General features: G+C 48.4%; 9 protein-coding genes, 2 long non-coding RNA genes and 1 pseudogene across 15 annotated transcripts in view; 4 read left to right on the plus strand and 8 right to left on the minus strand.

The window, feature by feature from the left end:
* LOC144942310 (MOB kinase activator 2-like) overlaps positions 1-825 on the minus strand; it is a 28,846-nt gene extending 28,021 nt beyond the window's left edge. The window contains exon 1 of the mRNA XM_078869094.1: positions 710-825. Within this exon, the coding sequence (XP_078725220.1) occupies positions 710-726 (17 nt within the window). The 5' untranslated portion in view covers positions 727-825. The remainder of the gene's footprint in view (positions 1-709) is intronic.
* A 6,227-nt stretch (positions 826-7,052) lies between these two features.
* On the minus strand, positions 7,053-25,424 carry LOC144942311 (T-complex protein 11-like protein 1). The gene is made up of 11 exons (XM_078869095.1): positions 25,246-25,424; positions 16,741-16,899; positions 16,376-16,505; positions 15,704-15,824; positions 15,014-15,267; positions 14,474-14,610; positions 12,959-13,149; positions 11,936-12,120; positions 11,307-11,479; positions 9,714-9,822; positions 7,053-9,302 (listed from the first exon to the last, which is right to left on the minus strand). Exons 2-11 carry the CDS (start codon positions 16,832-16,834, stop codon positions 9,191-9,193), a joined length of 1,506 nt encoding a protein of 501 aa, XP_078725221.1. The 5' UTR covers positions 16,835-16,899; positions 25,246-25,424; the 3' UTR covers positions 7,053-9,190.
* Positions 25,425-29,747: 4,323 nt separating this feature from the next.
* Positions 29,748-58,076, plus strand: CTR9 (CTR9 component of Paf1/RNA polymerase II complex). 2 transcript variants are annotated; one of them, XM_078869096.1, is made up of 27 exons: positions 29,748-29,859; positions 32,966-33,064; positions 33,813-34,052; positions 34,677-34,794; positions 34,954-35,043; positions 35,269-35,417; positions 36,154-36,261; positions 36,872-36,979; positions 37,663-37,899; positions 38,778-38,867; positions 39,607-39,735; positions 40,250-40,433; positions 40,779-40,867; positions 41,822-42,007; positions 42,298-42,385; positions 43,420-43,568; positions 44,110-44,226; positions 44,386-44,531; positions 45,604-45,675; positions 46,791-46,926; positions 49,513-49,662; positions 50,294-50,442; positions 51,916-51,948; positions 53,586-53,661; positions 54,119-54,234; positions 54,797-54,949; positions 55,505-58,076. In XM_078869096.1, exons 1-27 carry the CDS (start codon positions 29,815-29,817, stop codon positions 55,773-55,775), a joined length of 3,528 nt encoding a protein of 1,175 aa, XP_078725222.1. In that variant the 5' UTR covers positions 29,748-29,814; the 3' UTR covers positions 55,776-58,076. The 2 variants fall into 2 exon arrangements, with proteins under 2 accessions (XP_078725222.1, XP_078725223.1); XM_078869097.1 differs by lacking the exon at positions 51,916-51,948.
* A 12,029-nt stretch (positions 58,077-70,105) lies between these two features.
* LOC144942313 (liprin-alpha-2-like) lies at positions 70,106-137,310 on the plus strand. Of its 2 annotated transcripts, none has more exons than XM_078869098.1 (34): positions 70,106-70,130; positions 70,385-70,442; positions 92,870-93,499; positions 94,294-94,629; positions 96,129-96,218; positions 107,254-107,355; positions 108,263-108,427; positions 108,721-108,795; positions 109,644-109,742; positions 110,099-110,323; positions 111,529-111,675; positions 111,926-112,060; positions 113,267-113,350; positions 113,773-113,904; positions 114,090-114,152; positions 114,781-114,872; positions 115,727-115,862; positions 116,269-116,600; positions 116,836-117,127; positions 117,667-117,696; positions 118,301-118,434; positions 119,876-120,015; positions 124,317-124,410; positions 125,322-125,403; positions 126,870-127,070; positions 127,554-127,616; positions 128,547-128,573; positions 129,864-130,039; positions 130,465-130,562; positions 131,357-131,532; positions 133,579-133,647; positions 134,483-134,648; positions 135,740-135,807; positions 137,059-137,310. In XM_078869098.1, the coding sequence occupies exons 3-33, from the start codon at positions 93,410-93,412 to the stop codon at positions 135,796-135,798; spliced, it is 4,110 nt and encodes a 1,369-aa protein (XP_078725224.1). In that variant the 5' UTR covers positions 70,106-70,130; positions 70,385-70,442; positions 92,870-93,409; the 3' UTR covers positions 135,799-135,807; positions 137,059-137,310. The 2 variants fall into 2 exon arrangements, with proteins under 2 accessions (XP_078725224.1, XP_078725225.1); XM_078869099.1 differs by having other exon boundaries at positions 111,541-111,675.
* Positions 137,311-146,869: 9,559 nt separating this feature from the next.
* LOC144942315 (uncharacterized) lies at positions 146,870-211,679 on the minus strand. Its single transcript, XR_013639358.1, has 2 exons — positions 211,631-211,679; positions 146,870-147,771 (listed from the first exon to the last, which is right to left on the minus strand). It is a non-coding gene; the product is annotated as an uncharacterized LOC144942315 (long non-coding RNA).
* Positions 211,680-214,597: 2,918 nt separating this feature from the next.
* Positions 214,598-283,495, minus strand: LOC144942314 (voltage-gated potassium channel KCNC1-like). The gene is made up of 7 exons (XM_078869100.1): positions 282,935-283,495; positions 265,361-266,305; positions 222,653-223,107; positions 221,246-221,462; positions 219,165-219,783; positions 218,685-218,918; positions 214,598-214,983 (listed from the first exon to the last, which is right to left on the minus strand). The coding sequence occupies exons 1-7, from the start codon at positions 283,010-283,012 to the stop codon at positions 214,919-214,921; spliced, it is 2,613 nt and encodes an 870-aa protein (XP_078725226.1). The 5' UTR covers positions 283,013-283,495; the 3' UTR covers positions 214,598-214,918.
* A 23,279-nt stretch (positions 283,496-306,774) lies between these two features.
* On the minus strand, positions 306,775-320,599 carry LOC144942319 (pleckstrin homology-like domain family A member 2). Its single transcript, XM_078869106.1, has 4 exons — positions 319,142-320,599; positions 316,444-316,712; positions 314,659-314,869; positions 306,775-312,275 (listed from the first exon to the last, which is right to left on the minus strand). Exons 1-3 carry the CDS (start codon positions 319,309-319,311, stop codon positions 314,673-314,675), a joined length of 636 nt encoding a protein of 211 aa, XP_078725232.1. The 5' UTR covers positions 319,312-320,599; the 3' UTR covers positions 306,775-312,275; positions 314,659-314,672.
* Positions 320,600-333,713: 13,114 nt separating this feature from the next.
* On the minus strand, positions 333,714-379,769 carry LOC144942318 (nucleosome assembly protein 1-like 1-B). 3 transcript variants are annotated; one of them, XM_078869103.1, is made up of 15 exons: positions 379,717-379,769; positions 375,054-375,108; positions 372,454-372,533; positions 370,059-370,164; positions 366,764-366,905; positions 365,496-365,582; positions 361,418-361,546; positions 360,217-360,288; positions 351,866-352,005; positions 343,870-344,015; positions 342,192-342,211; positions 336,613-336,732; positions 336,400-336,429; positions 334,916-334,972; positions 333,714-333,946 (listed from the first exon to the last, which is right to left on the minus strand). In XM_078869103.1, the coding sequence occupies exons 2-14, from the start codon at positions 375,068-375,070 to the stop codon at positions 334,919-334,921; spliced, it is 1,143 nt and encodes a 380-aa protein (XP_078725229.1). In that variant the 5' UTR covers positions 375,071-375,108; positions 379,717-379,769; the 3' UTR covers positions 333,714-333,946; positions 334,916-334,918. The 3 variants fall into 3 exon arrangements, with proteins under 3 accessions (XP_078725229.1, XP_078725230.1, XP_078725228.1); XM_078869104.1 differs by lacking the exon at positions 379,717-379,769 and adding an exon at positions 379,682-379,700; XM_078869102.1 differs by lacking the exon at positions 379,717-379,769 and adding an exon at positions 379,492-379,675.
* A 12,121-nt stretch (positions 379,770-391,890) lies between these two features.
* On the minus strand, positions 391,891-409,200 carry EIF4G2 (eukaryotic translation initiation factor 4 gamma 2). The gene is made up of 20 exons (XM_078869101.1): positions 409,087-409,200; positions 405,300-405,422; positions 404,713-404,815; positions 404,053-404,184; positions 403,699-403,765; positions 402,847-402,998; positions 401,764-401,874; positions 401,084-401,167; positions 400,512-400,610; positions 399,057-399,225; positions 398,058-398,221; positions 397,466-397,588; positions 397,082-397,210; positions 396,427-396,528; positions 395,429-395,647; positions 394,805-395,063; positions 394,103-394,307; positions 393,303-393,511; positions 392,775-392,896; positions 391,891-392,314 (listed from the first exon to the last, which is right to left on the minus strand). Exons 1-20 carry the CDS (start codon positions 409,113-409,115, stop codon positions 392,246-392,248), a joined length of 2,670 nt encoding a protein of 889 aa, XP_078725227.1. The 5' UTR covers positions 409,116-409,200; the 3' UTR covers positions 391,891-392,245.
* Positions 409,201-449,633: 40,433 nt separating this feature from the next.
* LOC144942526 (uncharacterized) lies at positions 449,634-453,523 on the plus strand. The gene is made up of 3 exons (XR_013639388.1): positions 449,634-449,653; positions 451,122-451,205; positions 453,471-453,523. It is a non-coding gene; the product is annotated as an uncharacterized LOC144942526 (long non-coding RNA).
* An 18,240-nt stretch (positions 453,524-471,763) lies between these two features.
* On the plus strand, positions 471,764-473,040 carry LOC144942430 (acyl-CoA-binding protein homolog 1 pseudogene; annotated as a pseudogene).
* Positions 473,041-486,547: 13,507 nt separating this feature from the next.
* On the minus strand, positions 486,548-520,772 carry LOC144942527 (epidermal growth factor receptor kinase substrate 8-like). Its single transcript, XM_078869390.1, has 21 exons — positions 520,747-520,772; positions 510,904-510,971; positions 509,259-509,320; positions 507,254-507,415; positions 506,132-506,275; positions 505,654-505,736; positions 503,964-504,091; positions 503,393-503,436; positions 502,659-502,788; positions 501,563-501,651; positions 498,280-498,354; positions 497,693-497,841; positions 496,689-496,959; positions 495,549-495,586; positions 493,671-493,767; positions 492,519-492,605; positions 491,850-491,913; positions 490,724-490,759; positions 488,886-489,063; positions 487,846-487,978; positions 486,548-486,670 (listed from the first exon to the last, which is right to left on the minus strand). Exons 1-21 carry the CDS (start codon positions 520,770-520,772, stop codon positions 486,611-486,613), a joined length of 2,124 nt encoding a protein of 707 aa, XP_078725516.1. The 3' UTR covers positions 486,548-486,610.
* Between the last annotated feature and the right edge of the window lie 45,006 nt (positions 520,773-565,778).

The following is a 565,778-nucleotide window of genomic DNA, read 5'->3' on the forward strand; positions in this document are numbered from 1 at the left end:
CTTGCGTATGTGCATATACAGTGGACTGCATGTATGTGCTAAATGTGTCAAAGTGTTCAGGGCATGTGGTGCATCTGACAGTCATCTCAGGCAGCCGATAGCAACCTGGATGTGTGTGCTGTCACTTTATGCCAGCGGAGAGCCTTCCAGACTTAACCTCACCTTGTAGGCGAACCTAGCCTGGTACAATCGTCACTTAAGAGGCGAATGTCGGCTGCCGTTGTTGTACGTGTATGTGTTTTTTTAAAATAATGTAGTTGTTTGCAATGCAAGTCCGTGAGTTCCTTGTTTATACACAATGTACACTACACGCCCGACCACAGCATGCACCTAAAAGTTAACACTTTCCCACCACCTTTTCTTCAACGGACCGCTTCCCAATATAATACCGCCTCGCTTGACGCAAAGCAACAGAGAGTACTTTACCAAAACGTACCCCCCAAAAACGTGACCAAACATTAAGACAATTCATTAACACCACTTTCCGTCGCGACCCCGTAGAGGCCTAGCCTGACTCGGGACTCGTGCCTCGACGGGAACCCGGACTCGCCCGGCCGCAGGATCTAGTCGAGGGTCGGGGTCTGACTTAGGCCTCACGGGCCTCGGCCGCTGCCGACAGTGACAAAGGCTGTCGAGAAGGGCAGCGGTGAACATAGCTTAGGGGGGATGAGAGGCAAAGGGGAGAACCGTGGTGGACACGGAGACTCACCCGATGAGCCAGTCCATGTCGCGATGCAGTCGTTCGCTACCGGCTCCAATGAACCGGCCGCTTCTCCGCCCACGGAACGGCTTCAGATGGGCGACGAGAACACCCCCCAACCTTAGTCGGCCATCTTGCTCAGGGAAGTAACCCCCCACCCCACTACCCCACCCCCTACTACCCCACCCTCCACTACTTCCCCCACTACCCCCCCTACTCCCCCCCCACTACTCCACCCTCTACAGTCACCCCCTCCACTACCCCCCCACTATTCCCCCCTCCAGTCACCCCCCCCCCACTACTCCCCCCCCCTACTCCCCACCCCCACTCTCCCCCCTTTAGTCACCCCCCCCCCCACTACTCCCCCCCCACTACTCCCCACCCCCACTACTCCCCCCCCCACTACTCCCCACCCCACTACTCCCCCCCCCACTACTCCCCCCCCTACTCCCCCCCCCCCACTACTCCCCCCCCACTACTCCCCCCCCTACTCCCCCCCCCCACTACTCCCCCCCCACTACTCCCCCCCCCACTACTCCCCCCCCCTACTCCCCACCCCCACTCTCCCCCCTTTAGTCACCCCCCCCCACTACTCCCCCCCCCACTACTCCCCCCCCCACTACTCCCCTCTCTAGTCACCCCCCCCCCACTACTCCCCCCCATTACTCCCTCCCCACTACTTCCCCACCCCCCACTACTCCCCTGCTAAGTCTCTGTACGTGACGTCACCGCGATGCGCCACTAATCCCCTCCCATCATCGCGTTAAGCTTCCCGCAGCAAGATGGCCGTGTCGGCTGCAGCCGTGTGATGACGTCGCGGCATACGCGCGCGCGCGCCCTCTCCGGGTTTACGCCGGACCATGCCTTCTAATTACCATAGCCGCGTCCCCCGCCCCGCCTCCTGCATGACGTAATTAACCATATAAGGCAATAACCACGCCCCCATGTAAATTTCAGCTCCACTGACTCCTCTACTTACGAACATTCGACTTACGAACATTCAAAGATACTAACAAATCTATTCTTAGTTTTTTTCGATAAAGTCGCGTAGGTAAAAAATTAAAATTAATAAAAGTAAAATACAGCTATCGTGCTGTGACGGTTCCACCTGAAGACGGAAGCTTGTGTTGCCTCCGAAACGTCGTGATTTTTATTTTTTTTATTTAACTTTTATTAAAAAATGTTACCTACGTGACTTTACCGAAAAAACCTAAGAATATGAATCATTACAGTCACGAAAGCTTCAAATCTAGAACAAACAAACCTGTCTCCGTATGTCGAGTCGCCTGTTCAGACCGCCGAGCAATCTTTGGCGGCGGTGGCATCTACATTCGCATAACGTAAAAACACCCAGTGGCATCTACATCTACAGGAGATTATACAACTTGTAAAGCCATTCCCCGTGTTTAATGTTCGTGCCGTCCAACGTGTTTGGAATCGATGGGAGTAAAGTTCGACTTGCGAACAAATCGACTTACGAGCAGACCTCTGGAACCTAACTCGTTCGTAAGTCGAGTACCTGTATGAATTAGATTTATTTAATCTGGTTAGCATATATAATCCCTATGATGAGACACGGAACAATATGGGTGGTTAAAATACACCCCCCCCCGTGTTGTTGCCTTGCACCGCTAAGGTGTCTCAATCATCAACGTTGAATAAGTTAGTAATCGGGTTTTACCCTTTCAATTGGTACAAAACTGACACCTTTATACAAGGGATCATGTTTGCAATAACCGCAACACAAGCAGTCAAAATGCAAACAAAAAGAAACAACTCTGATAATGATAATGACTAGGCTCTAAGAAAAGCTGTCTCGGGTGTGGACCAATCAACTTCAAGGACAGCGTGCATATCATTATCATCATCAGAGTTGTTTCTTTTTGTTTGCATTTTGACAGCTTGTGTTGCGGTTATTGCAAACATGATCCCTTGTATAAAGGTGTCAGTTTTTGTACCAGTTGAAAGGGTAAAAACCTATTACTATATTTTGCCACTGGTAAAGAAAGTCTCATAGTGTTGAATAAGTTTCCAAATCACTTTTCCAGCGACGCATGCCACAAAATCAATCACATTCCCCAGTCCTTCCCAATTGGAACCAGCGGGGCCATTGTATATGCAGGCGTCACGGTCAGAATTTGCCAACGTCGACAAAATTACACTGCAAATTACTCATTTGTGATGACAACCACACAGCAATAATCGCCAGATCAATCATCGCTCCCTGTCAGACCAGGTGTCGAGGTGCCTTTCGCCACACAGGGAGGGCTGCCACTGGGGGTGAACTTGGAATGTTTGAGATGAGATGTGACGGTTAAATTTTGATTTAAAGCTTTCATGACTGCAGGGATTCATATTTTTGGTTCTTTCGGGAAAAAATCCCTGTGGATTTCACACCTGATGATGATTGCTTGTGTTGCAGTCGAAACGTCATGAGAATTTTTATTGTTTTATATTTGTATTATTTTATCATTTCCCTTCTACGTGACTTTACCGAAAGAACCAAGAATATGAGATGTGACGTGAAGGTGCTTTTGAGTTGCCGAGACGTTTAAGCAAGCGTAACATATATTCGAGATACAGCACAGGCCCAAAACGGCCCAAACGCCCAGGAGCCCAGTTACAAACAGTATCACCTACATTTTTATCTAGTTTCTTGAACGGAGTAAGACTCAGAAGAGCTCAGGAAAAAATAAAAGGAGACAATGGAATGAATTCCAAAGTGGAGCAGTGCGAGGGAATAGTTCGAGCGGGAAGTGTTGCAATCTGAAGCGTTGGTGATGATGCCTGGACACATTGGGGATGACAGGAAACAAGTCGGTGTCTGGTAGGCCCAGTCAGAATCTGAATAATATTTGTGTATACTGGAGAAACTCGATGAGCTACAAAGCTGTTTTTCAGAGATGTCCAGTATTTTCACAGAGGTCCCATCCACACCATGGGTGGGGGAATCGGTTGAGTGAAGTTCACGGAAGCATCAACCATGGGAGGAACGATAGAGACGTCCTAATACACCAACCCCAAAGGGTTCAAATCGGTGAGACCCCTACTGAAAAGACTTGGGGGTGGAGGGGGAGACTTAATGAACTGAGGCAGAGATCCAAGTTATTGGAAAGAAACTTAACACACACATTGGGGCACAGAAACAAGTTTTGGTCACAAAGGCAAAGGCGAGTCTCCTTTTGGAGAAAATGGAAGCAAAATAGGTTTGTGTAGCAGCGATGGGCTAATATCCAGCACTTCGTTAACATGCCCTCCCCCCCAGTAACCGAAATAGTAACACCCTTGGAGTTTCGATGTAAAGCTTTCGTGACTGCAGGGATTCATCTTCTTGGTTCTTTCGGTAAAGTCACGTAGAAGGGAAATAGGGTGAAGAACAGGGCTGTCGGAAAGACAGCATCCGACAGGTCTGTCGAGAAGACAAGTCTTTAGTCTGAAGACTCTGTCTTCTCGACAGACCTGTTCTCCACCTGAGGACGGCTGCTTGCGTTGTGGCCGAAACGTCGTGAGAATTATTTTATTATGTTTTATTTTTATTATTTTATTATTTCCCTTCTACGTGACTTTACCGAAAGAACCAAGAAGATGAATCCCTGCAGTCACGAAAGCTTTAAATCGAAACGTTCAACATAGTACGTACATAAGATAAAGCGAATGGGATCTTCATTTCAAACAACGATGCGTTTTATTTCCAAAGGAGAAAAAGCCGCCGCCGCCGTCGGACGTCTCAAAGCGTAAGATGGCAGCGTCGAACAGCGGCCGCGCCACCGACCAGCACGCGCAATGCAGAAATGATGCCCGAGTGCATCACGTGACTGCAAACATGATACGGACGGACAAGCTACACAAAGTAATGATACAACGATAGTGTGAACTGGTGTCAATAGACCACTTACTATCACAACAATCGCGAGGTTTCTTTTTGTTTTGTATGCATCAAGATGATATTTGGCGGACCACTATTTATTTTCCTCAAGAAACCAGAATTCCCTTGAGCTACTTGGGAGCTCTAAACTTTTTTTGCCAAGTTCACTTATGCCTTGGCACCACCACTAAAGCTTTGCTTGACAATTTGAGAGGTCCACATTGGTTTTTGATAAGAAAGGGTCGCGTATCCCTTACGCAACAAAGTGAGCGTCCAAAACGGCCCGGCGGTGGTCGCGTCCACGCAACGTCAAATGTAAAAAACAAAAACCTCCCGTGCATTCACCCGCAGAGAACGTTTGCTCGGAGGAAAACGCGCAATGCCCTCAATTTCTGGTGGAAGCAGAGTTAGTCCAGCGAGCACAACCACAAACACCCGAGTGCTTCATTTCAACCGGAGCAGTCCGGAAGGCTCTTCTGGGAATAATTCTGGTACGTCACAGCCCATCTTGCCTTATATTGTCCTCGTGGTGCTGCATTTCATATTAATAATAAAAAAAATACTGGTTTATAGGATTATAGGAATATAAAAAGTCGAGGTGATTTGTTGCTGAAATGAGCTCCGAGGAAGTGTTCATCTCCTGTTTACGACCACGGAGCCACCGTTGACTACCCTACAGAGTGATACAAATTTAATCGAGTCCCTCGCTCTACAGCGGAGCCATCAAGCCGGTATAAAATACGATAAATATAAGATATATTACGGAGAGGCGTACACTATACTCTCGTGGTAGTGCCTTACGGCGTGAATCCCTCCTCCAAGCCAGACCCAGGAGCATTCCAGAAAATATCGGGTGAGAAATGAAGCCCTCATTTACACGGAACACCAGAATCATAGTAAAAATTTGGTTAGTTTAGAACAAGAAATAAAACAACACCAGCGAGGCAGCACAACTGGAGACCAAAAAAAAACACAGAACATGATTACGACTTGAATAACTCTGTCTTGACTCGGTATTTACCATCGTCATCATCATCACAGACGCGTCCGTGTGCGTACGAGATGTGGTCAAAAAAGCTTTGAGGATTAAATACTAAAAAGTCTTCATTAACGTGAACCTAAAGACTGGATGCAGAAGTGGCGCACAGTGGTTAGTGAACCGCGTTGTGAGCCAAACCGACCCGATTCCAGACTTACACACCATACCTGTCAACCCATACTGTTTACCCCGTATTATTGTACAGGGAAATTGAGTTTTCAGGTCCATACGGCGTACTGCCGTTTCAATAAGAGCGCAAAAACAATAACTTTTGTCAAATTTGTTTGTGTTTCTCCCCCGTGATGGGACTTTGTAGGATGAACGTTGAGATGTATAAGAGCACGGGCTGACCAATGAAGTCTGAATTGGTCTGCAAAAAGGTAGTCACTGATAAGGGGTTGACAGGTATGCATAACAATATACTAGAATTATAATATTCTGGTGCGTGCGAAATTTAATGAGACATTTCTTTGGACGGTTTGCTCTCAAAACGTTTTGACCAAAACGCAACACACGAACTGTATATTCTACGTTAAATGTGGATACTATCACTGTAAGAACCACGATCAAAGCACCTTTATACTGGTAGGAACGAAGTGGACCAGACCACCAATAGATTATATCGTCCGTCCGTCCGTCCGTCCGTCCGTGTATCAACATCGCCCCCTACTGCAAACACTTGGCATGACCCTGTCCGACAAGATGGCCGCCCGCTCCCCCTGCGATGTGAATGAAACAAGATGGCCGTCGCTTCCGGCGCCTCACGGCGAAACTTTTTGATCGACTGACTATGGGCGAACTCATTTATTCTGGTGGGTGAACAGTGGCGGGGAGGGGTGGAGGAGGAATTGATGATAAAAACAAACTTGCACCATCGTTACAGCTGCCGCGACGAGAGATGTGGGAGGAGAAGCGGCGACCGCTGCCTTGCAGGTGAGAGGTGCGTGTGTGTGTGTGCGCGTGTGTGCGCGTGTGTATGTGTGTGCGTGTGTGTGCGTGTGTATGCGCGTGTGTGTGCGTGTGTGTTTGCGTGCGTGCGCGTGTGTATGCGCGTGTGTGTGCGTGTCTGTGTGTGCGTGTGTGCGTGCGTGTGTGTATATGTGTGACTGTGTGCGTGTGTGTGCGTGCGTGTGTGCGTGTCCGGCCCACTCGAGCGGCGTGATGAATAGGCGCTATTGGGCTTCGGATCGTTATTCAGGGCGAACTGGAAGCGTAGCAACACAACTTCATTACGTGTGCGTGCGTGCATGTGTGTGTACGTGTGTGTGTGTGTGCGTGCGTGCGGTGTGTGTGCGTGTGTGTGTGTGCGTGTGTACGTGTATGTGCGTGTGTGTGTGCGCGTGTGTGTGCGGTCGATATCCCTGTACCGGTATTAGTATTATTCCTACCAGCCCACCCCGCAGGGTCCTGTTATATCTGGGGCAAAGTGGGGTGAGGGGGAGTATATATATATCGGCCTGGACGCTCCGTGGTCAGAATACTCTGACTGCCATTCAGAAGCTTAACATTTCAAAATCTATTCTCGCTCTAACAAATTTACCTGGCAAAAATTGTTTTAATCGCACCCCGTGTTCAAACCTGCAAGATGGCAAAACCCACGTTTATAGGGCCCCGTCCAGTCACAGGGACCCGCCCACTTTTTTGTAGACCACGCCCATTTACACGACCGCGCCCATTTTTAGCAGACCCCGCCCACTTTTGCAGAGCCACGCCCACTTTCTGATATCGGCTCCGCCTACTGCTGGTCATCGCAGGCCCTGTCCACTACACAGGTAGCAGCTTACAGAGCGACCTAGCGCCACCCCTTTGTCGAGACAGGGACTCCTCTTACTTACGAACGAGTTAGGTTCTAGGTCTGCTCGCAAGTCGATTTGTTCGCAAGCCCAACTCTACTCCCGTCGATTACAAACACGGTGTACGGCGTGTACACTAAACACGGGGAATGGCTTTAAAAGTTGTAAAATCTCCTGCAGATGTAGATGCCACTGGTTCTTCACGTTCTGCAGATGTAGATGTCGCCACCACCATCTATTGCGCGGCGGTTGAACTTTCGACTCTCGGTCCGAACAGGCAACTGGACACACGGACAGGTTTGTATCTCTGAAAGTTCGTGAGTCGAATGTTCGTAACCAGAGGAGTCCCTGTATAAGGAGTTGACCGTGAAGCCAGAGTATTTAAAACCGGCGATAAACCCCAATTTTTGAAAAATATTATTGGGTGAGCGGAAGCGGGACAGACTTCATGGAGAAGGGTTAGACATTTGGTAGCCTGATTATAACCATCATCAACATCATCTCATGCCAAAATAATAGTATAGATTGTACATTCCATATAGAAAGTGGAATTTCCACCACTGGCTCTGATGAGACGGGATTGGATTACGGAAGTCTTTGCACCACAAAAATGCCCCCCTCCCCCCACCACTTTACCATGGTGACTTGAAAGCCTTAAAAATCTTCAGTAACTACAGGCAGTGAACTGTGTTTTATAATTTTTGCACCATTTTTTTTACCTTTTTGTTCAAAGTTAAAAAAGCATTTTAGTAAAAAAAAAATGCACTTCTTTTGCTTAATAAAGATTTTCATAACGTAAATGCATAGTTTTTGTATCTATATATATTTTTTTCTTTTTCAAATTGTAATTCAAAGTTTAATATATATATACCAACGTTTCCAAATCGAAAACTATAGAATAATATTAACGCTACGGCGGTGTGAAAAGCCCCCTACATTCTCCCATATTTCCCCTTTTCTCGAGCTGCCCCTTTCCATCAGCACCGCCAGTCACATGACCCAGATCAACAATTTGTATATTCTTGGTTCTTTCGGTAAAGTCACGTAGAAGGGAAATAATAAAGTAATAAAAATAAAACATAATAAAATAATTCTCACGACGTTTCGGCCACAACGCAAGCAGCCGTCCCTCAGGTGAAGAACAGGTCTGTCGGAAAGTCGTGAGAATTATTTTATTATGTTTTATTTTTATTACTTTATTATTTCCCTTCTACGTGACTTTACCGAAAGAACCAAGAAAATGAATCCCTGCAGTCACGAAAGCTTTAAATCGAAACAATTTGTATGGCGCCCTATTGACCAATCAGACGACAAGCAAGTCAACCGCCTTGTCCTGATTAAGTCTTTAACTTTGAGGGGGCAAGGGCAGAGGTCGCAAACGGGTTTTGAGTCCTTACCCGTACCCGTACCCGGCCGCACCAGGGTCGCAAACGGGTACCCGTACCCGTACCCTACCCAATACCCGGCTACCCGTACCCTGCCGGGTATCGGGTAGGGTACGGGTACCCGATTGCGACCTCTGGGATGAAGCCATGTTGCAGGCGCGGGTGGGTTGATTCTAGGAACTTGAATTGTGAGAAGAGACAAGACGTTGGGAAATGAGTGACAAACGGTGACTCACCAGTGACTCACGGCCTACCCGTACCCGGCCGCACCAGGGTCGCAAACGGGTACCCGTACCCGGCCGGGTACGGGTCGTCGGATATCGGGTAGGTTACGGGTATCGGGTACCCGATTGCGACCTCTGGGCAAGGGAGAAGGGGGAGTTTGTCGTGGAGACTGACGGGGGAAGCCTAGGCCTTGCCTGGCAGGCCTGCCTGCGCCGGTGACACGATGAGCCCACAGAGGATGCGCAAGTAGTGGGTTCCGAAGACGTTGCGGTTGTGTATCACCAGGCGGGCATACCTGCAACGGCGAATGGGCAATGGGGAAAAAGAGATATGGCAATGGTTCAGCGGAAGTATTTCTAAGAGTAACAATTTCTATTTATTAAGAGTCCATGCAATGACAATGTCACCAGTAAATATAGGGTCAGAATAAGGTTGCTTTGGGATTGTTAGGGTTTCAGTGTTAATCCCCAATTCTCATCAAGCCAGACAAAAGCTCCTTTTATTATCCTTATTTCATTTGTGGTTCACGAGGCTCACAATGCCAACATGAGGCTTCTTTCAGATTATCTAGTGCTCTCAACTGGAAGTTCACAAACACTGTTTTAACATCCGCATTGTATTAGAACCCGGTCTGTAGTAACAAGGGGAACAGATTTTTTTTAATGATTGTGAGGAGAGAATGTGATTAAAGGAAAGTGAATTTTACTTCATAGCCACGTTTTCCAGCTCCGGCCCCACGGGCGCAAGTCCTCCTGGCATCGAAATGGACGACCGTCCTTCCACAACCCCTTTCAGGTAGTCGTTCACGCGGCTCGCTGAGACGGTGGGGGAGGGGGGGGGGCGGCCGGGCAGAGCACACGCAACAAAAACACGGTCAAATTTCGATTTAAAGCTTTCGTGACCGCAGGGATTCATCTTCTTGGTTCTTTCGGTAAAGTCACGTAGAAGGGAAGTATTAAAATAATAAAAATAAAACGTCGTGAGAATTATTTGATTTTATTATGTTTAATTTTTATTATTTTATTACTTCCCTTCTACGTGACTTTACCGAAAGAACCAAGAAGAAAAAAACACGGTCCCTCGTCAACAGCTGTGGTGGATAAATTAAAACTATAAACTATTTTTTAGTTCACCAGGTAACGGCCCCACCGAGCTGCATAGCTCTTTTCAGAAGTGACCTGGCTGTCACAAAATGAAAGCTCAATGAAGTGGCTTATCATGTGGACATTTATTGACGGCCACATACTCTAAACGTGGAGGGAAAAGCCGGAGGATCCGGAGAAAAATCCACGCGAACACGAGGACAACATGCAGATGCCAAATATTCAGCAGACATTAGGCTCGGGATTGAATCCACGACCTCTTGTATACCAAGGCAAGTATTTAACATCTTGCCACCGTGGCGCCCATGAACTGAATCCAAACATGAACCAATGGGACGTTGGTTTTTAAGGAAGGCAGCATTAACATTTAAGTGTTTCAAATACGCGTGTAATCATTAGTTTAAGTGTAAAGTTTATCTTGTAAAACCAGATGAGAATGCAAGAGGCAAGAGACAAGGACAGCTTCAGTTGTACGTGAAACACTGGGTCACCAAAATGCGAAAAGCAATGTACAGTAAGAATAGGTAGAACAATGAAGCGGACAGCAAGACATTACATTACAGAATGAATCAAAGATACTGCAAAAAAACATGAATACATATAAAATAGGATGTATTTCCTCGAATAAAAATTGGCTCAAATTACTTTAAAAAAACCTTCATACTAAAAGTAAGTTACAGAAACGTCCAAACGGATTAATGGCGATTATTTCACGAGTGTGTGAACAGACAAGAGATTTGTGTTGAATACAATTCAATCCTTCCCAAGTGTGCGCCTGTGCTGGTCACACACACACACGACCCACCGAACATGAACTACCGTGCTGCAGACGGACGCAGGCCGGGCTGATGAGACAAATGCCCTTTGTAACTTTCTGTTCCAAGTGCTCGCTAATGTAGCCTCAGGGAACGGATTCATATGATTAGGTGAATTTAATGCCCGAGGGGGTAAAGATGCACGCACTTGGGCGGGCGGAATTTGACTTGACAATGTCACCAGCCAATTGGTCGGCAGGCCTGGGTCACGTGACTATTAGCGCTGACAGAAGAGGGGGTGGCTCTGTAGGAAAGGAGAATTATGGGAAAATACGGGGGGGGGGGGGGGGGGTGGCGGCTCTTTCCACCACCGTACCGTCCCTGCACTGCTGTCACTAGGCTAGCGCACACAAACGCACACGTGCCCACGTGCCCACGCACCCACGAGTGACGCGACTGGGTTTCCGGGCTTGCACAGGTCCCGGATCTGGCCACACAGGGCGGCGCGTGCCGCCGCGGGGGTCTCGTGGAGGCCTCGCTGCTCGGCCAGGCGGCACAGATCGACGTCGAGCTGCTCCGACACGGCACCCAGCGCCTCGGCTAGCATGGCCGGGCTGAGACACGAGCAGAGAGACGTACGGATGGGGGGGGGGGGGGCGGGGGGAGACGCACGGGAGCGAGGAGACATCAGCAGATGTTTTGTTATTAAATATGAAATTAAAATTTATAAAAATAAAATAATAAAATTCACGACGTTTCGGAGGCAACACAAGTCTCCGTCATCAGGTGGGACCGTCACAGCTTTTATTAATTTTAATTTCATTTTTTACCTACGTGACTTCACCGAAAAAACTAAGAGTATGAATCCTTACAGTCACGAAAGCTTCAAATCTAGAATTGTTATTAAATCACAGCAACTGAGGCACAGGGGCCAAAATAGCAAGCGGCCAGCAACAAACAAGGCCGCCGAAGGTGTACATTCTCGAATCGAGCACGGCAACAAGAACGTGAGAAAGAGAGAGACGGAGTTGGCGTAATCGCGACGGCGGTGCGGGCAGTGCGTCTCGTACGGGTGGCAGGCTCCCTGCGTGAGCGCGTCCACCACGTGCTTGGCGTGAGCGAGGAACGCCTGCTGCCCGCGCAGCAGCTCGCGCGCCCAGCCGCCACACAGCACCAGCAGCACGCTCGCCTGCACCCGCAGGCGCCGCACGTGCCCAGCCGCCTCCTCCAGGCGCCCGCGGTCCGCCGCCACCGTCTACCCGCCGCCGCCGCCACCGCCACCACCGCCACCACCAAAGAGAAAGATCCCCTGTATAGCGTTAACAGACTGTTGGGTCAAGTGCAGTTCGCGAGCACCGACTGGAAGGCGCCCGCGATCCGCCGCCACCGCCGAGGCAACCACTGACACCACCAAAGATAAAGATCCCCCGTATAGCCTGAATAGACTGTTGGGGTAAGTGCGGTTACCGAGCACCTATGAAGTCTGGCACGGCACACGAGGGGATGGGTGGCCAGCACCATGCTCGGCCGCCTTTGTCTCCCTGGTGGCGATGTTTACACATCGCGCCGGGTACTAATTTGAGGCCGAGTCGACCTAGGGAAAGTCCAGGACCAGTACAGATATTCGTCGCCAATATTGGCCATGAACGGGAATCGCACTTGGGTCGCCGGGTTCATCGCACAGCGCGTTAACCACTGCACCACCACCCCCCCCCCCCCCCCATTACCATCACCACCACCACACAAGCACACGCGTACATGTACACAGGCAAAGATACCACCCCCGCCATGTAGCCCACACAACCGTTAAGGGCAAGTGCTATAAAGAGCGGTTATCTCGACCAGTATGGCGAACACGTATAAGGGCCATGACCACGCCTGACCACCATTGGCTCTCAAGTGCTGATGTTTACAGACCACTCCAGGTACTCATTTAGGGCCGAGTCAACCTAGAGAAGGCCCAGGACCGGTTCAGACATTCGCCACTCTTGTTGGTCGTAAGGGGGCAAAGGAACTGGGGTCGCCGGGATCGTATCACTGTGCGCAAGACACTCCACTGACGCTCTCCCACTCCCCGGCACGCACGCACGCACCTCTGGGTAGGGCTCGCCTGGCTCCCAGGCGAGCAGGTCGAGGAAGGCCTGGCTCAGCACGACCGAGGGATCGAGCACGGGGGTCACGACCCCTGGGGTGCGGGCAGTGGCACCGGGTGTGAAGACGCTGGCGCGCGACGGCGTGTGGCTCACGGCTGCCTCCAGCCAGCGCCGCGTGAGCTCCAGCGCGTCTACGTGCGCACACACACACACACGTGGGCACATGCGTAAGGAGATGCGTGTGGGCACACACAAAGATCTCCTGCATAGACTTGACAGATTTTTTTTGGGCAAGTGGTATTAGCGAGAACCTATCAAGGCACGTATGTATGTATTATGTTGAACTTCTCTCCACCGGGCATGTAGCCAACCGTGTGGGGCACACGAGGGGGTGGGCGGCACAGCGCCACGCTCGAGTGGCGATGTTTACACAAATCGGACCAGGTACTCATTTTGAGACTGAGCCGACCTAAGGGAGGCCTAGGACCATTTCAGATAATTGCCACTGGCGTTTGCCGTGAGCGGAAATCGAACTTAGTTCGCCGGTTTCGTAGCACAACGCACGCACGCACACGTGCGTTGCATTAACTAGACAATACACACGAGTCTAAGTCAGGTCAATTTGCTGCTGAACGTTTGTTGAGGCATTCATCCAATCTTGATTTGAAGCTTTCGTGACTGCAGGAATCCATCCACTTTGGTTCTTTCGGTAAAGTCACGTAGGTAGAAAAATAAAATAAAATAAATAATAATATGTAATTTTGTATTTTATTAGATTTGTCTACCTACATTCATCCAATGTTTACAATCCTGAGATCGTGGAGGAAATTCCACATTCCTATGGGGGGGGGGGGGTATAAATAGCAAGTCAACCATTGTTGACTCACTCCAGACAGACTGGCGCTCCTTATATTGCCACCAAAAGAAGGGTTGATTGGCAGAGTCAAACCCCCAACACCCCACAACCAGGATTTGAACTCGCAAAATTGCCGGTATCCTTTAGAATTACTCTGGACGGGCGTTCCTTGCACTCTAGTGGTCGTTCTCTACTCCATTCATCCCTACTCCAAGCCTGCCTGAGCAGTGTTTCGTGTTTAGTTTGTTGTCCTTCCCCCGCACCTCCGATTAGCACGGTTGGCTAGGTACGGTGCGAAAGAAGTTCAACATATGTACGTACGTTCGTCATTCAGCTGTAGGCTACTCCCACATCTTCTGAGATGCCTGGCCAGCATACAAGAGCAGGCCAGAGTAAGCGAAATGCCGCTATCTCTAGCGGACGCCCTTCCACCAGCGGCAGCGGCGTGTTGAAAGCGATTAAGAGTTCAACGTTTGTACTTACGTGCAAAATATCGAGTGAGATATGAAAAACCCCCGACTACGCCCACAGCGGAAACACCCAGACGGGTTGCGAGCTGCTCGTTCTACCGCCGAACAAGCTGGGCCCGGACGGCTTGCGCTGCTGCGTTATAAACGACGGGGGACAAGCGCCGTGCATCGCCATGCCGTGCCACTCACTGGGCTCAGCGCGCAGGAAGCGGTCGAACTGAGACTGCTCGTAGCGGCCCGCGTCGGCCTGCAGCCACGGGCGCACGCAGCGGATGGAGAAGTTGGCGTAGTCCTGCTTCATGAGGTCCAGCACTCGGAAGATTTCGCTGGAAGGAAGAGAACCCGGGGGATGGAGAGAGAGACAGAGAGAGGCAGAGACAAGACAGATGCACAGGGACAGACACACGGAGGGAGACGACAGATGCTTTGATACTCATACCGTGATGCACCGTGTGCCTAGCTGACACTCAAACCATGTGCCATGCACGTGTGGCCAACTTGGGTTCACCAAGGGAATGCATTCTGGACGAGTTTCTGATCGCACGTCTTTTTTTTTAATATAGGCAAGTGCTGTTAGCGAGTAGCTACAAAGGGAGGCACGGCACCCAAGGGGGTGGGTGGCCAGCACCACGCCCGGCCGCTTTTGTCTTCCTCGTGGCAATGTTCACTGCACACTGCGCCAGGTACTCATTCGAGGCAACCTACACGCACACACTCGATCGCACGCACCGGTACAGCGACACCGCCAGCTTGACGTCTTTGCGGCCTTTATCACCGGCGGCGTCCTCCGCCAGCCGTGCCAGCGCTCGCACGTCGGCGTCGCGCATGGGCGCGCACAGCATTGCCATCGTGCGCACCACTGAGCCGCCCACCTCCACCACGTCTAGCGTCCCCGCCTTCGCCTGCTGCGTCAGCAGTCCGGCATCGAGCGACTCCGGCAGCAGCGAGCGCCGGGTCGGGCTCGGCAGCAGGGACAGCAGCGTCTAGGAGCCGGCGCCGGGGAGTTGGTGCAGGTGCCGTGGGAGCGGCGGAGAAGGAGGGCGAGACAGTTGTCGTTATGGCACCAAGATCGTCAGCCGCAGCATCGCGGCGACAGTCGGCAGCGGCAACAGCATGGATTACGAGTAGGCTTTAGGGTTAAGCCATGTGCGTTAGTGTGTTGAACTTCTTTGGCACCGTACGTAGCCAACCATCCTTATTGGAGGTGCGGGGGGGGGGGAAAGAACAACGAACTTAACACAAAAAGCAGTTCTAAAAGAAATCCGTTTTCAATCTCGGGTCAGAGGTCAGGGTGCGAGAGTTCGTGGTACCTTAGACCGCATTTGTGTCCCCAAACCCGCGGGGACAGTTGTCGCGGCCATCAAAAAACGCAGCGACGACTCGGGCGAGAAGGGAAATGACAACTCTCGGACGACTCACCTCCTGGATTTCCCCCATGAGACGCAGCGCCCCGCTGAATTCTGGGGGATCTGTCAACAGCTCCGTCTCCAGGATGTCCCAGAATGCCTTGTGCATCGCTTCCGTCACTGCTTTCTCAAGGCTGGAAAATAGCAGAGGTGCTCGTCAGAGGTGGGGGCAAGGGGGGGGGGGGGTTATGGGGGGGGGGGGTTATGGGAGTGATCACCTGCCCCACCCCATTTTGAGACCCAAAACTTTGGTGTTTTATTCAAATTGACCGGAGAGAATAGTTATAGGTCAGTGATGTTCGCTGTGAACACCCGGAGGCCAATCTAGAATCTCCCCAGAGTGGCGGGCGGGGCACAAGATTAGGATTGTTTAAAAAATAGGGGCTCAACATTCTAACAACATACATTCCATTTCTTTATCATGGTAAATATCAATGCTCAGGGGCTCAAAGGGGGAAAAGGGAGGGATGGGGGTTGTTCTCATTACCCCATTACCCCCCCACCCTGCACCCCTTTAGGATCAGCCACTAACCGTAAACTAATTTTTTTTTTGTTTAAACCAGCAGGGCATTGGAATGATTGAGGCGAGACGTGATGCAAGGTGCTTTGAGATCCGGGGACATTTAAACGAGAGGCACACTGCATGCAAAATCCCTGTGGCCGACACTCGTGCTGGCAAAATCACCTCCCGTCGGGAGGGGTGTGGCGCTGGAGGCTGAAGTCGGGGTCGAGCGCGATCTCGTGCGCCAGGATCATCTGCTCCAGGCTCCGGGTGGCCGTGTGCACATCGGGGGACACCAGGCCGGGAGGGCTCTCTGTGCCACGCCGGCAGTTGCGAGATGGGATAAGGGGTTAGAGGGGTCAGGGGGGTGGGATTATTATAACATTTTTCAACAGAGTTGCTGAACACAAGCCCGAAGGCCCAAATGCCTCGACACGTACTCACGACCTCGACGCTGACCCCCACGGCCTCCACGCTGACCCCACGGCCTCATGCCAACCCCACAGCCTCGAGGCGTGTGCTCACGGTGGACGCTGCGTCGCCCTCACCTGGAGGGCTGCCGCTGGCGGATCCTCCGCTGGGGGACTCCATCTCCCCGTCCTCGGACACTGCGGCAGAGTCTCCCGGCTCGTCCCGCAGCATCGCCGCGTCTGCACGGGACAAGCTGCAGCCGCCGGGATGGACGTGTGGGCAGCGGCGGTCGCAATCTGACGGGTGGCGCAGTGGTTAGCGCGCTCAACTCCGTCTGAGATCACCACCACCATCATCATCATCACCATGACCACCATCATCATCAACACAACTATCACCACCATCACCACTATCAGTCCATATGCAGTTAACAAATGGGGCACTTCCATGATTTCAGATGCAGATTTCAGGCGTACACAGAATGTAACCAATCACTGGCGAGACCCCGAGCTGAATCCAGGATCTCAGCAAATGCTGGTAAAGTCTTCTGATCCCCTGAGCCACCGAGGCACCATTGACCATAACTTCTGAACGTGATTTTCTCTTATGAAATCTTACTTCAGCCTCTAGAGCAAACTGCCACAGTACCCTGACCTATCTGATAAAGGTAACGGACACCACTTTTAAAATTACGATACAGATTTAGAGCTCTGCTGCCAACCGAGGCACAGCACAGCCCGACCTGAGAAACTCGCACACACCGCGCCGGCCAAGTCTTGTTGTTTGCGAGCGCTTATTGAGCCTGGCATGGCACGTAGTGTAAATCGGTACTGCGGCCAGCACGCATTACACCCTCTGCCAATGTCTCAAAACCTCACACTCATGTCGAGTTTTCACCCATCCGGGTTTGACTCGAGATCTGGTACTGGAATTGTGTTGTACTTTATTACAAATACACCGCAGTTATGAGGAAGTGAGATCTACGTGCCGGGTTTGGTCTGCTAAAGCGGTGGCAAACTAAGTCCGACCTGAAAATCCACGGATACCGTGGCGGGTCTAGTGTTGTTCACGAGTTCCAATTCTGGCTGGCACGGAACGTAATCTAACCGGTCTTCATCCCATATCCTCAGAGCTCACGTTCAAGATCCACCACATCACGCACTCTGCTCTCTCTCTTTCTCCATATCGCGTGGCTTTGAATTGAGCAGCAGCTATAAATTAATGTCTATGTTGTAAATCCCGCTGCTGGCTTCAAAGGACAGCGAGTGTGCGCCACTCGTGCCCTTCAGAAATGCTCCAAGTGGACATGAGATGGCCAATTGCCAGGACCGGTTAGGACTGCCTTTCCGCTCCTCTGAGGTTTCCTGCGCCGCTGTGCGAAGACTACGTGCTTTTAAAATTCTGCAGGGTTTTGAGATGCAATGCAATATCAATGACGCTATGTAAAAAATAAGACAAATATTTTAAAATATATTGACTGAGCCGTCCCTGGGGTGCGGCGGATCTGGGCGAACGCCCCGGGCCCTGCTTTTTGGGGGGCCCAACCGTTTGACATCACGGTGTCAGATGTAATACTTCCGGTTTAGTTTGAAGGCGTCGGCCAGGTCCACGTGGTGGTATTTGCCCCGGGACGCACATCCCCGATGGCCCTGTATATTGATGCGTATCCACAGTCTGTTGCGGTGCTCTGCAGTTGCATTTTGCCCGCTATTTTATTTTCCATTTCTGGAACAGGTGACTGCACCTGCCATGGCCGGTTCGGATTCGACTTAACGCAGCCCCCCGCTGCTTGTGGGAGGGGGCAGTGAACTTCCCGATGCCTTGGTGGCGGTGGTTGTACTTGTGGTGGGATCCTCGATGAGAGATTCTTATTCGCGACAATGTTTGCGTTCTCCCGTTCATTCTTCCACCAGTCTCCCATGCCGCCTGGTGTGCGGCTGATACAAATGACAAATTTTGGGCTAAGCTAACCTAATGGAGGACTAGACCAGGTTAAGAAACAAATTGGCAACAGAAAACTCACTTCGGGCCTGGAATTCAACTTAGATCGTGACGATTACTCCGTAGCTTGCAAGCGGCGAGCTAAAAACACTTGCTCATCGCTTCCTTTAAAAACTGAATGCACATGCATACGCACACACACACAACCAAAAATAGCCTCACGGAGGGTACAGCCATCAAAGTGTGGATCAGAGACCGGAAAAAGAACATAGCTACGCGTTTGTAAACAAACACGATGGACAACACCATAGAGGTGGATTCAGGGTCACTGAGTTTCCGACCACCTGAATGAGCCTTTCCCATAGAACACAGCCAAATGAAATGTGTTTTCTTCCCACACGCGCAGCCCTTTCTCCAATCCACCGCTGGGTGAGGGCCTTTCCCCTCACCGTGCCGGTTGCTATTTGACCACACTTGTCCAAGCTGGTCAGCGCGGGTTGTTGAAGGCGGGGAGCATAGAAGTGGGGGGCCTTAGACATACGCTCGATCTTTCTTGTTGCAGCACTGCCCTCTGCTGCTCACAGCATAGCCGCACAGCAGCCTAAAACAACACCTATTTTACAAATGGTGGTTGCCCATCCAAGAGCTTTTCAGGCTCAAATTTGTGCTTGGCTTCCGATATCCGATGAGATCTGGTAATAGGTTCTCATCATACAGCAAGGTGCAGTACTGCACTAAATGCCTCGGTGCAGTATTTTAAAAGGTAAAGAGTCTCCCCATCTGTTCAAGCGTACCTGGCATGACACTCCACTCTGCTGGTGGACGTGCATCAATGGTGGTAATTCCACATTCCCATGGCAGGAGCCATTATATGCCAGAGGATGACCAATGTCGAATTTCCGTTCAGCGGTATTTTATTGACTTTCTATCAAGCGGTGTTTTGTCGACCAGAGAAATGACGACGTTGGCGATGGGTCGGGTCCACCCCGGCACTGTGATGGAGCCACCACTGACATTATAATTACCGTAGTTGGCCGTGCTCCGTTATCAGTGTTGTGAATCGGATCATTCGCTGGTAGCGTTTCAGACGTTCGCCATGAGGCCACTCCTGAAGCCGTCCACCGGCTCACCCCACCAACCTCGCCATGAACATCTAAAACATTGCTTAAAATAATCACGAGCGACGCTGCGGAGGATATAAATAACACGATAAGTGGAAAATACACCTTCTTGGTTCTTTCGGTAAAGTCACGTAGAAGGAAAATAATAAAATAATAAAAATAAAACACCTGAGGATGGCTTGTTTGCGTTGTGGCCGAAACGTCGTGAGAATTATTTTATTATGTTTTATTTTTATCATTTTATTATTTCCCTTCTACGTGACTTCACCGAAAGAACCAAGAAGATGAATCCCTGCAGTCACGAAAGCTTTAAATGGAAAATACACCTCGATCTCACATGTGTCCCTCCACATGAAAGACTGAAGTTTGTTTTTTACCCATCCCAACAGCCACAATTGTTCATGAGCTCGGACCACTTATTTCACTTGGATGGTACCACCTGAGGTGCCGGAACATTTGTGGTTCCAGTTTTTTTAAGCGGCCAATAACAGTTGCTTGTTGTGATAACCATTTGGAATGAGTGGGGTTGTGAAGAAATTCACTCTCAGGTGTACAAATTCATCGCCACCAATTAGGGGTTTGCTACCTAGGTGGTACCAATTTTGCTTTGGCCCATGGATAAAACGGCTTTCAGGGAGTGCATAGCTTCAGCAGGATTGGTTCAAGACAAACAAATTGGACTGGCTTCAAGATTCAATGACTCGTCAGCAGTCAAGACTTGCTTCAGCCAATGCTGGCGAACTGCCCGCATATGAAAGATGCATTGTTTGCTTATTAATCGTGTTATTTATATTCTCCACGAACAAGGAGCCATATATAAGAGGGAGAGAGGGGTCCTTGCCAAAAACGTTGCCGATCTACTACCGAAAGGTCAACACCAGGTGGCGCTCCTTGGTTCTCCAAACAGAGTGGTTCAACCCCGTGCCAATCAACTTTTTATATTTTACAAAATGTAACTCAGGGTTGTTTTCGGCTACATTAAATCATCATTAGATTTAGCAATAGGTTTTTACTCTTTCAACTGGTACAAAAACTGACACCTTTATACAAGGCATCATGTTTGCAATAACCACAACACAAGCAGTCAAAATGCAAACAAAAATAAACAACTCTGATAATGATATGCACTGCCCTTGAAGTTGATTGGTCCACACCCAAGACAGCTTTTCTTAGAGCCTAGTCTCCATTGGTGTTGGACCAGATGACGCCAAAAGGCGTACTTAGATTTGCTTAATCCACTGCTGGATGAAGCCCCCACCCCACCAACCCCCACAAATCCCCACCGCCTCCCTCATGATATGTAATAACCGTCATTCGCCACTAAGTGGTGGTGATGTCACTACAGCGCTTGTGCCAGGCTATGTGCACGTTAAGGCCACGTGAAGTGGCGAATGCCTACTGGCAGGAGTTCACGGGACAGACCCAGGTGCCATGGGTTGACCGACTGAGATGATTGGCAGATGCACCACCTGTGCCCCCTACTGTGCCACCTAATACATGCACATTCAAAGATTTCATTGCTCCATCTCTATGCTGCACCGCCCCGATAGTTAAGTGGAACGCCAACAGCTTGTGCTTTTTTTGTACAGCCAACTTTGGAAACACGGGTAAAAAACAGATATAAGCACCACTCTAATATGTGTCTCCACACATATGTCTTAGTCTATCAGCCTATTGGCTTTCCAGACCAAAATTATCTGGACCAGTTTCAACCGTTTGGGTCACATGAACAGGGTCACGCTTGTGAAAAATATACCGCTGGATTACAATGTTTTGGCAAGAGCACTCTATCAAAGACGAAGGGACATTGCCCTAAAAACGTCACTTATATTGTTTTCCTTTTCAAGTTCAAGTTCAAGTGATGAGCTATTCACATAAGTTCATATCGATTATATTCAACGCACAAACCGATTTCCATGAAAAGCACAAAGTATTCCACGAGCATTGTGCAATTTTTATCATTTGTCATCCCAGAATTCTTCAACTTCCGGGCATGTGTCTAGAATTACTCCTCTACTTACGAACATTCGACTTACGAACTTTCAGAGATACGAACAAACCTGGCCTTATATCATCCAGTTGCCTGTTCGGACCGAGAGTCGTAAGTTCAACAGCCACGCAATAGATGGCGGTGATGGTGGCATCTACATCTGCAGAACACCGAAGAACCAGTGCCATCAACATCTGCAGAACGTGAAGAACCAGTAACACCTACATTTATAGGAGATTATACAACTTTTAAAGCCATTCCCCGCGTTTAGCGTACACGCCGTACGTGTTTGGAATCGCCAGGAGAAAAGTTGGACTTACGAACAAATCCACTTACGAACAGACCTCGTTCGTAAGTCGAGGAGTCGCCGGTGTTTGGCATTGCCTGGCTCTATGTGCACTCCCCCCCACCCACCCCTCAAAGAGACCACGTGCCGTCACCGAAACCCAAGAAGCCTAAAACGAGCGGCGTTGCGTCACGCCGCAGACCACGCCCCCCGTTTAAAGGGACAGCGCCGCCTCGTAAACAACGACTGCACATGCACACGAAGTATATACATTCTTCTTCTTGGTTATTTCGGTAAAGTCGTGAAAAATTTTAATTTTATAATGTTTTATTTTTATTATTTTATTATTTCCATTCTACGTGACTTTACCGAAATAACCAAGAAGATGAATTCCTGCAGTCACGAAAGCTTTAAATCGAAATTTATATAAATTCTATTCCATTCACGTCACTACCATACCTTATTTACGCCTACTAAAACGACTTCCGACACAAATACAAGGTCTCCCAGCGTACTGCACGTACACTCGAAGCAAGGCAATACACAGAAGATGTACACTATGAGATCTCCTTTACCAGTGGCAAAATATATTAATAGGTTTTTACCCTTTTAACTGGTAAAAAATCTGACACCTTTATACAAGGCAACACAAGAAGTCAAAATGCAAACAAAAAGAAACAACTCTGATGATGATAATGGACAGTGCATATCATTATCATCATCAGAGTTGTTTCTTTTTGTTTGCATTTTGACTTCTTGTGTTGAGGTTATTGCAAACATGATGCCTTGTATAAAGGTGTCAGATTTTGTACCAGTTAAAAGGGTAAAAACCTATTACTATACACAGAAGATGTTAACTCTCTCGCCGGGTATACAGGAGGAAGTCGTGGGTTCGATCCCGACCCTGACGCCTGCTGTGTATTTGGAGTTCGCGTCTCTCGGTATTCGGGTCCTTCCGGGTGTTTCCCTTCACATTTCGAAACACGCGTTCGGTATATTATTTGGCGGCTATAAATGTCCACGTGATGATAAGCCACTTTCGTTGAGCTAGCATTTGTGGCCAGGTCGTTTCTGAAAAATAAAATAATTACATAGCTCGGTGGGCCATTACCTGGTCAAATAAAAAACATGGTTTAGTTTCGAGTGTTAAATAACAATGAACGTTGCCACTGGCTTATATTCGTACAGGTGCCTTTTAATTGGCGCGACAACAAAAAACAGGAGACACGTGCCTTCCATATCGATTAGCACGGTTGTATACGTACGGTGCGAAAGAAGTTCAACATGCATATATCGACGCTAACACCAAGGGAACGCGTGCCGAGGAGATGGAGCGATGAAATAAGTTTGTGGTGGGCGATTTGTTGGCGATGGCTCTTGGGGAGGACGCATTCATCCAGCAGTGGATTGGGCACGGCTGAATTAGACGATTTTATATATATAAAAAAGCGGCGAACTTGTGTACTTCACGAGACCACGACGCAAACAATGCTAACTACTTCAAATCGCTTTTAATTAGTTTAACACGTAGGCTTTCGCGAATGTGGATTTTGCTCTCCGACACACCAGTGTTGCTGTACACTAGCAACGAATTGGCAAGTTCTGTTTACGTGACAAAGCTCACCAATTGGCTGCGTTGGGTGGTGGCGGGGTTAACGACGCAATATGAATCTTCTTGGTTCTTTCGGTAAAGTCACGTAGAAGGGAAGTAATAAAATAATAAAAATAAAACATAATAAAATACAATTCTCACGACGTTTCGGCCACAACGCAAGCAGCCGTCCTTACGTGAAGAATGCATTTCTTCACCTGAGGACGGCTTCTGAAGAATTAATTTCTTCACCTGAGGAAGGCTGCTTGCGTTGTGGCCGAAACGTCGTGATAATTGTACTTTATTAGGTTTTATTTTTATTATTTTATTACTTCCCTTCTACGTGACTTTACCGAAAGAACCAAGAAGATGAATCCCTGCAGTCACGAAAGCTTTAAATCGAGACGCAACATTTATATTTATGCCATCTATTATGGATCGCTTTTTTTCATGCCGGCCTGTTTAAAGTTGCGACATCAAAACACGAACACTCGCCAAGTACAGTCAAGGGTATTGCATAAAAACAAGACGCTACGTACACATACAATGCGCTCCATCTCATCACATCTCGAAAGCCAAGCAGGCGTCGAGCCTGGACAGCGCTTGGCTGGGTGAATATCAATCGTGTAACAGGTGCTTTAGGCTAAGTGCAGCAACACCCACGACTTTACTAGTCTCAATCGCGCAGTGGATTGTTAACAAAGGCTGTGAATGTACTTCTTGGTTCTTTCGGTAAAGTCACGTAGAATGGAAATAATAAAATAATAAAAATAAAACAATAAAATAATTCTCACGACGTTTCGGCCACAACGCAAGCAGCCGTCCTCAGGTGGAGAACAGGTCTGTCGAGAAGACATACAAAATAAAACATAATAAAATAATTCTCACGACGTTTCGGCCACAACGCAAGCAGCCGTCCTCAGGTGGAGAACAGGTCTGTCGAGAAGACATACAGACCTGTTCTCCACCTGAGGACGGCTGCTTGCGTTGTGGCCGAAACGTCGTGAGAATTATTTTATTGTTTTATTTTTATTATTTCCATTCTACGTGACTTTACCGAAAGAACCAAGAATATGAATCCCTGCAGTCACGAAAGCTTTAAATCGAAACAAACACAATGTCTAACTGTTCTCTACCCCTCCTCCTCCCCCGCAAGAATGACTGCTGATGAGACTCAGTAAGTCGAGAGCAGTCCTAAGTTTGCTTGCTGAAACTCATTCTTACTTTACAATGGTCTGAAAAACCAATGAGGCTGACGATGGACTATAAAACATGACTGTTTTGTAATATGTCGACACAAAATGAGTTATTATATTTGATGTTGTCTATATCCGCACGAACTGGTCGCACTCCGCAGTTAGCCAACCTCACATACATCAGGCAGCCGGCTACAACTCTGCAATATACACTTATACCCCGGATAGAGTTATCACTCTACATTAAACCCATACGATCCCCAGCAGTTAATTGAGAAGGGAGTAATTGGGTTACAAATCAGCGCGGAGAGGACACACTAAGTCACCTTTATAGCCGTGGGGCAGTGACACACGGGGAGGTGGGGGGGAGGGTTAGTTTACTGCCAATGGGAGTACATCTTCGTCTGTTTACAAGCACCACCACCACCATCGTTATCAGCGGTACTGTTACGTAAACACTAGCGGTCGCGAGACGGGTAAAACACAACACATACGCGCCACGTGCGTTCATTCTCACCTTCGTGTCTGCGAGATTCAAGCGCGACACTTCTTAAACCGTCGTAGAGGCTTTAGTGGCGGCTGTTTAAAATTCAATGATTATTTGTAGGGTGTTTTTTTAAAAACATAAACAACAAAAGCAGTCACCCACGCATGTGGATTGCCAGCAACGCGGCTCTACGGAACAGCTGATGAATGCATGCGGCCTTTAAAGTGTGACGTCACGGCATAAATTAGACGAAACCAACTGACGGTGGGATGGAGTGGGGGGGTGAACCGATACATAGTTGTTCGTTTTAACAGCTTTAAGGCAGTAGTTCCGCCGTAACTCATAGGTTTCACGACTTCAATGATTATATTAATTCCAGTACAATGCATTGTTATCGTTCGCGACGCATTTTTCTTTGTCCCTGATTGAATTGGTTAACTTTGGGTGAGCAATTTATCCCCCCTTCAAGAGGCTTGCGATAGCCCGCGGGTGGGGTGGCCGATGTTTTGGTGCTGCCTCATTAGCATAAACCACGCCCCCACACGTGAGGCGTGGCTTGTGGTCACGTCACGTGTTTGCCCTTTCTCGCTCGCTGATTGGCTGTATTAAAAAAAAACACAGTCGTTGAGACCTCCGGCTTAACAAGTACATATTTTTTTAATTAAACATAAATCAATACTTTTTATTTATTCGCCCGGATGAAACCCGCTCGAGTAGTAAACTAAGACGCATCGCATGGATATGAGTGAATAAAAAAAAAATCCGTATTAAAAAATTTATATAATTCTGTTACCACGGAAACGCATTCGCGTTGCCACGGCAACGGCCATTTAAAAATAAGGAAAACAAAACATGTGCAGGAAGGCCGTTATCGCTACCAGCAACGTCGTGCAATTGGATACGTGGAACAAACCATCGTGTTGTCCGTGCACACCACACCATAACGCCCTTTTAGAACATTGTTGTTGTTCATATTCTGGCTCTTTCGGTAAAGTCACGTAGAAGGGAAATAATAAAATAATACAAATATAAAACAATAAAAATTCTCACGACGTTTCGACTGCAACACAAGCAATCGTCATCAGGTGTGAAATCCACAGCAAGAAAAGTATTTTTTTTATAATTTTAAAATTTCTTGCTGTGGATTTCACACCTGATGATGATTGCTTGTGTTGCAGTCGAAACGTGATCATTTTTAATGTTTTATATTTGTATTCTTTTATTATTTCCCTTCTACGTGACTTTACCGAAAGAGCCAGAATATGAAGCCCTGTAGTCACGAAAGCTGTAAATAAAAATGTATTGTTGTTGTTGTTTCGAGATTAAACTAGCTTTTTATCGCGTTATTCCTCAATTATCCACGGTCTGCTTTCCTGTCAAAGGATTGTCGAATCATGGCTGACCAACGCAGAGAAACAAAACTCAAATTGCTCATTGAGGCACGCAAGGAGGAGACATGACTTTGAAAATACTGTCATGATCCACTGCTGGATGAAGGCCTCCCCAAATCCGTGGCCGTCTCTCATTGTCTCCTGCACATGAGCTGCACTACGAGATTGTTGTTACTTCAATAATAATCATGTCAACTTGTAATGCGAAGCCGCACCACAGTATTCACTCACTCTTGTAGAGAGAGAGGATGACTCAGAGGTGTGATGAGGAATCAGAATATTTATTTTTATTGGAGGAATCCGATGAGCTATAAAGCTATTTTCCACAGATGTCCAGTAAGAGCATGTCAGAACAACAGAACAACAACAACACAGACGAGCAGGAAACCCAGCATCCAGGCGACGAGTCTGCGTCAAATCCCCCTTCCCTACAAGCTCTGCGGTCCTCTATGTATGAAGGTGTTATCGGCCAATTCATTAGTGTTTGCATATTGGAGGTAACCGGGGTACCGCAGAAACCCCACGTGTGAGACCCCTCTCACACTCTATCACATACAGATGGAACAGGTGGAGTCCACATATTTGCTGTACTGCCTTCTGGCGAGCCAAGGTATAAGATTCCTTCCTCTTAGACCCCCACGGGAAAAAAGTTTCACAACATTTGTGTGGTTTTAAAGCTTTAGTGACTGCAGGGATTCAGTCACGTAGAATGAGGACGGCTGCTTGCGTTGTGGCCGAAACGTCGTGAGAATTATTTTATTATGTTTTATTTTTATTATTTTATTATTTCCATTCTACGTGACTTTACCGAAAGAACTAAGAAGATGAACATTTGTGTGATCCACCAAGCCTGGCCTCCACAGTTCTGGATTCCAGGTGTAGCCACCACCGCAGATTACTGATGGCCTCAAGTAATCAGTAACCCCACTGTTTACCTTTCACGATTGGGTTTATTTAATCGATTTAAGGGCCCTGAATGTCAGTAAATCCTTATTGACCCAAAATGTAATTGATTTGTTAATTATGTGAGAGCCCATTGGGATTAAATCCGTTGTGAGCTGTGAGATTAAATGCCTTGTACAGGTTGAATTTAGACAGCGTCGAAATGCCACCGCTCTCGTTCAGTAGATGCTGTACAAAAACAGTGGGTGTATTTATTTTGCAGAGACAGAGAAGCAAGTGAGTCATAGGCAGAGGGAAAAAGGAAATAATTGAGACTAGATTTGAACAGAGGCAGGGCGCCCACAGCACACCACGGCGCGCTTGAGGTAAGGATATTTTTATATCTACAACAGGGAGGGCAGCAGAAGAGAATGGGCGATCTCCCACTGAGCGATGGTTGTCTGGGTTTCTTTGTACGTGTCTTTCTACCGATAGAACATCATTCATGCTTCTCAATGCGTGGAGGGGAGTGGAGTGAGATGACAAGAGAGAGGTAGGAGAGAGGGTGGAGGGGAGTAGAGTGAGATGAGAGGGGAGAGGTAGGAGAGTGCGTGGAGGGGAGTGGAATGGGATGAGAGGGGAGAGGTAGGAGAGTGCGTGGAGGGGAGTGGAGTGAGATGAGAGGGGAGAGGTAGGAGAGTGCGTGGAGGGAAGTGGAGTGAGATGAGAGCGGAGAGGTAGGAGAGTGCGTGGAGGGGAGTGGAATGGGATGAGAGGGGAGAGGTAGGAGAGTGCGTGGAGGGGAGTGGAGTGAGGTGAGAGGGGAGAGGTAGGAGAGTGCGTGGAGGGAAGTGGAGTGAGATGAGAGCGGAGAGGTAGGAGAGTGCGTGGAGGGGAGTGGAATGGGATGAGAGGGGAGAGGTAGGAGAGTGCGTGGAGGGGAGTGGAGTGGGATGAGAGGGGAGAGGTAGGAGAGTGCGCGGAGGGGAGTAGAGTGAGATGAGAGGGGAGAGGTAGGAGAGTGCGTGGAGGGGAGTAGAGTGAGATGAGAGGGGAGAGGTAGGAGAGTGCGTGGAGGGGAGTAGAGTGAGATGAGAGGGGAGAGGTAGGAGAGTGCGCGGAGGGGAGTAGAGTGAGATGAGAGGGGAGAGGTAGGAGAGTGCGTGGAGGGGAGTAGAGTGAGATGAGAGGGGAGAGGTAGGAGAGTGCGTGGAGGGGAGTAGAGTGAGATGAGAGGGGAGAGGTAGGAGAGTGCGTGGAGGGGAGTAGAGTGAGATGAGAGTGGAGAGGCAGGAGAGTGCGTGGAGGGGAGTAGAGTGAGATGAGAGGGGAGAGGTAGGAGAGTGCGTGGAGGGGAGTAGAGTGAGATGAGAGGGGAGAGGTAGGAGAGTGCGTGGAGGGGTGTAGAGTGAGATGAGAGGGGAGAGGTAGGAGAGTGCGTGGAGGGGAGTAGAGTGAGATGAGAGGGGAGAGGTAGGAGAGTGCGTGGAGGGGAGTAGAGTGAGATGAGAGGGGAGAGGTAGGAGAGTGCGTGGAGGGGAGTAGAGTGAGATGAGAGGGGAGAGGTAGGAGAGCGTGCGGAGTGGAATAGAGACGAGGCGGGATAATGCATTGAGGGGAGTCGATTGAGGTGAGAGACCAGCAGGTGGCAGCAATACTTGCCCAGGCACTCCATACAGTGAGGGAAATAAGTATAGGGAAATAAGTATATTTCCCTCATTAAAATGCAAATCAATTCATAACATTTTTTGACATGCGTTTTTGTTGTTGTTATTCTCTCTCACTGTTCAAATAAACCTACCATTAAAATTATAGACTGATCATTTCTTTGTCAGTGGGCAAACGTACAAAATCAGCAGGGGATCAAATACTTTTTCCCCTCACTGTAGCATAGCAATAAAACAGATTGTATACGGCCTTGCCACAAGAAATGTGCCGTCTCCGAGCTCAGGAGTCCACCGGGAGAAGATTGACAATTATGGCGACCGAGTGGAGACTCTTTGACTTTTTGAAGCAATCAACACACAATTGTTATCACGTTAGAGCGTATCTTATCCGTTATTTTCATCAATTAAAAACGATAGTCCCATAGAAGTGTTAAAACTATTTTCTGAAGCACCCTCTCTGTCTGTATTGGCCACGAAAGCCTCCCAGCTACCCCTACGCAAGATGGCCGGCGGTGTTCGGACAGCCGCGTGACGTCACATCCTGCCCACGTGATCGCGCGTTGCCGCTGCCCCCCCCCACCCCTCACCCCACCCCCACCAACCTCGTCCTACCCACACGGCACCGCGCCAGCCTCGGGCCCACACTTCGACATCTCGAGATGTCGCGCGGCTCCATCGAGATCCCGCTCAGGGACACGGACGAGGTGAGGCGATTGCGTGGTGAGGAGGTTACGTGGTGAGGCGGTTACGTGGTGAGGATGAGGTGGTTACGTGGTGAGGTTACGTGGTGAGGTGGTTACGTGGTGAGGTGGTTACGTGGTGAGGTGGTTACGTGGTGAGGTCGTTACGTGGTGAGGATGAGGTGGTTACGTGGTGAGGTTACGTGGTGAGGTGGTTACGTGGTGAGGCGGTTACGTGGTGAGGCGGTTACGTGGTGAGGAGGTTACGTGGTGAGGTCGTTACGTGGTGAGGAGGTTACGTGGTGAGGAGGTTACGTGGTGAGGTCGTTACGTGGTGAGGATGAGGTGGTTACGTGGTGAGGCGGTTACGTGGTGAGGAGGTTACGTGGTGAGGCGGTTACGTGGTGAGGAGGTTACGTGGTGAGGAGGTTACGTGGTGAGGTCGTTACGTGGTGAGGATGAGGTGGTTACGTGGTGAGGTTACGTGGTGAGGTTACGTGGTGAGGTGGTTACGTGGTGAGGCGGTTACGTGGTGAGGCGGTTACGTGGTGAGGAGGTTACGTGGTGAGGTCGTTACGTGGTGAGGGTGAGGTGGTTACGTGGTGAGGCGGTTACGTGGTGAGGAGGTTACGTGGTGAGGCGGTTACGTGGTGAGGTTACGTGGTGAGGCGGTTACGTGGTGAGGAGGTTGCGTGGTGAGGAGGTTACGTGGTGAGGTGGTTACGTGGTGAGGTTACGTGGTGAGGAGGTTACGTGGTGAGGAGGTCACGTGGTGAGGAGGTCACGTGGTGAGGAAATTAATCTTTTGAAGAGGGGTTTTTTGTTTATGTCAATGCGCGTGTGTTACCCCCCTCACCGCCACCCTCACCCCCTCATCGCGCGGGATACATTCGGGAGAGGGCTCAGCGGGTGGCGATTTAAACGTGGACGCGCTTCGTCCGCGTTGTCTTCACGTTTTGGCGGCTGGCGGAGTTGGGGGGGTGGGGGAGCTTTTTTACGCCCGATTTTAATTTCGTAGCTCCGATAAGAGGGGGGACAGCGCTCGGGTCTTTGGCCGCCCGCCGGGATTGGCTGAAGCCGCGCGCACGTGGTCGCCTTGCGGGCCAATGGGAGGCTGGCGATTGGGCACGCGCTCGCTTATGCGGACTAGGTAATCGAGTTGCTACTGAGGGGGGGGGAGGGGGGGCTTGACATGGGAATCTGATGAGCTGTCAAGCTCAGACCTGTTCTTCACCTGAGGACGGCTGCTTGCGTTGTGGCCGAAACGTCGTGAGAATTATTTTATTATGTTTTATTTTATTATTTCCATTCTACGTGACTTTACCGAAAGAACCAAGAAGATGAATCCCTCATAATCAACGTTTTTGGGTTTAGATCGCGTTATTTATAAATGTGTCGTAACCCTCCACCACCCGACACGGCCAATCAGTAAAAAAGTGTCACGTTGACAAAAGACAAATAGTTCACTGCTTTAGCCCACCGGTGTGTTGAAGCGTGAAACCACAACATTTACAATTTGAGTACGACGTTTCGCTGGTAATTGCATCCAGCATCATCGGGCAATTCGCCAGAATGAATCCCTGCAGTCACGAAAGCTTTAAATCGAAATTTAAGCTCTTTGTGTTGGGGTTTTTATTCACGCAGAGGTCAACTAATGGGGTCACGGGGGGGGGGGGGGCAAACGTTACAGCAACAACTACAAGTAATACAACATAGACGATAGGAGTGCAAAGTATAGGGAAGGTAAACAAATCGCTCACAATACAGTACAAGTGTTGGTGGGTTAGACAGCTGAAATCTAAATGGTGTGTCGTTAAACCCGCCACCACCCGACGCAGCCAATTGGTAAACAAAACGTGCTTATTCGTTGCTAGTACAGCACACTGGTGTGTTGGAGAGCAAATTCACAACATTTACAAACTAATCGCTTGCAAACAATATTTACAAATCCAACAAAACAATGTTTTGTTTATCTTGCCAGGTAAAGCCCACTGAGCTATTAACTTATTTTTCAGAAGCGACCTGGCCGCAAATGATAATGGTTTATTATTGCCGCGTGTCTTATCCTGGATTATAAGACACTCCGGCAAGTAAGACTCGCCCCCAAACCAGGGTGATGACATCGGATTAAAAAAAGTCACGTAGGTGAAAAAATAAAAAGTAAATAACAGTAAATTAAATCACGACGTTTCAGGCGCAACACATCAGGTGCGGACAACCACAGCAAGAAACAGCAAGCAGTTGTTTCTTCTAGATTTGAAGCTTTCGTGACTGCAAGGATTCATACTCTTAGGTTGCTTGCTGTGGTTGTCCCCACCTGATGATGGACGCTTGTGTTGCGCCCGAAACGTCCTGAATTAATTTACTTTTATTTATTTTAAAAAATTTTACCTACGTGACTTTACCGAAAGAACCAAAGAGTATGGATCCTTGCAATCACGAAAACTTCAAATCTAGACTGGACATTGAATGTTTGGAATTGCATTGAGAGACAGAGAAATAGGAAAACTCATGGACTTGAGATTGTGGGCATTGCATACCACAACTTTACAGGAGGATGGTTGGATGGGACACAGCACGAGAAGGGATTATGGCCAATGGCTGAGGCTAATTCCTGCCCACGGTCAATATCAGTGGCACGTCCTTGTCACAAACTTGCCCTGGACCGTGTAAACAGCGGCACAGACATGATCCGGCGTGCGTGGGTGCTAGTCACACTGTCGTCTCGAGTGCTGGCCTTAATAGTCGTTTCGCTCTCACCATTATCTCCGCAATCTGGAATCCTAAACGTCTCGGTCGAAAAATAGAATCGGACGCCGCAGGTGAATGCTGCGTGTGGGAAAGTTCAGGAGCGCATTGTTCTATACAGATTGGAAGAGGCTGCCCATACGTCTTGTGAACATTGGCTCACGGGGACTTAATGAAAAACCTTAATGAGACGAGACAATACATCTGCTACAAACAACAGAGAACTGCTTTTTGTGTTTAGTTTGTTGTCTTTCCCCCGCACCTCCGATTAGCGCGGTTGGCTACGTACGGTGCGAAAGAGGTTCAACATACATAGATGGACTGAATGACCCCCGTATAATTTGTAACCCTTCTTATGTTCTCGTGTGTGTGTGTGCTGCAGGTGATAGAGCTCGACTTTGATCAGCTGCCGGAGGGTGACGAAGTCATCAGCATTCTCAAGCAGGAGCACACGCAGCTGCACATATGGATCGCGCTCGCGGTGAGACAGGCGTTAGACCCGGGGCTTCGCCATGAGCCACCTTGCGTTGTCTTCTCTCACCCCGCACGACGGTGTCCATGACTTGTCTGTGTGAATGTGTGTGTGTGATTTGTGTTTAAGCATTTCCAGGTAGCTGTCCATTTGTATGAGAAGCTGGAGAACTAACCTGCCGGGCACACAGGACGACTTTGTTTTTGTATACGTGTGTGCATCTGTATGTGTGTTTATGTGAAGGTATGTGATTGTATGTGACTAGTGGGGTGGGGAATTGTACATCTTGGCACAGTAGGGGGTACAGCTGGTGCAATTAACAGTTATTTTAGTCAGCCAACCCATGGCACCTGCTGGGTCTGTCCTGTGACCTCCTGTCAGCGATCCTTCGACACTTCACGTGGCCTCAAAGTGCATCTGGCCTGGCACAGGCGCCTTGGTGGCAAATGGCGGGTATTGGGGAGTGTAGTGGTTAGCGCATTGTGCTACGAACCCGGCGACCCGAGTTCCATTCCCACTCACGGCCACGACCAGTGACGATTGTCTGAACTGGTCCTGGACTCCTCTAGGTCGACTTAGCCTCAAATGAGTACCTGGTGTGATGTGTGAACATCGCCACTGGGGAGACAAAGGCGGCCGGGCATGGTGTTGTCCACCCACCTCCTCGTGTGCCGTGCCAGCCTTCATAGGTGCTCGGTAACCGCACTTTCCCCAACAGTCCATTAAGGCTATACGGGGAATCTTTGCCTTTGTGCAGTTGGAGTACTACCGGCAGGGCAAGCCGGAGGACTTTGTGAAGCTGCTGGAGGCGGCGCGCGTGGACGGTACGCTAGACTACCGCGACCACGAGAAGGACCAGATGACGTGCCTCGACACGCTGGCCGCCTACTACGTGCAGCAGGCACGGCGCGAGAAAAACAAGGATGTCAAGAAGGAGCTGCTCACCCAGGCCACGCTCCTCTACACCATGGCCGATAAGATCATCATGTACGACCAGGTGAGTCGTCCTTCCCCCCCTGCCATGCTCTGTACGGACGCTGGGCACCCGCTGTAGATCAGGGGTGAGGAACCCATTGTTCATGGGCCAGATGAAGCCCGTAACCTCATCTCAAGTGGCCCACGACTTCCTTGTCTCTTTACATATTAGTGCAATGGTCACCCAGTTTTTGTTCAATGTTGCTGTAGCATAATTTTCATTGTACTCTGCTCAGTCTGGAAATGATCTACCCAAGCGGTCTTACACTCCACGTAATTTATTATTGGACGCTGTTTAATGTTCCTGCAGTGTTTTCAACTTCTCATGTGGCAGTTATTTTTCCCGCTTTATTGATCTACTTTATTTGTTATTCTTTTGTTATATTGATCTCCCAGATCACTCTTGCAAATAAGAATTATCCTGGTCTCTTGAGTTGTCACCTTGTTGACCAAAACAACTTCACTTAATTTTTTTAAATCCACTCCACACAGCCTGTCTTTCTCTCCATGTCGCTTGTTCACCTGGTTGTCTATCGTCCACCATCGTGGACTTTCTTCGCCGCTCGCTAACCCGTCGCGGCGAGTCCTCCGCGCTAACGTCGCGACGCCACGGTCGCCTCTCCCTCTCGCATTCTCCGCGCGATAGAACCATCTGCTCGGCCGAGCGTGCTACTGCCTCCTCGAGGGAGAGAAGATGGAGCAGGCGGATGCACAGTTCCACTTTGTGCTCAACCAGTCGCCCAGCAACATCCCCGCGCTGCTCGGTGAGGACTCTCAGCTGTGAGCGAGTATGTATGTATGTGGAACTTCTTTTGCACGGCATGTAGCTAACCGAGATAATTGGAGGGTAGGAACGACTGCGGGTAGGAACGACTGCGAGAGTGTTAATTTCCTGCTGAGATTGTTGGTGTCCCCGTGCGCAGGCAAGGCGTGCATTGCGTTCAACAAGAAGGATTTCCGCGGGGCGCTCGCCTACTACAAGAAGGCGTTACGCACTAACCCCAACTGCCCAGGTAGGTCGCTCTCTTCAAGTGATTGCTGTGTAGGCACAATCACTCGGGTCGGTCACGTGATAGGCACAGATGAAATCAGGTTGCTAACACAGCAGCTGTATGGAGAACTGAGGAAGGGAACCCGCACGCAAGGTGATTTGGTAAGATAAACGCTTGATAGATAAATGCGACAGTGACATCGATCGCTCGCTCGCTAACGTTAGCGCTCCGTGTGTGAACCGACAGCGGAGGTTCGTCTGGGCATGGGCCACTGCTTCGTGAAGCTGAGCAAGCCGGAGAAGGCGCAGCTCGCGTTCATGCGCGCGCTGGAGCTCAACCCCAAGTGCGTGGGCGCCCTCGTCGGCCTCGCCATCCTCGAGCTCAACAAGAAGGAGGTAGAGAGAGAGAGAGGCGACGACGACGTGTGCCGGGTGTCCACAGGCCAGAGGGGCCCATGCGCCAGAGGTCGCAAACGGGTTTTGATTCCTTACCCGTACCCGTACCCGGCCGCACCAGGGTCGCAAACGGGTACCCGTACCCGGCCGTACCCGTACCCTACCCGTACCCGGCCGGGTACGGGTAGGGTACGGGTATCGGGTACCTGATTGCGACCTCTGGGATGAAGCCATGTTGTAGGCGCGGGTGGGTTGATTCTAGGAACTTGAATTGTGAGAAGAGACAAGACGTTGGGAAATGAGTGACAAACGGTTACTCACCAGTGACTCACGGCCTACCCGTACCCGGCCGCACCAGGGTCGCAAACGGGTACCCGTACCCGGCAAGGTTTCGGGTAGCCGGGTATCGGGTAGGGTACGGGTATCGGGTACCCGATTGCGACCTCTGCCATGCGCCAGGCTTAAGAAGTAGGGTTGTTAAAATCGTTTTTTTTCCCTCCATTATCGGTAACGACTTGAAAAAAGGGTAAACGTGGAAATGTCTTAAGCAATGTTGAGTTAAAGAGGACCTTGTCTAGTTCTCATGTGGGGTTGGGGCACCTTGTTGAAGCGTTGCCGGCTTGGTGGCATCACGTCCCTCACGTGAGAGATCCTGGAGTCGTTGATCAGGCATTACTTGTGTCGCTGACTGCATGTTAAGCGAGTCGCTGTCCGCACGCCACTCGTGTCGCCGCAGGCCGACTCCATCAAGAACGGCGTGCAGCTGCTGTCCAAGGCCTACACCATCGACAGCAGCAACCCCATGGTCCTCAACCACCTGGCCAATCACTTCTTCTTCAAGAAGGTCCGTCACCGAGACGGTCTGAATGAGAGAGGGTGTCCTTCGTCGGTGGCACGGGAGGGGGGTGGGGGGAACCAGTGTGTGATACAGTGGTAGCGCTCGTGCCTCACGGCAAAAAGGGCCTGGGTTCGATTACTGACTAGGCCGCCTTTCTGTGTTGAGTTTGTATGTTCCCCCCCTGTTCTGCGTGGGTTTCTTTCGGATTCTCCAGTTTCCTCCGAAAGCTAAAAAAAATGTAATCGGTATTGGCCAAGCATCCCCATGCTGAAAAATGACGTGCAAATTACTCAATTGGGATTGCAGACAGCAACACCCCCTTCCCTTATTGCGACAACTTGCCAGGACCCTCCTGAAAAAGATCTTAAGACATGGTAAGGCTTTCTGAAATAAACGAGCATAACAACAACAATCAAGCAAAAATGATAATGAACTCATCCCGCACCTTCACTCAGTCTTAAATAAATATCTGGCGCGATGCGTAAACATGACCAACGGGGCGACAAAGGTCGTGGTGCAAGCATCACTCGTTTTTCCTCCATAGGTGCTCGTTAACAGTATTTTGTCCGCTAACGCTATAGGGGTAAATGTTTGTGTCCGGTGTGTGCGCGTGCAGGATTACAGCAAAGTGCAGCACCTAGCTCTGCACGCGTTCCACAACACGGACGTGGAGGCGATGCAGGCAGAGAGCTGCTACCAACTGGCGCGCTCGTTCCACGTGCAGGTACCACCGTCGCCGCCTCGGTACAGCGCTAGCGGGTGGGGGGATTGGGTGGGCAGGCGGGCGTACAGGCGGGTGGGCGTGCAAGTGGGCGAATTGGTAGGCGAGTGGGCAGGCGAGTGGGCAGGCGAGCGAGCTGCCCGGCTGCAGACTTCCTGTTGTATCCCAACGCGAGTCTCCGCAAAACTCTTAACACGAGTAGACGTGTTTACGATTATAACCAAGTATCTTCTCACTGGGCAGGTAGCTCCAAAGTAGAGCGAACAGCTCACATTGGGAAATTTGCGAGGTCAAATCCTGGTTGGGGATTGACTTAACCAATCATCCCTCTGGGGCTGATATAAATGCGTAACACTTTCTTCTCGTCATTGGGCCAGAGTATTGATGATTAAATCCCTCGCCCATATGCTGACAATTAATCAAATCGCTGGGTGGATGTTACAGGGGTAATGGTAAATCGTTAAATGCTTCCTTGGTGCCCTTCCGATCGTTTTGAGTAGATATCGCTGACCACGACATTCGTCAACCTTCCTCGATGTTGGGTCATGAAGCTGACAAATCGCTAGCTAAAAATCCTGACCCATCAAATCATTGGGTCGTTGTGGTTGTGAATTGTTACCTTTCTTCCTCGCGACGTTCGATTGAGCCGACGTCTACTCTCGCCCGTGCCAAACTCTCCGTCCCAGGGGGACTACGACCAGGCCTTCCAGTACTACTACCAGGCGACGCAGTTCGCCTCGCCCAACTTCCTGCTGCCCTACTTCGGCCTGGGCCAGATGTACATCTACCGCGGCGACCGGGACAACGCGGCCGGCTGCTTCGAGAAGGTGCTCAAGGCCTACCCCAACAACTACGAGACCATGAAGATCTTGGGCTCGCTCTACGCCACCAGCAACGACCAGGAGAAGAGAGAAACCGCCAAGGTAACCGAGCATTGTTGCTCAATTCTCTCACACGGTTACGGAATCCTTGAAGAGCTGCGGTTTGGAGTATGGATTATCGGCATGTACGGGCACGACCGCTACATTCCTCTCGATTCGGTGTCAGGTGGCTCAGCGGTTCAGCGAGTGGCTCGGAATCGGAAGGTTGCGAGTTCTAATCCTTTTCGGTGGATTAACTTAGCCCAACATCTCTTTGGGGTCGATACAATTAATAATACTTCGTGGAGAAGTCAACAGCAGTTGTCCTATGTATAGACTCGCCCCTGCCATAGGAATGTGGAATTCCCCTCATTGGCTCAGGGCTGTAAACTGGAGATGTTCGTTTGAGCAGGAAATCACTTGAACCTTTTTCAAATATATTGCTATGATCCCAAGATGACAGAAATAGTATAACGCAGACACAAAGACAGGGGAGATTGAAATTCCATGGCAAAATAAATCTCAGAACAGCGTTCCGAACTGTCCAGACTAAAATTCACCATTAGGTACGAGGCCTCGTGTGTGTGTCAGGGGCAGCGTTCAATGTATTTTTTTCAGAGCTGGGCTGTGAATAGATTAGTAATTGTGTGTGCCACTGGACTGGAGTTGATGGGCGAGGCTTGGTGACATCATTGGTTTTATCAGTCCGTGCCAGGCTTGCCTCGTAGTGGGTTTCCCTCCTTTGCGAGGCTGGATATCTGGGCGGCTGTCATTTTTAAATGGATCCGAGGCATCGATTAAAAGTTCGAGTCAATTGACTCTATCGACTTATCCTCCCTCCTGGCTCGAATGAATAGGTGCTCCCTAACAGCACTTGCCCACATGGTCTCTAAGATGGCATCATCGTTGTCTTTGTTTTACGTGTTGTGTGCGGTTCATAGGGTCACCTCAAGAAGGTCACGGAGCAGTACCCCGACGATGTGGAAGCCTGGATTGAATTGGCTCAGATCCTTGAGCAATCCGACATACAGGTTTGTTCGTCAGTCTCATATTAATCATAATTTACATTTGTAAGGTGCATTTCATCCGTAGATCCCAATGTGGCCCCCCTGTATGGAAAGCAAGAAATACATAGAACCAGGATAAACGGCCAGAATTAGGAGCAAATGTTGAGTTAACAGAGGTGAGATTTCAAGACAGACTTAAATAACGATTTTGATTGTTTTTTTAGCAAAGGCAAAGCGTTCCAAAGTTTGGGATCTACATATAAGCAATAGCCCGATAACCCCAGGAAGTGAGCCTTGCCCTCTGAGTACTCGGATTAAGACGATTCGAAGATCTCAGGGCCCTCAAAGGTGTATAAAGATCGATAAGTTCCTGTAAATATTGGGGTCAGCAGCAGCGACAGGCGTTTTATAGTTGGCCTATGAATTACAATCAAGGCTGCAGAAGCATATACAAAAAAATTGGTTATTGTTATTCATTATGAGCATATTTAGCTATCGGTATTAACACCAGCCAAATACACGCGTGTGCGTGTCCTCTGAGTAGCACGGTTAGCTACGTATGGTGCAAAATAACTTAACATACATACATTCGTGCGTGCGTGTTTGCGTGTGATGGCCCACGGTGCTGTCGCACCCCACCTCCCTCGCGCGCCGTGCTGCCCTTAATAGGTGCAACTCGCCAACAGCGCTTGCACCAATAGTCTGTCGAGAGGCTACACGTGGGGTTCGACTTTGTGACGGCCGCGTGCATCTCCACCCCCAGGGCGCCCTGTCGGCTTACGGCACGGCAACACGCATCCTGCAGGAGAAGGTGCAGGCCGACGTTCCCCCCGAGATCCTCAACAACGTCGCCGCGCTGCACTTCCGCCTGGGAAACCTGGGGGAGGCTAAGGTGCCGCCAGAGTCATCGTCGTCACCTTCATTGCAGTGACGGCGCGGTCATCGTCATTGTTGCCATCGTCATTGTTACCATCGTCGTCATTGTTGCGATCATTACTGCCACCGTTTGTTCATTGACACTGCCGCCGTTATCGTCGTCATCGACGCCGTCAAATCGTCATCATTGTCATCATCATGATTGTCGTTGTAATCATCATTAATATCGTCATTGTTATCTTCCTTGTTATGATTGTCGTTATCGTTGCCAATGTTATCGTCATCGTTGTCTGTATAGGACTAAAATTATGGTATTAAATTGCTTGGCAGTCTCTGTGTGTGCACGCCTGTAGGTGTACACACTTGTGCCGTGTGTGCGCGTACACTTCTGCCCTTGCGCATACCCTTCTGTGTGCACACGGCGTGTGTGTGGCTACACGTGCGTGTGCCTGTGTCTACGTATCCTCGTGTATGCACACACACTGAAACGTGTTGCGGGTGCTCGCGGGTGCTCGCGCGCGCGCGAGCAGAAGTACTACGCGGCGTCGCTGGACAGGGCGAAGGCCGAGGCTCAGCACGACGAGCACTACTACAACGCCATTTCGGTGACGAGTACGTACAACCTGGCGCGCCTGCACGAGTCCACGTGCAACTACCACGGCGCAGAACAGCACTACAAGAACATCCTCCGCGAGCATCCCAACTACGTCGACTGTGAGTCTCCCCCCCCCCTCCGTGCATCCGTCCAGCCATTTCTCTGCCCATCCGTCCGTCTGTCCATCCATTGAGTTTGTTGTTCTCTGCGTTTGTATGTTTGAGAAATTGACTCGGCACATCATCCCTCCAGGGTTCATAAAACTCGCGTCCGCTGTAACAATGTGCTCTTTCCACCACTGGCCTAGGCGCTGTAAATGTATGAAATGCACCACCTCAATGCTCGTTAAATCCTAATCGCGCAGCACCTTCGTGACAGCCTTGCGCAATAAGAAATGGGGCAAAGGCCAAATGTACGAACAGATTTGATTTGAACAGGAAATCCACCCCGACTTTGCCGCACAGGCTACCTGCGTCTCGGCTGCATGGCGAGAGACAAGGGGAACTTCTACGAGGCCTCCGACTGGTTTAAGGAGGCCCTGCAGATCAACCAGGTGACCCGTCGCGAGATGCTCTTCATTTTCTCGGCCGATAGCACCGTATTCTCCAGATTTGACTTTTCCCGTTCTGAGACGACTGCTAGTTGCCGGGTTGGTCCCGTTCACCGCTGAATCTCGGCGTTTCGGCGTAAATTTTATTTACAGAGGCGTAGCGCCTTTGTTTTCAAAGACATCTTACTCACCGCAGAGAACTGTCGTGATATGACTGCCACTCTATGATAGCTGGTGCCAAACTGTACTACACGCCCTCCCACATGGCCTTGTGGGAGCCTCAGTACCGATAACGTTTTTCTATTAATGTTCTTCTTCCGGTTCCATTAATTGGTTTCTGGGTTAGGCCACTTAATGGCCTAAAGAAACCTCCACCACCAGACACAGCCAAAGTAATTAAATTGCCCCATTTAACGACGCCAGTTATTATTGTTTGAGCTCACTCACTGGTAAATTGAAGAATAGTCCTCACAGATAGATTTGGCAAATATATACATGATGTTTCAATTGAAACAGCATCAGCCATCGTCAGGACAAGATCCAGGAAGTCAGGCATATTGGATGTTTATGAGCAGCACACACCCATTATTATGTTTTATTCTTTTTATTTTATTATTTCCCTTCTACGTGATTTTACCGAAAGAACCAAGAAGATGAATCCCTGCAGTCATGAAAGCTTTAAATCGTTGTTAATCTGTTTGGTAAAACATAAGAAAATTATTTGATTATGTTTTATTTTTATTATTTTATTATTTCCCTTCTACGTGACTTTACCGAAAGAACCAAGAAGATGAATCCCTGCAGTCACGAAAGCTTTAAATCGTTGTTAATCTGTTTGGTTAGTGGTCTAGACAAGGCTGAGAGCAATGCACACGCCCGCTACGCATGCCACGCGTGCACGGCATGGTGATGGTGATCGAGCACGCCTGTGCGTGCGTGCGGTTATTTTCCATGCAGGACCACCCAGACGCCTGGTCCCTCATCGGGAACCTTCACCTCGCCAAGCAGGAGTGGCAGCCGGGCCAGAAAAAGTTTGAGCGAATCCTGAAGCAGCCGGCGACGCAGAACGACGCCTACTCGATGCTGGCGTTGGGCAACGTGTGGCTGCAGACGCTGCACCAGCCTACACGGGACAAGGAGAAGGCGAGAGAGAGAGAGAGAGATGGATTGACGTTGACGCCTCGTGAACACGTTGTGGTTCTTTTTGGTTTATGGCCATAGGAGAGTGGGATGTCCGTCTAAATCTAAGGCCGCCTCGATGTACGAGCACACTCGCACACTCGCTCGTTTTGACTTTTGTCTTTGAACCTGTGCGTAGTGTGTACGTTTAACTCGGTTTATGCTTGTGGTGTACGTTTTAATGTGCTAGTTAAATGGAAAGTAAAATTAAGTAACAAGTCTGTGCGAATATTTGGCTGTTGTTGTTTTTCCAGGAAAAACGTCATCAGGATCGTGCTTTGGCCATCTACAAACAGGTTCTGAGGAACGACCCCAAAAACCTGTACGCGGCTAATGGCATCGGTGAGACCTGGTTTAATCGTGGGTGGCCATATCCAGATCCGAAGCCGGGACCTCAGTGGTGCTCTCTCCCTGATTTGACGTGACCCTGATTAGGGCGTCACGGTGTTGTGATGTTAACTACCTCGCCTAGTATCCAGGAGGTCGTGGATTCGATCCCGACCCTGACTCCTGTATATTTGGAGTTTGCAGTGTCCCTCTCTCACTGTGCTCGCGTGGATTTTTCTTCGGGTTCTCCGCTTTTTTTTCCTCCACATTTAGAATCAACATATTTGGCTGTTATAAATTTCCACGTGAGTATAAGCCACTTCGTTGAGCTATCATTTGTGGCCAGGTCGCTTCTGAAAAAGAGCTATATATAGCTCAGTGGGCCTCACCTTGTCAAATAAATCTAGTTTAGCTTAATTAACGTATCTGAGCCGAACCACCCTCATCACACTACGCGGTGGTTGTCCATTGGGCTATTTGCCAAGCCATTCCCCCCGAACCAGACCGCTCGCTACGCTGGCCTCGCAAGAAGACGTCTCAATCTGGCTTGGGGCTAAGCTGGGCCAGGGGGGTGGGGAAAGCGACGCATTCGTTCGCACGCATCTGGACTCGTTCGCTGCATGCGATTGCATGTCAGTGGTGCGTCTCGGCTTCTGCGGAAGGAAAACAGCGTGGCAAGGGCCTCCTAAAGGCACGCGGGGCTGGCTTGGCGTAGCCCCGGCGCGGCTCGGTTGTACGGTGCACTGACTGACGTCACACGCAATGAACATGCCTTTAGCCCTGGCCCCTGCTTGGCACTGAGCCAGGTTCAGATGTCTTGTAAGGCCAGCGTATTATGGTTCAGTTCTGGCTTGGCACGGCATGTAACCAGTGGAAAGCTACACACAACTACACTCGGGTCCTGGCTCGGCACAGAAGATAGCCAGTGGGGAAACCCACCCGTACGGTGAGGGCCCCGTGCCGGCTCCGCTAAGACGTGCCAGTGACGCGGAGGTGTGACGCGGAGGTGTGACGCGGCCATCGCTCGCGTGTGCGTGCGCATGTCGCAGGCGCCGTGCTGGCCCACAAGGGCTGCATCCGCGAGGCCCGGGACGTGTTTGCCCAGGTGCGCGAGGCCACGGCGGACGTGTGCGATGTGTGGCTCAACCTGGCGCACATCTACGTGGAGCAGAAGCAGTTCATCAGCGCCGTGCAAATGGTGCGGTGTGTGTGCTTGTGTACGTGCATGCATGCGTGCACGTGCGTGCATGTGCATGTGCGTGTGTATCTGCGTGCGTGTGTACGTGTGAGTGTGTTTGTATGCGTGAGTGCGTGCTAGCGAGTGACTGTACATGTGTGGGGAACAGTATTACCTCGTACGGTGTATCAACATCAGCACTGGGGAGATCAGAATCAGAATATTTATCGTGGAGGAATCTGATAAGCCATAAAGCTCTTTTTCACAGATGTCCAGTTGGGGCGGGTAAAAACATTACAACAACAAACAATACAAAAACATGATCGATGAAGGCAGCCGGGCGTGAGCCCGGCCACGCCAACACCTATTGCGCCTTCATCGGTGCTCGCTAGCAGCACCTGCCCCCCCAACAGCCCATGTTGGCGGGTACAAGTGTCGATGTCGTGTGTGTATTTGCATCCTTTTCCGTCGTTATTACAGCGCTGAGAACTGCTCCACATTCACCTGCGCACAAAGGCGCTGCTGCCCTCGGTTGATCGTTCTTCGCGATTGATATCCGCAGTACGAGAACTGCCTCAAGAAGTTCTTCAAGTGTCAGAACACGGAGGTCCTCCTGTTCCTGGCGCGGGCGTACTTCAAGTGCGGCAAGCTGGCCGAGTGCAAGCAAACCCTTCTCAAGGCAAGAGAGCGCGTGCCCACGTGCACACACACGGGGGAGGGTTCACTGAGCTTCCCAGTGGCGACTCTTGACGTTCTTCTTCTCCTTGCTGCGTTCCCCCCCCTCACCGCTTCCCCCCCCACCGCCCCCTCCACCCGCTGACCCCGCCGACCCCACTAGGCGCGGCACGTGGCGCCCAGCGACAGCGTGCTCATGTTTAACGTGGCGCTGGTGCTGCAGCGTCTCGCCACGTCGGTGCTGCGCGACGAGAAGAGCAACCTCAAGGCCGTGCTGAGCGCCGTCAAGGAGCTCGAGCTGGCGCAGAGGTAGGGGGGTGGAGCGGGGTGGGGCGGGGGGGGGGGTGCGTTGGGGGGAGGCGGGGGCAGGGTTGTGGGTTTAATACGAGGTCTGGAAATGATGCTTCAGTAAGCAGTCAGACACAATATGACAACTGTGCTATGTTTCCAGGATTGTATTTTGGCCACCTGGTTTCTGATCTGAAGATGCTTGGCTGGAGCAGTCTTAAACGGAGCGCCGTATCTCATTTTAGCGGGAATTGTTCCTACGAGCAACCGATAGGCGAGCTGCAATAGTTCATATGAACGTGTTTGGCAATGTCGGGTGGTGGAGGGGTTTAACAACAAACATTTGGTTAGATCGTTCTGCGGTCTAACTCAAAAATGTATTCGGATTCAGTATTGGTTCATGTTTGTGCACTGTTTTTCACTTTCTTTTGTAACAAGATTGTTTTTGCTCCTGTTTCTACTTAAGTGATTTCTTGTACATACTTAATCTTTATGTTTTTACCTTTGTCACTCTTGCAAATTAGACCCCTAACCTGGTCTCTTTACTTCTCTCACCTGGTTTAAACAGTAATCTCGGCACTCAACGACTTGTTAAGAATCATTCGTACAGCACTAGTGGTCATTGCCCCCTCCCCTTGGGTCTCCGTGTGGACCAACCCTCCCTGGTCTCCGTGGGTCCCATTTGGCTGCACGCTTTCCACTGCCTGATGAGTTTCCCCTCGTTTACTTAATGTGTCAGAATGGCTGTGAATCGCCCTGAATGCGACTGTTCCCTATCAGATCTCAGAAGCTCAGGAAAGGTTAAGCCCGGTTACTACTTTCGATGGGTGAGCACCAGGGCTTGCTGGGTGTTGTAGCCGTAGGGCTGTGAGGTGTGGCCAGGAGATAACGCTGTCGAACATTGTCCCCCCTCGTACGCGTGGTGGGTGTTCTCCGGGCTCTCCGAGTTTTCCTCCCACACAAAACCAAACTCTCAAAATACGTAGCAGGGACCCCTTCCTCTCCTTGTCACTCCTTGATATTTTCTTGGGTGAAATAATTTTTATCGTTCTCTCAGCTGGCTGCAAGCGGTGTGCGCGTTGTTGTGTTGCAGGTACTTCAGCTACCTGAGCAAGTCTGGCGACCGCATGAAGTTCGACTTGGCCCAGGCGGCAGCTGAAGCCAGGTCAGAGCTGAATTACTCACATTCCTGCGGAGGGAGCTGGTAGGAACGTTGGGTTGCTCGGTCAATGGCCAGGGTCAACGGCGGCGTGGTGTATTCCGCAAATATGCCCGACTGTGAGGGTGGGCACAAGCCGGCGTGAGTAGGTGAAACGTTGAGTTTTATAAGGGCACCACGGGGTGACCAGCCCCTCCCCTCCCCACCCAGCCCCACCGTCCCCTCCCCACCCTCCCCACCCAGCCTCTCCCCACCCTCCCCTCCCTCCCCACCCAGCCCCTCCCTGCACGACGGACACAATAATCCCCTGTGGGCTGCTGTAACCAGGAGGTTCCTACCAGTATCACGTGTGTGAGTAGTGCATGTGTGTGAGGGTCGTGTGTCGATTGTGGAGTGACAGCGTAGCGGTTGGCGCACTGCACTACGAATCCGACGACCAAAGTTCGATGCCCGCTCAATCTCAACATTGGTGACGGATACCGTAACTGCTCCTGGGCCTCCCAAATAAGTATCTGATGCGGTGTTTAAATATCAAAACTGCGGGAGATGAATGCGACCGGACGTGGCTCTGGCCGCACCACCCCATCGTGAGCTGTGTTGGCCTTCATCGGTGATCCTCGCTCACAGCACTTGCCCAGCCAGCATGGTGAAGGCTATACGGGGGACTTTTGCCTTCGTCTTCCACTACTTTTGCGCATTCACTCCAAGCTACTTCCACACGAACGAACACAACGAACAGCCGCACCGAACCTCACAAAAATAATATTCAGGGCCTACCTTGGCTCCTCCCACCCTCAACCAGTATATATACAAGGACTGTTTTCTTGGAATTTCTCTCACTTGATACAGCTACCGTGCTGTGACGGTTCCACCTGAAGACGGAAAAGCTTGTGTTGCCTCCGAAACGTCGTGATTTTTATTTAATTTTTATGTTACTTTTATAAATTTTTATTTTGTACCTACGTGACTTTTACCGAAAAAACCTAAGAACGCAACGAACAACCCCTCGCGTACGCGCGTGGCATTGACCCCACCGTCACTCGCCCACGCCCTCCTGCAACCGCTCGACACCGTGATAACAGGCGCTCGCTAACACCCTGCGTTCGTGCGTGGGCGTGCAGGCAGTGCGCCGACCTGCTGAGCCAAGCGCAGTACCACGTGTCTCGAGCGAGGAAGCTGGACGAGGAGGAGCGCTCTCAGCGCGCCAAGCAGGAGAAGGAGAAAGAGGAGCTCAAGCTGAAGCTCATGCAGGAGCAGGTGCCGCTCGCCGCCGCGTCCTCACGCTTGCCAGCGCGCGTTGGAGGGGTTTTAAGAAATTCTGAGAACTGCTTTTCGCGTTCAGTTTGTTGTCCCTTCACCTCCCGTACGGTGCGGAAGAAGATCGTCGTGCATGTTTTTCCGCAAGAACGTGTGGTTAATGCAGACTTGATGCCTTGCAAAAGGTATCCGTTTGGTGTTTGAACATCTTAACACCGCCTGTTTTATTGCCATAAACGGTAAACCTATTGTTATTTCATCATACGTAAGTTTACGCTGTCTGTCGGCCTTAGAAGCTGGGACAAGATTGTGGCTTATGGAGACTGCTGTAGATGTGAACAGGAAACGTGGTGGTGGGTGGAAACACGTGCGCAGAGTGCAGGGGAGGAGGTCACTGAAACAGGCATAGCATTGGCACCCAGAGGTTGGCGACCATGGGGAAAACCTAAAGCCAGATGGAGATGAGACTGCAAGAGTGGTTCTTGAGTCAATTCTTGTAACAGGGGAAAGACCTCGAGCCAGATGTCGGTGGTGGCGGCGGGACGTTAAGAGGTCAGGCGTGAATCGTGCAACAGTTGTATGATTCGACAGAAGGACGGAAGAGAGGGGTGGCGGCATCAACGGCATTGACCGTGATGACCTTCTACTCGATCTTCGCAAGGCGACGTGAACGTGACGACGTCGACGCTCTCGGTTTCCACGCTCCCACAGTGGCCGCCTGCTGAGCCCCCTGTGAATCTGTTATAGTTCTCGCACGTGAAGCAGGCCTGGTGGCTCAGAGGTCAGAGCCCTGAGCCGCCACCGCTGAGAAGCCTGGGTTCGAATCCAGGCCTGTGACGAAACAGTTCTCAAGTCGAGCGAGTTTAGAATCTTCATCTTCGTTTCTCAATCCGCTTGTCCTTGTGAGGGTCGCGGCGGCAGCATATTGAGTAGGGGGCGGTCCAGACCTCCCTTTCCCTGGCGACGGACTCTCGCTCTTCCTGGGCAATTTCCAGGTGTTCCCAGGCCAGCGACATAGTCCCGCCATCTTGTCCTGGGCCGCCCAGTGGGACGTGCTGCCTGGTACAGTTCTAGGGGGAGTCTACCAGGGGCATCCTTCCCAGTTGCCCGAACCACCTCAACTGGCTTTATTTATTTCTCGGGATCTTTATTTATCTTCGAGAAATCCGATAAGCTATGAAGCTTTTTTTCCCACGAATGTCCAGCATGGGCGGGTCAGTCCAGTAGGGGCCGGGGTCAGTTGATGGTGTCAAGGCGGTCACCAATTTAATGTGGTTTAGCACCGTATGTGGCTGAGGTCCAGCGCTGGGAATCTGAGCTTTGGTTTGACTGTCATGCGGAGAACGTCACTGTCATATGCAGAGCGAGTGGGAAAGTACCGCCCTCGGCTGTGTGTGCACGCATGCAACAGAGGTCACTTGATGAAGGGATCTCTCAAGAAGTAGCTCTGTAACATCTGCTTCCGTGGGTTCCATTGTTGAACACGAAGGCTCGCGACGCCCTGCGCGAGGTCCGAATGGACACTTCATCTCGTAGAAAAGGTATATTTATTTATTTAATTCACGCTCGCGTACCCACATGCTGCAGTTCCCATAATTCTATTCATATTATTTATTTGCTTGTCGAGCCGCACCTCCTATTAGCACGGTTGGCTACATACGGTGCGAAAGAAGTTCCACGTACATACAGTACATCACCCGGAAGAGCCTTTCCGAGTCTCAAAACTCATTTTCAGGGAGGGTCCTGCCAAGTGTTCGCAGTCGTAGTCGGGGGGGGGGGGTGTGTCGGTGTTGTCGTGTGTGACCCCAATTGTATCGTGTACAGTGTGAATCTTTTCGGCGCGGGGATGTTTGGCCAACACCGGTTCCAGTGCGTGCTGCTTTTAATGACGACATCATCGACATCATTGTCTACCGCGGCAGGGCCACACCACATCCGCTCGGCGCAGGCACTCGGAGACATCCCCGATCAATATTTTACTTTTTAATGAGATCGGCCGACCGACCAGCTCCTGAGTGGGCACAGTGGTGTCGGTAAAAAAAAAAAAACGCGTGCAATATGAAACCAAATTCCGTGAAAAGAGCGGCCAGGATTAGTTTGGAAATGGATAACCAAGTTTCTCATTCTTCCGCCGAGTCTTGGCGGTGGTGTTGGCTGTGCCGCACGTGTAACATAGCACTGTAGCGGCAGCAGCGAGGATTAAGTGGATCACCGCACAGATCTCGCGAGACTTCCTTCCCTCTGGCGTCGAGGAGGAGCCCCCCCCCCCCCCATACCACGGCTCGAGAAGGCTGTACAGCAGCAATGTGACTAGAACGGACGGTGGCCGATGGTCAAAACTGCTAATGGAGTGACAGTCGAGGAATGAAACGCGTTCAAACGGACGTCAGCTGTAGAGATGGAGGAATGAACGATTCCACGTGCAGGTTACGGGTGGATTGTTGCATCACGGGGTTTGCAAGAGGGGGTGGGTGTTGGGGAGGTTTCCATCCAGCAGTTGATCCACCATGGCTGACTAATGATGATCGATGGTGATGATGATGAATTTTATATTTTCTAAAGTGTGCGTTTTAATTTCACTCGCAGGAAGAAAAGCGGCGCCGGCTCTCGGAGGAGCAGCGCAAGCTCCTGGAGACACGAGCGCAGTTCGTGGAGAAGACCAAGGGCCTGCTGGTGTTCAGCGAGCGTGCCGAGCCCCAGCGCGAGAAGCGCAAGGGCGGAGGCGGCGGCGGCAAGGTAGGGGGCAAAGTGGCAACTGCCCCTTATGGCGTGGCGCCCACGTAGTGCGCCCGTGCGTACCCCTCCAATCGTCTCGGTCAACCCATAACCCGGTGACCACTTGCCAGCGGCGGGGGGAGACTTCCACACTCCGCGTGATGGCTTCAAAGCGCGCCTAGCCTGGCACGAGCGCCGTGGTAAAGATGCAGCCTACAAATGGTGGCAAATGGCGTCTGTTGTTGGTTGTTGCTGTGCACCTGTGTCTGTGCGCGTAACGTCTTTGTGTGTAACATTGTCTTTGTGTGGGAAGTCAGAATGACCGCGTGACCCGGCTCGACTTCTCACTTAGGTCCATTAGCACGTCCTTGACCGGAACGCGGTCATGAATCGTGGTGTCGCGGGCTTAAACCTGTTTCGCGGGCGTCCTCAAACAGAATCTTGAGATTCTAGATTTGAAGCTTTCGTGACTGCAAGGATTCATACTCTTAGTTCTTTCGGTAAAGTCACGTGGGTAAAAAATGAAATAAAAATTAACGTCGTGATTTTATTGTTTTTATTTTTTATTAATTTTAATTTCATTTTTTACCTACGTGACTTTACCGAAAGAGCTAAGAGTAAGAATCTTGAGAGTCTGGGTCGTGTTCCGCAGAGGCGCAAGGGTGCCGACTACGAAGAATTTGTGAACGACGGCTCGGAGGACGACCTGCCGACGGCGCGCAAGAAGAAGCAGCGTCGAGCGAGCAGCAGCGATGGGGAGGGCGGCGACGGCACCGACGGGGAGAGGAGTCGCAAGCGAGGGTCAGTGCCTGTGGGAGGGAGCAGAGTTCTGTGTCTGGCTGGTGATGTGTGTGAGAGACAGGGGCCGTGTGTGTGTGTGAGAGAGGAGCGGTGCGTAAGAGGTAGAGGTTGCGTGTGTGTGTGTGTGTGAGAGGAGTCGCAAGCGAGGGTCAGTGCCTGTGGGAGGGAGCGGAGCTCTGTGTCTGGCTGGTGATGTGTGTGAGAGACAGGGGCCGTGTGTGTGTGTGTGAGAGAGGAGCGGTGCGTAAGAGGTAGAAGTTGTGTGTGTGTGTGAGAGAGTCTGGCCCTGTGTGTGTGTGAGAGAGTGGTAATATGTGGGGAGCGGTGGTGTAGCGGTTAGCGCGATGCGCTATGAACCTGGCGACCCGGGTTCGATTCCCGCTCGAGTCCAAAACCAGTGACGATTATCTGAACCGATCCTGGGCCTCCCCTAGGTCGACTCAGCCTGAAATGAGTACCTGGTGCGATGTGCAAACATCGCCACTAGAGAGACAAAGGCGTCCGGGCGTGGTGTTGGCCACTCACCCCCTCGTGTGCCGTGCCGGCCTTTATAGGTGCTCGCTAACAGTACTTGCCCCTGCAGTCTGTTAAGGCTACACGGGGTGAGGGAGGGTCTTTATCTTTGTCTTGTGTCTGAGAGACGGGGGCTCTGTGTGTAAGGGGTAGAGGTGTTGTGTGTGCGAGGAACTGTGTGTGAGAGTCTGCCGCTGCATGTCTGCGAGTCTGCCGCTGTGCGTGAGAGGTGGGGGTTGCATGTGTTTATGTATGTTGAACTTATTTCGCACTGCGTAGCCAACTGTGCTAATTGGAGGTGCGTGTGTGTGTGAGAGGGGGCTGCGTGTGTGTGAGCCGTAGTGTAGTGGATAGCGCGCTGGCCTATGACCGCTGGCGACTCGAGTTCGATTCTCGCTCACGGCCAACATCAGTGACGATTATCGAAACCGGTCCTGGACCTCCCCTACGTCGACTCAGCCTCAAATGAGTATCTGGTGCAGTGTGTAAAAACATGGCCAGTAGGGAGACAAAGGCGGCCGGGCGTGGTGTTAGCCACCCACCCCCTCGTGTGCCGTGCCAGCCTTCACAGGTACTCGTGAACCAGCTCTCGCCCCAACAGTCTGTTAAGGCTAGTCTTTGTCTTTGTGTGTGTGAGAGTGGTGATGTGTTTGAGAAATGGGGGGGTGTGTGTGTGTGAGAGAGAGAGACGGGGGCTGCGTGTCGCAGAGACACTGCCCATGGTGGGCACTTCCAGTGGTGGGTACTGGGGGAGCATTTTCCACCCCAAATGGCATCGACCCCTTGGCTTCTGGGCTAGTGTCGACGACGAAGGTGGTGGGTCTGTTATTACTTTGGTGCTGGCACACACTCAGCTGCCTCTACAGCCATGCAATGTGACGCTCGCACTAACGGCGTGGTCTCTGTGTGTGGCGTGCGTGCGTGCGTGCGTGCGTGCGTGCGATGTTTTCCCATCCACAGTGGTCGTAAGGCCAGGAGCCGCCACCAGAGTGGGTAATCTGATTTGTTAACTTTTATTTTCATTTCTCCCCCTGCACGTCTGGTTTTTTTTCACCCGTTTGAAAGCCCCGTTCAGGTCAGAGAACTTCCCCTCGATGCGATCGGTGCTGGCAGAACCTCGCCTATTCCTGTCGGCAGTCTTTAACTGTATCGGGGTGCGACTGCGCGTGCCACTTAGTCACCTGTTGTTGTTCTTGCTTGAGTCGCTCTCCTTCTACTTGGGCTCCCTGCCGACCCACAACACGCAAGCAGGAGGCCGGGGGGGGTGGGGGTGGAAAGTGGGCGACTTGAGCAACAACTCACCAGAGTCACAGTCGCCCCTTTGAATAAAGCTAAAACGTGAATTCTGATCAAGGTTGCGGACATGTCAAATTCACCGAGTAGTCCTTGCCGATTGCAGAAAAACGTTACGTAGAAGAAAAAAAGACAGTCTATTACAGTGTTTTAATAATGTATGGCACCTCGAGATTCATTTGCAGTTAGGCGCTCAAAATTACTCATTTGGGATTGCACAGCACGGCAATCATCGCCCCCCCCTACTGCGAAAGTTTTTCAGGACCCTCCTGAAAAAGAGGTCACGAGACTCGGTGAGGCTTTCCTGGGCGATCAAGCGGAATGCATAATAATAAAATAATAATGAGATGCTGTACGCCTTGACTTTGTAATTGTAATTCCAGATACGCAACATGCTCTGCAACAGCGTGAAACAAATTGCCAGTGCGGTCTCGTAGGGTTTTGTGAAGGGTCGGGGTGTGCGAGTCAGTCGGTCGCATTGGCTCAAATAGATTTCAATGCCGATCGATCTCGTAAAACGAAGGTGGGGGGGACCATAGTCCACTTCTTCAGGAAGCAGCCGATGCTTTTTGCACACAATGGGCAGAGGCCGGGCGCTGTTTTTTCCACGTTGCCGTGCGTCGTCCGAAACCACTTGAGATGACGGTTTTTGAATGCGGGTTGCAGGCACCCGCGATTAAACCCAGGCGCTCATGTGATAGCGAGGTGACGCCACAGCCGGGAATATAATTTGCAGCGGAGAAAAATAAATCAAGTAAATGCCAGTTGGCGGAGTCGATCTGATAAAAAAAAATTTATCTCACAAATTGGCCTCACGGGTGCAATGTGGTGCACACATTAACGCCGAGCTCAAATGTTCTAGGGACCCAAACGCACGCTCCGGTTATGTAAAAAACACTCGACGCGTCCGTTGCCATGAAGGAGGGCTGTTGTCCGAAACGTCAGCTATTGTATATTTTTGGCCTTTTAAGGCCACACAGTGTTATTGACGAACGTGCCAAGTTCTTTTAATAATTCATTGTGCTCGCGCAGCACCAAATAGTCTGGTTACGTGGGTTGGCAAGTAATTTGATTGGTTGGTCATTTGCCTTGCTAAGTTGGTTCAATGTTAGGTTTCTTAGGCACGGGTCTGTGGTGTTTGGTGGTGTTTGGTGGTGTTGGTGGTGGTCAGCACCGTCATGGGGGCGAGTGGTGGCGGTGCACGCTGAGGGACGCGGGGCCAGGCCGCACTGCCACGTGGTTCCGCGTTGGTGCGCGCGGGTTGCTGAAACGCTTGCGTGTGCGTTAACCTTAGCGTGCACGTGTGTGTTTGCGTGCGCGCGCGCGCGCGTGTGCAGGGGCCAGGATGATGGGGCCCCCCGTTCCAAGAAACCTCGCAAGCAGCCGCAGAAGAAGGAGCGGCAGCGCAAAGAGGCAAGGCATAGACTGAAAAAGACGAATAATTGGGATGGGGGGGGGATGGCAGTGGTGGCGCAGTGGTTAGTGCGTACCGCGCTATGATCCCAGCCACCCGGCTTTGATTCCTGGCCACGGCTGACGCGCGCGGTGGCTTGGCACGATAGCCGAACCGGTGCCGAGGTGGCGACACGCCTGCAGAAGTTCGCGGTTTGGCCGCGGCAGGCCGCCCCGGTTAATACTGCGACGAGCGTATCGACCGTGGGACGTAACGCGCCGTCTTCTTCGCGGTGGACGTTCAGAACCTCGGTGACGTCGTTCGACGCTGCGGGCCGACCGTCATGCCCCGCGTTTGCCGAATTTTCTGGATTGGGATCACACCTAATGTGTAGACCATAGGAACAGCGCAAGTAGTATTTGCACATTATTATATAAAAAATAACAAAATTATTTTCGTCTTTGCTTCACTTGGCAGGAGGCGAAGGGCGAGCGCTTGTCGGCCGCCATGATGAAGAAGGTGAAGTCGAAGGCCATCATCTCGTCGAGCGACGACTCCTCGGACGACGACGCCCTCAAGATCGCCGACGAGGGGTCCGTGTCCAACGCTGTCCACCCGCTCGCTCGCTCACTCACCCGCTCCACCCGCTCCACCCGCTCACTCGCTCACTCACCCACTCCACCCGCTCCGCTCGCTCGCTCACTCGCTCCACCCGCTTGCTTGCTCACTCACCCGCTCGCTCACTCACCCGCTCCACCCGCTCGCTCACTCACCCACTCCACCCGCTCCACCCGCTCACCCGCCCGTGACCTTACAGCCCCGTCCACCTCATCACACGTGTAACTCTCCCTGTGTCTCTTTTTGTCTCTCTGCATGTGTGTGGCTCCCCGTCTCTCTTTCTTCACATGTCCTCAAAGTGCACCTGACCTGGCACAGGCACCGTGGTGACGTCACCGCCACTTAGTGGCGAATGGCGGCGGCTGTTGCCGTGTTGTTGTCTCTCCTCGTTTGTGTGTCTCTCTCCTTGTCTGTCTTGGTGTCCCGGTCTCCCTGTAACTCTCTCTCCACTCTCTATCTTCTCTCCCCCTTGTCCCTCGCTCCTCATCCCTCTCCACGTGTCCCCTCTCCGTCCCCCTCCGTCCCCCTCTGCCACAGGGGCAAGGCGAGCGGCTCCGCCTCGGACTCCGACGGGGATGAGGCCCCCAAGCAGCAGCGTCAACGCCTCGTGTCGGACAGCGAATCGGACGGCGGCGGTGGCGGCGGGCAGAGCCCCCGCGCGCCCAGCGACGCCGGCAGCCGTCGCTCGCGGTGAGACGGCGCCTCCGGCCAATCCGGGGCACTAAAATACACGAATGGAAGTAGATATATATATGGATATGTGTCTATGTTGGTAATAGAAGTGCGTGGCCCGACCGACCGACCATCCCGAGCGACATGAGAGGCAGGAGAGTGCGTGAAGTGGAGCAGAGTGTGATCGTCGAGCTATCATTTGTGGCCAAGTCCCTTCTGAAAAAGAGCCATGTGGGCCTTACCTGGCAAGTGAAACAAAGAAATAGAGTGAGGGGAGAGGCAGGAGAGTGCGTGGAGGGGAGTAGAGTGAGGGGAGAGGGGAGAGGCAGGAAAGTGCGTGGAGGAGGGGAGTAGAGTGAGGGGAGAGGGGAGAGGCAGGAGAGCACGTGGAGGAGGGGAGTAGAGTGAGGGGAGAGGCAGGAGAGTGCATGGAGGGGAGGAGAGTGACGTGAGAGGGGAGAGGCAGGAGAGCACGTGGAGGCGAGTGCGATGAGAGTTGCGCACTAACCCCAATGTCGCGGCAGTTGAGAATTCTGACGATGGCAACGCTTCCTCCGCCTCTGCGTCACTCAGATCCGCCCACTCCTCATCGGAGGATGAGGGAGGACGCGCCGGCCGTGACGACGACGACGGTGGGAGACGCGGGGGCAGCAACTCCGACGAGGACGAGGAGGATGCGGTGGGGGGGGCCCCGGCAGGGCGGCGTCGGCGTGGCAACATCGACGACGACGACGAGGAGGAGGAGGCGGCGGCGGTGTCGGGCTCTGAGCGAGACGGCTCGGGCAGCCCCCCGGCCTCCGCCAGGTCGGCCTCGCCCGTCGACTCAGCCGACGACAGCCAGTGACCCTTTGACCTCGGGCTTTGACCTTGACCGTGAGCCAGCGACCCTCATCGCCACTCTCGCTCTGCCACTGAGAAGCCGAGCGCGGGGCGCCGACTCGGACCCCGAACGCGACCCACCAGCTCCTGGCTCAGCAGCACTGACCCACCCCTCACCGCTCTCTGGTGTGAGCTTGACTCTTCACTCACATGGCAGCCACCGACTACTGACCCTCACCCTGACCTTGAAACATTGGGCTCGACCGTATCTTTGGGTCATGATACGAGCCCCAGCTGACGCTGACGCTTGCCGATCTTGGCCGTCGCGCCCCGAGACTCGGTCACTTACCCTGGCACTGGTTCCTCATCGAAACCGTGATCCTACCCCCAAGCGTTAGTCCTGACTGTGACACTTGGCTGGCTTAGGGTGGCATTCGCGAGGCCTTGACCCTGACCCTAACCCTGACAACCCCCCGCATCTGACGCAGGTTCTCGTTGTGACGCTGACAGTGACCGTGATACCAGGGTTGGATTTCTTGCATGACTGGGCCATCATCGCGTCGTGAAGAAGCGATGAAAGACCGGCTACCGTTATTCAGTCACCCACGTTCGGAACGTCTCTTGTATCGGTGGTGTGTCCGATCCACCCAAGCACTGTGATCCACTGTGGTGGACCCCAACGGTCTCCACGATCCACCACAAGAAAGCTATGACCAACAAACATTACCCTGACACAGTTAGCCATGTTATATGCTACAGACATAAAGTGCTCGCAACATCCATTGGAAGAAGTAAATAAATGTAGGAATTCTTTGTCGGGGATTTTTTATTTTATTTGCCTTTAGCCAAAGTGAAAAATTTTGTGCTTTATTTCTTGTCATTGTTTTGGTTCTGATTTGTCCTGAGATCTACAACAAAAAACGCAGATCGCCCTTCCACGTATTAGCTACCGCTGGACTAGAGCAATGAACGTAACTTTTTTTTTACTGAGAAAAACGGCAGTGGAGTCGCGATTATCACAACGGACCTGCAACCCAGAGGTCGCCGCTTAGATTCCATCTCCCGGTGCAGCGGTAGGAAACAACGCGGCGAGTTTCTTCAAATCCCCCACCGCCTCTGGTCCACCCAGCGGTGTTTAAAAGGCTCCGGCACAGTCGTTCGGCAAGGTCGAGGTGCGTGGGGGCTTACGTTCACCTCTCCAAGACGCCGGGTCGGCGTCGAAGAGTCGGACCGAATGCCCCACGGCAGCTGCCTCTTGGCGGAGGCGCCGTCTGCCAGCGGTGGCGTGAGTGAGCCCAGGCGAAGCAGTTGCAGGGCCCCGTGCCGTTTTCCTTTGAATTGAGAAGTTTCCGGTTGATGTACCGCAACGGTGGCTTACGCTGCCGTGCGGTTCGTCCGTTGGCTCGTGCCAATCGGTGCATTCGTGACGACTAACATTCCACCGGAATCCATGTACCGGTCGCTGGCTTTTGGAATCGTTAAGCGATTCGCATCCTGACCCTTACCCTGTCCCCCGACTAAACTGTCCACTTGATTCTCGGCCAGTGACGCTGTGACCCTAAGCCCGACTCGAATCCGCACGCTGCCTCTAATCCTCGCCCTCGCTCAGAGCCACACGGACATCGCCGCGCATCCTCTCTTGTGTAGGTTTTTAGACTGTTGGGGCAAGTGCTGTTAGCGGACACCTATTAAGGCCAGCACGACACGCGAGAGGAATGGCGTGGCGATCACGGCGCCTGTCCGCCTTTGTCTCCCTAGTGCTGGTGGTGTTCACAACACCCCACTAAATGCTCTTTTCAGGCTGAGTCTGCCTTGGGGAGGCCCGAATGCAGGTTCTCTTAACGATTGCCACCGTGGGCAGGAATCGGATCCAGGTTCGCCGGGTTCACGGAACCACGCAGCGAGCGCTACGCCACTGCTCCCAACACTCGTACAGAAAAAAAAAAATCGCCGGACACGGACAGGTGGTTACTTTGCGTACATTTTTATTTGTAGGCGTTGGATAAACGTACGGATTGGTGTAAAGCTCAGAAATAGTATTGTAAGCTTTGCATAAAGGTAAATTCTCGGTCCTCTCCGCCTCGACCCTCACGCCACGCTCTTGTCCAACGCAATTGTTTATTAATGATGGTACGGTCGTCATCATCATCATCGTCGTCGTCGTCATCATCGTCATCTTGTGCTCAATCCACTGCTGGATGAAGGCCTCTCCCAAGCCACCGCAACAATCCACACCTCGGGCGGCTGCACATGAGCCGATTGGCTGCACGGTGGTGGTGGGTTGTCGATAATAGGAAGCTGCCCCCCCCCCCCCCGTCTATAAACACAGTTACCGATCAACTGTCTCCAGCTGTAAAACACGACGGTCCGCCTACACGTTCTTACAGTTCCTGTGTCGGTCACCACGCACAAAGTGTACCGAGTGAAATCATTATTAAAAGAGTTATGTTTTTTCTTCTAAATCAGTGGTGGAATTCCTCACTTGGACCCGCGACCTGTATGCGTGTGGAATTTCCACACTCCAAAACTTGAACATTCCGTCCGACGCACAGGACTTTCGGGAATGGATTTAGATTTGTGTTTTTGTGGGGGTGTGTGTGGCGCATGAGCGAGAGCCTCCGTTGCATTTTGTCTGCTGGAGCCTTGGCTGGCACGTTATAGGTTTTGACAGGCACAGCCCAGTATCCCGAGACGTGAGCCGGCTTAACTTAAACTAAAATTAAGCTAAAATACTTTTTTATTTTACCAGGTAAGATCCACTGAGCTATATAGCAGCTCTTTTTTTTCTTTCCAGAAGCAAACCTGGCCACAAACGATAACTCAACGAAGTGGCGTGTCATGTGGACGTTTTTAGCAGCCAAATACTCTGAACCGTACGTTTCTAAATGTGGAGGGGAAAACCCGGAGAGAAATACACGCGACCACGGGGAGAACAGTCGTCGGGGTCGGGATCGAACCCACGACTTGCGGTACACCAGGCGAGGTAGTTAACATCTTGCATTTGCGCCGACTCTTAAGCGAGCCAGAGCCGAGCCAGAGCCGAGCCAGCACTGAGCCACTCGTGCATCTTTGGAACCCGACTCGGCATCGTTTTAAGCCGATCCGGAGCCGAGCCGCGACTGGGAAGACGGCCCCGAGTTGCCGAGGCCTGCGGCGGCAGCCGCCGGTTTGCACGGTTGGCTACGTACGGTGTGAAAGAAGTTCAGCACATCTTGTTAGTTCTTTCGGTAAAGTCACGTAGAGGGGAAATAATAAAATAATAAAAATAAAGCAATAAAATAATTCTCACGACGTTTCGGTCACAACGCAAGCAGCCCTGTTCTTCACCTGAAGACGGCTGCTTGCGTTGTGGCCGAAACGTCGTGAGAATTATTTTATTATGTTTTATTTGTATTTTATTATTTCCCTTCAACGTGACTTTACCGAATGAACCAAGAAGATGAATCCCTGCAGTCACGAAAGCTTTAAATCCAAAGTTCAGCACAGTACATGCAACCGTGCAAGGGGCCCCACAGGATGGAGGGTGAACCCAGGCGCGCTGGACCCCGAAGAAGAGGGTTCAAAATTGGAGAGCAGTTGGGGGAGGGGGGGGCACTTTTTAAGTTTTGCACCTGTCCCCATGGCAACCAGCGCGATGCCAGCAACACTGGAGATTGTGTGATGGCGGTGGTCATGGATTGGTCCTGTCCGCTTACCGCGTCTCGAGCGAGAATGTGAAGTGGGCCGTCCATAAATGACGTCACGCACATTGGCGGGCGGGGGGGGGGGTCAGACATTTGTGACGATGTGTGACGAGGGGGGGGGGTTGAGAAATGTGACGTCACATCAAAATGCGCAACTTTAAATAAATATAGACAACACGTTCTACTTAATTAAATAGACTTTTTAATAAATGCTTTCTCCTACAACATCAGAGTGCAGCGCCACATTAAATACGCACTACAATGACAATAGTTTAAAGCGATTTGAAGCATGTTTTATTTTCAAAATGGAAATATGGTTTTAGGGGGGGGGGGGCAGAGATTTGTGACGTCATATTTGAGGGGGGGTCTGAGTTTTTGTGACGCCGTGTGACGAGGGGAGGGGGGGGGGGTCAAAAATCGTCCAAAATCGCGTGACGTCATTTATGGACGGCCCCAAGGACGCAGGATGGGTCACGATCCCCGCTTGCTGTACTGCCGCCGCCACACCGCGACTCGTCCCACCCCCCCCCCCCCCCACTGGCTCCACGAGTGCTCGCAATACAAGACAAAAACAAGTTGTTTACAACTTTGCGTCAACCCAAATGACTCGATCGTCTGTCTGATCCCCCCCCCCCACTCTTGGCAATGCTATGCACGTAGAATATTGTCTCTCTATCTAAACAAAACAAACAAAAAAACCCTTCATTTATTTACAAAACTCAAACGGTGTTTAGGGCTACCGGGTGAACTTCCGCACCACGTGAATGTGACGGCACGCGCTCGCGCACGCTCGTGCCGAGTTGCATTGTGACGTCACTGATTCGCTCCCCCACCCCCCCCACACCCCCCTCCTTCCCTCCCCCCCTCCCCCGCGCGTGCGTTCCAAGGCAATGTTGAGTGAAGGGGCTTACAGAGAGAGAGCAGAGGTCGCAACCGCGTACCCGATACCCGTACCCTACCCGATACCCGGCTACCCGTACCCGGCCGGGTACTGGTACGGGTACCCGTTTGCGACCCTGGTGCGGCCGGGTACGGGTAGGCCGTGAGTCACTGGTGAGTCACCGTTTGTCACTCATTTCCCAACGTCTTGTCTCTTCTCACAATTCAAGTTCCTAGAATCAACCCACCCGCGCCTGCAACATGGCTTCATCACAGAGGTCGCAATCGGGTACCCGTACCCTACCCGTACCCGGCCGGGTACGGGTAGGGTACGGCCGGGTACGGGTACCCGTTTGCGACCCTGGTGCGGCCGGGTACGGGTACGGGTAAGGAATCAAAACCCGTTTGCGAGACGGGGGTGGGCGCCGGGGTTTAATACCCGGCCCCCCACCCCCTATCTCTCTCAGACGGTTGCGGTGACCTCTGCAGAAGCCGTCGCTTTACTGCAGGCGTCAACGTTGGGCTAGGGAGACGCGAGACGCGAGTGGAAATTCCACATTCCCAATACGAGGGCAAGTCTCTCCGTAGGATGGTGACTTTAAAAAAAACATTGTTTACACCCAGAACGCCAAGCGGCCAGCAATAGACAGCGCCGTTAAAAGTTATAGTAGATTAGAGTGTATAGTAATGAATTAAGCAAGGTTATTATTGTAAGAGTTCGATGAAATTAGACGACGATCGGAGGCTGAAATTCCGTAGTGGAGCAGTGCGAGGGAAGAAACTAAAAGAGACGATTTGTGACCTGAAGTGTGGTGAGTGGGTGGGTGAGTGAGTGAATGGGTGAGTGAATCAGCGAGTGGGTGAGTGAGTAGGTGAGTGGATGGGTGAGTGAATGGGCGAGTGGGTGAGTGAATGAGCGAGTGGGTGAGTGAGTAGGTGAGTGGATTGGTGAGTGAATGAGCGAGTGAGTGGGTGAGTGGGTGAATGAGTGAGTGGGTGAGTGAATGAGTGAGTGAGTGAGTGGGTGGGTGAGTGAGTGAATGGGTGAGTGAATCAGCGAGTGGGTGAGTGAGTAGGTGAGTGGATGGGTGAGTGGGAGAGTGAATTAGCGAGTGGGTGAGTGAGTGGGTGGGTGAGTGAATGGGTGAGTGGGTGAGTGAATGAGCGAGTGGGTGAGTGAGTAGGTGAGTGGATGGGTGAGTGGGAGAGTGAATGAGCGAGTGAGTGGGTGAGTGGGTGAATGAGTGAGTGGGTGAGTGAATGAGTGAGTGGGTGAGTGAATGAGTGAGTGGGTGGGTGAGTGAATGGATGAGTGGGTGAGTGAATGAGCGAGTGGGTGAGTGAGTGGGTGGGTGAATGGGTGATTGGGTGAGTGGGTGAGTGAAATAGCGAGTGGGTGAGTGAGTGGGTGGGTGAATGGGTGATTGGTGAGTTAATGAGCAAGTGGGTGAGTGGGTGGGCGAGTGAATGAGCGAGTGGGTGAGTGAGTGGGTGGGTGAATGGGTGAGTGGGTGAATGAGCGAGTAAGTTAGTGTGTGAGTGAATGAATGAGTGGGTGAGTGAAATAGCGAGTGGGTGAATGAGTGGGTGGGTGTGTGGGGTGAGTGAGCATTGCATCGGGTGAATGTGTGAGTGGTGACCGAACAACAACTATCCGATGGTTGAATTCGGTGTGGATGAGACGAAGCGATCAGTGCGTGAGTGGATTCTTGCATCTATCTTTGCGGAGCCTGTGAGCGTCACCCCCCCCCCCCTTCGTATACAGCGTGCTGCTGGGTTTTCTCCGGGTTTCTCTCCCATGCGAAAGCCACGCTCTCAATCCTGATGGAATTTACGTCCCAGGCATCCCAATGTAGCAGGACCATCCTGTCAAAAAAATTAAAAAAATTTAACATCTTGAAACTCGGTGGGACTTTTCCTGGATTAAACACGATGTGCAAGAGTGTATATCCCCTACGTGCGGCCCAAAGGGAAGATCATATCACGCTCAGTGGGTTCCACCCGTTTCTAAATAAAGCATGCCATTGATTCCATCGATTTGGAAAGTCTTGGAAGGCTTCTGGCTGTGAGGACTTAATCTTGGCTGGGTCCCACACTAATGGAACGTGCACTCCGAAGCGTCCTCAGATTTCTGCCTTCCACGTGACTCCCTTAACCGTCTTCTCTTAGACTCCATTCATTAAGCTGAGTGAGTACAGGAAATCATAACAGCACTCCACCTTTCATTATCAATCTACTGCTGGATGAAGGCCTCTACCAAAGGCCGAGTGGGTCCAGGTTTTATTTTTGTCATACATCACCACACTGGTCAATGCGGGTTGGTGAAGGGGGTGGGTGGTGATGCACCCGTGATCGAATTTCGATTTAAAGCTTTCGTGACTGCAGGGATTTACATATGAAGGCACACTTCCTCCTCTAACCCAGCTTAAATATACGCTGCCAAGCTTGGTGGTGTTCATTCAGACGCTGTCTTTCCGACAGACCTGTTCTTCACCTGAAGACGGCTGCTTGTGTTGTGGCCGAAACGTCGTGAGAATTGTATTTTATTATGTTTTATTATTATTATTTTATTATTTCCCTTCTACGTGACTTTACCGAAAGAACCAGGAAGAGCAGACTTTTGGTTGCGTGTCGGAGCAAGCAGACGTCTTTCAGTGCATCCCTCGAGTCTCAAGTCTCGTTGCTCGGAGGATTCAGGCTTTGGGCTGTTTGGCCATGTTATTGATATACTCGCCTCTACATTTGCCTCGTGTGTGTGTGTGGTAGGAAACTGGAGTGCCCGGGGAAAATCCCAACCTCCGCATACGTGCAGATACCAACCCGCAGGTCCAAACAAACGGGTTCGCGGACTCGCCTTCTGTCCTTCCATGTATTTGGTCACCCTTCCAGTGCCCCCCCCCCCCAGCCGGTGTGGGTAGTGTACACAAATCTCCGCGTGATCCACCAACCCTTGCACCCCCAAAGCCCTGGATCACGGGCGTCCCAGCGTCGCTGCCACGCAGACGGCGCGAGGAGGAACGCTGCAGCTGTTTGTGACGCCGAGCTTCCAACGGGGCAACAACAACAACAACCGCCAGTCGCCACTAAGTGCCGGTGACGAAACCACGGCGCTTGTGCCAGGCTATGTGCACCTTAAAGCCACGTGAAGTGTCGAACGCCCGCTGGCAGGAGGTCACGGGACAGACCCGGCTGCCATGGGTCGACTGACTGAGATGAGTGGCCGATGCACCACATGTACCCCCTACTGCGCCAACTCGTTGTGCTTTCGCCACCCGGCGCTCCGCTCGTTGTTGTGAGCGTCGCTCCTCTGCCCTCCGTTGTTGCTGGAGGGCGACTGCCTCCAACCGCTCAGTAGCAGCAGCAGCGTCCTTCACGAGCCTCCTCCACAAAACAAAACAACCCCCTACCTATGAGACCTCCTTTACCAGTGGCAAAATATAGTAATCGGTTTTTACCCTTTCAACTGGTACAAAAACTGACACCTTTATACAAGGCATCATGTGTGCAATAACCACAACACAAGCAGTCAAAATGCAAACAAAAATAAACAACTCTGATGATGATAATGATATGCACTGTCCTTGAAGTTGATTGGTCCACACCCGAGACAGCTTTTCTTAGAGCCTAGTCCCCATTGGTGTTGGACCAGATGACGCCAAAAGGCGTACAACTCAAAAACAGCGCACTATCAGAGTATTTGGCGTCATCTGGTCCAACACCAATGGAGACTAGGCTCTAAGGAAAGCTGTCTCGGGTGTGGACCAATCAACTTCAAGGACAGTGCATATCATTATCATCATCAGAGTTGTTTCTTTTTGTTTGCATTTTGACTGCTTGTGTTGTGGTTATTGCAAACATGATGCCTTGTATAAAGGTGTCAGTTTTTGTACCAGTTTAAAGGGTAAAAACCTGCTACTAATCCCCCTACCACCTCGTTGGTGCCAGACGTGAAAGCCGTGGTGAGCAGTACCACGTGGGGGGAGGACCAATTTTAATTGGCCATTCACCTCATGTCGTTTGTAGCCACCGCGGTGGCCACAGGGGGCTCTGGACGGGTGCGAGGGGGCTGGTAACCCCGTCCACCTTTAGCCCAAGGACCAGCAAGCCACGTGTAAAAGAGGCGCTCACACACACGCGCACAAGCACGCGCGCGCGTGGGTAACGCGGGGCCGGACGAGAGTTGTTCTGGCACGCTGTTGGAGCCGCCTTCTCGTGTGATCTTCAAGGGCCGTTCCCCTAAATCTTGACAAGTACATTGCGCGTGTGTGGCCTTAAAAGGGACATTAATGGGCGATGTGTTTAGGGCAATTGCCTCTCGTCGTAGCACGTAAATTGCATTAAAAAGGCACCGTTAATTGGAACGTGCATCGTAAAGAATGTACAGTTTTGCATTAAAAGCAAAAATGGAGGGGTGTTGCTCGAAACGTCGAATATTATATAATTTTCCTTTCAAGCCCACAGTGATAATAGGCAACGTTTTGGGCAATGATCTTACTTCACAACACATACTATCTTTTTTCTATGCATTTCATGCGCTTTGAATAAGGGTAATATCCCGAAACGCCGTCTATTTCCTATATATATTCTTTCATTTTTCTTACGGCAACAATGCCATTGACATAATGTGTTGAGTCGTGTTGTTGTTGTTGGTACAGTAATTGTGTTTCAGCATCCACTCCCCAACGTAGCAGCAGCAGCATCAACACAATATTTAGTTCAACGTGTCTCTTAAATGTAGGCTACTCGTTCCGTTACGGCCCTCCCCCATAGTATATACACACAGACAAAGATCACCCGTATAGCCTTAACAGACTTTCCGGGGCAAGTGCTGTTAGCGAGCACCCATGAAGGTCGGCACGGCACACGAGAGGGTGGGTGATTGACCAGCACCACGCCACCAGGTCGTCATTTGAGACTGAGTCAACCTAGTGGAGGACCTCAGGACTGGGACCGGTGTAGACATTCGTCACTAGTATGGGTGGCCGTGAGCGGGAATCGAACTCGGGTCGCCGTGTTCCACTACCGCTCCCCACATAGACACACTCACACATACACCGGGGGGGGGGGGGAGTCACTATAATTTATCATTTAACCAGTATGCTGTGTGTGTGTGCCTTTGTGATGTGATGCGTTCACAATTATTTATTCCTGCTAGCCGGGGCCCTAGTTAATGGGCGGTCGCTGTCCATTTCAGCACCCACCACTTCCACCCACCACCACCAGCAGCACCCTCCCCCGCGCACTCCTCCTCACTCGCCATTGCTGCCGCATTCAAGACCCTGACGTCATCCTCTCTTTACACAAAATGCAAGTGATGGGGGGGGGGTCGGAGGGAGTGAGGGTGGGTGGATTGTGTGGGGGGGGGGTGTCAGGGAATCGAGTGCTAGAATCGTTGTGATTCAATGGGTGATTCCCTCTCTTTTTTTTTGGTAATCGATGCTGCGATTCGGAGAGCGCCGCGTGTGTGTTTAATCCGCGTCTTATCGATTCCCTCATATTGCAACAGCAACATCTAACGGTGGCTGTTTTGCGGAATGTGTATTTAAATTTGTTTTTACGAGTGTGGCGAATTTATATGTGTCAGATCGTATGTCTACCTCGGCTGTTGTTAGATGTTTCTTGTTGTTGTTGTTGCGAGCACACTATTTGTATTCGGCTACATTATTAAGTTAACGTAATTATTTGGTGATGTTGCTTTGAGGTTTTCGTGACTGCAGGAATTCATCCTCTTCGGTTCTTTCGGTAAAGTCACGTAGATGGAATAAAACAAAGATCACATTGTTATTTTTATTTTATTCATTTTTATTTTCCATCTACGTGACTTTACTGAAAGAACCAAATAATATTTGGTGATGCTGCTGCTGCTGCGTTGGGGCACAATTAACAACAACAGCAAAAACACTCAACCCCGCTTTAGACAACGCTACTCTGGCCCAGAAAAGGAAAACATTTTCAGGAATAGGCGACGTTTTGGGCAATGGTACTTCGTCATAGCCCATGGTGTTCAACGAAGAAGAAGTTTCCATAGCTCGTGAGCTCGTGACGGGCTCTGAGTTATAGGCCATTGTTCGAAACGTCGCCTACTTTTTTTTTACTTTTAGGGCCACAGTGTTATTGACGAAGGTGATACGTTGTTTTTTTATCAAACTGAGTGGCTGGTTATCTTAATGACATCAGTGATTCGTGAATGATTCGCCCTGCTGATGATTCAGAATAGACCAAAAGACGCCTGCTTGTAATACAGGACTCCCATAGTTTTTGGTTTGTGAGGCCACGACTTTGCTGATGATTCACAATCGGTCCAAGCTGCGTTTACCACCAATGCAACTAGTGACATCCGTTAGTGTGGCTATGGCCTGCTGATGAGTAATAACAAGTGGGGAAGACTCCAGCTCGTAGCATCTACGTACCTGTTTGGTGTTAGTTTAAGAGGCTAGGGTTTGCTGATGATACCTAAGTAAGTCACAACCAGTGACAGGCCCATGCGCATAATATCAGGTCAAGTGGCATTTATTAATTAGACCACGCTTTACCGATGAGTCATGAGATATGTAAAATATATTGCATTTAGACACCTCATGTCATTGGTTTACAAGGCCTCAACTTGCTCACGAGCCTAAAGAAGGTCAAAGCGTCTCCCTACTCAGAAGAACTTATCTCCACTAGTGGCCTCGATCGGGTAGGTTTTGGAAAATCCACATTCTCATGACGGGGGCTTGTCCAAGTTAACAACGGAGCAACTGTTGGAATACCCAGGAGGTGGTGCTCATTTTATCGACCCCGCAGAAATGGTGTGGTGATGATGGGCTGAGCCGACCCTCCTCGATCCGCGAGCCCGCAATCGAGTTGATGAACCGACTCGAGCCCTCCTCTGAACAGATCAGCTTGCGGTCCTTGCTTTTGTAGAGTGTTGCCCAGTTGCAGGAATGATAATTCGAACAATTAAAATGTGAGAGACGCCACAGTAATTATGCGGTGGTATTACCAGCGGCAGTGATGATTACTCGCTGAATCATACGTGCGATGAGCATAATTTGAAGACAGTGTTACTGTTGAACTGTACTTAATAATAATAAGTCAACTTGCAAGGCGGCGGTGCCGTGTTTCACTCGCTATCGTAGAGAGGACGACTCATTAGCTCGAGGAGGAATCGCAGACGAGGAGCGGAAAGGCGGCAGCAGCAGCAGCAGCTGCAGCCACGCGGAGCCGACGCTACCGACGATTATTGCCCGAGCTCTGCGCTCCTCTAAGGCGTTCGAGTGTGATCCGCCAATTGACGACGAGATGTTTATGCGTGCGGGAGGAAACCGGAGCGCCAGGAGAAACTCTCTCTCTCTCGTACAGACGTAAGAAGGTGGAATCCACATTTTTTTGCAAATTGAATATTTGGAGCAGGAGGGGGGGGGGGGGTCAATTTACGTCACATGGGGCCGTTACCTGGGCAACGAATACAAATATATATGGCTGCCTTAACAACGTGGTGGCCTTTCAATAGAAAATAACTTAAACCTTGTAAGTGTTCGCTCATAATTGTTTTTTTTTAAACGACGGGACTGTTTGAGTTATAGAGTTATAAACGATGATATTTCACGACGGATTTTTGATAGGATATTATTCTTCTTCACTGGTTCGGCGTGGTGAAGTACGGTCAAGCATCTCCCATAGCCAACACGGCCTGGATTGGGGAGGAATTCACGCAGCAGTGGAGTGAGCGAGGGTTGTCGTTTAAATATGTTTTATTGAGGGGTGTCATTGCCAATACGAGCCACGGTCACCGGCCCTCCTCCACCCTGCACACCACGCGTCCCACCCATCACTACCTCCTACACCCTGCACACCACGCGTCCCACCCATCACTACCTCCTCCTCATCCTCCACGCGTCCCACCCATCACTACCTCCTCCTCCACGCGTCCCACCCATCACTACCTCCTCCACCCTGCACACCACGCGTCCCACCCATCACTACCTCCTCCACCCTGCACACCACGTGTCCCACCCATCACCACCTCCTCCTCCACGCGTCCCACCCATCACTACCTCCTCCACCCTGCACACCACGCGTCCCACCCATCACTACCTCCTCATCCCAACAACATCCAAAACGAGACAGTATGTATAAGCCACGTTCCAGTACTATTGTTATCATAATCTATAAAGATGTTACTGTACCGTTAGTTTAAATACATACTCGAATTATTATTAATAATTGTTATTATTTTTTCTACCTACGCGACTTTACCGAAAGAATCAAAGAGTATGGATTCCTGCTGTCACGAAAGCTTCAAATCAAGTTTAAATACATATTTTCTAATCATCTTACTTCAATATATATCTTCATCTCAGCAAATGAGCCTCGCTAATAAGTTTCAAGAGGGTCCTGCATATGAGGCTTGGCCAATTCCTTACGGGTTATAATCGAACGTATTTGACGTTTTTCCCCGGATTTGTGGTCCTATTAATCGCATTGCCACGGCAATACTGTAACGTGTGCGCGACCTCAATAGGCGCTCGCAAACGATATCCGTCCGGAGAGTACATTTCCTCGAATTCATGCGCTCCTTATTCTCTCGCTCTCAATGCAATTCCAGGCGCGAATCTCACGGAGCCAAGAGGGAACGGCGCCCGCCCTGTAACCGTACAATGGAGATGAACAACAATGAGTCAGGTTTGAAGCTTTCGTGACTGCAAGGATTCATATTCTTAGGTTTTTTTCGGTAAAGTCACGTAGGTAAAAAAATTAAAATTAATAAAAGTAAAATAAAAAATAAAATAAAAATCACGACGTTTCGGAGGCAACACAAGCTTCCATCTTCAGGTGGAACCGTCACAGCACGATAGCTGTATCAAGTGAGAGAAATTCCAAGAACACAGTATTTGTATATATACTGGTTGAGGGCAGAGGTGGGACAAAGTCATTGTTATGCAAGTCCAAGTCGAGTCGCAAGTCATCAAATTCATGACTCGAGTCTGACTCGAGTCCAAGTCACATGACTCGAGTCCACACCTCTGGTTGAGGGTGGGAGGAGCCAAGGTAGGGCCTGAATATTATTTTTGTGAGGTTCGGTGCGGCTGAAACACGCTGTTAGGAATGGGCCTTTGTTGTGTAAACCAGGTGCGGATGATGTAAAGGTGCGTGTAATGAGTCAATGAATGAACACACGCGGGCTAGAGGACCGCATCCACCCCCAGCTGTCGAGACGCGAGTTTGAGTGGGGTTTGGTCGAGGCTATGTGCGGAGTGGCAGCTTCTGAGAGGGACCAATCACCGGCTGGAGGGAGATGGAGCGATGCGTGTAAGAGCAAAGGTTTCGGGGAAGGAGAGGTTTTCATTCAGCAGTGGATATACCATGGCTGCTGCTGTTGCTGATGATGCTGCTGATGCATCGTTAAGGGTCGTTGTGGATAGCATTGGTAGCAACGTAAACCAGCATACAATGCCCCTCCTTCCCGTCCCGTAAACTATCCCTATGCATTAAAACACACACACATATATACTGTACGTAATATTTTTGAACCATCCCATCAGGCACATATTCCTGAAATGCTACGAAAATCCCCCACCTCCCAATCCGTATTCGGTGTCTCATCATCCTGACTATGCTGCTGCTGATGATGATGCTGCTGCTGCTGATGATGATGATGATTAGATTTGGGGGTAATGCCTTGGGGGGTGGGTGGGTGGGTGGATGTTAAGGGAGGTAGTCCCCCCCCACCCATCTCCCCATCTCAAATAAAAAAATCTACACGGAGGAATCGATGTTGGTCTGAATCGTCTGAGCGTGGAATCGATCCGGACCCAACACCGACCGGCTTGACGGTGAGAGAGCCAAACCCGCTGCACAGATTTCATGCATTGTGTCGCTAAATAATAATAATAATAATCTTATTCTTACCATCATCATCACCATCATTATCGTTGTAACCCCCCCCCCATCGGCAATCAATCGTCTAACAATGCTGTTATGTAATAATAACAATATGATGATGATTATTCAGATGAGGATTGCGATTCTAATTGTGGGGATGCGGTGCTGAATGGCGTGTGTGTGTGTGGTGGTGGTGGTGCCCCAGTCTGTCTGCCGCAACGAGGAGCAGGACGAGGTGGAGAAGGAGGAGAGAGAGAGGGCAGGTGAGTGAGAGAGAGAGAGAGGGGAGAGGGTGAGAGAGAGAGAGAGAGGGTGAGAGAGAGAGAGGGATGAATTGTCTCATGCCACCCGGCGTGCGTGTGTGTCTGCACGTATTACGTGCGTGTGTGTGCAGAGAGATGTACGTATTTATATATATGAGTGTGCATGTGCGTGCATTTGCCTTTGTGTATATGTGTGCATGCATGTGTGTGCGTGTGCGTGTGTGCACAGAGGTTTGTGCATGTGTGTGTGTATGTTGAACTTCTTTCGCACCGTACGGAGCCAACCGTGCTAATTGGAGGTGCGATGGGTGTGTGTGTGTGTGTGCATGCTAACGGCACTTGCCTCAACAGTCGGACAAGGCTATACGGGGCATCTTTGTCTTTGTACAGTATGTGTATGTATGTACATGTGTGTATGTGTGTGTGTGTGCATTGATGTATGTACGTACGTGTGTGTGTGTGTACCTTTGCATTGTATGTGTGTCAAAATGTGTGTGTGTATGTATGTATATGCGCATATGCTATGTGCGTGTGTGTGCACGGATGTATAGTAGGCGCCCGTTAACAGCACTTGCCCCAACAGCATGTCAAAGGCTATACGGGGGATCTTTGTCTTTGTGCATAGCTGTGGGTCAATATTGCGTACAGTACGTGATTGCGTTGTGTATTTGTGTGTGTGTGTACATGAGTAGTGTACGATGTTTACATTAATTGTGTTTTACAATGTATATATTTGACACTTTAAGCAATTGTGTTTTGTTCGTGTGTATCTTTTTGCATACTGTACTTGCATGGAAATCCACCGTTGGGGTTTTTTTCCCCACCATACTTCACCACACTGGTCCATCGCGGGTTTGAAGGCAGGTGGTGTACATTGAAGTACAGCACAACATTGGTTTTGGCTGTACTGCCCGCTAACCTGTTCACTACGCAGCCTATAGCACCTGCTTTGCGTGCAGGGTCGCCCATCCAAGCGATCGAACCAGGCTCAACAACTGCTTAGCTTTGCGACCGCTGATGAAATCAACATGTTGGCTGGAGTTTTGGGTGGGGGGAGGGGGGTTAAATTAATACATAAATGTGCATCTTTAAGATTGTGTATTTTTTTCTATCTTAAGCCACAAATCTAAATTATGGATGTGTCAGATTTAGGCTTTGTTTATCCCCTTCTAGAGCATAAACTAAACAAAAAAATAACTTTTATTGTATTTCACCAGGTAAGGGCCCACTGAGCTATATTCATCTCGTTTTCAGAAGCGATTTGCCCACAAATGATAGCTCAAAGGAGCGGCCTAACACGTGGAAATGTACAGCAGCGAAACACTCTAAACGTGCGACGTTGATTCTAAACACGGAGGGAAAACCCCCGGAGGGCCTATAGAGAAAAATCCACGCGACCGCGGAGAGAGAGAAAGAAAGAGACACGCAAACTCCAAAACACACAACCCACGACCTCCCGAACACTAGGCGAGGGAGTCAACATCTCGCCATCGCGGCAGTCACTCATGGAGAGAGAGAGAGAAAGATGGGGGGGGGGGGGCATGTCTGGAATGATTACAATCGAGGAAACAGAACGAGAGGAGACCCCCCCCGCCACGTGGAGTCAAAGAACAAGTGCCGGTTCGAGACCACGTGGTTTATTTGACCGCTCAGGTGACCACGTGGACCCGAGCAGGACATCTCCTCGCTGTGGAATGGATGAGTGGGTGGGTGGTGGTGGTTGGTGGTGGTTGGTGGTTGGTGGTGGTGGTTGGTGGTGGTGGTGGTTGGTGGTGGTGGTTGGTGGTGGTGGTGGTTGGTGGTGGTGGTTGGTGGTGGTTGGTGGTTGGTGGTGGTGGTTGGTGGTGGTTGGTGGTGGTGGTGGGTGGCGGTGTCTGCCGGTGGTTGAGACTAGCGGCGGAGTGGCAGTCAAGGGAGGGAAGGCGCCTCTGGTGACAGGAGCACTTCACTTAAGCCACGAGGAGGTTGGGGGGGGGCTATCGAAGTGCGCAGAGGGAAATTGTAAGAACAGCAATAATCAGTACAGTACTGTATGTAATTCTGTTTGTTCATTTTTATTATTTAATGTGCTGGATATGGTTGCATTATGGCAGTGTTGGCAAAACAAAAAATCAATTGTTATACTTTTATGCTGCCAAGTCTCTACTACCCCCCCCCCCCACTTTCAACAACCCACAATTGATCATCCCTGGTCGAAGTGTGGTGAAGTAGCCTCCTTGTTGAAGTGTGGTCAAGTGGCCTGCCTGGATGAAGTGTGGTCAAGTCACCTGTCTGTGTAAAGTGTGGTCAAGTCACCTGTCTGGGTGGAGTGTGGTCAAGTCACCTGTCTGTGTAAAGTGTGGTCAAGTGGCCTGTCTGGGTGAAGTGTGGTCAAGTCACCTGTTTGGGTGAAGTGTGGTCAAGTCATCTGTGTGGGTGAAGTGTGGTCAAGTCACCTGTCTGGGTGAAGTGTGGTCAAGTCACCTGTCTGTGTGAGGTGTGATCAAGTCACCTGTCTGAGTGAAGTGTGGTCAAGTCACCTGTCTGGGTGAAGTGTGGTCAAGTCACCTGTCTGGGTGAAGTGTGGTCAAGTCACCTGTCTGTGTGAAGTGTGGTCAAGTCACCTGTCTGTGTGAAGTGTGGTCAAGTCACCTGTCTGGGTGAAGTGTGGTCAAGTCACCTGTCTGGGTGAAGTGTGGTCAAGTCGCCTGTCTGGGTGAAGTGTGGTCAAGTCACCTGTCTGTGTGAAGTGTGGTCAAGTCACCTGTCTGGGTGGAGTGTGGTCAAGTCACCTGTCTGGGTGAAGTGTGGTCAAGTCACCTGTCTGGGTGAAGTGTGGTCAAGTCACCTGTCTGGGTGAAGTGTGGTCAAGTCACCTGTCTGGGTGAAGTGTGGTCAAGTCACCTGTCTGGGTGAAGTCTGGTCAAGTCACCTGTCTGGGTGGAGTGTGGTCAAGTCACCTGTCTGGGTGAAATGTGGTCAAGTCACCTGTCTGGGTGAAGTGTGGTCAAGTCACCTGTCTGGGTGAAGTGTGGTCAAGTCACCTGTCTGGGTGGAGTGTGGTCAAGTCACCTGTCTGGGTGGAGTGTGGTCAAGTCACCTGTCTGGGTGGAGTGTGGTCAAGTCACCTGTCTGGGTGAAGTGTGGTCAAGTCACCTGTCTGGGTGGAGTGTGGTCAAGTCACCTGTCTGGGTGGAGTGTGGTCAAGTCACCTGTCTGGGTGGAGTGTGGTCAAGTCACCTGTCTGGGTGAAGTGTGGTCAAGTCACCTGTCTGGGTGAAGTGTGGTCAAGTGGCCTGTCTGGGTGAAGTGTGGTCAAGTCACCTGTCTGGGTGAAGTGTGGTCAAGTCACCTGTCTGGGTGAAGTGTGGTCAAGTGACCTGTCTGGGTGAAGTGTGGTCAAGTCACCTGTCTGGGTGAAGTGTGGTCAAGTCACCTGTCTGGGTGAAGTGTGGTCAAGTCACCTGTCTGGGTGGAGTGTGGTCAAGTCACCTGTCTGGGTGGAGTGTGGTCAAGTCACCTGTCTGGGTGAAGTGTGGTCAAGTCACCTGTCTGGGTGGAGTGTGGTCAAGTCACCTGTCTGGGTGGAATCTGGTCAAGTCACCTGTCTGGGTGAAGTGTGGTCAAGTCACCTGTCTGGGTGGAGTGTGGTTAAGTCACCTGTCTGGGTGGAATGTGGTCAAGTGGCCTGTCTGGTTGAAGTGTGGTCAAAGAGCCTCCTTGTGAGGTAGGGAGTTCCCCTCATTCAGCAGTGTGCTCAACAGAAAGAGCTCTTCATCTGCATACACCAACCGCCATTCGCCACGAGGTGTGGCGGTGACGTCAGCACGGCGCTTGTGCCAGGCTAAGTGCACTTTGACGCACGCGCGCTGTGCACGCGTTTGTCGCACGTCCGTCAGCCGTCTCGGTCAGTCGACCTCTGGCACCTGGGTCTGTGCCGTCACTGAACCACTGTCGGCCGAGAGCCTTCCACGCGCGCACTTCACGTGGCCCTTTACGTGGCCCTGTTTTCTTGTTCATGTTTTTGGTTTTTTGTTTGTTGAGGTTGCACCCGATTCAAGAGCCGAATGGCTCACAGGGCTATTCCAAATATATGAAACTGAAACTGAAAAAACTTCAGGGTGCACCGAGCCTGGCACGAGCGCCGTGGCGACGTCACCGCCACTTCGCATCGATACCTCTTTTTCATATTCTTAGGTTTTTTCGGTAAAGTCACGTAGGTAAAAAATTTAAATTAATAAAAGTAAAATAAAATAAAAATCACGACGTTTCGGAGGCAACACAAGCTTCCGTCTTCAGGTGGAACCGTCACAGCACGATAGCTATCGTGCTGTGACGGTCGTGATTTTTATTTTATTTTTATTAATTTTAATTTTTTACCTACGTGACTTTACCGAAAAAAATCTAAAAATATGAATCCTTGCAGTCACGAAAGCTTCAAATCTAGGACCTCTTTTCAGTTTTGCCCCCGTGAGATGCGATTTTGTGTGCGCGTGTGATTGCTTAGATGCGTGCGTACACGCGCGCTGTGTGATGATGATGATGAAGATGATGGTGTACGTAGGCGCGTGCTTAGCTACGTACGAATGTGCCAGCGCTCTTCATACGTTCCCTAAGGGCGTTCAGCAGTCCCGTTTGACACGTTGGCAATCGTGTAGAATTGATGTCTCGCCATTTGACTTGTGTGGTGGACCACTGCCGTTATAGAGTTGTACGTGCATTTACATGTCGGGTGTCCCATACGTCTGGAATCATAAGAAAAATAATACAAAAAGGCAACAATAACGCTTTCATTCACGGAACCTGCTCAATGTGTTCACCATTGTTCCCGAGTTATTTTCCCCCATGATTCCACACTTATGGGACGCCCTGTCTACACAGTCTAGTATGCATACTACTATTATACCGTATTATAGAGTACATAGTACAGGGTGTGTTTTATAATAATGGACCCGATTTGAAATCGCGATATCTCTGCAACCACGAACCGCCCACGAATGAAACTCTTACCACTTGAAAGGGCGGGGCATAGAGAGGAGGGCGGGGCATAGAGAGGAGGGCGGGGCATAGAGAGGAGGGCGGGGCATAGAGAGGAGGGCGGGGCATAGAGAGGAGGGCGGGGCATAGAGAAGAGGGCGGGGCATAGAGAGGAGGGCGTGGCATAGAGAGGAGGGCGGGGCATAGAGAGGAGGGCGGGGCATAGAGAGGAGGGCGGGGCATAGAGAGGAGGCCGGGGCATAGAGAGGAGGGCGGGGCATAGAGAGGAGGGCGGGGCATAGAGAGGAGGGCGGGGCATAGAGAGGAGGGCGGGGCATAGAGAAGAGGGCGGGGCATAGAGAAGAGGGCGGGGCATAGAGAGGAGGGCGGGGCATAGAGAGGAGGGCGGGGCATAGAGAGGAGGGCGGGGCATAGAGAGGAGGGCGGGGCATAGAGAGGAGGGCGGGGCATAGAGAAGAGGGCGGGGCATAGAGTTTCAAATGATGACCGCGGATGCCTCTCCCAGCGCACAAACAGCCCCTAGCCTCAGTCATTCGCAAGACGGCGACCCCGTCAACGCACAAGGGGCGTTTTGCGTTCTGCAGTTCGGCGAGACTGAATCCGTAATTGCGGTGCAGCGTGCGTTTCAACGGCGTTTTGGCATCGATCCGCCAATGTCAAAGAGCGTTCGTCGTTGGTACCGGCAATTTGAGGAAGCGGGCTGCTGTTGATGTAAGGGGAAGAGCACGGGACGACCACGCAGCTCAGAGGGAAACGTGAGAAGAGGCGTTTGGGACGAATTCAACTATCGTCTCGATGTTGTCCGTACAGCAGGTGGAGGGCACATAGAGCATTTATAAAATTTCGATTTAAATTTCGATTTAAAGCTTTCGTGACTGCCATTCAGACGCTGTCTTCCCGACAGACCTGTTCTTCACCTGAGGACGGCTGCTTGCGTTGTGGCCGAAACGTCGCGAGAATTATTTTATTATGTTTTATTTTTATTATTTTATTATTTCCCTTCTACGTGACTTTACCGAAAGAATCAAGATGATCATTTATAAAATCGTTAGTAAAACTTGATAACTCATCAAACCGTTTGTGACTTTTTGTGTAATTGCAACATGTTGCCATCGTGAAATATACTGCTTTGAAATTGGGTCCATCATTTTGGAGCACCCTGTATTTGCGCATGAATCACATCAACCACTTTGGAATTGCAACAAATAGCAACATTATAGTGTACCAAAGATGAGCGTTTCAAGGAGCGGGTCGTGTCTGTGCGAATGTGTTGGGTCAGCCAATCCGGGGTTCGACGAAAGGCAAAAGGTGTAAGTTCAGCAGCAAGCGCCGTCACGAGAGATGGGAAGGTTGCCCTCGGCGGGGGGCAGGATAGGAGGAGGAACGTGGAAGTCAGGAACGGCGTTGTTCCATGTTGGCGTCATCATCGAGAAGAGGAGGAGGTTGTGATGGACAGAGAGACACGCGCTGTGCCAGGGTAGTTGGAGGGCACGTGACCGAGACGGGAATTTGTACTCAGAAGTCGATGTCACAGCAGGAAAGTGCTAAAACGAGTTGGTGGTGATAATGTCGGAGTGGAGAGCGGTGGTGTAGCGGTTTAGTGCGCTGCGCTACGAACCCGGCGACCCGAGTTCGATTCCCGCTCACGGTCAACACCGGTGACGATTATCTGAACCGGTCCTGCGCCTACCCTAGGTCGACTCGGCCTCAAATGAGTACCCGGTGCGGTGTGTAGTAAACATCGTCACTAGGGAGACGAAGGCGGCCGGGCGTGGGGCTGGCCACCCACCCCCCTCGTGTGCCACCGTGCCGGCCTTCATAGGTGCTACTCACGAACATCGCTTGCCCCAGCAGCCTGTCAAGGCCACACGCGGGATCTTTGTCGATGATAGCGTAAGAGTTGGCCCTTGAAGGCCGCGTTCACGGCGTAACAATGGGGGACGAGCTCACGCCAGATGGTGTTGAACGTGAAACTGCGAAAGCGGCCCCTTCCAGAACCGTGTGCCCGCTGTGCCACGTAAATCGTACCAGCTGATTGACGTTGGAACGCCGACCACCTTTGTGCTGAGTCGAATGTTTTTTTTGTTAATCTCGTAATGAAAGTGTGTGGGGGGCGGACGGGCGGGCGGGCGGTGTGGGAACGATTCGAAAAGCCAGGAGATGGATTCACGCAGCAGAAAAACTCCCCCCCCCCCGTCCCAAAAAAAAAAACTCAAATCCGTGGGACGTGGCGAGGAGTGGAACGCCACCGGCGGTGTTGACCCGCGGGTGACTGGGAGATTCCGCGGGGATTCTCTCAACTTTAATTCCAGATTTGAAGTTTTCGTGACTGCAAGGATTCATATTCTTAGGTTTTTTCGGTAAAGTCACGTAGGTAAAAAATTAAAATTAATAAAATAAAATAAAAATCACGAAGTTTCGGAGGCAACACAAGCTTCCGTCTTCAGCAAGCGTGCTGTGACGGTTCCACCTGAAGACGGAAGCTTGTGTTGCCTCCGAAACGTCGTGATTTTTATTTTATTTTATTAATTTTAATTATCTCACTTTGTTCATCAAACGTCCGTCGAGAAGATTATCCGAGACGTCGTGATGGGGCTCGCGGGCCGAACGAGGTGCGGCTTTCCCCATCGCCACTCGGTCGCGTCCGTCGTTTATTCGCTCGCCACGAGGCCCAAGCAGGCGGGTTTCTTCGTCATGATAATACCACATACTCATTGGTTCTTTCGGTAAAAGTCTCGTAGGTAGAACAACAAAAAAATCACGACGTCGGAAAAAAAATACAACGAGTAAGGATTCCTGCAGTCACGAAAGCTTCAAATGAAGACGTGATGATACTACTCCGACTTTTGTAACTTCGCTCAAAGATTTCCTGAAAGTCGGAACGATCATTCGCGCGCGTGATAACGCGAGGCATTCTCAAGACGTTTCTCTTTCTTCTTCTTTTTCTTAGGAAATGGGATTTTAGATCAGGGGCCGTCCATAAATGACGTCACGCACCTAGGGGGGGGGGGGTCAGACATTTGAGACGATGTGTGACGAGGGGGTGGGGGGTTTGAGACATGTGACGTCACCTCAAAATGCGCAACTTTAAATAAATATAGACAACACGTTCTACTTAATTAAATAGACTTTTGAATAAATGTTTTCTCCTACAACATCAGAGTGCAGCGCCACACTAAATACGCACTACAATGACAATAGTTTACAGCGATTGGAAGCATGGTTTATTTTTTGGGGGGGGGGGTCTAATTTTTTGTGACGCCGTGTGACGAAGGGGGGGGGTCAAATAATATCGTTCAAAATCGCGTGACGTCATTTATGGACGGCACCCTTTGTATTAATCGCATCGGTGTTCTCGAAGCGGAAGAGCTGCAATGCCCTTTGTGCTTCGGCACATTAAAAAGTCACGTGGCGACGCGTCAGCACTTTGTGCGAAGTCCTCTGTCGATCTGCTGCTGGATAACAGCCTCCCTGCGCGGGGGGGCTGTTTTGGCCATACTTCACCGCTCTGGTCAGTGCGGGTTTGGTGGAGGCGGCGGCGGGGGGGGGGGGAAGCATTGACGTGCGAGCACAGAATTGCAGTGACGACAGACGGCACACTTCTTTTTTCTTTGCTAACAAAGACAAAGATTACTCTCTGGTTCTTTCGGTCAAGTCACGTATAAAGATAAAATAATAAATTAAATAATAGCATATGCTTTTATTTAAGATAAAATAAGAAATTAAATATTAGCATATGCTTTTATTTAATTTATTATTTTATCTTTATACGTGACTTTGTATGCTATTATTCACTCGAAGTCACTCGAAAGGCTCTCGTGAGTGGCTCTGGGATGTCCACTTCCACGGGGGGAGGGGCGGTCTATAACTCACCGCCCCCGCTAGATTTTCTGAATGGACGTTTCGTTCCTTGGCGTGACGCCAAGAGCACAATCAGGAGACGACTGGGGGTGGTGGTGCGGGAGTGGGCGGGGGTGGGGGAGAGAAGTAAAAATCCATACAGATGGGTCAGCAACCCACTTTCCCGACTGCACCCACATACGGATAATGAACGCAGTAGAATTTGCGCCGTGCAGTGCTCTGATGGGTAATGCATGCCTGGGTCACAGGGCGATGGAAACGTTTCCGTTTTAGAATCAATCTTTTTTTTTGTCGGCAGATACTCACGTTATCGAATGTGGGAACTGCCCCCCCACCACCCACCCCACCGAAGATGGCATGACGAATTTCACTTCAATCGGAAGCTATTACAGATACAAAGTCAAGCAATTGGCAATACGTCTCGTCTCAATATTTGTGTGTCTCCTTTATATTAAAAAAACAAGAGAGGCTCCTTGCCTATGAAACGTATGGCAGGCCATCAGCATTTCTCAAGGCGACCATGACGGCTGATGATACACTAAATGTCAAAACCTCCTAAACTATAATCATACGGCAGTTTACCAGCATTGCTTGAAGCGAGCCTGACTGCTGATGTGCCACTGAATGTCAAAACCTCCTAAACTATAAACATCCGGAAGTTTTCCAGCATTGCTTGAAGCGAGCCTGACTGCTGATGTGCCACTGAATGTCAAAACCTCCTAAACTATAATCATCCGGCAGTTAACCAGCATTGCTTGAAGCGACCCTGACTGCTGATGAGTCACTGAATGTCGAAACCTTCGTCCAGAGTTTGCTTGTGTTAAACCAATGCTGCTGAAAATGTGCACTCTCAGAATGCCGTGTGTGTGGCGTATGGGCTGTAGACACATTTTATTTAAAAAAATGTAATGTGGATATACATATGGGAGGAGTTTTTTTGTCAACTTGCACATTTTTTTTTAATACTTCAACTGGATTTCACAGTTGCCCGCTGCTGCTGATGATGTGTGCCAATGTCTAGAGTTGAACTTGTGTTTTGTTCTTCGTGTGAACCACCCCAACACCGATCCCGCTATACATTGCGATAGATTGTACGGCCAACAAGTTCGATTAAGCGAACACCTCTGAAGGTCGGAACGGCACACGAGGGGCTGGGTGACCATCCACCGCGCCCGGCCGCCTTTGTCTCCCCAGTGGCGATGTTTGCATACTGCACCGGGTTCTTATTTAAGACTGAGTCGACGTAGGGGAGGTCCAGAACCGACTTAAGATATCCGTCATCGTTATTGGTCGTGAGCGGGAATCGAACTCGGGTGGCTGGGTTTGTAGCTCAACGTGCTAACAACTGCTCTCTCACCCCACTCACACACAAAGACAAAGATCCCCCGTATAGCTTGAACAGACTGTTGGGGCAAGTGCTGTTAGCGAGCACCCGTGAAGGCCGGCACAGCACACGAGGGGGTGGGTGGCCAGCACCACGCCCGACCGCCTTTGTCTCCCCAGTGGCGATGTTTACACACGCCACCAGGTACTCATTTGAGGCTGAGTCGACCTAGGGGAGACCCAGGACCGGTTCCAACAATAGTCACTGTGGTGTTTGCCGTGAGTGGGAATCGAACTCGGGTCGCCAGGTTCTTAGTTGCAGCGCGCTAACCGCGACACTACCGCTCCCCACACACACACACACGTTGATATCCAACACACTGACTCAACGTGTTTCCGAAAACCGAGCATTTTCCCAACATGAATATTTTAAGCATTCGTTGTAAAAGGGTTTTAAAATGTTGCAGGCAGTGCTACTGTACATCACAATGTATCCCGGGGAGCATGCAGCCAAATCCATAGGGAGAGTCGTCGCATGCTTAGATAGTTCCGTGTGTGTGCTGTTTCCACTGCGTCGCTGGGTGTCTCTCGTGTGTCTGTCTGCTGGTCACTGCGTCTGTCTGCTGGTCACTGGGTCTGTCTGCTGGTCACTGGGCCTGTCTGCTGGTCACTGCGTCTGTCTGCTGGTCACTGGGTCTGTCTGCCGCTCACGGGGTCTGTCTGCTGGTCACTGCGTCTGTCTGCTGGTCACTGGGTCTGTCTGCTGGTCACTGGGTCTGTCTGCTGGTCACTGGGTCTGTCTGCTGGTCACTGGGTCTGTCTGCTGGTCACTGCGTCTGCTGGTCACTGGGTCTGTCTGCTGGTCACTGGGTCTGTCTGCTGGTCACTGGGTCTGTCTGCTGGTCACTGCGTCTGCTGGTCACTGGGTCTGTTTGCTGGTCACTGGGTCTGTCTGCTGGTCACTGGGTCTGTCTGCTGGTCACTGTGTCTGCTGGTCACTGGGTCTGTCTGCTGGTCACTGGGTCTGTCTGCTGGTCACTGCGTCTGCTGGTCACTGGGTCTGTCTGCTGGTCACTGGGTCTGTCTGCTGGTCACTGGGTCTGTCTGCTGGTCACTGGGTCTGTCTGCTGGTCACTGCGTCTGCTCGTCACTGGGTCTGTCTGCTGGTCACTGGGTCTGTCTGCTGGTCACTGGGTCTGTCTGCTGGTCACTGCGTCTGCTGGTCACTGGGTCTGTCTGCTGGTCACTGGGTCTGTCTGCTGGTCACTGGGTCTGTCTGCTGGTCACTGCGTCTGCTGGTCACTGGGTCTGGCTGCTGGTCACTGGGTCTGTCTGCTGGTCACTGCGTCTGCTGGTCACTGGGTCTGTCTGCTGGTCACTGGGTCTGTCTGCTGGTCACTGGGTCTGTCTGCTGGTCACTGCGTCTGCTGGTTACTGGGTCTGTCTGCTGGTCACTGGGTCTGTCTGCTGGTCACTGGGTCTGTCTGCTGGTCACTGGGTCTGTCTGCTGGTCACTGGGCCTGTCTGCTGGTCACTGCGTCTGTCTGCTGGTCACTGGGTCTGTCTGCCGGTCACAGGGTCTGTCTGCTGGTCACTGCGTCTGCTGGTCACTGGGTCTGTCTGCTGGTCACTGGGTCTGTCTGCTGGTCAATGGGTCTGTCTGCTGGTCACTGCGTCTGCTGGTCACTGGGTCTGTCTGCTGGTCACTGGGTCTGTCTGCTGGTCACTGGGTCTGTCTGCTGGTCACTGCGTCTGCTGGTCACTGGGTCTGTCTGCTGGTCACTGGGTCTGTCTGCTGGTCACTGCGTCTGTCTGCTGGTCACTGGGTCTGTCTGCTGGTCACTGCGTCTGCTGGTCACTGGGTCTGTCTGCTGGTCACTGGGTCTGTCTGCTGGTCACTGGGTCTGTCTGCTGGTCACTGTGTCTGCTGGTCACTGGGTCTGTCTGCTGGTCACTGGGTCTGTCTGCTGGTCACTGGGTCTGTCTGCTGGTCACTGCGTCTGCTGGTCACTGGGTCTGTCTGCTGGTCACTGGGTCTGTCTGCTGGTCACTGGGTCTGTCTGCTGGTCACTGCGTCTGCTGGTCACTGGGTCTGTCTGCTGGTCACTGGGTCTGTCTGCTGGTCACTGGGTCTGTCTGCTGGTCACTGCGTCTGCTGGTCACTGGGTCTGTCTGCTGGTCACTGGGTCTGTCTGCTGGTCACTGGGTCTGTCTGCTGGTCACTGGGTCTGTCTGCTGGTCACTGGGTCTGTCTGCTGGTCACTGCGTCTGCTGGTCACTGGGTCTGTCTGCTGGTCACTGGGTCTGTCTGCTGGTCATTGCATCTGTCTGCTGGTCACTGGGTCTGTCTGCTGGTCACTGCGTCTGCTGGTCACTGGGTCTGTCTGCTGGTCACTGCATCTGCTGGTCATTGCGTCTGTCTGCTGGTCACTGGGTCTGTCTGCTGGTCACTGCGTCTGCTGGTCACTGGGTCTGTCTGCTGGTCACTGGGTCTGTCTGCTGGTCATTGCGTCTGTCTGCTGGTCACTGGGTCTGTCTGCTGGTCACTGGGTCTGTCTGCTGGTCACTGGGTCTGTCTGCTGGTCACTGGGTCTGTCTGCTGGTCACTGCGTCTGCTGGTCACTGGGTCTGTCTGCTGGTCACTGGGTCTGTCTGCTGGTCACTGGGTCTGTCTGCTGGTCACTGGGTCTGTCTGCTGGTCACTGGGTCTGTCTGTAACAGCTCCCACTGCCAAGGTCACTGTCTGCATCCCCCCCCCACCCCCCATGTATCCTCGCCTCTCATCATTGATTGTCTCTCTCGCTCTGTCTCTCTCTGTCTCATTCTCCTCTCGTGACAATTGTCTCTGTGTGTCCGCGTCTCTTCCCAATTCCCCATCCCCTATTCTCTCCAAACGCGCGCATCGATGTCTCTCTCGCACGGCCACCCGGTTGAGACTCGGAAGTAATGTCGCTCAATGCATTTAAAACAACAACAATAACAACAACAATAACAAGAATGTTTTCGTTTTGTTACAACATGAAACACCATTATGGAGAAGCTGGGGTCTTGTTTAGAATGCATCACCTTTGTGAAGCAGTGATAAGGGGCCGTCCATAAATGACGTCACGCACCTAGGGGGGGCGGGGTCAGACATTTGTGGCGATGTGTGACGAGGGGGGGGGGGGTGAGAAATGTGACGTCACATCAAATGCGCAACTTTAAATAAATATAGCCAACACGTTCTACTTCAATAAATAGACTTTTTAATAAATGTTTTCTCCTACAACATCAGAGTGCAGCGCCACATTAAATACGCACTACAATGACAATAGTTTAAAGCGATTTGAACCGTGTTTTATTTTTGAGGGGGGGGGGGGCAGAACTTTGTGACGTCATATTCGAGGGGGGGGGGGTCTGACTTTTTGTGACGTCGTGTGACGGGGGGGGTCCAAATTCGTCCAAAATCGCGTGACGTCATTTATGGACGGCCCCTAATACGTTAGAATGCGTTCCGTCCGTCTTACAGACGCTGCCACTAAGATCAGTCACACTTTGTTCGTACAAAAACGCATTCATCTTCTTGGTTCTTTCGGTGAAGCCCCTTCTACGTGACTTTACCGAAAGAACCAAGAAGATGAATCTCTGCAGTCACGAAAGCTTTAAATGAAAACGCATTCATTATATAATCTCAACATCTGCATCCTCCCCCGACCCACCAACTCCCCACCGTCTTTGTCTCTCTCTTTGGTGGAGCGGTGGCGCCATGAACCCTGTAATGAGTTCAATTCCTGGCCACGGGGTCAACGTCAGCTGCAACGATCTGAGCCGGTCTCGAGGTCTCTCCCCAAAGCTCGACTCAATCTCACAGGAGTACCTGGTGCGGTGTGTAAACATCGCCGCTGGGGAGACAAAGGCGGTCGGGCGTGGTGCTAGTGACACAACCGCCCTCGTGTGCCATGCTGGCCCTAATAGGTGCTCGCTAACAGCGCTTGCCCCAACGGCCTGCACGGATATAGAGATGATATTTGTCTAGGTGTGTCTTTCGTCATCAAAGCTCTCCCTCCCTGTTGCTGCTTGCTTTCCACTGCCCATTAGATCTTGCTGGCTCTCTCTCTCCCTCCCCTCTCTTTCCCTGCTTCCTCCTCCCCCCCGCCCTGCGTCTCCCTCTCTTCCTGCCTCTCTCCCCACTGCGTCTCCCTCCTCTCACCCCTCGCTCCCCTCTCTCCCCCCACTCTCTCTCTCTTTTTTTCCCGACAAGTGCTGCATCTGCACCCAGCCCTTCTCGCAGTCCCACGGCCATCCCACGGGTAGCTCATATCTGCATGCAGATCTCTCCGTCTTCTGCCACCGAGCACACGGCCCGCCTCCAGCGCCCACTGCTCCTTGAAGGCCGGCACGGCGTGGGTCATCTCTTCCTACCCATTCCCTCTCTCCCTCCCCGCTTGTCCCTCCTTCCCCTCTCTTTTTTTTTACAATCAGTGGAAACAAGAAGATGCTCGGTGTAGTCGGCACTTTGCTTCGTTCATCATTTCGTAATTTTTTATTTTAATTTTTAAACTTTGCTTTATGTAAACCCCCACTTCTCGCTCACTCTCTCGGTCACTCTCTCGCTCACTCTCTCGGTCACTCTCTCGGTCACTCTCTCGCTCACTCTCTCGGTCACTCTCTCGCTCACTCTCTCGGTCACTCTCTCGCTCACTCTCTCGGTCACTCTCTCGCCCTCTCTCTCGGTCACTCTCTCGCTCACTCTCTCGCTCACTCTCTCGCTCACTCTCTCGGTCACTCTCTCGCTCACTCTCTCGGTCACTCTCTCGCTCACTCTCTCGGTCACTCTCGGTCACTCTCTCTCTCTCTCGCTCTCTCTCCTTCTGCACGCAGCCCTTCTCGCAGTCCGACGGCCTCCGACGGGTAGCTCATAACTGCATGCAGAGCTCCCCGTCATTTGCCACCGAGCACACGGCTTCATCCATCGCCCACTGCTCCTTGAAGGCCGGCACGGCGTGGGTCAGCCGCGCATGGCGGAACTCCGGCCCACACACCCTGGCTCCGACCAGAGCGCGGAAGATGCCCAGGCTGCTGGCCGGACGTTTCCCCTCCAGGGCCACCTTCCTCGCCCTGTAAATGGCGAGCTTGGCGTAGCCGACGAGCACGTTGACCAGCCCCTCCTTCCTCCCCTCTGCACCGCTGTTCCGTTGCGTCTCCGCGCGCTCCACCTGCGATGGGAGGGCGCAGTGGTCACGGTGACACGCATCGATTGGGCCGTGCGCGTGACGGCGCGTTATTGTGGCTGCACGTTCGCAAAGCGTTGCTCGCGCTGAACGATGCAAACTGCTTAAAGCCCACATTGCAGGAGCGGTGGCGCAGCGGTTGGCGCACTTGCGCTGTAAACTCGGTGTGCTTTTGTTGAGCTCGATCTCTCGCCGCGGCTAGCATCAGTGGCGAGGCCCCCCCCCCCCCCCCACCTCTATCCCCTCCTCCGCCGATCCACACTGACCGGCGTGGTGAAGTATGGTCGAACGAGCCCCGTGCCCAACGCGGATAGGACGGAGGCCTCCATCCAGCAGCGGAGATGTCAAAGGCCTGTAAATGACTGCACGGCGCGTACAGTCGTGATCCTGGCTGTGCAGCTGATGTCAATCTCGAACAATGTTCAGACCTGTTCTCCACCTGAGGACGGCTGCTTGCGTTGTGGCCGAAACGTCGTGAGAATTATTTTATTATGTTTTGTTTTTATTATTTTATTATTTCCATTCTACGTGACTTTACCGAAAGAACCAAGAAGATGAATTCCCGCAGTCGCGAAAGCTTTAAAATCGAAAAATGTTCAGAGTCCCAATCTTTGTTGAGATCGCAGGAGGAATCCGATGGGCTCTGATGCTCTCCTTCACAGCTGTCCGGCGTGGGCAGCAGGTCTGTCTACAAGCGCTCGAGAGATGAAGCGTTTGCACAGAGGGTTAGTCAAGCCGGTGCGTATATACCTAGGCGCATAGGGTGACCGCCTTTTAGAATTTGGGTTCCCCTTAAAGGTTCTCAAACATCGCCGCGGCTGAACGGTTTCACCGACAGGGCAGGCTCAGCCCAAAGCTCTGCGGTAGCGCTGCAAGTGCACGTCCCACTTACGGAGCACTCCGCCAGCAGCATCGGTGCACCCAGTGCCGGATTGTCCGAGTAGCACAAGTAGCTGCTACACGTGCAGCAGCTGCACATGTAGCAGCTACACGTGTAGTAGCTGCACGTGTAGTAGCTGCACGTGTAGTAGCTGCACGTGTAGTAGCTACACGTGTAGTAGCTACACGTGTAGTAGCTGCACGTGTAGTAGCTGCACGTGTAGTAGCTGCACGTGTAGTAGCTGCACGTGTAGTAGCTGCACGTGTAGTAGCTGCACGTGTAGTAGCTGCACGTGTAGTAGCTGCACGTGTAGTAGCTGCACGTGTAGTAGCTGCACGTGTAGTAGCTGCACGTGTAGCAGCTGCACGTGTAGCAGCTGCACGTGTAGTAGCTGCACGTGTAGTAGCTGCACGTGTAGTAGCTGCTACACGTGTAGTAGCTGCACGTGTAGTAGCTGCACGTGTAGCAGCTGCACGTGTAGCAGCTGCACGTGTAGCAGCTGCACGTGTAGTAGCTGCTACACGTGTAGTAGCTGCACGTGTAGTAGCTGCACGTGTAGTAGCTGCACGTGTAGTAGCTGCACGTGTAGTAGCTACACGTGTAGTAGCTGCACGTGTAGTAGCTACACGTGTAGTAGCTGCACGTGTAGTAGCTACACGTGTAGTAGCTGCACGTGTAGTAGCTACACGTGTAGTAGCTGCACGTGTAGTAGCTGCACGTGTAGCAGCTGCACGTGTAGTAGCTACTTGTGTAGTAGCTGCACGTGTAGTAGCTACACGTGTAGTAGCTACACGTGTAGTAGCTGCACGTGTAGCTACTACACGTGCAGCTGCTACACGTGCAGCTACTACACGTGCAGCTACTACACGTGTATTAGCTACATGTGTAGTAGCTACTACACGTGTAGTAGCTGCACGTGTAGTAGCTGCACGTGTAGCAGCTACACGTGTAGCAGCTGCACGTGTAGTAGCTGCACGTGTAGCAGCTGCACGTGTAGTAGCTGCACGTGTAGCAGCTGCACGTGTAGTAGCTGCACGTGTAGCAGCTGCACGTGTAGTAGCTGCACGTGTAGCAGCTGCACGTGTAGCAGCTGCACGTGTAGTAGCTGCACGTGTAGCAGCTGCACGTGTAGTAGCTACACGTGTAGCAGCTGCACGTGTAGCAGCTACACGTGTAGTAGCTGCACGTGTAGTAGCTACACGTGTAGCAGCTGCACGTGTAGCAGCTGCACGTGTAGCAGCTGCACGTGTAGTAGCTACACGCGTAGTAGCTGCACGCGTAGTAGCTGCACGTGTAGCAGCTGCACGTGTAGTAGCTACACGTGTAGCAGCTGCACGTGTAGTAGCTGCACGTGTAGTAGCTGCACGTGTAGTAGCTGCACGTGTAGTAGCTACACGTGTAGTAGCTACTTGTGTAGTAGCTGCACGTGTAGTAGCTACATGTGTAGCAGCTGCACATGCAGCAGCTGCACGTGTAGTAGCTGCACGTGCAGTAGCTGCATGTGCAGCTACTACACGTGTAGCAGCTGCACGTGCAGTAGCTGCACGTGTAGTAGCTGCACGTGTAGTAGCTACAGATGTAGTAGCTGCACGTGTAGTAGCTGCACGTGTAGTAGCTACTACACTAGTACTACACTAGTAGTAGCTACTACATGTGCAGTAGCTACGGGCCCCGCACTTTCAAGGACCCCGCGCTAAATGCTTTCAAGCTATCAATTCCGGTTCAGTGATTCTGCACTTGCTCTATCACTATAGTACTATACTGCCTTCAACTTTTATGAACGACTGGGTGTTTAAGGTTAGCGATTTGTCGTATTATCTGGCTTATAGCAAAAAAAAAAATACAATACAAGTTTAAAAAAAATGTGTTTTAATATGTATGTGTTTAAAAAAAAAAACCGTAGGGCCCCTTTATAACATATGCTACAGGCCCCGCCACTAGCTTCATCCGGCACTGGGTGCACCGAGTAATTTGCCACATCCCGAGGGGGGGGGGGGTGGTGCGATTCCCAAGCGGGGGGGGGGGGCAAGTGTTTGGCACTCCAGAAGGATGGGGTTGTGGAGAGCGGTGGTGGTGGTGGTGGTGAGAGTCGGTGGTCGTCTCGAGTTGTTCCGTTGATTGCACGCAGCGAGGAACGTCATGTTCACAGTGCTCGCAATGAGCCCTCCATTAATGCCGTTGCCTCAGCAGTAACACGATAGAATAAATGTAAGTAGACAATAAAAAAACAACTTAATATGCAGAGAACCGGCGGTGCGGTGAGCATGCCCGCAGTTGGAAGGTCGCCAGTTCAACTCCTGGTTGGAGGGGGTAAGGCGTGGGGGGGGTGGGGGTTTGACTCGGCCTATCATCTCCACCTTCTGGGGTCGATAAGATTGCGACCACTTTGTGGGGAAGTCTCAGACGGTGGTGGTCCAACTGATCTTTGACCTCCAGAGAGGGAGAGGTTTCGGTCGACGACCGACCAACTGCCCGTCCCAGTCGACATAATAATACGTCTCAATGGGTCTCAAGTTCAAGTTCAAGTTTCAAGTTTATTTATTAGGTATAGCCCTGTGAGCCATTCGGCTCTTGAATCGGGTGCAACCGCAACAAACAAAAAACAAAAACATGAACAAAAAACATCTTAAAGTGAATATGTGACTGAGTGCAAACAGAAAATCCAAGAAAAGACAGCAAAATATTGCAGAAAAAGCACCATACACAAAAATGTGAAAACATCTGATTAGAGAGTGCTGTCAAACAAAACAAAACCTGGGCCTCGCCTTCCCCGGTCCGCGCTGACGAGCGCGGTGAAGTATGGTCAAACTTCCTCCGTGACCGACACGGCATGGGGAGGCCATCATCCATCCAGCGGTGGCTTGAGGAACGGCTGTGATGTTTAAACAAATCAATAGTCAACAATAACTTTGATTCCCTTTGGATGAGCCCCCCCCCGCCAACCCCATGACTGGCAAGCCATGGAGGTTCTTTGTATGCATGTTGAACTTCATTCGCACCGTACGTAGCCACCCGCACGCGGGGGACAACAAACTAAACACAAAGTTCAAAGTTCATTTATTAGGTGTAGCCCTGTGAGCCATTCGGCTCTTGAATCGGGTGCAACCGCAACAAACAAAAATCTAAAACATGAACAAGAAAACATCTTAAAGTGACTATGTGCAAACAGAAAATCCAAGAAAAGACAGCAAAATATTGCAGAACAATCACCGTACACCAACCCTGTGCAAATATCCCAGTGGGATGCAAGTCAAACAACTTAGATTAAGGCCATCAGTCTAACTCTGTACTACAACAAACAAACATGGCCAAACCAAAAAACTTTTCGAAAATCACCAAAATAAAGCCATGAAAGCGATGAAACAGTGATCATAGGAACTGTAAACACAAAGAGCAGTTGAAAAGAAATGAGTTTTGTCCATTGAGACGATTTGGAAGTGCACGTCTCCCAGTGGATCCCTAATATCGGAATGATGAAGAGCGCTTTGCCAGACGGCCGCAGAAGCGTGCCATGCGGTGGCCCTCTTTTATTCGATGGTTGACCCAAAGGGCCTCTGCTGCTGTCGCGAGGATGACCCCGGAGTTCGCGTGGTCGATGGTTTATGCTGCTTTAGACGAGATCAGCAGTTTGACCACAACGCTTCACGCGGGTCACTGCGAGTTGGTCAAGGTGGGGGGGCGGGGGGTGCACGGTCTATCAAGACATCAGCCGCCACTCCACCCCCCCCCCCCGTAACTCTGCACGAGGTAATGGAGTGGTTCGAGAGAAGATTGTACCCGCACATTTTGCTCAAACCCCAGCTGGGAGTTTGTCTGGCAGCGGAGGTGCTCGCCCTGAATGTGTCGAGCGGCATTATCTGTCGATCGGCTGCGCGCGTGACGCTGAGTGGAAGCTGCCTGATCTCTCCGTCACTTTGAAGTTTTTCTCAGCCACGGTTACTATGATGCCCCCCTTCTTTACGCTTGCGAAACGCGGAACCTCCTCCCCCCCTTTTACAGAAACACCCTGCGCCAACTTGAAACTTTCCGGCTCGCCAGTGAATGATCCATCCCTGGGTTCAACCAGACTGGATCAGCGTAAGTGGTTTCGGTCAGTCAACCCACGGCACGTTGGGTATGTCCCGTGACCTCATGTCGAATGCAGCGAGCATTCGACACGTTCACGTGGCCTCACGGTGCACCTAGCCTGGCACAAGCACCGTAGTGACGCACGGAGGCTGTTGTATATGTGCGTGTGTGTTTGTGTGGGGCGGGGGGAGCGGTAGTGTAGCGGTTCAAGGGTTCGACCAACATCGGTGATGCAATATTCGAACCGGTCCTGGGCATCCCCTAGGTTGACTCGGCCTGAAATGTGTAACCTCAACATTTTCGAGTTTGTTAACGTCGCCACTCGGCAGACAAAGGCGACCGTGCGTGGTGTGTTATCCAACCCCCACCCCACCTCGTGTGCTGTGCCGGCCTACATAGGGTGCTCGCTCAAAGCACTTTGCCCCAACAGTCTGGAGGGGGGTGGGGAGAATCTTTGTCTGCGTGTCATTCCTATACACGCGACAGTACTCGTGCGTACCATAAATTTCAAAAGAGGATATCAATTTTCCCGTCTGGCCTCGACTTGTCCGCGTTTGAATCGGAACGCGCAGGAATAGTGCACGCGTGTGTGCGCGCGCGTGTCTGGGTGTGCACACTCAATTGTGTGTTTGTGTGTGCACGATAATTGTAATTCACAGCGACAAATTCCATATCGTCATTACATCGTGGTGCGGAGGTTGCTGAACGAATGATAAAAAAAAACACTTCAAACACTGGAGTGTGTGCTCACGTGCGAGTGTGTGACCTGCCAGCCGAGCCTTCGACACTTCGCAGAGCCTCGGAGTGCACCTAGCCTGGCGCCGTGGTGACGTCACCGCCGCTTAGTGCAGTCGTTGCCGCATTGCGCTCCCAACCCGGTGTCCCGAGTTGGACTCCCGCTCAGGAATATTTGAATCGTTCCTGGGCCTCCCCTGGCTCGACTCAGCCACAAATGAGTATCTGGTGCGGTGCGTGGTCAACATTAAGCACGGGGGAGACAAAGGCGGCTGTGCGTGTTGCTGGCCACCCATCCCTGCCTGCTGCCTTCATAATCGCTCGCCGACAGCTCTTGCCCGCAAGCAGCCTGGCTCTACCGGGTGATCTTTGTCTCCGTGCCGGGGCCCGTTACGTTCCCTCCACCAGCCGACGCGGCCCAACGAGTGAAATTTGCCACGCGGTGAGCCAAGCGTTCGAACTCACCGATACTCGGCTCACCGGTGAGCTTGAGGAGAGCTTCTCTGAGCCACACGCGGACGTGCTTCTCGGTCGCATTCGCCGCGTCTCTCGCGCCCCGTCTCCTCCGTCTCGTTAGCGCGCCTCGTTAGGAGGCGGGCCGGATTAATTAAACGGGCGCGGGCTCTCCGCAATCGATTATCGGGACGTGGCTACATATCGCCATCGATCCACCGCCGTCTAATAAATTAAACGCGCTCGATGGGAAAAGGGGTGTTTTGGTCGCGCGGCATCGTGACCAGGTGCCCACAATGCCTTGCAGAAGTTCGCCCTCTGGAACCGACGAACCCGTGCTGCGACTGGGAAGTGTTTTCCATTTTGTCGCGCGCTTGTTTTATTGTTTTTCCCTGCCGGGTGATGGATGCTCTCGATGGCCGGGGAGTAGGTTAGATCGTTAATTCTGCCGCGTTTGTGTCAACATCCTTAACCGCCGTTTCACTCAAACGCTCGCCAATTGACTCGTTCGGTCACTCACTCGTTCGCGGGTTCAGTCACTTGCTCATCTGTTGACTCACTCGCTCAGTCGCCAAACTCACTTTGCTCGTTTCAGTCATTCACCCCTGCACTCCCCTGTTCACTCACTCGCCCATCCACCCACCCGCTCATTCACTCTTTCATCTGTTCACCCGCTCGCCATTTCACTCATTCACCTACTCACTAACTCACTTTCTCATCTCTTCACTCACTTGCTTACCCACCCTCCTATGTAGCCAACTACTAACTCATCCACTCACTCACTCATCCAATTATCCACTCACTCAGTTACCCACCCTCCCAATCACTGTCTCACCCAACAACCCACTAACTCACGCACCCACCCACTCACTTATCCCTTATCAACTCACTCTCTCCCCATCTTCTCTTCTGTCTGCTAGGGAGGGCAGCTAATCAGCTGCACAGCACGGAGCCAACGAACCAACAAACAGTCGAACGATAGCGAGCGGACGACCAAGTGAAACGGACGCGCTGACAATCTCCACGGGGCAAGCAAACGAGGATAAGGAGCAAAGCCGACGGAGGGGGCAGTCAAACGGGCGGATGCACGGACGCGCCAGCGAGCGACACGAACGAGCGGACGGAGGAACGCGCGCGCGAGAGGAGAGGGCGAATGAACGTTCAGGCGACGCGGGAACAAGCGGGCCGCTGATCCGCGCGTCGGTTCGCTCGCTCGCAAACGAACGAGCGAACGAACGCGAGGCCCAGACGAGTCGCTGCAGGGTAATCGTCGGAGCTGGTTCGAGCAACGGAGCGGTCGAACAACGGGCGAACGGGCGGGCAGACAAGTGACCAAACGGCCGATCGAACAACAGCGGAAGCGGTCGACGGAACGGAGGGACAGGCCGGCGACCGGGCGGGCGAAGGAGGGAGGCGAGGGAGGCTGACGCGATGGCACTCCAGGCGATGATGGTGGTGGCATGATCTCCGCCGCGTCAGTCTCTGCCGGCACGTGCAGCCTCCCCACCACTGCGGTGTCTCTCCTTGCGCCTGCAGGCATGATGTGCGAGGTGAGACGTCTCCTCTCTCGCACCCTTCGCAGCCTTCTCCCTCCTCCTCGTCCTCCTCATCCTCCTCCCCCCTCGTCAGTGTCAGGAGGCAAAAGTCCGCGGGTGAATTCCCGCTCGGAGATGTGCAGCGTTCAGAGGCGGCGCTCTTTTGCTGCTCACAGCCCCGAGCAAGTGGTGGAAATTCCACGTTCCAATAATAATAATAACCATGATCATTCATAATTATTGAGTACATTTGGTATTCGCGCCATTCTTAGAGCCCGCGGCTATCACTGAGGTGCTGTGTTTCAAAGATGGTATAAGTCTGCCGGCAGGGAGCCACTCTGCTGCTGTGGGTAAACCCAAATGAGTAAATGGCGGTGTAATTTTTGTAAAAAATTTTTCCAAACGTTCACATTTTGTCAAACTTGACTGAATTGCCGCGCGAGTTGCTCGATTTGGATCGTGCGCAGCAGCCGCCGCCGCGCCACCGCGAAAACTTGGCCGGACCCTCCTGAGAAAGAGTCACGAGGCTCGGTGAAGCTTTCCTGCTTCGACGAGCGCAATGATGGAACAACAACAAAACATTGAAATGGTGATAATGGACGGAGCGACGAATGCGTTCGCGTGCGGGAGCTCGACGGATCGTTGCGTCGCGAGACCATGGCGACGGCTTGGTGAGTTGGGGGGGGGGGGGGAGGGAGGCCTTCATCCAGCTGTGGATAGACCATGGCCGGCGATGGCGACGTGGCGAGAGCGCTCGGCCGCTTTGCAGGGCGACCGAGGCCTAGCGCAGGCTCCGTTCCCGCCGCCAGGTGATGCCCACGATCTCCGAGGACCCCGCGCCCTCCTCACTGACGACGACGACCTCATCGTCGTCGTCCTCCTCCTCTTCGGCCGCGACGACGGCGGCGGGGGCGACGGCGCCGCCGGGAGGGCCGGCGTCGTCCTCGTCAGCGGGGTCCTCGTCGTCGTCGGGACCCGTCGCCGCGGGGGTCGCGGCGGGGTCGGCGATGGGCCCCCCCGGGGCGCCTGTGCCGGCCCCGCGGAGAGGCTCGCAGAACGGCTGGGAGGACGCGAGTCTGGAGCGGCTCATGAGCAGCATGCTGCAGGAGCGCGACCGCCTGCTCGAGACGCTCAGGGGCGCGCAGGTGCGCGCGTGTCAGTGTGTGTGTACGTCAGTGCGTGTGTCGGTGTGTGTGTATGTGTGCGTCAGTGCGTGTGCCGGTGTGTGTGTGTGTGCGTCAGTGCGTGTGTCGGTGTGTGTGTGTGCGTCAGTGCGTGTGTCAGTGTGTGTGTGTGTGCGTCAGTGCGCGTGTCAGTGTGTGTGTGCGCGTCAGTGCGCTTGTCAGTGTGTGTGTGTGTGCGTCAGTGCGTGTGTCAGTGTGTGTGTGTGTGTGTGCGTCAGTGCGTGTGTCGGTGTGTGTGTGTGTACGTCAGTGTGTGTGTCGGTGTGTGTGTGTGCGTCAGTGCGTGTGTCAGTGTGTGTGTGTGTGTGCGTCAGTGCGCGTGGCAGTGTGTGTGTGCGCGTCAGTGCGCTTGTCAGTGTGTGTGTGTGTGTGTCAGTGCGTGTGTCAGTGTGTGTGTGTGTACGTCAGTGTGTGTGTCGGTGTGTGTGTGTGTGCATCAGTGCGTGTGTCAGTGTGTAGGAGCGGTGGTGGAGCGGTCAGCGCGCTGCGCTACGGACTCAGCGACCCGAGTTTGATTTCCGCTCACGGCCAACACCGGTGACGATTATCTGAACTGGTCCTGGGTCACCCCTAGGTCGACTCAGCCTCAAATGAGTACCTGGTGCGGTGCGTAAACATCGCCACTAGGGAGACAATGGCGGTCGAGCCTGGTGCTGGCTACCCACCCCCTTCATAGGTGCTTGCTAACAGCACTTGCCCCGACAGTCAGTTAAAGGCCATACGGGGGATCTATTTTTTGTATCAGTGTGTGTGTCAGCTGGTGCATCTGCCAGTCATCTCGGTTAACGCATGACACCTGGGTCTGTCCCGTGACCTCTTGTCAGCGAGCCTTCGACACTTCACGTGGCCTCAAAGTGCAACTGGCCTGCCAAAGGCGCCGTGGTGACGTCACCGACGCTTCGTTGCGAATGGCGGCCGTTGTTGTTGTGTCAGTGGGGTAGCGGTCGTGCAGCGGTTAGCGCGTTGTGCTACAAACCCGGCGACCCAATTTAGATTTCGGCTCCCGACCAATAACAGTGACGAATATCTGAGTCGGTTCTGGACCTCTCCTAGGTCGACTCAGCGTCAAATGAGTACCTGGTGCGGTGTGTGAACATTGCCACTTGGGAGTAAAAACGTGGCGTGACGCTGGCCACCCACCTCACTCGATTTGCCGTGCCGGCTGCTCGCTAACAGCACTTGCCCCTTAAAGTCTGTTAAGGCTACACAGGGGATCTTTGTATTGTGTGCAGAGCACTGCGGTGACACCCACACGCGTCTGCCTGCGTTCACCTGTCTGTTGTGTCACCTGCACGTCCGTCCATCTGCCTGCCCTCCAACCTGTCCGTCTGGTGTTTGGTCTGTTCTCCAACCTGTCCGTCTGGTGTTTGGTCTGCTCTCCAACCTGTCCGTCTGGTGTTCGGTCTGTTCTCCAACCTGTCCGTCTGGTGTTTGGTCTGCCTTGCTCTCCATTGTCCCAGGAGGGGTTGTCCCAAGCCCAGCTGCGGCTGCAGGAGGTGACGCACCAGCGAGACTCGCTGCACCGCCAGCTCAACGCCGCCCTGCCACAGGTGGCACCCGCGAACCACACCGGGGCCACCCTCCCCACACCCCCCCCCCCCGCGGCATCCCTCCAGCCCCAGTAATAACCGGGGCGGCCTGCCAGATTCTAACCACTAAAGCCTCTGCAACAAACTTTTTTTTTTAACTGACCAAGTAAGGCCCACTGAGCTGTGTAGCTCTTTGTCAAGAGTGACCCTGGCTATCGCAAATGACATTTTAGCAGCCAAATTACTCCTCAACGCCACATTATTGATTCTAAATGTGGACACATATTGGGTACTGGCCTTGCCGAATTATTCAATATTCCGAATAATGTACAATGGTATTCCCCAGTTCCTCCTGCCCCAATGACTTTTTTTCTTTCAAATTTGTTTTCCAAACTCTTCACACACCATTCGCATTGACACAATTCTTACCAAAATTCGCAGACTAAGCGAGTACCTGGTGCGGTGTGTAAAACATCGCCACTGGCGAGACAAAGGCGGCCGGGCGTGGAGTTGGCCACCCACCCCCTCGTGTGCCATGCCGGCCATCATAGGTGCTCGCTAACAGCACTTGCCCCAACACTCTGTTAAAGGCTATACGGGGGATGTTTGTATGTGTTGTACGCATGTGTCTGTGTATTGTGTCCGTTTGGTGTGTACGTCTGTGTATGTGGGCGTAGGGTCTGGATTGGGGGGCCGCGTGTGTCTGTCTACACACGTGTGCAGGCATGTCAGTGTGCCTGTGTGTCTACACACGTGTGCAGGCATGTCCGTGTCAGTGTGTCTGTGTGTCTACACACGTGTGCAGGCATGTCCGTGTCTGTGTGTCTACACACGTGTGCAGGCATGTCCGTGTGTATGTACACCCCCCTGCACCCCCACGCCCGTGCTCATCAGGGGGGCTTGCAATCCCACCGTGGATAATCCTCTGATTTCATTTTGTCCACCACCACCACCACATCCCTTCCCTCTACCACCGGTGGTGGGGGGGGGGGCTCTGCCGTTATTTTATTTCCTTTTATTTATTTTCCCCGCTGCTTTTACAACCGGCGTTATCTTGTAAGTCTATAATTCACCCCCCCATCTCCTTCTGACAACCCCCCCCCCAAACTCTCCCCCTATGTGGCTTAAGCCAGCAAAAGCAAGCTGCTGGATTCTCAGCAACAGCAGCATAGGCTCTGTGTATTCATATAAGGCTGTGCCGTCTTGCATAATTGTATCTGCTGGAGTGGTCAGGAAGGTTTGAGAGCGGTATTAGGTCATCGGCTGTACCTTTTTAACACGCACTTTTTTTAACTTTCCGTGTTGTCTGTTTCATAGTCTTTGGAATCTCTTGACACTTAATATCTTCGGATCTACGAAGCCGAACGAGCTGAAATTTTCGACACAGACTCGCACGCCTCGCTTGATAATTCCAGATTTCGTAAAGAAATAAAATAAACCGGTCCAGGTCACGACCATCGTGGTCCTATTTATGTTTTAAACTAAAATTTAATAATTAATAACACTGATCAACACACCTTTTTTCTGGCATAAGGTATTCCAATCGTTTTAAGGTAATTTTGGGGTGGTGATTCCAAATCTGGCGTCAGTTTTTGTCTATCGCATTATCAAATATTGCATTTTCAAAAAAAAACTGCAGAAGAAAAACATTAAATAAATGTGGATATCTACATAAAATTATATTATAAACACACTATCCTAAAAATACAGCACCATATTTTAACACTAAAGCAGTCACTGACTCGCAACAACTTGCAATCATACGTGACAGAGTTAATTTCGGGTAAAATCAATGAAAATGGGGTATGCCGATAGCATAAAAATGAGATGTGATAGAGCAAATCTGAGATCAGATTTGGAATCAGCACCCTGAAGTTAGTCTAAAACAGCTGTTGATCAGTGTAATCATACGTTTTACCGCCCCCTATGACGGAAAAAGTCTGGTCCAATCACAGCGGCTGTTGCTGGCCAGCCGATGACCAATGAACGGGGTGCTTCTATCGCCGCTCGTCATGGCGCCGTAGCGGCCGCTGTGCTGCCCTCTTCCTTAGCGCGAGAACAACAATTACACAAAATAATTCGGTAAAGAAAACTAGATTTTCAATGCACGCACTTTCCTCTGCACTCAAAAGTAGAAAATAAATTATTTTGACGCCGGGATTAATCAAATGTGCTCAATAAAAGTGGGTGGCTTGTTTTCGATCTGTTTAATTTGCTTGATGCGAGCCACCCACTTTTATTGAGCACATCAGATTTGATTAATTCTGTGATATTTTGAAATTTACCTATTTTCAATGAGAAAACGTGGTGTGCATATGTGTCATTCCTTCACGTAAAGTCCTGGTCACAAAAGAAAAGTTTGCGGGGAATATAAATTTTCTATACTTTTTGGCATAAGCAATTAAAAAATAATACTACCATGGGGCAAAAATCGTGTTACATAGTGTTATCATAGTTAACTTACTCACCGCCATCATCATTAAATCATCATCCTCACCACCACAATCATCGTCTTGATTTGATTGTGTGGATGACAATAAGCAGACCATACGTCTTTTCAAATATCCGCTTTCCAACCGATAAGCTGCACGGCCTTTTGGGAGTGCCAGATTTCAGCAGCGTGAAGATTTCCAAACAAGCAAAACTCTGGCGCGGTTTTGACATGCGGTGTCTCATCAGCAGGGTCAGCGCATGCCAGAGGTGGGACAAAGTCATTGTTATGCAAGTCCAAGTCGAGTCGCAAGTCATCAAATTCATGACTCGAGTCTGACTCGAGTCCAAGTCACATGACTCGAGTCCACATCTCATAGGTGGGACAAAGTCATTGTTATGCAAGTCCAAGTCGAGTCGCAAGTCATCAAATTCATGACTCGAGTCTGACTCGAGTCCAAGTCACATGACTCGAGTCCACATCTCATAGGTGGGACAAAGTCATTGTTATGCAAGTCCAAGTCGAGTCGCAAGTCATCAAATTCATGACTCGAGTCTGACTCGAGTCCAAGTCACATGACTCGAGTCCACACCTCTGGCGCATGCTGTGTGAACGATGCCATCGATTCATCGACTGAACTTGATCCATGCGCTCGCGATAACTTGCATGGATTTCATGTCCGTGAGAATCGATTATAATAATTAACATTTGTAGATCGCCCTTGAACAGTAGTTCTCAGGGCGGTATCTAAGAATATTGCATTGGAGTGTTACTTGTAGGAACCTCTGGTTACACCAGCCCACAGGGGATTATTGTGTCTGTCCGTCCGTCGTGCAGGGAGGGGCTGGGTGGGGAGGGAGGGGTTGGGTGGGGAGGGGAGGGTGGGGAGGGGCTGGGTGGGGAGGGTGGGGAGGGGCTGGGTGGGGGGGGGCTGGGTGGGGAGGGTGGGGAGGGGCTGGGTGGGGAGGGTGGGGCTGGGTGGGGGGTGGCAGGGTGGGGCTGGGTGAGGAGTGGCTGGTCACCCCGTGGTGCCCTTATAAAACTCAACGTTTAACCTACTCACGCCGGCTTGTGCCCGCCCTCACAGTCGGGCATATTTGTGGAATACACCACGCCGCCGTTGACCCTGGCCATTGACCAAGCAACCCAACGTTCCTACCAGCCCCCTCCGCAGGAATGTGTTACATTTAGGAAAAACAGCGGTGACCAGAGCGGTACAAATGAGACTTCTGCACCAGAGAAACGGTCTGAATGAGACGGCAAACATTTGACGCAAAAATTCGCCCCTCGATTGGAACCGCGGGCCTTGAATCGTGAACGCTCCATCGGATTGCAGGGCCGGTGAAGCAATCCTTAACACGAAACTAAATTGTAGCTTGTGAAGCGTCAAAAAATACGGAGAGAAAAAAAATAAAAACACCAAGAAGTGTGCAAAGAAGCAACGGAGAGAGAATTCGCATTGAGAGACAGAAATGGGTTTAATGAAAATAATAATTCTTTAATTTCGATTTAAAGCTTTCGTGACTGCATGGATTCATATTCTTGGTATTTGTAGTTCTTTAGAAACTTCTTTTTTGTTGTCCACATAATGCACGAGCTTGATACGCGGTGGTTTGGCTGCTGCAGCTCTCTACTATAAAAATGTCCCTCCCTTCATTACTGCTAATCCTATTTCCCTCTCTTTATCACTGTTAATCCTACATAATATACTAGCATAATGACTTTGAGACCCCCCACCACCTACACATTCCACAAGTAGTGACTAATCCAATATCTGCATTTGTCATTAATATGCTAAATTCCTCTGTTGATATGTAAATTCCTTTGTCAAGGCGCCCTCCTTCTCCAACCCAGCTTAAATATACGCTGCCAAGCTTAACGGTGTTCATTAGGACGCTGTCTTTCCGACAGCCCTGTTCTTCACCTGAGGACGGCTGCTTGCGTTGTGGCCGAAACGTCGTGAGAATTTTATCTTATGTTTTATTTTTATTATTTTATTATTTCCCTTCTACATGACTTTACCGAAAGAACCAAAATTAATCATGATTTAAATTTAGAAAGCGCCCTTAAAAATCCTTCTCAGGGCACTGAAAGCGCCCATACGGTCGACAACGAGCCATCGTTCAGACCATCAGGGAGAGGAGAAGGGGGGGGGGGGGGGCTTGGGCATGGAGCGCGCCCCGGATACGGGGAAGGGACATCGGCTGACTGCTCGAGAGGCCGGTAGCAGAGCACCGGCCATGGATCGGAATCGCGGCCGAAAGGGCACCACCACTGCGTAGGAGATGGAGCGGGACATGGGCTCGTGCGCGGGAGCTCGGCGGACCCGTTGCACCGCGGGGTCATGAGAAGCAGCAGCGGTTTGGGGGAGGGCCTTTCATCCAGTAGTGGATAGATCATGCCTGCCGAAGGTGATGACAGAGTCGAGAATTTCTGTTCCCTCTGTGTTTTTTTTGACCGCCCAGGGTGCGAGCGATCTTCTTGTCCCAGACTCTGTGTCGCTCGTTAAATGTGACAAACCGTGCCATTAGATATTACACGCACACGGCCGTGTTTGTTGCTGACTTGTAATGTTGGTTTCAGAACAATGTCCAAGCGTTTAGAAGTCTGTTCGTAAAGTCATGTTTCGGGTGGTGCAGTGCCTAAACCCCCCCACCCGCTCCCCCACCGCCCAAAAAAAGGTAGATATTTAAACTTGATTTGAAGCTTACGTGACTGCAGGAATTTACTCTTCGGTTCTTTCGGTAAAGTCACGTAGAAAGAAAATTATTTTATTATGTTTTATTTTTATTATTTTATTACTTCCCTTCTACGTGACTTTACCGAAAGAACCAAGAAGAAGAAAATACATTTAAATAATATAATACGACGTTTCGATTGCAACACAAGCAACCGTACAAGTTGTGTCTGCTCCGTGACCCAACACGTAAGCTGGGATTCTAGATTTGAAGCTTTCGTGACTGCAAGGATTCATATTGTTAGGTTTTTTCGGTAAAGTCACTTGTGTTGCCTCCGAAACGTCGTGATTTTTATTTTATTTTACTTTAATTAATTTTAATGTTTTACCTACGTGACTTTACCGACAAAACCTAAGAACACGTAAGCTGGGCACGTGGGCCGCGGTCAATCCACTGCTGGATGAAGCCCTCCGCAACCCGTCGCGGCCTCCCCGCCGCCCTGCGACGTGACCACCCGCCCGGCCTCTGCGCGCGAGCTCAACGCGCCGCTCCGTCTCCGCTCGCGCTCGTCCCTCCCCGCTCCGTTTCCGCCCCTTCGGCTGCCGCTCCGTCCGCAGTCTCGACTGGTGGCCGTCGCTCCGTCGCGAAATCGCTTTTCGCTAATTTGCTGACGCGCCCGAAGGCCTTCGTCCGCGTGACGTGGATCTTGGCGGTGGTCGTTCGTTTCGCGAATGTCCGCGTCGGTACCCGGTGCCCCCCCACGAGCCGCGCCGCTCGCTCTCTCGATCTCAAGAGGCGTTCGCGTGACGTCACTCGCCCAGTAATCTGGGAGCGGTGGCGCAGCGGTTAGCGCCCCGCGCTGCCAGCCCCGTCGGTTCCGAGTTCGATTCCCGACCACGGACCGCATCGGTGGCCGGTGTCTGAATCGATCGCGGGCCTCGGAAGAGTACCTGGTGCGGCGGTACGTGAACGGCAGCGCCGGGGAGGCAAAGGCTGCCCTGGTGCGTGGCGCTGGCCACCCACCCACCGCCTCTTGCGCCGTGCCATCCTTCATAGGTGTTCGCCGACGGCACTTGCCCCGAACAGCGCGCGTAGGCTACACGGGGGACCTTTGGCTTGGTCGTGTTCGCTCCAACCACAGGAAGACGCGTCCACTGCGAAATTGACCGCTGATGAAAAAGATGAATCACGTTTTACTCCCCCCACCCCCCCCACCCCCCCAAAAACTCATTCGAGTGGCTATTTATTTATTTATCTCTGCCATGCATTAATGAGTCGCGCCCCGTCATTAAAATTGCACCAGGGTCATTAATCTGGCCGTTAAATCTGTCACCGCGCGGGAACATCCGCGCATCCGCCCGTTCGTTCGTTCGCTGTCTCGCTGGCCCGCTCGCTCGCTCGCTCGTTCGTCGGCTCATTCGATCGATTCATTCATTTCTTAGTCGCCGGTGCAGGCCAACGCGCAGACGCACGCGCGGTGCACAGCGCCGGCTGCCTGGCTAGCAAGCGGCCCCCGGCTCGAAATAGCAACGTGACCTCATCGCATTCCCGACGCTAGCCCCGTGGCACGAGTGCTGCCCACCGCAGGTGCCCCCACTGCTGTGCACGCAAGGTGCGCTCCGTGCCAGCCCCCCCCCCCCCCCCACTTTGTTGTTAATCCGCTGCTGGACGAGGGGGTCTCCTTTTGTGCTGCGGGTCCCGTGCGGGTTCTGTCGGCAGTGTTCGTCGTAATTAGTCATGCACCCAGCAAAGTCACAGCGGCGGGACTCTCGTCTTTTCTTTCCTTCTTACAAAAGAGTCCAAAGACTCTTGATTTTCGTTGTCGTTGTTGTTGTTTGTCAGGAGGTTTCCTGCTGCGTTGGGATGTTTGGGCCAACGTCGGTGACGTTTTGATGGCGTTCTTAGCTCCGGGAGGAAACCCCGAGAAGCCAGGCAGAACAGGGGGTGAGGGGGGGGACATACAAACTCTATACTATATAGAACTTCAAATTTAGATTGATACAAACTCCACAGAGACAGAGGTCCGAGTCGGTGTGTCTGCACTGACTGCCCTCTGCTGCCGCAGCAGCCTGTAACACCTGTTCGTGCATGGCTCAACACCTGCTTAGCTTTTTTGAGATCTGATGAGATCGGAAGCATACCAGGTGATGTGGTCATCGGCCAAGGGGCACTGAAGTACACAAAGACAAAGTTCCCCCGTAGAGCTTTAACAGACCGCATGGGCAAGTGCTGTTAGCAAGCCCGCACGGCACACGAGGGGGGGTGGGTGGCCGGCAGCACGCCCGACCGCCTTTGTCTCCCCGGTGGCAACGTCTACGCACACCGCACCAGGTACTCATTTGAGGCTGTTGGTCTTGGGCGGGAATCGAACTCGGGCTGCCGGGGTTCGTAGCGCAGCGCGCTGACCGCTCAGCGCGCGCGTCCTGTGGCGCGTGTAGTAAATTGCTAAAAAACAACAACAACAACCCACGCGCCTTTCATTTGGCGCGAGATTGTCATTTATCCCCCAAGCAAATGCCCCGCGCGGAGGAGGCTACGAGGAGGCTCGTAAACGACGGCGCTTTAAGCTGCAGTGAACCCAACGGTGTCCATAAGAGCCTCTTAAGAACGGGAGAAAAACGGCCCCATAGCGACCCATCAGCCACTCCACTCTGCTGCCACACGCGGCGGCGGTGGCAGCAGCCGCCGGTTTCTTCTTTTTATCATCCGCTGCCCGAGAGTCGCCCGTCATTCCACCGCTGCCCGTGTTGCCTGGCAGTGGTTTGGTCCCAAAGACGTGTTCCACCCACCCACGCTCACTCACTCACTCATCCACTCACCCATTCATTCACCCACTCACCCACCCACCTACTCACTCACTCATCCACTCACCCACTCATTCACCCACGCACTCAAACACCTACTCACGCACTCACTCACCCACTCACCCACTCATTCACCCACGCACTTAACCACCCACTCAAGCACTCACCCACCCACCCACTCACTCATTCACCTACGCACTCAACCACCCACCCACCCACGCTCACACACTCACTCACCGACTCACCCACTCATCCACCCACGCACTCACCCACCCACGCACTCACCCACCCACTCACGCTCACGCACTCACTCACTCATCCATTCACCATATTTTGTTCAACAGCTACACACTGCGAGTCACAACTCACTGACACACTCACCTACTCACCCACCCACCACACTGCAGGCCACAACTCACTAACACACTCACCTACTCACCCACCCACCACACTGCAGGCCACAACTCACTAACTCACCCACTGACACACTCACCTACTCACCCACCCACCCACCACACTGCAGGCCACAACTCACTAACTCACCCACTGACACACTCACCTACTCACCCACCCACCCACCCACCACACTGCAGGCCACAACTCACTAACTCACCCACTGACACACTCACCTACTCACCCACCCACTCACCACACTGCAGGTCACAACTCACTAACTCACCCACTGACACACTCACCTACTCACCCACCCACCCACCCACCACACTGCAGGCCACAACTCACTAACTCACCCACTGACACACTCACCTACTCACCCACCCACCCACCACACTGCAGGCCACAACTCACTAACTCACCCACTGACACACTCACCTACTCACCCACCCACTCACCACACTGCAGGTCACAACTCACTAACTCACCCACTGACACACTCACCTACTCACCCACCCACCCACCCACCACACTGCAGGCCACAACTCACTAACTCACCCACTGACACACTCACCTACTCACCCACCCACTCACCACACTGCAGGTCACAACTCACTAACTCACCCACTGACACACTCACCTACTCACCCACCCACCCACCACACTGCAGGTCACAACTCACTAACTCACCCACTGACACACTCACCTACTCACCCACCCACTCACCACACTGCGAGTCACAACTCACTAACTCACCCACTGACACACTCACCTACTCACCCACCCACCCACCACACTGCAGGCCACAACTCACTAACTCACCCACTGACACACTCACCTACTCACCCACCCACCCACCACACTGCAGGTCACAACTCACTAACTCACCCACTGACACACTCACCTACTCACCCACCCACCCACCACACTGCAGGCCACAACTCACTAACTCACCCACTGACACACTCACCTACTCACCCACCCACCCACCCACCACACTGCAGGCCACAACTCACTAACTCACCCACTGACACACTCACCTACTCACCCACCCACTCACCACACTGCAGGCCACAACTCACTAACTCACCCACTGACACACTCACCTACTCACCCACCCACCCACCACACTGCAGGTCACAACTCACTAACTCACCCACTGACACACTCACCTACTCACCCACCCACCCACCACACTGCAGGTCACAACTCACTAACTCACCCACTGACACACTCACCTACTCACCCACCCACCCACCACACTGCAGGTCACAACTCACTAACTCACCCACTGACACACTCACCTACTCACCCACCCACCCACCACACTGCAGGCCACAACTCACTAACTCACCCACTGACACACTCACCTACTCACCCACCCACTCACCACACTGCGAGTCACAACTCACTAACTCACCCACTGACACACTCACCTACTCACCCACCCACCCACCACACTGCAGGCCACAACTCACTAACTCACCCACTGACACACTCACCTACTCACCCACCCACCACACTGCAGGCCACAACTCACTAACTCACCCACTGACACACTCACCTACTCACCCACCCACTCACCACACTGCGAGTCACAACTCACTAACTCACCCACTGACACACTCACCTACTCACCCACCCACCACACTGCAGGCCACAACTCATTAACTCACCCACTGACACACTCACCTACTCACCCACCCACCCACCACACTGCAGGTCACAACTCACTAACTCACCCACTGACACACTCACCTACTCACCCACCCACCACACTGCAGGCCACAACTCACTAACTCACCCACTGACACACTCACCTACTCACCCACCCACTCACCACACTGCGAGTCACAACTCACTAACTCACCCACTGACACACTCACCTACTCACCCACCCACCCACTCACCACACTGCAGGTCACAACTCACTAACTCACCCACTGACACACTCACCTACTCACCCACCCACCCACTCACCACACTGCAGGTCACAACTCACTAACTCACCCACTGACACACTCACCTACTCACCCACCCACCCACCCACCACACTGCAGGCCACAACTCACTAACTCGCCCACTGACACACTCACCTACTCACCCACCCACTCACCACACTGCAGGTCACAACTCACTAACTCACCCACTGACACACTCACCTACTCACCCACCCACCCACCACACTGCAGGCCACAACTCACTAACTCACCCACTGACACACTCACCTACTCACCCACCCACCCACCACACTGCAGGTCACAACTCACTAACTCACCCACTGACACACTCACCTACTCACCCACCCACCCACTCACCACACTGCAGGTCACAACTCACTAACTCACCCACTGACACACTCACCTACTCACCCACCCACCCACTCACCACACTGCAGGTCACAACTCACTAACTCACCCACTGACACACTCACCTACTCACCCACCCACTCACTCACCACACTGCGAGTCACAACTCACTAACTCACCCACTAACACACTCACTAACTCACCCACTGACACACTCACCTACTCACCGACCCACTCACCACACTGCTGGTCACCTCGCTTCTCTTTCTGCTTCTTCCCTCCTGCCGCTCCACTTGGGAATTGACAGTTTAACATGGAGGCTTTCGCGACCAATGTCACCCGTAACCGTTTACTTGCCTGCAAATTAGCGGGCGCGGCGGTCATATTGTAACACGACAGCGCTTGCCGTCGGTTTCTCTCCCGTGTTCTTGCGTTTCGCAGGAGGTGGCGGCGCTCACCAAGGAGTTGAACTTGTGCCGGGAAACTCTGCTGGAGAAGGACGAAGAGATATCGGAGCTCAAGGCGGAGCGCAACAACACTCGGGTAAGGGCGGCACTGACGGACACCCCCCCCCCACCCCACCACCGTGTGGCGGGCGCGATATTGGTCAACAACAACAGCAGGAACAACAACAACGTGGACAACAATCAACACGTGAACGTACTGGCGGTACGCCGGTGGTGCGCGGAAGAAAAAAAAAGAAGATTCCCGCGATTCGTACTTTGAGCATTCACCGCGGTGAGCGTGGAAGTCGAACCGGGGACCACCTGCGAACCCTCCACAAAATGTTTAGACCTCTCGTGGGGATCTGGCGGAGGGGAGGGAGCGTTGGCGACGAGGTGGTGGTCGTGGTGGTGGCGGTGGTGGTCGTGGTGGTGGTCGTGGTGGTGGTCGTGGTGGTGGTCGTGGTGGTGGTCGTGGTGGTGGTCGTGGTGGTGGTCGTGGTGGTGGAGCGGTTAGCGCGCCGCGCTATGAACCTGGCGACCCGAGGTTCGATTCCCGCTCACGGCCAACACCGGTGACAGCGATTATTTGAACCGGCCCTGGGTCTCCCCTAGGTCGACTCAGCCTCAAATGAATACCTGGTGCAGTGTGTAAAAATCATTGGCACTGGGGAGACACAGGCGGCCGGGCGTGGTGCTAGCCACCCACCCCCCTGTGTGCCGTGCCGGCCTTCATAGGTGTTCGCTAATAGCACTTGCCCCAAAAGTCTGTTACAGGCTATACGGGGGATCTTTATCTTTTTTTTGGTGGTCGTGGTGGTCAGTGACGTTGGCCGTGGTGACGTCCTCGTACTGGGCATCTGTGCAAAAGAGCTTTACAGCTCATCGGATTCCTCCCGGTACAAATAAAGATTCAGATTCTCATTCAGAATCCACACGAGCGTGAGGTGATCCCCCCTCTCCTCGTTTCTCTCCCCCCGTCTTACCGCCTCCTCCTCCTTCACCAGCTGCTGCTGGAGCACCTGGAGTGCCTGGTGTCGCGGCACGAGCGCTCGCTGCGCATGACGGTGGTGAAGCGGCAGGCGCAGTCGCCCGCGGGCGTCTCCAGCGAGGTGGAGGTCCTCAAGGCTCTCAAGTCGCTCTTTGAGCACCACAAGGCGCTGGACGAGAAGGTGGAAGCTCTCGCTCGCTCGCTCGCTGGCTTTCGCGCTCGCTCGTTCTCCATCGGTTCGCTCGCTTCGTCTTCGCGCCGCGTGCCTGTGAACGTGTCCACGTCTTTACACAGCAACCCAACAAAGAACAACAACAAGAACAAATAAATTCCCATCCTGGGAATTGAACTCGGGCCACCTGGGTGCTGGGCCGCCCGGGGGAAGTGAACCCCGTGATGGGACGCGCGTCGGCCGTCGCGTTGCGGTGGCGTTGACACGGGGCGGCACATTGCACGTGTCGTTGTGCGCGCCAGGTGCGCGAGCGTCTGCGCGTGGCGCTGGAGAGGGTGGCGGCCCTGGAGGCGGAGCTGACGGCGGCCAATCAGGAGGTGAGGAGGGCGAGCGGGTGGACGAGCGAGCGATCGATCGAGCGATTGATCACCGGCATATCGCAGGGGGCCCAGCGAAAGGACAGCAACAAGGCAGCCGGAGCGGCTTCCGTGGGGCCGTTTCTCCTGCGACCCACGGCCGGATTGAGACACCTTCTCTCCCGTCTGGTGTCATTCCGGCATTTGCTCGTTTGGCCTGTGTGTGTGTTTTTTTTCTTTTTTTCTCGTTTCTTCTTAAAATTATAGTTTTCTTCACTTTTTTGTAACACGTTTGCTGAGCCCAGCTGCGAGGGCCCCAAAACGTGAAGTGGGCGGCAACAAACGGCGCCGTCAAAGTCGTAGTGGATTCGAGTGCAACAGGTTTGTTGAAAATTGAGCAAGGTTTTTTTTATTGTTATTATGAGAGCTTGGGGGGAGAAAGAGACGATGGTGGTGATGGGAGGAGGCAATTCCAGAGTGAAGTAGCGAGAAGTGCTTGTGACCTGCGGTGTGGTGAGCGGGTGAGCGAGTGGGCGGTTGTGGCCTGCAGTGCCGGTGGCGATTGAGCTCAGCGTGGTGGACGAGATGGAAACGGCCGGCGTCTGGTGTGTACGTACGTACGTCGAACCTCTTTCGCGCCGCACGCGGCCGACCGTGCAACGCGGGTGGAGGAATACGACGAGAAGAAGTTGTCGGGAACGGTAGCCATGGCCACGGCCGAGCGAGCGAGCGACAGGGAGTGAATCGGTGAACGCTCGATCATCGACGGAGGGCGTCGTGGTGGCAACGACTTTTGAAAAAGTGATTTCACTCGAAGGTCTTTTCTTTCTTTTCCCCCCTCCGTGTGCGGCCATTTTCTCCGCTTGTAGATTTTGCTGTGGCGGGAGCACAGCGGCCGGAGCCTCCCTCGGGTTGGCGGCGGGGATGGCGCGGAGTCGGATGCCAGCGGCCAATCAGACGGCTCGCAGGTGCCTGCTCTCCGTCTCTCTCTCTCTTGTATTCTCCTCCACCTCTACGGTCCCTGGCGTGCCGACTGAGCGCTAACGGTGGTGCTCATACGTGCATCACGCTGACGATCCGCGCTTCACCGAACCCCCTTCGCATCGCAGCGACCATTCAACCGGGTCGCCCTAGCGATCCCGGCCGCATCATGCTGATGATCCGCGCTTCACCGAACCCCCTCCGCATCGCAACGAGCGTTCAACCGGCCCGCCCTAGCGATCCCGGGCCGCGTCACGCTGACGATCCCCAACCGCGCCGCGCCGACCGTCGGTCCGTCGGCGCCCCGACCGTTCCGTGTCGCCGCGTCTTCCCGTGCGCGCAGGCGGCGCCGCTGGTGTCGGCCGGCCTGGCGGAGGGGGCGGCCACCCGCCTGCGGGAGCTGCAGGAGGCCGTGGAGCGCCAGGGGGCGGAGGCGGCGCAGCTGCGCGAGCGCCTGCTGGGGCTGTCGCGCCGCGCCGCCGAGCTCGAGGGGGAGCTGGAGGCGTCGCGCCGGGAGCTGGCGCGCGCCGAGGACAGCAACGCCCGGCACCAGCGCGACATCCGCGAGGTGCGCGGCGGCGCAGCGGGGACTCGCTGCGCCGGCCAACACCGGTTGACGACGTCGGTGAATGATCACCGATTGACGACCAACGATTGACGACCAACGGTCGACGAACAACGGTCGACGAACGACGGTCGACGACCGACGGTCGACGACCAACGGTTCACGACCACCAAATAACGACGCCGGTTAACGACACCGGTTAACGACCACCTGTTCACGACGCCGTTTAATGATCACTCCTTTTTCGTTTCTTTGGAACTGATTATTTTTTTGGTTTGTTGTCCTTCCCCCACACATCCAATTAGCATGCATACACTGGTTAGCAACGCCGGTCAACGACGCCGGTGAAAGCCGCCGGTGAACGCCTCGTTGCTTTGCCCGTCCCGAGGAAAAAGGGTATCTTCTGGGAGGTTATTCCCAGCAAGTGCATGAGAAGAACACAACTTCCGGGACATGGCGGTTATGAACGCGTTGATTTCACGCGGGTGAGAGATGGCCTCTGCAGACACCGGCCAACGCCGATGGATGGCGCTTTCCGCGTCGGAATGAAAGGCTGTGAACGCGGTGGCAACGCTGACGCGCGCGAGAGATTCCGCGAGGAGTTAGGACGATTTAACACGTTGAAGGCTTTTAGCGACCAATATCGTCCATAATAGAGGTTTTTTTGGGTTAGATCGCGTTAAATATATAAATGTTGCGTCGTGAAACCCGCCACCACCCAACACAGCCAATTAGCAAGGTTTCTCACGTAAACAGAATGTGCAAATTCGTTTCTAGTACAGCACACCGGTGTGTTGGAGAGCAAATCCACAACGTTTACGATTGTAAATGTTGTGGATTTGCTCTCCATTTACGATTGTAAATGTTGTGGATTTGCTCCCGGGTTGAACGACACAATGAGATTTACGCCATCTAACCCAAAAAAAAAAACCTGTATCAAGGATAGTTGGAACGAATTTCGATGCAGCGGTGCAGTGTCGTGCTTCGCGTCTACGTTTCAAGACCACGGCGTCGTTGACGAGCTCGTCCGGCGGCTCGCTTGCGCGCGCGTCCGCGCGTGTACGTATGCTTGCACGCTTACGTGTGTGTGTGTGCGCTTGTGTGCGTGTACGTGTACGTGCGGTGTGCGTGCGCGCGTTTTTGTGCCCGTGCGTGTTTGTGCGCGCGCCCGTGTGTGCGTCTGTGTGTGTGTGCGCCTGCCCCGTTAGGTGATGGCACAGAAGGAGGACATGGAGGAGAGAATCACGACCCTGGAGAAGCGCTACCTGGCCGCTCAGCGCGAGGCCACGTCACTGCACGACCTCAACGACAAGCTGGAGACGGAGCTCGCCAACAAGGAGGCCCTGCACAGACAGGTGGGGGGGGCTTCGCACGCGCCGGCCACCGCGACGTCACGAGCGAGATCACTTGTCGCATCGCTGGGTGAGATTGTGAGTGACGTCACGGGTGACGTCTTGCTGGTGATCTCACTCGTGTGTGACCCTCACTAGTTGTTGGGGGTCACGGTGAACGCGAGCGTGGGGTCGTTGGGGTCACGGTGAACGCGAGCGCGGGGTCATTGGGGTCACGATTTGCGTCGCCCTCTCCCCCCCCCCCCCCATGCAGAGCGAGGAGCGCGGGCGGCAGCTGCAGGAGCGGCTGGAGACGGCGGAGCAGAGGCTGCAGCAGACGCTGCGCAAGGCCGAGACGCTCCCTGAAGTCGAGGCGGAGTTGGCTCAGCGCGTCGCGGCCCTCACCAAGGTGCGTTTGCCATGCGCACAAAGCCAAAGGGTCCCCGTGTGGGCCGCGCGGCCCGCCGAGGGCTGGTCAGCGAGCGGCGCGTACGAAAGTCGGCACGGCACATGCGGGGGGGGGGGGGGGGGGCGTGGGGGGCGGTGGCGACGTCTACGAATTTGAGGCTGAGCCGACCTAGGGGAGGCCCAGGAGCGGTTCAGATATCCGTCGCCGGTGTCGACGTTGGCCGTGAGCGGGAATGTAGAATTCTGGCGAACGGGTCTCGTAGCGGGGCGCTGCTAACCGCGGCTCCACCGCTCCCGCACACGCAAACACGCGCGCGCACCAACAATAAGACAGAAATGTCGCAGCGCGCCACAAAAGGTTGCTTTTAATCCAGATTTAATTTGCCCAAATGTCTCCGCTTGCGGGAGGACTCCGTAGACAGCGCCGATAAAACGATCGGAGGAGAAGCAAATCACGATCACAGGAGGAACGACATCTCGTCGTGCCAGACGCTGCCCACACGTCCGGCAGCATTGCTCCTTCACCGTAACGACCGAGGACGTTTGGTCTCCGCGTTGTCGTTCTCGTAGCACGAGGCTCTCACGAATGGGGGGCGGGTGGGGGAGGAAGGGCACTGCCCCGTCTTTCGCAGACGCAGCCAGCGGTAGTTTTTGTTGCGTAATAAAGGTTTGCGGAATAAATCGCGTAAGTATAAATGTGTCGTAACCCTCCACCACCCGGCACAGCCAGTGAGCTTTGTTACGTAAACAACGCGCCAATCAGCCCACCGGTGCGTTGGAGAGTAAATCCACAACATTTACAATTTGAATACCTTTATTATGAATAATATTGGTCGCAAAAGCCTACGTTTTTTTGCAGTTGGGGGCAGGCGGAGGGGGGGTGGGGGCACTGTTACCGCCGTGCGTGATCCCAAAGTGAGTAATTTGGCAGTTTCTACCTCCTGCGAGTGGCTCGCCGCCGAACAAAGACGTCAGTCGCCGCATCGTCGCTCGCTTTCCCGACGCGCTTCTGCGGCCGTCTGGTAACGCGCTCTTCCCCTTCCGATATTTGGAAGGCACCGGGAGCTGCGCCGCTTTTAAATCGTCATCTCGATTGACAAACTCATTTCTTCACAACTGCTTTTTTGTATTCAGTTTGTTGGCATTCCCCCCCCCCGCCACCCCGCCCCGAACCCTGACCCTGTCGCTCTTTCCGCCGCCGCCGCAGGCGGAGGAGAGACACGGGAACATCGAGGAGAGGATGCGGCAGCTGGAGGGGCAGCTGGAGGAGAAGAACCAGGAGCTCCAGCGGGTGCGTCGCTCCCCACGTGCATCCCGAGTCGCAGACGAGCGGAGCCCACGCGGCGGTCGAGCTCCGAATCCCCGTCGCTCCCTCGGATCGCCCCTCCGCTCCCCTCCCTGCCTCGCCCCTCCCCCCGCTCTCGTGTCGCCAAACTCGCGGGGCGCCCTTTTTTTTAGCCCTTCCGCCGAAGGGACGTCTCTCTCGCCTGCGGTGTGCCGCTCACCGTGTCCCTTGCGTTCGCTTCCTGATCAGACTCCGCGTTGAGTGTAACATTCCCTCCTGCTTGTGTTTCAATGGGGCCTCAAACCCTTTCGCGCTCCGATGATGTACGCGGTTGCCGCTCGTCAAGCGTTTGCAGCTCGTTAAGAAGTCGCCGCTCGTTCGCTCAGCGGTTGCCGCTCGCTCACCAAGTGGAACGGCGGCGTGCGCAGGCTCGCCAGCGGGAGAAGATGAACGAGGAGCACAACAAGCGCCTGTCGGACACCGTGGACAAGCTCCTGTCCGAGTCCAACGAGCGCCTGCAGCTGCACCTCAAGGAGAGGATGACGGCCCTGGAGGAGAAGGTGCGGCCATCGCTGGCCTGCGGCGTGGTTTACTGTCGTCGTCGTTGTTGTCGTCGTCGTTGTCGTTGTTGTTGTCGTCGTCGTTGTTGTCGTCGTCGTCGTTGTTGTTGTTGTCGTCGTCGTTGCGCTTGTTTACCCTGGGAATGCTCACCGAGTCTCAAGGGTCTCCGCCTCTGTCTGTACAGAACGCGCTGACGCAGGAGCTGGACAATGTGCGAAAACACCTCGAGGAGATGCAGCAGGACAAGGCAGGAGGAGATGAATGATCCCGCGTGCTTCTGAATGATGTCACGTGCTTCTGAATGATGTCACGTGCTTTTAAATTATCCCACGTGCTTATGAATGATGTCACGTACTTTTGAATGATGTCAGTGCTTATGAATGATCCCACATGCTTCTGAATGATTCCACGTGCTTCTGAATGATGTCACATGCTTCTGAATGATGTCACGTGATTCTGAATAATGCCACGTACTTCTGAATGATGTCACGTGCTTCTGAATGATGTCACGTGCTTCTGAATGATCCCACGTGCTTCTGAATGATGTCACATGCTTCTGAATGATGTCACGTGATTCTGAATGATGTCACGTACTTCTGAATGATGTCACGTGCTTCCGATTGATTCCACTTTGTCATTGATTCAGCATGCTTCTGAATGATTCAACATTCCTCGAGTTTCTTTCACTTGTCAGTGCCTCCACATGCTTCTGAATGCTTTCACTTGCCTATGAATGCATCCCCATGCTTCGGAATGCTTTCACTTCCTTCGTAATTCTCCCACGTGCTTCTGAATGATTCCACTTGCTTCAGATGTCTTCCACGTGCTGTTGATTGATTCCACCTCTCAATGCTTTTGTGTCCGTGCGTGTGTAGGAGCGTCTGATGGAGGAGATGGAGATTCTGCGCTCGGAGGTGGAGCAGTGGCGGCACAAACCCTCGGGGTTCACGGAGACCTTGATGCCCAGGTGCTCGCTACTGCGTGTGTGTCGTGGCCTCGCGTGCCCAGCCACCCCATACCCAGCCACCCCTTACCGAGCCACCGCATGCCCAACCAGCTTCTGTTTGGCTGGATAGAGGGGGCTAAACGGGCGCGGCACGGGCTAGAGAAGAGATGGAGTGATGTGGTACAGGAGGATGTGGAGCTGAGTGGACTTGCCGATGGCTGGTACCAGCGGTCTCAAGATCGGCCTTTGTGGAGGAGGCTCGTGAAGGACGCTGCTGGGCAGTTGGAGGCAGTCGCGCAGGAGTGACGCTCACAGCAACAAGTGGAGCGCCGGGTGGATAAAACGCAGCAAGTTGGCGCAGTAGGGGGCACAGGTGGTGCATCTGTCAGTCATCTCAGTCAATCAACCCATGGCATCTGGGTCTGTCCTGTGACGTCCAGCCAGCGGCCTTCGATACTTCACTACCTCAACGTGCACCTAGCCTGCACAAGTGCTGGTGTGATGTCACCACCGCTTAGTAGTGAATGGTGGCTGTTGTTGTTGACTGGTTATGCATGTTCGTGTGTGTGTGTGTGTGTGCGTTTATGCGTGGGGATTGATGACCGGATGGTTAACGCACTGCGCTACGAACACGGCGACCCGAGTTCGCTTACGGCCAACGGCCAACACCAGTGACGATATCTGAACTGGTCCTGGGCCTCATCACGGTCGACTCAGCCTTAAATGAGCAGCTGGTACAGTACGTGCACATCGGCACTGGGGAGACAAAGGCGGCCGGGCGCCGTGCCGGCCTTCACGGGTGCTCGCCAACAGCACTTGTCCCGCTAGTCTGTGAGGCCTACACGGGGGATCTTTGTCTTTGTTGGGTGTGCCAGGTCCCACCGGAGCAGCGCGGTGGACGCGTCTCGCTTCTCGCGCGGGTCGCTCACCCTCGACCCCGTCGATCATTACGCTACGATGCGCCGCGCCAAGAAGGGACGACTCCCACCCTTCCGGGACGATCCCAGCAAGGTCACTACCCGTCCGCTCGCCCGCCGGCTCGCTCGCTCGCTCGCTCGCTCACTCGGCCACGAACTCACCCATCTCATCTACTTTTGCGCGTGCTCATCCGCCCACTCGCTCACTCACAAGCTCACCTGTGGACTTACTCCCCGACTCACTCACTCATCGACTCGTTCACTCAATCGCTCGCTCGCTCGCCTGCCCACTCACTCACTCAGTCGCCCACCCAAGCCCGTTTACTCACTCACTAAATCCCTCGCACGCCCACGCACTGGAACAACCGCTGACTTTCCACACTCCAGAGAAGGAAACACTCACAACGACATTGGCCGAGGATCCCAATCGGGAGGACCTTCCCAACACCCCACATCCCGGTCCTCACTCGGTGCTTCCCCTCCATGGTCCCCCCCCCCAGGTGCTCACCGAGCAGGGCTGGGACCTGGGCGGTGGAATCGGCGGGATGGGAGGAGGAAGAGGCGATGGAATGATGGGAGGAGGTGGAGGAGGAACCCCATCGCTCCTGAGCGGCTCCACTCGCTCGCTGGACCCCGACGGGAGCCTCAGCGATCAGGACAACGGAGAGCCGGGGCGGGACGGCCGACCCCGCGACCTCTGCCACTCCGACTCGCTGCTGCTGTCTCCCGGCGCAGGTGGCGGCGGTGGCGGCGCGGGGGCCGGAGGCTCGGACGCCCAGACGCTGGCGCTGATGCTGCAGGAGCAGCTCGACGCCATCAACCACGAGATCAGGCGAGTCGCAGGCTGCAGCCGCCGGGCCGCGTTGGGCCACGGCGGAGGCCGGCGCCGTCTTACAAGAGCGTCTTTTTGAGTTGAATACATAGGAGGAGGCTTTCGCGACCTGTGCTATTCACAACAGAGGTCTGCCCCTAAACCCGAACACCACTCACCACCACGTCGTCGTCGTCGTCATCGTCGTCTTGCCCCCCCCCATCCCGACCCACCCCTTCCCCGCCCCCCACCGCAGGCTCATCCAGGAGGAGAAGGAGTCGACGGAGCTGCGCACGGAGGAGCTGGAGTCTCGCGTGAGCTCGGCGAGCCTGGAGTCGCTGGCGTTCTCGCGCCTGCGCTCTGCCTCCTCCATCCCCGGCTCGCTGGGTGGCGGCGGCGGCGGCGGCGGCACCACCGCCACCGCCTCCTCCTCCTCGTCGCTGCCCCCCAGCCCCTCGCCCCCCGTGAGCGGCCGCTCCACGCCCAAGACGGCGCCGCCGCGGCGTCCCGCAAGAGACCTCGACCGCATGGGGGGGGTCATGACGTTGGTGAGCTGGCGCCGGGGGGCGGGGGGGGGGGCGGGTGGGGGGCGGTGGGGAGGCTGAGGTGGAGGTGAGGGAGAGGGGTGCAGGTGAGGTGGAGGTGAGGTGGTGTTTGGGTTTAGGGGTAGACTTAGAGATAGAATGAAGGTTAGAGTTTGGTTAGGGTTGGGGTTAGCGGCAGTATTGGGATTATGGTTGGGTTCGGGACAGTATTGTGGTTAGGGTTGGGGTTAGGTACAGTATTGTGGTTAGGGTTGGGGTTAGGGTTGGGGTTAGGGACAGTATTGGGGTTAGGTACAGTATTGGGGTTAGGTACAGTATTGTGATTAGGGTTGGGGTTAGGGACAGTATTGTGGTTAGGGACAGTATTGGGGTTAGGGTTGGGGTTAGGTACAATATTGGGGTTAGGGACAGTATTGGGGTTAGGGTTGGGTTTAGGGACAGTATTGTGCTTGTACCGTGAGCCTGCCGTTCTTGTTTGTTGATTCGGCTTCCGGTACCAAACTCATCGAGTGATCGGCGGCGCTGTCTCCGTGTCTCCACAGCCGAGCGACCTGAGGAAATACCGCCGGAGGGTGCGTATCAGTGCCCCGGACACGGCTCTCACACCCAGCGCGGCGCTCCCGCCGCGCCGTGACACGCGTCGCGCGTCTTGCGAACCCCGGCGCGCGTCGGTCGCCCGTCGTCCCGGACGTTCCTTGAGCGGGCCACCGATCGTGTCCAGCCGTGCACGGGCCGATCTCGTCGCTCCATCTCTGCCTTTGGCGTCCCCTCTCGCGCGCGGTCCCCCGTTTGGCTGCCACTCCATCGTTGGTCTCGACCACCGGCCATCATCTTCCCTCCTGGCGACATGTCCTGCCTTGAGCCCGCTGACATTCATGAGCAGTCACCGTGATGTCTCCAACTTGCATTTCTTCTGCAAACCGTGCGTTCCTCTTCCTGTTTCTCGGCGTAAATCTCATCGCGCGCACTTCCCAGTGCTTCTCTTGCGCACTTTTCCGTCGTTGTGTAACTCTCTTCGAGCAACGCACGAACGTGCGAACAGGCAAGGATGTATATCAAATGCAAATACACGCTTGTACGCCCGGGCTGCGTTCGCTGCGCGCTCTCGCCGGCCGCGCGCCTCCCCCAGCGTTCCTCACGGCTATCCTTGCCTGCGCGCGTATCGGGCTCGCGCAGACGATGGGCGGCGAGGAGGAGCGGGAGGACAAGGCCACCATCAAGTGCGAGACGTCCCCGCCGCCGTCGCCACGCGGGAAGTTCCACAAGCTGGCGCACGGCATCAAGGCGGTGAGCACGGAGGACATGCGCAGGTACGAGGGCCAGTCGGGCGGACGGCACGAACGGCACGAACCGCTGCGACGCTTAAGACGCCACGAGTCTCAGCTGCCCCGCCGGGAGATCGAACCACGCGTCGGGGGGTCCCGGCGGCGGTGGCCGTCACGGCTGCCCTGCTGGCAGGCTGGTGCACACTCTTAGGGTGTCAAGTTACCTGGCGCCGCACGGGGACAACTGCCACTGGGGGTGCCCCCGTCCAAATGTGTGCGGGCGAGAGGTGGCGCGAGTTTGCCGTACGCGTGCAAAGCGCTCCGCCAACCTCTCCCTGTGTATTTATCAAAGATCATTCCCTTTACTAATATACAGTAGAACTCCTCTTAACGAATAATTACTTAACGACGGGCCTCCATCGAGCCCAATGCGTAGTGTATAGTGTAGTGTATGGTAGTGCAGTGTATAGTAGTGTATAGTGTAGTGTATAGTAGTGTAGTGTATAGTAGTGTATAGTGTAGTGTATAGTAGTGTAGTGTATAGTAGTGTATAGTGCAGTGTATAGTAGTGTATAGTGTAGTGTATAGTAGTGTATAGTAGTGTAGTGTATTGTGTAGTGGATATTAGTGTAGTGTATAGTGTAGTGTATAGTGTAGTGTATAGTAGTGTATAGTGTAGTGTATAGTAGTGTATAATGTAGTGTATAGTAGTGTATAGTAGTGTATAGTGTAGTGTATAGTAGTGTATAGTAGTGTATAGTAGTGTATAGTAGTGTATAGTGTAGTGTATAGTAGTGTAGAGTAGAACCTCTCTTAATGACCACCCATGTTAACGACTAATCGCTTAACCATTGGCCTCCGTAGAGCCCAATGTGTTCGCTTACCGACCATTTCCCTGTTAACGACTGGCAGTAAATGTTAATTAATGCATTGATTAACCGTGTTTATTTTAATATTATGTGTTTATCATGTTGTTAGTCTTTATGTATGAATATCCTTTGTTTAAATATTTTTAAGTAATTTTTTTGGGTGAAAATAGGGTAACTTTCGATGCCATCGGAATGAATGAAGTCTTTAACCTATAACAAGCAAATCACTTAACGACCTGTTTCGTGGAACCAATTACTGTAATTACCGTCGTCAGGAGGTTGTTCTACTTTACACACTAACACCCTACTGTGGTTGCCCCCTTCTCCCTGCTAAACCTGACCCCGCCCCTACTCCCGACCCCGCCCCCGCCCCCCCACTCCACCCCTGACCCCACCCCTGACCCCACCCCTGACCCCACCCTCGACCCCCACCCCATCCCCTACCCCACCGACCCCGCCTCCCCACGCCACCCCTGACCCCCCCGACCCCACCCCCGCCCCCCCCCACCCCCGCCCCCACCCCCCCACCCCTGACCCCACCCCCGCCTCCCCACCCTACCCCCCCGACCCCACCCCCGCCCCCCCACCCACCCCTGACCCCCCCCCCCCCCCCGCAGCGCTTGCATGGAGGGGGGTGCGGGCGGCTCGGACACTCTGCGCAAGGCGCAGAAGAAGCGAGGCCTCAAGTTCGGGCTCCTGTTCCGCAGGAAGAGTCGCATCGGCCAAACGGGCAAGGAGGTCGGCCTCTCGTCGCAAGGTGGGAGCGCCTCGCGTCCTCGACGATAAATCGTCGTCGTCGTCGTCGTCAACAGCAGCGACAGCGGTCCTGTCTTCATTGTCATCGTCATCAGCATCATCATCAGCAACAGCGTCTCTGTCTTCAGTGTCATCATCGTCAGCGTCATCATCATCAGCAGTGCGTGACTGGTCATGCTGTCTCATCGTCGTCGTCATCGTCATCAGCGACAGCGGTCCTGTCTTCATTGTCATCGTCATCAGCAACAGCGCTTTTGTCTTCAGTGTCATCATCGTCAGCGTCATCATCATCAGCAGTGCGTGACTGGTCATGGTGTCTCATCAGCATCATTATCAGCATCATCATGGTCAGCATCGTCATCATCATCAGCAACAGCGTCTCTTTCTGTAGTGCCATCATCGTCAGCATCATCATCATCAGCAACAGCGTCCGTCTTCAGTGTCATTATCGTCAGCGTCATCATCAGCAACAGCGTCTGATGATAACGTCGTGAGAATTATTTATGATGTTTTATTTGTATTATTTTATTATTTCCCTTCTACGTGACTTTACCGAAAGAACCAAGAAGGAGAACAGCGTCTCTGTCTTCAGCATCATCAGCATCATCAGCATCATCAGTGTCTTTCCCATCGGCATAAGCAACAGCGTCTTTGTCTTCAGAGTCATCAGCAGCATCATCAGTGACTCAATGGAGAGCAGACAGAGCAGCAATCATTGTCGCCTCCTACTGGCAGACCCATGCCCCAGGTCACTCGATCCTGGTCTCCCGAGTTCTTACGCTGGTTCGACGAAATAAACTCAAAACGTGATAGGTGCTGCCTCGCGGCACTGGCCCCGGCGGTCTGTGTGGCGCAACATGATGCTGTTTGTTGCTGCCCGCCTGGTGTATTGGGCCCTTGGGCTTGTGCCCAGCAACTGCGTCATTGTTTTTTATAATTAATACAGGAGACCATCGATTTTATTACAGATCATCGATTATCCGACCGCTTTGTTTTTAGGTGTTATGTTTTTATCGTGTTTTACATTTGTTTACCCTTTGAAATTGGCATAAATAAACGTACGAATAGACAAAATAAATAACCTACTAAAAAAAAGTGACTTATTTACTGTACCCTACTTAACACTCCAATCTCGCAGACTCTGCATGGGGTGATGTATCTACGTGCAGTAGTTTCATTGTTGAAGTTGTACGTAGTGTATAATGTACTGCATATAATATTTAACACTGAAATCAAGCGAAGCAACTTTTTTAGTCACGCCACATGGCAGAGGTGTGGACTCGAGTCATGTGACTTGGACTCGAGTCAGACTCGAGTCATGAATTTGATGACTTGCGACTCGACTTGGACTTGCATAACAATGACTTTGTCCCACCTCTGAGATGTGGACTCGAGTCATGTGACTTGGACTCGAGTCAGACTCGAGTCATGAATTTGATGACTTGCGACTCGACTTGGACTTGCATAACAATGACTTTGTCCCACCTCTGAGATGTGGACTCGAGTCATGTGACTTGGACTCGAGTCAGACTCGAGTCATGAATTTGATGACTTGCGACTCGACTTGGACTTGCATAACAATGACTTTGTCCCACCTCTGAGATGTGGACTCGAGTCATGAATTTGATGACTTGCGACTCGACTTGGACTTGCATAACAATGACTTTGTCCCACCTCTGAGATGTGGACTCGAGTCATGTGACTTGGACTCGAGTCAGACTCGAGTCATGAATTTGATGACTTGCGACTCGACTTGGACTTGCATAACAATGACTTTGTCCCACCTCTGAGATGTGGACTCGAGTCATGAATTTGATGACTTGCGACTCGACTTGGACTTGCATAACAATGACTTTGTCCCACCTCTGAGATGTGGACTCGAGTCATGTGACTTGGACTCGAGTCAGACTCGAGTCATGAATTTGATGACTTGCGACTCGACTTGGACTTGCATAACAATGACTTTGTCCCACCTCTGAGATGTGGACTCGAGTCATGAATTTGATGACTTGCGACTCGACTTGGACTTGCAAAACAATGACTTTGTCCCACCTCTGAGATGTGGACTCGAGTCATGTGACTTGGACTCGAGTCAGACTCGAGTCATGAATTTGATGACTTGCGACTCGACTTGGACTTGCATAACAATGACTTTGTCCCACCTCTGAGATGTGGACTCGAGTCATGAATTTGATGACTTGCGACTCGACTTGGACTTGCATAACAATGACTTTGTCCCACCTCTGAGATGTGGACTCGAGTCATGTGACTTGGACTCGAGTCAGACTCGAGTCATGAATTTGATGACTTGCGACTCGACTTGGACTTGCATAACAATGACTTTGTCCCACCTCTGAGATGTGGACTCGAGTCATGAATTTGATGACTTGCGACTCGACTTGGACTTGCATAACAATGACTTTGTCCCACCTCTGAGATGTGGACTCGAGTCATGTGACTTGGACTCGAGTCAGACTCGAGTCATGAATTTGATGACTTGCGACTCGACTTGGACTTGCATAACAATGACTTTGTCCCACCTCTGAGATGTGGACTCGAGTCATGAATTTGATGACTTGCGACTCGACTTGGACTTGCATAACAATGACTTTGTCCCACCTCTGAGATGTGGACTCGAGTCATGTGACTTGGACTCGAGTCAGACTCGAGTCATGAATTTGATGACTTGCGACTCGACTTGGACTTGCATAACAATGACTTTGTCCCACCTCTGAGATGTGGACTCGAGTCATGAATTTGATGACTTGCGACTCGACTTGGACTTGCATAACAATGACTTTGTCCCACCTCTGAGATGTGGACTCGAGTCATGTGACTTGGACTCGAGTCAGACTCGAGTCATGAATTTGATGACTTGCGACTCGACTTGGACTTGCATAACAATGACTTTGTCCCACCTCTGAGATGTGGACTCGAGTCATGAATTTGATGACTTGCGACTCGACTTGGACTTGCATAACAATGACTTTGTCCCACCTCTGAGATGTGGACTCGAGTCATGTGACTTGGACTCGAGTCAGACTCGAGTCATGAATTTGATGACTTGCGACTCGACTTGGACTTGCATAACAATGACTTTGTCCCACCTCTGAGATGTGGACTCGAGTCATGAATTTGATGACTTGCGACTCGACTTGGACTTGCATAACAATGACTTTGTCCCACCTCTGAGATGTGGACTCGAGTCATGTGACTTGGACTCGAGTCAGACTCGAGTCATGAATTTGATGACTTGCGACTCGACTTGGACTTGCATAACAATGACTTTGTCCCACCTCTGAGATGTGGACTCGAGTCATGAATTTGATGACTTGCGACTCGACTTGGACTTGCATAACAATGACTTTGTCCCACCTCTGAGATGTGGACTCGAGTCATGTGACTTGGACTCGAGTCAGACTCGAGTCATGAATTTGATGACTTGCGACTCGACTTGGACTTGCATAACAATGACTTTGTCCCACCTCTGAGATGTGGACTCGAGTCATGAATTTGATGACTTGCGACTCGACTTGGACTTGCATAACAATGACTTTGTCCCACCTCTGAGATGTGGACTCGAGTCATGTGACTTGGACTCGAGTCAGACTCGAGTCATGAATTTGATGACTTGCGACTCGACTTGGACTTGCATAACAATGACTTTGTCCCACCTCTGAGATGTGGACTCGAGTCATGAATTTGATGACTTGCGACTCGACTTGGACTTGCATAACAATGACTTTGTCCCACCTCTGAGATGTGGACTCGAGTCATGTGACTTGGACTCGAGTCAGACTCGAGTCATGAATTTGATGACTTGCGACTCGACTTGGACTTGCATAACAATGACTTTGTCCCACCTCTGAGATGTGGACTCGAGTCATGAATTTGATGACTTGCGACTCGACTTGGACTTGCAAAACAATGACTTTGTCCCACCTCTGAGATGTGGACTCGAGTCATGTGACTTGGACTCGAGTCAGACTCGAGTCATGAATTTGATGACTTGCGACTCGACTTGGACTTGCATAACAATGACTTTGTCCCACATCTGAGATGTGGACTCGAGTCATGAATTTGATGACTTGCGACTCGACTTGGACTTGCATAACAATGACTTTGTCCCACCTCTGCCACATGGTGCAGCGTTTGGAGCGGTTTTGCCGGATCGGACCAGGACCTGCCCGATAATGTTGGCAGCAGCCGGATAATCGATGATCGGCTGTAATAATAAAAATAACAACGATACGGGCGATCTTTCCTTCATGTCTTCATCTTCACCTTTCTGGACGCTACCAGGAAGTTCATCGGACTCCGAGGTCACGACCCCGGACGTCATGGGGCTGGGGCGGATGGGGGCGCAGGCGGAGAGAGACCGGAGGCTCCGCAAAAAGTGAGTGGCCGGCACCTCGCTCTCTCGCTCGCTTGTTCGCTCGCTTGCGCCCCTCTGCCGCTGAGCTGAGCGCGTCGAGCCCACGTCGGCAGGCGGTCGGAACCGTTAGGGCCCAACGTTGGCCCAACGTCGGGCTAACGTTGTCGGCACACGCGGTCGGAACCGTTGGGGCCCAACATTGGCCCAACGTCGGGCTAACGTTGTCGGCACGCGGTCGGAACCGTTGGGGCCCAACATTGGCCCAACGTCGGGCTAACGTTATCGGGACACGCGGTCGGAACCGTTGGGGCCCAACATTGACCCAACGTCGGGCTAACGTTATCGGGACATGCGGTCGGAACCGTTGGGGCCCAACATTGGCCCAACGTTATGCCCAACGTTCCGTGTCTGCCGGGAAGATGGTTAAAAACCCTTTTCTCACTCGCTGCTGGATCGGGGGTTGCACGGCCTGGCGACGGTTCTTCGCGTACACTGGCACCACGCTGGCCAGTACGGGTGTATGAATGTTGGGAGCATAGACGCGGAAGCATAGAAAGTACAGCGCAACGACGGGATTCTGCTGCGGTGTGCCTCTGCTGCCCACAAGGCAGGTCCGCGCGGCAGCCCATAACATCCCGGGTGACGTGGGGCTCGCTCATCTAAGCGCTATCCAGGCTCAACCCCTGCTTGTCTTCTGAGATCTTTAGCCAGGTGGTGGCCGTGCACGGCTGTGATCCTGCACTGCGGAGGCAGCGAAGGTCGGTGGATCACCGCACAAACGAGGCGAAACTCCCTTCCCGCGGGCGTCGAGGGGGAGCTGTGTACCCTGGCTCGCCGGCAGAAGGCGGTTGCGGCAAAACTGTTGACGCCACCTGAGTGGGATAGAGTGTTTCCCCCTCGCGCGCGTGACGCTGTGGTCTCTCTGCTTTCAGGCACGAGCTTCTGGAGGAGGCGCGCAGGCACGGCCTGCCCTTTGCCCTCTGGGACGGCCCAACCGTCGTGGCCTGGCTTGAGGTGGGTCACTAACGACACCGATGTTGAAAATAATCTCTGCCTTGAGTTTCTTAGCTGGCTGCTGGCTGGGATCCTTTCCACCCCTGACAATAATTTTATTGTGCGGGGGTGGGGGGGGGTGCCATTGAAGCCAGCTGGGTAAGTGGCTAAACGGGATCTTTCATTCATAATATAAGTTTTTGGGTCAGATCGCGTTATTTATAAATGTGTCGTAACCCTCCACCACCCGACACGGCCAAACAGTAAAAAATGTGTCACGTTTTCAAAGGACAAAATAATTCTCTTCTTTAGCCCACCGGTGTGCTGAAGAGAGAATCAACAGCATTTTTAAATTTGAGTAGCACGACGTTTCGCTGATAATTACAATCAACTTCATCGGGCAAGAATGGTGGGCTAAAGAAGTGAATAATCTTGTCCTTTGAAAACGTGACACATTTTTTACTGTTTGGCCGTGTCGGGTGGTGGAGGGTTACGACACATTTATAAATAACGCGATCTGACCCAAAAACCTATATTATGAATAATATTGGTCGCGAAAGCCGACGTGTTAAAGGGATCTTTCCTGCAACAAATGAGACATTGAATTGAATTTAAACGGCGGACGGAGAAGTTTAGAAGACAACTATTAACGATTAGAGATAGCTCCACCGACGAGGTGGCTGTAACAAATGCCGAAGACTGACCACGGTTCAAGTAAAATCGCTCTGACTTTTTTTGCTCCTATGAATGTCATTCTTTTCGCCGGAATATTCTTCAAGTCCTAGCGGATATAACACACCAAGTTAGTATCTGGCGATTTTATCACCTAAACAAGCAGATTACTGTTCGTGCTCTGAGTACAGATGAGCATGACAATGACGGCTTTCTCGTACTTTCCATTGCCGAGCAATTCCCTCCTGGTACGACGACCACTACTAATCACTACCACTACTAAAAGTAATGACGCAATTATTCGCGAGGGTATCTCGGAGCGCTTTCCACGCGACGAGCGACTCGCGTCACAAGTCACGTCAAACAGCTGTGCCCTACGCGGTGCCGCGTGACCTAGGGCCTGGCCCGTGGGCGGGGCGGCAGCCTGCGGCGATCGCTGCCGCGTGCAGTCGTCCCCCACGGCGGGACATTTTTTTGCGGGTGATCTTTTCGAATTTGGCCCGTTTGGATCACGGCCGCCGACGCACGGGCGGTCCGCTCTCTTCGAATTATGTCGTGTGAACCGATCTCCTGATGGCCCACTGCGAAGCAGTCGACACCCCCCCCTACCCCCTCGCAGGGAATTAACCGGGGCGGCCCGCCAGATTCGAACCTGCGAAAGCTCGGCGACGAGCGGCGAGGGGAGTGGGGGGGGATAGCGCGGTACCCGCTGGGGCCGCCGCTCCGCCTCCGCTCGCCCCTTCGGTAGGCCGAACAGCCGGGCGTGACTCGCTGACGCGACTCGCTGACGGGGCTTGCCGATCTGTGCCGCGCAGCTGTGGGTGGGCATGCCGGCGTGGTACGTGGCGGCGTGCCGCGCCAACGTCAAGAGCGGCGCCATCATGTCGGCGCTGTCGGACACGGAGATCCAGCGCGAGATCGGCATCTCGAACCCGCTGCACCGGCTCAAGCTGCGCCTCGCCATCCAGGAGATGGTGTCGCTCACCAGCCCCTCGGCGCCACCCACCTCGCGCACGGTGCCCACGCGCGCACACACGCATGCACGGACACACGTGGACACGCACGTACACATGCGCACACACACGCACGCGTACACACGCACGCACACACATGGCGCCGTGGCACCGGCCGTGCGGCCAGGCAGCGTGACGCCCTTGCTAATGGCGCTTGCCGCACGCTGTCCTCAAGTCTAAGCAGGGGACTCACTGTCTCTGTCTCTGTCGTGTGTGGTGCGTCGTGTGTCGTGTGATGTGTTGTGTGGTGCGTTGTGTGTGGTGTGTTGTGTGTGGTGCGTTGTGTGTGGTGTGTTGTGTGTGGTGCATCGTGTGTGGTGCGTCGTGTGTGGTGCGTTGTGTGTGGTGCGTCGTGTGTCGTGTGATGTGTTGTGTGGTGTGTTGTGTGTGGTGCGTTGTGTGTGGTGTGTTGTGTGTGGTGCATCGTGTGTGGTGCGTCGTGTGTTGTGCGTCGTGTGCCGTGTGGTGACCGTACGACGCGAGCAGCCCACGGGCAACGTGTGGCTGACCCACGAGGAGATCGAGAACCTGGCGGCCGCACAGAAAACGGTACCGATTTTGTCAACGTTTTTGGTTTATTTAATCGCACGCGGTTCTCTTCCCTCCCCCCCCCCCCCCAACGTGGCGAGTCATCGCGAGAGAGGGACATTCCTGTAAACCCATACGGTTTACCCCGTATTGTTGTGCAGGGAAATTGACTTTTCAGGCTCATACGGCGTACAGCCGTTTCAATACGGGCAAATGAAAAAAAACGTGTCTATTTATTTGTGTTTCTCCCTTGTGATGGGACTTTGTAAGGATGAACGTTGAGATGTATAAGGGGCACGGGGTGACCAATAAGGTGTGAATTGGTGTGTAATTAGGCAGGGCACTGATAAGGGGGTTGACAGGTTTGGATGGAGAAACCCATCCGGATTTTCTCGCAGAGCAGTGTCGGAGGACGGCCGCGCGGAAGCGAACATCCCTTTTCAAGTGACCTCTGACCCTCAGAGCAGAGGGCAGCACTTTTCCCACCCACCCTGCAAACACAGGGAGCACTGCCCCGTCGCATGAACGCAAACCGACGTTTTGAACTATCATGGAGCTGGAATTTCGCCAAATAGGTTGCAAAACTGATTTTGATGCGATGGCTTTTTTTGGAGCGGTCATTGGTGAGCGGGCTTGAGACCATCAGCTCACTGCACTCGAGCTCCCAGTTGAATCTCACTCGGCTAGGACTTGCGACGATTATCATTTGAACCTGGTGCGGTGTGGAGTCAACATCGCCACTCGGGGAGACAAAGGCGTCCCGGCGTGGTGCTGGCCACCCGCCCCCTCGTGCGCCGTGCCGGCCTTCGCAGGTGCTCGCTAACAGCACTTGCCCCAACAGTCTGTTACAGGCTGCACGGGGGATCTTTGTCTTTGTGTGCGCGTGCGTGTCTTTGCATGCGATCGTGCTAATGGTAATTGTCTTGTCCAAATGTGGCATGCGCACGTAAGGAGGAGGAAGAGTTGGCCTGGGCCCAGGTGGGTGGTGCTTCATTACATTAGCATCACAGCCATAGTCAACAGCTCCATCATTGTCATAATCCGTATCATCATCTTCGTCAACATCGCCGTCAGTGTCATCATCGGGATCGGAATAATCATTTTCGCCAAAGCTGAATGCTGTGTGCGTATCGCACTTGTCCCCCCCCCCACCCCACACCTCCGATTATTGGCACGGTTGGCTACGTACGTTGTGAACAGAAGTTCAACATACACCACACGGGGTGCTTCAAAAAAATGGTAACACTTATATGGGACTTTCGTTTTTAATGGAAAAAGAACGGATAATAATACACTGTAACATGATGATTGGAATGTTAACAGCTTCAAAAAGTCAAAGAGCCTCCACTTTTTTACCCTTTCAACTGGTACAAAAACTGACACCTTTATACAAGGCATCATGTTTGCAATAACCGCAACACAAGCAGTCAAAATGCAAAAAAAAGAAACAACTCTGATGATGATAATGATATACACTGTCCTTGAAGTTGATTGGTCCACACCCGAGACAGCTTTCCTTAGAGCCTAGTCTCCATTGGTGTTGGACCAGATGACGCCAAAAGGCGTACAACTCAAAAACAGCGCACTATCAGAGTACTGAGAGCTCGGGGTAAGCATTTACATTATGAGACCTCCTTTACCAGTGACAAAATATAGTAGTAGTTTTTTACCCTTTCAACTGGTACAAAAAAAAACTACTACTATATTTTGCCACTGGTAAAGGAGGTCTCATAGTGAGCCTCCACGTGTTCGCCATCATTGTCAACGCGTGCCTGGAATCTTCTCCAGGTGGTCTCCCCCCACCGCACCTCCGATTATAAATCAGTCTCTTCTTAGTCTTAAGCCTCACCTTACCATATTAATAAAAAGTGTGCCGTGCCTGGCCCTGCCCCCCTCAACCATTATATATACGGAGTGGTATCTCCTGTAATCCCTTATTTACTTGATACAGCTGTCGGGCTGTGACGGTTCCACCTGAAGACGGAAGCTTGTGTTGCCTCCGAAACGTCGTGATTTTTATTTTTATTTTACTTTTATTAATTTTAATTTTTTTACCTACGTGACTTTACCGAAAAAACCTAAGAATATGAATATAAATCAGCACGGTTTGCTTACGTACGGTGTGAACAAAAGCTCAACTTACATATATACAGACATGGTGACGAGCCCGTGCCACTTGGTTTCTGTGCGTCTTCCTCGTCCACTCCACCCCCTCCCCCGCCACCACCACTCCCTCCTCCCTTCTCCTCGCTCCCCTGTCCGCGTAAGACCCTGGGCTACGGAGACATGAACCACGAGTGGATCGGTAACGAGTGGCTGCCCAGCCTGGGCCTCCCCCAGTACCGCAGCTACTTCATGGAGTGCCTGGTGGACGCACGCATGCTCGACCACCTCACCAAGAAGGACCTGCGGGTCAACTTGAAGATGGTCGACAGCTTCCACAGGTCACGCTTGCCCCCTTCGGCCTTCTTGGATGTGGGATTACGCCTCCTCCAGAGCAATGATAATAATAATGTCGTGTGCAGTGGGCCCCCTCGGTTAACGGCGTTAGTTGGTTCCACGAAAACAATCGCTCATTAGAAATGATCGTTGATCGAATATAAGAAGTACATGTTAACAGCTTAATTTGTGCCAAGACGATGGGAAGTTGACCTTTTTCACCATAAAAACACACTTTATAATATTTAAACACGCAATTTTTTTTTTATAAATACACGTTATAAGAACACATTAAAGCATTAATATTAATAGAAACATGGATAAATAATGAATAAATAGAGCATACAATATCAATGTTTGCCTTAAGTCAAAAGTATTCAAGAGAGCTGACAACAGTAACAATCGCACTCTGCGTCCGTTGCCCGCGCAGGATGAGTTTACAGTTCGGGATCATGTGTCTCAAGCGACTCAACTACGACCGCAAAGAACTGGAGAGGAGGAGAGATGAAAGCCAGCACGAGCTGAAAGGTGAGCACGGGAGTGGAGCGCACGTTGCGCTCATGGCCAACACCAGTGACGATTATCTGAACCGGTCCTGGGCCTCACCAAGGTCGACTCGGCCTCAAATGAGTACCTGGTGCGATGTGTAAACATCACCACTGCCGATGACGCTGGTGATGCCGGTGCTGCTGATGATACTGATATTGCCGATGACGTTGACGTTGCTGATGACACTGACGATGCTGATGACACCGGTGATCATGCCTATGATGCTGATGACACTGATGATGCTGATGACGCTGATAACACTGATGATGCTGATGACACTGATAACACTGATGACGCTGATGATGCTGATAACACTGATGATGCTGATAACACTGATAACACTGATGACGCTGATGACGCTGATAACACTGATGATGCTGATGACACTGATAACACTGATGACGCTGATGACGCTGATAACACTGATGACGCTGATGACACTGATAACACTGATGACGCTGATGATGCTGATAACACTGATGATGCTGATGACACTGATAACACTGATGATGCCGATGACGCTGATGATGCCGATGATGCCGATGACACTGATGACGCTGATGACGCTGATCATGCCGATGACGCTAATGATGCCGATACCGCCGATGACGATGCCGATGATGCTGATAACACTGATAACACTGATGACGCTGATGACGCTGATGATACCGATGCCGCTGATGATGCCGATACCGCCGATGACGATGCCGATGACTCCGGTGTTGCCGGTGCCGGCCGGCGCTCTCCGCGTCACCGTGGCGGCGTCGGCGCAGACGTGCTGGTGTGGAGCAACGAGCGCGTGACGGCGTGGGTCGCCTCCGTGGGCCTGCGGGAGTTCGCCACCGGGCTGCAGGAGAGCGGAGTCCACGGCGCCGTCATCGCCCTCGACGAGATGTTCGACCACGCGAGCCTCGCGCTCGCGCTGCAGATACCCACGCAGAACACGCAGGCACGGCGCGGCTCGGGGGGGGGGGGGTCGGCACGCACTCACACAAAGATCCCCCCACCCCGTATAGCCTTTAGCAGGCTAAATTTCGATTTAAAGCTTTCGTGACTGCAGGGATTCATCTTCTTGGTTCTTTCGGTAAAGTCACGTAGAAGGAAAATTATAAAATAATAAAAATAAAAAAGTTATAAAAATAATTATGTTTTATTTTTATTGCTTTATTATTTTACTTCTACGTGACTTTACCGAAAGAACCAAGAAGACTTTAGCAGGCTGTTTTGCGTACGTGGAACTTCTTTGGCACCGTACGTAGCAAACCGCGTTAATCGGAGGTGCGGGGGCGAAGGGCAACACACTAAACAAAAAATCGCCATTGGAACCTCCTTGGCCAGTAGCAAAATATGATAATTGTTTTTTAACCCTTTTATCTGGCAACAAAACTGACACCTTTTTTACGAGGAGTCATGTTTGCATTGACCACAATACCTGCGGTCAGAATGCAAAAAAAAAACAACTCTGATAATATGTGCACTGTCCTTGAAGTTGATTGGTCCACACCCGAGACAGCTTTTCTTAGAGCCTAGTCTCCATTGGTGTTGGACCAGATGACGCCAAAAGGCGCACAACTCAAAGACAATGCACCATCAGAGTAGAGAGCTCGGGGTAAGCATTTACACCATTGGATTTCAAGGACAGTGCATACATTATCAGAGTTGTGTTTTTTGTTTGCATTCCGACCGCAGGTATTGTGGTCAATGCAAACATGACTCCTCGTAAAAAAAGGTGTCAGTTTTGTTGCCAGATAAAGGGTAAACAACCAATTATATATATAAAAAAATCGGTTCCAAAGAAATGAGGTTTCACTCTAGATGATGATTTAAAAGTGCATAGCTTCAGTAACTTCCGAACATCGGATGAAAGAGCGTTCCAGACGGCCGCAGAAGCGCATCATACGCACAATTGGGAAAACGTGTATAAGCACACACATATGCAGGTCTCCCCCGCCTGCTCCCCCCCACCCCCCGCCTTGGCAGGACCCTCCTGCAAAACAGCCTTAGAGACTCAGTGAGCCTTTTCTATAATAACAACCATAGAGCTTTTACACTATGAGACCTCCTTTACCAGTGGCAAAATATAGTAATAGGTTGTTACCCTTTCAACTGGTACAAAAACTGACACCTTTATACAAGGCATCATGTTTGCAATAACCGCAACACCAGCAGTCAAAATGCAAACAAAAAGAAGATGATGCCTTTTGGCGTCATCTGGTCCAACACCAATGGAGACTAGGCTCTAAGAAAAGCTGTCTCGGGTGTGGACCAATCAACTTCAAGGACAGTGCATATCATTATCATCATCAGAGTTGTTTCTTTTTGTTTGCATTTTGACTGCTTGTGTTGTGGTTATTGCAAACATGACGCCTTGTATAAAGGTGTCAGTTTTTGTACCAGTTGAAAGGGTAAAAACCTGATAATTGGTTTTTTACCCTTCTATCTGGCAACAAAACTGACACCTTTTTACAAGGAGTCATGTTTGCATAGACCGCAATACCTGCAGTCATAATACAAACAAAAGATACAACTCTGATAATGTATGCACTGTCCTTGAAGTTGATTGGTCCACACCCGAGATAGCTTTCCTTAAAGCCTAGTCTCACATGGGTTGGACCAGATGACGCCAAAAGGCGCCTTTTGAGACAAGGCTCTAAGGAAAGCTGTCTCGGGTGTGGACCAATCAACTTCAAGGACAGTGCATATCATTATCAGAGTTGTGTTTTTTGTTTGTATTATGACTGCAGGTATTGCGGTCTATGCAAACATGACTCCTTGTAAAAAGGTGTCAGTTTTGTTGCCAGATAGAAGGGTAAAAAAACAATTATCATATTTTTACTGGCAAATGAGGTTCTCATAGAGAGGGTTAAAACCTATTACTATAACGATGGAGCTGAGTGGCTAAAATAAAAAATCCGCGATTTCAACTCGGCGGCCTCCTGAGCACGGTCGGCGAGCGCCAGCGACTGAGTTGGACTTTCTCCCTCGTGCGTCGCAGGCCAGACAAGTCCTGGAGAGGGAGTTCAACAACCTCCTCGCGCTGGGAACAGAGAGGAGGTTGGATGAGGTGAGTTCCGCGGACGGGAGACCCCCCCCCCCCCCCCCACCGGCCGTGGCATCAAGCAGCGCGACGGGAATCTTCCGGGAGGACGGCCGTCCGTAGCTGCGCCCTCTTCTCCCGATGCTGATTGAAGCCCCGTGCCTGCAGAGAGCTTATGCAGATTTCCTCGTCCGATCGATTGAACAGTCTAACCGGCAATCGGCAGAGCAATCGATTACTCATATAATCGTCACGGTGGCTCTGGTTGCAACCGGTCCGTTAGGGCGTTGTCCAAAACGTCACGATTGCCTTTTGGGTGAGGTCACGTGACGGTCTGGCACAATTTAAGCCGTGAAACCCTCCACCACCCGACATAGCCAAATTGCCACGCATACAGGCAGCTTAACTTGCTGTAGCTTTGTCAGGGAGCATAAATTGAGCCAGATCATTGCATAGCCTAACCAAATCAAAACTAAAAAAATGTGAATCACGACATCGGCTGGAAAAACCGACCCGTCAAGAGGTCAACACATCGTTCCCGCTACACGAATTTCCATCCAGCATCTCTCGTCCTCCGACTGAGTGGAAATCTCGTGTCGGGCTCAAATTGGCCCGCGACCGTTTCGAACGACAGAATTGATGCGTCTCGCCTGTGAAGGATGGAACTTATTGAATTCCCAGCCCCATCGCAGTGTGGGAAGGGTCACCGTGACGGTGCTTGAGCGTGCCATTTGTTGGCACGGGACACGTCCACCCGACTTCATCTCAGCCGGTATCATCGCCGTCGCTGCCGTCGTCGTCGTCGTCGTCGTATCGTCGTCGTCGTAGCGATCGCGAGGGCGGTGGTGCTGTTGCATTGCAGCACGCGCCGTCGTGGCGCAAGCGCTTCCGGCCGAAGGACGCTCACGCGCTCTCGCTGCTCGCCGGCTCCTCGGAGACGCTGCCGCCCGGATTCCGCGTCGCCTCCTCCGTGGGGCCCCCGCCCCCGCCGCTCCCCGCCGGCAAGCCCCTGCCCCCCGCGCCCGACGGTAAGGCTCGCGCGGGCGCACGCACGGGCACACGCACACATGCATAATACGCCAGAGGTCGCAAACGGGTTTTGATTCCTTACCCGTACCCGGCCGCACCAGGGTCGCAACCGGGTACCCGCGCTCGTACCCTACCCGATACCCGGCTACCCATACCCGGCCGGGTATCGGGGAGGGTACGGGTACGGGTACCCGATTGCGACCTCTGGGATGAAGCCATGTTGCAGGCGCGGGTGGGTTGATTCTAGGAACTTGAATTGTGAGAAGAGACAAGACGTTGGGAAATGAGTGACAAACGGTGACTCACCAGTGACTCACGGCCTACCCGTACCCGTACCCGGCCGCACCAGGGTCGCAAACGGGTACCTGTACCTGGCTAGGTACGGGTAGCCGGGTATCGGGTAGGGTACGGGTATCGGGTACCCGGTTGCGACCTCTGTAACACGCACGGGCACACGCACGTACACGCGGGCACACGCACACGCGCGCATAACACACACGGGCACACGCATGGGCACAATAACAACAACAACAATCAACAGACGTCGTTTGCTGCCGAGCGGCCGTGACGTCACTACACGGTGCTTGCGTCAAGCTGGGTGCACTTTGAGGCGATCGCGAGTGAAGTTCTCCCCTGCCGGCAGGAGGTCACGGGACTGACCTGGCCGATAAACGTCTGGCGGCTGACCGACATCGGCTCACGCGAGCCGGACTGCCGATGAGACATTGGATGTCAAAACCGGTCTAGGGTTGTGCTTGTGTTGAACCAGTGCCAATTGTGCACTCCCTGGGGACCGTGTTGCTGATGGGATGTGTAAAAGTACTTGTTTTTATGATAATGGGATCACAGTGCTGGATTAGTTACTCTGATTTTAAGAGAGGGGGCGGGGGGGGCTGTGCGGTGGACGCTGGCACACTCGGACATCACCAACTCGTCCTTGCTTCCCGATGTCTCCCGGTTGCCTTGATCTGTCTTGCGCGTCCGTCCACTCGTCCTGCTTGATAGCGTGCTCGTCCCAACGGTGCGGAGAGGCGGCCTCCTCGTAAAACGCCGTTCCGTTTTCTCCACGGGCGGATTTTGTTTCTTCCAGGCAGCTCTTCGGGTCCTCAGAGGATGGACCCCTCGGCCGTCCGCACATATTCCTGCTGAAGTTGCCCGGTACGTGTTCTCACTTCCGCTTGCTTCTTTCTTTTTCATTAATTTGCAGCGCGCACCGTTTTCGTTCACACTCTCAAGACAGAGAGAGAGAGAACGATTCGGAGGCGTGGGAAACTACGGACGAAGGCAGCCAGAGCCGGCACCAGTCATTGCCCAAGCTCTGCGCTCCTACATTAGGGTATTTGGGCGACTCCATTGGCGACCGCTTGTACGTGTGGGAGGGAGACCCGGTGCACAGGGAGAAAAGCCACCGAGGGAGGGAAGGAGGGGGGGGTAGTTCTCTCTGTGGCCCATTGACGTGGAATCCAGTTCGAAGTTCACGCCCCTGCTGCAGAGGTCGCAACCGGGTACCCGATACCCGTACCCTACCCGATACCCGGCTACCCGTACCCGGCCGGGTACGGGTACGGGTAGCCGTTTGCGACCCTGGTGCGGTCGGGTACGGGTACGGGTAGGTCGTGAGTCACTGGTGAGTCACCGTTTGTCACTCATTTCGGGTAGGGTACGGGTACGGGTACCCATTTGCAACCCTGGTGCGGCCGGGTACGGGTACGGGTAAGGAATCAAAACCCGTTTGCGACCTCTGCCCTGCTGGCTGGCTTGCCCTACCCTGGCAAGCCGCGAGATGGCGACTTTGGCGCGTGTGTGTGCGTGCGTGGTGCTGGACACACACCCCTCGTGTGCCGTGCCCACCTTGATTGATAGGCGCTCGCTCAGTTTTGATTTGAAGCTTTCGTGACTGCAGGAATCCATACTCTTTGGTTCTTTCGGTAAAGTCACGTGGGTAGAAAATAAAATGTTTTATTTTATTTTACCGGAAGAACCAAAGAGTATAGGTGCTCGCTCAAAGCACTTGCCCCGACAGTCTGTTCAGGCTATAGGGGGGGATCTTTGTCTTTTGTGTGTGCGTGTGAGTGCGTGTGCGTGTGTGTGTGGGGAGCGGTGGTGTAGCGGTTAGCGCGCTGCGCTACGAACCTGGCGACCCGGGTTCGATTCCCGCTCACGGCAAACACCAGTGACGATTATCTGAAGCGGTCCTGGGCCTCCCCTAGGTCGACTCAGCCTCAAATTATGAGTACCCGGTGCGGTGTGTAGTAAACATCGCCACTGGGGAGACAAAGGCGGCCAGGCGTGGTTGCTGGCCCACCCAGCCCATCGTGTGCTGTGCCGGTCTTAATAGGTGCTCGCTAACAGCACTGTTGAAGGCTACACGGGGGATCTTGTCTGCGTGCGTGCTGATTCACTTCGCAGGTGAGCGGCTCCCAGACGCGCGGCGCGACCAAGGATCCAGGCAGGGGAGCGGCGTACCGACGAATCAGCGTAACGTCAATCAACCGCCGACATTTAAACACACAGACACACAGACACACACGTTTCAAACGGGACAACAACAACAAAACACACAGTCGAATTTATCGGCACCGTCGTTTTATTTACTTTCGGTTGCGTTTGGAAGCGCGGATCACAAAAGGAGGTGGAGGGCGGTGGGGAAGAGCAGGAAATGAAGAGGGTGGCGGTGGGAGCGGTGAGAAAACGAAAGAAGAGATGGAGGAGGAATGAACGGGGGGCAGCGGGGGGATGGGGGGACAGGGAGAGACTCTGTGGTGGCCAGGAAGGTGGGAGGGGAGAGAATGAGAACAAGGGTGATGGAACAAGAGGGAGAGAAGTCGCGAAGGTGGCGGGGGGGACGTGAAATCGACGAGAAGATGGGGACGGTGGGGGGTTGGGGGTGGGGCGCGGTGTAGCCAGAGACGTGGACAGCATCGATGGAGGATATGGGATGGGGGGATGGGGGGAGGAGGCCAGGAGGAGGCTCTTGAGCCGTAGACGTGGAGCCCGGCACCTGCTGAGATATCCTGGGTTCCAATCCAGGTCTCAGCAACTGCCTGCCGTTAATCCGGGTTCGCAAGTGCGGCAGCTTGACTTAGCCTCAGCTCGCTCGCTCGCTCGCCGGTGAATGTAAAAAAAAGAAGTTGAATCCGCATCGCATAATTTTGGCAAATACTCTGAGAATTTTTCTTTTTTTTAGTTTTGGTCCGGCCACGCGATGAACACCCCTGAGAGCGGGGCGTGTGGGACAAGTGGATGAGAGGTCACTTGATCGATGGACCTCGGAAGTAGGTCCGCCGATATCGCCTTCCGCGGGCCGCTCTGTGACGCGCGGAGCGATGCGCCCTCTCTGATCTGCGGAGGGTTGCGAATGTATTCTTCGTCGCGTGGCGGCGATGGCACAACCGGGATAACATTCGGGAAAACGAGACCAAAATTAACAATCTGAAATTTACGTAGAGGCGGTGGTACATGATGACTTGCAGCAGACGCAGGTGACGAAAACGAAGGCACCCTGCTTCGATAACGATTCACAGCGGTCGGTATACACGCCGCTCCTATAGCACAAGGCTCTCGCGAAGGCGCCGTGATTCGCGGGCAGAGTTTCACGGCAAGAGAGCGACGCTGCCGTGTGTGTGTGCGCGTGTGTGTTCGTGTGTGTTCGTGTGCGTAGTCTCAAACGAGTCATACTCTTATACACTATAAGAACTCCTTTACCAGTGGCAAAATACAGTAGTAGGTTTTTACCCTTTCAACTGGTACAAAAACTGACACCTTTATACAAGGCACCATGTTTGCAATAACCACAACACAAGCAGTCAAAATGCAAACAAAAAGAAACAACTCTGATAATGGTAATGATATGCACTGTCCTTGAAGTTGATTGGTCCACACCCGAGACAGCTTTCCTTAGATGTCTCGGGTGTGGACCAATCAACTTCAAGGACAGTGCATATCATTACCATTATCAGAGTTGTTTCTTTTTGTTTGCATTTTGACTGCTTGTGTTGTGGTTATTGCAAACATGATGCCTTGTATAAAGGTGTCAGTTTTGTACCAGTTTAAAGGGTAAAAACCTACAACGAGTCATACTCTCTTCGGAACGACGCCGCGTGGATCTTTGAACGGCCGCTGTGAGTGCAGCATGTGGCGCGTGTTTTTTTAATGTTTATTTTTTTATAATTATTATTAGCATAATTTTTTTATTGTTTTTAACGGTTCATACGCCCGCAGCAATAACCAGGGCGGCCTGTCGGATACAAGCCGCGAGCCTCCGCAAACGAGCGGCGAACGACGCGGCCGCCGCTGTGCCCACGCCGTAGGGTTTCGTAAGATCGGGGAAGACGCGGAGGGAAACGGACGGCGGAGGAGATGCCGGGAAGGCAGAAGGGGCCAGGGAGGAGGAGATGAGAATAGGAAGTTGAAGAGGAACGTCCAGGAGCTGGAGTTGGACGTTGAGAGAAATGAGGGAGGACACAGAGATGGTGGACGAGGATGCTGAGGAGGCCCGTGGAGCAAGCCGTTGGAGGACACACGGAAAGTTAAATTTCGACTTAAAGCTTTCATGACTGCAGGGATTCATCTTCTTGGTTCTTTCGGTAAAGTCACGTAGACGCTGTCTCCCCGACAGACCTGGTCTTCACCTGAGGACGGCTGCTTGCGTTGTGGCCGAAACGTCGCGAGAATTATTTTATTATGTTTCATTTTTATTATTTTATTACTTCCCTTCTACGTGACTTTACCGAAAGAACCAAGAAGACACGGAAAGTTGTTTTGCGGGAGCTGCGGACACAGTCGGTCAAAAAGTAATCCGGAGCGGGAAGTTTGGGGCTCATCCTAAGGAAAGGGAGGGGAGCGGGTTTCTCCTACAGGCAAATGTGGCGAGGTTCAATTCGTCGTCATCCGCCGTTACGTTTCGGAGTCGGCGCCATTCTCGCAGCGCAGGGCTAATCGCGCCGCGTCTCACGGACGGGTAAAGCCTGCGGTTGTTCGGCATTCGAGGGGGGCGATGTCGCGACGACGACGATGTCGCGGTGTGGCTCCTGCCCCCCCTACCTCCCCCCAGCCCCGTTGTGAAAGTACCAAGGGGGGTGTCGTTTTACAGATTTCGGCAAAAACGGTGGAACCGTGACGCCGGCAACACGTGGTCCACTCACGGGATCCGTAACGTCCCGCTGTCAAGCAGGCGGCGCTTTGTTGTTTTGCGGTTCACGATCCGCGCGCCGCAAGTACTAACCGGGGCGGCCGCCAGGTTCGCACCGCGAGCCTCCGTGACAACAAAGCGGCGCTCGGCCGCATCACCCCCCTCCCCCCACTCCGAAAGCAATCACATTTCACCGCTCAAATGATGCGTGGGAGATGACGCGCAACATGAGATGCGCACGATGTGTTGATGCCAATTCGAGTGAACAAAGCTACAACGGAGACGGGTAAGGGAAAAGAAAAACCGAGAAAGGACCCACGTGACGTAACTCGATACGAGGGAGAATCCGAACGAGTGAGGGGAACATTTTAAGCGACGGAGCTGAGAAGAGACAAATGGCACAAATGATTCGACGGGACGGCGTGCAGATGCAAGAGACGAATGAGACGGTGCAAACAGAAAAGCGTGGAAACCAGATCTGAACAATATAAACGTATACAAGTTATTTACGCAAGGTGCCACGCACAACACAAATGGAGACGGCTGACGGGAACGAGAGACAAAGCCCACGAGCCCAACAGCGCCAAACGAGATCGAACAAATGAGACAGTAGGAGTGAGACCGGACAAAGTACAGCACGTGAGACAACTAACATCGAGCCAGAACAATCACAACAGACAATAGACAGACAATAGACAAGACAGACAATAGACAATGAGACAATAGACAGACAATGGGACAATGAGACAATAGACAAAGAGACAATAGACAGACAATGGACAATAGACAATGAGCCAGACAATAGACAGACAATAGACAATGAGACAATAGACAGACAATAGACAAAGGACAGACAATGACACAATAGACAATAGAGAGACAATAGAGAATGAGCCAGACGATACAGAACAAGCGGCCGTGAGTGCGATGCGACGAAACGGGAGTGATTGTTTCCCGGGATGGCCTCGCGATCTGGGATCATGCGAATCGGTCGATTCTCGGAGGTGGCGAGCGAATGAACCAGTGCGTGGTTGCCGTGCCTCACAGACAACCCGTGGAGCCGCGTGGAGCCGCGTGGAGCCGCGTGCGGCTGGGAGGGCTCCCCTACTGACCGTCACCCTAAACCAGGGGTCGGCAACCTACGGCTCCGGAGCCGCATGCGGCTCTTTGCGGGCTGCTTCTTGACGATATGTACGTATGTACAGTATGTACTCAGATGCATTGCGGCTCTTGAAATACTGAATTTTGTACCGAATTGGAAAGAAATGGCTCTTCTTGTTATTTGGTTGCCGACCCCTGCCCTAAACCATCAAACAAAAAAAAAATTATTTTGATTTAAAGCTTTCGTGACTGCAGGGATTCATATTCTTGGTTCTTTCGGTGAAGTCACGTAGAAGGGAAATAAGAAAATAATAAAAATAATAAACAATACAAATTATCGCGACGTTTCGACTGCAACACAAGCAATCATTGATTGCAATAATTGATTGGATTTTATTGTTTTTTATTTGTATTATTTTATTTTTTTCCCTTCTACGTGACTTTACCGAAAGAACCAAGAATATAAAAAAAATTTGTCTTTGTTTACCGGGTTAAGGCCCCACTTGGCTACTACTTTAACAGGGTGCTTCAAAAATTGTATTCAACACTTCTGAGCATTTGCTACAATACCACGCGAGAAATCTGCCTCCTCCGGGCTCTGGAGACCACCTGGAGAAGATTCCAGGCACGCGTTGACAAGGGGAGACTCGTTGACTTTTTGAAGCTATTAACGTTACATTTGTCATCATATGTTACAGCGTAGTATTATCCGTTAGTTTCCCATTAAACACGAGAGTCCCATATAAGTGTTCGCATTTTTTGAAGCACCCTGTATGGTAGCGTAGTTTAGAAGCGACCTGGCCATCACGGATGACGAAGAAGCTTACCGACATCACGTGGCAAATTCATAGCAGTCGCCAAACACTATAAACGCGTGACGTTGATTCTCAATGTAGATGAGAGGGGGGGGGGGTGGAAACCAGTGGAGCCGGAGAAAAATCGACGCGACCACGGGTGAGAGGGAAACGGCGCGCAAACTCCAAATATACAGCTGCAGGCGGCAGGGTAGGGTTCGAACCCACAACCTCCTGTATACCAGGCGAGGTTGTTAACATCTCCTAGTCACCGTGATGATGATGATGAGAGAGAGACACGCAAACTCCAAATATACAGCTGCAGGCGGCAGGGTAGGGTTCGAACCCACGACCTCCTGTATACCAGGCGAGGTTGTTAACATCTCCTAGTCACCGTGATGATGATGATGAGAGAGACACGCAAACTCCAAATATACAGCTGCAGGCGGCAGGGTAGGGTTCGAACCCACGACCTCCTGTATACCAGGCGAGGTTGTTAACATCTCCTAGTCACCGTGATGATGATGATGAGAGAGACACGCAAACTCCAAATATACAGCTGCAGGCGGCAGGGTAGGGTTCGAACCCACGACCTCCTGTATACCAGGCGAGGTTGTTAACATCTCCTATTTACCTGTCCTGCAGAGAGTGTGAGCGAGTGTGTGAGTGTGGATCTAGTGTGTTATTTACCTGTCCTACAGAGAGTGTGAGTGAGTGTGAGAGTGTGGATCTAGTGTGTTATTTACCTGTCCTACAGAGAGTGTGAGTGAGTGTGAGAGTGTGGATCTAGTGTGTTATTTACCTATCCTGCAGAGTGTGTGAGTGAGTGTGAGAGTGTGGAGTCAGCGTGTTATTTACATGTCCTACAGAGAGTGTGAGTGAGTGTGAAGTTAGTATGTTATTTGCCTGTCCTGCAGAGTGTGTGAGTGAGTGAGTGTGTGAGTGTGGATCTAGTGTGTTATTTACCTATCCTGCAGAGTGTGTGAGTGAGTGTGAGAGTGTGGAGTCAGCGTGTTATTTACATGTCCTACAGAGAGTGTGAGTGAGTGTGAAGTTAGTATGTTATTTGCCTGTCCTGCAGAGTGTGTGAGTGAGTGAGTGTGTGAGTGTGGATCTAGTGTGTTATTTGCCTGTCCTGCAGAGTGTGTGAGTGAGTGTGTGAGTCAGTGTGTGTGGAGTTTGAACATTCTCTCACTGTTGTGTGTGGGGTTCCTCCGGATTCTCGGGTTTCTCTTCCATAGCTGTAAAAAATGAAAGACAAACATTGTAATTGGTATTTGGCAAATACCCCAAGGCTTACAAATGACCTGCACATTACTCAATTGGGTATCACACTGAGTAGCATCGTCCATCCCGCGCAGCGAAAACCTGGCAGGACCCTCCTGAAAAAACGAGTCTTGAGACTCAATAAGGATGATATTATTTCCTATAAACAAGAACCATTCCCTGGTGTCATGCAACTGCTGAGTTCATGGAAGGTAAATCCTCCGTAAGTTGACAATTTCTCTATGAAATGTAAAATCCACATCCTCTGAAGTTCTGTACCGTACGTATATTACTTTAAACACGTGCGCACCATGAGATATATATATATGTCATAGCATTCAAGGTAATTTATTTGCGTATAACGCACTGCATAGACACGGAGCGAAACCCTTTCACGGGGTTGATGACAGTGATCCTGGTCTGCAGAGTCGGTGGCGTTCCCGCGTGCATGTGTTGTGTGTGTTGTATGTGTTGTGTGTGTTGTGTGTGTTGTATGTGTTGTGTGTGTTGTGTGTGTTGTGTGTACACTGTGTATCATAGATGCTCTCTTCTTTCATCCGAGCAGAGCTCCGTGCGGAGTGTGCCACACGTTTGTCTTCAATGGAAGACGTACAAAACATTAACGAGGATAAAGGCCTGAACGTTTGCAACAAAACCTGAAAAATTCTCGGGGGGCGGGCGGGCGGGGCGGGGCAGGCGGGGGGGGGAGTAGAAAATTCGTTCGTTTCAGGAATTCGCCGTTGAGAAACGCGAAATGAAGTCACAAATTGTAGTTGTGGCGAGCGCTTCGGGGAATCGTGCTCCTTCGCCGCTGAGACGCGGTTGAAATTCATCTGGGCGTTTGAACGTTTTTACGCAGACGACGCCGATGACGGCGATGGAGAGGGGGGCTGGGGGGCCGGGGGGCCGTAGCTCCTCGTCGTCGTGAGCGCGCGCGCGAGCGATCAATCGACGCTTCGGGGGTGTGGCCGCGCGCGTGCCGCTCGCCACCATCGAGCGGTGGATGACGTTGCGGGCGGCGGGTTCGTGTCTTCGCTTTTTTTTTGTTACTTTGGCGCCGTGCGGTCAAATCGTCGAGCCGTGCGCTCGCTCGCGTCCGAAGGGGGCCCGCGGCGCTCTGATGGACCCACGCGCTGCGGCGGCGGTGGTGGTGGTGGTGGCGGTGGTGGGGGTGGTGGTGGTGGGGGTGGTGGTGGGGGTGGTGGTGGTGGTGGTGGGGGGGGTGGTGGGGGTGGTGGTGGTGGTGGGGGGGGTGGTGGGGGTGGTGGTGGTGGTGGGGGTGGTGGGGGTGGTGGTGGTGGGGGTGGTGGTGGTGGTGGGGGTGGTGGGGGTGGTGGTGGGGGGGGTGGTGGGGGTGGTGGTGGTGGTGGGGGTGGTGGTGGTGGTGGCGGTGGTGGGGGTGGTGGTGGTGGTGGTGGTGGCGGTGTTGGGGGTGGTGGTGGTGGTGGCGGTGTTGGGGGTGGTGGTGGTGGGGGTGGTGGTGGCGGTGGTGGTGGGGGTGTTGGCGGTGGTGGTGGGGGTGGTGGCGGTGGTGGTGGGGGTGGTGGCGGCGGTGGTGGTGGCGGTGGCGGCGGTGGCGGTGGTGGCGGTGGTGGCGGGGGTGGTGGTGGTGGTGGTGGGGGTGTTGTGGCCTCAATGCCTAAACATTCTTGATTTGAAGCTGTTATTAACCAGGTGAAACCTTCACTGGTTATGGTTGTTCCATCATGTCTGCCGGGTACTTGTCTATTTTTCCGAGTTAATTTCCCCCCGCATCCCCAGCGTTTGGCATTGTTGCTGCATTGGCATTGTTGCTGCATTGACATTGTTGCTGCATTGGCATTGTTGCTGCATTGGCATTGTTGCTGCATTGGCATTGTTGCTGCATTGGCATTGTTGCTGCATTGGCATTGTTGCTGCATTGGCATTGTTGCTGCATTGGCATTGTTGCTGCATTGGAATTGTTGTTACATTGACATTGTTGCTGCATTGGAATTGTTGCTGCATTGGCATTGTTGCTGCATTGGCATTGTTGCTGCATTGGAATTGTTGCTGCATTGACATTGTTGCTGCATTGGAATTGTTGCTGCATTGGCATTGTTGCTGCATTGGCACTCATGCACCGCCCGTGCTTCTGGTGTTGTTGATACACTTGGGCTACGCCCATCCACAAACCCTTACAAACAGTTGGCCTTTAGAGGCTGACTCCTTTGCCAGATGACGACCGCTTGTGTTGCGATCGAAACTTCGTAATTTGTTTTATTTCTAACTACGTGGCTTTAATCTGTGCACAAATACTTAGCTGCGTTGTGGGCGTTCAATTCGCTCCGGGCTGATATGTTGATGGTCAGATGCGCAGTGTCGTGCCGTCGAACGGCGATCTTTAAACAATTCAACTGCCTCACCGCAATTATTTCGTCGATAATTATCCCTATTATTGTTCATCTGCAACGTCGCTTTGCGCAACCCGACGTGAGTCCGATGTCCCCCTGGCCTCTCGCATGAGGATGCTTGACGCATATTCTTAGGTTTTTTCGGTAAAGTCACGTAGGTAAAAAATTAAAATTAATAAAAGTAAAATAAAAATCACGACGTTTCGGAGGCAAACACAAGCCTCCGTCTTAAGGTGGAACCGTCACAGCACGATAGCTGTATCAAGTGAGAGAAACGTCGTGATTTTTATTTATTTTACTTTTATTAATTTAAATTTTTTACCTACGTGACTTTACCGAAAAAAACCTAAGAATATGAATCCTTGCAGTCACGAAAGCTTCAAATCTAGGATGCTTGACGCAGTTTCGGGCAAAGCGTCGCGTATCGAATCGAGTCGAACCCCGGCGGAGAGCCGCGTCCTCCCGACTCACCACGCAGAAGCCTCAGGCGACAGCCCTCGGCGCGCCGGACACTCGTGACGCCTTTCGCCTGCGTCGGGTGGTGGAGGGTTTCACAGCGCAAACACGGCCCGTTCATTACGCGGCCTGACCCCAAACAAACAAACAACAAACGTACGTTTTTACCAATCGCGTTCCGTTTCCACTCACTGTCCGTGTCTCACACTTGATGACGATTGCTTGTGTTGCAGTCGCAACGTCGTGATAATTTGTATTTTTTTAATATTTATATTATTGTATTATTTCCCTTCTACGTGACTTTACCGAAAGAACCAAGAATGTGATCCCTGCAGTCACAAAAGCTTTAAATCGAAATTTTATGTTTTATTTTTATTATTTTATTATTTCCCTTCTACGTGATTTTACCGAAAGAACCAAGAAGATGAATCCCTGCAGTCACGAAAGCTTTAAATCGAAATTTTATTATGTTTTATTTGTATTATTTTATTATTTCCCTTCTACGTGACTTTACCGAAAGAACCAAGAATATGAATCCCTGCAGTCACGAAAGCTTTAAATCAAGATGATGATGTTGATGATGATGGGGTGCCCGAGGCCACCCCGCGGCCGTGAGTTGAACTCACGCTTTCATAATTGAAAGCCCACACTCTACCAACTGAGCTGATACGTTATTACGTTCACCGATTGTTGACAAAATAGTGAGAAAATAAATTGCGATATTCATTTAAAATAAAATTTTAAAATGGTGACGATGCAATGACAGCATATGCATGGTGCTTAATTTTTTTTTCCCAAACACTTATATGGGACTATCGTTTCTAATAGAAAAATAACAGCTATTACACTGTAACATGATGACATATGTAATTCTAGATTTGAAGCTTTCGTGACTGCAAGGATTCATACTCTTAGTTCTTTCGGTAAAGTCACGTAGGTAAAAATGAAATTAAAATCTACTTGTATTTAAGAGCTTGCATCTTGAATCCCTGCCTCACTTGATGCAGCAAATCTGGCTGTGACGGTCCCACCTGATGACGGAGACTTGTGTTGCCTCCGAAACGTCGTGATTGTATTATTTTATTATTTATTAATTTAAATTTCATTTTTTACCTACGTGACTTTACCGAAAGAACTAAGAGTAGACATATGTGATGTTAAAAGCCTCAGAAAGTCAAAGAGTCTCCACTTGTTCGCCATCGTTGTCAACGCGTGCCTGGAATCTTCTCCATGTGATCTCCAGAGCCCGGAAGCGGCGCATTTCTTGCGTGGTATTGTTGCTAAACTATATACAGTAAAACCTTGGATTGCGAGTAACTTGGTCTGCGAGTGTTTTGCAAGACGAGCAAAAATATATATATCAATTTGATAAACGAGCGAGGTCTTGCAATACGAGTAGTACGTGTATACGCTTTGTCTGCCGAGCGTGACGTGATCACAACTGATATACGAGTGCTTTGATATACGAGTGCTTTGATATACGAGTGCTTTGGATTACAAACACGTGTCCGGAACGAATTATGCTCGCAAACCAAGGTTTTACTGTACAACCCTGCACCCGTGTGGCGCCACCACGGGTAGTGGAGTCGAGTCACGGATTTCATTTACGGGAAAAGAGAAGGGAGGCTTGGGGCAGAAGTCCCCACAATGGACAACCCGAGCACGGCACGAGATGAGCAGCAGCAGCAGCAGGGGGAGAGGAGGTGGATGAGGAAGAGGAGCGCCGGGCAGGAAGGGGAGGGGGAGGAGAAGGAGTGACCGGGCCAAGACGTCAGGGATGATGAGAGGGTTGGTGATGGTGATGATGGAGAGGGGAGGGAGCGGGGTGCAGGGGGTGCCTTGCCCCCCCCCCCCCACGTGGTCAAAGCTACGAATTGGGGCCCCCTTGACAAGCGCCGTGAACGCCCCTGCAGCGTTAAATGTTCGAGACCGTGAGCGTAACGATGTGACAGAGGTCGCAACCGGGTACCCGATACCCGTACCCTACCCGATACCCGGGTACCTGTACCCGGCCGGGTACGGGTACCCGTTTGCGACCCTGGTGCGGCCGGGTACGGGTACGGGTAGGCCGTGAGTCACTGGTGAGTCACCGTTTGTCACTCATTTCCCAACGTCTTGTCTCTTCTCACAATTCAAGTTCCTAGAATCAACCCACCCGCGCCTGCAACATGGCTTCATCCCAGAGGTCGCAATCAGGTACCCGATACCCGTACCCTACCCGGGTACGGGTACCCGTTTGCGACCCTGGTGCGGCCGGGTACGGGTACGGGTAAGCAATCAAAACCCGTTTGCGACCTCTGCGATGTGATTAGACAAAGAGGAAGCCGCGATAAATCGCCTGGGTGTGACCGTGCGAGGCAAAACGAATGGCCTCTGTTTTCACAGTGGGTGGAGAGTTGGGAGGGTATTCAGAGTGGGGGGGGGGGTAGTCGGTGGGGGGCACAAAGAAGTCACGTGGTTTACGGGAGGTGTGAGCTGATGTAGATAGGGGGATGACAGAGTCATGTTACGTGTGTGGGATGCGTGCCTGAATGTCAATGTTGCCATTAGCAATCGAGTATCTTTTAGCAGAACAAGACTTGCAATTCATTACGGCTTATTAACAGATTGCTTATTTAAATGCTATATTATAGTCGGAAGAAAATCAAACACTTTAAAAAAACACGACGTTATTTCGCCACCGATATTTCTGCGTAAACCACTCGCTGCAGAGAACGCGAAAAAGATGCTCTCTTATCCCGCGATCGCCGTCGATATTTTGCACAAAAACACCTCGGTCAATTGAACAAGAACGCCGCGTTGGCGGTGGTACACGAAGCACAACACATTGCCCCGTTCTGAGACAAGGGACGTTAATTATAATACATACATATATATTTTTCGATTTAAAGCTTTCGTGACCGCAGGGATTCATCTTCTTGGTTCTTTCGGTAAAGTCACGTAGAAGGGAAGTAATAAAATAATAAAAATAAAACATAATAAAATAAAATAATTCTCACGACGTTTCGGCCACAACGCAAGCAGCCGTCTTCAGGTGAAGAATGAGACACTACCAAGCTTGGAGCTTATATATAAGCTGGGTTGGAGGTGGAAGAGCACCTTAACAAAAATAATGTGCATATGAATATGCTAAATTCCTATTCATATGCACATTCTTTTTGTTAAGGCGCTCTTCTTCCACCTCCAACCCAGCTTATATATAAGCTCCTAGCTTGGCAGTGTCTCATTCTTCACCTGAAGACGTCTGCTTGCGTTGTAGCCGAAACGTCGTGAGAATTATTTTATTTTATTATGTTTTATTTTTATTATTTTATTACTTCCCTTCTACGTGACTTTACCATACATATATACACGTTTTCCTTTTAGGGCAGTGTTCGTGACAAATGTGTTGAGTGTTTTTTGTTGTTCGTTAAGCCCGGTCGCCCCAACATCTCGGCGGCGATCGGTTGCGCAACTCGGTTGCGTGCAACGGACGGCTTTGCAACCGGTTGCGGGCCGTTGCGCAACCGGGGGCCGTGGTCTCCGCGCATGTTATTGGCGGGGGGAATATTTTCCCTCGGAGTTCGGGCGGCTACGGCTGATGCAAACGAAGCCCTCGTTACGTCGCGTGGGATACGGAGCGGTGATGACCCGTCAGACCCATAATTGTCGCTTTGTCTTCGCAGCCGTAGCGCCGCGGCTTGCTTACTTAATGGGTTAATTGCACACATCTCGCTACTATGTAAACACGACATCTTGCAGCGATTCGCCTAATAGCGAACGCAAAATGAGTAAAGTCAGGTTGGGGGGAGGGAGAGAGGGGGGTATTAATTAAAAAATTTGCTTAACAGTCTGGCCTTAGGCGTCGCTGTGTGCAACAAATAATATCTAGACATTAATTGGCCAATAGCATCTTAATATATAGAGGTCCGCAGAGCTTGGTGGAGGAGGTGGGGGGTGGCGGGGAGTTGATGCCGGCGCACCGCATGGCTGTTGCCTCTCCCTCTCGGTTGTGGTTCATCCTCCTGGGGCCTCCGCAGCAGCGCATTTACACGTTGACGTTCTGATTACGAATCAATGTCTTTAGCACGATGTTTCCAGGGGCGGAGGGAAACGTGATTCGGACGCATCTCCCTCCGCCGAAGTGAGCAACGAGGCAGAGTTCGCTTGCTCCGCCGGCGTTCGCACCGAATTCTCGTGGATACTTTTTTCGTGAGCAGCCCATCGTTGTCAGCGGTCAAAAGGTCAGAGCGGTGTCTCTCCGTTACAAATTCGTGATGAAGCGGCATTCATTGTCTAGCAGTGGCCCTGCGGCAGTGTGGGAAGTTCCTCCACTTTTCCAGGGGGCCGGTCAATCCCCACGACAAACCGCTGTTGTTGGGTTCCCGCAAAGTGGTTTCCAAATTTTCACCGACGCCGAAAAGATGAGAAGGCTTGAGTTTGAGCCCGGACCAGGGATTTGAAGTCGTAACCTCGTGATTGTGAGTCAAGCACAATGTACTATACGTGTGTGTGTGTGTGCGCGCGTGTAAATGTCGTTGAGTTTGTTTTTTTGGCTCGCTGATGAATTGCCTCTTCAGCCAAAGTACTTGAATCTTGTATTGTTTCTCCATCAGCCCGTGACGCGTGGTTTTCCCCACCGTGTAGAGTGGGCGGGGTGCGGGTTCCGATCACCACCGCCAATTCCCTATGGGCACAACGGGTGGCCGTAGACAACGATGGGCTTCACGCAGTGCTGACGAATCGTAATAAGTGTGAAACCCCTAAACAGTTGCCTTGTCCGTTGAACACATAGTAGGCTTTCGCGACCAATATTATCTATAATAGAGGGGGTTTTGGGGTTAGATCACGTAAATATTAATGTGTCGTTAAACCCGCCACCACCCGACACAGCCAATTGGCTGTGTCGGGTGGCGGCGGATGTAACGACACATTTATATTTACGCGATCGAACAAAACAAAAGCACCCTCTGCTATGGAGTTGCCTTGTCCTTCTGCTGCCTGGATTAAACAAGACAATAATCTAGAACTCTCAGCTCTTTTGAGTTGGTGGTCGTGCCAAGGCTGCAAAGCGCGCCGCGCCTCCTCTCGTTGTTGTTTAGTCGTCGTCTTCGCTGTCGACGATACATGTGAGCGCGTGCACATTATTGCTGGCGTGCGTGCCAGCGCGTGCGTGCGCGGCGAGACACGGCAGGCGGCGATGGCACGTCGCGGCAACGATCGACTCGATCGATTTGGAGCGGATAGGGGGAAGAACGGAGAAGGGGAAAACAGATTAATTAAGGGGGGCGATGTGACGATGCTCAACCCTGAATGTGAGCCTGCGCTGAGTGTACGATGTCAAGGTCGCCGCTTGAGACAGACGCCCAACTCGCCTGGAAATTCCATAAAACGCAACAACAACATTTGGTATCGCGAGAGTGACCTCATTTCAGAATCGGAATAAGGTATTTATCATGCAGGAGGAATCCAAAGAGCTCTAAAGCTTATTTGTTCCACAGATGTCCAGCCGGGGCACGGGGTAAGAACGTTACACCAACAAACAGTACACACACAAACAACAACAACAACACACGATAGGAGTGAAACGTCGAGGTAGAGTCCCAGTGCGTCGTGCGCGGCGCGCGCACCCGCGTCTGATGAAGGGAGCCGTTCACGGCTTGACACAGAGATGGCCAACACCGACCAAACGCAGTGGCTCCGGCTCGCGGACGAGCTGCAGCGATGTGGGAAGGCGGAGGTCAAAGTGAACCCGCCGGGGTTTGGGGTGAGGTGGGGAAGTGGTGTAAATTCGCGATTTCATGAGCGGTTTTAATCTGGCACTAACACTAAAAATCACGTTGTCATCATGCTCAGCTCTGGTGCAGAGATCTGATCGCCCCGCGTTGTTGTTGTTGTGTTGACGACGATGACATTTTCCCCAAATGTATCCCGATTATATTACACTGGTCAACACACTTTTTCTGGGATAAGGTATTCCAACGGGTTTAAGGTAATTTTGGGGTGCTGACTCCAAATCTGGCATCAGTTTTTGTCTATCACATCAGGTTTTTGAGATATCCAATATTGCAGTTTCAATAAAAACTGCAGAAGAAAAATATTAAATAAATGTGGATATCTACATAAAATGATATTATAAACACACTATCCTAAAAATACAGCACCATATTTTAACACTAAAGCAGTCACTGACTCGCAACAACTTGCAATCATAAGTGACAGAGTTAATTTCGGGTAAAATCAATGAAAATGGGGTATGCCGATAGCATAAAAATGAGATGTGATAGAGCAAATCTGAGATCAGATTTGGAATAAGCACCCTGAAATTAGTCTAAAACAGCTGCAAAAGTCCAGGCCAGAAAAAAATGTTCATTTTTTTTTGACCAGTGTTATTTTTCTTCTTGGTTCTTTCAGTAAAGTCACGTAGAAGGGAAGTAATAAAATAATAAAAATAAAACATAATAAAATAATTCTCACGACGTTTCGGCCACAACGCAAGCAGCCGTCCTCAGGTGAAGAACATGTCTGTCGATAAGACAGAGTCTGAAAGACATGTCCTAGGCTTGGAGCGTCTATTTAAGCTGAGAGGGAGGAGGAAGAGCGCCTTGACAAAATAATTTGCATATGAATAGGAATTTAGCATATTTATGGGAAATGCAGGAATGCGACTAGTGCTACTTGTGAAATGCGTAGGAGGTGAGCGGGGGGTTTTCAAAGTCATATTATGCCCGTGCATTATGCAGGATTAGCAGCATCAAAGGGAGGGGGTTGGGGTAGCGTTAATAAAGGGAAGGAATGTTTGTGCTGCAATCGGCGTCACGTCATCACTGGACAATGTGTCCACCCGAAACTCGAGCACGGGCGGCTCAAACCCTTCGTGTAGGAGAAGCGGCCCACGGAAGTGGAGATCGCAGAGGCAGCTCTGAGATCTTTTAAAATCCTTTATATTAAGTTCAATTGCTTGCTTGCTTGCGCGCTTACGACCGTGCAAATCTTTCGGTCGTTTTTTAACACACTTCCCGTGATCCAATCGAGCTGACATCTTGCACACAGACTCGTTGTGCGTGACAATTAATTTTCGTGAAATTTTTTTTCCATGACTTTACACTTTTTAGGAATATTTTTTTTATATTTAATTACCAATTGCTTAATGGTGGCAGGCAATCATCGGACCCGTAGGTGGCAGCCATCTCAAGCCAGAAGACGAGAGGACTCTAGCCACCACGCATATAAAGGATTTATAGTGAAAAACTTTGTTTTTACGGGTTAATTTATTAAATCCTTTATATTAAGTTCACTTGCTTGCTTGCGCGCTTACGACCGTGCAAATTTTTCGGTCGTTTTTTAACCCACTTCCCGTGATCCAATCGAGCTGACATTTTCCACACAGACTCGTTGTGCGTGAGAATTTATTTTCGTGAAAATGTTTTTCCAAAATTTTACACTTTTTAGGAAAAAATAAATTATATTTAATTACCAATTGCTTAATGGTGGCAGGCAATCATCTGACCCATAGGTGGCAGCCATCTCAATCCAGAGGACGAGAGGACTCTAGCCGCCACGCATATAAAGGATTTATAGTGAAAAACTTTTTTTTACGGGTTAATTTTTTCGCCTGACACGCAGCCCCACACACGCACAATAGGGGGGGGGCAGCTCTTCCCCCAACTCGCACGACAGTCAGACCGATATTTTGATTCTCAGAGAGGAAATGTATCCAAATTAACCAAGCCGAGAACCAAATTGTACGTGATCAGGGTTTCTTTTTTTTTGTATGCGGTCATCGGTGACCCGGCTCAGACCATCAACTCACTGCACTGGAGGACCCGGTTTGAGTAGCAGGTGGCTGACATCTGGATCTGAACCCAGGGCCCTCAGCGGGTTTTCTACTCGGCGCCCTGACCTCTGACCCACCCCGGCCTCACCATTGGTGTTTTATTTGAATTTAACACACAGCCGGCGCTGTGGTGTTACAACACCGCAATGTCCTCGCGTGTAACAGGTAACAACAACAGCAGCAACTGATAATTCTATCCCGTGCTTAAGGCCAGTAGTAGCCAGTAGTAGCGTCAAATTCCATCGGTGACATCTCCAATTGACCGCACTGGGTTGCATTTGCAAGCTGACGGAAAATATCACTCAGGATGGTTCGTGCAGCTGGCTACTCATCGAGCGACAAAGTTGTTGTTGTGTTGACGACGATGACATTTTCCCTAATTGTATCCCGATTATATTAGTTGTCCTGCTATCGGCGTCACGTCTAGGGGAACGGAACGGAAAGGCAAGCACAGGGACTGTTACATTCGTTCTTAAAGCCGGGGCCACGCCTGAGCAAAGCGGTTTGCACGCAGCGTAAATTGCTCACACGTACGGCGCGTCTCCGCTAACCGGTAGCGAGCAGTCGCACAGCCGGTTGCTCGGAGCAGAGACTGACCGGGCTTATATTCTTAGGTTTTTTCGGTAAAGTCACGTAGGTAAAAAAATTTAAATTAATAAAAGTAAAATAAAAATAAAATAAAAATCACGACGTTTCGGAGGCAACACAAGCTTCCGTCTTCAGGTGGAACCGTCACAGCACGATAGCTGTATCAAGTGAGAGAAATTCCCAAAAAACAGTCCTTGTATATATACTGGTTGAGGGTGGGAGGAGCCAAGGTAGCCCCTGCATATATTTTATTTCTACTATTATTTCTATTATTTTTATTTTTTTGCCTACGTGACTTTACCGAAAAAACCTAAGAATATGAATCCTTGCAGTCACGAAAGCTTCAAATCTAGAACTGACCGGGCTCTCCAGCGTCGATCTGCCCAGTGGCGATTTGTCGCAGCGACGAATTTCACCACCACCATCAAAACCACCACGTGATGCGTTTGTGCAACGACGGTTTGGGTCGTCACGTGCGCCGTCACGCGCCCTTCGATTTCCTCGCCGCGCAACGACTCGCCGGGATGTGGACAAAGCGGCGGGCGGGTGGGCGGGCGAAGGTGACGTCGCGCGATTCGGTTGCGCAACCGGTGGCGTGTGAACCCGAGTCGGAGGATGGTGCCGTTCCCCCCTCCCCCCGGTAGAACGCGGTCCCACGCTCGGACCGAGTTATTAATCACTCGGGAGATTCTCGTACACCGCCCCGACCTTGTTTAAACCAAGGACGGCGGCTGATTGATGCACCGGCCGCGACTCTTCGGACGTAAATCTAATACTCGTGCGAAGAAGTTTGACCATTGATTGATCGATCGATCGATGGGGTCGGCCGTATCCTACAGGGGGAGGAGAGACACCCCCCCCCCCCCGTTCCCGCTGAGATTTGCAATTCACTTTCCTAAAGGGTGACCTCTGGTCAGCAAGTTGACAGGTAGAATCAGAAAATTTGTTTATACTCGAGGAATCCAGTACAGGTCAGAGCGTTACAACCACAAACAATACAAAAACACAATAGGAGTGCAAAGAAGCTAAACAAATCTCTTTTTAAAAAATCTGCAAATCAAACTAAACTATTTTGTTTTATGTTACCAGTTAAAGCCCACTGAGCTATTTGGTTTACGTTTCATAAGCGACCTGGCCACCACAGATGATAGCCCAACGAAGTGTCGGCCAAATTTCGATGTAAAGCTTTCGTGACTGCAGGGATTCATCTTCTTGGTTCTTTCGGTGGCCTCAGGTGAGGACGGCTGCTTGCGTTGTAGCCGAAACGTACGTGAGAATTATTTAATTGTTTTATTTTTATTATTTTCTTATTTCCCTTCTACGTGACTTTACCGAAAGAACCAAGAAGATGAAGTGTAGTAGGCGCCCCATCGTGCGGAAATCCACGTGAACAATCGCGCGGAAGCGAATGCGACGAGTTGGCAACGCGAGCCGCCCTCTGGGGTCGCGGTCACGACGAGGAGAAGTCCCGGCGGCGTAGCCCCGAAAACCCGGTTCAAAATAACAGAGGGACTGGCCTGCGCGATGATGATGATGATGGGGGGCGCTGCGATTCTCACCAACGCTCAAATTGCGTGTTGTGTTTCGTGTCCGGAATTACGGGGTGGGTCTTTTTATTATTATTATTACATTTTTTTTTACCGAAATGGCCCTTCGCTGGAAAGTTTCGCGATTGTACAGCAACGTTGCAATGACTGGATTTAGTTTTTTTTTCATTATTTTATTTTTTTACCGTGAAAATGAATGAGAAGTAACACGATTATTCGAATCACAATCGGAATCTGTTTTGTTACATTTCATTATTTCGTTTGTCCCAAAAATCGGGGATTCGTTCAAAGGAGGAGCTGGGACATTTTGATCCTGGCGCCGACGACCTGTTGACGGCAAGGACATTGCCAAGCGAAGCGTCGCTGTTGTTGTTGTGTTTCACAGACTGCGTCTGCAATCGAATCACAATAGGGGGGGCGGGGTGGGATGATGTTGCTGCTGTGTGCAATCCCAGTCGAGTGGATTATTGGCTGGTTATTTTTCGAATCTGGCAACTCATTCCATTGTGCTGTGATGTTACGCCCAGATTTTTTAAAAAAGTATCATCCAAATTATGAATGTGATTTTGATGAGATCTGTCATTTACAACTTGGTTCAACTTGAAACATAATTCACCCATGTCCCGAATGCAGTTACACTGTCAAATAAAAACCGCGTAGACATTTAACAATAGTAATGAAGCGCACTGCTCGTTCACTGCTAAAGAGGCACGGGAAGCCACCGAGAAGTGGGGGGAAGGCAGCCAGATCCGGCGCCAACAGTTGCCCAAGTTCTGCGGTCCTACATTGGGATCTTTGGCCACCAATTGGGATATTATTTGGCCAATTTTTAGGATGCGTCTTTTTTTTTAAAGAACGTTGTTAAATTTTTTGTCCATCACCGACGTCAACTTTTCCAACGACTTTGCATTCGATGAACGGCACTTATCGGAATAACGCGAGCGAATTTGGGAAAACCTTGGCCATCGCCTCTCCTCCGCGTTCGTGGGAGATTTCTCGCGGTAATTGCACGTCACAGACAGACTGCACTTTTACAAGAACAACAAAACATTGTAATTTTTTCCAATGTTTTCTTTTTTGTAATGTAAACTTTCTGTATCACCCGCGTAGCAGAAAGCGAGCGAAACGCGATTGGTCGGTCGCCTGGTTTATGTCTCGTGCGTGTGCGTGTGTGTGTGAACGTACGGCGTTGTTATTTGTGGTTGGACCAATCGCATCGCGACTCTCAGCATCAGCTGACCACGCTCGCCTCGTCTCGATTGGTTGGAGACTGGTCTCACGTGCGCAGAACAAACAATGTCCACGACACGAGTTTGAATCTTGCGTTGGACTGGGGGAGGGTGGGGAGGGGGTAAAATAGGTGGAACGAAGTGAATAAGTGTAGGGCAGTAATTGTGAGATGATAACACGTGGAGCAACGGCCATGCCTTTACTGTATGCAGAATAATAACGGCGTCGTTAATGAGCGAGCAGATCTAACAGACAATTGACAATAACTTTAAAGTGGCAATAGACTACTTAATTTAGCATATAATAGGTGCGGGGCTAACACAGCTGGTGAACGGGAAGCAGAAGATAAACTCGTTACATTGGGGGCAGAAAACCAAAACTTTGTACAATCAAAGGAATTGAGTATCAAAGGTCACTGGCAGTAGAATAGTAGTTATAGGAAGACAGTAAACGCTGATTAGGTGATCAAAACAGCTAGATATTATTTACTTGGTGGACCGATGCGAGAAGGGGACAGATTTGCATCGCTTTGTGATAGAGGCGGGATAGTCACGCTGTGGCTGGGTGAATGGGAATAAAGTGTAGCAATGGGAGGTGATTTCACGCAGTTTAGTGACATAGAGGCAGGGTTAACGGTGTCTTAGGGTTACTTGTGCCGTCTGTGTGTTGATCTTTCTGCAGCACTGTGTTTGGAAATATGATATTAATAATAGAAAAGGAAAAAAACATTTAATACACTTCGAGCCGAAACGCTACAGTAGTAAGTTAATGATGATTAATAATAATAATACTCTTATGAACAAAAAATGAAATTAACTGTTGGTGATGCTGTTGTCTAAAGCTGTTCCTATTTTCTGGGATGATGGTGTTTTTGCCACGTGTTTAGCTGTACTTAATAATTATCTGCTGTTTATTGTAAAAACAAATTATTATACTAAATATATAATGACAACGGTGATGATGGATGATGATGATGATGATGACGATAATGCTTAACTGAAAACTCCAACCATGTTGGCTAAAACTGTTACAATATTTGTAGTTTTTACCGAGAGGTTTCCGTGTTGCTCGTCTTGTGGTTTGACAGGGTCTGAAAAAAAAAACGCCGCAATTGGATTCGAAAATTTGAAATAAAACAAAAGAGAAACGACCAACACGTGGACGTGTCGTTTTTAAATCCGGCTGCGGAGTGCGGCGCGTCTCCTTCCCAACGAGCGCGGTTGGCTACGTACGGCGCGAAAGAAGTTTAACACACAGGAAGTCCCCGACTTACGAACACCCGCACAAAAACTGTTTCCGTGAAATGTTTCTATATTTTTAATGTTGCCGAATTGACCGCCGGGCGATCCTCAGCGAGACGTAATGAGTCAGCCTGGTCCTGTGAGTCAGAGTTTGTGTGTGCGGACGTTTAATGTGCTCCGACTTACGGACCGTTCGACTTACGAACGGATCTCCAGGAACGGATTTTGTCCGTAAGTCGATGACTGCCCCGTACATACAAAGGTGCGTGTGGTGCCCACCAGAGACTTTCAGTTACACCATTATTATTATTGTAGTATTATTTTTATGATGCTTATTTTATCCAGGAATAGTCGGCGGGGGGGGGGGGTGGGAGTGATGTTGCCCCACACGTTGAGTCCTGTTGCATTGGGATGATGTTTGGCCTACTCCAGTTATATTGCATTTGGGGGGGAGGGGGGTGTTTCTCTCTCGTTGGCTATGAGAGGAAATCGGAGTAAACAGAACCTACAAACTCCACACAGAAATTCTAGATTTGAAGCTTTTGCGACCGCAAGGATTCATACTCTTAGGTCTTTTCGGTAAAGCCACGTAGGTAAAAAAATAAAATTAAAAGTTAATAAAAGTAATAATGGAAATAAAATAAAATAATTAATGTGTGCGTCTCACAACACTTGATGCAGTAATTTTAGCTGTGACGGTTCCACCTGATGACGGAGACTTGTGTTGCCTCCGAAACGTCGTGATTTATTATTTTATTTCATTTCCATTATTACTTTGATTAACTTTTAACTTTCTTTTTTACCTACGTGACTTTACCGAAAACTCCTAAGAGTATGAATCCACACAGAAAGGCACCCGAGGAGTCGGGAATCGAACCCAGGTCCTCCCTGCTGTGAGGCACGCGAGTGCTACCACTGCGCCACCACTGTGCCGACAGCCTGCCTCACAATCACTCCCCCCCCCCCCCCCCCCCGTGTATTTGAACGCTAAAAGTTGGGTGCGTCTCACAATCCCGGCAGGTGTAGGTGCCGGTCTCCAAAAGTGCTACTCGCTCACAGAAACTTGGCCCCAAAAGTCTGTCAAGCCTAGACGGGGGGGCGGGGGGGGCGGGGGGGCGGGGGGGGGTCTTTGTCTCGTGAGAGCAGCTTCCTGCGACTTCATTGAGACGGGACGCGCCTTAGAGGCCGTCCATAAATGACGTCACGCACCTGGGGGGGGGGGGTCAGACATTTGTGACGATGTATGACGAGGAGGGGGGGGGGGTGAGAAATGTGACGTCACATCAAAATGCGCAACTTTAATTAAATATAGACAACACGTTCTACTTAATTCAATAGACTTTTTAATAAATGTTTTCTCCTACAGCATTAGAGTGCAGCGCCACATTAAATTCGCACTACAATGACAATAGTTTAAAGCGATTTGAAGCATGTTTTATTTTGGGGGGGGGGGGGGCAGAGCTTTGTGACGTCATATTTGAGGGGGGGGGGGCTGACTTTTTGTGACGCCGTGTGACGAGAGGGGGGTGGGGGTCAAAAATCGTCCAAAATCGCGTGACGTCATTTACGAACGGCCCCCTTAGCAAAATGCGAGTAACCCAAAAAAGCGAGCTGCCAGGAGGCTGGGCCAGATCGCGGTGTCTCAGTGTGTGCCGGCAGGTGTCCGTATCGAGCTGCGCACGCTGTGGCTTGGCTTGCGAGGTGGGGAGGGGGGCACAAGGCAATAGGTTTGTGGCTGTCTCAAGCTGTGGGGGGGGGGGGCATCCAGACAGTCCCCCCCCCCGCCCCCTCCCGCCGCAGGAGATAAAAGCTCTGACGCAGCCTGTTCCTCCCTGCGGGTGGCAATTGGATCACAAAGCGGAACGTGGCAGGCCGCGTCACTCATCGGGCCAGCCGTTTCGTTCCCTCGTTTCGTCACCTCGCCGATCATCGCCGCATTTCGCATCCAATCGGAATCGCACGACGGTTGAAAATAATCTACGCCTCGAGTTTAAAAAAATAAAAAAAGTGTCTTCCCCTGGATGAGCTGCTCGCTGTGACCGCCATCTCCGACCACAACGATAACTGGGTAGCTGGCTCAGGGGCCGTCCATAAATGACGTCACGCACCTGGGGTGGGGGGGGGTCAGACATTTGTGACGATGTGTGACGAGGGGGGGGGGTTTGAGAAATGTGACGTCACATCAAAATGCGCAACTTTAAATAAATATAGACAACACGTTCTACTTAATTAAATAGACTTTTTTAATAAATGTTTTCTCCTACAACATCAGAGTGCAGCGGCACATTAAATACGCACTACAATGACAATAGATTAAAGCGATTTGAAGCAAGTTTTATTTTGGGGGGGGGGCAGAGCTTGGTGATGTCATATTTGAGGGGGGGGGGGTCTGACTTTTTGTGACGCCGTGTGACGATGGGGGGGGGGGGGTCACAAATCGTCCAAAATCGCGTGACGTCATTTATGGACCGCCCCCTCAACGGGACATTTTCCATGTTTGCTCCAGTTTCCAAACAAATGTAAAAAAAATGGAATTGGCCAAACATCCCAGGCAGGACTCTCGTGGAAATGAACGAGTCTTGAGACTCAGCGAGATAAGATTTTCCCGGATTTTTCCTGCCAGGCTGAAACCATCGAATCGCTACTCTACCTGAAAACCAGTTTTAATTGCGGGTGCTGGTGATGAGATCCCAGCTACACATCCAGTTACCGTCGGCGTTGCTGCCTCGTTGCTCCGAACACTTTCATGATGAGACCCACATTTGGAGGCAAAGGTACGTGGCCATACCTCCATCACGCTGGTCAGTGCGTGTTGCTGAAGACACCCGCACAACCGACACCGAAAGAACCAAGAAGATGAATCCCTGCAGTCACGAAAGCTTTAAATCGAAAAAGAAGCCCAAACGTTGACAAGGCACGCGGTACAAAGGCTGAAGAGTGCCTACGAAAGAAGCGTGGTGCGTAATACTACACGAGACGACTGGAAGGAGGTGACACGTGGATCGGGGATCTTAAAGGTGCATTGAAAAATTATAATACTCCGAATTCTAGATTTGAAGCTTTCGTGACTGCAAGGATTCATATTCTTAGGTTTTTTCGGTAAAGTCACGTAGGTAAAAAATGTAAAATTAATAAAAGTTAAATAAAAAATAAAATAAAAATCACGACGTTTCGGAGGCAACACAAGCTTCCGTCTTCAGGTGGAACCGTCACAGCACGATAGCTGTGACGGTTCCTTGATACAGCAATCGTGCTGTGACGGTTCCACCTGAAGACGGAAGCTTGTGTTGCCTCCGAAACGTCGTGATTTTTATTTTATTTTTATTTTACTTTTATTTATTTTAATTTTTTACCTACGTGACTTTACCGAAAAAACCTAAGAATATAATACTCCGATTGATGCTCCTGCTGTTGTGGAGTGACTCATGCAGCCAGCTGTGGCTGCAGGGTTTTGGTAGTACATGTTGTTTGTCGTTTATTGTGAAAATTCCGTCACAGTTCTTATGATGACTGTTTCATTGCTTTATTTTGGTGATTTCGAAAAGTTTACTGGTTTGGCCACGTTTGTTTGTTGTAGTACGGAGTAAGACTGATGGCCTTAATCTAAGTTGTCTTGTGGTTGTTGTTGTTGTTTGACTTGCACCCCACTGGGATTTTTGCACACAGCGTTGGTGTACGGTATTTTTTCTGCAATATTTTGCTGTCTTTTCTTGGATTTTCTGTTTGCACTTAGTCACATATTCACTTTAAGATGTTTTCTTGTTCATGTTTTTGTTTGTTGCGGTTGCACCCGATTCAAGAGCCGAATGGCTCACAGGGCTACACCTAATAAATGAACTTGGAACTTGAACTTGAGTTGAAGACATCGCGCGCGGAGTGCTCGTGGACAGCAAGGGGCCTCTGGCAGGAGCACGTGGCCACAAGGGGACTCGCTCCAGCTCCTTCGTGGAGATGGAGCGTCCCTTCTGGACAGCTAGCGCACGGAGGATTGTTGGATCGCGAGCTATGGCCTGTTTCATTAGTTTCATGGCTTTATTTTGGTGATATCGAAAAGTGTATTGGTTTAGCCATGTTTGTTTGTTGTAGTGCATAGTTAGACTGATGGCCTTAATCTAAGTTGTCTTGTGGTTGTTGTTGGTTGTTTGACTTGCATCCCACTGGGATTTTTGCACACAGCGTTGGTGTACGGAGCTTTTTCTGCAATATTTTGCTGTCTTTTTTTGGATTTTCTGTTTGCACTCAGTCACATATTCACTTTAAGATGTCTTTTTGTTCATGTTTTTGTTTTTGTTTTTTGTTTGTTGCGGTTGCACCCGATTCAAGAGCCGAATGGCTCACAGGGCTATACCTAAATAAATGAACTTGAACTTGAACTTGTTGAGGCCTTCATCCAGCGGTGGATTGATCATGGCCGATGACGGTAATGATGATGATGATGGTGGCGTTGGCGGCGGCGGTGGTGGTGATCCACCCGGCCACCTCTGAGCGCGAGGTCCGCCGACGTTTTATATTTTTAGCATCGAGACATCGCGATCGGGGATGAAAATGGATGATCGCGCGCGGCGCTGTGACCTGTCCATCACTCCACGTCGGGCGTTCTTCACTTCGACGGTAATTGGTCACCAATTAAAGCAAGAGCCTTAGGGATGTCCGCACAGCCAAAAGCCGCCGTGCCTTTGCTGACTGAGTTCCGTGTCCTCTTCATTGTATCTCTCCGTCAATGTTTTCGTTTCCCTTTGAACCCCCCCCCCCCCCGCCCCCCGCCCTCCGTGCGAGCCACCTGCCAGTTGGTTTGTCTGGTGACTTAAAGCGCAGGGACAGCTGACGAAGTCCTCTCGATTTGGAAACTTAAAAAAAAATGTTTTACCAGGTAAGGCCCATTGAGCTATATAGCAGCTGTTTATTTTTATATAAGCGACCTGGCCATTGCAAGTGATGATAGCTCAACGAAGGTGGCTTATCATCGCGTGGACATATATAGCGGCCAAATACTCTTAAAGCGCACTTTCTAAATGTGGAGGGGAAACCCGGAGGGCCCGGAGAGAGACCTGTGAACTCCAAATATACAGCAGCAGCAGGCATCAGGGTCGGGATCAAACCCCACGACCTCCTGCATACCAGGCGAGGCAGTTAACATCTCCTCGCCACCGTGATGATGGTGAAGCAGAAAGACGCGCAAAACTCCAAATATACAGCAGCAGGCGTCAGGGTCGGGACTGAACCCACGACTTCCTACATACCAGGCGAGGCAGTTAATATCTCCTAGCCACCGTGATGATGATGAGAGAGAGAGAGACGCGCAAAACTCCAAATATACAGCAGCAGGCGTCGTCAGGGTCGGGTTCACACCCACGATCTCCTGCACACCAGGCGAGGCAGTTAATATCTCCTAGCCACCGTGATGATGATGAGAGAGAGAGAGACGCGCAAAACTCCAAATATACAGCAGCAGGCATCAGGGTCGGGACCGAACCCACGACCTCCTGTATACCAGACGAGGCAGTTAACATCTCCTAGCCATCGTGATGATGATGAGAGAGAGAGACACGCAAAACTCCAAATATACAGCAGCAGGCGTCAGGGTCGGGATCGAACCCACGACCTCCTGTATACCAGGCGAGGTAGTTAACATCTCCTAGCCACTGGCGCCCGCTCGGGTCTCTAAAGAAGTATCAGCGCAACGCGATCGTGTGTCGACGTTTTCAATTCAAGCCGTGAAACTGTCTCAAAGCCACCAGTTTGTAGATGCGGCGGGCACTTAGAAATAACATCTTTACAAGCCTATCAATCCTGCTGTGCGATGGAGAGTGAGTGACAACAACGGCATACAAATAGTCAAATGGATATGGATCATTGCATTTGTTACGAAAGCCTGTAAGTTTTAGATGTGTCGTACATGCCAATCATCTGTGTATATTTGCACGCGGACAGCAAGGGCCTGCAGTTGCCTTTGTCTCCGTCTCCAATCAGTCAATCAATTACCCCCAAACACACACACACAAAGCGCGTGTCATTATTAGGCAATTATCCCAAGCAATCAATGAATCAATGGCCGTTACAAACACACATTACGCAAGCAAATGCAGCGCACGCGTTCACTCAATCAAGCCATTAGACTTAACAATAATAGTACCAATGAATATGCATTATTTGGGTCTTTCGGTAAAGTCACGTAGATAGGTTCAAATTAATAAAAAAATGTATATATAAAATGTATTTTAAAAACATATATTTTTATTTTATTTTAAAAAGAAAAATATTTCTTTTATTTAATTAAAAATTTTTTTAATTTGAACCTATCTACGTGACTTTACCGAAATACCCAAAGAATATGAATTCCTGCAGTCACGAAAGCTTTAAGTGAAGATTTAATGAATATGTAATCACGTTCATGCGCGCGGTGCAAGGGTAAAAGGCGCAGCCCTGCAACCGCTCCCTCGCCCAACTGCTGGCGGAAGAGACTCCACTCGACTCGTGGAAGCGCCCATTATACGAGGATCACTTTGGCCTACTCTTCCGCCGCTGGCCAGGTGTCTTTGTAAGGGGCCGTCCATAAATGACGTCACGCATCTAAGGGAGGGGGGGGGTCAGACATTTGCGACGATGTATGACGAGGAGGGGGGGGGGGTGAAAAATGTGACGTCACATCAAAATGCGCAACTTTAAATAAATATAGACAACACGTTCTACTTAATTAAATAGACTTTTAAATACATGTTTCCTCCTACAACATCAGAGTGCAGCGCCACATTAAATACGCACTACAATGACAATAGTTGAAAGCGATTTGAAGCATGTTTAATTTTTTGGGGGGTGGGGGGGGGCAGAGCTTTTTGACGTCATATTTGAGGGGGGGGTCTGACTTTTTGTGACGTCGTGTGACGAAGGGGGGCGGGGTGGTCGAAAATCGTACAAAATCGCGTGACGTCATTTATGGACGGCCCCCTAAGATGCGGGAAGTGTTCACACTTCACCCCATCAACGCGTCGACGAACTCGAGGGTGTCCCCGTCCATACCGCAACATTGTTTTAGCTGCCGAGCCGGGAGATCGAATCGAACCGGCGACCTCTGGGTTTGCCGCTCCGATGTAGCTGCGACAACGGCGGCAGTTTCGCCGCGTTGTGTGGCTTGGAGTTTGCCTGTTTCACCCCCTGCTCCGGGCATTCTTCCATGTCAGCTAAACACAACAACAACAGCATCGAACAAAAACGGTGACTGCATCGCGCGCGTTCAGATGCACTTCTGCGGCTGTCTGGAACGCTCTTCTTTCCAATGTTAGGAAGCCACTTGGAGCTATGCACTTTTAAATCATCTCGATTGAAAATTCATCTCTTTAGAACTGATTTTACGTGTGTATGTTGTGATCTTTCCCCAGCACATCCGATGAGCGCGGTTGGCTACGTACGGTGCGAAAGAAGCTCAACATACGTACGCACGAACAATGTGACCGCACGCCGAAATGATGAAACATCACCTGCAAATTACTCAATCGGGAGCGCGCATCCCGGAGCAGAAATGTCGTCCTCTACAGCGAACGCGTAGTAGGACCCTCCTGAAAAGAGAGAGGGAGAGAGATACAAAAAATTAACCCGTAAAAACAAAGTTTTTCACTATAAATCCTTTATATGCGTGGTGGCTAGAGTCCTCTCGTCCTCTGGCTTGAGATGGCTGCCACCTGTGGGTCAGATGATTGTCTGCCACCATTAAGCAATTGGTAATTAAGTATTTAATTTTTTTTTCCCTAAACAGTGTAAAATTTTGGAAAAAAAATTTCACGAAAATTAATTGTCACGCACAACGAGTCTGTGTGCAAAATGTCAGCTCGATTGGATCACGGGAAGTGGGTTAAAAAACGACCGAAAGATTTGGACGGTCCTAAGCAAGCAAGCAAGCGAACTTAATATAAAGGATACAAAAAAAGAAAGAGTCGTGAGACTCAATGAGGCTGTCCCGGGTAGTTCCAAAAAAATAAAATCATCACCGAAATAACAACGCGAAGGACGCGGAGCGAATGGATGGCGAAACACTACGCGGTGGCCAGGCAATCAGAGAGCGAGAGAGCTGCCACACAAATGGCGATGAGTTTCATCGTTGCAGTCGGCCACGTGTTCATCTGCATCCGGGCGACGCTTTTAGTTGACGAGGAGAACACCTCCATCCAACCAAAAACCTCACGGCGTTGCGGGCTTCAAATTCAGTTGCGCATGAAAGAGAGGCGGGGGGGAACAATCATAGGCCACGACCGCTTTCATCTTCTTGGTTCTTTCGGTAAAGTCACGTAGAAGGGAAATAATACAATAATTATAATAAAGCATAATAAAAAGAAAACATTATAAAATAATTATTTTATTATGTTTCGTTTTTATTATGTTATTCTTTCCCTTCTACGTTATTTTATAATGTTTTATTTTTATTATTTTATTTTTTCCCTTCTACGTGACTTTACCGAAAGAACCAACAAGATGAATCCCTGCAGTCACGAAAGAAGCTTTAAATCGAAATTTAACACGACCGCTTTGTTCGCATCAGAGCGAGTGGTTGCGCAACGGGGAGATTGAACGGCGCGTTCGAGGTTTTGCGACGAGACGCAAGCGCAGTGGCACGGACGTGGGAAGTGGCGATGAAAATGCGTCGCTGCTGCCAAAGCGGCACCGGGCCAGGTCGTCATTCGAGAGTTCAGTCCGTATCTGCTGCGAGCAACCGGTTGCACGACTGCTGGCAACCGGTTGGAGAGATATCGACATGTAACGGCTACGTTGCACTCAGCAGAGTTGCGTTGCACTCATCAGAGTTGCGTTGCACGCAACTAATCGCTCAGGCGCGGGCGCGGCTTTGTGTGATCCCACCGCCCGCCTTAAGGTCTTCTCTTTCGTTCATGGAATACATTATTAATGGCACCACTGTAATCATTTGTGTTTGTATGTCATTCATCTGTCCAGGAAAGCTTTGCTGAACTATCAACACTCTTGTTGAGGAGGCTCTTGCTACAATGCAATGTTTGGCCGATTTATTTTTGTAGAATTACGAGTCTCAGTGACTGGCCTCGCGCGGCAGTTCAATGCAGCGGCCAGAGAAAAGCCACACTCGCAAGGCCCACACCGCTCCACAACACACTTTCTGTACTGCCATCTCTTGGATTCTTGAACCCATGCGCGCGGTTCCGTGAATGTTATCTGTTGGGTTTCCTCTAAATTCACTGCTCGACGGGAAGGGCGGTTGTTGTTGTTTTTTTTTTGTCAATGTTATATTTTCATTTTGGTTCATTCCTCCCTTGAGCCATCACTTTGGGCTCGACACGGTCGTTAGCTTGAGCCGCGTGCACAGGCACCTCGCCACAACGAGGCAGTGCGCGCAGAGGCGGCCTTGCCGAGTATTCTGGCTCTGTTCCCAATGCCGGCACGGCACGGCATGGCACCCGACCCCCCACCCACCCGACCCCCCATGCAAACCCATTTGTCCCAGCCCCACAGTGTATCAATCATTTATCCATTACCAGGGCGTGCGCTATTGGAAGCGGAAATCACGTATCTCTCGCTCCTTTTGTTGACTTGGCCGATGCGCTATTTAATTCACATTTAGCCGAGCGGGGTGGTGGCTGCACTGCCGAACGTGATGATCCAGCGATGCGGAGTCAGCAGCGAGGGGATGGCGGGTCACCGCACTGACGCCGAGGCGCCGCGATGGCGAGATGTTAACTACTTCGCCTGTGCATGCAGGAGGTCGTGGGTTCGATCCTGACGATCTCGACCTTAACGGCAGTAAATGTGGATTTTAGATTTGAAGCTTTCGTGACTGCAAGGATTCATACTCTTAGATTTTTTCGGTAAAGTCACGTAGGTAAAATTTTTTTAATTAATAAAAGTAAAATAAAACAAATTAAAAAATTCACGACGTTTCGGAAGCAACACACAGTGTAAATGTGGAGTTTGCAAGTTCTGTTCTCCCCCGGGCCACGTGGTGTCTTTCCTCCGCATTTAGAATCGTGCGCTGAAGATAATTTGGCAGTTTAGTAGGGAGGCTTTCGCGACCAATGTCATCCATAATACAGTTTTTGTTTGGTTTAGATCGCGTACATATATAAATGTGTCGTTAAACCAGCCACCACCCGACACAGCCTATTAGTGAGGTTTATCACGTAAACAGAACACGCCAATTCGTTACTAGTACAGCACTAGTGTATAGTGTAGTGTATAGTGTAGTGTATAGTGTATAGTGTAGTGTATAGTGTAGTGTATAGTAGTGTAGTGTATAGTAGTGTAGTATACAGTGTAGTATACTAGTACAACACCACCGGTGTGTTGGAGAGCCAAGCCACAACATTTACAATCTGAGTACGACGTTTCGCCAGTAATTACAACCAGCTTCATCAGGCGACAGCCAGATTTGTGGAGAAGTCCACATGTTTAGTTCCTTTCAATATGTGGCAGCTATGCATTTCCACACGATGATGACGATAAGCCACTTTCGTTCAGCGACTATTTGTGTCCAGGTCGCTTCTGAAAAAAACGAGCTATGCCGCTCCGCGGGCCTTACCTGGTAAAATAAAAACTAAATCTTTTAATAGTTCGGTTTGTTGTGAAACTCCCTTCAGTCACGTGGACGTCGACGAGTAGGTGCAGTACCCTGGGCTCGCCAGGAGAAGGCGGCAGAGCAAGTGAATGAGCACTCCACCTGTTCAGTCTGGAGGGGATCGAGTGTTTCCCCCACTCACACGCATAAATTGGCCAATAACAACTTAGCATATCGAGGGCCGCAGAGCTTGGGCGATTATTGGCACTAACGAGGGGTTTGCCAACTGTTGCCTGAAGCAATTTTGAGATATTGTGTTTTTGTTATTCAATAATTTTCTTAAAATATCCTGTGATTAACATTTCGCGGATTGCTTTTCAAAGTTTGGTAGAGACTCCCAAGCAATGCGGGATGGTTGGCAACCCTAGCGCTGACTCATCGCGTGCCTGCTGCTGACCTCCGACACCTCGTCTGCGGTTCATCCTTCCTGGCGCCTCTGAGTCGTCACCCCCCACCCTCTCTTTCTTCGATATAAACAGAACGTGCTCTTCTTCTTGGTTCTTTCGGTAAAGTCACGTAGAAGGAAAATAATAAAATAACAAAATAATAAAACATAATAAAATAATTCTCACGACGTTTCGGCTACAACGCAAGCAGCCGTCCTCGTTATTATTTTCCTTCCACGTGACTTTACCGAAAGAACCAAGAAGATGAATCCCTGCAGTCACGAAAGCTTTAAATCGAAAAAGAACGTGCTCTGTTGCGAGCTTAACTCACGCTCTCTATACTATGGGGGAGAGGCGGAGGGGGGGGGGTGGTGCAGCGGTTATCACACCTGCCCCACCTGGGTTCGATACCCGGCCACGGCTAACATTAGTGTTAAGTGATGTCTGTATCGGTCACGGGCTGGCCCCTTCACTAACCGGCACTGACCAGCGTGGTGAAGTATGGTCAAACCGGATCCGGCGTGTGGGAGACCTTCATTCACTGATAGGTTAACAATGGTGCTGTAAATTATTTAATTGGTATTCTACTGAGATATCTACAGAGGGGCCGTCCATAAATGACGTCACGCGATTTTGGACGATTTTTGACCCCCCCCCCCCTCGTCACACGGCGTTACAAAAAGTCAGACCCCCCCTCAAATATGACGTCACAAAGCTCTGCCCCCCCCCCAAATAAAACATGCTTCAAATCGCTTTAAACTATTGTCATTGAAGTGCGTATTTAATGTGGCGCTGCACTCTGATGTTGTAGGAGAAAACATTTATTAAAAAGTCTATGTAATTAAGTAGAACGTGTTGTCTATATTTATTTAAAGTTGCGCATTTTGATGTGACGTCACATTTCTCAACCCCCCCCCCCCCCGCGACACGTGTAAATGTATAGCAGCCATAGACTCTAAACGCGTGACGTTGACTCTAAATGTGTTGGGGGGGGGGGGAGCCGGAGGACCCGGAGAAAAATCCACGAAAACTCCAAATACACAGGCGTCGGGATCGAACCCACGACCTGTATACTCTGCAAGGTTTTTGCAGGAACCAGAAGTTAACACAATTGATTCTTGAACCTATCTGTGTGGAGCTTTGAGCATTACCAGCTCTTGTGCGTGGGGGTTTCTCTGGGTATTCCGGTTTTGCTCCATGCAACTCCAACAGCGATCCCTGATGGAGTCGGCCCAGCATCTTCGTGTGGCAGGACCCTCCTCAACAGGAGACCTGAGACTCACACATTTCTGGATATATAAAGGCTGTTATAATTCTTACTCATTGTTACCAGTGCCACCATTCGAGACGTAATGATTCATTGAGTCTAATTGTTGTTTAAATGCTCACGATGCACGTATTAATTCCTGCCTGAATGTATTACATTATTTCTGATTAATTCGTATTCTGTCAACTTATACAAATGGCTTTGAAAACGTGCACGAGTTAGATGTATTGACTGTCAATGAGGAGTTAAGTGGAAATTTGGCACGACATGTCAAGGCAAGGATGGAGCAATGTTCCAGCGGCCGAGACTCACAGTGGTAGTGGGGCGATGGGACAGCGATGGAGACTGACAGTGGTAGAGGGGCGATGGGTTTGCCACTGTGCCGCATTGCATGAGCCACGACGGTTGGATCCCTGCTAAAGTCTCATGGGAGTGATCAAAACGCAGCGCTGTTTTCGTTGCTGACATTCATTAGCATCGCCATCATCGCCATCATCATCAGCAGCAGCAGCATCAGCAGCCATGATTTATCCCCAGATGGATGAAGGCCTCCCGAATTCGTCACCATCGTTCACGGTCGTGTTTCTGTAACTTTGACTTCGTAACTTTAACTTTGTAACTTTGCTATGAAGGTTTTTTTTAAAGCGTAATTAGTCCCAATCAGCTTTCATTTCACGGAATGTATTTGATTTAATATTGGTTTGTGTCTGTGCAGTTTTTTTTCCCTCTGAATTCTATTCGCTACATTGTTGTACTCGTTTTTTTATGGTTTGTAATTTTATTCCGTGACACCGGTCACTTGCGAATGAAACGCTCCTGGTCTCTTTGAGTTCTCACCTGCACGGTTCACCAAAACAAACGGCAGACCTGAACACTTCATCTAGAGCTCCCGCACACGAACCGATCTCGCCACTCCATCTCGTCGGCGCTAAGCGGCGGCGACGTCACCGAGGCGTCTGTGCCAGGCTAGGTGCACGTTAAGGCCACGTGAAGTGTCGAACGCCCGCTGGCAGGAGGTCAGGGGACAAACCCAGGTGACACGGGTCGACTGACTGAGATGACTGGCTGCTGCACCACCTGTGCCTCCTACTGTGCCAACTTGCTGTGCTTTACCCACCCGAAGCTCCGCTCGTTGTTGTGAGCGTCGCTCCTCTCCCCTCCGTCGTTGCTGGAAGGCGACTGCCTCCAGCTGCCCAGTAGCAGCAGCAGCAGCGTCCTCCACTTTAACACACACGTGCGGCCCATTGGGATGTACGCATGGCATGTGCCTTACAGTAAATGATTCTTTGTGAAGTCCGTTCCTTGGAGAAGACAAACTCGGCTGAAGACGGCGGGTCGGAGTTTCTCGTTGGCAACTCCGATGGCACCGGAGGAGGCTTCATGCTGCTGCCCTGGTCAGCCACAACGATCGGCGCATTTAAGTAAAAACACTCACAACGTTTTTCATGCCCAGTGGGGGCCCCGTCTAGTCCAATCGGCGCATTTGCCGTCTGCGCTTCAGTCTCGGCTTTCGCTCAATCATGGCGCATTATGAATTTCGCATCGATTCATTGAAATTTCCCCGAAACTAATTGTATTTATCTGTCCATGCAAAATACGAAAGCTTGCCAGCGTCTATTTTTTCTTTTTACAAATTGCTGATCGGAATATGACTCGGTTAAATAATGCACTCTCGTATAGACGCTTGCCAGCGCGCACCTGTGTAGATGAAATATGATTCAGGCGTTTCTCAATCCACTGCTGGATGATGGTCTCTGCACGCTGTGTCAACCATGGGTGTTTTCTTAACCGTCACCTCGCCACGTTGGTCAGTGCGGGTTGGCGAAGGGATGGCCCGTTTTGACCGCTTCAGATGTCGCTCGTTGATGATGTTAGTGACGAGCAGCTGGGAATCGAACTCGGGACACTTGGTTCATGGGGTAGCAGGCTAAGAACCGCCGCTCCACCCAGGGACGTACGCATGGGTGTGGAACGCGGTATATGCCAAAAAAGAATTGACGCCGATGTGGAGAAGGTGAGTAACAAAAATAAAACAGCAGGCGATAACATCATAATATCAGAAGCAATGGTGCTGCTGAAATTATGTACTCAGCAGAAGGCGGTGTGGCTAATGGGATGCGTAAAAAAAAAACACGTGGGTTATTTTTTTTTGTCACATTTCATCCGTGGTGGCGTGTGGTGGGGTAAAGTGTGGGTACTCCTACCTCGCCGAGTGCGGAAGCGCGAGACAAAAACAATTGCTTGCAGAGTGGGCTCTAGAGACAGCTACCTCGAGCGGAGGACCTTCCGGCAGCAGTGTCGTGTGGCAAGCAATTGCAGGGCTGCACCTTTACCATTGAGTAAACAAAACTAAACATATTCTTGGTTCTTTCGGTAAAGTCACGTAGAATGGAAATAGTAAAATAAAAAATATATAAAACAATAAAAATTCTCACTACGTTTCGACTGCAACACAAGCAATCATCATCACCTGAAACATCGTGAGAATTTTTATTGTTTTAAGTTTTTATTATTTTATCATTTCCCTTCTACGTGACTTTACCGAAAGAACCAAGAATATGAATCCCTGCAGTCACGAAAGCTTTGAATCAAAAACTAAATATGTTTTTTTTTTATGTTACCGGGTAAGCTCCACTGAGCTGTTTTGCTATTTTTCAGACGCGACCCGGCTGTCCCAATGAAGCGGCTTATCGTGTCAAAATTGATAGCAGACAAAGATTCTAAAACGCGTGATGTTGATTCTTAACGTGTAGGAAAAAACAGGAGGACCCGGAGAAAAAATCCACGCGACCACGGGGAGAGAGAGAGAGAGAGAGACACGCAAACACCAAATATACAGCAACAGGCGTCAGGGTCGGGATCGAACCCACGACCTCCTGCATACCAGGCGAGGTAGTTAACATCTCCTAGCCACCGTGATGATTATGAGAGAGAGAGAGAGACACGCAAACTCCAAATATACAGCAGCCGGCGTCAGGGTCGGGATCAAACCCACGACCTCCTGCATACCAGGCGAGGTTCTTAACATCTCGCCGCCGTAAAACATGGGCAGAATGCGAAATCGTATTTCACAGTGAGCCATGGATTGCCTTCTGATCATGAATTAAAACACAAGGTCCCTTTAAAAACGTGTGCGTGTGGGGGAGCGGTGGTGCAGTGGTTAGCGCACCCATGCGTTACCGAACGCAAGCAAGCAGAGTTCGGATTCCCGCTCACGGCAAACATCAGCGGCGAGTATCTGGACCCGTCCAGGGCCTCTGCTAGGTCGTCTCAGCCTGAAATGAGTACCTGGTGCCGAGTATAAACATCGGCACTTGGAGGGAGACAAAGGCGGTCCTGCGTGAAGCTCTAATTGCCACACCGCCGCCTCGCGCGCTTTGCTGGTCTTAATAGGTGCTCGCTAACAGCACACGTGTGTACATGCACGTTCCTCTATGTGCATACACGAGTATATGTGTGCGTGTGCTGGCATGCATTTGTATGTATGCCCATGCGTGTGTGCTCATCCATTTCCGGTCTGTACACTTGTGCATGCGTGCACACACTCGGGATATGTTGTGCATCCACGTGTCCACTTAGCTGCGGTTGTGTGTGCGTATCTGTCATTGGGAATTGACATGCAAGGCGGTGTGGCAGTGTGCACGTGTGTGTGCACACTGTGTGCTCGTGTGTGTGTGTGTGCGCGTACGTGTGTATGTGCGTTGTGAGTTAGCGCGCGTGTGTGTCTGTACGTGTGTGTGTGTACGTGCATGTGTGTGTGTGTTTGTACATGTGTGTTAGTAGGCGTGTGTGTCAATGTGTACACGTGTGTGTGTGTGTGTGGAGCTGCGGTGTAGCAGTCAGGGCGCTGCGCTACGAACCCTTTGACCCGAGTTCGATTTCCGCTCACAGGCACCAACACCAGTGACGATTATTTGAACCGGCCCCTGGACCTCCCCTAGGTCGACTCGGCCTCAAAATGAGTACCTGGTGCGGTGTGTAAACATCGCCACTGGGGAGACAAAGGCGGCCGGGCGTGGTGCTGGCCACCCACCCCCCTCGTGTGCCGTGCCAACTTTCAGCACTTGCCCCAACAGTTTGTTCAAGGGTATACGGGGAACCTTTGTCTTTTTGTGTGTGAGTGTGTGTGAGTGTGTCTGTGTGTGAGTGTGTGTCTGTGTGTGTGTCTGTGTGTGTCTGTGTGTGAGTGTGTGTCTGTGTGTGTGTGTCTGTGAGTGTGTGTGAGTGTGTGTCTGTGTGTGTGTGTCTGTGAGTGTGTGTGAGTGTGTGTCTGTGTGTGATTGTGTGTCTGTGTGTAAGTGTGTCTGTGTGTGAGTGTGTGTCTGTGTGTGTGAGTGTGTGTCTGTGTGTGCGTGAGTGTGCCTGTGTGTGTGTGAGTGTGTCTGTCTGTGAGTGATTGTGGCTGTGAGTGTGGGAAAAATTGGTGACGATTTATGAATCAGTTCTGGACCTCCCCTAGGTCGACTCAGCCTCAAATGAGTACCTGGTGCGGTGTGTAAACATAGCCACTGGGGAGACAAAGGCGGCCGGGCGTGGTTCTGGCCACCCACCCCCTCGTGTACCGTTCCAGCCTTCATAGGTGCTCGCTAACAGCACTTGCCCCTAAAGCCTGTTAAGGCTATACGGGGGATCTTTATCTTTGTATGTATGAGTGTGTCTGTGTGTGTGTCTGTGTGTGACTGTGTGTGTGAGAGTGTTTCTCTGTGTGTAAGTATGTGTCTCTGTGTGTATGAGTGTGTCTCTGTGTGTGAGTGTGTCTCTGTGTGTGAGTGTGTGTGTCTGTGTGTGTGTCTGTGTGTGTGAGTGTGTGTGTGTGTCTGTGTGTGTCTCTGTGTGTGAGTGTGTGTCTGTGTGTGTCTGTGTGTGAGTTTGTCTGTGTGTGTGTGAGTGTGTGTCTGTGTGTGTGAGTGTGTGTGTATGTGTGTGTCTCTGTGTGTGAGTGTGTGTGTCTCTGTGTGAGTGTGTCTCTGTGTGTGAGTGTGTCTCTGTGTGTGAGTGTGTGTCTGTGTTTGTGAGTGTGTCTGTGTGTGTCTCTGTGTGTGAGTGTGTGTATGTGTGTGTGAGTGTGTCTGTGTGTGTCTCTGTGTGTGAGTGTGTGTGCGTGCCAGGCAATTCAAATGAGCTTCGGTCACATGATCGGAGTTTCCATAGCAACCACGCAAAATCATTCTCCCTCTCTCCGCATCCTTAGGCCAAGACTAGGGGGGGGGAACACAATGTTTTGATGTTATTGTTGTGGAAGATGATAAAAATAAAATAACATGAGATTAAAATATAATCCAGCCATTCTCAATCCACCATCATCATTGGCATCCTCAGCACCCATCACCATCATTATCCTATAAACCACCATCATCACCGTTATAATCACCACATTATCACTATAATCATCACCATCATCACTATCATTAAAGTTACCATTGTCATCACCGGTCTTATCATTATCCTCATCACCATATTCACCACCACCACCGTCTCCATTATCCTCACCATCATCATAACCTCCGTCATCCACAACTATCATCATCACCATCACCCTCGCCATAATCCTCATCATGCTGTCTCTGTGCAGATTAAAGACGTCAACGTAGACATGTCATTTAAGCAGGAAGAAACCGATGGGCGTACGAACCCTCTTTTCACAGAAGTCCAGCCCAAGCTAGTTGGCAATGGATCAAAAATAATCGATTGCTACACTTCGTAACTAAGCTAAACTTCTTTTATTTTGCCAGGTAAGGCCCACTGAGCTAAAAAGCTCTTTTTCCCCGGCCACAAATGATAACCTCGACAAAGTGACACATCACGTGGACATGTATAGCAGCCAAATACTCTAAACGCGTGTCGATTCTCAATGTGGAGGGGGAAATCCTGGAAACCCCGAGTAATTTCCACACGACTACGGGGAGAGAGAGACACGCAAACTACAAATGTGCAGGCGTCAGGGTTGGGATTGAACCCACAACCTCCTGTATACCAGGCGAGGTAGTTAACATCTCACCCCCCTCTCCCCCTTCACTACCATCTTCTGGCCACGTTGCCGACCAAGCCGACAACACCTGATATTCCCAGGCAGTCTCCAATCCAAGTGCTAAGCACGCTCAACCCGTGCTTAGCTTCCGAGATCTTACAAGATCGGACACACTCAAAGTGGTTAATTCTAGATTTTAAGTTTTAGTGACTGCAAGGATCCATACTCTTTGATTATTTCGGTAAAGTCACGTAGGTAAAAAAATTATAAATAAAAATAATAAAAATTACTTAATTAAATTTTTATTTTCACCTACGTGACTTTACCGAAAGAACCAAAGAGTACACTCAAAGTGATTTGGTTGTTGGCTATTTGACTTGACCCGGTACGGGCGTGGTCTTATTGGGAAGTTAGCTTCCCAGAAAACATGGAACGTTAGAGGCCAACGTTGATCCAACGGTTCCAACCAGACCTCAACGTTAAGGTGTCTTGCAGAGCAAGCCACTCGACCATGAGGGCTTAAACCAATACAAGATGTATCGTGAAAGCCGTGGAATGTGTCACAAAAATTTTCCTTTATTTTGTCTTACGTGGATGGACAGCTATGGGGGATGAAGCGTCTTGTCTGCTCATTTGTTTTGCTACTTATAACATTCTTCCCCAGTGATGCAAAACACATTCCTGCGGAGGGAGCTGGTAGGAACGTTGGGTTGCTTGGTCAATGGCCAGGGTCAACGGTGGCCGACTGTGAGGGCGGGCACAAGCCGGCGTGAGTAGGTTAAACGTTGAGTTTTATAAGGGCACCACGGGGTGACCAGCCCCTCCCTACCCAGCCCCACTCCTCCCACCCCCCACCCAGCCCCACCCTCCCTCCCCACCCAGCCCCTCCCCAACCTCCCCTCCCAGCCCCTCCCCACCCAGCCCCTCCCCACCCTCCCTTCCCCACCCAGCCCCTCCCTCCCCACCCAGCCCCTCCCTGCACGACGGACGGACGGACACAATCATCCCCTGTGGGCTGGTGTAACCAGGAGGTTCCTACCAGTATTAATTTGTATCTTGTGATTTGTGCAATATGGTATCATTGGTGTCCGCGTACAGATGGGACGTTTGGTCAATTAGGACTTTCATTCAACTAAACATCGTCATTGACTACTTTAGATTTGCCTTTCAATGACCTCTGGTCCCTTTAAAAATGGAAGGTGCTCCGACATCCCACCTCCCGAAGGTGGGAAACCCCCTACAAGCCACGCCCAGCGTGACGCGCCTGATGATGACGATGCCTATGAAGCCACCAAGGGGTAGATAAAATATGTACTACGTTGCGGGTAAAGTAAAAAAATGTTTTACAGGTTCTGAGTACGGACCTAAATTATCAAGCGACCAGCAACAAACAGCACTGTCAAATCTGTAATAGATAAGGGGTAACACGATTATGGAATTGAGTAAGGTTATCTATTATATTATTTTAAGAGCTATGGAAAATATTTGACGAGATGTGAATCGAGAGCAGAAGCAGTTTTCCCCATGGATAGACTAATCCCCGCCACATTAACGTGGAAACTCCACCACTGTGGCTCAGGGCTCTAAAACAGGACATGATTTAAGCGAGAAATCACTTTTGTTGTTGTTAGTTTTTGGTTTGTTTTTAAAATTGATCAATCAAATAATTGGATGTTACAACTTCTGGGCCCTGGAGCCGTGAGACGCCCGATTACCATCATGACGAATCATCAAAAGCGCTCGCCTCTCGCGCCTCAAAGAGAACCCCCCCCCCACTCCCGTGGCGTCGTTCCCCGAGAGCTTAGAGAGTTAATATGAACACCCGGAAATGATAAGCATTCACGTATAACCCCGCGCATAAATCCATCTCTCCCCCGTATCCCACGCACGGTGTGGCTAATTCCTACAGAAGAAGAAGATTACCACCCCCCCCTCCACCCTAGATATTGCCCCGTAGGTCCCTGTCTATATGCAAGCCAGACGCATTCTCCTGCAACTCGTAATCATCTGGAACAGTTGTGCTTTGGAGATGATAACGATTGTTTTTTTTTCCCTCTACTAATTTTATTTAAAAGCTTCTAACAAAATGAAAGCGTCCAGTGCCTCCTGCTATCCCACCACATCCGATACATTGAACTTGATTAATCGCTATGATCTCCATGTTCTTCTTTGACAACAAAAAAGAAAACGTAAGGAAGTCTTTTTCGATTTAAAGCTTTCGTGACTGCAGGGATTCATCTTCTTGGTTCTTTCGGTAAAGTCACGTAGAAGGGAAGTAATAAAATAATACAAATAAAACATAATAAAATAAAATAATATAATAAAATAATAAAATAAAATAAATTATTTTATTTTATTATGTTTTATTTGTATTATTTTATTACTTCCCTTCTACGTGACTTTACCGAAAGAACCAAGAAGATAAGGAAGTCTTTTCACTAAGACGCCCACACATTCACATGAAAAGACAAAGACACAAATAATCTGCCCCGCGGTATTAACCTTAACAGACTGCTGGGGCAAGTGCTGTTAGTGAGGACGCATTGAAGTCGGCATGGCACACGAGGGGGGGGGGGGAGAGTTCTGAGTGGGGGGGGGGGTGGAATGGCACCCGGCCGCCTTTGTCTCTCCCTAGACAGCGTATCGGGTAATCATTTAAGGTTCCATCGACTGTGTGGGGGAGCATCCAGGACTGATGGATGTACTTGTAACACCGGAGTTGGTAGCGGCTAGCGGCGATCGAACCCGGGTCGTCGGGTTCGCAGCGCAGTGCGCTCACCGCTGCGCCACCGCTCCACCAAAGCCCGTGATTTGCGAACGCACAGACGCACAAACACACGAGCACGCCGCCACACACACACACACACGTGTGCTATATATACACAGATGTTGCCCTTGTGATGCCGATGGCTCTGGATGTTGCTGTGGAGCCTCTGATCACGGTGATGTTTACGCATAAACAGACGCATAAACCGCGGGTCTCATTATAACATAAAAACCGAACACACGAGATTGTGCCCGAATGTGCGAATGTAAAAAAAAATGCCAATACGTGATTACGTTTTTATCCACTGCGCCAAATTCAATGCTGTTCGGTGAGCACCCAGCTGGGATGTTATTCCGTGCCCGGCAATTATTTGATTTGGGTTGTTGTTGTTGTTGTTTGTCATTGACGTGTGAAATGGTAAAGATCAAAAAGAGTTGATGTTATTGTTGTGTGTGTGTGCTGGACGCGTGTGTATGAACCTGTGCTTGTGTAGGTATTTATTGTGTTTTGGGGGTGAGGGGAGTTCGATTACCGCTCACGGCCAACACCGATGACTATTTCTGTACCGGTCCTGGGCCTGCCCTAGGTCGACTCAGCCTCAAATGAGTACCTGGTGCGGTGTGCAAACGTCGCCACTGGGGAGACAAAGGCGGCCGGGCGTGGTGCTGGCCACCCACCCCCCTCGTGTGCTGTTCCAGCCTTCATAGGTGCTCTCTAACAGCACTTGTCCCAACAGTCTGTTAAGGCTACACGGGGGATCTTTGTCTTTGGTGGCGTAATGACTACGAGAGCACTGCTTTACGAACATGCGGACCCGAGTTGGATTCCCGGCCACGGCTAAAATCAGTGGCGAGCGATATATGAGGCGGTCTTTGGCCTCCTTAATGAATACTTGGTGCGGCGTGTCAACATCACCGCTGAGGAGACAACGGAGGCACCGGGCAATTACCCCAAGGCGATGGGTTGCGCCTTGTTTTCGTGTAACATGCGTGCACAAAAATTCAAGCTGTGGATATTTTGTGGCCACAACGACAATCTGCTTTCTTAAGTTAACGCGTGCAACGGCGTTCAACTGTTCACGCTGACCTGCGCGAGACCCAGGGTGGCATTGAACCTGGGTAGATTCTAAGACGAACTACTTTTGTCGTTCTAATGAGAGGAGAGCTCACTAATATGTTTTTAATTCCTTCAACAGGGCGTGGGGGGACCTCACGGCTGGGTCACGTTGCCCGCATGCCCAGACATCGAATGCCCCCCAGCGGCTTCTGTTTGACCGGATAGAGGGAGCTAAACGGGTGCGAGACGGACAGGAGATGACATGGACCGCCGAGGTCGGGGAGGATGTGGAGCTTGGTGGACTTGTCATTAACTCGTACAAGCGGTGTCAACATAGGCCTCTAGGGAGCAAGCTCGTGTAGGATTCATACTCTTAGGTTTTTTCGGTAAAGTCACGTAGGTAAAAATAAAAAATATAAATAATATAAATAATAATAGAAATAAAAATGATAAATCACGACGTTTCGGAGGCAACACAAGTCTCCGTCATCAGGTGGGACCGTCACAGCTAGAATTGCTGTATCCAGTGAGGCAAAATTCCAAGAGGCGAGCTCTTAAATACAAATTTCGATTTAAAGCTTTCGTGACTGCAGGGATTCATCTTCTTGGTTCTTTCGGTAAAGTCACGTAGAAGGGAAATAATAAAATAATAATAATAAAACATAATAAAATTATTCTCACGACGTTTCGGCCACAACGCAAGCAGCCGTCCTCAGGTGAAGAACAGGTCTGTCGGAAAGACAGCGCTGTCTTTCCGACAGACCTGTTCTTCACCTGAGGACGACTTTCCGACAGACCTGTTCTTCACCTGAGGACGGCTGTTTGCATTGTGGCCGAAACGTCGTGAGAATTATTTTATGTTTTATTTTTATTATTTTATTATTTCCCTTCTACGTGTCTTAAATACAAGGTAAGAAGGGAGGGGGGAGGGGCTTATCTGAATGTGGTAGCCAATGAATGGAACGTGTTGGGGGGGGGGGTGTGGGCGGGGCTAAAAGAGGATACTGCTGGGCAATTGGGAGGCAGCCGCCTTGCAACAAACATCGGAGAATTGGAGGAGCGACGGTCGCAACAATGAGCCCTGAACAAAAACAAAATCACAGCTGAGAAAGACAAAGTGAAACCTTCTCGAACACCACTCATTTGGTAATCACGCCATTCTTATCGTGACAAAACGACAGGCGCTTTGTGTCCGACACATTATGAAGTAGTTTTGCAGTGTAGGGTGATGAATGCCGTGTTGTAATTCAGTAATTTGCAGGTACATTTTTTTTTTCAAGTGTGGACCATGACGCCAGTACACGAGATTACATAACAGTTACTGTGAAGCAGGTGGCGCGTTGTATATACGGTGACAAAAAACACCCGCGGTTGTTCACCAGGGGGCTCGAACCGCGATGTTTCTCACCGAATGGCGTAGCCATTCAGATATACAAACACAGACATAATTTCAACCGTGATAATGGGTACAAACTTAGTAATCATTGTAAAGATGTTATTAACCATGCAAAAAAGATTTAACTACACATTTTTGGACCATCTTATCTGACAGGCACTATTTTACTTTACCGAGTGTTGACATCCCCAGCGTTTCCATTCATTGGCTCATTGCATTTCTGATTAATACCACCTGGGTAGTAAATTAATTTTACCCACCCAGCAGCATAACAAAAGGCGGCTTAATCCTAGCTGGCTTATCTACTTCTGCCATCTACATTATAAAGGCTCAGTTCCAGCAGCAGTACTGACCATCTCACAACTCCTCCTCTCCCGCGGCCCATCTTGGCTCCTCCCCCCTTAACCACTATATAAGGTCGTGCCTCTTGGGACTTCTCTTCACTTGATACAGATATTTTGCTGTGACAGTTTCACCTGAAGACGGAAGCTTGTGTTGCCTCCGAAACGTCGTGATTTTATTGTTTTATTTTTTTTATTAATTTTAATTCCATTTGTTTACCTACGTGACTTTACCGAAATAACTAACAGTATGAACACGTCCGTGACAGCCACCGCCGCGCGGATCGGTGGGAACACGTGCGCTTGTGAGCAGGGAGCAGGCATCGGATGTGATGGAGAGGGAACCTGAGCCAGAGCCTTTCCCTTTTAGAGAGCACTCAAGAATCACCTATTTTGATTAAACAGCTCATGATAATGCGTACACTTTTCGATTCACGATTGATTTTTTTTTAGGGGGGGCGGGCAGGCCACGTTGATGATATGTCCACATTTATATTTTTTTGGGCCGTGTAACTCTACGTGAACCGACGTCGCCAAATACATGTACATATATGTACATGTGTTTAACGCCCCAGGTAAGGATTGTTTTGGCTCACCAGTAAGTTAAAGAACAATTCTCAAAACCAATTTCAGCAATTATATATAGGACGTTTGGCTTGAAATTGAAACCCAGAATCCGCAGGTCACGAGACCAGGAAGTCGGAATAATCACATTAACTGACCTGGCTTCACTATGAGATCTCTTTTACCAGTGGCAAAATATAGTAGTAGGTTTTTACCCTTTTAAACTGGTACAAAACTGACACCTTTATTCAAGGCATCATGTTTTGCAATAACCACAACACAAGTAGTCAAAAAAGCAAACAAAAAGAAGCAACTCTGATAATGATAATAATATGCACTGTCCTTGAAGTTGATTGGTCCACACCCGAGACGGCTTTCTTTAGAGCCTAGTCCCCATTGGTGTTGGACCAGATGACACCAGAAGGCGTACAACTCAAACACAGTGCAATATCTCATAGCGTAAATGCTTACCCCGAGCTCTCAATACTCTGATATTGCACTGTGTTTGAGTTGTACGCCTTCTGGTGTCATCTGGTCCAACACCAATGGGGACTAGGCTCTAAAGAAAGCCGTCTCGGGTGTGGACCAATCAACTTCAAGGACAGTGCATATTATTATTATCATTATCAGAGTTGCTTCTTTTTGTTTGCTTTTTTGACTACTTGTGTTGTGGTTATTGCAAACATGATGCCTTGAATAAATGTGTCAGTTTTGTACCAGTTTAAAAGGGTAAAAACCTACTACTATGACCTGGCTTCAAAAATGTGACCTCACCAGAACCGATCAGATTTAAGCTGGATAATTACCGTTACAAATTAATGCATTCAAATTTCATTGTCATTTATCTGGGCCACCGATTTTAACATTGTATACATTATTCAGTATAATCACCCGTGAATATGCGAGCCGGTAGCAGCAAACTGGATTATCCTACACTTTGTTGTACAGTTTATCGGGAATGAAATGCTCACTTTTAGCTTAAGTAAGACTGCAACCGGCAGGCAGACACGGCCCATCGCTTCTCGTTTTCAAGATATGTCACGTGCTTAATACTATTGACGTTCCAGACAGCCGAACATAATCGATCGGCCCTTTGCAAACTCGCGGCCTTCGGATGTGTCCTGCTCACACCGCCCCCTTGCCTCTGTCACTCCTATTTTATGTCCGGTTAAACAAAGATTTAAAAAAATAATAAACCCTCGCTGGATACACATCATTAGACCTCCTTAGCCAGTACCAAAGTATAATAATAGGGGTTTCCCCTTTTTTCTGGCAACAAAACTGATAGTGCATTGTCCTTGAGCTGTACGCCTTTTGGCGTCCTCTGGTCTAGCACCAATTGAGACGAGGCTCAAAAGAAAGCCGTCTCTGGTGTGGACCAATCAGTTTCAAGGACAATGCATATATTATCGGAGTGTGTTTTTTGTTTGCACTTTGACCACAAGCATTGTGGTTAATGCAGACCATGAATCCTTGTAAAAAGGTTTCAGTTTTGTTGCCAGAAAAAGGGGGAAACCCCTATTATTATACTTTGGTACTGGCAAAGGAGGTCTAATGATGTAGATGCTTACCCCGAGCCCTCATTACTTTGATAGTGCATTGTCTTTGAGCTGTGTACGCCTTTTGGCGTCCTCTGGTCTAGCACCAATTGAGACGAGGCTCAAAAGAAAGCCGTCTATGGTGTGGACCAATCAGTTTCAAGGACAATGCATATGTAATAAACCTTCTCGAGACGGCTTCTGGAATCAGTCCTTTTATTTTTCAACTTCCACAGTTACACACACACTCCCCGTTGCTGACAGACAACGGAAAGCGGGCAGACTCCCAGCTAAGTCCCCACCGCGCACGTGGCACCCGGAGCCCCGTACGCACGTGACTCCTGCTCTTCTCGTTCCCAGGTCTGCTCCCGACTCCTCCGTCTCTCCTCCTCCTAATCCCTGGGTCACGTGGTACCCCTAAGCCAATCCTCCGTAGTCAGCGTTGACCGTTCCAGATGGTTCCCCGTCAATCCCGGGACCACGCCTCTGATCCGGCTTCCCATTAGCTGAGGCCCCGATCGGCCAGGCCAATCACCCCTGCTAACATGCCGTGATCACGCCGAGGCCATGCTCCCTGGCTCACCCCCATTGGCTACAAAGCGGGACCGGCAAGCCAATCACCACGTGAGCCCTACATGGCTTTTATTACACATATATTATCAGAGTACTTTTTTTTTGCATGTTGACCACAAGTATTGTGGTTAATGCAGACATGATTCCCTTTAACAAGGTTTCAGTTTTGTTGACAGAAAAAAAGGGGGAAAACCCCTATTATTATTATTATCCTCGCTGGATTCCTGCCGGCCTCGTGACCCGGCCTGCTGCGATGAGCCCAGTGCTGGCGCTCCATCGACAATTGGCAGACCAATCTTGATTTGAAGCTTTCGTGACTGCAGGAAACCATTCTCTTTGGTTTTTTCGGTAAAGTCACGTGGGTAGAAAATAATAATGATAGATCACGACGTTTTGATTGCAACACAAGCGGTCGTCCTCAGGCGGAAAAAAAAGAATCCAGCGGTGAACTGCTGAACCGTTCAGCAGTTCCACACGCGGAAGACCGATTGTGTTGCAATCGAAACGTCGTGATCTTTTATTATTTTTTCTACCGACGTGATTTGGCCCCAAGAACCACAGAGAATTGGCATATCAACGTTGAAATACCAGGGCAGAAAATATCCCCGAGGTAATAGTTTTTACGAATGTATGCAGGAAAGCTACACCGAGTCTGAAAACGATTTTGCTGCTACGTTGAGGCGTTTGCCCAACGTCAATGACATTGTATGGGTTTCGATTTAAAGCTTTTGTGACTGCAGGGATTCATATCTTTGGTTCTTTCGGTAAAGTCACGTAGAAGGGAAATAATAAAATAATAAAAATAAAACAATAAAATTCTCATGACGTTTCGATTACAACACAAGCAATCATCATCAGGTGTGAAAACCACGGCAAGAAAAAAAACGCCACTTTTTTCAAAATTTATTGTTGTGGGTTTCACACCTGATGATGATTGCTTGTGTTGTAATCGAAACGTCGTGAGACATTTATTATTTTATTATTTCCCTTCTACGTGACTTTACCGAAAGAACCAAGAATATTGTATGGGGTTTTCAGCTGTGCAGAACTGTGGGGAGAGAACTTAAAAAAAAAAACTCCACACAGAAAGGCACCCGCGTTTGGACTCGAACCCAGGTCCTTTATTTTAATATGAGGCATACATATTACTGCTGCCGCTACCCTCTGCAGCTCCAAAGGTGAATAACAATCATGGGATTTCGGCATCGTCTTGAGTGGTGGTTAAACTAAAAAGGGGAAATAATTGGAAATACAAAGAGGGGACACCTAAAGCTCCCGATTGCTTATTTATAATGCAGAGAAATAGCAAGAGAGAGAGATAGATTGGCGAGGAGAGATACAGATGGGATAGGGAAGTAGTGCAATGTGAGGGAAATGGATAAGAGAGATGTCGTGAGATGAAAGGATTGCCGGGAAAAGTGGAGATGCGGTGGGATGAGAGGCGAAAGATGCGGACAAGATAGAGATGAGAGAGGCTCATGGCCTTTTGACGTCAATTATTTTATTTTATTATTTTATTATGTTTTATTTTTATTATTTTATTATTTCCCTTCTACGTGACTTTACCGAAAGAACCAAGAAGATGAATCCCTGCAATCACGAAAGCTTTAAATCGAAATTATGTTTATGTTTATGAGGACTCGAAATTTGCGACCGCTTGTCAATCCACTGCTGGATGAGGTGCCTCCCCACATCGTGTTAGTTCTAGGGGGGGTGGGGTGGTCATTTGACCATACTTCACCACGCTGGTCAGTGTGTGAGTTTGTGAATGTCGGAGGACAGGGACCAGTTCGTAAACACCGTCGCGCGCTACTGACGTTAGCCGTGGCCAGGAATTGAACTTGATTTGAAGCTTTCGTGGCAGCAGGAATCCATACTCTTGGGTTCTTTCGGTAAAGTCACGTGGGTAGAAATAAAACAAAATAAATCACGACGTTTCGGTGAAAATCGCGAGAGCTTGTGCTGCGTCCGAAACGTCGTCATTTATTTTGTTTTATTTTTACCCACACGTGACTTTACCGAAAGGACTAAAGAGTGGGAATTGAACTTGTACGTAGGTCTTCTGGTTAATTTTATTTGTGTGGTGGTGGCGACAACCGATGCGCCACCAATCCATGCGAAATTCCCATCGCAGTAATTGCTTTGACATCCTGAGGGGAATTATAATTCTGAGAGAGATGTATGCCTCTGAGTCGTCCGAAATGAAATTGATTACTTAAATACGCGCCGCCGTCCTTCTGGAGAATATAAGTAGTAACGCGATAAATAACCGGACAAAAATACGCCTCTTTTTTTCAGCATTAGCCCCTCCAACATAAAAAAAAACAAAATAAAATAAATGAAAGCTGACGAGACGCTGCATGTCTAACCCCGTCCAGAGTTTGTCTGGTGCTGCTCAATAAAATCACTCCCAGAATCCAAATCTTTCATTGAATTAAGTGCCCCATCCCAGAAGGCAGAGAGTGAGTGTGTGTGCGTGTGGCTGATGGGATGTGTGCAGAAATACGGAGTTTGTTGTAGAAACAGCGATGCGAGGAGATGAATCGTCCGCTTATTTGGATCGATACCAGCACCACCGTAAACCCCCCACACACTGTAAGCGAATCAACAAGCAAAGACATTGTCCCGTGAAGGGAGCTGGTTAGGTGAGGGGGGGGCGGCAAGGGGCGTGGTCTAGGAGGGGGGGGGTCCAGAGGGGGAGGGTCGAGAGGGGGGGCAGGAGGGGGGGGCTAGGAGGGGGGGTCGAGAGGGGGGGCAAGGGGGGGGGGGCTAGGAGGGGGGGTCCAGATGGTGAGGTGGGGGTCGAGAGGGGGGGAGGGGGGTCCAGAGGGGGAGGGGTGGGGGCGAGAGGGGGGACAAGAGGGGGGGGGCTAGGAGGGGGAGGTCCAACAGGTGGAGGGATGGGGGTCGAGAGGGGGGGCGAGGGGGGGGGCGAAGGGGGGTCCAGAGGGGGATGGGTGGAGGGCGAGAGGGGGGGCGAGGCGGGGGGGCTAGGAGGGGACCAGAGGGGGATAGGGGTGGGGGTCGAGAGGGGGGGGCTAGGAGGGGGGGCTAGGAGGGGGGTCGAGAGGGGGGGGGGGCAAGGGGGGTGGGGGTGAGAGGGAGGGTCTTTGGGGGGGGGCAAGGGGGAGAGGGTCGAGAGGGGTGGAGGGGGTGGGGGTCGATAGGGGGGGGTAAGATGGCGGTTGACACCGCTTTGTTTAGTGGTTGCCAGGCAACCGAGTCACATGCCCGCGTCTATTTTTAGCTGCAAAAAATGTGCTACGTCTCAGTGCCAATAACCTCATCTTGTTTTTCGTGTGTCTTATTTTAAACGCATTAAACAAGACATGACACACCTCCCCCCAACACACCCCGCTTTCGAGTGTTATAAAGCGATTTTCCTTTTACGCATTTCCGTGACGTTATTTGTTGTTGTTGTTGTTGTTCCCCATCCCATCGGCCACGTGACCTTCAGTGGGGGTGCAATCTCATCAACAAATCATCGGTTCAAGCACACGCAAAACAAAACAAACACACTGTGCTCTTAGGTTTTTTTCGGTAAAGTCGCGTAGGTAAAATTAAAAATAAATAATACAAATAATAGAAATAATAATTTAAATAAAAAAAAATCACCGAAAGAACCTAAGATTATGAATCCTTGCAGTCACGAAAACTTCAAATCTAGAACAAACAAACTGCCCACTGACTTCCACTTTCATCGACTCATTAGCAGAACTGCAAAGATGTTCATAGGCTAAAAGGTCCCTCTCTCTAAGAATGCATTCCTAGCTGAACGCGAAACTACACAATATGAAACGAAATTATGAATAGATAATGAGCTTCGAGTGTTGATTCAGTGTCTCGTTCTATGTGTGCATTGTACTCAACTTCGACGTTCAAACACATTCATGCTTTGCGGTGTGATGCAAACAAGGAGCGCTCAAACCGCTGCGCGTTGGAGGAGGGTCATTGCCCGAACGGTCGCCGATCGTATACTTTACCTTTGAAAGGCGGCGTTACGAACGGATGTGTTGATTTTTTAACGTGCGTTGCTTATTTCGCCAACACGATACGAAAGGTGAAGAAGTGTGCAGCTCTGTGGGAGTCTATGGCTCACTGTGTGAGTCTATGGGTCACTGTGTGAGTCTATGGGTCTCTGTGTGAGTCTCCGGCTCTCTGGGCCTATGGAGCACTGTGTGAGTCTATGTATCTCTAAGTCTATGGGTCACTGTGTAAGTCTATGGGTCATTGTGTAAGTTTATGGGTCACTGTGTGAGTCTATGTATCTCTAAATCTATGGGTCACTGTGTGAGTTTATGGATCACTGTGTGAGTCTATGGATCATTGTGTGAGTCTATGTTTCTCTGAGTCTATGGGTCACTGTGTAAGTCTATGGGTCACTGTGTGAGTCTATGGGTCTCTGTGTGAGTCTATGGGTCACTGTGTGAGTCTATGTTTCTCTGAGTCTATGGGTCACTGTGTAAGTCTATGGGTCACTGTGTGAGTCTATGGGTCTCTGTGTGAGTCTATGGGTCACTGTGTAAGTCTATGGGTCACTGTGTGAGTCTATGGGTCTCTGTGTGAGTCTATGGATCACTGTGTGAGTCTATGGGTCTCTGTGTGAGTCTCCGGCTCTCTGGGCCTATGGGTCACTGTGTGAGTCTATGTATCTCTAAGTCTATGGGTCACTGTGTAAGTATATGGGTCACTGTGTGAGTCTATGTTTATCTGAGTCTATGGGTCACTGTGTAAATCTATGGGTCACTGTGTGAGTTTATGGATCACTGTGTGAGTCTATGGATCATTGTGTGAGTCTATGGGTCACTGTGTGAGTCTATGTTTCTCTGAGTCTATGGGTCACTGTGTAAGTCTATGGGTCACTGTGTGAGTCTATGGGTCTCTGTGTGAGTCTATGGGTCACTGTGTGAGTCTATGGGTCTCTGTGTGAGTCTCCGGCTCTCTGGGCCTATGGATCACTGTGTGAGTCTATGTATCTCTAAGTCTATGGGTCACTGTGTAAGTATATGGGTCACTGTGTGAGTCTATGTTTATCTGAGTCTATGGGTCACTGTGTAAATCTATGGGTCACTGTGTGAGTTTATGGATCACTGTGTGAGTCTATGGATCATTGTGTGAGTCTATGGGTCACTGTGTGAGTCTATGTTTCTCTGAGTCTATGGGTCACTGTGTAAGTCTATGGGTCACTGTGTGAGTCTATGGGTCTCTGTGTGAGTCTATGGGTCACTGTGTGAGTCTATGGGTCTCTGTGTGAGTCTCCGGCTCTCTGGGCCTATGGATCACTGTGTGAGTCTATGTATCTCTAAGTCTATGGGTCACTGTGTAAGTATATGGGTCACTGTGTGAGTCTATGTTTATCTGAGTCTATGGGTCACTGTGTAAATCTATGGGTCACTGTGTGAGTTTATGGATCACTGTGTGAGTCTATGGATCATTGTGTGAGTCTATGGGTCACTGTGTGAGTCTATGTTTCTCTGAGTCTATGGGTCACTGTGTAAGTCTATGGGTCACTGTGTGAGTCTATGGGTCTCTGTGTGAGTCTATGGGTCACTGTGTGAGTCTATGGGTCTCTGTGTGAGTCTCCGGCTCTCTGGGCCTATGGAGCACTGTGTGAGTCTATGTATCTCTAAGTCTATGGGTCACTGTGTAAGTCTATGGGTCACTGTGTGAGTCTATGGGTCACTGTGTGAGTCTATGTTTATCTGAGTCTATGGGTCACTGTGTAAATCTATGGGTCACTGTGTGAGTTTATGGATCACTGTGTGAGTCTATGGATCATTGTGTGAGTCTATGGGTCACTGTGTGAGTATATGTTTCTCTGAGTCTATGGGTCACTGTGTAAGTCTATGGGTCACTGTGTGAGTCTATGGGTCTCTGTGTGAGTCTATGGGTCACTGTGTGAGTCTATGTTTCTCTGAGTCTATGGGTCACTGTGTAAGTCTATGGGTCACTGTGTGAGTCTATGGGTCTCTGTGTGAGTCTATGGGTCACTGTGTGAGTCTATGGGTCTCTGTGTGAGTCTCCGGCTCTCTGGGCCTATGGGTCACTGTGTGAGTCTATGTATCTCTAAGTCTATGGGTCACTGTGTAAGTCTATGGGTCATTGTGTAAGTCTATGGGTCACTGTGTGAGTCTATGTTTATCTGAGTCTATGGGTCACTGTGTAAATCTATGGGTCACTGTGTGAGTTTATGGATCACTGTGTGAGTCTATGGATCATTGTGTGAGTCTATGGGTCACTGTGTGAGTCTATGTTTCTCTGAGTCTATGGGTCACTGTGTAAGTCTATGGGTCACTGTGTGAGTCTATGGGTCTCTGTGTGAGTCTATGGGTCACTGTGTAAGTCTATGTTTCTCTGAGTCTATGGGTCACTGTGTAAGTCTATGGGTCACTGTGTGAGTCTATGGGTCTCTGTGTGAGTCTATGGGTCACTGTGTGAGTCTATGGGTCTCTGTGTGAGTCTCCGGCTCTCTGGGCCTATGGAGCACTGTGTGAGTCTATGTATCTCTAAGTCTATGGGTCACTGTGTAAGTCTATGGGTCACTGTGTGAGTCTATGGGTCACTGTGTGAGTCTATGTTTATCTGAGTCTATGGGTCACTGTGTAAATCTATGGGTCACTGTGTGAGTTTATGGATCACTGTGTGAGTCTATGGATCATTGTGTGAGTCTATGGGTCACTGTGTGAGTCTATGTTTCTCTGAGTCTATGGGTCACTGTGTAAGTCTATGGGTCACTGTGTGAGTCTATGGGTCTCTGTGTGAGTCTATGGCTCTCTGAGTCTATTGGTCACTGTGTGAGTCTATGTTTCTCTGAGTCTATGGGTCTCTGTGTGAGTCTATGGCTCTCTGAGTCTATGGGTCACTGTGTGAGTCTATGGCTCTCTGTGTGAGTCTATGGCTCTTTGAGTCTATTGGTCACCGTGTGAGTCTATGGCTCTCTGAGTCGATGGGTCACTCTGTGAGTCTATGGGTCACTGTGTGAGTCGATGGGTCACTGTGTGAGTCTATGGGTCACTGTGTGAGTCTATGGGTCACTCTGTGAGTCTATGGGTCACTGTGTGAGTCTATGGCTCTCTGAGTCTATTGGTCACCGTGTGAGTCTATGGCTCTCTGAGTCTATGGGTCACTGTGTGAGTCTATGGCTCTCTGTGTGAGCCTGCGCGTCACTATGTGAGCCTGTGGGTCTCTATGTGGGTCTATGCATCTGTGAATTTATGGTTCCCTGTGTTAAGTCTCTGCAGCTCTCCGTGTGAGTCTATGGGTCTGTATGTTGTTGAACTTTTTTCGCACCGTACGTAGTCAACCGTGCTAATCGGAGGTGGTCTCTGTGTTGGGTTATTAGTCGATAACCAAATTACCCTGAATGCACCAATCTCATCAGATCTCGCAAGCAAAGCAACGGTTGAACGTGGTTGTTAGTCTATTTAGATCCGAGGCGGACGGGTGATGGCAGTACGGCAAGTAGGTGTGTTGACCCAACATTCGAGTGGTGTTCTCGCATGCATGCTGTGTTGTCTCCCGGTTGTCCAGTTTCCTCCCAGACGAAGTTAAACTCTCGTTAATAGAATGCATGGCCATACATCCCAGTGTAGCAGGACCCGCTTTAAACAGCGCCTTGAGACTCCGTGATGCTTTCCTGCACAGACACAGGATATGGTAATAATTACGTTGATTATACATTACGTATGGTCACGTAGTTCATGTATTAATTAAGTTCAGTTTAACCCAGGGGCACAAGGACATGACCCCGTCAATATGGATTTTTGAATGCTATCTGCTGGTGTGTACAAAAACTCAACATTTTGGTCAATATCTAGGCCGGATAAAAAAAAAAATCTACCGTATTATATCATCTACATCAATGATCATCATCATCATCAGCCATGGTCAATCTACTGCTGAACGGAAGTCTCCCCACGCCATCATCGGGACCTCCTCAAACCACCACCGCCGCCGCCGCCTCCATCCCTGGCTCTCGCACGGCCCTGCGATCTTAACAATCCACCCAGCGCCCGCACACCAGACTGTTTTCGTCGCTCCATCTCCTCGGTTCTACTCCTTGGCTGCCGCTCCGTCGGTATCCCTCGACCATCGGCCGTGGTCGTCCCTTGTAGCCGTGACTATTTTGAAACTATTCAACTTTTTATTTTTTCATTTACTGCCAGGTGTAAGGGAGCCCCCCCCCCCCCTGATGAGCGATGTAGCTCTTTTCCAGAAGGAGGCCTGGCGATCACAAACGATAGCTCACACGAAGTGGCTTCAGGAGCCTAAATACTCTGAAATGGGTGACGTTGATCCTAAATGTGGAGGGGGAAAAGCGGAGGACCCAGAAACAAATCCACGCGACCACGGGGAGAGAGATGCTCAAACTCAAACAATACAGCAGGCGGTCAGGATCGGGCATGAACCCACGACCTCCTGTATACCAGGCGAGATAGTTAACATCTCACCACCGTGGCGCCCTCAATGTAAAGCTCTATCGCACCGTGTGTAACTTGTGCGTGTCGTCCCAAGTGGCAGAGGGACATTATACTTGCCTTGAACGGTGCAGCGATTCGGCAAATCGATGCAGACAAAATGTTCGGAGCCTTTGTGGCGTTTCCCGTTCAATTTGTGCAATTGCTCTTTGTTGTTGTTGTTGTAACGCCCGCATTTCTTCTCGCTCGTACACTCACTCACTCAGTAGATTATTGGTTGCTGGCTGGCCCGACTACTTCATTGCATCGCTGAGTGGGACTGGGCAGAGTAATTTCGTAAATAGCCGGTTGCCTTTTGTGACCTTGGAGCAGCGAAGCATCGAGTTTTGAAACTCCATGTGCCCAGCCAAACACTGTGAGGCTTCTAAGTTATTATCATCACAATTATGTAACGCTTGTTTACCCAGGAGAGCCTCGCTGACTCCCAAGGCTCTTTCTCAGGAGGTTCCTGTCAAGTATGCACAGCTGGGAATGATGTTGCTACAACGACTAAGCCAAATGAACCAATTTGCAATGCAGCCTTACAGCGTTGGGATGTTGTTTGTCTAATACCAATTACATTGCGTGGCTTATCTAAGCGCGGGTTGAAATGTACAGGGGGAGACCATACAAACCGTACGCAGAAAGGTGCCCGGGTCGGGGGTCAAACCCGAGCCCTTCTTGCTCTGAGGCACAAGAATTACCGCGGTGCCACGACCCTGTCGCCCCTCAGCTAAGTGGGCCAGCCCACCAATAATTCAACTTTGCCCTCTGACCCTTTGCCTACCGCCCCACGGTAGAAATGAGATTCGAGCTGCGCAGATTTTCGAGGTCACCGTGGTCTGTGCGAGGTCTCTCGTCGACACCACGGAGTCTGCCTCTCATCTCCTTCCCCTCCGGACCCTTTGCGCGGACCACTGGCTCCCAGAATCTCCGGCAGCGGAATTCCTCCACCGTTGGCAATCATCATCATCGTCGTCGCCATCATCGTCGCCGTCGTTGTAGACATTTTCTCAGACGTTTTTGTGCGACGACACGGCGCCGATTTCATTCATGCGTCCGATTGAGGCCCCCTTTCTTCGTCAATTCGCCGTCGCAGGATGAAGGCCTTGCGCTCGTTTCGCAGAGGTGAGAGGCGTGTGAGAGTCGTTGTCCTGACCTGGTTCAGATATCACTCACCACGTCGCCACGGCTGGGAACCAAACTCAGCTCGCCTGGAAAATGTTCTAAAGTAGTCCATGCACAGGCTTTCACGACCAATGTTGTGGCTCATAATTAGTTTATGTTCGGGTCAAATCATCGCGTAGGCATAATGTTATTATTTATATGTTTTTTTACTACTGTTATAACTCCACACCAGATTAATTGGCATGTTTGCCCACGCGGCAACTTGATTGGATTGGCTTTGTCCGGTGGTGGAAGGTTACGAATCATAAGGTCGCCGTGTTTATGGCGCAATGTTAAGTGACCTGTACATTTTTACACACTAGATACCGGATTCTCCGAATTATAATACATGAATTAGAAGTTGGGGGAGCGGGCTGGGGGGGGGGGTACCAACCTTCCTTCTGCCAGATCCTGTAGTGGTTGTCAAGTTGTGGTGGTTGTAAAGTTGTGGTCAAGTTGTTGTGGTTGTTAAGTTGTGGTGGTTGTTAAGTTGTGGTGGTTGTCATGTTGTAGTGGTTGTCAAGTTGTGGTGGTTGCAAAGTTGACAAGAGGACTTTGAATGACGTTCCCCCGTACCTCCGATTCGCACGGTTGCCTACGTAGGGTGCAAAAGAAGTTAAACATACATACATACAAAGACCACTCTTACAGTCTCATCATCACAATCACCACCACCACCACCGTCATCTGGCTGTAGGACTTCCCCTCGGTCGCCAACGTCTGGGTGCCCCCCCCCCACCCCTAGGTGTGTGACGTCATTTATGGACGGCCCCTGAGTAAAACACATTCCTGCGGAGGGAGCTGGTAGGAACGTTGGGTTTCTCGGTCAATAGCCAGGGTTAACGGCGGCGTGGTGTATTCCGCAAATGTGGCCGACTGTGAGGGCGGGCACAAGCCGGCGTGAGTCGGTTAAATGTTTAGTTTTATAAGGGCACCACGGGGTGACCAGCCCCTCCCCACCCAGCCCCACCCCTCCTACCCCCCCACCCAGCCCCACCCTCCCCACCCAGCCCCTCCCCACCCAGCCCCACCTTCCCCACCCAGCACCTCCCCACCCTCCCCACCCAGCCCCACCCTCCCCACCCAGCCCCTCCCTGCACGACGGACACAATAATCCCCTGTGGGCTGGTAAAGTAACCAGGAGGTTCCTACCAGTATTACACCACTTGTCCGAAACGCGCTATCTCCTAAGGGAGAGCACCCCCCCCCCCCCCCAGTGTGTCGACGGTTTGACAGCATTGAATGAATGTCACCCGGGTGTGTGGCTCCTCGTGCGCTGTCATGTTCTGTGAAGGAAGGGCACAAAGGAAAGGAGATGCTGTAATTGTCGACTTGGTAGAGCGTGGTTTCTCACCGCCCGTTACGGTTTTCGCTTTTTAAATCCTTTATATTAAGTTCACTTGCTTGCTTGCGCGCTTACGACCGTGCAAATCTTTCGGTCGTTTTTTACCCCACTTCCCGTGATCCAATCGAGCTGACATTTTCCACACAGACTCGTTGTGCGTGACAATTAATTTTCGTGAATTTTTTTTTACAAAATTTTACACTTTTTAGGAAAAAAAAATGATATTTAATTACCAATTGCTTAATGGTGGCAGGCAATCATCTGACCCATAGGTGGCAGCCATCTCAAGCCAGAGGACGAGAGGACTCTAGCCGCCACGCATATAAAGGATTTATAGTGAAAAACTTTGTTTTTACGGGTTAATTTTTTTTGAGTTCCAGCTGCAGATACAAAAGGTGTCCTCGATTTAAAAAATAAAGTGTATTATTTAGAAAATGTTCACGAACGATTTTTTTTAATGCTACGATTTAAGCTATTGTAGTTATTAATCTTGTTTTGAAACTTTCGTGACTGCAGGAATCATACTCTTTGGTTCTTTCGGTAAAGTCACGTGGTTAGAAAACAATAATAGATCACGACGTTTCGATCGCCGCACAGGCAACCGTCTTCAGGTGGGAGAGAGACGGTTGCTTGTGTGGCGAACGAAACGTCGTGATCTTTTTTATTTTTTTCCTACCTACGTCACTTTACCGAAAGAACCAAAGAGTATCGGGGCAAGCATTTACACCATTGGAACCTCATTTGCCAGTTAAAAATATGAGAATAGTTTTTTTACCCTTTTATCTGGCAACAAAACTGACACCTTTTTTACAAGGAGTCATGTTTGCATAGACCACAATACCTGCAGTTGGAATGCAAACAAAAAACACAACTCTGATCATTTATGCACTGTCCTTGAAATTGATTTGTCCACACCCGAGACAGCTTTCTTTAGAGCCAAGTCTCAAACGGTGTTAGACCAGAGGATGCCGAAAGGCGAACACCACAAAGACAATGCCACTATCAGCGCATTTATAGCTTGGGGTGAGCAGCTTCGTCATGGGACCTTCTTCACGGTATCAAAATATAAGAATCGTTTTTACCCTTTTCTGGCAATACAACAGTTGTGTTAAGATGTTAAAACACGAAACGGAAACCTGTTTGCAAGGAATCATGTCTGCATTAACCACAACAAAGGTCCCGTGATGTTACAGCAGGCGTCAGGGTCGGGATCGAACCCACCACCTCCTGTATACCAGGCGGGAGGGGAGGGAGGGAGGGAGGGGAGGGAGGGAGGGGTGGAGTTCTCACAATGGAGCCGTCTTCTTTCATCGCTGGACCCTCAGCGCCACATGGAGTAACAGCTCTGGGCTGGAATTCGCCGCGGCCGTTGGCGAGGGGGCGGCACAATTGCCGCCGTGAATTATTGATGGACAAATCGTTTCGCCGTTGGGACGGTCCCGGGTGCAGTGCCGGATGAAGCGAGTGCGTGGCCTGTAGGATATGTTATAAAGGGGCCTTACATGTTTTTTTTAAACCCGTAAACATTACAACACAAATGTTTAACTTGCATAGGAAAGTAATTGTATTTTTTCATTTGCTATACAGACAGATAATACGACAAATCGCTAGCCCTAAACGCCCAGTCGTTCATCAACGTTGAAGGCGGTATAGTACTATAGTAATAGAGCAAGTGCAGAATCACTGAGCCGGAATTGATAGCTTGAAAGCATTTAGCGCGGGGCCCGTAGCTACAACATATGTAGCTACTAGATATGTAGTAGCTACATGTGTAGTAGCTACTGCATATGTAGTAGCTACTACGCTGTGGAGTCCAGCGCCGGAACTCTGCCACGAGGTTTGGCCCCGACAGTAACGGGGGGCGCCTTGCCGGGAATTTGACTGCCTCCAGCGGACACGGATCCAACGCACAAACAGAAATTGCGCATCAACTTGTACTCTTCATCATCACCGCCGCGAAGCCGCCTCTCACGATGCTGCCGTGTGAACAATCCACCCGGGAAAGCCGCTCACCATCGCCCCGTGCCCTCGGTGGACATTCCCAATCCCCTTCGATGCCACTTCTTGTGATGTTTTCATTGCCATCGGCCAGGCTATGGAATTCACGACCGTTGGAAGTTCGCTCCGCTGACTCCCCCCCCCCCCCACACACACACCCAGCCACCCTCTCGGCTTCATTTAAATCGCGCCTTAAGACGCAACTTATTTTTCAAGGGCTTTTTTTTCTTGCTCTTGAATCCTTTGTTTAGGGGGGTTGGGGTTGGATTTTATTGGTGTGAGCCTGCACACGTGGGGAGCGGTGGTGCAGCGGTTAGCGCGTTGCGCTACGAACCCGGCGACCCGAGTTCGATTACCGCACACGGTTAACACCCAGTGACCATTATCTGAACCGATTTCTGGGTCTTCCCTAGGTCGACTTATCCTCAAATGAGTACCTGGTGTGGTGCGTAAAACACATCGCCACTACGGGGAGACAAAGACGTTGTGTCCCGTTCCGGCCTTTATAAGTGCTGGCAAACAGCACTTGCTCCAACAGCCGGTTAGGGCTATACGGGGGATCTTTGTCTTTTGTACAATGCCTTATGATCTTTGGTTAAAAGGCGCTTTATAAGTGGTTATAATTAATGTTCATAAATAGTTTCTCTGGTAAATGTCAAGGAAATACAATGTTGTTGGAGGTCTATATGGGAGGAAGGGGGGTGTGGGGGATTTGCCACACTGCGTCAATGTCTTAGTGAGTTTTGTCAATTGGATTTTATGGGTTTTTAAAAAAAAGAAAATCTGCTTGTAAATTAGACCTCGGTTCGTGCGAGGCGGGGATGACCGCATCAGCGGCGGACGTCGGTTTTTTTTTTCTGGAAAGGGGAAACTCGACACTCAATTCGTCGTCGACTCGACGTACGGGCAGAGTTTATTTGAGCAGGGATTTCTTTTCTCGTCAATAATCCTGAGGAGATCAATGGAGATGACTCTTGTGTAACAGTAATAGCTTGGATTAATTATTCATAATTGAGTTTTTTGGGGGAAGGGGAGGAGGGTGGGGGGCGGGGGGGGAGGGGGCGGGTGATAGGACACATAATGGTCTGGACATATTTGTTGTCTTTAAAATAAAACTTTCCACCACCCAAACGCGGCCAAGCCGATGACATCGCCACGAGGTGTGACCGGTCCAACCCATGTGAGACTAGGCTCTAAGGAAAGCTGTCTCGGGTGTGGACCAATCAACTTCAAGGACAGTGCATACATTATCAGAGTTATGTGTTTTGTTTGCATTACGACTGCAGGTATTGTGGTCTATGCAAACATGACTCCTCGTAAAAAAAGGTGTCAGTTTTGTTGCCAGATAGAAGGGTAAAAAACCAATTATCAAAAAAATATTTGTTCGTCTCGTCGGGTGGTGGAGGATCTCGCAACATACATTTGGCCAGATCGGTACCAGGCTTAACCCTCATATTGGCTGCGAACATCCACGTGTTAATTTAGCTTGGCTGAATACGAGGCTGTAATGCGATCCTGCTGTGTTAGAAAAAATGCTCAAACTAATTGTCTATTATTAAAATACCTTGAAAAAAATCAACTCATTCATCCCTTTGGGATCAATAACATAGGCACTTTGTTTAAACAATACAATAATAATTTTATAAATTCATCCAGGAAAGCTTCGCTGAATTGAAACACGCATTGTTTTTAGAAGGGTCCTGTGTAATGAGATGCTTGGCAAGTTACTTTTAAATTAGTGATTTGTTACATATGGGAGAAAACTGTTTATAACTTGAGCCATTAGCACATAAGGGGCTTATCGGTACCATCCAGGGTGGCAAATGTTCACAATCACGTTCTTGAACAATGTCATGTCTAGATCACACATATGCATGATAGCAAGGCCATCGTGGTAGCTGTTTATGAGAAATATGTCATTAAATATGACGCCATCCTACGATGTGAGAGAACATCGTTATGGTGGACACTACCCGTGGTGGACAATGCCCGTGGTGGACATTGTTCGCGTTTTGCCACCCAGGTGGTACCGACCAACGTACGAGGGGATAGCACTCAGCGCTCTACACAGCTGGGATGACGAACCCACTTGCTGTACTGTCCTCTCTGAGCCAGACGTGGGCAATTGCCATTGGCTTTGGGAGCTGTACGAATCTCTGACCCACCAACCCTCCCCCTTTAAAAAAATATAATAAATGCCCTTAATCATTTATTTATCTTGATGCTGTGCATGCACATTGGGCTTTTAATGCACTGTATGTCGGATTAGTTTACTTATTTTTTAATAATCTTTCAAACACATATAAAAAAAAAATGTCTTTTGTTTAAATGCCATTTTGCGCTTGGGTTTTTGTTTGCTTGCATTCTGGACATTCGCTATTTTTATTAAATCTCTATCCGGGTCTCACTTTAAAAGTCGAATTCTCAGCTCGAGGGGTTCTCATCCACGTGCAAATGAATGCCCATGGATCCATTCCTGTCGGACAACTAGAAAGACCCTCGACAAAGCAAACTGAACGAGATGCGACGGATTCGATTGTGTTTTCTTCCGAAGAAGGACGTTTCAAAATTTCACGGAGAGGCAAAACGAACAACGGAAAATGTTTCGATGTAAAGCTTTCGTGACTGCAGGGATTCATATTGTTGGATTTTTCAGCTGTCTTTCCGACAGCTCTGTTCTTCACATGAGGACGGCTGCTTGTGTTGTGGCCGAAACGTCGTGAGAATTTTATAATGTTTCATTTTTATTATTTTATTATTTTCCTTCTACGTGACTTTACCGAAAGATCCAAGAAAACGTAAAATGTGTTCGGGATTGCAGGGTACACACCGAGAACATTGACAGGAATACATCGAGAAAGGCAGGGTTAGATGTATTGGACGCATAACGAAGAAAAGAAACAAGGAATGAATATAAATTTAGTTTGACTGGCAACATTGCGGGTACAGCAAGAAGCCGCCGGCAGAGACAGCGGATGAAGTTATTCAGACGATTTGAACGATTGGACGGAACTGGGAGAAATATCCAATGCAAACAGCTTGAGTATGCAAATGTCACGGACAGAGCTGATTTTGAAGAACGGCCATGATTACCGGCATCGCTTGAGAAAGCGCACAGCTCATGGAGAGAGAGAGAGAAATGGAGATTCAGGCTGTGTCATTTCCTCTCCGTGCGACTATGTACGTACGTTCAACTTCTTTCGTACCGTACGTAGCCAAACGTGCTCATCGGAGGACAACAAATTAAACACAACAAGCAGTTCTAGAGAAATGCATCTTTTAATCGAGATTATTTAAGAGTGCATAGATCCCAGTGGCTTCCCGATATCGGGTTGGAGACGCGCAAAAGCGCGATGCGGTGACGGCCGTCTTTGTTGGATGGTTAAGTCAAAAGCCGCTGCCGCTGTTGCTTCGAGGATGATCGGAGTTCGCGTGATGGTTTAAGCTCCTTTGACGAGATCAGCCAAGCTATTGTGGTTCATTACTACTCGCCAAGACGCGGACAAAGCAGTCGCTCCGGGCGAGGGCTGGGGCTGACCCGCCTTTAGAAAAACATTGCGCTCACAATGCTGTTTTGTGCGTGTTCGTTTTGTTGTTGTTGTTTGTTCGGCCCGGACATTTTTTTTTTAAATTCTCAGTTTTTTTTTCCGTCGCAGAAATGCCCCGGCCACCCTGTGGCGTTTTTCGTCCTCTCCGGGTCTGCTGCGGAGGGGAGGGAGGCAGGGAGGGAGGGAGGGGGAAACACCGCTGGGAAGCCGTGGACCGCCCTGTGTCCGGGCAGCAATTAGTGAGGGCGGCGTCATTAATAATGCAGTTGCGCAAAGGAACCGCGCGCTCCTAATGCTTCCTCAGCGGTGCCCTCTGGGCAAACACGCGGTGCCCCTTTCCTTTGGCCCAGAGATCAACATCCTCGTCGTCATCGTCAGTGGGCCATGGTCAATCCACTGCTGGATGAAGGCCTCTACAAGCCGCCGCCGCCGCTGCTGCTGCAATCTCGTCTCTGCAGCATCGGAATGCAAAAAGGCATCAGGGCAGATACCCGTACTTATTATGGATGCACGCGCAAGGAATCCCATAGGTGTCAACCAATACGACTTATCCCGTTATTATTGTACGGGGAAATTGCGTTTTCAGGTCCATACGGCGTAGAGCCGTTTCAATACGGGCAAAACAAAATACGACGTTTTTGTCGTATTTGTTTGCGTTTTCTCCACTTGCGATGGGGACTTTGTAGGATGAACGTTGATATTTATCATAAATATTTAAAATATAAAACAAAATTCTCACGACGTTTCGACTGCAACACAAGCAATCGTCATCAGGTGTGAAATCCACAGCAAGAAAAATGTTTCACACCTGATGATTATTGCTTGTGTTGCAGTCGAAACGTCGTGAGAATTGTATTGTTTTATATTTCCATTATTTTATTATTTCCCTTCGACATGACTTTACCGAAAGAACCAAGAATATGACAATTACTTTGTTTCATCAAGCCTATGTGTGTATTAACCTTGTCCTTTTTTTATTGAGATCCAAAAGGAGTGCAAGGCTGCAGTAAAAGTTAAGAACCACTGACTTTGGCAATTGATGGGACAAGAGCTGTTTGAAGATCGGCGATTTCCTGCCCGAATGAGCACTCACGCGGTGCTCCCGTGCCACTGGTGGAAATTCCACATTCCTTTGGCAGGGGCGAGACATCTTTAAAATATCGGACACCTGTGAAAAACAGCTCTACAATAGCTCCACAGCTTATCGAATTTCTCCAGTCTAAACAAAGATTCTGATTCTGGGTCTATCCGTACGGCAACTGCTATTGCCTTCTCCATGAAAGTCGTGGTGCCAATTTTGATCGACCTCCCAGATGGACGATGGGCTGAGTCAACCCCCACCGCCCGCCCGTCCACCCGCCCGCCTCCGCCAACCAGGAGTTGAACCCGCAACTTTCCAACTGCGTGCCGCTCGCTCTACCGCTGAGACACCTTGCCGGAGAGAGTGGAGCGTGAGCGCCGATGCCCACGAAACCCGCAGTGGCAGCACTGCCGGTGCCAGCTGCTGATGCCCCATCGGAGCGGCAAGCCCACCCCCCACCCCACCCCACCCCTTTGGCTTGTTGTGAGCCAACATTTTTGAGCCGACGGCTACTGCAGATGAATTTTAACATTGATTTAACATTGATTTACGTGCGCGCACTTTGTGCGCTGTGCACCGTTGTCGATTTGTTCCCGGAACGGAGTTGTTTTGGCCATGATTTCTATTCGCTTTGTTTGTCGCAACGGTCACATATATATTAATTTTAATTAAATCTGATTGAATTTGTCATTTTTCATGACTCGGGTCACTCTTGTAAATGAGACTGCCATGGTCTCTTGAGTTCCCGCCCGATTCTGATTAAACAAAACTCACTTGAACTTGACTTTTTTTTTCGCGTGATAAATAAACACACGCACACAACAAGCACCGACCACTCGGGAACAATTTTTGCTTGTTTACAAAAATGTTTATTTTTTTCATGCGGGTTTTTTTAATAGTTTTTTTTTTTTCTCTCTCCTTGTCACATGCATATGCCATAGCAAATTCAAACTACATTCATGGCGCGTCGACATCACCTTATCCTCGCTCTCCAATGTGTGTCCCCCGGTTATACCACAGCGCGACTGGCCGATGGGTGATACCCACAGCGTTACCGGGTGATACCCACTGAATTGTTCAGTTTCCTGAAGAGGCTCCCAGCACGTGGGGCGAAACGTCGGACGTCGTGCCAAACGACAACGCGTGGTACGACCCCGAACAGCACACACACACACACACATCGAAGAGCAGAGCAGCGCAGCGCAACCGCGAAAACCAACGCAGTAGTATCACCCTAAGTATTATTATTATTATTTATACAGGATTATCGGTTTTTTTTATTCGGCACAACATGGTAAAAATCGAAACCGATACACACGCGCGCGCACGTAAAAAAAAAATACTCGGAAAAAAAAACGATTGTAGTGACCGAACGTTAGGCTGTGAGATGTAGACACGGAATCCCCGAAATGAAATCCGCCGGGGGTCATTCAAAAGTAAACAGATTCAATTCTCAGGCACTTTCAAAATCGTTGTTGAACATTGCAGCCGGTCTAATTTTCGCCCAGGAACGCACGGCTTAACCGAGATTGGCCCTTGCCCGCAAAAACTTGCGGCGGTTTTTTTTCCCAGCATTGGTTTGAGCAAAACCCCCGGCGTCTGACCGAATGTCAACCCCGTTGTGTTCAACCAATGCTGCTGAAATGATGAACTCTCAGATGGCGATGTGGCCGATGGCGCGTGCAGGGGACAGACACACGCAGAAGAGGCGTCGTGTCCTGTTTAATGATTTGGTGACTTTCACCGTCGGGTGCGGTTTTTCCTTCTCAGGAGAGATGTTGTAGATCAGTGGCACAAAATGACAGGGGTGGCCATACGCGGGCTGTATCTTGTATCATAACAATGTATTATTACTGGTGTTACTCTAAGCTTAAAGTCAAGATTTGGTGTTAATCTGTTTTCTCACTGAGTCTCAAGACTCTCTTTTTCGGGAGGGTCCTGCCACAATTTCTCAGCAGGTGGGCGGGGTGATGTTGCTGCTGCTGCTGTGTGATCCCAATTTAGTAATTTGCAGCGTTATATTTCGATGTTTGGCAGACGATCCCAGTCACATTTTAGGCTTTGAGAGAGGAAAGTGGAGAACCCGGAGGAAACTCATGCAGTAGAACAGGGGGAGAGAATACAGATGCCACTCAGAAAGGGCACGCCCGGGTCGGGTGTTGAACCCTGGGTCTCCTTGCTGCGAGGCGCTAGTGGTACCACTGCGCCAACCTGCCAACCAGGTAATAGTTCTCCTAACAAGGCTTATACGTATCGTCGTTGCCTTGATGTGCATCTCAGAATGGAGCTGACAGCATGGAAGAGAGATGTGAAACTTCCGTGCGAAACGTCGGATCGTAAAAAAAGGAAACTTCCATTATGTCCACACGTACAGAGCTGCTGTGACCGTGTCCGCTTGACTTTGTTGAAGAAGAACATCCCGGAGAATATGGTAAGTAAACATCGTTAAAAAAAGTATATTTGAAAGACAAAAAAAAACCGCATCAAAGATATAACTTTTCACAACGATTACGGTGAACTAAATTCTGCAATGAACGCAACAGTGCCTGAGAACCACGAAAATTAGATATTTTGTATGACCCCAACCGACTGAAACGAACGCACGAATACAAAACATCACCGATTGAAACAATGATTGCTTCCACTTCCCACACGGTTATTTTATTCGCTTGCGAGGATGAATCACACCGGAAGGATGTGCAGCTTCCCTCACAACAACAACAACAACACCACCCTCGCCGTCATCGTCTGCACCGTAACAGTTCGCCATTTCCACAATTTGCATTGCAGGCATCACCAGCGACAATCATCATCATCATCGTCATCCCATGCGCATTTCTGAGAATATCGACCGCCCGAATTGCCCGCGCACACAGCACAAGGACAGAGATGTATTCATTATGAGAGGCTAGGGGGGGGGGGGGGGGGCGAACGCTGTTAGCGAGCACCAATTGTGGCCAGCGCAGCACATGCAGGGGCGGTTGTGGTGGTGGTGGCGGCGGCGGCGGCGGCGGCGATGCCAACACGCGCTTCTCCAGACACTTTTGTTTCAAAAGCCATTGCTGGTGTCTGCGAACGCAAATCGCTATATCATCAGTGCTCAGTTTAGGCTGAGTTGACCTAGGCGTAGCCCATGCCAGAGGAGAAGATAACCGTGACATCGATGTGCCCTTCCGCCCCAACCCTGCCCACCCCGAACAGGAGGCGAACCCAGGCGACTCTGAGTGTCGGCGTCGCGGGGTCAGGGCTAAAACATCGCGCTAGCTACGAGCGATCACCCGCGCGCGCGCACGCGCACGCACGCACGCGCACGCACGCGCGCACGCGCGCGCAGATGCACACACGCGCACACACATGCACGCGTACACGTAGAAACACGCGCGCGCGCACACACACACACATGCAAAAGCATTCACGCATGAAAATACACAGGACGCACGCACACGCCCCAGTCAACAACAACAAACCGTTCGTGTTGTTTTCGTTTGTACAAATGTGTGTCTGTGTGTGTGTGTGGGCGGAGGGTTAACTTCACCAGATCAGTGTTTTTGTCGAGCCGCTATCGCGTGTCCGCCCTGCCCGTACAAACAAGCACCAACGCGTCCCCTCCACAGCGTGTGGTTGACCGAGGAGACGTGGCACGCGACAAAATCATTTGTGGGATTTCCTTGCATTTTGAAACGTTTTTCTTTGAAAAAAAAAATCACCACTTTACAAGTTAAGGGGCTATCCGTAGAGGGTGTCGTGCATTATTAAAGACGTATAATCGAGCAGCGCGGTTGGAAGTGCGCGCTTGAAACGTTGACAACAACTTATTTCTGCCGCTTTGTTTTTTTTCAGTTTCTGTTTCTGAACACGAAGTGTGCGAGTCGCTGTCGACGGACGCAGATGACAAGTGGAAGCAATTGGACGCCGATCCCAGGCTAAGCGAGGTGCTGGCGATGACCTCGCTCGCTCTGATTTTCTCCGACTGATCCCAAGTTCGAGAGCACATCCTTCCCCTGTCGATCACCGAGTTAGTGTAGAGTTCTAGATTTGAAGCTTTCGTGACTGCAAGGATTCATACTCTCAGTTCTTTCGGTAAAGTCACGTAGGTAAAAAAAAAATGAAATAAAAATTAATTTCATTTTTTTTTTACCTACGTGACTTTACCGAAAGAACTGAGAGTAGTGTAGAGTTATTTTGTATTGGGTACGCATGGTTTAAGAGGCGCAAACGACCTGTAACGATGGAGGCTTCGCGCCACCAGGCGTGGAGTGAGTTCGTATCGTTTCATTGACTTGGCTCAAATTTGCTGTCTAGTTATAATTCACAAAATAGCTATCGCGGTAACATGAAACCTTTAATGGTTGTCCGATATTTTAAAGTCACCAATTGTTTTTTATACAACTCTGGCGCAGTTGCGAAACGTCGTACTCGAATTGAGAATCCTGTGGGTTTACTCTCCAACACACAGCGGTGTGCTGAAGCAGTAGTTTTTGTTTAACGTGACAAACCTTACTGATTGGTTGTGTCGAGTTGGTGGCGGGTTTTAACGACGCATTTATATTTACGCGGTCTAACCCCCAATAAAACCTTTATTATGGACGGTAGTGATGTCATGGAACGGATAATTGGCCCTCAAATATTTGCATCCGCTCGCAATGCCTTCCTTGCGTCTCGTCAGGGAAAGGCTCCCAAAAGATGATTTGTTACGGTCTGGTATCTTCAGGGCTCATAGATGCTGAGTCGGCACCGCTGAAGACCTGCGTTCCAACCCAGGTTTCAGGCGAACGTGATTCGTCTAGCGAGTTGATGGTCTCAGCACATTGGTTGTACACTCGATTTGGATAAATTCCACCCCTGTGAATTGAAATGCCGATTTGACCGTCGTACGGTGCGAAAGACATACATACGTGCGACGAACATTACTGTCAGTGGCAGAGCGGGTAGTGTCAGAGTGGGGCTGATGGTCTAGGGCCTTTGTTTTTATTAACCTCTTGACGGAACAGCTGCTGCAGGGAGCCTGACATTGTGTCCAACGTGGGATGGAAACTGAACCTCAATCTACATTTGGGAGATAAAACATCGCAGATTTTGACCACTTCACTGACAGAATGAATGCGATGAGACAATGCGAGAGAAGAAATGCAACGTAAAATATACGTTGAGAATTTAGACAATAATTTTCCGTATTTTCTGGGATTACAAGATGCACTTTTCCCTCTGTATTTTAAAGCAAAAATTGGCCGATGTATGTTGTAATCTGCCGGGTGTGTATTAGTTTATGTGGAGAGTGTTGTGCAGTGGTTAGCATGCTGCGCTACGAACCTATGGAGGCTACACGGGGTACCTTTGTATCTATGAATGTTGTACTTGTATGTTGTGCAACATGTAACACGTGGATGTGTACAATGTATGTGCGTGCGTGTGCGTGCACGTGTGTGTCTTCGTTAGTGTGGGTAGCGTAGCGGTTAGCGGGGTGCACTACCAACCTGGCGACCCGAGTTCAATTCCCACTCATGGCCAACACCAGTAATATTTTTTTACTGAACTGGTCCTGGGCCTCCCCTAGGTCGACTCAGCCTCAAATGAGTACCTGCTGCTGTGTGTCGTGCCGACCTTCATAGGTGCTCCCTAACAGTACAACGCCCCAGCAGTCTGTTAAAAGGCTGTACCAGGGATCATTGTCTTTTTTGAACACCTTACATCGCGGCGCAAAATACCATTTTGGGAAGTACATGCCGCATATCGATGGTCAAATATTGCGCGGCGCGTTTGAATGCCCGTGACTTGTGTATTCCGGATGCCGGCCTCTATTTTGCGCACTGCCCCAAAAGCACGAACTTGCAAGTGTGTTTATTTTTTTCTACACAAAACAAATTCACAACAACAAAAACAAATCTACTTACGATCGATCGATTACACTGCGTTCAGTCCACGGGAACACACGGGATATGTAACAGTACGGAGCAAGTTGCTTTTGTAACGGGTTCTTTTGTTGGGTTTAACCTAAAACTTTCGTGACTGCAGGAATTCAAATTCTTGGTTCTTTCGGTAAAGTCACGTAGATAGAAAAAAAAATGAATAAGTAAAAATTAATTTTGTTGGTGTCGGTGTTGTCATCACGAAATATGATGCACTGAACGACTCGAAATCCAGAGGTCGTCGGTTGGATTCAATCTCCTAGCCCAGCAGTGGAATGGGGGGGGGGCTGGCGAGTTTCTAAAAGTCACCCCCCACGCCTCCTCCCCATCCATTCCCCCTCCACCCCGCTGCCTCTATCCCCCCATCTCGATCAGTGCGGTTAACGCCACAGTTCCAGTCTCTGATTGGCTGGCAGGTTTGTCCGTGGTGGGGTAAAATGTGGGTACGCCCTTGAGAAGCCACTCCTCTTCTTGTGTGGGGGTGGGGGTGGGGGTCCCTCTCCACCGGAAAAATGTTTGCCTTGAGCTTTCTACAAATCAATTTCGGGCAAATATGCACGTATGTATTTACACGAGAGGGTTATAAACTCGCTTCTCGTACGATGTTTTAAGGACACGGGGAGCGCAGGAAACGTTGTCACCGTACGCTTCGCTGTACGTGTGTGCGGCACCCGTAAAGTAAAAAAAAACTTGGAGTGGGGCAGCTTCGTACTTTTAACGGTGCGTTGCTGTAATGATAATATGAGGAATTATGAAGCCTATCAATATCCCGTCAAAATCCCGAGTATTCTAGGAATTAAGGTGTAGTTTTTTTTGTAATCGTTGTGATATTAGACGTTGATTTTGTAATAACGGCAATAATCATTTCCCGTGCTGTGGAGGCATTGTAACATTTTGCAGGGCATTCTGGCATCAGGGAACTTGAATTGTATAGGGCATTACGACATCTAATGGGATTCATCTTCTGGGTTCTTTCGGTAAAGTCACGTAGAAGGGAAAAAATAAAAATAAAACATAATAAAATATTTTATTATGTTTTATAATAAAAATAAAACATAATAAAATATTTTATTAAAACATAATAAAATATTTTATTATGTTTAATTTTCTTATTATTTTATTATTTCCCTTCTACGTGACTTTACCGAAAGAACCAAGAAGATGAATCCCTGCAGTCACGAAAGCTTTAAATCGAAATCTAATGGGATTTTTGCATATACAATAAAATACATCATTGTGAGTGGTTTCTCTCGTCGTGTGCATGGTTATTCTCACGTCGTGCTGGAGTCCCCCCATTAGGAAACGCAATGAACCCTCAGTGACGGAAACGAGCAAAGGCCCCGCTGAAAGCGAGTCTTGAGCTCTCGTAGGAGGTTTCCCTGAATAAACAAGATGAACTGTGATTTAAATAATGATCGGTAATCTTTATGTAGGCCTCCGAAAGCCGGTTTTGTTGTTGTTGCTAGTCCAGCGCTACAATAATTTTGCACACAGACGAAATTGTAAAATGAAAATTGCGCAAAAACGTTGGAAGAACAAAAAGAAAATATACCCGGCATTAAACGTTGTAAAAATTCAGCGCCCGTTCAGAGTCCTGCATTGGGCCGGGTAGCAACGGGCATGCATGGGTGGCCCGCATAGACACATGCAGAGAGACACATGGAGATACATAGACACATGCAGAGAGACACGTGTAGGGAGACACATGGGTGAACATAACAGTCACTGTGTACTCTTAGCACAGTGAGTAATGGGAGTCCAACCCCTTATCACTAACCAAAACCCTCTTTACTACCCAACCCCTATCACTACCCCTATCACTACCCCCACCTCTATCATTACCCATATCACTACCCCAACCCCTATCACCACCCCTATCATCACCCCTACCCCCATCACTACCCTAACCCCTATCACTACCCCTACCACAACCACTATCAATACCCCTATCACTACCCCAACCCCTATCACTACCCCGACCATACCACCCTTACCCCAACCGCTCATTAACCTATCCTGCCTACTCTCCTATCACCATAACTACACTACCAAAACCCCACACTTTATTATCTCAATCACTATCGTCTTATGTACAATTGTATAATTGCTGTAAAGCGCCTTGGAATAAGGCGCTATGTAAATAAATATATAACACAAGACAGGATGTCTGGTTACATGTTTTCCAGAATCTGCATTTAGGAGCCGAGGCCTTAAGACACTGGCGGAGCCAGTGGGGGGGGGGGGGGGTGGTGGCACGTGCCCCCCCCAATGATCCGATCGAAATCCCTCATTTCGTAACGGATCATTGGGGTTTATTAGTAATACATCGGCATTTTGCGACCCGCACTGCCACTGTGTAGCATATTATTACGTGCCAGGGACTCTATGAGATGATAGGACAATAGTCTGAGTCCATATTTGGCAATAAGTAGCGGCAAAGCAGTTATAAGTGACTCAGAATTGTGCGCAGTTGCGTATACAGTCCACGACTTCCCTGAAGGCATCGACACCTTCAGCGAGCGCGATGCCGATAACACACGACGCGGTTCGAATTCGACCCTCGATCGATGGCTGCGCCATCGCCGCACATGCGTCGAATAAAAAGCAAGGGACAAGTCCTTACTTACTAACAATTCCTCTATCATTTCTCATTGCTGGAGGGGTTGCCCCCCCTACCTGAAAATCCTGGCTCCGCCATTGGCCTCAGATGTAATGGAAGTTAGTGCTTTGACACTACGTGAATAACAAAGCATCCACGCAGAGAAGTCAATGAGTAAAAAAAAAATACATCTGCGGGTTTGGGTCATGGGTAGCGGGAAAGGTGGCGACGGTTGACGTGGGATGAGGGTTCGGGTCGGGTGGTCGTGGGTCGTGGGTCGCGAGGTCACATGGTCCGACACGCCCAAGATTCTAGCGCGAGCATTGTTTTCCCTTCGCACACTCGTTTCACAAACGTATCGACAAACGACAGAACGAACCAAAGCTATTTAAGCAACTGATTATAGTCCTTAGCAAACAAAAACCCGACTTGGGTTTTCTTTTTGTCACGCAAAAATGTACAAATGGAACTGCAGGAAAAACACCCGTCACGCTAAATTCCGATCTGCAACTTTAATTTGACGAAATTTCACCCCCCCCCCCCACCCGAGAATGAAACTGCCGTGCGAGCAAAAATTCCTCTCAGTGGAAGGTGCTACCCCCCCCCCCACTACGGTCTGGAGCGGAGGTCACTTTGAAGGGCCTCTCACGAGGTAGCCCTGCGACATCCACTGCCCGCCATCCCTGGCTCGCTTGTCGACGTCTCTCTCGTTTCACCGCCACGTTCGCGCCTCTCCTCTCCCATCTCGCCTGCACTTTCTCCTCTCTCGTGCACACCACCTCTTTGTGCCGTCGCACCGGCAGTTCGTCATTCAAAGTGGGAGGCCCACCAGACATCAGAGGTCGCAACTGGGTACCCGATACCCGTACCCTACCCGATACCCGGCTACCCGTACCCGGCCGGGTATGGGTACGGGTAGCCGTTTGCGACCCTGGTGCGGCCGGGTACGGGTAGGCCGTGAGTCACTGGTGAGTAACCGTTTGTCACTCATTTCGGGTAGGGTACAGGTACGGGTAGGGAACGGGTACCCGTACCCGGCCGGGTACGGGTACGGGTACCCATTTGCGACCCTGGTGCGGTCGGGTATGGGTACGGGTAAGGAGTCAAAACCTGTTTGCGACCTCTGCCAGACATTGTTTTCTGTTCAAGGCCTCCAATGGGCCAACAACCGCCACCGCCGCCACGGCGGCATTTCGTCTCCAGTCTCCAATTCAGACCCTGAAAATCGGCGCCGCGTTGGTATTTACCAAAGGAAATAAGGTTACTTGTATTCGTATTGAATAAGCCTGAAATCTCTGGATCCCCTCCCCTGCCTCTGCTGTATGTAACGACGTTTCCCCAAGGAGGAGGAGCAGCCCGGGTGAATGTGTGGCGATCCGTGGAGAGCCTCACGGTAATGGCTCAGCAATAATTCAGGTGTCCGACTGGGATCCGGCCAAATGTCACATTATTAATGCCCAGCTTCTAGCCCCGTCGTTCCGTGGCAATTTATGGTTTTAATAAACCCCAGGATCGGTCGCATAAAATATTAACTTTTTTGTTGTTGTTGCCAATTTTAGTCCCAACTCTGCTGTTTGGTGTCACGTGCCGAGACAAAGGTTGGAGCTTCGACAGAGATCAGCGGCGTCACCCCCACGTTCCTTACGGAGCGGCCCACAGAATCGGAATACGCAGCACTTCTTCTGAAATTCCTTCAAGTGGCTTTCCCCCTCACCCTCACGCCCCACACCCCCCACTCCCCCCGCCCCCCACACACATCACACATCAGGGGGCACCTTACTGCATGCCTTGCTTTGGTTCATTCATTTTGTCACATTCTCCACATCGCGCCGCTAATTATTATGTTCTGTCACGTACCATGCGGGTTTGCGTCGAACTAGGACCCCCATGTCTAACGGAGAGGATCTAATCTGATAAACTGAGCCGCGAGGATTGTCCTTTGACTCACCGGTGATCTGATAGTGATAATAGGCGCGCTAATTTCTCGTACACCACGTGACTACTTAATTTGATTGGCTGGGTTGGGTGCGGGAGGGGTTTACAACACAATGTTTGACCAGATCTCCACGTGGCCTATCCAAAAAGTAAATAATAAATAAATATCGATTTAAAGCTTTCGTGACTGCAGGGATTCATTTTCTTGGTTCTTTAGGTAAAGTCGCGTAGAATGGAAATAATAAAATAATAAAGTCTATTATATAATTTTATTTTATTATGTTTTATTTGTATTATTTTATTATTTCCCTTCTACGTGACTTTACCGAAAGAACCAAGAAGAATAAATAATTATTTTGCCTTTCGAACACCTACGTATGAAATGTATCATAACGTTTTGCGTCGAACGAGGACCCAAACCAAATAGCGAGTATCCTTGCCTCAAGGAATTCAGGTTGTTCGCCAGCAATGGTTCAAGTAAGCCTGACTGCTGATGAGACAACACTGAATGTCGAAACCGTTCCACAGCTCACTCGTGTTGAGCCGACACTGCTGATGAAATGCGCTCCAGAAACTCTGTGTGGCTGATGAGATGTGTAAAAATGTGTTTTTTTTTTAAGCGGATATGTGAAGGGGATGAATGTTCTGCTTTGTGATGTATAGATCCTAACATTTGTCGCGGGCCAGTCGAATCGTTATTTTATACATTTCGCTACATTCAGTGAAAACCAAGTTGAATATCATTGGAAGTTGTAGTCGTTTGCAGTCATTGGTGACTCAGTTAAAACCAATGCTTCATTTAATCCGGAACAATCTGTAATGCTTACTCTGGGAATTATTTTATCCATCCCACATTCATCTCGCCTTATTTTTGGCCTCTTAATGATATTTTTTGTATCTATATTAAAAAAAAACCCTTTCATAGGCTTATAGGAATATAGGATACATTAATACAGGATTACTACATGATGGATAGGAGGCATGCCTCATATCTCTAGTGGTAGTGCCTTACACCGAGAATCCATATCTGTCAGTCCTTACCAATTTAGACCTTACTGGTCACCCCTTGCCCTTATACAACTCAACGTTCATCCAAGAAATTCCCATCACAAGGGAGAAACACAAACAAATAGACCATTTTTTTGTGCCCGACTCGAAACGGCTGTATGCCGTATGGACCTGAAAACTCAATTTCCCTGTACAAGAATACGGGGTAAACCATATCGGCCGACAGGTATGATCATTATCCGTCGCGGCGTTCAGGAAAATACCGGGTGAAACATAAAAGTCCTGATCCAAACCACAGACTGAGACGAATCTTTGAAACAGGAGGGATTGCCAAACACGGACAGTGGATTATTATTATTATTAAAACCGGGTAAGGGGCCTTCTTTCAGGCTTTGCATCACAATGCCCAACGGTTAGGTAGCCTTGGTTTAAAATTACAATATAGGGCACAAACGTCTCACCCAGAACAAGGAACAAATAACGTGTTGTTTTTACGTCACTCTCAACACCACTTAGAGCCCTCTTGTGTTGCACTGCACGCGTATAAAACCCACAAAGAACGCTACTCGAGATGATATCAAGTACATTTTCTCAAAATATTATTTCGAACATTTCTCTTACATTTCGTACGTTTTCATATATTCTTGGCGTTCCTCGAACAGCTCGGTTCCACCGAGCGAGAAACTTGCCACGTATTTTTCCGTCTCAAGAGGCCACTTTCACGAGGCCACTTTCACAATTAACGTCACCTTTTTTTTCTAACTTTCAGATGTTTTTCCCAAAAATGTCTTTCAGTTTCCACTCGCGGGGGTTTCACGACACACACTCAAACACGCGCCCCCCACCACCACCCCCACCTGCCCCCCACTTCAAACGTCCTTATTTTTTTCCTGAAAATTTTTTACGTGGACAAAACGATAAACTTCGTTGGGTTTATTTGTATTAAACCAGGTGAGAACTCAGGAGGCCAAAGATAGTCTCGGTTTTTGCAAAGAGTGAGCTGGGCTCTTTTAAAAGAAAACTGAGGTTTGGAACAAAAATATTTCCACAGGTTTTTTTCCTCTCTGTCCAAGATTCATGACAACAACTTCTCAACTGCTAGCTGAAAGAAAGAAAAAAACACCCAAAAACGCTCAACTTTACAGCTTTATGCCACCGAATCTGAAACAGCTCGTTACCGAGGAACGATGCAATTGCTGTGCGTTTCCTTTACACTTTTCTTCGTCTTGCATTTGCAGAATTTCACACACGAGTTGCTTTATGTGAGAGTGATACCGTCCGGTTTGATGTAGCTCGACAGGAACCCTGCATCTTTGCAATTTTCTGCAAAAGAAAAAAAATGTATTGTTTATTATTATTATTATTATACGCTTATATTCTTTGTTCTCTCGGTAAAGTCACGTAGAAGGGAAATAATAAAATAACAAAAATAACACATGATAAAATTCTCACGACGTTTCGGCCACAACGCAAGCAGCCGTCCTCAGGTGAAGAACAGAGTTGTCGGAAAGACAGCGTCCTAAGACAGCTCTGTTTCTTCACCTGAGGACGGCTGCTTGCATTGTGGCCAAAACGTCGTGAGAATTTTATGATGTTTTATTTTTGTTATTTTATTATTTCCCTTCTACGTGACTTTACCGAGAGAACTAAGAATATGAATCCCTGCAGTCACGAAAGCTTAGAATCGATATTATACGCTTGTTTACCTAGAAAAGCATCACTGAGTCTGAAGACTTTTTTTCCAAGAGGATCCTGCCGAGTTTTCGCAGGCAGTGGAGCGATGTTGCCGTTTGCAATTCCCCAATAGTGTAATTTTCAGAGCAATCTGTCAGCATTAGGATGTGTTGTTTTTTTGCCAATGCCAGTTACAACTTTGCATGGGGTTTTTTTTAGCTAAGGGAGGAAACCAGAGAACCCGGTGGAAAACCCACGTAGGATATGGGGAGAGAACCGACAAACTCCACGCAGAGAGAGGCCCCAGAGTCAGGAGTCAACCTCGTGATCTTCTTACTCAGAGGTCACTTTATGCCGCACAGGGAAAGTTGCCACTGTGGGTGCCCTATACATGTTTTAGATGAGCCGTGAGGCTATTTGAGTCGCCGAGACATTTCAGTGCCATCTAAATGCGAAAGATGATTACGGTTTGTGTAACCAGTGTGGTTGCGTTACCAATAAACTGTGCATATATTCGCACTACAGTGTTAGAGACGGTGTAATTAGTGGGTGGCAAACCTTGTGAATATTGCTGGGTCACGATTAGCTTAGGATAGATGAACGTTAGGCATGGTCACGTGACCACTGGATAAGGTGAGTTAGCACAAACATTTTAATTAAAATTTTATCCGTAGCCATCCTTTATAATTACATAACCATTAACACTTATTTATGTTTTAGAATATATTAGATATTAGTGAACTTGAAACAGTAGTTAATTCATGATAAATTAAAATATGTAAATTTCATGGTGTGAGATATATTGCCTAGCGATCCTGAAAAGAGGGAGGCCCGTATTGAGGGCCAATCGTTACGCCAGCACATTGATATTACAGGTTTTATATATACTTACACTTATTTGTTAACAGTTTTATAAGTATGATAGTGTGCACATATGATAGTTAAATAGTTATTGATAAATAATTGTCAGTGTTAATATTGTTAAATGTTTGGCCGCCATTATTGAGGCCTAAGTGGAGCCTGACTCTTGCTTTGAATGTATATTATAAGTTAGACATTGTTACGTATGGCTTAATTGGTGAATAATTAAGAGTATTATAGATTTCAGTTAAGATAAGCTCTATATGATTCTCATAGTACTAAGCGACATGTCTTGGGCCGTGTTCATGAGCATAAGGCAGATTTGAAACACGGTATGACCAACGCGTCGGCCGGGGCTGATCATTGTTTTAATGCGGTTGGCTTACACGAAATTGATTTCTCTAAGACGAAGGTACTTTGTAAGCCTACTGGCAATCAACAAAGATTTGTTCATGAAGCCATCCACATATACAGACACAATTTCAACCGAGAGGATGGGTACAAACTCAGCAACCATTGGAAGGACGTCATCAACCAGTTTAAGTCATGACTTGCTGTGATATTCCCATCCTGCCACCTTCCGATGCTAGTTTTTTATTTTCCCCGTGGCTTCAGCTCTTCGATTTTATATTAACAGGTTACATTTTTTTTCTCACACCAACATGGCCACCTCCGTGTGCCGACCTCGACGTGGCAGCAGCTCTGCGATCTTACATTAACATGCTAATTTCTCACATTAACATCACTGGCCCCGCCCACTTCGTTTATGACCCTTGGGCTACGCCCATTTTAAACCTTTAAAACAGTCTGCCTCAGCAGCTTTCCCCCTCTTTTTCCTCCTGATGACGATCGCTTGTGTTGTGATCGAAACGTCGTTGTTTTTGTTTATTTTATTTTCGTTAATTTGAACCGATCTACTTGACTTTACCGAAGGACCCTAAGAATATCTCATAGTACTGTTTAGAATTCTTGTAATATAAATCGTAGTCGGGATGGGGCTATGGCATAAATACTATGGATAGGATAAACAGTCTAGGAAATGATAGCTAGGATAAGCATAGCAATGTAAATCGTAGTCTGGATAGTTTACGTAATTTATATCAGGATAAATATGGTAATACAAATGATAGCTGGAATAGGTGTAGTATTATTAATCATAGTCAAGTTAGGAAGAGCAGAGTATTATAAAGGATATACATGATTAGAATAACATAACTGATTGTTTAGATAAGTATAGGGAATTTTGTATCATTGTTCAAATATATATTTACATAATTGCCAGTCACGTGACCACTGCATAAGGGATCTTGAAGAGAGGGAGGCCCGTATTGGGGGCCAATCGTGACGCCAACAAGTTCATATCACGGGTCCGTTGGTGTAGCTGTGTGCTGGGAGCCGTACAAATAAACAGATGCAGTTTTGGAACCGCGTCACCCCCTCAGAAAGTCCTTGTGTTGTGTGCACGTGGCCGATGGGAGTGGGAACGACTCGTGTCGCGGTTGACGAACACGAGGATCGCGCAGTGGGACCAAGGAAAACACCGCCGGAGCGCTACCAAATCTTTTACTTCATCAATTATCGATGACCACCCTGTGCCCTCGATAATGGTCACGGCCAGGAAAGATTGAGGCACAGTGGGCACGGGTCACATTGGGAATTGTATTTTGATTGAGATTGGTGGGAGACGTCTGGAACGTTTTTCCTTCCAATGTTAGGAAGTCACTGGGAGGTATGAATTTTTAAATCGAGATTTAAAACAAATTTCTTTGGAACTGCCTTTTCTGTTTAGTTTGTTGTTGTGCCCCCGCACCAACGATTAGCGCGGTTGGCTACGTATGGTGCGAACAAAGTTCAACATACATAGCGGCTGTAAAAAAAAAGTCCTTTTCTCTACAATCCCTATTCTTCTAGTGGTGTATCAAAGAATCACCCTGTTCTTTCACAGCATTTCATTGCCACCCGTGAAATTCGAATGAACACTAGGTCTCGTGGCTGGACATCAACAGCAGAGGCGGGATCAACATTGTGAAAGCGACAAAAGCGACCTCAAAAAAGTATCTGGAGGAATTTTGTTCACGAGCAGGCACGGCGTTGATTGTTACATCACAGCATCGTGAGATGAGGCGGTGGCTTTTGGGGAAGCCTTCATCATCCAGCAGTGGATCATGCACGGCTCATTACATGATGATGTGTTTGTCCTCACACCGTGACCGTGCCCCTCTGCCAGCGGCGCTTTCGGCAAAAATGTTTAGGAACTCGGGCCTTTTTTGTTCCTTGGCGCTCAAGATTTGGAATGCTCTCTGCCTGAAGAAATGCGCCGGACTGCTGAGATTCTCCCATTGAGAAAGTAACAAAAAAAAACTACTCGTTTCCTACGATATGTTAGATACACTAGAGGAGTTTATTTTTCTTCTGTACTGCGCTCTGAGGCCCTTTGTTGGGTCTGCTGCCCCCTTATAAAATGTAAATAATTACAATCGGTAACGTACCTTTGTGGAGGTCCCCATCGGCAGGAGACAGCAGAAGTCTTGTCTCCTCCGGTTGGCTGTCTCGCCGCTGTCCGTCATCTGTGGGGCCCGTCACTCGTCCCAATCGCCCCGACCCCCTCTCCGCGAGCCCCGCCTCCATGTCGGCGAGCTCCTCTCCCAGAGCGTCGTGGGCGGCCAGGCCGGCCACCTCGGTGCACACCAGCAGTGCTCCGGCCTCCCCGTTCTGCTTGGGGTCTGCACGAGATCGTGACGGACAAACGATTCAGGTACATATGTACTTATTGATACTTACAAGAAGACAAAATACATTGAATGCTTATCGTATTAATATAGGGCCGTATAAAAACAGCTTGAAATTTCAGGAACTTCCCCGCCTTGGGAAGTTACTCAATCCGCCTCTGACCGTCACGTTCCAAGGCCTACCGTAGGCTTCGAGTGAACAAGTGTGGCAACTGTGGGGACCGGCCCTCGGGCACTCACCGGGCAAATGCTCCACATCCACCACATCCACCACGCTGGCCCAAACACCCCCACCCGTTCCTCCAGCACCACCACCGCCGCCACCGCCGGCATGACCGCCACCGCACCCACCGCAGCTGTGCGGCCGCCCGGCCAGCGGCACCACCCCCTCGAGGCTCGTCCCGGCCCGCCCGCCGCTGCCGCTCACGGCCGCCACTATGGAGGCCACGGCGCGCCTGCGCGTGGGTGTCGCGCACTCCTTCTTCTGCGCCGAGTTCCTGCGCTGCAGCAGCTGAGACGGCGAAGCCGACGGCGGCGGCGGCGTCGGCGTGGAGGGGGGTGGCTGCCCGAACTGGTGCGGTGCCGCAATTGCGATCGCCGCCGGCCCCACCCCCATGACGGCTGCCACCTTGGGCATGTAGCTGTTCTTCTTCTTGGGCAGCTTCTGCTTGGCCATGGCCAGCGAGTAGTACATGCCGAAGTTGTTGACGATGACGGGCACCGGCATAGCGATGGTGAGCACGCCCGAGAGGGCACACAGCGCTCCCACCAGCATGCCCGACCATGTTTTGGGGTACATGTCACCGTAGCCCAGCGTCGTCATCGTCACCACGGCCCACCAGAAGCCGATGGGGATGCTCTGTGTGCGTGCATGTGCGGGGTAGGGGGTGTGGGTTTAGGGGGTTGGGGTCAAGGGTTATTATTCAGGATAGGGTAAGAGATTGAAAGGGATAGGGTTTGGCTGGGGTTATGGTTAGGTGAGAGATAACGTTAAAGTAAGGTTAGAGTCAGGATAGAGATAAGGTTACGTTGGGTTTAGGGTTATGGTTAGGATCGAGATAGGGTTAGGGTAAGGTTAGGATTTGGATAGAGATAGTGTTAGGTTGGATTTATGGTTAGAGTTAGAGTTAGGATAAAGTTTGGGTAAGGAGAAGGTAAGGTTGGGTTTATTGACAGAATAGGGTGAGGATGGGCATAGGCTACGTGTGGCCATTTGTGGACATTCCACATTCTCATCATAAAGAGAGAACCAGCTCTATAGCATAACACTGATGACTTCTCACAAAGCGGCACTTAATTTATCCACTACAGAAAGATGATGGGCTCAGTGGACTTTGCAATTTCATAATGCTCGCTATGATGGGAAGTAATTACAGCGAGTACATAACAATGCAATTCTAGCTATTGCATAAATTGAGACTTGTCTTAACGTCCATTCCATACAGGTAGATAAGACAATAAAGCATCGTAAAGTTAGGGCATAACCTAGGGGTGATCAGGACCCCCTGTACGTCGATAAGAACAATCATACTATTTATAACATTAATAACATTCATAGAATCAAAAACAACCAAAAATATTCCTTATTTGCTGTTTTGGTTTGGCCATGTAATGGTCTGGCTAAATTTCTGGCATAATCCCCGACACCACTCGACATAGCCAAACGCATTCAATTATCTACATTTGACCGGATCATTACTTGGCCTAAACCAAATAAATATTTACGAACCAAAATATCGCGTGTGAAAACCTACGTTTTGAACACAAAAACGTATACTTAACCTCAGCCACAGACCGGCTGAAGCACGTGGAGTGATGATGTCATGGCGGCCATATTATACGACAACTGACACGAGGGTTTAACACGTAGGCTTTCGCGACCAATATTATTCATAATCAACGTTTTTGGGTTTAGATCGCGTTATTTATAAATGTGTCGTAACCCTCCACCACCCGACACGGCCAATCAGTAAAAAAGTGTCACGTTGACAAAAGACAAATAGTTCACTGCTTTAGCCCACCGGTGTGTTGAAGCGTGAAACCACAACATTTACAATTTGAGTACGACGTTTCGCTGGTAATTGCATCCAGCATCATCGGGCAATTCGCCAGAATGGTGGGCTAAAGCAGTGAACTATTTGTCTTTTGTCAACGTGACACTTTTTTACTGATTGGCCGTGTCGGGTGGTGGAGGGTTACGACACATTTATAAATAACGCGATCTAAACCCAAAAACGTTGATTATGACACGAGGGTTGTCTGCACTCAAACCCCCCCCCCCCCCCAATCGGTTAACGTCGCTGCTGCCGATCGGTGCTCACCGTGAAGTGTGTCTTGTCCTCATCTATGCCGGGCTTGGCGCCGAGGCGCTCGGCATAGTAGATCATGGTGGCGAAGATGAGCACGCCGAGGGCTAGGAAGATGATGAGCAACAGGAACTCATTGGTGCTCGCCTTGAGCGTGTGGCCCAGCACGCGGAGGCCGACGAAGTGGCGTGTCAGCTTGAAGATCCGCAGGATCCGCACAAACCTCACCACCCTGGGCGGAAAAAAAAGATCGCCACATTCAGCCGTGATCGATCTACTGCTGGATGAATGGCTCGCCCCCCCCCCCCCGCCCCGCTCTACCCCCACCAACGCGTCCACCTGTCACGATCCCGCACTCCTCGGTGGATGCCCTCGAAGAAGCGTTCCATTCCCTTGGCTGCCGCTCCGTTGTTAGTCCTGACCATTGGCCAACCTCCCAGCAACGTGTCCCACCCCTCTGATTCGCACAGTTGCCTACGTACTCACTTTTCTTAACAGTGGGGATGATGGTATTAACCCGCGTGTGTTCTCCAATCCACATGTTCGTCTTTTTGTCTCTCAGTGTAATTCTAAAGCGTGCATCTCTCCATGCTTTTTGCACACTTTTATGTTGAGGACCATGCGTCTGAACCGTACGTCATAGCATGCGGTACACACTTAAAAAAATGCTTTATTTAGACACGTTGCTCGATTACTTTTCATCATCAAGTTCAGCTTTCCAAAAGCAGGGTGGCGTAGCGGTAACGCTCGTGCCTCATAGCAAGAAGGCCCTGGGTTTGATTCCCGACTCGGGTGCCTCTGTGTGGTGGATGTTTCTTATCCCTCCGTTTTGCCCGCATGAGTTTTTTCTGGGTCCTTTGGTTTCCTCCCATGGCTGGCACAGGCCAAACATCCCCATGCTGAAAAACTACCTGCAAATTACTCAGCTGGGATCACACACAGCAGCAGCAGCATCGTGCCCCTGCTGCGAAAACTTCGCAGGAAACCTCCTGAAAAAGGAGTCTTGAGACTCGGTGAGGCTTTCCTGGGTTAACAACAATAAATTCTCGATTTAAAGCGTTCGTGACTGCAGGGATTCATCTTCTTGGTTCTTTCGGTAAAGTCACGTAGAATGGAAATAATAAAATAAAAATAAAACATAATAAAATAATTCTCACGACGTTTCGGCCACAACGCAAGCAGCCGTCCTCAGGTGGAGAGCAGGTCTGTCGAGTAGACAGAGTCTTCTAGACAGAGTCTACTCGACAGGTCTGTCTACTCGACAGACCTGCTCTCCACCTCGTCGTGAGAATTATTTTATTATGTTTTATTTTTATTATTTTATTATTTCCATTCTACGTGACTTTACCGAAAGAACCAAGAAGAACAATAACATCCTTTCTAAAAGCCAAAACAAAGAAAACAAACCGTGGAGCTGCTTACCGCAGGAACCCCAGCACCTCGCGAGCCCCCTTGGACTTCAAGTTGGACAGCCCCACCTCCAGGTAGAAGGGCAGGATGGCGATGAGGTCGATGATGTTCAGCTTGTTCTTCATGAACTCCCGCTTGTTGGGGCTCGTGAGGATGCGCACCATGAACTCGATGGTGAACCACACGACGCACATGCCCTCGATGTACATGAGCGCAGGCGCCGTCTCGTATTCCGTCGACTCGGTCGGCAGCGGTGACAGAGGCACGGCGGTAGTGCCGCTAGCGTTGGCATACGACGGCCGATCGGCGTCCGGGTCTCCGCTGCGTCCCCCATCGCCGCCGTGGCCGTAGCCGGACGAGGGCTCGCCGGGCTGGGGGCTCCGGGGGACGTTGAAGGCTTCGTGGGTCTCCAGGCAGAATGTGGTAATGGAGACGAGAATGAAGAAAAGCGAGATGTATGCCACGTACTGCGCGGATTGTGGCCGGGGAGGGAGGGAGGGAAAAACAAAACATCCGAGTGAGATTTGGCACGTATATAAAATACAACAGCTAATATCTGCTACTAAAGATGTATTACCGAAGCTATCAACAGAAGGAGTGTACCGGATTAATTTCTCCCGCGGCAAATGCTATGTTAGTTAGACAGGATTAATGATCAGCGTGAGACTAAAAGAACACAAAAGGAATATTAAATACTCCCAAATACAACTGATGGCAGTGGCAGAACACGTGTGCCAACAAGGACACTCAATTGATTTTGATAATGCTGGAAGTTCTGTGCAAAACTAGTTACTACTGTTTCGATTTAAAGCTTTCGTGACTGCAGGGATTCATCTTCTTGGTTCTTTCGGTAAAGTCACGTAGAAGGGAAGTAATAAAATAATAAAAATAAAATATAATAAAATAATTCTCACGACGTTTCGGCCACAACGCAAGCACCCGTCCTCAGGTGTAGTACTAATCACATACCTGCATTTCCCATAAATATGCTAAATTCCTCTTGATATGCAAATTATTTTGTCAAGGCGCCCTTCCCCCCTTCCAACCCAGCTTAAATATACGCTCCAAGCGTGGTGCTGTTTCATTCAGACGCTGTCTCCCCGACAGACCTGTTCTTCACCTGAGGATGGCTGCTTGCGTTGTGGCCGAAACGTCGTGAGAATTATTTTATTATGTTGTATTCTTATTATTTTATTACTTCCCTTCTACGTGACTTTACCGAAAGAACCAAGAAGATAGTTACTACTGGCTAAGACTAATGAGATAATCTATCGAAATTTTTAAGAAATAGAAATAATTGTAACCGCTCTGAAAGCCACAGGCTTAGTGCTACACTGTTTAACTGTATGCATATACAGGTGACCAGATGTTTATTGGAAAAGGACCTAGGGCCGCCCCCCCCCCCCCTCGGCTTGGCGGTTGGGTCTCTTGTTCCTGTTGTTATTGTTGTTGTCTGTCGGGCATCTTCGCACACCCTGGCGGCGATTCACACAAAAAACACCCCCATTGACTCCGACACACACTTAACTGTGCACGTGCATTATTGATGGGCCGTAGTTATTTGAGAGTGCATGGCTTGATCGTTGTGTGTGCATGGTGCGTGTCTGTGTGATGTGTGCATCTGCGCGTGTGATGAGTGTCTGTGCGCGCGTGATGTAATGTTTCAGCAGTACTGCAGCGGTTAGCGCGCCGCGCTACGAACCCGGCGACCGGAGTTCGATTCACGCTCACGGCCAACACCGGTGACGATTATCTGAACCGGTCCTGGGCCTCCCCTAGGTCGACTCAGCCTCAAATGAGTACCTGGTTCGGTGTAAACATCGCCACTGGGGAGACAAAGGCGACCGGGCGTGGTGTTGGCCACCAACCCCCTCGTGTGCCGTGCCGGCCTTCATAGGTGCTCGCGAACAGCACTTGCCCCAACAATCTGTTACAGGCTATAAGGGGGATCTTTGCCTTTGATGTAATGTGTGCATGTGTGTGAGCGCGTGCTGTGTGCACGCGTGTCTGTAGGTCCAGTGGCGCAGCGGTGAGCGCGCCGCGTTACGAACACAACGACCCGAGTTCGATTCCCACTCACGGCCACGCCGAGGTCAACGAGGTCAAGGAAGCCTTTAAATGAGTACTTGGGGCAGCGTGGCCATGTGTGGTTCTTCTTGATCACCCACCCACCCACCCCCCCTTTGTCGCGAGCTCAATGTGTACGCTGCAGTTATCACACACACACACGTATTCGAGTGCGGTTTATTTATTTTCTATAAGCTTGCCAGAGTCCCTTTGTTGGAACATGCGGCTAAATATGCTTCAAATAATTCATACAAATCACCCCTGGAGCCTTTGTTGTTGCTGGGCCCCGACTTGAGAGCCCCCCCCCACCCCCCCACCTCCCATCTCGCTTTGTTCTCTAAATACTTGTGAAACGTCACGGTACTCGAATTGTAAATGTAGTCGTGGGTTTACTCGGCCAACAACAACAACTGGTGTGGTGCTGAGACCAGTCCCCAATTGGCTGTGCTTCGGGTGGTGGCGGGGATTTCACGACACATCGACATTGGCGCGATCTCACCAAACAGAAAAACCTCTGTTATGGGTTGTTCTCTTTTGTTTGGTTGTTGTTGTTGTCGTTGAAATTTAAAGATCCCCGGTGTCACGAGGCCACGGCAAGAAAATTAGATTTTACCGAAAGAACCAAGAAAATGAATCCCTGCAGTCACGAAAGCTTTAAATACAAATTTAAAAGCGTCATTGTCGCTATCGAGCCCACGACCTCCTGCATACCAGGCGCGGGAGTTAACATCTCACCACTGAGATGTTAGGCCGGCACGCGCACCAGGAATTGGCGTGTGATGTCACGGCGAACACGGTTTGTGATGAGTAGTTTTGGTGAGGCATTACTGGTAGGAACCTCCTGGTTACACCAGCCCACAGGAGATTATTGTGTCCGTCCGTCGTGCAGGGAGGGGCTGGGTGGGGAGGGAGGGGCTGGGTGGGGAGAGTGGGGAGGGGCTGGGTGGAGAGGGTGGGGCTGGGTGGGGGTGGGAGGGGTGGGGCTGGGTGGGGAGGGGCTGGGTGGGGAGAGTGGGGCTGGGTGGGGAGGGGCTGGTCACCCCGTGGTGCCCTTATAAAACGCAACGTTTAACCTACTCACGCCGGCTTGTGCCCCCCCTCACAGTCGGGCATATTTGCGGAATACACCACGCCGCCGTTGACCCTGGCCATTGACCGAGCAATCCAACGTTCCTACCAGCTCCCTCCGCAGGAGGAATGTGTTATATATGAAGCGTTGAGCCATCAACTCCCTTGGTTCAAACCCAGTGGTCCTGTCCATGATTTAAATTCAGCTTCTCATTAAACGCAAAATGAATGTTATAAAAAAAACATTCGGCTACTTGTTAAAACATTAATGAAAAGAATGTATCAATAATTAACAGTTGTATCTTGATAAAATAATCATCACAGTTGAAATACATCTGACAGGGTTGTGTGCGTTATGTTTTGCTTGGAGTGGGAGGGGAGTGGTGGCACAGCGGTTAGCGCACTGCTCTACAAACCTGGCCACTCGAGTTCAATTCCCACGCACTGGCCCTCCCCAAGGTCAACTTAGCCTTAAATGAGTACAATACCCGGTGCGGTGTGTAGACATCGCCGCTGGCCACCCACTCTCTCGTGTGCCATGCCGGCTTCCAAACGTGCTGCTAGCTAACAGCACTTGCCCCAACAGTCTGTTAAGGCTACACGGTAGTGGGCTGGGGGAGGATCTTTATCTTTGTGTATTACACCGGGCACAGGTTTGAGGTGCGTCTTACATTCCGGGATGACGATGTGGCGAATACGGCTTGTTCATTTATTTTGTTACAAGCCGCCAAAATTGCGATGGCTTCGGACAGACAGTGGCAGCATCGGCAGCCGTGGAATCGGCACCAATCCGGGAGTTGTCGTAGTGACTCAGCGAGCCGAGCCGCTGCTTTTCGTTGACGAGTCACTCGCGACGAGAACTAATTCTGAGATTTGAACTTTTTGCCTGCCAAGAGGCCAGTGTTGTACTGCACTACGGTGAACCACTGGCAGTGTCGGATTATCCTAGTAGCAAAAGTAGCTACATATGCTACGGGCCCCGCACTTTCAAGGGCCCCGCGCTAAATGCTTTCAAGCTATCAATTCCGGTTCAGTGATTCTGCACTTGCTCTATTACTATAGTACTATACCGCCTTCAACTTTTACGAACGACTGGGTGTTTAAGGTTAGCGATTTGTCGTATTATCTGTCTGTATAGCAAATAAAAAAAATACAATTACTTTACTGTGCCAGTAAAAAAATAGTGTTCAAATATTTACGTGTTTATTTATTTATTTAGGGCCCCTTTATAACATATGCTACAAGCCCATCACTAGCTTCATCTGCTCACCGGGATATAATTTCGCACGCTCCATGCTTGGCGAAATGCCCGACGGCACACGTCTGCAGACGGCGCTGTAAAGCTTGCGAGAACTCCGCAAGACAATATCATCTCACTTGCAAATGAGCCTGCCCCGGTCTCTCGAAGTCGCACCTGGCAACACGATATAGTCTGATGCACCATCACACACACACGCTGCAAAAATAAATAAACAAATACTAACACGATATAGTCTGATGCACCATCACACACACACACGCTGCCAAAATAAATAAACAAATACTAACACCCCCCGTTATAGCCTAACGTAGCACCAACACGGCACACGAGGAGGTGGGTAGCCACCACCAACCCCGGCCGCCTTTGTCTTCCTAGAGGCGATGTGAACACACCGCACCAGGTACTCAGTTGAGGCTGAGTTGACCCAGGGGAGGCCAAGGACCGGCTCAGATAATTATCGTGACTTGTGTTAGCCGTGAGTGGAAATCGAGCTCGGGTCTCGCAGCGCGTTAACCGCTACGCCGCACCACACACTGCCACAATCACGGTATGGTGTTATAAATATGAAGCGAAGCAGTGGTTTTCCGTAAAAAAAACCCATAAAATCCAACGTCGGAGGTAAAAAAACACTCAAATACACGAGAACGACATTAAACAAACACCGCGTGGCATCAGCGATGCAGAGACGCAACGATAACGCACCGGCGCCAACATGCGACAACCTTTCATTTGATTGGCTGTCGTGTGGCAGAGGGCATTGACGACACACGCTTGACCGGATCGTTATGTAAGTGTCGGTAGCATAGCCCCCCGACGCACCCCCCCCCCCAAAACAAAACAACACTTATGGATCACATCGTTACTCACTTTGATGTTAAGATGCAGCTGAGCGTCAACAAGGGAGGCAGAGGAGGGTACCTCGCGCCACCCCAGCCCACGCGCGTGCGCGCACTCCGCGTGACTCACGCACGCGCGCGCGAGCGCGCGCGCGGGTGCTCTCGGTACAAAGGCAAAGGATTCCCGTGTAGCCTTTAACAGATTTGTGGGGCAAGTGCTGTTGGCGGGCGGCAGCACCTGTGAAGGCCGCCACGGCACACGAGGCAGGGTGGCTTGGCCAGCATCTCGCCTTTGTCCCTCCCCAGTGCCGATGTGAATTACACAAAGTTCAAAGTTCATTGATTAGGTATAGCCCTGTGAGCCATTCGGCTCTTGAATCGGGTGCAACCGCAACAAACAAAAAACAAAAACATGAACAAGAAAACATCTTAAAGTGACTATGTGCAAACAGAAAACCAAGAAAATATTGCAAATATCCCAGTGGGATGCAAGTCAAACAACAACAACAACCACAAGACAACTTAAATTAAGGCCATCAGTTTAACTCTGTACCACAACAAACAAACATGGCCAAACCAAAAAACTTTTCGAAAATCACCAAAATAAAGCCATACAAGCGATGAAACACCCAGCACGAGAGGGCTCATGTAAGGCTCAGCTGACCAGGCAGAGGCCTAGGACAGGTTCTGAAAATACTCGCCGTTGATGTTGTTGGCCTTTGGCTAGGAATCGAACTCGGACGGCCAGGTTCGTCCAGCGACGTTGACGAGGCCCTGCGGCATCGTGCTCACCGCTTGCTGCAGACGTTCGCGGTTCGAATCCGCCGGCCGCCCCGGTTAATACTGCGGGTCATAACGCGACGTGTCGTCCGCTTCACGGTGCACGTTAAAGAATCCCTCGACGTCATTCGCAAGAGGAGGGCCATTGTGTGGCCGGCGTCAGGGTCCGAATTTGGCAAACGTCTAAAAATGATACCGCAAATGACTGAATCAAGCGGCGGTCATCGCCCACACTACTGGCGGACTAATGCCCCAAGGCTCATCTTGTTAAACAAAATCAACTGGAAAGACAAAACGCCACTGGTTTAGCTTCACAGATGGCAAGGCAAATGCAATTGGTGAACATCTGATAAGGTTGGATGGCGAGCGTTGGCATGGCCAGCATTATGCATGTCAAGCAGCCTTTATCTGAAACCCACTGCTGAAACTCACTGTACCTGACATTTGCTGAAGCAGACATTTGTTTTAGGCTGAGTTGACCTAGGGTAGGTCATTGCCAGGTTCACACACCACTTCGTGTGTTTTGTTTTCACGAAGGCCAGAAATAGGGCAGTGCATGAATCACCACAACAACGCCACGCGTACGCATGCACACACAAAGACACAGATCCCCCGTATAGTCTTCAGCGGACAATTGGGGCAAGTGCTATGAGCGAGTAGCACTTGTGAAGGCCGGAACGGCACACGAGGGGGTTGCGTGGCCAGCAGCACGCCCGGCCGCCTTTGTCTCCCTAGTGGCGATGTTTACACACTGCATGTTTACACACTGCACCAGCTACTCATTTGAAGCTGAGCCGACCTATTTTGCAAAGCTTAATTAAAGATATTTGCAAACGTGGCCTAGCTGAATCGAACGACGGCAGGAGACGTGGGGGACCTTTCAATCACAATCTTAATTCTCTCGTCTGAAATCATGGACTCGTGCCCCCCACTATATTTCTATTATTTCCTCATTCTTGACTTGTTCCGCTGCGTCGGGTGCAGGAGGAGGGCGCACCGCACCACGTGGCCCTTTTTGCCCCCCCTGCCCCCCCCCACAATCGGACCCAAGTTAAAACAATTACGAAAATCAGAACATCGGTCACGACGGCCAGTCACGTGACGAGCGACGGGAAAACATCCGACGGCCTCCGTGTCATTTTTCCAACGCGAACCACGGCGGCTGGTGCCGTGACCCCGTGACCTCGCGTAACCACTCCTTTTGAGCGGTCAGCCCAGGTCACAGCGTCTGGCACAGTTTCATTGCTGGCCGGTCAAAGGGTGTGCCTAGTGGGTGGTTGTGGCCAGCATCACCCCTGGCCACCTTTGTCTCCCCAACACTCGCGTCCACACACCGCACTACAAAACAAAGGTCAAAGCTGGGTCTCCTACTCAAATGAGCATTGAGCTCGTGCCTGTCTTGTGTTTACAGCCCTGAGCCAGTGATGGAAATTCCACATTCAATTGGCAGGCTGAGTTTATCCATTAGACAACCAACACACTGGTGTGCTAGTAACGAATTGGCATGTCTTGTTTACGTGGCAAACCTTACTAATCAGCTGTGTGTTTACACACCACACCGTACCGGGTACTCATTTAAGGCTGAGTCGACCTAGGGGAGGCCCTGGACCGGTTCAGATAATCGTCACTGGTTTTGGCCGTGAGCGGGAATCGAACTCGGGTCGCCAGGTTCATAGCGCAGCGCGCTAACCGCTACACTACCGCTCCCCCACCACACACACGCACACACACGCAGCCTCTCCTCGTGTAGCCAACACTTCACGTTGGGACAAGTTGGTCGTTAACGAGCAGCTACGAAGGCCGGCATGGGTTGGTTTGGGTGGTGGGTGGTGGGTGGTGGCAGCGGTGCGGTGTCAACATCAGCGCCGCACCACGTGCTCGTTTGAGGCCGAGTCGACCTAGAGCGAGGCTCAGATAATAATCACCGTCGGCAATTGCGGGACTCGGGTCGCCTCGCTTGAAAACGTTTTGGTTTAGCCATGTTTGTTTGTTGTAGTACAGAGTTAGCCTGATAATACTCTTAGGGTTTTTCGGTAAAGTCACGTAGGTAAAAATAAATAATAAAAATAATAGAAATAATAATAGAAATATAATTATAAATCACGACGTTTCGGAGGCAACACAAGTCTCCGTCATCAGGTGGGACCGTCACAGCTAGATTTACTGTATCAAGCTTCAAATCTAGAATTAGCCTGATAACTTTAATCTAAATTGTCTTACGGTTGTTATTGTTTGACTTGCATCCCACTGGGATTTTTTTGCACAGAGCGTTGAAATGCGGTGTTTTTTTTTGCTGGAAGACTTTGCTGATTTTTCCAGGATTTTTCTGTTTGCGCGTAGTCACTTTAAGATGTTTCTTAGTTCACGTTTTTCTTTTGTTGCGGTTGCAACCGAGTCAAGAGCCGCATGGCTCACAGGGTTACACCTAATAAATGAAAACTGAAAAAATTAACCCGTAAAAACTAAGTTTTTCACTATAAATCCTTTATATGCGTGGCGGCTAGAGTCCTCTCGTCCTCTGGCTTGAGATGGCTGCCACCTATGGGTCAGATGATTGTCTGGCAGCATTAAGAAATTGGCAATTAAATATGTATTTATTTTTCCCTAAACAGTGTAAAGTTTTGGGAAAAAAAATTTCACGAAAATAAATTGTCACGCACAACGAGTCTGTGTGCAAAATGTCAGCTCGATTGGATCACGGGAAGTGGGTTAAAAAACGACCGAAAGATTTGCACGGTCGTAAGCAAGCAAGCACGCAAGCACGCAAGCAAGCAAGCGAACGGGGGGGGGGAGCAGCGAGACACCGGCAACTCTGAGCCATTGTTCCGGTGATGCGGTGTTCAGAGATCAAGGAGAACAATGGGACAATTGAATTTTCTAATTAAAATAATTTGCGGCGCCGAAACGCGTTAGGTGTGCGTTACAAATAGCCCGTGCTGTATACGTATGCGTTCGCCCACACTTTCACGCAACCAAACAAACAAAGACACCCCCCCCCCCCCTCGCCGTAGAGCCTGTCACAGACTGTTGGGTTTAAGCTAGTGCGGGGCCTGTAGCATTTGTTATAAAGGGGCTCTGATGTGTGGATGCATAGTAAAGTAATTGTATATTTTCATTTGCTCTACAGCCAGACAATACGACAAATCGCTAACCTTAAACACTCCGTCGTTCATAAAAGTTAAAGGCGGTATAGTACTATAGTCATAGAGCGAGTGCAGAATCACTGAACCGGAATTGATAGCTTGAAAGCATTTAGCGCGGGGCCCTTGATAATCCGGCACTGTGCAAGTGCCGGATTACCAACCCAGCTTAAATATACGCTCCAAGCTTGGCGGTGTTTCATTCTTCACCTGAGGACGGCTGCTTGCGTTGTGGCCGAAACGTCGTGAGAATTATTTTATTATGTTTTATTTCTATTATTTTATTACTTCCCTTCTACGTGACTTTACCGAAAGAACCAAGAAGATGTGCAAGTGCTGTTCGCGAGGAGTACCCTACGAAGGCCGGAACGGTACACGAGGGGGTGGGTGACCAGCACCACGCCCGACAAACAGCCACACACAAAGACAAAGATTCCCCGTATAGCCTGAACAGACTGTAGGGGCAAGTGCTGTTAACGAGCACCTAAGAAGGCCGGAACGGTACACGAGGGGGTGGGTGGCCAGCACCACGCCCGACCGCCTTTGTCTCCCCAGTGGCGATATTTACACACCGCACCAGGTACTCATTTGAGGCTGAGTCGACCTAAGGGAGGCCCAGGACCGGTTCAGATAATCGTTACTGGGTGTTGGCCGTTAGCGGGATTTGAACCCGGATCGCCGGGTTCATAGCGCAGCGCGCTAACCGCTACACTACCGCTCCCCATAAACAGCCACATACACGCACACACAGCCACACACACAGCCACACACACACAGCCACACACACAAACAGCCCCACACACAAACAGCCACACACACACACGCACGCGCGCGCCATCATCGCCCCTCTTATCAGTTTGGCAAAGACTACCGGAGAAAGTTCCATTCATCAGCAGCATCCATGGTCAGTCTACTGCTGGACGAACGCCTCCCTAAGCCGCCACCATCTTCATCGACCCCACGTAACACCAATGCGAAGCTGCCGAGGTGTCCTGCCATTTACCACTCATCAGCAGCGAGGCATAGCCGGTAGCCGGCGAGACGCTGCAATGATACCAGGTAGCAACGTGCCCGAACATCACGGGGCGTGATTCGAATGATAATCATTCAAACACCAGACCCTTTTCACGTGTGCACAAGTAATTGCGTTTATACCCCAGCTAATAAAACTAATTAAGTGCAGGCTTTTTTTTTATTGGAAAGGAATTCTAATTCAAAATGCGATCGCATTAAAACATGTTACAAATAGTACAGAAACAGCTTTGCACCGTGTAAGGTAATCAGAGCGGAGATTCCATTTCGTGTTTGAATGAACTTAAGAATTTGCGTGTCGGATCAGACGCTGTCGGATTAATATTGGTCAAGAAAGCAAACAGGCTGATGGACAAATATAATGTTTAGATGATGGTGGTGATGATGATGATGGTGGTGATGTGTAGATGAGAGTTGCAATGATGATCATGAGGGTGCGCATGATGATAATGGTGGTGGTGGTGATGTGTAGATGAAAGTTACAATGATAATCATGACGGTGCGCATGATGATGGTGGTGATGTGTGGATGAGAGTTGCAATGATGATCATGAGGGTGCGCATGATGATAATGGTGGTGGTGGTGATGTGTAGATGAAAGTTACAATGATAATCATGACGGTGCGCATGATGATGGTGGTGGTGGTGATGTGTAGATGTGAGTTACAATGATAATCATGACGGTGCGCATGATGATGGTGGTGGTGGTGGTGATGTGTGGATGAGAGTTGCAATGATGATCATGAGGGTGCGCATGATGATAATGGTGGTGGTGGTGGTGGTGATGTGTAGATGAGAGTTACAATGATAATCATGACGGTGCGCATGATGATGGTGGTAGTGGTGATGTGTAGATGTGAGTTACAATGATAATCATGACAGTGCGCATGATGATGGTGGTGATGTGTGGATGAGAGTTGCAATGATGATCATGAGGGTGCGCATGATGATAATGGTGGTGGTGGTGATGTGTAGATGAGATTTACAATGATAATCATGACGGTGCGCATGATGATGATGGTGGTGGTGGTTGTGATGTGTAGATGAGAGTTACAATAATAATCATGACGGTGCGCATGATGATGGTGGTGGTTGTAAGTATGTTGCATTTATTTCGCACCGTACGCGTCCAACCGCGCTAATTGGAGGTGCGGGGGGACAGGACGACAAAGAGAGCAGTTCTCAATAAATTCGCTTTCAATCTGGATGATTTAAAAAGGCGCACAGCCTCCCAAGTGGCTTCCTACTGTCGACAGGAAGAGAGCGTTCCAGACGGCACCGCAGGAGCGCATCTGAAAGCGCAAGCGATGCAACGACCACCGTCTTCGTACGAGGATAGGGGCCATCCATTCAGTCCGTACGCATGGAGGGGGGAGGGGGGAGGGAGGGGGGAGGGAGGGGGGAGGGAGGGGGGAGGGAGGGGGGAGGGAGGGGGAGGGAGGGGGGGTAACCCAAATGCGTTCGCTTGCGTATGGGGGGGTCTACTGACAATGTGCGCATAGAAAACGGGGGGCGGGTAGGGGTGAACCTCGGTAATAATTCGTCTACATTGGCCTTCAAATGAGTTAGATAGTCCGGCGGTGGACTATCTGTTTGCTTAAACACGTTAATATTATTCATCCTTGATCGCTTCTGCGTGGATTAAATATCGGCCGTTCTATAGGATTCGGTGGGGGGGGGGGTGCGTCAGGCGTATGTACCCAGGTGGGAGGGGGGGCGGGTGTTAAAAAGTCCGCGTGCGTACAGGGAGCGGTGGAGGGGTCAAGTTTCGACAGCTTTTTGCAGTACCGACTCAACGGATGGCCCCATCACGACGGGAGTTGGAGCGGTTGATGGTTCACGATTCTCACCCCCCACCGCCCCCCCCACCCCCCCCCCCCTTGATGTCACGAGGCCTGAGAGTCGCGCCCCCGTCCGTGCGTAGACGACGAGAACGACGCTGACATCATTCGCGCCCCCCACCACCCCCCCCCCCGGCGCGCACGGCCAAATATTTGCTGGGCTCGCGTCTAATTCCGTCACGTGGTGGTGCTGCTGGGATTTAGAGAGCGTCTTTGGCGGGCGTCCAACGCGAAAATAAAGATGACAGACGGAGACGGGAAGAGCGAGACACGAGGAAGCCGATTCGGTGGAAGAATGCGAGATTTATGGGGCGTGAGTGGCGATGTCAGCTTGCGGCGGATGCCGACAACGAGCTCGGACGCGTCAAGCCGCCGCTTCTTCTCCGGCCCCATCGTTTTCTGCTTTCGCGGAGGTGGCCGAACGACAACGCCACAATCCGCGGCATGCCACGGGGCCGTCACGCCGCCGTTAGCGCCACGAGCTGGGAAAAAACGCGTCCGCTAAGTGAGACCACGCCGCAGACCACGCAGTTGTAGCACGAGTATTAGTACTGCCACTCGGGTTGTTTACCCCCAGGCGAAGACTAAAAAATCCTCACTTTTTGTTCGGGAGGGTTCTGCCAAGTTTATTTGCGGCAAGGCGAGAGGGGGGGGGGTGGGTGTTGCTGCTGTGCGTAATCCCAATAACGAACTCACTCCCCCCCAAAAAATACACATTTTAGGGTAACCTTTTCACCACCACTCGGGTGGTTTTTGGGTTTTTTGTTGTTCATACTCTTTGTTGTTTTTTTTCGCTAAAGTCACGTAGGTAAAACAATCAATAAAATGAAATAAATGAAAACAACTAAATTAAATCATTTATTTTATTTTATTGATTCTTTTACCCACGTGACTTTACCGAAAGAAAAAAAGAGTATGAATTCCTTGCAGTCACGAAAGCTTGAAATCTAGAATTTTTTATTGTTGTTGTTGTTGTCACTCGGAGAGGGCACCGTATAAGCCCGAGGACCCCGGCGCGCACCCATCGCACAACTGGCGCACAACAGACGGAGCGACAACTGAGCAGCGTGCAAATCTGCGCACGGGAGCGACGCGCGCGTGCGCCCGAGAAAAATCCCCGCGGCGTTTGCTCCGCTGAAGAGGTTGGCAGCTCTGCTCGAGACACGAGATACACCACTTGCCTCTGTTGCAGGACACGGGTGGTGAGAGGGCGGTGGTGGTGTGGTGTGGTGGAAGGTGGGTGGTGGGTGGTGGTGTAAGGTGGGCGGTGGTGGTGGGGTGGGTGGTGGTGGGGTGGGTGGGTGGGTGGTGGTGGTGGTGGTGTAAGATGGGCGGTGGTGTTGTGGTGGGGTGGAAGGTGGTGGGGTGGGTGGTGGTGTAAGGTGGGGTGGGGTGGTGGGTGGTGGGGTGGGTGGTGTTGTAAGGTGGGGTGGTGTTGGTGTAAGGTGGGGTGGTGGTGTGGTGGGGTGGAAAATGGTGGGGTGGGTGGTGGTGTAAGATGGGTGGTGGTGGTGTGGTGGGGTGGAAGGTGGTGGGGTGAGTGGTGATGCAGGATGGGGTGGTGGTGTGGTGGGGTGGAAGGTGGTGGGGTGGGTGGTGGTGTAAGGTGGGGTGGTGGGTGGTCGTGTAAGGTGGGGTGGTGGGTGGTATTGCGTTACGCGCCGCACGCTTTGGCAGCGGTGAGCTCAGAGAGAAAGAGAGCGAGCGAGCGAGAGAGGCAGCACCTCGCCATCACACCGAGAGAGCGCTTCGTTCCCTCGCTCTCCACCGCTGATCGCCCGTCATTAGCGGAGATGCACAAAGGAAACTCCCGCAGGTCGGAAATTTCTCGCCACTCAGGAAATGGAATCTGGGACCCTCAAGGCGCGAGAGTGAGCGAGCGAGCGAGCGGGCGGGCGGGCGGGCGAGCGGGTGGGCTACTCACGCGACTCAGAGCAGCGGTGGCCGGCACTTATGTCGCTGAGTGAGAAAACGCGGCCACGATTTCCGGCTGTCAATGAGCACTCAGCTGTGCAGACAGTGGCGGACGATCCTCGTTCACAGTCCATCCGTGGTCTTTGCGCAGGACAAGCACCTTTGACCGCACCACAACGTAGTACTCGTTTTATCGACCCACCCCCCCCCACCCCGATACGATGATGGGCTGCACAAACACGCAAATAAATATGTTGTGTAAAGACCAGGACTTAAATCTTGATTTAAAGCTTTCGTGACTGCAGGAATTCACATTATTGGGTCTTTCGGTAAAGTCACGTAGTAGATAGGACTTGCTTGTCCTATTGATAGCCTCACTCCCGCCATAAGAATGTGGAATTTCCACCGCCGGCTCAGGGGTGTAACCAGGAGGTGAGCGCCGCGTCAAGCAGCTCACGTGAGCGGCAAATCGCTTCGACGTTTTTTGTTCAGCATCAGAGAGAAGATCATTCACCTCATTTACTGGCAAATGAGGTTCCAATGGTGTAAATGCTTACCCCGAGCTCTCATACTCTGATGGCGCATTGTCTTTGAGTTGTGCGCCTTTTGGCGTCATCTGGTCCAACACCATGTGAGACTAGGCTCTAAGGAAAGCTGTCTCGGGTGTGGACCAATCAACTTCAAGGACAGTGCATACATTATCAGAGTTGTGTTTTTTGTTTGCATTATGACTGCAGGTATTGTGGTCTATGCAAACATGACTCCTTGTAAAAAAAAGGTGTCAGTTTTGTTGCCAGATAGAAGGGTAAAAAAAAACAATGATCATCATTCACTTTCACGGATATCGCTTCCCGACATTCCTCAAAAAGGACCTCGGGTTTCACTCCCAACCGGCAGCGCCTGTCTGCACACGTGGGCTTTGTAAGTTATCTCTGCCCCTGTCCCGGCATGGGTTTCCCTCCGGCATCTCCGGTGTCCTGCCGCAGCAAGCAAGGCACAAAAGCCAACACCGCACGGAGCAAACCGGTATTGGCCAAACATCAGCAATGCCTACGTGTTAAACTGATCAGCAATGCTGAAAAATGTTTCCATGCTGATTAACCCCAAATAGGAATTACACGGCTGCAGAGTGGCAGCTGCAGCAGCGATCGCCCGTGACTACGAAAACTCAGCAGGCCCCCCCCCCTCCCCCCTGCCGAATGGTAGCTTCTGAAATCGGCGAGCCTTTCCTGGATGGACAGGCGTAATAGTAGTAATGATGATGATGATGATCAAATAAGCGGTCGCGAGGTCTAAATAAAAAAGAAGTGAGCAGCCCAGCCCCAGGAAACGTTGTTGTGCGTCATTGTCGAGCCCGCCCGCGTGAGAATCGAGCTTGCGTGTTGGGAAACTGGAGAGGAAAGTGTAAGACCCTGCGCTCGAGTTTAACCCCGAGGGGGTAGTGAGCACGCGGGACCTCGCACCGACGCCCCCCGCAAGCGTTATTTTTACTTTGCCTCGAAGATCGCTCCGAGCCGGCCACTAAGATTCTTGGCAGTGCCCAGCCAAGCCTTGATACGTATCGCCATCGCCACCATCATCATCATGACCATCGTCATCATTCAGTGCGCTATGGTGGCGAGATGTTAACTTTCTCGCCTGGTATGCAGGAGGTCATGGGTTCGATCCCGACCCGGACACCTGCTGCTGAGTATTTGGAGTTTGCGTGTCTCTCTCTCTCTCATCATCATCACGGTGGCTCGGAGATGTTAACTTTCTCGCCTGGTATGCAGGAGGACATGGGTTCGATCCCGACCCGGACGCCTGCTGCTGTGTATTTGGAGTTTGAGTGTCTCTCTCCCTGTGGTCGCGTGGATTTGTCTCTTGGGTCCTCCGGGTTTGTTTTCCACTTCCACATTTAGAATCGACGTCACGCGTTTTAGAGTATGTAGGCTACACCGATATACATTTTCACGTGATAAGCCACTTCGTGTGAGCTGTCGTTCGTGATAGTCATCATCGGCTTTGGTCTATCCACTGCTGGATGAAGGCTGCCACAAGCCCCAGGGGCCACCTCTCGTGATCCAGCGATCCGCGCGGAGCCAGCGCCCGAGTCGGCGTAACCGCCGTGCCCCCCACCACCACCACCACACGTGCCCCCCACCACCCGTGCCCCCCACCACCACCACCACACGTGCCCTCCACCACCCGTGCCCCCCCCCACCACCCGCGCCCCCCACCACTCGTGCCCCCCCCCACCACCCGTGCCCCTCCCCCACATCCCGTGCCCACCCACCCAACCGTGCCCCCCACCACTCGTGCCCCCCCCCCCACCACCCGTGCCCCTCCCCCACATCCCGTGCCCCCCCACCCACCCGTGCCTCCCACCACCCGCGCCCCCCACCCCCCACCACCATCACTACCTCCACCCCACGTCCAGTGGACGTCTTCTCGGAAGCGTTCCGTTCCTTGGCGAACGTTCTATTATTATCATTCTTGAGCGTCTGCCGTCATCCCATGGCGTGTCCGGTCCAAGCGCCGCTTGTATTTCTCAGCAGTTTGATAGATCTAATCAACCCACCCTCCTCCCCGCGTCTGTTCTCTAATTCGCGTCTTCGCCCGCCCGCCCGCCTTCCCTCCCGACGTAAATCCCGAGCGTTCGTCCCGGCGCGCTTTCCAACTTTCCTGTAGTCCGGTTCCCAGTCTTGTCAACGACCAGGCTGCCGGGGAGAACCTCACAATCGTGACTTAAAACTTTCGTGACTGCAGGAATTCGTCGTCTTCGGTTCTTTCGGTAAAATCACGTAGATAAAAAAAATATGTATAAAAATATATTTTAAAAAGTTAATAAAAATACAATTTTTACTCACTTTTTTATTCTAATTTTTTTCTATCTACGTGACTTTACCGAATGAACCAAAGAATATGAACAGCAGCAGTGGTTCAACGTAAGCAGCAGCAGTCTCGCTTGCATCAACGCTGGTGAACTGATAGACGTTTATTGGCAATCACTCTGGGTTCCGAGACTTGGTGGTTGGGTTTCTAGCTCATCCTGTTGCTAGTACCGACTGCCCCCACTCTCCAGCTAGGACCAGGACTACCCCAAACCCCTACCACTACCCCCATCACTACCCCTGTCACTATCACCACCCCCATCACTACCCCCACCCCTATCACTACCCCTACCACTATCACTACCCCTATCACTACCCCTACCACTACCCCTATCAATACCCCAACCCCTATCACTACCCCTATCACCACCCCTATCACTATCACTACTCCTATCACTACCCCTATCACTATCACTACCCCAACCCCTATCACTATCACCACCCCTATCACTACTCCTATCACTACCCCCATCACTACCCCAACCACTATCACTACCCCTACCACGACCCCTACCACTACCCCAACTCCTACCACGACCCCTATCACTATCACTACCCCTATCACTACCCTTACCACTACCCCTATCACTATCACTACCCCTATCACTACCCCTATCACTATTCCTATCACTACCACTACCCCTATCACTACCCTTACCACTACCCCTATCACCATCACTACCCCTATCACTACCCTTACCACTACCCCTATCACTATCACTACCCCTACCACGACCCTTATCACTACCCCCACCCCTATCACTACCCCTATCACTACCCCTATCACTACCCCAACCCCTATCACTACCCCTATCACTACCCCCACCCCTATCACTATCACTACCCCTACCACTACCCCTATCACTACCCCTATCACTACCCCTACCACTATCATTACCACTATCACTACCCCTACCACTACCCCTATCACTACCCCTATCACTATCACAACCCCTATCACTACCCCTATCACTTTAACTACCCCTATCATTACCCCTACCCCTGTCACTACCCCTTTCACTACCCCTATCACTACTCCAACCCCTATCACCACCCCTATCACTACCCCTACCACTACCACTACCCCAACCCCTATCACCACCCCTACCACAATCACTACCACTACCCCCATCACTACCCCTACCACTACCCCTATCACCACCCCTATCACTACTCCTATTACTACCCCAACCCCTGTCACTACCCCTACCACTATCACCACCCTGTCCCCAACCCCTCCTTACCCACTCCCACCTATTCTCCCATCACCATAACTACACCACCACTTTCAATAACAACCCAACTCTTTATTATCTCGACCACTATAACCTTATGTACAATTGTATAATCGCTGTAAAGCGCCTTGGAAAAAGGCGCTAGGTATTTGTCATCGTCAAGAATCTCACCACCATCGCAACTATCAAATGATCATTTCTCCACCATTACCATTATCATCACCGCCATCGAGTTCACCGTCATCATCAGCTCCACCACGACCACCTCCAAACCACGATGGCGTTATCGCCATCTGCATCCACCCCCACCTGACACAGCCAATCTGGACGGTTTGTCGCTTGGAACAGAACGTGCCGACCGGTCGTTCTATCTCAGCACCATTTGGCTGCGCGTCGAAGGCCAAACCCCACGGGAGCATTTGCAATCTGAGTTCGCGACGCGTCGTTGGCGACCGCACCGGGCGTCAGCAGGCGATCACCGGCAACGGCGTTCGCTCCGTCCCTCCGTTGTGCCACCATGCCGCTGAAACCATCTCGCGATGACCGGCGCGGCCGCTGGGACAGAATCCTAAATAATTAAACGCGGGCTGTGTTAAACACCGACTGTTTGTTTGTGCGCCGTTGTCTCTCCGCGCTTATTTATTCATGTCAGAGGCAATTAGTGCCAATTACAGCGAGGCCACTCTTGTGCGGGCGGCACTAAGCGGCATTCTGCTGTAGAGCAACAACCATCCTCTTGGCCATCAACCATTGATTTCTTGTGTGGCAAGCAGAGTGTTAATAGCGCAGCGCGCATCAATCACACGCAACACAAACTGTAATGTCGCGGCGCATACGATTACAATTTATTTTGATTGTCGCGAGGCCATGAGAATTGGAGGTGGATCGGGGAGGCCTGAGTCCATGTAACAAGGCCCATGGGTAGGGCGTCACGGTAACTAGGAGATGTTAACTCCCTCGCCTGGTGTGCAGGAGGTCGTGGGTTTGAACCCGACCCTGACGATGCCTGCTGTATATTTGGAGTTTGCGCGTATTTCTCTCTCATCATCATCACGGTGGCTAGGAGATGTTAACTCCCTCGCCTGGTACGCAGGAGGTCGTGGGTTTGAACCCGACCCTGACGACGCCTGCTGCTGTATATTTGGAGTTTTCACGTTCTATCTCTCTCATCATCATCACGGTGGCTAGGAGATGTTAACTCCCTCGCCTGGTGTGCAGGAGGTCGTGGGTGTGAACCCGACCCTGACGACGCCTGCTGCTGTATATTTGGAGTTTTCACGTTCTATCCCTCTCCCCGTGGTCGCGTGGATTTTTCTCCGGGCCCCTTCGGTTTTTTCCCTCCACACTTAGAATCAACGTCACGCGGTTGTAGTATTTTTTTCTACTGCTATCGATTTCCACGTGATAAGCCGCTTCGTCGAACTATTATTTGTGATAGCCAAGTCGCTTCTGGAAACGAGATAGATAGCCCATTGGACCTTACCTGGTTAAAATAAAATAAAAAGTTTAAATAAGTTTTTAGTTTTATTTCATAGCTCATCGCTTGCTTCAGAGCTTCACGGTTCGAGCCTCACGGCCACCCTGGTTAACGCTGCGGTGCGGTTGCGGTACTAACCTCCACAACACCACGCTACACGCCGGTCTGCTCCACGGCAGATGTCAAAGATCCCCGCGACGTCACTGGTAAACACGAGAAGGCCGTTGTGTGTGTCGGCGTCACGGTCAGAATTTTGCCCAATTTGACAAAATTCAAGAATAGGGTTTTCCCCTTTTTGTCTGGAAACAAAACTGGCACATCTTTTGATTGGTCCACACCAGAGACAGCTTTCTTTAAGAAAGCTGCCTCTGGTGTGGACCAATCAGCTTCATGGACAATGCATATATTATCAGAGTGTGTTTTTTGTTTGTATTCTGACCACAGGTATTGTGGTTAATGCAGACATGACTCGTTGTGAAAGGTTTCAGTTTGGTGTTTTAACATCTTAACACCTATATTCTTGGTTCTTTCGGTAAAGTCACGTATAAGGGAAACAATAAAATAATAAAACTATAAGACGATAAAATTCTCACGACATTTCGACTGCAACACAAGCAATCGTCATCAGGTGTGAAATCCACAGCAGTCGAAACGTCGTGAGAATTTTATTGTCTTATATTTTTATAATTTTATTGTTTCCCTTCTACGTGACTTTACCGAAAGAACCAATAATATAAATCCCTGCAGTCACGAAAGCTTTAAATCAAAATCTTAACACCTGTTTTGTTGCCAGAAAAAAGGGGAACACCTATTCTCACAATCGAGTCTGCCTTAACCAAGGATGGATCGTAGACTGGTCCAGCCTGAATGCTTCAAACTGGTGCATATGTTCCTTTATAGGGGTCCACATCTTGCGAGCATAGAGATGAGAGGTCACCACACACACACACATAATTACGCAGCACACACACACACACGCACACACACTGGCACGCGTAACCCACTGAGGCTATATTGAGGATTAAATTCCGTCGCTATTTTCCGTCGCTGGGCTTGTGACCTGATCTCGCCTCCAATCATCCCTGAAGCCAGGACAACGAATACATTGACCCCCTCTGTCCGCGCGCGTGTGCACACGTGTGTGGGGAGAGCGCTAGTGTAGCGGCGAGGGCGCTGCGCTACGAACCCGGCGACCGTTGTACGATTCGACCGATAAAAAGTGGCGAGTACTTGAAGTGGTCCTGGGCCTCCGCTAAGTCGATTCAACCTGATTCTAGATTTGAAGCTTTCGTGACTGCAAGGATTCATACTCTTAGCTTTTTCGGTAAAGTCACGTAGGTAAAAAAAAAAACAAGTGTTGCCTCCGAAACGTCGTGATTTATATTGAATTTTTATTAATTTCAATTAAATTTGTTTTACCTACGTGACTTTACCGAAAGAGCTAAGAGTACGATTCAACCTGAAACAAGTACCTGGTGCAATGTCTAAACAAGGTGGCCGGGCGTGGTGCTGGCCACCCACCACCTCGCGTGCCGTGCCGGCCTTCATCGGCGCCACTCGCTAACAGCACTTGCCCCAACAGTCTGTCGAGGCGACACTTGGGGAACTTTGTCTTTGTGTGTGCGCGCGTGTCTGTGTGGGCTCATCTAAGCTGCGTGCGTTTCCTAAACATCACAGAGCTCGCCTTGGTGTCATTAGGTTCCATCATGGAGGGCGGAACAAATACATGAACAGGGCCAGGCAATTAGAGCAAACCCCATTAGGGTAGCACGGTGTTAACGCACGCCAGGGACGGCGTGGGGAGAGCACGGATGGCTGGCGTCGTCGTCACCTTCGTCTGTTTCATCGTCATTATCCGTTCCGTTATCGTCACGAACCGTACCGCCCAATTTTGGTCGTCGCCATTTATTGCTATGGACTTCGTCGTCGTCATAATCACCTTCGTCATACTCACCGTCGTCATAATCACCGTCATAATCACCGTCGTCATAATCACCATCGTCATGATCACCGTCGTCATAATCACCGTCATAATCACCGTCGTCATAATCACCGTCATCATAATCACCATCGTCATAATTACCATCGTCATAATCACCGTCGTCATAATCACCATCATAATCACCGTCATAATCACCATCGTCAAAATCACCGTCTTCATAATCACCGTCGTCATAATCACCGTCGTCATAATCACCGTCTTCATAATCACCGTCATCATAATCACCATCGTCATAATCACCGTCATATAATCACCGTCATTATAATCACCGTCGTCATAATCACCGTCTTCATAATCACCATCGTCATAATCACCGTCATAATCACCGTCATCATAATCACCATCGTTATAATCACCGTCATCATAATCACCATCGTCATAATCACCGTCATCATAATCACCGTCATAATCACCGTCATCATAATCACCATCGTCATAATCACCGTCATAATCACCGTCATCATAATCACCATCGTTATAATCACCGTCATCATAATCACCATCGTCATAATCACCGTCATCATAATCACCGTCATAATCACCGTCATCATAATCACCATCGTCATAATCACCGTCATCATAATCACCGTCATCATAATCACCGTCATAATCACCGTCATAATCACCATCGTCAAAATCACCGTCTTCATAATCACCGTCGTCATAATCACCGTCGTCATAATCACCGTCTTCATAATCACCGTCATCATAATCACCATCGTCATAATCACCGTCATAATCACCGTCATCATAATCACCGTCATAATCACCATCGTCAAAATCACCGTCTTCATAATCACCATCGTCATAATCACCGTCTTCATAATCACCGTCGTCATAATCACCGTCGTCATAATCACCGTCTTCATAATCACCGTCATCATAATCACCATCGTCATAATCACCATCGTCATAATCACCATCGTTATAATCACCGTCGTCATAATCACCGTCTTCATAATCACCGTCATCATAATCACCATCGTCATAATCACCGTCATAATCACCGTCGTCATAATCACCGTCGTCATAATCACCGTCTTCATAATCACCGTCATCATAATCACCATCGTCATAATCACCGTCATAATCACCATCGTTATACTCACCGTCGTCATAATCACCGTCATAATCACCATCGTCAAAATCACCGTCTTCATAATCACCGTCTTCATAATCACCGTCTTCATAATCACCGTCATAATCACCGTCATCATAATCACCATCGTCATAATCATCGTCATCGTCATAATCAGTTTCGTTATCGTCACGAGCCGTACCGCCCAGTTTGATCGTCGCCATGATCACTGTCCCCTTTGTCGTCATCATCATTCTTGTACTTCCACCATCTGGATCGTCGCCATCATCATCACGAGTGTCATTATGCGTGTCGTCTTTATCAACTTCATTATGACTTCACCGTCATCGTCATCGTCGTCATTATTATTTTCACGTTCACAATAATCATCAATTATATCATCATAATCTATGTTACGAGCATCATCATGAGCCATGAAGTACCCTTTATCATGGGACCTTTTTGCCAGTATCAAAGTATAAGAAATAAGAATAGCTTTCACCCTTTCTGCCAATAAAACAGGAGGTGTTAACATGTTCGAACACCAAATAGAAACCTTTTGCAATGAATCGTGTCTGCATTAACCACACAGAGTACTTGTGGTGAACATGCAAGCACGCTCTGATAATATATGCATTGCGATTTAAAGCTTTCGTGACTGCAGGGATTCATCTTCTTGGTTTATTCGGTAAAGTCACGTAGAATGGAAATAATAAAATAATAAAAAAATTTACATAATAAAATAATTCTCACGACGTTTCGGCCACAACACAAGCAGCCGTCCTCAGGTAGAGAACAGGTCTGTCGAGAAGACAGAGTCTGAATGATTGCGTTGTGGCCGAAACGTCGTGATAATTATTTCATCATGTTTTATTTTCTTATTATTTTATCATTTCCATTCTACGTGACTTTACCGAAAGAACCAAGAAGATTTATGCGCAATCGCAGCTACGGCAGTAACGTGCCATAAATTCTCTCGCTCGCGTTGGCACGGCAAGTACGGCTGAATAAATATGTGGGGAGGGTTTCGTTTGAACCCACTTGAATCCAGCGCATCGCGTAAAACGTGATGCGGCGGCGCATTGCGGAAGTGAAACGCGTCCTCCATGGCAAGCGTCGCGTTTGTATCAAACTGAAGACCCCCCCCCCCCCCCCTGTGAAGGCGTTGTGATTAACGGGGCCCCAAGTCAAACGAGAGATCAAATTGCGGTAGATGTTGTCCTCTATCCCCTCTGGCAACCAACAAAGAAAATATTCATCATGTTGGTTTTCTTTTGGGTTAGATCGCGTAAATATAAATGCGTCATCTTCTTGGTTCTTTCGGTAAAGTCACGTAGAATGGAAATAATAAAATAATAAAAATAAAACATAATAAAATAATTCTCACGACGTTTCGGCCACAACACAAGCAGCCGTCCTCAGGTGGAGAACAGGTCTGTCTTCTCGACAGACCTGGCTGCTTGTGTTGTGGCCGAAATGTCGTGAGAATGATTTTATAATGTTTTATTTTTATTATTTTATTATTTCCATTCTACGTGACTTCACCGAAAGAACCAAGAAGATGAATCCCTGCAGTCACGAAAGCTTTAAATCGAAATATAAATGCGTCGTTAAAACCCCGCCACCATCCGACACGGCCAATCAGTAAAGTTTGTCACGTGAACAAAACGTTGCAAATTCGTTACTAGTTCAGCAACACCGGTTGTGTTGGAGAGCAAACCCACGACGTTTACAATTCGAGTACGACGTTTCGCCAGCAATTACAACCGGCATCATCAGCCAGAGTTGTGTAATTTACGTGACCTCACCCAAAAACCTCCATTATGGATGAAATTGGTTGCAAAAGCCTCCTCCTACGCTTTGAACGGACGATGTGTGTGCGGGCCATCACAAATGATAGTTCAACGAAGTGGCTTATGGAAATGTATAGCAGTCAAATGCTCTTAAACGGGTGATGTTGATTTTAAATGTGGAGGGAAAACCTGGAGGACCTGGAGAAAAATCCACGCGACCACGGGGAGAGAGAGAGACACGCAAACTCCAAATATATAGCAGCAGGCGTCATCAGGGTCGGGATAGAACCCACGACCTCCTGCATACCAGCCGAGCTAGTTAACATCTCCTAGCCACCGTGGCACCCCCAATCAAAATGGTGCCGCCATGGGGCATGCACCCATTCGACGCACCCGGCTCCTACCGGGGCATTCAATTCCCCCCCACGAGTAGTTTCGAGTTACAAGTACATTTTGTTGAACCAGGTTTTGATGGCACATTGGCCAGCGGGGCGACGATCGCCGTGCATAAATATTCCCACGCACGGGACTTGTTGGCGAATTTACCCATTTGGTTTGCTTTGGACCCTGACGGTGGCGCATGGTGGCACTACTCTCGCGAACGACGCCACAGGGATGAACGACATCCAGATTTGAAGCTTTCGTGACTGCAAGGATTCATATTCTTAGGTTGTTTCGGTAAAGTCACGTAGGTAAAAAAATTATAATTAATAAAAGTAAAATACAGCTATCGTGCTGTGACGGTTCCACCTGAAGACGGAAGCTTGTGTTGCCTCCGAAACGTCGTGATTTTTATTTTATTTTTATTTTACTTTTATTAATTTAATTTTTTTACCTACGTGACTTTACCGAAAAAACCTAAGAATATGAACGACATCGACCATGAGCGAAGCGGGCGGCGCGCGGTATTGCCTCCGCGGTCCTTGTGCCTGCGGTGATAATAACCGGGGGCGGCCCGCTGGATTCGAACCGCGGGAACTCCGCAAGCGAGCGGCGAGGCCACATCCGCCAGCCTCTAGCGCAGAACCTCGCGCCTGGGAAAGCCCTGCCGCAAAACACGCGGTGCCCTCTCTCGTAGGATCGCTCCTCCACCTCCTGCCTCCTCCTCCCCCCCCCCCTCAAGTTTCAAGTTTTCAAGTTTCATGTATTAGGTATAGCCCTGTGAGCCATTCGGCTCTTGAATCGGGTGCAATTGCAACAAACAAAAAAACAAAAACATGAACAAGAAAACATCTTAAAGTGACTGTGTGACTGTGTGCAAACAGAAAATCCAAGAAAAGACAGCAATATATTGCAGAAAAAGCACCGTACATCAACACTGTGTGCAAAAATGCCAGTGGGATGCAAGTCAAACAACAACAACAACCACAAGACAACTTATATTAAGGCCATCAGTCTAACTCTGTACTACAACAAACAAACATGGCCAAACCGAAAAACTTTACAAAAATAAAGCCATAAAAGCAATGAAACAGTGATCATAGGAACTGTGACCGAATTTTCACAATAAACGACCTAAACAAAATGTACTACCAAACTCTGAAACGTACACGCACTCATCCACTGCTACAAACTGCGGCCACGGCGTAGCGCGTAGCGAATGGACATTTTTCACGCGTCCAAATTGTATTCCTTCCACTCCACCACGGAGAGAGTTCGTCGTCGTCGCGATAAATTCTGTACAGCAGAAAAGCGACAACCTGCGATGCGGTCATTACGCGTGGGATCTTATTGGCGTCTCGCTCCCCCTAATTCCTCCCTCCCACACGCCCTCCCCCCCCACACACGCCCCTCCCACCTCCCTCTGCATACAAACGCGTCATCATCGAATGTATTGCTGCTGTCGTAACCCTAACAACAACAATAACAACAACAACAAGAATAATGAACTGCAATAATGATAATAATAATGCAATCAGCCATTCGCCCGCTCTCAAGACGCACCCATTCCGCAAAGCACTCGCAGGCGCGTGCACAGACGCCGGTACACACACACACACGTGCACACACGCAACACACACACACGTGTTCACACAACACACACACGCAACACACACACACACGTGCACACACAACACACACACACGTGCACACACACACACGTGTTCACACGTGCACACACAACAGCACACACACACGTGTTCACACACAACACACACACACGTGCACACACACACACGTGTTCACACGTGCACACACAACAACACACACACACGTGTTCACACACACACACACGTGCACACACACACACGTGTTCACACGTGCACACACAACAACACACACACACGTGCTCACACACTCGCAACACCAACAACACACACACACACGTGCACACACAACAACATACACACACGTGCTCACACACTCGCAACACCAACAAAACACACACACACGTGCACACACAACAACACACACACACGTGCTCACACGCACGCGCGCGCGTGCACGCCTCGGGAGGTCGGGCTCATGTCGCTGGTTCCATTGAGCGATGACAAAGTTGCGCCGAAGGGGTCACGCACAGCATCAACACGGCGAAAATACGAAAACACTGGGCCACGCACACAGACAAAGACCCGCCTACCACCCACCCCGTATTAGGGGCCGCCCATAAATGACGTCACGCGATTTTGGACGATTTTTTACCCCCCCCCCCTCTCGTCACACGGCGTCACAAAAAGTCAGACACCCCTCAAATATGACGTCACAAAGCTCTGCTTTGTGTCGTCACATGTGTAGTAGCTACTGCACGTGTAGCTACTACTACACGTGTAGCTACTACATGTGTAATAGCTAATATATGTGTAGCTTCTACATGTGTAGCTACTACTACATGTGTAGCTGCTACATGTGTAATAGCTACTACACGTGTAGCTACTACTACATGTGTAGCTACTACACGTGTGTAGCTACTTTTGCCACTCGCATAATCCGGCACTGACCCCACCCCACTCCCCCCGCTCTTGCCTGCTTCGCTCAAGAGTGACCGCCGAGTGAGAATGCGTCCGCGGGTTGTCGTCTTTGTCGTTGTTGTTTTGTGTCTTTGTGTGTGTGAGTGCGGTGTCCACTCGGGTCCGCAAAACGTGGGCTGTCGACTGCCGTTGTTGGAGATGCGGCGCTTTATCTCTCTGCCAATTGTATCCTTATCGCCCCCGTGGTCACTCTTAATTATACATTTTAAGAAAAGCCTTTCCCGTGCTGAGTAGAACACCCGGACGGGATGTCGGGTTCGCGCCTGAAGTCAGAATAATCAGATTCGATTTGTTTATACCGGAGGAAAGTCGATACGTTATAATGCTCTTTTGAAAGCATCAAAGTATGAAAAATAAGAATAGGTTTTACCATTTCTGAAGCACCCTGTATTATCAGCGCATGTTTTGTTTGCATGCTGGCCACAGGCACCGTGTGTGGGTAATGAAGGCATGATTCCTTACAAAAGGTTTCTATTTGGTATCATGCGGCCTCCTTTGCCAGTAGCAAAATATAATAATAGGGGTTTTTACCCTTCAGTTTCAAGTACGATGCAATACATAATTATCAGAGTGTTGTTTTTGTTTGCATTCTGACTGCAAGTATTGTGGTTAATGTAAACATGATCCCTTGCAAAAGGGTTTCAGTTTTGTCGCCAGAAAAAAGTGCAAAAACCCGATTATTATTGTATCTGTTTGGTGTTTGAATATCTTCACACCTCCTGTTTTATCGCCCGCAAGGGTAAAAAGCGACTCTTATTTTTAACTCTTGCTTACAACTTCTTCCTTCTTATTCTTAAGTCACGTAGGTAAAAATTGAAAATTAAAATTAATAAAAGTAAAATAAAAATAAAATAAAAATCACGACGTTTCGGAGGCAACACAAGCTTCCGTCTTCAGGTGGAACCGTCACAGCACGCTTGCTGTTATCAAGTAAGAGAAATTCCAAGAAAACCGTCCTTGTATATATATACTGATTGAGGGTGGGAGGAGCCAAGGTAGGCCCCTGGATATTATTATTGTGAGGTTCGGTGCGGCTGAAGCACGCTGCTGAAACGTAGCCGGCCGTCCTAAAAAGGTTCACAAATTCACGCTGCCATGGAGCTGCGGCCGCCACCCCCGGCTGGAAATTAACGAAGGAAACGGAACAAAATACTGAAGGGTTGAACACAGAAGCATAGAGGGGGGGGGGGGAGCGGTGAGGCGGTGGGGTTTGGTACGACGGCACCCCCACTCTTAGTGGAGCATCCAATCCATAATATAATTTTTTTTGTGGTTAAATCGCGTAAATATAAATGTGTCGTTAAACCCGCCACCACCACCCGACGTGGACTATGAGTAAGGTTTGTCACGTAAACAGAACATGCCAATTCGTTACTAGTTCAGCACACCGGAGTGTTGGAGAGTAAACCCACAACGTTTACAATTCGGGCATTTCGCCGGTAATTACAAGCAGCATCATCATCATAGGGCGACAGCCAGGGTTGACGATGAAAAAAAGACGACAAAAAATGTGCTGAAACACAGTGGAAAACTGTCATCACGCCTCCGATAAGCACGGTTGGTTACGCGCGGTGTGCGAAAGAAGTTAACAGACATACACTATCCATTTGCCCGTCCAAGGACGGGTGTACTGCACTAAATCTGAAACTTTCAAGCGAATAACAGACCGCGACGTGATATTCATTGCATCCATGCGTGTGCAATTTGTAAGGGCGCGGTGACACAGACTTATTTCATGTGAAGGTTATAATCCCTTGTTCATCGTGACGTCCTTTTTACTTTGATGTCTCAACAGCGTTACGGAGATCACGTGACGTGAGGGTTCTGCCTTTGTCGTGAGGGTTGTGAGTTGACGCCGAGGAGGGGGGAGGAGGCGCCTCGCACCCCCCCATGTGGAATGACGTCACCCGCTAATTAATATTAATGAGAGGAGGTGTCCATTTGAAGGACGTCACCTGCTCATGAATATTAATGAGGGGGGCTGTTCGATGTGGAGTGACGTCACGAGTGTTGCACACAGACATTATTGGCTCATTGTAGTAGGTAATAATAATGGGGTGGGGGGTGTCCATTTGGATGACGTCACCTACTCATGAATATTAATGAGGGGGGGCTGGTCGACGTGGAGTGACGTCACGAGCGTTAAGGACAGACATTCCTGAGTGATGATAGTAGGTTTAACATCACAATCGCCGTTGCATCGTGAATACTCGTATCGTGTCGTGAAAAATTATATCGCGCCGGGCGAGCGCGAAACCCCAGGACGCTAAACTCCTTCAGCTGCCACGCTTAGAGGTGTGAATTCACGCTGAGGATATCCACACGCGGTGTGTAACACATAGATGTGGGACAAAGTCATTGTTATGCAAGTCCAAGTCGAGTCGCAAGTCATCAAATTCATGACTCGAGTCTGACTCGAGTCCAAGTCACATGACTCGAGTCCACATCTCAGAGGTGGGACAAAGTCATTGTTATGCAAGTCCAAGTCGAGTCGCAAGTCATCAAATTCATGACTCGAGTCTGAATCGAGTCCAAGTCACATGACTCGAGTCCACATCTCAGAGGTGGGACAAAGTCATTGTTATGCAAGTCCAAGTCGAGTCGCAAGTCATCAAATTCATGACTCGAGTCTGACTCGAGTCCAAGTCACATGACTCGAGTCCACACCTCTGGTAACACACGTCCCCCCCCGCCCCCCCCCCGTGCACCATGGGATGTGTAAAATATCGGACGCAGTCTGTTCCACAAAGCGTAACGCGAATTGTACATAACGCGACAGATGTATTAAGGGGGCACGTTTTTTTGTTTTTATGAAGCGCGGATGCGAGTGTGGCCAGGACCATGCCCAGCCGGCTTTGTGTCTCCCCAGTGCATGATGTCACACGGGGTACTCAATTGAGGCCGAGCTGACCGACGGGAAGGCACGCGAATGTGAGCCGTGACCGTCGCTGGGTCCGGAGCGCAATGCGCCAACAACTATAGCCACTGCTCCCGGCATGCAAGGCACGTTCACAAAGACAACGATCTCGACGTGAAAGCTGCTGGGGGGGGGGGGGGGCAAGTGCTGTTCGCGTGTGCCAGCACCGCGCCTGGCCGCCTTTGTCTCCCCGGTGTTGATTTGAGGCTGAGTTCACCTAGGCGAGGCCCAGAACGGGTTCAGGTGTTCAAGATCGATCGTTGGTCCGTGAGCGGGCATCAAACTCGGGTCGCAGGTTTTGCTTTTGCCACTGCACCGCCGCTCCCCCACATGCACACATAAACATAACTACACACACACAACATGAAGACACACACACAAACACGTGTTGTTTTTTACGTATATGCAAGCACACACACATCAATTGCCTTTCCATTATAGTGTATTTATAGAGTATATGGGCGCAATAACGGAGTGACTGTGATTACATTGTACACTCTACTGCATAGGCTTGCACTCAGTTTTTATTATTCAATCCATATGTGCCTTCGACCGAGCGTGAACAGCGCGTGAGGACGTCCGGCCGACGTTGAACTTCATACACTCGACTGGAAACCACCTCTTGGAAGCGTCATCGAATGCCCTCTCCTTACCCGTACCCGGCCGCACCAGGGTCGCAAACGGGTATCGGGTACCTGATTGCGACCTCTGGGATGAAGCCATGTTGCAGGCGCGGGTGGGTTGATTCTAGGAACTTGAATTGTGAGGAGAGACAAGACGTTGGGAAATGAGTGACAAACGGTGACTCACCAGTGACTCACGGTCTACCCGTACCCGGCCGCACCAGGGTCGCAAACGGGTACCCGTACCCGTACCCGGCCGGGTACGGGTAGCCTGGTATCGGGTAGGGTACGGGTATCGGGTACCTGATTGTGACCTCTGCCTCTCTCTGAGCACCGCTGCTCAGGCCGGCCTCCTGCACCTCCGATTTGCTTTTGTTATGATTTACAATTAGTTAGGGGGAGGGTGGTTTGGGGGGGGGAGTTCAATCGTTGCGTGGGTATATTGTGGATTCGAGCTATGGGGCCGTCCATAAATGACGTCATGCGATTTTGGACGATTTTTGACCCCCCCATCCCTTCGTCACACGGCGTCACAAAAAGTCAGACCCCCCCCCTCTCAAATATGACGTCACAAAGCTCTGCCCCGCCCCCCCCCCAAATAAATAAAACATGCTTAAAATCGCTTTAAACTATTGTCATTGTAGTGCATATTTAATGTGGCGCTGCACTCTGATGTTGTAGGAGAAAACATTTTTCTTCTTGGTTCTTTCGGTAAAGTCACGTAGGAGGGAAATAATACAATAATAAAAATAAAACATAAATACAATTCTCACGACGTTTCGGCCACAACGCAAGCAGCCGTCCTCAGGTGAAGAACAGGTCTGTCGGAAAGACAGCGTCTGAATGAAGAGGAAACATTTATTAAAAAGTCAATTTAATTAAGTAGAACGTGTTGTCTATATTTATTTAAAGTTGCGCATTTTTATGTGACGTCACATTTCTTAAACCCCTCCCCCCCTCGTCACACATCGTCACAAATGTCTGACCCCCCCCCCCCCCCTAGGTGCGTGACGTCATTTATGGACGGCCCCGATGCACCCTCCACCACCCGACCGAGTCGCACAAATCAAGTGGCCACCCGGACAAATGTGCAAAAAAAGCAGTTTGTTATTCGGCAAAAAGCGTCTACGTTGAAATGCAAGCGAGAATCTGATCATATTGGTACGTTGCTATTATGAAATCCACATTCGCAGAGATATAGTTACGCAGGATGGGGAGGCTTTATCACACTATTTCTCCTGAACCGCGACTGATAACGGATTACAAGATCAGGCTGCCATAGCCCTAATAATGAGCAAATCACAAGCTAAGCAGGTCTGAGCCTGGAGCCCTAGTGTACAGAAAACGCTCACAAAATGCTCATACAAGCTGCGATTGAAGACAAGAAATTTCGGTGATAATAACTCATCAAAATTCAAAGGAAATACAGTGCGAGGTGGTAACACTGTGATCGTAGCAGTGGTTTCTAGGAATGACATCATCACTCCCACTGCACTAGCCAATCAGCTGCCAAGGAGACAACCCCTATGCAAAAATGGCCGCAATAAAGTCCCTCACGCAACATGGCCGTCATGATGTCAGTCATGGGGGTTTTCAAACCATAATTCACCACGCTGGTCAGGGCAGGCTGGTTCACAGATGTGATGCTACGATGTCACGCTAATTGTATTACGTGGCCCGCCACATAAAATATCCCTGAAGAGCCCTACTATAGCAGCCCTCTCTCTGTACCGGACGGCGTTCTATCTCAGAAAAGTGGTTTGCCAGGCGTTGGTCAGCTTTGTGATATATTTGAATTTTTTTTGTGCTGAGAGCCGGGTTAGGAGGAATTATACGGGAGGATTTTTTGTGTGTTTGTGTGTGTGTGTGTGCAGCCGTTCGTGACAGGGCCCACACTATCAATATTCTCCGCTCAAGCAAAAATTTGGCTGCCCCTGACACGGCCATCACCAACCGTTTCGCGCAAACCCAATTCGTTTCGAAATTCGCCTTCGCTGTTTCAACTTTTCACCCCCCCAAATAGCCATGAGACTTGGCGAGGCTTTGCCGAGTGAATAATTGCTCTCATTATCATTGCTCATGAGGATTCTAATCAACAGCACAGTTGGCTTGGACTCTGAACTCTGCGTGCCATTCCAATGCCCCGTCTTGGTTACTTACCCTCCCAGCATCTTGCAAAACGCGCAAACCAACTATTGCTGAGTTTCAAGACTCAGTGAAGCTTTCGCAGAACAGTGACAATCTCATTCGCATTACAGTCTGGCCTGCTATAACGCCGCCTGTTGTTTTCATAACGCGAATTGGATACAACGCTACAAATATATTCGGGGACACTTTTGTTAATTACACGGATGCGAATTGGATATAACACGATTGAATAAACAGAACTACGTCGCGCGAGTATGAATGAGCTTTAAGAAAAGCTGTCTCGAGTGTGGACCAATCAACTTCAAGGACAGTGTGAATATCATTATCATCATCAGAGTTGTTTCTTTTTGTTTGCATTTTGACTGCTTGTGTTGTGGTTATTGCAAACATGGTGCCTTGTATAAAGGTGTCAGTTTTTGTACCAGCTGAAAGGGTAAAAACCTACTACTATATGAATAAGCTGTTGTACGGCTGCCTTGGCGTAATGTCGCGCAAGGCAGTGGGATGCTGCTGGATGCTTCTAGATGCTTCCCACGTGCCTCAGTCTTTGTTCAGCCTGCGTACGCATCTCACGCGTTATCATGGACTGTGCTTCACGCTACATTAGAAGTTGTTTATTATGACGCGATTTTCCCATCACGCGGTGTTGTTCAGAAACGCAACAGCTACCAAGTTACGTGAGAACAGACCGTACTATTATAATGAGAATCATCATCATCATTATTTTTCGATTTAAAGTTTTCGTGACTGCAGGGATTCATCTTCTTGGTTCTTTCGGTAAAGTCACGTAGAAGGGAAATAATAAAATAAAAAATTAAATAAAAAGAAAACAATACAATGTTTTATTTTTATTATTTTATTATTTCCCTTCTACGTGACTTTACCGAAAGAACCAAGAAGATCATTATTATTATTACTACGGCGACGAGGTTTAGTGTCTGTGGCTTCGCGGTGAGGAAGGGTGGGAAGCCTCAACAGGCGAGCAAAGTGCGTGACCCAACTTGCACGGCGGATGAGCGGTTTACATCGCTCGGAGCGATGATGTAGACCCTGACGCTGGTCAACGACACCACTGGACTTACGATCCAGAGGTCGCCGTTCCGATTATATCTCCCGGCGCGCCAGTTAAAGCAACGCCGCAAGTTTTTTACTCTCCGCCGTCCCATCACCCCGCAGCCTGTCCACCCGACAGCATGAATGGGGGTAACACCGCAGTGCCCGAAGTCCATCGGCAGGTCGTGTGTGGTGGGTAAGGGGTCATCCATTCAGTACGTACGCATGGAGTGGGGAGGGGGGTTCACCCAAATGCGTTCGCTTGCGTACGGGGGGTCTACTGACAATGTACGCATAGGAAACGGGGAGGGGGGCGGTGAAGCCTCGATAATCATTTGTCTACGTTGGTCTTCAAATGAGCCACAGTTCAGTTTATTCAGCTGTGAGACAACAAGTACTAGCGGGAGAAGTGGGACTGTGGGAGAGGTGTCACTCGTGTGCCACCGTGCCATTGACTGCAGCTATCACGCAGCTCAGCACAATAAGTAGCCAAGATAGGCAGCTTAATTATTTAATGCAGCCGGCGGTGGACTATCTGTTAGCTTAAATACGTATCATATTATTTTCTGCGTGGATTAAATACACTGGTCAACAAAACATTTAAAAAAATTCTGGCCAGGACTTTTGCAGCTGTTTTAGACTAATTTCAGGGTGCTGATTCCAAATCTGATCTCAGTCAACATCTCATTTTGATGCTATCGGCATACCCCATTTTCATGGATTTTACCCGAAATTAACTCTGTCACTTATGATTGCAAGTTGTTGCGAGTCAGTGACTGCTTTAGTGTTAAAATATGGTGCTGTATTTTTAGGATAGTGTGTTTATAATATAATTTTATGTAGATATCCACATTTATTTAATATTTTTCTTCTGCAGTTTTTATTGAAAATGCAATATTTGAGATCTCAAAAACCTGATGTGATAGGCACAAACTGATGCCAGATTTGGAATCAGCACCCCAAAATTAGCTTAAGACCGTTGGAATACCTTGTGACCAGTGATATCGGACGTTCTATCGGATTCGGGGGGGGGGGGGTGCGTCAGGCGTACGTACGCAGGTGGGGGGGGGGGTGTAAAAAGTCCGCGTGCGTACAGGGAGGGGGGGAGGGGTCAAGTTTTGACAGATGTTTGCGTGCCGACTCAATGGATGGCCCCGTACCAGTGGCGCAACGACATTATCGGCTCTGGGAAGGGGGGGGGGTCGCTGCGGCAGTCGGTCAGGCGGGGTCCCAACCCTGTTGTTGAAAACACTTCTCACGGTGTTTGTCAATGGGGCCCAGCTCGCAGCTTTGGCCACCAGTGGGGGTGGGAGGGGCAACACACTCTTCTGGCACCCCCTGCCCCCAGGGCATCGCCATGCCCCCAGGGCACCCCCTACCCCCAAGGCATCGCCCTGCCCCCAGGGCATCGCCGTGCCCCCAGGGCATCGCCATGCCCCCAAGGCATCGTCCTGCCCCCAAGGCACCCCCTACCCCCAAGGCACCCCATGCCCCCAGGGCACCGCCTGCACCCAAGGCACTGCCCTGCCCCCAAGGCACCCCATGCCCCCAAGGCACCCCTTGCCCCCAAGGCACTGCCCTACCCCCAAGGCACCCCATGCCCCCAAGGCACCCCCTGCCCCCAAGGCACTGCCATGCCCCCAAGGCACTGCCATGCCCCCAAGGCACCCCATGCCCCCAGGGCATCGCCCTGCCCCCACGCTCGTTACGCTACTGGTGGTTTCACCCCCCCCCCCCCCCCTTCATCCAGCGGCGTTGTAGTCACGACGAGGACGATTTTTCCCAAAATGACCCCTCGACAGTTCGCCCTGCAGCGGAGGCCCCTTCTGCCAGCGGGAAGCGGGGGGGGGGGGGGGGGGGCACGAGCGAGCCATTGCAGGGGGGCTGCGCCTCGTGCGCCGGCGGCAGCGGTGGAAGCGTAACGCGGATGACCCCCGGGGAGATGGAACGGTCAGCCGACGTTCCATGCCAGGCGGTGCCCGAGCGTCGGCGTTCTGCCGGGCCGCGCCGATTACCGCCACGCCGGCTTCACGGCGGACGTGAAAGCTCCCCCCTCGCCACCCGACGTCGTTCGCGAGGGCGGGCCGGCGACGTGTAGGCCGGCGTTCGGCAGCCCGGCACGCGTTCTCCGAATTCGAGAGTTACCACGCCGGCGCGCGACTGAATCGGGGATCGCGCGGCGCATCCGCCGAGCCGAGCGCCGCGCCGTGGCTGCGAACACTCGGCAAAAAGAGTCTCTCCCCCCCCCCCCCGCTCAACCATTATATATACGGAGTGGTATCTCTTGTAATCTCTCATTTACTTGATACAGCTGTCGGGCTGTGACGGTTCCACCTGAAGACGGCAGCTTGTGTTGCCTCCAAAACGTCGTGATTTTTTTTATTTTTTTTATTTTACTTTTATTAATTTTAATTATATTTTTTTACCTACGTGACTTTACCGAAAAAACCTAAGAATATGAATATAAAAAAGAGTCTCGTGGGGAAAGAAGAAAAAAACTTCGATTTAAAGCTTTCGTGACTGCAGGGATTCATCTTCTTGGTTCTTTCGGTAAAGTCACGCAGAAGGGAAGTAATAAAATAATAAAAATAAAACATGATAAAATAATTCTCACGACGTTTCGGCCACAACGCAAGCAGCCGTCCTCAGGTGAAGGCCAGGTCTGTCGGGGAGACAGCGTCTGAAGCTTTCGTGACTGCCATTCAGACGCTGTCTCCCCGACAGACCTGGTCCTCACCTGAGGACGGCTGCTTGCGTTGTGGCCGAAACGTCGTGAGAATGATTGCATTATGTTTTATTTTTATTATTTTATTACTTCCCTTCTACGTGACTTTACCGAAAGAACCAAGAAGAAGAAGAAAAAAACTCTCGTTCACGAGACGCAGCGAGGCTCTCCTGGATACACGAGCGTAAATAATGATCGCTGCAGTAATAATTATAATAATAATAATACACACATTTAAACAACTCCCCCCACCCCTTTAGATGCACGGGTAAGCTGCTTTTCGTTATCGTGTTCAGCTTTAAAAGACTGGAAGAAGAAGACGATGAGTTGAAAGCGCAAAAAACAAGCGTGGAGAGTCGCGTGCCTGGAATGGAACTCGGGGGAGCACAGCGGAAGACGCGCAGCAGAAATGAACGCAGGCTCCAGGCATCGCACGGGGGCAGCGTTCCTCACTGCAAGGCCCGCGGGCCACTAGCGGCCCTTGGTGGCCTTTAATGCGGCCCCTGGCGTGCGGTCCCCCGACAATACGCACAATCGGTGCTGCCAAACCCCCCAATGGTTTCAAATTTGTGGCGACCCTCACACTGATGATGTCTTCTTATCGGCGAAAGTGCCCCCCTTCCCCAGTCTGCTCCTGACAATGAAGTGAAGAACACTGGCATGGGGGGCTCGTCGCCCATGAGGACCATCGCCGTGGAGATGGAGCGACGAGACCATCGCCATGGAGATAGAGCGACGAGACCATCGCCATGGAGATGGAGCTGCGAGACCATCGCCATGGAGATGGAGCTGCGAGACCATCGCCATGGTGATGGAGCAGTGATGGCGACGGATTGAGGAGGCCTTCATCCAGCAGTGCGTAGATGGCCCCCCATATTTTGTTCATGGGGCTGCCCCCCCCCACCCTACCCCACCCCACTTGGGTCTCCGCTCGTTTGCTCGGTTCGCTCGTGCCTCGCCCCGCCACTGGTAACCGTGTGGTCTGGCGACGGGACGGCGACATCACACTTTGGAAATTCATCGTGTCGGCGAAGGCGGATTTATTTATTTATTAATTTCCCTTGCGCTCAGAAGCGGTGTTAGTGTCGGTGCCGTGCCGAGGATTACGTTTCACGGACGCCCCGGCGTCGATGAGCCGAGAGTCAACAAGAGACATCTCCGCGCGCCCGGAGCGCGCCTAGAACTTTGGTGGCCGGTGCAACGAGATCGGCCCGCACAGGTGGCGGCTTTAGAAAAGACGAAAAAAATAAACAGCCTCGACCTTTACTCCGCGGTGGCTCCGAGGCGCCGTCGGAAGCGGGGTAGTTTTACGGTTGTTCAAACAACGCGCGGTAAGAATGGGCTCGTGATACAATCAATTTCGAACTTGCAATGCACATATACATTCTCACGATGCGTACACAGTTTAGTGTTATACGCAGGTGTAGCATGCCCGTGCGCGCGCGCCGATGTGTGTGTGTGCGCGCGCGCCGATGTGTGTGTGTGTGCGCGCGCGCATCTCTCGGTATGGCCAGATGTAGAGGGGTGAACGGGCATGGCACAGGCCGGAGAGGTGAGCTGATGTGCCCCGGCGAGATGTGGAGCTGAGTGGACTTACCGATCGCGGGCACCTCTGATTAGCTGCGTACGGTGCGAAATAAGTTATACGTACGTACATACAAGCGGTGTCAAGATCGGCCTATTTGGAAGAGGCTCGTGAAGGACGCGACCGGGCAGTTGGAGGCAGTCGCCGTCCAGAAACAATGGGGGGGGGGGGGGGGCGGAGGAGAGACGCTCACCGCATCGAGCGGAGCGCCGGGCGGCTAAAACGCAGCGAGTTGGCGCAGTAGGGAACCCAGGTGGTGCATCTGCCAATCGTCTCAGTCAGTCAACGCCATGGTGCCTGGGTCTGGCACTTGCCCCAGAAAAGCCTGTTCAAGCCTGTACGGGGGGGGGGATCTTTGTCTTTTTATGCAGATGACAAGCGCTCACGCGGGACCTGAGCAGTGGCAGCTCACGCCAACATTAGTGGCATTCTGGGTTTTAATACAGGGAGCCCCTACCCCCGACCCCCCCTCCCCAACCTCGTGATTCAATTTGAATACAGAGAGCCAACCCTGAGCCCCCCTCCTTCTCTCGTGATTCAATTTAAATACAGGGAGCCCCCCCCCCTTCTCGAGACCCCCCCCCCCGCCCACCTCGTGATTCAATTACAATTATTGTCTCGGCCTAATCAGAAATGATTGCACACACACACACAAACAACAACAACAACAACAATCACGTGAAAGGGTTTTTGTTGTTGTTGTTGTGGTCGTTGACAATCAAATTGGCCGTACGTCAGATCTGACTGGCAGAGTGATTTCTTCTTTTCAAACATCTCTGTATGACCTACACGCGCGGCGAACCCGACCCTACCCCCCACGCAGGACTGAGAGACGCCTTTGTGGCGAAAGACCTCTCCCCGCGTCCCGCTGGGCTCGTTGAATCAGTTGCGTACCACCCCGCCAGGGCGTACGGTTTTACAACAAAAACAAAACACGCGGTCATCAACGACAAAGCTGGAACAAACAAACAAATAACTGGAAAGCGTGCAGAGGGGAAGCACCGTTGCAAACATTCCCGCTTGGAATTACGTTGTTCGCGGGCTAGAAAGCCGGGCGAGTGGATTCAAGAGCACACGCGTAGTTAATGACGCCATCCTATCGGTTAAGGGAGTGGTGGTGCATTGTCTTTGAGCTGTACGCCTTTTGGCGTCATCAGATCGAGCACCAATTGAGACGAGGCTCAAAAGAAAGCTGTCTCTGGTGTGGACAAATCAGTTTCAAGGACAATGTAAATATTATCAGAGTGTGTTTTTTGTTTGCATTTTGACTGCAAGTATTGTGGTTAATGCAGACCATGATTCCTTGTAAAAAGTTTCAGTTTTGTTGCCAGAAAAAAGGGGTAAAAACCCTTATTATTATGGAGTGGTGGGGCTTCAGCAGACAGCGTCACCGGTTAGAAGGGACGATGGCGGACAGTCCAGACTAGTCGCAGAGTGGCGGTCAAGGAATGGAACGAGTCCTGGAGGAGGCCCGCCGAGGAGATGGAGTGATAGAATCGGCTCGCCTTCATCCAGCAGCGGATTGGTCGTGGCCGAAGATGAAGATGACACGGGGAGTGGAGTGGCCGGAAAGAGTGTATCATCATCATCGTCATCGTCGTTATCATCACGGAGCATGGGGCAGATAGCTCGTGGTGGGTGTCTACCACTCTAGATTTGAAGCTTTCGTGACTGCAAGGATTCATATTCTTAGGTTTTTTCGGTAAAGTCACGTAGGTAAAAAAATGTAATTAATAAAAGTAAAATAAAATAAAAATCACGATGTTTCGGAAGCAACACAAGCTTCCGTCTTCAGGTGGAACAGTCACAGCACGATAGCTGTATCAAGTGAGAGCAAAACTAAACGTCGTAATTTTTATTTTATTTTTATTAATTTCAATTTTTTACCTACGTGACTTTACCGAAAAAACCTAAGAATATGCCTACCACTCGTTTCGTCATTTGTTTCCACTTTCCGCTGTGTCTTGTAGTGCTCATATGCGTCACGTGGTGCCACATCTGTCTGGCATGCAACTTTGCATTGATAAAGGGCTGTAAATTGTTGCAATGCTACACACGTGGACTGGTAGGACGCGTGCAGGTTCGCGACACCGTCCAAACTATGAGTCGGGTACGCCGCCTCACTCAGAGGGTTGACGACGAGACTCACCATCAGAGGCTATCCCCCTCGCGATCGACGATGATTGTTCTCCATAGGACAGTTGGATAATTATCTGTGGGTCCGGAAAATGGCTAAGAGGCCGATCCGGGAATCGGCAGACTCTGCCGCGGCTCGGGCGCACACGTGTGCCCAGAAAGGGTGAGTGGGTGGGTGAGTGGGTGGGTGAGTGGGTGGGTGGGTGGGTGAGTGAGTGGGTGGGTGGGTGGGTGAGTGGGTGGGTGGGTGAGTGAGTGAGTGGGTGGGTGGGTGTGTGGGTGGGTGGGTGAGTGGGTGGGTGAGTGGATGAGTGGTGGGTGAGTGGGTGGGTGGGTGGGTGAGTGAGTGAGTGAGTGAGTGGGTGGGTGAGTGAGTGGGTGGGTGAGTGAGTGGGTGGGTGGGTGAGTGGAGGGGGTGGGTGGGTGAGTGGAGTGGGTGAGTGGGTGGGTAGATGAGTGAGTGGGTGGGTGAGTGGGTGGGTGAGTGGGTGGGTGGGTGGGTGAGTGGGTGGGTGGTTGAGTGAGTGGGTGGGTGGGTGGGTGAGTGAGTGGGTGGGTGGGTGGGTGTGTGGGTGGGTGGGTGAGTGAGTGGGTGGGTGGGTGAGTGGAGGGGGTGGGTGGGTGAGTGGAGTGGGTGAGTGGGTGGGTAGATGAGTGAGTGGGTGGGTGAGTGGGTGGGTGGGTGAGTGGGTGGGTGGGTGAGTGGGTGGGTGGGTGGGTGGTTGAGTGAGTGGGTGGGTGGGTGAGTGAGTGGGTGGGTGGGTGGGTGTGTGGGTGGGTGGGTGAGTAGGTGGGTGAGTGGATGAGTGGTGGGTGAGTGGGTGGGTGGGTGAGTGAGTGAGTGGGTGGGTGAGTGGGTGGGTGAGTGAGTGGGAGAGTGGGTGGATGGGTGGGTGAGTGGAGGGGGTGGGTGGATGAGTGGAGTGGGTGAGTGGTTGGGTAGATGAGTGAGTGGGTGGGTGAGTGGGTGGGTGGGTGGGTGAGTGGGTGGGTGGGTGAGTGGGTGGGTGAGTGGGTGAGTGGGCGGGTGAGCGGGTGAGTGGGTGGGTGAGTGGGTGGGTGGGTGAGTGGGTGGATGAGTGGGCGGGTGAGTGGTTGGGTAGATGAGTGAGTGGGTGGGTGAGTGGGTGGGTGAGTGGGTGGGTGGGTGGGTGGGTGAGTGGGTGGGTGAGTGGGTGAGTGGGCGGGTGAGTGGGTGGGTGAGTGGGTGGGTGAGTGGGTGAGTGGGTGGGTGATTGAGTGGGTGAGTGGGTTGGTCGGTAGGTGGGTGGGTGAGTAGGTGAGTGGGTGGGTGAATGGGTGGATGAGTGAGTAGGTGGGTGGGTCAAGGCCAGTGGCGACGTGGCAGCCGAGGGGTGCCACCCCGCCAGGTGTGGACATCCACCGAGGACTCCCCATGGGCCACAACCGCCACTTGGTGGCACCGTTAAACTTCAACACGTGGCTCGCCGCGGGGGGGGGGGGGGATCTACATATATATATAAAGTAGGTGACATTTCAGGCGATGGACTTTCTTCGTAGCTAATTAGAGAAGGCCACAGAGATGAAGTGAAGTTGGAGGCTGCGCTATAGACCACCGTAGGGCCTGATGAGGATAAATAAATACTTGCAGATTGACGGTTTTCAATTCAGTAGATTTTGAGGAATATACACGCCTGTCAATAATGTAACATTCAGTAAATGGTAATATTTTTAAATGTGATAAATAAATAAAAATTATTTAATTTTGCTGGCACATTGCCATGGAGGAACGGCCTTCGTGGAGTCGCTGCCCCCTTACGACCCGATTCAGTTCGGAAAATCGGACCGATATTCTATGGTTCTTTCGATAAAGTCACGTAGATTGAAAAAATAATAACAACACCGCTTGTGGGTGGGTGTGTTGCGATCGAAACGTCGTGATATTTTGACTCACTTTATTTCTATTATTTTATTATTATTATTTCTATCTACGTGACTTTACCGAAAGAACAATATAATATGAATCCCTGCGGTCACGAAAGTTTAAGTCAAAATCGGACCGATATCGATTGAGAAAACGTTGCTGGCACATCGCAATCCTGGCCAACCGTGGCATCGACCAAGGTCCTGCAGAGACTTCTTGTCAATCTGCCCGTCGGCTTCCTCCGTGAACTGAGCGCAACGTCTCCGGCGCCGTGGATCCTTACCCGGGCCCCACGCGACGAGTACGGGTCCTCGAAGAGCGCCCACAGCCTGGGCTGGCAGCGTCTCCAGCAGGCCCTGGGCTTGACGGCGTCGCTCACGAGCCCACGTCCCTTCCGCTTGCCTCCTCCGCCCGAGGCCGTCCCTCCTCCTCCTCCTCCGCCGCCACCGCCGTCGTCGTCAAAGCCGCCGCCGCCGCCGTCGTCGTCGTCGTCGTCGGCGGCCGGGAGGTCCGGCGAGTCGCTTCTCGCCTCGGGGAGGTCGAAGCTGTGCAGGGCCTCCTCGGCGTCACGGTGCTGCCGGTAGTTCATCCAGCAGCAGGGCTCCACGTCCGTCTCGTCGATGCCCCAGTAGGCGAGCTCCTCCTCGAACAGGGGGCCGCACACGTCGGCGGGGCAGTGCAGCTTGCCCGTGCGGTAGTAGTTGAGCACGTAGGCGAACACGCCGGGGTGCCGATCGAAGAAGTGCATCTCGGACAGCGACTGCGCCGCCGCCGACGATGAGGGCGGAGGCGGAGGAGGAACCGGTGAATGCGGAATCGCGATCGCGGCGGCCGACGACGATGACGATGATGACGCCGATGACGCCGCCGCCGCCAGCGACGGCTGCTGCGTCGGTGGCGGGGACGGCGAGGCCGACGGAGCGGAGGGGCATGGGGAGGGGGGCGGCGGCGGCGTCAGAGGATGTAGAGGCGGTTCGGGGGGAAGAGGGGCGTGCAGGGGAGGGGGGGCGTGAAGCGGATGGTGATGAGGATGATGGTGATGGTGATGAGGTGGCGGTGGCGGCGGCGGTGGCGGCGGCGGCGGAGGCGGCGGGGGGCAGTCGAGCATGAGCGCGAGGCGCGTGCCGGGCAGGGTGCGCAGGGTGCTGCGGTACGTCTCGTGGCGCACGCCGCCCACGTTGATGACGACTCGCTCCTCGTCGCACGCCACCGTCGCCTCCTCCTCCTGCTCCACGGGCACAATGGGGGGGGGGGGGGTGAGAGAGGACGATGACGATGGGAAGGAGAGGGGAAGAGGAGGGAGAGGGGTGGGGGGGGAATGATGAGAGGGCAGAAGAGCACATGGTGGGGTGTGATTAGCCACCTTCGTCATTACGTGCTCGCCAACTGGGTTGCAATCATCAGAATCATCAGAATCATCAGAATCATCGGGGTTTTGTTTTTCATATCGAAGCCATCGTCATCGTGGTTGTCTTCAACAGTGCTGCTAGTTGGTGATGCTGCTGAGTTGGCAGTGGTGCCCAAACCACCGCGACAGCTCAACACAATTGTCAACCACCTGCTGCACTACCGCTGACGTCACCCTGCTGCACTACCGCTCATGTCACCCTGCTGCACTACCACTGACGTCACCCTGCTGCACTACCGCTGACGTCACCCTGCTGCACTACCCCTGACGTCACCCTGCTGCACTACCACTGACGTCACCCTGCTGCACTACCACTCACGTCACCCTGCTGCACTACCCCTGACGTCACCCTGCTGCACTACCACTGACGTCACCCTGCTGCACTACCCCTGACGTCACCCTGCTGCACTACCACTGACGTCACCCTGCTGCACTACCGCTCACGTCACCCTGCTGCACTACCACTGACGTCACCCTGCTGCACTACCACTGACGTCACCCTGCTGCACTACCACTGACGTCACCCTGCTGCACTACCGCTCACGTCACCCTGCTGCACTACCACTGACGTCACCCTGCTGCACTACCCCTGACGTCACCCTGCTGCACTACCGCTCACGTCACCCTGCTGCACTACCACTCACGTCACCCTGCTGCACTACCACTGACGTCACCCTGCTGCACTACCGCTCACGTCACCCTGCTGCACTACCGCTCACGTCACCCTGCTGCACTACCGCTCACGTCACCCTGCTGCACTACCACTGACGTCACCCTGCTGCACTACCACTGACGTCACCCTGCTGCACTACCGCTCACGTCACCCTGCTGCACTACCACTCACGTCACCCTGCTGCACTACCACTGACGTCACCCTGCTGCACTACCGCTCACGTCACCCTGCTGCACTACCACTCACGTCACCCTGCTGCACTACCACTCACGTCACCCTGCTGCACTACCACTGACGTCACCCTGCTGCACTACCACTGACGTCACCCTGCTGCACTACCGCTCACGTCACCCTGCTGCACTACCACTCACGTCACCCTGCTGCACTACCACTGACGTCACCCTGCTGCACTACCACTCACGTCACCCTGCTGCACTACCCCTGACGTCACCCTGCTGCACTACCACTGACGTCACCCTGCTGCACTACCCCTGACGTCACCCTGCTGCACTACCACTCACGTCACCCTGCTGCACTACCGCTGACGTCACCCTGCTGCACTACCGGACTCCACGTCTCTGCGGCAGCTCCTTCCGTCTGGAACGCGGCCAACACCACCAAAGACAAAGATCCCCCGCATAGCCTCAACAGACCCGTCGGGGCAAGGGCCGTTCGCGAGGCCACCGCCACCGCCGTCCCCGAGACATTTCAGGGCCCCCTCGCCTCCCTCGCCATTGGCGCTTGGCGCTCCACTCACACCGAGCGAGGCTTCTCCCCGCCTCATTGTTCATGTCCACGATACAAGTGACGCCTTTTGGCGTCATCTGGTCCAACACCATGTGAGACTAGGCTCTAAGGAAAGCTGTCTCGGGTGTGGACCAATCAACTTCAAGGACAGTGCATACATGATCAGAGTTGTGTTTTTTGTTTGCATTGTGACTGCAGGTATTGTGGTCTATGCAAACATGACTCCTTGTAAAAAAGGTGTCAGTTTTGTTGCCAGATAGAAGGGTAAAAAACCAATTATCATATTTTTACTGGCAAATGAGGTTCCAATGGTACAAGTGACATTGTTATTGTTAAATACGGGCAACCCGCCTGTGCTTTGGACGTTACTGTTACTGTCCGTCCCTCCCAGCCAGCCAGCAAAACTTGTAATCTCATACAGAGACTCTGTCTCTCTCCACCTGTCATCCTCACGCCTTCTCTGTACTCTGCATCACACGTTCTCACGTTGTCTCTGAATTCCTCTGTCCCCTCTCTCGTTCCTCCATGGTATCTCAACCCAGGTCATCCAGCCAAACAACTCGTTTATAATATGAGCGTACGATCATAGTCGACATTTTTTTGGCCAACGGCTTCCTCTTCATAGCAGAGAAGAACGGTCAATACCCCCAAAAATCGCCGATGAGATGTCTTTTTAAATCCTTTATATTAAGTTCACTTGCTTGCTTGCTTGCGCGCTTATGACCGTGCAAATCTTTCGGTCGTTTTTTAACCCACTCCCCGTGATCCAATCAAGCTGACATTTTGCACACAGACTAGTTGTGCGGGACAATTTATTTTCGTGAAAAAATTTTTCCCAAAAATTTTAACATTTTTGGAAAATATATATATATAATTACCAATTGCTTAATGGTGGCAGGCAATCGTCTGACCCATAGGTGGCAGCCATCTCAAGCCAGAGGACGAGAGGACTCTAGCCGCCACGCATATAAAGGATTTATAGTGAAAAACTTTGTCTTTACGGGTTAATTTTTTCTTGATTCATATTTAGATTTTTCGGTCAGATCACGCGCGTAAACTGGCTGGTGTACACCCTCCTCCAACGGACACGGACAATTTCATCAAAGAGCCGTTCATAAATGACGTCACGCGATTTTGGACAATTTTTGACCCCCCCCCCCATCTCGTCACACGGCGTCACAAAAAGTCAGACCCCCCCCCCCTCAAATATGACGTCACAAAGCTCTGCCCCGCCCCCCGCCCCCAAAAATAAAACATGCTTCAAATCGCTTTAAACTATTGTCATTGTAGTGCGTATTTAATGTGGTGCTGCACTCTGATGTTGTAGGAGAAAACATTTATTAAAAAGTCTATTTAATTAAGTAGAACGTGTTGCCTATATTTATTTAAAGTTGTGCATTTTTACGTGACGTTACATTTCTCACCCCCCCCCCCCCTCGTCACACATCGTCACAAATGTCTGACCCCCCCCCCCCCAGGTGTGTGACGTCATTTATGGACGGCCCCCAAGTCGTCACGTCAACAAACGTATAATATTTATAATATTCATATTCTTGGTTCTTTCGGTAAAGTCACGTAGAATGGAAATAATAAAATAATAAAAATAAAACATAATAAAATAATTCTCACGACGTTTCGGCCACAACGCAAGCAGCCGTCCTCAGGTGAAGAACAGGTCACCTGAGGACGGCTGCTTGCGTTGTGGCCGAAACGTCGTGATAATTATTTTATTATGTTTTATTTTTATTATTTTATTATTTTATTATTTCCATTCTACGTGACTTTACCGAAAGAACCAAGAAGATGAATCCCTGCAGTCACGAAAGCTTTACATCGAAATTTATAATATTGCTTAACAACTCTCCGGAGGTTATGCTGGAAAGAATCTCGCAACGTGAAAGCAAATGGGTCACGTGCGCTCCGCTGCTGTTCACAGCCAGCTTCATCAGGCGTCAGCCACAATGTCGGCAGCTGCATGATGATGATGATGACGCTGCTGCTGATGTTGCTGCTGCTGATGTTGCTGCTGATGCTGCTGCTGATGATGTTGCTACTGCTGATAATGCTGCTGATGATGTTGATGATGATGATGACGCTGCTGCTGCTAGTTGCAACTATCAGCGGCACGGATCGTCAAGCGTGGCCGTGGGTCGCTCTCAAATGCACCGGCGATGTGCTGCTGAGCGCTGTGATGGTACTGGCACGTATGTTCATCACGTGATGAACTTTATTAATTGACTCCGTCGGGTTGAAGGAGGGATTCCGACACGCGTGTACTGGTAGGAACCACCTGGTTCCACCAGCCCACAGGGGATTATTGTGTCCATCCGTCCGTCGTGCATCCAAAAATGGGAGGGGTCGGGCTGGGTAGAGAGGGGAGGGTGGGAAGGGGCTGGGTGGGGAGGGTCTGGGTGGGGAGGGTGGGGCTGGATGAGGGGTGGGAGGGGTGGGGCTGGGTGGGGAGGGGCTGGTCACCCCGTGGTGCCCTTATAAAACTCAACGTTTAACCTACTCACGCCAGCTTGTGCCCGCCCTCACAGTCGGGCATATTTGCGGAATACACCACGCCGCCGTTGACCCTAGCCATTGATCGAGCAACTCAACGTTCCTACCAGCTCCCTCCGCAGGAATGTGTTTTTCTTGCGAGATCTGAACCACCCCCCCCCACCACCCCGAAAAAAACCTAAATTATGAATCGTAATATAGGTAACGAAATCCCACCCGTGTTTCATATCTGTCCTTCCAAAGCCACGCGCCGTGTTATTACGATTGACGGAGTGCCGTGAAGTTCCGCTTCTAATATTCAGCAGCAGTAGGAGGCTTCCATTTTGGGGCAAAGCGATTTGCAGTCACAACGCAGCAGCATCCTCCATCGCAGTCCCTCCTCCACGCAGCTCTGCAACGGGGCAGAGAGCCCTTGGGCAAGTTTCCCCTCCATCTCTGCTCTTGCGTAACGATGACGCTAACTCGCAGAGACAACTTTACAGACGTCCCGCCACACTCCCCTGCAGGGCTCTCCAACTCCTGTCTCCCCCCCCCCCTTCTTCTCCCTCCTCTTAGTCTTCCTGATCCCCCCCCCCCATGTCTTCGACCTCCCCTCTACACCCCCTGGCTTTCACTCACACTGAGTGCCTTGGAGATGTTAACTACCTCGCCTGGTATACAGGAAGTCGTGGGTTCGATCCCGACCCTGACGATGCCTGCTGCTGGTATATTTGGAGTTTGCGTGTCTCTCTCTCTCATCATCATCATCACGGTGGCTGGGAGATGTTAACTACCTCGCCTGGTATACAGGGAGTCGTGGGTTCGATTCCGACCCTGACGATGCCTGCTGCAGTATATTTGGAGTTTGCGTGTCTCTCTATCATCATCACGGTGGCTGGGAGATGTTAACTACCTCGCCTGGTATACAGGGAGTCGTGGATTCGATCCCGACCCTGACGATGTCTCCTGCTGTATATTTGGAGTTGGCATGTATTTCTATCATCATCACGGTGGCTAGGAGATGTTAACTACCTCGCCTGGTATACAGGAAGTCGTGGGTTCGATCCCGACCCTGACGATGCCTGCTGCAGTATATTTGGAGTTTGCGTGTCTTTCTATCATCATCACGGTGGCTAGGAGATGTTAACTACCTCGCCTGGTATACAGGAAGTCGTGGGTTCGATCGCGACCCTGACGATGCCTCCTGCTGTATATTTGGAGTTAGCGTGTCTTTCTATCATCATCACGGTGGCTAGGAGATGTTTACTTCCTCGCCTGGTATACAGGGAGTTGTGGGTTCGATCCCGACCCTGACGATGCCTGCTGCTGTATATTTGGAGTTTGAGTGTCTCTCTATCATCATCACGATGGCTAGGAGATGTTAACTACCTCGCCTGGTATACAGGAAGTCGTGGGTTCGATCCCGAACCTGACGATGCCTGCTGCTGTATATTTGGAGTTTGCGTGTCTCTCTCTCTCACCATCATCACGGTGGCTGGGAGATGTTAACTACCTCGCCTGGTATACAGGAGGTCGTGGGTTCGATCCCCACCCTGACGATACCTGCTGCTGTATATTTGGAGTTGGCGTGTCTCTCTATCATCATCACGATGGCTAGGAGATGTTAACTACCTCGCCTGGTATACAGGAAGTCGTGGGTTCGATCCCGACCCTGACGATGCCTGCTGCTGTATATTTGGAGTTTGCGTGTCTCCCTCTCTCTCTCTCATCATCATCACGGTGGCTGGGAGATGTTAACTACCTCGCCTGGTATACAGGAGGTCGTGGGTTCGACCCCCACCCTGACGATACCTGCTGCTGTATATTTGGAGTTGGCGTTTCTATCATCATCACGGTGGCTGGGAGATGTTAACTACCTCGCTTGGTATACAGGAAGTCGTGGGTTCGATCCCCACCCTGACGATACCTGCTGCAGTATATTTGGAGTTTGTGTGTCTCTCTCCACGTGGTCGTGTGGATTTCTGTATGGGTCCTCCGGTTTTTCCCTCCACATTTAAAATCAACATCACCCGTTTGAGAGCATTTCGGCTGCTATAAATGTCCACGTGATAAGCCACTTCGTTGAGCAATCGTTTGTGGCCAGGTCACTTCTGAAAAAGAGCTGCATGGCTCAGTGGGCCTCACCTTGTAAAATAAAAATAGCCCGTTCATATTCAGTTCGTCATTCCCCTTTCTCTAACTATCCCCCTTTCCCGTGCCTCCATCTCTGCCTCCTTCCCCATCTCCATCTCTCCAACCTTCCATCCATCCATCGCCATCCCATCCCTCCCTCCCTCCCTCAGAAATGCTCTTTAAAACGAATTCGCCAAACCCATTTGAAATATAAAAACAGGGTTCATCTAAACCCTGTAACCCCTGGCCGCGCGTGTCTTTGTTGCGATGTGGCCACGCCTCGCTCGCGCAAATCGCATCTCAAAAGTGCCGTGGAATTTGCAACGGGGACGGTTTTCGCCCGGAACGCCAGCGGCCGCTACCAACGATTGCCCAAGCTCTGAGGACCCCTATTGTGATGGTTGGCCAGCGCCTTCAATGAGCGTACAATCGAGACCAGCAGGTGTCTCGACACTCTTGCAAACGAGACGCTCCCATCTCATTGGGTAGTCCGGGGGAAATATTTTCACCAATGTCTATGGGGATTTAAAAAAAATAAACGAGAATAACATGAATCTCCTGTATTTATCCAATTACTGAATATGACCGTTATACATCAAGTTCTTTATGAGACCTCCTTTACCAGTGGCAAAATATAGTAATAGGTTTTTACCCTTTCCACTGGTACAAAAACTGACACCTTTATACAAGGGATCATGTTTGCAATAACAACAACACAAGCAGTCAAAATGCAGTTGAAAGGGTAAAAACCTATTACTATATTTTGCCACTGGTAAAGGAGGCCTCATAGTGTAAATGCTTACCCCGAGCTCTCAATACTCTTATAGTGCGCTGTTTTTGAGTTGTACGCCTTTTGGCGTCATCTGGTCCAACACCAATGGAGACTAGGCTCCAAGAAAAGCTGTCTCGGATGTGGACCAATCAACTTCAAGGACAGTGCATACATTATCAGAGTTATTTCTTTTTATTTGCATTTTGTGTTGTGGTTATTGCAAACATGATCCCTTGTATAAAGGTGTCAGTTTTTTGTACCAGTTGAAAGGGTAAAAACCTATTACTATCAAGTTCTTTGTTTGTCCAGCTATAGCCTCAATCAGCCTCGCGTGTGTTTTTCAGCAGGGTCCTGCATCAGCGGAATGTTTGGCGTAATTGCGTCAACGAGTGTTTTGCCTTCGGTTTGTCTTCACGTTCGTGAGTGGCTCCGTGATGTCCGATGTTTTTGCCTGAATCGATGCATTCACAACGTCCGTCTGTCACTCCACCCCCAGGTGTCTGCGTGTCTGACTGCCTGTCCGTCCGGCGCAGTATGTCTTCATTATCCGTAGCCACACCGCCTGTCATCCTTGAAGTCATCAGCACGACCGCCAGCCAGCGGCCACGCACAAAGACAATCCGTCGTACGGGACCCCCTGAGCCACAACGTGCAGCACAGAGGCGTCGCGATCGTTATCCGTGGCAGCACAATTCATCTCAGCCCAAGACAAATATGAATACGAGAATTACCCTCTGAAATGTAACGCTGTACAATCTAAACGTTGTTATTATGGGACGAGACAAATGAATGATGGGCTTACAAAGACAAAGATCCCCCCCCCCGCCCCCCGTGTAACCTTCACAGACTGTTGGGGCAAGTGCTGTTCGCGAGTAGCACCTATGAAGGCCGGCACGTCACACGAGGGAGGTGGGTGTACATCGCCACGCCCGACCGCCTTTGTATCCCCACGTGGCGATGTTTATTCACCATACCAGGTACTCATTTGAGCGCTGAGTCGACCTAGGGGAGGCCCAGGACTGGTTCAGATAACCGTCACTGGTGTTGGTGGCCCAGAGCGGGAATCGAACTCGGGTCGCCAGGGTTCGCAGCCCAACGCGCTAACCGCTGCGCCACCGCTCCCCACACGCACGCGCACACACGCACACGCAATCCCCTCCCCTGCGCTCAATTCAATCTCGCGATCAAGGCATCGCGACGCGAATCGGAAACTTCTCTTCCAAGCGGATTAGCTCCCCCCACAAACAATTACATTCGTATTTGCCAATTAGCGTTTCAATTGACACAGGATGGATTTGACCACTCCGGTGGAGTGCGTGGATGCATGTACACGGATGCATGTGAGTGCGTATGTATGAATGTGGCAGGCAAGGCTGCGTTGGCTGGGTCATGTAGCCCACATGCCCAGCCACAGCATGCCTAAACAGCTTATGTTCGGCCGGTAAGAGGCTGCTAAACTGGCGCGACACGGGCTAGAGAAGAGATGGAGTGATGTGAAGATGTGTCGCTGAGTGGACTTGCCGATGATTGGAACCAGCGGTGTCAAGATCGGCCTCTTTGGAGGAGGCTCGTGAAGGACGCTGCTGCTGCTTCTGGGCAGTTGGAGGCAGTCGCCCTCCGGCAACAAAGAAGGGCAGAGGAGCGACGCCCACAACAACGAGCGGAGCGCCGGGCAGTTAAAACACAGCAAGTTGGCACAGCAGGGGTCACAGGTTGTGCATCGGCCAGTCATCTCAGTCAGTCACCCCATGGCACCTGCTGGGTCTGACCCGTGACCTCCTGCCAGCGGGCGTTCAACAATTCGCGTGTCCTTAAAGTTCACTTAGCCTGGCACAAGTGCCGTGGTGACATCACCGCCACTTAGTGGCGAATGGTACGTAATAATGCATGTGATGCCTCATGCGTAGGGAGCGGTGGTGCAGCGGTCCTCCCTCTTAAAGAGGAGGAACCACTCAGGGTACCACTACCACCAACTCGTCAATACCACAGCTATCGAATAGCACAATCATCATCTGTGACATCAGCAATCAACGTCACCGCCAACATCATCATCGCCAATGTGATCGTCACGGCTTGATTTTTAACGCGATATTTTCCAGAACAATGCTAGGGGCTGGCTTGGAGTTAGGGATGATCGGTGTACGGCACTACCACAAAACTACAAGGTACGCCTATCCATAGTAATCCTAAGACTCATCTTCTTGGTTCTTTCGGTAAAGTCACGTAGAATGGAAATAATAAAATAATAAAATAAAACATTATAAAATAATTTTTCTTTTATTATATTATAATATTTTCTTATGTTTTATTTTTTTTATTTTATTATTTCCATTCTACGTGACTTTACCGAAAGAACCAAGAAGATGAATCCCTGCAGTCACGAAAGCTTTAAATCGAAATTCGATCACGGGTGCTTCACCACCCACCCCCTTCACCAACCCGCATTGACCAGTGTGGTGAATCTTCTTGGTTCTTTCGGTAAAGTCACGTAGAATGGAAATAATAAAATAATACAAATAAAACATAATCATTCAGACTCTGTCTTCTCGACATACTTGTTCTTCACCTGAGGACGGCTGCTTGCGTTGTGGCCGAAACCTCGTGAGAATTTTATAATGTTTCATTTTTATTATTTTATTATTTCACTTCTACGTGACTTTACCGAAAGAACCAAGAAGATGAATCCCTGCAGTCACGAAAGCTTTAAATCGAAATCCTAAGACTGTGCTTAGGTACGTCTGGTAACCCTAACGCACGTGTTAGTACACCATAAAGACAAAGATCCCCCTGTTTAGCCTCATGAGACTGCTGGGGCAAGTGCTGTTAGCGAACACCTATGAAGGCCGACACGGTACATGAGAGGGCGAGTGGCCAAAACTTTGCCGCCTTTGTCTCCCAAGTGGCGATGTTTACACACCGCACTAGTTACAAATTTGAGGCTGAGTCCACCTAGGGGAGGCCCAGGAACGGTTCAGATAATCGTCACCAGTGTTGACCTTGAGCGGAAATCGAACCCAGGTCGCCGGGTTCGTAGCGCAGCGCGCTAACCGCTACACACACCAAAAAGGACAGACACACACGTCAAAAGACAAAAATCCCCCGTATAGCCTTAACAGACTGTTGGGGCAAGTGTTAGAAGCGAGCACACACACACACCAAACACAACAACAACCTCCATTCGCCACTAAGTGGCGGTGACGTCACCACGACGCTTGTGCCAGGCCATGTGCACCTTGAGGCTACCGCGTGAAGTGTCGAACGCCCGCTGGCAGGAGGTCACGGGGCAGACCTAGCAGGTGCCACGGGTCGACTGACTGAGATGACCGAGATGACTGGCTGATGCACCACCTGTGCCCCCTACTGTGCCAACTTGCTGTGCTTTAGCCACCCGGCGCTCCGCTCGTTGTTGTGAGCGTCGCTCCTCCGCCCTCCGTTGTTGCTGGAGGGCGACTGCCTCCAACTGCCCAGTAGCGTCCTTCACGAGCCTCCTCCACAGAGGCCGATCTTGACACAACACACACCAACACACTAACACCGAACGCAAAGTTCAACCATATGACCTTTAAGAGGCTGTTAGGGAACGTGCTGTTAGCGAGCAGCACCTATAAAGGCCAGGGGAGTGTTACCAGCACCATGCCCGGCCGCCTATGTTTACACACTGCTCTGGGTACTCATTTAAGGCTGAGTCGACTTAGGGAAGGCCCAGGACCGGTTCAAATATTCGCCACTGTTATTGGTCGTGAGCGAGAATTGAACTCGGGTCGCAAGGTCAACCACTGCGTCACCACTAACCGGTGCCCCACCACACCACCATACCACCACACCACCACCCCACCATACCACCATACCACCACACCACCACACACAGTACCACGCACATCACACGCAACATCGTACACACCACCAGAGTGAAGACGGAATGAAACAAAATCTGGACCGGGATGTCAAAATAATTTCTGAAATAGAGGTGCCGGCAGCGATCAATCACCGGTCATCACATTGTCAAATGTAGGCCATTATAATCCAGCAGTGGCAGCCTACACTGTACAACGACTCACACCTACACTGTACAACGACCCGCACTGTACAACGACCCACACCTACACTGTACAACGACCCACACCTACACTGTACACCGACCCACACCTACACTGTACACCGTCCCACACCTGCACTGTACACTGTCCCACACCTGCACTGTACAACGACCCACACCTACACTGTACAACACACACCTACACTGTACAACGGCCCACACCTATACTGTACAAAGACCCACACTGTACAACGACCCACACCGGCACTGTACAACGACCCACACCTACACTGTACAACACACACCTACACTGTACAACGGCCCACACCTATACTGTACAAAGACCCACACTGTACAACGACCCACACCTGCACTGTACAACGACCCACACCTGCACTGTACAATGACCCATACTCACAATTCTCAACCCCCCCCCCCTCCTCGTCACACATCGTCACAAATGTCTGACCCCCCCTCCCTCCCCCTAGGTGCGTGACGTCATTTATGAACGGCCCCTTAAAGCCTAAACGGAAACTTTTCGGGCAAGTGCTGTTAGCGAGGTCCTACAAAGACCGGCCGTGGGGTGGCCATCATCACCACGCCCGGCCGCCTTTGTCTCGCCAATTCTGCCGTTCTATACACCGCGCCAGGTACTCATTCGAGGCCGAGTCGACCTAGGGGAGGCCCAGGACCGTTTCGGATGCTGGTCACCGGACTGGTGGCTCTACGTACAAAGACAAACAGCCTCCAAGCAGCTACGCAGGCCTCAGCCTGTTTCGAATGGGCGACTGCCCATCCAGGAGGTGGAAACAACGGCGAATTGATCCTTGAATCCATTTCATTATCACCACATTTCTGTAACATCATCATCATCACCACCACCACCAGCAGTGTCATTATCCTCAGAACCATTATTATTACCATTGCTGCTGCTGTGATAAAAAGATCATAATCAGGACAGATATGGTCGGTTGGCAGGTGCCATTAAAGCAATGGATTATTGAATCCATCTGTGCGGATATTTGAGCGTGTTGTCCCAGCGCATGTATAGTAATAAAAAGTGTGCCGTACTTGGCCCTTCCCCTCTTCAACCATTATATATACGGAGTGGTAGCTCTTGTAATCTCTCATTTACGTGATACAGCTGTCGTGGCTGTGACGGTTCCACCTGAAGACGGAAGCTTGTGTTGCCTCCGAAACGTGGTGGATTTTTATTTTATTTTACTTTTATTAATTTTAATTTTTTACCTACGTGACTTTACCGAAAAAACCTAATAGTATGTATGTATGTTGGGTTTTCACACGGAGCCAAGCTTTCCATTCACAGCTGAACATCTCAAATGTAACAGGACCCATCTGAGTGAGAAACAGGCTTGCCTGGGTAAACATACGGAATCGTCATGATGATGGATATCACACACACACACCAAGGCATAGACACATACACACTCACGTACACACATAGGGGCCGTCCATAAATGACGTCACGCGATTTTGGACGATTTTTGACCACCCCCCTCGTCACACGGCGTCACAAAAAGTCAGACCCCTCCCCCCTCAAATATGACGTCACAAAGCTCTGCCCCCCCCCCTCCCAAAACTATATTTCCATTTGGAAAATAAAACATGCTTCAAATCGCTTGTCATTAGTGTGTATTTAATGTGGCGCTGCACTCTGATGTTGTAGGAGTGTTGTTATAACAATTCTATATTTATTTAAAGTTGCGCATTTTGATGTGACGTCACATTTATCAACCGCCCCCCCCCTCGTCACACATCGTCACAATAGTCTGACCCCCCCACCCCCCCAGGTGCGTGACGTCATTTATGGACGGCCCCATACGCAATAATGAACGCATGATCATAAACTCATACGATGCATCGTCATCATGATACTACACGAATTAGAAAACAAGTTTTTAACGACAAATTTATATTTACGCGATCGAACTAAAAAAAACTATTAATAGAAAACAAGTTTTGCTGGCTGGCTGGTCCCGCGCGCGCGTGGCACGTGCGCGGCCGTGACGTCACCGCGCAACATACCGCGCGATGACGTCACCCGCATCACGCAGCGTTGAATTAGGGGTCGTGCGTGCTTGCGTCCCCCCCCACCTTTCCCCCCCCCCACCTTCCCCCCCACCTTCCCCCCCACCTTCCCCCCCTCCATCTTTCCCCCCCCCCCACCTTCCCCCCCACCTCCCCCCCTCCACCTTTCCCCCCCACCTTCCCCCCTCCCACCTCCCCCCACACCTTCCCCCCCCCCACCTTCCCCCCCTCCATCTTCCCCCCCCCCACCTTCCCCCCCACCTTCCCCCCTCCCACTTCCCCCCCACCTTTCCCCCCCCACCTTCCCCCCCACCTTTCCCCCCCCACCTTTCCCCCCCTCACCTTTCCCCCCTCCCCACCTTCCCCCCCCCCCACCTCCCCCACCCCAACTTCCCCCCCCCTACTTCCCCCCCACCTTCCCCCCCCACCTCCCCCCCCACCTCCCCCCCCCCAACTTCCCCCCCCCTACTACCCCCCCACCTTCCCCCCCTCCACCTTCCCCCCCCACCTCCCCCCCCACCTTCCCCTCCTCACCACCTACCCCCCCACCTCCCCCTCCACCTTTCCCCCCCCACCTTTCCCCCCCCACCTCCCCCCCCCACCTTCCCCCCCACCTTTCCCCCCCTCACCGTTACCCCCTCCCCACCTCCCCCCCCCCCACCTCCCCCCCCCCACCTTCCCCCCCACCTTTCCCCCCACCTCCCCCACCCCACCTTCCCCCCACCTTCCCCCCCCCACCTCCCCCCCACCTTCCCCCCCCCCCCACCTTTCCCCCCCCCACCTCCCCTCTACCTTTCCCCCACCCACGCTCCCTCCCTTCACCCCGGGCCCCCCGTGTATCGGCACAGAAATCCGCTGTCCATTGCAACCTGCGTCGGACTGGGGGTGAGGCCACTCGCAAGTTCAGAGCACCGCAGCCGTCAGCCACCGACCCCCCCTGGGTTTGAGTTCCAGGTGGCTGCCACCAGCGGGTGGAACAGGGCTCTCAAGTGACCCTGGCAAGACATTTTAGCCGATTACAATTCTGCCCTTGCGCTTGATTGAGCTGAATTCGAGCAAAAGTTTTGCTGGCTGGCCGGCCGGCTGGCTGCCTGCCTGGAGGGGCGGACGGACACTGCGGGCTTGCTGGTGTGGTGATATAACAACAACAACAACAACCAATAGGAGCCTGTTCCCAGCGTTCTCATTGCCCGGAGATTGGCTGGGGGGAGGGGGGTGGAGGTGGGGGGGGGCTGCAGGTGTCGTGAGTGGGGGGGGGCTGGTGGTGGCGGGGGGGGGGGCTCCACCATGGGGGGTGGGGAGATGCTGGGGGGGGGCAGGGCTATAATTACACACGGACATAAGCGGTGTGCGCGTGCATTACGGAGGGACAAGACAAAGATTCCACCGCCCCGGTATAGCCTCAACAGACCTTTTGGGGCAAGTGCTGCTAGCGTGCTGCTGTGAAGGCCGGTCAAGGCACACGAGGGCGTGGGTGGCGCTACACCACGCCCGACCGCCTTTGTCTCCCCGGCGGCGATGTTTACACACCGCGCCAGGTACTCATTTGAGGCTGAGTTGACCTAGAGCGGGGGTGGGGGGGAGGCCCATGACCGGTTCAGATAATCGTCACTCGGTGTTGGTGGCCGTGAGCGGGAATCGAACTCGGGGGCGCTGGGTTCGCAGCGCTGCGCTAACCGCTAACCCTACCGCTCCCCAAATGCATTACACAGATCACGCACAGACACACACGCACACGTGTGTACGTGCGTGTGCACGTGTGTGCACGTGTGTGTGCACGTGTGTGTGTGTGCGTTGTGCGCGTGCTTGCCATCAGTCGCCATTCGTCAGTAAGCGACGGTGACGTCACAACAGCGCTTCGTGCCAGGCTCGGTGTACTAGCGCATACAAAGACAAAGATCCCCCGTGTTGCCAATAACAGACTGTTGGGGCAAGTGCTGTTAGCGAGCACCTACGAAGGCCGGAACGGCACACGAGGGGGTGGGTGGCCAGCACCACGCTGGGCCGCGTTTGTCTCCCCGGTGGCGATGTTTACACACGGCAACAGGTATTCATTTGAGGCTGAGTCGACCCAGGGGAGGTCCATGCCCGGTTCAGATGAATCGTCACTAGTTTTGGTGACCGTGAGCGCGAATCGAACTCCGGTCGCAGGGTTCGTAGCGCAACGTAGCGCGAACCGCTCTGCCCACAATACGTGCACGCGCGCGCACACACATACATGGCAGACACATCCACGTGCTGTTACATGTTGCACAACATACATGTACAATAATCACAGACACACACAGTACACCCAGACAAAGGGCTGCTTGCGAGAACCTATTCAGGTCGGCCATGGACGTTGTCAGCTCCACGCCCGGCCGCCTTTATCTCCCTCGGGCCCTTATTTAAGGCCGAGTCGACCTAGGGGAGGCCCACGAGCGGTTCAGATTATTCGCCACTGCCGTGAGCCGGGGTCGACAAATTGAACCCAGCGATCCGAGGTCGTGCACTGCGCAACGGGCGGTCTCGCCTGCAACAGATTGCAGGGGGCCAAGGGTTGTTAGCGAGCCCACATGAAGGCCGGCACGGCGCACAAGACGAGGGGGGGGAGGGTGGTGAGGTTAGCACCACGCCCGGCCGCCTTTGTCTTCCCAGCGCTAATGTTTGCACAATTGCAACAGGTACTCCGTCGACCGAGCGGATGGGGCCGCTCAGGATGAGCTCAGGATAATCGCCCCGGATGTTAGCCGGGAATTGAATTCTTAGCGCAGTGCGCTAATTGACTACAATGCGCGGAGCGTACCTTCCTCCTTACGACGCACACACAACAACGCGTACAGGCATATTGGCACACACGCACACAACACTCACGCATTTCCATGCACACACTCACATGGCCACGCATAATAAGGATTTCTATTCGCAAAGATCCCACCGTGTAGCCTGCAACAGACTGTTGGGGCAAGTGCTGCTAGCGAGCACCTATGAAGGCCGGCACGGCACATGAGGGGGGTGGGTGGCCAGCGCCACGCCCGGCCGCCTTTGTCTCCCCCAATGGTGCCGTTTACACACCACGTCAGGTACTCGTTTGAGGCTGAGTCGACCTAGGGGACGCCCAGGACCGGGGAATCGAACTCGGGTGTCCGGCTTACGGAGCGCAGCGCGCTAACCGCTACACTACCGCTACCCTTCAAAGACAAAGATCCCCCGTATAGCCTTTAGCAGACTGTGGGGGCAAGTGCTGTTAGTGAGCGCACCACCTATGAAGGCCACTCACACACGTACAAAGACAAAGATCCCCCGTGTAGCCTTTAACAGACTGCGGGGGCAAGTGCAGTAAGCGAGCGCACCACTCACGCACGTACACGCACAAAGCCAAAGATCCCCCGTATAGCCTTAACATACTGTTGGGGGCAAGTGCTGTTAGCGAGCCCACCACCTATGAATGCCACTCACGCACGCACGCGTACAAAGACAAAGATCCCCCGTATAGCCTTCGCAGACGGTTTGGGGGCAAGTGCTGCACGTGCACACGCCGGAGGAGGAGGATGATGATGACAATCGTCGCCTTACCTTGAGCACCGCCTTGCTAAAGGGCTTGTTGCCCCCAGGGCGGCCCCGGTACGTGGAGACGCACACCGAGCTGATCATGTGGACAGTTGGCCTGGCACATCCAAAGCAAATGGTCTCGCCGCTGCTGTCGCCCCGTGTCGCCTGTTGCAGACGCCGCTGCCGCTGCTGATATTGCCGCTGCTATTATTGCTGTAGATGCTTCTCCTGCTGCTGCTGCTGCTGCTCCTGTTAATAACGCTGTTGCTGCGATTGCTTTAGCTACAGCTGCTGCCGCCACTGCTGTATATTTAGCTGCTACTGCTGCTGCTGGTGCTATAAACTGCCGATGCTGCTGATGCCGTTGTAGTATTGTGAGCAGCAAGCAACAGCGTGCGCTAAGACGGAGAGGAGAGAGCGAGAGAGAAAAGGGGAGAGAGAGAGAGTGAGAGAGGGAGGAAGAAACAGAGAGGGAGGGTGGGAGAGCTAAGCCCACAGTCGGGGCTCGCGAGCTGTGTGTGTGCGTCGTGTCGTCTCGCCAGCTATGCTGGCTGTCTGCTCGGGATCCTGTTGCCCATGGAACTGTTGCTGTGAGCGAGAGGGAGGGATGACTGAGAAGCCGTGGTGGCGGCGGCGGGGGGGCGAGAATATGGGAGGGATGGGGTGAGAGGGTGTGAGATGGGGAGACGGAGGAGAGGGGAGAGAGAGGGTAGAGGGGGGTGGAGAGCGAAGGACGAGAGGGATGGGTGAGATGGGGAGACGGAGGAGAGGGAGGTGGAGAGAGGGGAGAGCGGTGGGTGGCAGGGGCGAGAGATGGATGGTGGGAGAGGATGGGGAGTTGGAGGGAGAAAGAAGGGAAGATGGATGGTGGGAGAGCAGGGGATAGGAAGGAGTGGGAGATGAGCGGGAGATGAGTGTGAGATGAGTGTGAGAGAGGTAGGAGAGAGGAATGAGGAGCAGGGATGGAGGGAGGCGGAGAGGGGAGAACGGCGCAGTGCTGAGGAGGATAGAGAGGAGGAGAGGAAGGAATGGCGAGAGAGAGAGAGCGACATGGAGTAGGAAGAGAGGGGGTACAGAGAGAGGGGGGGGCAGAGAGGGGGTAGAGAGAGAGGGATGGGGTAAGGAGAGCAGAGCGAAAAATTTTTTGTTAAATCTTTCATTTAAAAATGGGGGGGGGGGGTTACGTAAAGCAAAGCATAAAAAAAAACCGAAATGATGAACGAAGCAAAGTGCCGAATACACCGAGCATCTTCTTGTTTCCTCTGATCGTAAAAAAAAGGAGTGAACGGAGGACGGAGAGAGGGAAGGAGCTGGCCAGGGTCAGAAGGAATGAGTGAATGAGATGGGGGAATGAGAGAGAATTTAAAAAAAACGCTAGATGCCAAACATTGCAGACGAGGCACTCGTCCAGTAGCGGATATACCAAAGGGATGTACGCGCTTCGTGCACATGGTGGTGGTAGTGTGACCAGCATCGCGCCCGGCCGCCTTTGTCTTCCCAGTGCTGACGTTTGTACGCACCTCCGATTAGCATGGTTGGCTACATGCGGTGCGAAAGAAGTTGGATACACTGCACCATTTTAATGCTGAAACGACTCGACACGTGTCGAGAAATATTCGTATTCTCCAGATTAGAAGACTTCACCCCCCACCCCAACCACGTGTTTAAATCAAAAGTTCTGAGTGCCTCTTATGATCCTGCAGGTGCGTGCTTGTGCGTGGCACAGTAGGGGACACAGATGATGCATTGGCCGGCCGTCTCAGTCAGTCGGCCCGTGTCTGTCCCGTGACCTCCTCCCAGCGGGCGTTTGACAACTTCACGTGGTCTTAACGTGCACCTAGCCTGGCACGAGCGCCGTGGCGACGTGACCGACACTTAGTGGCGTATGGCGGTTGTTGTTGTTGTTGTGTGAGACCAGATCTGCACAACTTCTTATTGACACCGGGCACACATTCGGTGCGCGTCCTGTGATCCCAAGAATGCGGTGCACACGTGCGTTTAATGTCGTGGCCGTGATCGTTCCACTGCTGGATGAAGGCCTCCTCCCCGGTTCCTGCTATTTCGTCCGCTCCATATCGTCGATGCACTGGCGGAGCCAGTGGGGGGGTGGGTGGCACGTGCTCCCCCCCCCCAATGATCCGATCGAAATCCCTAATTTTGATCGGATCGGATCATTGGGGGTTATTAGTAATAAATCGGCTTTTTGCGACCCCCACTGCCACTGTGTAGCATATTATTACGTGCCAGGGACTCTATGAGATGATAGGACAATAGTCCTATCAGTTATAAGTGACTCACATAATTGTGCGCAGTTGCGTCTACAGTTCACGACTTCCCTGAAGGCATCAACACCTTCAGCGAGCGCGATGCCGATCACACGACGCGGTTCGAATTCGACCCTCGATCGATGGCTGCGCCATCGCCGCACACGCGTCGAATAGAAAGCAAGGGACAAGTCCTGACTTACTAACAACTCCTTGCTTACTCACAACTCCTCTATCATTCTTCATTGCTGGAGGGGTTGCCCCCCCCCCTCTACCTGAAAATCCTGGCTCCACCATCGCATCGATGGTCGTCCTGTCGGACCCATGTTGCTTGGATGCCACAGCGTCATTATTCTTGACTATCTTCCACATTCACACGCGTTCATCAATAACGATAACGACAACAATCATAATAACGTACAGGCCTTTTTTCTTCTTGGTTCTTTCGGTAAAGTCACGTAGAATGGAAATAATAAAATAATAAAAATAAAACATGATAAAATAATTCTCACGACGTTTCGGCCACAACGCAAGCAGCCGTCCTCAGGTGAAGAATAGGTCTGTCGAGAAGACAGAGTGTGAATGAACAGGCCTTTGTCAATTCACTGCTCGGTTGGAAGGCCTCCCCGTGTCGTGTCGGTCATGGGGTTGTTGTTGTTTTTGTTTGACCATACTTCACCACGCTGGGCAATTACAGGGGGGGGGAGACGGGACAGCCCAATGCCGGTTTAGATATCCACTCGCCACTGTCGTTAGCCGTGCCCCTTAGAACTGAACTCAAGTGGCCCGAGTTCGGAACGAAAGTGAGAGCTAACCACTGCGCCACCGCTCCCCCCCCCCCCCTCTTGATGTGGATGGTTTATGCAGCATTATTACCACTCTATGTTGACACTTACCCAGGGAAAGCCTCACTTGAGTGGCATGAACCATTCTTTCAGGAGGGTCCTGCCAGGTTTTCGCAGTGGAAGGGGGGGGGCGAATGGGGGTGTGCGGGGTGTGACGTTGTTTAATCGGGTTATAAATAAAAAAAATATTATTTTGGTTCTCACATCCTTTTGATACTGACAACAAAAAAAGGTGTTCCATAGATACGCACAACAGTCCAATCGAATCATTTGCCAAGGTTATTCCTGGACACAATGGTCCCACTGTTTTCCAACGAAGTCACGGGATCTTGAACGTGAACCGAGTAGCCGGCACATCCAGCGCCCGGCAATAACCAGGGCGGCCGCTGGAATTCGAACCGTGAACCTCTTGCGATGGAGCGAGTGCAGCCACTGTTGTGGGGAGGGCGGGCGGGGCTGTGGTGAAGTGGTCTGCAACGCATTGCGTTGCTACGAATCCGGCCACCTGAGTTCGACTCCGCGTCGAGGTGTAGGGACGACTCCTGACCATAACCACAACGTCATTGCTCGCAGCCGTCAATTAGTATCCGGTGCGGTGTTGTAAAACATCGGCCCTTGGGAGACAAAGGCGTGGTTATGTCCACACCTCCCCCCCGGGCCCTCCTACCTCTCTCACCTCAATCCACTCAGCTCCACGCACTCTCCGACCTCTCACCTCACTCCACTCCCCTCCACGCACTCTCCTACCTCTCCCCTCTCATCCCACTCCACTCCCTTCCACGCACTCTCCTACCTCTACCCTCTCACCTCACTCCACTCCCCTCCACGCACTCTCCTACCTCTCCCCTCTCATCCCACTCCACTCCACGCACTCTCCTACCTCTCCCCTCTCATCCCATTCCACTCCCCTCCACGCACTCTCCTACCTCTCCCCTCTCATCTCACTCCACGCCATGCATTCTCCTACCTCTCCCCTCTCATCTCACTCCACTCCCCTCCACGCACTCTCCTACCTCTCCCCTTTCATCTCACTCTACTCCCCTCCACGCACTCTCCTACCTCTCCCCTCTCATCTCACTCCACTCCCTCCACGCACTCCCCTACCTCTCCCCTCTTATCTCACTCCACTCCCCTCCACGCACTCTCCTACCTCTCCCCTCACTCCACACCCCTCCACGCACTCTCCTACCTCTCCCCTCTCATCTCACTCTACTCCCCTCCACGCACTCTCCTACCTCTCCCCTCTCATCTCACTCTACTCCCCTCCACGCACTCTCCTACCTCTCCCCTCTCATCTCACTCCACTCCACGCACTCTCCTACCTCTCCCCTCTCATCTCACTCCCCTCCACGCACTCTCCTACCTCTCCCCTCTCATCTCACTCCCCTCCACGCACTCTCCTACCTCTCCCCTCTCATCTCACTCCACTCCCTCCACACACTCCCCTACCTCTCCCCTCTCATCTCACTCCACTCCCCTCCACGCACTCTCCTACCTCTCCCCTCTCATCTCACTCCACCCCACGCACTCTCCTGCCCCTCCCCATCAGGGGCTCCGTTCCGGCACTAATAGGTGATCGCGAACAGAACTTTCCCCTCCGGCCTCTCTTGAGGTGAGCACCTGCTCAATGTAAATGTACACCTCGCACGCACGAAAACAGAGATCCGGCGTTCCGATTAAAGTGTGTGCGTGTGTCTGTGTGTCTGTGTGTGTGCGTGTGTCTGTGTGTGTAGGTGTGTGTGGGGAGCGGTGGTGTAGCGGTTAGCGCGCTGCGCTATGAACCTAGCGACCCGGGTTCAATTCCCGCTCACGGCCAACACCAGTGACGATTATCTGAACCGGTCCTGGGCCTCCCCTAGGTCGACTCAGCCTGAAATTAGTACCTGGTATGGTGTGTAAACATCGCCACTGGGGAGACAAAGGCGGTCGGGCATGGTGCTGGCCACCCACCCCCTCGTGTACCGTTCCGGCCTTCATAGGTGCTCGCTAACGGCACTTGCCCCTACAGTCTCTTAAGGCTTTCCGGGGGATCTTTATCTGTGTCTGTGTGTGTATGTGTATGTGTGCGTGTGTGTCTGTGTGTGTCTGTGTGTGTGGGGAGCGGTGGTGTCGCGGGTAGCGCGCTGCGCTACGAACCCGGCGACCCGAGTTCGAATCCCGCTCACGGCCAACACCATGCAGTGGCGATTATCTGTACCGGTCCTTGGCCTCCCCTAGGTCGACTCAGTCTCAAATGAGTACCCGGTGCGGTGTGTAAACATCGCCGCTAGGGAGACAAAGGCGGCCGGGCGTGGTGCTGGCCATCCACCCCCTCGTGTACCGTTCCGGCCTTCATAGGTGCTCGCTAACAGCACTTGCCCCTACAGTCTGTTAAGGCTATATGGGGGATCTTTGTGTGTGGGGAGCGGTGGCGCAGTGGTTAGCGCACTGCAATTACGTAGAACCCGGCTCCGAGTTCTACCCCCTCGTGATATCTGAACCCGGAACTGGGCTTCCTTCCCCTAGGTCTACTCAGCCTCAAATTAGTACCTGGTGCGGGTGTGCATAAAACAGTCGGCACATTGGGGTGGCCAAAGGTGGCTGACCCACGCGTCCACGCTTGCGCGCCGTTGCCGAGCCTTAATAGGCGCTCGCTAATAGCACGTGCAGAGCCATTGAGTCCATCCACTGCTGGATGAGGGCCTCCCCACACCGTGCTAATCATTGGGGTGGTGGGAGAGGGTCTACTTGACCATAGTTCACCACGTTGCTGGGTCAGGAAAGTGTGTCTGGGGTCGGGTGGGGTGGAGGGGCACATATACGTACAGTACAACAACTGATTTTGCTGTACCGCAGCAGCCAATGGGGAGACAAAGGCGGTCGGGCGTGGTGCTGGCCACCCACCCCCTCGTGTACCGTTCCGGCCTTCATAGGTGCTCGCTAACAGCACTTGCCCCTACAGTTAAGGCTATACGGGAGATCTTTATCTTTGTCACTTTGCCCAGGCACAAAAATCTTGCTGAGGTTTGTGAAATCGTGACATGATGGTGATCATGAGATGTCCCGGTGAGTGATGCGTGCCCATCTGTGGCACTCCTGCCTAATTGCCTTTCGGGCCAATTACACCACATCATGGGACAGCCATATAAATAATAGTTACAGGAATTTGGCTCAATCTATACGCATACCCCTGGCGACGCAAAATGCATTCCATTCAATTTAATTTGTTAAAAAGGTACAGGGACAAAAAAAAAACCCAAACAACCCCAGTCCTGTACGAGATTGATCCAACAATAATGAAATTGTGCTCGCCCCACCATGATAATTTACAATCCCCTTTAGTCCATCCACTGCTGAGTTCATCTTCTTGGTTCTTTCGGTAAAGTCACGTAGAATGGAAATAATAAAATAATAAAAATAAAACATAATAAAATAATTCTCACGACGTTTTCGGCCACAGCGCAAGCAGCCGTCCTCAGGTGGAGAACAGGTCTGTATGTCTTCTCGACATACCTGTTCTCCACCTGAGGACGGCTGCTTGCGTTGTGGCCGAAACGTCGTGAGAATTATTTTATGTTTTATTTTGTATGTCTTCTCGACAGACCTGTTCTCCACCTGAGACGGCTGCTTGCGTTGTGGCCGAAACGTCGTGAGAATTATTTTAGTATGTTTTATTTTTATTATTTTATTATTTCCATTCTACGTGACTTTACCGAAAGAACCAAGAAGATGAATCCCTGCAGTCATGAAAGCTTTAAATCAAAACAATTACACTGCTGAGTTGTTAGGGGCTGCTTCCAGTTCTCTCTCCCTTTAAACAAAACTTCGCTACGCTGGGCAGAGCGGCTCAGATAAAAGAAGACAGAGAGAGAGAGAGGGAATGGACGAGGCCTGGTACAGATGTAACTCACCATGGATGTCATAGCCTTAGCCGGGAATCCAGCTCAGGCCAACGGGTGCAATTTGTGCAGTGCGCGAAACCACTGCGCCACCGCTCCACGCCTGCAGATACACAATACACGTCCTTTATTTAACCCAGTGGGAGCCACCACTTCATATTTACAAACTCGTTGCACTGTACCAATTAAACACCCCCCACCCCGCAAACCCCGTCCCTCCCACGTTGATGGAATTCTTGGTCGCGTTTCGATTAAATTGCCGATTTATTTTCGTGAATGTTTCGCGTTACCGTCTCGTCCGAGCCGCTTCCCTTCCTTCTGTCGTCTGCTCGTTGCAGTTTTCGTCGTCACCCTTAGAATTATCCAGACAGCGTCGACGCCCGAGCAATCGGTTGCGCGCAACGCAGACACGTCTCTGCAACCGGTTGCTCGTGACAGCGACGGCCTCGGCTCTCCGAAGCGCCGACCCGCTCGGCGATTTGCAAGCGACGGATTTCATCGCCTTGACGCATTCGCGCAAACAAACGCGACCGGATCGTTGCAATCCTCGGTTGACCCGCGCAAACGCATCTACTTGCTCAGATGTGGACAAAGCAGCCGCCGAGGGCGACGATCAAATTCGCGCGATTTCGACAGCGGTTTGGTTGCCTAACTGATACGGATCAATGTACCGTGTCCATTTGGGACACGTGGAATTCCCACCGCTGACACAGGTCTGCAATCGGAAGATGGACACCAAATGGATCAATGCTTCTGCGAGCAAGGAAATCGCTGTGACGTTTGAGGGTAGAATGAGCGACCTTCTTCTCACTGACCGGTTGACTGCGGTCTTCCACAGGAGAAGGCCTTGAGTTCCTGGGGAGGAGAGTGCGTGGAGGGGAGTGGAGGCAGATGAGAGGGGAGGGGTAGGAGACTTCGTGGAGGGGAGTGGAGTGAGATGAGAGAGGAGAGGTAGGAGAGTGCGTGGAGGGGAGTAGAATTAGATGAGAGGGGAAAGGTAGGAGAGTTCGTGGAGGGAGATGAGAGAGGAGAGGTAAGGGAGTGCGTGGAGGGGAGTAGAGGGAGATGAGAGGGGAGAGGTAGGAGAGTGCGTGGAGGTGAGTGGAGGGAGAGATAGGAGAGTGCGTGGAGCGGAGTAGATTGAGATGAGAGAGGTAGGAGAGTGTGTAGAGTGGAATAAAGTTAGATGAGAGGGGAGAAGTAGGAGAGTGCGTGGAACGGAGTAGAGTGAGATGAGAGGTAGGAGTGTGCGTGGAGGAGAGTGGAGTGAAACGAGAGGGGAGAGGCAGACACGGCGAGTCCGCGGAGGCTCAGGAAGACGGCGTTGTCTGTATTGCTGCGCCGCTGCCTACAGGCGCAGTGTCGCAGGCACACGAGCCATTGTTCCCGAGTGTGGGCAGACGCGTGCAACACGACGCTGCAGCCATTGTACCGGGTACAACTCTGCGCGTACGGGTGGATGCGTGATGGGTCGCAGTATTTCTTTACTCTGTGTGCGCAGGGTCAAGTTGCTGTTGACTTAGGTGCCCCCCTTGACACGAGAATGCGCGCGCGCGCGCGTCCGCGTGTGCACGCGCACGCGCGCGCGCGCGTCCACGTGTTTCGTTGTAAAGGGACAAAGGCTCAGCCCTTGCGGCGTTCCAGAAACAAAAGAAAACCTCGTTCACGCGCCCGCTGGCGGAAGGTTGTCAACGAGAGGGAGCTCTGGGCCAGACGTTTGGTCGGCGTGGAAGAGGAGGCCCAAAAATTGCCTGCTCCTCGTTAGAGAGGAGGATGCGCTCGCGAAGTCTTAGAAGATTGAAATGTTTGAACCGTTTACCTTAACACGTGGGGGGGGTGGGGGGGGGGTTCGAAGCCAATGTAATGGCCCCTATTTGTTATTGGGTCAGGTCACGTGCTCGTCGTATGTCCCACGACTGAATTCAATCGTGGAAATTCTTGTGATGAACTTTCCAACAACGACAACACAAAAATGATTTCTCTGAAGATTTTCAAGATATAATAATAATCATTCAGATGTTAAAAGCACCCAGGCCAATATGACAAATGAATCGGGAGTGTGACCCCCATTCTAGGGAATGATATTTGTTGTTGGTCTCATATATTGGTGGAAAAAAATCACAAACAGATATTATGGACCAAACAATGCAACACATCTTGCCATCGCCAGGGCCGTCCATAGTGGGGGCAGCGGGGTGGGGGGGGGGGTCTACCCTACGCCTTCAAACTATCACATCTGACACCGTGGTGTCGAAGCGCGCCCCCCCCCCCTCCAAAAGCGCGGGGCCCGGGCCGGTCGCCCCGATTCTCCATGTACCCCGAGAGCACGGCTCTGGCCCATCGCCTGTTGTCTATCAGTAGGGTCATGTGACCGGCCGGTATCGAGAGCGCGGAGTGGGCTGATGAGGCAACGTCACTCGATTATCTCAGCGCACCTAGGGGGGGGGGGGGGGTTAGACATTTGTGACGATGTGTGACGAGGGGGGGGGTGTTGAGAAATGTGACGTCACATCAAAATGTGCAACTTTAAATAAATATAGACAACACGTTCTACTTAATTATATAGGCGTTTTAATAAATGTTTTCTCCTACAACATCAGAGTGCAGCGCCACATTAAATACGCACTACAATGACAATAGTTTAACGCGATTTGAAGCATGTTTTATTTGGGGGAGGCAGAGCTTTGTGACGTCATATTTGAGGGGGAGTCTGAGTTTTTGTGACGCCGTGTGACGAGGGGGGGGGGTCAAAAATCGTCCAAAATCGCGTGACGTCATTTATGGACGGCCCCACGGCAGTTTGATGTTGAATTCAGTCGCGAAAAGGGTCTTGAACTCGCCGATTAAAAGGAGCTTTATTTAGTTGCGTGTTGAACTTCTTTCGCACCGTACGTAGCCAACCGTGGACTAATTACAACGAATGTGTGATGTGTCGAATTACCACCACGTGATCGAGCCCCCCCCCCCTCGCTACCCACTCCCCGGAGGGGGATGAGTGAGGGGGGCGAGGGGGCGAGGGGAGGGGCGGTGCGGGTGCCTGGCGCAAGCCCAGGGCCGCTAGGGGAAGAGAGTGCGAGATTGGGGGGGGGGGGGTCAAGGAGAGGGGGGAGGTCAAGGAGAGGGGGGGGGCAAGGAGAGGGGGGGGGGGCAAGGAGAGGGGGGTGCAAGGAGGGGGGGGGCCTGGGGGGGGCGAGGGAGGGCTGGGGGGATGTTGGGGGTGGGTTGGCTTCGCTCAACTAAGGGTTAGTCCACTTGTGGAGCAGTGTTACAATGTAAACAATAATTATATAGATTAGTATTAATCATGGCAGTTATTGCACAATAGTCATAGAGGCGAGGAGCGGTGGCTCAGTGGTTAGCACACTGTGCGATGAACTTCAGCTCGATAAACTTCAGCGAACATCAGTGGCGAGTGATATCTTAAAATAATGATTATGCCACAAAATTATGCTAATTTTGTGTTATTTATATATTAGTTCATCTGCACTGGGCGTATATCCATAACCGTGAACGTCGACTGCCATCTCGTGGTTCCTGCTCGATACTGAGTTGGCAGCAGTGGTGCCCAAACACAATTTACAACCTGAACACATTCGTCATAAAATAAATGTGTACAATAGGCGACGTTTCGTGAAATGGGCCTTCTTCACATCACACGGATAAAAAATAGGCCAGTGAGAGAGAGAGATCACCGTGGCGCCTAAGAATTCTAAGAATTCAAGGCTTCAGATCGAAATTCAACTCCGCTAACTGTAGAGCCGATATGTCCAAATTGGTGATTGTTATTTTTGTAGTTGTAAACAAAGTCAATGCAACTCACAACCAAAACAACTTCCGAGAATAGCGCTTCGCATTTGTGTGACCGAGTTCAAGCAATCTGGCCGCACGAAGCAGTTGAACATAAGAATACCACAAAGACAAAGATCCCCCGTATAGCCTTAACAGACTGTAGGGGCAAGTGCTGTTAGCGAGCAGCACCTATGAAGGCCGGAACGGCACACGAGGCGGTGGGTGGCCAACACCACGCCCGACCGCCTTTGTCTCCCCAGTGGCGATGTTTACACACCGCACCAGGTACTCATTTCGGGCTGAGTCGACCTAGGGGAGGCCCAGGACCGGTTCAGATAATCGTCACTGGTGTTGGCCGTGAGCAGAATACCACAACAACAACAACCGCCATTCGCCACTAAGTGGCGGTGATGTCACCACGACGCTTGTGCCAGGCCATGTGCACCTTGAGGCCACGTGAAGTGTCGAACGCCCGCTGGCAGGAGGTCACGGGGCAGACCCAGCAGGTGCCACGGGTCGACTGACCGAGATGACTGGCTGATGCACCACCTGTGCCCCCAACTGTGCCAAAAATACCACGCGCACACGCGCACACACACAGATAATCTGCCTACCGAAACGTGTCAACATCTATCCAGTGTCAGATTTACGCCCGGAAGGCAGATACGGGGCGAACTGAAACTAGGTTTAAGAAAGTGGCATATCTCAAAAGCTGGGCCGATACCAAGTGTCAAAAATCCCCCCCCCCACTCTCAGCCGCCTCGCGACCACAGCAGAAGTCTTGTACACGTTTCCCTCGATTTACGCGGGTTCCGTTTATGTGATTTTCGCGTAATCGCGGCTCATGCCAAAATTCGCTTCTATGCGGGTTTAAATTCACTCATATGAACGTATTTGGCGGTACGCCGGCGGTACGCGGTTTAAAATAAAATTGTTAAAAATTGCTAATGCTTCGCAATATTTATTTATTTCCCCGCGATTCGCAACTCCCCGGTCCGAAAATCTTGCGGGGGGGGGGGGGGGTGGTGGTGAGTGGTGGTGGTGGGTGGTGGTGGGGGGTGGTGATGGTGGGTGGTGTTGGTGGGTGGTGGTGCATGAGTGGGGGTGGTGGTGAGTGGTGGTGGTGGGTGGTGGTTGGGGGTGGTGATGGTGGGTAGTGTTGGTGGGTGGTGGTGCATGAGTGGGGGTGGTGGTGAGTGGTGGTGGTGGGTGGTGGTTGGGGGTGGTGGTGGTGGGTGGTGGTGGTGGGTCGGTGTGGAGCGGTGGTGTAGCGGTTAGCGCTACGCTGCGCTACAAACCTAGCGACCCGAGTTCGATTCCCGCTCACGGCCAACACCCAGTGACGATTATCTAAAACTGGTCCTGGGCCTCCCCTAGGTCGACTCAGCTTCAAATGTAGTACCTGGTGCGATGTGTAAACATCGCAGCTGGGGAGACAAAGGCGGTCGAGCGTGGTGTTGGCCACCCACCCCCCTCGTGTGCTGTGCCGGCCTTCATTGGTGCTCGCTAACAGCACTTGCCCCAACAGTCTGCTAAGGCTATACGGGAGATCTTTGTCTTTGGTGGGTGGTGGTGGATGGGTCAACATCAGTTCTCGCGGTTGTGTGTGTACTGTGTACTGTGTGTACTCTGTGTGTACTATGTGTACTCTGTGTACTGTGTGTACTCTGTGTACTGTGTGTACTCTGTGTGTACTGTGTACTGTGTGTACTCTGTGTACTCTGTGTACTGTGTGTACTCTGTGTACTGTGTGTACTCTGTGTGTACTGTGTGTGTACTCTGTGTGTACTGTGTGTGTACTGTGTGTGTACTGTGTGTACTATGTGTGTACTGTGTACTATGTGTACTGTGTGTACTCTGTATACTGTGTGTGTACTCTGTGTGTGCTGTGTGTACTGTGTGTGTACTCTGTGTGTGCTGTGTGTACTGTGTGTGTACTCTGTGTACTGTGTGTGTACTGTGTGTGTACTCTGTGTGTACTTTGTGTACTGTGTGTACTGTGTGTACTCTGTGTGTACTGTGTGTACTCTGTGTGTACTGTGTGTGTACTGTGTGTGTACTCTGTGTGTACTGTGTGTACTCCGTGTGTACTTTGTGTACTGTGTGTGTACTGTGTGTGTACTATGTGTGTACTATGTGTGTACTGTGTGTGTACTGTGTGTACTGTGTGTGTACTGTGTGTGTACTGCGTGTGTACTCTGTGTACTCTGTGTGTACTGTGTGTATTGTGTGTGTACTGTGTGTACTGTGTGTGTACGCTGTGTACTCTGTGTGTACTGTGTGTGTACTGTGTGTGTACTGTGTGTACTGTGTGTGTACTGTGTGTACTGTGTGTGTACTGCGTGTGTACTCTGTGTACTCTGTGTGTACTGTGTGTGTACTGTGTGTGTACTGTGTGTGTACTGTGTGTACTTTGTGTGTACTGTGTGTACTGTGTGTGTACTGTGTGTACTGTGTGTGTACTGTGTGTGTACTGTGTGTACTCCGTGTGTACTATGTGTACTGTGTGTACTGTGTGTGTACTGTGTGTACTGTGTGTACTGTGTGTGTACTGTGTGTGTGTACTGTGTGTACTGTGTGTGTACTGTGTGTGTTCTGTGTGTACTGTGTGTGTACTGTGTGTACTGTGTGTGTACTGTGTGTGTACTGTGTGTGTACTGTTTGTACTGTGTGTGTACTGTGTGTGTACTGTGTGTGTGTACTGTGTGTGTACTGTGTGTGTGTACTGTGTGTGTACTGTGTGTACTGTGTGCTACTTGGCAGGCAGCTGGCTCCTCGTGCGGTTTCGCTTTGTGCGCCCCCCCCTCCCCCTTTTTTGTAACGCATTGCTTAGTAGTAGCATCTACTACTAAGCAATTTTAAGTTAAATCTAAAAACGTATCTTTTAAAAGTTGCTTTCACTTAACATTATTTTATAGTGTTACCTTTTTTGTTAATATGCCTTCGATAGCAATTTATTATAATGCAATTTAGTTTGTACGGAAATTGCTTTTATTGTTCCTGCGGTTTCAGTCTTTTCAAACAGTTTTCTTTCATCTGCACAGCACTTTGAAGTGCATATTTTTTCACGAAATAGCGCTGTAAAAATAAAGGTTCGCTGCTTGATTGATTGGACTACGACCACCGCACAGATCGAGGGGCACCTGTAAGCTCACTCGCCGAGAGCCTGGTTATTATCAACCGGTAGCACGGTTTAATACGTTTTTTTCTTCATATTTGCTGGTTTATTCCATGATGTTTCTGTTACGTGTCGTCGCTTTAAGATGTTCTGCGTTCATGTTTTGTTTGTTGCGGTTGCACCCGACTTAAGAGCCGCATGGCTCACAGGGTTATACCTAATAAATGAACTTGAACTTGAACGGTTCGGCACTCCTCCCTGTGGCAGATGAAATTCACGGTCACTGAAAGGTCATTATCCACAATCCCGACACGAAATCCCGATTCGGATTACAATTCCTTACATCCTAACGGTGACGCGGCACTCCCAACCCCGAGGAGAAGACATTTCGACTCCCCGGATGCATTTCGTTTCGGTTTGCCGTCAGCAGAACAAAATCAAAACTTTGTGAAACTCTTGTTTATTTGACCAGGGTAAGGCACCCCCACCAAGTTGTATAGTGACTCTTTTTCAGAAGCGACCTGGTCATCGCAAATGATAGCTCAACGAAAGTTGATCACCGTCGTGTGGAAATTGATAGCAGCAGCAGCCAAATATTCTGAACGCGTGATGTTGATTCCACACGTGGAGGGGAAAAACTGGAGGTATATTGTATACAGCAGCAGCAGGCGCCAGGGTCGGGGATCGAACCCACGACCTCCTGCACACCTGGCGAGGTAGTCAACATCTCCTAGCCACCGCGATGATGATGATGAGAGAGAGACACGCAAACTCCAAATATACAGCAGCAGCAGGCGCCAGGGTCGGGGATCGAACCCACGAACTCCTGTGCACCAGGCGAGGCAGTTAACATCTCCTAGCCACCGTGATGATGAGAGAGAGAGAGACACGCAAACTCCAAATATACAGCAGCAGCAGCAGGCGCCAGGGTCGGGGATCGAACCCACGACCTCCTGTGCATCAGGCGAGGCAGTTAACATCTCCTCGCCCCACGGTGGCGAGATGATCAGTGCTGCACAAGTTGGGTGATACGCCCACACACACTGCCAATCAAATGATTGCTGTGTTACCACTCGCTGTAGAGCAAAGCCGTAATTATGATATAGATTGGGGGGGGGGGGACTCCCCTCCCCCCCGCAATATTCAAATATGCTCAAAATGTCCCCCCCAATATTTTGCTATAAAATAGATTTCTGTTTTTATGATTGTGGTTATGGTTGTACTTTATGAATCCCTAATCTCTGCTATTACATACAATGAAACAAGAAAAGGTCAAAAAGTAAACACAGAGCAATGTAATACAAGACACTATTAGACATTATTGTAAAAGATAAAAAAAAAATCTATCCCATGTGTTAGTGAATGTTTTAATATTTTAGGCAGGAAATTAGTTTTCAAATTTAGATTTATTTTTTCTGGGGGGGGGGGGGGCCCAGACCCCCTGGAAGATTTGGTCCCCCCCCCCCCCCCAATGTTGACTCCATGGCTACAGCCTTACAGTACAGCACACCGCTGGGTAGGACTTTACCAAAATAAAAACTTCCAATTTTATATGTATTTTAATACACATCACACTCACACACTTGCCTTGACGGCCACGTTGTTATTAAAGAATGCGTTAAAGTTGTCCTAAATCTAGGCTGCCAAGGCACGCACTGTGCCGTCATCTTCATAATACTGCAGTTAAATTATAGTCGCGTGGTTGCGCGCGTGTGTGTGTGTGGGAGAAGGGAGGGGTGGTGTTTGTGCTAAAGGCTTGGAGGACAATGTGTGTGTGTGAGAGAGACGCTTGGGATTAGCGACATGAATCCATGGTGACTGACACCTGATATAGAATTCAACCACACACACACAGACAACAACAAAGTTTCCCGTATAGCCTTTGACGAACTGTTAGGGCAAGTGCTGTTAACTAGGAGCACCTACGAAGGGCGGCACGGCACATGATGGGGTGGGTTGGCCAGCACCACGCCCGGCCGCCTTTGTCTCCCCAGCGGCGATGTTTACACACCACACTGGGTTACTAGTTTGAGGCTGAGCCGACCTAGGGGAGGCCCAGGACCGGTTCAAATAATCGTCACTGGTGTTGGCTGTCAGCGGAAAATCGGTGCGCCTGATTCATAACGCAGTGCGCTAACCACTATCCCACCGCTCCACACACACAATACAGTAACCAAGCGCGCTAACCACTATACCACCGCTCCCCCCTCCCCACACACAATAACCACGTGGAGTCGTGCTGCTCTGACACAGCGAGAGTCTTGGCTGCAATCACTGCGCTCCCCAGATTAAAGGGCCCCATTGTGCGCATGGCCTCTCTAACATTCCCAGGTTATTCCATCTCACACATTCCTCCCCGCCTCTCATGCAGCCGCGCGCACGAAGCGCAAGGACAACAGATTGTTGGGGGCAACCGCTGCACCACCGCTCCCACAGACCGGGAAGTAGTTCTCCCACCACCACCACCGCCGATGTTTCCCAAGCACGGAGTAGCAAGCTCTCTTGGAGCCCCACTCCCCCTTGCCCTGGCCACCCGCTCGCTCGCTCGCTCTCCCTCCCTCCCTCTCTCGATGCCTTCACGCAATTATCAATCCACACACACACAGATGGTTTGGTGCCTCCTCCACTCTCTCAACCAGCCACCATCATCATCATCCCACTCCATCCTCCTTCCGTCTTGTCTCACTACTGCCTGTATACATGTGACAATGATCCCCTGTATAGCTTTAACGGACTCCAGGGGCAAGTGTTATTAGCGAGCACCTATGAGGGTAAGTGTGACAGACGCATACAGACGCACATTTCTAAACTACAGTTTGATGTTACACTGACATGCTTTGTGATATCTTCACGTGCAAGTGGCTTGGACAAATGTATCTTTGTCTCTTTATATATTAGAACAAAAGTAACGTAAGCTTGTATAATTGTACTATGATCGGTCTAAACAATAATCTTTCCCGAGCAGATTCACGCTCCAGGGAATTCATTTTGTGATATCTATTTATTAATTCCTGCGATATGTTCGATCGGTCATGTGGACGCGTTTGCTTCTGCACGGATTCCTATTTTCTTCACTTGCTCTACTTTTTTTCTTCTAGATTTGAAGCTTTCGTGACTGCAAGGATTCATATTCTTGTTTTTTTTTCGGTAAAGTCACGTAGGTAAAAAAATAAAATTAAAATTAATAAAAGTAAAATAAAAATTAAATAAAATCACGACGTTTCGGAGGCAACACAAGCTTCCGTCTTCAGGTGGAACCGTCACAGCACGATAGCTGTATCAAGTAAATGAGACATTCCAAGAGATCCGATCCCGTATAGATCCAAGAGATCCGACCCCGTATATATCTACTGGTTACCTACGTGACTTTACCGAAAAAAACCAAGAATATTGCTCGACTTTATTTCACGTCGTTTCGCTTCCGTCACTTTGGCGACTCCACGTCGCACATGCACACGAGGTTATCCTGCACGCGAGGTTATCCTGCTCACGAGGTTATCCTGCACACGAGGTTATCCTGCTCACGAGGTTATCCTGCACGCGAGGTTATCCTGCTCACGAGGTTATCCTGCACGTGAGGTTATCCTGCACGCGAGATTATCCTGCTCACGAGGTTATCCTGCACGCGAGGTTATCCTGCACGCGAGGTTATCCTGCACGCGAGGTTATCCTGCACACGAGGTTATCCTGCACGCGAGGTTATCCTGCACGCGAGGTTATCCTGCACGCGAGGTTATCCTGCTCACGAGGTTATCCTGCTCGCGAGGTTATCCTGCACACGAGGTTATCCTGCACGCGAGGTTATCCTGCACGCGAGGTTATCCTGCACGCGAGGTTATCCTGCACACGAGGTTATCCTGCACACGAGGTTATCCTGCACGCGAGGTTATCCTGCACACGAGGTTATCATGCACGCGAGGTTATCCTGCACGCGAGGTTATCCTGCTCACGAGGTTATCCTGCACACGAGGTTATCCTGCACGCGAGGTTATCCTGCACACGAGGTTATCCTGCACACGAGGTTATCCTGCACGCGAGGTTATCCTGCTCGCGAGGTTATCCTGCACGCGAGGTTATCCTGCACACGAGGTTATCCTGCACGCGAGGTTATCCTGCACGCGAGGTTATCCTACACGCGAGGTTATCCTGCATCGGCGGGTCTAGGATGTCCCTTCGCCTCTCAGCTCGCTTGTCCTGGTGAGGGTCGCGGCGGCGGCGGCGGCGTGTTGAGTCGTGGCGGTCTACACCTCCCTCTTCCTAGCGACAGACTCCAGCACTACTACACTATACACTACTACACTATACAATACTACACTACATTAGACACTACACTATACACTACTATACACTACACTATACTATACACTACTACACTATACACTATACTACTACACTATACACTACACTATACACTACTACACTATACACTACTACACTACACTATACACTACACTATACACTACTACACTACACTATACACTACTATACACTACCATACACTATACACTACTACACTATACACTACTACACTACACTACACAATACTACACTACATTAGACACTACACTATACACTACTATACACTACACTATACTATACACTACTACACTATACACTATACTACTACACTATACACTACTACACTATACACTACTACACTATACTACTACACTATACACTACACTATACACTACTACACTATACACTACTACACTACACTATACACTACACTATACACTATACACTACTACACTATACACTACTATACACTACCATACACTATACACTACTACACTATACACTACATTATACACTACTACACTATACACTACACTACACTATACACTACTACACTATGCACTACACTATACACTACTATACACTACACTATACACTACCACGCTATACACTACTACACTATACACTACCACACTATACACCAGAGGTGTGGACTCGAGTCATGTGACTTGGACTCGAGTCAGACTCGAGTCATGAATTTGATGACTTGCGACTCGACTTGGACTTGCATAACAATGACTTTGTCCCACCTCTGCTATACACTACTACACTATACACTACACTACTAATTGTGCCTCCGCCTAATTTTTGTAGCCAGAGTTGGTAATAAAGTAAAATAATGGAAGTGGTTCCGATGTTACTGCAGGGCAGTTGGCAGGGCGATAGAGAAATGGCTTGTAGTTGTGTGATTGTAACGAGTTGGTGTGAGCTCTACTTCTTTATCGCCATGATGACGATGATGATAACGAGAATATAATATTTCGATTTCAAGCTTTCGTGACTGCAGGGATTCATCTTCTTGGTTCTTTCCGTAAAGTCACGTAGAATGGAAATAATAAAATGATAAAAATAAAACATAATAAAATAATTATCACTGTTATTTTATTATGTTTTATTTTTATTATTTTATTATTTCCATTCTACGTGACTTTACCGAAAGAACCAAGAAGAGAATATAATAATGCAAAAAATTATAATTGCTCAATTGGAATACATACAGCAATCATCATCGCCACTTACTACGAAATCTTGGTTCGTGAGGCCAACACCCTCACGAACCTGCGATGCACACGGACTCACACCACAGCTCCTCATCATCATATCGACTCATCATCATATCTTATCTTCATTATTTCTGTCATTATCATCGGCATCACAGCACGAGACAAAAAACGCATTCGCATCTCTCGCAGAGCAATGACACCATTCATGTGAGAGAACGTGCCACGGAAGCAGACATCACAGAACAGAGTTTTAATACGGGGGTTTTTTCCGTGTGGAATATTTGCTGGTTTATTCCAGGATGTTTCTGTTGCGCGTCGTCGCTTTGGGATGTTCTGTGTTCATATTTTGTTTGTTGCGGTTGCACCCGACTTAAGAGCCGCATGTGGCTCACAGGGCTATACCTAATACATGAAACTTGAACTACTCCTGTAATGTACTACCCCTGACGTCCCATCGTCTGTGATACTTCGGTCCACACACAGCAGAGGGCAGCACGCACCCACTCACTCACTCTGCATATGAGAGCGAGGTTCACGGCGTGACACGCAAACTGAATTTTGCCAAATTAAGTGCAGAACCAAACGTAACGTGATGGGGTTTTGTTTGTTGTTGCGTGCAGTCGTTGGCAGCTGGGTTGAGGCTATCAACTCACTCTGCCGCCCGTAGGACCTGGATTCGAACCCAGGCTCTCAGCGGTTTCCAGCTCAGCGCTCTCACCCTCTGCGCCACCGTCCCACCGCAAGGCAGGCAGCGTAACGTGGCAAGAATTCGGCATCGCTCCGAAGGAGAACAGACGCGCGATATAGGTACGAGCGAGACAGAGACGTCGCAATATGCGGGCACGCGATATTAAGAAATACGACATAGAGATCTTTTGATACTGCGTATGTATGTTTGTTGTCAATCTTGATTGAAGCTTTCGTGACTGCAGGAATCCATGCTCTTAATTCTTTCGGTAAAGTCACGTAGGTAGAAATAAAATAAAACAAATCATTGGGATTTTTGCACGCAGTGTTGGTGTACGGTGCTTTTTCTGCAATATTTTGCTGTCTATTCTTGCACTTAGTCACATATTCACTTTAAGATGTTTTCTTGTTCATATTTTGTTTGTTGCGGTTGCACCCGCTTCAAGAGCCGAATGGCTCACAGGCCTATACCTAATAAATGAACTTGAACTTGTGTTGCGATCGAAACGTCGCGATCTGTTTAATTTCATTTCAAACTACGTGACTTCACCGAATGAACCAAAGAGTATATTCGTTGTCTTCTTGGTTCTTTCGGTAAAGTCACGTAGAAGGGAAGTAATAAAATAATTAAAATAAAACGTAATAAAAAAATATATGTATAATAAAAAATATATAATAAAATAATATTCTAATGTTATATTATATTTTTATTTTATTACTTTCCTTCTACGTGACTTTACCGAAAGAACCAAGAAGATGAATCCCTGCAGTCACGAAAGCTTTAAATCGACATTTATATTCGTTGTCGTTGAAGAATGCTGCAAGCCCGCCCGCCGAGCAAAGCGTCGACGATGCGGCACGCGCTGTCGAGCGCGCGGCTCCAGCGCTGCCTCCACGCCAACGTGGTCGAGTCGCGCAAGCTGGCCGAGCGGCTCGAGGCCGTGGAGCTCCTCAGGGCGAGGACGGCCCAATCGGCCGACAGGGCCCGGCGGCAGCTGCGGCGCGAGCTGTCCGCCGTGCGCTTGTCGACGGGGCGGCTGGCCGAGCGTCGAGTCCTCCTGGAGCCCGAGACCGACGCCGCTCGCGAGAGTCTCCGCGTCGTTCCGCGACGGCCGACGATGACGACGACCGGCGGTGGCGGCGGCCGCGGCCACGGCGGCGTGGCCCTCCCCGCCGCTACCGAAACGCTGCCGCCCGGGCAGTCCGTGTCGATGTCGGCCGGCCGCGCGGAAGTCTGCAAATCCGCCGACGGCCACAAATCTGTCTGCGGTGGTATGGGCGGTACGGGCCAAGGAGGAGGTTCCGGCGGCGGCGGAGGATTCGGTGGAGCAACGATGACGGCATCGAGGAGTCCGCTCGCCACCAGGAGGTCCGGGGTGAGGTCGGCCTGCGCGGGTTTCGGGGCCACCACCGGAGACCCCAGGGCCGTGGCGGGCACACCCGGAGCGGCCCTCTCGACGGCGCAGAGGCGCCGCCTGCTGAAGGCCCTGCTGCCCTCGAGCCCCGGTGTCATGGAGACAAGGAGGGCCCGCAGTGCCGACCTGGCGCGCAAGGCCAGAGACAGGGCCCTCGCTTTTCTCGACTCGTTCGAGAATGGCCACTGCGGTGGTCTCGTGCGGCCCAACACCGCGCAGCCGTGACGAACATCGTGAGACGCAATGGAAGATTTTTGTTGTTGTCGTTGTTGTTGTTTTAGCTCACCAGCAAAGTTGAAGAACAATTGTCGCAACCACATTGTCAGCAAAGCAGATACGACGTTTTAGCATGGAACTCTATGCCAAGCATCTTCTGGGGAAAAAACATCAGAATGTGCCTGTTTTGTCACCGCAATGTGGCGCTGACGTTCTCCGCACACATCTGAAATTTCTCCTGCACGTTAACCACGCCAAAGACTGCGCCCCCTCTCTGACCGGCTTTCCGGGGGAGTGCCCCCCCCCCTACTGGTGGTGGAGAGATCGCTGGCTCAGTGAACAGTGACGTAACAATCGCTATCCAAATGTGAAAGCCATGCACGTGACCAGGGCCACATTGACCCATGGGCTAATATGAGCAGGGCCTTAGGCCGTGATATTTTGTCGGCTCTACTCGAGGCCCTCCATGCCACGTGGACAGTAACAGCTGAGCGACGATAACATCGGAACATTTGCCATCGCCTTTGAATTACGATGACAGCATCGTTCATGACTTTGCCACACAGCAGCTAAAGCTGGAGAAACAAAAACGTTGTTGGAAGAAATCAGCGGAGGAATTTCTATTTTATGAATTCGTCTTTGAGTTGAATATGTTTTTTTATTTTAAATTACATCGCTAAATAAATGTGTCTGATAACGTCACAATTTGTCAATTTTCTACGGCTTCAGTTGAGGCTAAATTAATCTGCTCGTGCTGCTGTTCCTCCGTTAAAGGTGCAAAGTTGGCAGTGGTTGTTCACAAGTAATGCTCGGCGGTTTTGTGCACGGTGTTTTTTTTTTAAATCCTTTATATTAAGTTCGCTTGCTTGCTTACGACCGTGCAAATCTTTCGGTCATTTTTTAACCCACTTCCCGTGATCCAATCGAGCTGACATTTTCCACACAGACTCGTTGTGCGTGACAATTAATGTTCGTGAATTTTTTCCCCCAAAATTTTACACTTTTAGGACAAAAATATTATATTTAATTACCAATTGCTTAATGGTGCAATGCAATCATCTGACCCATAGGTGGCAGCCATCTCAAGCCAGAGGACGAGAAGACTCTAGCCGCCACGCATATAAAGGATTTATAGTGAAAAACTTTGTTTTTACGGGTTATACTTGTTAAATACCTCACTTCTCTTACACAGGCGATGTTGAACTAAGTGTGTTTGCCACTCGTGTAAGTTGTGGCTTTGAGCGCGTAATCCGCTGTAGTTTCATTTAAGCGCTATTCCAACCGTTGTGAGTTTGTTGTGTTAATGCGACCGCGTACTCTTTTTGCACGCCGTGGAATGTCTTGCAACATTGTAGCAATGGAAAATAAACGCAAGGTTCAACAAAAGTCTCTTTTCTTAAGGGTTTAGCCGTGTACCCTTGCCGACTCGAGTACAAAATTGTGGGATTTTTTAAAACGTGGGTACGAGACATACAAAGGCAGACACGTGAAGTGTCGAAAGCCCGCGGGCAGGAGGTGACGGGACAGACCCAGGTGCCATGGGTCGACTGAGATGACTGGCCGATGCACCACCTGTGCCCCCTACTGTGCCAACTCGCTGTGCCTAAGCCACCCAAAACTCCGCTCATTGTTGGGAGCGTCACTCCTCTGCCCTCCGTGCTGTCGTTTCCAACTACCCAGTAGCATCCTTCACGAGCCTACTCCACAGGAGGAGACAGACACACACACAGGTGTAGATGGTCACAATGCACAGTCTTAACTAGTGTACTTTAGATGTTAGAGGCGAGACCATCGTTGTGTTTGTTTCCTTTTCTCTCCGAGTGTATTCTCGGCTGTGTATCGGTGTCTCTGTGCCTTCATGCGTGTCTGTCACTGAAGTGTTTCCGTGTTTGTATCAATCTCTTTAAGTGTATTTGTCTGTCTCCATGTGGTGTTTCTGGTTTTTGTCTACCTATTTGCGTGTTTTCGTGTCCGTCTGTGTCTTCATGTTTGTCTCCGATGACAAATATGCATTTATAGCAGGCGCACCTCGTGATTGTAAAATTAAGTGATTAAAACAATCGCGCCATACCAACACAAGCCACAGAAATGGTCACAGTGCATTTAAATACGTTTATTCAACACGAACATTTTACACCACACTATGTACACACACACACACTTTACACGACTCGCGCAGCAAAACGCACTGCTAAATGTACTCATCACAAACTCTGACGGCTAGCACTGTCATCGTGAATTCACAAGGTACTGCTAATCACGCCATTGTAAAAGTGAACGTCAACAGAGGCTGCATTCGAAGCATCACAGCCAGATAGGGCAATACAATTCAGCACGACCGGCATAATGCGCATTCGTATCCTTAACGTTACCAGTTGTATCCACGAGATGGCAGGCAATTCAAATTTCGCACAAGGCTTGTTGCGGTTTCCAAAAACTGGGAATAATTTAATCTTATAACTCGCCCATAATAAAGGGGTTTTTTTTGTTCCCGATAGACTCACAGTGATGACATCAACTTTACTCTATTTAAGACCGAAACAGAAAGGCTTCTTCACACAGTCCTGGTAAATTGCCTGAAGCTCGTTGTAATCGCCAGCAAAACGTCCTACTCGAATTGTAAATGTTGCGGGTTTTACTCTCCAACACACCGAGTGTGCTGAAGTAGTAACTAATTGGTACGTTCAGTTTACGTGACAAACCTCACTAATTGGAGGAGTCGGGTGATGGTGGGTTAACGACATTAATTGTTATGCAATCTAACCCCCCATAGAAAGAAAAGAAAAAAAACCTCCCTTCGTTGTGAATATTGGTCGCGTTAAACTTTGTAACGTGCCGTCACACAGCATCAGCTCGCTCTCGACGAGAGAAAGAGCGACCCACAAGATCCAGGTACAAGACAAGTGCTAAGCCGGCGCCAAATCCCTCCACCCAAAGCTTTTCCCGGTCATTCACAAATGAAGATGATATCAGTGAATTGGCGTTAACTTGTGAGAGAAAACCGGAGCAGCCGGACAAAACCCAAACACGTGCGAGAGAGCAACACTTGCGCCCGCCCCCACCCCCCATACAACTGGGCACTTAATTTTGCCGTGAAGTTGACCGTCCACCAACAGATTCCATTTGCCCGCAACTGTGACTTGCCATTGGGCGAGAAGCAGAATTTCAGGTAGTATCTGGAATTCGTCATCGGCAAATCCTCGTGTATTTCAGGACTTCCACAATCGTACCACAATTGCGATTAATTCTAATGGGAAACAGTTATTAGTCTATCATGGGAGGCCGAGTAGAGAGCAGAGCATCACACGTTAGTAGGTCAAGACCGGTGATACAGTGCTACCAGACACTTCCAAGCGTCTCGCGACAAGATGCATACTGGTCAACTCTTGCAATGTCAGAGAGGCAGGCTACAGCGTTTTAAACCTTCTTAACCGCGTACCAATTTTAAAAAGCAAAAGTTTTTTTTTTCTTTCATGAAGCCGTGATTGGCTTTGAAAAGAGGTATGTGGTAAAAGGGTATAACAATAAGCAGCGCGTCACTTAAATCGGTAGGGTTGGCGAGTATGCGAGACGTCACTTTGATTGTGTACACAAATGGACGGATTGGTCTCTCCCCAATAACATAACCCACCTGCTATTAGGCTAAAGCAAGATAATGCACACAACAAAATGGATGTATTCGTGTAATTTTCTCGTTGTACCATTGGCGACTTGACGACTTCTTTAAACTTGCGAATCAAGAAAGCTGGAAGTTATTTTACCCAAGGAGCTGAGAAGTGCACGCTCGATGTTAAAGCGTAAGACATTACTGCCCCATGAACCACAAGTCCACCTCGGCCTTTGAATGCAAGCGAAGCCACCGCAAGAACAATGCAGGTTTCACAACTCGTTCGGTGTCTTTGTCGCACCTAACATGTGGCTTTTGAAATGAACAATTCGAGAGGTCTTTAAACAACGTGATCACAGACCAAAAAAACCCTGCCGAGGTAACCGAATCGGTTCGAGCTCTTCCCAGTTCACAGCCACGAGGAACGAACACTGGAATGTCAACCAACAACGGATATACCCCTGGTCTATCTAACACAAAGATTGAGTCCACACACCACAGTCTCCTAGATATCGGTCACGTCTACAATTATCAGCTCACAACACTAGAAAAAGATGGCATGTTGATAAAAAAAAAACACACGGACAAGCGGAACAGTGCCCTTTGATAGAGATTTTAAAATTTTTGTAAAACCTGAATGTGAAATGCAATCCAAGGCGACTTGAATGTGGTGGCTGTCATGTTTGTGTAGTTCAACCTGGAAACCGCACCCTTTCCTCGGAGAGAATGGCCGTTGCAATTTGTGGCAAAATCGCAGGGTGCCCCAGTGTTTTGTTCTGACAATTTCATGTTAGACACAATGCGTGTTAAAAAAAGATATTTTCACACAAAATGCACTCTGACCTCTATAAAGCGAACACTAACTGGCTGTCACATTGTGCAGAACATACGATTGTGATGGTAGTAACAGTAATAAAACTTACTTGGTTTCACTTAATGGTAAAAAAAAAAATCCTTCAATGCTATGCACTGAGCATGCACCTTTATTTTAGTGAGCAAAATGGTTTGATAGTGAGCCACTGTTAGACTGATTTCTGAGTGTACATTCTTAGCACGCAATAATTTCACCATAAAAACAATGCTGAGGGGTTAATCACAGAGAGTTGGTCACAATGCAGTTTCTGCAACCAAGTATATCTAGAGCTCTCTTTCAAATTGATTGCAGGCTGAACGTTTCAGAGAAGCATGATTACCTAAACATGCTACAGGGTCCGATTAATATCCTCTCAAAGGAAATTTCCCACCAATTTTCAGTGGAAAATGGTGCAATTTGCAGAAAATACTGGAAATTTGGCGATGTTTCCACTAGGCATTAACGAAGACTGCTTTTCCTTCAAACAATTACATCAATCCCTAAATGTCTAAAACTGGCTGATACTGCATTCGTTTTCTGAAACATTTTAGAAGACATGCGGTTGGAATGTTTATGATAAAGCAATGGAACAGTGCCACTTTCAATTGAAAGCTACAATTTGGGAGACCAGCTTTTGGCCATATGGCAAGAGCTGACAAAACATGTTGTCCAACATTAAACATGTATGGTTTTAAGGCCCTTAATTAGGCCCGATTGACATGCAGTCGTAAGTTGATTTGGCGATATATATTTTGCATACGCGCACCCAAATTGTTCGGAAACGCTGGAAAAGTGACCAATTTTCCCCACCAAATATCTACAGACAGCCAGTCACGATTTAGGAACATCGTCTGGAATGGGTTTTCACCAGGTAAAAATGAAGCAAACTGAATGAACTTGAAAAATACATGGCGCAGGTGTATTGCCCTTGTCTAGTGGTATTATTCTTATTCTTGGTTCTTTCGGTAAAGTCACGTAGAAGGGAAATAATAAAATAATAAAAATAAAACATAATACAATTCTCACGACGTTTCGGCCACAACGCAAGCAACCGTCCTCAGGTGAAGAACAGGGCTGTCGGAAAGACAGCGTCTGAATGAACACCACCGAGCTTGGCAGCGTATATTTAAGCTGGTTTAGAGGAGGAGAGCGCCTTGGTTAGTTTGGACAGATGACCAGCGAACACAATCAAAATCCGCCTCGAAAAGCACGTTTGTTCTCACATATTTGCTCCAGGAAGCTTGCAGTCCTCACGTCTCGCAGTGAAGGATTTTAGGATCTATAAAGTTGCAAATGAAACGTGGCACCAAAATGTATCGTGGATAGGTTACTTGAAATTCTTATCCAGAAATCCCCATGACCCCCCCCCCCCCACCACCGTTCTCCTACCAATACAACTCACGTCGAGCACAAATTGTCACGGCACACGACAACACAAGGAGCCCTCTCTCTTGCCCTCTGGTAACATTGAATTCTAAAAACCACCGTCTTGGTCGATGCCAACCGTTGGGGCTCACTGACTGACAGCTACTGGACTTGTGTCTTGAACAGTGTTGAGTCACACATAATGCACATAAGCCCACTATTTTCACTATAAATATATACAGTACACTAAAACATTATTCTAATTCACGCCACTGATGGTAGTGCTGGCCGAGCACAGACAAGGCCTCTAGACCAGTGCGTTTCGGTCATTGAAGCCCAACTGTGGAGATACAATGTCTACTTTATTGTACTTATAAAACAGTTATTTAAGTGTATTTGCTACTGTATTAGCTTAAGACCGAGTCAGTAAAATGGAAGTAAAAAAAATCAACAATTGTGAAGACGTTCTAAGAGCGATGGAAGAAATGAGCATGCATACTTATCCAGTGGCAGATAATTAATTCTATAACAAGAGCATATGGTGATGCGATGTTAAGTCACAATTGTAAAATAATCTTACAAACAAGATGGACTATAAGTTTATACAGAAAGTGAAAATAAGCTAAAGATTGGTAACGTTCACGTAATCCACCAACTTGGTAACAGATTACTCATCCATAGAGGTGCAATGCAGTCAGACCACACACAACTGCAACACTACACATTACGATATCTTCGCAACTGCAGGCATAACGTTGATAACATTCTAAATCGCTGCTAAAATAAATATGAAAACACACCGACCTTCTTTCAAGTTATTAAATACTTGGCTATGATTTTACCGTGACCTTTCGCGCACATCGATGTGAATTTAACTTTGCTGTTGAAAGGTCACGGGATTTTTTGTTGTTGTCAGTTGCTGAAACTTAATTTACTCCATCAATCGTTCAACTTTAAATGCCACCAAATTCTAAAGCATTTAAAAAAATGGGAATTAAAATAGATTAGTTATTAGATAACGTTCAACGATGAACGTGGAAAACAACGCAAAACGTATCTACATATTTCTGGGCTGAAAAAAAACTACAATGTAGTTGTTGATTTAAAATTTGTGAAAAGCAGCCACTAAGACATTGCCATACTAGTCTGTGAAAATACCAGTAATTAGCCAAGGAAGCTTTCACGAGCTCCTTTAATTGTTGTCAATCTATGCTTAACGATAAAGTGTACATTTATAATTCGACACTGTGACTAAAAGTCCCTTGTAATGCACAAGTGTTCACTCGTTACATCCTCATCCCCATCTGCACAAGTCATGTGCTTCGTTAAAACGCCGTGAATTCATCATCACAGTTTGGCGATCTGCCGGCAAACAGTCCAGCCAGATGCACTTCCATCCATGTTGTATGCAGGCCTCAGGCGTAAATCCAAGACTCGGCAGCGCAAGCCAAAACATGGGAGGCGTCCGTCGTTTTTCATTATTCAAGCGTTGCTCTCCGCTCGCGATAATATTCTTGCTGTCGCGAATGAGCGTCGTGCAGAGATGTTTGTCGATTTTGCGCGTTACAGCACCCAAGCGCCACCGATGCGCGCAAAACATATCCTTGCCATCGTTGCAGCAGGTCTTTAAGGAGTTCACTGTACTTATTATGATGGTCTGGCGGTGTGGATCGGACGTTCAGATGAAGTGTTCAGGAACGCAGCGAGGAAAGGAAGCAGCACTGCTGCCCTCTCACGACGAGGCCTTGGCAGCGTCTGGTAATCCAGCTCGGTCAACAAAAGCGGCATTTAATAACTCTCGCAATCCTGCAGGCATAAACACACAGAGCGGTTACTGGGGCCGTGGACATGCGAAATACGCACCTGCCTTACAAACGAGTAAATGCAAAGCAAAAGTGATTCTTCCTTAAACGGGTGTTGCGGCAGTGGTCATCGACTGTTCAAAGCTCCGAGCCAGTGGTGGAAATTCCACATTCCTAGCACAAGGGTGTGTCTCTTGAAAGGACAACCACTGTTGACTTCCCTGACAAAATGGCACTCATTTCTATCGAGCCCCTGTAAGGATGCGCCAAGTCAACCCCCCCAAACGGGATTTGAACATGCAACTTTCAGACTGCGGGCCACTCGCTCTAGGGCCGAACCACCCGGCTTGGTTCACATCTGGGCAATGAGCCTTCAAAAGTGTCTGTCAAATAGACTGGCCCTAACAATAGGTATTTACACCACTGGCTAAGGCCTCCTAAACGAGATGAGCAATGTCCCATGATTAGTTCAGCAGCGAGACAATGTGCCTTTGACTAATCGGTCACAGAGGGCCCCCTTGCTCAGTAATCAATCGATTCATTAAAATCTCAGTCAGGGGTTGACTCGACGCAATCCTTTCTGGGTTGATAAAATGAGCAAAACTTTATGGCAAGTCAACCCGCAGTCATCATACATATGGAATGGCACCTGACAATTAAAATAATTAAACGTAAAGAAATGGCTCAGGAAGGTATATGCAGATGAGCACAAGATACATGCTAATTAACAGGAAGATACTTTGGCTTAATTTAATCAAGTGTGAATAAAGAAATTTGCTAAAGTTTTCACCAACTCAACCAAAAATTGATTCCAAACCCTCTGAGATGTTGAGTCCAATAGACTAGCAAATCAATATATGTACTACTGTCATTGATTGGCTATACCTCGTGGATAGCCAGTTTAATTTGGGTAAGGTCCATTGAGCTAAGAGGCTTTTTTTCAAAATGTCAAGCACGTTATGTGGGGAAGGGATTGTTTACAGCAGGTTTGTAGAACAGCAGGGACATTTTATTAACACGAGTAATACACAACCAGAACAACGTATGGAAATCTAGCTAGCTATCCAAAATAGCATGATGCATGACACTGGTGAGAAGAAGTTACACATGTGGCATTTATAACAGCATTAATTACAAGTGCCAAAAAAAACTGTTGGTAGACATCATGACACTGCCATAGGCCAGAGGCAGGGCCTGATGACAAGTCAATATATTAGAGCGGATGCAAAAGGCCAACAGGGGATCGTGGCAACCAGTCACCTTTAGCGTCACCCAACAGCCTTGTAAAGGTCAAATGACAATAAAACCTATTTGACCTCGAAAGGCCTCTTGGTGACCTCGTATGATTGGCTTTGGGCGGCCCCCCATCCCCTGAGGGCCTTGATGCCTCTTTACGTACGACGACGTGACATTGATTTTTTAAAGTTAAAATGCTATGCTCATAGACGTCAACAGAGGGCATGTGCGCGCTGTTTTTCTCCACGGCTCGTGACGATATAAAAAATATATAATTTCGTATGCCGACGATGCATGAGATATACGCATGATATTGGACGCCAGCGAATTAGTTTTTCGTACTTGTATGTAAATTGTGTCAACGTTACATTTACGCGAAAGTAGTGCAAAGCGAATGCTTGAACATATCTGCTTTGGACTATAACAATTGAATATAGGATATCATACCCTGGAAGAAAAACAACAAATATGCTTTAGCCTATAGCAAGTACAAATCAATTCATCGCCAAAGCAATTCAATAAATCTTCTTGGTTCTTTAGGTAAAGTCACGTAGAAGGGAAATAATAAAATAATAATAAAACATAATAAAATACAATTCTCACGACGTTTCGGCATCTGAATGAACACCACCAAGCTTGGCAGCGTATATTTAAGCTGGGTTAGAGGAAGGGCGCCTTGACAAATTAATTTGCATATCAACAGAGGAATTTTGCATATTTATGGAAAATGCAGATATGGGAGACCCCCCCCACCTCCTACGCATTCCACAAGTAGTGACTAATCCCATATCTGCATTTACCATAAATATGCTAAATTCCTCTGTTGATATGCAAATTCCTTTGTCAAGGAGCCCTTCCTCCCCTAACCCAGCTTAAATATATGCTGCCAAGCTTGGTGGTGTTCATTCAGACGCTGTCTTTCCGACAGACCTGTTCTTCACCTGAGGACGGCTGCTTGCGTTGTGGCTGAAACATCGTGAGAATTTTATGTTTAAATTTTATTATTTTATTATTTCCCCTCTACGTGACTTTACCGAAAGAACCAAGAAGATGAATCCCTGCAGTCACGAAAGCTTTAAATCGAAATTTCGATTCAATAAAGTTTCACAATCTGAAGAAGCGAGGCATAACCAAATGCCTCTCCGACATACCAGGTTTTCTTGATTTAACCGGAGCGATGTCGCTGCTGCTGCGGAGTGTGGTAAAGCCCTCCCACTGGGCCGGCCACTGCCGCGCCTTCAGCCCAGACACCTCCTCCAACACCACCACGACCTCCAAAACCACCTCCACGATCTCCACCACCTCCACCATCTCTTCCGCGTCCATTAATTCGGCCTCCATCGTCCCCACGTTCGACAGCCACTGCACGACCACAACAGAAACGTTCTTCATAATTTTAAATTCTGGTAAAACCTTCATGCCCTGAAAATATTGAAGTCCACCACTGACTACCACCTGCACGCAGGGATGGGGAGTCATTCTCAGAGGAATCGATTTCTAGTACTATTTTTGATACGAAATTACACAATTTTTTTTTAAGAAAGGTGTCCTGTTCAGCTTTGAAACCATCTGATGAAGCTGGCGTGGAAATACCTGTGTATGCCAGCGACAACACTGCCAAGTGAGAGGGTGTTTTCCAATTCTGGAGAGCTAATTTCAAAGAGAGACGCTCAAGAATGAAGGCCAAGCAGGTCAACATGATTTTCTTCCCGTATCACAATATAGTTCTTGTTGTGCGAATGATTAATTATTGGTTAAGTTTTTTTCATTATTAGGTGTGAATTTATATATTTTAATTGGTTATTTTTTGATGGAGTTATTTTTGTGTGAATTGTGATTATTTATCTGATATTATTTTCATATTTTTTATATTAATACCAAACCTGTCATATATACACATTTTCTGAATTCCTGCATGGAATAAATTGCCATTGTGCAAGCTTAAACTGCAAACGTTTAATGCATTTGAAACTGTTCCCATATTGCTGGCTCAATATGGGAACCAAATTCACATCGTGACAATGCGGGCCAAATACTTCATATCATCCATCTCCTTCCATTGTTATCTACAATTACATCAACACCATCACAACCATGACCATATTCTTGGGGTCTTTCGGTAAAGTCACGTAGATAGATGACGACCGCTTGTGTTGCGATCTAACCTATTTACGTGACTTTACTGAAAGACCCAAAGAATATGAATTCCTGCAGTCACGAAAGCTTTAAGTCAAGATTTAACCATGACCATGTCTGATCAACCTCCATGATCACCATAATCACCTTCACCACATCCTACGTCTCATTCCTGTCCACCACAATCACCGTGTCCTCTATCTAGTCCACATCTACCATCTCCATGTCCACTACCATAATCATGTGCCAGACAGTGGCTACACCTGGCCCCATGTATTCATCTCCATGTCCATCACCAAGTTCAAATTTCTCCCCCAAGTTCACAATGACCACATTCTACAGCACTCTGCATATCCAACACCGTTTCCTCTATCACAATCTCCACATCTACGTTTCACATCTCCACCACATCCAAAACCACATTCTACATCTTCCCCACATCCACAAGCACATTCGACACTCATGACAAATCCACTATGATTATCAATACCACCAACATGTTCTACATCACCTCCATGTCTCCCACCAACACCACATCTCCCCCACTTCACTTTGCACATCCACCAACACACTCTATTCCTCAATGTCCACTATCACCACCATTCACCACATACCCCTTATCTCAACACTCACACCCACATCCATAATAGCCATCGTTATCATTACGATCAACACCACCTCCACCATCCCATTTAACATCACAATCCACCACGTGAAAGTGTTTAAGTTCCACATCCTCTCTACGTTCACCATCACCATTCTCACATCCTCCCCGCATCCGTCACCACCACTGCCATCACCTCGCGCCGCCAGCATCTTCTTCTGGTCGCGATCGCGTAGCGCTTGGCGGTTCTTGAATCCGACGAGGGCCAGCGTGATCTCGGCGCTCCATGTCGTGTCCTCCAGGCACCTGAAGTCGATCTCGCGGTTGGATGCCGTCACGATGGTGAAGTAGACGAAGCGGCCTTTGCGGTCGACGCAGTCCAGTGTCTTCACTGCGTCGAAGCGCAGGGATTTGGGGGCCTTCCTCCTGTTGCCATGGCCCACGCCATCCCCGTGCGACACGGAGCTGTGCAAAACATGAGAGGTCAATTATTTATGGTAGATGAGAGCCCCAGTGGGGCTTATAATCTATTTTCAACTGCCACAACCGAGCCGCGTTTGGGTCATGCCGAGCCAGCCAAACACTCAGGAGTTGTTGTGTTCACTGCAGAACCCGAAGCTGTGTTGCTGACATTACATTAATATATTTTTCGTGTGATGAAATGTCCTTACCATTCACCCTCGACCCTGCTTGGCCCAAAGTCAAATTCAGATGCCTTGTGAGCTCAAGAGTTTCATACTTTGGTTCTGGCTCGGCTCAGAAACCAGTCCGTGGAAATAATCGGTAAAGTGAGGGGCCCACACCAATCCAACTTGGATGTGTCAATGGGAAAGGGGTATAGAATTTTCTTCAAGGAAGGTGACTATTGAAGGTTTGACTTAATTTATGGATTCCAGAACACAGGTATTTGATAACATATGCTAGTTAAAGGCAGCATATTGACTGAAGAAAAGTATGTAGTCTTACTCAAGACGTAACAGCAGGGGCAGTCAAAGGATGAAATGCACACAAGAGGACATTTACTACTTTTGACCATGGCCAGGTCAGGCTCAATAAAAGCACTCAGAAAGCACCACTGAGATCCTGGATTTAAATTCGGGTTACGCCACCCTTAGTTAAAATATGTTCTCAAGTGTAACAAATTGTATTCGCCAAGTCACCGACGATTATCCAAACATATTTCTTAGAGATTACCCAAGTCACTCTGGAAAAACGAGACTACCCCTGGGCCTTTCATTTCTCAGCTGGTTAAACAAATAAACTTGAACTTGCATGTGAGGGAGACCCAATGCCGTGCGACTCATGCGCGAACGAGATGAATTCACCTTCACCTCTGGGATCAACGTGGATAGAATGTTCAATTTGCCACTCGACGCCTCTCGTCCGCATATAATTTCGCGTCTATTTCTACTTATCCACGTACTCGGAACTCTTCCAGAGCAGTGCATCAACCCCGTGTTAGAGAGAACGGCCCCGCGGAAAGGAGATACAGAACTGGCTTTCAAGATTCAAGGTTAACCCCCCTTGTCCACGCGAGGCTAAATAGGGTCATGGGTTAGTTTTAATTAGCTTATTTGGGTGGCGATGACCGCTATGTATAATCCCAATTAAGTAAAACTTTGCGGGTATAATTAAAAAATGTTGGGCCCGCGACACTGCCGAAACAATTTGACTGCCTCGTCTTGCAAAAAACGACATCGGAGGATCGTTTAAACTCCACCGCGTGTGCATGGCAAGCGGCGCGTTTTAACCCGTCAAGAAGCACGGCTTGCCACAACCGCAGTGATAATCATGGCGGCAGGGTCGACTCGAATCGTGAACCGTCTGCTTTCTAAGCCCGATGGTCTTCATTGGAAGGCCCGTGGTGGTCTTTAGTGTGGGCCCCCCCCCCCGACAATTCACTAGATTTTAAAACACCCCCACCCCCCCCATCATCATCGTCGTGCTGTCAAATCCCAATGGGTTTCAAATGTGTGGCGGCCCTCACGCCCTGATGTCCCCCCCCACTCCACCACCCTCTGAAAATTAATGAAGAACACTGGGTCTAGGCCATAAACTACGGCTAATAAGGGGGATTAATAAATAACACGGGCTATTAAATAACCAATTATTATTTTATTTTAACAAATAAGGGCCCACCGAGCTATGTAGCTCTTTGTTTCAGAAGCGACCTGGACATGACAAATGATAGCTCAGCGAAAGAGGCTTATCATTATAGCAGTTGCCAAATATTCTAAACGCGTGATGTTGATTTTAATGTAGAGAGAGGAGGGGGGGGGGACACCGGAGGACCCGGAGAAAAATCCGCGCGACCACGCGAGAGAGACACGCAAACTCCAAATATACAGCAGCAGGCGTCAGGGTTCGACATCGAACCCACGATCTCCTGCACACCAGGCGAGGTAGTTAACATCTCCTAGCCACCGTGATGATTGTGAGAGAGACAGACACGCAAACTCCAAATATACAGCAGCAGGCGTCAGGGGTTCGACATCGAACCCACAATCTCCTGCACACCAGGCGAGGTAGTTAACATCTCCTAGCCACCGTGATGATGATGAGAGACACGCAAATTACAAATATACCGCAGGTGTCAGGGTCAGGATCGAACCCACGATCTCCTGCACACCAGGCGAGGTAGTTAACATCTCCGAGCCACCGTGATGATGATGAGAGAGAGACACGCAAACTCCAAATATACCGCAGCAGACACCAGGGTTTCGACATCGAACCCACACACACCAGGCGAGGAGGTAGTTCACACGAACCACGGGGGGCCTAACGAAAACAACAAAACGCGGGGCCTGAATCAAGCAACGAGACCCACACACACAGAGAGAGAACGCTTCACGAATTTGCGTGTCACACAAAGAGAGAGAGAGGGCCCCACTCACATGATGGACCCGGACGATGCGGAGCCGGAGTCACACGGGAAGAGCATGAGACCATCGCTGGTGAGGACGCAGCGTTTCTTCTTCCACTGCTGCAGAAAGCCGTCGCTACGTTTCTCAATCTCGCCTTCCTTGAGGGCCTCCTCCTGCACGACCTCGCAGTGTGGCCTCATCTTTCTCACCACCCCACCACCCCCCTTCGTATTCCTTCCTACTGCTGATGATGATGATGTTGATGTCTTTACACTGCTGCTGCTGGATAGGGATACTCAATGTCCCTGCTGATGTTGTTGATGTTGATGAAGTCTTCACAATGCTGCCGCTGGATAGGGCTACTCAATGCTGATGTTGTTGTTGATGTCTTTACACTGCTGGATAGGGCTATTCAATGTCCGCTGCTGATGTTGATATCTTCACACTGCTGGATAGAGCTACTCAATGCCACTGCTGATGTTGATGATGTTGATGTCTTCACTGCTGCTGGATAGGGCTACTCAGTGCCTACGAAGCTAAATCGATCTGTAGCAGACTAATTCCTCACTACTGACGCGAACGTCTCCTCTGATTGGAGGATCAATTGTCAATATATAAATCTATATAATTGTCTATATATAAAAAGCTATATAATTGTCGTACAACACTAGCACTACAGTGCGATGTATTTTTTATAATTTTGTAAATTTTTTGTGTATATATACTGTACAGTACAAAAATTCTTGACGTTATTTTATCGGCTGTCAAATGTCTCTTGCGCTTTCACATTGTATTAAGCGTATTTTAATGCAGTGTGATAATTCTTATTTATGTTTAATTAACATCAGAATCGCAAATAAATGCGTTGCCTCATTCGGCATATTCAACACTAAGCCAAAGCAACGTTTCCTCATCTGCTCAGCATCATTAACTATTCACACATTCCAATTCAAACGCCGCATGACAATCCGTTACATTCACCCAAGCATTATACGTCTTAATAAATTACAATTTTAACAATTTGTACCACAACACATAGCTGCAATCAGCTGCTTCAAAACCCTAAGAAACGCAAATGGCGGGAAAACAAAAAAAAACGACAACGGCCCCAACCAATCGCCTCACAACACCCACCCGAGACGATAAACCCCGTCGACTAAACTAGAACACGCTTCTAATTCTACTTATTCTTCGTCGTGGTGGTTGTCGCAAGCTTTTCATTAATTTCTTCGCGTCGGTTTCGTTTTTTTTGTGCTCCACCGTACAAAGTCGGTCGCGCTGCGTAAACCCAATGACGGAGCGAGCCAGCGAGCGACAGAGACGCAGAGAGAAGCGATAGAGAAGCGACAGACGGAGAGGAAAGGAGACGGCCGTGGGGTAAACTCCGTGAGGTGAACGCCGTGAGGTGAAATCCGTGCGTCCGTCGTGGACGCGAGCCACAGCAACAAACGCCGCCCACCGCACGCGCAACCGATTAAAGACCGCGGCCTGCAGCGCCTTATATGGTGATTCGCTCCTTATAAGGGCGTGCGCTCCTTATATGGGAAAGGTCGCGCGTGACGTCGAAGCAATTACAGCCCCTCCCCCTCCACCCACCACCACCACACGCCCCCGCCCCCCCACCCACCCACGCCACGCCCGGACGAAGATTCAGGAATCTGTCGAGGAATCCGATGAGCTATGAAGCTCTTTGACACAGGTGTCAAGCATTGTGGGGCCCCGCGCGGGGGCGGGCGGGGTGGAGTCAGCGAGTTACAGCGGCAAAAAAAAAACGATGATGCCAAAAAAAAATGTAAAACGATAGGGGGGTGCAAAGTAGATGAAAAGGTAAGCAATTAACTAAATGTAAATCAATAAATAGCGAATACATTAGTTACTTATATAAGTGTAACGCTTTCGCGACCAATATTATTCATAATATAGGTTTTTGGGTCAGATCGCGTTAATTATAAATGTGTCGTAACCCTCCACCACCCGACACGGCCAATCAGTAAAAAAGTGTCACGTTGACAAAAGACAAAATAGTTCACTGCTTTAGCCCACCGGTGTGTTGAAGCGTGAAACCACAACATTTACAATTTGAGTACGACGTTTCGCTGGTAATTGCATCCAGCATCATCGGGCAATTCGCCAGAATGGCCGTGTCGGGTGGTGGAGGGTTACGACACATTTATAAATAACGCGATCTAAACCCCAAAACGTTGATTATGAAGTGTTCCTCTCTCTGCTGCGTGTGTTTTTATGACTCTCACCTATTTTCTCTTTTGGTCTCAGTAGGGGAGATAAAAAAACACGGCAATCTCAGCTGCAAGCAACGTTCAAATTCTCGCGTCTGACACGTGCAGCTGAGACGAGGCCATTGTGGATTTAAATGCGGTCCGAGATGGATGCGTTGACCCATTGCACACGCATACATTAGCCTCGTACGTGCGAGGGCTCCAAGTCTTTCTCTCGATCTTATTCCAGAACTCTGCTACCGCTGTTGCTATCGGCGCGTTTTTCAAAGGACAAAATAATTCACTTCTTTAGCACACCGGTGTGTTGAAGAGAGAATCAACATAATTTTTAAATTTGAGTAGTACGACGTTTCGCTGGTAATTACAATCAGCTTCATCGGGCAAGAATGGTGAGGCTCTGCTCTTGATCCCGGTCTTAAATAGAGCAGCAGCAGGGTGACGTCATCTTTTACTTATATAAGTCGGATTTATCAAGGTTGGGGCAAGGCAGCAAAAAACAACAAAACAGTGCCAGACCACACCAAGACAGCTCACAGCAGTCCCTCAATGAGATATGAGCCGACAATCAATTATGAATCACTTTTAGGTTTACAAGGGCCACTGTGTCAGAGGGTCCATCTGTAGGACGACAAGAAGCCCCGTGGAAAGTGAGGAGGATTTTAATAGCTTAAGACGTAGGATTTCGCGACCAATATTATCCATAAGAAGTTTGTAGGTTAGATCGACATCACATTTATCGACATCACATTTCTATTTAAGACCGAAACGGGAGGATTTCCCCCACAGCTCTGGCTGTCGCCTGATGATGCTGTTTGTTTTAATTACTGGCGAAATTTAAATGTTGTGGGTTTACTCTCTCCAACACACCGGTGTGCTGTGCTAGTAACGAATTGGCATGTTCTGTTGACAAACCCTTACTAATTGGCTGTGTCGGGTGGATGCGGGTTGAACGACACATTTAAATTTACGCGACTAACTCAAAATACCTCCATTAAGATTTTTTTAAAAGTTACTTTCACACGGTCTGTCCCCTTTGTACAAATGGGTCTTCACCGGAGATTTAATTTTCCTCTCCATATAATATATATTTCGAGACTGACCAAACATCCATCCAGGAACATCCTAAAATCAATTGTTGAACACCATGCGAGGTCTTCTAGTCTGAGGTTTAAAAATATATACGTAATCAGAATTTGACAAAAGCCATTCATTTTAACAATCTACATTCAAAACAAGAGAAAACGCCTCTTGATGTCACTTCAGCATGCAATGCTGGGCTCACACTTAAACCCAGGGATCATAATTATCGCAGTTACTGCATTCTTTTGCCGACCCCTTCGTGGTACACCTGTGCAATAACGCGTTGAGCCCCAGGGGCTCGCAAGCAGGCAGAGCAAAGTTTTGTTGACTCTGGGCTCCGAGTAATTTGCTTGCCGGGTCATTACGGAACAAACCCACTGCGTCAGACAATCCGTACGGATGTGAAGCATCCCACAACATTGTGAGTGACACGCATTGTGTCGGCGTTGCGGTAAAAACAAGGTTTGATTCTGGCTGGAAGGCCCTCTTGCTTGCATCCGATTGCGTAAATCGTTGTTCTTCATTGCAAGGCCCGGGGGTCGCTGGCGGCCCCTGGGTGGCCTTTACTGTGGCCCCCCCGACAATGCACAAATGTGAAAACGTCCCTTGCAGGCGGTGTGGCGGCCCTCACACTGATCTGATGTCTTCTCGGCAAAAGTGGCACCGCTCTGAAAATTAGTGAAGAACACTGGCCGAAATTATTCGCTACCCAGTCCGCTAGTCAAGCAATTTGCTCACATCACCGGCCGCATATGTTTCTCCTCGTCACACGGCGTCACAAAAAAGTCAGACCCCCCTGAAATATGACGTCACAAAGCTCTGCCTGCCCCCCCCCCCAAAACCATATTTCCATTTTGAAAATAAAACATGCTTCAAATCGCTTTAAACTATTGTCATTGTAGTGCGTATTTAATGTGGCGCTGCACTCTGATGTTGTAGGCGAAAACATTTATTAAAAAAGTCTATTTAATTAAGTAGAACGTGTTGTCTATGTTTATTTAAAGTTGCGCATTTTGATGTGACGTCACATTTCTCACCCCCCCCCCTCGTTACATCGTCACAAATGTCTGACCCCCCCCCCCCCCAGGTGCGTGACGTCATTTATGGACGGCCCCAAACGTAAAGTTCAGCCGTTCTTAATCCACCTTGAGGGTGTTTTAAAAAAAACATACTTTCACCACGCTGGTCAGTGCGAGTTGAAGCTGGGGGGGGGGGGGAAGGGTGCAGAACCGATTTAAATATCACTCAATACCGACGTTAACCCTGGCCGGGTATTGAACTCGGGTCGCCAGGCCTGTAGCGCAGTGTGATGATCACTGTAAATATGATTTGGCGGTGAATCCCCCAAAATAAATCCTCTTTAAAACTGGCATGCGCAATATTGATGACAGCCTTCGAAAATCGTGAACAAGACAGTGACTTAGCAAAGTTGGGTAATGAGTTGTGGGGGCGGGGAGTTGAAAGTTTGTATTATTTTATTTACAAGTTTTTTGCAATACAGCGGAAAACATTGTTCAAACCGGTATGCGAAGTAAAATATAAAATGAGCAAATCGCCAATTTCTCACCTCGTGGAATGGCAAAACCTTGTGCGTCTATACCCTGACGAGTTGGCGTGCCGACTGATGAAACCGCGGTCTTCTGCAACGAATCTGAGACGCGAAAGGCCTCCTCTTAGCAGCGGTGTGGCACGAGAGACCGCGCCAACATTTGGCAGAAATATAAATTTGCTAAAAGTAGTAAGACGTTTTTTTTGTGTTCCCACAAACACATGGATGAGACTATCATTATACTGTGGAGCTTATTAAGTATTTTTGTAATCTACTGCTGAAGGCCTCCCCACAGCATATTGACCATGGAGGTTTGTTTGACCATACTTCACCACGCTGGGCAGTGCGCAACAGTGAAATGGGAGCCCAGGACCGTTGCAAACATTACTCGCGACCACTCGTCGCGACTGGGAATCTGACTCAAAGTCGTTGGGTTCACAGCAGAGGTCGCAAACGGGTTTTGATTTCTTACCCGTACCCGTACCCGGCCGCACCAGGGTCGCAAATGGGTACCCGTTCCCTACCCGTACCCTACCCGAAATGAGTGACAAACGGCTACTCACCAGTGACTCACGGCCTACCCGTACCCGTACCCGGCCGCACCAGGGTCGCAAACGGCTACCCGTACCCGTACCCGGCCGGGTACGGGTAGCCGGGTATCGGGTAGGGTACGGGTATCGGGTACCCGGTTGCGACCTCTGGTTCACAGCAGAGTGCTCTAACCACTGCGCCACAACTCTCGCCCCAAGGACGCTTAAAACAAACACACAACAGATCACGGCAAAACAATATTGAACGAATAAAATCAATTACTAATTTCCTGACGTATTCTTAAGAGAAGCGGTTAGGAAGCCAAAGCAGCCCTCTAGACGGTGTGTTTGATGGGCAAATTGGTTTGCTTCTGTGGTCACCAACTCCAAATGTGAGGTTGGAAGGGGTACCTGACAGAGCGTTATTGCATTGGCAAGTTTCCCAAACAACACAGGCCAAGATTTAGTTACTAATAACTCAAGAATTGGACAAGTGTTCCCGTTAGGTACAGCCCTGGTCAGAATCTCGTCGTTACCTTGTGCAAATGCAGACGAATCTGTATACCGAATTGCATGCATCAGAACATCGCAAGGCGGATGCCACTATCTCTTACTGCCAAGAGCAAACTGCATGTATGTTGAACTTCTTTCGCACTGGATGTAACCAACCGTGCTAATTGGAGGTGCGCGCGGGTGGAAAGGACAACAAACTAAACACACAAAGCACTTCTCAAGAAATGAGTTCTCAGTCTAGATTAACTACAGCCCACGGTGTATAGTCAGTAATATCAAACCACGGTCGACCAACGTCCAAATTCGATCATTTCAGAACCTTCACCAGGCTACTCGTGAAGGCGTCACCACCACTGGTTCGCCCGCGTCAACCTCGTTGACATTATACTCTTAGGTTTTTCGGTAAAGTCACGTAGGTAAAAAAAATATTAATAATAATAGAAATAAAATAATAAATCACGACGTCACAGCTAGATTTACTGTAACCACTGGTTACAGTAAATGTAGCTGTGACGGTCCCACCTGATGACGGAGACTTGTGTTGCCTCCGAAACGTCGTGATTATTTTATTTCTATAATTTTTACTATTTATTTATTTTTTACCTACGTGACTTTACCGACAAACCTAAGAGTATGAATCCTTGCAGTCACGAAAGCTTCAAATCTAGAACTCGTTGACATTGACACGTTGCATAAACGTCGCTGGTAAAACTCCCACCACACGAAAGAACAGAGGGAATGCAGAGGTGAGTTTTGGTTGCTGCAGCTTAAGAGCCACTCTTCTTTTTTTAATGAGGGCCCACTTTGGAAGTGGCCACAGTTTTTACAGGAGCAATCATTCTCATTGATATTACATAATGTATATTTGTTAAACAAGACACCCGTCGAAAAGCCGACCCTGTACTCCAAGTGACAATCTGTTTGATGAAGACCACTTCGGACAGAAACTTGCCTTCGAGATTCATACACAAGGCTTCAACTCTTCATGAATACATCACGGCCAATATGTTTACACTCATCTTTTGTAATTACTATTATTAAATGTTGCATCGAGTCTATAGTAATTGAATAAAACAAAGTGCGACAAATCGGATCTTGCAGGAGCAGGTGACAGCACACGTTGACGAATCCCTGTACAATTACCAGGCTCTATTAAAGGAATATAATAATCTACTCTGGAGATGGTGACATGGCCCAAAAGCAGCATTTTGACGCGTGTTGCAGCGATTCGCAGTTGGAGCCCAGAGATCACCCCGTTTAATACTGTATCATCACGATAATGCGCCACCTGCTTCACAGTCGATGTTAAAGATTCCGTGACGTCAATTGAAAGAGTAGGGAATGTGTGCGTGTCACGGTCCAAATTATTAACAAATTACTTCATTGGGTACAATACACCGCAAAACCTACTCCTACTTCGCAACTACTGCAAACCATAGCTGCACGTGTAACATGATGCCTTCGTGATAGCCGTGTGCCGAGGATGGCAAAACGACCAAATGTAGCAACGAATTGGTTTGATGGACCCGGTGTAGCCGTCACCTGGACCACAATTCTGACGATTTGGCGACCCAAATAAATGCACATCCATGTGCAGAGCAGTTCCATTCAGTCGGTACATGAGTTGCATTGACTTCCTGAGCAAATATCTCATGAATAAAGCACACAATCAACGGCGTTAGATGTGACACGTGGCATGGCAATGGCGATAAAGACGCATTCGTGGACGTTACGAGATGCGGTGAATTGACCATTCAGCTAAGGCGCGTTAGGCGTGAGCCCAATTGCTAATTAACTGCATAGCACTTTCGAGCGTAGGAACCAAGTGTACTTCCTTAGAAGCTATTAAATCATTCAGCTGACGAAGTAATTGGGGACAGATTTGGCAAGGGCATTGTTTTTTTTAACCAAATTGTCTGGCGTGCAAATTATGCATAGTGCAGAAATCTAAATAAAACCGCGTGACAATACAATAATTTTATTACCAGACCAATGTAAAGCCTGGATATAGAGAATAGGCTATAAAGTCAAACTTTAACACCGGCAGATAAATAATGTTATGCATTACAGCGTAGAAAGATTAAATCGAGTCGACGGTTCAAAAGTCCTTTGAGAGCAGTTCCACAAATTAGGCCTCAAGAAAAGTTTTTTTTAAAATTAAACGTATTTTAAGAATGCATTTGGGGTGTACATTTTAAGGCAATCATCTCTAGTTTAAGAAAATGTGGATTTTTCTAAATGCACTTCTGTGCCCCTTGCCTTCTTTACCCCACGCTGACCAACGTGGTGAAGTATAGTCAAATAAAGCCCACGACCTGAATGGTGTGGTGAGGCCCTCATTCAGCGGTGGTTTTGACGCACGAACGAAGCATCATTCACCATCCCAGCGCGGATGAAAAAGTCCGTTCTGTCAGAATAAGTCAAACACTGGTACAGGGACTCCTCTACTTGCGAATGAGTTAGGTTCCAGAGCTCTGTTCGTAAGTCCATCTAATTGCAAGTCCAACTTTACTCCTGTCGATTTCAAACTTGTACGGCGTGTACACGAAACACAGGGAATGGCTTCAAACCTTGTAGATGTAGATGCCACCGCCGCCCAAAATTGCGCGGTGGTTGAACTTAGACTCTCGGTCCTAACAGGCAACTGGACATACGAACAGGTTTGTTCGTATCCTTGAAAGTTCGTAAGACGAATGTTCATAAGTAGAGGAGTCTCTGTATATTATTATTTCTCCCTCATCACCAACGGCAAACTATTATCCATCTGAATTAGTCTTACAGTAGTTGACGCTGCGCCCAAGAAAAGCGCCATCTCACTAATCGAACTCACCATCACCCCCACAGCACGTGTTCAGCATCTCAAAGGTACGACCGCTTTCGTGGAATCACCTTTCACGTAGGACTCGGCCTATCGGCAACTTGGGAGCCAATAGAACGAGCGACACCTCGTGAAGCTGCACCAGCCACGGAGTGTACGAGGCGAGATCTCGCCATAGGAATGTGGAATTTACACCACCGGCTCTGGTTTCCTGAGGAGTCAAGGTCTGAAGCGCACTGAAGGTGTTTGGTGGGGATTTGTACTTTTTTGCAACATAAAAAAGTCAGTTACATATGCATTGTTTTATGTGGATGTTTTTTGGCAGGAATTGGGGGAAGAAGGGGGGGGGGGATTCTAACGAGCAACGCTTCAAGGGATGGAGTTCCATTTGGCCAGCAAAATCATCATTATGACAAAACGAACCCTTGGAGCACGAATGAGCAAACGACTGACATCGCAAGTTGACTTTATAAACCATCCAAATGCATTTCGATTTAAAGCTTTCATGACTGCAGGGATTCATCTGCTTGGTTATTTCGGTAAAGTCATGTAAATTCCTTTGTCAAGGCGCTCAGCTCCTCTAACCCAGCTTAAATATACACTGCCAAGCTTGGTGGTGTTCATTCGGATGCTGTCTTTCCGACAGCCCTGTTCTTCACCTGAGGACGGCTGCTTGCGTTGTGGCCGAAACGTCGTGAGAATTTTATTTTATTAGTTATTACATTTTTTATTTTATTATTTCCCTTCTACGTGACTTTACCGAAAGAACCAAGAAGATCATCCAAATGCACTTAACGCCTCGAGACTTCGTACAAAGGTGGGGAGATGTGCGTTGTGAAACGAGACGAAGCGAACGGATGCATCGGGAGTTATGCAAGAGATGAGCAATGGTTGACAACGCAAGGAATGACTGCATGCATGCATGCACGGGGGAAATTGGAGACGGGAGGCAGACAAGTGCAAGTGAAGAGGTAGGTTTTGAGCAAGTGTTTAAACAGAGGGATAAAGATGAAAAATGATTTAAGCTTTCGTGACTGCAGGAATCCATACTCTATGGTTCTTTCGGGAAAGTCACGTAGATAGAAAAAACAATAAAAGAAAACACGTTCCGGCCGCTTGTGTTGCGACCGAAACGTCGTGTTTTCTTTGATTATTTTTTTCTATCTTCGTGACTTTACAGAAAGAACCAGAGAGTATGGAAACTCATGGGGGTAACAGAGAACGGACTGAACTGTCCACAGATCCGAGGGTAATAGGTGGCGTAACCAAGAAGCCATCATTAATGTGCGCATGTTCAACTTCTTTCGCACCGTACGTAGCCAACAGTGCTAATCGGAGGTGCGAACAATTAATGAGATAGTTGGCACGGGGAGGGCGGCGTTAACAAGAGTGAAAGGGTAGCCAGCGGCAAAGCAATTGAGTAAGTGGATTTAAAGCTTTCGTGACTGCAGGGATTCATCTTCTTGGTTCTTTCGGTAAAGTCACGTAGAAGGGAAATAATAATAATTGTCAAGGCGCCCTTCCTCCCCTAACCCAGCTTAAATATACGCTGCCAAGCTTGGTGGTGCTCATTCAGACGCTGTCTTTCCGACAGACCTGTTCTTCACCTGAGGACGGCTGCTTGCGTTGTGGCCGAAACGTCGTGAGAATTGTATTTTATTGTTTTATTTTCATTATTTTATTATTTCCCTTCTACGTGACTTTACCGAAAGAACCAAGAAGACGAGTTAAAGTGGTTTGCAAAAAATGACGTCGTGAAAAGAGGTCGAGGGAAAATAATAACACAGCGTCGATGTGGAGGTTCTAAGCAAAATAATCCAACAACACACCTCCACCCGCAAGTGACCTTCCACTTGAAAATATTTGCCGATAAACAGCTGGCAGTGCAACAGCCTTAATTGAAGGGATGTCGATGAGACACCGAATATCGACAACATACTGGGAGAGCTTGCTCTTGCTGGAACTAATGCTAATATTATGCACTCCCAGACACCATATGGGCTGACACGAGTGAAAAAACAAATCCCCTTTATATTTTTACGTGGAGGGACAGATACTGGGAAGGTGTATTGTCTGCTCATTTATTTTGATCGATATATGGTTACTTCATTTAAGAGATTAGATTAACCGTGCTTAAAGGAAATGTATTGCGAGAAAGACTGGTCTAAGGAACCAAGCATGGGTGGGCAGGCAGAAAGGAAAGATAAATTAGGCGATGGGTCAGATCAAAGGAGAATTATGCAATGTGATTGTTCACAAGGGCCTCACAGGCACAAGCCTTGACTTTTAATTCAAGACACACTTTTAAATCCGTTTTTTTATCTACAAAAAAATGCACAGCAATCACCTGGTCATATACGTTGCCAACACATTTTAATTTTGTTTAAGCCCACATTAATAAAATAAAACATGGACCACTGGAAAAGCAATATATCAAATCAAATGTCTGAATGAAATTAGAAAGTTAACTTCAAAACATTACACCTTTGAGTTGCCTTTTAATTACAATTTCATAAAAAAAAATTTCTCGACAATTAATGAGTCTAATGAACAAGTTTGGATAGGTAGCCTCGTGATGGTAACTTGTAAAGTAAAGCAATAAAGGTAGTTAACAATTTCTCTGAACCTCAAATTAATGTTTTTCCCAATCAATGTCGGAACCTCCATACATCTATCAGACAAAAAGATTCTCCCCGACACTTGCAGCTTCGGTCTAGAGAATGAAATAATATTTCATAGGCGCTCCAAAAGAGGCAGCTATCCATGCCACAGAGAGGGAGGAAGCGCCACTCTTCCTGTAACGAAAGCCTTGTAAATGTAACGGTAAAGTAATGGCAATAACGTCGTGAACAGAAGATGGGGTCTGGATGGCGCCTTGAAAGCTGTCGCCACATGGGAACGGTTTCTGACGGTGCTCATCGGAGAATCTTGCAGCTCCACATTGATATTCCGTCACGAATCGACACGGTAACATTTAACGCGCAACTTAAAACGCGTTAAATTAATGACATGCCATTAAAACAAAACGCAACAAATAGGTAAATATTGCACGTGTCCATTCTTCAAAAAAGCAGAAGCTTGTGAAGGAATTTTAACCCAATAATTGACACGTATCACAAACGCCAAATGGCAGCGATCGAATCTGGTGTGACGAAAGGTCACAAGCCTGATTTAAGTGCCGACAACCTCTTAAGAGTGTGAGATGGCGACAACTTGGGAAGTAGATTAATCATGGCCTATAGGGATGATGATGATACCTCTCGTAGGCTATCACGGGCAGGATTGGAGTGTTCACCGAGAGTGCCGACATTAATTAGAAGAAACATCGACGAAGTTAGACCAATTTTTTTTTCATGCATATATATCTGGCATCCATAAAATGTGGTTGGGAGGGTGGCACAGTGGGTAACACGTGTGCTTCACAGCACGATCGCCCTGGGTTTGATTCTTGACCTGGGTTCGATTCTTGACTTGGGCGCGATTCTGTGTGAATGTGCGTATGTTCTCCCCCTTGACCTGCATGGGTTTCCTCCAGTTGTTTGCGGTTTCTTCCCACAGCTATAGAAATAAAGATGGAAATTGGTACTCTTTGGTTCTTTCAGTAGTCACATAAGTATCAAATAAATCACGTTTCGGGCGCAACACAAGCGTCCGTCATCAGGTGATCAGGTCGTGATTTATTTTATCATATACCGTGACTTTACCGAAAGAACCAAAGAGTATGGATTCCTACAGTCACGAAAGCTTCAAATCAAGATTGAAATTGGTGTCGGACAATACATCCCAATTTAGCGGGACCCTCCAGAAAGAGTATTCTCACTCAGCCTGGCTTTGCTGTGTAAATAAGTAGAATGAGCATTCCTATCACAGCTTGCTTGCAGATGGGTGGGTGGAGTGACGGCTCATGAGACAACTTAGAACACAGCCGACAAGACAGCCTTCCCCAAAAGGCTGCTTCAGCCAACGTGAGGGCACCAAAACCTAGTGCCCCCTCAAAGGTTTTGATGGAATCTCGCCCACGTGTCTGCTTTGCACACGTCCACAGTGGTTGTTGCAATCGTCCATGTCGTGCCCAGTGCCGAGGCAGATGAATCTGGAGGGTGAAGCCCCTGATAAACACGTCCTGGAAAGGCTCGGAGTGCAACCGCATGGTAAAGTGTAACCACAGGCGATAGTCTGGTGATGTGCTCGCCGCCACTAGCTGCTGGAATAACCGACACCCAGAGTGAAACAACCTCTGAATTAAATCTGGACTTAAAGCTTTCGTGACTGAGGGAATTCATATTCTTTGGGTCTTGCGGTAAAGTCACTAAGACAGGTAGATAGGTTATTTTCTTTGAACCTATCTACGTGACTTTACCGAAAGACCCAAAGAATATGAACCTCCAAATTGTCAAACACAAACACGTCAGTGATTTCCTGCTCAAATGCGCAGAGGGCGATGCCCACCTCCACGTAACAGCTCTGGAGCCAGTGATGTAAATTTCAAATTCTTACGGTAAGGACTATTCTGTCCACAGGTCAGCCCGCTGCCGATTTCCCCACAGTGGCACTCATTTTTATCCACCCCAGAAGGATGACTGGGCCGAGTTAACCTCCAACCAGGATGTGAACTCACCACAGTCTTGACTGCGAGCCGCTCGCTCTAACCGCCGGAGTCAACTAAACTGTGCCCGAGAGCTAAAGATGAACTTTGCCTACCTCAGGCGCTGAGGTCACTAAATCAAGGAAAACGATGGGAGCCTTTCAGATAACTCTGCATGCCGCAGTGCAGAGAAACAAATTTGTCATTTCTCTTTGCTGGGTTCCGTGTAGATTATTTTGCTGCTATAAATTTCCACGTGATAAGCCCACTTCATTGAGCTATCATTTGTGGCCAATTCGCTTTGGAAAAAGAAGTTAATAGCTCAGTGAGTTTTATCAGGTAAGAAACAATATAGTTTAGTTTTATACTGGTAGGAACCTCCTAGTTCCACCAGCCCACAGGGGATTATTGTGTCCGTCCGTCGTGCATCCAAAAATGGGAGGGTGGGGCTGGGTGGAGAGGGGAAGGTGGGGAGGGGCTGGGTGGGGAGGGTGGGGCTGGGTGGAGAGGGTGGGAAGGGGCTGGGTGGGGGGTGGGAGGGGTGGGGCTGGGTGGGGAGGGGCTGGTCACCCCGTGGTGCCCTTATAAAACTCAACGTTTAACCAACTCACGCCGGCTTGTGCCCGCCCTCACAGTCTGGCATATTTGCGGAATACACCACGCCGCCGTTGACCCTGGCCATTGACCGAGCAACCCAACGTTCCTACCAGCTCCCTCCACAGGAATGTGTTTGCTATATATTTTTTTGTGATTTGCTCACCTTTCCTATATTGTGCACTCTTATCGTGTTTTTGTATTGTTTGTTGTTGTAACGTTCTGACCGAACCCTACCAGACATCATTGAGAGAGAGCTTTGTAGCTAGTTAGATTCCTCCAGTATATTCTGATTCTGTCTCTCTGCTACATCAATGACTGCCAAGCGACTCAGTGGTAAGGTTCATGTCAAAATGTTTGAGATTCAAAAACGTATGGAGGATTCATGCCAGATTATGCTCATGTGATGGATGTGGAGTGCCAAACATTAAATGCAGGAAAAAAAACCCAGAAACAAAGCACAACTCAAATAAAAATAAACAATTCCTATATTAGGCATGTGATGTTACTGTATTCTCAAAACGGGTTGGAAATGCAGCAGCTGTGACGAATCGACCGATTGAAAACTAAAGTGAACTTTAAACCCATCCCTTGTTCGCATGACCATAAAACTCTCGCCATGAATGGCGCAAATTCGCGTGGAACGGTGAAGACGGAATACGAAACAAAACACAAAAAAATGTGCCATTCGAAATGTCGTGACCTGTAAATGTTTTTATTGTTACAAAGCTTGTTAAGCGAACGTTAAATTAAAACCTAACAATCTTCTTTGGACCTCCACCAATGGAGACAACAATTTCATGTTTCTTGAGTTGTTTTAAATTTTTATATTTTTTTCTTCTTTTTTTAACATTTTTCTTTGTCGCACGATCACAATTTTTTAGTTTATGCTTGTATCTTCCCCCACCCTGCCCCCGGTAAATATTGAGCTGAAACAATAAAAACGCACACCACCACACAAACCGTGTTAACATTTACAACGCTATCGCTCGCATATTGGCGCAAATAAATATCGTTCGGTATTTTCGAATACATCGCACAATCCAAAAGGGTGCATCGCAAGCCTTGTAACTTTGTTTTCTGGGCGAACAAAAGCAGGGGATGCAGCATTTGCAAAAATTATGCGAGTGGTGGCGTGTATAGCGTGGGTATGCCCTGGCATCGCACAATATGCCACGCTAGCGTGGAAGAGGTCTTAACTATAAAAAACGATTTAAAACATATTTACTAGTTAAGGCTCACTGAGCCTTATAGCTCTTTTTCAGATGCGACCTGACCACAAATGATAGCTCAACTAAGTAGCTTATCACGTGCAAATGTATCGCAGTAAAACAATCTATACAAGACAAACGCTTGCTGATTTGAAATGTGGAGGGTAAAACCGGAGCACCCGGAGAAAAATACACTTGACGACAGGGAGACACGCAGACTCCAAATATGAAACAGGCGTCAGGGAAGGGATCGAACCCACGACCTCCTGTATACCAGGCGAGGTACTTAAACATCTCCTAGCCACCGTGGCATCCCCCTTGATTGCAGGGCCCTCCACCAACAGTTGCGTAAGCTAAGAAAAGCAGGGCTGCACCTTTACCCATTTAAAATCCTAAAAACGAGCATTACAGCGACAGCAATAAACAAAGGGAGTCATCAGCACACGAGTGTAGCAATTAGCTCCGCCACAGCTCGCTCCCAAAATAATCGAGCTCATGTCACGCTCAACCACGTCTAATGTATCGCAGCGCAGGGCAAGCGGGCTATATATAGTGCCACTCATTAGCCTGCCAAACGTAACGCCATCACCATTATCACGGGGGCAGCCAGATTCACAGCTCGGCGTGGGCGTGCCGAATCGCTGACACACACACGCGCGCGCGCGAGCGTGCGCCAAAGCGTCTCACGTTTCATTTCTTCTCATCCTCGTCATCGTCTTCATCCCCCTCTTCCTCCTGGCCATCCTGAGACAGAGCACAACTCTGTCAAGGGGGGGTTCTCGCACATTCACGTCAGGGAAAACCGACAATTGCAAAGCGAAGCAAACTTGGCCATACCTTGGGCTTCCCGTACACAGATTGGCAATGGCTAATTTAACATTTTCTCGCACAGGGATACACCAATATAATTTGTGTTGTAAAAAAATATATATCTGTCGTGTAGTTTGATAAAGAGTAAACATACTTCTAGATTTGAAGCTTTCGTGACTGCAAGGAATCATATTCTTAGGTTTTTTCTCGGTAAAGTCACGTAGGTAAAACACCAAAATTAATGAAAATAAAACAAAATAAAAACAAAAATCACGACGTTTCGGAGGCAACACAAGTCTCCGTCATCAGGTGGGACCGTCACAGCCAGATTAGCTGCATCAAGTGAGGCAATGATTCAAGATGTAATCCCTTAAAAGCGAGTTGAGGGGGGAGGAGAGGGAGGGGGGAGCTAATCAGAATATGGTAGCCAATGAATGGAACGTATCGGGAGGGAGGGGGGGCGGGGCCAAAAGGGTGGGCGATGGCGTGGAAGCGATTGTGCGCAAGCGACAAACTACTGCACACGCCAACACAATGGACAGAGAGGGGGAGGGCAGGTCTGATACACATGATAGACAAAAGAACGAAAATGCCCATGTTTATACCAATGCTGGCTGAACAATGAAGAGAGTACTGTTAAAAAATAACAGTACTCTCTTCATTGTTCTAAGAAAATAGTAAAAATACTGGTCAGGGGTTCGTCAAGCACATTATCTATACCTCCAAGGTCGATAACACAAGTAGCACTTCATGGGGAAGTCAACAATAGTTGATACATGGATCGACTTAACCCTGCCATAAGAATTCAGAAGCTCCACCACTGGCACAGGGCTGTAAACAAGAGATGAGCGCCGGCTCAATGCCTCTTTGAGCAAGCAAACACCAGTTTAACACGTAGGCTTTCGCGACCAATATTATTCATGATAAACGTTTTGGATTTAGATCACGTTATTTATAAATGTGTCGTAACCCTCCACCACCCGACACGGCCAATCAGCAAAAAAAGTGTCACATTGACAAAAGACAAAATAGTTCACTGCTTTAGACCACCGGTGTGTTGAAGCGTGAAACCACAACATTTACAATTTTTGAGTACGACGTTTCACTGGTAATTGCATCCAGCATCATTGGGCAATTCGCCAGAATGGTGAATTCTGGCAGTGAACTATGTCTTTTGTCAACGTGACACTTTTTTTGCTGATTGGCCGTGTCGGGTGGTGGAGGGTTACGACACATTTATAAATAACGCGATCCAACCCAAAAACGTTGACTATGAAGCAAACACCAGTCTGCACACAGTGAGAGTCAAGACATCTCTGCATAGCTCTGTCGGTCTCCACGTGTAAGGGCAGTTATCTTACCTCGTCATCTTCTTCCTCCTCCTCTTCATACTGCAAATAATAACGTACAGCAACGAGTCAAACGATGGTCGAATACTGCCACTCGCCGCCTTAAATTACAATTTCAGATGGATGTCGTGCGTAAACAAAAAACATATCGCAAACATGATGATCGTGACAATCATGATGATGATGACGACGAAAGATATATTCGGAGCCAAGGCGCTCGCTCACCTCCTCCTCATCCTCGATGGCCTCTCCCGTGAAATAGAGCACTGCCCTCGGCACCACGCGTTCTCGGAAAAAATGTCCGATCTCGAAATCGGCCGTCAGAATCACCTCCGAGTCCTCGTCCTGAGCGGCGCGGGAAACACAGAGGGAAAAAATGGCTCGGCGAGACATAAGAGTTCACCTTTCAAGTTTATTTTGTTTATCCAGGTGAGAACATAAGATAGACCCGGATATAGTCTCATTTGCAAAGTAACCAGGCACATCAGTCTGCCTGGAGGGGGCAATGCCTGCTATGCACAATTCTATTTGTGTAATGTGCGGGGTAATGTTTTTTTTTATATATACGAACCCCGATACCAGCACACAGCAACCTAATCGGGGATTTTTAACGTCTGCTGTGAAGCTGACGGTGAGCATTTGTATGCACGATGCACCCGCAGTATTAACTGGAGCGGCTACTAGATTTCGAACCGTCAACCCCTGCAAAAAGCGTGCTACCACGAGGCCATGTCCGAGACACGTGCCTGAATTGAGGCAGCAATAGCAGGAACAGACGGGACCCCAAAGGTCGTGAGACCAAACGATTGAGGGATGGCCATGATGCAAAAGTTGACAAGTGCAGTTATTCATCGTTCATCACAAAAGGATTAAAAATTAACCCGTAAAAACTAAGTTTTTCACTATAAATCCTTTATATGCGTGGCATCGGTTTGATTTTATTATTCATTTCTGTTTTTCTTGAGTAAGAGTTTCATTTTTATCACATTGATATTTTAAATTAAATATGAAATTAATTTTTTCCTAAAAAGTGGAAAATTTAGGAAATTTTTTTTCACGAAAATAAATTGTCACGCACAACAAGTCTGTGTGCAAAATGTCAGCTCGATTGGATCACGGAAAGTGGATAAAAAAAACGACCGATAGATTTGCACGGTCGTAAGCGCGCAAGCAAGCAAGCGAACTTAATATAAAGGATTTAAAAAGAAGTGTGTAGAAGTTACTCAGTAGAACATGATATATAAGCAATCCTAAACCTTGTTGGTTTGACAGTCCCCTGCTCAACAGCACTGGTTACTTGACACAATGTGCAGAGGGATCACATGCCCACACTTGTAGAAAACAGAGTAATTCAGGCATATGTTCATATTTTTAATCGGAGTGCTTTGTGTATTGTCACTGTGACGTAGCGTGAACATTTTCCGTGTACAACTGAAATTTCTCCTGCACGGTATCCATGCCACAGCCTGCATCACCCCCCCAACCCCCCCGCTGTGGTTTGTGCCCCAAGGGGTGAGAACCACCGCTCTATATCGTACAGAATTACATTGCATTACTTTACGTAACGTGATGTAACACCCAGCCAAATGACCAATCACACCGGTTGTGTTTTAAGTGAGCTCCGTTTCTGTGTCGGTGTCGCTGCTGCTTTGTCAATGAGTCGAGAAAATATCCTGCGTTTTTTCGCCTTCCGAGATCCATGGGTGCATAAACGCTGTTCGTGAGCTAGCACGGCACATGAGGAGGGTGCGGTGTGGCCAACACCACACGCACGCACAGCTTTGTCGCCACATGACAATGATGGGTACAATATTGTATCTTGTTACTCATTTCAGAAGAACTTGGCAAGGTGTAGACATCATAGCACAGACACCTCACAACTAATTAATGCCTCACGTTTTAGATGAGAAAATACGTGCAAACACACACACACGTGTACATTCGACAATCTGAGCAGATAGTTAGGAATGCAATTCTTCTGGGGAACCAAATGCGTCTTAACATTGCCATCCAATTTCACATCACTTAACCATCTAACATGTGCAACTATTTGGGACAGAGGTCCAAATGCTGCAGGCTTCAATGACAGACCTTTGAAATCCATAAAATAATTTTGCAGTCTCACACGAGAAAACTTGAATGTGGTTCAAGTTTGCAAAGTTATACATCACCGTCAATCGTAAATACCTTTACCTTTGTCCTCAACACTGCCTTAACGACGTGGTAAAGATAACAGCCATTTCCTCTTTGAAACATGTTTTTTATTATTATTTTAACACGACTGCTTCAAGTTTCCCCTGTTGAAAGGCCAGCGTGGCCTTGAGGCATAATGTACATCTCGCCACCATGGCGAAATGTAAACTACCTCGCCTGGTATACAGGAGGTAGTGGGTGTGATCCCGACTCTGATGCCAGTATATTTTGCGTGTCTCTCTCCCCGTGGCCACGTGGACTTTTGTCCGAGTCCTCCAGTTTTTCCCTCCACATTTAGAATCAACATTTGGCTGCTATAAATTTCCATATAAGCGACTTCGTCGTTCTAGCATTTGTGCCCAGGTCACTTCTAAAAAATATCTATAAAGCTCAGTGGGCCTAACCTGGTAAAATAAAAAGTTTAGTTTAGTTTTAGACAGTCATTCGCTAAAACTGCTCGTCCAAAAATTTATTTGGAGGATTGAATTAATGAGCCGGGTATAGTCATAATAAAAATTCCAGCCATTCTCAATCAATGAAGGCCTTCCCAAGTCATGTCGCTCATGAGAGTTGTTTTTACCGTACTTCACCACACTGGGAAATGTTGGGGGGTGAGAAGGCAGAACCCTCCTCCTGATATCGCACGTCAGAGATGTTTGCCATGGCCAGGAATCAACCTCACGTTGCCGGGTGCATAGGGCAGTGGTCTCGCCAATGTATCACCAACCCCCACATCCTTAAATAGTTTTTAAACGCAGGGATCCACCGACCCTCATCTCCCAAGCGTGGGATTACGTGTGCACACCACCACCACGCCCAGTCGCAAATTCTTGCACCGATAAATGACCTTGCAGCGCCGCTAATCTCCCCGTTGAACGTTCCTTTAAGAGCGTTTCCGAAGCGAGCATCTACTGGCATTCCATCAAGCGAAGACGTGTCTGGTCAAAATCCACCCAACAGCAAGCTCGACGACTCGAATTATTATCTGCTCTGCGGCCCGTAAACTTGTCATATTTACAATTCCACCGATTGTTACCAACCATAAATCTGAAAAAGACAGGAGCAGGTTTTTTATATTCATTTTCCAGAATCAGAATCTTTATTTATACTGGATGAATCCGATGGGCTATGAAGCTCTTTTTCACAGATGTCCAGTAGCGTTTATGTAAAATCACAACCACAAGGGCACGAGTTTCTGGAGGGCATTAAAAGACAAAGTGATTTCCTGCTCAAATGAAACAGAGGCGGTGCTCTGCTGTTTACAGCCCAGAGCCGGTGGTGTAAATTCCACATTCCTTTCATGGGGATGAGTCTAACCAGAGGAGAACCACTGGTGACTTCCCCATTGAGCGGCACTTGTTTATCGGCAACACAGGAACAATGGGCTGGGATAAACCCAGAACCAGGATTTTAACTCGCAACGTTATGATTTGCGAGTCGATGGAGGTACAGTCATCCAGGTATTCATTGCAGCGCAAGTATGTACGTTTAAACTTTTTGTCGCACCGTACGTAGCCAATCGCGTTAATTGGAGGTGCGGGGGAAGGGAATCGGAGGTGCAGGGGAAGAAATTGGAGGTGCGGGGGAAGGACAACAAAAATAACCTAAGAGAATGCTACGGCAGTTAAACATTGCGCAGAGCAACAACGTGTTCACGGATTGGTCCCTCTCTCATTGACTGTCAATGCTGCAAAATGTTTTCTTGCCCCACAAAATCTTTAAATACACGGTGAATACCAGATATGTGATCCTTAGCTTAAACACACAGAATATCCATCATCTAACCTAAAAAAAACTTTACCAGATATCGTTACACAGGAAGTTTGCGGTTTCATAACTTTTTAGTGACACTAAAACAGCTATTCTAGAGGTTAATGCCCAACTAAAGAAATTGCGGAAGTCTTCCGCGAGGTTAGCCACCCCTTTTACACTGCTGACAAAACGATGTCTCAAAAATATATTAACCGAACGCACAGCAACAGCAGCGTGTGTGCAGTCATAATTAGCTGTTAATCATCGCAAAACTCAATGTCTAATTTTTACAACCTTAAGCAACATCAGGGCATTCGCATATTTCTACCAACCTCTACTTCAAATAATCCAAGTACAGCTCTGCCATTCAGATTGGTAGCTTTTCTCTGATAGGGTGGTAACATTTATTGCACAACCGAAAGCAGTTAATCTCCGCACGGTGCGAAGTTCTTTCGCGTCGAGCGGATGGCGGTTCACTGGGAGGGCACGCGTTATACTGCAAGGTCACCACTTTACAACTTCTTGGCTTCAACGGAACGTCACGTCGTCAACGGAAACATTTTACAGAAAACCTACTGTGTAGGTTTTTTTGCGCCCAATGTTACGATTCATACGCGATTGTACCCTCGTGCAGCAATGCAGTTCTATTTTTGTAAATGTTTTTTTTTTATTCTGTCTAACTAGTAACCATATTTGGAAATGATGAATGAAACATGGCTCGGAGAGATGGTCATTAACGGAAAGAGACAGAAAAAAACAGAAAAGCGTGCATAGAAGCGTGGAGAAATGCATGATCGGAATTACACTGAGACACAGAAAAAGGAATGCGTGGATTACAGAACATCCGCGTGTTAAAGACGGCATGAAAACTATTAATAACAGTAGGTATACTATAAACTATCTTTTATTTTACCAGTTAATGCCCACTAACCTATATAGCTCTATTTCAGAAGCCACCTGGCCACAAACGATAGCTCAACAAAGTGGCTTGTCGAGAAATTATAGCAGCCAAAAGCTCTAAAACGCATGTTTATTCTAAATGCGGAGGGGAAAACCAGAGGACCTGAAGAATAATCCACACGACCACGGGGAGAGACATGCAAACTCCAAATATACAACAGGCGTCAGGGTCGGGTTCGAACCCACAACCTCCTGTATACCAGTCGACGTAGCAGCAGTGACAATTGACAATGCTCAAGAATAGCAATGGAGTGGCGTTAATTGTGTGTTGACCGACTCTCTGTGTTGCATTACATTACATTTCGATATGTTACTAGGTTATTTAATTTTAGTGTGTCTCTCTCCTAATTTTATTTATTATTTTATCTTTATACGTGACTTTACCGAAAGAACCAATGAATAATTCCTGCAGTCACGAAAGCTCCAAAATTAAGATTGAATGGAACGCGCCCAAATGAACGTCAGAAGACACCAGTGTTTGTGTTGCAGGTGCCAAGTTGATCATTACACCGCAGGACCGAGAGAGATGGTGGCAGCTTGACACCTTTTGCTACAAGTCGATTGATCGTGGCTGCTGCCGATGGCAACGAGTGGCTGTTCTAGTTGCAGGGGTTGGCAACCCGCGGCTTTGGAGCCGAATGCAGCGGGCCTCTTTCAAGGACCGTTTTGTCATGTTATTTATTAAAGACCACCATCTCGTATTCACCACGTGCAAAAAATGCTCTGTTATTTTGTAATAGTGAAAAAAATACTGGCACGCGTGTGTCTCCATAGGGAATTGGCAAGTAAATGCAGTGTATAAAATGTTCAAATTTAATGAAAAATTATCGCCTTGACTTCTAAAAACGAAATATAACCCCCACAATGGAAAACCAAAAAATAGAAAAAAATTAACTTACCAGCTCTTCTCCTTCAGCCACTGTAATGAGAAACAAAAAAAACAACAATAGAAGTTAATATGCATAATACGATTACTACCACCGCCACCATTACAATGGGGCTTTTAGGATTCTTAGCAAATAGCCCACTGAAAATATAAAGACCACAGCCTGTAATAAAACTAGCTCTCAAGTGCAGTGAGCTGATGGTCTCAGCCTGGCCACCAATGACTGCAAAAATAAACATTACATTATATGTATTTCCACACTTAATTTGGATAAAATCAGACTTAAAAATATCAGTGTGACCATCTTGCAATGGACATTAACCTCACGCAAAGTGGTGGGAATGTGCTGCCCCCTACTGTGTGGAACAGAGGCCATTCATCCACGCACCAATCCAGAGAGTGTGTTCTGGGTGAATGATAGTAATGTGTCACACGTGAAATATTGTCTCTCAATTCAGGGTGGGAGAATAGGGCACTGTCTTGGCTAAAAACACTTAGCGGAAGCGGGGACAACTCTCTGGATTCGACTAAATGTTTGGCCGCCTCTGGTCTGCAGCACTCCGTCAATTCAAGTCTGGGCGCCGGTAGCTGTGTACTTTTGTATCAGATCCACCCACCTGCCCACGTTCGCCCACGTGTGTACGGGCGTGTACGTGCCTGTGTGTGTGTGTACGTGCCTGTGTGTGGGTACGTACCTGTGTGTGTACGTGCCTGTGTGTGTGTACGTGACTGTGTGGCACAAGCGTCGTGGTGACGTCACCGCCACTTAGTGGCGAATGGTGGTTGTTGTTGTTGTGTATATGTGTGTATATGCCTGAGATCAACTCAGCCTCAAATAAGTACCCGGTGTTGTATGTAAACATTGCCAATGGGGAGACAAAGGTGCCTGGGCTTGGTGCTGGCCACCCCACCCCCTCTCGTGTGCCGTGCTGGGCTTCATAGATGCCACTCGCTAACAGCACTTGCCTCAACAATCTGTTAAGGCTATATGGCGGGGGAAAGGGGGGGGGCAATCTTGGTTTCTGTACATGTCTGTGTGCGTGTTTGGGCTCGTGTGTATGTTCCCATGTGTGTATGTGCCATGGTGGCGAGATGTTAACTACCTCGCCTGGTATACAGGAGGTCGTGGGTTTGATCCCGACTGACACCTGTATAATTAAAGTTTACATGTGTTCCCCATGGTCGCATGGATTTTCCTCCGGGTCCTCCGGTTTTTCCCTCCACATTTAGAAACGTGCGATTAGAGTATTTGGCTGCTAAAAATTTCCACGTGATAAGCCACTTCGTTGAACTATCATTTTTGTGGCCAGGTCATTTCTGATAACAAGCTATAAAGCTCATTTTATTTGCCCGTGTGCGTGGCGGTGTGTGTGTGGCTGTGTATGTGTGCCCAATTGCCAATGGGGAGCGGTAGTGTAGCGGTTAGCACGCTGCGCTATGAACCTGGCGACCAGGGTTCGATTCCCACTCACGGCTAACACCAGTGACGATTATCTGAAACGGTCCTGGGCCTCCCCTAGGTGCGGTGTGTAAACATCGCCACTGGGGAGACAAAGGCGGTCGGGCGTGGTGCTGGCCACCTACCCCCTCGTTCGTTTACCGTTCCGGCCTTCATAGGTGCTCGCTAACAACACTTGCCCCTACAGTCTGTTAAGGCTATACAGGGGATCTTTGTCTTTGTGTGCCCATACCTTGCGGGGGGTTAAAGAAGTTGAAGAAGGAGTCGTTGGGCACAGTCTTGGTGAGCGTGCGCACCGTGCCACGGCCCTTGTGCTTCTGCTTCTTCTTGATCACCTTCACCGTCACGTCCTTGCCCTTCTTCCAGTCGATCTGGGACCTGGCGACAGACCCGCGCAAAGGTGGCACATCGTGAGCGCGAGCGGTCTGCGGGGCTCAAGTGCGCAACAGTTGTTATTTGACACCATTATCAAATACCATGCGCAGATGGCAGCATGTCGAACCTCACCAAAAGGAAGTATGAATGGCACATGCACTGGACGGTGACGGCATATTTTCACAGACGATCGATGCATTTGTATAACGAAATGCAGCGCCGTAATCATATACAGCAGTTGCATCGATCATTGGTGGACCTAGTACTGCAATGTTTTTGGCCGAGTCGACCTACGGGCGGTCCCAACCAGTTTCAGATCACAATTGCCGATGATGTGCAGGCGAAGAATCTCATGCAGCTGCCTGGTTTGAAAAATAATATGCAAACCCCTACATCTCCGATTTATGTAAAAACAAAGTCACAATGGTGCGACTAACACCATGCCCTTCCTCCCCAGCATTTAAGCCCGAGTTGACTTCGGGAATAACCCAAAACAGGTGAAGAAACCACTTGCCTCTGGTGTCATCAACAGCTTCAGGGATTTGAAACAGTGTGCCAATCACATGCATTAACACACACACACCAAAATGCAAGAATTGTAATCCACCTTTGCTTGGGATTTCATTTTAAATACAAGCAGCCCGTACGTAATTTGGACTCGCATGTCCTTTGCTCAATGAGTGGTCGCTGGATGGCCCTTCATCCAGCAGTGGATAGATCTTGGCTAACGATGAAAATTTTGATGGATCGTGTAGCCAACGCTTCACTCTTTGGGCATCTGGTGAAAAGGCGTGTCTAGACACGGATAGGCAGCCGTATCCTAATGCAGTCTAAGCGTACGTTGACACCTTCGCTAAAAAAATACCACCCACACATCTATCTATGTCACTTTACAGCCACGCTTTGCAGATAAGGACCATTTGTTTTGCAAAGCTCTTATCACCTCTTGTTATCACCGGATTCCAATTGAGGTAAGCAACGCGGGGACATCTCTGGAGGGCTCGGAGACCCAGGCAGCCGAGGGTGGTGCGCGTTGCTATTCAGCGGAGCAATGCGGATGATTATGTGCCACGACTGCTTAGATCTATCCCTCTGCGCCATCATCCGACTACCCCACCACTACTTTCACCTCGTGTACTATAAGCGCATAGCTGACCTCTGGATGGTGCATGCTAAAAAAAAACACACCCACGCGTGCACACACGTTGCAGCTGGTATTGGCCCAACATCCCATTGCTGAAACTGTTCCTGCAAATTGCTCAATTGGGATCACACGCAGCAGCGTCATCCCCGACTGTGAAAACTTGGCCGGACCCTCCTGAAAATGAGCCTTGAGATTCGGTGAGCCTCTACTGCATAACAATAATTAATAACAACATGTCCAACCCTCAAACAACCAACAACAACCACAAGACAACTTAGATTAAGGCCATCTCTGTACTACAACAAATAAACATGGCTAAACCAATACACTTTTCGAAATCACCAAAATAAAGCCATGAAAGCAATGAAACAGTGATCATAGGAACTATAACAACGAGCCGTGCATGATAGGTCGCCATCCAAGCCATATCCACAAGGCTCAACCCTGCTTTGCTACCGAGACCTCAGGAGCGCATTCACAGGCAATTCGGTCACAGGCCTCAATAGTAGATGCAGGCCAAAAAAACCCCACCAAACATCGATTACCTTGTGGAAATGCACAAATTATATGCTTCCTGAGCTGTCAAGCCAAAGTTGGCAGTTTCGCAAGAGAAAAAAATACTTTTAAATCACCATCAGATGACCCATCATTTTTGTATAGTGCCATTGGTATAATTACATATTAAAACCTAGAGGAGCAATGTAAAAGTGACTTCATAAGAGTGATAACATGCCTCATGAAGATTTAAACTCCTAACGGAAAACCCACAATGCAGATAGATACGCATTTACAAGAGCAAACATGTTATCTGGGTTATAAGACATTCCGGAGAGTAAGATTACACCACAAACGTGTGTCCAGCATCAATAAAGTTATACACATTTGACCACACACGCAAACGACTTTCAGATTATAAGACACACCAATTCCCCCCCCACCCCCTAAACCTCTGATTTATATTATAATCCATAGCACACGCTATTTGTTTTGTGGCATGCACCTTGTTTTAACAAATAGACCCATTACAAACCTTTATGAAAGGCTGATGATTAATAATAATGATACAAGTTTAAGCCTGCAAAGGCTGCTCATGCACATCTCTATTTGCACTACTGGATTCCTGCAGAAGCAATCGATCTGTGCCGACAGTCTGCTGCCAAAACACAAATCTCCACTTCTAGGATGTGTCTACTGATCGTCCGCTGACAGCTGGCTTCCCAATGCTCTCAGCCCTTGAGCGTTCCTCGCAACACCTGCGCTCAAAAAAGAAGTGAATGCCGAATATGAATCGTCCTGTCACAAAAACTTCCCCGACTGTTTCTGCACCGTCCCGTTTGACTGCCACTCAAGAAGACGGACTTCAGAACGTACGAACGGAAGGAGCCCATTTCCACCATCCCGAAATTTCTGAGAGCTCGGTCAGCTCAAGCGTTTCGCTACGGCTTCTGTAATAAGTAACCACGGTTGAAGAATGTATGTAGAATGTATTTCGCACCGTACATAGCCAATCGTGCTAATCGGAGGCGCGGGGGAAGGACAAAAATTACATTTAGAAGCACGACCGATTTAAAATGCATGCAACAAGTGTGCTTAACCTGTTTCGTGAGTACACGTGTATGAAATCTACGTCTGAAATTGTACAACTACCCCCGAGGTAATTTAATGCTCACGCAAAAGCACCCCCCAACCCCTGCCCACCCCCTCCCTAAAGTTTTCGCTCTGGCGCACGCGATCCATTCAACGTCGCTTAAATCGCAGTGCAATGCACACGGCGACCAAAACTATTGTTAGCACCCGGGAACAATAGATGCGGCACACACCCACCAGGACCCTAGCGTGCAACACAATGCGCTCACCGTGGGCCGAATTTAACTGGGCACAACAATTCCGATTCCCCTTATTTATTTCAATTCTTCGCTGGCTCGCTCGCATGCTTGCTTTTTTTTGGTCTTTTCTTTCCTATGTGCTTTCGGCCGAGAGGCTTAAAAGCGTGTGTCCCCTCCAAAAATTGTGTCGATGTCACGCTTGCGTTAAAACGTCGGGGTTGCAAAATGTGTTTTCACCGCGATGAAGTCTCCCGCACAAAAAAAATTGCAGATTCAGTTGGTAAAAGTCAACCCAGGTGGGATTACTTTTTGGCCAACTCTTGCTAATAATGTCATCAAAGCTTTGGCACCAGAAATGCCACATGACCGTCATCCGAAACGTTTCCAGGTCCTACCGCAAGTTCTTTGGCACAACGCGCAACGTGCCGCCCCACGTTCTGGCGAGCTTCTTCTCAAAAATAATTTAAATTCCATCTATTAAGTTCCTGAAGAAGCTCCCACGCACATGGAGCAAAACATCATGCCAAATAAAACAGGTATAAATTGAAAACATGTAGCCAAGCTGTACAGCAAAACTGCAAAAACCTACACAGACGACTTTCATTAACTAGCGGTGTACGAGAGGAAAACACTTGGTAGGCTAATGTGTTCGGCTATGGTAGCTAGACGTAAGGAAAAGGGAGGAGTCAGGATGTTTTGCCTTTAAAAGAGTAGAAAATCCACATTCTTATGGGGAAGGGACCAGTGACTATTACAGGACAATCATTGCTCATATCGCATGCAAGGAGAAACCCATTGGATTGGCAGTGCAGCAATTAACTTCTGACCAAGATTTTAACTCGACTTTTAAACTGAAAGACAAGTGGTCTAACCACAGTACCACCCAGATAATTATAGGAAAACAATTCTTGAATAATAATAATAAAAAATCCATTGCCACCCCCACAAAGTTATTTTTTTATTATTATCAGGACATTTTTGGCATGCCCACACCTTTAAGCTTAAGTATTGCAAGCGTAAGATAACATCTAATATATGGATTGGATCATTCATATTGCTCTTGTTTAATTCATGAAAGAAAAGCCCTTCCCCAAAGTTGGGGTATTTTAAAATCACAACATATGTTTCATTTGTATAAACCGCCAGCATCCATTATGGGTTTCGGTTACATGGCAGCATTCTTCATAATGGTAGCGAGTAAGTACACCACTGTCAAAGTAGTCCAATTGGGGAGGCAGTCATGTGGTATAGTGCTGTGGACAAACCGCATGGTACCCTTGACCTGGTTGGGGGAGGTGTGGGGGGGTTCAGATCACGCTACACGCGATAGCTTTTATACGATGTAAGGCGAAGTTCACAAAAACCATCTGGTGCCAACCACCCCCTAAAACAATGGAGCACACTCAATCCAAACCTGCACGGGCCCAAGCGAGATGCGGTCACCACCTTCTTTGGTGGCCGCAACACAAAGAAGGGCTGAAATGCAACGGCGTTGACTGACCCGGACCAATGTGAAAACCACATCGTAAACCGCCGCCAACTTCGTCAATTCAATGAACACACACAGCAGCGATTCATTCAGGCTTACCTATGGCTGTCGTGTGGCTTTCAAACTTGGATATCAATCTTTGAGTTGCTATTCATTAAACCAGTGGTTTCCAACCTCAGAGGGACCCCGTGAACCAGTCAACCCCTCACACTGTTTTCGCGGACCCACCATGCGGCAATAAAATATTTTCTAAATTAAAAGTACCCCAAGTGCACCGTAAAATGTTCATTAATGGAGTCATCAAAAAGTAGTAACTTGCGTTTTATCGCGTTCCAAAAGGATGTTTGTCTTTTAAAGGGCTCAGATAGAACAAATTTATAAACTAAAAAATAAACTAGTGTATTTTACGAGTTAAAAGCCCACGGAGCTTTTCGTTCTTTTAAAGGTGACCGGGCACCACATGAGAACAAGCTAACTCCAAATATCCAGGCGTCACGGTCGGGATCGGATCCACGACGTCCTGCAAACCAGGCGAGGAAGAAGAAATAACACCTCGCCACTGCAGCACCTATTGGATGTAATTAAGGGCCAAAAAGAACTTGAAAAAGCTGAAAAATATATTTTTTTTATTTTGCTTTTGAGAAAGACTGCCATTACACCCATTTCTGTCAATTATAAAAATACACCAGGGGTTGACATTTGCAGACAAAACTACCGTGCGACTGCCTGTAATAAGACTCCCAATGCCCTGGGCATTTTTTTTTTTTTAAAGATGTACGTCAACGCAGTTTACTTAATGACCCCGCTTAAAACTTAGGAATTTCTCTTTTGCGGAGATCATAAAAAGAAAAAATTTGCTCGAAAAAAGGTCCGAGACAAAAAAGAAGTCTCTCCTTCGTAAGACAAAAATGTGTTTTTTTTGGCTTATTTCGTTTTTATACCGGCCGCAAAGTGGCTCAGCGGTAGAACAAGTTGCCGTATCTTCTGAATTAGACTCAGCCCTCAAACTTGTGCCTAGTGTCAATAAAGTAATACACATCCTGTTACGCACACACACACAACTAAAGGATTTAAAAATACACCCCCCCCCAAAATTTTGCTTCTAAAATACAGCAGAGAAATTGGTGCGTCTTGTAATCCTCAGAATACAATAGTAGAAATAAATAAATGGAAAAGGAACAGCGGTTATGATTTTAATTAGACATTGTGAAAGAGCGGGAATGGGCTTGCTCTATGGAGACAACAATCTTCAACTCATCGGTGAAGAAAAGGGGAAGGAAGGGGGACTGCAATTACATGTGATATCTGTAATAACATCACTCACACCAAAGGCGGCAATTCACTTAGTCTCAACGCTGTCGACCGGAACGCCCGTCTCGTGTCTCCAGCACACAACAGCGGCGGCCAACCTGGACCAGTGCACGCTCGCGCTCGTCTGGCTGCAGGTTACGTAACCACACCGCGGAGAGGGTAGTGGGGGGGGAGCAGGGCTTGGACTTCGTGTGCGGACAATGGGACTGAACGACATGGCACCCCCCCCCACCCCCGGGCGAGGATTTGGCGTCGCGTGCGATCGGAAACGCTCCACTCCTTCAAAACAACTGCGGTTGCGTGCAGGGATCGCCTGAGCGGTGGCGACGTTCAGGGTTGGGGGGTGGGGGGAGGGGTTGTGACGTCAAAGCCAGTTTATGTTCGGCGGCGGCGGCGGGCCCGAGAACGCGCCGGTGCTGGTCGGATGCACACTGCGGTGAAGAATTAACACTTCACAACAAGAGAGAAAATTGCCCTAATGACAGGACACGCATCACAAAGGGCTGCGCCGTTGAGCTGCACGAATTCATGTTGAACTTCTTTCGCAGCGTACGTAGCCAAGCGTGCTAATAGGAGGTGGGGAGAGCTGCGCCAGAGCTCGTTCGTGAAAGCGTTGGGAGGCTTTTTTCTCTCTCAAACTCCTGTAACTCAATTCAACAAACGTCTTAACTCTTATCCATTACAACTTTGATCGTGCTGTCTGTTCCTGGCCGCTTGATGTTTTGGGCCTTTGCTTTGAGATTGTGTCAAAAAAAGGAACACCACAACTGCACTCCAGGCTTCACGGAGCTCCCCCCGTTTGTCACGACTGACGATAATACAGTGATCAGCTTTACTCAGGGTTCCATTCAATTCCTCTTTCAATTCTTTTAACCAAATACCACACATGCGCACACCTCCACCTCTCGCTACCTTAGTGTCATCATCACCGCTCGCGTATTAACTGCTGGGTCATCAACCTTGCACACTGGCACAAGCCTCAGTAGAGGTAGCAGCAATTAAAGGAGCTGCAATTTACTGCATAGTTTGGCAAGCGCCAACCCACGGTATAATAATGACCGTAGTGGCAGTGGTAGTTGGATTATTATAATTACATCACTAAATAGTTGTATTATTTGTTACTACACTACTTTACCCAGAAAAGTCTCACTGAGTCTGAAGACTTTTTCAGGAGGGTCTTGCCAAGTTTTTGCATTTGTGGGCACTGCAGCTATGTTTAATCCATTTTTCAGCATTGGGATGTTTGCCCAGTACCCATTACATTGCCTGTGGGGTGGCGGGGTTAGCAAGGAGAGGAAATCGGAGAATCTGGAGAAAACCCATGCAGAAGAGAATATACAAACTCCACACACTCACACAGACACACACACTGCATATCTTGCAGGAACCATACAAAGGCCACAGAAAAAAGAGCCCCGAGGTTTTCCTTGCTGTGAGATACAAGTGTTACTACTGCGTCACCAGGCCGCCCTTACATAAAAATTACTTATTATGCCAGTGTATATGTGTAGTAAGGTTGTTAAGATAAAAAAAATTGGTATTACCAGTAACTGCATGGAAAACACTGGTGACCAAGTTTGCCAGACGTGTCTTGTCATAAACCGCTTTAGATTAAAAAAACAAAAGGGTGCTGCTGCTGCAGTGGAATGGTTAGCATGCTCGACTTTCAAACAAGTACCACACCGTAACTTAGATTGCCATCCCATTTGTACGTTCGAGGACACGCCAAACGACGGCATTCATTACTAAAAAAATACACTGGGGAAAAATGATAACCCGTCTGCTTCCTAACCTTCAAAACCAGTGATCAATCTTGAAAACGGTTCCTGGTTAACATTAAACTTCCCCAATCGCACGTACGCATTTACAACATGTGCACATGCATCACTCTAAAATGACAGGTAAGGGTGCATTAAAAGAGAGGAGAGGGTGCGTGTACATAGAGATAATGGTGTATAGACAGACAGGTAATGGTGTATTTACAGGCAGGTAAGGGTGCATGTACTGACACGTAAGGGTTGATTGTACAGAAAGGTAAGGGTAGAATATACTCAAAGACTTGGACTGAACTCCCGCAACTCACCCTGTGCAAGAGACGATCTCGGGCCCTTCGAAGGAGAAGGGGTCGCTGGCGTCGGGCTCAGACTTCATGACGTATGTTTTTGTGAGCACAGCGTTCGTGAAGTACTCATTGGGGCTGAAGCAAAAGTCCAGCGTGAAGCTCTGTTCGTGGTCAAACACATGGGCACGCACGCACACAAAGACAACACGCACAGCCTTTAACAGGATGTCAGGGCAAGTGATGTTAGCAAGCTCCTATCGAGGCCACCATAGCGTACTAGGGGAAGGTGTGACCAGCACCACGCATGGCTCCTGCTCACTTAAGGCGGAGTTGATCTAGATCTAGGTGAGGCCCAAATGACCGGTTCAGATATTTGTCCGCGAATCTTAGCGGTGGCTGGGAATTAAACTCAGTTTTCCAGGTCTGTAGCATAGTGCACTAACCACTGCACCAGATGTCATGGGTATGCATTTTTTCAACCGAGGCGCCGATTGCTATTCGTGAAACACATCATAGGCAGGAATGAAACACAGATGATGGTCAGGTCCAAAACAAGGGATGGAAACACAAAAAGCTGCCACAAAGACTCATGGAGTGAAGGGGGCAAATGCCGCTGGCACTCGCCTGTTCCGACAAGCAGCCACATGAATAAGGCTCGGCTTGGTCAGCACCACACCCTGCTACCACTATCACATAAACACAAGCACAAATTGTGGGGTGGGGGCGTTACAAACATTCATAATATAATTCTAAAAACTCTAAAAGCTATTGTAACATGCGTTGTAGCGTTCCTCGTGGACAGGTAGCTTCTGAAAAATAAGTTAATATCCTCAGTGGGCTTTCCCTGGTAGGATGGGGATGGTTTAGTTTTATTTGTATGTTTTTGGATGATTTGTTTACGTATTCTTTGTTTAACTTTCTTGTACTTGCACAACTACCATGTTTTTTGTATTGTTGTAACAGTATTACTAGCCCCGACTGGACATCTATGAAAAATAGCTTCGTAGCTCATCGGATTACTTCAGTATGAATCAGAGGTGGGACAAAGTCATTGTTATGCAAGTCCAAGTCGAGTCGCAAGTCATCAAATTCATGACTCGAGTCTGACTCGAGTCCAAGTCACATGACTCGAGTCCACATCTCATAGGTGGGACAAAGTCATTGTTATGCAAGTCCAAGTCGAGTCGCAAGTCATCAAATTCATGACTCGAGTCTGACTCGAGTCCAAGTCACATGACTCGAGTCCACACCTCTGGTATGAATACATATTCAGATTCTGGTTCTGTATAAAACTGAATAAAACACTGGCCAAATAATTACCTGTAACAATTGTAAACTCTCTATGGTTCAATAACTCGGTCTCAAAACACACAGGATTTCAAAATCCATGAAACCCACTCACGTGCAATCTCTCCTGACATCAAGGGATCTCACTGCACTGGGTGGGGTTACGTGTCCATTATTATTATTTGTCTTAACATTTCACAGAAACTGGTTTTTGTGCCGTTGGCAGTTTTTTATGTTCATTTTGACGCAGGATCGAGTTTCACTCCAGTGGATGTTGGTTGCGCCCCGGTTGTAAATCCGACACACACCCAGAGCCATCCATCAGCCGCGGAACTCCACATTACGCACGCGATCAGTGCCACGGGGACCCCGCCGCCCGTCACGCGACGCTAGACCGCGCGCACCACCCGGGGCAGATGCGTGGCCGCCCAATCGAATGCATCGCCATTGCACATCACATGCACGTCCCTTGACCAATCGGGCACACCGTGACGTGAATCGCACTGCGACTACTATTTACTAAACTATTTTTTTTATTTTACCAGGTAAGGCCCACTGAGGTATATGGCTCTTTTTCAGAAGTGACCTGGCCACAAATGATAGCTCAACAAAGTGGCTTAAGCAGAAATTTATAGCAGCCAAATACTCAAAAACGCATGTTGATTCTAAATGTGGAGGGAAAAACCTGAGGACCTGTAAAAAAAATCCACGCGGCTACGGGGATGAATATGAAAACTCCAAAAATACAGGCGTCGGGGTAGAAATAGAACCCACAACCTCCTTCATACCAGTGGAGGGAGTTAACATCTTGCCAACGCGGTGCCCTATGAAGAGAGTGCTGTAGTATTTTTGGGGGGGATGGCTGAATCGATTAAACGACAGTATCGGCACAATACTCCCATCTCTCCATGGGCTCCCAATGCGATCCCGGATCAATTTCAAGATCGCACTCCCACATGGAATTTCTCCCCGACCTACCTCCACACGCTCATCTCATTCGACTCTACGCACTCTCCTACCTCTCCACTTTCATGTCACTCCATTCCCCTCCACGCACTCATCTCAATCTACTGCCCCCCAGTACAGATGACACAGACTGCACTAATGAGACGGATAATAAACAAAGGACAACACAAACAAGACAGTAAAGACGGACAGGACAGGTAGCACAGAAGGAAAAATAAATTAATCGAGTTTAAAACTGAATAGCGATGACTCCGAATCATAACAAAAAATAGGCGCTGAGGTGGGGAGATGTTAACTCCCTCGCCTGGTATACAGGAGTTTGTGGGTTTGATCCCGACCCTGAAGCCTGTTGTATATTTGGAGTTTGCATATTCTTCCCAGATCCTCCGATATGTCCCTCCACATTTAGAAACGTGCGTTTAGAGTATTTGGCTGCTATAAAGTTCCACATGATAAGCCACTTCGTTGAGCTATCATTTGTGGCTAGGTCGCTTCCGAAAAGAGCTATAACAGCTCAGTGGGCCTTACCTGGTAAAATAAAATAGATCAACGAATAGTAGTGCGGGGATGAATTGTTACATGGCTAGCGACCACGTGATTTGTGACACAGCCCCAGGGAGGCATTGCAAGTGACGCAGGCTGCCACGGCGTGTAAACCGACAAATGTCCACGGTAACCTCGAGCGACTGGCAAATCTCAGTCACATCACTCCGACGCTGTCGACAATTAATATTGACGAGCAATTAATTTCCAGGTCTGCTCTAACGGTAAAAAAGTGCTCTCAAAAACTGAACAGGCTTGCGGCTGTGCAAATATGGCATTTCACTTCTGTGTGCACGTCAATACTTGATGGTTCAGAAGTGGAAATTCCATATTGCTATGGTGGGGGACCAGTGCATCCATAGGATTACTCGTGTTGACACACCACGAGTTATATAATTTTATCGCGATTAGAGTTAATGAAATGAGTTTACCCCACCAAGATATGTACATCTTAACAAGATATCAAACTTATGAGTTGGGTGCAGTGACGCACATCTGCTATCTTGGAGGCAGATGTTGGTGGGGGTTCAAACAGATTTGTACGTGGATGTAGCAGCAAAAAAAAATTGGTTGCTGACCCATAAGTGCAGGCTTTTGAGCAAGGCCCAAAAACCATGAATTAACTCATTAAAGCTAGGTCTCACAAGCTAAGCAGAGTTATGCCTGGTTAATTCTTGGATGGTAACTGCCTGGGAATAACCAGGTGTTGTAGACTGAGGCTGTGAGACGGTCAAGAAATGGCAGTACAGCAATTCATCCCTAAATGTATCTGCATGGCGCTTCCAGTGTTGCCCTCCTTGTATGAATGAAATTGGAAGGAAAAAAATCCCAATACTGTAAACCCTTGTTTAATTCAGGATTTGATCATTCTTAATTTGGGACAATTCGGCACGGCTGCGCTTTCGGCATATATACAGTACTAGTCATTCCCAACGAGCCGAATTGCCGTACCGAATGGTCCAATTTCAGCATACACGTGGAGCACCGCCACGCGCCGCCAACGAAAACAACCACTCAGTCTAGTAGTGGCGCGGATGGTGAGCGTTAGTGCAGACCTGTTTCTTTGGACTTCATCTTGTTTATGCACTCTGTGCAAGGCAACCCTCTCAGAAATATACACCTACATCAAGAAGTAATAGAAAGGGACTGAAGCATAAATCCCTTAGTCCGAGACAAATCCAAAGTTTTGGATAGAATTGATGCAGGGTGTGTGTCACAATACGAATGGTGTGAAGAGTTTGGAAAACAAATTCGGAAAAAAATATTATTGGGGCAGGAAGCACTGGGGAGTACCATTGTATACAATTCGAAATATTGGATAATTCAGCAAGGCCAGAGCCCCATGTGCCGAATGAACAAGGGTTTACTGTACAGGACTATCTTGAGAAAGTGTCTTCAGACTCAATGAGAAACTTGCCTCGATAAAAAATAAATTATCATTAACAAGCTCACTATTTAAATGTTGTGTTCCATTAGAAAGTTACGGAAGGACAATAGAGTGAAGTGATTCATGTTTTTCTGCATTCAGCTGCCCATGAAGGCTGCCACATCTGCGGCGTCCTAATCAGTGGTTCATACTGGTAGGAACCTCCTGGTTACACCAGCCCACAGGGGATTATTGTGTCCGTCTGGCGTCGTGCAGGGAGGGGCTGGGTGGGGAGGGAGGGGCTGGGTGGGAAGGGGTTGGGTGGGGAGGGTGAGGAGAAGCTGGGTGGGGTGGGGAGGGGCTGGGTGGGGAGGGGCTGGTCACCCCGTGGTGCCCTTATAAAACTCAGTCGGGCATATTTGCGGAATACACCACGCCGCCGTTGACCCTGGCCATTGACCGAGCAACCCAACGTTCTTTACCAGTTCCCTCCGCAGGAATGTGTTACATGAGCCTCCACATTTTTACGATTCAGATGTTGCCACCGTCTACCCAGATTTGGCAATGAGTAATTTAGGTTTTATTATCTGGTTCCAATTGCATGGTTTATATATATTGTTGCAGTTGCCAAAATGCGTAGAGTATTGACTGTTTATGTCGATATAATAAAAATACTTTGTCTTTCAAAATACCCAACATTAGTTGTTTTACAAGGTGTCTCACGACACCAATTGGGAATGTTATGAAACTGAGTGCATGCATTCAGGAATGGTGTAGTCTCCAGTGTGAAATCTAAACACAAGCTAACAAGAACCTCTAGGCATACTGCTCAAGTGCAGTGTTTAAAAAATAAAATATCTTAATGGAGTTTTTTTTGTCAAACGTTAATCTAGTGTGTTGGTATTTCGAAGATCTGTTATAAATATTTGTACACTTTTTAAAAGACACAGCAGTACATGGCCTGCATGTATGTTGCACTTCTTTTGCACCGTACGTAGCCAACCGTGGTAATCGGAGGTGCGGTGGAAGGACAAATTAAAACAAAAAGCTGTTCGAAATGAAGTCTTTTATGTATGTATATTTTGGCCTAACCCAAAATCAATAATAATACTATCTGTCGTATGTCAATATTGATCGTCCTGTGTGAGGACTCATCCACAGGCTAGTCATCAGCTGATCCTGTGGTGGTGTTGAGAATTCCTCCAATATCTGAGGATCGCCAATAGAGATGAACACCAACCCAGTGCTTGTTGAAGATAAGATACACATTGATGATAATTAACTTTTACACTGCATTGCTGTATTTGTTTTTCATATTCCAGGAAACAAATTTCATATTGGTTGCAAAAACCTACACGTTATGGTACAAATGTTATTCACCCCAGAGGAACGTCAACTGCAATTCTTTCAGCGTAGTCTCGCTACTCATAGCATATTGTGATATATTTTTTTTCTACCTACGTGACTGACCGAAAGAACCAGAGTATGGTGTTCAGATGTTAAAACACCAAACTGAAAACTTTTACAAAAATCATGTCTGCATTAACCACAATACTTGTGGTCGAAATGCAAACAAAAAACGTACTCTGATAATATATGCATTGTCTTTGAAACTGATTGGTCCACACCAGAGACAGCTTTCTTTTGAGCCTCGTCTCAAACGGTGTTAGACCAGAGGACGCCAAAAGGTGTACAGCACAAAGACAATGCACTATCAGAGTAATGAAGGCTCGGGGTGAGCATCTCTATCATGGGACCTCCTTTGCCAGTACCAAAATATGAGAAGAGGTTTTCCCCTGTTTTCTGGCAACAAAACAGGTGTTAAGTTGGTAAAACACCACACCTATTCTCATATTTTGGTACTGGCAAAGGAGGTATCAAACACTCATTTAGGATATTCATTGCTCCCTACTGGCAGACCTAATGCTGCAGGTCACTCTTACAAACGAGACTATCCTGGTTTCTGGAGTTCTCATTAAACAACAACAAACCTTGCATTTCACAGCAGATATGCCCCAATGGGCTCGGACTGATAAAAAGGGATGTACCGACTTAAAGGCCACATACCATCTAAACCAAAGGTATGCGCCCCGACTTAAGAGCTGGGGTTTATGCCCGAGTTTTGTGGGCAGATAGCATCGCGTGCTTGTGGGAAGGATTGTCAGATTTTTGCTCATGCAGGCACCTGAATGCAACCTCTAATTTGCAGTCAAATGTGGCGTCGCGTGCGTGCATGCGAGCTTCACGCGCGGTCTTCAAATTGTGAGGGCTTGCGTAAACATAAAATTAAGTCGACCTTTTTGATGCGGAATTGCTGCAGCTAGTACTTCAACCATTCCACCATCTGCACACTTTAACGTCATCAATACATATTTGTCGTCGATATACATGGATACCATTTAATGATCGGCTTTTCTTTCCAAATAATAATAACTGTAGCCTTTGTCAATTGATTTCTGGATCGAGGCTTGCCCGTGCCATGGTGGTTGTGGTGGTTTGTTTCATCATACTTAACCAGACTTTGTCAATAGTGCCGGTTGGTGAGGGACCAATTCAGATATCCGTCGCCATGACCAGGAATTAAAATAAGGTTGGCAGGTTCATATTCGCAGCGCGCCAACCACTGCGCCACCACTCCAGCCCTCAACTTTACTTCCGCTCTATACTGTAAGTTATACTAGAAGAGTAAAGCAGGCTTGGACATTGAGTTTTGCTTATGTTGCCAAGCCAAGTGCCTCCAAAAAGGTTAAGGGTGTGCTCACCCGCATTGATGGCTCTGAGTCAATTTTGTAAATTCCACATTCCTTTGACAAGGCCGGGTTAATGCATAGAACTACTGTCTCCACGCAGAGGTACTCTTTCTAACAATGTCATAGTTGGTTGACTGAATGAAACCCCAACAGGATTTGAACTTCCAACGTTCTAAATCAGAGCCAAGAGCTCAGCCAGTGCCCGAAACCCAGGGAATACAAACGACATGTACATCTTGTACCCGTAACAATTTTATTTGTTTGGCCACCTCGGGAGGTGGAGGGCTTTGACATTTGGCCAGATCATTATGAGGCCCAACTCTAAAATAAATTACAAAGCGAGATTGTCATCGTTTGTTGATTCATTCAGGATTTAACTTTCATGTTCTTTTTGCCCCTCGTTCTTTCCCGATTATTTTTCCTTTCTATCAATCTCTTTCATCCTTTTCTCTTCCTCTTACTTCTCTTTCAGTCATGAGTAGATCACAGCTGAGGACAATGATAATAATCATGTTCCTACAGATGCTTGGAACATGTGTGCCCAGGTTCTGTGTGTTTTTATGTTGTCGAGATAAAAGTTAAAATAAGAAACAAAAGCATAAAAAAATTATAGGCAATAAAATGCCACGAAAACGGAGGTGCATGTGATGGGGTAGGGGGTTTGGGTTAGACGATGCAGGGGGGGGGGGGCGACGGGACGACAAACGGAGGAGCCAACGCGTCTCTGGGCAGGGAGGAACGCGCGGAATGAGCAAGCGAACGCCCGCGGGCCGGGGAAGGCGAGATTGGACCGACGTTGAGCGGCCGCAACGCAAATTCCACACACGCCAAAGACAAGCATTCGCCAAATAAAGCCGCCTTATCCGCCGCGCAGACGTGACAATGACACGCGGCGATTAAGGCTGCGCACGCACACGGCACGGCAGCGAGAGCGGCCGCGCAGAGGCAAAACTCCCGAGCGCACGCAACGTGCATCAACCGTTGACGGAGAGCCAATTGATTTCCTTTTCGGATGTCATCAATTTCAATTCAGTTATGAAGAACGCGAAACGTTGCTGCACGAAATACATGCAACGACCAACGCTGCATATGTGCTTAACAAAGTAACAAAAGTTAAGTGCTTTCCTGCTCAATTGTACGTGTGTATGTTGAACTTCTTTCTCACTGTACGTAGTCAACTGTGCAAATTGGAGGTGCGGGGAAGGACAACGATACACAATAAGCAGTTCTGAAGAAATTAGTTCCGAATCTAGATTTAAAAGTGCATAGCTTTGAGGCGGTCCTCAATCTTCCTGCTTACCAGCCCTGAGCCAGTGGTGGAATTAATAGAAATAAAACAATTAGCCACCTGACCACACCGAATGTCTTAGTTACATTCCATACGTGGTTACTGGTAGCTATAAGGGAGACTGCCAAGCATGCTATGCAGCGTCCGAGCACCGCGCATTTTGTTTTCTTACCATCGGTATCCCTTGCTCTGAGAACTTCACTTTGATGTCATGCAGATGCCTCAAAATAGGCTCGTCGTGTTCCTGAAAAGCAAGCGAATTAGGAAGAAGGATTTGCATTTATTCGGCACCTCAAATATACCAGCATTTAAAGCACCTTATATCATACATCTAATCTTAGAATCATTCAAACGTCCACCTAGTTTTTTTTCTGTTTTAGCAGAGGGGACCCCCCTGATGACAGCTGTCTCTGTGCAGAACAAAGGTGAACACATGCGATCAAGCTGCACGGCTCATCTGCTCGGGTGTAGACGTCTGTGAATGCCTCTGCTGCATTAATGATCAAAAACATGGGCAAATATTCCATGCAGTGCCTCAATAACTGCAGCTGTGTCGTAACGCAGAAGCATACAAAGCCAAAAAGTATTTAACACAGAACGTTGTGCTTTATGTGAAGCATGTGGCAAAGTCAACAACTGCTGGAAAGTGGCAGCGCACACTGGTGACTATGCCACATGCCTGTAATCCAACACTGAGGAGGCAAGGGTTGTATGTATGTACGTAGATCTTCTTTCGCACCGTACTACGTATCCAACATTGCTAATCAAAGGTGTGGGAAAGGGAAACAAACTAAAATGGATCATACAAACTCGTCAAACTCCTTCCCTACCCGTGGGCATCAAGGTTCTCATCTCCTGGCTTGCCATGGTACGGCGAGTACGGCAGCAAGTGGGTTATAGGACCACACATCTCGGGCGATTGTTGGCACCGGTTCTGGCTGCCTTCCTGCTTGTCGGTGGCTTTCCACGCCTCTGAATCTCTCTCTCAGAGAGGGAATGAAAACTGTTCGCGCTACAAATTCTCAAATATCATTTGGAACTTAAACCAAAAACTATTTTTATTTGACCAGGTAAGGGCCACTGAGCTATACAGCTCTTTTTCAAAAGCAACCTGGCCACAAATGATAGGCCAACGAAGTGGATTTTAACTTGGAAATGTATGAGCCAAATACTCTAAACGTATGTTGATTTAAAATGTGGAGGGAAAAATAGGACAAGGATAAAAAATCCATGCTACCATGGGGAGAAACATGCAAACTACAAATATGCAACAGGGCCGCGAACGAACCCACGACCTCCTGTACACCAGGCGATGTAGTTTACATCTCTCGCCACCGCGAGACGCTGACCCCTTCACCTTGTGCGGCACATACCTGCACCATGTCACTGAGCAGATCGACGTTCCTGAAGACGGTGAGCCAGAACTCGGGAATACCGTTGGGGTTGGCACTCTCGGCGTCATTCTGCTCCTCGCTCAGTTTCACCTTCTCCTTCACGTCGTCCTGTCGCCCCATACGCACGCAAAAACAAGCACGTGGAACACAAGGCACACGTCAGCCCTGTGAGCCAAGCAGACCCGAGGTCTCCCAAGCCTGTCACCCAATCATCTGGATGCACCTAATCTCGTCAAGATGCATGTTGAACTTCTTTCGCACCGCATGTAGCAAATCGCGTTAATCGGAGGGTCAAGCCCAGTTCATAGCTGGATGGGAACACCAGGTGTTCAAGATAGTCAGATAAGTGGTACACAAATGAATTCCTAAAGCTATCAAAGGTGGAGCTTCCAGTTTTAACTCCATCGTATGCATGGATTAATTTGGGTACTCTGGCTTCAGCTCTAACAAAAAAATGTACTATTAACTGGGAAACAAAGGCAGTTGCCGCAGTGTAATGGTGAGCAGATCATGGTATGGTGGGGTGAAATGTGGGCATGCCGATCTCTTTCCATAACGTCTGGTCAGCATGGAAAATTAGACCAAATATCCTCTGCAGCTCCCTCCCGTGGAAACGCCAGTAGTGACGTGAGCAACCAATAAACTAACTGCAGGGGTTTGCATCTTTACCTCGACTGAGAAACAAGGAGAAAAAGGTAAAGCACGGTGGGGGATGGTTTAGGCCACCATGCATGCTTGCACATCAGCACGTACCAATCAGTGCATTCATTACTAGAATTAAACTTAAATTGGTGACACCAGTTTCTGACTTTCAGAACCAGTAATAATCCACGATGAAACCTGGTTACTGGTTGACCAGTTGTCGTTCGCATCCCTAATGGAAATAATGGCAGGACGAGTATTGTCCACCCCCACAGGGACATCAGTGTGATTTGACCTTGACTGCTATTTGACCTCACATGACCTTTCAATTAGGGGCCGAGCACTCCAACGGCTCTAACCTTGGAGCTGCTGCTTAGGTAACATTTGGTCCCGCCCAATGCAGGCAACACTGGAAAAAACAACACACGGCTCCCCGCCACATTGCAATCACCTGTCAGCGATAACTATCAACAACAGAACCACCGGAACGGAAAAAACCTATCGTGTTTATTTAAACAAAGGTAGTGTTGTAACGCTAAAGAGCGTCTGCCGGTCTTTTTGACACGGGAATGTGTGTTTGTGTTGCACACAGATGGCCATGCAGCGTTACCTCAAATGAAACCACGCTTTGGGCAGCTGCCTGGGCAAACCGCACGTAAGCATGGGCAAGCTTTCAGACTCGGAAAGAATATTTTCCGGAGGCGGTGATGCTGTGATAATGAATAATAAATAAGGTGTAGACTTTTTTTTTTACCACTGCTGTATAACACAGAAATAGGTAGATTGCGATCGGGTGCATTTACACGATTGTCACTGTTGAGAACCATGATAAGGTTAATTGTTTGATGTCCCATTTGACATCCCGCTGTGCTATCGGCATTGTATTGAGCTGTAGAAGGTAATATAAGATAACTACTTCCTCAAGTCACTTCAATAGGCCACTGTCGGCACACCGGGGGCGCACATTTTATATGTCCCACAAAAAAGTGTCCGTTACGTGTTAATTCACCAGACATATTCAGTACTCAGATGCAAGAAGCCAAATACCATGAAAAATACACTTCAAATTCCGGGTTTTTGTGCAGTAATTGAAAACTGGGCTGAGACCATCACTCACTACATCTGAGAACCCCATTTATTGCTAAGTGGCTGCTCAGAATAGAACCCAGAATACCAGCATTGCAGGCTCAGTGCTGTAACAGAGAATTAGCCGCCCCTACGCCACGAAGTCACCAACATTCCGAATTACATGGAGGTGGTTCAGATATCGCTCGTCAATGACATTAGCTGTGGCAGGGAATCAAACTCATGTGTGCCGTGTTCACAGTGCACTTTGGCTTTTTGAGCTCTGACACCCAGCCACGGCTAACGTCAGTGACGAGTGATAGCTGAACCAGCCCTGGCAATGTTGCCTCGCCAACATGAACTGGCTAGAGTTGTAAAGGATGGTGAAACAACTAGCCCAAGACAAACAGCATGAGAGAGGCCTTCAACCAGCAGCTCATTAACAAAGGGATGTAAATGAAACAATGCATGTCACAATTTTGTAGGGAATGGCGATTAAATGAATTCATGTAGTTGATTTCAGCAGGTAAGAACCTAACATATTCTACTGTGATTTGGGATAGGGCCCATGAACGCAGCACACTATGTCCTTCTCTTGTAAATCACGTCATGGTGTGTTTAAGAGTCATAGTTTAATGTTTGGGTGAGGCCACGTAATTGATTCAAGTGCAAGCAAATTCTGGACTGCTTTCGGCATGCAGTGTCTCATCAGCTGAGGCATATAAGTGACAAAATAACATACTTTTTTTACGTGGAGAGACAGATGTATGAAGGACACAATGTCGGCTTATCTAGTCTGTTTCTGCATTAAAGGGACCGGTGCTGCCACCTAGTGATCATGAAATGTCATAGTAACTTCGCGTTGGGAGGGTCCGGCGGGGAGGGGGGGGAATGAATGCAGTGCTGACGTAGCTTGCAATTGAAGTTGTATTTGTGTCGAGCATTGCCTTGGGGCAGTTTGGCTGAAATTGTTACCGAAAAGTTCAGCCAGTTCCCTACCCGGCAAGGGTTAAAACTAATAAGTCAACGTAACTTTTAAAAATGTCAATGTGTGACTTCTGGTTACAATTATTTAAATAAATGACAAGAATTTATTAAGGTGGCTGTGTTTTAAACAAGCACAGGAGACATGGTGATGAAATTGATGCCAGAATTAATACATGTATATTGCCTAATATATCATTAGCCATTGTTAATACCTTGTTGAAGCCCTACTGAAGGCACTGCCAACTCACGATTATGCTCTGTAATAATCTACCGAGCACCTGCAGGCTCGATATTCATAAAATGTGAATGTGTTCTTAATTTTGTTGTAAATGTATTAAGTTGTGTTGCTTTATTGTATTGTTTGATTTGCTGTTTTGCTGTACTTATTGAAACTCAGATATCCCTTAGAGACGTCTGATGTTAATGAGCTCCTTACCTGCTTATCAATGTTTATCTTATCTGTCCAGCTAATAATGGTGGTAGCGATAGCTTGATGATAACTGTTAGTATCGTTGTTATTGGGGGCGCTGCGGTGGCGAGATGTTAACTACCTCACCCGGTATGCAGGTCGTGGATTGGATCCCGACCCTGACGCCTGTATATTTGGAGTTTGTATGTTCTCCCCGTGGTTGCGTGGCTTTTTCTCCGGGTGCAGCAGTTTTTCCCTCCAGATTTAGAGACATGTATTTAGATTATTTGGCTGCTATAAATTTCCACACGATAAGCCACTTCGTTGAGCTATCATTTATGGCCAGGTCGCTTCTGAAAAAGAACTACATAGCTCAGTGGGCCTTACCTGGTAAAATTAAAAATAGTTTTTTGTTTAGTTTTAGTTACGATGTGTGATCTAAGCAGGGGGTGATGTTGCTGTGTGTGATCCCAGTTGTTTTGTCAATAGCAGTTACAATGTGTTTTCTTTTAACCATGAGAGGAAGCCAAACAACCTGGACGAATTTCGATTTAAAGCTTTCGTGACTGCAGGGATTCATCTTCTTGGTTCTTTCGGTAAAGTCACGTAGAAGGGAAGTAATAAAATAATAAAAATAAAACACAATTAAATAATTCTCACGACGTTTCGGCCACAACGCAAGCAGCCGTCCTCAGGTGAAAACCAGGTCCGTCGAGGCGACAGAGCTGCTTGCGTTGTAGCCGAAACGTCGTGAGAATTATTTTATTGTCTTTTATTTTTATTATTTTATTACACCCCTTCTACGTGACTTTACCGAAAGAACCAAGAAGATGAACCTGGACGAAATCCATGCAGAACAGGAGGTATCCCGAGATGGGAATTGAAACTAGGCCCACATTGCTGTGAGGCGAAGAGTTACCCGCTGCACCATCCTTCGACCCTAAAGATACTCACAGCAAGTTCTGCATCTTCATCTTTCTCCTCCACCCACTCGCACTCCTGGTCTGTGGGCTCAATCTCACCGCTCACGATCTCTCGCCTCTGTAGGTAAATATAAAACATCAACACTCGCGTGAAGAATGGTCTGGTGTGATACTTTATCAGAATATTCATTTATCCCGGAGGAATCCGATGAGTTGTGAAGCTCTTTTTCAGAGATGCCCAGCCGGGGGCGAGGTCACCAAGTTACAACAACAAATACAACAAGCAAAAGGAGTGGTGAGCAAGGCACTAAAATAAATGTAGAAATTTTAAGCTTATAAGTACAGTACACTTAACATCAAGATTAGGGATGCAACAATTCACCCCTCCAACAAGTCGACACTGTTACAATTCAGGGTAGGTGTCAGTACAGAAACCCATGAGGTCAAGAAGATGCTTGATGCAGTTTTCAGTGAACTGCCATGTCCAATTGCTAACTTTGGTTTTGGAATTTGTTCAATTTACTGGTGGGCTGAAACCATAACAATTATCGTGTTACACGCTTGTACAATTAATTTATTTTTAGCAATATTAGGACAATTTATGTGGGGCGAATGGAGCGGCCATTTCACATGCTTGTATAACACCGCCAACAACAACCCATTACGCCTCAGTTGATCTACTGGTTGCCGATAGCTGCCCTGCCAATATTGACAAAGCGCTCAGCACTCATCAGACAACCCAAATGTCAACGTCGAAAGTTTCATTTTTTTATAAGGGGGGGTGGGCAGGGGTTGTTTGAACAGACTTCATCAAGCTGTTCAGTGCAGGCTGGTGAAAATTGAAAGCATAGACTTGGGAGCATAGGAGCACAGTACAACAATATATTTTGCTGCACGCCCCTCTGGTCATCACCACGTAGTACAGCACCTCAGCTGTGAATGACAACCCGGCATGGATGGTGGATGCCCATTCAAGCACTATCCTGCTTAGAAAGCAAGATCTGACAAGAACTAAAGCCTTCTGGGTAATTTACTCATGGTCTTGTGCTTGAGACATAATTCAATTATATGCATTCCACCTAACATTCACTGCAATTACAATATCTATTTCTGCAGCTTTAACCATGACCGACTCTCATGACTTTTTACATAACAATATCACAAGTTCAAATCCTGCTCAGGGGTTAACTCATCTTTTCACCCCCAGCGCAAGCATTGGTAATGTGTGTGTACGAGTTCTTATATGAGCAGGCGAGTGAGCGAATGTGCGTGGGGCAGCCACGCGCACGCGTCCCTCACCCTGTTGAAGTGCGGCTGGTAGAGGGCGGCATACTTCCTCTCCAATTCGTGCACCTCCTCGTAGAACTTGGCCTCGATGTGCGCGCACTTCACCTGCAGGTTCCTCAGCGCGTTCACGCGCCTCTTCACAACCTTGGGCAAACTGGGACGCGCACGGGAAGAACGCCACCCCTCTCCGACGTCAGCTTGCCCGATCGCTCGCTCGTCCACCCCAAGGCTCGCCCGCCCATCCATCCGCACATGATACAGCGGGGAACACATTCGCTGATGTTTGGGAGGGTTCCCAGTTCGAATCCAGCAGGTCACCCTGGTTATTGCGGTGTGTATTAGCCATAAATTGCATCCAATCTGCTTCAAAGTGGACTTTAATTACTCCACGATATAACTGTTATGAAATTTTACCCGGAAAAAAATACACAATTGGGATTACACATAGCAGCAGTGCCCCCTACTGCGAAACTATTGCAAATTGTCTGTGAAACACAGCGCCTTGATGATAGCCTTCTTGCTACAAGAATGATGCTAATAGCAAATGTACCAACGATTAATTTGAGTGGTGGCGCATGCATGCACTGTTGTCCATTGCTTTTAAGGCAAGGATTGGTAGACCACTCTTTGGTTCTTTCGGTAAAGTCACGTATAAAGAGAAAATAATCAATTAAATAACTTTACCGAAAGAACCAAAGAGTAATTCCTGCAGTCACGAAAGCTACAAATTAAGTTTGATTGGTAGACCACACTGAGATTTGTGAACGGGTTTGAGTCGTGTTCCGACTGACATCACATACATCGCATGGATCATTAGCCTCATCCCTAGCATGGCTTGGACCCAAGCCAGATTCAGATGTCAAATGAAGCCAGCATAGGGCAGCTCTGTTCCTGCTCGACTCCGGAAGATGCAAGCGGAAAACCACCGGTGTACTGGACCCAAGCAGGCTCCATGCCGGCGCAACACGTGTGTGCAAGTGAAAAACGGGCATTAAACATCGAGTTGAAGCACTGGGCCTGGGTGTCCCAGCGGGTTGACGCTCGTGCCAGTACACCGGGGTGGCACGCCTAAGATCCTGGTTCCAAGCCCAGTTAAAAAGCAATCAATACTGAACTGATACTTCTAAGATCTCTTGTGTTACAAAGAAGAATTGTGTGAAAAGTTGGTGAACCCAATAAGGGCTTCGGATAACAATACAAATACAACACTGCAACTGGAACGAGGCATCCATACCAAGGCAAGTTTGTAACTTTGTCTGCCGCCCATCCAGCGGCAGCAAGCCAACACCTGTGAGGGGTAGCGTTGCTGAGTTCTGCGATGTCAAAACTATTTCTAATTAAAAGGACAGATTACTTTAAAGGCAACCTAAAAATGTTGACGCTGCACGTGCCTGCAAAACTTGCTCGTCTCTGGCAGGAAATCTTGCCAGCCCACTCACTAACGTCGACAACTTAAAGCTGTCCCTCCACCTGGTTAAACAATTAACTTGAATCCACAATCACGGCGAATATAGATGGCACTGCTGGGTAACCCCTTCTCCATCAACATGATGATGGGGGCATCATTTGCCAAGCACTATCTCCACACAAATTACTCTGTCTGTCTTATCCACTAGGTAACGCTTTACTGTGATACTGCATTGGCATAGCTATTAAGGGCCATTATATATTCCTTTTCAGGTAGTGTTATTGACAAATGCGTTAAGTTTGTAAAAAAAAAATTGTTCATTAATCACCCAGGAAATCCACGCACATTTTCAAGATATTTTCAGGTTGGTCCAGCTTTGGGATGTTTTGTCAATTTGTTGATGAACACGTTTTGTGAGTAGTTTAAACCAGCGTGTCCACCACATACATGGAAATGACAAGTCAACAATCCATAACACCAGCAGAGCTAGTGTCGCCTTCCTAAGTCATTCCCTGAAATAAGAACTCATCAACAACTAAGACACCGTGTCTAAATAAGACACCTACGTATGCCCTCATAGGTGAAAGGTCAAGGTCCAGCCCTGCAATTACTTGCTCGTGCCACTACTGGCGGATGGGCCTCCACTACTGGTAGCTCTAAGACAGCTCTCGACGGTATTTTCGACTACCCTTACATGCTCGCCAGACATCTCAGAAAAGGTAGGAGTACCCACACTTTACCTCACTACACGTGACCTGTAAATCGACAGCGGTGTACCGATTTATACTGCTGGGGGCAATTCAAGAAGCCGGCACACCGTGTCAAGTGCCACAAAGGAAAGCGTGAGTGCGGATCCCTGCCGTCACGAAAACTTCAAATCTAGGTTGTTATACTTCAGTGTTGGTTTTAAGCCTTGGGAGATTGGAAATGATTCACTTTTACAAATGACACGCTATCTTTATATTTAATTAATCAATGCAATAATCAATCGATTAATTGATCATTTCAAAAGCCGAGAGTTGCAGGTCACACCAGAGTACACACGAACACAAACACCAATGTTGTACTCAACCTCCACATACATCAAAGAGTTGCTTGGCTGTGCATAGAACAGGCTGCCGGGCATTGCTGTATGTAGCCGTGCTAAAACTTGCACCAACATGTCATGGAATTCGATGTTTGGGCTGGAGGCTTGAGAGCAGGCATGGGCGGAGGTAAAAAAATTGATGATACTTTACACCCCAATGGATCATGTGTTATTACAAGCGCTGTCAATTATTGGGGTCCATTTTAAAACAGGTGGGCTCAGCAGTACAGCAAGCAGCTCCCAATGGGAAGGTTTCGAGTTCATATTCCTGGTTGGGGGGGTGACTCAACCCCATCATTTCTTTGGCGGTCGATAAAATGAGGACCGCTTTGTGGGTAAGTCACCAGCGGTTGTCATACGCCTAGCCTCACTCCCGTTCGAGGAAAGTGTATTTTCCACAACTAGCTCAGGGCTGGAAAGAGTTTAGCAATGCCTCAAACGATGGTTTGAGTGAGAAATCACTTTGACTTATGACTTTATTTCATGCATAGGCAGTAGTGGCTATGGGGCAGGGAGGGAGTTCAAGGCCTCAAGGGCAAGCAAAGGAGGTGCGCAGACCTCCCAGCTGAACAAATCCCGGCCGTGTACCTCTCCATGGAGACCAGCGGTGGCCACATGGCATCTCCCGAGCCACATGCAGCTCTTTACTCCACCACATGCGGCTCTATCGAAGGGGCATAACGTAGAACGTACTATCACAGTAGCAAAGAATAATGAATGTCTCCCGTGCAGTGCCGAAAACTGTCTAGAAATGTATGTATACACTTGGGAGAGGAGGCGACCAACCGGGTGAGACAATCCCCTCCGTGTACCTCTCCATGTAGACAGAGGGCGACGTGGTACGTGTGTCCCCTCGTTCCTGCATGGCCACAAGAGCCTGAGGATCCTGCATCATCTTCGCGGATAGCGCGATCGCATCTGCAACACACAAAACATTCAATACGTAAATAAGTGAATATACACACTTGGGTATTACTCTCAATCAAGATGTTTCCTTTGAGCAACCTGTCAGGCATGTCACTGAGGTATCTTTTTTAAATCTACAAAATATTTTTGATTTAAAGCTTTCGTGACTGCAGGGATTCATTTCGGTAAAGTCACGTAGAAGGGAAATAATAAAATAATAAAAATATAAAACAATAAAAATTCTCACGACGTTTTGACTGCAACACAAGCAATCATCATCAGGTGTGGATCTTTTATTTTCTCTAGAAAATTTTCTTGCTGTGGATTTCACACCTAATGATTGCTTGCGTTGCAGTCGAAACGTTGTGATAATTGTTATTGTATATTTTTATTCTTTTATTATTTCCCTTCTACAAAATATTGCTGAATTTTTATATATGTGTTTCTGTCTGCTACTGCGAGACTAATGCACTCCTTCACAATATCTATGATAGATCATTGCAATCAACCTTTCTTCTGCATTTTCTAGTCGTGCCCTTTCTCGAATACAATTTGTACAACATTCTGCTGCCAGTTATAACCAAAACCACAAATGAGTGTACAACCCAGGCTGCATTGGCTGACTTGCACTGGCTACCTGTTCAGTTCAGGATTGATTCTAAGGTCCTGCTTCTCACCTATACAGCTCTGCATGACCGTGGTCCCCCCTAACCTAAAAAAACTGGTCGCACCATACGCCCCTCGTTGGCCACTAGAGTCACATGATTGCAGCCTTGCTCAGTATCCCGATGGTGCAGAGAGAGAATGCAGGTAGTACAGCATTTGCCCACATGGAATTCAGTTTGATGTTCTTCCCCCGCAGTTCCGATAAACATGCTTGGCTACATTCGGTGCGAAAGAAGTTCAATATAATACATGAACCATGGAATGAGCTGCCTCTGTTGCTGTTTTCAAAGCAATAATTAAAATGTTTCTATGATATAGGGTTTACAATGCAATTGTATTAAATAATTGTATTGCTTTTTATTTTGTTTTATTCTGTTTTATTCCCCATGTATTTCCACTTCTTACTACCTTTTTAAAGTGTTTCTCCTTGTCATGGAAACAATTTCCAATCGTTTCATATATTTATTATTACATTTTAGTGAATGTGCGTTGAAGCGATCCCTTTAAAAAAAGTCACGATATAAAATTAAGATTGACCGATAGAAAACTTGATTGCCATGGGACCGCCAACTTGAGTTGATTTGCATTGGCCCGAGTTGGCCTGATTTCTCCCAGCACGTGACATTTTTGGACAACAAGTTGAGGAAAACTTGAAGCTGGTAAAAATATGTTGCCATGATGAGGTATCGTGATTAAACACAAACTCGCGAGTAAATGGCCTGCACCGCACTACGGAGTGAATTATACGGTACATGTTAAATTAAAAGTAATATTGAATATTCGCGCAATCAAACCATAAATGTTATTGGCCAGTCTGTGGTTTTATTTCCTCCCCAACAGAATTTTGACGTAGGGAATTCCGGACAACCGGTAAAGCGAAACCGGCCATAAATTGCTCATTTTAAATGTTTGCTCAATTCAAAAACTCTTTATTCGTGTAACTTTGATCGTGCCGTTTGTTGCTGGCCATGTGATGTTTTGGGCCTATGCCGAGCAACTGTCTTGAAAATAACAACAAATGTTGATACCAATCCAATTACAGGCCATGACTCAAGTCACAGCAATGGATTGCAACCTCTGCCCTTCATAACTCTGACAAAGCATTAACGCATTGCCCAATGCACGTGTAATGCGGGCGTAAACGGCTTCGCGGATATGACGTCATGGGGGGGAGGAGTTAGGTCACGTGTGAGAGAGGGGTGAGGTCTTAAGGGAGTGATACCGGAAGAGACAGGGGAGTGTGGGAGATAGAGTTAGAGTGAGGCCACGCAGGGCGGAGGTCGGGGAGTGGCGAGATCGCCACACACACGCAGAGTAAGACTTGGCACCGTCGGCCAGCGGTGACCAAGCGCGGAGGAACGACGGGCAGCGGTGGAGCTGCAGTGAGGGCAGCGGTGGAGCTGCAGTGAGGGCAGCCGGAGGACTGCACAGGGGATCTGCAGCGGAGCTGCAGTGGAGTGGAGGCTACGGGAGCGAGGGCAGCTATGGAGCTGCCAAGGGGAGAGCTCTGAGCGAGGGCCGTGTGGGACAAGTGTAAGAACCCGAATAAAGGACAACGGAGACAGACCCAGGATCGAGTCCTTTATTACACACGTGTAACCACAGCACTACCGCAGGCAGCCACCGCACACCAACCTGTGGCGTTTGCGTCACCGTGAACGAAGTCCACGTAAACTTCATCCACCTCTTCCGTCGATTCGGTCGACTCCATTGATCTATTGGGACGGGGGGGGGGGGTCGGTGGGATGAACAAAAGGTGACGAGTGGTTAAAATCAATAAATCAATAAGTATTTTACGTTCCAATATCGCCCTCAATAAATGTGCACCGATGCACTATTTACAACGGGACAAGAACGGTACAGAGGGGCATGTAATAGGAATGAGAAAATAAACCCTGTGACGAGTTCGACAGCTGACACCGACCGAGCAAAATAAAGTGCAACCCTGCGCAAAACAAAGCGCAACCGTGCGCAACAAATAGTATAAGAGAGGCAAGTAGAAGTAAAAATAAATAAATTATAAAGTAACGGGACAGCTTTTGATTTTAAAAACACATTCTTAAGTTCTCGCCACACACATGGAATTGTCAAAGAACCAATACTTTGGATGCATGCGAATGTAAATAAAATGTGACATTTAGCCTAACCGAAGACGGAAGACTCAGGAAGTCAACAGCACAGACGGCTGGTGAAGAGGAGTTCAATGCTATGGGGACAATGCCACCCAATGCTCATATGGGCACAATTTGTTATTATTAAATATTTCATGACGAAAATCCTTCAAGATGGACCCATTTGGTTTGCAAGGATGTCCAGGGTATTGACTGATGCACAGCAAACACACCGTGAAACATATAAAGACATTCATTAAACATTTACTTGTGATAAATCAACAGGTGACCAGAAGGGAGACTGACAGTTCACCTTTGTTGTGAAAAAAAAACCATAAAATGTATTTATATATTTCATCAAGGTCCTTAAGATATTCTGATCTCCAACTGTTCAGCACGCCCAGGTCTAGATTGCTCTCTTTTGTTTGCGTGGCACCCATTTGCTATGAAAAGCCTTGCCACTTGAAAATAGCCAATCAGAGTAGGTAGATAAATTTAAGTGTGCTTTGAAAGCCATTTCATTAAACTGGCCTACCCTCTTTAGTTTGGTCAGTTGTCCTGGTTCTGTTTTTGTTTCCTGCTTTTCATGCATTGCGCATTGGGATGATCCTGGGATGGAATGCGCATTATAAATTTTAATCATTATAAAACTGCTTTTCGAACATGTCCACCATAACGTGAAACTTAGAAATATCCTTTACAAGAATCACGAAGCAAGCCATCAAGAGAATATCAAACTGCAAGCAAAGCAATCCAGAGACAGAAATCTGTTAAAGGTAAATTAATAAACATATTTTGGAGTGTGCTCTCTAAACAACAAGCACTTTTAAATATGTACAGCTCCATCGCTGCACAGTTGCATGGAGACCCAACGTATTTAACACTTTGGTAGCAGCTCGCCACCAGATAAATACGCCCTCCGTTTTTACCAACATCCTTGAACAACCAATTGCCCCTGCCTCAAAGTCACTGAATCACGACCACGTGCACCGAGACTTATACAGGCAGTAAGCATATTCAGGGGTTTGGAATGGGTACGCATGCAACTGTAACGTTAAACTCCAAGCGCGTATGCTGGAAAATGCTGGACTGAATGTGCTTAGGACCACTTCCACACAATCAATGGCTCTCTGTTCTCCCGCCGGACATTCAGTGCGTGAGCATCGTTACAAATCGGCCGACGTTTGCATTGTCAAATACTCGAGCCCCACACATTTGCATCAAAGAGCGTCGTGTACAGTGTGGAAATTGCAGAACACTGGTGTCATTACAAACAACCGCGTGCCTGCCGCTCGTAACACACAATAATTAGTGCCTTTTAAAATAGGAATAAGAAATTAAGTGTGGATTGCGTTAATTGCCTTTCATGAACTTCAGACGGGGAGATTTTAAGGTAGCTGTGTACTAGACGCAATGGTGAATCAATTAATGCTCCCAATACATGCATCAAATCAAGCCTCTAAAAAATCATTAGTTTACGATTCATGCAAATCATGTGCTAATGCAGCTTCAGGGAAACGGAACGAATGAGGCAAAACGAAACAGGAGATACAAGGCATGCAACATAAACAAGACAAAACACATCATACAAATTAAACAGTACTAACAAGACAGAAACTTACTCTTGCATCATACCACGCTCTCAAAGAATAGCAATTCACAAGATCACTAGGAAATGAAATTATCCACCTACCGTTTACAAAACCAGAGCATGTTAAAAATAATTATTAAATAGAAAAGGAAATTATTTTCTGGTAAGTCTTTAATTTATATTTTAAACAAATCATGAGAAACCATAACTAAATGCACGGACATAATTCTGCCCATAGACACCATTAATTTTATCACCTTAAGCAGTCAATAAGGCAATGGTGACATATTTTTCCTTGTATTACACCTGATATTTCCAGGCAGCTTTCCCCCCCATCCAAGTACTAACCAGGCTTAGCCCTGCTGAGCATCCGAGATTCTGACGACATCGGGCAAATTCAGCGTGATCTTATCGAAGGCAAAATTACACGTATTCCCTTGGAACAGTGGACATTGCCCTTCATTCGTGCCGAGTAGTCGCACAGTGTGGTAATGTCCAAAGTCATCGGTGGCATGCGTTGCAATGGACCGCACCTGTCTTGATTGGCCATTACAGGTGTACGCGCCGTGTGGTTCTCTTTCACAAAACCTGTGGGCAAAGATAAAATAAAGCCGTTAAAGTGACCTCAGTCGAAGCTGTCAGCAGTAACCCTGGCAACAGTAGCACTGTGTGCCCCTTCGCTTGCAGATAAAGGTGTTTACTCGTGTAACTGGAGTTGTGGCCATTAACATGGACATGATGCAAAGAGGACAAACCAAAGGCTTGGATTGCAACCAGGGCCACTTGTAACAATAGAAAGCAACCAATCAGGACGGCTTGGCCCATTTCTCCACTGCCTAAAAAGGAAAAATAAAAAAGGCAATGTATTGGGCAATGGTCCTTCTTCGTAGAACAATTTGGATTGCGTGAAATTTAAGAGATGTAACAGAAAACAAACAGTAACAAACTTCAAATATTGAACCTTATCAGCTTGGAGCAGCTGAACGGATATTTTCATACCGCACACAATACCACATGATTGGAAGTACGATCAGATCCCATATTTAATAAAAGTCCTTTATTTACCCAGGAAGGGCACGCTGAATCTCAAAAGTATTTCAGGAGATTCCTTCTTGAGATGGTTACAAGTTTAGCATTTTAAACCAGAATCCATACAAAAAGCACTCAAATTTGGCACTGCTACATATGTAACCTACTTGCTGTAGGGCTTTAAACAGAACACCTTGCTTGCATGCACCTTTTGTCTAAACAAGGAGTCTTAGAGACATGAAGGAAGGCTCCCCTTTGGAATGCAGTTAAAGATGTTGCATATGAAATTAAAACATCTGAAAAACTGATGGCGGATGGAACATCTACATTAATACACACGTCACCAGGAACAGAACTGTGATACATTAACATACGCTGCTTAGATACAAATCTATTGTGGGGCCGACAGAAAATAAACCACAATTTGTGCATACACCATGAGGCTCTGTAAGATATGGGAAAAAAAGGTTACATCAACATAACCTTTGGGCAATGTACAATTCTTACCTCTAAGTAATGAATATACATATTTTAAAAGAATAAATGCATTGGCGTTAAAAGTTTCCACATCGATATGTAATGCACAGCGATTTGTCAATCCACTGCAGTCATGCTGTACCATAATAATAATAAAAATCGGTGTCTACTTTCAATAGCCTATATTCAAATGTGTTCTCATCAACAAAGGCAATTCGCATAACTGCTGCAACACGAGCTAATGTACTTGCATTGTGAATACTACGAAGGTTTACCCAGAACAGCTTTATGGAGTCTCAAGACTTTCTTAGGAGGGTTATACTTGGGATGTAAGGTCAATTCACTTTTTTTGTTCATCTTTGCACGTGGGGAGTACAGTTAGGTGGCTGGAGAAAACCTTCGAATAATGAGGAACTATAATGTCTGGTGGTTGATAAGAACAACCAAGAAGCAGCCAAGAGAGAGAACGCGTCTGAAAGGATATCTGCCGCACAAATGTAGTGGCGAAATCCTGGTCCTGCCATATAGCCATCCATACAGAACCTGAGTGGATGGCTACATGACAGGACCATGAGAGATGGTGACAGCTTGGGAAGACTTTAATTTAGCAGTGGATTATTTATATCTGTAAACTACTTGCTTTTTATTGACTCGTACAGGCACCTTGCTGCGCCTGCTGATGGACGCACAACCCAAAGGACCGATCTAGGCACCTCCAAAATGACTGTTGGCAGATGTGTGCCACCCATACAGGGAGGTTGGGAGTTTAGGAGCTGAAACCATCATCTTTCCAGGATTGATACAGTAATACTGTGTGGAGAAATCAACAGTGGTTGTCTGATGGCGATTCAACCCCACCATTAGCAATGTAGACTTTCCACCAATAGCTCAGAACTGCGAACCATAATAAAATACAGATGAGCACTGCCTCTGCCAATTTGAGCAAGAACTCCATTTGACTTGACTTTGAGTCTATACATTGCAGAAAAGGTTACGCAATTGGAGTGCACGTCTTTCAAACAGTAATAAGGATTTAATGGAGGCTTCTGCCTCGGATATGAATGGAAGTTCCTCTTACGAGTATTGTATTCATGGGGAAGGAAACCAGATTATCCAGAGAAAAACGGGAAGAACTAAAACCATACAAAAATTATATTATCAGATGTTTGGCACCCTTCATCTTTTTAACCGTACCATGTTTCCATTCTGGTTGGTAGCAAAATTCGTTAAAAATGATACGTACTTTGAAAAATGCAAGTCACTTATATATTTCACAACGGCATTATATACCCTGTTGGTGATCCAGAAAACAGTTAAAATGCAGTTATTCATAGTTGCTGTAATACTATGCAGATGTTGAAATCGCTCATGTAAGCTGTTCGCATGCACAGTGGGTTCCAGTTAAAAACTGCCAACGGTCAGTTATGTCACACGAGCTCTCAAAAGTTGCAGTGGGTGCATGTGCGAAAGGTCTGAAGTCACTGGGAAAAATGTGCCCGCGTTTTATTTTTTACAAAAGAATGTGTATTATGATACGATTTCACAAATAGCCAATCAATACATCAAACATAACGGATCGATAATTAATCAATATAACAAATCAATTAATTATTAGTTTAACATGTAATATACAGGCAGCAAATGAACAAGATGGATGTCATTCAAATACACCTATAACATTACTGTTCTAATCAACACAAGATTTTAATGACACCATCAAATCAACCTATTAAATATTACATAAGTAGTACTGAATTTAATTAGACATACATGTATAGTGCACATCAATAAACATATGCACAATACACATACAGCACATACATACACATACACTATTGCATGGAATTTACACGCAATTGTACAAAGCACGTTTTATACAAGTAGACGACCTGCAATGATTTAATGTAAATAAAGTTAATTCAATGTGACCTCATGCTCAAACGAACGGTGCACTGTGCTCATCTTCATTGGCGGAAATTCCACATTCCTATGAAGAGACACAGTCCACCCGACTGATGTTGGCGAATCGCTGTAAGAATTGTGTCATAAATTGGACATTACCCTGAAAGACAGCCACGTTTAACCTTGTTGCACCACTTTGGTGAGGACTACGACTAGCAAAATCAGCCCCAACTCCGAACCTGGCTAACTAGACTTACATCACTCGACCCAAAGAACACGGCAGCCTCCTCGGCATCAGGAAAGTCACCGTATACACAGCCACAAATACAATTAAAGTTCTCTAATCTACCCACGCAGAATGCCATTTTCTCCAACGCAGACATCAGCCGCGATTCGCCACTAAATGACGGTGAAATCACCCACTGACGCTTGTTCCAGGCTAGGTACACTTTGAGACCCCCCCCACACACGTACAGATGTACTGTACAGTACGATCCTTCTATAGCCTTAACAGACTTGGGGCAAGTGCTGATCTGGAGCAGCTATTAAGGCCGGAACGGCACACGAGGTATTAGTCATCACCAACACCGCATGTCTTCTCAGTGCTGGCCTCTACACAACACACCAAGAACCCATTACAGGCCTTGGGAGGGCCCAGCACCGGTTGAGATATTCGCCACCAATGTTGGCTGTGAGTGGGAATCGAACTCGGTTGTGGTCTGGTTCATAGTAGTGCGCTAACCACTCTGCCACCGCTCCCCGTCATTTAGTGGCGAATGGCGGCTGTTGTTGGAGCAAATGGAAGTCTGTGGACCGGATATCTTTAATTTTGTTTGTAGCCGTAATGAGTGTTTCCTAATGCGGAGGCTTCTGTATTTTGATGTCGGTGTAGCGATGACGGGTATATATAATACAATACACATTTTTTATATATACATATGCCTTGTGTATAATTGACACATTTGGACAAACGGACATGTACAACGTTCACTCGACCATAACTCCGTTGGTCAATCGCGTGCATTTAGAACTGTAACCTAACAGAATGTAACAGCCCGAGTCTCTGAGACTAATCGAAACCTGTCAGTTTGCCTGCTTGAACAAATTCTGCTGGGGAAAAAAAGTCTCTAGGTCCCAATTATAATAAATGTACTCTTTCAAAGTTAACCCATCGGAATGCTCTATCCACTGCTTGTAGGCCTCAACACGATGTCACCATTTATTCACTAAGCTGCGATTCCACGATCGACCTCACGTCAAGTGAAGTAACTGACCTCGTCACTCCCCATCTCACACACACACACGGTACACATTCAAACAACCACCACACCGCTTGTGCCAGGCTAGGTGCACAGTAAAAAGTTACACATCTTCTACACACTGTTGGATGAAGGCCTAATCCCCAACGCAGTAGCCACCACACCCCCCCAAAATCCATCCGCACTCCTGGCACGTGACACTATTTCGTTTTTAACTAATTCAAATAAATACACTTTACGTTTAGCAACATATAAATGTCAAACTTTTGACACTGAACCCGACCAACTCCACAAATTCTCAAACCTCGCGGCGGCGTGAGGGGGGGTGGTGGTGGTGGTGGTAGGTTGGCGTGGGGGCGTCGTAACAAGTCACACAACCGGCACAGGTTGCTGCAGGCACGTTAGTCAACTTTGCGACGCTTACGATGAATTCAAAACAAACTCGCGTTAATTTAGAAGGGGGTGGTGTGGGGTGGTGTGGGGAGGCACTCAACAAATTAACGCGACGCCGCCTCCACCTACTCCTTACCAGGCCGCGGGCGACAAGAAATGGCGGCAAAGCAGCAACGCCACCTCCCATTGGCCCAGAGGTCGCGTGACGTAGGCGGAGGGGGCGGGGTTTAGACGCGCACGGTAATTGGCCCCGCGTGAGACTCCGTTCAACCTCAATTTCTCAAGCGCCGCGTTTAAAGGGACTTGAGTGGGAATATTTTTTTCGTTGTTTTAATTAACTTTTTTTTTACATTTAATAATTCCCCTTCAAGTTGAACACCTCGCCAGACCACGGGGTGTCAGCAGGGGTTGTGCAGCCGGACTCGTACATAGACTCGCGCGTACAAGCGTCGAATTCGCGACTAATTAAAAGTGATTTTTTTTTACAACACGCGACGTTTGGTGTTGAACTCTTAGGTTTTTTCGGTAAAGTCACGTAGGTGAAAAATAAGTAAATAATAAGATAATAGAAATAATAGAAATAAAATAATACGATTGTTTCTAATATTTAATTATTTACTTATTTTTCCCCTACGTGACTTGCAATATTTTGCTGTCTTTTCTTGGATTTTCTGTTTGCACTTAGTCACATATTCACTTTAAGATATTTTCTTGTTCATGTTTTTGTTTGTTGCGCTTGCACCCGATTCAAGAGCCGAATGGCTCACAGGGCTATACCTAATAAATGAACTTGAAACTTGAACTTGAAGACATCGCGCGCGGAGTGCTCGTGGACAGCAAGGGGCCTCTGGCAGGAGCACGTGGCCACAAGGGGACTCGCTCCAGCTCCTTCGTGGAGATGGAGCGACCCTTCTGGACAGCTGGCGCACGGAGGATTGTTGGATCGCGAGCTATGGCCTGTTTCATTGCTTTCATGGCTTTATTTTGGTGATATCGAAAAGTGTATTGGTTTAGCCATGTTTGTTTGTTGTAGTGCATAGTTAGACTGATGGCCTTAATCTAAGTTGTCTTGTGGTTGTTGTTGGTTGTTTGACTTGCATCCCACTGGGATTTTTGCACACAGCGTTGGTGTACGGAGCTTTTTCTGCAATATTTTGCTGTCTTTTCTTGGATTTTCTGTTTGCACTCAGTCACATATTCACTTTAAGATGTTTTTTGTTCATGTTTTTGTTTTTTGTTTGTTGCGGTTGCACCCGATTCAAGAGCCGAATAGCTCACAGGGCTATACCTAATAAATTAACTTGAACTTGAACCGAAAAAAAACTAAGAGTATTAATCCTTGCAGTCACGAAAGCTTCAAATTTAGTTTGGTGTTAACTTTACAGGTGCTGCATGATGTACAAATCAATGCAAAATCACATTCACCGATTACACAAAACCATCAATGCACGGGTATACTGCACATGCATGTAAGTGTACGGTGCAGTCCTGTACAATAACACAGCTATTAACCAGAGGTGGGACAAAGTCATTGTTATGCAAGTCCAAGTCGAGTCGCAAGTCATCAAATTCATGACTCGAGTCTGACTCGAGTCCAAGTCACATGACTCGAGTCCACACCTCTGCTATTAACCTATACGGTTTACCCGTATTCTTGTACAGGGAAATTTATTAAAACAAATGTTTTGTATATGTTTTGTGTTTCTCACACTTGTCATGAGCCGTTGTAGGGTGAACGTTGAGATTTATGATGGCACGGGGTGACCAATAAGGTCTGAATTGGTCTATAATAAGCTAGGTACTGATAAGGAGTTGACAGATCTGATGGAATATTAGTTAATTTACCCAATGAGGCAAATTGATTAAACGTCTCCCACCTCTGTCCACCCAGCAGAATAAATGAGTACACCACAGTAACACAGTTTATTGACAGGATGGGTGAAGTTTGGGTAATCCCACCTCTTTTTCCCACACGTCTGGCCACCGTGGAAGAGTAGACCAAAATACGCTCCCCCAGACCTCCCTCTATTGGGGGGCCCTTCCTGCCAGCAGGGGCTTGAGCGAGCAGTTGCAGGGCTGCGACTCTACCTCACCCATTAAATTGTGTGGCTTGTGTTAAACACATTCCTGCGGAGGGAGCTGGTAGGAACTTTGGGTTGCTCGGTCAATGGCCAGGGTCAACGGCGGCGTGGTGTATTCCGCAAATGTGCCCGACTGTGAGGGCGGGCACAAGCCGGCGTGAGTAGGTTAAACGTTGAGTTTTATAAGGGCACCACGAGGTGACCAGCCCCTCGGCCCCCTCCCCACCCAGCCCCACCCTCCACCCAGCCCCTCCCCACCCAGCCCCACACCCCAACCTCCCCTCCCCACCCTCCCCTCTCCACCCAGCCCCACCCAGCCCCTCCCCACCCTCCCCACCCAGCCCCATTCGCAGGGCTTTCCCGGAGGGTTGCACCGGATAGGTAGGAGAAGAGATGCGGTGACAGCACGGGCAAGCCAGGGTGTTGAGAGGCAGACAATTGGCAGATTTTAAGTCTTGTTCCAATGTAGGTCTCTACATTGTTCTCCATTCATATTTAGAATCATCATTATTGTATATATATATGTGTTTGGGTGATTTGTTTCCATTCCTTGGGGGCCGTCCATAAATGACGTCACGCACCTGGGGGGGGGGGGGGGTCAGACATTTGTGACGATGTGTGACGATGGGGGGGTGGTTTGAGAAATGTGACGTCACATCAAAATGCGCAACTTTAAATAAATATAGACAACACGTTTTACTTAATTAAATAGACTTTTTAATAATTTTTTTCTCCTACAACATCAGAGTGCAGCGGTACATTAAATACTTACTACAATGACAATAGTTTAAAGCGATTTGAAGCATGTTTTATTTAGAGCTTTGTGACGTCATATTTGAGGGGGGGGGGGGTCTGACATTTTGTGACGCCGTGTGACTAGGGGGGGGGGGGTCAAAAAATCGTCCAAAATCGCGTGACGTCATTTATGGACGGCCCCTTGTACTTGCACTCCTATCATGTTTTTATACTGTTTGTTTGTGTGACGTTCTTATCGGCACCCTGCTGGACATCAGTGAAGAATTGCTTCATAGCTCATCGGATTCCTCCTGCAGTATAAATACAGATTCTGATCCATGATTCCTTGAAAAAAGGTGTCAGTTTTTTTGCCAGAAAAAAGGGTAAAAAAACCTATTATTACATATTCTGACTTAAGTCGGTCCAATTATGCCAAATGAACATCTGCAACAATACTATTAGGTTATTTTGGTAAAGTCACGTAGGTAAAAAAATAGAAATAATAAAAGAAAAAAAGAAAAAAATATATTATTTTATTATTTTTACCTACGTGACTTTACCGAAAAAACCTAAGAGTATGAATCCTTGCAGTCACGAAAGCTTCAAATCTAGAATCTGCAACAATAAAAAATCTCGTTACCGCCGTCTGCTTTGATCCACATTGCTCATCGTGGTTCTTGGGCTGTTGGGAATGTACCACTCAATTAAATAGCAACAGTGCCGCATGGACTTACACTGTCCAACAAATATTTTACGCGATCTAACCCAAAAATACTCGTATTATATATGCATTGTACTGTGTACAACTTCGCTGTATATACTGTGCATAAGACAAATTAAACTTTATACTCTTAAGTTCTTTCGGTAAAGTCACGTAGGTAAAATAATAATTTTAATAAAATAAAATAAAAATAACTATTCTTTTATTATTTTTACCTACGTGACTTTATCGAAATAACATAAGAGTATGAATCCTTGCAGTCACGAAAGCTTCAAATCTAGAATTACAATAAAACTTTGTTCGATTCATTGATAAATTGGGGAGGGGAGGGGAAGGGGGGGAGGGACAGGGGGAGGGGCCAAGGGGGGGGGCGGGGCGAATTTGGCGGGAAAGTTGAGAGCGCGCGAGCGCCGCCCGACGGTTGGAATGGCGTCGAAGCCAACTTTGTAGCGCGTTAAAACTACCCATGGCATTCGTCGTTTTCCGATTAAACTAATTTTAGTAGTAAAATACAAACATACAGCGTTGACACTTCTAAATAAAAAAAAAATTTAATGAGAGAAACAAAATACGGAAAAATCACCTCAGGCACAGACTTGCTACTGTTGTTTTGTGGCGCTGCATCGCTGGTGCGTGAATTAAACCGATTTATAAGTTTATTGTTACATCGTTGAAGTTATAACGTTATTGTTTAAGTTATTGAGTAATTATCGGCGGTTATAAGTGTACTCGTGTTAAATTATGTGGACTTATTGTACGGTTTTTAGTTTGCAAAGTAAGTCCTTTCAATTATAATTAATATGAAGACACGGGGGGTGTTTAAATTTGCCATTTAACAAGTTGGCTTCGTTTTATGAAGGCATCGCCAACTGTTCCACATAAATGAAACCACGGACGAATCTTGACATTTACATCTCTTAAAAATGTGACTTTTTTCAGACGTTTGAAGAAAAGAGAAAATGTTTAAAGGAGTGCGAAGGAAGCTGGATTTCAGTAGCGGAGGAGGTACTGTATATGGACATTTTGTGTTAATTATAACTTTCTTATATTCTTAAACTTCCTTCAAATGTTTTTATTATTATTATTACACGCTTTTATTTAACTCACTCTGTCTGTTGTTGTATCCTAAAATCTTGTAACTCAATTTTAACCCACTTCTCAATGTGGTATCGACTGCAAACTTGGTATACGTATGTCATACTGATGACAATAACATATTCTATCATTAAAAATAAACAATATATTTAAAACATTATTTTACACGCTTTTTATTAACTCACTCACTCTGTTGTATCCTCAAATCTTGTAACTCAAATTTTACCCACTTCCCAATATGGTATCGACTGCAAACTTGGTATACTGGTGACAACACCATATTCTACTATTAAAAATGAACAAAATATATTTTAAACAATCGTTTCTATATGTTATGTTTCTCCTTGGGTCTAATTGTTGGCTGTAATTGACCAAGGCCCCCGACTTTATGGCAAGTTTCGGGGCCACTTCCTGGGGTCGTGGAGTTATTTCATTACCAGTACGGTACATTTAATTAAAGTGTGTTAAAAAAAAACCTATGTTTAAATATTACTCATTTCTTTTCATAAAGTTCCATTGAACTATTTCGCTACTTACGCCGAATTTTAGGGGTGGAAGTTATGAATTCGCTTAGCGCGTAGATGCACGCTGTTGCCAAATTTTGGCAAGTCACCGCCGTGGTTTCGTCCAAATCGCCTTGCAAACACAAAAGATGGCAAGAAGTCAAACACAACAGACGACAAACACATCGTGCAGCGGATAACGATCATGGACTGAGATTTAACTGGGATCTCCAAAGTGCAGGCATGCCACGGTGGCTAGGAGATGTTAACTACCTCGCCTGATGTGCAGGAGATCGTGGGTTCGATGTCGAACCCCTGATGTCTGCTGTTGCTGTAGATTTGTAATTTGCGTGTCTCTCATCATCATCATCACGGTGGCTAGGAGATGTTAACTACCTCGCCTGATGTGCAGGAGATCGTGGGTTCGATGTCGAACCCCTGATGTCTGCTGTTGCTGTAGATTTGTAATTTGCGTGTCTCTCATCATCATCACGGTGGCTAGGAGATGTTAACTACCTCGCCTGGTGTGCAGGAGATCGTGGGTTCGATGTCGAACCCCTGATGTCTGCTGCTGTAGATTTGGAATTTGCGTATCTCTCATCATCATCACGGTGGCTAGGAGATGTTAACTACCTCGCCTGGTGTACAGGAGAGCGTGTGTTCGATGTCGAACCCTGATGCCTGCTGCTGTATATTTGGAGTTTGTGTGTCTCTCTCTCATAATCATCACGGTGGCTAGGAGATGTTAACTACCTCGCCTGGTGTGCAGGAGAGCGTGGGTTCGATCCTGACCCTGACACCTGTTGTAGATTTGGAATTTGCGTGTCTCTCATCATCATCACGGTGGCTAGGAGATGTTAACTACCTCGCCTGATGTGCAGGAGATCGTGGGTTCGATGTCGAACCCCTGATGTCTGCTGCTGCTGTAGATTTGGAATTTGCGTGTCTCTCATCATCATCACGGTGGCTAGGAGATGTTAACTACCTCGCCTGGTGTGCAGGAGAGTGTGGGTTCGATACTGACCCCTGACGCCTGCTGCTGTATATTTGGAGTTTGCGTGTCTCTCTCTCTCCCCGTGGTCGCGTGGATTTTTTTCCGGGTTTTCTGATTTTTCCCTCCACTTTTAGAATCAACGTGCGTTTAGAATATTTGGCTACTGCTACAAATGTCCACATGATAAGCCACATCGTTGAGATATAATTTGTGGCCAGGTCGCTTCTGAAAAAGAGCTATATAGCTCAGTGTATCTTACCTGAAAACATTTGTATAATTCATTTGTTCATGTTATTGATCCATTGATTGGTGTTTCACTGTGGCGATGAGCACATTTTTTTTCCATTTCCCAAATTGATACGTGTCAAATTACAGTTCAGTTTAATATTTCATACCATACTTACATGCAATCGTTGACGGTGGAGTTGCACTTAGACACTGTCTAACTCCAAGCTGTATTGAAAGTCACCGCCTGAACTGAGAAACACAGGATGAGCTGACTCGGTATTCTATGAGCACGTGCCACCCAGCCACTCCTAACTGATTGTAATTTCAGCCCACGCACACCGCAAACAGATATGCCCAATTACTTTCCAGGTTTTTTTTTTTAAATGCTTAGCAACATTATTGCATGCTCGAGTAAGATGTCATGTTTTATTGTATGAAGCTACATTATTTTCTTATGCCTGGGTTGACGGCCCGATATGCTGCAATTAGCGTGACTAAGCCACAATGAAAGACGAGTTATCAATAGCATGGTGCTATTTTTAAGTACAGTATATTAATGCTAAATTATCACCTAAAAAAATACATGAGGTAAGAATTGTAAATGTCATTCTTGACAGTTTGATTAGTTACACACGTTACTTTTTAAATCACAGCACCAGCCTCGGTTGGCCTAGTTTACATTAATTTGCCAATAACGATATGATGCCCAAATTACTCTTTGGTTCTTTCGGTAAAGTCACGTAGATGAAAAAATAATAATAAAATGAAAATAACAAATTAAATCACGACGTTTCGGAGGCAACACAAGCTTCCGTCATCAGGTGGAACAGCCACAGCAGTAATTTTGCTGTAATTTTGCAGTAATTTTACTGTGGCTGTTCCACCTGATGATGGAAGCTTGTGTTGCCTCCGAAACGTCGTGATTAAATTTATTTATTTTCATGTTATTTTTTTCATCTACGTGACTTTGCCGAAAGAACCAAAGAGTATGGATCCTTGCAGTCACGAAAACTTCAAATCTAGGATGCCCAAATTGTGAAATACAGTATTATGTCGTTTCTGTAACTAGGAAAGCCTCCCTGTATCTTACGAAATTTGGCTTATTTCTGATTTAGTCATTTGTATGATCTGTGCTATGGGTCTCATTCCTGGCACACTTGGCTAATATAAAAAAATAATGTTTATCCACGTCTTCTAAAATGCTTGAAATTCCGCACAATGTGGACCTTTAAATTATTTTCAAACAATTGCAGCGAGATCCTGAACAATCGGGAGAGATGAAGGAAGGTGATTGTTGTGAAGGCAATAAATAGCAGGGTTGTAAGGCCAAGATTTAGAGCATAGGAAATTATACCCAGTGTGGTTACGATACACAAAAGGATAATTACGTGAAAGGGGGAATGTAGCTGGCAGGAAGGGGGCAGCTATTCAATACAAACAGAATCAAGTCTCAGGGTAGATAGAATATTCAACCATAAGGGAGGTGGGTGGGGGACGAACAGGGGAGTACTATGTTTAGACTTGAACAGGGGGCAGCTTCAACAGTTCTGTGTTCCTAGTGGGTTAAAACTATAGACTAGTGTCGTAAAATTGTTTTAAATGTGACCATACAGCTACAAATTCCCTACCCTTGTTTAATGACTGACTAAATGTTATGAAGTGGTTGCAATTGCCCTACAAATTATATATTTAAACAATGCTATGTCAGCCCTTTATCATTTCACTGCTGGTTACTAGGCCTCTCCATGCCATGACGGTCATTTTGGATTTACTCCACCACGATGGCCACTGTGGGTTTGTGAATGAGCAGAGGGGTGGGCAGGAATGGACTGATGCAGATATAATTGATAACCTCAAATTTGGAGGCAACACCAGTGAAGGAGATGGTAACCTTCGAGTGGTTTTGTTAAAGTATGGCATTGTATACATAACTAATGCAATCATTTTGGCCAATGGATTTTTGTATCGATGATCTTCAGTTATGTACAGCCGTATGCAGAAGAACCAGAGTTCCGTCCTAAATTTGCAATGGTCACAGAAATGTTAAATGTTACCTCATCTTCAGGACCAAATACAGGATGGCTCAATTTTTTTTTATTCTTCACCTCCCTATTAATATGCACTGGTGTGGGACGGCTGTCCAGTGCGTAGAGATGGCTTTAACCCAATTCTTAACACTTTCTGTGATGAGAAACCCGTCAGAGAAGAAATGTGCGTTCACGCTGGAAACAAGAGTACAGCCTTGCTTTCGACTAACGAGGCTTTGCATGTTGATATGATACAAAATCCAAATTGTACCAGAATTTTGGTTACAGTCAGGTGTCTATTCGTTTAAGCCAATATACCACAGGTAATATGTATGGGATTTTGATTTAACCATTTCATATTTATAATTTTGGGATTTTTTAAGACAATTTTAAATATCTTTTTGGGATTTGCACATCCTTTACATTATCTTACTTGAATTCACACGTGATATCTCCCGATGCGCATCCCAAGAAGGTAAAGATGATTTAACCACCAAACTCTGATTTGTGCGTGAATGGCAACAAACAGGAGTGGAGTCGTCGGAGCCATGTGACTTCAAGTTCGTGATGTCGCACACGCACGAGTGCAAGAGTGAGATGGAACTGCAGAGGATGCTCCAGGCTACCTTCAGTGTCTTCGAAATCTCCATCGACAAGCAAGGCGACAAGGTACCATCCGACGAGCCCTCAACTATAAACTCTCCCACAGCTTAAACATAGAAGCCTGTATTCCACGTGTTGCTCACATATCCTCAAAGGTGCACAGCCACTGTGGGTGTCATGAGCAGTGCCATATACGGGTGGGGAGGGAGGGCTGGTAAAATGTTCACATAAATTGTTCAAAAGGAAGCAAGCAGTGGTGGCTCAATGTTTTTCTAGGACGAGGCCGACGCCCTAGCAGGGAAGGGGGATGGGGCTAGGGTGTAATGGCAGCTTGCCTGCGGTGCTCAAATAACTAGAAAGATTGAGGTGAGAAGTGATGCAAGGGGCTTCGAGATCCTGGGGAATTTAAGTGCCAAATAAATGTACACCATAATTCCTTAATGTCCAACCGCTCGCTTGGCCTCCCCAGATAGTGCCCATGCTCACGGCTGTGGCCCCCGTGGCAGGCGAGGGACTGCGCTTGCAGCTGGGCTGCCCAGGGTCTGGGCGGGCCAAGCGACTGCTGCTGCAGCACTACGATTCGCTATGCGCCACGTGTGTGAGTGTGGAGCGGTGCCTGGGTTCCGGCCGTTTGCTGCACTTCTGCTTCACGGTGGCACTGGAGGAGACGCGCGTGTACCTCAGGCTGGAGGAGTGACGCCTCTGTCGCACAGCTGTGGTCGTGAGGATGACAAAGGTAGTCATATTTGAGAAATGCCCTGCAATAATTATATGCACAGCCTACACAGCTTGTTTTACCATATACCCCTCGTCTCGTTGGGCTCTTGTGTGGAGTATTTTCTAAATTGTAAAATCAGCTTCCTTGCCATTCCTAGGTGTCTGAATCTCGGCACCGTTAAAACTGCACTGTGGTGCATCTGCTGGGCCATTCTTAAACACGCAAGGTAAAAGGTGGAATCCGGCAAACTCACACCGCTGCTGCTGGAAGGGGCTTGCTTCCACAAGAGGGAGTATTTGGTCTACTCTTCCATGCCGACCCGATATTTTGAGAAGAGGGAGGCGTACCCACACATCACCCCACAACCTGCCGATTGACCGTGGACCCATTTATACTGCTGTGTGGACAGAGCCATTTCAAATATCGTGCCGAGAGATGGATATGAAATAGCAAGCTCTGGATTGCAAGTCCAATGCGCTAACCATTACACCAAGGCAGCTCAGATTCGTGTAAGGACAAATTGGTTAATTCTTTAAGTCTATTTTATTCACCTGCACTCTTGCTGAAGTTTCCATTTATATAGAAATTCGCAGTTATCAACGTAAAATAAAACCCAAATATGCCTCCTTCCTGTCCTTAGAGGCGTATCTGCTAATTTATTTCGTTATATTCGTCAGAATCGACGCGAATTATTGTTACATAAATGTAGACAATTTTAATCCCATTTAAACCTTGTACTAGTTTAAACTGCCACATCCTGGTATACAGAAACACGACATGCCAGACACCCTACTTAACTGCCAACGTAGTGCTTTGCTTAAGATCTCGTTCCACGGAGTATTGCTAACTTTAAAGTTTATATTGTTTAATCAAGCGAGAGCTCAAAAGACTAAGATGGTCTTATTTACAAGAGTAACCTGGTACATTATTCTGCCAGGAGGCGGCAATGATTGATATTTATAGTTCATTTGATTAATTCGCAGGCAATCTTTAAAACGTGGCAAATTTGGACCCTGACGCCATGAAAAAAAAAATGATTATTTTACCAACCTTCAGCAACCCACACCGACCAACGTGGTTAAGCCCCATGATCGACAGTGTGGCGAGGCCTTCTTACAAACTTTTGAGTGCCAAAAAGGCTTATTTACTCTTAACTGGTTCGATTGTTATTACATTTTTTATCTTAATTCCATTAGTGATACCATGACTTTTGGAATAAAAATATAATTTAGTAAAACATTATTTTCCAACGTTTTATTCACAGCCTTGCTTTTAATGTGAATTGAACATTTATGTATATTTAACTTTTCACACCGTACGTAGCCATCCGTGCTAATCGGAGGTGCAGGGGAAGAATAAAACAAGGTCTGAGGAACGCATTGTAAATATACAAAAACAGCTGTCAATGGCTTCAACTTCTCAACGACACTAAAAAAAGCCAGGCTTTACAAAGCAAGTCATACCGTTAAAATGGCTAAGAATGGACAACACCACTTGAACGGCCGGTATTATTCTCGGGACCAGGGAATGTCCTCCTGTAACCGGTTGCAATATTTCACCTAAGTTTCATGGTTTTTAAGGACACGTACGTCTGCTGCCACCTAGTGGCAAAATCTGTAAAAGCGTAACAAGCAGTCATGCCTCATTTGTTTTACCCAAAGTAAAACTCGAGGACCCTTTTGCCAGTATCAAGATATGAAATGAGAGAAACTGCCCAAGTTTGTTTCAAAAGTGGTTGGCTGCAGGGTGGTGTATATTTGAAAAAGTATAACCCGTAAAAACAAAGTTTTTCACTATAAATCCTTTATATGCGTGGCGGCTAGAGTCCTCTCGTTCTCTGGCTTGAGATGGCTGCCACCTATGGGTCAGATGATTGCATTGCACCATTAAGCAATTGGTAAGTAAATATATTTGTCCTTAAAGTGTAAAATTTTGGAAAAAACTTTTCACGAACATTAATTGTCACGCACAACGAGTCTGTGTGCAAAATGTCAGCTCGCTTGGATCACGGGAAGTGGGTTAAAAAACGACCGAAAGATTTGCACGGTCCTAAGCAAGCAAGCGAACTTAATATAAAGGATTTAAAAATGAACAGATGCAAAACGTTTTAATTGACAAATGGGAGCACACAGCCTCTCCTTTTGTATTCACGTGGCTTCTTGTTGCAAATAAAAAAGCGGGACGTTTTAGAAATCGTCCTGCCCAATTTAATATGCGATCAGGATCACTGGAACCATCCATGATTGTGAATTGTTTTAATGTAATGGTACAAAGCTCGAGATGTTTTGAAAAGGGTAGAGTACCAACACTTTACCCCATCACACACATGTCAAGCCTGGTTGTTTACACAACTTATACCACTGGGTAGGCAGTGGTGGGGGAGAAGGGGGGCTTAAGAAAACATCCTACCTTTTCACTCGCCATGCAGGGAGATGGAATCGAATCAGTAACCTCTGTATTAAGTCCAGTGTGCTAACCATTGCACCGGAATGCAATGGACACTCGTGTTTAAGTAGATACTAAACAAATGCAAACGCTCTTGGAGTACAATTGGGAAATTGTCAATAACACCCATGAACATACAAAAGAACAACAGACCCTTAGGCATGGTTCAAGCTTATGTTTATTTCTCATGTGGCCATTTTTACAGTTCATTGCCATTCCTGCTAGTATCATTTGTTCCGAACACCAACACATCTAAAATTTCATTCCATATATTTTTTTATGCTGCAGCTTTTTCAAGTTATTGGTAATTAAATTTTGATGCAGCAAAAAAAAACAACCTTCCCTGGCACACTCATCCTTGTGTGTCGTGTGTGCGTGTGCGATGCAATGCCTGATCAAACATATCAAATACAGTTACCCTTTGATTATTCACTAGTCTTTTAAGTTTATTTCTAAGTCTTTTTTCTTATTTTTATATTTTAAAAATTTCTAATTTCTTTCTTTCATTTTCCTTTTTAATCTGCATCATCATCTTCAGACTCGTCTTCTTCAGCCGTCTCCAGCCAAGTCAGCCACTGGTTGACCTGCACGCACGCGCATGGGATGTTACGCCGGCTGCAAAACACATTCTTTCACCACAACATGTGTAATAAGGCAAATAAATCCGTTGAATAACTGAGGGAAGCAGATACCACAGGTACCATAAAGTGACCTCTAGATCACACAAAGTGTTTTTTTGCATTTTCAAGCCACTTCAACACTTGAGTAGTGTCACATTACAGTACAACAAATATTTGGAATTCAGAGCTGGAATTGAGCAAAATTGTGCACGCAACCAAATTTAACGCAGATTTTTTTTGTGTTGTCATTTATGACCAGGCTGAGACCATCAACTTGTTACAATTGAGAACCCGGGTTTGAATCACATGTAACTGCCTGGATTCAAACCCCAGTTACTCAGCAATGCCAGCTCAGCACTCGGACCTCTATTCTACTTGGCCACCTTGACACAGGTCTTCTAGAGAACTAATGGCGTTATCGTACCTGGAAGAGAGCCTTGCCCTTGCCCGGGAACTCCTCCGTGACATCTTCCTTCCAGGCCATGAAGGCTTCCTCCTCAATGATCTCCAGGTCATACAAGTTCATGAAGAAGCGCAGAAGCATGCCTGCAGCATACACACACACAACAATTTTCCCACCATCACCGTAAGCCTCCATTACAGACCGACTTGTTAGGACAAGCGCCATGAAGCGAACACCACTCGAGGGTGGCGAGGTTCAGTTTAGCATGTAAGCCTGACGGGTCAATGGGTCACAGGCATTTAAGGTTAACTGGGGACTTTGCCATCAGTAGTGTGTGGTACTGCTGCTTGCGAAAAGACAAGGTGTTTGTTTGGGATAGTACGGGGGTGTGGTAACTAGTGTTGTGAGGGTCATTGTGATTAGTCTTATCGGTTGTGCCGTTTGTGGTACTGGTGCTTGCGAACGTCTCATCATGGTACATTCTAATGGGGCTATGTAAGAGGTAGTGTGTTGGTGGTTGGCGTTACTGGGCTTGTATATGGAGCTTACCTTTGGGGAAGCTTTGCGTGTGGCAGTGCACCTGCAGGGCATACAGCGCCGCCACCTGCAGGCTCGTCTGGCTGTGCAGGAACTTCTGAAGTACGGGCTTGAAGGAGGCCAGCAGCTGTTTCTCTGCTTCCATCACGTCCCGCACTGGCGCCACACTTGGGTCCAAGCCTGGCGCCAGTGTCGTTGCCCGTGTAACGTACTGCAGGAAGCTGCGCACAGACCCCCCCGTATAGCTTTAACAGAATGTTGGAAAATGTGATGCGAGCCAGCACCATGCCCAGTTGCCATCGTCTCCCCAGTGCTGATGTTTACACACAACGGCAGGTATTAATTAAGTCCGATAAAACCTAGGCCTCCCCATGACCGGTTCAGATATTCGCTCCATGTTAGCCGTGAGTGGGTATCAAACTCAGGTGACTGGGTTCTTAAAGTAGCACACTAACAACTTATCACTGCTCCCATCTTTGTCATACAAACTTGCGAGCTTGTAATAACCAGACATGCAACGAAGCAATCGTTTCCATACTGAAAACTACACCGACATGCACGTATTTAAGATGTATCATTCGATACAAGCGAGTTCCATTTCAAGGGACTATCTCGGGGAAATATCAGCCGTGGACACCAAAAGCAAACTTTATTTTACCAGGGAAGGCCCACTGAGGAATATAGCTCCTTTTCAGAAGCGACCCAGCCACAAATGATAGCTCAACAACGTGGATTATCACATGAAAATTTATAGTAGCCAAATAAACACTCTTAAGTGCGTGTTTCTAAATGTGGAGGGCGAGGTCCTCTACCTGACGGTGAGGATGTTAACAAAGCTGGAGTCGGTGTGTAAGCGCGCGGGGACGTTCTCCTTGATCCACTTGTAGATCGCCTGGGGGGATGGGTCTTGCTCGATCTGTTTGCTGAGCTCCTTCTCCAGGTGCAGCAGGGGGAACAAGTAAGAGAGGCCCTTGCCTTCCAGGATCTCCAACATGCGCTCCTTGCTTTGGTCACATTCTGCAGAGCCGGCACGATGGGACACAGCGCCCCCAAAAAGGGTTAGTAAATTTCCCGCCCACGCGAGGAAGCATTGAGACGGTTCTAATCGCCCGTTTACTTACAGCCCCGAGACAGTGGTGGAAATTTCACGTTAATCTTTAGGTCAACCAGACAACCACTGTTGAATACACCAATGGAGTGGTACCCATTTTATCAACCTCCTGAGGCAGGATGTGCAGTCTACCTCCCAACCAAGAATTTAACTCGCAAACATTTTAATTTGGAAACCCCCGAATCTTACAGAGCCACTTGGCTGGATAAACCAAAGGTCTTTTGACAAAAGAGCTGTACATAAAATGGGATGATCTCTGAAGTCACGACATTCCCCACAACGTAAAACACACACTCCTGACCCCATCCACTCACTGCCCTGCCCTCGGCAATACCCCAATGCCTTGTCCCATTGATCCCCCCCACTACCACTGCACCGGATCCCCTCCCACCACCCCACGCACCGGGCAGCATCTTTTGCATGTTGATGCGGCTGCTCTGGAAGAGCTCTGCGAGCTCATCACGCGAAACTAGCCGCGACAGCTGCTGCAGGCACAGCAGGAAGAGCGGGAAGTGCGCCCCATTCTCCAGGGGTTGCGCCAACTCCGCCAGGCCCACCAGCCCGCCCGCCACAGCACGTGCCACTAGCCCCGCCGCTGATGACTTCACCAGTGGCACGTCCGTCTCCAGCTCAGCGCAGCGTTCCAGGAGAATGCACCAGGCCTGCAAGGGCAATAAAACAAAGCAATAAATATTTCGTCAAATCTACTCTGCATCCATCTAATTTACTTGAATGATTATTTATAGATTTGAAGTTTTCGTGACTGCAAGGATCCATACTTTGTTTTTTTCGGTCAAGTCACGTAGGTGAATACTAAATAAAATTAAAATAAATTAAATCACGACGTTTCGGAAGCAACACAGGCATCCGTCATCAGGTGTGACTGCTCCAGCAAAATTACTGTAGCGTTTGAATGATTATGTTGTAGCCTGTCGAAAAAGCTAACTCCTTAAAATAAAACCGCCACCACAAAGGTGCCCCCCCCCCCTCACTGCTGCCAACATTGCCCTGACCGCCGTGGCCTCACCTTGACAAAGATGTCGGGTGTGACGAGGTCGTGTTGCTGCTTCATGGCGGAGAGCAGGGCGGCCGCCTTCTCACGGTCTTCATCCGAGCGCTCCAGCGTCAGTGCCATCACGTGCGACACCAGGTCGGGCAGCATCGGGCGTGGTGCCCGCAGCTCCTGCATCGCCGTGGCCCCCGTCTCCAGGCTGCCCGTGCCCAGCACCTCCAGCACGATCGTCTCCTACCACAGCCCCAGCACAGACAAAGCAAAATCCATGACAAGGTCACAGAAATCGGTTACGTGTTCGAACGGCAGCTTATTTTGACTTAAAGCTTCCGTGACTGCAGAAATTCATATTCTTGGGTCTTTCGGTAATGTCACGTAGATAGGTTCAAAGAAAATAACTAAAAACTATGACCCTTGGGGCTACACCCATTTCAAACCTTTAAAAACAGCCTGCCTCAGCAGCTTTCCTGCTCTTTTTTTCTCCTGATGACGATTGCTTGTGTTGTGATCGAAACGTCAAGTTTTTTTTTTCTTTGAACCTATCTACGTGACTTTACCGAAAGACCCAAGGCATAGGCAGCTTATTTTATCGTGACGTTTCCATAATTACTCTGAATGGTGTGATACAGCAGAGCGGTGGCATTTGTTGGGGAGATTCATGCCCACTGTGGTCCCAGTTAATATTGCAGGTGTATTAACCATGAATGCTACTCGCCGCAGATTGCTTCACAGCGGATGTTCAAGATCCCATAACGTCACTTGCAAAATACCAAGTCGTACATGCCCAATTAAAATATTACGTGCAAGTGACTTTCGGAGCACACAAGCAACATCGCACCGACGCTGAAACTACTGCAGACTAAAACACACCGACTTCGCGAGAACCAAGCCTTGCACTCGACCACTTAATATCCCTACCCACAGATTCCAGAAGACGCAGAATTCCAGCGGGAGAATACCAACCACTAGATGCGCGGGAATTCAAAGCGTTTGAGAAAAACCAGCGCACTTACCGTTTGTTTCAGCAGCTCCTCCTTCGTTGGTACTTTCTTCTCTTTTTTGGCAGGTTTCTCTTGGATGGGGGGAGGGGCAGATTTGAGGCCGAGGGTAGGTGGCTGCACACAAGCACAAACATATTACATTGACACACTATCCATCTTATTGCTGGGGGGGGGGGCATGGTTACACGCCACCTGTAAACCGGCACTTCTATATCAAGGCAAGAGTTTGTAGATCATGCAGATTTGTGAAACCCCCCAAACACAATGGGGCTGAGGTAACCACAGATGCTAGTAGTAAAGAAAGTGGGGCCAGGTACACATGAAGCTTTGGAGTTCAAAACCCACGAGTGTGTCTTTCGGTTTGTGCAGAGAAGCCCGGCGATTAACGCGATTCCCGACCACGGCTAGAACGGTCCTGGGCCTCCCCCAAAAGGTCTACCCAGTCTCTAAAGATTATCTGGTACAAACCATCAACACTAGGAGACAATGGTGGTTGCGTATGGTGCTGGCCACATACTCTTGCGTATCATGCCAGCCTTAAAACAGGTGCCGTGAGCAGAACTTGCCCAAGCAGCCCGTATGGCTACACCAGTGGGAGGGAGGGAATCTTTTGTCTCTGTGCAAGGCGAGGGTGCATGTGTGTGTGTGCGCATGAGTGCACACATACCGGGCCAAGCGGGGGAGTAAGTGTGCGCGGTGGCTGTGTGCTGGGTGGCATCATGGTTGGAATCTGCGCTTGCAGCTTGGATCCCTGGCCGCGTAGCAGTGAGAAGGACTGCGCCGGTCTTAGGCTGATCTGCGAGAGCCAAGCAATCACCAAGACACTCAACAACTCACTCCGCTAGAACCAACGCTTCCTCACGTTGGCGCTCAAGCCACAACACGAAAGCTTCAAATCTAGAATCACAACACTTCAGCGGGACAATATTTATATTGCAAATTGCGCATTTCTACAGGTGAGAAGTCTGGGGGAGTAAAGTAATTTTACAAGCAACTGCCAAGTCTAAAAATTGAGAGTGATTGCAAGCACTTGTCAGAGGGACCAACCCACCTCATCTGCATTGACAGGGCCCTTCTTGAATCCTTGCCCTCCAGGCCCCACTCCTCCAGGGGGCCCGAAAAAGCCAGCTCCCATTGGACCTGCCAGGAAGCCCTGCTGCTGCTGCAGAGCACCCTGTGAAATGCACAGTAAGAGGCGTTATCAGACACGCGATCAGTATTGTGCTTTATGGTTTGGTTGCAAAATATTAAATGTAAAAAAATGTTTTTTAAGAAGCAAATATTAATGAAATTAGAACACTTGGCCATCTAATTTAATGAGGATTTGTGGATGTTACATTTTTTAAGGAGTCATTCAAGTTACATCACGTAACTCTACATTTGTATAATGCCCAGTTTTCACAAGTAGGTGTGGGAAACCACAAGCAGGAAGGCAGGCAGAACTGGTTCCAACAATTGCCCAAGATTTGTGGTCCTATATTCGGGATGTTTGTCCAACTCCATTAACTTGAATGTGACGGATCAGAGAAATTTCACTGCTGAACGTTTGCAATTTTCCTCACAGCAGTATTCTACAGATAAGAGATAGACAATGGAGAGAACATGTTGTCAGGCGCATGTGTTTATGCTGCTAGCAAGCTCACCTGGTGTGCCCGTGAGTATGCAAGCTTGCCCGGGTCCAGCCCGTACGCGGGCAGCACTCCTCCGGGACCCGTGAAACCGTTGTACATTGGGCCTGGCCGGTGGCGAGCAGACGGGGGCGAGAAGCGGCTTTGGATCACACCGGGACCCGTGCCCAGCTCACGGCCTGGGGAACACAAATGCACATCTCGTCAGCACACATAAACAAAACAAAAAGATACCTCATACATAAACACGTGTACAAAGCGATGTTGATGGGGCAGCAATTCCTGTTAAGTGAGAAACTAGGAAGGCCGGCATGGCACACAAGAGTGTGGTGTGGCAACAGAACCAATGCCCAACTTCTTTTGTTGTGTACAAGTTTCAGAAGGGTGTTTATGGAAGTGCTGATATTTAGAATAGTTTGCTACTATAAATTTCCACGTCATAAGCCACGGAGCTATAATTTGTGGCCAAGGTTGTTTCTGAAATGTAAGTTAATACCTCGGTGGGTTTTACCTGGTAAGATAAATAATTTGGTAAATGTTGTATGTCTTTAAGGTGATTTGTTTACATCTTTTGGCATCCTCTGGTCTAACACCGTTTTGAGACATGGCACAAAAGAAAGCTGTCTCTGGTGTGGACCAGTCAGTTTCAAAGACAATGCATACATTATCAGAGTACGTTTTTTGTTTGCATTCTGACCACAAGCATTGTGGTTAATGCAGACATTATTCCTTGTAAAAGGTTTCAGTTTGGTGTTTTAACATCTTAACACCTGTTTTGTTGCCAGAAAAAAGGGGAAAACCTAGTTTCATGATTTGTTTACCTTTTCTATCATTTGCACTCCTGTGTTTTTGTTTTTTGTTGTCGTTACGTTCTTACTCGCCCCTACTGAACATACGTGAAAAATAACTTTATAGCGCATCGGATTCCTCCAGTATAAATATTCGGATTTCTCAATGAGCTACACTGCGAGTGTATGCGTGCCATGTTGCACATCAGACCGTCACGCCTCTCACCAGGCATCTGTCCAAACATCTCGGACAGCCCACCGAGTGGGTCCCGGGGGTCCCTCTCAAGCCCCTTCCGGCCCATGGCCGCCGCCCCCCATGGTGCAAATGGATCGTCCTGGAAGAACTCGGAACGGCCAATCCCATGTAGCTGGGACGGAATGAAAACTCCCAGGTCCTGCGAGCAAATGCACACGCACGTGAAGAGCCACGAAACGTAAGCTCCAGCGCAAACACCACCAACACCTCTTTATTGCACTTTTCTACCCCAACTGCACCATCAGGAACCAGGACAGACATCAAAAGTCCAACCACTCTCAATTAACCAATGCTATACAGACCATGTATGACCAATAAAAAATACAATTTGGCGATTAAAAACACAAGGCAATATTTTGGGCAATGTTTTCACTGAAGTTCTATGAAAAGCCGATTCCAAAACATCACCTTTTATGAAGGTTTCCTTTTAAGGCCACAGTGCTATTGATAAATGTGTTGAGGTTTTTGATATTTGAACCTTATGGCGGTACCCCGGGGTACCATAGTACCCCGGCTCTCACAATGGTCGGCGATGCGGCAATCGACTCATCTCGATGAGCTGTACACGATGCACAATGGTACATACGAGCGTTCAGGGTTTCAGCACAATCGTCCTCGCTGCGTTTTGACATCACGGAGTCGTACTGATTTCGGATTGATTGGAACGTACCCCAGTCGCAGAGTTAAGTACACCCCTGGAAAAAATAAGTGTCCCAAAAATAAAACATTCAATTGCCTCGGCCATTTTTTATTATTTGTTACCCCGGGGTAACGCCATAAGGATCATTTATACTCTACAGTATGTTGGTCAGTGTAAGGGCAGGTGGGGGGGGGTTGCAGGACCAGTTATAATATAAGTTATGTTCATCGTAGAATGGAATCAAACCCGGGTTCACAGCCCAGCCCGCGCTCACCACAAATACATTTTCTTTTTACAATGGTACGACGGACACAATATCCACCAGGAACTCCTGCGACAAGCAGTGCACCACCCCCTGTGCTAAGGAACGGCTCTGGAAGTTGATGTCGTGCAACTACTTCCGAAAACCATTTCAATGGACTTGGGCACACTTGGGTAGAAGTACACCCCTTGGATATTGCCCTACGTTGGAATGTCAATCACTCACTTGATTTTTATTAGATAGTCGTTGATATTTTAATTTATTCATGGTTTTTTTTACTTCTCTGCTTTTCTTCCATGCAACCCATGTAAACCCTACTTCCCCATATAACGTGCCTGCCGCTTTGGCAGACTCGCCATTGAAAAAAAGCGGCTTAGCTCAAAGGGCCTTTACCTAAAATAAATTAACACAGACTGAATGACAAATTGAGATTTGATTTTTACTATTTATACCGTTATTTGTGCAGTCAATGATAAAAATCAGACTCAAATCTTTATTAGCAGCAGCGGACAACGGCATATACCTTGATGGCGTCTTGTCTGATCTGTGAGATGGGTTTTGGTCCGTTGTCCGAAAACGCCTTCCTGGGCACCCACTTGTTGAGTCGCAACTCCACCGTGTCCTGCCACATCAGAAACCACCGAGATACTTTTCAATACAAGCACCTAACAGAGCAGCCAAACCACAAGGTTATAAAAAACTCTCCAAAAATAAATTAAAATTCTCAAAAAATTTGACGTTCCAACAAAACAAGGGTGTTAAAGTCATACAAAAAACAGTGGACAATTGGGGAAAAAAAGTGCATCTTATAATCTGGAGAATACAGTAATCATGTACATGTGAAAACTTGAGTTTCAGGTGCAACCATGTGGACTGCATGGATTTGAACAAACCTCACCAGCACTGCCTCAGTAGTCCTAAGCAGGCAACACTGCATATTTTATGAAAGACAGTTTTGCAGTCTCATAAAAAGTAATATCCGTTTAAATATTTACTTGGCTGAAACACAAATATTTAAACAACAGACTAGATGATGCATCTTGGTGGATAATATAATTTAGTATAACTGCCCTCAGTAAACGTAAGATGTCTCACCTGTAGCAGGAATCGAATCCGTGCAGGCAGATCCTTATTGGCCATTAAGGACTGCATGCGTAAAAAGTACTGATCCATCAAGGACTGTAGGAGGGACGGTAACACACACACGGGGGTTAAATGACTGCAATAACATTTTGCCATAAAGTTTTTGAGATAGATTTCCCCTACACTGAATTCACAGCAGCTCACATACCGTTAAACTATTTTTACACCAATTATTTGTGTATCTTCAGCAAGAATAAAAGTATAATCCAATGTCTCTTGGTGGTACGGGCTTGCACTTTTTTCCTGTTGATGCTGGGATTTACTGGCAGCTGTCATGCCCCTTTCATGTGCACAGGTTGCTTATCCCTGCTTGTGACGACCTTCAATCGTTGTTTTATGGCTCATTGATTTATTTTTGCCTTCTGTCTTTTGCCCGTTTTTGCTCATTAACTTGACATGACCATTATACTTCTAGACAACCAGTACTTAAACAAAAGATTTTCAGATGTTCTGGTTCAGCATCCCAGTGAAACACACAGGCTTCAAAAATACCCAGTCCCAGGGCTCAAACTCAGGAGGCTCAGATGTTTTAGCTCAGTATCCCAAGCAAGGATAACAGTGCCACTCTCCCATGACACCTCAGCCAACAAAGGCTTAAATCAAGGCTGTAGAAGAAGGCAGCAAACACTCACCCTGGCCTTGTCATGGTCCAGGCGGGGTCCCACCGTCCGCATTATCTGACAGAGGCACTCCAGGTCCTCCGCCATGTCCTTGAGGGCCACTCTTTTTTTCTTTTCCAGCAACTGCACAACACCAAGGGACCATTCATGGGCAGGTTTGAATACAGACATGCGAGAACGTTCCAAGCTCCATGTTACGATTTGGTAAATCCACTAAATCATTGTTTGCAACCAAATTCGAATGAATCACGACTCATCTTTATGCAAGAAAGACTTGTGATGGAATGGAGAAAAAACAATGATGTGAAAGTGCAGAAATATTAAAGTGTAAAAAAAATGAAACAAGATGGATGCCAATCTATGAACAAAGCCTCCATTTTGTTAATCGTATGACTATGCACCATTTGTATGTTTGAACCTTATGGTGGGACCCCGGCTCTCGCATAAACTGCGTTGCAAAAATTTTATGTCTGCTGAAGGCGAACGATATGGCAATATATTCCTCTTGACTACGGCATTCATCCTCGCTGCGCTTGGACGACATAACAGAATGATCCGCGCCGGGACCCACCTGTGCACGGTAGGACGGAGTCGCCAAAAATAAATTGATTACGATTTTGACTTCCGCTAATTCGGGAACCCGGCGTCCCGCCATAAGGTTCATTTGTTTAAACTTGAGATAGTAAAACAGGTGCGACACTTTCAGCCTAGCAGCTGCACTACGTAATATAGTTTTAGAAAACCACCTGTGAGAAAACCGTCGTAGTTTAGTTTGAGGACTATGGTGGTCCCTATTTGCCCCTTTTTCCACTGGCAAATCCAAGCAGAGCCAAGAGTGGGGGGGGGGGGGGGAGAACCCTCACGGTACAGATGACGGTTGTGGACTCTCCTACACGCGTCTAAAGACTTGTTCATTACCCGTGACATCAGCAACACAGCTAAGATTTTTGCAGAGGAAAGACAACCCTTGAGCCATACAGGGCTGGCTCGGCAAAGTCCCGGCATTGCTCAGTTGTGCCAGTGCAAAAGCCGCACGCGATTCGAAGGGCATCGGACGACACCCATATAATCCTCTGCCCAGGTAGTGGCACTCACGGTCTTAATGCAGCGGTGCAGAATGGACTCGTGAAGGAGGTCCAGCTTTCCAAGTTCCCCGATGAATTTGATGTTGCCCAGCATCTTGAGCTTAGCAATGGTTCGCTGCTCATCTTCCTCCGGGGACAGTGGCGAGTCACGATTGTCAAAGCCTGCAGCAGTGAGGAGGGGGGGGGAGTTACAGCCATATTGAGTACTGGCCACAGGTTCCATCTCTATGTAACACACCCACTACATAGGAGAGCAAGAAGCTGAATCCTACAAATACTGACTCACTCATACATAGGCTCGTAAAGAACCTTAGGCACACACTAAGCAAGCGAGAACTCTATTACTACATGCACCACTCACACGTACACACACAATATTTATAAGCAGACAATATATCTGTTATTTTAACCCTTTGGCCTACTGGGAGTATAATATCTCAAGCATCAATTAAAGCTGTGTTCCGGTGATGATATACTATGTGAAAACTAGTCCAGAGTTTGCGTGTACAAACAAATGCTTCCGAAATGATCCACTTGCAGAAGGCTGTCAAGCCTATGGGTTTTTTTTTTATCAATTCTGTTACTCATAGGCTATCAATAAGTACATCACTACACACACCACATGCATAGAGGCTAGTAAGAAGTCCATTACTACATAAACCACTGAAACTAAATCTGAAAATCAGACTTTCTATACATACAACATGCACTTGCAAGGCACCCATCTCTGCACACAGCACACCACTTGTCAAAGAGGGGCACACCTTCATTAAAAAAGCTGGACTATAATGAGAACACACATGATGCATGTTTTCATGGCATGCCCTAAGGAACCGGCCAAAAAGGGAGCAGCAGTACTCGCCTTCGAGTTTCTTGGTGCGGTTTTCGAACTCATCCTGAAGTTTAGCTATTAGTAGTCGGCGGAAAGACTGCAAAGAAAAACACAGTAAAGCAGGTATCAGCACTCCAACTCAATCAGTAGAGTGCGTTTAGTATAGCCCATCAATAAGCATAGATTTAGTAAACCCAGTTGCTTGCATCTATTTGGTACATCAGAATAATTCGTTATTGATACATACCCATCAGTTTCACGTATTTCATACAGCCCCCATGAACATCATGTACACCCCCCCCCCCCATCATTATCATGCAATATCAGCATATTTCAAATATTCCACAGTGGCGTGTATTGAACAGAGGTTGTGGGGCGACGTACTGAATTGTGTTTATGCCGTCCGGGCCCCTCCAGAGGAGGGCCGTCAAAGTTGGGGGCGTCCTCGGCAAGTCTCTGACATAGCTGGGAGTACAGCGAGCTGTACTTGGGCTCCTCAAGCGCCTTCTCAAAGATCTGCACACGCAAAGCCAGGGATGGACCACACACCGAACCGTTACCCGAGAAACATTCCTCAGTCTCTTTTGCCATTTAAGCGTTTGCCCACCGCACTTGATAGAATTCACCATTAAAGCAGTGGGCTTGATCGATAATCCAGCACTCACCGATTTCACTCTAACCACGCGCTCACCACACGCCCGTCACACCTCATTATCACTGGACTACAGCTACGACCATGGCTAGTCCCTGTGAACATCACTCGTCAATTTCTCCACCCATAAAATCTCATCATTACCGTGTTCAAACATCATGCAATCGCCTCACTTTTCTTTCTGCTTATTCCCTCGCACTGCTCCACTTTGTAATGTCTTCCCATCATCTCTTTAACAGGGCTATTATTTTGTGTGCCACAACGTGATGCATCAGGCCGGCACATTGCCTCAATAAAAATATATTATACAAACAGGGCTATTATGTTAGCCGTTTGGCATTCTGGGTCTGTGCTCAGCACACATGTAAAATGAGAAAAAAAAATCTACTCACCAGGAGGATGATACCTTTGAGAATTAGCTTGGAGTCTATGCCCACATTGAGGAGCTCAAGACATAGCTTGTCAAACTTTTCTGGAGTTAGCTTGTTCAAAATTCTGTGGATGGCAAACGAGAAAACCAAAGTCACAAAACAGAACATCAAAAGATAAGCAGGTCTATTAAGGAGTGTAAAATAACCACGTGGACACAATTATCACCGGAGTATGCATATAAAAAAACGCACGTTGTATTTTTGTTCAAAATAAATGTGATCATCATGTACATTTAAAATCAACATATACAAAAGACTCCAGACCATCAACTTGAGTTAAGGAACAAAACATACTTAAGTATACCAGAAAAATTATGCCCTCTTGTGATTTCACAACAGTTACATTAAACCCCATTAATATATCCTTCTTAAAGCTTGAGTTGCTCTCTGCATTGCATCAGGCTCCAGGGGTCACAGTTGCATACAACTTTAATGCAAACATTCCAACAGATCCCAGTAAAATCTGCTAATTAAATTGGAGATTTTCACTCATGGTGATTTATGCAACTCGTCACAGACTTTCAAGTTGGGCAACCGCCAATATTTACCCTCGGACTTTGCGGAAAATGGCCTCATTTCTGTCGGGGGTTGCAGAGGTGTTGACTTCTCGTTTAGTGCTTCTGGAAGGGACCCATCGCTGGATGCTGGTCCCTGGGCTCCCCAGGAACTCGCTGCAAAATACAAAAAAACAGGTGCGGTCGTGTTAACAGTGGCGCGGAGGGGGGGGGTAAGGTGCTGGGGGGGCTCTTGGAAAAAAAAATCTTCGCACTCAAGAGCCACCGCTCTGCGTTGGTGACATCGCCGTGGAATTTGAGCCACATTGTGCCGGGGGATAAGGTGAACTTTAAGAGCGAGCACGAGTGGCGAAAAATCAACGGCCACAATAAGCGTGCCTGTTCTAAAATGGCATGTGTAAATAAACACAAATAGCTAGGGCAAGATGCTCTCCCCCTCCCCGGTGCCTACACAGACTGCTGGACAGTGTTGCGTTAGGGAGCACTTATTAAGGCCGAAATGGCAAACCGAGATGGTGTGGCCAGCACCACACATGGCTGCCTTCGTCTCTCCAGTGGTGATGTTTATACACAGCAAGAGGTAGTACCTCGGAAACAATTACACTTACTTACACCCAACAGCTCCATGTGCTAGGCAGGGTTTACTCAGGAGGCCCTGTGGAGTAGTGAAAGCTTGCTGGCAGGATGTCAGAGGACAGACTCATGCGGTATGGGTTTACATAATGGTGTGACTGGCAGTTTCCCGTTATGTACTACTCACCGAGCAAATAAGCAGTGTTAGGTACAACATGTAAGCGTTATACTATTAGCCAGAAGAGGTTGTATGGCAAAAACTGAAACTTTAAAAAATATATGAATCGTCAAGCTGAGACTGCACCTCTGATTTGCAGCGGGCTACATATGGTGTGAAAGACATTCACAATACATACAGTTCACATGAACACATCCCAAACGAACGATTTTGAAAAAACTGACTTCACAATTCCATCATGGGCATCGTCAGAAATGTCAGCCTATTGGCGCCAACCGGTTCAGTTTTTGTGGTGCGCACCGGTGGGGGGAGGGGGGGTTGGCAACCACGCTCATGTATGGAGTAGACCCAAGGTGCCAAAGAGCTAATTTTCCCAAATGCATCAGAATGTGGCAATAAGTCAGTTCCAAGAAATGAAAATGTGGTGTAAACTATAAACTGTATCATACCGATCAACACGCTCGTATACCATGCCCTGCCGATCACCGACCCAATGCTAATTTGGCTTCTGAACTATTTTCCAGAGCAGAGGCATTTTTCATGTTATTAATATTCATAAGGCCTGCCAATAAACTTAATACAGTTGCCAAATCAGGGTTTAATCAACCCATCAATGTAGATTCCTAAATTTATGACAAATGCACCGAATCACCTGCGTAAGAATACGCCTTTTGATGTATGTTTTATAGAGTGGCTTCACATCATCGCAGCCAATAGCGGCTGCTACTTTATACTAATTAAAACATTGAATATTACACAATGCATTTTAGTTTTTTTTTTCCCCTCTCCAAAACGTATAATTATGGCTAGAGTGCACCAAAGAGAAAATTATGAACTTGTTCTCAAGCCAATAACTTTTTTTTTCTGCGTTGTTTCCTAGTGTATTATTTCAATAAATTATGTCAATAGCTGCGAGGTGGCTCTTTACAAAAACACTCGTGTACACAATAATACTAAGCCAGATTAAGTGAATTATTAAACATCAAAACCAACGGCGCAGTGAAGTTGGCCAGGAGATGGCAGGACAGCAAATTTGGTTGGTGAATCCACCTATGCAGTGTATAAACCCCTTTGTAAATGTGGGTTTCCTCTTCAAAACACACCGGTGTGCGGTTTTGTTTTCGTGACAAACCTTACTAATTGGCCGTGTCGGGTTGAATGACACATTTATATTTACGCGATATAACCTAAAAAAACCCTCGCATGTAAACCCCCTTTGTATGCGTGGTGGATTCTCTGGGTACTCTGGTTTGAACCCACGCACAAAACTCATTGCAAAAAATTAGCCAAATATCTAAATGCAGGACCCAAGACTATTGAATACGTTTAATTAATATACTACAAAGCACACTCAAACAATCCAGTGGCGAACAGAAGAAACTCACCGAGTCAAGCAAACGAAAAGAAATCTACCACTAGCGGTTACTCTGCCTGCTACTTGCAAAGGGCTACCCCCACCACCCTTCACCTACAAATGAGTACGAATATTTTGAGGTTGTATTGCATCTTCTAAAGATGAAGTAGGTGGTGGTGTTTAGAGCTAAAGTGCTCATCTATTGCCGGCAGTTGCGAGACATTGGGTGGACGCACCCCTACCTCCTCCCCCACCCGCTGAAGCACTGCACACGCACGGCCCCCACGCGTGGTCACCTGCCCCCACCAAATTGGACGGCCCAAAGTTTTCATAGAGCTGCGGTCGGACTGCGGCAATGCTGCCAGTGTTTTTAAAGTTTAGGTTTTTAACCGTTTCTCTGAAAGCCGAAAGTAGCGTCTCCTATTGAGCCCAGAGGAGAGCGCCTCAGACGTAACCTAGACAGCATTTTAGTTTGAAAAAAATGTCTCTGAAATAAACCTAAAGGTGTCTCCTGAACCCATATGGGAGGAGTTTTTCTGGGTTCACGAGGAGAGAATACCTCCTCAAGGAGAAGAGTTTGTACTAAACCCAGGAGTCTCGACAGACCCCACAGGGGAAGAATGTCTCTACTTGACCCAGATATGGGGTTTCCCCCCCTCCCAGCTCAAATGTAGACTACTTTTATACCAAGCGTTTGTCTTAGAAAACATAAATTTAAGTGCTACTCGGATAACTCTCTCAGTGATCTCTCCTCAATGGTGACTCTCCAGCATTTCACAAAACCCAGTAAAACCCATCTAATCGACTCAAGCAGGAGGATACACAGAACCCACTTACTGATCCCACGAGGAACACAGCCCTGACTGAGCCCGAGGGAGACACCGCCATGCTGCTATAGAGCCAGCTGGCTCCCATTGTGCAGCCACTGGACACAAATTTCCAAGCCGTGTACGTAGTGAACGTCACCACAGCAACACTAAACACAGCGGTGTCGTCCTGACACCCTATATAGCAGCAGTTACTCAAGCATATTGACAGCACGAACTCGTAAACTTAAATTTCCTTTCATTTCGATCGCCCTGCCATTATGAGTGCACTAAATCTCACACCGTCAATTAACAATGCATGCAAGTAACAGCTACCCAAGGCTTTAAAACGGTCAACGTATGCGATGCAATGGTATAAACACTCATTGTTTAAGCAGGTCGAGTGAGTCTATTACAAGTACATAGTATTCCTCCAATATTTTTACAATGCATGAGCATGGCTTAACTTTTTAATCGTTACATCCTATTCGTGAATATTCTTTAAATGCTTCGCCGTTTAATTTTGCAGTGGTTGTGTTGGATCATTATATATTATTTAGTTATTTCATACAGTATCTAACTATTGTTTGGAATGTCGAGTGTTAAGTTTTGTGTACTAGACTATCACTAAATACATTTTTGCCAGATTGTATTTTCCTACCCCACCTGCCTCTTCTGAGCAAGACTGTTTCGTCTCAATTGGCGTTCAACTACCTCAAGTTGTATTAATTGATGGAATGAAGATCCATAGCCTTTTTAAAAGGACATGTCATTTGTAATAGGACAAATCATCTTGCAATTGGGAAATAACTTGAAATTGGGCGATGGATACAGGCACAAAAGGGTATTCTTATACAAATGACATCACAGTTTGCAGCAGATAAGGTCGGCCAACGCCTTTTAAATTACCGTGCAGCTACAGGAAACGGTGGTGCCATCGCTCGTTTGCCGCTTGTTGCAGAGGTTCGCGGTTCGAGCCCAGCGGCCGCCCCGGTTAATACTGCGGGTCTATTAACCAAAAATACATGCCGTCTGCTTCACAGTGGATGTTAAAAAGTTCCCGTGACGTTCGCTCTAAAGAAGTTGGCTACACGATGTACCGGTGTCATGGTTCAAGTTTCGAATAATTGCTTAACCCAATAAAATCAGAGAGCAACATTTCCCCCGTACTGCCAGATTCTATTCATCGTCAACCCAGAGTGCCTTCACGATAGCTTTTCGCTATAAGAATGGCGCAAAATAATAGTGCGTGTTAAATTATTGTTATTATTAAAATGGCTCTGGTCAGCCCGCAAGGTCATGAGTTAAAATCCTGGCCAGGGTAGACTCGGCATGACTTCATACCTCAGGGGTAGTTTAAACTAAGTACTGGTGTGGTGGTACGATTACGTGGTGATAATTGGTTATAGACAAAAAAAACACAAACAATACAATGTACACAGGAAAAAAAAAAATCAAAATTGCTTAATAATTGCATTGTAACAGTGCTTGTCCAACCATGCATGCAATAACAATTATATACAAATCTATGTACTACTGTCAATTTAATAGACCATAGATTCTAAATGCAAAAGGGAAAAAAAAAATTGATTCACGAGTCAAATCATGACCACAAATCGCAACCATTTGTTAAATTGTGGAGCAAATGAATAATTACATTTCTCGTCAGCCTCATGTAAAAATGACCAATTCTAAAAGCATCAGTCGCCTAATAAAGGAATAAAAAAAGGCCAGTCATTTAACTTTCACCAAGTTTAAAGATATCGATAAAGAGCTTAATTTTCAGAATTTATGCCTAGGATGTTACGAGATGTTTAACAAGGCTTTCAAACTCATTATAAAAACATTAAGACCTCAAAGTAAGGCCCAAGCATGTTCTCGTGGCATTTTAACAGGATAACCGAATTTCCATTGCTTTGAAACGTATTGCAGTGGGGCTTCCACGTGACGTTAATGTTGCGTCATTACAATGCACTGAACGTATATCTTTAGTGTGCACTTAATTACAAACAAAACTTAAATTTGCTGTTAGCCCAGGACACACAACCTAGGCGACTACTCACACGACTGACTGCAGGAGCTGCTTATTGTTTTGTCAAACGTATTCATTTAAAGTTCATTCCAGGCAGGAAATGGAAAGACACTCACCTGAAACGAGAAGAACCCCCTTCTCTTATGGCACTCTCCACTTTGGCGGCTTGCGACAAATATTAAAAAGAAAAAAATGTTAATAAACTTCTCCAAAGAGTGGGTGGCGGGGGGGGAGGAACACGGTCTGCAAAAGAAGGGTGGGGTAGAAAGCAGGGAGATAAATTTTAAAATATATATTTAAACCACATACCACAGTTTGTATATTCATCTCAACATCGCCAATCAAGCATGCCAAAGAGGCCGCGAGTTATGCAAAGACTTGCACTCGGCGACACAGCACTCAAAAGGCACCATTTAAAGGCAAAAACGATGTTGCCTTTTCATTTTCGGCCTTGATCACCGGAATTATACATTAGCTGATAATAATAATGGTAACAGTGCAGCCCTGCAGTTACTTGCTTACGTACTACTGGCAGGTGCTCCTCCCAATTGAAGGAGCTTTAAAGTCACTCTAGAAGGTGTTCGGCCTACTCCTCCACACTAGCCAGATGTCTTTGAGAATAACAACCTTTTTTAGGCTAGAGGATAAGGGGAAGGTGGCAGTACGAGGCAAACCAGAAGCCATTCCCTCTTACATCCATGTACCTCAGGGCTTATATTACATTGAGTGGACCTGTATGGATGTGGCAAACCAGGGTATTCAATTCTAGCTCTGAATAACCATAAAGGCCATGCTGCTCTCCGGCAATGTCATGACAATCGCCTCCATTAATCCTTTTGTCCGCATCGCATTTAGAACGAGCAATTTCAGCAAAGGGAGTGTGGACAGGACCAGTGACAAAAGCTCTGTCCATAAAAGAGTATAAAACGGCACGGTCGCTATTTGCCAGTTGGTGGCTTTGCACCGCTGCCTTAGGGTAACATTGCGTGCATCGGGAGCTATAATCGGTGGAGCCATAATCGCGGGTGGAAAATCTCCCAGCTCAGGCGGAGTAATTAGGGCTTTAATCACAGAGGCTGAATGGAATGCATTTCCGAGAAGATCCATCTTGCCAGCAGTACAAGACGAATATAAAATACGTTTCACACAATATTCTCATCTTTTAATTTTACCAGTCAAATGCATTAAGGATATTATTTTCATTGTTCCGTAGATTTTATCAACACCTTTGTCAGACCTATCTTAACACCTAACAGTTGTCGTCACTGATCATAATGATTCAGATTAGAGATATGCATTTATTTTCTGTATCACGATGCCGAGTAGCCAGCATGAAACGGCATTAAAGTTGTAATAAAAGTGAAAATGTTTCTTGATTTCAAAGTTAGTAGAAATGAAGAGGGGGGGGGGGGATTCAAAAGCGGAGCAGAAATGAAGACGCAGACAACGTTTTGAACCACAGTATGGTGATAGTTGAACGCAGTATAAGGAATAAACAGTTAAGTCAAATTACAAAATGACTGGATGACTCAAGAGCTAACTCGGTAGAGGAGCAGGAAGTACCTCCTGGGTTGGCGGATTTGAAAGCTACAAGGGGCAATCGTTTTAAATGAAACCACGTTCTCAAGGGGGGGTCGATGGTCTCGGTATAAAATATTCCCCCCTTTATTTGGCCTAATCGAACTCTTACGGTCTTGAAACGAAGAGTTCAACCTGATTACAGGAGTGCGAGAGCTGCCATTAAGAGTTTCAAATTCCCGCTCTTACGGAACTTGAAAATAACCGGTGCCGTAAAGGAAGTCTGAAAGCTCGCATCAGATAACTCGAGATAGCCTGGTCATATTATTTTTCAAGAAGATTTATTTTCCATCTATTCTTTACTTTAACAGTCACAACACAAGAGCCTTCCCTGAAAAAGTATAGAAAAGGAGTACCACCTTCTGCATGAGATAAATCAATGGGTGTAGTAGTGGCAATAGCCACACAAAACTATAACCAGTATGCTTGCCAAAAAATAAGTGCATATAACGTACACGCATTGTTTTGTTTATTTATAAATATTTTTGTCCAACGTAGTGTTTATATAGCTCAAATCGCCAAGGGGAAACAAAAAAGCAAGGCTGATGGAATTAGTCCCGACTAGAATAGATTTTATCCAGATTAGGGAGACGTGCTCTTACAGGTCGTAAATGTAGAAAACCGTACACGGTATTGAATTCTTTATCAATAGCGCTTTATGTGCTGAGAAACTACACTGTCAACCACAACACTCTTGAGAAAGAGCAGCCTCAATCAATACTGTAGAACATCTTTATGCATGCAATACCTAGGGGGCCATGAACTCGGTGAATCTTAAGACAGATGGTGGTGGTTTCACTGGTTGATACACGTTAATGAGTACTGATAAACACGGTGATTAAAGCACATTTTTTGAGTGCTTGTTACGAGTAATTGGCTATTGAGCAGTCAACCAAATTCTCCAACTGAAAATTGCTCCGGATTTAAAACCCACGATTCTTAGCAGTGCCAGGCCAACATTACTATAATCCTCCCCCCCCCGGTTCACCACCTCCAACGTTTCAAGGTCCATTAAGCTTTTCGCATCGCCTTTTGTCAGTGGCAAAGTACCATCTTACGACTGTCAAAATATGGCAAGACGCAAAGCGCTGCCAATTTTTGCTTCCGGAACAGTGTCCTCCTTTCTAGATTTAAAGCTTTCGTGACTGCAAGGATTCATATTCTTAGGTTCTTTCGGTAAAGTCACGTAGGTAAAAAATTAAAATTAATAAAAGTTAAATAAAAATCACGACGTTTCGGAGGCAACACAAGCTTCCGTCGAAAATAAAAATCACGTTTCGGAGGCAACACAAGCTTCCGTCTTCCGACGGAAGCTTTTTATTTCTATTTTGATTTTATTAATTTTAATTTTCTACCTACGTGACTTTACCGGAAAAAACCTAAGAATATAGTGTCCTCCTTCAGAGATTTTAGCCTGGCCCTGGGGGCAATTTTTCAAGGCGCAGCTATTACAGCATTACAAGTGCGGCTACGCCACACACCCACGCAAACCAATGCGCCAGGGGAATTCTCAAACGCACCCCCCCCCCCATTAGAGAGGGCAGACGGCAAAGGCCGAAATCTTTTCGGATCTCCCCCCTCCCCTTGCCGTCCTAGTCTCTTTATTAGCACGCAGGGCAATGCTCGGGAGACGGACATGTTGTTTTTCCTGTTCACTTGCGCAGCAAAAAACGCGCCGGGTACAGATTCGATTGGCAGAGTCGATTTGGGCACTCCATCTTGTCAGAGTTGCTTGCTGTAGAGGTTAAGAGACTCTTCGGTAATGGTTTAGTGATCAAATGCATTCTCCAAAGGTGAATGAAATCGGATTATTGTAATGGTGCCAGTTTACAGGACAAAGTCACCTAAATTACATTAAATAAACACTTTAATCCCTTCCCTCGGCTGAATCTTTTTAAAATTTTGGCAGCACCACCACCGATTAAAGTAATGGGGATCCACAGGCACAGCTGAGTCATGCCTCCCCTCCAACTGTCAGAAGGTATTTATGTCAGTCAATTAATAATAACTAGTTATCATTTGCTGAACCACTTCCGCTTTAATCCACCAAGTCAAAGATCAAACATTTGAATGCTGGACACCCCCTCCTCCTAAACTGGTCAAGTGGATCAGGGGTAGAGTAAGCGTTTCAAATTGGAAGGTTGAGAGTTAAAATCTGGCTGGGTGTTGACACTGCACCACCTCAAAATGCTCATTTGAGCCGGAAATCACCGACCTGAAGTCGTCCTCAGTCCTCTCGCTGTGATCAGGTCGCACACGGCGTTCACACGCGTGATCTTGGTAGAAGGATGCCTTTCATAACAATATGTCCCCCTTCAGTGATCAGGTAGCCACCAATCGATGAGCATTATTTTTAAAGCTTATAAAGCACGACTATCACATGATCATTGGCTATGCTGGATTTTTTTTTAACCATTGCTATATATAAAATATTAGCATCAAGTAAATAGATTCATGACAAAACATCTTGAGCCACCATTTTAATATTAGTCTGAACTGTGAACGCTGTCGTGTTAAAACAAACCTAACATTCACAAGTGATGCTTTGGCACTCATAAAAAATCATTACCGTGAGCTAACAAAAATAGCACGTCATGAAAACAATATACATGCCACGCCAAAAAGGTAACTATTTTGTAAATGTTAAGGCGGATTACAATTAAAAGGTGCTCGTCTCACAGGTGCTTCCAACAGAGTGCAGCATGGCATGACTAAGCCCACAAGGCATTAAAAAAACAGCAACACTCGCTACCGACTCAACCACCTATTTACCAAAAACACGATAAAATATCGTGTTGCCACGATTAGTGGGGCCTCCAAGCCTGGCTGCTCACCAGAGACCTTAACCACTGCTTTGGGCGCAAAAGGAATGTGGCCTTATGTGCTGGTTTTCCATGACTATTACAAATCATGCCCGAGCAAAGCTGTTTTTAAATGAAACCGTTTTGTTATTTCATTAGGTAAGGGCCAATGGGCTATACAGCTTTTTTTCGTAAGCGACCTGGGCTGCCAAAAGTGATAGTGCAACTTAGTGGCTTATCATGTGGAAATTTATAGCAGCCAAATAGTCTAAAACGTGTTTCTAAATGTAGAGGAAAAACTGGAGAATTCGGGAGAAAAATCCACACGACCACGGAGACATGCAAACTCCAAATATACAGGCGTCAAGGTTGGGATCGAACCCACGACCTCCTGTATACCAGGCGAGGCAGTTAAGCGACACAACTTGGTGTATTAAAAAGACTTTCCATGTAAATTTCAAAGATCTAGTGATCCAAAATATTTGAAACGCCGACCAGATAATGTAGCACATGGACTTCCATACCAACCGACCAAGCATAAACATGGGAAACCATTTACAACTGCCACTATCAAAGCTGAACAATGTCGTGGGCCCAAGTGTGGCTTTGTGTTACTGTGGCAGGATGCGAGAAGACAAAGAATGGGTTTGCGTCACTGTGTGGGACGATGGGAGTGGGGAGCGTAAGTGTAGCGGTTAGCGCGCTGCGCTACGAACCCAACAAGCCGGGTTCGATTCCCACTCACGGCCAGCACCAGTGACAATCATCTGAACAGGTCATGGGCCTCCCCTAAGATTTGACTCCGCCTATAGGGGATATGTAAACATCGACATTAGGGAGACAGACGGCCACGCGAGGTGTTGGCCACCCAACCACGTGTGTGCCGTGCCAGCTTTGATAGGTGCTTTCTAGAAGAACTTGCCCTAAGTCTGTTAAGGCTATACTGGAATATTTGTCTGATGGGAGGGAATGACTGGGTGGGGTTTCTTTGGCCACTGTTGCTGCCTGCCCCAATGTTCCCCTCCCACCCCGACATGCAAATTCATAGGCACAGGGCGGGGGGGGGAAGTGGCCTGGTTGCACTATTGTACCGAGCTTGGTACTGAAATAGTGTGAATTTATTAACTAATACACGTGTCAAGATGTTTAAAATGGTCCCATATAACAAATATTTTTTATAAAAATTATGTAAACTCCCCCCACCCTCATTAGGACGAGGGAAACAAAAAGACGGCCAGTGCAAAGGATGGGGCACAAATTAGATGTGCAGCAGAGGGAGCAGAGTAGAGCACCGTTTCAAAACCCACAGCACAAACGAGGTGATGACGTGGCCCGTACGTAGAAAAACAATGCAAACGCGAGACGAGAGAAAATTTTAATAACCACTTGGGGGGGGGGGGGGGAATGTTTCGTGTGTGCCTTCAGCAGTTCATGTTTTATAATCCAATAAAGACGTGTGGAGAACGGCCATAGCAAACTAGATATTTAATGTAATTAGGTGAAAAGGCAAATTAATAATTTATATTAATATGCGAACATTTAACAAACAGGAAACTGCGCCAGCGATTTCCCGGCTCGCGTTTGTCGGTGACGTCAAGCGAATTGACAAAGGGATTATCGCAGGGCAGACCACAGGGCAGATGCGTATCGTCACGTTAGGAGGGGGGGTTAGGGTTATTTTGTGCCCGTGTCTCGTCTATAATAAACACGCAAAAAAAATTGCGGCAGTGAAAACCAATTTAAAAATGTTGAACTTTTTTCTCGCCGTACGTAGCCAAACGTGCTAATCGGAGGTGCAATGGAGGATATCTTAGGCATCAATTATCCCCAAAGGTTTTGCGGCTTGCAAATGATTTCGGCAAACTAGAGGCTCATTTGAAGCGAATTAAAATTGAATGTGAATAAAAAAAACATTTAAGCAGTCTTGCCGTGCTTAATTTGTGCTTCGATTATGTATCTTCTAAAAAACATCTGGCCCCGTCTCGCACCCCCAGGTTAAGAACGACGACTGCTTTACGCATCCCCCCCATTGGCACTCTCGTTCATAACTGCCGCGGCGGGAGATCGCGTCGGACTATCGACTTGGGGGATTGCAAGTCGTGTTGTTCGCCATTCATTCACAGTGGTGTGACAGCCGTTTCCGATAAAGTGACAAATATTTAAGTAAAACCACGTTTCCGTTCCCTTACAAATTATGCACGCGGACAAAAAAAATGATACATTTGGTCACGCGGTCAGAGGCGCAATACGGGCCTTGTATAAGAACTACGATTTTATACGTGTTACCGCTTTGTTTAATTCGCTAAAACTCGCGTCAAAAAATTATACGACGTAAAAAGTTACGAAAACGTTTCCGCCAATTTGAATCGATCACAATTTAAATAAATTATCCGAAGGCTAATCTCCCCGAAAGGGTGGTTTGGCCTAAACGAGGCGATATTTGTTAAGACTGTACCGAATTGGCTAGTGGTGCACATTTGTCAGATGGGCCAATGTGCCCACATTTTTTGTATTTATGTTTCTAGAGGGGTGAGCGGCATGCGAAGCGCGTTCATCCGATTGTGTTATTAAAACATGGTGTCGAAAACGCAGCGTTTCGGGACTATTCCCTTTGTCCTATCCGACTTGTATCGCGACAAAGCACGACCGTGTTACTACTGGAGGGACCTGTGCCACGAATCGTATTTAAAACGACGAATTTGTTCGATGGATCCTGCCCACAGCAGCGTGCTTTCAAGCTACACACCATTGCAATCGGACCGTAACACCACGCGTTTCCTCAAGGCCCTTCCGCCAGCAATAAAGGCGAGCGTGCATTTTCAGAGCTGCGCTTTTTACATTTAACCACATTTTGTGAAAGCGTCGAGAATGTTCTAACGTGTGGGTGGGGTTGTAAAAGGCGAAAAAAATGGTTGCTTATTTGTGGTCGTTCGATAGAAGTTAAATCAGTTTTTGTTTAAACGTGCATAGTACAATAAAAGTGGTGTAACATTAAAAAACCGTGTCCGATTGTGCTCGACAAACAATACAATTGATATGGATTTTGATGAACGTATTTTGTAAACGCACGGCTGGATAATAAGGAACATTTAAAGCCATGCGACTTCCTTCAAAGGGTCTTAAAAGTGACCTTACTTTACCACAATGGCCAGCGGAGGTTAGTAAAGAAATACGATTACGGTTGGGTATATTTCCCCCTTTTAAATGTAGTATTGAGTCACGCTGTAAATTGCAAAACGAGGTATTTAATAATTTAGGTTATTTATGTCCGGCGTGGGTCTAAGCCAATTTCCTAAAATCCCCAACCGTGAGCCTGCGCTGGGCCTCCGGCCGGCGCACGCGAATCCAATTTTCCCGCCAACCACAACGTGGCGGCGGGGCCTCTGAACAAATAAACAGACGTTGAAAAAAAACGACAAACGCCGAGGAGAACAGCTCAAATGGGGCCGATACGAGGGTACAATTCGCACAAAGGCGACGTCGTGGCGAAGGCAACAGAGAAGCCGCGCCGCCATGTTGCCTGCAGCGCACAAAGACGCGGCGGAGACAAAGGAGGCGACGTCGAGCGGCCGTCTCTCTCCTCCTCCTCCCTCCCTCCGCGACAGCAAACGCTCCCTCACAACACAACGCCTCAGAGAAATTCTCTCATATTTATTTTTGTTGTTGCTGCTTAAGCCGAGAGAGAAACGAAACGAAGTGGCGGTGGTGGTAGCGGCGGCGGGGAGAACGTCGCCATTGCGGCTTCGTCTTTTGTGCGTCGCTCGTCGGGGTGGAGATGTGTGGGTGGGTTGGGGGGGTGTCTCTCACCTTCCTCACAGCCCCGTCAGCTTCGCGAGACTCGCGGGATCCGCGGACCCGACGTTTATTAAACACGAAGACGACAAATTAAAACGTTTTGTGGTTTTGGCGATTTAACTACAAACAGGGGCGGGGGAAAAAAATCCCCCACTTCTACCCCCCCCCTCCCCCAACTGTTGTTGAGTTCGTGTTGGATTCGCGTTCTCCGGAGTCGAAACTTCCTCGCGCAGAGAAGCCACAGCAAGCGTAGCACCACCAACGCCGCCGCCAAACCACCACCACGGCTCGCTCGCTACGAATGCTGAACGACGGCCGGCACGTCACATTTCAGAACCGACGCGATGACGTCGAGGACCTGCGCGATGACGTCGGTACCGACGCGATGACGTCGGGACCTGCGCGATGACGTCGGCACCGACGCGATGACGTCGGGACCTGCGCGATGACGATCGCATCGACGCGATGACGTCTGCACTTGCGCCGCGACGTCCGTGATCGGCGCGATGACGTCGGGACCGGGGCGAAGGTCGAGGCCGACGCGATGACATCACGACCGGTGCGATGACATCAGGACCGATGCGGTAACGTTTCAACTAACGCGATGACGTCAAGATCGACGCGTTGACGTCACCACCGGCGCGTTAACGTAGGGACGGGCGCAACAACGTCGAGAAAGGCGCGATGACGTCCCCACTGGCGCGTTGACGTCAGAGACGATAGGATGACGTCACGACCCGCCTTGCATCGAGCGGCGCGATGACGTCACTGGATGTCACCGCTGTGTCGTTAACGCGTGACGTCACGCCCATCGATCGGCGCCAGAGTGCTGACTCCATCGATGGCCTTGCTCACGCTTTGATGTTTATTATTTGGTTCTTTCGGTTAAGTCACGTCTAAAGATAAAATAATAAATTAAATTAAATAATAGAATACGACGTTTCGATTGCAACACAAGCAATCATCATCAGGTATAATGAAATAGCGACATAAAATCTAACCAGAAAACTATAGACAGACATATTAGCAGACAGATATCACCAAGATACATAGCGAGAGCAACACAGGTAACAGAGAGGGGGGGTCGTCTCTGTGTGGTGGCCTTAAATAGACAGAGGGGGGCGGAGGCAGAGAGAGGGAGGAGGGTTAGAGAAAACATTAGCATATCAATGAGTGGTCAACAGACGTGGTGCTGCGAATGCGAGGGTCGGTCAACACACAATTAACGCATAGCCTGGTTGATTACGTATTTCAAAGATTGCTAAGTTAGAATTTAAGTGTGAACAATCTAAAGAGAGGACACAGGCAGAGAAAACAAGTCGCCAGAGAGAGAGAAAAAAGATACGCTTAAAACTTCCCCGTAGAAGTGGTTCAATCTTAATTTTAGAACTTTCGTGACTGCAGGAATTATTATTTGGTTCTTTCGGTTAAGTCACGTCTAAAGATAAAATAATAAATTAAATTAAATAATAGAATACGACGTTTCGATTGCAACACAAGCAATCATCTCTGCCTGTCTATAGTGTCGCTATTTCATTATACCTGATGATGATTGCTTGTGTTGCAATCGAAACGTCGTATTCTATTATTTAATTTAATTTATTATTTTATCTTTAGACGTGACTTAACCGAAAGAACCAAATAATAATTCCTGCAGTCACGAAAGTTCTAAAATTAAGATTGAACCGCTTTGATGTTTCGCATCACCGCCACCTTTGTGCTGTTCGCCTTTTGGCGTTGTTCTCCGGTCGACTGGCACCGGTGGTGAGACGAGGCCATACACAGGCGGCTGTCTCTCTGGTGTAGGCCAATCGGTTTCAAAGACAATGCCATAGGGGCCGTCCATAAATGACGTCACGCACCTAGGGGGGGGTGCGGTCAGACATTTGTGACGGTGTGTGACAAGGGGGGGGGGGTGAGAAATGTGACGTCACATCAAAATGCGCAACTTTAAATAAATATAGACAACACGTTCTACTTAATTAAATTGACTTTTAATAAATGTTTTCTCCTACAACATCAGAGTGCAGCGCCACATTAAATACGCACTACAATGACAATAGTTTAAAGCCATTTGAAGCATGTTTTATTTTTGTGTGGGGGGGGGCAGAGCTTTGTGACGTCATATTTGAGAGGGGGGGTCTGACTTTTTGTGACGCCGTGTGACGAAGAGGGGGGGGGGCAAAAATCGCCCAAAATCGCGTGACGTCATTTATGGACGGCCCCATACCTGTCAACTCCTTATCAGTTCCCTTATTATAGACCACTTCAGACCTTAATGGTCACCCCGTGCCCTCATAAATCTCAACGTTTACCCAACAAAGTCCCATCACAAGGAAGAAACACAAACAAATCGCAGTTTCAATGCCGTAGGGACCTGAACCACTGAATTCCCATGTACAAGAATACGGGTAAACCTTTATGGGTTGACAAGGTATGCAATGCATGCGCTATTATCGACGTTTTCTTGCATTTTTACCACGATTCTGTGAGGTTAACGCAGAAATGAAAGCCTCCAATGGGTGTCTCTGTCGTTTGAGCATCTTAACAACCTCCCTGTGTTATTGCCGGGAAGGTACCATCATATTCTCGTTTCATCACGGCTCTACTGCACTGTGTAGATGAGAGAAGATTTGGGTACTCCAGGCCGAACGAGAGGGTTGGGTTATAAACGACACTCGAATCCCCGTTCAGATGAAAATAATTCCACTTTGCTGGACTTGAATTTCGATTTAAAGCTTTCGTGACTGCAGGGATTCATATTCTTGGTTCTTTCGGTGTGCCTATGTTTGTTCTCTCTCTATGTATCTCTGTGATATCTGTCTGCTTATATGTCTGTCTATATGTTTCTGGTTCTGTGCTTTATCTCTCTCTCAAATTTAGCATTCTCAGGAAGAATGTAATCAACCAGGTAGGGTGTTGGCTGTTATGTTATCCGACTCTCTGTTGTATTACATTCCATTTCTAAGTATACTAGATTTGTGTTTCTATTTCATTTATACCTGATGATGATTGCTTGTGTTGCAATCGAAACATCGTATCCTAATATTTTATTTATTATTTTATCTTTATACGTGACTTTACCGAAAGAACCAAAGAGTAATTCCTACAGTCACGAAAGCTCCAAATTAAGATTTCTTTCGGTAAAGTCAACTACGTGACTTTGCTGGACTTGCCATACCTTGGCAAGCCAGGAGATGGTGCTCAATCTGAATGTTGTGGTGTTAAAAAATATGCATGGGGGGGGGGGAGAAGTTTTGTTAAAACATATATATTCAGCGCGCCGTTAGCTGACACGCGAGACACACTCCTCCACTGGACATCTGTTATAAAAGCTTGATAGCTCATCGGATTTTTCCAAATATTAATAAGGATTCTGAATCTGAATGGATTCGTGGTCTCATGACACGGAAGTCGAAAGCAGATTTGGTGTAAATTGTATCAATACAAAGGCGAAATATTGCTATAAAGTAACACTGTAAAATGCTTCAAAGGCCGAACATTTACTGTAGTAAAATATTTAAATAAATCGCTACATTCCTCAATGATACACATAAAAATGGCAAGATGTACAATTGGTGACGTTTTAGGGAGAAACAAAAAACTCCGTCAAAGCACTAATAATTATAATAATGTAAACTTATATAACTGCAATCTTGATTTGAAGCTTTCGTAACCGCAAGAATCCATACTCTTTGGTTCTTTCGGTAAAGTCACGTAGGTATAAAATAAAATAAATCACGAGTTCCACTGCTGGATTACATTTATTCCGCCTGAGGACGACCGCTTGTGTTGCGATCGAAACGTCGTGATTTATCTTCTTGGTTCTTTCGGTAAAGTCACGTAGAAGGGAAGTAATAAAATAATAAAAATAAAACATAATAAAATAATTCTCACGACGTTTCGGCCACAAGTCGTGATTTATTATACTTGAGATAAGTACATTTTATAATCTTTGTTCTTTTCGGTAAAGTCACGTAGGTAAAAAAAATTAAATAAATTAAATCACGACGTTTCGGGCGCAACACAAGCGTCCTTCTTCAGGTGGGGATAACTTAGCGAAAGCACCGCATTCCGTTCCTCTCTTAAAGCCTCAACCTCTTCTCCATTGCCTCGCCCCTTCACTCCTTCCCGTCACTCCCCTACCTCTAAGTACCCCTCTATCGCATTTACTCATTCCTCAATCTTTGTATAGCACGCCCCTGCTGTCTAAATCATTCTATTTTGTCACCGTTTCTATATTATATTAAGCGCCTTTGGGTTAAGGCGCTCTCTAATTATAGAGTGAGATAAGACAAGAATTGCTGCTACAACTTTCTTTTTTGGATAAAGACTTGGATAATTGAGATCACACACGTGCTGCATTCCATCACGAGAATCTATGATTCTTAAAATAACACATCCGTCAATAAGTGTGGCTTTAAAAATAAAACAGTATATGATCGGTGACGTTTCGGCCAATGACCCAACCCTTGCCACCTCCGTGGTGCTTGTGTATCCCTGCCAACAACATCACCAAAATACAGGGCGGCCCAAAATTCAGGACACGTATGGTTATTTAATTTATTGTAACACTGGAATTAAATGTTGGTTTACCGTATTATTCAATTCTATGGTTCTTTCGGTAAAGTCACGTATAAAGATAAAATAATAAATTAAATAATAGCATACGACGTTTCGATTGCAACACAAGCAATCATCATCAGGTATAATGAAATAGCAACATAAAATCTAACCAGAAAACTATAGACAGACATATAAGCAGACAGATATCACCAAGATACATAGAGAGAGCAACACAGGTACAGAGAGGGGGGGTCGTCTCTGTGGGGTGGCCTTAAATAGACAGAGGGGGCGGAGGCAGAGAGAGGGAGGGGTTAGAGAAAAACTTTACATGTCAATGAGTACGAAGAGACGCGTAGTAAAGTACGCAGGCTTGAACATTAGGAGAGAGGGAGAAAGAACACACTAAATTAAATAACCTAGCAAAATATCGAAATGTTATGTAATACGACACAGAGAGTCGGTCAACACACAATTAACGCATAGCCTGGTCGATATATTATATTTAATTATATATTATTCTTCTTCTTCCTGTGGGATCACCCCAAATCCGTCGTCTGCAAAATTCGACCAAGAACGTGCGCTGGGTGAGAGGCCTTCATCCATCAATGTATGAATGTTCAAAGATTACAAATGTAATTTCTTTAAAGTCTTAAATTAATTTCAAAAGAAAATGCATGCACAATGCATTCATGTTAATGCGAGCAATTCTGAAAAATTGTTAAAATAAACTTAATACACCTACGTGATTCGTTAAAGTAAATATCACCCGATGTGTCCTGACTTTTGGGCCACTGATTTTTTTCCAAAGCGAGCATTTTTCCAAGCTGAAAAAGTTAATTGGCTTGTTCAGCAGTTTTAACGCGTGAAAATGTAATTTTGTTTTGCGTCTAGTGGAGGCCTTCAACCAGCGGTGTATTTAACATGGCTGATAGAATATACGATAACCATTACCATTATTTAGCTAATTATTGTTATTAAGCTGATTATCGTTGCTAATTTAAGTATGTTTAATTTTCATAACAACATTTGTGCATTAATAATCACCATAATTAAAGCTGTAAGCAATATGCAGACTTTCCATTACATTAGTTGTTTGCGAACCGTTCCTCGAATTCAATTATGGGAGGGCGGGTCCTAAACATATTTTTTCCCAATTCATTTGATTACTCAACTAGTTCTTGTATCACTGATAGTATTTACCGTTAAAACAAAATTAAAGTACTATTAATATCAGAAAATTACAAGAACAAAGAGTTGGTTTCCAACCCTCCCCAGAAAACAAATATGCTTTTCCACATATACCCGTGAGTGGCTTTTGGGGCTTCCCAAGCAAACACGTGGCGCCAAGTGTTGACGTGAAGTTTTCGTGACATGCGGTGGTCCATACTCTTTGGTTCTTTCGGTAAAGTCACTTCAGCAAAACATGTTCTTGCTGTGGTTTTCCCACCTGATGACGATTGCTTGTGTTGCAATCGAAACGTCGTGATTTAATTTATTTTGATTTAAAGCTTTCGTGACTGCAGGGATTCATCTTCTTGGTTCTTTCGGTAAAGTCACGTAGAAGGGAAATAATAAAGTAATACAAATAAACATAATAATATACAATTCTCACGACGTTTCGGCCACAACGCAAGCAGCCGTCCTCAGGTGAAGAACAGGTCTGTCGGAAATACAGGATTCAGACGCTGTCTTTCCAACAGCCCTGTTCTTCACCTGAGGACGGCTGCTTGCGTTGTGGCCGAAACGTCGTGAGAATTGTATTTTATTATGTTTCATTTTATCATTGTATTATTTCCCTTCTACGTGACTTTACCGAAAGAACCAAGAAGATTAATACATTTTATTTTATACCTACGTGACTTTACCGAAAGAACCAAAAAGCAAGTTTTGACGGTTAAGCCAGTTCAATGCGAGTGCGTGTTGTTTGCGAGGACCTCAGCGTTTGCCCTGTTCGGCGAAATACATTATGCTGGCAAACTATTTTTAACCGCCTTCCGTGCGTTTCCTGCTATCGTTGCGAAGGCGTTGAGAGTCATTTCCCAAGAAAACGTTACTGAAAGTGGCCACGTTTGAGACCTGCACGTCAACAGAAGGAATCGTTTCCGTAAGTCATTCTCGGTTGGGAGGCGTTGTAACGAGTATATCATCATCATCATCACTCATCTATCTACTGTTAGATGAAGGCCTCCCTAAGCTGTCACCGTATATTTCGATGTAAAGCTTTCGTGACTGCAGGGATTCATCTTCTTGGTTCTTTCGGTAAAGTAACGTAGAATGGAAATAATAAAATAATACAAATAAAACGTAATAAAATAATTCTCACGACGTTTCGGCCACAACGCAGCATCAGACGCTGTCTTTCCGACAGACCTGTTCTTCACCTGAGGACGGCTGTCTTTCTGACAGACCTGTTCTTCACCTGAGGACGGCTGCTTGCGTTGTGGCTGAAACGTCGTGATAATTATTTTATTATGTTTATTTTTATTATTTTATTATTTCCCTTCTACGTGACTTTACCGAAAGAACCAAGAGGACTGTCACCGTCTTTTATGATCTTTCGATGCAAACATTAGTCTATCTCACGCTTGCTCACGTCATCCACGTTGGACAGCTTCGTCTCCTATAAAACTATTTTTTTTGTTCTACCAAGTAAGGCCCACTGAGCTGTGTAGATCTTTTTCATAAGCGACCTGGCTATCACAAATGATAGCTCAAAGAAGTGGCTTATCATCGTGTGGACATTTATAACGTTTATTGATTCTAAATGTGGAGGGAAAACCGGACGACCCAGAGAAAAATGCACGCGACCACGGGGAAAGAAAGAGACACGCAAACTCCAAATATACAGCAGCAGGCGTCAAGGTCGGAATCGAACTCACGACTTCCTGCGTACCAGGCGAGGTAGTTAACATCTCCTAGCCACCGTGATGAGAATGAGAGAGAGACACGCAAACTCCAAATATACAGCAGCAGGCGTCAGGGTCGGGATCGAACTCACGACTTCCTGCGTACCAGGCGAGGCAGTTAAGATCTCCTAGCCACTGTGATGAGGATGAGAGAGACACGCAAACTCCAAATATACAGCAGCAGGCGTTAGGGTCAGGATCGAACCCACGAACTCCAGGCGAGGGTGTTCAGATATCGCCACTACGGTGACACCATCACAGTCATAGGTTTTACCCTTAGCGCAATGGGTGGGGGGGATGGGGGGTCAACTTCAAATGTTGACGACTCGGGTCGACCAGACTGCCTGTTCGCATCCGCACCGCGTTCACGACACGAGCTGTAGCCGTGACCGGTATTCTAACTCGAGTCGTCGGGTTCATACTTGCAGTGTGCTTAACCGCTGCACCACCATTGCATTCGCTGAGTTTATAAACTACTAGCTTTACTACCCGGCTTCGCCCGGGAGACTTGGATTCACCACGCCCGGTCGCCTTTGTCTCCCCAGTGGCGATGTTCACACACCACACCAGTTACTCGTTTGAGGCTGAGTCGACCTAGGGGATGCCCAGGAGCGGTTAAAATAATCGTCACCGGTGGTGGCCGTGAGCCGGACTCGAACTCGGGTCGACGGGTTCGTAGCGCGGCGCGCTAACCACTACACTACAATGCGTTACGCTTCCACATGCGCGGGTCACGTGACAGATGTGACGTCACAGCTCACTGGCCGTGCAAAAAATATATGCATTATTGACTTCCCCCCCCCGCCCCAAAAAAAAACACAAAAGTGTATTTTAATCATTTTTGCATGGTGTACAGTCTGGAAAGTACCCACATGACAAATTTCCAGTTTGTTGCATGTCGGGAAGTACGCTAAACATTTTGAACGGACACACATAATCACAACTTTACCTTTTATATATATGGAGATACTGTGATGAAAAATAAGAATAGTTTTTACCCTTTCTGGAAATAAAACAGGAGGTGTTAAGATGTCTAAACACCAAATAGAAACCTTTTGGAAGGCATCAATTCTGCATTAACTGTGACCTGCTTGAGACCATACAGATTGACACTACGGGTGTGCTAACTGCAAAATACTTCACGGGCCATCTGCTTCGCAGTGAACGTTGAAGATCCTCCGGCGTCATTTGAAAAGAGTAGCCAACTGTGTTGAGCCGGCTCATCATGCTTACAGGGTTGATAAAATGAGTAACCCACTTTGTAGGGAAGCCAAAAGTGGATGTCCTTTGGATAGACTCGGTCCAGTCATAGGAACGTGTAAACGGGAGCTGGACACTTCCTCAATGCTCATTTGAGCTGGAAATCAATTTAACATTTACTAAGCTTTAAGTCATATTTGTTCTCATTAAATCTTTGGGTATTTACAATAAATGTGCAAAAATCCCAGTGGGATGCAAGTCAAACAACAACAACAACAACCACAAGACAACTTAGATTTAGGCCATCAGTCTAACTCTGTACTACAACAAACAAACATGGCTAAACCAATAATACACTTTTGTAAATCACCAAAATAAAGCCATGAAAGCAATGAAAAAGCAATCATAGGAACTGTGACGGAAGTTTCACAATAAATGGCATAAACAACATGGTAACGTGGTTGTGTTTCCAACGCTGAAAGCCGCTCCTGTCACACTGAAAAAGGCCCTTGCCCGGTGGGCGTAGTACCTTACATTGTCAGCTCAGCGGGTGGGAGGGGAAATCGGTCAGGTGACCCCCCACCACCCCACCAATATTTGATTTGTCTCTTTGCACGGTCGCGCACCACACACACACATCGGCACTGGATTCGGGGAACTCGACTCCACGATCCGCTGGTTCGGAGCGCTCACACGGTGAAGAGAGAGAAAGACGTCGCTCATTCGTCGGCTCGCCCAAACGGTACTGACGCGGATGCCGGTGGACGAGCGCGCAACCCCCGTTTGAACAAAGCGTTTTGCCACCTTTGGTTACCAATACCTTCCCCCAATTCGCCTCCCCGTCCGCTAAAAAAACGAAAGAAAGGTTAGTTTTTTTCTTCCTGGTTCTTTCGGTAAAGTCACGTAGAATGTAAATAATAAAATAATAAAAATAAAACATAATAAAAGATTTTTTTATTATTATGTTTTATTTGATAAAATAATTTTTTTTATGATGTTTTATTTTCATTATTTTATTATTTACATTCTACGTGACTTTACCGAAAGAACCAAGAAGATGAATCCCTGCAGTCACGAAAGCTTTAAATCGAAATTTAAAGGTTCGTTTTGTCGACCCTGGTTTACACTGTGCATGTGGTGGTGGTGGTGACGACATACAACGTGTATACAGACAACGCGATGCGCAATTGGCAGAAGCCAAACGCCGCCACCACCACAACCACCTCCGCTTCTTCTTGTTGTCCCATGCGTTTGTCCCACCCATGTGGAGTCCGCGCAAGAGTGCCGTCGTTAAATTAAAATAAAAACGTGGAAGGCAAATTAAAAGGCATTTTCGTGCAAAAAGAAAAAAACGTTTGTTGATAACAAATCTCACGGTGGCTGGCAAGGACGGGGGGCCAAACTCGTAGCTCGTGACGCTGATGCTCTCGCCTCGTGCCCGCCACTGCGGTCGCTCACCACGGGAACTGTCAATAATTTGAAGGGCTCAAGTCAGGAACAATTCGTCATTCAGAAGACACCTTTCGGAATGCCCTTCCCAGCCACGTCCGTGATACGGGCGCTGGCCTGCCGATGTGTTTTTTTTTTAGTCAGACTCACTTCTACTCCCAATACTCTTAGGTTTTTTCGGTAAAGTCACGTAGGTAAAAAAATAATAAAAATTATAGAAATAATAATAGAAATAAAATAATAAATCACGACGTTTCGGAGGCAACACAAGTCTCCGTCATCAGGTGGGACCGTCACAGCTGAATTTACTGTATTAAGTGAGGAAAAAATCCAAGAGACAAGCCCTTAAATACAAGTTAAGGGGGGGGGGGGGGGAGGGGGGGCTTGTCTGAATGTGGTAGCCATAGGTATGACCTGATGGTCCTGGGGAGCGGGGCTAAAAGAGAAACAATGGTGCACATCGGCTCATGGTTGTGGCCGGTGTTAGCTGATAATAAGCATAAAAGTAAGCAACACTGGTAAACGCTGGGGATGTCAACACTCGGTAAAGTAGAATAGTACCTGTCAGATAAGATGGTACAAATTCTTAGGTAAAAATTTAAAATTAATATAAGTAAAATAAAAATAAAATAAAAATCACGACGTTTCGGAGGCAACACAAGCTTCCGTCTTCAGGTGGAAGCTTGTGGAAGCTTGTGTTGCCTCCGAAACGTCGTGATTTTTATTTATATTTTATTTTAATTTTACTTTTATTAATTTTAAATTTTTACCTACGTGACTTTACCGGAAAAAACCTAAGAATATGAATCCTTGCAGTCGCGAAAGCTTCAAATCTAAAGATGGTACAAATATGTGTAGTTAAATCTTTTTTACATGGTTCAAATCTAGAATTCTACTCCAATTCTTTTGAAGCAAAAGACCGATGACTTTGATGCAATCTATTTAACGCCTCCCCCCCCCCCATCGGATTCTGTTGTCTTGTTATTGGATTGCACTTTTTATTTATTTATCCTTGTTTTATATGGCGTGCTGACATTTTCAGCACGCACAGCAAGCACCTTGCAATGCGTCAGGGGTCGGAATTGAACCCAAATTCCTCCTGTGGTAACGGGCGTGAGAGTCGGAGGGGCGCCACGGTCGTCAGATGTTCGCTGCCTCGCTCGGTTGTGGGGTCAATCCCGCCCTTGACGCCTGCTGTGTATTTGGAGTTGACGGGTCTCTCTCCTCGTGGTGGTGTTTTTTTTCTTTCTCCGGTTCCTCCGGGGTTTTCCCTCCGCATTTATATAATCAATGTGCGTTTAGAGAATTGGACTGCTATGAATGTCCACACGATACATCAACTTGTTTGAGCTACTATATGTGGTCAGGTCGCTTCTGAGAAAGATCTGTATAGCTCAGTGGGGCTTTACCTTGTTAACAAGAAAAAGGAAAATATTTAAAACGTCTCACCAACGCGGAGCCCTAAACAACACATTGCTACCACTCCCCCCATAGGTGCTAGCAGCGACCGAACACCTCAGCTCTCAACTAAAAGGAGACGGCATTTGAGGAAATGTGGCATCCCTTTCACAACAGTCGCCCCCCTCAGAGGCTGATTAAGAGAAAGAGACGGAAATTGGAGATAAGAAATATTTTAAAAACACTTTTTTAAAAACACGCTTTAATGAAATGTACCGTACTAGCAACGGAAGAACTCCACGACTCCAGAAGTGGCCCCGAAGCTTGCCATAATGTAAGGGGCCGTGGACAATTACAGTCAACGTCAGTTGAGCGTGGACAATTAGACCAAAGCCGAAACATAACATATAAAAAAGAACGTTTTAAAATACATGTTTATTTTTTTTATGATAGAATATAATATTTAAGTAGTATGACATAAGTATACCAAGTTTGCAGTCGATACCACATTGGGAAGTGGGTTAAAATTGAGTTACTAGATTTGAGGATACAACAACAACAACAGACAGAGTGAGTTTATAAAAAGCGTGTAATAATAAAAATGTGAATCGCCGTAAAAAAAACAGACTGCCTCCTTCCAATAGTGGGGAAGCCGTGCACTTTAAATCTCGACTGAAGACTTATCGGATGAGAACCTGCTTGTTGTTGTTGCGTTAAAGTTCGTTGTCTTCTCCTCCCCCGCACCTACGATTAGCGCGGTTGGCTACGTACGGTACGAAAGAAGTTCAACGTACGTGTCCATACAAACTAGTGATTAGGAACAAAGTTACCCCCCCTTTTTTATTTTGTTCTCTCTGTATAGCCCCCCACCCTTAGACTTAACCATAAAATGAGCCCCACCTTCAAAGACCAAGAACCCCCGTATAGCCTGAACAGACTGTTGGGGCAAGTGCCGTTAGCGAGCACACATTGAAAGAACGGCACGGCATACGAGGGTGCGGTTAGCCAGCACCACGCCTGACCGCCTTTGTCTCCCCAATGGCAAAATGTTTACGCATCGCACCAGGCACTCATTTGAGGCCGAGCCGACCTAGAGGAGGCCCAGGAAACGGTTCAGACAATCGTCACCGGTGTTGGCGGCCGTGAGCGGGAATCGAACTCGGGTCGCCGGGTTCGCAGCGCGCCGACCGCCCCACGCACCCTGCAGGGGAAATCGCGACCCCAGAGGGCCGACCCACGGAGTGTCCATCGCCGGGCTTTCTTCCACTCGTGTGGAGATTTTAACGTGACAGGTCTGGCTTTTTTTACCGCGTCTCATGTCACACGACGTTGCTCAACGTCGTCTGTGCACCGTTTTCTACATTTGCCAAAGACACTACTGCTTGCAGCTATTTCCTCCGCGTGCTTCCCAAATCCCTTGTTTCCTCATTGCACGCGATTCGAACTGCCACTGGCAGATTCCACGTTCGCATTGTAAACAAGAGCCCAGTCCTCGCTTTTTACAGCTGGCTTCCAATCCAGTGCCAGATGAACTTCAAGATGGCACTCACCATCTCAAGCATCTCACATGGACTCACCCCTGCTGACGTCTCCAATGTCATCTCCCTCTACTCCCTTCCACACTCTCCAACTCTACCCTCTCATCTCACTCTACTCCCCTCCATGCGCTCTCCTATCTCTCCCCTCTCAAATCACTCTACTCCCCTCTACGCACACTCCTACCTCTTTCTTCTCATCTCGTTCTACTCCCACACACTCTCCTATCTCTCACCTCTCAACTCACTCTACTTCCCTCCACGCACTCTCCTATATCTCCCCTCTCATCTCGCTCTACTCCCACACACTCTATCTCTCCCCTCTTATCTCACTCTACTCCCGTCCACGAACTCTCCAACATTTCCCCTCTCATCTCACTCTACTCCCCTACACGCACTCCCCTACCTCTCTCTTCTCATCTCACTCTACTCCCCTCCACGCACTCTCCTACCTCTCCCCTCTCATCTCACTCTACTCCCCTCCACGCACTCTCCTACCTCTCCCCTCTCATCTCACACTACTCCCCTCCACGCACTCTCCTACCTCTCCCCTCTCATCTCACTCTACTCCCCTCCACGCACTCTCCTACCTCTTATCTCACTCTACTCCCCTCCACACACTCCCCTACCTCTCCCCTCTCATCTCACTCTACTCCCCTCCACGCACTCTCCTACCTCTCCTACCTCTCATCTCACTCTACTCCCCTCCACACACTCCCCTACCTCTCCCCTCTCATCTCACTCTACTCCCCTCCACGCACTCTCCTACCTCTCATCTCACTCTACTCCCCTCCACACACTCCCCTACCTCTCCCCTCTCATCTCACTCTACTCCCCTCTACGCACTCTCCTACCTCTCATCTCACTCTACTCCCCTCCACACACTCCCCTACCTCTCCCCTCTCATCTCACTCTACTCCCCTCCACACACTCCCCTACCTCTCCCCTCTCATCTCACTCTACTCCCCTCCACGCACTCTCCTACCTCTCCCCTCTCATCTCACTCTACTCCCCTACACGCACTCCCCTACCTCTCTCTTCTCATCTCACTCTACTCCCCTCCACGTACTCTCCTACCTCTCTCCTCTCATCTCACTCTACTCCCCTCCACGCACTCTCCTACCTCTCCCCTCTCATCTCACTCTACTCCCCTCCACGCACTCTCCTACCTCTCCCCTCTCATCTCACTCTACTCCCCTCCACACACTCCCCTACCTCTCATCTCACTCTACTCCCCTCTACGCACTCTCCTACCTCTCTCTTCTCATCTCGCTCTACTCCGCGCACTCTCCTGCCTCTCCCCTCTCATCAGAGTTGTGTTTGTGTTGAACCAGTGGTGCTGAAATTATGCACTCCCAGGAGGCCGTGTGGCTGATGGGACGTGTAGATAATATCTGCTTTGATACGGAAAGACAGATATGGAAAGGAAGCATGTTGTCAGCTTATTTGTGTAAATTCTATTCTCTACAATACAGAAGATTATTTCGTGATTTTTTTCCCCAAAACCAAGGTTGTTTACGTCTCAAAAAAACGGGTATTCCCACAAATCCCACATTAAGACATTACCAGTGATGCATCATGATTTCTGTGATATGCCTTTACATCTTCACGCACATCCCTACATGGTCTCTTTACCCAAGTATTTTCCAGCTATCACCTCCAGGCATTTGTCATAAACACTGTGGCGTTAAGCAAAAAATATATATAATGGGCGACATTTGATATTTTTCTCTATTTTTTTTTATTCCAACACGTAAGGCCCACTGTACTGTATAGCTCTTTTTAAAAGCTACCTGGCCACAAATGATAGTTCCACGAAGTGGCTTATCATGTGGAAATTTTTCGCAGCCAAATATTGTAAAATGCATGATTCCAAATGTAGGACCCCAAGAGAAATCCACGCGACCAAGGCGAGAGAGACACGCAAACTCCGAATATACAGTCGGCGTCAGGGTCGGGATCGAACCCCACGATGTTATTATAAAACATATTTATAAAATAATGTTTACCATCTGTATTATAATTAGCAGCGCTGTTACCGAAATCCCCAATGCAGCCTTCATATCTTGCTCATACGTATTGTGACCCCCTTTTAGCACCGAATCGATGACCGCTCACTTTTCCAGGAGGGCATCTTGAGTGCTCAGCGAGGCCGAAGTAAAGCGAGGAAAGTCTCACCAAGTCTCAATGCACTTTTTTTCCAGGAGGCTCCTGCCAGGATATCATCGTAGGGGGGGGGGGGCAACGTTGCTGCGTCAGAGTCCCACGTGTGTAAGTTGCAATTCAACGTTTCAGCATGGAGATGTTTGGCCAATACCGCTTGCATCGCACGATTTTTTCCTGTAATCTATGGGATGAAACCGAAGAACCCAGAGGGAAACCCATAGACTAGGGAGGTGGGGGGGGTGAGCACATACAAACCCCACGCAGATAGGCACTCGAGTCAGGAATTTAATCGAGGGCCCCTTCGTGCTGTGAGGCACGGAAGTTACCCTCTGCCGCCCATAATTGAAACCACTTGGTTTCTGAGTTCATGTTCACGCACAAGCACTTGCATACATCTTGTGAACTGTTCTTTTCAGATTGTAACGCCGTGCACTGATACTGATCGGTGCGGGATCCCATTCTGCCCCTTCTGCGCAAGTGCACGTACACATGTACACAGATACGTACTTGTCAGTGTCGAATTATCTTCGTAGCAAAAGTAGCTACACATGCTACGGGCTCCGCACTTTCAAGGGCCCCGCGCTAAGTGCTTTCAGGCTATCAATTCCGGTTTAGTGATTCTGCACTTGCTCTATTACTATAGTCCTACACCGCCTTCAACTTTTATGAACGACTGGGTGTTTAAGGTTAGCGATTTGTCGTATTATCTGGCTGTGTAGAAAATGAAAACATACAATTGCTTTATTATGCAAGTAAAACATTCGTGTTTGAATATAAAAATGTATTTATTTATTTATTTCGGGCCCCTTTATACGTACGTATGAACACATTCGTACGTCTCTGTGTGTGTGGGTGTCCTAACGGCACTCGAAGTTTTCCCCTGTCTTAGCAAGGCCTGTGCCCACATGGGAATCATTTCGTGCAGAAAGCCAAACTTGCATCGTGGAAAATATTGTTCAAAGGTTACGCAAGAGCATCTCCTTCCTCTCTTTGCCTCTCCACATCTAAATTACATTCATTATTATTGTTACACGCTTTTATTTAACTCACTCTATCTGTTGTTGTCGTTGTTGTAGTATCCTCAAATCTTGTAACTCAATTTAACCCACTTCCCAACGTGGTATCGACTGCAAACTTGGTATACTTATGTCATACTGATGACAATACTATATTCTATCCAAAAATATATATTTTTAAACATTCTTTTTTTATAGGTTATGTTTCGGCCTGGGTCTAATTGTCGACGGTCAACTAACGTTGGCTGTAATTGCCCACGCTCCCTTACGTTACGGCAAGCTTCGGGTCCACTTACTGGAGTCGTGGAGTTCTTCCATTACTAGTACATTTCATAAAAGCGTGTTTAAAAAAAGAGTTTAAAAAATATATCACTTATTCTACACATCACATCGGCCACACGGTCTTCTGCGAGTGCATTTCATCAGCAGCTCTGGTTCAACGCACCTCCGATTAGCACGGTGTGAAAGTTCAACCTACACATGAAAAACTTTGGACGTGTTTACATTTTGCGTCTTATCAGCAACCACAGGCTTCCTAGACACCAATGAATGCTCGAACTCCCAAATAATGGGCCATTTCCTGGCTTTAAAAATATATATGGCAGTTCACCGCCAAACCCTTTCACTAGCTCTCCTCCAGTGAGCATTGATTCTTAAGAGCATTCATGAGGGCATTTAGGCCCCCTCCTCCCTCCCTTTTTTACTTCTCCTACAGCGGTATCAGAGCTTAAGAAGACCTCACCAGGGTTGTAGAGTTTATTGAAACGTGCGCTTTAAGACAGGTCTCCATTGCACCGTAATCCACAATTTGTGGGTTTGTGCTGGTTGTGTATCTGAATTATCTTGTTTATAATAAAACACTTTTGGGGCAAAATAAAACAAATCCTGCAATTCGTGCATTTAACAGGCGACGTTCATATTTTTTACATTCTTCCTCGTGTTCAGTTTTCGTCATCAGCACTGTCCATGTCAGAGCACTCGTCCCGCCAGCCCAATAAATATCTTGTGTATGAAACGCGAGGAACGGCACATTTGTTGAGGAGCTGGCGACGACTCACTCAGAGACGGAGGTGAGGTTAAGGGCTTTCGCCGTTTATTAAAGGGCTACACAAGACATGGGAGGGGTGAACCACTTCCCAAGGGTTAACGGTCCTGGGCTAGGCCCCATTGGGTCCCAACACAGCCGGCTGCCCCGTGCTGTCTCCTCTGCGCCGGCCGTGGGATCAGCCAACACGGCCGACCGAGGAGCACAGCCATGTCCAGCCCTGGCGCTGTGCTATAGCCCCTGTCCCTACCCTCTTGACCCTGGCTCCCCGTTTCATCCTCTCTCGACTCTTGACTCCAGCTACGACCCCGCTTACGTCACGGGGTCCCCCTTTATCCTCGAGGAGCTGTGACGTCATGTGCACTGTCCAGCGCGCATGACCCCACGTCCCGTGACGCCATCGCACCGGACAGCGCACATGACGCCACTATTCTCTTCTACTCCTCTACACATTGTTAACTGCCGACTTTGTTGAGGCAACGCGGAGACGTGAAAAGCTTCATCCGATCACCGCCAGTATTTCCTCTGCACACGCAATCAGAACCTTTATTTAGAGTGCAGGAGGGAATCCGGTGAGCTATAAATTTCTGTCTCACAGATGACCAGTAAGTGGGGCGGATCAGAACGTTTCAACAACAGACAATACAAAAACGCGATCAGAGTGCAAAGTATATGGAAGGTGAACAAATCACTTAAAAAAAATATAGACAAACAAAACTGAACTATTTTTTTTTTACTTACCGGGTAAAGCCCACCAAGCTATATATCTTATTTTGTCAGAAGCGACCCGGCCACAAATTATAGCTCAACCAAGTGGCTTATCGCGTGACAATTTATAGCAGCAACGTAATCCAAACGCACGTTGACTCTACATGTAAGTTGTGGGTAACATGTGTGGACATGAACGACTGTACACGCTAAACTCTACATGTTCGTCAAAAACACCGTGACCTGAAAATATGTCTCTGTAACGCTTCAGGCAATGGCACTTTTTTTTACTAGCGCAAAATAACACTGATCTACAATTCTTTAGACGTCGTCTGCCTCAGAGATGAAATGTGCTGTTTATTATGGATTGTGATGTGCTGAATTAAAATATGACAATTTAAACAACTGATTGGCTACTGTTCCCAAGATATTAAAGTTTTTACATTTTACGTGTACTGTATATTGTGTGGATAGGAGAGTTTTACTCATAAATTGTAATAAACCTTAGGTCTTTTCATGTGTTTTTGGCTGCTTTACATGATAACATGTAACCTGTCCTGTTCATGTAACACTTAAAAAATCAGCAAAAGGGTTATATAAATCAAATGTATTATAAAACAAAAGGCAAAATATTATTATGTTAAAAAAGTACATAGTTTAGTCCTTATTCAGCTGCTTGTGTTTTGTCCATGGCTTTGACAAAGTTCTTCATCAGACCCAGCTTGATGTGTAAGGGTGGTAACAAAATCTTCTTTGATTCAACAAGTGGTGGATGCTGAACACTTTTCCTCTCAGGCTCCAATTGACTGTCGGAGTGGCCAATCTATCTGGATGTCATGGGAATCTCTCGCACGACTATCCCATTTGCAGAGAAAACGGCAGTACTTTGTGTATCAAGTCTGCAGACCAAGCAAGAGAGCAACAACCTTCAAATCGCCACAAAGCTGCCACTGATGTTGGTCGTAGTTTATGCACCTCAAAAATTGTTTCATGTTGTCATAGGTTTCCTTCATATGGACTGCATGACCAACTGGAATTGATGACATGTGTAATGACAGGGTGACACCTGTCTGCCTGGAGTGGTAATTACGGTTATGGGTGCATTACATAATGCCTTATTATAAGGGGGGCATATCTGGGGTAAAGGTGAAAAGCGGAGTCAGTCAAGAAGCTCCGAGAACCGGCTCGAAGGTTCTGGAAAGGGGGCGTGGCCAGAGGTGGGGCTTGGCTGCGCCGGGGCAGATATAAGGGGGACCGAACCAGAGGTTCGTGGCTGTTGCGGGTCCTGGGTCCTGGCTGCGTCGCTGCTCATCATCATCTATTCGTCTCCGACCACGTGACTGTTCTTCTGCAAGACCCTCTCCATCGCTGCCGCTATGCTAGCCGGACAGCTAGCGTAGCGTGTGCCAGAGATGGGCTATGTGTTAGGATCGCCTATGTGTAGCTGCCTTACGAAGTGTATCGCCCCGTGTGCTCTTAACAAATAAAAAGCCTTCTACCCGACGTGTCACGGAAGTCGCTCACTACATTTAGAGTCAGAAGTGGTTTAATTTTTTTTATTTTCTCATCGGAGGAGAGAAGAAAGAATAAAGAGAAAATATGTCAAAATATGAAAAGAAGCGGAACCCACCTGTGGCGTCTTCCGGCGATGACGGGGATGATACACTGGACCTCCTAACAGCCCCGGGAACCGTGGTCCCGGCGCTGGAGGCGGCGGGACCAGCGACAGCTTCTCTGCGGCAGCAGCCCAAAATTAGATGGCGCGTGGTGTCGGATCAGCTTGAGCTCCTGAGGGCGATGGTCTCGCAAATGGTGGAGCTCCTGACGGCGACCACGATGGCGGGGCTGACTGCACGCACCTTGCCTGGGAGAGAAGACCGGCCGCCGGAGAGCGAAGCACGGGCAGGAACGTCCGTGAGTGGAGCGGCCACCATTACGCGGGCCACAGAGACCACCCGGCCGGAGGCCGCCATTACGTGTAGCACGGGAGAAGTGCAGTCGCCGGATGCGACGCCTGTTGCTGTCGATGCTGGAAGAGGGACTGAACGAACCCGCCGACTGCCTCCCGTCAGGAAATTCATCATGGCAGGGGGCGACTGGAGCACCTTCACCTAGCGCTTCAAGGCGGCTTACCGGTCGATAAGGCGGTTCTCTCAGATCATGCGGCCCTTCAGTACTCCCACAGAGTAGACTAGTCCTCTGGGCAGCTCTCGCGGTGGCTGGAGATTCTCCAGGAGTACTCGTTCCGAGTGATGTACCGTATAGGAATGCGGCATTTGAACGCTGATGCGTTGTCCCATTTGCCTCTAGGCAATGGTTGTGCGTGCGCATCGGGCGCGGGTCGTTATACATCTTCGGCGGCGAGGCCCTTGGCTCTCATGGCAGCGCTTGAGGGAGTGGAGCCCGCCTAGGAGGTCGCGCTGGGGGATAGTGTCCTTGCGGCGTCAAGCGGAAGTTGGACGGAAGGGGTCCGCTCCCTCTGACGGCCTGTGACCGGTCCTAAGAGATGGTCTTTTGATGATGGACGAGGATAGTTCACGCTGTCACCGTGTCGTAGTTCCCACTGCCCTCCGAGGCAAGCTGACTCGGGGGTGCAGGAGGACAAGTTGTTACGCCTTGGGGTGTGGAAAACGTTGCTAACGTTGCAACACAATTATTATTGGCCGAGGATGTCGAGCGACATGCACCACTTCATTCAGGGTTGCACGGAATGCACGCGTAGGAGACCGCCATTGAGAAAGTCACAGTCTCCATTGCAGTCTATCTCTGTTTCACGCATCAATGAGTTGGTCAGAGAAACGTTTGTTGAAAATAGGAAGGGCCCGTGGACGGAACCCCTGTGGTATGCCGACTAAGCACGGCATAGGCGATGACTGTGCGTCACCCAGCTTGACGAACTGTGATCGACCATGGAGGTCAGACTCAATCCACCCCAGTGAACCTTGACCTTAGCCGCCTGATGAGTATCTCATGGACGATGGTGGCGAAGGCGGCTGAGATACCGAGTTCAAGCAATGCTGCAGCGCACTGTTTATCCGTGATTATGTAGAGGTCATCAGCGATTTTCAGTAAAGCTATCTCAGTGCTGTGAAACTTCCGGTACACAATCTTAATTTTCTCTCTCTCTGGGTTTTTTGTTCTCTCTCTGCCTGTGTATCGATCTTCGTGTTTGTGTCTTTCAAATTTCACACTTAACTTCTAACTTAGCAATCTTTGAAATACGTATTCAGCCAGGCTATGCGTTAATTGTGTGTTGACCGACTCTCTGTGTTGCATTACATTACATTTCGATATTTTGCTAGGTTATTTAATTTAGTGTGTCTTTCTCCGGCTCTCCTAATTTTCACGCTTGCGTACCTTGCCGCCCCGCGTCCTACCCATTGACATGCTAATTTTTTCTCTGGCCCCTCCCTCTCTCCGCCCCCACCCCCTCTCTCTATTTAAGGCCTCGTCACAGAGACATTCTCTCTCTGTGTGCCGATGTGTGTTCTATCTCTGTATCTTTGTGATATCTGTCTGCTTGTATGTCTGTCTATAGTTTTCTGGTTAGATTTTTGTTGCTATTTCTTTTATACCTGATGATGATTGCTTGTGTTGCAATCGAAACGTCGTATGCTATTATTTAATTTATTATTTTGTCTTTATACGTGACTTTACCGAAAGAACCAAAGAGTAATTCCGGTACACAGGTTTGAATCTGCCCATCGCAGCGACGTGGGAAAGTAACCGCTTCAGACACAGGCGCCCTATTACCTTTGAGATCGGGCTCAAACGTGTCGTGGTCGATCAGTGAGTGAGTTTCAGCAAATAAAGCCGAAGTTCACTGCAGGGGAGCCGCAGCTCTCCTGGAAGGAGGAGCGATTATTTGGAGCATGAAAAAAGAGTAATAAGGAAGGAGAATAGTTTCACTTCTATGTTTTTGAGTATAAGAATCACACTCGTGCAACACACACACTCACTCACCACACGCCACCGTCCTCTGCATGAAACCACGTGTCCCGTTTCAAATTCTCGAACGAACGTAAACACTTTTATTCATCTTCATCACTTTCATTTTAGTTTTTTGTTTATGCTGTGTCCGTCGACTTACAAGCGCAGCGTCGATCAAACCGTGAGTACTTTCAGCCTTGCTTTCTTGACCAAATGCGCGGCGGTATCGGTACTGATTGCCAAGGCTTTTTTAAAAATATTCGCGATTGCCTGCTTGCGATTGATAGCATCGCGAGCACACACGCTCTCTCCCTGCGCACGCACGGCCCAGCGACCTCGTGGAATTCCACTCAGAGAAGAGAGGCAGTTCGTCCGAGAAACGGTCTCTCTTTATGGATGGGGGTTGGTGGCTGGAGGTTGGGGGAGTTTATCCACGTGGTTGTAATTTGTTGGTGAGCCACCATGCGGTCCGCGTTTTATTCACTTTCCCGAAGTGATGATGGGGGTTGTTTTAACTTCCAACCTCGGCATTGTGACTGTGACAAGCAACGGATAGCTTCCTATTTTCCCACGCGTTATTTGTATTGACAACCACACACTTACTGCTAACACAACTGGCATAACACTTAGTATTCTTGACTTGAAGCTTTTGTGACTGCAGGAATTCATGTTCTTTGGGTCTTTCGGTGAAGTTACGTTGATAGGTTCAAAAAAGACTAAACAAAAAAACTACGACGTTTCGTTCGCAACACAAGCGACCGTCTCGTGGATGTTTCTCCAAGTCCTCCGGTTTTCCCCTTCCACATTGAGAATCAACGTGCGTTTCAAGTTTTTGGCTGTATGAATTTCCACGCGATGATAAGCCACTTCGTTGAGCTATGTGTGGCCAACTCGCTTCTGAAAAAGAAGACGCATAGTCCAGTGGTGGGCGGGGGGGGGTCTTACCTGGTAAATTACAAAAAAATAGTTTCAATAGATTCATGTCGCGGCTGGAGTCGCAGCCAAAGGAATGGAACGCGTCAGAGAGAGTGTCCACGGAGCGACGAAATCTACTCGGGTGCAGGCGCCGAGTAGCCACATCTCGCCATCGTGAGAGGTGGTGGCGGCTTGCATGTTTACACAATCAGCCAGCAGTGGATTGACCACGGCTGCCGATCAAAGACGGAGTTTGACTTCTATATTTGTGGGGGTGGGTGGCAGGGGTTCGCTCTGTCCCTCACATTTGGAATTGCGGGTGTATATAATTAATTATTTTTTTAATCTTAATTTTCAACTTCTGAAAATGTACGACTATAATGAGCCAAGAATGAATTTTGATTTAAAGCTTTCGTGACTGCAGGGATTCATCTTCTTGGTTTTTTCGGTAAAGTCACGTAGAAGGGAAGTAATAAAATAATAAAAATAAAACATAATAAAATGAAACATAATAAAAATAAAACATAATAAAATGAAACATTTTATTATGTTTTATTTTTATTATTTTATTACTTATCTTCTACGTGACTTTACCGAAAAAACCAAGAAGATGAGCCAAGAATGGCTGTGTGTCCCGGGCGTGACGTCATTCCACGTCGGCCAGCCCCCCGCCCCCCTCATTAATAATCATGAGCAGGTCATGTCCTCCACATGGATCCTCCCTCATTAATAATCATGAGCGGGTGACGTCACTCCACATGCACCCACCCGCCATTAATAATCATGAGTGGGTGACGTCACTCCACATGCAGCACCCACCCCACCATTAATAATCATGAGTGGGTTTCCATTGAGCGGGTACGATGGCTTATTTAATGGACTCATTAAATATGTGGGTTTGGGGGCCTGAAAATCACGTCACCCACTGCAATTAAAGCGAAGGCAGGGCAAGCCGTCAGCTTCTTTAGAGGAGTCAACTTCTTACGGACATTAACCTCTGATGGGCTTGAAATTGAATTATTTTGGAGCTGTGTCAGATTCTTTATGGATGGTACCAACGGTTTGCATTTGATTTGGTGAGCCCAGTAGAGGGTTACTATTACTGCGGGTATCATCATAAATATATTTTTTTAATATATATTACGATTTTACAGCTCCATCTCCTTGTCGGCCATTCTTCTCAGTTGGATTCCGTTCCTTGGCCCGCCGCTCCGTCACTATTGTTGGCCATCGTCCCCTCCAGCGAACTGTCCTGCCCAAGTCCCGGTCACTTTCCCCAACAGTTTTTACTTTTGGCTTTAACCCCGCGTGTGCTTTCTAGCCCCTCCCACCCCGATCCACCGCCACGTGTTCCTCTTTCTGCCTCTCCGTTTAATTCCAATATTTGCATCCCTCCACGCGTCTTTGCACGCTTGCCAGGTTCTGTTTCTTCTTGTTGCAAACGAGTCACGTCATAGCATGTATCGCGCAATGTTTAAGGCTCAGTGGCAGGCGTATCGATGACAGTTATACTGGTAGGAACCTCCTGGTTACACCAGCCCACAGGGGATTTTTGTGCAGGGAGGGGCTGGGTGGGGAGGGAGGTGCTAGGTGGGGAGGGTGGAGAGGGGCTGGGTGGCGAGGGGCTGGGTGGGGAGGGTGGGGAAGTTTTTCTGCGCATTCGCATACCTGTCAACTCGTATCAGTGCCTACATAATTACAGACCAATTCAGACCTTATCGGTCACCCCACGAGCCCCCCCCCCCCAAATCTCAACGTTCATCCTACAACGTCCCATCACACGGGAGAAACACAAACAAATAGACAATTTGTTTGCAACCGTATTGAAACGGCTGTACGCCGTATGGACCTGAGAGGTCAATTTTTCCTGCACAAGAATACGGGGCAAACCGTGTGGGTTGACTGCTATGCATTCAAACCAGATTCGAAGCTTTCGTGACTGCAGGAGATATTACTCTTTGGTTCTAAAGTCACGTAGAAAATAAAATAATAATAGAATACGACGTTTCGATTGCAACGCAAGCAACCATCGGCTATGCATTCGCCACTAAGTGGCCGTGACATCGACCACGACGCTCGTGCCAGGCTAGGTGCATTCGAAAGAGCGGCGTGGCCGAGTACGCCCGGGTTTTCTGAGATTTATCCCCCCGCGAATTTGACCGTCGCGGTGTTTTTCCGAATCAAGTCTCGGAATTTTTCGAAAGGCATCACCCCCACGCATGGTATTAACGACGCCGCCATCGTCAGATTACTTATCAACAATGGAATTCTTCCTCTTTAAAAAAAAAAATTCTCGTGGTCTGCAGGTCGAGCTCAATCGGCCGCTGCCTCTGCCGTGAATCAAGATGCGCGACTTCAACCGACAACCTTCCGTCACATTTAAAATGGTGAGTTATGCCGACACGATACGCCACCACCAACACCCCCCCCCCCTCTCATTTGTTGCAAAAAAATAGTGTAAAAAAAAACGAGAGATGATGATGTTGACGATAAGAATACTATATTCTTGGTTCTTTCGGTAAAGTCAATTGTTTAGTATTAATATTATTTTATTATTTCCCTTCCACGTGACTTTACCGAAAGAACCAAGAATATGAATCCCTGTAGTCACGAAAGCTTTCAATCAAGATAAGAGTACTGATAATAGCAGCGTGACAATGGCAATGATGATGGTGGTGATCATGCTGGTGACTGTGGTATTTACGTTGAACTTATTTCGCGAATTACATAGCCAACCGTGCTGAGGCGCGGAGGAGGGAAAACAAACGAAACACAAAAGCAGTTCTCAAGAAATTCGTTTTGAATACAGATTTTTGAAAGTGGATAGTGGTGGTGATGGTGGTGGTCGCAAGTGCCGGTGGTGGGAGGGTCTCGGTGACAGTGAATCGACAAAGGGGCGGCGATACGTTGTTTAAATGCTCTTCTGTGTTCGTAAATCATTTTATTATATTGTGCACTGTAAGTGTCTATAAATGTATAACCCTGCACAGCACCGCTACTCACAGAATGACTTTAAGTGTGTGTGTGTAGGGAGGGGTAGGGGGGGTTATCGGTCTTTGGCAGTTAAGTGGCTGAATGGGCACTCGGCAGGTTGTGGTTAGACATTATGGCAAGTTAGAGAGCAGTGCACAAAAAAAAACTGTGCATTGTAATGCACTTCCCTAAGACTGCAGTGACCAGCGTAAAGTTTTTGTAGAATACTCATACAGCCAGTGGATTTTGGGATGAGTGGCACAACACAGTCGGTCTATGGGACATTTTTTGCCAGTATCAAAAATGATGAAAAATAAGAACAGATTTTACCCTGTTTTGGCAATTTAATTGGAGGTGTTGAGATGTTCAAACGCCAAGTAGGTTCCTTTTTGCAAGGAATTAAGTATGCGTAGAACAACACATACTTGTGGCAAAACATGTAAACAAGCATGCTCTGACAATTATATAGGCGTTGTCTTTTAAATTGATTGGCCTACACTAGCGACAGCCTTCTTTATGGCCTAGTCTCACTCGTGTCAGACCAGAGAATGGCAAAAGGCGAACAGTAGGTCCCATACATAAAACTTGATGTCCGAACGCATTAACCACGTGATGTTTGTAACAGACGCCAAACTGCAGTGACGCAACATTCAAATATTAAAATCTTGACTTAAAGCTTTCGTGACTGCAGGAATTCATATTCTTTTTGTGTTATTTTCTTTGAACCTATCTCCGTGACTTTTAGCGAAAGACCCAAAGAATATTAAAATATTACCTTGTCTTATTGAACCCAACCCAGGTGACACTTTGCACTGCCACGAAAGCCGTGTTGGTGACGGGATGTTTGAAAAAAAAAATAGTTTTTACTGAATATATGGGGACGGAGAGCTATGACAGGAATTGCCGTCATGGTTCGCACACACTGACCACTGGCCTTGATTTGCAGCGGTTAAAACAACGAGTCAATGTTGAATTTCGATTTAAAGCTTTCGTGACTGCAGGGATTCATCATCTTGGTTCTTTCGGTAAAGTCACGTAGAAAGCTGCTTGTGTTGTGGCCGAAACGGCGTGAGAATTTATTTTATTTTATTATGTTTTATTTTTATCATTTTATTATTTCCCTTCTACGTGACTTTACCGAAAGAACCAAGAAGAAGCAATGTTGATTAAATTACAACACCGTCAGCCTCTCGACAAGCCCAGCGGTGTAAACATAAGTTCACCACGGGTTTGGGTCGATCGGCAAGTTTAGCACGGATTGGCTACGTACGGTGGGAAAGAAATTCAACATGTGCACATTCAACGTGAGGACACTCCCGACTCTTGCGAGGGTGTACATGTGTGTGTGCTGAACTTCTTTGGCACCGTACGTCGGCAACCGTTGCTAATCGGATGTCTGGCCCCCGTGAAAGAGGAGGCCAAGTGCCCTTTTAACGGTGCCCTCTTAAGAGCACCCTTTATTCGAGACCTTGCAGGGCTGCACCTTTATCTTTTGTGGGGGGGGGGCTGTGGGGGGGGGGGCGTTCAATCTCAAGGGGATTCTCACTCTAGGATACTGTACTCTGGTGAGTGGTGTGTGAGGTGAGTTGATCAGTGGTGTGTGAGGTGAGTTGATGAGTGGTGAGTGGTTTGTGAGGTGAGTTTATGAGTGGTGAGTGGTGTGTGGCAGGTCATGACCCCATGTATATGGCAGGCCGCTCCCTAGTATAGGTCTGTGTAGGACAGTCCCCGACTTACGAGCAATTAGATAAGTTCCTGAGACTCGTTCATAAGTCGATTTGTTCGTATCTCCGGAACTCAATAGTTAATCGCGCATATGGTCAGCATTATGAAATGTGTTACGGGTCAACAAAAAAGGAAGCATTGTTCAACTCATAAGTAAGAAATATTGTACATTTGCATGTATTAAGTACTGTATAGTAAGTAAAACCTAAAATAAAGTAACATGAAAAAAATCTGCTTTATATTCACCTATCTTGAGTCCAGATACTGCCGGAAGGGGCTTTAATAATTCTAGATTTGAAGCTTTCGTGACTGCTAGGATTCATATTATTAGGTTTTTTCGGTAAAGTCACATAGGTAAAAAATTTAAATTAATAAAAGTAAAATAAAAATAAAATTTTAATCACGACGTTTCGGAGGCAACACAAGCTTCCGTCTTCAGAGAAACGCTGGGACTCATTACATCTCGTGCAGGATCGTTTAGCCGAACAAAATTGTTCCGCGGTTCGGCTCGTAAGCACGGCCGAATGTTCGCAAAGTCAGATGGTGAAAAGTAAGAACATCTCATGGCGGTTCGTTCGTAAGTGCGGATGTTCGTATCTTGGTGACTTCTTGCACAGAGTAAAGGGGTAAAAACCCCAAACAGGCACACTCTCGCTTCAGATACAGCGCTGCTTCAACATGATTTCCAGATGTAAACGGGCTTCCGGTCTCAGCGTATATAAATAACAAATAAACCCTCTGCAACTGCTGCAAATGGAGATCTATTCTACAAAAACTAGCGGCGAGCACCGTCATACAATTTATTTATGGAAATGTTCAACTGGCTGGGTGATTAATTGTGCACGGCACAATGTATCTCGAGATCCAGCTGTATTACAGCTATGTTAAATCGGCGCTGTTGTATGGCTCTGAGAGTTGGCGTGTTGTCAAAACCGACATGAAGAAAATGGAGTCCATCCATAACAGATGCCTCAGGAGAATCTGCTGCATCTTCTGGCCGAACAAAATCCACAACACCGAACTGTACGTGAAAACCGGTTGTCCTAATATCACACACGAGACATCGAGAAACGACGACTCGGATGACCTGGACATGTACTCAGAATGGACCAGATGGACACCACCTGGCAAAAGGAGACCTGGGAGAGCCAAGACCACCTGGCGCAAGACCGTGAAGTATGAGCTGGCAGCAGCGATCGACCTCTTGGGGCGAGGCTTCAACGTGTTGGCAAGCACAGGAAGAAGTGGAGGGAACTCACTGCGGCCTTATGTCACGTATGGAATGAAGATGATTAACAAAATATGAAATGCATCGTTGCAGATGTAAAATGTTTCACTGAATGATGCAGTCGTTACGTCTTTGGTTACGCACAGAGACGATTGCCTCAGTGGACTTCCTTGAAAAAGTGAGACGTTCTCGAGTGCAAGAGACATTGCCAATTGTGTTAATTTTTCAAATAGATAATAATTTACATTTCTTATGGTGCATTTGATCCAAGGATCACAATGTGCCGGTGTATAGAAATCAGGGAAATTAGACAGAGCCAGCGGCATAAATGACAAAAACGATGGAGAAAAAGCCATTTCTAGAGAGGTGAGTTTTCATTGCGAGATTTAAATAGTTCTAAATATTCTGATTGTTTTATTGTCAGAGGCCAACGCGTCCCATAGTCTTGGAGCTGTACTGGCAAAAACCCGATCACCCCCCCCCCACGGAATGGAGCCTTGACCTCAGAAAACTAAAAAGGAGGAGCTCTGAAGATTTCGAGGACCTCATTGGTGGTGTATATAAATGGATAAGTTCTTGTAAGTAATGTGGGGGCTAGCCCATTGACAGCCTTGTAGGTCCATAGCAGGACCTTATAATCAATTCGATATTTGATTGGTAGCCAATGCAAGGACATGAGAAAAGGAGTGATGTGCTCACGAAATGATGTTCGCGTACAGCATCCTCGCAGCAAATTATACACGACTGTACAAACATATTTGATTTGAAGCTCTCGTGATTGCAGGAATTACTCTTTGGTTCTTTCGGTAAAGTCACGTAGAAAGAAAATAAATTAAATAATAGAATACAACGTTTCGATTGCAACACAATCAATCGTCATCAGGTAGAAAACTAACCTAGTGAACTTAGAAATACAATGCAATCCAACACTGAGAGTCGGCTAACACAACAGTCAGCACCTTACCTGGTTGATTACGGTCATCCAAAGATTGCTAAATTTGAGAGAGAGACAAAACACAGACACGGGGACACACAGACAGACACACAAGCAGAGAGAGACAACACAGAGACACACAACATAGACATTACTTTGATAGTGCATTGTCTTTGAGCTGTACGCCTTTTGGCGTCCTCTGGTCTAGCACCAATTGAGACGAGGCTCAAAAGAAAGCCGTCTCTGGTGTGAACCAATCAGTTTCAAGGACAATGCATATATTATCAGAGTGTGTTTTTTGTTTACATTTTGACTGCAAGTATTGTGGTTAATGCAGACATGAATCCTTGTAAAAAGGTTTCAGTTTTGTTGCCAGAAAAAAAGGGGAAAAACCCTATTATTATGTTTTGGTACTGGCAAAGGAGGTCTAATGATGAAAGAGAAATAGGCAGTTTGAGAAAACAAATTTTTGGAAATGTAATGCAATGCAACACAAAATATCTTTCTTTTGTTGTTTACTCAGTCACCACTGCATCTTCCGTCACTCTCATCCACAGGTCGTTTTCCTCATTTCCATCACGCTCACGGAAAGCACGTGCTACGTGTTCGGACATTACTCGTGCAATGATACGTGGTCACTGGTAAGTCGATGGACCTCTGCGGTAAACGACGAACACCAAACCTGTAACACTAACGCTTCCCCGAAGAGAGAACCCAGAATAAACAACAGGCAATATTATAGACAAAGGGCCTCTCTTTACAGCACAGAGCTAAATAAGGGTTATTTCTTGACGCAGACCACCTACATTTATATACAGCAGACTCTCCATTATCCGTGTGTGGTTTATCCGCTTTGCGGATTAACTGTGCACTTGCAATTTAAAAAAACACGCTTTAATGAAATGTACTGTCCGAGCTGCCCCTCTCCCTGCCCCCTTCCCCCATCGCCCCTCCCCTCCTTCCACATCCCCCGCCCCTGGGCGTGGCTCTCCGAGGCTTGCCGTGACGTAAGGGACCACGTGGTGATTTACAGCCAACGTGAGTTGAGCGTGGAGAATGAGAGCCGTAGAAAAGAATGTTTTAAAACATATTTATAATTTTCTATGACAGAATATAGTATTGTCATCAGTATGACATACCTATACCAAGTTTGCAGTGGATACGACATTGGGAAGTGGGTAAAAATTGAGTTACAAGATTTTTTTTGAGGATACAATAGACGGAGTAAGTTAAATATATATTAATAAAAGTGGGTAAAAAGGCACTAGGCGCATTTTGGATGCCCGGTGGTTCCAGATTTTTTTAAATCTGAGGATGAAAAACAGCACGACAACAACAATGCGACAGTCAATTGCAAAGTCAGCGACATAATTGCACTGTGAACTCTACTTTAGCTGGCGCCGAGATTATTTGTATTGCGTCAGCACGAATGTTGACACCCGATTATCACACATCAGGACATGCACACTAGGGCACCCGTTGCTGCCGGAGTGACATCTCCTTGCCCGTCCGTCTCTTCTGCTCACAGATGCACAACATTGAGCGGCAACTCAACCCCTGCAGTGCCCATGACCAGGTAACGACACCACAGTGGGTGCTTCTCACAGGTGATTGGCTGCTGGCATTGGTCAGATGACACTGGTCAACAAAAAACATTTTTTTTCTGGCCTGGACTTTTGCAGCTATTTTAGACCAACTTCAGGGTGCTGATTCCAAATCTGATCTCAGATTTGCTCTATCACATCTCATTTTTATGCTATCGGCATACCCCATTTTCATTGATTTTACCCAAAATTAACTCTGTCACTTATGATTGCAAGTTGTTGCGAGTCAGTGACTGCTTTAGTGTTAAATATGGTGCTGTATTTTTAGGATGGTGTTTTTATAATATTTTATGTAGATATCCACTTATTTAATATTTTTCTTCTGCAGTTTTTATTGAAAATGCAATATTTGATATCTCAAAAACCTGATGTGATAGACAAAACTGATGCCAGATTTGGAATCAGCACCCCAAAATTACCCTACTACCGTTGGAATACCTTATGCCAGAAAAAGTGTGTTGACCAGTGTGATCATTGCCAAAATGGCAACGCTGTGCCCAGAATCGCCGAGTATCTGCGGGTTTGAAGATAGGATTCGAGTGGCCGGTTGGCTCAGCGGTTTCAGTTTGACTTAGCTCATCATCCATCCGGGGGTCATTAAAATGAGTAACTACTTTGTGAGGAGCTCAACGATTGGCTGTCCTATAGATAACGTCGCCCCTGTCATAGGTGTGCAAACAGCAGATTAGTACCGTCTCAGATTTATAACTTTTACCTTGACTCATTTTTATGGGGCTCGCTGCAATACTACGACGAGTATGGCGCGGTTTATTATCCACGACATTCGTATCATCCGTATCAGCAAAGCGTGGGTATACTCCCACGTCTTCCAAGACGTTTAGCCAGCTGTAGAGAAGATAGGCCAATATACCCTCCATGGAGGGGAGGGGAGGGGGGGCCTCTCTTGATCTCCCTCAAGTAGAGCACCTTCCGCCAGCAAGTGGCGGCGGCGAGCAGTTGCGGCGGCTGTGGCTTCGCCTTTGTCATCTTGACCCTCCAGCAGTTTGACCCCCTTCTTGTGCAACGTGCCCAACGCAAAAGTCGTGTTGACTTAGTAATAGGTTTTTACCCTTTAAACTGGTTCAAAACTGACACCTTTATACAAGGCATCATGTTTGCAATAACCGCAACACAAGCAGTCAAAATGCAAACTAAAAGAAAAAAGAAACAACTCTGATAATGGTAATGATGTGATTATCATTACCATTATCAGAGTTGTTTCTTTTTGTTTGCATTTTGACTGCTTGTGTTGCGGTTATTGCAAACATGATGCTTTGTATAAAGGTGTCAGTTTTGTACCAGTTTAAAGGGTAAAAACCTACTACTATATTTTGCCACTGGTAAAGGAGGTTTCATAGTATAAAGTCGTTTTGATTGTTTTGCGTGGAAGGATCGCGGCTCCTCTCATTGAACGTCGCTCTCGCTCGTGTGTGTTTGCAGGTCAGCGACATCCCCCGCTATTACCTGAAAGAGAACTACACGTCAGTGCCCATCGACGCGTTGATCCAATGGCACGGCAAATTGGTATGAACACCTCCTCCCCATCCCCTCCCTCCCCCCCCCTTACTATCAGAATCAGATTATTTTAATATATGGATGAGTAATCCGATGAGCCATGAAGCTCTTTATCACAGATGTCCAGTAGGGGCACGGCATTAGAACGTCACAGCAACAAGTAAATACAAACATTCGATAGGAGTGCAAGGTTTAGGAAAGGTAAACAAATCACCCAAAAAAAAAAACGAAACTATAAAAACATAATTACCTGGTAAAGCCCACTGAGCTATTAACTTATTTTTCAACATCGACCTGGCCCACAAATGATAGCTCAACAAAGTGGCTTATCACGTGGAAATGTACAGCAGCAATATTGTCTAAACCAGGGCAGCTGGTGACCTTAAACCAAACGAGGCGCCGCCCAGCAATATCACCGCCAAATCTCGAGATCGTCCAACATTTTTAAACAATGGGAGAGAAAGAAACAACACTCAGAACTCTTTAGTTCTTTCGGTAAGGTCACGAAGAAAGAAATAAAATAAAAGAAGAGTACGACGTTTCGATTGCAACACAAGCAACCATCATCAAGTACAAATGAATGAGAAAACAAACATTGTAAACTTGGAAATATAATGCAATACAACACAGAGAGTCGGCAAACACAACAGTCAACACCCCACCTGGTTTATTACGTTCCTCCAAAGATTGCTAAATTTGAGAGAGAGACAAAACATAGACACGGAGACACACAGACAGACACACAAGCAGAGAGAGACTCACACGGAGACACACAGAGAGAAACACGCACATAGGCACACAGAAAGACAACGTCTCTGTGTCGAGGCCTTAAATAGAGAGAGGGGGGGGGCAGAGGGGGAGTTGTGTGGAATTCCTGCCCTATATTCTTAGGTTTTTTCGGTAAAGTCACGTAGGTAAAAAAATTAAAATTAATAAAAGTAAAATAAAATAAAAATCACGACGTTTCGGAGGCAACACAAGCTTCCGTCTTCAGGTGGAACCGTCACAGCACGATAGCTGTATCAAGTGAGAGAAATTCCAAGAAAACAGTCCTTGTATATATACTGGTTGAGGGTGGGAGGAGCCAAGGTAGGCCCTGAATATGCCCTATGTGTGTGTCTCTCTCTGTTTACTATGTTTTCTCATTCATTTGTACCTGATGATGGTTGCTTGTGTTGCAATCGAAACGTCGTATTCTATTATTAATTAATTTAATTTATTTCTATGTGACTTTACCGAAAGAACCAAAGAGTAATTCCTGCAGTCACGAAAGCTTTGAATCTAACACTCAGAACTTTTATATTGTCTGGGGAGGTGGGGCAGTCTTTACAATGGGAAGTTTGGCCATTGACAACAATGTCAAAGGGAGCCCAGAGTCGCTGGCAGAGGTCGCAACCGGGTACCCGATACCCGTACCCTACCCGATACCCGGCTACCCCTACCCGGCCAGGTACGGGTACCCGTTTGCGACCCTGGTGCGGCCGGGTACCGGGACGGGTAGGCCGTGAGTCACTGGTGAGCAACCGTTTGTCACTCATTTCCCAACGTCTTGTCTCTTCTCACAATTCAAGTTCCTAGAATCAACCCACCCGCGCCTGCAACATGGCTTCATCCCAGAGGTCGCAATCAGGTACCCGATACCCGTACCCTACCCGTACCCGGCCGGGTACAGGTAGGGTACGGGTATGGCCGGGTACGGGTACCCGTTTGCGACCCTGGTGTGGCCGGGTACGGGTACGGGTTAGGAATCAAAACCCGTTTGCGACCTCTGGTCGCTGGGGAAGAAAAGAAACGCCCACATATGCCAAAGGGAAAACAATCAAAGAAGTGGCAATACTTGTGCCTCCACAGCAAGGAGGGGTCTGGGTTCGATTCCTGACTCGGGTGCCTTGCTGAGTGGAGTTTGTGTGTTGTCTCTCTCTCTCTCGTCCTGTTTGGCATGGGTTTCTTCCAGGTTCTTCCTCCCATAGCTAAAACAAAACCCCCCATAGATCGCAATGCTGAAAAATGAACCGCAAATTACTCCTTGAGATTACACAAAGCAACACCGCCGGAGCACGACAATCCACATCCGACTATAGAAATGTAGGCAGGATCCTCGTGAAAAAAGTTGTCTCTTGACTGAGGTTTTCCTGGGTTAAACAAAGGTTATAATACTACAACTAATAATATAATATAGTGACCGTTATCTGGAATGATTCGTGTGAAGTTGCGGCGCCGGGGACAAAAACCGAATTGTGCTTTTTGTGGACAAATCTCTTTGCTTTTTTTTAGGTGAACGAGTGCAAAAGGTTCGCCGACCTTCATCTCATGATCTTCTCACTGAATAAGTCTCATGACCACATGAGCCACCTCATGGATTTCAAGGGTTTCAAATTCCAACGCTACATAGAGAACTTCACATCGCTACAAGGATTAACCGAGGTAATGGACGCCGACAAATTCTTTACCCAGTTGAATTGTTATTTATTTACCCAGTTAAGTTATTGTTTAATTAAAATGTTCATGATTATTAAAAGTATTTACCCGGTTAAATGATTGCCACATCGTAGGAAAATTCCCGGATGTAGTTGGACTGTACTGTACCTACACTGTACGCGCTTGCATCTGTTCTACGGCGTCGTTAGCAGATCTTGAGGAGCACACCAAGTGCAACAGCATTCATTGATATTTGCCAAATAAATGTGGAAGAATTGTATAATTATTATTATGATTGCTATAACCAGAAGAGAACCCGTTGTTCCTCAGCAATAGAAAATACGAAACAGCTGTTGTCATGGTTCTTGCTGAGTTTAATACGTAGGCTTTATTATGAATGGTTCTTACTATTCTTACTATTCTCACTATCCCTTGGAGCGATACAATTCCAAGATGATAAAAATTAAGATTTAAAAAAATATATATTTTCTAGGTTTTAAAAGAACATTCTGGAGAAATAATTAATTACGTGAATATCAGTACAAATGCAGATGCGAGAGCGATTTCAAAATGAACCGTGTCGGTCATCTGCACATTGTTGCTGCCACTTCGTTGGTGTCACTTCCAAATGTGTGCGTTTTCCGAACTTCCTCCACTGTTTCGGTTGGCGACGGCCCACAGCCACAAGCAACAGAGTTACTGGTGGGGGGTGGACAGGAGCCCAGCCGGAAGCCAGCCAGGAAACTCAAGGCATAGATTGTATTTGTTATAGTAATATTGTTATTGGTCGAGGGCCCTATTTAATACGTAGGCTTTCGCGACCAATATCCATAATAGAGGTTTTTGGGTTAGATCGCGTGAATATACATGTGTCGTTAAACCCGCCACCACCTGATGCAGCCAATCAGTAAGGTCGCCTGATGATGCTGGTTGTAATTGCCGGCGAAACGTCGTACTCGAATTGTACATTTTATGGGTTTACTCTCCACACCGGTGTGCTGTACTAGTAACGAATTGACACGTTTTGTTTACGTGACAAACCTTACTAAAAACTTAAAACACAGGATCGGCCCAAACCCCTCCTTTCAGAAGTTCATAGATCAGCCTCTGACTAGCATAATGAAGTATGGTCACATAACCCCTCCCCACCATGATCTGTACAGGCCCTCATCCAGCATCGGATTGACCCCACCGCCCCCCCGTAACAGTTGGTATCCGTGGTGACAAGGCCACTTTTTAATCTCGTGCTGTGTCAGCATTCACACGTTATCCGTCCCTGCAACCATACTTCTTGGCCGCACTAATCGAGTGGTGCGGGGTAAAATGTTTTCGACCGGGCAACCACAAAACCGTTTATCATGGGACCTTTTTTCGCCAGTGTCCAAGTATGAAAAATAAGAATAGGCTTTACCCTTTCGAATACAATGCAAGTATCGGAAACACTTATAGCTCGGGCCGAGCAGTTATATATATGGGACCTTTTTGCCAGTATCAAAAAATAGATATAACTCGAATAAGTGTTACAATACTTACAGTGCTTGCATTGTCTTTGTACTGTTCACCGTTTGGCATTCTCGTTTCTAACACTGGTGGGACAAGGCCATAAAGAAGGCTGTCTCTGGTATAGGCCAATCGGTTTCAAAGACAATGCCTATATCATCATTATCAGAGCATGTTTGTTTACATGTTTTGCCAGAAGTAATATGTGTGGTTAATGCAAACTTGATGCCTTGTAAAAGGTGGCGTTCAAACATCATAACACCTGTTTTATTTGTTCATACCACTGTGGTTATAATTTTAACGACGCGCCCAGTCACTACAATTCCCGAAAGGCACATGTCTATCGCTTGCGGTGACAAAAGTGATAAGGTGTGTGTGTGTGTGCACGTTTTGGTGTGTGGTTGCCCACAAAAGGTATCTAAAAGCCACATTTTTACCCGAAGTAAAGAAAAAGTTTCCCACTCCTATGGTAAATAAAACTTCGGGTCACCTCCCGATTGCTTTAACTCGTAAGAAGCATTTGTCTGCAGAACCCGATCGCTGATCGTAATCAGTCGTGGTCGCACGCCAGCGTCACGATCCCCATGGCATATTATGAAAGAGTTCGTATGTGTTCGCTAAACAATTGTCGACAACATACGGCCCATGAGCTGGATAGGGCATGTGACATAATTGAATCTGCCACCGTGACCATTCGAGGCCTATTGCTTCAACCCGCCCTCCAAACGATCTTTATCCGTCACCAAAAGCATCTTGGCCACACCGACCAGCTACGAGAGGGTGCATATTTTCAACCCTGGCAAAATCGGTGTGCTACGTTTTGACGTTCAGTGTTAAAACCCGGTCCCGAGTTTGCTCGTGTTGATCCAATACTGATGAAACGATGCACTCCCAGAGGGCGGTGTGGCGGATGGAATGTGTAAAATATTTATTTTTTATTGTCCAGGAGTAAGGGAAAAGCTGTTGACCCCACATAAATGAGATGTGGGGTCGCCTCCGATGTTTGAACACGCAAAACGTTTTGTTTTATTTTCAGAACTTGATCCCAGAAAAAATGGATGCAAGAAATCAATCAACAATGGAATTCTTCAGGGAGTTACTCAGGCTCATGAAAGAAGCCACAAATTTCACCAACAGCGAAGCCTGCTATGGAAACTGGTCAACAATTTGCCACATTGGTGGGTGCGATGCTATTGTGAAGTCCACGAATAACCAACGATGTATGCGATTGCCGTAGGTTTTTTTCTCGGTTGTGCAGCATAGCTGCCTGATGTGTTTTCGGGTTGCGCTGCCATGCATTGCTTGGCACGGCCAACGTGTGTTTGTTTTGTACGCTGGTGGGTGATGAAACCCAAGCGAAAGCAGGTTCGCCAATTATTGTAGAGGTTCACGATTAGCACCACCACCCCACCACGTGGTGGTGGGGAGCTGATATAATCGTTGTAATCACTCGCTACCAGAACCGGCCCTAGACCTTTGGGGGCCCTAAGCAAAATTTGGTTGGAGGCCCCTTTGATGTATGATTTTTTTCACCCACTAGCTAGCAGTGACTCTAGGGGGCCCTCTGCTGGCCACGGGGCCCTTTGCAATTGCAAGGGTCGCTTAGTGGCTGGGCCGGCTCTGCTCGCTACCTTAGATCAGATGTGTTCGTAGCAAGTAAAAACAAACTAAAAAAAACTATCAATGAAATTTTACCAGGCAAGGCCCACTGAGTTACAGAGGGCCATCGAGGGCACTGTGATAGCTGCTCACTCAAGAGGAAAATGTAAATAAACGAAACAAAACCTGCACATTTAAAAGTTTAGAAACTGCACGTTAAATAATAACAGCAATGTGGCTGAAAGAATAATGTTTGCAATCAGCGTGCACTGCCTGCTGTAACACGTAGTTCAGAAACACATCATGAACAAACTGAAAATATACAGAACAAAAACCAAAATGTGCACAAAGAAGCAAGGAGAGACGCATGCTTGGAATTGCACAGAGAGACAGAGGAGCCCGTTGATTTGAGGATGTACTCACCTTAATGACAGGGACACGTCACGGCTAGAAGGATCGACGGACGATCGTCAGGGATAATAACGGAGTGGCAGCCAAGATAATGGGACGCGTCACCAACGAGGGACGTTCAGCGGACAATTGGAGCGGTGAAATCAGTTCGCGAGCAGGTGCCGGGTGGGTAGTCACATCGCAGTATCGTGAGAGGCGACGACAGCTTCGGCAGGCCATCATCCAGTGGTGGATCGACCACGGCCGATAAATCAGGACTAGGACAACGTTGAAATTGGCGCAAGCTGTGATTTCTCCACCGTTTGTGTGTTTACAGTGCCTCGCCTGAAGGAGAGGGACACCGTGAATGAGGAACCCGACGCCAGAGGTAACCATCATGAGCGCTAATTACCCACAGCGACTCAAAGCGCCTTAACACCACAACTCGATTGAGGCATTCGAGGGGCACCCTCAAGTGACCACTGTCCCCGTGCGGCACAGCGTGACCGGGTACCTGGTCCTTCGAGAAGGCCCATCCATTTTCTGTGTTGTGCCATCCGAAATTGAGTAATCTACGGTGCATTTTTTCAAATTCGTACCGTGACGCCAGCACACAGTGGCCTGCTCCTTTCGAGTGGCGTCAGGATCATCCTTTGAAGGTCCACAGCTTCCCGTTATAGTTTTTTGTCGGAGAACTAGCACACAGACGGCGTAGGGAGTGTTTCACTTCTCTCTTTGGTAAAAATGCCTTAGCTCTCTCTCTCCCCGAGTGTCTGTGGGCTATTACTGCTGCGCGTTTATTCAGCCTGTCTGGATGGGTGTTCGTTTCGCATGTGGCAATCGATAATACATCCCCCTTGAGCTTACGCTGTATTTGTTCTTTTTGTCCATTCCCACGATGTTTTCGCAAACCGCGCTTTTTGGCACTGGCCCAGAGAGTATTACGTTTGGCTCCACTCCATAGCACGCTCACGTTTTGTGCCGCGTAGTCGTCTGTTCGTGTCTTTATTTTATTAAACAGATTGTCACAGTCGCGTCCTTTATTAAGAGGCGGGAGGAGCAATGGTGCAAGTTGTTGCCTGGGTCTCCGTTGCAAAACAACACGCGGCTTAGTGGATAAATGAAAGCGCAGCCTTGCAATACTAATAATAATAATCGAAATTGTATCAAGCGTCTTTCATGTTGAAGTATCTTAAAGCGCTGTGCATAAAGAAAAATAAAACTACACTCGCAAGTATCGATACAAAATGTAAGTCATATCAATGCCTCCACTCGAAATCCCCCCCCTCACCCCAAAAAATGAAGAACTATGATAGAAGCGAATAAATAATTGCAGAGAAATCCAATCAGACGACACAATTTGTTTCTGTTTTAAAATCTTAAATTACAGGGAAAGCTCGGTTTACAAATGGCTGAGTTTCAAGACACTGATTTGAGAAGTGAAACCGATTCGGGCCTGCTCACATCGCTACTGGCGGCGGAAGCGCCTCTACTCGAGGGAGACCCCCAGAGAGAGCCACTTCGGCTGGATATTTCTGCCCTCCTCTTCAACATTGGCCATGCACCTTGGAAGAGTTGGGAGTGACCCACACTTTACCTCGCCGTACGCGACCTACCGATCCACCGTGGCTGTACCCCTTGATTCTGCTGGGTGGACAGGGGCGCTAGAGAGTTGGGGGTGGGGGGCGGCGGCTATTTAAGAAACTAGCCCCCCCCCCCCTATTGTTCCAACTGCCGTGCCTGGAAATGTTACTCGAAAACCTGCGAGCCTCTGGATTGCAGTGCGCCCATCCCATAACTCTTATGCCAGAGAGGGATGTTTTCGTTTCAGGAAGCTGTACTTGTACAAATAATAACAACAACAACAACAATCCACTGCTTTAGAAGGAGAAGACAAATTTAAACCATACACAAGAGACGACATTTCGCACAATGGCCCTTGAATTATATAGATGGATTTCTGCATCGTGAGCAGAGGTCACAAACGAGTTTTGATTCCTTACCCATACCCGTACCCGGCCGCACCAGGGTTCCCTACCCGTACCCTACCCGAAATGAGTGACAAACGGTGACTCACCAGTGACTCACGGCCTACCCGTACCCGTACCCGGCCGCACCAGGGTCGCAAACGGCTACCCGTACCCGTACCCGGCCGAGTACGGGTAGCCGGGTATCAGGTAGGGTACGGGTATCGGGTACCCGGTTGCGACCTCTGATCATGAGACCGTGATAGAAATGGCCGACAGGTTGGGGAGATTTTCATCCAGCAGTGGATGGACCATGGCTGATGATGGTGGTGGTGGTAAAAAAAAAAAACCTACTGGAAAATAAGTGCCGGTCGTGGAAGACCGTTCGACCATACTTCACCGTGCGGGTCGGTTAAGGAGCGCGTCGAGAATTGGTTGAGAGGATATCATCAACCATGATCTATACACAAAGTGCTACCGATTTTATAGGCTCCACAGGGTTGAGGTTCTGGGTCAACCGCTCAAATCATGATTTACGACTGCAAGCCGCTCACGCCACGACCACAGAGCCACCGGTATTCCTACCATGGCCTAAAAAAAGAAAAAAAAGCACCGTCGGTGATTTCCATAAATGCGTCCCAGGAATGCATCACTAAGTGGATTGTATAAATTATCGTATCATTGACCTCCCAAGAGCAGCACTGTTACCCATAACGACGCATGCCAGCAAAATTTCGTAATGTAGTTTCAACATAATTTGTATTGTGTATAATTGAAGGCTTTCTTACGCAAACTCAAGATGCAAGTCAGCTCTTGCCTCACACAAATCACGTGACTTCTGTGTGGGCCCCTGCCCGACTTCCTCGGCTCTCTCCACCGTCAGTTTAACACGTATCAGGCTTTCGCGACCAATATTATATTATTCATAATAAACGTTTTTGGGTTAGATCGCGTTATTTATAAATGTGTCGTAACCCTCCACCACCCGACACGGCCAATCAGCAAAAAAAGTGTCACGTTGACAAAAGACAAATAGTTCACTACTTTAGCCCACCGGTGTGTTGAAGAGTGAATCCACAACAAATATAGAATTGTTATAATAACACTAATTGTTATAACAACACTCCTACAATATCAGAGTGCAGCGCCACATTAAATACGCACTACAATGGCAATAGTTTAAAGCGATTTGAAGCATGTTTTATTTTCAAAATGGAAATATGGTTGGGGGGGGGGGCAGAGCTTTGTGACGTCATATTTGAGGGGGGGGGGTCTGACTTTTTGTGACGCCGTGTGACGAGGGGGGTGGGGGTAAAAAAATCGTCCAACATCGCGTGACGTCATTTATGGACGGCCCCCAAGTGCAAAACTAAATTTTAAGTGAGGCATGTTTTGAACTGGCGTCTTTGTGGTGTGTGTGTGTTAGACCATCTCGCTCTAAACCGAGCTGCGATGGCTACACGCACTCCGGTAAAAGCTGAGGTTCGGTGGATCACACAAATGTCGTGTGGAACATCCCTTCCCGTGCGCTTCGTGGTGCCGTAGTACCCTGGCTCGCCAGGAGATGGCGGTACAGCGAGTGTGGTCTTAATCTCCATCTGCACCTCCGATTTGCATAGTTGGCCACGTGCGGTGCGAAAGAAGTTCGACGCACACGTACATTGCGAAAACAGACGCAGCCGCGTGCCAGATCGCTTCTGTTCGCTCATTCTCTTTCCCTCCTCGCCCTCTGTTCCCTCCCCTGCCATCACCACCACCACAACCATCATAATTTAATCAACATTTTGGAGGTGGCGGGGTTTTGAGACCGCGTGTTTTTATGTGAAATGACGCCAGTTTCTATGCTCCCTTCGCGATGGGGAATGTGGAAATTTCAACACGTGCTCGGGACTGTAAACGGGAAATTAGCACCAACCTCATCGCTCATTTGGGAGCGAAGGACTCTGCTTCACAGGGACATTGTGGTTTTTTTTGTTCTTCGAATCTTTTGGATGATTTCCAAAAAAACTGTCATTGCAAACGTATCTTTTCCTTTTGCGATAGCCTCTCGCTCTATGGATTGCGTGAACACGAGATCTCCTAAAGTAGTGGTGTTTAACCCTTGCTGCAGCCTTGTACCCCTTCGTTCTCAAGCATAAAAAAATGTACAATGTTAATATATACATCTCGAAACCCCAGGGGATGCGTGCATACCGGATTAAGAACCATTGTCCTAAACGATTAAGTAACTCACATTTCCATGTCTAAGGTAGGCAACTTTCAATTTCTTCTCGACACGTTAAGATTGTCTAAAATAAATCCCCAAAAATCCGGCTTTCATAAACACCACACCTAACTGCGATTTGAACAAGGAAATCCCGAGGGCTTATGCACTACAGTTACCAGAACTTGCATCACACACGGTGCTTGACTCGGTGTCACGTAGGTCACGATGAATGAGGTGTGCGGCGTAGCTTTGGCTCGGGCCAAGTCGCCCAGAATGCGTGCGATGTCGTCACATCTCGGAAGACCTCTGAAGCCAAGCAGGCGTTCAAGTTGCGACCTGCAGTGCATACAACGGTGGGGGGAGGGGGGTTCTAGGCTGTGCCAGCAAGGCTACGTTGTGGACAGCAAAATCCACTGTTTCAGTTTTCATTTATGAGGTATAACCTTGTGAGCCATGCAGAGGCGTAGCTAGGGGGGGGGGGGGCAGGGGGGTACATATGTCCCCGGGCGCCAAGGTAAAGGGGAGCCAAAATTAGGCTTACAACGTTACATTATAACTTATTGCGACGGGCGCGGCAGCCTGAAACTACTGCACACATCTACACCTCAACCTAAAAGTTTATATATCCCGCCACACACAGCCTACATGTCATGTAATTACATTTTGGTATGTGATTAAACGGGGGGGGGGGGCGCCAATTTTATAGTTCGTCCCCGGGCGCAAAATATCTTAGCTACGCCACTGGAGCCATGCGGCTCTTCACTCGGGTGCAACCGCGACAAACAAAAACATGAACAAGAAACAACTTAAAGTGACTACAAGCGACATAAAACTCCAGGAAAAAACAGCAAAGTCTTCCAGTGGGATGCAAGTCAAACAATAAAAACCATAAGACTATTTAGATTTAAAGGCGCACAATACCTGCATTATGACTGCAGGTATTGTGGTCTATGCAAACATGACTCCTTGTAAAAAAGGTGTCAGTTTTGTTGCCAGATAAAAGGGTAATAAACCAATTATTATATTTTTTCTTCTGGCAAATGAGGTTCCAATGGTGCTTACCCCGAGCTCTCATACTCTGATGGTGCATTGTCTTTGAGTTGTGCGCCTTTTGGTGTCATCTGGTCCAACGCCATGTGAGACTAGGCTCTAAGGAAAGCTGTCTCGGGTGTGGACCAATCAACTTCAAGGACAGTGCATACATTATCAGAGTTATGTTTTTTTTGCATTATGACTGCACGTATTGTGGTCTATGCAAACATGACTCCTTGTAAAAAAGGTGTCAGTTTTGTTGCCAGATAAAAGGGTAAAACACCAATTATCATATTTTTTCTTCTGGAAAATGAGGTTCCAATGGTGAGTCAAGCTTCTTCAATATAGTACTGGGGGTTGATTTATATACGATGTCACAGTAATCAAGTAGAGGCAGTATGGTAGCTTTGATCAGTTTTAAGCAGAACATAGGGGGAAGCAGTGCTTGTGTCGATACAGAAAGCCAATTTAAAATGTTGTCTTTTTACCAATATAATAAATGTGATCTTGAAAATTCAGTTTTGAATCAAAGATGACCCCAAGATACGTATAGATCTTGACTTGCTCTATTTGATGATTATTTAAGGAATATAATTGGGGAAAAATCACTTCATGCTTTAGTCCTGGTGAGAAGCATAGCACCTTGGTTTTGGAGGTATTCAGGACTAGTTTGAGAGCAACTAGCTGATGTTGTAGTTTCTTGAAATCACCCTGGAGCTTAGCAATCACGTCATCCGGAGAGCGGCCAGCAGTAATCAGTATCGTGTCATCCGCAAACAGATTTACCCTGGAATGATCCAGGTCAGTGCCCAAGTCATTGACATAAAGAGAGAACAAGAGGGGGCCGAGGATGGAACCCTGTGGGACCCCTTTTGTTATCTTAACACTGTTTGACCTCCAACCATCTATGAATACAGTTTGGGTGCGAGAAGAGAGGTAATTGTTTAACCATTCTACTGCGTGTTTGGAGAAACGGAGGCAACTTGGTTTACTAAGCAGGGTGTTGTGGTTGACTGTATCAAAGGCTTTGGACAAGTCAAGAAAAAGACTGGCGCAGTACTGCTTATTAGCAAGGCTACTGTAAATGTGATTCAGAGAGTCTAATGCAGCAGATGTGGTGCTGTATTTTTTTCGGAACCCAGATTGGTTTCGATGTAATAGATTGTTGTCGGACAGAAAACTGCTAATTTGGTAGTTCAAGAATTTTTCAAAAATTTTCATCAACGAGGACAAAAGTGAGATAGGTCGGTAGTTATTTGGATCATCTTTAGGGCCCCCTTTGTGAAGTGGACGAACATAGGAATGTTGATTTAAAGCTTTCGTGACTGCAGGGATTCATATTCTTGGTTCTTTCGGTAAAGTCACGTAGAAGAGAAATAATAAAATAATAATAAATAATAATAAAAATTTAAAACAATAAAATGTTACTGCTTTATATATATCATTATATTATTTCCCTTCTACGTGACTTTACAGAAATAACCAAGAATATGAACATAGGAATGTTTCCATTCTAGAGGTTACTGATGCTTCTTTGATGGACAGGTTGAACATGTGGGCTGTAGGTTCGTACCATACTTCTCCGCACACACACGTCTGCTCTCTTCCTTCGCCAAACCCACGTGGACCATTGTGGTGATGTATGCTCATGAAAGAGAGAGAGAGAGAGAGGTTAAATATGGACAAATTACCTTTCACCCAGGCGCCTCACCATGACCCGCATGGCACGGAGAGGCCCTCATCCAGCTGCATTGGCCAAAGGGAAGTAGGCGTGCGTGTGTAGTGTTGTAAAGGACGGACTCCTAAACTTCTTTATGGCACACACTGTTTATTATCTTAATACACAGTCCCTATCACACTAAGGGGTATATGGTCCCCTCACCCGTTACCTTCAGAAGGTACAAGCCTCCGGACCTTGCAGGCTATCCCAGCGTCCTCTGGCTGGACCTAGGGGATCTCTCCCCGACCACTGGTTACTCTGAGCCCTAGCCCTGATAAGGGCTGGAGGGCTTGGTCCAGGGTCTTTGGCCGACTTGGGTCTTCGTGTAGCAGAACTCGGCAAGAGCTCTCAGCGCTCTGGCTTTTATACCTGTTCGTGGCCGGGTTGTCCAATCCCCGGCCATCTTGTGGGACCCTCCGATTGGTCTTTCCCAATCTGGCGTTTGGATCCTACCTCACCCCATTTGACCCTGACCGTTTGATTGAGTGGGACCCCCTTGTTTACGATCTGTTCTCTCACAGTTTGCGAACAGCGAGTAGTTAACACCACTACACGTGTATTCATCCAGAGTACGTGCACCTCCAATCCTCTCCCCCACACCTCCGATTTGCACGGCTGGCTAAGTACGGTTCGAAAGAAGTTCAACATGCGTACACACGTACGTAGATACATGGATTCCTTTGTAATAACCGGGGCATTACCTAAAACTGCTCCTTCTTATAAACTCCACTGGGGAAACTGAAAACCCCAAGGTTATAGATGTGAAAACGCACCGGGGGGTATTGTTTTTGTTTTACTAAAAGGGAAGTTGTCACATTCCATGAAAGGTTCAAAATGCGGTCTGCATGACTTCCGTGCACGGCGACCCTGCTACGTTACGCCATCGCCAGCAGTATTACCTGTGCTCGTGTGCAGGCTCCGGGGAGCTCTATCTGCTCTTCAGTTTATTCCACCGAGCGCATCTCTGTGGACCGGTGGTTCTCAAGAGTGTGATCCCCAGGGTGTCCGCGACGGTCCTCCAGTGAGGTCCGCGGAGGCTGCGATGCAAACGCAGCTTGATCCCGACAACGATGACAACGTTTATTAAACCCTTTTGTTTCATTCTAGATTTAAATTCTAGATTTGAAGCTTTCGTGACTGCAAGGATTCATATTCTTAGGTTTTTTCGGTAAAGTCACGTAGGTTAAAAAATAAAAATTAATAAAAGTAAAATAAAAATAAAATAAAAATCACGACGTTTCGGAGGCAACACAAGCTTCCGTCTTCAGGTGGAACCGTCACAGCACGATAGCTGTATCAAGTGAGAGAAATTCCAAGAAAACAGTCCTTGTGTATATACTGGTTGAGGGTGGGAGGAGCCAAGGTAGGCCCTGAATATTATTTTTGTGAGGTTCGGTGCGGCTGAAGTACGCTGTTAGGAGCGAGCCTTTGTTGTGTAAACTAGATTCAGACACTAATCAATGTTTTACCCTCACGACGGGTTTTTCCCCTCCGCATTTTAGAATCGTGCGTTTTAGAGTATTTCTCTGCAAAAAAAAAATGTTCACGTAATGAGTCACTTTCGTTGAGCTATTATTTGTGATAGCCAGGTTGCTTGTGAAAAACAATCAATATTCATAGCTCATTGGGCCTTGTCTGGTAAAATAAAAAAACAGTTTTTCATAGTTTAGAGTTATTTAAGTGTTTAGAAGCCATTACCTAAAACGTCACCTATCCGTACACACCATGGCAGCAGATGCGGGTGATACCTGATGCACAAATGGAAAATTCAAACCTCTGTGGTCATCCAAAACAGAGACCGTAACAACGCAATGACCCATCCACAAATGCAAGGGGGACATCACAAAATAAAAATGGTAAAAGAAAGTTAAAATTAAGTTACGTAAACTACCCTGATGAAACTACCCTACCCCTTACATCTAAATGCCCTCCCCTCCTAAACAAACGGCTGCTTTAATAGAGTTTGGATGTGCATAATATACATAATTTTTTACTTACCGGAATTTACAGAGATAAGCGGTTGCGTTTTCTCACCAGGGGGTGGGCAGCTGGGCGACCCGTGGTAATGTTTGCATCGGCTGGGGAGCCCCGCGGGGCCAAAGGAATGTGTGAACCGCTGCTCTGTGCTGACATTTGCAAGGAGGCATGGTCACTCCGACGTCACCACTGATCTGGCACCGCTGAAATTAAACGAGACTCGAATTTTAGCGAGTCGATTGATGGCCTCAGCCCAGTCACCGATGACCGCACGAAAAAAAAAGAAACCCCACTAACTTTAGTTCTACACTCAAATTGTCCGAATTTCAGTTTTCAAGAATTAAAATATATTAGGTCCTATATCAGAATCAGGACATTTATTTATACTGGAGGATTTCGATGAGCTGTAAAGCAATTTTTTCACGGATGTCCAGTAAGTCGCATGTGTTGGGATAAGATGTCGGTACGCCCACCTCCTCCACGAAGAGTAGGCCAAATACACCTCGAGAGCTCTTTCTTGCGGAGGCCCTTCCTCCGGCAGTGGCATGACAAAGAACATTGCAGGACTGCACCTTCACCTTTTAAACTGAGGAACTAATCGGGGACCACCCCCCATTCTTTGATCGGCAGTTCAGCACCATTGATTCACCGAAAACTCGCGGTGCACGAGTAGGAAACGGTTCCGGGTAGCGCCTGTTCACCCCCGTCAGGCACATCACATCTGCCGCCGCCTCTGCTGCGATGCGAATGACCGTTACGATACGAGGTCCCGCGGCAATCGCTTCGTTCACTTTTGCGCAAACGCGCCGGGGATTTCTCATTGGGAAAAGGGGAGGGGGGGGGAGACAGAAAAACCGTGCGAAGGGAAGGGAGGGGGGGGGCTTACCAGTGCTTGTACAAAGTCTAGGAATGTGGGAGAACGACATTAAACGACATTGGCCGGTAGCCCCCACTCAGAGGGGTGCCCTCCGACAGGGTGTGTGGTTCAAATGCTCTTTTAATAGGTGGGGTAAAGTGTGAGTACCAACACCCCCCCCCCCGCCCCCCCCACTGAAGATAATAAATTATATTGTCGTCCGTCTTGCAGGGAATGAAGCATCATCTTCAGAAAGCAAATCCTCGGTGGGAATTCACGCCCAGACGGGGACACTGGTCGCCAGCCTCTTGTTCAATGTCTTGCTGATTTGCATCGTCTCCAGACTGTGGGTACGTACGACGTGTTATTCCATCATCATCATTATTATTATTTCAATTATTTACCCAGAGACTGCTCAACTGGGCCTCGAGGTCACGGCCACGTGTTTTCTATCGACGCCAATGGCCTGCCCGGTTAAAATGATGCTGCAGGAACTTTTACCTCTGCGAAGCGGACCACGCGGAGTAATGTACGGTTAATACAACCCCAACACAGGACCACAGGGATTGGGGAATTGTTAGTTCTGGCCGTCTTTTGTTGAGGGACTGTGTCCGTTGTCTTGGTGTGGACTGGGACTGTGTTTGCTGTTGTTTTGCTGCCTTGCTCAACCTTGAGTATTGATGTACTTGTGTGAGTTTAGCTTATACACTTTACGATTAGTGATTTGCTTAGCTTTTCTATACTTTGCGCTCCGATCGTTTTTCGTATTGTTTGTTGTTGTAACTGTGTGACCCACCCCTATTGGACATCTGTCAACAAAGAGCTTCACAGCTCATTGGATTTTCTCTCGGTTGAATAAAGATTCAGATTCTGTCTTCTTGGTTCTTGCGGTAAAGTCACGTAGAATGGAAATAATAAATTAATAAAAATTCAACATAATAAAATAATTCTCACCACGTTTCGGCTTGCGTTGTGGCCGAAACGTCGTTAGAATTATTTTATTATGTTTAATTTTTATTATTTTATTATTTCCATTCTACGTGACTTTACCGAAAGAATCAAGAAGATGAATCCCTGCAGTCACGAAAGCTTCAAATCGAAATTTAATTCTGATTCTGCTCCGTGGTTTCTCACGCCTCCGAATCTAAGGAATTTGGTGGGCGTTGCAAAATGTGAAACTTAACCAGAGTCACTCATTACTGGTCTGTGTTGTGCGCAGTACACTCTAAGGACGTCTCGCGCTGCCCTGAGCCAATCCATCAACGCAAGCGAGGGAAGACAGAATGATCAAAGAACCAAATTGATCATCGGAGGAGACCGAACGGTTAATCACCAAACACACGACAAAGGCGAGTTTCTACTCGAACCACCACTGACTGAGCAGTGTTGAACCACTGCCAGCGCTCCACTGAGAAGGAGGGCAAGCAACTCGGTTTCAGCAGTTCATAAAATAAAAGGTGAAGGCTCAGCCCTGCAATTGCTCACTTACGCCACTTACTGGAGGAAAGGGTCCTTTCGCCAGAGGGCCTTTTTTGAATTCCCTCTTTCTGGACGGTAGTTGTTTTTGGCCTTCTCTTCCACACTGGCCAGGCGTCTCTGGAAGAGGTGATGGTGGCGGCGACGGCGGCGGCGGCGGTGGTGGTGGTGGTGGTACCCACGTTGGAGTGCACCGCACGCGATTTGGCCATCGAATGACCGTGGCCAACCCGTTCGTAACGCTGGGTGGATGGCAGAGGTCGCAAACGGGTTTTGATTCCTTACCCGTACCCGTACCCGGCCGCACCAGGGTCGCAAACGGGTACCCATACCCGGCCGGGTACGGGTAGCTGGGTATCGGGTAGGGTACGGGTATCGGGTACCCGGTTGCAACCTCTGGTGGATGGAGGCAGCGAGCGGCATTTAAGCAACGTCCCACACCATTTCAATTGCCGTGCCGGGAAATGGAACCTGCCAACCCCTGGATTGCAAGCGCAGCGGTGCTAACCAATATACCGTGGCAGCATGGATTTGTATCCTGTATCCTGTGCAGGGACTCATCTACTTGCCAATGAGTTAGGTTCCAGAGGTTTGGTTGTAAGTCGATTTGTTCGTAAGTCCAACTTTACTCCCGTCGATTCCAAACAAGTTGTACGGCATGCACATTAAACACGGGGAATGGCTTTACAAGTTATAGAATCTCCTGTTGATGGAGATGCCACCAATTCTTCACGTTCTGCAGATGTAGATGCCACTGGTTCTTCACGTTATGCAGATGTAGATGCCACCACTGCCATCTATTGCGCGGCTGTCGAACTTGCGACTCTCGGTCCGAACAGATGACTGGACATGCGGACAGGGTTTTCGTATATCTGAACGTAAGTCGAATGTTCGTAAGTAGAGCAGTCCACGAAAAATATTTTTAACTGAGAAATGTCACCTGTACGGCGGATCGCATCCATCTAGCAGCCTTCGCCAACTCCGTGTGCTGTGAAATCGAGTGTTTGTTTTTTACAGTACACGAATCTCTCGATTTGTAATAAAATAATGTTTTTTTCAACCCCCCACCTCCTCTCTCCCCCCCCGCCCCCTCTCTCCCCCCCAGCCCCCTCTCTCCCCCTCGCCTCCTCACTCCCCCCCACCTCCTCACTCCCCCCCCTACTGCCGAGGCCTACTATATAACCTCGTGCCACGGCAGATATCTCGCCTACTTCAGCAGTTTATTGCTTGCTGTGGGTTTCCCACCTGATGACGGTTGCTTGTGTTGCGATCGAAACGTCGTGATCTATTATTTTTCTACCTACGTGACTTTGCCGAAGGAACCAAAGAGTATGTATGTCTCATTGTTGATTGTAACTGTCTCCGACTGGATATAATTTTTCAAATGTACATCATTTACTGTGTTATAAATTCATTTTATATAGAGGATTTGCGTATACGTTTTATATATTTCTAGAAAAAAAGTTTTCTACGCATTATGTGATAAAGAAAAAGACTCCGAACTTATTTTCAATTCAAATAAAAAAAGAAAGTGAACATCGCGATTAAACAATCACCCTTTAATGTGAATGCTAACGCCCAATAAATGACTATGTAGTTTATGTTGTTTCCAGTGTTGTGCACAGTACCGTATGTATATATTCCTATCGTTCGCTCGTATTGTATTGCTGCGTAGAGAATGCCCGTACGCACACGCCAAGTGTTGAGCTACATCCCCGAACCAGTGGTGGAAACTCCACATTCCTCTGGCGGGGGCGGGGGATGTGTTTCCCTGTACGACAACCGCCGATGACTTGTCACGAATTCATAATACAGATTTTTTTTTCGGGTTCGATCGCGTAAATATATAAATGTTTCGTTAAACCCGCCACCACCCGCCACAGCCAATTACCTTACCAATTAATTCACTAATTGGCTGTGTCGGGTGGTGGCGGGTTTAATGACACACTTATATATTTATGCGATCTAACACAAAAAAAAACTCTATAATGGATGGTATTGGTCGCGAAAGCCTACTACGTGTTAAATTGTCACAAATTGGTTGGCATTTTATTGGCCCGGAAGGATGACAGTGGCTGCAGTGACCACAGACTGGGATTGGAACTGATTGGGGATCGTGCAAACTGCTGTCTAAGCTATGGGTCCTGACCAATGTAATATCCATCATCATGAGTTCGTTAATCCTCTTTTCATTGTGCTACCACAGTGGTGAGATGTTAACTACCTCACCTGGTATACAGGAGGTCGTGGGTTCGATCCAGACCCTCTGACGCCTGCTGTATATTTGGAGTTTGCGTGTTTTTCTCCCCGTGATCTCGTGGATTTTTCTCCGCGTTCTCCGGTTTTTCCTCTCCATAATTAGAAACACGCGTTTTAGAGTATTTGGCTGCAGTCAACTTCTACACGATGATAAGCGTCTGGTTGAGCTATCATTTGTGGCCAGGTCGCTTCTGAAAAAAAGCTATATAGCTCAGTGGGCCTTATTTGGTACATTTTTTTTTTTTAATAGTCTCAATGATGACTCGTAATATTCACTGACCAAAAATGTGTGAACATGATATGTCCTGATGATTGTTTTTTTACCCTTTTATCTAACATCAAAACTGACACCTTATCATATTTTGCTACTGGCAAAGGAAGTTCCAATGGTGTAAATGATTGAATTTCCAAGAATCTTTTTTTCAGGAGGGTCCTGCGCTCCAGCCAATTCTATTACTTGCAAAACTCATCACTCTGAGCATGACTCTGACGTTGACCTAACGTTGACCTAACGTCGCTAGAATTACGTAGAGCTCTCCACCGGGCGATCTTCGTCGGCATACTTCTTACATCCAAATCAGCTCAGTATTTTTAACTGACATTCTCCATCCATTAAAAAAATCCAAGGAATCTTCTCGACGGACCTCCGATTGTCTGTCGATCATTCCTTGGTCGAGAACTCGGTCTGATTCCAGAGCCAATCTAACTTAAGGCCACGCTGCACAGTCCCCTCTGCCATAATTTGTGAAAGCTTTCAACAACAAGCCGTGCAGTCTGGGGTCGTATGTATGATTTATTTATATTCACCTGTGACGAGGTTGTCGACACATATTTTTTGTATTTTGTTATTAAGCACGTTATTCTTTATCCCGTTTTGCAGTAAGTGTCGACGCGTGTTTTCTTTAAATAAATCAGTTTTTGCTTTTTTTGTTTGCACTTTCCCACCATGCAACGTTCTGTAACCTGCCACAGCCGACAGTCTCGGGCTGCGGTGATCCTTTAGAAAAGAGTTGTTCAGCTCAACGTGGGGCCTTTCCGGCAGAAAGAGTGAAACGGAGTCTCAGTAACAAACTTGAGAACTCGGGTGTTCGGTTATGTCGGTGTCAGCTGCAGCTCGGCGTTGGTTTTATAGAGGTCGAGTTAGAGGCGGGGCGAGGAGACGTTTGACCAAGCTGCCGCCGATGTCAAGAATCTGAAGACCAAACCTTCAGACTAACGAGATGCTGGAAGTGTACGCCCCGTTTCAAGCAAGTCATGGTGGGGGACAACGCGACCGACGCTCCAGGCATGCTCGACTTTAAAGGAAAAGCCAAGTGGAATGCGTGGAAGGCCAAGAAAGGCAAAAGTAAAGACGATGCCATAGCAGCATACATTGCATTTCGATTTAAAGCTTTCGTGACTGCAGGGATTCATCTTCTTGGTTCTTTCGGTAAAGTCACGTAGAAGGGAAATTATAAATTAATAAAAATAAAGTCGCTCATCCATATTTTATTATGTTTTATTTTTATTATTTTATTATTTCCCTTCTACGTGACTTTACCGAAAGAACCAAGAAGATGAGCATACATTGCGTTGGTGGAAGAACTCAAAGCGAAAAACGGATTTTAGTAAAGTCCTGGCGATAGTGTGAGCCCACTCATCCGCCCACACACCTTACTATATGCTGGTGACTTTTGAGGCAATCATGAACTTTAAATATCAATAACATTCGTCGTTCTTTCCATTTCCATGTTAGTTTTTTTTTATTGTGATGTAACATCGAATAAAAATCACTAAAACCTAAAAAAAAGAGAACACGGAGAATACTATTCTACAGTCGCTCATCCAAGTACGTAGCACAATAAATACAAAACAAGACGTCTCCTTTTCATGTCTCTGCACATCAAAATAATCATCATATTAACGTATTTTTTTAAACACATCCCACCGGCCAAACGGCCTTCTGGGAGGGATGTATTTTAGGAGCATTGGTTTAATACGAGAGCACATTCTGGACCCGGGGTTGGGCTTTTGCTTGATTCAATCCTTGTGAACTCTCAGATGGTTATGGGCAAGCACTGGCATTCAACATTCGGGGTTTCATCATCAGCGAGGCTTGAACGCGTACAATAAAAGTATAGGCTCAGTCAATAGACCACTATTGAGCAAGGGCCCACTGCATAACAAAAGCAGATCGAATCTGCTATTCATCTTGCTTAGTGTTTTGTTTAACATTGAGCCGTGTCGTGCCATCCTCACTGCGACAAGCCCCCAGATGCAGCAAGGTGAAAGCTACGGGACGGCTATGCTCGCGCGAGCGTGACGACGCGCGTGTTGTGTACGTAGCCAGCGTCTGACCGGCAGTGCTCAGGCGTGGGAAGAGGGTGGCTTCTGCCAGGCAGAGTGTGTAGAAATATGCACGTGGTCCGCCTCCTCTCTTTTTTTCACAGAGCTTGCGCACGTAACAAAGAATGTCATGTAGATACTCATACTCTTAGTTCTTTCGGTAAAGTCACGTAGATAAATTTTTTTTAATTAAAATTAATAAAAAATAAAATAATAAAATCACGACGTTTCGGAGGCAACACAACTTGTGTTGCCTCTGAAACGTCGTGATTTTATTCCCGCTCACGGCCAACACCGGTAACGATGATCTGAACCGGTCCTGGGCCTCCCCTAGGTCGACTCAGCCTCAAAATGAGTTCCTGGTGCGGTGTGTAAACATTGGTGCTGGCCACCGACCCCATCGTGTGCCGTGTCGGCCTGCATAGGCGCTGCTGCCGCTAGCTAACAGCGCTTGGCCCCAACAGTCTGTTAAAGCGATGTGTCTGAACCTGGCCTTTGTCCCGTCTTGCGTGTGGTATGGCATCATTACACTGTATTTACACACTCCATCTATCCCGGGGTGGCAGATGGCTATTTCACGAAACAGCTATAACCGCATTTTTCAGATTACAATAGACACGTACGCCTCTCCCTCTCTGCAAGTGCATTTTAAAGCAGAAGTTGGTGTGCGAAAATGCAATGCGTTTTCCAGGAGGTGTGTTTTCTCAGTATAATCTGTTTGAGAACACTCTCTCCACGGTGATACATGACCTCCAGCTAGAGGTCAGGAGACAACACCACCGGCTGGCCGCAATGATCTTATACAAGAAGACGGTCTCTAATCCCAATTTCCAAATTGTTTATTTTAAAACGACTCCAAAGTTGGGGGGGGGGGGGGGATGCGGTAAGTTTGGGGGGAGGGGTGCGTCTTACTTTCCGAAGCGTCTTATAATCCGGAGCAAGGCCGTAGCCATGGAGTCAACAACATTGGGGGTGGGGGGGGGGGCAAATCTTTCAGGGTTTCTGGGGGTCCCAACCCAGAAAAAAACACTAAATTTTAAAACTAATTTCCTGCCTAAAATTTAAAAATATCCACTAACACATGGGATGGAGTTTTATTCTATTTTTTACAATAATGTCTTATAGTGTATTGTATTACATTGCTCTGTTTTTACTTTTTACCATTTCTTGTTTCATCGTATGTAATGGTAGAGATTAGGGATTAATAAAGCACAACCATAACCACAATCATATAAACAGAAATCTATGCATTGATTTTTTAAAGACAAGTCCAGATATTGTGGCCAGGGTTCAGCAAATGATTGTTTTTATTTACATAGCATAAGAATTATTTACATAGCATAATCTATTTTTTTATATATCATAATATTGGGGGGGACATTTTGAGCATATTTGAATATTGGGGGGGGGGGGGGTGGGGATGTGTACAATTACGGCCTTGATCCGGAGTAATACAGCACGAGTGTGTATCACCCGCGCGTTCAATGAAACACACACGCACGCGCCGCTAAAATACTCTCCGATCATTGGCAACAACCCAAGCACAGGCTGAAGGGCTTCCCAAGTAGCTAGAGCAGCAGTTATTCTTCTTCGTCACCTGGCTGGAGAGTCGCGAGCCAACTGCAGCGGTGGATCAAGCCTGACGGGTGGACAGTTCTTTGAGTGTCCAGCGAGCCGCGTGTTCGCAGGACGCAGCAGCAGCAGCGCTCCCTGGTGGGACTTGGGGTGTTTTCGGATACGGAGAAGACAAGAAGGCCGAACGCCAGAGGTCGCAAACGGTTTTTGATTATTTTCGATTTAAAACTTTCGTGACTGCCGGGATTCATCTTCTTGGTTCTTTCGGTAAAGTCACGTAGAAGGGAAATAATAAAATAATAAAAATAAAACATTATAAAATAATATAATATCTTTTTATTTTATTATTTTATTATTTCCCTTCTACGTGACTTTACCGAAAGAACCAAGAAGACTTCCCGAGATAGTGAAGGTAATTTTCTAGGCCCAGTCCCCGCAGTGCAGGAAACTGATTGTGAGAAAGTCCCAACCGATGTACATGTCGGCATGCGGCGAACGGTGCATTTTTCTTACGCTCGACTAAATGGTTTTGTCACTTTGTAAAATTCCAAAACGCAAGCCACCCACGGTCATGCAAGATTTATTTTTCCAATTAAGCAGACAGGCTTGGATGAGCATGAATGGACCAAACAAAATCTGTTATCGCGTGTAATTCCTGGCCATGTGAACTTGGTAGACTGAAAATTGTCTAAGAATGCGTGCAGTGCATTATCATTCTTATGAATATAGAATTTGTATTGCATACGGATTTCCTTAATCCTCCTTCGAGAGAGAAGACCGACCATCTATATATCCATCCATCCTTTCTGCCCTGCAGCCAGCCAGCGGGTAAAACGTTTGTCGAATGTGGTAAGGCCTAAAAAATCACGAGGGTTAAGTGCTTGAAAATTTGCACAAAAATATAATTCGTGAATGTCGATCGGAATCAGATGTTTATTTCCCGAATCAACTTACATTTTTTGTAATTTTAATCGAGTCAGTTTAAATGAGGGCAGATATGGCAGAATGGAGATGCCAATAAACTAAACTAGGCGGTTCCAAAAACGTTTGGGCAGTTGCATTAAATGCTTTCGATCCAAACTGAATAAAATTAACCCATGTGTAGTATCAACGATTCAGAGACAGTTTCTTCGAGGAATCTTCTTTATTAAACAACTTCAACAACGACCTACGCTCTCGTTGCTTGACATCCATCACTCCCAGTCTAAGGTTATCATACACACAAAGATAAGGAGAAACAGACACAAAGACACGGAGACAGAGAGACAAGGAAATAGTATTTGTCAGTTTGGGCAGGACACGATGTTAGTCACTAACACCTCCAGTACATCTTGGTGTTAGAGGACACGAGTGGAGAGACTTGTATACTGTCACACCTGTAACTTTGTGTTTATCTTTCTGTCTCTGTATGTCCATCTCCTTGATCACACAGTGACTGAGATAGACACGTGTCCTTAAAGCAGCGCATGATTGCATTCACATGCATGAATTTACTACTTTGTTGCTGTGACATTGAAAGGAATAAAATAGAGTATTTTGAATCCAATGTTAAATAAAATGCCCATTTTAGAAAATTTTTACCACGTAAAATTTGTAATGCAGAGGTCACTGTGTTGAACTCAAGTGAATACAGGAAAGGAATGAGTCCCTTAAATAAATAAATAACACATAGCGCCGCTTGTGACGTCACAGTCGCATTTATAAACCACGTGTCACAACAGGAAATCTCTAACCCCCGCGTCACGGCCGGAAATGATGACGTCACTACACGGGGCTCTCTGAGCACGTGATCACACTCGGACTTTGGCGACACCAGCGGCGAGATGCTGCTGCTGCTGCTCCTGCTGCTGAAGTTGGGCTCCGTGTCTGTTGGGAACGTCTTCCCCCTCTTCGCGGGCAAGGAGGGAGGCAAAGTCGACTACCCCATATCAATGCCACCATGCCCAAACCCCAACGTGGTCGTAATGTCATGGACTCTGGCGTTGCTTGCGAGTGGGTTCATATTGATGGCGATTACAATAATAGGCGTCATGTCGTGCCATCGTCAGTGCTTCGGAATATTTCCCGTGCCTGTCGCTTTCAAAACTATTCGTTTTTACCCATGTCTTTTTTCGGCTATGTCAACGCACAAACAAAACTACGAGCTGCTGCGTCAGGCGAATGAGGTGCAGGAAGAACGAATTGCGAAGATGTTTCAGAAGAACAAGGTGCTGCGCGAACAGATGGAGGCGGCCCTTCAGGAGATGGAGGCGTTGCGTCGGGAGGATGTCCTGCAACAGCGAGCGATCGACTACCACGAGACGCTGCGTCAAGAAAACCAGACACTGCACGAGGAGAACGTGACGCTGTATCAGGAGATCGTGGTGCTGTTTCAGCGGAAGGAGACGCTCCACCAGGAGATGGAGATGCTGCGTCTTGCCGCCACCACAGACGATGCCGCCACGGACACCACTGCCGTGAACTCCACGACCACCCTCACCACGGCCACCACCGCTGCCGCCACCACGGCCGCCACCTCCACTACCACCCTCACCAACAGCATCCTCACGACGACAGCCAAGACATCTGAATTTAGATGGCTCAGACAATTCTTCCTGTAAACTTTTCCATTCGGGCAGTTTAAAAATCGCTTTAGCTTCAAGTTGCTCCAATTAAAAAGTAACGGAAAGAATACACGAAAAAGATCCCGCATCCAGCCTTGAACAGACTGTTGGACAAGTGCTATTAGCAAGGCCCAATCAAGGCCAGAATCGACACACGAAGCGGTTGTTGATCAATGCCATGCCTGAAGATCTTCATCGTCCCAGTGCTGAAGTTTATGCACCGCATTAAGAACTAATTTTAGGCTAAAATAAAAAAAAAATTCCCAACTATTATTGATCGTTAAGTGAGAATCGAACTACGGTGGGCGGGTTCTTAATACTGAGCTAACTGCAGTGCCACCGCTCTTGACACAGACATACACTCACACACATGTTATGAATGAACACGCGTTTCGAAAGTCAATTTGTTTGGACCTCGGAACTCAATATTACATTCTATGTACTGCACATACTGGACGTAAAAATTAAGCATTGTTAAACTCGTAAATAAGAAGTAATTTGTACATTAGCACGTAAAACTATGACAAATGCTGTATGGTATATAAGTTATAAAATAAAGTAAAGTAACTTGAAAAGACAAATATCTGTTTATTTTCACTTTGAGTGCTGATGCTGACTTGCTTGTTAGAAGGGGCATGACTACGTCCTCACAAATGCACACACACACGGGGGCACGCATACACAAATACTTTATTGTATGTAGACATTTATTTTGGCTACAAATTTAAACAAAATTGGGGGGGGTGGAAGTGAATTTTTTTGGGGGGTCGACAATTTTTGGAAACCTATTGGATCAACTTTTATCCCCACATTTTGGGGGGGGGGGGGGGGGTTCACTTTCAACTCTTGAACCGGCCTATGTCAAACTCCCACGACCGCTCTCTCGAATCCACTTGCGCTACCCTGGCGTTCTCTCCCCATACTCTTAGTTCTTTCGGTAAAGTCACGTAGGTAAAAAATGAAAAAAAAAAACAATAAAATCACGACGTTTCGGAGGCAACACAAGCTTCCGTCTTCAGGTGAAGCTTGGGTTGCCTCCGAAACGTCGTGATTTTATTGTTTTTGTTTTTTATTTTTTTTTTATTAATTTTTATTTCATTTTTTACCTTCGTGACTTTACCGAAAGAACTAAGAGTATGAATCCTTGCAGTCACGAAAGCTTCAAATCTAGAAGTTCTCTCCCCACTTTGTCGCACTCCTGTGTCCACTCATGCGCACTCTGACTCTCCTCCAAATCTCATCTAGACCCCCTCTGTAAATCGAATCGCTATTTCGAACCCACCAACGTTGCAATATTTTTCACCTCGGTTCTTGACATCTGCTATCCTATCAGCTACCTGTTTCCTACTGATTAATTCTTTACCAATATATTTTCTACCCCCTTCTCATGCTGTTCAGCGTACCCGTACGGCCTTGTCAACCTTGAACATCCCCGTTGTTATGCTTAACATCACTATCCTTACCCTGGCTTTTATGCTCACCATGCGTCCCCAATACTTGTTCAACCCCTACCCATGGTCTCGCTGCATGACATCCATCATTCACAGACACGGGCGTACACACAAAGATAAGGAGAAACAGACACACATACACGGGACAGAGAGACAGAGAAATAGCATTTTCCTTTAGTCAGTTTGGGCAGGACACGCTGTGTAAGTCACTAACACCTACAGTATATCTCGGTGTTACAGTACATCTAGGTGTAAGAGGACACGAGTGGAGAGACTCGTATACTGTCACACCTGTAACTTTGTGTTTATCTTTCTGTCTCTGTATGTCCATCTCCTTGATCACACAGTGGCTGAGATAGACACGTGTCCTTCAAGCACCGCATGATTGCATTCACATGCATGAATTGCCTATTTTTTCCGTGACATTGAAAGGAATAAAATAGTTTATTTTGAATTCAATGTTAAATAAAATGACCATTTTTGAAAATGATTATCACGTAAAATTTGTAATGCAGAGGTCACTGTGTTGAACTCAAGTGAGTACAGGAAAGGAATGAGTCCCTTAAATAAATAAATAACACATAGCGACGCTTGTGACGTCACAGTCGCATTTATAAACCACGTGTCACAACAGGAAATCTCTAACCCCCGCGTCACGGCCGGAAATGATGACGTCACTACAGGGGCTGTCTGAGCACGTGGTCACACTCGGACTTTGGCGACACCAGCGGCAAGATGCTGCTGAAGTTGTACTCCGTGTCTGTTGGGAACATCTTCCCCCTCTTCGCGGGCAAGTAGGGAGGCGAAGTGGACTACCCCATACCAGTGGCGGCTCCTGCAAAATCTCTCAGGGGGGGCAAATGTCTGGATGATTGATAAGGATAAGGTCCACCCATGCAATGGATAAATTAACAGCTTAAGCATGTAAAGGCAACTTCACTACTTTAATATTAATTAAAAATAAAGTGACTCTTACAATACATCTCCTTGTTTGTTTCTATACTCACTATTATTACACTGCTTACATCACATTACTCGCTTAATACACTGCTTACTTATACTGAAATTTTGCTCTTCTCTCTTTCAAAGTAGCAAAGTGATCAATTACTCTCTCATTGAAAGCAGGCATGTTCCTGACTAGTTCCCTCTCCATGGAAAGCATAGCCATTGCATTCAGACGTTCCTGTCCCATTACATTTCTCAGGAATGTCTTGATTCTCTTTAAGGTTGAGAAACACCTCTCAGCTTCAGCAGTTGTCATGGGAGTGGTTATGTGGATGTTCAACAGAGCAACAGTCTCTGAAAAAGTATCCTGGAGGTTGTACTTCAGCAAAACCTGGTACAGCGCCAGTGCACCACAGCAGCCCTTGAATTCTGGACTCTCATTAATGAGAGACAGTTCAGTCTTCAGCTTCGCCTTATTTAACATAGGGTATGCCCTGACAGTGATGTTCAGAGCCTCAACAGGGAATGTATGGCCATGCTGTTGAAACATCTCTCCTTGTAGCAGCGTGGCACTTACAAGGTGGTCGGTAAATGAGAACCTTTCTTTGGTGTGGACCAAGATTGTGTCGCAGACCTGACAAAATAAATACATTTATTTTAGTTATAAAATGAATTATTTATTATAATATAAATATGGAGATACAAGGTTTCCATCCCGACAGCAACAATGTATCAGGCAGAATCCATATTTTATATCTCCATATTTTTTCAAAAATTAATGCTTTTGGTCACCCTTTACATCTGTCAATGTGTTTTACAAATATTTAACCAATGAAAAGCATTAAAAGAGCTTGGAAATTATTTTGGGGAAAAAACAGGTTTTCTTTCGTTTCCTGAAAAGTCACAGTTTTGGACATACAAGGCTTCCGTCTGACAGCGATGATTTGTGTGTGTGTTACTACGTTAATTAACATTTTACCAAAATTCAAGCTCAAATGGAGTTTGACAAGGGTTTTTAACCAGTAAATGTACAGTATTTTCAATCCACTCAGTTTTTTTTATTAAAGATTCCACTAGGTGGCGACAAATAATATTGTTGACTGAAACGTGCTTACGTATGATGACGTAAGCACGTTATTGCGAGCCCTCCCGGAAGCCATAGAGAATGCATTGCAGCGCCTGAAGTTCGAAAAAAAAACATCTTTGAATGTAAGTCTATGGGAACACTCTGGGCGATTCTCAGCCAGAGTGAAATCGCCCAAAAAGAGGCGGTACTCCACAGAACGTGATATGACGCTGATTGGACTATATCCAGAGGCACAGTGACGGCTAGCGTAACTCTGTGGTTGAATGAGGTTGTGAATGTGATTGAAAAAGTCCCTTTCACACTTTGGTGGTGCGTCGCCCAATCGCCCTAATGAAGAAACCGCCCCTGCCCCATACCAATGCCACCATGCCCGATCCCCGATATGGTCGTAATGTCATGGACTCTGGCGTTGCTTGCGAGTGGGTTCATATTGATGGCGATTACAATAATAGGCGTCATGTCGTGCCATCGTCAGTGCTTCGGTGTATTTCCTGTGCCTGTCCCTTTCCAAACTATTAGTTTTTATCCTCGTCTATATTCGGCTATTTCAACGCACAAACAACTACGAGCTGCTGCGTCAGAGACTGTGCGGTTTTGGTCTTCTATGTTGCGTTTGAAATAAACTAGGATAAGTTTACCGATAGCTGATGACTGCTGGTCACACTACAGCCACAGGTACGAACCCCGCACCTCAGATCTAGCACGGGTTGGCTACGTACAGTGCGAAAGAAGTTCAACATACACATGTATTGTCATTCCAGTGCCCGCTGTATATAGCAACGTGAATCTTGTGTTGAATTGGCACTTGGGATTCATCATCAGCCATGATTAATGCACTGCTGGAGAAAAACGTGCCCAGGTCACTTCTCACTCACGACCCTACAATGCCATAATCCCCCGAGCACTCGCGCACGGACTCATTTCACCGCTCCATCTCTTCGGTGGGCATCCTTCTCAATCGCGTTCTACCGCTTGACGAGCACTCCGTTCTTATCCTTGCCCTTCATCGACCCACCTTCATTACAATGGAGCTTCGAAGCGAGACGTCCACTGTGTGAGCAGCCGGAGTGTCCCGAGTTGCGGGAAGATCTGAACGTCAGAATATTTGGGCTCCTCGGCCATCGACGGGAAGCAATCCCGGCGCACCGATCAACGCAGATGTCAACCTCGTGAGATGGACAGCGGCGGGGACGACGATGGGACGCGTTCGTTGTCGAGGTGACGAGGCTTGAGTGCCTGTAGACTCAAGCAGCGCCACTCGATTGGGTGAACCACCGCAGCCAGGTGCTCCGCAAAGGGGCGAGCGTTCCCTTCACCAACCCGGCATGGTCAAGTATGGCCAAAACCCCCCGCTGCATAACCAATGCACTGGGGGTTAACCCCGAGGTTAACTCCGAGGTTAACCTGGTGTGATGTGAAACACGCTCATAAAGCAGGCCAACAAGTGAAGATTCATTCTGTGTTTTAATGCGGCGTGAAACAAACCGGAATTTAACTATATTGTGCTGTTATTTTGTGAGACACGAACGGCCCGTTCTAATTATCTGCCCATGCCCTTATTGCGTATGCATGCATTCAAATATCAAAACATTCCTTTACCAGGGATGGGCAGTGCTCACAACTTCAATTTTCCCACTGCGAACCAATCCCAACCGATTGTAGTGTGTGTGTCTGTTTAAAGCTGGGCCCACACTCGAGCGATGAGTTGTGCATCTCCTCGCAAGCGAGATCATCGCCCGCAACCGCTTTGTCCACATCTGAGCGGGTAGTTGCGCAACGAGGAAATAAAGCCACCCTGGTCAGGGATTGCAGCGATCAATACAAATTGCAAATGAAATACGTGGCCACAAATTGCCGAGCAGATAGATTACTTTAAAGTAGAGTCCCTCTACTGTGAGCAACCGGTTGCGCAACTGCTCCCAACCGCTTGCAATGACGTCTACAAAAGAGCGATCCGGTTGCCTGCAACCACGTTGCACAACTTATGGCTTTAAGAATTCGAAACGCACGTATATTTGTATTAGTTTTTTTACGCGAAATGAAAATTCCAACTTCATTTCAATTATTTCTGTACATTTAATAAGCAGTGCTTTTACGATTAATTTTGTGTGCAGTCCGCAGTGGCTAGGTCATTACAATCAAATCTCACTGCACTGGAGAAGACGGTTCTAATCATGGGTGGCTGGCACGGATTTCAAACCCAGAATCTCAGTGGCGTTGGCTATTGCTCTGGCATGGCCATTGAGTCCCCCCAGAGCCACTCAGCCACCTCGTATCACGATAAATAAAGACAAAGCGGGCACGCTACATTTGAACAAATTGCGCACGCGTTAAGACATATGGCTTGAAAGCGCCGGATAATTACCGCATCTCGGCTCCGCATCCGGCAGCACATTTCTTTCTCTATACATATGCAGCGATCACTGAAGCAAATAATCACAGCTTGCTCTACATGTTCAAAGGAAGACCGCGTGACCCGCAAACATAATTGGGAGCCATTTTGACTCGACGAGAACATTAATTTCGATCAACGGCAATGGGGCATTATTTTCCCGATTCACTGCTCAAATCCAGGCTCCCCGGGTTTTTTGTTGTTGTCACCATTGGCGACTTTCAAATTCCTGCTCCCATGTGCCAAGCCCCACTCAATTGGCCAACGTGTTGATCGATGATTCCACTCGGCTCTATCCTGGTTCGCGTTGCTTCCTTTTCACTTTTGCTTTGCATCTCACTTTTAGAGTTTACAGTTCCGCAAACATTTGTCACGAACATTTTACATCGATCTTTAAGCAACACGCTTTCATAACCGATTACAATGGTCCATATTCATATATGGGCCAATATTCGTGTCGCTAACCCTCCACCAAACCGACAATATTGCCACGATTACAAAGATATTAATGTTCAGACCTGGCCAATGTGTCGTCTCTCTCCGGTGGCTTAAGATTTCTCACGACCGAATGCAACATCGGCGTACGATGGCGTTTCGCTCCTCGATTTCTGAGTTCACGGTCTGATGACGCTCCCAATCAGTAGGAGCGAAAAGCCACCTATGAAATAATATCGTTGTCAATGTGAAAATCTTTGTCCGGTGGTGGAGCATTAATGACAAGAATATTGGCAAAAATTACCACGTGGCCGAAAACCCAAGAACAAACGTGGATCACTTCACAACCGAGGTTGAAAGCGTTGTGCATGTATGTTGAACTTCTTTCGCACCGTACGTAGCCAACCATGCTATGTGTGTGGGGGAAGGACAACAATGCATTAGCTGTCTCCGTCTGTCTGTAGAGGGAGGTCAGGATAACGCACGTAAAGATTACACCATATAATGTAATGTTAGCGTAAACTAGCTTTACTATTCGGGGAAACCCGACAAAATTGATCAAAAGGTTGCGCCGTGTGACGTCATCTCGTTGTGTGGCTCGGAAGGTAACAAAGGTAACTCTTTGCCAATGAAATACTTGCGAGGCCAAGCATGCAACGTGAGAAAAAGGATTATGGAAGCCATGTGCGATGATTTTTCTTGCGTTTTTTCTCTATGATTGCGATTCTAAATTCTACTTTCTACCCGTGAGCGATTCACCATGATTGCAATATTAACAAACAGTGCCCCCCCACCCCACCAATAGCCACTTCTGCTTTATCTACACCAGTCCCAGACAGTTTTAGCACTACGAGAGACCGCAGCCACACGGGACCACACACAGACTGCATTTCCACATCCGACAATCGGCGAGGAGTGGCAACGTCGAACGAGGTTTTGACTCAAGGAACCAGCCTGAGCTTAAACGGCACCCTGAGTCCATCGAAGAATGTAAGCCCCCTTAAGGGAGAATCGTAATCTTGGGTCTAACCTGGAGACAGTTGTCATCAGGCGGATCCCCTCCAAGCGAAAATAAAAACAACTAAAGCTAGGCATTGGATCGTGCAAGGCTGTTTAAGATGTTGGTGCTTGTGTAAGCGTCCAATACGCACAAATAAATGTTCCTAATTTCAGAATGGGCCCGTCAAGTATCTTGTCTTTGTTTGTTTTTTGTGTTACCTCCACAAAAATATAAATATTGTTAAACCCGCCACCACCCGACACAGCCAATTAGTAAGGTTTGTCACGTAAACAAAACATGCCAATTCGTTACGAGTACAGAACACCGGTGGCGTTGGAGAGTAAACCCACAACATTTACAATTCTAGTTCTGCTGTTGTACTACTTTTGTACTACTTTTTGTTACGCGATCTAACCCAAAAAACCTCTTATGGACAATATTGGTCACGAAAGCCTACTACATGTTAAACTGTGTATTACCTCTTGACTTAAAGCTTTCGTGACTGCAGGAATTAATATTCTTTGGGTCTTTCGGTAAAGTCACGTAGATAGGTTGAAAGAAAATAACAAAAAACTACGACGTTTCGATCGCAACACAAGCGGTCGTCTTCAGGAAAAGGGGGGTTAGCTTCCAAAGGCAAACTATATATAAGGGCTATCAACAAAGATTCGTTCATGAAGCCATCCATACTCTATATATAGACACAGACACAATTTCAACCGAGAAGATGGGTACAAACCGAGCAATCATTGGAAGGACGTTATCAACCAGTCTAAGTCATAACTGGCTATGATGTTCCCATCCTACCACCTTCCGATGTTAGTTGTGCTTTACGCCCATTTCAAACTTGCACTTTCACAGTCACGTCGCGCGCCGACCCCTCGGTTTGCCTCCCTGAGATTTATCATTAACATGCTAATCTCTCTTTAACATGCTAATTTTCACCAGGCAGCCCTTTGATTGGTGGAAAACGAACCACCGGCGGGCTCGCTGCCGAACACTTACATTATCATTGGCTGCTGACATTTGGGCCACGCCCATTTCAAAACTTTATACATTGTTTGCCTTTGGAAGCTAAACCCCCCTTTTCCTGAAGACGACCGCTTGTGTTGCGATCGAAACGTCGTAGTTTTTTGTTATTTTCTTTGAACCCATCTACGTGACTTTACCGTTACCGTAAGACCCAAAGAATGTGTGTTACCTGTTGGAAGCACCTCACCTCTGTGGTGCATCTGTCAAATCAGTTAAAACTGTGGAATTTCACTGTATTTATACGTTTTTGGCACACCCTTGCAGTCTTGCGCGTGTTATCCTGATCGCCCACGCCCTAATGTCATTCGCACACAACATGTGTTTGGCTCAAGGAGACGTTCAGCTGTTGCGCATGAACAAATCCGACCACATAGGTTGTTAAAAAAAGTCAAGGATCTACACTTCGCCGGACCACAAAACAGCAAAACCCTTGCCCCACCTCCCCCTGCTTTTGTTTTACGCTGCCCTACAATGACCCAACACATTAAACAGGAAGCATTTTGAGTGTAAAATATGTTTTGTAGTGTTAAAATATAACTTGTACGGTAAATGTATATAATGATTTTGTTTTAAATGTAGCATACAAGACTGTACGCGTAGTATCCGTGTGCAGTGCTGTACAAAACAGGAAGAAAAATCGATAGTGGCTGAACCTTGCTGCCTCCTCTTGACTGGAAGCTGGGAACACCGCGTGGCCTGGCACCCGCGATGGGCCACTTGGCAGACAAGATGGAGACAAGATGGCGCCGGGTGTGTTCTTCTGCGGCAGCGTCACCGCGAGCAGCGCAGTTACGACGAGCCACAGGGGCGCGATCATCGGCGAACTCTGTACCTCAACAAGTCTGGCGCACAGTTACAAAACCACGATAGCTAAACCGGCGAGACGGAAGGGTTTGCTGTACTCGATGTCGCCAATCGACCAACTGCAGTATAACGGGCAGTTGGCGTATTGAGTGAAATTTGCTTTCCTCGACTGGGATTCAAACTCATTTCATTTGCTTTAAAAGATCGGCGTGCTCACCACTGTACCGGGATGAAACTTGTAACAGGGAAGGTTTGTGGATGTGGAACGTTGGGTTCGGAGTGGTCTTTAAGGTGTCAGAGTTTGGAGCCCTGGTAGAGTCATGGTGACTGAAATGTTTTCTCTTGGAATGATGATGGGTTTGTAGCTAATTGTACTTCGGCATCGTGAGCATTCGCTTCCCCAGGTCGTTGCTGAAATTCTGGTCCTGAGCGAAAACACAAACATGATCCAACATGAAAACTCACAGCACGTCACGAGGCCGTCACCCGGTACGGCGCGCTGGATTGCAATCCCAGCGTGCCCACTGTTACACGATGGCACCATCCACGGCTACCGGGTAGCTGTGGGCATCATCGGTTTGTAGGTGGGTGGCTGTGGGTATCGGGCGTGCAGCTGTGGGTGTTGTCGTGGTGTGTTTACGAGTCTTGCCGTGACCAGCGGTGGTTGGGCGCCACAGTGGCTAGGAGATGTTAACTAACTCGCCTGGTATACAGGAGGTCGTGGGTTCGATCCCGACCCTGACGCCTGCTGTATATTTGGAGTTTTCGTGTCTCTCTCTCTCATCATTATCACAGTAGCTAGGAGGTGTTACCTACCTCGCCTGGTATACAGGAGGTCGTGGGTTCGATCCCGACCCTGACGCCTGCTGTATGTTTGAGTTTGCGTGTCTCTCTCTCTCCCAGTGGTCGCGTGGATTTGTCGCCGGGACCTCCAGTTTTTCCCCTCCACATTTAGAATTAAAAAGCGTTTCGAGTATTTGGCTGCTTTAAATTTCCAGGTGATAAGCCACTTCGTTGAGCTGTCATATGTGACCAGGTCGCTTCTGATAAAGAGCTAACGGCTCAGTGAGCTTCATCTGGTAAAATAAAAAAAATTGTTTATATAAAGAAAGTTTCTTCACAAGCACGTATCTACACCATTGGAACCTCATTTGCCAGTAAAAAATATGATAATTGGTTTTTTACCCTTCTATCTGGCAACAAAACTTACACCTTTTTTTTGCGCCTTTTGGCGTCATCTGGTCCAACCCATGTGAGACTAGGCTCTAAGGAAAGCTGTCTCGGGTGTGGAGTTTGCGTATTTTTCTCTCCCCGTGCTCGCGTGGATTTTTCTCCGAGGTCCTCCGGTTCTCCCCTCCACATTTAGAATCAACATCGCGCATTTCGAGTTATTTGGCTGCTGCTATAGATTTCCATGTGATAAGCCGCTTCGTTGACCTATCATTTGTGATAGCCAGGTTGCTTCTGAAAAAGAGCTACATAATCTGGTTAAAAATGAAAATTGTTTAGTGTTATTGTGGTGGAGATGGTGCGCGTGAGTCCTGTTGCTTGATAAGGATGGGAGGGCGGGAGGGGAGGGGGGATCGTTGTGTCCACTCACCCAGCTGTGAGGTCTGTACTGGTCCAGGCGGCTGTAGAGCTGAGCTCCCTCCTCAGGGCAGACTACCATCATGTAATCGCGTGACATGGCAAACAGCTGATCCCCATTGATGCCAGTCAGGTGGGCCTGAGTCCTGTATACCCACAACAAATACGAAGATCCCCCGTATAGTTTTAGCACACTGTTGGGGCAAGTGCTGTCCTTCCTCACACCTCCGATGAGCACAGTTGGCTGCGTACGGTGCGAAAGAAGTTCAACGTACATTCACACAAGGCTGGCATGGCACACAAGGGGTGGTTGGCTAGCACCACGCCCGGCCGCCTCTGTCTCCCCGGTGCTGATGGTTACACACTGCACCAGGGAATCAATTAATGCCGAGTCGACCTAGGGAAGACCCAGCATCAAATTTCGATTTAAAGCTTTCGTGACTGCAGGGATTCATCTTCTTGGTTCTTTCGGTAAAGTCACGTAGAAGGGAAGACTCTGTCTACTTGACGGACCTGTTCTCCACCTGAGGACGGCTGCTTGCGTTGTGGCCGAAACGTCGTGAGACCCAGCATCAGTTCAGATATTCGTCCCTGGTGTTGGGCGTGAGCGGGAACCGAACTCGGGTCGCTGGGTTTGTAGCACAGTGCGCTAACCACTGCATTACACGCTCGTTTCATCGTTTAAAACCCAGGACAGGGGGTGGGCAACGCCAAGCGCCCTCTGGCCCAGAGGTCGCAAACGGGTTTTGTTTCCTTACCCGTACCCGGCCGCACCAGGGTCGCAAATGGGTACCCGTACCCGTACCCGGCCGGGTACGGGTACCCGTTCCCTACCCGTACCCGTACCCTACCCGAAATGAGTGACAAACGGTTACTCACCAGTGACTCACGGCCTACCCGTACCCATACCCGGCCGCACCAGGGTCGCAAACGGGTACCCGTACCCGGCCGGGTACAGGTACGGGTACCCGATTGCGACCTCTGCTCTGGCCTTTTTTCCAGCTCTGACGTTTGACACGGGAAGGTGGCGGCGGAAGTTTGTTCGCGACCCACCGATGGTGGTAGCCCTGCGTGCTGAGCCAGAGCTGAACGTCGGCTGGCTGCGAGTGGATCGAGATCTCGGACAATGGATCCCGGGTCACGTGGTTCGGCTGGCTCACGGGCGGATTGGCTACCAGCCTGAGCCGGTTCTGCAGCTCCATCGTGAGGAGGTCCATCTGTGTGGTGCGGCCTGGAGTGAGGGGTGGGGGGGGAGCAAACGTGAGACACAGAACACACGCAGAGAGAGAAAGAGAGATGGGAGGGGTGGGTGCAGAGAGATGGTGACTCAGAGATACGTGCTTGATAATTGGTTTTTTACCCTTCTATCTGGCAACAAAGCTGACACCTTTTTTTACAAGGAGTCATGTTTGCATAGACCACAATACCTGCAGTCGTAATGCAAACAAAAAACACAACTCTGATAATGTATGCACTGTCCTTGAAGTTGATTGGTCCACACCCGAGACAGCTTTCCTTAGAGCCTAGTCTCACATGGGTTGGACCAGATGACGCCAAAAGGCGCAAAAAAAAGGTGTCAGTTTTGTTGCCAGATAGAAGGGTAAAAAAACAATTATCATATTTTTTACTGGCAAATGAGGTTACAATGGTGTAGATACGTGCTTGTGAAGAAACTTTTTTTTTATAAACAAATTTTTTTATTTTACCAGATGAAGCTCACTGAGCCGTTAGCTCTTTATCAGAAGCGACCTGGTCACAAATGACAGCTCAACGAAGTGGCTTATCACCTGGAAATTTAAAGCAGCCAAATATTCGAAACGCGTGTTAATTCTAAATGTGGAGGGGAAAAACTGGAGGTCCCGGAGACCAATCCACGCGACCACTGGGAGAGAGAGAGACATGCAAACTCAAATATACAGCAGCAGGCGTCGTCAGGATCGGGATCTAACCCACGACCTCCTGTGTACCTGGCAAGCGAGACAACATCTCCTAGCCACCACGGCACCACTGAATGCCTAGAGTAAAGCCACAACGTTGCTCATACCAAATGTACGATGGTGCGGTAGCTATTTTACTACATTCGTTGTGTTGTCTGACTGTGCGCTGATCAGATCGTTGTGTTGTCTGACTGTGCGCTGATCAGATCGAGAGAGAGAGAGAGACTCTCTCTCTTCTTGGTTCTTTCGGTAAATATTTTTTTATTTTACGTAATAAAATATTTTATTGTTTTAATTTTATTATTTTATTATTTCCCTTCTACGTGACTTTACCGAAAGAACCAAGAAGATGAATCCCTGCAGTCACGAAAGCTTTAAATCGAAACTCTCTTTCTTTCTCGACAAGAATACCACATGAAGGTCATGCCATCTTGCTCCCTCTCGATGTCCTCAAATAATTTTTGCAAATCTTCACTTTGCCTTTCGAAAGGAGACGCCAAAACAAATAAAGCCACTGGTGATGTTGCAACTGGTCGTTTTTTTTATTATTTATTGGTCATGTTTCAGTTTTTTTTTTTAAACCGGAAATAAAATAATTCGCCGGTCGATTCTGAGCGACTGAGACGCCAAGAGAGATAGCGTGCCATGTGCCTAGGATATATTCACCGAACCTTCTCTCAGGCTGGTCATCGTCGATCTGAGGCGACGGCCAACAATAACGACGTCCTGCCTGGCCATTGCAGGTTGGCTGTGCTCCTCTTTCGGGCAGCCTCGCTGACCATGCCCCACGCACCCTCCACAGTTGAGCCGAAGCTCCGATTCGGAGTTCCACCACGGCTGCCGAGCACAGCCCTCCCCCCCCCCACCCAAGATTAAAAATTGCCAGGGCACCTAGCAAACAAACGGCGTAAAACGGTGCCTGAATGTTAACCGATTTTATGTTTGAATACTTACGGTCGAATGGGTCTTTTTTTCGATCAGGCGCGCTGTCTGTCGTTGGAAGGACGGGACGGGCATTATTAGTTTCTGCTGCCGACCACGCAGTGCGCAGCACGGCAAATTGTGACGCTTCTCTCAACGTCCGCAAATTGAGATCAACATTTTCACCCATGGTGGGCGAGGCGAGTGGTGAGACAGGGGCCTCCGCCTCGCCTCGAACACTGATGCCACCCTCTGCCACCAGTTCCTCATTTGCGAGAACAGTGGCAATGCCACGTGACTCATGCCCCATGGGGCCCAGGCGTCAACCCCCAACGAGGCTCCTAAATTTAAAACTAATTTCTTTAGCGCTCTTGTTCGCTACATACAAAACAAGTTCAACGTACATACACACACATACGACGGTGAGCACGACTCACTCCACGGTGCATTTAGTAAAACTCAGCACATTGGTCAACAACACTGTGGCCTTTAAAGGAAGGGTATGTAGTAGACGACGTTTTGGGCAATGGCCCTTATTCAGAGCAAATAGCATTTCTCTCGTAACACGAAATAACACATTCCTGCGGAGGGAGCTGGTAGGAACGTTGGGTTGCTCGGTCAATGGCCAGGGTCAACGGCGGCGTGGTGTATTCCGCAAATATGCCCGACTGTGAGGGTGGGCACAAACCGGCGTGAGTAGGTTAAAAGTTGAGTTTTATAAGGGCACCACGGGGTGACCAGCCCCTCCCCACCCAGCCCCACCCCTCCCACCCCCCACCCAGCCCCACCCTCCCCACCCAGCCCCTCCCCACCCTCCCCACCCAGCCCCTCCCCACCCTCCCCTCCCCACCCAGCCCCTCCCCACCCAGCCCCTCCCCCCCAACCAGCCCCTCCCTGCACGACGGACGGACACAATAATCCCCTGTGATGGATATAGTAGGAATGGTGGAGGTAGCAACGATGGTGGTGGTTGTGGTGATGGTGGGTCTTAGTGGTGATGGTGGTGATGGATATATTAGAGATGTTGATGGTATTGATAGTGGTAGTGGTTGTTGTTGGTGGTAGTGCTGAGAGCAGTGATAGAGGTCGCGGTAGTGGTCGTGGTGGTAGTGGTCATGGTGGTAGTGATGGTAGAGGTAGTGGTGATGGTGGTGCTCACAGATTGCGTTGTCGTCAAAGAAGTGCCTATCCAGTCCGGCGGAATGGGGGCTTCTGCCTTTCCTCTGCAATGAGATCATCATTATCATAATCATCATCCAATACCAATACCTGCCATTCACCACAGCGCCTGTGCCAGGCCAGGTGTGCTTTGAGGCCACGTGAAGTGTTGAAGGCTCGCTGACAGGAGGTCTCGGGACAGATCATCATCACCACTACCATCATCATCATCATTATCACAATCAGCACAATCATCATCATCAACAACAACCACCATCATCATGATCAATCCCACCACCATCCCCACTATCACCATAAACATCATCCCCACCATAAGCATTATCGTAATACTCATCATCACTATCATCATCAATATGATCAATGTCATCGTCATTATCAACACCATTGTCATTGTGATGGTCATTATCGTCACCACCATCATCATCATCGTCTTCATCATCACCACCACCACCACCACCCAGTTTCAAGACCATCATAATCATTGTCACTCCATCGAAAAAATGATCACCACCACCACCTGTGTGAATTCGACAGCACGTGGTCTGTGAATTAGTGACACGGGTAGTGCTGGATCGTGCAATCCATGGTCTGGCTCTGGTGACCGCAGTTATAAACCTGCTCCGATCACAAGACGCCGCTGACCGCTCACCAGGGGTTCGACCATGTTGCTGGGAACAAAGCCAACGGATCCGTTCTCGTTCTGCACCTTCCACCAGTTGCTGCTGTCATCCAGGACCTGGGAGGAAGCAAAGAGGCCAGTCACTGGAGGCGTTTGTGCAAGTCCTTATTATGTATGTCAGTTGAACACGTAGGCTTTCGCGACCAATATCATCCATAGAATCGTTTTTTGGGTTAGATCGCGTAAATATATAAATGTGTCGTTAACCCCGCCACCACCCGACACAGCCTATTAGTGAGGTTTGTCACGTAAACAGCACGTGCCAATTAGTTACTAGTACAGCACACCGATGTGTTGAAGAGCAAATCAACAACATTTATGTTTCGCCAGTAATTACAATCAGCATCATATATAAGGGGAACGGTAGTGTCGTGGTTAGTGCACTGCGCTGCGAACCCGGTGACCCGAGTTCGATTTCCGCTCATGGCTGACAGCAGTGACGATTATCTGAACCGGTCCTGGGCCTCCCCTAGGTCGCCTCAGCCTCAAATTAGTACCTGGTGCGATGCGTGGACATTGCCTCCCACCCCCTCATGTGCCATTCCGGCCTTCATAGGTGCTCGCTAACAGTACTTGCCCCAACAGTCTGTGAGGGCTATATGGGGGGGTCTCTGTATATGCATGTATGTTCAGGTTGCCACATACATTTGTTTGTGAGAATTGTACTTCAAACTTACTGGTGAATTAACACAATAATCAGCACGTTAAACTACTTGTACAAATTGCCATTTCATTCATGTAGCTATGTCGGGTGGTGAAGGGTCTTATGACACGTCATTCCCAGATCATTACATGGTTCAACCCAAAAGTAAATTTTGAACATAATATTGTCTGCGACAACCTGCACGTTGAGCCAGCGGTATCGCGTAGAACTTTATTACAGTTCTTGAATACAGCACAGTTCGGATAGGTCTCGGCTGACTAAGAAATATGTCTCTGGGTTTGTTCGGTGCAAAAAAGTGGCAACCCTTCCATTCGTACAAAAATGTTTTGTTGCAGGGTCAGACAGATATGCGTCAGGAGGCGTATTTTTGCGCCGAGTAATGTAATCGCCTTTTTTTTCTAACTTAACTTGATTGCACCACTGCCAACGCAGCGACGTCACCGAACGATTCGCTTTACCTCGAGAGTCTCCTCCCTGTTGATTGACAGTTCTGCGCTGCTCCGGGCCACAAAATCGTACTTTGCCTTCACGAACTTTACCAGCGGAGGCCGTGAGCTGATAAGACGCAACAGACGAGACACGCAAGATAGAATTGGACGTTACTGAATGAGTACGTGTTCGACAGCGTGAACTGAAACTTAAAACGTGTGGGTTTTCAGAGTAAGGAGGCGATGATTGCTGTGTACAGGGACTCCTCTACTTACGAACATTCGACTCACGAACTTTCAGAGATACGAACAAACCTGTCCGTATGTCCAGTCGCCTGTTCGGACCGAGAGTCGAAAGTTCAACCGCCGCGCAATAGATGGCGGCGGCGGTGGCATCTACATCTGCATAACGTAAAGAACCGGTGGCATCTACATCTACAGGAGATTGTACAACTTTAAAAGCCATTCCCCGTGTTTAGTGTACACGCCGTACAACGCGTTTGGAATCGAAAGGAGTAAAGTTGGACTTACGAACAAATCGACTTACGAACAGACCTCTGGAACCTAACTCGTTCATAGGTAGAGGAGTCCCTGTACTGTAATTTTAAAAGGGTGTTTTTTTTTCACATTTGGCACATTTGGCCCGCGACGAGTGATGTCACGTGATCTTTAACGTCCACTGTGAAGCCGATAGCCCGTATTTTATGATCGATGTAGCTGCCGAAGCACGGCATCATGGCTGGAACACAGAAGTCCGACCGGTGGAGGTGGGCTGCAGAGGTTTTGTGGCAACATCTACAACCAGACTGCTTAGAGACCTGGGAATTAAGGGCCAGAGCCAGCGTTCGGCAATCAGAGCTGTATCGGAGGCGGCAGAAGGCAGCAGTCAGTGGCTCTGGATGAAGAGGAAAGACCCCAGCTGGGCCCTGAAGTGAGAGGGCCAGGAGGTATGCGGTCAACAATGCTTGACTCAGGGAGGAGGACGCCCCTGCCATGCATAGTCCCATGGGATGTTGGCTATCAACAACAAGGCAACTCCTATGACTAATTGGGAATGGGACGCAAGCGTAGGATTGATCACCCTGTCGCTGGCCGCCTTTGGGGAGGGTGTATAGTATGAAAGGCCGAAACACCCTAGGAACCAAAGGTACACTACTGACGATGCGCTCCCAAAATTTCACCAGGCTCACTGTTCATGAACTCTTGGAAGTGCTTGCACAAAGGATAGTAACATCTCATCCTGTGTTCTTGGAATCATCATTATTTGGGGCTGCCAATGGATTCGGACTGAGAACCTCCGCAGCAAGCGGCGAAGGCCCTGCCGCTGGGCCGCTGTCACGGTCCTGTCGGGGCCGTTCTCCAACACAGGGTGATGCACTGCTCTCTGCGATGGTTTCCGAACGGGACGCTCACGTCTCAGGAAATTACGCTGGTAGGACGGTCGGAATGAAATTGAGAAAAAACGCGATGAGTAACAAAAAAGTTGGACCATTGGAACCTCATTTGCCAGTAGAAAAATATGATAATAGTTTTTTTACCCTTTTATCTGGCATCAAAACTGACACCTTTTTTTTTACAAGGAGTCATGTTGCATAGACCACAATACCTGCAGTCGTAATGCAAACAAAAAACATAACTCTGATAATGTATGCACTGTCCTTGAAGTTGATTGGTCCACACCCGAGACAGCTTTCCTTAGAGCCTAGTCTCACATGGTGTTGGACCAGATGACGCCAAAAGGCGTGCCTTGTGGTCTATGCAACATGACTCCTTGTAAACAAAAAAAGGTGTCAGTTTTGTTGCCAGATAAAAGGGTAAAAAACCAATGATCAATTATCAAAAAAGTTGGACTTCAAGGTTGGCTTCTGAGGTGACACAAGGCCTTGGTGGTGGGGGAGTTGGACGTACGGTTGTGGCGGAGATGCTGCCATGCCTGGGTTCAGCCTCTGAAAAAACACAAAACAAACCCTTCATCAGCATCATTATCAGCTATAATTATTAATGACACATATAATCAGCAGCATCTTTATTGGTTTGCGCTCAGTTTTCAATCACACAATAACCGCCATTCGCCACTAAGTGGCGGTGATGTCACCACGACACTTGTACCAGGCTAAGTGCGCTTTTTCTTTCAACATACGTATACATATAGCCTTGCACAGACTGTTGGGGCAAGTATTGTTAGTGAGCACCTATGAAGGCCAGCATGGCACACGAGGGAGTGATGTGGCCAGGACCACTCCTGGCCGCCTTTGTCTCCCCAGTGCTGGTGTCTACACACCGCACCAGGTACTTATTTAAAGCTGAGTCGACCCAGTGGAGGCCCAGGACTGGTTCAGATATTCCGGTCATGAGCAGGAGTCGAACTCTGGTCGCCGGGTTCGTAGCGTGGCACGCTAACCGCTACACCACCGCTCCCCATACACGCACGAATACAAAGCAAGATCCCCAAAATCGCCTCAACAGACTGTTGGGGCAAGTGTTCTTAGCGAGCACCTATGAAAATACACACACATACACGCTTGCACACCCACACCAACACATTTGTATATGCACCGACATTTTCTCCCTGCAACAGCGGATGCGGGTAACAAACCCGACCTGGTGCCACCTGACCCGCGCTGGGGCCAGCTCGGCACGGGCCCCGGCACGGCTCGAGTTTGCGTAGTGGAAAAAACGACCTGGTGCCACCTGACCCGCCCTGGGGCCAGCTTGGCATGGGCCCCGGCATGGCTCCAGTTTGCGTAGTGGAAAAAACGACCTGGTGCCACCTGACCCGCTCTGGGGCCAGCTCAGCACGGGCCCCGGCACGGCTCGAGTTTGTGTAGTGGAAAAAACGACCTGGTGTCACCTGACCCACGCTGGGGCCAGCTCGGTACAGACCCCGGCATGGCTCCAGTTTGCGTAGTGGAAAAAACGACCTGGTGCCACCTGACCCACGCTGGGGCCAGCTTGGCACGGGCCCTGGCATTGCTCGAGTTAGCGTAGTGGGAAAAACGACCTCCCCCCCTCCGGCCTCCGTCGTCGTGGTCTCTCTCCCGCACTCACCTCCCCGCGATCCAGCGACCCCGACTTGTGGGCGACGGCGTGCGACGCCACTGCCGCCGACTCCGGCGGCTCCGTGGGCGCGGGTTGCGCCGGCGGCGGGTGTGCCGGCTGCGGGTGCCCTGGTGGCGGATACGCCGTGGGGGGGTGCGCCGTGGAGGGCGATGGGGGCATGTGATGCGCCGGCTGCGCTGGGAAGCCGAGCTGGTTCCCGATCGGTTCCTTGAGTCGGGGGGTGTAGGGGCTCGACTTCCAGCCCTTTGGCCACTCGGACCTGTGCGTGAAAACGGGGCGGTACCACGCGGGGGTTAGCCCGCCGATTAGCCGGGGCTCCCGTGGACATTCGGCATTCCTATGGCAACTGAAGAGATCTCAGGATTGGGTGCGTCAGTGTCATTGCCACGTGACGGGGTAGGTGAGAAGTGAGACGGCGGACGAACCCGGCCAACTGAGTTGCGATTCGTGGCCACGGCAAACATCAGTCGTGGGTGAAAGCAGAACCAATCCCGGTCCTCCCCACGGGGAACTCAGCCTTAAATGAGTAAAGATGTGTAACGTCATTGCCTTTGCCATCAGTACTTGTTGTTCAATGCAATTCAAATAGGTCGCCCAAAATTACGTATATCCAAGGCCTGATTTCGGATTGTGTGTACAATGTGTATATGTATACGTGTGTGCATGTGTGTGGGGGGAGCAGTAGTGGAATGGTTGGCAACCCGAGTTCGATTCCCACTCACGACCAGCACCAGTGACGATTATCTGAACCGGTCCTGGGCCTCCCCTATGTCGACTCAGCCTTAAATGAGTACCTGGTGCGGTGTGTATAAATCGCCACTGGGACGACAATGGCGGCCGGACGTAATGTTGGCCACCCACCCCCTCCCGTGCCGTGCCGGCCTTCATTGGTGCTCACAAACAGCACTTGCCCCAAAAGTCTGTGAAGGCTATACGGGGGATCTTTGTCTTTGTGTGTGTGTGTGCACTCAGACAAAGATAAAGGGCCTCACTCTGGCTTAGTCCAGGCATCTCCCAGGGAGTTCCAAAGCATCTTCTCCTGCGATGTGAGGGTCGCCTTCATAAAATCCACCGTGCTCTTCGACAGAGGAGGTGACAAGATTGTCCGTCCCACATCTGGCCCTGCAGTCATAGCTACCATCTGCAGCAGCAGCATCATCGACCATAATTAACAGTCATCGTCACCATCTTTATAATAATCACCACCACCACCATCAGTTCTATTACCACCACCGCCACAACTATAATCATCACCAACATAATCATCATCAATACCACTGCCATCACAATAACACACGCGCACTCACACCATGGGCTCTCAGCTTATTCCCGGCTCAGCTCAGGCTTGAGCGGCTCAGGTGGTTATAAAGACGCACGAGCGGCTCAGCTGTGGCCTGGCTCAGGCTCAGTTCACGGAGATCCTGAAGCCTGGCTGGTACCGTGTTTTGAGCCGGCTCAGGTTAAGCGTGGCTTTGAGCCGTGGCTCACTTGAGTCAGATCCAAGCATGAGCCAAGTCGTGACGTAGAACTCTGGCCTCAGCCCTCGCTTACACTCATTCACACACGCCATCGATCTCACCATTTGCAGCGGCCTCATGAGGTGATGGAGCATGTCGTTGGCGGGAGGATTCTTCAGTTGAAGCTTCATATCCGACTGCAAGATCAAACCAACGAAACAAAAGCAACCAAGGCGTGAGATGCCAGGACACGCGTCTTAAATTTGTATTTTTATTTTACCAGGTAAGGCCCACTGAGTTATAAATGTTTTTTCAGGAACGACCTGGCCACAAATGATAGCCCAACGAAGTGGCTTATTACGTGGAAATGTATAGCAGACAAATACTCTAAACGCATATTGATTCGAAATGTGGAGAGAAAAACCTGAGGACCCGGAGAAAAAACCACGCAACCACGGGGAGAACATACAATCTCCAAATATACCGGCGTCAGGATTTGGATCGAACCCAGAACCTCCCATATACCAGGCAAAGTAGTTAACATCTCATCACCATGGCATCTTACCATGGGCAGTGTGCCACAAGTGGTGGCGCGCGCCGGTAATCTGCCAAAGGTGTGGTTCGGGGTGACGGATGGTGAAGGCTTTCGCACAGGGCCGGCCCGAGGCATAAGCGAACTAAGCGGCTGCTTGGGGCCCCCTGGCCACCAGGGGGCCCCCGAATCGTTTTTTTTTTTTAATAAAAGAGTGAAGTATTTTAAGTGTTGTTTTTATTTTTTATTAATACATAACCTCACTGTATTCGTTTATAATATTCGCTATAACATTATAGTGTGACATTTGTGTCAATAATCTTCTAGCACAGATGAGTCTGCGTGGTGGGAGGGGGGCCCCCAAATCAAATTCTGCTTAGGGCCCCCAAGAGGCTCGGGCCGGCACTGCTTTCGCAAGTCACTTGGTCAGTTTAATTTGGGCAAGGCCTGTTGAGCTGAGGCGCTCTTCTCTCAACGGCGGCCATGTTTGTTTGTTGTAGTACGGAGTTAGACTGATGGCCTTAATCTAAGTTGTCTTGTGGTTGTTGTTGTTTGACTTGCATCCCACTGGGATTTTTGCACACAGCGTTGGTGTCCGGTGCTTTTTTTGCAATGTTTTGCTGTCTTTTCTTGGATTTTCTGTTTGCACTTAGTCACATAGTCACTTTAAGATGTTTTCTTGTTCATGTTTTAGTTTTATGTTTGTTGTGGTTGCACCCGATTCAAGAGCCGAATGGCTCACAGGCAGAGGTCGCAAACGGGTTTTGATTCCTTACCCGTACCCGTACCTGGCTGCACCAGGGTCGCAAACGGGTACCCGTACCCATACCCAGCCGGGTACGGGTAGCCGGGTATCGGGTAGGGTACGGGTATCGGGTACCCGGTTGCGACCTCTGCTCACAGGGCTATACCTAATAAATGAACTTGAACTTAAACTTGAAGTAGGTCGCACGGGGGGTTTACGGGGGACAGAGCCATGGTGGCCTTGTGAATGAAGCGGAGCCCCCTGCATTTAGCTCCTGGAAATTTCTACGTGATAAGCCACTTTTGTTGAGCTATCGTTTGTGATAGCAAGGTCGCTTCTGGAAAATAAGTCAATACCTCAGTGGCCTTTACCTGGTAAGAAAAAAAAATAGTTCAGTTTTATTTGTATGTTTTTTTAAAGTGATTTGTTTATCTTTCCTATACTTTGCACTCCTATTGTATTTATGTATTGTTTGTTCGAAAATTCTGACCCGCCCCTACTGGACATCTGTGAAAAAGAGCTTCGTAGCTCATCGGATTCCTCCAGTTTAAATAAATATTCTGATTCCGATTCTGAAATATTCTCTCTCCTTGCGCCGCCGCGTGTCGATAGCGCCTCTCCTCCCAACGACGGCATGAGCAGGTCGCGTGACACACCACCCGCCGATCGGAGCCATTTTGGCCGCGAAACTTGACATCGCTGCCCCTCCCGAGTTCACTGACAAAATGCCAACGACGTTGCGTTGAAAGCATGGCGAACCCCCCCTAGCGCTCGCCCCCCTCACCCCTCCAGCCCGTGGATCCCTGGTGCAGTTGCACCACCTTTCGCACCTCCGATTAGCACGCTTGGCTACGTACGGTGCGAAAGAAGTTCAACGTACATACGTAAAACGCCTGGTCAGATGACGGTGACGGTGCGTCGTGTGCGTTCCTGTTGCACGATCGCTAAGCAGTGCTGTGTGAGCCAACCGCAAGTAAGCCGATGTAAAGCTTTCGTGACTGCAGGGATTCATCTTCTTGGTTCTTTCGGTAAAGTCACGTAGAAGGGAAATAATAAAATAATAAAAATAAAACATAATAAAATTTCGATTTAAAGCTTTCGTGACTGCAGGGATTCATCTTCTTGGTTCTTTCGGTAAAGTCACGTAGAAGGGAAATAATAAAATAATAAAATTAAAACATAATAAAATTTCGATTTAAAGCTTTCGTGACTGCAGGGATTCATCTTCTTGGTTCTTTCGGTAAAGTCACGTAAAAGGGAAATAATAAAATAATAAAAATGAAACATAATAAAATTTCGATTTCAAGCTTTCGTGACTGCAGGGATTCATCTTCTTGGTTCTTTCGGTAAAGTCACGTAGAAGGGAAATAATAAAATAATAAAAATGAAACATAATAAAATTTCGATTTAAAGCTTTCGTGACTGCAGGGATTCATCTTCTTGGTTCTTTCGGTAAAGTCACGTAAAAGGGAAATAATAAAATAATAAAAATGAAACATAATAAAATTTCGATTTCAAGCTTTCGTGACTGCAGGGATTCATCTTCTTGGTTCTTTCGGTAAAGTCACGTAGAAAGGAAATAATAAAATAATAAAATAAAACATAATAAAATTTCGATTTAAAGCTTTCGTGACTGCAGGGATTCATCTTCTTGGTTCTTTCAGTAAAGTCACTTAGAAGGGAAATAATAAAATAATAAAAATAAAACATAATAAAATTTCGATTTAAAGCTTTCGTGACTGCAGGGATTCATCTTCTTGGTTCTTTCGGTAAAGTCACGTAGAAGGGAAATAATAAAATAATAAAAATAAAACATAATAATAGAAGGGAAATAATAAAATAATAAAAATAAAACACACACGTACACAGGCACACATAATAAAATAAAACATAATAATATTTTATTATGTTTTAAAATAATAAAAATAAAACATAATAATAATTTATTATGTTTATTTTTATTATTTTATTATTTGTGCCTGTGTACGTGTGTGTAAAGTTTTTATTATTTTATTATTTCCCTTCTATTATTATGTTTTATTTTTATTATTTTATTATTTCCCTTCTACGTAACTTTACCGAAAGAACCAAGAAGACGCAATGAAGCCATGATGCTGCCCCGTCTCACCAGAAGGTTAAGAAGGAGCTTGTATTTCTGAAAGTGGTCTGTTAAATCTTCTATGGAGGGCGGCTTGGCTCGTAGTGTGAGCACGCCCTCTATGCACACACACAAAGGCAGCAATAAAAAAAATCCAGATTTAGGCACACCGGTGCTATTAGCGAGCATCACGCTTGGCATGCAAAGCAGCCTGCGTGCAATCACAACCTTTAATTCTAGATTTGAAGCTTTTGTGACTGCAAGGATTCATACTCTTAGTTATTTCGGTAAAGTCACGTAAGTAAAAAATGAAATTAAAATTTATAAAAAATAAAATAATAAAATCACGACGTTTCGGAGGCAACACAAGTCTCCGTCATCAGGTGGGACCGTCACAGCCAGATTTGCTGTATCGTGCTGTGACGGTCCCACCTGATGACGGAGACTTGTGTTGCCTCCGAGACGTCGTGATTTTATTATTTTATTTTTATTAATTTTAATTTCGTTTTTTACCTACGTGACTTTACCGAAAGAACTAAGAGTAACAATCACAACCTCCCTTAATGTCCCTTGCCCAACGCTTCGACCAGTTCCAGACCGCGAGTTTCCATTCATGCCTGCCGAGGTAGTTTAGTTTAAGTTGAGGTGGCACAGCAGCCAGTCGGTTACAAGGGTTTGGCGACTTCTTCCAACCTTTTGGGGCTCCGCAAACCCTCACAGGGTCAGCTACCCCTTACACCACGATGCTGTTCAAGCTGTGGGACTTCATCTCTCCCTGCGCACAAGACAAAGACACTCCCGATATAGCCTATAACAGACTGTCGGGACGAATGCTGCAAGCAAGCAGGAGCACCTATGAAAGCCGCTACGCCTTGCCGCCTTTTGTCTCCCCAGTGGCGATGTTTACACAACGCGCCGGCGTAGGCATTTGCGCCTGAGTCGACCTAGGGGAGCGGGAAACCAACTCGGGTCGCCGAGTTCGTAGCAAAACACGCTTATCGCTACGCCACCATTCCCCATGCACACACGCACACACGTACACACGAACACACGTACACACGCACACACGCACAAACGTACACACGCGCACACGCACACACGTGCGCGCGTGCACGCGTCCACTCACCGCCAGAACTCTTCTTCTTTCCTTTGGACTTTTTATTCTTCCTTTTACCCATTTCGTTCAGCGCCTCCTGCATTTTTTGCAGCCTCCGGACAAATGCCTCGATCTCGTCGAGCAAGCTGTTCATCAACTTCTGCACTCACATCATCATCGTCGTCGTGGTCGTCAATTACATCATCATGATCATCGTTGCCTGTAGCAGTAGCGTCTTTGTCGTCAACAACAGCAGCAGCGGCGGCATCATTAGCGATATCCCGTCGTCATGTCCTGCTTTAGAGGCGTTCGCCACGTGCCAATCAAGCTGAAAATGTTGCAATCCCATCAAAGCAGTTGAAATCCTGAGTACATTTTGGTTTTAGTGCCATTCTCATAGCGCAAGGTTATCACTCAGGTGGCGTTTTTCAGACGGCGGTCGTCTGCCATAGTTACTAAGTAGGGGGGCGATGTTGCTATGTGGGCCTTGCCGAGTTGGTAATTTGCGGTGTGATTTTTAGAATTTGGCAAATTTGGACCGCGGCGCCCGGCAAACGTGGGCTGCGCTCTTTCGAATGACGTCACCGGATCGGTCAACGTCCAGTGTGAAGCAAGGCGAGGCATGCAACAGTATTCATGGCGAATACACCCACCCGCGGTATTAACCAGGGTGGCCCACAGGGCTCGAAGCGTGAACCTCAAAGTTGAATTGTCATGGTAAACGCCACCATCGCCGTCGTCGTCAGAACCGCAGCCTCACTCACCAAATTTGAGTCCTTGTCTTGCGACGATGGGGGTGGTTGCATTCCTGCACAGCGCATACACACTCAATGTTACACGTTGCCATCAGTCTGGAGTTTTCCTTGAGTTGTCACCTGTCCTAGTGTTGAAGAAGAATTCAAATAAACTATGACATTTTTTATTTTATTTTACCAGCTACATGATAGCTCAACGAAGTGGCTTACCACGTGGACATTTATAGCAGCCAAATACTCGAAACGCGTATTGATTCTAAATGTGGAGGGAAAATCGGAGGCCCCGGTAAAAAATTCCATGCGACTACGGGGAAAGAGAGACATGCAAACTCCAAATATACGACGGGCATCAGGTGTCGGGGTCAAACCCATGAACCTCCTGCCTACCAGGCAAGGTCGTTAACATTTCGCCAGCGTGGCGTGGCCGGGGAAGGGGGGGGGGCTTGAACCATGCTCATCTGCAATAAGCGGCAGTCAAGGTGCTCATCGCTCCAGGTTCGGAAATGCTACAAAAAGTCTGCCCCGGTGAATTTTGTCATCCCGGATGAGGCCCGCGCTGTGAGCGGAGAGAGATGGGTACCGTGGTCCATGAAGGGCATGGGCGGGCGTGAGTACGAGCCCCGTGATCGGCCCTGGGACAGCGGTGCGGAGCCAACGTCCGTGCCGTCCTCTCGAATACCCATCCGCTCCAACTTCTCCTTGTTCAGCCTGGAAACGCCGATCAGATCACATGACTGGGGTGCGGTTTTGGCATTCGTGCCATTGTTCCAGAGCTAGCTTGTCGCGGAGGAAGGCGATTTTGTTTTCACGGATGGATACAGTCTGCGGTAGTTTCATAGCTCTGCCCAATCAGGTGATTTTTTTTTTTCCGGCAAATTTGGAGCGTGACACTGGCACTCATTTTTCTTAGGTTTTTTCGGTAAAGTCACGTAGGTAAAACATCAAAATTAATGAAAATAAAATAAAACAAAAATCACGACGTTTCGGAGGCAACACAAGTCTCCGTCATCAGGTGGGACCGTCACAGCCGAATTAGCTGCATCAAGTGAGGCAATGATTCAAGAAGTAATCCCTTATAAGCAAGTTGAAGGGGGGAGGAGAGGGGGGGGGGGAGCTCATCAGAATGTGGTAGCCAATGAAAAACAATGGACTACGGCTTGGACGAGGTTGCTGCTGTACACGCCAACACAATGGACAGAGAGGGGGGAGGGGAGGTCTGATACACATGATAGACAAAAGAACGAAAATGCCCATGTTTATACCAATGCTGGCTGAACAATGAAGAGAGCACTGCCAAAAAATAACTGGGGATGTTAACACTCGGTAAAGTAAAGTAAAATAGTGCCTGTCAGATAAGATGGTCCAAAAAAGTGTAATTAAGTCTTTTTTGCGTGGTTGATAACATCTTTCCAATGATTACTAAGTTTGTACCCATCATCACGGTTGAAATTATGTCTGTGTTTGTATATTTGTAAACACAGACATAATTTCAACCGTGATGATGGGTACAAACGTAGTAATCATTGGAAAGATGTTATCAACCACGCAAAAAAGACTTAATTACACTTTTTTGGACCATCTTATCTGACAGGCACTATTTTACTTTACTTTACCGAGTGTTAACATCCCCAGTTATTTTTTGGCAGTGCTCTCTTCATTGTTCAGCCAGCATTGGTATAAACATGGGCATTTTCGTTCTTTTGTCTATCATGTGTATCAGACCTCCCCTCCCCCCTCTCTGTCCATTGTGTTGGCGTGTACAGCAGCAACCTCGTCCAAGCCGTAGTCCATTGTTTTTCATTGGCTACCACATTCTGATGAGCTCCCCCCCCCCCTCTCCTCCCCCCTTCAACTTGCTTATAAGGGATTACTTCTTGAATCATTGCCTCACTTGATGCAGCTAATTCGGCTGTGACGGTCCCACCTGATGACGGAGACTTGTGTTGCCTCCGAAACGTCGTGATTTTTGTTTTATTTTATTTTCATTAATTTTGATGTTTTACCTACGTGACTTTACCGAAAAAACCTAAGAATATGATTCCTTGCAGTCACGAAAGCTTCAAATCTAGAACTGGCACTCATTGTCTACTCTCGCTCCAACGACGCCAGAGGGAACTCTTTAATGTCTGCTGCAAAGCCGACGGTGCGTATGCATGCACAAGTAGTAAGTAGTAGTTCAACATACAAACGTACAATAAACCTGCAGTGTCGTAAGGATTCATCAAATTGCTGAAGCGTGTATGTATTGTCACCGGTCATCGAGTGCTCACCGTAACGTCTCAGGCCTGATCTTCTTGACTGTGCTGCGTGCATCTGCAACTCCGGATTCGATGTCCGACTGGATGATGTTGGCCTTTGGAGGGCGGACACGCGGACAGCGTTAAGAGCAACGGGAATCAACTATCACACGCGAAAGCCACCGCAACAAAACACAATTGCAAAAACCATAGCAAGCACGATAACCACAACAACACCACCACGCTACCACCACCACGACCACCACAAAACAGCCAGCACACATCAACCGCCATGACTACCGCAACAACACTTCCAGCACCTAACAACAATCACAAAAATATTTCGCTACTACCACCACCACCACACAGCACACGTGATCAACAACACAACTGCCACAACAACAACAACAGTCACAACCACCACCACCGCTGCCGATCAACGATGGGCGGGTCAGCAAGTCACAACAACAACAACAAACCAATGCAAAAAACTAACTGCGACAGGATTTACCTCTGCCGTCTGGAAGAGGTAAATGTCGGGGAAGTCCTCCTGCGGGTCTTTCAAGACGAGCGCCAGCAGTCGACCAATGCTGGCGTCCCCAGCCTCCACCTTGCACTGCTGGATCCACAGCATGTCGAACTTCTCTAGCTGCTCCTGGAAACACACAAACGACACCCCCCCCCCCACCGACTTGTTAGCAGAGGTCGCAACCGGGTACCCGATACCCGTACCCTACCCGATACCCGGCTACCCGTACCCGGCCGGGTACGGGTACCCATTTGCGACCCTGGTGCGGCCGGGTACGGGTACGGGTAGACCGTGAGTCACTGGTGAGTAACCGTTTGTCACTCATTTCCCAAAGTCTTGTATCTTCTCACAATTCAAATTCCTAGAGTCAACCCACCCGCGCCTGCAACATGACTTCATCCCAGAGGTCGCAATCAGGTACCCGATACCCGTACCTTACCCGTACCCGGCCGGGTATGGGTAGGGTACAGGTACGGCTGGGTACGGGTACCCGTTTGCGACCCTGGTGCGGCCGGGTACGGGTAAGGAATCAAAACCCGTTTGCGACCTCTGCTCGTTAGCCCCGTAGACTGACGGGGGTGAATTCTGTGAGCGAGAGCCTGTTAAGGCCGGCGTTGTGGCACGATGAGGGTAGGGTGTCACGGTGGCTGGGAGATGTTAACTACCTCGCCTGGTATGCAGGAGGTCGTGGGTTTGATCCCAACCCTGATGCCTGCTGCTGTATATTTGGCGTTTGCGTGTCTCTCTCCCCGTGGTTGCGTGGATTTTTCTCTGGGTCCTCTGGTTTTCCCCTCCATATTTACAATCAACGTGCGTTTAAAGTATTTGGCTGATATAAATGTCCACGTGATAAGCCGCTTCGTTGCGCTATCATTTGCGGCCAGGTCGCTTTTTGAAAAATAACGATATAGCTAAGTGGACCTTACATGGCAAAATATAAAAAAAAATTGTTCCGTTTATTCTTGATTTGAAGCTTTCGTGACTGCAGGAATCCATATTCTTTGGTTCTTTCGGTAAATTCACGTAGGTAGAAAAATAATAGATCAGTTCATGTGTTGCCAGCCCACTAAAGGGAGAGAGCCTCAACTGGGTGGTTGAGGTTACCTTGGTGTGACAGTCCAGCAAGCTGATACTGTTGGGCTCCACCTGCAGATACATCTCCTGGACCCAGATCCTCCCCGTGGTGTTGAGAAAGACGAGGCGTTTCAGCGCATCCTTCACCGTGACCAGGCCTTCATCCGGGTCCAGGATGATTGTCACCAGGTGCTGACAACCACGACCAAGGGACAACCCCAGCAAGCAAGTGAGCCTCAAGGTGAAACACTGCGTTTGTTAACACATTTGTACATATTTCTTTTTTTACTAAAAACGATTCTTATTTTACCAGGCAATGCCCACTGAGCTATGTAGCTCTTTTTCAGAAGCGATCTGGCCACAAATGATAGCCCAATAAAGTGGCGTATCACGTGGAATCAAATACTCTCAACGCATGTTTCTAAATGTGGAGGGAAAAACCCGACGACCCGGAGAAAAATCCACGCGACCACGGGGAGAGACACGCAAACTCCAAATATACAGCAGCAGCAGGCGTCAGGATCGGGATGGAACCCACGACCTCCTGTATACCAGGCGAGGTGGTTAACATCTCGCCACCTGGCGTGCCGCGAGACACCAGTGTGCCCCACAGACGTCCCAGGTATGCTGCGGTATATTCTGAAATTATAGCGAAGAACCTCACGATACTATTTTGTTCTTTCGGTAAAATCACGTAGGTAAAAAAAATAATAGATCACGACGTTTCGATCGCAACGCAAGCGATCGTCACCAGGCGACTTTTTTACCTACGTGACTTTACCGAAAGAACCAAAGAGTATGGATTCCTGCAGTCACGAAAGCTTCAAATCAAGAAACGAACCTCACTGTTGGCAAGCGAGGACAGATTAACTATCCACGCCGTTCAGTGGTTGATTTCAGTTCCCATCTGTATCCCGCCCTCCCCTATCCATCGATCTCGGAGCGGTATGGCAGACGGTCGTCAACCCCCCCCTCACCGGCCCTCTGAACTCCCTCTGTCGCGAATGTGCGGTCGGCCACGCAGCCGAGGGTTGGTGGATGACACAAATGTTGTGAAACTCCCTTCCCCTGGGCACTGAGAAGCCATACCACGGCTTGCCAGCAGAAGGCGGTACAGCAAAAATGTGGACTGATGTCATTTGTCCCTTCCGTATGACTGTCTTGCCGCTTGTTTAATTAATTATCTCTCTTCGAGAGTGAGCCAACACTGTGCAGCGCCTTACAAGTTAAAGTTATTATTCTGTGCAGTATGTATCGTGTCTTTGTGTGTGTGTCTGTGCTCGACAAAGTGGCTCAATCGAGTTTTTCGGTCACGATTTTAAACCCGCTGAGAATGACGTTTCCCACCATCACGTGCTAGTTCTCAAATGTGTAAATATATATATATTTTTATAATGTGCAGGGTGGGATTAATGCAATGCCGTAATTATCATATATATTGGGCGGAACACATCCCCCCCAATATTCAAATATGCTCAAAATGTCCCCCCCAATATATTGCTTTAAAATGTATTCATGTTCATATGATCGTGGTTATGGCTGTACTTTATTCATCCCTATTATCTCCCATTACATACAATGAAACAAGAAAAGGTAAAAAAGAAAAAAACAGAGCAATGTAATACAATACACTATTAGACATTATTGTAAAAAATAAATAAAAAGTCCATCCCGTGTGTTAGTGAATTTTATAAATATTTTAGGCAGGAAATTAGTTTTCAAATTTAGATTTTTTTCTGGGGGGGGGGGGGGGGACCCTCAGACCCCCTGGAAGATTTGGTCCCCCCCCCAATGTTGACTCCATGGCTACGGCCTTGGATTAATGCCCACCCCCCCACCCCACCCCGTTATGACGTTCCTTTCAAACAGCCGCACGTTACTCATTCACGAGCTTCAAAGCGAATTCGTCTCCTCGCGAAGGCGACGGTTGGGCAGCGATGGACGTATTTGTCGCCACAGGAGTAAAGGTGGCGGTGGTTTATTGTGCCCGTGAAGAATGGCGAGGCGTTGTGCGCAGAGCGAGGGGGGGGGGCACCTCCACGTGGTACTGTGACGTCTCTCCTTGCAGCGTGCCTCTTCCCAGTTTCTTCCTTTGTTCTGCAACACGAGAAATCGTCGTCGTCGTCGTCACCACCACCATCATCATCATAATCATCATCAAGGCATTCGTGATTCTCGTGATATGTTAGAAGCGAATTTAAGCGGCACTCCATTGCTGTTTCTCCACATTATTGGTATTGATTATTGTTTTTTTAACGCAGGAAAGTCCGGGGATGGGCACCTGCAGCGTTCGGCTAGCGGTAATCGATTTGTATCGAGATATTGGCACCGGTATTGTTGAATGCACTGTTTTGATAACGGGCCAAAGCTGAGCGAGCAATGTGTTCGGGTTTGGTCTACAGTGGAAAAGGTGGCAACCCCAAAAGCGTTCTACTGCTGGATGAAGGTCTCCTTCACCCTTAGGGTACTGCTTTCTTGAGTGCATTGTAGGCCTGAGCTGCTGTACTGACATCCCCCCCTCCCCCCTCATTTCAGTCAGGTACTGGGCGAGGTGGTGAGACAAAATGCGTTCCCTTCACCAAACTAAACTATTAAACATAATTTTTACTTTACCAGGTAAGGCCCACTGAGCTGCATAGCTCGTTTTCAGAAGCGATCCTTGCCACTAATGGTAGCTCAATGAAGTGGCTAACCACGTGGACATTTATAGCAGCCAAATAGTCTAAACGCGCTTTGATTCTAAATGTGGAGGGGGAAACTGGAGGGCCCGGAGACATCCACACAACCACGGGGAGAGAGAGATGCAAACTCCAAATAATCAGGCGTCGGGGTCGTGATCGAACCCACGACCTGCTGCATACTAGGCGAGATGTTAACAACCCACACAGGCCAGCTTGGGGGCCGTCCATAAATGGCGTCACGCACCTGGGGGGGGGGTCAGACACTTGTGACGATGTGCGACGAGGGGGGGGGGGTGAGAAATGTGACGTCACATCAAAATGCGCAACTTTAAATAAATATAGACAACACGTTCTACTTAATTAAATAGACTTTTTAATAAATGTTTCTCCTACAACATCAGAGTGCAGCGCCACATTAAATACGCACTACAATGACAATAGTTTAAAGCGAATTGAAGCATGTTTTATATTTTTTGGGGGGGGGGGGCAGAGCTTTGTGACGTCATATTTGAGGGGGGGGGTCTGACTTTTTGTGACGCCGTGTGACGAGGGGTCAAAAATCGTCCAAAATAGCGTGACTTCATTAATGGACGGCCCCTTGGTCCAATATGGTAGAATCACCACCCCTCCTCACAATTGACGTACCCAAAACAAACTTACACCCGGGGATGAATTCACGGTGGGTGAGCCGTGGGTGACGATCGATGGGGGAGAGGGGACACACACACACACTCTCTGTCGTTGAGCTCTGTCCAGAGGTCGCAACCGGGTACCCGATACCCGTACCCTACCCGATACCCGGCTACCTTGAGTCACTGGTGAGTAACCGTTTGTCACTCATTTCGGGTAGGGTACGGGTACGGGTAGGGAACGGGTACCCGTACACGGCCGGGTACGGGTACGGGTACCCATTTGCGACCCTGGTGCGGCCGGGTACGGGTACGGGTAAGGAATCAAAACCCGTTTGCGACCTCTGGTTCTGTCGAAGAACTCGCTCACCGTAAATTGTCTTGGCGCTCTTCTCGGGATAGGCGGCACCTCCACCTCCCCCAGGCGCCCCGTAGCCCCTGCGACACGAGCAGATTTCACGCAAGATCAGAATATCGGCAGGTAAGCGAGTAAACTCGTGATTGGTTCATCTTCTTGGTTCTTTCGGTAAAGTCACGTAGAAGGGAAATAATAAAATAATGAATATAAAACATAATAAAATAATTCCCACGACGTTTCGGCCACAACGCAAGCAGCCGTCCTCAGGTGAAGAACAGGGCTGTCGGAAAGACAGCGTCTGGTTCATTCAGACGCTGTCTTTCCGACAGACCTGTTCTTCACCAGACAGCATCTGTCTTTCCGACAGATCTGTTCTTCACCTGAGGACGGCTGCTTGCGTTGTGGCCGAAACGTCGTGAGAATTACTTTATTATGTTTTATTTTTATAATTTTATTATTTCCCTTCTACGTGACTTTACCGAAAGAACCAAGAAGATGAATCCCTGCAGTCGCGAAAGCTTTAAATCGAAAAATCTTGATTGGTTTTGACCTTCAGGGTCTCCTCAGTACTCCAATCCCTCCCACTAGGCTCCAAATCCAATTCTGAATCAAGACAAAAACCCTACTCACCGTCTTTAAGATGCATGGATGCCCTCTCTCCTACCTCTCCTCTCTCATCTCACTCTACCTCCCTCCACGCACTCTCTGATCCATCAACCGAGGATTTCTGTCTAAACCCCCAGACAACTTTCGCTCTGTGGGGGGGGGGGGGGGGGTCGCTCATTCTGCTCTGCTGCCCCTACTGTCTACAACTCCCATCCCCCAGTCATCAGTGCGGCTTGGATCCCTGCTGTCCCAGTTCAAGTCCGGACTCAGGAACTGCCTCTTCTCCTCTGAATATGGCTGACTGCCTCTGCCCGCAAAGTAAACGTGCCCACTGTTTCTGTACAGCCTGCCGAGACATTAATGCATTTAGACGCGACACAAGTCCACATTGCAACCGCATCAGCAGAGCCGAGCTTGTCAAATAATTATTGCCGGTTTAGGGGCATTTTTTTAAATTCACTTATTTAAATTCACAAAGTTCGATCCATGATGGCAGCACGCAACGGCCTACTCCTTTCGAGTAACGTTTCGATGACGTCCGGAGACATGTAATGTCCACCGCGAAGCAGACAGCTCTTCACACAGCCTCGGGCATTAACCAGGGCGGCCGTGCGGTTTCGAAACCGCGAGCCCCCTGCGATGCGCTGCCGCTCGCTCCGTGTCACCGATTCAGTAACTGAACCTTACACCGACCCCCCCCCCCCACCCCCAAGGAGGTGGTCGCGACGACGCGGTTGGTTTCACGAACGCGGTGCGGCTTAACGAGCCCGGGAGGCGGCCGTAAATGTGGTCCTAAGGTTGCCTCGATAAGACACGCAAATAGCGCCCTGTGGCAAAGTGCAGCGCCTCTAAATTTAGCGAGATCTGACGCGCGTGCGCGCGGGCACGGACAAACGCCCCCGAGCATTGTCGGTTAAGCCAGGTCCACGCCCGAGCGATCGGCTGCGTGTAACTGCAACCGGTTGCTCGCAGCGGAGACAGACTGGACTTGTCAAGCGTTCACCTGACGTGGCAATTTGTTGCACCGGCGGCGCGTATCGCCACATTTGCGCACCGATTGGCTCCGCTTCTTGACCTCGTGCGTTCAAGCGACGGCAACCCCTGGGCAAGCCACGTGGTGCTGGCAACGCCTCGGCCGCGCTCTTGTCCGGACTTTGCGAAGCTTGGCTTCCGTAGCCGCGGCGGCCGTGGCGGCTACGCAACGCGGCCTGTCAATCAGCCCTGGGTAGGCGAGTGTCGGCGGATCATCGCACGAACGCTGCGAAACGCCCTTCCCGTGTATGTCAAGGGGATGCCATGCGCCGCATCGCCAGGAGAAAGTCGCTACACAAAATGTGGATAAGTAAAATCGGTCCTTCGGCCTGTTCCCCTATAACGCGGTAGCTTCTTCTTTTCGGTAAAGTCACGTAGAAGGAAAATAATAAAATAATAAAAATAAAACATAATAAAATAATTCTCACGACGTTTCGGCCACAACGCAAGCAGCCATCCTCAGGTGGAGAACAGGTCTGTCAAGTAGTCTACGCGTGATCCAATTCCTCCTACTTGACAGACCTGTTCTCCACCTGAAGACGGATGCTTGCGTTGTGGCCGAAACGTCGTGAGAATTATTTTATTATGTTTTATTTTGATTATTTTATTATTTTCCTTCTACGTGACTTTACCGAAAGAACCAAGAAGATGAATTCCTGCAGTCACGAAAGCTTTACATCGAAACGCGGTAGCTGTTGCCTTCCTGAAGAACACGGCGCACAACATCAAATGAAGCACAGTCCGCGATAGCACGTGAGGTGTGCACGCAGACCGAACAAAGGCTGAGGCGCGTGGGTAGCGTCTAGCAACATCCAGCAGCATCCCGCCTTGTGTGATGCTATGCCCAGGCAGCCGTACGAACACTCAGTCTTACTCGCGCGCAGAAGTTCTGTTCACACAATCGCGTTGTATTCAATTCACATCAGCGTCATTAAAAAATTAACCCGTAAAAACTAAGTTTTTCACTATAAATCCTTTATATGCGTGGCATCGGTTTTATTTTATTATTCATTTCTGATTTTCTTGAGTAAGAGTTTCATTTTTATCACATTGGTATTTTAAATTAAATATGAATTTTTTTTTTCCTAACAAGTGGAAAATTTTGGAAATTTTTTTTCACGAAAATAAATTGTCATGCACAACGAGTCTGTGTGCAAAATGTCAGCTCGATTGGATCATGGGAAGTGGGTTAAAAAACGACCGAAAGATTTGCACGGTCGTAAGCGCGCAAGCAAGCAAGTGAACTTAATATAAATGATTTAAAAATATATATGTTCCCGAATACATCCAGAGCGTTATATCCAGTTCGCGTTTTGAAAACCACACGCGTTATAGGAGAACAGACTGTATCTGCACGGGGATAGAGTGTTTCCCCCTCGCACGCGTGGATTTTCTCCGCGTGATCCATTTCCTCCGACACGTATGAAGACTCGTTATTTGGCTGAAAACATTTGAAGCACTCAGGTGTGGACCCACCTCTTGGAGATACAGTATTTAATAACAATTAAATTTTTAACACGTAGGCTTTCACAACCAATATCATCCATAATACAGGTTTTTTTTTGGGTTAGATCGCGTAAGTATATAAATGTGTCGTTAAACCCCCACCACCCCACACAGCCAATTAGTAAGGTTTGTGACGTAAACAGAACGTGCCAATTCGTTACTAGTACAGCAGCACACCGGTGTGTTGGAGAGCCAAGCCTCAACATAAATGTGGCTTGGCTCTATATTTAAATTATTAACGGATAGTTTATACATATATTTTCTATCTACGTGACTTTATCGAAAGAACCAAAGAATATGAATTCCTGCAGTCACGAAAGTTTTAAGTCAAAATGTATACTTCACTAATTCAGAGTGAAAAGAACGAAGATTTCCAACTCAATTCTGGGGCAGTGAATATCTCCCTTGACATTCTTGGTTCTTTCGGTAAAGTCACGTAGAAGGGAAGTAAAAAAATAATAAAAATAAAACATAATAATAAAAATAAAACATAATAATTATTTTATTATGTTTTATTTATTTTTATTATTTTATTACTTCCCTTCTACGTGACTTTACCGAAAGAACCAAGAAGATGAATCCCTGCAGTCACGAAAGCTTTAAATCGAAAATTGCTGCGCCAGTAAAATTCGATATTCCTATGCCGAGTACCATTCTGTCCATAAGACGACCACATTTAACTTCCCACAAAGTGGTAATCGTTTATCTATCCCAAAAATTATTATGGTCCGACTCCCCCGAGTGGCATTTGAACTAATTTCCTTCTCCTTGCGAGTTGCATGCCCTAACCCCCCAGTGGCACTGAGGCACGTGACATTGGAAATAGTGTCACGGTGGTCAGCGTGTGTTGGTGAAGGAGGGGAACTCCAGATCCAGATCACAACTGATGGAAGCCGTGGACAGGACTCAAACGTAGGTAAAGCTCATGGTTTCAGTCTGCTAATGTGCCGTCCATAAATGACGTCACGCGATGTTGGACGATTTTTGACCCCCCCCCCTCGTCACACGGCGAAAATAAAACATGCTTCAAATCGCTTTAAACTATTGTCATTGTAGTGCGTACTTAATGTGGCGCTGCACTCTGATGTTGTAGGAGAAAACATTTATTGAAAAGTCTATTTAATGAAGTAGAATTTGTATTGTTTTATATTTGTATTATTTATTATTTCCCTTCTACGTGACTTTACCGAAAGAACCAAGAATATGAAGTAGAACGTGTTGTCTATATTTATTTAAAGTTGCGCATTTTGATGTAACGTCACATTTCTCAAACCCCCCCCCTCCCTTGTCACACATCGTCACAAATGGCTGACTCCCCCCCCCCTAGGTGCATGACGTCATTTATGGACGGCCCCTAACTACTGAGGCGCCACACCTCCCCCACACCCCCGACCCTTACCCTAGTCTGGCATGTCTACGTTTATCAACCAAGACTATTTATTAGCTGCTGTGATGAGGCACTTGTTGTATGGTGGAGATAGGCGGTCGAGAGGCAGAGATAATTAGTTTCCAATGATAAGTTGCGATTAAGACGGCAATGGGTGGAGGTGGGTTCTAGATCATCCTGCTTTCACCTGGGCGAGACCGCTTGCGAGATAACGCAACGGAAATTTCAACCTGTGACGTGCAACACGATACAGCAATCGTGCTGTGACGGTTCCACCTGAAGACGGAGGCTTGTGTTGCCTCCGAAACGTCGTGATTTTTTATTTAACTTTTATTAATTTAAATTGTATTTTTTTACCTACGTGACTTTACCGAAAAAACCTAAGAGTGTGCGACACGGATTTGCTCGCTTTCGTCACCACAGGCATGTGGAAAGGTGAGGAGGCACACCATTCTCCCCAAGCTCTGCGGTCCTCTGTATACGGAGATGTTTTCAGCCGAATAATGAGCGTTCACATGTGTCGGAGGAAACCAGAGCACCCGGACCACACACACACACTCGTGTGCGAGGGGGCAACACTCGATCCCACACTGATGGGACAGGTGGAGGAGATTCGTCCTCTCTCCCCATGCTTGCGTGGATTTTTCTCCAGGTCCTCCGGTTTTCCCCTCCACATTTAGAATCAACACGCGTTCAGAGTATTTGGTTGCTACAAATTTCCACGTGGTAAACCACTTGCTCTGTCAAAAGATTTCACCCGGAAAATTCCCTTCGGGCAGAACGTCACCATTTGCAAAGGTGTCCTGCATGGCGGTTGCACACGTGCATCGCAAGCGTGTGATGTCGTGCAAACAAGCATTTACAATCGATAATTTACACCGTACGCTATCTGAATCAATTCGAAATGCCCCCAAAAGACTTAAGAAATTCGTAAAATCTGCCATTTTTACTTACATTCTGGCTATTTAACTTAAAAATAATAATAATTATCATTATTTAAAAACAATAGTGGTGTATGTCATATTTTTTTTCTATTAAAGTGAAAAAAATGTAAGTGGATTTTTAGGTGGGATCCTGCCCCACCCGATTTCCGTGACCTTTCGGTGAATAAATTGTTATTTCGTGCGACTTGGTAATGAATTTAACGACAAGCATTCACCCGAACGAAACCACAGCCCTGGCAAATGGGAAACGAGCGTGCTGCGTTCTTCGGGGCCGTCCATAAATGACGTCACACGATTTTTGACGATTTCTGACCCCCCCCCCCCTTGTCACGCGGCGTCACAAAAAGTCAGACCCCCCCCTCAAGTATGACGTCACAAAGCTCTGCTCCCACCCCCCCAAAACCATATTTCCATTTTGAAAATAAAACGTGCTTCAAATCGCTTTAAACTATTGTCATTGTAGTGCGTATTTAATGTGGCGCTGCACTCTATTTAAAGTTGCGCGTTTTGATGTGACGTCACATTTCTCAACCCCCCACCCCCTCGTCACACATCGTCATAAATGTCTGACCCCCCCTCCCCCCAGGTGCGTGACGTCATGTATGGACGGCCCCTTAATGGCGCCGTGAATGGGCCCACAGGTCCCGCGGTTCGAGCCCTAATGGCCGCCCTTGTTAATTCTCCTTTCGTCTCCAGCTCCAGTCCATCAGCTCGACAACGATGATGGGTCTGGGTGAAGTCCCTCCATTGCTGCCTGTCATCCACAATTTCTTTCACGGCTTTGCCCATCACCAATCCCCTCTGCTTGACCTCTCTCGTCGCATCCTCCATCCAACGCGTTGTCTCTCTCTCCATCTCTGCTTCTTTTTATTCTCGATCTTTGTAAGTGTAGTACGGAGTAAGACTGATGGCCTTAATCTAAGTTGTCTTGTGGTTGTTGTTGTTGCTTTGCTTGCATCCCACTGGGATTTTTGCACAGCGTTGGTGTATGGTGCTTTTTTTCTGCAATATTTTGCTGTCTTTTCTTGGATTTTCTGTTTGCACTTAGTCACATATTCACTTTAAGATGTTTTCTTGTTCATGTTTTTTGTTTGTTGCGGTTGCACCCGAATCAAGAGCCGAATGGCTCACAGGGCTATACCTAATAAATGAACTTGCATTTGTATCCTATAGTGGTGTGCAACACCAAATTCTGGTGTGCGTGGCCACATCCGGTAGTCTTGTCAGGATTCCTACCGTGAGTTTATTTGCCGCAAATGCCACGCGCCGCCTGCTTCACAGTTGGACGTTAAAGATCCCCATGACGTCACTCGGAAACGAGTAGGCCACGTGTTACCAGCGTCAGGGTCAAACTGCCACATTTTTTTTATCTACCCGCAAATTACCTCATTGAATAGAACCACAGTGCTATGGCTACATCCAACTGTGAAAACTTAGCAGGACCCTCCTGATAAAAAAAAATCGTCTTCAGACCGTGTGTGCACGCATGCACGCACGTTGAACTTCTTTCGGACCGTACGTAGCCAACCGTGCTAATCGAATGTGCCTCGGGCAAGGACAATCAACTGAACACAACAAGAAGCGTTTCGATTTAAAGCTTTCGTGACTGCAGGGATTCATCTTCTTGGTTCTTTCGGTAAAGTCACGTAGAAGGGAAATAATACAATAATAAAAATAAAACATTATAAAATAACAATTCTCACGATGTTTCGGCCACAACGCAAGCAGCCGTCCTCAGGTGAAGGACAGGGCTGACTTTACCGAAAGAACCAAGAAGACAATGGATACATTCCTCTGTGACATTTCCAAACGGATTATAATTTCGATCGCAACACAAGCAATCGTCATCAGGTGGGACAACCACAGCAAGAAAAAACTGCCTACTTTAGCAGTTTTTTTCCTGTGGTTGTCCCACCTGATGACGATTGCTTGTGTTGCGATCGAAACGTCGTGATCTATTATTTTTCTACCCACGTGACTTTACCGAAAGAACCAAAGAGTATGGATTCCTGCAGTCACGAAAGCTTCAAATCAAGATTGGATTAAAATTTGTCTCATGACACCATGACCTTGATAGCACAACTGGAATGATTTTTTTTGTGTGGAAAATATACAGGAAGCGCCGGGTGGCTTGTAGGAATATCATTTCATGGTCCGAATAAAAACAACGAATTCAAATCATCGGTACGTTTTGGTTATTCGGGATATTCTTGGAGTGTCAGGGTTATCGCAAAGGAACGGCGCTGCTGTGATTTCACGTGCAAGTATCGTCTGCCAAGGCCGTAGTCATGGAGTCAACATTGGGGGGGACCAAATCTCCCAGGCGGTGTGGGGTCCCCCCCCCAGTAAAAATAATAATCTAAATTTGAAAATAATTTCCTGCCATTTCCTGCCTAGAATATTTAAAAATTCACCAACACATGGGATGGACTTTTTATTTATTTTTTACAATAATGTAGAATAGTGTATTGTATTACATTGCTCTGTTGTTTATTTTTACCTTTTCATGTTTCACTGTATGTAATGGCAAAGATTAGGGATTATTAAAGTACAACCATAACCACAATCATATAAACAGAACTGTATTTTATAGCAATATATTGGGGGGGACATTTTGAACATATTTGAATAAAAACAACGAATTCAAATCATCGGTACGTTTTGGTTATTCGGGATGTCCCCACCCCCACAATATATATTATAATTACGGCCTTGTCGTCTGCAGTAGTTCCGCAGTAGGGGATGCAATGTTGCTGCGTGGCTTTAGCCAATGAGGCCAGTTGGAGCGGTTGCGGTTGAAGTTGTGGGGCAGACCGCGAAGGCGAATTAACTTGGGGTGGGCCAAACTGATGTCCGGCAACGGAGGGCTCAGACACAGCACCCACCCCTCAGCACGAGGCCTGTTTGAGACCCAGTGAGGCTGCCTTTTCTGGGTAGAAATAAAAGTTAATAATGCACCACGCGCAACGCTGGCCCTCGCCATTACGGCATTTACGACTGGTGCCTCGTGCTTAAGAACTTTAGTCGGTCGCGTGGAAGGCGTAAGAGCGAGGTGTGAGATAACGTATCTCCAAGTGCCAGAGGGATAACCGCGTGTATATATATCTCTCTCTCTGCTTCCATGTTTTACGGCAGGGCACTGCCTCAATCGGGATGCACGGGGCAAGATTTTCATCTTGACAATTAAAAGAAAAAAAACCCCACGCCTTGCTCGACGATACATCTGGCTAACTCTCCGCTGCGTGTGCAGGTTGCATGGAACGTTGGGTTGGAACGTTGGGTTGGCCCAACGTTGGCTCAACGTCGACTCAATGGTTCCAACCACGTGGCCAACGTTGGCCCGACGTGGCATGTTCACCGGGGCGCTGTCTGGCACGATGTCCGACGTTTCGCTGCACGTGTCGGGAGCTTCTTCGGGAAACACGGGACAACCCAGCAGCACATCGCACAGAGTTGTACAGTGCTACTGCGACAACCCCTTTGCTCATCCCACCTCGTTGTCAGTCTTGGAGAGATGTTGTTTGTGTTGGGTACGAGTTCCACACTATACGGGTACATGTAACAATTCACCCACCCATCCCCTCTTTGGGCACCCCCCCCCCCAAACCCCGCTCCCGACTAATGGGTACAGGGCGGGCTCAGAAAATATTCCATGAAAAATTAAGCCCTGGGTTACAGGGTTGCAATTAAATTGAAGAGCGAAACAATCGTTTGAGCTTATTGCCTTTGTGGTGATCGCACGACCGGTGAGAACGGCGTCGGATAATAATTTGTGTGGATGTAGCTGATCCTCGGTGTGGATCGGTGGTGCAGCGGTTAGCACACCACTGCACCCGGTGACCTGAGTTAGATTCCCAACCAGAGCTAACATGGGTGCCGAGTGATATCTAGAACCGGCATGGTGAAGTATGGTCAAACATTCTCCGTGGACCGACGCAGTTTTGGGAGCCCTTCATCCAGCAGTGGAATTCCGATCGCAACATCATCTCAGAGGTCTTGTTATAATTAGGCGTGTGACGGTACGTCGATACATCGATTGTTATGTTTATGATACGCCCAACGCAGAGCTGTCTCACAACAAAGGAGGGCCCCACAATGGGCCTGTGGATTGTGGGATGAGAGGGCCCCACGTGACATTCCGCCCCAGGCCACCAGGAACCTCTGAGTAGTCAAACGTCCACCATGATCGCCGCGGCATATGGGAGGCCTTCATCCAGCAGTGGATTAACAAGGCTGAATGAAACATGGCCCTTTAAAAATGTTAAAGACACGGAGGTAAGGTACTGTGTGACAAATGTTCAATGTTTCTCTTGGGAAGATTAACAAGCGACATGCACCAAATAATTTTCGATTTTAATATTAAAAATGTAAATACGTTACCCATGGCCGCCAGGGTATGAAGTCATTGTTGGTCCTGAAAAGAAAAACAAAAGCAGATATTGTAAATAAATGACAAATGGACCAGCGGCGAATATGCACAGCATACTCGGGATGAGTTTCACATTTTTAAAATATCGGATTATGGGTTTTCAGCATTTTGTTTTAAAGCACAATTGAGAATGTCAGATGTTGGGGTTTTGGGATTACATCACAGAGTATAATACATGTCGTGCTTACAGAAGTCACGTCACGTGACACCACCTTTCGGATCAATCCACAAAAACATTGTTTTTGAACCGTCCGAATTTTCAAATCTAAACCTGATTTTTGTATCTAGAGGCCGTCGTCCATAAATGACGTCACGCACCTAAGGGGGGGGGGGGTCAGACATTTGTGACGATGTGTGACGAGGGCGGGGTAGGTTTGAGAAATGTGACGTCACGTAAAAATGCGCAAATTAAAATAAATATAGACAACACGTTCTACTTAATTGAATAGACTTTTTAAATAAATGTTTTCTCCTACAACATTAGAGTGCATCGCTATATTAAATGCGCACTACAATGACAATAGTTTGAAGAGATTTGAAGCATGTTTTATTTTCAAAATGGAAATATGTTTTTGGGGGGGGGGGCAGAGCTTTGCGATGTCATATTTGAGGGGGGGTCTGACTTTTTGTGACGCCGTGTAACGAGGGGGGGGGGGGGGTCAAAAATCGTCCAAAATCACGTGACGTCATTTATGGACGGCCCCATATTTATTTTTTTATCAATCCAAAAAATGTATGCAAACACATCCCGAACATATACCATTTTCAGTAGTCACATAATTCAAAAACCTTGACTCATGGAAGCTTCTCTGGACGTCTGTGAAACAGGGCCTCGTCAGATTTCTCCGGGGAAAGATTAAGAGTCTGACGGCTGCCTGCGTTGTGGCCGAAACGTCGTGAGAATTAATTTATTATGTTTTATTTTTATTATTTTATTATTTCCCTTCTACGTGACTTTACCGAAAGAACCAAGAAGATGATTCTGACTCTGTTACGCAATTCATGCCAGCCACGGGTGGCTATGCACGCCTGTAATCCAGCACTTTGGAAGCGCGTATTGGGTGGTGCATTGCACACGCTCGTGAAACTCCCTCCCTACACGTGGGTGATGGTGGAACTCACCATCTCCCTGCTTGCCACAGTATTGCAGTACAGTGGGCGGCTAGGAGATGTTAACTACCTCGCCTGGTATACATGGAGGTCGTGGGTTCGATCTCGAGCCTGACGCCTGCATATTTGCAGTTTTCGTGTCCTCCCCGTGGTCGCGTGGATTTTTATAATCAACATTACGCTTTTAGACTATTTGGCTGCTATACATTTACGCGTGTTAAGCTACTTTGTTGAGCCACCATTTGTGGCCAGGTCGCTTCTGAAAAAGATCCATATAGCTCCGTGGGCCTTACGTGGTCAAATAAATAAAGTTTAGTATTAATTTCCACCTGTATTCCATCAGTGGGGGGAGTACTCCATGTTGAGTCTTCTTAGGTTTTTTCGGTAAAGTCACGTAGGTAAAACATCAAAATGAATGAAAATAAAATAAAATAAAATAAAAAATCTGGCTGTGACGGTCCCACCTGATGACGGAGACTTGTGTTGCCTCCGAAACGTCGTGATTTTTGATTTTATTTTATTTTCATTCATTTTGATGTTTTACCTACGTGACTTTACCGAAAAAACCTAAGAAGATGATTCCTTGCAGTCACGAAAACTTCAAATCTAGAATCCATGTTGAGTGACGACACCCGTTCATGATTATTAATGAGGAGGGAGGGGGGGTCCATTTGGAGGACGTCACCTGCTCATGAATATTAATGAGGGGGGCTGGTCGATGTGGAGTGACGTCACGAGCGTTAAGGACATACAGTCCTGGGTGATTATAGTCGGTATAGGATCACAGCGTTTAGCCAATTGGTGGTGCCGGTTCCGATTGCTATACCCCTTGTCTGTAGTTACCCGTGCTAGCTCTGCGCGCGTTAACACATTCTGTCGCGTTTTTAGATGCAACTTGCTGGAATGTTGAACGTTTACAATTTTGATTTAAAGCTTTCGTGACTGCAGGGATTCATATTCTTGGTTCTTTCGGTAAAGTCACGTAGAAGGGAAATAATAAAATAATATAAATATAAAAAATAAAAAATAAAACTTCTCACGACGTTTCGACTGCAACACAAGCTGTGTATTTCACACCTGATGGTGATTGCTTGTGTTGCAGTCGAAACGTCGTGAGAAATGTTATTTTTAATTGTTTGATATTTACATTATTTTATTATTTCCCTTCTACGTGACTTTACCGAAAGAACCAAGAATACGTTTACAATTTGTCCAAATAAACAAAAAAATCCACAATGCATACTTATTAACAATGTTGAATAGTACAAAGTGGGCAATGTTTCTGTCTGTGATCCTAATTGAATAATTTGAAGGTAGTATTCATCATTGGCATGTTTGGCTCACACCAGCTACAGACACATTGCATGGTATTCTTATTCTTGCTTCTTTCTGCAACACAAGCAATCATCAGTCGAAACGTCGTGAGAATTTTTATTGTTTTATATTTATATTATTTTATTACGTCCCTTTTACGTTACTTTACCGAAAGAACCAATAACATGAATCCCTGCAGTCACGAAAGCTTTAAATCAACATTGCATGGTGTTTCTTTTTTAGCCGTGGAATAAAACGAGGCAACCCAGAGAAACCCCGTGCGGAGCAGGGAAGGCTGGGAACGTACAAACTCCACACAGAGAGGTGCCAATGTCAGATATCGAACCCAGGGCCCTGAATGCTGCGGGGTGCGGGGCCCACCCGCCTTGACCTAACAAAATAACGCGCAGAGTCACAGCCAGGAGCGAGCGTAGCTACCGGGGGTATCGTGGGGGTGCCGACAACCTCCGCCCCCCACTAACATTTTTCTCGAACACACCCCTATATTCTAGATTTGAAGCTTTCGTGACTGCAAGGATTCATATTCTTAGGAAAAAAACCTAAGAATACACACCCCTATACCCCATCCCTATTCACCGTATCACTTTTAGCTACCCTAATTGTATCACTCGTCACCCTTGTAAAGCGCCTTGGATGATAGCGCGATATAAATATGAGATGAGATATACTTTTCGATTTAAAGCTTTCGTGACTGCAGGGATTCATCTTCTTGGTTTTTTCGGTAAAGTCACGTAGAATGGAAATAAGAATTATTTTACAACGTTTTATTTTTATTATTTTATTATTTCCATTCTACGTGACTTTACCGAAAGAACCAAGAAGATAAGATATACTGTTTTCAGTATTCACATCATTTGAGACTTTATAATATGCTTCGCTGACTCACTCTGTTAAGGCGCGGGTGGCTATGCATGGGCCTTACCTGGTTTAATAAAAACAAAAGTTTAATTTTGGTAAAATTTCGACATGGCTAAGAGACTCCCGTGACATTGTGGACATCATCTCTGCCACTTTTACATCCTCGTTGTTCTCCCTTCAGCACGTAAAACTCTTAGTGTGCCGACGACGGAACCCTTTCCATTCACGGCAGCGCACGAGCAGTAGCGGGGGCTCACCGCTGATCATTTAGCCAGTAGTTGTGTATATGTCGCGTAAGTATGGGCGCAGTCCAACTCCTCTCATCCGTGAAGAAGTGTGGAGTGGACAATCAGTAATGTGACCAATAACAACCGTGAGCATTTCCCTGGTAGGGCACTTCCAACGTCTGATGTGGCTGCTCCCCTGCATAGAGATTTGTTCGCTAGAGCGGCCACGTTCACACCGGCAAATACTTTGACTCCAAAATCTAAGCTATGACCACCGTGAACCACGTGCGAGTAGGACACGCAGCTTCAACTCCCGCGGTTACCTCTGCTGCCCTGGGCACAATTCGCCACCGCCCACTACAGCTCACCACTGCTCACCACTTCTCACCACTGCTCACCACGGCTCGCCAAAACAAGGCACCGCTGGGTCATGAACATTACCAAACGCTCACGCTCCGTTTGAGTGCCTGCCCTGCCTTGGCAGTGAAACGAGAGGCGTTGGCCCGGCACCGTATTGCCTGCCAAAGTCACATTCCAGTGACGAGTTAACACATTCCACTCTCAAAGTTCATGTCGGCGGCTGCCACAACTCGACTTTAGTAATGTTCGTTGCGTGGCTAAACTTCTACCGTTGGCAGCCGTGTAGCCACGGGGGACTGGATGAGGCTGAGCCCCCCCCACCACCCTTCCCCATACTGAAGTTTAACATCCATCCATCCATCAAGAGTACTACGTAGATCCAGTATGGAGCTGCTCATTCAACCTCAAGTTAAACGCAAGACAGTGGGAGGCACAATTCCGCCTTCCCATCTGCAGCTCCCACCGTGCGGAAAGCACATCCCAGCTCCATATTCGCCAAATTGAGTCCCTTTCACGATTTAAGTACCATTAAAAAAAACCGTTTGTGTTGACTATGGCCTTCAATTGAGTTGACCTTGATTTGGGTGTGGGTCAGGAGAGATGAGGGCAGCGAGGAAGTGGCTACGTAAGGGCCTCGACGCTGCCGTACGGAGCGGCGTCCGTTTTCACAGCTGGCGGGGGGGAGAGGCATTCAGAGTGGGCGTGGTCACACAGAGGTCACGTGACGTACAGGAGGCTTGAGCTGATATAGATGTGACATACATCTCTATAGATAGGGGTCATGTGGTGCGAGAGTTCACGAGCACCTACTGCGGATACGGACAGAAGGAAAATATACGAGAGCCTGGTAGTAGTTCAGCGATATCATCTTCCACGGGTCATTATCTCCCGTGTAGCGAAGGTGTTCTACTTTACGCGAGATTTGCAAATGGGAAATGTTTTTGTCTCGTGACACGGCACCGTAGATGACACGGTTCTAATATAATTGCCGTAAAAGAGTACAAAAATGTGCCTCCCTTGGGGTGTTTACGTTAAAAATTAACAACAGTTGGAAAGAAAAGTCAATGATGTACAGTATTGCACACCTAGTATAGTGTTGTTGTGTAACGATTCAAGTAAAACGTTATAAATAACGCGATTCACAGGCACACAATACATAGACAAGACGCCTCCTTCACATGTATGTCTCTCTACTTGAACAATACAAGATCGTTTTGTTACTATCACGTAAGCCACATGGCCTTCTGGGTGTGCATAATTTCAGCAACATTGGTTCAACACAAATATGCCCAAGCTCTTCTAGCCGTGCTCATCTCTTTGTAACTTTGATTACAACTTGGATTGTGCTGTTCGCTGCTGGACACTTTGACGTTGGCTGTGTCGCGGTGGCGAGATGTTAACTCCCTCGCCTGCTATGAAGGAGGTTATACTGGTAGGAACCACCTGGTTCCACCAGCCCACAGGGGATTATTGTGTCCGTCCGTCCGTCGAGCCTCCAAAAATGGGAGGGGTGGGGCTGGGTGGAGAGGGTGGGGAGGGGGAGGGTGGGGAGGGTGGGGCTGGGTGGGGGGTGGGAGGGGTAGGGCTGGGTGGGGAGGGGCTGCTCACCCCGTGGTGCCCTTATAAAACTCAACGTTTAACCAACTCACGCCGGCTTGTGCCCGCCCTCACAGTCGGCCATATTTGCGGAATACACCACGCCGCCGTTGACCCTCGCCATTGACCGAGCAACCCAACGTTCCTACCAGCTCCCTCCGCAGGAATGTGTTGGGTTCTATTCCGACTCTGACGCCTGCTGTATATCTTCTTGGTTCTTTCAGTAAAGTCACGTAGAAGGAAAATAATAAATAATAAAAAAAGCCGTCCTGAGGACGGCTGCTTGCGTTGTGGCCGAAACGTCGTGAGAATTATTTTATTATGTTTTATTTTTATTATTTTATTATTTTCCTTGTACGTGACTTTACCAAAACAACCAAGAAGATGAATCCCTGCAGTCACGAAAGCTTTAAATCGAAAGCCTGCTGTACATTTGTAGTTTGCGTGTTCTCCCCGTCGTCGCGTGAATTTTTCTCCGGGTCCTCCGCTTTTTCCCTCCACATTTAGAATCAACAACGTGCGTTCAGAGTATTTGGCTACTGCTAGAAATGCCCACACGATAAGCCACTTCGTTGAGCTGTCATTTGTGGCCAGGTCGCTTCTGACAAAGAGCTGTATAGCTCAGTGGGCCTTACCTGTAAAAAATAATTTTGTTGAGTTTTTATCGTTTTGGAACTTTGGGTTTTAACTCTATATATACACACACACACACATAAGCATATACAAACATTTGTAAATGCCTCGAGTCGCAGGGTTATGCTTTGCGCATTGACCTTCTCTTTTCATTTCGATTTAAAGCTTTCATGACTGCAGGGATTCATCTTCTTGGTTCTTTCGGTAAAGTCACGTAGAAGAGAAATAATAAAATAATAATAAAAAAAGACAGCGCTATCTTCCCGACAGACCTGTTCTTCACCTGAGGACGGCTGCTTGCGTTGTGGCCGAAACGTCGTGAGAATTATTTTATTATGTTCTATTTTTATTATTTTATTATTTTCCTTCTACGTGACTTTACCGAAAGAACCAAGAAGACTTCCCTTTTCAATTTCATTCGCCTGACTTTGGTGCACTATTCTTATGTTCGTGTGTTGAGCGGTGGCGCAGCGGTTAGCGCACCGCGCGGCGACCTGGGGGGGGGGGCAGGGGCTCCAGCCTTGAACCTGCAGTGTCCTTGCCAAAGGCCTGTAAATAACCACTGTTTACATCTTTGTGCTGTGCACGCAGAAGGCTGAAAGACACGGAACACTCGACCGCGGGGGGTCAGTGAGTATATTATTCGTGCGGCGGAGAGAGGAGGGGGGGGTGTCCGTTGTACATACAGCTATGCTCAGAGGTGACGCTGGTCAAATAGTCAAAAAGAAAATCATTCATCACTGCTTGCCAAACCACTTTGTTTGCACCGTTTTCACGGACAGACGTGCCCGAGTGAAGTGCGTTTGGCTGTGTAAATCCTACGATGCCCTTAGCGACAATTGGCAAGCCGACTTTGTAGCCCGGCGTGGGCTAGGCGGTGATGCCACGCTTCGCCAACTCTCTACCCCCCCACCACCCAGAGGCGTAGCTAGGGGGGGGGGCAGGGGGGTACATATGTCCCCGGGCGCCAAGGTAAAGGGGCGCCAAAATGAGGCTTACAACGTCACATTCTAACTTATTGTGGCGGGCGCAGCAGCCTGAAACTACTGCACAAATCTACAGCTCAAACTTAAAGTTTATGTATCCCGCCACACACAGCCTACATGTCATGTAATTACATTTTATATGTGATTAAACGGGGGGGGGGCGCCAATTTTATAGTTCGTCCCCGGGCGCAAAATATCCTAGCTACGCCACTGCCACCACCCTCCTCAATTCGGCTTTTAAACAAATTATTTGGCGATGCCGCAGCAGCAGCTGCTTCTTCGTTGCTGGTGGTGCGTTGACGAGAGGTCAACAAGGACAGAAAAGTCACAGCACGCTCCTAAAAAAACACGGTGGTCTTAAAAAGGGGAACTATATAAGGGCCGACGTTTCGGGCAACCGTCCTTGTTCATGACGCATGAGACTCATTCAGGAGCATGTCAGGTAAGGAGTGCTGTGCGTGCATCACTGAGTCATAACCACCCCTTCCCCCAAACAAATGGGGCATTGAGCCATTGACTATAAGGAAGCCACTGGAGCTATGTAATTTTAAAATGTAGATTGAAAATGAATTTCTTTAAAACTGCTTTTTGTGTTTAGTTTGTTGTCTTTTCCCCCCGCACCTCCGATTGGCACGGTTGGCTACGTACGGCGCGAAAGAAGTTCATCGTACACACATCGCCTAGCGGCAGCACCAGCGCTGCCTTTTTACGGAGGATCGCGCCTCAAATCAGGCAGGCCGCCCTGGTTAACGCTGCTCGTCAATTGATCGTGCAATACTATGCACCGTCTGCTTCGACATTAAATATCCTCAGATTTCGTTCGAAGAAGAGTAAGAGATTTGTGTGCCAGTCAGTGTCATGATCCAAATTTGCCAAAATGGGAAAAATTACTTGCACATTACTTAACTCGGAAATGCATAGCAACATCGCCCCCGACTGCGAAAACTGGGCATAATTCTCCCGAAACGTAATTTTCATCCCACTTAAAGCTGAAAAGTCTCATTTTCACAGCGAACCAAAGACTCGCATAGAGTTCCATAGACTCGCACAGAAAGCCACTGATTCACACAGAGATCCATAAACTCACACAGAAAGCCACTGACTCACACACAGACCTATAGACTCACACGTAAAGCCTCTGACTCACTCAGACCCATAGACTAACACGGAATCATATAGACCCACACAGAAAGCCACTGACTAACACAGAGACCCACAGACTCACAGACAGCCACTGACTCACACAGAGAACCATAGACTCACATGGAGTCCCATAGACTCGCACAGAAAGCCACTGACTCACAAAAAGACTCAGACTCACACAAAGACCCATAGACTCACATGGAGTCCCATAGACTCATACAGAAAGCCACTGACTCAAACAGACACCCATAGACTCACACAGAGTCCCATAGACCCACACAGAAAGCCACTGACTAACACAGAGACCCACAGACTCACAGACAGCCACTGACTCACACAGAGCCCGATAGACTTACACAGTCCCACATTAATTCAAGGAAATCATGGCCAAAAGTCCTAATGTAGCAGGACCCTCCTGAAAACGAGTCTTAAGACTCAGCGAGGCTTTCCACTGCAAAAAATCTAAATAAATCTTCATAATCAGCCATAATGATGACAAATACATTGTACAAATATCATCATCATTATGACCAGTGAATCAAGTAATTTGCCTCCTGTGGAGCGTATGCGTGTTGAACTTCTTTCGCACCGTACGTAGCCAACCGTGTTCATCGCAGTTACTGACTAGGGGGGGGGGGGGGTGAAGGAAAACAAACTAAAACACAATGAGGCCGACGGAATGCAGCGGAGACCCGCTTAGCCGCTACAAACACGTACACAGTATCCTCTTCCACGACGCCGATCCAGAGTGGTTGTCACTGGACCTGGCGAACGGGCACCTCGTTACGACCCCCACACAACAGCAGCCCCCCTGGTGTCAACCTTCCCAGGAAGGAGTGGTTCACCCTCTCAACAGGTTCAGAACTGGTCACGGGCCACGCCTCGTCAACCATCCACCGACGCGGGCATAAGAGCAAGCCCCCCCCTGCTCAGCGCCTGTGGGGTGGAGCAAAACCATTCAACCGACGACATCCTTGAAGTCTAATTCTATATTTGACGTTTTCGTGACTGCAAGGATTCATACTTCTTCTTGGTTCTTTCGGTAAAGTCACGTAGAAGGGAAGTACTACAATAATAAAAAATAAAGCATATTATTATATTATTTTATTATGTTTTATTTTGTATTATTGTATTACTTCCCTTCTACGTGACTTTACCGAAAGAACCAAGAAGATGAATCCATGCAGTCACGAAAGCTTTAAATCGAGGATTCATACTCTTTGTTTTTTTCGGTAAAGTCTCGTAGGTGACTTGATACAGTAATTTTGCTGTGACGGTTCCACCTGAAGATGGAAGCTTGTGTTGCCTCCGAAACGTCGTGAGTTTATTTATTTATCTTCTTGGTTCTTTCGGTAAAGTCACGTAGAAGGGAAGTAATAAAATAATAAAAATAAAACATAATAAAATTATATTATTAAAAATATTATTAAAATTATTTTATTATGTTTTTATTATTGTATTACTTCCCTTCTACGTGACTTTACCGAAAGAACCAAGAAGATGAATCCCTGCAGTAACGAAAGCTTTAAATAGAAATACATTTATTTATTTCCTACGTGACTTTACCGAAAAGAACAAAGAGTATGAATCCTTGAAGTCTGCCCGATTCACAAACTGAGCGGAGGTCTACTCGCCCTCGACACGGCTTGGGCCTTTGGGACTTCGCATTCATTGAGTAAAAAAAAACAAATTATATCTATACCAAAGCGTGGAAGAACAGGTCCAAAAATACCAATTGTGAGTGTTATGCCATTTTAGTCGAGGCCTTTCAGCCACGGCGGAGTGCTCGAGTGAGTCACTTGCAGGGCTGACACGCAGCACGGAGGGGCCTCACCTTACAGGCGAAGGAGCAATTCAGAGATATTTACAAGCTGTTTATGACACGCGGCCTATGCGCCGTAGTGTGCAAGTTCGGTTAAACGTATCGCCTAGCCCCCCCCCCCCCCCATTGCTCAAGCTCCGATTGGGCGCAATGTGGCTCGTAAGTCGCCAGTTATGATGTTGACACTTCAAGGGTTGTTGGGACTCGCCTGTCATTATGCTGACCGCTAGGCCAAGCAAGGGAAAACATGTATGACAGGCGAAGCAGTGATAATTGGTTTTTACCCTTCTATCTGGCAACAAAACTGACACCTTTTTTTACAAGGAGTCATGTTTGCATAGACCACAATACCTGCAGTCGTAATGCAAACAAAAACATAACTCTGATAATGTATGCACTGTCCTTGAAGTTAATTGGTCCACACCCGAGACAGCTTTCCTTAGAGCCTAGTCTCACATGGGTTGGACTAGATGACGCCAAAAGGCGCACAACTCAAAGACAATGCACCATCAGAGTATGAGAGCTCATTTACCAGTAAAAAATATGATAATAGTTTTTTTACCCTTCTATCTGGCAACAAAACTGACACCTTTTTTGTTGTTGCCAGATAGAAGGGTAAAAAAACAATTATCATATTTTTTACTGGCAAATGAGGTTCCAATGGAGGCGAAGCAGTGTTACGTTACATTTCGGATTTGACTACGATCGGAGGCTGACGAGACGAAACGTGTAAGCGCAGTCGATTCGAAATGAACTCAACACATTCGCCAATAACACTGTGGCCGAAACAGGAATATATACGGCAATAGGTGACGCGTTTCAACGGCCTCAGTCCACCACGCAGTATAATAGGGGTAAAGTACAGCACTAGTTAGTATATGATGCATAGCTGTCAACCCATACGGTTTACCCCGTATTCTTGTACAGGGAAATTGAGTTTTCAGATCCATACGGCGTACAGCCGTTTCAATACTGGCATTTTTTTTTGTGTTTCTCCCTTGTGATGGGTCTTTGTGGGATGAACGTTGAGATTTATAAGGGCACGGGGTAACCAGTAAGGTCTGAATTGGTCTGTAAATAAGCGGTTGACAGGTACGTAGTGGTGAGTGTAGTAGTGGTGAGTGTACGTAGTGGTGAGTGTAGCGGTGGTGAATGTGCTAATGGTGTCTATTTGTTTGTGTTTCTCCCTTGCGATGGGTCTTTGTGGGATGAACGTTGAGATTTATAAGAGACACGGGGGGTGACCAGTAAGGTCTGTAATAAGGTAGGACACTGATATGGGGGTTGACAGGTGTATGAAGATACATTTTTAATGTTTTAGTCTATGACCAAAAATAGTTATCGTGCCGCTTTACACGCAGAGCTACTTGTCCACACACACACACGGCACGTATACAGCCGGTGACAAAGTCTACTCAGTTGTTTTTCCTCCCCTTGGTTGTTCGTCAAGAACACCGCTTGTTGTACGTTTTGTTGTCACCAAGACATTCCACAGTGACCCGTATTGAATCATTTAGCTTTGGCCAGAATGGATTAGCTCAGGCTCTTCCGCCAGCCGCGGCGTGTGCAAGAAATTGGAGGGCTGCTTCTTTATATTTTGATTGTCGAGGGAGGGCCCAATGGTGAGCACACGATGAGGCTGTTATGCACGAGTATGCGTGTTGAACTTCTGTCGGCGCCGTACGTAGCCAGCCGTGATAATCGACGAGATCGATTTCTGGCCGAGGCTGATTGATCAGTTGCGAGTGATGACTGAAACCGGCAACTAATTAATTCATTCCCTGCACCACGCGATGGACCGTCGGTAACAATGCCACGGAGTAATTCAGGCGGCAAGGATAGACATCGGTTAAAAAAAACATATAATCGTTAAGCGATTTTTGTTTTTATTTTTACGCCGGTCATAAATATACGCCGCAGAATACATTGCAACAAATTCTAATATACAGTACTTTGAAAATATATATATACGGTATATATGGGGCCCAATTAAAACTGAGCGTGCACATACAGTAGGTCAAATAAAACAAATAATACCTGTCCGCGTAACTTAATATTGTACTCGAAGATAGTCCAAGAAGGGTATCATATTTCGTACGTCCGTCGTTCGCTCGCTCGCTCGCTCGCCACCCCCACCCTCCTCCCCCGATTAAATAAAGCGCGAATTGCAGTCGTGTTTAACTATAATGCCACGGTGTCTGCACGTGCACAGCGCCTGTGGCACTCCACTGCTAGACGAGGCGTCACGTGACGCTGGTCAGTGTGGGTTGGCGACATGCAAGTAGGGAAGGGTAAAGTCCTTGGATGGACGAAGGCCTCCTGAAACCACCGCCAAACCTCTCACGAACCTTGCCGATGTTAACGATCCACCCGGTACCTGCATCGTGAATTGGCTTTCGTCGCTTAATCTTCCTCGGTGGTAGAGAAAATTCTCTGACGCGTTTCGTTCCTAGGCTGCCACTATTAATTCTTATTGGCTATTGACCGTTTTATTAACCCAAATCATTTGGAAAGTCGCAAGTTCGAAACACTAACAAAATAGGAGCTTGACGTCGCTCATGATTCCTCCAGGTTAGGTCAAATTAATTCGACTTTACGAGATTTAAGCTCCATTACGGTGTTCTACAAGTAGTAAGAGTTTTTTTTCCTGGATTTTTCTGTTTGCGCATAGTCACTTTAAGATGTTTTCTTGTTCATGTTTTTGTTTTTTGTTTGTTGCGGTTGCACCCGATTCAAGAGCCGAATGGCTCACAGGGCTATACCAAATAAATGAAACTGAAGAGGATGGGCCCCCCCCCAACAATTGAAATCTGGAATTTCCACCTGTGGATCAGGACCGCTAACGAACACTGCTGTAGAGACCAGTTACTTGACTCCGCGTGTCATGTGACCGACGCCGCAAGCTCGCTAGGGTTGCCTGTGATATCATTGTCCCGAAACGACATCTCAATTTTCACACAGTCATGTAAATGAACATCAATACAATCGTCAATAAGACTGTGGCCTTAATAAGGAAACGTACCGGTTGACGTTTCGGGCAGATGGCCCTTCTTCATAGGACATAAATGCGCCCTTCATGTGATATGAAGGACCATTGCGGAAGGTCACGTATATTTTTACTCTTAAGGCCACGGTGTTATCGATGACTGTGTTGAGTATTTTTTTGGTTTGTTAATTACGCTTGTGCACCACTCCTAAAAATATTTCACGATGATATGACGATTGTCACAATGCCAGCTTCCCAAAAGTGTGACATTGAATCCGCATTTTTCTTGGGTCTTTCGGTAAAGTCACGTAGATAGGTTAAAATTAAATTACAAAAAACTACGACGTTTCGATCGCAACACAAGTGTTCGTCTTCAGGAAAACGACCGCTTGTTTTGCGATCGAAACGTCGTCGTTTTTTGTTATTTTTTGTTATTTTCTTTGAACCTATCTACGTGACTTTACCGAAAGACCCAAGAATAGGAATTCCTGCAGTCACGAAAGCTTTAAGTCAAGATTGATATCCGCATTGTTGTTGCGCCTTGCCATACTTCCATGCAATGTATTATGGTCTCCTTGAGTTCTTGCCAACGAGTTAAATAAAATAACATGTAACTTAAACTTCCAGCGCGAATAAAGATGACTAACATAGACCACATCACCCAGCATGACTGTATCATCAGAACTAGGAGGCTAAGCAGCCTTGGACCTGGACAGTGCTTGGGTGTGTAACCACCGTGCGGAATCGGTATGTGTAATAGGTAGGTGTCATAAGTAGGTGTCATAGGTAGGTGTCATAGGTAGGTGTCATAGGTATGTGTAATAGGTAGGTGTCATAAGTATGTGTAATAGGTAGGTGAAATAGGTGGGTGTAATAGGTAGGTGTCATAGGTAGGTGTCATAGGTAGGTGTCATAGGTAGGTGTAATAGGTACGTGTCATAGGTAGGTGTAATAGGTAGGTGAAATAGGTGGGTGTAATAGGTAGGTGTCATAGGTAGGTGTCATAGGTAGGTGTAATAGGTAGGTGTAATAGGTAGGTGTCATAGGTAGGTGTAATAGGTAGGTGTAATAGGTAGGTGTAATAGGTAGGTGTAATAGGTAGGTGTCATAGGTAGGTGTAATAGGTAGGTGTAATAGGTAGGTGTCATAGGTAGGTGTAATAGGTAGGTGTAATAGGTAGGTGTCATAGTTAGGTGTAATAGGGAGGTGTAATAGGTAGGTGTCATAGGTAGGTGTAATAGGTAGGTGTAATAGGTAGGTGTAATAGGTAGGTGTCATAGGTAGGTGTAATAGGTAGGTGTAATAGGTAGGTGTAATAGGTAGGTGTCATAGGTAGGTGTAATAGGTAGGTGTAATAGGTAGGTGTAATAGGTAGGTGTAATAGGTAGGTGTAATAGGTAGGTGTCATAGGTAGGTGTAATAGGTAGGTGTAATAGGTAGGTGTCATAGGTAGGTGTCATAGGTAGGTGTCATAGGTAGGTGTAATAGGTAGGTGTAATAGGTAGGTGTAATAGGTAGGTGTCATAGGTAGGTGTAATAGGTAGGTGTAATAGGTAGGTGTCATAGGTAGGTGTCATAGGTAGGTGTAATAGGGAGGTGTAATAGGTAGGTGTCATAGGTAGGTGTCATAGGTAGGTGTCATAGGTAGGTGTCATAGGTAGGTGTCATAGGTAGGTGTAATAGGTAGGCGTAATAGTTAGGTGTAATAGGTAGGTGTCATAGGTAGGTGTAATAGGTAGGTGTAATAGGTAGGTGTCATAGGTAGGTGTAATAGGTAGGTGTAATAGGTAGGCGTAATAGGTAGGTGTAATAGGTAGGTGTCATAGGTAGGTGTCATAGGTAGGTGTCATAGGTAGGTGTAATAGGGAGGTGTAATAGGTAGGTGTCATAGGTAGGTGTCATAGGTAGGTGTCATAGGTAGGTGTCATAGGTAGGTGTCATAGGTAGGTGTAATAGGTAGGCGTAATAGTTAGGTGTAATAGGTAGGTGTAATAGGTAGGCGTAATAGGTAGGTGTCATAGGTAGGTGTCATAGTTAGGTGTAATAGGTAGGTGTCATAGGTAGGTGTCATAGGCATTGCGGGCAGCAGAGGGAAATGCAGTCAAATCCATCGCTGTTCTCAAAGGTGGAACGATCACTCATCGGCGTGGTCAAGTATGGACAAAGGCCCCTGAGGGTCGCGAGGAGTGGAAACCTCCTCACCCAGCAGCGAATTTACAAAACGGGCTCTACATGTAGGGGGCCTAACATCTTTAAGTTATTCAACGGCAGTTCACCCAAACATAAGCGTTATATTCATTGTCACCTTAAAATCCATAACGCTTCGAGCACACGTGATAGGTCAGCGGTACAAGACAATGAAATTAACTACCGCAATAGTCTATGCTTGACTTTTAGTTTAATGGGTAATAAGCTTTTAACAGCAAAAAAACGTGCAGCGATTTGACAATATTTATGAAAGCTGACATTTTTCGATTTAGAGCTTTCGTGACTGCAGGGATTCATCTTCTTGGTTCTTTCGGTAAAGTCACGTAGAAGGAAAATAATAAAATAATAAAAATAAAACATAATAAAATTATTCTCACGACGTTTTGGCCACAACGCAAGCAGCCGTCTCGACTCTGCCTTCTCGACAGACCTGTTCTCCACCTGAAGACGGCTGCTTGCGTTGTGGCCGAAACGTCGTGAGAATTATTTTATTATGTTTTATTTTTATTACATTATTATTTTCCTTCTACGTGACTTTACCGAAAGAACCAATAAAAAAAAAGCTGCCATTATCACGGGTCAACTTCTGTTAATCAAACGGTATGGTAATATCGCGGTCACGTGGGCACACAAACATACGATCAGGGCGAAGGCTCCTTCATTCAAAACCTCTCCCGAAACATCTCGTTCTGTCATCCGTCACCTCGATTGCATCTCCGCCATCAATAAATCACCACCGGCCGCGTTCTCTCGGTCCCCCCCCGCGTCTATTCGAGCTCTTGTGTCGACACCGCAAAGGCCAACCACGCTGACGGTGCCCCAGCACGACCCTTCGCTACACACCAACCTCATAAGCACGGTCGGGATACGTACGGTGCGAAAGAAGTTCAACACACATATACGTGCATGTGGCCGGTGCCTGATGATGCCGGTTGTTATTACTGGCGAAACGTCGAACTCAAATTGTAAATGTTGTGGATTTGCTCTCCGACACAACCGGTGTGCCGTTACTGGTGACGAATTGGCCACGTTCCGTTTTACGTGACACACCTTACTGATGGGGGCTGTGTCGGGCGGTGGTGGGTTTTAACAACATATTTATATCTTCTTGGTTCTTTCGGTAAAGTCACGTAGAAGGGAAATAATAAAATAATAAAAATAAAACATGATAAAATACAATTCTCACGACGTTTCGGCCACAACGCAAGCAGCCGTCCTCAGGTGAAGAACAGGTCTGTCGGAAAGACAGCGTATGAATGAACACCACCAAGCTTGGAAGCGTATATTTAAGCTGGGTTGGAGGGGGAAGAGCGCCTTGACAAAGGAATGTGCCTATCAAGAGGAATTTAGCATATTTATTGGAAATGCAGATATGGGATTAGTCACTACTTGTGAAATGCCTAGGAGCTGGGCGGTGGGTTTCAAAGTCATATTATGCCCGTGCGTTATGCAGGATTAGCAGCATCAAAGGGAGGGAGTAGAGTTAGCATTAATAAAGGGAAGGAATGTTAATAGTATGGAGCTGAAGCAACTACATTTACACACACGTGCAACGTACACACACATATACCCCGCGCCACAAAACGCGCGTGGGGAGGACACGCATTGACCGTACCACCGCCACCACCGCCGCCACCACCACAGTCATCACCACCCGGCGAATTTTACAAATCCTCGAGTTGCCGCTGCGTTAACGTTTACAGGAGGCTGGCCGAGGCTGGCTGGCTTGTCAGAACCATTTGAACACCTTGCCACCACTCGCCAATGGAGCGTGGTTTTATTTTTTTCTTCCCCCCCATCACCACCACCATCACCACCACCCACCCCATGCCCCCCTTCACAAGCGTTGAGCACTGAAATATCCAGTCGCTCTTAAACCGCGAGCAGTAGTAATCGAGACGTCGCAGCAGCAGCAGCAGTTGCAGTCACGGTGTAAACAACTGAAAAAGAACAGCCCTCACCTGTCTTTGCCGAGTCTTGCGTGCTTGAATTTCCAAAAAAACACCGGGCCGTCTTCTCCGACAACAACACCACTGGCTACTCCAACACGAAAAACACAATTTAAAAAAAATATATTTTCCAACAATAATCAGAGCTATGTAACGCGAACTGTGGCTTCACGCAGCCGCCGTACTATTCGGGCAGAGATGGCTCCATGTTCTGATGCCTCTGCGAGTAAGCCGCGTGCGCGCGCGTGTGCGAGTGTGAGTGCCCTCCCGATGCCCGCGTCACGTCTCCCAGCTGCGCGGTTTCTGCCCAGCCCCACTCCGGACGCTCGCGGGTATCAAAGAGCACCTTGGGCTCGAGTTGCCCAATAAAAAAACCCTGCCCCGCACGGAGACTCTGCCGGAGGTTTCAGGTGGACCGAAGTGCACGCGTTTCTCTGCACCTTGAACCCAGAAGTGACCTCAGAAATGGCTGCCGGCTTACCATTCACAGCAGACCGCAAGAAGGAAAGGAGTTAATGGAATCCACAGGGCTGGTTTGACAAAACAAAGCGCAGGTTTTATTTACACTGATTAAATGATTATATATACACACACAAGCAGGCTTATGTTGCTTCACCGCATATTAATACATACACGGCGCGTGAGCCGATTGGCTTTCGAGATGCGTGTTTATCCAGCAGCGTTAGTTAAAGCATCCAAACTCTGGACCGGTTTTGACTTGTTGGGTCTCATCGGCAGTCAGGCTTGTTAAACGAATGCTTATTCGTCAACGGGGTCTCTGTTTAATCTTCGTTGGCCTGATCCACAGGTACATTTTTCCATCTCTCAAGTCTCTCTACACAGTCTCCCGGACTAGTTCTGTAGTGTCATCTTCCCGGGCTGTTCTGTGCAATGACACCAGGCTCAATCGGTTCTATGATGATAGGTATATTATATTTGCCCTTTTGATGTGACTGATGAAATAAAAAGTAATAATGCAGGCGGTTAACTTGGACTAAGCAGTGACGGAGTGGTCAGCGCACTACGTTGTGAACCAGGCGCGTGAGTTTGACTCCCAGTCACGGCCAACACGTGACCGACCCTAGAGCGACGATTATGATGACTGTAAATAAGAATTGGTTTTGGTCGGGCATATTGTTTAAACAACAGTTTTGGTATTGACGATCATGCTGACATACAGCCCATTTGTCAATCCACTGCTGGATGAGGGCCTCGCAACACGACGTGGGTTATTTCGCCATACTTCACCACCCTGGTCAGTGCGAGTCGTGAGACGTACAGTACAACAATGGAGTTTTGCTTCCTCTGCTGCCCACGTGGTAGTCCTGCAGCAGCATATGACACCTGTTAAGTGTGCATAGTGATCGCCCATCCGAGCACTATCCAGGCTCAACACAACTTAGCTTCACGAGAAATATGATGAGTTGGCGCATATTTTGGATGATTTGGTCATAGACAGTCATGATTATAATGACGATAATGACGATCAATAGTAATAGCGGAGGAACTAATCAAGTAAATTTGAACTCAGGGTCTGATCATTACGATTCTCCAATAGGAAAAGTGTAAAAAAATAAATTTGAAGCTTTCACTGAAAACGCTTCGCTTGTATTTTATTATTTTATTTCAGGTTATTTTGGAAACGGAGCAACGCCAAACACGCGTAGCTCTGCGTCGTTAGGACGTCGTGATCCGACGACATGCGGTGGTACGACCCAAAAGACACATCGCGAGAAATGAGCGTGGCCATGTGTGCCAGAGTTCAACTTTGTAGCCCGTCTCGGTCACCACGTGACGGTTTACGTCCGTCACTGGCACCGCCAGTCGGTACGTATGTACCCAATTATTTGTGAAAGGTTAGGCTAAATATATCAGTGACTTGCATGTCCACATAATTTGCATGTCATTTTTTTTGGGGGGGGGAGGGAGGGACACCCACAAAGCACGCGAGTTTCTCATGTTGCGGACGGTTTTTTTTTCTGCGGCGCACCGCGCAAATTTGTTTTGCAATGCCGCACGGTGGAACTTCAACCTTCACTATCAAGGAAGGCTGTGCACACCGAGCGGCGATACAGAGCCTTAATTTGGAGCTTTCGTGACTGCAGGAATTATTCTTTGGTTCTTTCGGTAAAGTGACGTATAAAGATAAAAGAATAAATTCAATGAAATACTAGCATACGACGTTTCGATTGCAACACAAGCAATCATCAGCAGGTATAAATGAAATAGAAACACAAATCTAGTATACCTAGAAATGTAATGTAGCATTCTCAGGAAGAACGTAATCAACCAGATAGGGTGTTGACTGTTATGTTATCCGACTCTCTGTTGTATTACATTACATTTCTAAGTATACTAGATTTGTGTTTCTATTTCATTCATACCTGATGATGATTGCTTGTGTTGCAATCGAAACGTCGTATGCTAATATTTAATTTAATTTATTATTTTATCTTTATACGTCACTTTACCGAAAGAACCAAAGAATGATACCAAACCTGGTCCTTGTGGATGGAGGCTGGGCGGTTCAGAGGTCAGCGGAGCGCCTAACCAGCTATCGCCCAAACCCTCGGCACAGTGCGGGCAGGCCCACGATTCAAGCGGGTTCTCGTATCGATGGGGGGTGGGGGGGTTGATCTTTTAATCTCCGATTACCAATAACTGCACCAAAGAAATCCCATCGTATTCAATTTTATTTTCGCTAAATTTGGATAAACGTTACTTCCGAGAATGAGAAATATGGGGTTTGGACTGCCATTCGATGGGCATTTTCCCCGTCTCGCGATCAGATATGGAAAGATAAAGCGGCCCTTAAGATGTGTGGATAGCCAGGGTCGCTTGACGGGATAGCAGAGGTAGTAGCTTTGCGATATCTGGACCCTTCGTGAAGAGAGAAAGAGAGAGGCACAGGCACAAAGACAGACACCGAAAGTGACACATGGTGAGAGATGAAAAAAGACATGGCGAGAGACGTGGCGAGAGACATTGGAGAGAGGTACACATGAAGGGAGACACGGAGAGATGGATGGAGTGCGTTGCATGGCCTCCAGCTAGTCACGATTGCGTGCTGGGCGGTGCATGCTAGCCAGACATAAAAAAATATATACACTTTTTATATTTAATAACATAGGTTGACATTATGATGATTCAGTACATTTTCTTTTGGTGCTGCCATTCTAAGAGTGCAAGGCTATCATCGCTAAGCTGAGGCATTGGTGTATCACAGACACAATCTGCAGTAGTTTCACAGGAGGTGGCTATGATGCTGATGCTGCTGCGTGTAATTCCAAGTGATTAGTTTTGCGGGTAATTGTAATTGTTTTGATAATTTGAACCATGATGCCGACACACAATGGCCTACTCGTTTCGAACGACGTCAGGGGATCATTAAACGTCCACCGTGAGGCATACAGCTCATATTTCATGGCTACTACACCGGCAGCAATAACCAGGGCGGCATGCCGGTTTCGAACCGCGAACCTCTTCAACCAAAGTGGCGAACGCGCTACCCCTGGGCCATGTCACTGCGCCTTTCGAGCCTCGTGTCATTGCCAGTGGTTACTATTGGCCAAGCGGTTACAACTGCGCAGGAACGTATGGGGAAGCTGAGTCTGTGTCAGATGTACTCGTAAAAATAATTAACCCGTAAAAACAAAGTTTTTCACTATAAATCCTTTATATGCGTGGCATCGGTTTTATTTTATTATTCATTTCTGTTTTTCTTGAGTAAGAGTTTCATTTTTATCACATTAGTATTTTAAATTAAATATAAGGAAAGTCGTATATAAGGATTATAAGGTTTTCAGTTTTTGTATGATTGTTTATATTGTACATTTTTGTTGTTTTCTTGAATAATTTTCTGTGTTTAGGAAAAATATATGATTGTGTTAGTGAAATTTTCTTTTTCCTAAAAGTCGAAAATTTTGGAAAAATTTTTTCACGAAAATAAATTGTCACGCACAACGAGTCTGTGTGCAAAATGTCAGCTCGATTGGATCACGGGAAGTGGGTTAAAAAACGACCGAAAGATTTGCACGGTCGTAAGCGCGCAAGCAAGCAAGCAAGTGAACTTAATATAAAGGATAAAAAAATGTCGCGTCGTCCTCATAGACGACTTATCCCGGTGGGGCTTGGAGCTCGTGCCCCACCCTTGAACCAACCTACTCTCGCCAGTTGGACACGTAGTAGGCTTTCACGACCAATATTCTCCGTAATAAAGTGTTTTTTTGGGTTGGACCGAGCAAATATAAATGCGTCGTGAAACCCGCCACCACCACCCGACACGGCCAATTAGTAAGGTTTGTCACGTTAACAACACGTGCTCATGAGTTTATACTAAAGCTGTCTCGGGTGTGGACCAATCAACTTCAAGGACAGTGCATACATTATCAGAGTTATGTTTTTTGGTTTGCATTATGACTGCAGGTATTGTTGTCTATGCAAACATGACTCCTTGTAAAAATGGTGTCAGTTTTGTTGCCAGATAAAAGGGTAAAAAAACAATTATCATATTTTTTACTGGCAAATGAGGTTCCAATGGCACAACCGGTGTGTTGGAGGGTAAACCCGCGACGTTTACAATTCGAGTACGACATTTGGCTGGTGATTACAATGACCAGAAACATCATGCGATAGCCAATCTTGTGAAGTCGTACTCCCCACAACTCTTCCTCTGTCGACGCAGCAGTCATAATAGGTGCGACACCAATTGATCAATCGGTAGTTCGCGTGTGCTGGAGGAAAAGTTTGGACAACGGACACAGCCGTCGTGTGCTCAGCGGATGTCACAGTAGGAATTATACATGATGGTGCAAGAAAAAAAACCACATCTTAAATTCGACCGTCAATGTTTAATTCTCACTCCAGATCAAACTCAGACGTATTCCTCAGTCATGCTATAGGTCTGTCAACATTGCGCTGCGGATCGTTGAGCCGTTCCTCTGGAGACGGGGAGATGGTTTTGATCGATGTTCGGTCGCCGGGCCGATGGTGACATCCGTCGTGATTTCTCAACCTAATGGAGTGTTCCTCTCCCCGACAACAATGCCACCAGATATCAGCACGGCACAGTACCATCAATTCTTGCCACGCGGATGCCAGTTCGTGGACTGAACGCGTCGAACCTGGGCAGGCCGGCGAACCGATCCGGTGCAGAAACTTCACTCAGAAACGCCCGAACGGCTTCAGCCGCGCTACGTGCGAGCCAACAGGCTGTTCTGCTTTTACGACGAAAGCCATAATTCACGAACTTTAAATGGTAACGGTTTTTACTGCCTCGATGTTTGAAACGCCCAGCAATCTGCATGCTTACTGGCGAGAAAACAAATAAAGCCCCAACACACCCCGGTTTTTTTTTAACGAACACTGAGATGCGACAGTGTCGGGCGTGCAATGTCACACCGCCGTGATTTGACCGCGCAAAGATGCGTGGAAAAGAGAGGCTTTTCGATGTAAAGCTTTCGTGACTGCAGGGATTCATCTTATTGGTTCTTTCGGTAAAGTCACGTAGAAGGGATATAATAAAATAATAAAAATAAAACATAATAAAATACAATTCTCACGACGTTATTTCGGCAAAGTGACTGCAGGGATTCATCTTCTTGGTTCTTTCGGTAAAGTCACGTAGAAGGGAAATAATAAAATAATAAAAATAAAACATAATAAAATACAATTCTCACGACGTTTCGGCCACAACGCTGTCTTTCCGACAGACCTGTTCTTCACCTGAGGACGGCTGCTTGCGTTGTGGCCGAAACGTCGTGAGAATTGTATTTTATTATGTTTTATTTTTATTATTTTATTATTTCCCTTCTACGTGACTTTACCGAAAGAACCAAGAAGAAAAAAAAGAGAGGCTTCCTTGGGAATCGCATCGAGACACGAACACCGACCACGTGGATTCGAGATTTCAGAATGTGCGCAGGCTAATGACATCATCCCGACGGTGAATAAAACTTAGCGGGGCCTGGGCAGGACATGTCATGGTTAGAAAGGACGATGGCCGATGGCTCATAATAATTAACAGAGTGGGAGCCAAGGGAGAGAATATTTGTGGGGCGCCATGGTGGCGAGACGTTAGCTACCTCGCATGGCAGACAGAAGGTCGTCGGTTCAATCCCGACCCTGACGCCTGCTGTTGTATATTTGGAGTTTGCGTCTCTCTCTCTCTCATCGTCATCACGGTGGCTAGGAGATCTTAACTACCTCGCATGGTAGACAGGAGGTCGTGGGTTCGATCCCGACCCTGACGCCTGCTGTTGTATATTTGGAGTTTGCGCCTCTCTCATCGTCATCACGGTGGCTAGGAGATGTTAACTACCTCGCATGGTAGACAGGAGGTCGTGGGTTCGATCCCGACCCTGACGCCTGCTGCTGTATATTTCGAGTTGGCATATTCTCCCCGTGGTCACGTGGATTTTTCTCCGGGTCCTCCGGTTTACCCCTCTACATTTAGAATCAACATCACGCGTTTAGAGTATTTGGCTGCTTATACTTCGTTGGGCTATCATTTGTGGCCACGTCGCTTCTGAAAAAGAGCTATATAGCTCTGTGGGCCCTATCTGATAAATTAAAAAAATAGTTCGTAGTTTTAGAGTTCCATGGTAAACTGTGGACTCCCATGGGATCGGCCAAAAAGTAACAATATTTCTCGTTAATCAAATTAGGTTAAAAAAAAATCCATATTTCAAGAGCCACAATGCATGTGAATTTAAGACGGTGGTCCTTAATGAATAACGTCACAAAGCAGCCATTAAAGAGCCGCATGAGGCTCTGGAGCCTCGCGTTGCCGACCCCTGGTGTCGAGACATAGAGGCATAGAGGCATCGGTGCAGAGGAGACGAGGAGGAGTGGAATCCTGAATTATGAGGTGAGTGAATGGGTATCGAAGTGAGTAGGTGAGTGAGTTGGTGGGCAGTAGGGCGCAACCTAATACACACAAAGGCATATCAGAGACATAGGCGCAGACGAGGAGGGACTTATGAGCACCGTGTAAACATGAACAGAGTCTCGATTTAAAGCTTTCGTGACTGCAGGGATTCATCTTCTTGGTTCTTTCGGTAAAGTCACGTAGAAGGGAAGTGCGTTGTGGCCGAAACGTCGTGAGAATTATTTATTATATGATTTGATTATATTATATTATTATATTAGTATGTTTTATTTTTATTATTTTATTACTTCCCTTTTACGCGACTTTACCGAAAGAACCAAGAAGATGAACAGAGTCGAATGAGATTCGCAGCTGTTGATATTTTACACCAAAAGTAATCAATTGAGAGGAGGGTGTGATCCAAGGGAACTGAAAACTCACTTTTCCATTTACACATCGAGTGGCACCCGACTGGAGACAGACACAATATGGAACGAAAACTGAACTATAAATTGAACTGCAGTGGTACCCCGGAGATCGAACTTGATTCGTTCCAGAAGGCAATTCGAACACCGATTTCTTCGAGTTCTGGTGCGTTCGATCTCCGAGGTTCTACTGAATTGATATTTTACCAGGTAAGGCCCACTGAGCTACAGAGCTCATTTTCAGAATCGAACTGGCCACATATACGATAGCTCAACGAAAGTGGCTTATCACGCAGATATTGATTGCAGCCAATAATTGACAGCACGGTCGATTTCGGGAAGTGAGTTCCAGACTCATGGGGATAACAAAGGAGGAGGAGGAGTGACGTCCGACTGAGCAAAGGTTGTTTTGGGGGATTTTGCGGAAGGGCTTTGTTGCTGCAGAATAATGAGTATGCATATCCTCCTCCCCCAGAACCCATTTGTAACGCAATTAAAAAAAAACTGTCATGACTCTGTCAAGGAAATTGTAAAAAAAAAATTGATCTTTGAGTTCAGTGCATGCCCTTAAAAGATGATTGTATTAAACACTGACTTCCTCCAATGCACTTATGCCGCTTTTGTGAGCAACAGGAAAACACATTATATTGACGTATTTGTTTAGTTCCTTGAGCAGGTAACATTTAAATCACGTCTCCATTTTCAAACAAGACTAGCTTGGGTCGGGAATTCCAGACCCTGTGATCCAGGAAAATGCTCCTTTACGTGTCATGTACAGTCAGTGATTGAAACCAGCTCCCTCGTGACACAATGGAAGATTTTTCAACCAACATCAACATATAAAAAAGAAGAAACACGTGATTTACAATAAGCTTGACCGGTGATAACTTTTGCTATTTTACATGGGATAGATTTGTATTGTGTAGTTTCTTGTTCGTCACCAGACAATGGTAATCAATACACAAAACTAACTACACCATGTATGTATGATTAACTTCTTTCGCACCGAATATAGCCAACCGTACTAATCGAAGGTGCGTGAGTGACCTTCCACTGACCGAAGGCTGACTGGGGTATTCAATGGGAAGGCCGGGGTTGCTGGAGTGGAGTGAGATAAGGGGGAGAACGACGAGAGTGTGTGGAGGGGAGTAGAGTGAGAGGAGAGGTAGGAGAGTGTGTGGAGGGGAGTGGAGTGAGATGAGAGGGGAGAGGTAGGAGAGTGCGTGGAGGGGAGTAGAGTGAGATGAGAGGGGAGAGGTAGGAGAGTGCGTGGAGGGGAGTGGAGTGAGGTGAGAGGGGAGAGGTAGGAGAGTGTGTGGAGGGGAGTGGAGTGAGGTGAGAGGGGAGAGGTAGGAGAGTGTGTGGAGGGGAGTGGAGTGAGGTGAGAGGTAGGAGAGTGCGTGGAGGGGAGTAGAGTTAGATGAGAGGGGAGAGGTAGGAGAGTGTGTGGAGAGGAGTAGAATGAGATGAGAGGGGAGAGATAGGAGAGTGTGTGGAGAGGAGTGGAGTGAGATGAGAGGGGAGAGGTAGGAGAGTGCGTGGAGGGGAGTGGAGTGAGATGAGAGGGGAGAGGTAGGAGAGTGCGTGGAGGGGAGTGGAGTGAGATGAGAGGGGAGAGGTAGGAGTGTGCGTGGAGGGGAGCGGAGTGAGATGAGAGGGGAGAGGTAGGAGAGTGCGTGGAGGGGAGCGGAGTGAGATGAGAGGGGAGAGGTAGGAGTGTGCGTGGAGGGGAGCGGAGTGAGATGAGAGGGGAGAGGCAGGGACGAGTTGATGAAGGATACCGAAAACGGTGAGTGTGGATATCAAAATTGATCTGGGATTGGATTGGGAGCGGGTACGAGGGACACGAGGACTGGGGGGAGACGTGGCGTCGTTTATGGGTCCGGATGAGAAGACTGGAAGGGGCGTTTGGGATCATCTGGAGTTTGGAGATGAGACATTTTGGGAGGTCGTTGGCGAGTCCTGCAAGACATGAGTTGGGCTACGTAAGCCGGTTAGTGTGGCCTAGTGAAGGTGCACGACCCAGGCTCAACCCTCTGCTTAGCTTTTGAAATCTGCTAGCAATTCCGGGTGATTTGGGCATAGTCCAAACATAGAAAATTAACACAAATACAACCCTAATAGAGGTGTTTTATCGCTACTAGTTCAGCACAACGGTGTGTTGGAGAGTAAATCCACAACATGTACAATTTGAGTACGATGTTTTTCGCCAGTAATTACAACTAGCATCATCATCAGGCCTGATGATGATGCTAGTTTACGTGACAAACCTTACTAATTGGCTGTGTTGGGTGGTGGCGGGTTTAACGACACATTTATATTTACACGATCTAACCCAAAAAACACTTGTGGATATTGCTCGTGGAAGCCTCCTACGTGTTAAACTGAAATGCAAACTCTCTACACCCCTCTCAAGGTTCAAGATTAAGATGCCATCGTGGCCAAAAGCCATTGATGCCACCATCAAGATCTGCCCTGCCAGCATCCCACCATCTGCATTTAGATTATTTAGATGATTTTGCTGCTTTAAATTTGCACGTGACAAGCCACTTTGTTGAGCTATCATTTGTCGCCAGGTAACTTCTGGTAAACAAGTTAATATCTCAGTGGGTTTTACCTGGTAAGATAAAAAAAAGGTTAGTTTTATTTGTATGTGCTTTGTAAGTTATTTGTTTACTTTCCCTATACTTTGCACTCCTTTCGTGTTTTTGTATTGCTTGTTGTTATAACGTTCTGACCTCGTGCCCCTACTGGACATCTGTGAAAAAAGAGCTTTACAGCGCATCGGATTCCTCCAGTGTCAATATTCAGATTCTTAGGCCTCCTCGTCCCCTTGATCGCCCGACTCCTGGAGGCCACTCCACTGCCTGGCTGAGTCCCTCCCTCCCCCATCGAGCAAACAAGTCCTACCCAGACCCAGGGACTGTTGTAGATATGCCCTAATCATATCTAAAAACACTTATCTGCCATGCATATATATATTCCACTCAGATTTTACATGGGGGGGGGGGGGGGGGAAGGTAAACATCTTTGGTAAATAAAAGCACACGCATTTCAATGTTATCATCATCGCACTGCATTCCGCGATGTTGAAGTCGGGTGCGTACCTGAAGTCGGGCCCGCACCTGAAGGCCGAAGGCCGGTCCTCACGTGAGCGCTGAGTTGTGCAACCAAATCGCCCCCGCAATTGTGCACCGTGTCCCACCTGCAACTGCTACGTCCACATCCGGCCGACAAGTTTACCACGATAAGGGTGCGTCTGGGGGTCGCTAAAGTAACTGGTTAAGTCCCTGAAACGTCGTCACCTGTTTTATACGTATGGGGACTCCTCTGCTTACGAACATTCGACTTACGAACTATCAGAGATACGAACAAACCTGTTCGCATTTCCTAGTTTTCCAAGAGAGTAGAGAGGAAACAGAAGGACCAAAGGGAATTAGCCAGAGGTGGGACAAAGTCATTGTTATGCAAGTCCAAGTCGAGTCGCAAGTCATCAAATTCATGACTCGAGTCTGACTCGAGTCCAAGTCACATGACTCGAGTCCACATCTCATAGGTGGGACAAAGTCATTGTTATGCAAGTCCAAGTCGAGTCGCAAGTCATCAAATTCATGACTCGAGTCTGACTCGAGTCCAAGTCACATGACTCGAGTCCACACCTCTGGAATTAGCATCTAAATCTGCAGAACTTAAAGAACCAGTGGCAGCTACATCTGCAGAACATGAATAACCAGTGGCATATACATCTGTAGAACATGAATAACCAGTGGCATCTATATCTACATGAGATTATTAAAAGTTTAAAGCCATTCCCCGTGTTTAGTGTATACGCCGTACAGCATGTTTGTAATCGACAGGAGTAAAGTTGGACTTACGAACAAATCTACTTACGAACATACTTTTGTTACCTAACTCGTTCGTAAGTACAGGAGCCCCTGTATCGCCAGAGCCGTCCATAGAGGGGATGCCAGATCTTGGGGTAAATCACACCGCCTGTTCCCCCTCCACACCTTCAAACTAAACATTACATTTGACACCGTGACATCGAAGTGCAGGCCCCACCCCCAAATGCAGGGCCATATGTATAATACAGTATGTATAATAGGCGACGTTTCGGGCAATGGTCCTTCCTCATAGGAAATGAACACTATTGCATTTTTAAAAAAATATATGATTTTTTTTCTTTCAATTATAACTATAAATTAAATTATATTTTACTTTACACGAATGATTGCCGCGACCCTCACCAGGACAAGCGGTTTGAGAAACGAGCGAATTAATTGATTGCTGAAAATAAGCGCATTTTGGCCTGTATCTGCCACTGGATCTCACTCATTCTTCATTCACACGTCTGCTCACTCTGACTGCACTCGCTACACCTCGTTTGGAGGCCCACCCGCTTAACTGCTCGCTCCGGAGTGAGAAATGATATATGCTATGTGTTAACTTTACATACCTGTCAACCCGTACGGTTTATCTGTATTCTTGAAGAGGGAAATTGAGTTTTTCAGATCCATACGGCGTACAGCCGTTTCAATAAGGGCAAAAACATGTTTTTGGTCTGTTTGAGTTTCTCACTTGTGATGGGACTTTGTAGGATGAACGTTGAGATTTATAAGGGCACGTGGTGACCAATAAGGTCTGAATTGGTCAGTAATAAGGGGGTTGACAGGTATGAATGTATCACATGTTCTCATGGCCACGAGGCTGACTCGCGCTTTGAGACTCCGACCATATGCAAAGGCGCTTCATAAAATGCCTGTGCATACAACCGCGCCATGCGTCGGATTGCTAAACTAGCCATAAACATATGCAATTGATGACAACGGGTGGATGTAATTTTCGTTCGGGTTGGGTGTGATAACATTTATGTGTCACTCTGTTATGTTCGATGGTTAAACAAATACGCGTGTTTGTGCGTTGCAATAAACTCTGTCGCCCGTGTGTGAAACATGCTGGGGTGTTGTTCCTAATTCATTTTTTTGTTGAACCCGGGTGAGAGAATTTCTAACGGGCCGAGGAAGCGGAGACTCGTTCGCAAGAGAGACCTGGGTCAGAAAAACGACGACGACAAAAAAAAAAGAATAAATTGCATTAAAACATAAACACCGATCTTGATTCGAAGCTTTCGTGACTGCAGGAATCCATACTCTTTGGTTCTTTCGGTAAAGTCACGTGGGTAGAAATAAAATAATAGATCACGACGTTTCGATCGCAACACAAGCAATCGTCAAAACTGCTGAAGTAGGCAGTTTTTTTCTTGCTGTGGTTGTCCCACCTGATGACGATTGCTTGTGTTGCGATCGAAATTATAATCCGTTTGGAAATGTCACAGAGAAATGCGTCCATTGTGTGGCGATCGAAACGTCGTGATCCATTAGTTTTTTCTACCTACGTGACGTTACCGAAAGAACCAAAGAGTATAAACACCAAGGACAACAAATGAAGTGAAGAGAAATCTAAGCGACAACTAAAACAAACGGAAGAAAAATCAACCGTCTTCACAAGAAGACATCGAAAGCCAACAGTGCACAAATAATTAGAACTCAAGAGGAGATCAAATACGTTTCCCGTCATTGGAACCTCATTTGCCAGTAAAAAAATATGATAATTGATTTTTTTACCCTTCTATCTTGCAACAAAAAAAAAGGTGTCAGTTTTGTTCCCAGATAGAAGTGTAAAAAAACAGTTATCATACGTTTCCCGTGTTAGAATTTAAATCCAGCGCGTGTTCTCTCTTTTTCCACTAAGCCAACCTGCACGGGGCCACATTTGGATTCCCAATGCCAGTAGAACGTGGCATGTCTGTGTAATGTAGTAACTCCACGGGAGACGACTTCACGGGTAACACACTCTTTATTTTATCAAACTTGGTTACAGGTGACTAACACCTACTTTGTATCTCGGGTGACAAACACCCACTTCGCTACTTGGCGACTAACGCCCACTGAGTTACTCGGATGACCAACATCCACTTAGTACTCGGGTGACAAACACCCACTTAGCTACTTGGCGACTAACGCCCACTGAGTTACTCGGATGACCAACATCCACTTAGTACTCGGGTGACAAACACCCACTTAGCTACTTGGCGACTAACGCCCACTGAGCTACTCGGATGACCAACATCCTCTTAGCTACTTGGCGACTAACGCCACTGAGCTACTCGGATGACCAACATCCACTTAGTACTCGGGTGACAAACACCCACTTAGCTACTTGGCGACTAACGCCCACTGAGCTACTCGGATGACCAACATCCACTTAGCTACTCGGCGACTAACGCCACTGAGCTACTCGGATGACCAACATCCACTTAGCTACTCGGCGACTAACGCCACTGAGCTACTCGGCTTCACTAGGTCTTCAGCTCCGTCTTCGGGTCTTCAACTGGGTAACTCTCCCCGAGTGCTCTCGCGCGTCCCCCTTTATACCCCACCTGCGGACGTCGCTGCGAGCACCCACTTATTCGACCAATCGCCGGGTGCTGGCTACGATCCTCTTTTCCCACATCTCATCGTGCCTCACCACTCACTCCGCGCCGCCTCGTCATCTGTCACTCCCGGCGCGCGCGTCCACACCACGCCCACAACGCGTGCCCAACCCCGCACCCCGCGCCGCCCCGTGATCCATCACTGTCACAGTCGGCGCACGTCAATACCACCACTACATCACCCCCTACCACATAGCTCGCAGCCGCCCCGGCTGCTACAAAAATTACAAACCCTCCCTGTGTGCCCCGTAACACAACACAACAACAAGAACAACAACTAAGCTAACAACACAACACGACGCGAACACCACCATCCGCAACCCTCAACCAATGCCACCGCGACAACAGAACAATATATACAAACCGGCGAGTGACAATAGCAATGTGTATACAAAAAAAATAAATGGAAATTTTTTTTTTCTTCTTTCGACTCGTGCAGTGTCCCCTTTTCTTCCGAGCGTCCCTACAACGGGACATTATCCCGGCAGAGGGGAACACCGGGCGAGCTCGGTGTAGAGCACAAAAAAAACCCGTCCTCATGAAAATTGTTGAGACCTAGCCCGAGTCCGCCTTGCCGGTCCGTCGTACGGCACCAGACGCGGTTGAACGTCCGGTGGTGCCGGCGGTTCAGGAAGACATCGGCCAGGCATCGAGGACTCGTGCGTGCCCCGGGGTTCAGGCTCTCGATGGTCAGCAGCCGTCAAGCCCGAGGCACCTGGGGGTGGGTCAGGTGGAGACACGTGAGGATCAGCCTGCGACACCTCCCTCCCCGAGTCGACGGTCACATCACACGCCCGGTCGTCACGGCACAGAACGGGGTCACACGGTGCCGCATAGGGCTTCAGTCGGGAGGGGTGCACATACCAACGGCGTTTCCCCCATTTAATCTGTATACTCTGGGGCCGTGCAACCCGCACAATTTCCACCGGTCCCCTCCAAGGTCTCAACAACTTGGGGGACGTAGCCAACGGTGCATGTGGACAATGCAGCCAGGCCTTATCGCCTGGTTTCCAATCATGCGTATGCACCCTCCGCTCATGCAATTTCTCGTTTGCAATTTGCCGCGACCGCGAATTCAACCTTGCCCCCTCCCTCGCTTCAGTCAATTTGGCGATATTAAATTTGATGTGGTCTGCCAATTTAGATTTTGCACGTGGCTGGGAAATCCCCAGTTGGACGTCCATGGCCGGATCGGCCTCCCGCCCATACATAAGAAAAAATGGGGAAAACCCTGTCGCCGCATGAGGGGCCATTCGATAGGCCGCGAGTACCCCCGGCACCTGTAAGTCCCAATCAACCTGATCGTCGCAGACCTGTTGGCACAACATAGACGTAATCGTTCTGTTCAGACGCTCAACCATCCCGTCAGTCTGCGGGTGGTAGGGGGAAGTACGCACTTTCTTTGTACCCAACAGGTCGCACACCTCGCGCAACAAAACGCTCGAAAAATTCTTCCCTTGATCCGTCAGCAAGCGTTCGGGGGCGCCCTTGTCCAACACATAACCCTGGACAAAGGCGTCCGCCACCGCCGCAGCCGACTGGTTGGCGAGCGGCCATGCCATAGGCCATCGGGTGAAGTATTCCACGCCAACCAGCAGGAACCTATTCCCCCTTGGTGTAACCGGAAAGGGCCCCAAGATGTCCAACGCTACCAATTCGTTTATACGCGAAACCTGAATGGATTGCAGCGGTGGATTAGCCGCCAATGGTGGCGGTTTCCTTTTGGCGCACTCTACGCATCCCTTAAGAATATTCGCCACGTCGTTACCCATCCCCGGCCAATAATAGTCTCGCTGGATTAGGGCGAGCGTTTTGTGAAAACCCAGATGCATGAGCCGTTCATGAGCTGCCAGAACAATCCTACCCCGCATAGCAACAGGCACCACGAGCACGTGACGCCGGGACATGTTGTCCCACCTCATCAACAGGCCCTGTCTGCACACCCAGGAACCGACCCGCGCCTCCCCTTGTTCGGGAGCGCCAACTTTCCGACGCAGCGTAAGTAGGGAGCTGTCGGACATCTGGAGGCGGCCCCACTCAATGAGGGGCAACGACAACAGCGAATCCCTCCCCGTGGGGGCGTCCTCTCCCGGGGTGTCAGTGGCGGCGAGCGCAACTCCCGGGGCGCCGGCGACCGGGGGTTTGCACCGCGCTGATCCCAACAAACATGTGCAGTCCGTGCACGGCGGCAACCGCGACAAGGCGTCCGCGTTTGAGTGCCGCAACCCTTTTCGGTAAATCGTCGTGAATTGGTAGTCTTGAAGGACCTCCAACCATCGGGACAATTGGCCCGATGGCTGCGCCACGCGCATAGCGTATTGTAGAGCCGCATGGTCCGTCCGGACCGTAAAATGACGGCCGTAAAGATACGGCCTGAATTGCTGTGTAAAAAACACAATGGCTAACAATTCACGACGAGTTACGCAATAGCGTTGTTCTGCGGGGGAAAGAACCCTACTACCGTAGGCGACCACCCGTTCAACCCCCCCGACCAACTGTGAGAGCACCCCCCCGATACCCGTATTGCTGGCGTCCGTGTCAAGCAAAAACGGTTGTGTGAAATCGGGGTAACACAAGGGGGGAGCCTGCACCAAAGCGTCACGGAGGGAGCAGAACGCATCCTCCTCCTCTGCCCCCCAGTGAAACCTCACACCCTTAGCCGTCAAAGCGTGCAGGGGCTTGGCTATGGTGGCAAATTGCTTGACAAAACGACGGTAATAGGAGGCAAAACCAATGAAACTACGAACCTCCGTGACCGAGGTTGGCGTTGGCCATGAGCTGACGCAATGCGTCTTAGCAGGGTCCGTCGAGATCCCTGAACGACTCACGATATGGCCCAAATACCTGACCGATTCCCGAAGCAGAAAACATTTAGCCGGTTTAAATTTTAGCTTAGCGGAACGCATCCTGAGGAACACCGCTCTCAGTCGCTGGAGGTGCTCCTCGAAAGTCCGACTAAAGACGATAATATCGTCAAGATAAATCAAACAGGTATCCCATTGGAGGCCCGACAAAACCAATTCCATGAGTCTCTGGAACGTGGCGGGAGCGGAATGTAAGCCCATGGGCAAACGGTTGAATTCAAAAAGGCCCCCAGGTGTGCGGAAAGCAGTTTTAGGTTTAGACTCGTTATCGAGTGGCAATTGCCAAAATCCAGAAAGCAGATCGAGTGAGGAAAAAAACTGCGCTCCCGCCAAGGCATCCAGCGACTCATCCATCCTGGGGAGCGGATACGCATCCGCCATCGAGATTTTGTTTAAGCGGCGGAAATCGACACAAAACCGCAAGGACCCGTCCTGTTTCTTTACTAGGACAATAGGAGCACCCCACGGACTAGAAGAGGGCGAAATGATATCGGCCGCCAACATATCATTAACCGCCGATTGCACATGTTCCTTCTCGGCCGGGCTGAGCCGGAAAGGATTCTGACGAATAGGGGCCGCGTCCCCTGTAGCTATGTGGTGGCGCAACAGGTCAGTGCAGCCGATATCGTACTTATGTTTGCTGAACACGTCAGCAAACTCGATGAGCAAACCCCTCAATGCTCCCAATTGCACCCCGGACAAGTTAGCAGAACCCGCACACAGCGAGTCCAACCACTCAGTCCCCTCATCACTTTGAGGATGCGACTCGACAGTAAAATCTGCTTGAGCCACGAGCCGTTCCTCAACGGGCAGCGGCGCGGCGTGAGCCAGCACCGTTCCCTGCGCAATTACGGCCGGCCGCGACCCCGTATTCAGGACCATTACGAACGGCTCACTGTCCCCTCTCACCATGGTTTGAGCAACCGCTAAGTCGAGGCCCTTACTGGCTCTGTTTGACGGCCCCAACAGCACCCCCTGTGCCTCCGCACCCACCTCGAGTGGCTTCCTGAACCGAAGGGGTACTAACATTTGCGATCCCGGGGGTACCCGTACAGTGTGAGTCGCCAGCGCCTGCACCGTCGCACAAACCGTGCGCACTTTGATAGGGCTCGACAAGAAGGCAACCCGCCGACCTGACGGAAGCTCTATGCAGGCCTGATCAATAAGAATTTTGATGGGCATTTTTGACAAAAAGTCCGTACCTAGCAAACAGGGAACGGCCAGCGATGATGATACAAAAATAGGGCCCGCTAATTTAATGTCCCCAATGCAAATAGTCGCCCGAATCTGGCCGATGATCCCCAGGGATCCCCCATTCGCCGCATAAAATGGCACGTCTACCGGCAGAAGGGGTCTACTTTGGACGGGAAGGATGTTATAAATAAGGTCCGAGATGATGGTGGCCGACGCACCCGTGTCAACAAGCACCCGGACCTCAACCCCGTCAATGAACCCCGTTACCACGGACGACCCGGCTGACGCAGCCACGATCCTGTGGGCCAATTCGGACCACTCGACTGCTTGCGGGCCGCGTACGGACCCCCCCCGCCGAATTGAACCCCCGGCACCCAGCCGCGAACCCCCCACCGCGAAGCGGCGACCCGAATGTGCCGTGTTTGTGGACCGAACGTGTGAGGTGCCGCGACTTGCCGGGTTTTGTTGGGATGACTTGTGGCCCTGGTCGTCGTCCCGACGTGGTCCTGCGGTGCGCGGACGCGGGGCCCGGCACCCGGCTGCGACGTGACCCCGAAGGCCGCAGTTGTAGCAGACGACGGACGTCGTAGGTTTCGGTTGCTCCAGCTTGCGGGGCGAACGTGTGGGCGAACGACCTCCCGTTCTCCACTCCCCCGGACACGATGCAGCGAAGGCCCGCTCCTGCACCGCAGCTGGCTGAGGTTCGGCGATCGTGGCGGCCAGTGCCGCATTCCCCGGCCATTTGCAGACGACCCCCGGCTTGCGTTTGAGGACCTCGTACGCGTGAATGCTCGTGGCGATCGCCAGGGAGCAGATCTCCATCTCGTCTGCCACGTTGATGGGGACCGCCAACTCGTGGGCCAACACCAGCAGCTGCTCCGTCACCATGGCGTCCTTCCCCTCCTTATCCATGCGGGGAAAAGCCGCGTCCGCCAAGGCGAGCAGTGCCGTGCGGTAGGCTAGCGTCGTTTCCCCAGCCACCTTCCGCCGATCGTAGAACTGGTGGCGGCACGTGGAGGGCGGCCCGAACACCTTTGCCATCAGGTGTAGTGCGGCCTGGAGCGTAGAGCGGGACGACCTTGCAGCAGATGTGAAGGCTGCAAGCGCGTCGTCGTCAAGCATCGCTGGCAACGCACGCAGGGCAGTGGTGTCGGACCACCCCGACATCTCCTGATGAGCGAGGAACCTTCGTTGGAAGGCTCCCCAGTTGCCCCCATCCGCCTTGAACGCCGACAGCGCGGGCAATCTTTGCTGGAGGACCCGATCGTCGTCGACGTCGGAGAGATTTTCCCGCGCTCCGCTGGAGTTGTGTAAAATGTCGGCTCGGTTGTCAGGCGCAAAATGGAGGGCTCCGGCTGCGCTGCGCGGAGGTGTCCGGCCACGTGGCGTCCGTCTTTCCCGCCAATCGGTGGCGGCCCCCCAAAAACGGCGGCAACTTCCAGGCTTTTGGCGCGAAGCGCCCTTTGGCGGGAATCCTCCACCGTCGCTTCCTCCACGACCCCCGCAGCCGTTTTTCCGCTCGCCGGAACGGAGATGTCGGCCAAGACAGCGGCGGCGGCGAGTAGCAACTCCGCCAAGCGGGCGTGCGCGTCCTGGAGGCCGGTGTCGGAGGCAAGCGGAGCGTCGGCCATCACCGCGAAGTGCTGCATCGGCGGCAACTCCTCGTCCTCTACTCCCGAGGTCGGTGTCCCCGGTACGCCGTCGTCATCCCGACCTCGCTCGTGGGTACGGGTAGTCTTCCTTGTGTCCATACTTCTTGAAGACAGGTTTACTTCTGACGCCAGTTGTAATGTAGTAACTCCACGGGAGACGACTTCACGGGTAACACACTCTTTATTTTATCAAACTTGGTTACAGGTGACTAACACCTACTTTGTATCTCGGGTGACAAACACCCACTTCGCTACTTGGCGACTAACGCCCACTGAGTTACTCGGATGACCAACATCCACTTAGTACTCGGGTGACAAACACCCACTTAGCTACTTGGCGACTAACGCCCACTGAGTTACTCGGATGACCAACATCCACTTAGTACTCGGGTGACAAACACCCACTTAGCTACTTGGCGACTAACGCCCACTGAGCTACTCGGATGACCAACATCCTCTTAGCTACTTGGCGACTAACGCCACTGAGCTACTCGGATGACCAACATCCACTTAGTACTCGGGTGACAAACACCCACTTAGCTACTTGGCGACTAACGCCCACTGAGCTACTCGGATGACCAACATCCACTTAGCTACTCGGCGACTAACGCCACTGAGCTACTCGGATGACCAACATCCACTTAGCTACTCGGCGACTAACGCCACTGAGCTACTCGGCTTCACTAGGTCTTCAGCTCCGTCTTCGGGTCTTCAACTGGGTAACTCTCCCCGAGTGCTCTCGCGCGTCCCCCTTTATACCCCACCTGCGGACGTCGCTGCGAGCACCCACTTATTCGACCAATCGCCGGGTGCTGGCTACGATCCTCTTTTCCCACATCTCATCGTGCCTCACCACTCACTCCGCGCCGCCTCGTCATCTGTCACTCCCGGCGCGCGCGTCCACACCACGCCCACAACGCGTGCCCAACCCCGCACCCCGCGCCGCCCCGTGATCCATCACTGTCACAGTCGGCGCACGTCAATACCACCACTACATCTGCTCGTCGCATATCCGCCCTGACCAACTAACGCCCGCACCCACTACAGTATATTTTTAACCCTCACGTTTACAAATCCGACACTTTCACGTACACTAACATTCTTCATATCACGCACTGTCCATTTGCATACTTCTAAAAGCACATCTCAGCATTTGCCCACGTTAAAAGCAGCGTGCGCTTTACATGCACACAGTTACCTATTTGTGTACGGCGTCACTGTCATTTTCTATGGATGTTCACACGGTGGCTAGGAGATGTTAACTACCTCGCCTTGTATACAGGAGGTCGTTGGTTCGATCCCGACCCTGACGCCTCTAATATCTGGAGCGTGTGTCTCTCTCCCCGTGGTCGCATGGATTTTTCTCCGGGTCCTCCGATTTTCCTCTCCACATTTAAAATGAACGTGAGTTTAGAGTATTTGGCTGCTACAAATTTACACAAGATGATTAGCCACTTCGTTGAGCTGTCATTTGTGGCCAGGTTGCTTCTGAAAAAGAGCTATATAGCTGAGTGGGCCTTTCCTGGTAAAATAAAAAAAATATCTGCCTATATATACCTCTGTTCCCAGCGAGTCGTTTAGGCGCCTGGTGCGCTGAATTACCGTATTCTCTTCATTATAAGACACGCTGCGACCCCCACCGATCCCCCAGTATTTTTAAGAAAACGTTTATGATGCGTCTAAGTGTCTGTGTGTGACCAGACATGTTTAACCTCATTGACACGGGGCTGAAATTTGGGATGCGTCTCACTTTAGAATTTTAATCTCGACGAAACGGTACCCAACTTTCACGATCCACTGTGAAGTGGACAGAGGAGGACCATATCGATTCTAGCGCCATCACGCAAAACAGTTGGCTGTGTTGTGCCCGTGTCAGAGTCCACCCGACAAACACAGTGCACTCCTTTACAGACTAAAAATAAATAACTAAAGCAGTTGGACTGTATGCCAATGTGGCGGGAGTGCGCAACTCAGAATCACAAGGTAACAAAGTCAAACCCGTCACCCAGTAAACATGCAAACATTGGGTCAACGTCGGCTGTCATTGGGCCAACTTTGGCTCAATGTGCAGATGGTCAATCCCACTACAATTGACCAATATTTTACAACGCCATTTATTTTTATTTCCAGGAAAGCCTCCTATAGCGCTCAAGGCTCATCTTTCAGTCAAGGCCAGAGCGACGTCTTGCCCAAATGTGCATTAAAGCGCTGCTCTCCTCCTGTTCGCAGTGGCGCGTAAATCCTCACGACTGTTGTGGAGGCGAGTCTCTCAATTAAGACGACCACTGATGACTTCCCCACAAAAAAACGCCGAACTCATTTGATCAACCCCAGGGGCATGACGGGCCGAGTCAACCTTCAATTGGGATTTGAACTTCACAATTAGCTTGCAATTGAGAGGCGCCTAAACGTTACCGAGTAAAAACGGCCACATCCAGGAGGCTCGTGCTGTGTTCCAGCAAGGTTCCAGGAGGGTTTTCTTTTGCATCGAGACGTTTGACCAATTGTTGAGCAAACTTGTGTGTGTGTGTGTAAACCTGAGAGCCCACAGAAAACCTCCACGCAGCGTTATCACTGCCACAAGTGCGGTGTGCCTCTGCTCCCTAACCATCAGCAATCATCCTGTCCCTACTATAAAGTACAGTGCTCATTAATGATTTACTTTTGGACCACTCAAAAGAGACCCCTTATTGCCGTGGACTCTCACCTGGCCATAACGCCTTTGATTGGCGTGTGCATGTTTAAGAAGGGAAGAGAGAATGTGAGAGGCAGATAATGCAAGAATGAGAGCCAGAGACTGGAGAAAAGTGACAGAATGAACTCACTAGCTACATCATTAAATTACGCCACTGCGTGGATCTCAACCACTTCACGTAAACACTTGCGAGCTTTTTGGCATGACCGCCCCTACTTTTATGCCTCAATACTTTATATACGTATCCGCAAATGATGGGGTCCAAGGGCACGATTTCGAAAATATTTCCTTATTATCGCCTTCCGATTAAATGCCACTCTGACTGTGCTCATCAAAAGGGGCACGACAAACTATGGTAGGTCTATGTCATCGTTTGTGCGAAGATAGGCCTGGTTACGTTGTTATTTTTCCAGTGAGCTCCTTTATGGTGTGAGATAATAGCACGGTTACAGAAATACTTCACGAGCAGCAGCAGCATCTATGCATGTTGTTGTTTCTAGAGGTTCACCTTCACACACCCAGGCATGATGGCCTTTTGTCGCGCGATATGCAAATACGGTAACAATTGTTCATTTCGAATGACGTGGGCTAACCAGTTATTTTATATATATAAAACAAGCAATAAAGTACTGAGACGCGATTTTACCGCAGCGATGTCAAGCCCAAATGTAAATTTTCAAGATTGTCAAAAACTTAACGCTCTCGTGTCGGTGCAATGGGCCAGAACTGTTGCGATCTTGGTGCTCATATCTGAAGTAATGTACACAGCAGACTCACGATTATCCGACGTGAGGTTTATGCGCTTTGCGGATTAACCACGCACCTGCGATTTTGACATAAATTAATAACTCATGGATTTTCATATTCTTTGGTTCTTTCGGTAAAGTCACGTAGATAGCAAAAATAAAGTAATAATTAATTAATTTCCTTTTTTCTTTTTACAAAAAACAAAACTCACGAAGTTTCGATCGCAACACCCAAATGAATAAGTTAGGCCCAAATGAATAAGCTAAAACAGTTATACATTGTTATTCTTGGACATTTTTTATTCCAAACAAACACGTGCTCTGGTTAATCCGAAATCCACGTGATCGCCTCTACAGTACAGTAGTTGCATATCTTGACAACAGTGGGCGTAGATTGATGTTGATTGGTGTGGCTCTGCTATCCACTTCGTGGGCCGAGTCTTGTTCCGGGCGGGAGCAGGAAAGTGTTATCACCGAGCACTCGCATTGATCGGTCGATTGTGAACATTCGTTCTAAAACTGAAAGAGGAAGAATGAAAATCGTCAGTTGCGCTTCATTTTGATTGATTTATTTTGTGAGTTTTAATTTACGAAACTGTGCGATGGCAGAGAAACTGAAGATGGAAGCTTGTGTTGCCTCCGAAACGTCGTGATTTTATTTAGTTGTTTTTTCATTTATTTTTTTACCTACGTGACTTTACCGAAAAAACCAAAGAGTATGAAACTGAAGCGTGTTGTTTTAACTTCAAGTCAGGATTTTTTTAAACCTGTTTGAGTGTGTATTTCTATGGACCATTTGTAATGAAACAAGATCGATACATGCTTTACTACATATGTTGGTTTTGTTCATTAACAAACTTCATTTTCTCAACTTAAACATAACATATATTAGTGGTTTTTGGATAGAAATCTGCGGAAAATGGTTACATTTTTGGATTATCCACGATTTTTTATTATCCGCGGCCGTCCTCCCCGTCATTAGCGCGGATAATCGAGACTCGACTGGAAATCTAACTCAGTTCAAGCCTCGCGTAAATGACGCATCTTCTGAATCCCTCCTTTGTACTGTATCCGGAGAATACGGTACACCCTTAAAGTATTCCCGTAACAACAATGTAATTCACAACATTACATCAACAATCCCTTGTCAATCCGTGTTTGGTCGGTGTGGGTTGGTAAATAAGGCGCAAAGGCCTGGTTCAAATAACACGTTCCTTCGGAGTGGGCAGGTAGGAACTTGGTTGGACAGCGTATTCGTGCACGACAGACAGACAAATAATCCCTGGTGGGGAGTGTGGAACCTGTTGTTCCTACCTGTGTACAAGATAACTTGACTTGAGATAGCCAGGCAGCCAGCCAGGTAGCCAGCCCCCTTAACTATCGGCCCCTCCCCCTTGCTTAGGCACCTCCCCTTACCCCCCTTCACTTAGGCCCCTCCCTCCTTAGGCCCCTCCCCTGACCACCCCCCCATATCCTCAGGCCCCTCCCCTGACCCCCCCTCCATTAGGCCCCTCCCCTGACTACCCCCCATATCCTTAGGCCCCTCCCCTGACCCCCCCTCCCTTAGGCCCCTCCTCTGATCCCCCCCCCTCAGGCTCCTCTCATGACCCCCCCCTTCCTTAGGCCCCTCCCCTGTCCCTCCTCCCTTAGGCACCTCCCCTCTCCGTACCCGGCAGTAGGTCTCCACCAATCAAAGAGCTGTTTGTAAGGTCTCCACCAATCAAAGAGCTGTGTGTATTATATATTTATTTATGCACGACAGACAGACAGACAGTCAGACAGACAGACAATAAATCCCTGGTGGGCAGTGTGGAACATTGTTCCTACCTGTATCAGCTGTCAGTGATGTGAGCCATGGCAAGGAGTCAAGCCTCGGTTGCTGTGCTTTTGCATTTTGCAAGACATATAAAAACCGCCAAGGTGACGTGATGTTAACTACCTCGCCAGGTATACAGGAGGTCGTGGGTTCAATCCCAACCCTGACACTTGCTGTATATTTCGAGTTTGCATATCTCTCTCTCTCTCTCTGAGGATTTGTTTTGGGCCCGTGTGGATTTTTATGGGTCCTTCGGGTTTTCCCTCCACATTTAGAATCAATATACGTTTCGAATATTTGGCTACTATAAATTTACACAAGATGATTAGCCCCTTTGTTGAGCTATTGTTTGTGGTCAGGTCGCTTCTGAAAAAGAACTACTATATAGCTCAGCGGGCCTTAACTGGTAAAATAAAAAATAGTTTAGTTTACTTAACACCCAACACGTTATGGGGAGCCCTGTGTACAAGTCTGTCATTTCAGTAATTGGGGTACGGCGTGAAACTAGAGATCTCCCTATCTCATCCACCACCTAATCTCCTGTAACGCAATAACACATTGTCACACTGGCCATTGTGCATCTTGGGCACACATTGCATTAAATCTTAAGACACACTCATTGTCTGTTGTGGGAAAAATCTATGAGCAAAAACTCACTTTCTTGGTCTCCATGTATACAGTATATACATTTCACGTATGTTTTAGTCCATTAGACTTTCCAGGTCAAACACTATCCAGCAGCGTTCATTTAAACAAGCAAACTCTTGGACCCGTCTGAACTGTATGGGTCTCTTGCCGGGTCTCATCAGCAGAGATAGGCTCGTCAACTAAACACTGACACATGAATTCGCAGGTGAAATGGGGAAGAGTACACTCCATTAAAAAAATAACATGTCGTAGGGCTTTCGCGACCAATATTACGCATGATAGAAGTTTTTTTGGGTTAGATCTTGTCAATATAAATGCGTTGTTTAACCCGCCACCACCCGACACAGCAATTAGCAAGGTTTGAGACGTAAATATAAGTGCATAGTTTAGTCTTTATTCAGTGTCTACTCAGCGCTACTTGGCTTGTTTCTTTTATTCATTACATGGATCATCTCTCGTCACTGTTCAGTAACCTTCACCCTCCCCGCTGCCGCAACACGCAAAGTCAATTCTCTATCAGACGCGGAGGTTCCGTTACTCTGGAATTCCTATCTTCACACTGCCAAAATATCATTATCCCTCAACAACTTCAAGCATAGACTACGGTGTCAGCCTTATGAAGTCACTATGCTGGTTGGCGCCAGCTACTGCCATAAAGGTGGAATTGTAAGTCTTGAGCTTCTCTCTGGCACAGGAGCGGCTATGGCATGGAAGCGAGCCCTAGAGGGCATGGTTCGGAGAAGTTTTCAGTTTTCAGTTCAGTTCATTTATTTGGTATAGCCCTGTGAGCCATGCGGCTCTTGAATCGGGTGCAACCGCAACAAACAAAAACATGAACAAGAAACATCTTAAAGTGACTACACGCAACAGAAAAATCCAGGGAAAAAACAGCAAAGCCTTCCAGAAAAAGCACCGTATATCAACGCTGTGTGCAAAAATCCCAGTGGGATGCAAATCAAACAATAACAACCATAAGACAATTTAGATTAAAGTTACGTCTAACTCTGTACTACAACAAACTGATATGGCTAAACCAAAACGTTTTCGAAATCACCAAACCAGAGCTATAAAAAAAAACAATTCAGAAGCTGTCTTTCCGACAGACCTGTTCTTCACCTGAGGACGGCTGCTTGCGTTGTGGCCGAAACGTCGTGAGAATTGTATTTTATTATGTTTTATTTTATTATTTTATTATTTCCCTTTTACGTGAATTTACCGAAAGAACCAAGAAGAAAAATGTAACAGTAATTCAACGGTCATAATAAGAGAGGCATGTGAGGACGTGACAGGCAGGCTGGTTGACCCCGAGAGGGGACGTGATCGGCACGGGGTAGCGAGGTGGGGGGCGAAAGAGGGCTTCGAGGGACAGACACATCATGCTCGGACGGGGACCTTCTGGGAAGTTCTAGAAGGAGGGAGGACCGAGGGCGGAGCGGGGCCACGCTCGGGAGAATAAAGGACAGGTCCCGAGAGGAATCGGGGCTGTTGTCTGGAATCAACCCTCGGTGCTTCGTCTCTTAGATCTTCGGTCCTTCGCTCGGCATCGTGGGTCAGTCAGAATGTGACTGATTGACCCGGTTGTGGGGCCGTCCATAAATGACGTCACGCGATTTTGGACGATTTTTGACCCCCCCCCTTCGTCACACGGCGTCACAAAAAGTCAGACCCCCCCCTCAAATATGACGTCACAAAGCTCTGCCCCCCCCCCAAAAGAAAACATGCTTCAAATCGCTTTAAACTATTGTCATTGTAGTGCGTATTTAACGTGGCGCTGCACTCTGATGTTGTAGGAGAAAACATGTATTAAAAAAGTCTAATTAATTAAGTAGAACGTGTTGTCTATATCTATTTAAAGATGCGCATTTTGATGTTATGCAGTTACCCTGTTGGGGTCTAGTTAACTAAGAGTGTGTTATGCAGTTACCCTGTTGGGGTCTAGTTAACTAAGAGTGTGTTATGCAGTTACCCTGTTGGGTGTTGTAATAAAACGCGTTGCCCTCCCAGTTCAAAGTGTGTGATGACCACATTCGGTTACAGTGCCGAAAAGGGGGCCACGTTTGGGGCCCCGGAACATGCATGGCCAGTGCGGTGTGGGCCCCGGAACATGCACGGCGAGAGCGGTGGCGGCGGGGGGGGCCCGGAACATGCATAGCCAGCGCGGCGGCAGTGGGGCCCCCGGAACATGCATGGCCAGCGCGGTGGCGCCCCGGAACATGTATGCCCAGCGTGGTGGCGGTGGAGGGGCCCCAAAACATGCAAGGCCAGCACGATGTGGGCCCCGGAACATGCATGGCCAGCGCGGTGTGGGCCCCGGAACATGCATGACCAGCGTGTTGTAGGCCCCGGAACATGCATGGCCAGCGCGGTGT

Source organism: Lampetra fluviatilis, chromosome 27 (assembly GCF_964198595.1).
Source record: "Lampetra fluviatilis chromosome 27, kcLamFluv1.1, whole genome shotgun sequence".
Classification (NCBI taxonomy): Eukaryota; Metazoa; Chordata; class Hyperoartia; order Petromyzontiformes; family Petromyzontidae; genus Lampetra; species Lampetra fluviatilis.

Excerpts from the sequence above, each read along its gene's own strand:
- LOC144942311 (XM_078869095.1), bottom strand. The coding sequence starts at position 16,834 with ATGCTGCGGGACGAGCCGGGAGACTCTGCCGCAGTGTCCGAGGACGGG. Across the intron at positions 14,611-15,013 it reads CTGGCGGTGTCGCTGTACCG|CGAAATCTTCCGAGTGCTGG; the intron begins GTGCGTGCGATC and ends TCTTCCTTCCAG. Across the intron at positions 9,303-9,713 it reads CTGGAAAACGTGGCTATGAA|GTATGCCCGCCTGGTGATAC; the intron begins GTAAAATTCACT and ends TCGCCGTTGCAG.
- CTR9 (XM_078869096.1), top strand. The coding sequence starts at position 29,815 with ATGTCGCGCGGCTCCATCGAGATCCCGCTCAGGGACACGGACGAG. Across the intron at positions 33,065-33,812 it reads ACATATGGATCGCGCTCGCG|TTGGAGTACTACCGGCAGGG; the intron begins GTGAGACAGGCG and ends GCCTTTGTGCAG. Across the intron at positions 51,949-53,585 it reads AGGAGCCGCCACCAGAGTGG|GGGCCAGGATGATGGGGCCC; the intron begins GTAATCTGATTT and ends GCGCGTGTGCAG.
- LOC144942313 (XM_078869098.1), top strand. The coding sequence starts at position 93,410 with ATGATCTCCGCCGCGTCAGTCTCTGCCGGCACGTGCAGCCTCCCCACC. Across the intron at positions 116,601-116,835 it reads GCCATCAACCACGAGATCAG|GCTCATCCAGGAGGAGAAGG; the intron begins GCGAGTCGCAGG and ends CCCCCACCGCAG. Across the intron at positions 125,404-126,869 it reads CCGTCGTGGCCTGGCTTGAG|CTGTGGGTGGGCATGCCGGC; the intron begins GTGGGTCACTAA and ends TGTGCCGCGCAG.
- LOC144942314 (XM_078869100.1), bottom strand. The coding sequence starts at position 283,012 with ATGATCAGCTCGGTGTGCGTCTCCACGTACCGGGGCCGCCCTGGGGGC. Across the intron at positions 266,306-282,934 it reads TTAGCAAGGCGGTGCTCAAG|CAGGAGGAGGAGGCGACGGT; the intron begins GTAAGGCGACGA and ends GTGCCCGTGGAG. Across the intron at positions 218,919-219,164 it reads GGATGTGGAGCATTTGCCCG|ACCCCAAGCAGAACGGGGAG; the intron begins GTGAGTGCCCGA and ends GATCTCGTGCAG.
- LOC144942319 (XM_078869106.1), bottom strand. The coding sequence starts at position 319,311 with ATGAGGCCACACTGCGAGGTCGTGCAGGAGGAGGCCCTCAAGGAAGGC. Across the intron at positions 316,713-319,141 it reads GCATCGTCCGGGTCCATCAT|CTCCGTGTCGCACGGGGATG; the intron begins GTGAGTGGGGCC and ends TGTTTTGCACAG. Across the intron at positions 314,870-316,443 it reads GAAGATGCTGGCGGCGCGAG|TGGCTGTCGAACGTGGGGAC; the intron begins GTGATGGCAGTG and ends GTGGTCGTGCAG.
- LOC144942318 (XM_078869103.1), bottom strand. Across the intron at positions 365,583-366,763 it reads ACCAGCCGCACTTCAACAGG|AGGCGAGAGATCGTGAGCGG; the intron begins GTGAGGGACGCG and ends ATTTACCTACAG. Across the intron at positions 342,212-343,869 it reads CTTCTTTAACCCCCCGCAAG|TGGCTGAAGGAGAAGAGCTG; the intron begins GTATGGGCACAC and ends TTCTCATTACAG.
- EIF4G2 (XM_078869101.1), bottom strand. The coding sequence starts at position 409,115 with ATGGCACCACCGTTTCCTGTAGCTGCACG. Across the intron at positions 404,816-405,299 it reads ATTTTCCGCAAAGTCCGAGG|AATTTTGAACAAGCTAACTC; the intron begins GTAAATATTGGC and ends TGCCATCCACAG. Across the intron at positions 396,529-397,081 it reads TTACTCCCCCGCTTGGCCCG|CCACCTACCCTCGGCCTCAA; the intron begins GTATGTGTGCAC and ends GCTTGTGTGCAG.
- LOC144942527 (XM_078869390.1), bottom strand. The coding sequence starts at position 520,772 with ATGACTTCATACCCTGGCGGCCATGG. Across the intron at positions 498,355-501,562 it reads AGCTCCTTCTTAACCTTCTG|TCGGATATGAAGCTTCAACT; the intron begins GTGAGACGGGGC and ends TTGATCTTGCAG. Across the intron at positions 491,914-492,518 it reads GCAACATGGTCGAACCCCTG|AGGAAAGGCAGAAGCCCCCA; the intron begins GTGAGCGGTCAG and ends ATCTCATTGCAG.